We start from the raw sequence: 515,888 nt of genomic DNA on the forward strand, positions 1-515,888 counted from the left end.
TTGTTTCCTCCTGGGAGAGATTTTTGAGCGGTAATACTCTAAGAATGTATGGCTGAATTATCTACTGCTGCTCTGATTTCAGTGGAGTTGGGCCAGCAGAGACTTTGGCCCTCTGCTTGTCTACATTTCTCAGAAATGCTTTTCCGAGCAGATCTCATTGTTTCCCAGAGGAAAGCTAGCTCCAATTAGTGTATTAATCCAGGCAAGTTCGTAAATGCAAAGAGCATATATTGGAGTGAAGGCTACCTTGTGACTAACTCCCTCAGCAGATTTGATAGTGCATGAAACAGCTGATAGTAACTCTTCCATCTTCTTCTAGTTACAAGGGTCTGTCATTTGCCTGTCATCTGAATGTGTCTCTTCTCTCCCTGCAGTTTGAGTACTTAAAACAACAATTTGAATATCACAGGACCAAATCAAATCAAGTTCATAGAATTGTCAGGGTTGGAAGGGACCTCAGGGATCATGTAGTCCCAACCCCCCTGCTATGGGCAGGAACACCTCATACTACATCAAGTTTCTCAGAGCCCCATCCAGCCTGGCCTTAAAAACTTCCAGGGATGGGGCTTCTACCACCTCCCTGGGAAACTTGTTCTGGTGTCTCACCAACCTCATGGTGAAGAATTTCTTGTCAGAGGGTTTCCAACTTAAATGTAGTAAGGTTGAACCTGGCCCACAAAGATGAGCTGAAGAAACCTGAAGGTGCTCATTGTTCAGTGGCTTACCTGAGCTCAGCTGTGATATATTTGTAAATATATTGTAAAGATCATATAATGTAAAGAGTAAGGTGGACTATGAGGCCTGCTGGCTTCTGGTTTTCATGGCTGATATTTGTGACTGGTATGAGTGATTTCAGGACACTGCATCTTCTTGAAAGAGCTTCACTTTTTTATGGATGACTTGGAAGCATCTTTGTCTAAATTTGCCTAAAGATCAGCTGGAAGGGGCTTGCATAACGTATTGCTGTTGTTGGCCACTTCCAAAGCAGAGAAGTTTTGCCATATTGGCAACTTTTACCCACAAGTGCTAGGATAACTGCATGATATAAAACATTTGTGGTCCTTCATTGTAAAGTCCTACCAAGCCTTGAGTGTTCAGCAAAACCATAATACCAAGTCTGCATTATTGTGCTTTTATTCCTCCTTGGTGTGAGATGTCTGTGGCTTATTGTAAGATGTGTGCTCATCACAATAGGGTGACCTGCTGTGACTGAGTTGTAGTGAGGGAGACAACTTCTGTCCTTGGAGCAACAGAGGGAAGAAACATTCATACACGCTCAAATGAAGGGGTCATAAGCCACATATCAGTTCCACTTCATACAAACTTCTACAGGTATCTGACTTCATGGAACCACTCCTTTATAGGAGATTTCGTGGCAGGAGCTTTGTCTCCAATCCTAAATAGCAGCTCAAAATTCAGGTGTTGGGATCCACTGAAAAACCTTCCATTGAAGAGGCAGAAGAATTCCCTCAGCTTCTGTGTCTTTTGACCCCTGTTGCAAATCTTAAGCTGTTTGACTGCTTATCTTCCTGAGAGCAGACTGAGTCACTGGCCAGTTCAAATGTCCCTTTATGCACAACTGACAGCATATCTCTGCTTGCTTACTAGATGTGGAACAGTTGTGGCATCTCTCTCTGCCTTGGACAGAGGCACAAAATGGCCTTGTGTCTCTGTACAAAAGGCCACAGCCTTATTGACAATATGCCATCATATGAGTCACTTAATAATATTTCAAGCTGTCTGAGCAACTGTGAGAAAGATCCTGGTACAAAGTTTTCTGAGCACTAGCCCAACTGGATCCATCCTTTCATGCTGTTTCCCATTGTCTGCTGTTGCAGACAAAGAGCAACTGCCTGTGGAGCTAGAGGGAAATTTCTGAAGTGCTCCTGAAAAGGAGTCCATCCAAAATTCCTGCCCAAAGATAGGATTAGTAATTAGGGAAGAACCCTTCCACAGATGAGAGGAAAGGTTATGGCTTGCTGCTGCTTAGAACAACCTTATTCTCCTCCTTTTTGGGATCCTTTTCTTGGTTAATTCGGTAAGAGATACTTCTGTTGGGGACTAGAAAATATAACCAAATGGTGGAGGCAGATGTGCCTGCAGGATCTTCTGCAGTTAATCTTCCAAAAGAGGAGATGAATACTTGTGTGACTGGGCAGCCCAGTGACAGAAAGCCTGAAGGGTGTGGAGGTGAACCCATCACTTCCCAATCTCTGCCTCTGGCAAGCTTTAGTAACAGATGGAGAAGGAAGAGGCATAATCAGAGAGCCATAGAGTCACTTGGGTTGGAAAAAGCCTTTTAAATCAAGTCCAAGCATTATCTAGCTCTACTAAATCTGGTGCTAAACTATGTCACTTGGCACTACATCTCTATCTTTTTCCCATCCCTGGAGGTGTTTAATTCAGCCACCTGCCTTGGGAGCCTATTCCAGTGTTTGAGAACCCTTTCAGTGAAGAAATTTCTTATAATATCCCATCTAAATCCCCCATGGTACAACTTGAGGCCATCTGATGATGGGGACAATGTTATGCTCAAGTGGATCTATGCATTAAAGGGATATTCTCAAGCTTTTTCAAGGGAAAAATTCCTTCTCTTCCAGCAGAGTGTGAGCAGACAAGGTGCAAGCTCTTTCTTTTGCACCTGTGCTAGTTCAAGAGCAGGAATGTCTGGCCTTTCAGGTCTGTTTGTCCCCAGAACACCATAATCCTTTACCATAAAACACCAGCCAATGGAGCTTCCATGAAGCACATTCGGGATAAATATTTTTCTTCTTCGTCTATTTCTGTAAAAAAGGCCTTTTGATGAAAATATCATTAGTATGTTTGAAAAAACCATCCCCTGAGTAGTTATTTACTGAGTCTTTAAATACACAGGGTGAATAATTGACTCCTGTGAAAGTACTGCCACTGCAGACCAGGCAGAAATGCCCCATGTCTCGGTCTGGAGGCTCCAGTCATTTCCTCCCTGTGCTGCAGACCGTGATGTGGCTGCTTTTGTGTGGATGCCTAAGGGGAGAACCTCTGCCACCACTCCCTGTCTGACTGCCCAGTGTAGGACACAGCCAGCACCTGGACCTTGCCCTTTCTTATGGACTGTGTACGTGGCTGTGCTCAGATGGAGAATGGGGTCTTGAAAGACAAGTTTCACTGTGAAACTTGTAGAAGATATCACGGGGGGGACTGGGATTTTTCAACACTTTGTCTTTCCATTAACGCATAAAGCTGGAGACAGTCTTGTCCATCCATATTGTCTGACAAATAACCCCAATTTCATCAACTTAAATAGATCTCTGTACCCCTCTTGTATCTGGTAATGTTGTGATGCTCCTCTCTCCATCTAGCTGAGCACTCTTACTAAAAGCCTTGAGCAGTGAAGTATAGAGGTCACTATCTACAATTGACACGATTGTCCCCTCATGGAGATCCTCTTTGAATTGAACAGTAGTAGAACTGCATTTTGAGTGGAAATCTGTTTAAAGGCTGACTTGGCAAAAACTATTTCAGAGCCTGCCTTTTACTAAATATGATCTATTTTGCTGCAAGCCAAATATGTATCTGTGTAATATACATCAAAATAGTTGTGAAATTGAGAGGGAGATGAAAGGTCACCATATAAACAGTTGATAAAACCTTGACTTATTTCACACCTCACTGAGCTTTTTATGAACCAAAGAGCTGTAAAAGACCTGTGAATTTGGATGGCCAGCAACACAGGAGATGGATAGCCAGCAGAGTGAAGCAGGAGCCAGTAATTAGAAATGGTTTCTGTTTCTTTTGCTCTAGGTGTTGTAAATGTTACTCATGTTACTCCGTTCATGCACTGTGTCTACTGTAATGCACTTGGGGTGCTGTAAGATATTGATTGTGAGTGGCTGAAAGGTCTCATTAGCCAAGAATTGATAAATTTTTGTTATCTTCTGTTTGTCTTTACTTAGGAAAGGAGGTATCTGGGTGTATGGAAATACACAACTATGTGTGTACTGTTGGTGGGAAAGAGGACAAGCTGCATACACTCTGGCTCCCACTTCTGTAGCACTGTGACCTGTCTCTGCATGTAGCCAGTGCTGTGCATGTAGAGCTTATCTCTCCAGGACTCTTCCTGGAGTCTTTTGTGTTACTGGTATATTAAATTCTGATAGGAATTGAGTTTGTAAGGGGAGTTGTGAAAGTTTTCCAAGATGTGCACCATGCTTGGGTCTAGTTGTAGGTAAAAACTTATTTTAACATTCCTTGAAGTTTAAGCTAGATGAAATGGGGAAATAGAAAATGTCCATGTTCTTTGGAGGAAAGAACAAAATGCTGATGAGCTGAATGAATGAAGTTTGGGGTTTTTTTTCTTTATGCATGTAATACACAAACTAAAATACATTGTATCAACTAAGACTCACTTAATCCTGCAAATCATTGAGATCCTTTTAAAATCACACAAATTGAGAAGTAAAATATGTTTATAAAATATCTTTAAGTTATAGAATCAAAGAATTGTCAGGGTTGGAAGGGACCTCTGGGATCATTTAGTTTCAACCCCCCTGCCATGGGCAGGGACACCTCACACTAGATCAGGTTGCCCAGAGCCTCATCCAGCCTGGCCTTAAACACCTCCAGGGATGGTGCTTCAACCATCTCCCTGGGCAACCGCTTCCAGTCTCTCACCACCCTCATGCTGAAAATCTTCTTCCTAACATCCAATCTAAATCTACCCATTTCTACTTTTTTCCATTCCCCCTAGTCTTATCATTACCTGGCACCCTAAAAAGTCCTTCCCCAGCTTTCTTGTAGGCCCCCTCAAGATACCGCAAGGCCACAAGGTCTCCTCAGAACCGTCTCTTCTCCAGGCTGAATAGCCCCAACTATTTCAGTCTGTTCTTATAGGAGAGGTGTTCCAGCCTTCTAATCATCCTCATTGTCAGTGTCAGCCTACATCTTCAGGTGCCTAGAGTAGCTTTGGTCCAGCACCCCAGAATCTTTCAGATCTTTAGGTGTCTGCCCCTATGTTCAGAAAAATGAGACTTACTCCTAAATCAAATGGTGCTCACTGAAGTATAACCTTTTAGCCAGATGCTGTGGTAGAAACCAGTTGCCCAACTGCTAAGCTCCAAAGTGTATTCTGTTGGGTTTTTTCTGTAGTGGATAAATAACTGTTGATTTATCTGGTACCAGGTCAGGTCTGTAGTTGATTTGATTACCTGCCTAATAACTCATTCTTGATTATTATCCCCACACACACTTCTATTATTTGTGAGTATTTTTACAGTATTTAGCAACATTTGGTGGGTTTTGATGCAGTCTTAACAAAGTGTTTCCTAGTGTATTATGGTTGATTTGTTCTCTTCCCCATTAATGATGCAGTGCTATAATGGTGCTATATTAACAGCTCTACAGTTCCAGAGCAGCACAAAATCACTGGAACCTGCTAGTGAACCTTGCTGTCTGTAATCAGAGAGTGTGGATAGAAATGTTGACTATGACTGTGATGTTAAAAAGGAGATGTGAACACTCTGTAATCAGCAGTCACTTTCATAGTGCGTTCTCAGGGGGAATAGGAATACTTGGTAAAAGTCTAAATTTATTGATATTTGACTATTGCATACAGGCTGAAATCAAGAACCTTTTGAGGTTTAATGATATATTAAATCTGTCTGCATGATTCTGGAGAGAGTTAAGCTTGGGGAGGGAGGGTTTAAATTAAACTTCTTTGTACAGACAGTACCTTGCTTTCTCAATAAACCTCAAAATCCGCTTAGATACCCACAGTTTACAGTGGAACTGAAAACTTCCCAACTTTCCCTGCAGCTCAAACTCATCTAATGCTGGAGTTAGATTGTGAGTAGGATCTGCCTCTCTTAAACACCTATTTTGCAATGTGGTTTAATGGTTGGCAATTGTGCCTCTGCCTTATTCATTTTTCACAGTTCCCAGACTAGTCTCTTCATGGTGTTGACTGTGCTTATGTGAAGAGTTTTAAAGTAGGGATGGCCTTGTGTTCTACACTCTCCAGCTCATCTTCAAGGCCACAATGGTGATCCAGCAGTGGTAGCACAGCAGTATTGCTCTCAAATGTTGTTTGAACGCAATTCCCTTCTTAAAATTATCATTTCACGTTATCCATGCTGCCATGCAGATGGCACTTATTAATTTAATTACTCAGTTAACTACCTCTTGTGTTGCTCTTTCCATGGGAAAAGTGTGTGTCTGTTTCTGCTGCTTAAAGTTTAGTGTCCTCTATAGCCCAGAGGAGACATGTGTCTCATTCTCAACATGGCCCCTTTTTAGCTCTTTTAATTTACCTTGAAAAGTTGTTTTTTATTACTGTAGCTCTTAGACCAAAGTAAGAAAACTTGTGGTCACAGGAGACCATGCATAAGACGTTCAAAGCAGCAAAGGGGCAACCTCTATCTATTTCTTATACTAGGCAGTGTATCAGTCATCCTTCAATGTCACATTCTTTGGATACATTGCACAAGGCAGCCTCTGCTTGAGAAAATACTGGAACTGCCAGAAAAATCAAACCAAAGAATAGTTAGTACAATGTTTATCAAGTAAACCCCTAGCTCTGACTAGACAAGGAACAAGCTGCTTTCCCTATTGCCCACTGTTTTGTTTTTTTTTTTTTTAAGAGAATCTACTGAAAGAAGGCTGGGCAAGAATGTATGTATGGGGGGAAATGAGTAGGAACAGTATTCGACATAGCAATGGTTATTAAGGAAAAGGCTCATTGAACAAAATGAGCACAAAATGTGGGAAAACATCAGAAGAGGAGAGGTCTGTAGGCTGATATCAGAACTTTGTTAGCTTTGGGAGCTGCTGACCGTGATGGGAGGACCAGCTGAATGTTGGTGCTAGCAGTGCTTGTTAGCATGTGTGTAGTATGAGATAGGATCCTTCACCTAACATGGATATCCTTGCCAGCGTTGGTGTAGAAATGTACGTTTTGAGTTGTCCTTTATTGCTGCAGACAAAACTAAGCTGGGCTAGATGCTATATTTAGAGCAGAGATGATAATAGTGCCTGCTAGATTTATAGGCTTCCCATAGTACTAAGGAAACATATGACAAATCCAAACCAACTATTTTTCCAGATTTTGTGCCAGAGTTCAGTTTGCATAGGTGGCAATATTGGAAACTCTCCAGAGAAAGCTTTTTATCTGTCCATTCATTTCTAGTAGCTCTTCTCATCTTGAATCCCATTCAAGCTGAAGTCTAAACCTGCCATAGCTGAAGAAGCCATCCATTCTGCTATCCAAAACAACTCAACCAGTTGCAAACCTACCGCAGACTGAGGCGAGCAAGTCTTGGTTAAAGGCAGAGCTGGGCTTTTCCGTTCCCTCTGCTTATCAGAGCCAAAAGTCCTTTTCTAACATGTTTAAGTCATCTAAAGGAATTAAAAAGAGAATGTGGATTATTGGCTGGTTGCTTCCTGCCCAAACATGTAGATTTTCACCACTGGCATGAGTAAGTAAAATATCAGTGTGCTGAAGCCCACCCAGTTGGCTGATAGGTGGGCAAATGTGGTTTTGCATGTGGGCTGTTCCTACTTCAGACAGTTTGAAGGTGAGAGGGGGAAGGTAGCTGTCATTAGTTATCTCTGCTGCTGGGAGTTGTGCCTACACCTCAGCTGACTGACACCTCTGAGTAAGAGCACTGAGCGATTTTAATAATGAACTTTGTAATGAGTTCTCAGACGAAGGGGCTGTTGTACTGAACTTTGGGGAACTGGGCTGTTATCCAATACTAAAGATTCTGGTTCCACAAATAGTACAAGAAAAATTCTGGAACACTTCTGTAAAACAGGTACTCTTCTAGAATACTCATATACATATATGGGGGAAAGAATTCAGAATAGTTTTAATTTTGAGCAGATCTGCCAAGTGGCCACCCACTCTGAGCTGATCCCTTTCTGGGAACCAAAGCTCTTGAAAGCTGAGTATTGGTGGATCTGGAGAGTTCTTCTAGCAGTCTTCTTTCAGACCAATGTCTTTTGTATCTGAAGGGAGCTGACAAAGGCAGCCACAGATGGGAACACCTCTGAAATTCAGGGTTGTGACTGGGGATGGTAGAGATGGGTGGTTGAAGTAGCTGAAGGTGAAACACAGCCCAGCAGATTGTTGTGCATTTTATGCCTTCAGAGAAGTAGTCCTGAAGCTGGTTATTTAAAGGCTTGAACAGCCTCTGAAAAGTTTTGACTGAGGTTCTATTGGAAAGCAAAGGAAAGATAAAGATCTCACAACTATGAGAGTATCCTGAGTTTAAACATTTTGAAGCCTGACGTTCCCCTCACCTGCAGAGAGTATTATTACTTTTTGCCAAATTTTGAAACATCAGACCACACCATGTCCAAAAACAAGAACAGCTAATGATGCTCTGTGTATTGGCTGATCTCTCATGTGGAGTCCTATGTGCAGAATCTGTTCCTGTGGGATCCCTACTGGACAGGATTCCTGACTGCAGCAGCAATAAACCTATTCTGAGGCATTCTGTAAGGTTTTCAGAACAACAGCCATTACAGCTGTTGTATTTACTTGCCTTCCTACATTTTCTCAGTCTATTTCTCTGTTATATTTTAATTATTGTAGTGGTCACACTGAAAACCCCAAAGAATTTGTGCCAGTGGGGAAGGGACAGCACAGCTGTGTTGCATAATCCTGATATAATCTGGCTGCTTCTGAGGAGTCACTTTTTTTACCTTTATCTATTTAGAGTATGCCTTTTATGTTGTGTCACAGTGAAGATACTAAATAGTGTTCATTCAGTGTCAGTGGATTGTTTTTTAACTAGGAAGACTTTGAACATGAGCTGGTATCATCTGCGACATTTTGTTGTTCAGTCAGCAGGCTGGGACTTTTATCACCTTTATTCAGCCTCCTCAATTTACCAATCTTGTGAATTTACTAGTGACTTCTCCTACCACCACAGCTCCCTGCCACTAATCTTTTAACTTCTAAATGGCAGTTAAAGATCCACAAATTTTTAAGTGTCCTTCATAGTTGTGTCTTAGACTTGCACTTAAAGTATTTCAATACATACTTAGGCTTATGCATGTGACTACCCAATTAACTTCACTGAGATTACTGGTGTGTTAGGCATATGTTTAGGTAACTCACTAGATTAGAATTTAATTGCATACAAAGAAAGTTTTCTCTGTTCTCTAGCCCAGGAGAAATGGGAGCAGTACAAAGGTGGAAGGTGTTGCCAGTTGGAAGCAAAGGGAGCTCTCTCATTAGAGGCCTCATAAGTCTGGGTTTAGAAAATCAAGCCAAAGCATAATAGGAGTATCAGCATAAGGTAGAACTTGCCAGTTGTGAAATGCTGGCTAAAACAAATATCCTTGCAAACCTGTGCAGCTGGATTGATTGGAGAGCTTGATTACTCATCCTTTCCTGTCTAGACAGACCTAGTTTTCAGATTTCATTTGAGAAGTTAATATTTGTTATGTTTGATGTCTGTCTTGGTGCTATGGTGGGGTGTTGTTAATTAGTGCCGATATGATTGGAAATGTAGTTTATGAAAGTGTTAATAAAATGGCCTTGCATTTTGCTGTGCCATTGTAGAGACAACATCCTTTTCTCTGTGTGGTACAACAGAAAATAACTCCCTCTGCCTCCTTTTCAGAGTTTGATTACCATGAATGCGCTCAGTGTGTTCTAGGCTGGCATATTTGAAGAAATCTTTGTCCTTATAAAAAAGAAACATTGTGACATCTTGACATAAATCTGAACTAAAGCAAGGTTGTCAAAGATATCTGATGTATGGAGAAAGGCAAGTGGATTAATTTGTGCCTAGCAGACTTTTATAGCATAGCTTCTTTAAAGCTGTAAAGGTAGAAGGTGACCTACCTGACCTGGGCCTGAGGCTTGACATTGTGCAATCATGTTGAAGTTCTCCACTAATTTGGTGAATGCCCAGAAAAGGCAAAGGATTCATTTTTCCCTATCCATCTGTTGCTCTGGTTGCAAAGTGATTTTTCATTACTGATGTGGAACGGCCGAGCTGGCTGTGTGATGGGCAGTCTTTAAAGGGAACATTTGTTGTGGGCCCAGTCATTTATATGTGAGGCATCAACACTAAAAACTCCAATTTGCACCAGTCCAATGTGTGTTAACAGACTGAAATAGAATAAAGGGGGAAAAGACCATGAGAAATTGGTAGATTTGACATTGTCAAAACTTTGAATGTTGTTGGAGAGCTTCAAACAAAAATTATTAAAAAAATATGGCAGTCAGAAATATCATCTGAAGATGAGCTTCAGAGCTTGCAAAAAAAAGGTGTAAGAGAATAGTCATGGCAATTTACTCAAACTAGCAGAAGTAATCAATATAAAACATACTATTAACTTAGTGTTCCCTATTGCTGTATTAATTAACTTCTGGATGTATTAGGCAGAGAGAGAGCTTTTGCAGCCCACCTGATGTTGAAGTCTGAGTTAGGGACACCTGAGGACACTTCCTACTCCAAATCCTGTTGTTTAAAATGGTGACATTGAGAATAGGAGAAATTAGGTCCTTGTGCAACAGAAGGGAAACCCCAGGAAGATCTAAGATCTGGATTTGTAGCCTCCTACTCTTAAACTGGAAGAGAACAAGGGGTGCAAAATGCCTGCAGAGATCAATGCTACAGTGAAGTTGAGAGCTAAATGAGAATTAGCCCAGTGTTTGACTGGATGCTCTTTCTGTGTAGTCTGTACTTCTTAAGACTGCTATGAGGATTGGTGAAACATCATTATATGAGAAACCCAGCAGAGCACTAGAGATGGTACTGTGACATACAAAAGTTTTAGCTGACCTCATTAATTGTCCAGTTCTGATCCTCTTTACTGGCTACATATATCAAACATTAGTAACTTCCTACTAATGGTTTTGGATACTCTAGCTCCAAGTGTGTCTGATCCCAAATTCAAGTCAGATCCTGAAAGTGAACTTGGAAAGAGGCTTTAACCAGTGTTTGAGCTGTCCTTTCATCTTTTATGAAGAGTGTTACACTATATGCTCTTTGGCTGCTGTTTCAGGGAGTTGGCACAAGTAAAGTGGTAAGGAGCTCGTTTTAATAGAGCTGGACTCATTAGCCTTCCAGATGCTGAAAATGTGCATGGTTGGATCACTGCCAAAGAGCAGGCTTCCTCATCTGTGGCTTTCTGCTGGCCTAAAAATAAAGTTCAAACTGACTTTATTAAAAATCTCTTTCTCTGTGTACCTACATAAACATATGTATTTATATGTACATAAACATACATTATGGCCAAACTGATGTTTGCCCATTGCCTGCTTAAAGGATGAAGTCCTGCTCTGTCCTTTGCTAGTGGGCAGTATCGGACTGCAAGGACTATGTTCGCAACCAGGTCTTGAGATGACAAGTTAAATTGCCTCCCAACAGTCTTGAGATCCTCTGCTAGTTCATGAGCTTGAAGAGGGGCTGTCACTTTAGAGCACTTTGGCTGTTATGGCTGTGTCCTTCTTGGGACCAGCCTGGCATTTCATCATGCATATGCAACTCTAAATTCTTGTGAGTTGGAATGTTTTGAAACCCAGCTTCTTCAGTAAATGCTGTAATAGGTGATGTTATGAAAATAGCAACTCAGCTGAGGTAAGAAAAAGGTCAAATGATGCAAAGAACTATCAGGACAGGAAAAAGAATGAATGTGGCAGAGTAGAGATACTCAGCATATCCTACCCTTAAGAACTGCATATGGTATTTGATACACAAAAATAAGAATCCAGAGAACGACAAAAATAGATGAAGGGTGTGGAATGACTTTTGTATAAGAGGTGAATGAAAGTGTTATTTGTTTCAGTGTGGAAGACATGAACAAGAAAGACCTATCTTTAACCTCATGACCTGATAGGATAAGGTCAGCAGGGAAGGCTTAGTCACTCATGGTTTAAAAGTCAGAGGCATCAAATTAAATTGCTAGATAGGTTCTTCAGAATGAACTAAAAGAGGTTCTTTGTCATATAACACATGAATCAGGTGTGAAAGTCACCAGCAAAAGTTGCCAAGCAACTACTGAAATCCAAACAAGGCTTTAGAGAAATTACTGGAAAGGTTTATTTGGGATTATTAAACACAAAAGTCTGTTTAAGCACGTGGACTCTGGCTCAAGAAGTCAGAGCTGCTTGTTGCCAAAAGCTGAGAGAATAATGGGAGGTGTTGCTAAACTCCTGTCCTCACATGCTTCCTCACGTAGCTGACTGCAGCAGTCAAAGGGAGGTTACTGGTTTTGGATGGTCCCATAGCCTAATCCATAGGATTGAAGTCCTCCAAGATGGGTAGAAACTTTCCAACTCAATGGGCCAAAGTTGAAAGACTGGCTGCAGTGTTGTAGAGCTAACACAAGAGACATTACATCCTCTGAGTCACCATTTAGATTTCTACTCCCTTTCCTTTGAGAAGATAATGTTTTGGGTTTCATTTATTTTTTTTTTCCCAAAAGGCAATGATGGATAGGTCTTTAAAGATGATCAGACATTTTATTTCCATGTGATTTTAAGGAAAAATCTGTGTCCTTATGTATCTTTCAGTGGAGTTCACCTATATTTGTATAGATCTCTATGCCTAGTTATTTTTTGCTCCATTTTATGAGCAGAAAGAAGTACCTTTCTGTATCTACTGGCATTGGTAAAGACCCCCTTCTTCACCAGGCTTTGTGCATTCCTGGATTTGTAGACACAATCACAGAATTGTTTTGGTTGGAAGAGACCTCTAAGATCAAATGGAATGTAAATTTCTACTTGGGAAATTAAAAATGGCTGGCCCATCTATCTGAACTTATGTCCCTTGGTGACACAAAGCAAATGAGGGAAGGGAAAGAGAAGATTCATAAATTGCAAATGTAGACAGGTTTGATATTGGGGAAAGGGATGAGAAAAAGCTTAGCAAATTTAGTGCAGAAAGACTGGGAGAACTGTGTCAGTGAACATAACCCTAGAAAGAGGAGTGATAGCTGCAGAAGAACTATTAAATCACAGCTATACTGAAAGAGGAATTAGGCACCTTTCTGAATGGTAACAGCTTACTGGAGTGTACCACACCATTGCAGAGGTTTCAAGGGTGTGTGAGATGGGAAATGCCTGTCTACCATTTGTTTACCTATACACTGTGGCTCAATGAATTGTTTGCAAATTATTCCAGTTCCCAATAAGGTGATGGTTTTGGATGTAACTTCTATTTTTCTGTGATAGTCTAGTTCAAAGCTGGTCTTGTGGGCTTTTGGCTGTCTAGTTCCCTCTCAGTTCTGGTACATGGTCTCATTTTTAATTAAACACCCATCATTTAAGGAACTAAAAACAGTTCAACAACCTTTTGTTGACCAAAGTCTGAAAATATGAAATGTTCTTTTGGGGGGGTTGGGTGTGGATCCTAAAGCACATTTTCGTAATGTTTAATATGTCATCTTCAAGCAATGTTGTTAAACCTCAAAACTCCAGGGAAGTTCTGTAGGCTTTAGCAAACAGATGTTAGCATGAAAGAATTATTATTCCTGCCTAAATATATTCCCTCCTGCCTATCAGGATATCCTGACATGCAGTGCTTTCACGATACTTCTCTTATGGAAGTGGGGACAGAATGTTTCCACAGGTCTGTGAACTGATAGATTAAAAAGAGGTTTTGAGTCCCTCTTCATCATTAAAGCGACATATCACTGGGATGTTTTGATCAGCAGAGCACGGAAGTGTACACATTGTCCTTACCTAGTAGCTGCCTAAAGCTGTTTGAGTAAACTGCTGCTTGTAAGTTAACACTCCTTTAACTTAAATATGCAAAAGTTCTGCAGTGTGCTTCAGGGATCAATGGGAAATATTAATTACAAATCCAGACCCCTGCTGTTATGAAAACTGCTTAAGGGTTGGCTCCAGAGGCCTTGATGAGGGGAAAATGACAAAATGCTATCTTTTTGACAACACTAGTTTAGCTTCGCATCTGTGGGTCCACCTCAACTTTCTGGCATTTTCTATTTAAAGTTCAATAATAAAGTTGTACTGAGGTTTTCAAGACATGGCATGAAACCATGACTCACTGATCCAAAAAAGATCAGGAGCTTCTGCTGTTCTACAGATACTTTGACAGTGCCTTCATGAAGGTACCAAGCAACAAGGGGATAGCTGTGGAAACACTTGGAAATGAGCAGATATTGTGCTGATGTAGAGTGAGAAACCAGAAGACTGTCTCTACATTCCTGTTGCCGAGGTGTCATGTAATAACACAACTTCATTATCTTTAAGTTGACACAATATCAGTTTTTTGGGAGTTCTGATTTTTTTTTTTTTTTTAACTTGTGGAATTTATGAATAAATCCAAATGGAGAAAAATCACTCTTTGCTTTCAAAGAGCTCCACTTGATCCTAAGCCTTTACACTATGTTCTACCAGTATTTACTTCATGTGAAGAGTGGGTGTGTCTACTGAAGTGTGCCAGGCTTTTACGTTACAGTGAGGTGAAACTGGCTGCCTGTATATAGTAGTATCTCTCTGATTAATGCACAATAATTTTCTGTGCAGTGGATACATGACCCTTGCATTTATCTTCAGAAAAATTTCCTATGCCAGTACTATATTGCTTCATTTTATAAGTGATTCATCCATGGTGGTGGTGGGGAAAGAACATAGGGAATTCCCTAGGAAAATATTGCATTAGCCATACCTTCAGTTTATTCTTGTCTAATGGAAATATATAATGTTGTATGTATCAGCTCTTTGGAGACCAGCCAAACTCACTTGAGTGCTTGAAAAGTTCCACTTGAGTTGGGATCTGGTGGAACTGTTACTTTGAGAGGTGTTAATTAAACTTCAGAAGACTGTGACATCTTAATTATATTTATGCAACTGCCACTAGTTTAGAAGGAATTTGTCAGGAAGGCAGTGATGAACCTCAACTAGAGAACTGCAGATGGCATAGGCCAAATAACTCTTTCTGTGTGAGTGTTATGAAGGAAAAGATGTTCCAAGAGAAATGTTAATGGTAGTCTTTTTTTGCTGAATTCAAAAAATCCATGAAATCTTTGGAAAAACCTCCTTTTTATGCTCCTCCAATTCTCAGGACATACTCACAGGGCCCAAGAAAATACATAACATGGACATGGTACTTTGACTGAACGTGAACCCAGACGTGCTGGCAGATTTTCTGGCTTAGGATGAAATCCCTTGCGAATGGCTCTGTCAGCCTAATAAAAATCAGAACTGCAGTTTCTCAGTTCAGCAAAGTACAGCATAATTGTGATTATAGCCTTCTGCTGTCTGAGCCACTTTAAAGTGAATGACATGCTGCAGAAAGGTAGAATTTGCAGATTTATTTATTTATTGCCTTCACTTCTTTAGTGGCTGGATGTAAAGATATGTTATATGATTGCAAGTCCAAGAAGGGCGCTCCCTGGAATGTTTTTGAAAGCTTCCAGAAATAGAGAGTCTGAGCTTGGATTAAGAAGTGTAAAATTACAAGTACAGAAGCTCATGAATTTTCTTAGAGGCAAAGAAGCTCACAAGGTTTGTTAAAGGCAAAGAAAGCTTATGCTTACAGATGTTTCAGGCCTGGTCCAACTTCTTGCTGATGTCAAAGGAAAGCCCTTTGCTTGAGTTATTCATCAGCAAAGTTCTGAGCTCTGAGAGGAGCACGACTTATGGAGAAAGCTGTAAATGGGCAGTTTACACCTTTCAGCCTGTTTAGCAGAAGTAGATGCAGAAGATTAATCTGCAGCAGTTTTCACTGCTGAAGACATTTGAGCCATGAGAAAAAGCAACAGTGCTAGTAATGAGTCTTTAGAGGCTGTCATTTGCATTTCCAGGATTTTGAATGGGTTAGCAGGGATTGCTCAAGTGGGGAACTTGATAAATAGTGACTGTCTTGGTACATCAGGAAAAAGCATGGCTGGGTTTTTTGGTCCTGTTTTAATTTTTAGGAGACAGAGTAAAGTATAACAGCTGTGTCACTGGGGCACTGGAGACAGGCCAGATATACCTATTTGGTTAGAAAATAAAAACAACCATCTGTCTAGAAAAGGATACAAACATGAAGTTTAATTCTCTGCCTCAGCCTCTTCTACAAGAGAAAGGAAGCCTTGTATGCTGAGCTATTCTGCTACTCTGTTGAAAAGCTACTGCAATTCAGACTGTGTTGAAAAGGAGCAATTTAAGGACAGAGTTTTTTCTTTTACTGTATTTTTAAAAAAAAAAATTACTTCTTCACATAGGTCCCCACTCAAGGGAGAAAGCATTTGGAAGGAAATAAGTCTCTACTGATGGCTACTCAGGAGAGAAAAGCAGCCAATGAGCATGAGTGATCTAACATTAATAAATGCCATGGATGATGCATTGAATAATCTCTAAGTTGTTTTTGTTATGCTCTTAAGAAGTTAAACTTTAGGCTTCCAAGAACCACAGGCACACTTATTTTTGGGATGTGTGTGTTGCAGTGAAACTCTGACTGGAGAATGAGTATGAGAAGTGAAGTGCATTCCAGAAGCATATTGTGATTTTATGGCATGATCAATCTGTAATATATGGACTATAAAGCTGGAAACTTGCTAAATGCAGAGGAGCCCTGCACCCCTTCAGCAGTGCAAGATTCAGCCTCGAAGTGGCTGCTGGCCAGGGGTCTGCTGGCATTGTAAACCAGGACAACTCCTGCCCCAAGAATGACAAACTGCTGTTTACTGCTACACAATAGCATCAGACCAGGAATGGGCTTACATGTGTTAACTGAGGCCCCGACCCATTCAATTCATACCATCTTCGTTGTGCTTTAGCTTCACACTGGAATAGATTCACTGTCCTCAGCTCCCAGTTTGAATTAAGTTGGAGTCAAACAATCTTCAAGCACAGAGGACCCCTTTCTGCTGTGACTGATCCTCTATCTTATGCTTTCTACTTTTTCTCCAATCCATCATTTTTGACTTGGACCCCTTTCTCATGTCTTGTTAAAGCTGTTGAATATCAGGCCATTTATTTTCAATTGCCAGATGCAGTCAGGATGTGGAAGGCAGATCTAGAACTTAAATCACAAATTTCTGAGCAGTTTTGTTCCTAAGACTTTCATTACGGACTTCTGTGACCACCTTTTAATTGTCATGCATGCAAGGTAGGTAAATACAAATTAGCTGAACTCTGTTATAAATTGGAACGAACAATTAGTAAAGGAAGAGTGTTCCCCAATATAATGTTGCAGTTTTGGCTTAAGTAAAAGACAAACTGGCTCGTGCTCACTGTTGGGCTTGAGTCTGAAGGGATTGAAGAACATTGAATGTGACTGTGGGGGTTATTCTGTGCAATGAAAAGTAGAAAATGAATGTGGGAAAAATACAGGAGAGGTTTGACTTCTGATCACCAAACTAAAATCTAAGGAGATGGCAGAGGAAGGTTTGGGGAAGGTGTCCCAGGCTGCTTATGCAGTGTTGCTGGTAGGAAAGAGAAATGTGCACTGTGAAATACATCCAAGGCCACTAAACACAATGCACAGACTCCCACTGATTCTGTCTGTGTCTTTGTGTTGGACCAGACTGTTTCCCCCAAGCTTTGTGCTGAGCCTGGGCCTGGAGTGTGTTTTTAAGGTTGAGTCACCCAGCCTCTCAGAATAGGAGCCTAATGTTAATGCATCTGGACAGCAAGAGTTTGGCCAAGTGCCTATTCAGATTTGGTGAAATATTCTTGGCAACTACCAAGCATTTTAAAACCAGCCCTTCATTAAATACAGTTTTATATGCCAAAGTATGCCAGTTTCACTTTATATGCAAACTAATTTAAGGAGACTTATGTGCAGACTTATATATGTGATAATAGCAGGCACTGCACTGCTACAGTCAGGCCAGGGTAGTGATCCCCAGGGGATGAGAATGGATATTTGCTGTGTCAGGCAATGGTAAACACAAGCACCTCTGTTATTTCTGTCATCTTTCACCCACCCCATCTATATAAGCCCAGATCTGACCATACAATCTGTCCTGTGGACTGCCACTGATTTCTGTAGTGTTGTTCTGGCATGGAAGGGCTTCTCCAAACTTATCTCAAAGCACTGAGACCTTTCAGGGCACTGGCTGCTCTCCATAAGTCCTATCTGTTATTTCATGTGTGGTTGTAGAGCAAATGATGGCAATGCTGTTGATGGCTTCTACTTTTATGCAAGGGGACAAATGCTAACTTCTTGAAAAGTTATTTTTAATAAGCTGAAATCACTTTCCAGATTAACACCAGTTTCATCTTAAAATTAAAGGAATAAGTAACGTACTGTTTCCCAAACATGTTTGGAAATACTGTATGGTTTGGATCAGTAATCCCCTTTGCATAATACTGTCAGGCTTGCTGAATTTGGCCTCCTTGAGTTTCATATTGTGCTGCTTAACATGCACATGGCTTACGTGTGCTTTCCCTCCCCAGAAGGTTCAGGGGCTTGGTATCGTCTCCTTTTCAAATCCTTCCCAGGAAGGAGGAACCACATGGAAACACCAGGCAAGATCCAGCTTCACAGCTGTTGCCTGCAGTATGCATGCAACTAATTCCAGATTGGTCTGCACCCATCATCACAGCTCTTATGTTCCAGGAAAAAAGGGCAGGCAGGAGCCACTGAAATCAGCAGTTCTTGGCCTTCCAAGGGAAAGCAAGCTTACATGCAGCCAAGATCCTCCTTGGCCCTGGACCATCTTCTGCATGTGCTGAATCCTCCCAGTTGGTGAACAAGCTGCAGCTCTCTTGTGTCCTCAGCTGGGATGAGCAAACTGCCATGCATCTGTCTGGTCCAGATCCTTTCCTGTAGTGGAAATGTGGAGGTAGATCTGGCTCTTACAGGTGGTAATGAAGTGGTTTTGAGAGGTTTTCACACCTTCTTGTTAACCCGTAAATGTATTGCCTTTCTGGAAGGAGATCACTAGTTCTGTATTTGTCCCTTTCTCCCAAAGGGGGATATATACTCAAGTTCCAGCAGGAGTGACTCCTTCATGGGCCATGTGTTCTTCATGGTCCTTATCCTATGACCAATTTCTGAATGAAGGTCATGGCTGAGATAGTCTGGAACAGGGCTACCTTGAGGTGCTTGAGTTGTGGAGGTGGCAAGAAATGTGTGAACTCAGATTTGCAGTGAGGTTTGTGAGCCCTTCACTGGAAGCTGTTTCACTCTTGTCACGTGTTTTTGGAAGCGTGCTGAGAGTCACTGACTTTTAAATGCACTCTTATAATAAGCTTTCTTTTCCCTTCTGGGCCAAATGTAACGTTATGTTTGACCACTGACTGGGGGGGGGGGGAGCACAATTTCTGTTCTTTAGGTACACTCAAATTTTTAGAATGATTTTGGATGAGTCTGGAACAAAATACCACATTTTCAAATTCACCCAGGGAACCACGACATAATTTTTGCACAGCTTGTAATTGTTCTTCAGAGGAGACATGATTCCTCCTTGAGACCATGGAGAGGGCACCCCAGCCCCTGCCATGAGCTCTGCATCACTTATCTTTGCATCAGCAGCAATGCAGGACCACTGCCCTACAACTTTGACACCTAGTGTAACAACCTGACTAACAGGTTGCATTTTACAGTAGAAAATTCAAGATATGGTTCTATTATTTCATCAGCTAATGTGACTTCTCCTCAGCTACTGGGCCGTGTTAATGTGATGCTGACTTTGTCTTTACAACTCTGTCAACATAATCCTTTGCCCTGTTAAAAATCTAACCAGTATGAGGATGCAGGCAGACAGAGCCCTGTGCAGATGAAGGCATTTACGTGTGCACACCTGTGTGGACTCTAAGACTTCTGCCTACAAACTCTTGTTTATAAATAGATAGGACCCACTTTCATCCTGTAAACAGCAGTCCAAAAAATTGTGTGAAAATCAATGGACTTTTTGAAACAATTTTCCACAGGAGGTATGCCAATATTTTTTTTTTAAAGCCATAAAGTTTTTTTTAATTGTTGATCAAAATATTTTTGTCTTTTGGTAGTCAGAATGTACCCTTCATATTTGTATTAAAAACTCGGGAACTTTCGTAAACCTTGGGAAATTCTGGGGAAAAAAAGTCTGCCTTAAGTGCTTTCAGAACAATAACAATTCAAATTTCTGTTTATACTAACAAAAAAAGGTTTGTATAGTTTAATCACCTTGTCTCGTTAGCTTTTTCATACCTCCACTTGAGTTAGGTGCCCAAGGGATGTGGGTGCAAAGCTGTCTTGGGAGAGCACTGCTCATGTGACAAGGTGGAATTTTATTCCTAGAATCATAGAATTGTTAGGGTTGGAAGGGACAAGAAATAATATGAATGTGCTGGAATGTGTCCAGAGAAGGGCCATGAGGATACTCAGAAGGCTGGAGCACCTCTCCTATAAGGACACACTGTGAAAGAGTTGGGGCTATTCAGTCTGGAAAAGAGAAGGCTCTGGGGAGACCTTCTTGGGGCCTTCCAGTATCTGAAGGGGGCTTACAGGAAAGCTGGTGAGGGACTTTTTAGGGTGTCAGGTAATGATAGGACTAGGAGGAATGTGGAAAAAAAAACACATCAGTAGACTTAGATTGGATGTTAGGAAGAATTTTTTTTTGCCATGAGGGTGGTGAGACACTGGAACAGGTTGCCTGGGGAAGTGGTAGAAGACTCATCCCTGGAGGTTTTTAAGGCCAGACTGGATGTGGCTCTGGGCAACCTGATCTAGTGTGAGGTGTTCCTGCCCATGGCAGGCAGGGTGGAACTAGATGATTCTGTTTTGTCTGGATCTGATTGTCTTTAATGACAAAGTTCTCAGAGGCAGCCTGTGCTTTAGTGCTCATGCTCAGAGATCTGTTTGATGCGAGTGCAAAAACACACACGTCCTTTAGATGTTTTTCTTTGCAGCTCTGTTGTAGGCAATTCTGCATGAAGTGTTGTTTTATCTGGAGTTTGCACAGGGCTGGTTCATGTTAGGTTCCTCTCAGAGGTAAATGAGAAAAAGGGCTGGGGAGAAGGGGGAAGGCTGGGGAGGGGAGGGAGGAAGGAAAAGGGGCCAGGGGCCAGAAAGTCCAGATAATCTGACAAAAAGCCATGTGATTTAATATCACTGGAGAGTTTGACTTGTCCAGTTTGTCTGCTACTGGGGTTTAGTGGTGACGGGGGAATTTCTGAAAGGATTGTAATGAGTGCAGTGAAGTGAGGCAGCTCTGTGGGGTCTGTCAACACGAGGAGAAACTTTACCAAGTTAAACCTAGTTTGTTTGGTGTGGGTTTTGTTGTATTTTGGATTGGCTTTTTAAATTGTTGTTATTTTATTTAATATTGAATTCTAGAACTGATTTTAATGGTTATTTATTCCCTTCTTGATGGTTATTTACAATAAACAATGATAACTTAAAAAAAATATTTATAAAATACACCAAAAAAACCCCCCAAACCGAAAACAAAACCACTAACAGCCTCTTAAAAATTGAAATTGTTTCCTTTGGCATGGGAACACTTTTACAAACAGGGTATGTAATTACTTTTTTAACTAGCAAGAGACCTGCCATTTCTTTTGGTAATTGACACAGTGTTGCCTCTTAATGGCTGGGTGCAGAGATTTGTGTCCATGTGTGTTTTAAGCATTGGGGAGACTCCAGCTTTAGCCTGAGTTTGTTAAACCAGACTGGAGACTTCTGGGGCACTTACTTTTCCAGCATGGCTGATGGAATATCTCTGTGGTCTGGGCAGATGTCCATTTGGATGTATTGACACTTTGCTGGAATGATCCAGGAAAGTTTTGTTGCTACGTTTCATCTTGACTGGCAAATCCTGCTCAGCAGTGGTTTGAGACTTGCCCACCCTGAGCTTTTAGCATGGCTTGGGACCATCTGTCCAACTTAAATGCTCTTGCATTGCAGCCTAATTGTTATCTCATCTCTCTGTGATCAAAGAGCCTTGAATATCTTGAGCTGGTGTTAAAACCCTTGAGAAATCCAATGTTTCCATATGCCCTGCAAGTCAGAGATAGTTGAACAACCAACTTCCCATGCCCTGGCCACCTGTCTATAGCCTCTTTCTACCAAGATGAAGCCCTCAAAAGGGACTGAGGCTCCAATTTTTTTAGACTTAAGTGTCCATAGGTTTTGCTTCAAGGAAACAAACTCTAACTTAGGGGGAAATGTTTAAAAGCTGCATTTATCCCCAAATTACCTTCTCTGCTAGAATCCATTTGTCTTTGTGTCCATATTTGTCTTGCTGCATGCTTAAGGATGGTAACAAATACCAAAGGCAGGCTTTTGACAGGATGTGGCCTCAAAGAAGACCAAGAAGGAGATCTGTCTGCCAAATAAAATCCCTGCAAAGCTGGCTGGCATTGGTTAGACAAACAGAAAGCTATGCTGTTGAGCACTGCTCCCTTTGCTATCTCATGCTGCCACCCACATTCTCCTCATACATGTCCTGTCCACCTGCCCTGATGTGTGTGTTGTATGTCTAGACAGCAGTCTGTCTATCTGCCTGACAGCTCAATAGGATTCATTCTCTTAGGTTGTCTGGACACCCTGGAAATGCTTGTTCTGGGACACAAATGTTTGTGGCTTACCTAGAGCTGTGCTGTAGCCTTAAACCACTTCTTTTTTTTTTTTTTTTTTTTTTTGGCTTGGAGTGAGCCTTGTTAGAACAGCAGCAGAGATCTCTCTAGGCTGTAGGCATGAAAGAGATCCTCTTTTCTGTCACATCTGCCCAGATGGTGTTTCTACACTGGCTGCATCTGCTATATATATAATTCCCATCACCAATAACTGGTAATTAAATGGTAGGCTCAGTGCCCTGGAGCACTGGTTTCTGAGATAAGGAGGTAACAGACTCTGTTTATGACCCATAGCAACATGTGTTCAGTTTTGAGCAACTCATCAACAGTATGATATTGGCAAATTAGTGAGATTTTAGGGAAAAGTGCATCTAGAAGGCTGGCACAAAGCTGTTGTCACAGGGAAAACATTAATTATGAGTAACATAACTGAGCAACACTAGTCTGCCTGACAGTGATTCCCTAGTTCAAAACAAAAGAATTGGCTCACAGGAGACTGAAAGCATCTGAATCCAGAAAGAGAACCCCACATCCACAGTCAGCTGCTGCCAGATCCCAGCAGCAGATCCACTGGTTCTTTCCTCAGCAGTAGCCTAAAGCATGCTCCATGTCCTCTCCCTTTGCCTTCTTGTTTCTCACTCAGTGCCTCTTTGGTAAACCAGCACAGTAAACTGTCAGGGAACTGCTTTAGGATATAAAATAATCTTAGAAGAAAAGTCTAATGTGGTTTCTTCACTAATGCGTGTCCTGAGCAGCCTGGAGATCAACTGGGCTATCAGATTGGAGAGAGTGATTGATGTGAGGCAGGCAAAGGTAGGAGTTGTTTAACTTGGGATAGCTACTGAGACTAACATGGGCTGTCTACACCAAACACCTAAAATCCTGCTTGTTGTTAGCTATGCCTACAGTCTGGACAAAGTCAGACATTTCAGTTCTTACCTAATCCCCGTCCATAAATTAACTACTCTCTGATTTGCCTTAAGCATACAGTTCAAGAGTGCAGCTTCTCAGACTAGGCAGAGGCAGGCTGGATGCCTACCACAGCATCCAGCTACCTAAGAAATTACAGCTATTGCACACTCAAATGATGAGCTGTGCTGAGCTTCAGGTCTTAGTATGAGTCAAACTCAGAACATCTTCCTCCCTCAGTGGTTATTTCACCTACTAGCTTGTAAAATGTCAGTGGTGTGAAGGAGCAGTCCCACTTAAAAGTGTCAAATTATTTGCAAGTTCAGAGTTCAGCACCCAAACCCTTTCTGTTTCCAGGCTGCTGCCTAAAACACTAAGCAGCAGAGGTGTGCTAATTCTCAGCTCACTTCTGCCCTAATGGCTATGGTATACTGGGAAACAAAGGTAATGAGAGCACCACCTTCACAAAAACCTGAGTGCTAAGGCAGTCTCCTGCAAAGCATGATCTGTGCAGGTTTAAGTCCCTCCAGCAACAAGCTGAACTCCTTTGCAGCTGTCACTAAGCAGTGAACTGTCAGATGAAGCAGGGAACCATACAACTGTTCTTTCATCTTTTGAGGGATAAACTTCCAGGAAAACTTTTTGGGCTGGGAATCACAAGTGGAAGGAATTGCTTGTAATTGAAGTTAGGTGCCAAAGTTGTGAGAAGACAGTGGGATGTAGAAAGTATTCTGATGCGTTTCCCAATGCAGAGCAATTTCTGTTCTGTGGCAGCAAATCTGTCCACACACTGCAGTGCATCTAACTTTAGATGCTTGACTTTCAGCAGGTGAAACTGCACTCCAGCTCTGTGCTCCAGGTCAGTGAGGGGTGATTATACTCTTAAATATAGGCTATTAGTTATAGGAAATGCCAGCCTTCAACTGTTCTCAGAGCCTATGATTGATCCTCTTGTTCCAGAAAGGTGGTTTTGACCCTGAAGCATTTCTACAACTTTGTGAAATTTGATGTTGAAAACTATTTTGAGAATCATATCTGACTTGTAGCAAACAGTAGAGGCCTTTCTGCCTAGGAGGAAAAATGAAAGGGAATCCAAGGTCTTTGGCATGAATGGCATATAAAGGATACTAATGGCTTCATGCATTCAGATTAGTCATGAACTCCAGTGGCAAAAGGAGCAGCCGAGGAGTGGAAAGACTCAAAGCTCATTCCAATTCCCATGTGATATCTTTGCTAATGAGTAAAGAGGGAACCCAGGAAGCCCATGGACATAGCTGCTTGATTCCTTCTCACCACCAAGCATGGCCATGTGTGGGTCTAAGACCATTCTCATGGCTAAATTACTGTAAATTGTATTTCTTGTTGTGTCTTATTTTCTAGTCAAATAGCTGGATTCATCTAACCCAATTATTTTACTTCTAGTAGACAGGAGCCTTTTTAGCAGACAGGAGGCCTTTTTATGGTTGAGCTGTTCATTCTCTGATCCTCCCTTTTTCCTTGGCTCCGGTTTGCTATAGTCACCCATGGTCTCATTGTGTCAGTCTGTGCAGCCAGTATCTCTGCCAGTCAGTTTCAACAGGGACAACTCTGAACTGTCTTTTCATTTTAATCAAGATATGTGTCACTGTTACTGTTGTACATGGTGTTCAAAATACCTGAGCTATCAGCCTGGTCTTTTTCAACCTGGGTTTCATCTTGAATAGGCACACCAAACTGTTGCTTTGCTTTACAGTTTCATAAACAGGCAAGATGGTTGTATAGAGTAGCTTTGGGTCCTGCTGACTGTGAGGCTCTTTAAAAGTGCTTTAAATACGCTCCACTAGCTGGTGGCTCATTATCCAGCCAAACAAGGAGATTTTATGGGTTGAGGTTATAGAAAGGAAGGAACCACCTAGTGTAATAACTGTCAATGAATGAAGGAAGAAATAATGGATTTTATATTCATGATTGTCAGAAAAAGAAGTTGGGACTTGCGGAGTATCTTTGTGACAACCTCATAAAAATCTTTAGCTGAGGTTTAAGTGTAAGCACTTCACAGGGGACTACCTGTTTACTGAAAAATGAAATTCAGTTTAAGTGTTTTGCCGGATTGGGCCCAGCATATGAAGCTCTAATGGCCTTACTTCATAAATATTTCATGAGCATGACTGTCTTAGACTTACTTATACATCCAGAATACTTTGAAACAAGGGCAGGAATAGGGCTTAAAAAAAAAACCAAAACAATAAATGGACAAAGGAGTGCACAAAGCCAAATTCCTGCTTGGCAAAGTTCCTCCAATGTTACAGCATTTGGTGGTCAATATTTAAAAAAGCACTTTCATCCACGCTTAAAACTTTGTACCACTAGCATTCACTGCCTCTCTTCTTCATTTTTATGCAGATGATATTGAAATTAGAGAGAGGTGACTGTTATAACTTTTAAGTTTATTTGTATTATTAGAAAGTAAGAAGCGTTGGTGTTTTGGATGGGCTAGTCCTTTGCTGTGCAAAGATTCCCTGTTAACTAACTTAGTTAACTTTTAACTCACTTTAACTGAGTTAAGATGGAGAATCTTTTCAGCTTTTCTCTTAAGGATTTTTTTAAAAAAAAATATCATTTGGGTGTTTTTTCCCAAAAACTAGGGCATTATGTCTAAACACAATTTAGTCACACATTTATTCTGTGGTGATGCTTTTCATGGGAAAAGAATTTTTTTTTTACTTTTTTTTTCCTTTGGTATGTAACAGTTGAAAAGGGGGGATATTTGTGATTGAGGGAGATCGGTAGTACATTCAGGAGATAACATACAGTGGGCATTTTATTTTTTTTTTTTCTTTTTCTTCTCCATCTTTTGCAGAGCACAGCATAGCCAGAGCTATTCCCTGTGATGCTGCATGGCCAGGAGCTCCCAAGGGAACAGCACTGGGTACCCCACTCCTTACTCATTCAGAACCTGTGTTTGTGTGGGGAAATCCCTTCAGCCAAGAGCAGAACAATAACTCTACATGCTTAGAAGGTTAACTACTATCTCTAGAGTGCTTTGAATGCGCATTAAATTTTGTTTCTATCTCTGCTGAGAGCCTGAACAGATGGAGTGTGGTGGGGAACTGGTTAGGCAGTGTTTGGGAAGGCTCCCCAGCTCTACTCAAACAAGGGCAAAAAGCCACCTACTCTGTCCTGAAAAATGAACCATTTTACAGATGTCCATAAAGGAAGTTGACTTGGGCTGCTTTATCTCATGTAGCTGAAAAGGGTTAGGAAGCTGTGTTTTATGAGATTTTTTTTTTTTTCCAGAGGACAGTTTATTGGCTGAACAATAATTGTAATGTAACATAGGAGGCTGTTTCCAGGTTTAAGGCAAGTTTCTTGCTCCCAAGTTGGGAACACTTCGACAGGTCAGGGAGTGATGAAGCAGAACTTCTGCGTGGGAAAATCAGCCAAGAGCAGGCTGTCAGGCTAATCAGTGATAACTGTGAGGGTCAGGAAGTCCTGTTTTCCTTGGACAGAAAGAAAGTGTCTGTACTGGGCTGACTTAGATATGGGGTGACATGCTGAATGACAGGAGCCTGGATGGCTACACAGCTGAAATACAAAACTGGCATTGACAGCAAAATTTCAAGAGATGTTGTAAAACGCAAATCTAGCAAATGCAGGTTTCCAAGCCTGGCCACCTGGGCTTGAACACTGCTTCTACAATTAGCAGCAGATAGAGATGAATTTCTTCACTGAATTGACATAGTCTTTAGCCATTCACTCCTGTTCATAAGACTTGAAAAAAGGACATGTCAACAATCTATTAAGGGGAGCAGGTATTTTGCTGGATGAATGCTTTCCAGTTACAAGGTGATAGAAAACATATAGTCTTCCATAATATATTGGTGTGTATTCCTTCTCTCTTTGCTTGTTCTAAGCTCTACAAACCTCAGGAGCTATGTCTTGATGCATACCTGTACCATGTCTATCACACTGGATCCTGATCTTGGTAAGGAATGAATCAGAAGCAAAAAAAAAAAAAAAAGTGGGGGAGGAAGCAGTGACAAAGCAGGGCTCATAAAAATCTGGATTTAAAGCATTATTCTTCCTGAGTATCTCACCCTCTTCTCCATTGTTTACTGTCATTCGTTTGCACTTTGTTGCTCTTGTTCCCTCAGCTATGGGTAATAAGGAGCTTCTTTATTGTTCAGGTGGGAGAAGCATAAGGCAATTAGATGTGCTTAGGGTCAGACATGGGGTCCTGCCTGAGCTAGGGCAGAGTCACCCTTTGGTGTGTTATTTATCAAAAGTGGTCCTGCACTTGTGCTTAGATTTTTTTTTTTTTTTAATAGCTGTGTTGTTGTTCTTGTTTTGTTTTAAATCCAGTGGTTGTATCTGGCTACTTTTTAACTCAGAATCATCTGTGCATGAGAAAAATGCCTCCTTGTGTCTCTAGCTTTAAACGAAAGGTAACACGCATTCCTCTTTCTGTATGTAACTTCTTCCTCTCTTTCTCCAGGCAGCAAAGTCACTTGCTCAGGCTGCTCACTTCTGCTGTCCTACTTACCCATCCCAATGTGGCTGGCAAGGCTATTCTGGCTTGGTGTATCACTCCTCACCTGCCTGGGTGTTTTTCCGCTGCCCGGACATGCTGTAGCCTGTATCCTGAGTCCAGCACCTCAGCTGGCCTCTGAAGACAGAGGAACTCTTAGAGTGTCCATCTTCCTTCTGCAGCTGCCTTGGAGGTGAAGGCAGTAAATTCTGCTTCTGACCGCAGCAAGCTGTCCAACAGAAATAACTTTCATGTCAAATACCCAACAGAAATTCAAGCTCATGCCCCAGCTGCAGAGCTGTGTGTGAAAGCCATGCCAATGATTCTCTGAGGGGTTTGCCCAGCTGTAGTGCAGGTGCTTGACTTCTCTTTTTGCCCACCAATCTGCCCTATTTTAAGCAAAACCACCACCCTCCCTCGGGCTGAGGACTCAGTTGCCCTCGAGTGTTGCTTTCTGAGGGGTGTGGCTCTATCGGCAAGCTAGCAAGACAAGCCTTCAGAGATGTTTTTCCTTGGGGCTGGGAGATGTGCCTTACCTGCTCCACCCTGAAAGCATCTCACAGCAGGCTTGCTGCTGTGGGACATTGCTGCCAAGGGAAGATGGTAGCAAAAGGCAGGACACAAGGGGGCCTTGGGGGTGCAACAGTCTCAACATCAAAGGAAATGTTTGAGGTTGTGCCAGCCCCGTTTCTTTAAAACATCTAAGAAGGGTCCAAAAGGTGCAAGGGGAAGCAGCAACAGGAGTTGGTTTTCTGATTCTTAATTTTTGTTTTAATGAGAACTGAGAAGTTTGGCTGCAGAAAGTTTGTCTATATTTCTCTTTTATCTGCTGAGAATGTGGAAGGGGAGGACTGGAGATGAGTTTGTAAGCAGAGGAACCATGTAAGTAAAGCTGAGTCAAGAGAGGAGTAGGTTTTGCCCCTAGGCCATCCATGTTTGTAACAATGTGAGAGCTGAAATCCCACACACACACCCCAGCAATAACCAGGCTAGCTCAGTCTGGAAGCAAATGAGAGCTGTATTTACAAGCAAATCTACAGTCTATGATGAAATGCAATGAATATGTACACTATTCACAACATTTACAAATATGTACAATCAACAGAAAAAGCACAACCAAGCCCCCTTTGCTTCCCCCAAGAGGCCTCACCCCCCAACCAGAAGGAATCCCCCCAGACCCCCCTGGCAGAAGGCAGAGAGTCAAGAAGCAGAGAGGCTGTTAGCTCGTTAAGGTCAGTGTGTTATCTTCAGTCAGAAAAGAAGGAGTAGACAGACAGAAAACCAAGTGAGCAAGCAGAGTCCCTGACTGCCCAAACTCTGTTTTGAGTAGTAGTTCTTAAACATTTTTCTCTCTCCAATGGAAGTGTTTAGAATAATCATTATTTTGCTTTCTTATACCCAGTAGTGATTTATTTACATTCTTTCATTTTTCTCTCTTTGAACTTTGTGAAGAAAAATTAAAAAGACAGTTTTAAAACCATCATAATTTTGTAGGCAGACCCACACTGCCTTAGGAATCCCACCTGGAAGGTCTCCAGCACCAGGAAAGTGAGATGCCTTGAACTGAGGAGACCAGCATTTCTTCTTTGCACTTCTCTCAGGACCTGGCTGCTGAGTCTATCGATGGTTTATTAACAGAGGCTGGGGGAGAGAGGAGAAGGCATTTACATTTGGAGAAGCCCTGCTAAAGGCTTCTAAACAGATATTCAGGTCTTTCTCTGAGCCTTCCAGTATGGCTTGCTGTAGTATACACCACCACTTTGATTGTTACTAGTGCTTGCTGGCACAAAACCTTGCCTTGGAAGAATGCTTCTAGAAGGGGAAGAGCAAAATGTCAAGTTTGCTTGATGGAACAGGAGTAAGAAACCCAACCAGCCAAATCTTTTGTTACCTTGATGTCTGTGCATCATCCCACACTTTTCCGTTGAGGGCTTTTTTCATATTTCTCTGCTCAGGGGCAAATCTCGTTGCTTTACCAGCTACAGGCCTGCTGGAGAGAAGGTCATTCTCCCTTTCTCCCAAACTGTTCCTCTTCACACTTGGTTCCCCCTTCCCTAGGAGGGTAGGGGAAACACAGGGCTCAGTGCTGTGCATCTGTCTGCCAGGCGTTTCGCGTCATTGACAGAGTCCTCCACCGCTTTTCATTAAAGAGGGGAAGTATTTTGCAGGCTAGAGGTGACTCTAGGTCTGCTTGTCTCAAACTTCCTAGTGACTCATCTGTCTGCAACTGATATGATGCTGTCTGATACGTTTTCTTTAAACTGCAGACAGCATTATGTGCTGAAGCATTGAAAGGCTGATCTCTGTTTTGACTGTTGTCATGTTGGCTTGCAAAGCACAAGGTGTGTGTCACTTTCTGGGGCTAACCATTCTCAGAAATTTTATTAATAGCTCCTACACTCATGAATTAAAAAAAGGCAACTTGTTGAAGTTGGAAGGAGTAGGAGGGAACTTGTATTTTTGGTCTGTTGTGGATTACAAAGGCTTTCCCCAGAAAGAGACACCCATAAGGCGGCTGAGTTTTGTTCTACCTGAACGGAGCCTCAAGCAATTATAACAGAGCTCATTAATGTTTATAAATATGTAAAGGGTAAGTGCAAGTAGGATGGAGCCAGGCTTTTCCCAGTGATGCCTAATGACAGGACAAGGGACAATGGGGTGGATGTTGAGGCATAGGAAGGTCCATGGAAACATGAGGAAATCTTTTTTTCCCTGTGAGGGTGATTGAGCCCTGGAACAGGCTGCCCCGAGGGGTTGTGGAGTCTCCCCCTGTAGAGAGATTCAAAACCTGCCTGGATGCATTCCTGTGTGATCTGCTCTAGGTGATCCTGCCCTGGCAGGGGGGTTGGACTGGATGATCTTTCAAGGTCCCTCCCAGCCCCTAGCATTCTGTGTTTCTGTGATCTCACTCTGGCTGTGCTATGCAGAATATATTGAGACTAATGAATGAAACCTGTTACACATTAACATGTTAAATACACACTCATGATGTCTGGAGCTGTGTAGCAGTAGCTTAAAGGCTTAAAATTTAGAATTAAAGAAAGTCAATGGATTGTACTAAGTTAATTAAAGAGATAGAGGCAACATACAAATTAAATCCCAGAAGAAATCAATTTACAAGGATTGTCTGGGACAATTTGAAAACATTTCTCTGGCCACTGAGTACTCACTACCTCTAGCCTAAGAAGTAATTTGTCACAAATATGCCATTTAAAGGTCTCTGTTTCTTTTGGATTGAACTGTATTCATTTACATGCCCTGAGCTTTCTGTGATTTCTCTGCTTTCTGAATAAAACTCACCTGTTAAGTAATTGGGATGGCATTTACAAAAAGGCTGACATGTCCAGGAACTACGCAGCTTTCAGATGAATATTTTAGCATGATTTTTAAGCATGGCCACATTTCATATCCTTCATTGCTGATTCAGGGTGCTCTCCACCAAGCTGAATATTTCTCTTTGGAAAGTATGAGGTTGGAAGAGAGAGAACCTGGACAGCATGATATTTTTATCACCTAAGTAACCCAAAGCTACAGCTAGAGGGTAGATGCACTCAGGGTGATGAGGCTGGATGGCGGAATGAAATGTCTCTGCTGCTGTACAAGTCCTGGTCCTAATCCCGCACAATGAGAGCTTGCCTCTGATCCAATGGGCTGCAAATGATGACTGTAATCTTTGGTCCCTAAGCACCTCACCAGGATGTTAATAATTCTGTATGTCAGAGGAACAGAGGAAATAAATGAATTAATTGAGGAGCTCAAATTGTCCACTAAGCAAGCTGCAGGAACAGATGAACAGGGCTGCTTCAGCCACTTGTGTAACAACAAACACCAGAGGATAAACAAAGCATGGGAAAGTGGGGAGACAGCTGAAATGTCAGAGAAAAAGCAGACACCCTCCACCCCCCAAGACCCTTGTAGTTTTAGCATGATGGTGTGAGGGAGGCATTCCTCCCTCAAAACAGAACTCCGAGAGGTTGAAGTAACAGGAGAAAACAGAGTCCCACTCTGGAAGTCTTAGGCAAGGAGGTAGAGGGGCCAGGTTATCCCTTTGGAATTTTTATCAGCTCCAGCTGCTTTTCTCCAGGCTGATTCACCCTGTCTCTAAGGAAACACGGGGAAGAGATGACGTTTCTAACAATCTGGAGGGACTCACAATATGCCTTTGGGGCACTGGGTATATAAACAGAAAAATTTGAGATCAATTACCTGTGCTGTTTAGGTTGGCTTTTCCCTTCCCCTTCCTTTGCTGACCTGTAACAGAACTTGCATTGAGATGATTCATCCCCTGAAATGCTCTTGGTTACTATGGAGTACTTTGCAAACAGCATGCATCCATGACATAACCAGTCATGTGTACGTGTGCTGAAGCAGTTATCAAGGAGTTGGCAGTGGGCTAGGGTAAAGTTTTCTTAATTGTGTTTTCATATTACTGAATTTACAGTTAGTAGACGGATAAATTACAAGCTAGGGGGAGGGGGGAAAGCCAATGTCTGCAATTCATGATTGTTGAAAAGAAGTGAGCATGCTGATGAGTGTATAGAAAAGAGATTATTCCTCCATGGGACTTTAAAAATTCATTTCATTTAAGTGCAGTTAACAGGTACAATGGAAGCACCTGGTTTCTTTGCAAGTACAGCTGCCATCAATAAATATTTTAAGAACATCAAAGACCAGGAATTCTCTTAAATTAGTGTAGCTCTGCTCATGTGGACAGTGATTCTGTTTTAAAGAAGCCACAGCCTTAGCTGCATCTTTCTTTACCAAAATAAGAGTGGCTGAAAACTGTCAAGTTTCACCCAAACATCCTTATGCATCCTTGCAGATCAGTAAGTGTATCTTGGATGTTACATGTGCTGTGTGTTGACAGAAGGCTTCAGACCCACAAATCACTAAACACCTTTAGAGGTTATTATTTGGCAACACACACAAAATCAGAGAAAAAGAGAAAACAAAAGAGAAATTACTAGAATCCGGATTAGAACTCTCAAATTCCTGACTCAGCATATTCATGTTGGTCCCAAATACATCTTAAGTCTATGTGGCCTACATAGTCATGAGGTCAAATACTTCTGCTCTCCCAGGACAAAGGGTGATCTACTTAGGAATTATGGCAAAGCAAGACCACAGGGTTGCACTTTCCTAACAGAAAAAAGGTGATGGTAGAGGGTATTAAGCAATGCTACTGACCAAGGATGTACCCTGGACAAACTGAAGGTCAAAGGGAAGACTGTAAAAGGCTCCCTGGGCGCACAGTGCATTGTAACTATACTTGCTGGTGGAGTTTGTCCTTGGGTGGGGGGGGGCTGTTTAGAAGAGGGAGTGGAGAAAGGAATTGTTTGTCTGTACATTGAGCTCCCGTTAATGGTTACCTGAAAGCAAACTTACACCTGCTCAGTGGGGCATTGTCCTGTCATCCACTTGTAGTGGGGAGTCCCATGCTTGTGGAGATCTCTGTACTTGGGAAGTATGTGGATACACTTGTTTTAATTCACAGAATCACAGAATGTGTTTGCTTGGAAGAGACCTTTAAGATCGTCCAGTCCAACCTTTGACCCAGCGCTGCAAGGTCAACACTAAACTGTGTCCCTAAAGGCCAGGTCCACACACCATTTAAATACTTCCAGGGATGGTGATTCCACCACTGCCCTGGGTAGATCATTTCACTGTTTGCCAACCCTTTCAGTGAAGAAATATTTCTTAACATCCACCCTGAACCTCCCTGATGTAGCCTGTAACCATTTCCTCAAGTCCTGTTGCTTTCCACCAGGGAGAAGAGGGTGGCCCCCTCCTTGCTCCAACCTCCTTTCAGGGAATTGTAGCAAGCAAGATCTCCTCTCAGCATCTTCTTATTCAAGCAACCCCAGCTCACAGAGTCACAGAATTGTCAGGGTTGGAAGGCACCTCAAAGATCATCTAGTTCCAACCCCCCTGCCCTGGGCAGGGGCACCTCACACTAGATGGTCTCCCTTAGATGCTCCTTGTAGGCCATATGCTCAAGCCCCTCTCAAGCCTTGTTGCCCTTCTCTGGACATGCTCCAGCACCTCAATGTCCTTCCTACAGTGAGAGGCACAATACTCAAGATGTGGCCTCACCAGTGGCCAATGATTCCCCTCCCTGTTCCTGCTGGCCACGTTTCTAATCCAAGCCAGGATGCCATTGGCTTTCTTGGCCACCTGGGCACACTGCTGACTCATGTTCAGTCAGCTATCAACCAAGATCTCCTGGTCCCTCTCCAAGTTGCAGCTTTCCCACCACACATCCCCAAGGCTGTAGCTTACCATGAGGTTGTTGTGACCCAGGTGCAGGACCTGGCACTTGGCCTTGTTGAACCTCATACAATTAGCCAAGGCCCATCAGCCTAACTTGTCCAGATCCTGCTGTAAATCTTCCCTACCCTCTAGCAGATCAGCACAGCCACCCAGCTTCGTGTTATCTGCAGACTGAGTGTGCACTCAATCCCCTCATCCACCTGGCTTGCTCCTACTCTGGCAATCTTGGTGTTTGCAATGACCATGAGCCCATCTTGAGCCTGGAGAGTGACTTCAGGGCAGGAGTATTAGCAGGTTGAACTTACAAGAGTGCCTCACACCAGAGAGGGAAGGAATTGGCTAGTGCCAAGGCAAGTCATAGAGTTATGCCAACTGATGTTGCAGCATTTCAAATGTTGTCCTTAAGCAGGTTTATCTTGACTTCATGATAAGCCTCATCCCCAATCACAGATGACCCCCAGGTAAATTCAAAGCATGAAAGCCACCTCCACTGACACCAGTGATAAGAGGACCTCTTTTCAGCTACTGTAGCAATGACTTTCACTCTTCCACTATAAAGACCAACAAGCACCTTTGATGGAATATAATTTGAGCATCTGTTTAACGTAAGGCTGTAGACACACAGAAAGGAGAAGAATAAAGACCCTGTTGATGCTCACCTGTGCTCAGACCACAGGCTACTGCTTTTCAAACCGTGGGTCAAGCCATGGGCCACAATCTAGAAATCTTTGGTTAACAGCACTAAGTAGCTAAACTTGATTTCTGCCTGTCCTAGCACTTCAGCCAGAGCAGAGCTGCAGAACTCTGTGCTGTGGCACGCTCACTTTGCCTGAACTATATTTTCTTACACTAGACAAATTATATATAAAAGCAGAAGAAAACCCCATCCAGTGAACAGTCTCAGTTAAACAAACATGTAAATTTATGGTAAGCCCTAAGAACTACTGAGAAATCTCTACTAGGGCCCATAAAAGTGCCAATTTCAGTCTTAGTCTTAAATTACCCTGTGTGCTGTTTTACTAGGTACTTCCAACCCAGGCAAAGGAAATACATCAGGGCTAGGTAGAGCAGCTCCTCATATGCTGCAAAGCTTCATCCTTTTGGAAAAAAAAAAACCTGTTCTGAACAGTCAGATTTGTGTTGATAGATGCCTTTCATTTATTCAGTAGAAACTTATAGTTTCTTCAGATCCAATCTGAGACCAACTGAAGTGTGAGTGCTTCTGTAGATGTGAATTTGTGAAGAAAATTGTAGTGCTACTAATTTCTGATCAATCTTCACTCCTGCTTGAATGTGAGCTCTTTTTATAGCAGGATAGGAAGGAAAGCTGGTTCACCATAAACCCCAAAAGTCTTAAAACTTAATTTATCTTTTATTTTTTAAGGGAAGTGTATTTTTAAAGTCTGGTTTAATTTCCTTTTTTTTTCTTTTTTTTTTTTCTTCCTGTTTGGTTTCTATCTTCGAGAAATATCTACTTTCCTGGTTTTATTGCACTTTCTTACACCTTCCTCTCTAGAGATTTAAAAATCAGAGATGTTTATAAGCTCAAACACTCTGATTTTATTGGTCCTCCAAGACCTCCACGTATGGCTTAGCCTTACAGTCGGCTGATGTTCTTCTCCATGGTTTAAACAAGGCTGTTAAAGAAATGAAACCTCTGGGGACAACTCCCCCCCACCAGGTCATTTATCATAGATTTGGCAGACTAAGTAGCAGCTCTGATATTGCTTCTGATGGGCTGAATGAAAGATCTATAATCCTTTTTTCCATAGTAAATGTGGGTAAATCTGGATCTATTCCTCCTAGCAACCAATAATTTGACATAAATTACACAGCAACTGCTTAGCAAGGTTTGGAGGGTGGTGGTTTTTTTTTTTTTTTCTTTGCCCTGAAGATGAACTTCATGTGCTGCAGGGCTGCCAAATCCATTTCATTGTAAAGAAATTTGCTTTCTAAACTAGATACCCTTAGGGACTGAAACTGTGTGGAAACAAAGCTAAATCCAATTGCTTGGCTATCTGTATTGGTTGGATGTACATTAACAAACAGCATTGTTCTTTGCATCTCATATTTACTCAGCTATTTATTTATTGGCTTTAGGCCACATTCCTGGAAGCCTGTCAAGCTGCTAAAACATGTGGAGCCTGTTGGAGAGCTCTGGGGGAGGCTCCCACCTTTAAATGGATGGCTGTGTTACTGGCTGAGGGGCAGACATGGATTTTTGCAAGGACCTGTCTTGAGAGTTTCTCAGCCACAAACTGGAACACAGGAAGTTCCACCTCACCATGAGGAAAAAACTTCATTATTGTAATGGTGAACTGGAACATGCTGCCTGGAGAAGTTTTGGAGTCTCCTCCTCTGGAGATTTTCAAAACCCATCTGGATGTGTTCCTGTGTGGCTTGCCCTAGGTGATCCTGCTCTGGTAGAGGGGGGGTTGGACTTGATGATTTCCAGAGGTCCTTTCCAACCCCTATCATTCTGTGATTTGTTTGCAGGCTGGCACAGGGGAGAATCTCATCTGCTGTTCTTCCTCCCAGCCATTCTGAGTGAGCAGTTGAACCCACATGTGCCACTTGTCTTGTCCTAAGGTTTCCCTGGCTGATAATGCAATTTGCAGTTGGTTTTCACTCTTCTTTACATCCCAACGTGGATAACTGAAAGAAATCACTGTCCACACAGAAATCTCAGAGCAGCAGCAACATGTGTCAAAGCTGTCATGCTAGATGATTTTAGTCTATCCTCTAGGAACATGGTTGCAGGCTGAACTTTCATTTTTTCCACCACAGCAATTAAGAATGCAGTTTCACTTTTAGGGTAGGAGGATGGGTTTGCTGCTGGCTTTGAACCAATAGGATCCAAACTCAAAGGTGTCTGTAGGTGCCAGTCTAATATAAATAAACTCTTCACTCTAGCAAATGCTACTTTTGAAAATCCTCCTCCAGCATATCCATTATGGCTATCAACTTGCAAACTAAGTATACTAGGTAGGGTAAGTGTAGTACTCAAACTCACCAAAAAATACAGTCCAAAAGAGGAAAAAAAAATTCTCTCAGCCAATCAGAGCAGGGACTAAAGAATAAGTCATGTCTGATGTATTTAAAAATATACGTTCTGTTCCAGTAATGTAAAACATTGCTTCAGCTCACTGTTCTAATACAGTGGGAATTCCATATTTATTTCTCATGAAGCCTGTCTGTTATGTTATCCAACTGAGTTACTTAGAAACAGCAGTCACTCTAGTGTTTTAGCATGGGACTGTAACCAAACTTTCCTTTGTGATTTCAGTGTAGCCTTGTCTTGACAATCCATGAAGATGATGTAACCAGAAAACAGCCCATTAATCTCATCCAAAGCTCTAAATTCCAAGGTGCAATAAATCAAGTTTAAATGAGTTTCCACTGAACAAAAGTAAAGGGACTTTATGAAAAACTTTCATTTTCAGTGAGGGTTTCTTTTACTGTATAAAAGTTTTTATTTCTGCAACTTTATGTTTTACCAGATGCAGAAGCTGCAGAAAGACAAAAAGGAACAATTTCAGTGCCACATGTTTGGGGGGGGCGGGGAGGGAGGGAAGGGCAGAATTTATTTCTTTATGGCCTATGGACAAGGCTGATAATATGTTGGAACAGCACAGAATTACCAGAATCAGCTGGAGATGTATGAATACTCAGTTGGGTGTGAGCCTATAAACTAATTCTTTTGTTCTGACACCTCTAGAGCACTAGAAATTCAGAATCAGCTGCCTTTGTAGGCTATGTTTTCTAAAGTGGTCTCCGGCACTGAGCCTTGCCCTGTTCTTTAGCTCATAAAATTTGGCAATGCTGTGAGTACATGAAAGGGTATTCAAGAGACGTGTGAAAATGCAGCTTTAGATGCCTTCATTTGCTATAGGTGCTGGAGAATGCAATATATACAAATGCATGTGCATAGGTTTGACTGCATACATGCAGCTACACTGGATAAGTACTTTCAGCTGAGTCTGAGTCTCATTTGGTGACTTTGCAGCTGTTGGCTGTCTCACTGACAAAACGTGTCTGTGCTCCCCCAAACCCTCCTCCTTGTTCACTCAGCTACCCCAAACAGGACATGAATCACTCTGCAGAGATAGGTGTCAGCCAAGAGAAGATCAGGGGAGGCCTGAAAAGCTACAGCTCTGCAAAAACAACAAAAAAACCCAAGCAATGTTTCTTTACATCTTTTCAGTACCTGCCAGCTCCTGCTTGCTGTAGGATGCAGAGGCTCTAGGATTACTAATGCCTGCACCAAACCTGTCAGGCTCTGCAAAGCCTCCAGCCAAAGTCCCATCAGCCATTCAAGGATTTGCAGAGGAGACAGGAGGCCCTTCCAGGGGAGTTGGAGAATGGAGGAAAAGTACATTTATGTCCTTGATGTGATGTCTTTGTGATTTTTGATGCAACATTTGTAAGCACAAATGTTGTGGAAGCAGGACTTGCCTTCTTGACCCAGTGCCTCCTGAGGATGACTGGAATTAGATCTCTTGGCCTTAGTGGGCCCTAAATTCTTTAGGCATTGTTTAACTATCCCCCAAACTGTACTCAGAAGGGCCACGTTTGTGTATTTCAGTTCCTCTTTCTCATGTATTTTCTAGTCAGAATGATGACCTGGGGCTGGGTGGGGAAGAGAAGAATTCAGTGAAGCTACGAAGGATCATTTTGCCTGAAGCTATTAGGAAACAGCACTATTACCAGCAGAACTAAAGAGCCAGTAAGGTCTAATGCTGGGATGCCCTCAGACAGGGTGGGGAAAGGGCTGGAGCAGTAACCTTTTGCCCCAGGGCAGCATGCCCTTCATGAAAGAGGAAGGAAGCTCTTTCAGTGGGTCGTCTGGAATGTATAAAGCTACTTTCAGTGACCTTTCAGTGCCTGAATTTTCTGGTGCAGAGAGCACAGAATTCAATGTCTTCTCACCTCACAAAGCTGCAAGGATAATAAATCAACACAGTCCGAGAAATGCCCAGGCAAATGTTTTTTGTTGGAACTGCTGCCTATTCCAGGAGTCCTGTCATGGGACATGGCTCTGCCATGCTTGGCACAGGGATGACACTAGCCCCAGGGCTGCTTTGTCTTAGACAGAAATACTCAGGGATTATGATAATAGAATTGTTTTAGCTGGAAAAGACCACTAAGATCATCAAGTCCAACTATTATCTAACTCTTCCAGGTCCCTTAGTACCCTATCTCTGTCTCTCTTGAACACCTCCATGGATGGTGATTCACCTCCCTGGGGAGCATATTCCAGTGTTTGAGCACCCTCTGAGTGAAGAAGTCTCCTCTAAAATCCAACTTCAAACTCCTTTGGTGCAACCTGAGGCCATTTCCTCTTTTCCTATCACTTATTACTAGGGAGAAGAGACTGACACCCAATTCACTGCAATCTCCTTTCAGGTGGTTGTAGAGAGCAAGAAGGTCTACCCTCAGCCTCCTTTTCTCCAAGCTTAACACTCCCATTTCCCTCAGCCACTCCTCATAAGACTTGTTCTCTAGACCCCTTTCATTGCCCTTCTCTGGACCCACTGTGGCACCTCAATGTCTGTCTTGTAGCAAGGGCCCCAAAATTGAGCACAATACTCCAGGTGTGCCTCGCCAGCACTGGACAGTGGGACAATCACTTCCCTGGTCTTGCTTGTCACAGTACTCTTGATACAGGCCAGGATGCTGTTGGCGAAGCAGGGCAGCTGCCTGCATTACTTGGGTACCTATTTCTCTTGCACAACATAGGGCAGGTCTGTGGGAATAGCTGTGGGTGTGTAAGGGTCACCCCTCCCATCCCCCCAGTACCTGTGTGACTGTTTTCCAGCAGTGATTTTTGGTTTTTCCATTGAGTAACTTTTTACCTGCTTGGCTTCCACATACGTCTTTTACATAAATAAGTAAGTAGACAAATCAATTTTCCTTTTGAATATAGCAATGTCTGGAATCATAGCAGGCATGAGAGGACAGGGAGAAAGTTTAATTATGAGTGGCATGATTAAACTAGGGTCAAGGATTGGGGGGCATCTTTGCATGAAGACCAATCTTCCCAGCAGCCACTGAATGCCTCCTACCCCACCAGCTCTCTGAGAGGCTTAGTTTTGACAGGGCTGGGGGAGCCACAGAAGCACCATACTCTGCTGCTGCCAGAAGCACAAGCTGCAGGGGCTCCCTCTTCGAGTGCTGAGCTCGGCTTCCCATCTCGACATGGGCATGCTTGTGTCTGAGTGTTTGCCCCGATGCTCACCAAGGGCTGTGGGAACTGGATTCTTCTCCTCTTCTTCCTCTCCAGGATATTGGAGCAAATGTGGAGATCTGTGTGGAGGTTGATGAAGTAATAGGAAACATTTCTGACTGTTCTCAGTTTATGACCAAGGGAAAGCAAACAAGCACCAGAGTCCAATAAATGTCTTGAATCACTTCTCACTGGATGGAGTAAACGGAGGATATTTTTCTTTTTGTCAGAAGTGCTTCAGGTTGATGCTAGCTGAACAGGCATGGGTGTAAGGAAAAAATAATAAACCAGCTAACCTGTTACTTGTATGGCGAAATCTCCTCTAGTTTAGAAATTCCAGGTCAAGTAGAACAAACCATTTGACCAGGAATCTGAGCCTGTCTCTTTATCTGAACGATCTGGGAAGAAGGCAGGAAAGAAGAATTACATTGTTATGGTCTTTCTGCACTCGTGACATCAATACCATGTTGTTGGAAATCATGGTAACGTCACGTTGCCCTGCTGTTAAAATAAAGAGACGGAGCAGAAAGGCTACAGCAGAAATGTGCATGCTCAGGTACCACTGTTTCCATCGGGTTCATGTCGCTCCCTCAGTTCGAGAATGCGTTCTTGATAAATATGTCCTAAGTCAGTCACAAGCTATTGGGCTTGTTAGTGGTGGCTTCAGTAGAGAAGAAAGGTATTTCCCACCCACAGAGGAGTTAGAACAGAGGCTTGATGGCCTGTGTGATGGAAGAGGTAAAGACGTATGAGCAAAGGGGACCCTTCTGGCCTTAGCAAAATATACAAATCCGTTCATTTCCTCAGACTTCAGCGAAGCTCTCACTGAACTGAGAACTGAAGCATGCAAAAGTTGGCTGCAGTACCTTTTGTAGTAAGTAGATGCAGTAAGAAATAACATGAAAGGAAAATTTCCTGATTAAATACGACCCAGGATACAGAGCTTTCCAGCATGTGAACAGTTCAGCTGGCCAGCAGACCAGATTTTCTGTCTACCTTACCAGGTGATCTCCTTCATTAAAGCCATGTCATTATGTTTCTACTCCTTTCCAAGAAATATTTTTAACTTGAGAAACACAATAGGCTTCCTAGTGTGTGTTCCCTTAAGCTAACTGAAGGCATATGCGAAGTCACTCCTTCTTTACAAAATATTTGGTGAAAGCATCTGCTTCTAAAATCAGCAGAGGCATACTCTCAGGAAGTCTCAATTCTGATGATAAGAAAATCTCCTTTTCTAGCTTCAAGGACCATTGCCATTCATCATTGCCTCTGCTTGCACTGTCACTTTTATTTGCTACAGTGTTTTCAAATAGTAAGCACTTAGGGTGGACAAAGAGGTTCAAACACATTGCATCTGCTTGTCTTCTGAGTCCTTATTAAGACTGGGAACTTCTCTATTAAGGTGCCTTCCCATCTGATTTCTACTTCTCTTGACTTTTAAACTCCTTCCTGCTTTCTTAGCTGCGCTGTGAGTATTTCACCCTGCCCATTTCATATGCCTGGCTAGGTAGCTTGTGTTCTCAGGCACCATGAAGATAACATAGTTTCTGATTTTGATCCCTTTATGCTTCATCCCTGAAGTTAGGAAACTGGAAATTGCTTCCTTCCTGACTCTATAAAGGTCAATCCTGATGCTCTAGCTATATACAGGCAAAGCATCTCCCTTCAACCCCATTCTTGCAGCAAGAAGATAACAAACAGGGCAACATGGTCAGGCCACACGTAAATGGTCTTGCATCATCAGCAAAGGTGAGAGGCTTGACGAGTCAGCTTTCAGTCATAAGCATCCAGCACTGGGGTCTGGTTCAAGAGGCCTCTGGTGCTGGCCTATGAGTAGGAAGAATTTGCACAGCCTTGAGTAAATATCTGGAGTCCTAGAAGCCCACCAAATGTGAGCCAAAAAACCATGTCCTGGAATAGAGGTTGGACCTTGTATTCCAACTGTACACTCATGGGAAGCATTAGTTTCAGGTGAAGGAGATTAATACAGGAGATTAGTTAATTCCCTTGGACATAATTGTCAAGTGCAGAACATGTGTATAAAGCTATGTGGTCTTTTCTGATCTCATCTTCAGGCTTCTGGAGAGATTTTGTGCCTCTTTGTCTCTCCAAGACCTACTGAATGCTGTAAGGCTTCTGAGACTTCGGGGCTGTTGCAGCCTTTTATTGAATGGAAAAGAACAATGACTGAATGAAGCTTCTCTCATACTCTATGAGCCAATGTATTTTGCCTTAATTATGAGCATCTTCCCATCTCCTGAGTCCCCTGACAACAACTCACCAAAAAGCCTACAACTACTTTCCCAGGACAAGGCAAAAGCAATGTTTATCCGTGTATGTTGATTTCCAGGATGAAATAGAATGAGAGGAAGATCTCATACTTCTCTCTCATCAAGTGCCAGTTTGGTTTTGTGCTTAAACTCATAATCATGGTGTTGGAAATATCTTCCAGAGTTCAAGCATGGTTGCCTAAAGCTGGTTGACCATGACCGTGGACAGTCAGTTTTTGAGTGTCTTCATTGCTTTTTGATGTGGAAAGCTATTTTATTAAACTGTAGTGGAAAGAAGCTGCAAAACAAGACCTTTGTGAAGAATCAAAGAGTATGGCTGCTTGCTATTAGGCCTGTGTGTGGCCTCATAAGGTACGTTTCATACCCTCAGTTTCAGCAATCTGTCAGAAAGTTGGTGTTATGTGACTTCACTTGAGAAGTGAACGAACTGTTGTCAATTGATGCAGTTTCATACTGCCCACAAGCACAGAGCTGCAAAGCCAACCACTGAAACACAATGTGGTCCTATAGAAAGCATAGATCTTAATCTGAGGTCCATATGAGGTTCTGGGTGGTAGAGGAAACCTTGCTTTTGGTCTTGTATAGCATTTCTGACAAGCTGGCAGTCTGGGTGCAGAGCTTTTGCTGCACAAGAACCTGCTAGACCATGCACAGCCTCTGAAGGATTGGTGGGTTTGTTCTTTTTTTCTCTTCATTTTCCGTTGTTCCTTTGTTTTTCTTCCGGTAACCCTGGAAAATCTCTACAGGAGCTCAGCTGTGGGAACTAAGCACCCATGTGAGACTGTAGATGAGAGTGTGTCCACCTTGGCATGGCTGAGCAGAGCTACTGCAAAGTCCTAACTCCTCACACAAGTAGGTGATGGTGGAATGCTAGGTCTTTGGCATATTAAAACAAGCAAACTGATTGGGTCACTGTCTGCCTTGCTCCAATGAGAAAAATCCATGGAAGTCTGGTATAGTGGAAAATTACTGAGGGCAAACAAAAATGTCAAAAGGAACAGAAACCTCTTCTGATGTGCGGCCAGGAAACCTTAAGGTTTGCAGGAAGCTGTGCTGGTGATTCAGAGGGTGGTATTCTTCCCTTTGAGTCAGTCCTGAATCCATGCCTGGGTGTGACCACATCTGAAATACAGCTCTTCTGACAGCACAGTGCCCATGAGCACTGTGCTAGAGGGCTGGCTTGCTGCTGGATTTTTCTTGGAAAACTCCCATTCAGGAAGAGCTCAGGCTTCACCAGCTTAGCCTATGAAAGCTGTCTTTGTAGCTTTGCCTTGAGCAAGTGGAGGTATGCAGACGTATTAGATCAGATCCTTGGTTACCAAAATTCAGTACAAATCTGGCTGAATTGCAACTGCAAATAATTGGTCTGACACCATTAATGGTGGCACAACTTGGCCAATTAAATGGGAGGAGGGAAAAGCTGAGGACCTGCTTACTCTCTAAAATTAGAAAGATCAATATTAGTTCTAGAAATCAGGTAAAATGCATTGTGAACAGTGAGGCAAAGGCAAACAGAACACAGATAACAGTTACTGCTTGAATGAGTTTCAACTCTGTGTCCTACCAAGGCTGAAAGACCTTGCTTCTCACAAAGGGAAGTTAATTGGCAGTGGATCTCCATCTTCACTGAAGCCAGTGGTCCTAAACAGCCTGTTCAGTACTAAAGTTGCTTGGCTGCAATGTCATGGAAAAAACATAGAATGGCAAAATCACTTTATGTGGCACAACTCATGGAGTCATGGAATGCATTGGGTTGGAAGGGACCCTTGAAGGTCATCTTGTCCAACTCCCCTGCAGTGGGAAGGGACATCTTTAATTAGATAAGGTTGCTTAGGGCACTGTCAAGTTTGACCTTGACTGTCTCCCCAGGGATGGAGGTTCCACCAACTCTCTGGGCAATGTGTTACTGTATTTCACTACCCTCATTGTAATGAACTTAATCCTAATGTCTAACTGTAATCTACCCTGTTCTAGTTGAAAGCCATTTTCCCTTGCTCTGTCACAATGTGGCCTTCTGAACAGTCCCTCCCCAGCTTTCTTGTAGGTCCCCTTCAGATATTGAAACACTTCTCTAAGGTCTTCCTGGAACTTTATCTTCTCTTGGCTGAACAACCCCCACACTCTCATCTTGTCTCTTCTTGGGTTGGAAGGATCACATAGGAAAGATCGGCTTGGAGGCTTGAATACCTTCTCATACCCAGGCATGAGCCCCACAAACCTAAATTGAGTTCTAAATATGAAATCTGTGCAGAGGCTTGTGCTGCTGCTACTCTGCAGCAGTAGGTGTTCCAATGGAGTATTTCTGTCTATAGATCAGTCTGTGTGGTATGTTGTAGGGAGTTACAGATCCTTTAACTGGCGAACTTTAATGCTTGGGAAGAAAAATAAATGAGACCTTTTGTGCAGTAAGGCTCTAATGTTTCCTTACAAGTAAAGAATCTTTTTTAAAAAGGCAGCTGGTGGCATGTGAGAGTGATAAGGCCCGAGGAAACACATTTAATAATAACATTCCATCACTTGATACTGGAATAGTAAAATGGCAAAGAGCTAAGAAGCTGTTTTCCATAGAAGTTCATATACTAAATGTAATGGGGATTTCTACTAATAAATGCTTTACAAAGCAGTGTGTTGATGTTGGTATACTCCAATGGCTGACAGTGGTGTGGAAGATGAATTTTGGTTAAGTGTTTTCCTGGGTTAGGTTAAGACTGTAGGATCCATAAGAAATTCTGGAGATGTAACAGCACTTAAACCCGTCTTATTCCACATTAAATAGAGACTTATTAGTCTCTAAAATGAAAGGGCTTATGCAATTTTTAGGTCAGGAGGTGCAACTTAGACAGTATCATTCAACTTGGTACCTTTAGGTAATGCTTGGCCAGACTTTGGTCAGATACTTGTGTACACATGGACCTGCACAGACTTTAGTATCGCTCCTATATTATGTGTTGGTTGTTTGGTTGTTTTGTTTGTTTTTTTTTTTTGTCCTGTCTCCCTTATAGAAAATTAGATGTTTCTAGCAGTGACCCTCTCTAGAGATGTTATAGTATCTAAAAGCCACATGCTCTGGGACCTATCTGAATGACAAGGAGACTCATTCCTGCATGATCAAAGCCCTTTTCACACCTGAGCAAACTCTACAGTCTACAATATTAGTTTTTGCTGGGCCACTCCACGAACACTTGAGAGAGCTGATGATCCTTGGCTGAGGAATGGATGCATCTTCTGTGGAGTCCCAGCCTGATCATGGAGGGTTTCTTCATCACTGAAGTGCAGTGAAGCAGCTTCACAGATTCATTCATATATTTAATTTCCAAACCTGTAGTGACAGATGTGGTGATGGTCAGAGCCTGTTTGGCTATACAAATGAGGGAGAGTGCTGAAATGGGTAACAGTTTGCTCTTTTACTGCCAACAGCTTTTGACATAAACCATTCCTCTGACCCCCAGATCCACCCATGTATATTATGAGCTCAGAAACAAGGCCTACAGCCAAACCATTCTTGGTATTGGTTTTGCAAAAGCAAACAAAAAACAAGGGATGAGGTCTGTCCATCTGTTTTTACCCATTTCTAATTATAGCATATTTTCTTAATACAATCAATTCCGCCTGTTGCCCTGGTGGGATCACTTAGATGGTCTTCAGAAGCTGATGGTTCTGGCTGAGCCAAATTGTAAGGAACCTGTATTTTGCAATATGTTACAAAGCAATGAATGGTATCTAGCTACGTGCTGTATCATGGCAGTGGGCTCAGGAGCTGAAGCTCATTCCTTAGGTGCCTATCACTATGTTAGCAGGCTTTGCTAAGCTGGTAAGAAGTGACTGAATGGAAGAGAGGGAAAAGGAGCCTTTGCTGGAGGCAAAGAAATAAGTGCACTATCAAACATGAGGTGGACAATGTGACACAGCAGCCACATGCTGATTTTTGAGCATCTCACCCCACAGGCATAACATCTAAGTGCTGCACCACTGTTGTGTCATCTTTGGTGGCAGGGACTCTAGGGACAGATGGAAAGCATTGTCTGCAAGTTGCTGTCCACAGCTTCCCCATGAGTCACTGCAGAGGCAGCTGGATAATCCAAGTTACAGTATTTTGGGAAGCTGGTCTAATTACAGTGGCAATACCAAAATTGTAGGAGGGGGAAATTCTGTTCAGTGCACAGAATGAAAGATTTGGAGCTTGCTGATGGTGACTTTTGCTAATAATTATCTACTGTTATGATATATTTTCATTAGGTCTACTAAAAATACTAGAAAGAAAAAAAAAATCAAATACTTGTATGGATTGCATGAATGCTTTTTGACTAAAAGCTTCTGGTTTCCTAGTGTTGACTTAAAGTAAAAATTAAGCTTGAGCTCAAACTTCCTTTTCACTTTATCCTTTTATGCCACAGAAAAGAAAGAGATATTCCAAGAAGAATTACTGACTGGGTCTTTTTTATGCTAATGACCTCTGCAGCAGACCAGACAGTATCTCTTTCTAGTGATCACTGTTAAATCAAAATCAAGCTTCTGGGCAGGATCTTGCTTTTGTGGACACAGGTGACCTGGTCCTTGTAACTAGTTTGAGGAGAACAGCCAATTCCACCATAAATAATTTGCAGAGATGTGTGTAGTATGTTTGTGTTTGGTAGAGTATTTCTGTGTTTGAGTTGTGTTTTTTTCTCTGAAAACATCATTTTCCCCTTAATTATCCTATAAGCATTTAACTGGGTAAGCAGTGCCAATGAAAACCCTTCTAAAATACCATTTTTCATGGCCATCCTGCCAGCAGGACTTAAACTTAATGACTCATGTGAATCTAAGTTCCTCTCTCCTAGTGAAAGCTAATAAATCCTGACAGAGTAACTGCCATTTTATAGTTCCAAGAGATAGAGGAAAAGAGCTCCATTAGGACTCATGGTGGATGGAGGACACAGAAGTCCGAAGACTGAAGGAAGAGCTGAGAAACATGTGAGGGTCCTTCAGCTGTTATACACATCCATAGCTGGAGGCACCACAGCAATCTGTTTGCTTTACCATTTTGGTGCTACCTGACACTGAAATGCCTTTGCATTTACATTGGCAGAAATGAGCTGCAGTCTGTTTCTTAAGGACAAGCCAGTTCTCTACCACTGCAAGATCTCAAGACGCTAAAAACCCTGTGGTCTGTCAGTCCTTCTAGTTTTTTGAGGGGTTTGGTCTTTTCTGCTAACAGATTTGTTTTGTTACATTTGGGTTTTAGTTGCAGTGAGTGTGGAATGGATGTGCTGTGTATTTTAGCTGGACTAAACACCTCTGTTGTGCTCCTCTGGTGTTTGTGGGTAGCTAGCTTAGTGCCCAAGCTGATCTCCAGTCCAGTAGAGATAAGTGATGTTTCTATTCTCAAATCACTGTCAAGGGAATGATTTACTGAGTGCAGCTTCTTCCATGAATGATGCCATTTGCACAAAATATCAGTGAGAAGCTCAAATGGGGGATTGGGGTCCCAGTTTGCTAAGCACAGGGAATCACTGTGGTAGGAGGTAGTTTATGTTGTCAGTGTGTTATAAGTGGTAGCAGATGAACCCAGTGAGACACAGAAGCCCAAATATCAGTGGGAGGACGATTAATGTGTCTGTGATCAGCAGGTACTGCAGCACACTGCCATTGTTCATTGCTGTCAGAGCTGAGGCAGCTGCACAGATGCAGAAGTTATGTCATCCCCTGTAGTCTTGCCCTGCTTGGTGCAAAGCTGGGCAGGAGTGGGGTCTGGCCAAATGCAGGAGGTGGGAAGAATCCCCTGTAAGACAGAGGTCCTCACAATGACCAAGTACTCAGGTCGCTTTTAGGGAGTGGAAGGCCAAGGGAGCTTCACAGGGCTTGGACAGGCTGGGTGTGGTGTTCACCACCCAAAAGTGGGTAAAGCAGAAGTACCCAGGGAAGGTAGCAGCCACATGGGCCATGAGGCAAGGGGTGATTTTTCCTGTTCCCATCTCCATGGTGGCTAGCTGTACTAGGGGAAGGGTCAAGGTAGCACAGTCCTCCTGGTTCTCCATCTCTCCTCGCCAGCTGACTACAGCACATGGGATCTCTTTTCATTCAAACCCCTCAAGGGATGCTTAAAAGATACAATAAAACTCTATAGGCAAGCTAAGAGCATATTTTAGAGTGTGTGTCAACTGGGAGCTCTTTGAGGGCAATTTCTAAGTGTAGATACTTTGTTCTAGACATTAGTGAGAAGCTTGTCCTGATGAAAGTTACTTTCAGAACATACTTTCAGTTCCTCTGGTGATCAGCCTCCCTGTTCAGGGCTATCCTCTTTTCTATCAACAAAAGGTCTGGCTTCTGCCTGCCATTTATCTACTGTGTGTCAATTTAGCTCTCATTTCAAAATGAACAGACTCTTTCTCCCTTCCTTCCACAAATATGTCCCCAAGGAGAAGTTAAGTGAATTATTTTTCTTTAATATGAGACATCTGGTCTCTGAGATCTACAGCAAAAGCATGAAAAAATTTGGGTGGAAAAACATCCCAGCTTTTATTATCATGTCCTACAAAAATGCCTCCCACAGAGCTGCATGAGAAAAGTGAGATTAGAGCTGGTAAACAGCCACAGACCAGGGATTCATTCCCTTCACTTTCTCTTTGCTTCAGGTTGTGCCTTACACTGCTCTAAACCATGATTTGCTTAGCTGAGGTGGAACATGAGTCTTTGTCTGCTGGTAAGGACCCTTCAGTAATAACTCAGATAACTCTTGTAGCATATCTGTAGTTGATAAATGTTCTGGCCAATTAGGGGTTTCTGTTAAGGAATCTGGCTTCTTCGAAAGTAGATGTCACTTTGTAAAAAAAAGATTGCAAAGTATGGAAAAATATCCACGGAAAATTATTCCTTTAAGAATTCCAGAAGCTTTTCTGGATTGTACCCAAAAGTGTGCATTTATTTATTTATTTTTTTTTAATCTAGAAATGATGCTGTGCTAATTCCTGGGAGCTCTTGCACAAATGCTTTATAGCCCCAAGTTTCCTCAGCTGTGCAGCACTTCCCAGGATGCTTTCCCATCAGGTCTTTTCTTGTGGCAGGGCACTGATGTACTATGGGAGGCACTCTGCCTCCAGTAGATGACAGGAAATTATGGTCATCAGCCACACCAGTGGCTCTGCACTGCAGGAGTTTTCCTGAGTGCAGTTATTTTGGTTTTAGCTGAAGTAGTCAGCTTTACAGATTCCTGCCCCAAAGTTTAAATTGTCTCCTGGACATGTTGTTGAAACCACAGGTAAATAATTAAGGCATGTCACAAGGTGATTTCTCTTTCTGGTGGCTTCCTGCAACATTTATTCCATAGGTCAGATCTGAAGCAATTGATTCATTGTTACAAGAATGAAAGGAAGAATATGAATCTTGGTTTCTTTATGAACCTCTGCATCATGAATTGGTTTGGCATTTGTCCTGACTCTCAGTATAAATTAGAGCAGTTTGAGGTTTCGTTTAAATTTGTACCAAAGGTGGCCAGGAATGACTCCAGGACTTAAACCAGACTCGCACTCAAGCCAGGTGTGAGGCACTTAGTATTACAAAAGCTTTCTTTCTGGTCTAACAAGGGGAACACACCCAATCCTCCTTGTCCCTTAAACCAAGTCTAGCTTCAGCTGGGTGTCAAAGTATAGGCTGTTGAGTTCATGTTGGGAATGTTGTTGCCTGTTTTGGTGATCAAAGGGGTGTGAGTTGGTCCACTGACCTCAGTTGTGAATGCTGCATAGTTGAAAAAACATCTTCTGGAAAATCGGGAGGTTAAATCAGATGTGAAGTTAAATATAGCAGAGTCAAGCCTGAATATTGGTCTGAACTTCATGTCCTGGTCCAGAAAAATTTAAAGGAGGATGAGAACAGATTTGCCTGGTTTTGATTAATTGCTTATAGGAAAGGAATAAGGCTGGAATTCCTTCTTTAATTTCAGGAGGTAGAAGGATGGATATTCAGCATGAGATGAGCAAAACCAGGAAAATTTCTGGTGCAGAGATCCTCTGCTGGACTCCATGGACCAAGATATACCTCTGAGGGCCATAAAGCTTTAGAATCCTTACCACAGCAGCTAGGCAAGCTGAGCAGCCAGAGCATTGGCAGCACAACAAGCGTGACAGGATTGCATGTCAGGGTGAGAGACAAGTTATTACAGGAAGTGGAAGCTATGGAGCAGGTTCTCTTTGTACCATATTACTATGATGGGCCCTGCAAAAACCTGCCGTCGTGATCCAGACCCCCAGCTCTTTCCAGTAGTTACCATAGCTCAGAGGATGAGGTAGGCTGCTGGAGAACGGAAGGATAACCCCACTGAGTTTTTGGGTGGAGTCATTGTGGATTTGCAACATGTGCTTAGTAATACTTTCCACTTCCACAGTGGTTCCAGATATTCTTTTGAAGATTGCTGGCTGTCAGCTAAACCTTGTAAAGTGACCTTCAAGACACCATCCTACACTTCAGCATCTGTTAATAAATGAGCAATGCTGAGAAAGGGAGGGGCTCCCTGGTTGAAATGTTTGAGATCTTCTTAGCTATAACACTGGCAAAGAGTAGACACCAAGAAGGCTGTGCTTGCCCTCTACTGAGAAGGGTAATGAGGAACATTGTAGAAACAGGGGATGGCTGCTGAGGATTCACCCATTTCTGAGCTAGACAATCACTCTGAATTTCAGAACCTCTCAGATAGTCAGAATACCTTGACAAAATGTTTATATTGGTGGATCAGAAGTAACTTGGGGCTGTTCTCACTGTGGCTATTTGTTGGATGTCCACTGACTATTGGTTCTTGGTATTGAATAGCAGACATGAGGAAACCTTGCTTACAACTAAATCTGAAACTGAAAGACTTGGCTATCTGGAGGGATATCCCACTTTTCATCATGCATCCAGGAGAGGGCAGAGATAAGCATGAAAGCTTTGCTAGCTCTTCAGGCCATGGCTGTCACCAGCTACAAGCTGATGCCTCTTCTTTAATAGTGCAGGTCCATGGCTTTCATCAGATGGATCCAGGGGTCTCTGAACTTCATGTACAGAGAGCAACTGTGATAACTCCTTCATACTCAGGTAGTTTTCATCATGAGTCAACGTTTACAGGAGGCTGTGATTCACTGTAGTCCTGAGGGCCTTTCCACTGATGTCTGCACCTTGAAGCAAGAGGCAGAGCATAGCTTAATCAAGGCAATCCTGCAGTGCAGAGACAGGGTAGTATGGCCATTCACTTCCCTCTCCTCAGTGCCTCACTGGAAGTGCAATCTTTGCCCTCTTAGAAACCTCTGGAGCAACTGCTTGTACTCAGTGAGAGTTCCTCTCAGGAGCAAAATGCACTGTCTTGTAGGATAATAAAGAAGATTGGAGCAAAAAATGGGTGCTTTCCCATGGACTGTTTGTGGAAAGTTCTACATTTCTTCTCCCACACCTCCAGTACAGACACGAAGTTAGCCCAGAGCCAGATTTTCTTTTCTCCCCCTTCCCATGAATTGTGAGCTGCTTTAGCCATAGACCTCTCAGACATCAATGGCTCTTCTTAATGGATCCTACTCTGATTACCGATGTTATTTGCAGTTGTTCCTGGATTGCTGTAATGGAAAGATTTGGACCTGACCAATGCAGTGCTCTTCATACAAGCACATGTAATATTTCCACATAGTAATTGATGTCTTTCCATTTCAATGGGAAAGACAGAGTGAAGGGAAACCAGGATCATGGCAACAATGAAATACCCAAAGCAACATGCTTCTGGTAAGTATGACTCACAAGAGTCAAAATACTTCTCCTTAACCACTGGCCAGATGAGCAAGAAGAGGAAAAGAAGATAAACAGGACAGGACAACAGAACAGCATCTCTGCAAAGTTTCCAGTCCTCCTGCCCAGTCTCTGAACACTAGTTTCCAAATTTCTTTCCCACTTTTACAGTGTATTGGCAAGGACAGCAGGTGCTCCAACAGGATCCTTTCATATTATATTTTCCAGGAAGGTATCTTTTATGGGATTTTTTTAGGATGAAAGTAAAATCCAAATAAAACTGAGAATGGTAACAGCTTAACTTCAGTGCAACTCTGGTAATGATATTCTTGATTACCTGTAAGTCTTCAGAGGCATCTGTCCTTCATTTTCTCTGCTAAACTACACACATATATATGCATATCTTTATATACACCTGAAATCACCAAGAACAAGGAGTTGCAAGCCCAGATTAGTCCAACAGTTCATGTAGCTGGTTTCTTGTTTACAAGAGTGGCCATTGCTCAGTGCTTCAGAGAAATGCATAGAAATCCCTTTAAGAATAATTTCTCAAAAAACTCTGCTTCAGAAGAATATTTCTGCCTGCAGTAGTTAAAGGTCAGCCTCAACTTGAAATATACATTATAAATTTTCCTAGTTGCCGTCCACAATGTCTTTCTGCCCCTGCTAAACTCTCAGGCTCATGTTCTTTAGTGGTAGTGAACTAGCTGTGCACTGTGTGGGGAAAAAAAAGAGGCAAAGGCTGGTTCCTCAAATCAGTGGTGATTAGCTGAAATGAAAGCCTTGAGTATCTTTTGTGTTTGCAGGCAAGCTGTGAGTAGTTCACTAATCCTCTGTGGGGTATTCTTAGGTCAGAGATGCTTACATATTGAAGATGAGGATCATCCTTCTACCTGTAGCTCTATCAGGAGACTTTGAGGAAAGCTTTCTTTGAGGCCAGAGGAAACAAGGTAGTGATACAGTGGACCAAAACCTTATCTCTTTCCCTCATGACAGAGAATGGTATTTTTTTTTAAAAAACAATGCAGCCAGGAGTTTTTCTTCTACCAGAAAAAAAAAGATGTTTTCTGCTTGCTTTCTAGTGCCAGCAACATCAGAAACATCAGAAACACTCTTCTTTTTTCCCCCTTTTTTTTTGAATTGCAGACACCAAAAAAATAAATAAAATTTTTGAACTGTTCCTTGACACAGGGTAAGTTTCCAATGCACTTTTAGCCTGAGTTTGAACCCTGACTTCAACCTCTCCACACAGAGAAGCCTCCATGGGGGTGATTTAAGCCAAAGTGAATTCAGCAGGGGGTATAGATAAGCAAAGGACACTGTATTTCACTCGAGTTCAAATCACCCACTCACAAGTACTGGTTGTTCTCAGTTTCCTTCCCAAGCTGCTACTTACACGACCAACACGTTCTCCATAGCTGCATTACGCATTCGAGCATGTACCAGTACAAAAGGGGTAGGAATATTTATTTTTATTTTCCTTTGTAGGGAAGAAAATCAGACTACAACGATACAGGCTGTAGGACAGAAAGACTCTTTACTCAAAGTTCAAATCAAATGGTAAATTGTACTGATGATTGTACTGAGAGATGTCATCATACCAATGTCATTTACCAGTGTCTGAGGCTCGATGCATAAGGTCAAAATAAAACCGGATAGAAGTTAGGGAAAAAAAAATGTAATTTTGCTTGTGGATTTCCTTGGTGCATTTTGTTAGGAGCCTTGGAACTTAGTTTTTCAGAAGAAACCGTTATCTGCTGGGATCTGCTTTGCAGAGGTCCAGATTGCAAGTGAATTTAGAAACTTCGTGGTCATAGATTAATTCCTGCGCTGTGCTCACAAGGAAAAACGATGTTGAATGAATGCAATGCCAGCACAGATTTCATTCTCTTGTTACATCTTAGTACAGAGACAGGTGCAGCCCAAGACAAAACTAGAAACCATAAGCTACTCTTCTTCTGTAGTGTTACTGACAGGCACTGCAAACATGTAAGCAAAGCACAGAAATGTAAAATGTGTTCGTTTTAATGGCTTTTTGTTAGAAAACAACAGCTTCTCAGTATGTCCTCCATTGACTGTAACACCACAGAAAAAATATATTCATTAGCATAGCCTGAGATTTTCTAAACTCTGATATTAAGCTCCAAGACCTCTGTCAGCCTCCTGCTGACGTTGCCCCAGGAAGTAATTTATTCTGTACCTTTTCCTACTATGTAAAATAAAGTGAATTCTGCTTCCATAGCAAACAAGATCTCCCTGAACACAAACAGAAAATAGACGAAATTAGAAGGATTTTTGAAGCACTGCTAAAAACAATCAGTACAGACAGCTCTGACACCTGAGAGCATATTTTCCTTACTTTAAGTGAGTCAGATTTAGGGTGTGATTTAATTGTTGTCAGCTCGCCATAGACATGGCCCTGCAATACCCAGCTGTACAGTGGTGTAAATGAATCCCAGCAGGGATTTGGCCTCACAAAATAATGATACAGTTCTAAGCACAGATAACAATTTTCTTTGTGAAGTTTCTATGGTTTTCACCCTGAACAGGAGTCAAAGTAAGAACAAGGAAATATAGGATCATCTAAGTCTGTGAGAGAGTTGGGGTTCAGTCTGGAGAAGAGAAGGCTCCGAGGAGACCTTATTGTGACCTACCAACATCTGAAGGGGGCCTACAAGAAAGCTGTTGAGGGACTTTTTAGGGTGCCAGGTAGTGATAGGACTAGGGGGAATGGATCTAAGCTAGAGGAGGGTAGCTTTAGATTAGATGTCAGGGAGAAGTTCTTCACCATAGAGTGGTGAGACGCTGGAACAGGTTGCCCCGGGAGGTGGTGGAAACCCCATCCCTGGATGCTTTTAAGGCTAGGCTGGATGTGGCTCTGGGCAACCTGATCTAGTGGAGGGTGTCTCTGCCCGTGGCAGCAGGGTTGGAACTAGATGATCCTTGAGGTTCCTTCCAACCCTGACAATTCTGTGATTGTGTGACTTTCTTGGGTGACCTTGGGCAGGTCTCTGCATTCCTCTGTACTTCAGCTCATTATATATAGTTTTCTTACCTTGCCCAATCATATTTTATTCTCCTCAAAGGCAGCATGGCTTTACCCCTTCATACTATTTCCCCCCACCCTTTGGATGTGAATATAATAGTCAAGCTCAATGTTTGCACTAACCTAGTCATTAACATCTAGTAGAGTGCTAATAAAACTTGTGATTTTTGCTAGAAATATTTACAGTGCTCAGTACATTCAAACAATCATGGGAGAAAACATCAGAATCAACATTTTCTTAGTTAGTGGAATTTACAAAAGTGATATTTCAACTATAATTTCCTATTGAAATATTTTCAAGCATCCCATGGAGTACGTGTCCCAAATATTTCAATATGTCTGAGGAACTACAAAGATTAGAACACACAGTGCTTGTTGCTCATTGCCTTCTGGTGATATGAAAGATTGAAAATCATAGCAAAAGCAAAATATGCTAAATTAATCTTGAACACCACAGCCCTGAAAATGTAAAAATTGTCCTATGCTGTTGCCTGTAATGTTGTGTCTTTGATCCACCAGGAACCTCAGCAATTTTATATTTCTCTTTTGCAAGAGCAAGGCATCATATTGTCTCATTCCTGCCTCACTTATCTCAGAAGTTGCTCTGAACTTATATTGCTCAAGTTTCAGTCCCGTTAGCTTCAGCAATGAAAGTTGCATAGATGAAGCAATACCAGGAACAATACAATCAAGTTACAACCCATTTCAGGGAGGGGGGGAAGTAATTAAAAAGAGAGATTAAAAAAAAAAAAAAAGGACAAAAAATGAAAGGCAAAATGAAGGGAAAGAGACTTAGGACATGGCTTAGAGCAACTCTGTGACACTAAAAAGTTAAGAAAGCATGGATTATAATGTTCTCCGTAGAGAAAATGAAAGTTACAAAGAAAGAATTCTTTCTGCATTTGAAGAAGGTTGTGGGAGATTAGAGCAGCATTTGTAGGAGATAGCTGGTATCATCAGGAGATTTACAGGAATTAATTGCATCGAAGCAAGTTATTTCTAAGGGGAATTGCAGGGATCAGCACTCATTCTTGGGAGATTTTCCCACCATGAGTCTTGAGCATGCTTGGTTTGCGTTTCTCTGATAACAGTTCAGGTATTAGTAGGTTGGACTCAGCCTAGATTAAGTCTCTAGTCCTTAAATATTCACTTTAAAAGGAGCTGGCTTTAAACTTCTGGCTGAAGTATTGATGCAACCTCACCTCTGCAATGCTGAGCTCAGAGTACATGTCCTGGAGAAAAACAGACTGAAGGGTAAACGTACTTTAAAAGTGAATCCGGTGTAGCTCAGAAATTGGGTGGTGAGCTGATGTCATATGACAAAACGGTATTTCTCCAAGTGGGTTAGAAGTAGAATCAAGCATGCCATAGTCCCTCTGAGGTTGGTTCTCTTTTTTCCTTAGAAGAATGGAATTCAGGCTGACATACATCTGGTCTTCGAGGTGAGAGAATGAATGAATATGTAGCACTTGCCGGCAAAGAGAGATGTTGCAGTCAAAGATCCAGCCTGGGAAGACAGCTGAAATTTTCTGAAATAGTATTTGGAAAGATGAGTTAGGTATAGGTGCCATTTAAAATGTCTTTGGTGTCCACACTGGTCGTCATATAGAAAGTCAGTAGCACTTGTCCACTGAAATACATCAAGTAGCTAGGCTGCTAGAAGCCCATGAAATCAAGGAAAACACTGATCAATAATGGCTGCAAATGGAACCCTGACCACAGAACATGACTGTGTAGAGCCACAGTGCTCTGCTTGACGTGAGCCATAGCTGTCTAGCTGGAGACTAGTCACACAAAAACCTTTCTATATATCTTTCTGGTAGTTTGAGCTTCAAGTTAGGATGTGCTGAGTAGCATAAAAGGATGATAACAGGGGTTACTTTTTCTAAGCTTTACCCTTGTCACATGCAATAGAGCAGGAAGCAGAGCCTGACTGCCCAGGAATTTGATAAGCTATAGAGCAGGTCGCTAAACTGCCTCTTCCCAAGCTGCTTACGTGGCTCTGATAGTCACATCATTTTTTCCATATTCAAAAGCCAGTACTCTTGCTGTTAGCACAGAGATGCATCCAGAGCTTTTTCCGTACTGTGCATTTTCCTTTTAGACATAGAAAGGAACAATAAGGGCTAGTATCAGGCTTTCTCTCCGTGCAGAGAAGGAGGAAAGAGCATACGTCTCACTGTACGTTTGCAGATGACTGTTGCAGTGAGCAACAAAACTAGGGTTTGGGCTCTTCTTCCCTTCCAGGGTTGGCTTATGCAGTGAAGAGGACAGTACATTTGATAATGTGGAACTGCATGCACCCCATCTCTAACTTTGGCCAAAAGAAATAAAAATAAAATATTCAGTGAACTGTGGCACCCTGACTTCATCCTAACTCTTGCTGTTGGTACAAAACCACAATTTTCTGCCCTAAAAAAAAAATCTCTCTTGAAAAAGGAGCCACCAAGAGTTTCAGTTGTGTCTGAATTATGAAGTGTTAGAACTCTTTCCCAACCCAAGTCTTCAAAGTCTTTAGCTGATCAGATAAACATTTCACAAACATTTCTGCTGGGACTGCAAAATCTTCACTCTCCAGCATGCCTCAGCCTAGGAGAACGAATAAGGACAGCGGATGATGCTGAAGAGATGTCTGCTGCATTTCCTGATTGTTGTAGACAAAACACACAAAAGAATTACCCCCTTTCTTATCTTGAAATTAATGCTGATCTGACACAATGTTTTCTCTTTCCTCCCCTCTAAATCTTGTATAGCCTCTTGAAACACAGTTTAAAATCTGAGTAGCCTATCACATAGGATAGTTTTCTAGTTTCCATCACCTACCAGTGACTGTGGCTATGTACACAGGAGAATCAAAGCTTCCTTCAAGAGGGAATTTAGAGAAAGAAAAAGAAAGAAAGAGAGAGAGAGAAAGGAAAGAGAGAAAGGAAAGAAAGAAAGAAGGATTCATTCACTCACTCATTCATTCTGGTACGTTTAGGGAAAAAAAATCATTGTCACCACGTCAAGTGATGGCCCAAGGAAAAGAACCCCATTGCCTGTTGTGAGATCACATTCACAGCTACATATCTAGCAGTGATTTCATCCAAAAGTTTCATCAGGAGCTGGCACATCACCATAAGAGGGGATCCCACTGCCAGTACAGTGTACCTTCCCACTGCAGAAACGTGATATATGATAAGTGATGCTCAGTGTTTTAAGAGTATTATTTGATTTACTCTCTACAGAAAACCTTTTAGGTGAGCTGGGTTCAGATCTTAAAGGAAAAGAGACACTGTAAGTACAAAAGCAAGTTGAGTGTTGAGGGGCCTATCCTTATCCTTGCCACATCTACGCAGCTGCCTGGGAAACATCAGCAAAATGTGTGTGTAGCAGATCTTGTAAATAGGTGAAGCCAGCTTTGTAGCTCCCAAACACTGGTTTCTGCTCCAGGGAGACATGGATGATCACCTGCAGTGTAGGAATCTCTCCACTCTTCTCTTGACGTGTTTGTCACCATTGCAGCACTGTGACTTTGGGTCTGGAAAGTGCCTGTTAAAATCAAATTGCCTCCAAAAAAGAGTAAACTGGCACGAAGCTGTGCATGCTGGCCATCAAAGTGGTCCACATGCTGAGGCTTAAGCCAGATTGAAAGCCCAGGCTGCTATTTTCATAGCTAAAGGCTATAGTGCCATAGCTTTTATTTCACACAAAGAATAACTGCTGCATGGACTTGCTGGAAAGGGGAAAAACAGCCTTTCTATACAGTGCACACCTCAGATTCAGAGGTTTGGTTCCTATTCCACATTTGGGCAGCAGCACCTGTTTTGAAAGACCTCACTGCATCTCAGGAGATAGAAAACTGGAGAGACAAGAGCTGGTAGCAGAGAGATGATACCCTGCAGATCAGCAAAACATGGAGCCTGCGAGCGATCAAGGTGTTTGCATTTGGAGCACTAGCAAGGAGAAAGAAAGTAACAAGTGACAAGTAACCATCACAAAGTTAAGAAGATGGATGGTTGTTTTACTTTCTCACATAGTAGGAGACCTGCACAGCCATTCTTTTGTTTTCTTTCTCCACTTTCCATGTGCAGTCAGTCCACACAAGCTTTTATTGTGGGTTGACATAGAGCTGGCCAAAACATTTGTAAGTTCATGTCCTGTGAAGTACCAATACTTGCATGTCTGTATGTTTTCAATTTCCAGTTCTGCAAAAAATATCCATCCTATACCTACCTGTGATGTCAGTTGTGTAGCAGATACTGGTTGTTCTGGCAAGTAAAGGCTTCTTGCTTGAGACAAGCTGTGAGATAAGACCTTGGTACCATAAGCATCTTGAAACACAGACTTTTCCCTTGGGCTTTCAGTAATTCCCCAGGACTGACACTCATAAACAAAATGATATCTAGGTCAGCATTGTTCTGTAGATGAGGCTCCTACATCTGCAAATATTTGCAAAAATGTTTATCCCTAAGCACATGGCTGGATCCATTGCTTTCAAGCTGCTTCACTTGAAACAGCAAGGAGCTGTGGTTAGTTTGAAGGAAGCCTTCCTATAAACAGCACCACAGCACAGAAAAGGCAGAGGGAGTGAAGTGGTCAAATAGATGCATTTCTCTCAGCCTCATTGGCTACTATCACAGCAGGAGAGCGAGCTTCCAGTCTGCATCCAAAGCAGAAGTAAAAAGTGATAGAAAGCCAAAACTGTGGGGTGGCCACGCTTTGTCCCAGAGCATCTTGGATGGACCTAAACAGCTGTGTTGCTCAAAACCTTTCTGTTTCTAACCCTGCTGAAAGCAGCCCCTGCCTCAACATGTGGTGTGTTACAAAGCGTGCCCTTTCATGAAGGTGTTGCCTGGATCCCACTTTGTTGGCTGATTTTCCAGTCAAGGGTAACCTCATCAAGCCTATGGCAGCTTACCAGCCCAGATAATACAACAGATTTTCAGCAGTTTAAGATGTCACAACCAAGGTGCAGATACTGGCAGGGCATGCTCACAGCCTCCCCACTTGGGAGGAAAAGGAACAGAGCCAAAAACTGCAGGAATGGGATCATGCTAATTCCCCACTGGACAGTAAATTTCTGTGGGTCAGCAGGCAACAGTGGTGATCTTTTACACCGGCATATAGAGCCCCGAGTCTCATCCCAAAGTCTGTAAAGACACTGTGCACAATGGCATGCATAAAGGGTGTTTGGTTTTTAAGCTTCCTTTCTCTTCCAGACAGGTGAAAGATGATGCTCCCAAGAGATTTCTGCAGAAATGTGTGATGTAGCCAAGTCACCAGGGCCTTCTTACCACTAATTTCTTTTGGCAGAACTTTACCCACTGGCCTCACTTCAGTGAAGTAGTGAAGCCAGCACATACTCTAACTTGGTCCAGAGATTCCCGTGAAAAAGCAGAACGATGTTAATAATAACTTATCAAGGTATATTTATGACAAGCTGAAATAATTGCTGTTTGTGTATCTGTGAAATATATCAGAATATCTCAGATACCTACTTACTTTTAACAGCAATACAAGAAGAAGAGGATGCTGCAAACTCCTCCAAATAACAGAAAAGTCATTTCTACTATATTTGGTTATAGTTCACTTTCAGCAGGCAATGCAATGCAAAGGAGCCAGATGCATGCTGCTTGTAAACAGAATTGCTGCCTCTAAATCTCGGATGAGAGTGTCTCTTGGAAATGTGCAATTGTAATTTATGAAACAGGAAACAGATGTACTCTGTATTGTAAGCCTCTGCGGTTTGGAGTGGAGAGGTAGGAAGGGTATGATAGCTAAGGTCAAAGATATACTGCAAAGTAAAGGACTATTAACTCAGACAATAAGTAACACTTGTCACTTACTGCCATGATTTTCTCTGTGGGCCTCAGGGCTTTGCAGACAGCAACTAATTAGCCATTGACCTCTCTGCCTACAATTCGTTATAAGGGATATGAAGACCATGATTTGGTGGTACAGTAAATTTAGCTATCAGATTCCTAACACTAGATCAAAACATGATGGCAGAGTGAGGCAAACCAAGACAATCTAGTGTAAAGTCACCTTTTTCTTCTTCAAAAATGTTATTAAAAATACAGCTGGGGGAACTCTGTTGGCAAGTATTACACTGCATCAGAATCTGTCTGAGTTCGGACAGCCAGGCCAAAGCTAGCATGAAAGCATCTAATCAGGCTAAATTCCAGCTCCTGCCCTCTGGATAATTTGCAAAAATGTGATTGTGTGAGCTGGCGTGATGAGGGTTACATCCACGATGCAAGTACATGGAGCTGGTTCCAGTTACCATGGAACTGAGTTCTGCTGGACAGAGATGACAATGTGCAGCCCTGAATCCCTGTAACTGCGCTCATCGAAATAGGTTTTGGCCACCCAAGGGCAATTTCTGAGCCTCTTGCTTCAAAATTGTTTCTGGGTGGTCCTGGGCTTGGCTATGTGTTTAAAGGTTAACTGGTCTAATTAGACTGGCTGGCCCTCCTGCCGTGGACAAAGCTCACACTGCCAAAAGATCTCTCTCAGGTGCATTACCTGAAAGAGCAGAGCAGCTGAGGCTCAGCAGGTACCTGTCAGCAGCCCTGCACTTACTGCCCATGTGTATGATTGAAGCCTGCCCAAATTGCAGTGACACAGTGTTGATTCCTGTTGAAAAGTGATGACATTAATGCATTTTGTTTTAGCATTGGGTCTGGTTAGAGCTATATCTGCCCGGATGTTTGCCTCATCCCTCTGCCAGAAATTGCCTATCTAGAGCAACTTTAGCAAGACACAATATGGGCTTATTCTAATTTATGGGGTGGTGAGGTTATGTCAAGGATGAGGATGTCCTGAGCCAGGACAGTTCATCTCCTCATGTCACCCAGATCTGATTCAGGAGGCTGCTTATGTATGTAAGTTAATGCAACAAGCTTGTGCTCACGTCTGCCTTTCTGACCTTTTGCTCCAGACATGCCAGCTGTTGCCTGGGCACACACCTCTTCTTTGCAAAGATGATCCAGAAAATACACATCCAGTGTTTCATTTGTGGTGGCATCTTTATCTGGCATGATTTAATGTGCCTGTCACCAGGATGGCAGCGTTTGAACTGCTGGCTTGACAATACCTTATAGTGTTGTGCTACTGTCCCTGTCAACAAACAAAGCCCTGAGGCACCAAGGCAAGAAGCACTGGTCCTTAAAAGCTCAATTGTCCCTGCCCTTGCTTGCTGCCTGCCATAAGACCTGCTGTTCTACTGGCAAAGGAAAGAAGAAAGTAGATGGAAGAGGTGTGTTTGGATATAGGTTGCTGGATTGCAATTTCCTTGGAATTCAGAGCTCTAACCATTCACACCAAATATTTCCTGGGCAGTGGTCAGGGTTCCACAGAGCTTAGAAGGTGACCCAGGAGCCTGAGGTTTTCTTCAGTTGCAAATATCATTGCTGAGCTGTCTCTTGCAGCTGCAAAAAGCAGGGGGAGCCAAATCCACCCCCTTTTTGAAAATAATGGCATACCTATCTCAACAGCACCCCAAGAAGGGGGGGAGTGGTGTGCCACCCCATACCACTCCACCACGCACACAGCTGTTTGCTTCTCACATAGTGCTCACTGCTTATGCTGCCAACTCTGCCTGCTCTTACATCCAAGCTCCATGAGAAAGCAGGGACACACATGGATCTGAAACTTATTTCAGGCTCAATGTCTGAGAGACTGATGCCTTTCTTTTCCCAGCAGCTCCACTGGACTTTGTTTAAATTCCCTAATACTTTTCTGTTGTTCAATCCAAATTTTGAACTCTGCTCTGAAAAGCAAAGCCATGTCCCCATAGCCTGGGGACTGGCATGGGTGAGACAATGGCAAAAATAAACAGAGCTGCAAGGGGAAGAGTTTTTACCTGGGCTTTGATTTGTTTTTCTGTGTCCAACAGGAAAGGGCCCAAGAACTTGACCTAACTCTGACATGGACAAGCTCAGACGGCGTGTTGGGAAAGTGAGGTCAAGCAGAGCTGAGTGTGCAGAGGTGGGCAGCACCAGTGTGAGACTAAAAGCAGAGAGAAGGAAATTGGCACATCGAGTTGTTTTCTTCCTTTGTGCCAAGTGAGAGCAGTCGGGGGGAATGGTTGTTGCAACGTAGGAAAGCGGAACCAGATGCACTCTCTGCTCTGCCAGTGCTGCAATCAGCTGTGGATTGGGAAGGGTGTGCAGTAGGAGCCATGAGATGCCTGAGCATCAGAACAGGGCAGCTGAGGTCACCAGGGTGAATTTCAGAGTGAGAGCTGGCTTGTGTTGAAACGCTATGTGGTATTGCTCTGAGAGTAAGAAATACAGCCATAGTTGGAGCATTTGTTGGTCTGTTGCTAGGCAAACATTTCAAAACCAATCATATTTTGCAAATTGATTCCTTCTTGTCTTGTTTATTGTCTTTCTTTTTTTTTTCTTTTCCCCCTTTTTTTTTTATAGTAATCCTGAAGCCCTTGATAAATTGTTCTCCAGGGCAGACTGTGATTTTTGTGACAATGCTGTTGCTGTGACTGAGCACTTATCAACTTCTTGAATCAACCAAGAGTTAATTTTCAAAATATTTATCCAGGTATTTAGGGCATTGAAATTCAATACATGGTCGCATCGGTTCCTGAGGCACAAGAATTGTTTCTTCTGCATGTGAGCAGGCTCAGGGAAATCAGTTTTCACAGTTGTGTTGCTCGCATGAATTTTCCTATTTGAGAGGTTTTGGAAGCCTTTATTTCTTAGACTTTACAAAAGAAAGTGCAATCTGTTCCTCACAGTAAAAGAATGAATAAAACATCAAGTGCCTTAAATTAAACACACCGGATCAAAGCTATTTACTTTATGAGATTACTTTGTAAGTGAATTTAAGCTACTTCTGAAATATCAGGATCACAGCCATGAAATAGTCCTTTTCTTCTTTCACAAGTGAGGGAAATAAACCTGGATTCAGTCTTTCCCATGTGTTTCTCTTGTGCTGTGACATCCCACTGCCCACACTGATTTGTTATTTGCCAAATGTGCTTCTGTGGATGATCTCTCTAGTGTCCTCCCAGGCTGGCGCCAGACCATCCTGCTTTCCTCCCTGTGATCATGGGGCCATGGTGATGAGACATGTTTGCGTAAGTGTATCAGGAGAATTCTGTGTGGACGTTTGTTAAGACCCACAGGCCAGTTTTGTGAGGGCAGTCCAAGCATCAGCCACACTTTGCCTGCAGATGAAAGGGTTTTGCATTGCTCAGAGACCCAGCTGTTTGCTTTTTTCTTTGGTGGGCTGTCACCAAGGCCCACATTCACCACATTTAATTTTAGGCACCAGCCTGGTGCATCTCTCAGTTGTCTTAAACTCCTTCTCCAGGATTGTGACCATGAAACAGTCTCTGGAGCTGTAAACCTGCATGCTGACGCATGGATGATGATGCATTGTGCTGCATCCAGAAACCTCCTGGCATGCTACCAGCCCTATGTCTCCCTGTCCAGTTTGTTTGTCTCAGGAAGGCTCTGATGCACCTAAGCCTGTTTTCCTACAAGCTAGAGGTGAGATTGTCCCTGTCACAAACACCAGAGCAGAGATCTGCCTTCCTTAAAGCCACAGGCTCCTAGCTCTGCTCCAGACTAGTTGGCCCAGGAAAGCTGCTGACTCGATCTCCACTCTTCTGAATGTGTCCCATACTGAACAGTAGGCTGTACCTTCTGCTCCATGTTCCCTCCAGCTGGAAGCAGAGGTCCACTTCACCCCAACAACAACGGGGTCAACAATGGCAAAGGGACACAGACGGCCAGTTTTCAAGACAATGGATGCACACCGCTTCCTGGGCTTACCAACATCATTTCCTTGAAGATAGTCATGCTGGTTAGCCACAAAAATTAACAGCTGGTTTCTTGGCACTGCTGTGGGTTTAATTTGATTAGCATCAGCAGAAGATTTCAGCTCATGTTTATATCTGTCATTCATTAGTTCTACTCAGTCTCTAGTATCTTGCATCCTCTCCCACCATCCTAATATGACAATCAGCTCATCCCTGAAGAGTAAGTGCAATACACTTGAAAGCACATGGCTCTGCTTGCAAAGCACAAACTGCTTCCTCTGTCCAAATGCTCGCTCTTAGCATGCTGGTTTTCCCAGAGCGTTTTGGGTGCATTCAGTCTCCTCAAGAGCCACAGAGAAATCCACACTGTCACACATGAAAAATGATCTTGAATGAATTAGTCTTTGTATCTCATCTGGAAAATTATAATTTGAACCATTCCACTGAAGCGGTGAAATAATATGTGCAAAGTGCCTGAGAGGAGCTCTACTTGGAGGCTGCTAGTGGAAAAGAAAGTTCAGACAGACCAAAAAAACCCAACAAAACCCAACAACAACAAAAAAAAAACCCACCCCTGTATGAAGGAGAATGTCATGAGAGCAGCCCATAGAATATGCTGAGGAAGACAGAAAACGACTGAACAAATCTAAGTAATTTGGGTAGCCGTTTGCATCTATTAAGTTCTGGCTTATCAGATGTTATCAAATTAGGCAAGTGCACAAGTGCCATGTTTATCATACCAGGCTCCTAACGAGCATCCTCTGTCTCAAGGAGCTACATTTAAACAAACAGAACGATCAGGGAACGGCTGGGAGGTAATGAGGTGGTGAGAGGAATGTATGTCAAATGCAGCACTTCTGGTTAACTATCAAGCCATTAGTCCCACAAGAAATTCCCAAACACCATGCATTAAAGATAGGCTCCCTTACACCATGTTGTCTAAGTGGCCTCAACCACGTGGTGTCTGCTGCTGAGAAAGCCCAGACCCAAGCCCAACTCTTGCTTCCATGGAGAGGCCTGGAGAAATCCAGGATTCCTGGGGGTGCAGGGTTTACCTGTGATGTAAACCAGGCCTGTCTTTTTCTTCTTCCACACAGACTTACTTCCTGCATTAAAGTTTTGTTCTTCAAGTGCTTCGTCTAGTCTAATCAAGCTGTTAGACTGAAGGGGAGGGCTCAGATATTTAGCATAAATATCCCAAATGACATTTTAATCAGTTCCTCCTCGTTGCACGCTCCGACTATAACTGACAGCCATGAGCAAAGCTCGTTTGAAATCATCCCAGGAAAGGAAAATATAAACAAGTCAGGAATAGATCTTATACACAGAGATATATCTCCTTGACTTCAGCTTCTCCCAGTATCTCCCAAACAGTAAATCACAGATGTGATCTTAAAATGTAGTTAATAAGCAAACAGGCGTATATCCTGGCTGGAGATTAGCTTTACATACCAGAGAGCTGATACATGTCTTCAGTACCTAGATGACTGTATCTCTGCACTGTGGTTGTTGCCATCACAGAGAAAGATCACTTGACTCATCCCACATCCTTGGTCTCTTCCTAGGTTTATGCAAGCCTGATATTTTGAACGTTTTTCTGAATAAATACCTGGTACCTAGTCAGGGCTTGCAAATGTCTTTGGAGTAGTGGTATCACAGCTCTCAGGGGGTGACTTTATTTTCTCTTAAGGGTTTTCTCTCAGGGGGTGACTTTATTTTCTCTTAAGGGTTTTCTAAATTCAGCTGTTTCACTGTGTCTTAAAATTATATGCATTTGCCCTCTAATCTTTCCTGCCATTCTTGCCTGAGTTTTCTCCATTTCTCCATTTAGGATTAGAATTACCAGTGATTTCAGTAGTGATCCCTTTGCCAGAGATGGGCCTTCCCTGATGCACAGAGCAGTTCCAGACAGGTTGATTGCAGCCACCTCACCTTACTGTTTTGTAGATCTGTGCTCTAGATGATAACCTCCACCCTGACCCCCACTTTACTGAATATCTGCATTTTGAATCGCATTCCCTCCCTGGCTGACTGAGTCCCTGTTTCCTCTTCATACTTCTCAGTGCTCAGTGCAACACGGATGTTGGCTGCATGTTTCAAAGTAATTTCAGATGTGAATGTACTCACTCCTTTTATTCTCAAGGACTTAATGAGGTTGTTAAATAAAACCAGACACCAACTTTAATCTTTTTACCGCTCCCCTCAGTATCTCTGCTTTTCAGAATGGAACAGCTACTATTTCTTCTAGTTCTATGGTTCTTCCATCAGTTTGCTATCTGGATATGAAGGGTTTTACATCTTCTCCACTCTAAATGTCTCTTGAGACATCATACTAAAAGTTTTCTTCCTTTCACTGCAGCGTCACCTTCCATTTCATTCAGGACTGTTTGTCCATGTCTAAACCAGGGTTGTGGTTTATTTGGTGTTATGAGTTCCCTTCCTGCTTACATGTGAAAATGTAAAAGAGACTAAAATGAGCTTAAAGGCTTAGCACTCCTGCTGCTTCTTGCTCATAGCACTGTTTGTCTCCTCAACTATAATTTGCCCTTAAGGATACAGCTAATACAGATTCCTCCTTCCCACATAATCTCCTCTCTGTTTATGGAGACAGCAGGAAACATGGGCTGATCTGTTGGGTTGTGTCACTTATCCATGGAGAGTGGAGCAGGTTGATCTTGGCAATGTTTTCCAGGACTTTGCTTAGACCACCTTGCAATGACTCAAGCTCAGGCTGTTCTCTTTGAGAATTGATGCTACCATCTAGCAGATTTCACAACCAGGATTAATTTTCAATCCCTGGCTGCTTCTCTGCTCATTTAATCCCCTTCATCCAAATGACACATCCCATTTCCTCAACTTTCAATTTGACTGATGCCTCCAGAACCTCTTGGACTCTCTGGTTACAAGCTTCACATCTCCTCAGAAAATGTCCATATTCAAAAAAACATTGTTCACCCAACATCTTCCTTAAGGAAAAATGAAACCTCAGTGAAAGACATTGATGTGCTGGAGTGTGTCCAAAGAAGGGCAATGAAGCTGATGAGGAGTCTAGAGCAAAAGTCTTATAAGGAGTGACTGAGTTGTATAGCCTGCAGAAAAGGAGGCTCAGAGGAGACCTTCTCCCTCTCAACAACTACCTGAAAAGAAATTGTAGCAGTTGGAGTCGGTCTCTTCTCCCGGGTAACAAGTGACAGGAAAAGAGGAAATGGCCTCAGGTTGCACCAGGGGAGGTTTAGATCGGATATTAGGGCAAATTTCTTTGCTGAAAGGGCTGTCAAGCCCTGGAACAGGCTGCCCAGAGAAATGGTGGAGTCAGTATCCCTGGAAATTTTGCCATCCTTCCTTTATCTCCATGCTCTCTGACAGGTTTGGATACACAACAATTTCCACCCTATGTCAACTTTATGTCTTCTGGAGGCCTAAAAGTCAAAAAGACTTTTTAGAAGACGCTTATTCTGCACTGGTTTACAGCCCAGTTCCTTTTGTATGTGGAGCAATACTGGACTGAAACTGTGGAGGTAGCATCTCTGCTCCTGACTCAGCTGCTGAAATGGTGGACAACCCCACCTAGGTTGTTTTGTTGCTCCTATTACACATTTCTGAGATTGGCTAATGAGAAGGGCTCTGGTATTTGCAGTCTGTGGACATGCAAATATATGTCTGCATCATGCCATACAGTGAGTTGTTTTTAATGCAAGTGGTAACCACCTAATTCTCACAGCATTTAAAAATGCAGCATGATTCTGTTTGAATGGAAGTACTTTGGGGTCAAAATCCTATTCCCATGAAAATGAATGGGAATTTTTCCTCTGGCTTTCATGGAATCCAGATCTGGCAAGCTATGAATGCAGATCTGTCACATTTCTTTCCCTTTCTTCATTAAGTTACTGTGATTTTTTTTTCCCTGGGAATCAGATTAGTGAATTCTCATTTGACTGAATACCTCCCAGAGGTACCTCAGTGAGACTGGAACATTTCCTGTGGCTATCGTATCCGCTTCAATATCCTTCAAAGTGAACATTGCAGCCCTTAACCATTGAAACAGGCTTTTCTTTCACTGCAGCAGAACAGCAAACCCGCCTGGATAAGATGAGAGGGACACCATAAATATTACATAGGGTCTGAGGCATTCACTGTAAATTCAACAGGAACTTTTCCAGCTTCCCACTGGGAGAGATTTCTTGGGAATAGAAGACTCTCTGGAGTTTGTAATAACTTCTTAAGTGATGTTGGGATATTTAACATTCCTTATTACACAACAGGAAGCAGAATCTTAATAGAAATGCTGCACAGTTGACTTTAATAGGAAACAGTCTACGCAGCAGTGGAGGAATATTTAAAATATTCTTTCTTCTCTGTTAAAAAAAAGAAGAAGAAGAAAAAGAAACAAACACCTGAATTTAGATAATTTTAAATGTTCTGATTTTTTTTATACTGCTGGATTCAAGAAAAAAACCAATACAGACAAGGCATGACAGTCACAAGAACAACCTGCTACGCTCTACAGGATAACTCATTCTCAGTCCAGTTCTCTCAAAGCTGTGGGGCTGGGCTGGGAAGCTCAGGAGAGCAGCCTGTCTGATCAGCGCCATTAGTCTTCAGTTTTGTGTTTGCAGATGTCCAGTTCTTGTATAGAAATGACTTCAAGCTGAATCTAAATCTGGACTTTTTTCAATGTCAACAGGACCTCCTAAACTGTAGATCGGAGCAGGCTGAGTTTCCTGTTCAGCCCCTCTCAGAATGGGGGCGAACTTCAAGCTTCAAGGCAGCAGCGTCTGGTTTTGTTCATCCAGAATATGAGCGTAGGATGCAAAAGGGAATTGCAACCTCACATAAAGGGGATGGGACACCAGATAGATCTGCAAGCCAGACTTTTGACTCCTCACTTGAATTTTATAAAAGGCAGGCAGATAGGTAGGGCTGTTCCTGAAAAGGTGTTTCTATACTCTCGTTGAAAATGCCGAACGCCTCCTTTTCCTGCTCACACGGGTGAAAACCCACACTCAGTACAGCATACAGAGCAAGCTGTAGTTAGCGATGCACTTGTAACTCCTGCACAAAGAACTTGCTTGCTAGGATCCGAAGTCTAAGGCATCACTTATCCTTGTGCTGCTGCATTTGGCGGTCCAAAGGGTCACACAGTTGCCTGAGGCTGAGCCTGTGGTCCAGGCGGTATGCTGAACAGGGTTTACTGGCCATACAGACAACAACTGACAGTGAGGAAGGAGTCCCCCTGCTCCTCACCATAGAGAACTATCTTTGTGCTTTGGCATCCAAGAAACACCCAGACCAGTTAGCAGTCATAAATGTTTTTCCTGACTTTCAGCTGAGAGAAATTCCTTCCAACTGATGTTGCTTTTTTATACAAACCACAGGGTACATGATCTTGAATCAAACCCAGTCCTTTCACTTTAAGGTAATTTGTGGCTGTTTCTTGGGTCTGAGTGAAGAATAGGTCTTGAACTTCTCCTTCTCCACAAGCAAGTGGTTGGTGAGTAACACTTGTGAGTAAGCCTCATCAGATGTCTGTGCAAATGAACCTTTCCCCCACCCAGTCTGAAACACACACAAAGTGATCCAAAGAAAGTAAAGGTTTTCTGTGAGAGCGGGCAGCAGAAGGACTCGAGCAAGCCTTGGCAGCAGAGCTCACCTCCGGCTGCAGGGAAGCTCTGATTGGAATCCGGACTCCTTGCCTCACCCTTGTTTCATTTCTAAATTTAAATGTGGGATAATGTTTACAGTAAATACAGGTCACCTCCATGTCTGGGAAAGAATTTCATCTCCATGCACGTCTGTGTTTTCGAAAGAGTTGCATTTTATAGCAAGTCTTTTATTTACAAAGAGCTGGAAAGGGGCTTGTGTTTTAATAAGTGAGTAATCAATGGGTAGCACCCAGCAGCTTGCCATCAGTAGCGTATAATTTTCCTGTTTATAACGTGCTCAAGGAGCTCTATTGACCATTTATGAACTCTGTGCATCACTGAGGAATCTGACTGTGCTGTGAAGTGTGCTCGATGGCTGCAGAGACTGATGAAAAGGCAAGTACAAGAGGCCGTGTTTGAAAGGAAATCTCATGCCTGAGAGTTTCTCTAGGTCTTGGGTGCTTTAGGACCACACTACCAGTCTACAGTGAGAAAAGGGCTCCTGTGTTATTTCAGTCCCTCCCCAAAAGAGCAGGGCAGGCAGAAGTTTCACGCTGTAAGTTTACTTGCATGGTTGTTCTCAAGTTTGTTACTTTTTTATTTAATTTGTAGTACTTTCCAGGCAGAGCTGTTGTAAATAATGAGTGAACTGAGACTGAGATCTCGCTGTGAGCTACTGAAGAAAGCTTTTCTCCCTCAGTGCCAGACTCCTCCAGAAGAAACTTGGTGGGACAGAGCTGTAGAGGAGGGAAAGTCTGTTTCCAGCTAAAATCGTGATTATAAACATGATGCTATGATGGGAAGCAGCTCTGGCTAATGCAGTGCCTGCTAGGGATGGGACCATATAGCTCCTTCCCTGCTATTTTCCCTTTCAAATGGAAGCTGCCTCCTTGCCCAGAGCTGCAGGAATTCTGTATTCACCTGCTCCACCCTGCACCTGAGCTTCAGAGTGGTGGCCAGTACAGCTGGGCAATGGGCTTTGCAGGCTGATGAGAAGGGACATCAGCCTCAGCTGCAGCTGGGAGGGGTGGGAAGGTTTGGGTGACTCTCCTATCATCTGCTTTTTGCTGCTCTGCAATGGGGCATGGGAGGGAAACTGATGACAGGTCAGGCCTTTTACCTCACTGCAGCTCACACTCTTTCCTGCAGGCCATGTGTAATCTCAGTTTCAGCATTTACGTGCCCTTGAGACCCAGGAGACACAGATTTCCTTTTCAGTCCTGCTTCTGGCCCGAGGCATGATTTTAAGAAGTCGTTTCACAGCTGCCTGTCCCTTGAAGTGAATTTTTCAGGATTAGTTAGCTTGTGACTATCTCTTAACCCTCTCTAGTGGATACTGAGCATGAGGTCTATCCAGGAACTAAGTTACCTGTAAAGAGATCAAAGGAAGATCTTTGTTACAAAATTAGATTCCTGGTTAGTGGCTTCAGACCATTCCCACTTCTGGGCTGCAGTCTATTTCAGTTTGTGATTTTGAGCAAGTTTGGACAATTTTGGCATGGTTGGTGTCAGGAGTTGCCTGTAAGAAAAGAGCATCTGTATATATTTTGGCTTTTCCATGTCTGAAAAGTGCTGCAAGTCCCAGAAAGGCTTTTCCAACATTAATAACATTTTGTGGCTTCTATCCTGAGGCATTTTGAAAGGCTTGGTTTGCATAAGGTGGATAATAAGGTGAAAATTGTTTTCTATTACAATTTCTCAAGTCTGTCTCGACTCAGTACCAAAACTGTCCCCTCCCCTGCTCCTTAGCATTAAATTCAACTGCTTAGACTTGTTAAAAGCTCTACATTTAGCTTCCTGCTTACAGCTGTAACCTTAGATGCTTGGTGGGTATAAACAGACACAAACACACAATGCAGTTATGATGACTGACATGAACTGGGAATAAGGCCCAAACATTTCTTCCTTCTTTTCACCTCTGCTGTCTGTCTCTTGAACACAGACATACACACATATGCATACTTGTACAGACCAAGACACTGGGACGGGTTTTGGAAGTTAATCTCCTGCAAAATCTGTAACTTTCTTTCTACTGTGCAAACTGATGTGTAGGTTTCTTGGTTAAATCTGTATATGAAATAAAATGGCCAAAACAGGAACTGTGTGCAGACCTTGGTTGGCATTTTTACATGACAGTTTGCAGGACTACAAAAGTCTGCAAGTTAATGTGGTGACCCACCAGAAACACTAGAAGCTTATAATTCCTTCTCCATGAATTCATGTATAAAATGTTCAGAGGAGGAAGCTTTTTCTGTTGGGTTTTTTCTTTTTTTCCCCCTGTTTATTTTTAAAGAGGAATAATTATAACCCAGCAAATACTTTTGGAGTTAAAGGGGAAATCATCTCCCATAAGTCTGTCTGGAATGACTCAGCTCTGTGTTGGGGATCTGCAGTGCAGAAATGAGGATATAAATGTGTTTCTCAGCCATTTCTCAAAGGATAGCTGCTTCCCATAAAGCCCCATGGGTCTTTGCTCACAGCTGGCATCCCTCCACCCTGGATGAAGGTCATGCTCAGCCCATGGGGATGGGTAGAAGAAGCAGGAGTCTGTAGGAGCTGTGTATGTGCTCACGTGTTAGTACATGTGAACTTTTTCTCACATAGCAAACAAAGGACATATGATCTGAGGTCAGCCATCAGGATCAGCCCAGAATGGTGAACCCATGGTCTTGGGGCACCATCCCAAAGGCTCATTCCAGCAGCTTGGCTCCTGCAACTGGAGTTGTCAGCCACAAGGTTGTCTGTAGGCAGTGGACATTGCCTATCACACATTTTATCCTTCTCCCCCTTGACCTCTGTTTTTGGCAGCTCTTCACAGTAGCTGGTTGCTGTAGCCTGTACATGAGCAAGCAGTGGGTCAGAAATGTTTGATCAAGGTTTTTCTTTTCTCTTGCCCCGTGAAAAAGATTACTTTTAGACGAAATGCTTCCCATGGAGAAATTTCCTTTTGCATGGACATTCTTGGAGGAAAAGGGGATGCCCAAAATGCTGAATTGCCTATGGAGGGTGCAAACATCTGATGATGCTTAAAGGAAGGGAAAAAAGCCCAACCGCATCCATTTTCACTGGGCTTGATTGCTTGAGTGTGTTTTCTCACAGCAATAATGTATGATTAGCCCTAAGTGGTTTCCATAATTGATAAGTCCTTTTCAAAGGGCCTGCTCTGCACTGGCTGCTCAGGGCATGAATTCCCAGGGCTGTCGTCCCTACCCCTTCCCAAGCCTCAAATTCCTCTTGGAGAAGAGCATGCAAGGGGATTGTCCGCGTCAGGCTGGATTTATAGGAAGCAGGCGAGAGAGGAGGGGGAGCATTTTCACATTCTTTTGCACATACGTTGGAAAATTTCCCTAGGAAAGAAAAGTGCTTACACAGCTTTAGGTACTGTACATGTGCTTTGCATTGTGTGAAACCCTATCTGTTTTTTCTCAGCAGAGGCTGATCCCCACATGAGAGGAGCAGACAGCCAGCCAGACCAGCAGACTCAGAGATGGTGACGTGCTGCAGAGCCCCTTCAAGATCCCTCAGGCAAGCACGAGAAGTGCCCCCACCTCCTACATTTGTCAGTCTAGGCTGGTGGGAGGAAAAGGAGAAGATATTCCTCCTCGGGCTCAGGCTCAAAGAACTTGTGAAAGGGAAATATTTGGTGTAAAATCTTTGCTAGAAAATATGGCTGTGGCTTCAGAATGTCTCCGAGTTTTTATCCAGAGATGAGTATTAAGGGTTAGAGGGTCTGTTCCCCTACTCCACATCGTGATGCTGCTCATGCTGCTGGATGCTCGCTGCCCACGGCAGAGTGTGCTTGGGATGGCAAACCCAGGACAAAGCCTCTAAGAGCATGCATGTACAGGAGGGCAGGGAAGGACTGTTCAAACATTCAGACCTTGGTCTGCTAGTGTCAAGTTTCCAGCACTACTCTCTCCTATGTGTTGAAGGCCTCACTTCCTGTCCAGAAGTTTTGGGGGCTAAATATGTAGACAACTTTTCTTGCCTTTCCTGGAAATGAGGAGATTCCCTCCTCTTCTGTGTATACATGTCTGGGGAAAGAAAGTATTGTGATTGTGGGCATGTGTATGTGTATGGGCACCCATGCCACCACTGTAGGTGACAGCAAAAATAACACCTTTTTGTTGTTCCAGTCAAGATCCAGGGGCAAGGACACCTGTGAGAGGGCAGAAAACCCCCTCATGCTATAACGGAAGTGTGGTGCTGGAGGGAGCAAGGGGCAGCATCCAGGAGACAGCTGGGCTAGCACTATGGTTTCTGCACTGCTGCTGCTGCTGCCCAAGGAAATATGTATCCCCACAGGGGCTCAGCATGTATGTGAGGAGACAACTCCCTGAGAGGGGGTAAGGCAGGAGAAGCATTGGGAATGTGAATACCACAAAAACAAATCTGTTAATAATTACAGCCCAGCAGTGCTACTACCAGACACTGTTTTTCAGGCTGGACTCTCACATTAAATAATTATCTCAAGCATTCCTGGACTCATCTTGACTGAAAGCTAAGCGGGATCTGGTAGGACAGCAACTTGGGGGCAGCTTCCAGTCTCCTGAGTCAGCATTTTGAAGGCTAGACATGCTGAGTGACCCTCCTTCCTTCCCCCAAGGCATTTGTGCATATATACAAACATAAAACACACATACAGCTTATGTGTTAGTATGCACACTCCTGGCCTGTGAAATGTCAGCCAAAAAATAATTCAAAGATTGCTCAGCTTCAGAAATTACACATCACCCCCTCCCCTCCCCCTTCCAGGAATGGGTAAGAGCTGACACAAAGCAGCAATAACCAAAAATTGCCCAGCTGTTGTGTCTGGACTTTTGAAAACAAGAATTCCTTGCTACAGAGCCTGAAACTTTTGCCATTCGGCACCGCCTGAGGGCGCTAGCATTAGAAGGATGTATGGGAAAGGATTTGTAGTCAGCAAGGTGCTCGTAGCAACAGCATTCGTTTTTTTAAAGACCAGAGTATAGACGAGCATTAGGATGATGTGTAGCAACCATTGCTGTTTTCATTCCCTAGGCTGTCTGCATGGAGAGCCATTTGCAAGAAACTCATTCTGTTCCAATGGTCCTGCACTATTCATAGCTCTACATGGTTTAGTCAAGTTGGCTGCGGTCAGAACAAAAGGAACATGAAGCAGAACAGGATTGTCTCAGGAGACCACCATGGTATGACAAGGTATGATGTTCTACTTGGCCTGTTTTGCCTGAGTTTTCTCTGGGGACATCAGTTCTCAGAGGCTAGTGGAACTAAGACAGAAGATGAATGCAGAAACAGTCTGTGATTCCCTTATCTGCTCTCAGAGTATGAACAGATTATTCGTGGCATGGGAAGCAGGTTTCACCAAAACCTGGAACAAGAGAGGAAGCTGTTCTCTTTTAACTTCCTGGTGCGCAGAACTTGAGGAAGGTAGATTGCCCTTGAGAGCATCTTAGGCCAGGGCCACAGGAGCTGTTTGGCAGCATGAAGGAGCTTTAACATTCTCCACCAAGCCCCAGTCTGACTTTCACAGGTCTTTGGTGTATGACTTGATGAACTGAAGCTTGAAGTAAAGCACTCGAGATGCTATTGTAGAGGCTGATTACATGGTATAGCTTGCCTTAAGAACATAGAAGCCCACAGCTTTTGAAACAGCACACATTTCCTCCAGCTTTATAACACTGCTGCAGCTATTCCCAGAGCCATCAAAACCTACAGTTTTTTTGATCTAGAGATGTTTCCTTCATGACTTGTGACATTGTCTCTAGCTCAAAAGGTTGTTGGCAATGCGCCTTCAGTTTCATGAAGGATGCTGCACAGATTTATGCTGAACTTGGTGCTTCCTCTGACAAAAGCAAATCGGTGGGAGCTCAGAGCTTTCCCCCTCTCAGCCTCTTCCCAAGCCATCCACATCTTCCTTCCATCTGACATGATACAAGCACACAGCTATTTCAGTGCAGGCTCCTATTGTTTACAGAGTGCTTTGATGGTAGAAACCAAACTTTGTACTCAGAGTGCTTAATTGGGTAGCAGCTCAAGCTCTGATTTATGGCAGCATATATAGCCATGTTCTACATTTTATTAATGGTGTGTGCGTAATCATGCCACTAAAGTCAGGTCCTTCCAATCAGAACCCCATGCATGAGGCTAATTATTGGGATCTGGGCATCATGATAAAATTTTGAATAATCAGAATCTCAAACAGTTGGAAATCACACTGACATTTCCTCTACAAAGTGTTGCATTTAAAGATTTCTTTCAATATATATATGCATGAAGAGCATTTTAGTGTAAGTGTGAAAGATGATCTAGATGGAAATGTGAAAAAGACAAGACATCAATTGCCTCATGGCTTTAACACTGATTAGTTTGATTTCTTTGGTAATAAACACTGCAAATACAAATCCTGGAAGAGAAAGTTGAAAAGCTCTTGGTGCTTATTTTGGCTCTAAGAAACCTGGTTTGTTGAGGTAAAGAGCATCTGCAGCTCATGTTGATTTCAGGAGAAGAGCACTACCTCCAGAATTTGAACAACATGCAATGGAAACAGTTAAATGTGAATCATTCATCAAGTAAGTCAGCACTAACAAAGTGATCTCATATTTATTTATGTTCCAAGCCAAATTTGTACTCATTTCCTCTGTGAAAGGTAATAAATTGCCTCAGCTAAAGTCTTCAGCGTTAAGGTTTTAAGCAAGGTGATGCCCACAATCTCTGTGACATTGCTAGTAGTCCGGAGAGGAGAGGTGGTGACTTCTGTAGCTGAGTGGACACAAAGGGCTGCCGTGATGGCTCCTACACAAGACGTTTTCAACACCACCTTTTCCCAAGGGCCAGTGGAGGCTCAGGATCACTATTTTGTGCCTTCTGTCATGTTTCAGGACACCATGTTTGCCTGTACCACGTTTCTCAGATCATCAGACCTTGCAAATAACTGGCCAGCCCTTCAGCTTTGCTCTTACAGCAGGGAAGCTGAAGATCCAGGGTTATTGTTACATCAGTGAAGCTAATCTGTAAGTGAAATATAAAGAGCTAATCCATGAATAACAGTAATAAAGTGATCCTTTAGCACAAGCTATCATCAAGTCCATTTAATGAATCTCTGTTAATTATGCCTTTAGCCAAGGCTTAAAATCATCTTCATTGCATGTCATCATTTGGTTACTGACTGTTAGTAATTGATACCGATAGCATGCATACAATGTCCAATACTCATTTGGACATCCAGGAATTCATCATAGAATCATTAAGGTTGGAAAAGACCTCCAAGATCACCAAGCCTAGTTGTTAGCCCAGCACTGCCAAGTCCACCACTAAACCACATCACCATATCTACATGTTTTTTTGAATCCTTCTAGGGATGATGATACCACCACTTCTCTGGGCAGCCTGTTCCAGTGTTTAACCACTCTTTCAGTGAAGAAATTTTTCTTAATATCCACTCTAAGCCTCCCTAGGTGCAACCTGAGACAATTTCCTCTCATCCTGTCACCAGTTACTTGGGAGAAGAGACCAACCCTCACTTTACTACACCTTCCTTTAGGGTAGTTGTAGAGAGATAATGTCTTCCCCTGAGCCTTGTCTTCTCCAGACTGAACAACCCCAGTACTCTCAGCCAATCCTCATAAGACTCATGCTCTAGATCTTTCACCAGCTTTGTTGCCCTTCTTTGGAAACAGAGATGGAAAGAAAGACCATGGAGCTGGGAAAACATTTTCTCTGGTTCCTGCAATTTTAAGAGCAGTTAATTTGTATTTTTAAGTTGATCAGTATTTCCAATAACTGGCAGGGCTGGGTAAGTGGAGACACAGTTGGTAATACTGTAATTCTAGTTATATTCCATGATGTTTTATTTAAATTCACTTTTTTCTCTTCCAGTCTAAGTGATGCTACTTTTTTATTTTTATGATGTAGTCTTGTGGTTTCTAAACTAAGGCCCAGAGCTGGTCCGTGATTTGCACCATTCTGCAGATTCAGAGGGCTCCCATGCTAGCTGATAAGAAGCTTTATCTCCTGCTGCAACAGGGTTTGACATGTTAGATGTGTATCCTGGTATGTGATGGGCCCTGTTGCTGCTTAGTAGCTACACACACACACACATTAAAACAGATTTGGGAACCACTTACCTACTACTTTCTTGTTCTCAAAGGGAATGGCTTTGTGAGTATTTTATAAAGAATTAACCCTAAGGCATGGCAGTGGAGAAAGAAGTCCTTAATTGGTTCAGAAAGAGCTAAAACCTGCTCCCATAGCAATCAAAGGAGATTTTGCCATTGTTTTATGAAATTGGAAGAGATTCAGAGCATCCTGTGATGGCTGCTTAGGTTGATGAGAATTAGGATTATGGTTTCTACTGCTGCTCCTCGAGTCCCAGCTTCCTCCAGGTGCATAAAATTCAAAAAGTCATGGGTTTGGTGTGTGAAATAGAGAGAGGCTGGGGAAATGGAGAAGGATGAGATGGGATGGGGTGGGATAGGATGTGATCTCCAGGTCCAATCTCAGCCCATGGGCTGGAAAGGATGTATGGTGTCATTCATTCCCCTCACTGTAGAGCTAATCCGAAATTCTGAAAAGATCTTCTTCTGTAAAATACTTTGTAATTACTACAGAAGGACTTCTTCATGGTGGTGCCAATGATGGTTATGTTGATGTCAACACAACTGAGAGCCCTGAGACAGACACTCTTACCTCCACAGTTGCAGGTGTGGCAGAAGAGAATTGTTAGGGGAGGATAAGGTAACCGAAGACATTTCTTACAAGCAAAGAATTGTCACAGAGTGCTTTTAGGAGCAGAGTCTCTTTATGCATGTCTGCAGAAAGCTATGGTATTTCTATGTACCACCTACTTTTGTATACCTTTCAGAGTGGTATTCCCATGTGTTTCACTAGGAATGTTCCAGCGATACACACCACAGTGTGAAAATCCAAAGGTAGTTTTTATAAACCACCTTGGCTGGAAAGAGCTGATTTGGAAAGCCGATACTATGGAATTTCTAAGATTACTCCCAGTCCTTATATGAGTTAGAGTTGTTTGTACGTAAAGCGAATATTTATGTGCAAAAAGAGAAGGTACTTGCAGTGTAAGGAGTTCCAGGGAGAATTCATTTCCACTGAATAATTAATGAAACAAATGGCAGCAATGAAAAACAGGAAGTCTCCCTAGGTCACCAGCTCTGTTAAAGCCTTTTTCTGGTGCATCAGGGCAAGGGAGGTGCCAGCTCCAACCAAACAAAAAAGAATCCACAGTTCATTTTAATGTCTAGCCTGAAGCTGGTTCTCCCTGCTAGCCCATACAGTGCTAGAGCTGATGTTGGGGTGGAGGTGCTGGGTCATGAGATGGGGGAAGGGAGTTCAATGACATTGTAAAGTGGTTTGGATATGCTGGCATCATAGCTTTTGTCATCTCTGTCTTAATAGGTGAGCACCTCACTGTCTTAAATATAATCACCTTCCTCAAACTCCTACATTTCAGTCTGGAAAGAGCAGTAGAAGCTGTCTGATCTCCAAAAATATGGAGAACATGCTGGGTCTCCCAGGCTCCAGACTTCAACTCAAATGACCAGACAATTCCTGCCCTCTTCCTCTGAAGCCACTGATGTGGAAAAAGCTGTGGTCATAATCTGATGTTAATCCTTTCAGATCAAATGGTTTAGCTCTTAACAAAATAATCCTATAGAATGACTTGGCTCCCAACTGAGAACAAGAGGAAGATCTGGGCAGGGTATTACAGTCAGGGCACAGCACCAGGAAATTAAGCTTTATTATGTGTGCTCTGGCAATGGAACTCTCACGGAAGTGATGGTTATGGCACACACACCACCGTTCTGTCTCTTAATTCTTAATCCTTTATCCATTGTGGTATGGTTAGGGAGTTCCTTCAGTGGAAAGCAAGGCTAATTTCTAGGCTTACTGTTGAGAAAAAAACAATCTGGCTGTGGAACTCCCCTCCCTTCTTTTTTTAAACTGCCAGATGAGCTGACTGCTCTGCCCTGCCTCTCTCTTCACCTCTGGAGTGAGCATGTCAGGTGGGGCATAAGCCAAATATATCAAGGGTAGGTTCATCACCAAAATAGCTTGACCCCCTAACTCTCACTTTCATTATCTGCTGACAGTGCTGCACAGTCATGTGGCCAAGACCACCAACATACCTCCTGTTTGGAGCTTAGGGCAGAATGTCTTTCTGTACATCACCACTGCTGCCCAGACCAACAGAGTAAGGGACAAAGAGTCACTTTGAAGCCAGTTTGGCTGCCGCATGGCAGTGTGGTAATGAGACTGTGGACTGGCAATCTAGCATTTAAAAGCATTATCATATTTTTTCCCTCAGTTCTAGGACCATGGTAGTGGTAATGAAAATCTAAAGCCATGGCTTTGGTTCCTTTCTAATTGAAAGATTAGACATCAATCTATAAGTCATTTCCTATGTTCAAATCTGGGGAGCTGGGGTTAAGGCAAAAATCCCCAGCTGCTGTCAAGTTGCTGGCATAGTTCTTTGCCTCACAAAAATTCTGTTACTCTGGTGAATTCCCAGCTCATAATTAGAGGACCCATCTCTAAGGATCCATTCCACAGAAATGCTTGTGATTTTCATGAAAATACCTTCTCTGTTAACAGTAGAGCTTACTGAATCTTCAGTTAGCTTGCATCCATGTTTGTGAAGTATTTTGCTGCCCGTGACCACAAGGAGCAGCATAAATGGCAGATTGGTAGTTTACAGCAATTTTTTTTTCCTGAGGGGCTTTTCAAATGAGGAGTTACTTCTAATATGTGAAGGTCTCAGACAGCTAGAAATATCCATATTTTATAAATAGTGCAGATATTGGAGAACAGATCTTCTGAGGAGCAGATGAGGAAACTGGGGTTGTTTAGCCTGGAGAAAAGGACTCTGAAGGAAGACCTTCTTGCTCTCTACAACTACCTGAAAGGAGAATGAAGCCAGGTCAGAGTCAGTCTCTACTCCCAAGTAACAAGTGACAGGACAAGAGGAAAGGGCCTCAAGTTGTACCAAGGTAGGTTTAGATTGCATAGTACAGGAAAATTCTTTACTTAACAGGTTATCAGACACTGGAGTAGTTTCCCTAGGGTGGTGATTGAATCATCAGTCCTGGAGGTGTTTAGAAGATACAGAGATATGGTGCTGAGGCACATGGTTTAGCACCAGACTTGGTAGAGTTAGCCAGAGTTAACCAAGAGAGAGCCAAAACAATTCTATGATGTTATGATCTATATCCAGTAAAGCAAAATACAATTCTCCTTAGCTCTAGAGCTGCAGATGACACATTTAAAACTGGAGCTCCAGGAACAAGGGGTTTGTGATTCGGTCCTACTCATGCAACACTTCTCAGCCTCTATGAGAGCTTGAGTTTTCAATTCAATCAACACATTCATGTTAAACATTGCTGAAGCTACCCAAGGATTTTCTACCAAAACTTTTTATTTTACAGGATCTCTGTGTTCCCAAATACACAGTTGTTTAAAATGGCTTGAAAGCATCTGGCTAAGCCTGCTCAGAATTGTACCTTTGCTCACTCACAAGGTTCATGAACCTTCACAACTCTCTATGTGAACTTAACCTGACTTTTCCTTGTACAACCAGGTCCCAGTCCAGGTCAGTCTCATTTGGTTTCATGTTTCACTACAGGCAATTTTTTTTACAGCTCAGGTTTTAAAGACGTGAGCATGGGACAGACACAGGGCTCCCATAAACACAGGCAATAGCCATGATAATAGTTGTGCATCTCATTGGTGTTATCTAATGTTGAAATGTATTTCCCTGTAGCAAAATCCTAGAGTAACTGTAATGTGAATTAGCAGCAAAGCAGAAACAGGAGAGGAGTGTTTCTTGTTCATATACTAAAATAATTCCACCAAAGTTTGATTTATTCCAAACCTCTCTTTGGTCTAAGGCATTGCAAGTTTGCAAAAGTATCTCAACAACTGCAAAAATTGTTGAGGAAGGCAGCTTGGTTTGTTCTGAAATGACCACAAAAAGGCTAGAAATGTACACTATAATGCATAGTATACAAAGTCTGCCAAAAAGTCTGACTTAGACAATTCTCTCATGCTATTCCCTTATAAGAGCCCAAAGAGGCGGTGCTTTATGTCAAGAAGCATGAGTCAATCCTCAGAGGAGGATGCTCACATGGAAAACAGATCGAAGAAGGGCTCTGCAGGCTGTGCTGCTGCAGGTCCTGTCCCTTGAAGTGAAAAGCAGAGGAAGGGAGAAAAAAATGGAATTGGTAACAAATGACGTGATGGCAGAGTGTCAATCACAGTGGAATTTCATCCTGGCCTCATATTACAGCGTGATGGGAGTGTGGCTCCAGCAAAGGCTGCCTCAGCACTTTGTTCAGCTTACACACCGATTTATTATCTGCCCTTTGGGCTGAGGCTGATTTTTCTAGCAGCTAACCTGGCGACAGATCTCTTCATGTATTTTCAGCTAGTCTGTAGCTCAAGAGTTGTTTAACCTCTCACCCCTGCAGCCTCACTCCCAGCTTATCCTACCATGCCACGATTTCTTGGAGTGACTGGGGTTGTAAGCCTGACATCCAGGCTCTACAGAAAGACAAGGATTTGTGCAGAGCTCCAACACACTCAGAAAACACCTGCACCCTGTGCCCATCTCGTCCTTAGGTTGAAAGTTCTTTGGTGGCTGACAAGAACAGGTGGGTATTTTGAGTCAGTTCCCAGCTAGTTTGAATATGAACATGGTGTGTGCCAAAGACAGTGATTTACAATTGCAAGCAGTCCAATTGTCCTACCTAATTAGTTACTGCTTGTCAGGAAAGCTGGAACAAATGTGTCTTCTTCGTCCAATTCTGTTGTGAGGTAAACTGCAATCACTTAAAATCCACCATCTTTGTAATGGGACATGAATGCAGTCAAGCTTGCCTGGTGGGTGATGGCTCATTAACACAGGAAAACTTGATCAGAGCAAGATGAGGCAACAAACAGCACTAAATTGCTAGAATGAGATGCTGGTCTTCCAGAAGCTCTGGTGTTGCTTACATAGGAAACTACAGCACCACCTGCTTAAATCAGTCTCTGTGTCTAAAGTTTGGAGTGTGGTAAATATGTCACCAGTTCTTAAAACATCTCCTGAGACCCACATGCCAGGAAGCCTGACTTCTGTGTCAGATGAGCTGGCAGAAATTTTAAAGTTAGTAGACACTTGAATGAAACTGATAAATTGGGGAGGAGTTAATGTGGCATTTGTAGGGAGAAATCACACCTCACAAATCTGTTACAACTATTTGAAGTGTCAAACAACCCTTAGCTGAGGCTGAGCTTGCTGACACAGTCAGAAAGCTTTTAACAAGACCCCTCAGCAGGAGGGAAAGACTTTTCATCAGTCAGCAACTTGTAATAATAGCAAACAAAGAACGAGACAAAATCTGAAGATTTTACAGTGAAGTGTTTTACAAACGCTCAGGAGTGTGGCAGGGAAATTGATCATGTTTGCTAACAACATATATATGTATGTAAGCATATGACATACGATATGTAATTATTTAGAACTAAAGCTGGCTGCAAAGAGACACAACAGGATCTCCTGGTGCTGAGGAAGATATTCAGCAAAATGGCAGATGAGATCTCATTTTGCCAAATACAAGGTAAAACTCACAGGAGAAAGGGACCCCAGCCAGGAGCACACCCAGTTATCACTGCTCCAGAAACTTTACTGTGGATTGGCCTGTACAAACATCAGCTTAGTGTTCACCAGAGACTAAAAGGTAGAACTTACTGCAGATAAATAACAAACAGCACAGAAAATACTCTGTGATTATATAAATCCCTGGTGTGGGGATTCTGTGTGCAGTCCTATTTATCTTGTCTCATGAAGGATATAATGGAAAGACACAGAGGAGAAAAACAAGAAATGTGTGCCTCGAAGGGATAAGTGAGAGGGCTTTCAATCACAGATGGCATGAAGAATAGAAAGTCATAGAAATTCCTCACCAGGGACTGAAAATTTAAGAGCGTTCAGCACAGTGCATGTCAGGCTCAGGTTCAGGGAGGAGTCCATTCATGCTACTGGCAGTCCCCGACCCACTGGTGGCTGCAAGGAGAAGGACATGGAAAGGGAACAATCCCTGCAGGGTTCCCTCTTCTTGCCCTCCCTCCCTAGCTGTGGTCAACATACTAGGCTTGATGGGCATTTCAGCTGACCTCAGAAAGACCTGTTCTGTTCCTTTGATGCTTTCTACCCTATGCCATACCTTTATCTGCCATTAGGGTCCATCCGTATGCTTTTCCCTAGGTGTGGAGCTTACAGTGCTGGCCTGCTCCAGCAGATTGCCATGAGCATCTCCTCCCCTTTTCCAGCACAGATTGCCCTTAGTCCTTCTCAGTCAAAGCCATGGATGTTAATGAAGTCTCTATTTAAAATGCTCAAGCTAAAGGGCCATGCTTGCACTGAAACGCTTCTGGGAATCAGCAGGCAACCTCTGCTCAAAGGAAGGTGGTGGGGAACTAAGGGCACTGATGCCCTTTGATGCATAGCCACAGGATGGAAGACTTCCCAGGAGCAGGTATATGAACCTGCACTGGCTTATAAATCAATTCACCTTTTGTCTGGAAGTTCTTATTCTGGCAAAGCAGTGCTGGCTTTATCTAAAGCTGTGCCTCTTTGGTTTTGATTTACGAAACTAAAATTCATTCAAGCTAGGTAAGGTTAGCTACCCTTGTTCTTCACTGCAACAGTGTAAACTCTGCTCCAAGATCCTGGCGGGAAGCTTTCCCTGGAAAGTTCTAAAATCTGGTGGCAGATGAACCTGTGCCTTGAACTGAGAGTGGTTGTTTTTAGAGCAGTAAATGAAACACCTCTTATAACCAATCTCACTGTGAAAGTTCAACAAAGCAAGCAGGAGATCTTGAAAGGAGGTCTAGCCAGATAAAAGTATTTTGGGGAAGTATTTTGGTCTGTAATAGGGGTGGAAAGTACCAGAGGAAAGGGATATTCTTCAGCTAGGATTTGAGCTACTTTTGTACTGTGTCATTCACCAATGTTCACAGCAGCTCACCTGCCTGCTTAAGTACCTCCAAATTCTTATCACATAGATACTATTTTACAGATATTTTCTAGTTCCTTTAACAGAGGAATTCAGCTTTTCTGAAGAAAAATAGACAAAATTTTGCCATAAATGACTGAAGTCCTGGAACATGAGATTAAATAGCAAGAAGTAGGGGCCTTACTTTCCAGAAAGCAGGTGCTTCAGGGCTGCAAAGGAAAGACACCCAAATTATGAGCTCAGCTGGAGCACTGAAGCGTCATGCAGGAAGATATTCAGTGATTGCTGGAGAATAGTTTGTCTTGGTCAGTGACCAGGATGATTGCATGCTGAAGTTATTGCTCTTCCCAGATATCCACCACGCACTACGAGTCAGTGGCCAAAATCAATTAGGAGTGATCACATCACACCACAGAAGGCAAATATGCTGTCAGTCTTTCATTGAGCAACAGCCCTGCTTATTAGCTTGTTGAGGATGTAATAGGGATAGCAATGGGTGAATAGTTCACGACAGATTATTTATGCATCAGATTTCCTCCCATTTGGTCTGTTTGCAAATTGACCTTGACTTTCCCCAATACACTCATACTTCACAGCTACTTGGTAACTAATTTCAGTGGCACAGCTCATTTGAGAAGGCTCCATTTCAGCCTTTTGACATCTGAAAAGAGGACTGGTGTTTTACTGACTCTTAACTCTCTCCACACAAAGGTTTCAAGGGGGCCTGTGTCATGCCAGAGATGTTTTACACAGAGGTCTGTACCCTGATGGAGATGTTCTGTGGAAGCAGTCTGGTGAAATACAAAGGGCAAAACAGCTAAGTGCCAGGAGTAGAACCTCACAGAATCACAGAACCATTAAGGTTGGAAAAGATCTTCAAGATCATGGTGTCCAACCACTTTAGTCCCTGAACCTGGCAGCCACAGCCATACGCAAAGTATCCCTGAGTGCCTTCCCACTGACCTCTATAGGTTTTGGGTCAACGTCAGATCTCCTCACTCATCTCCCTGTGATATCAGCCTGCTTTCATACAAATGAGTAGTGAAGTCACACATTCAGGCTTCCAGGTCTGAAAGCACTGAGCTCAAAATTCATTTCACTCAGGGGAAATAGAGCAGAAAAGTATTTGGCCCTACTCAGAGACAAGGGAGAGGAGAGGATGAGCTGGGCAAGAGCCCACATGTGCTTGAACAGCAAGTGTCTGATGTTTTGCAGCCGTGAGGAGGAATGCTTCTTGAGACAAAAGGCACAGCTCAGGCTGCATGAGCCATGACAGCTCTCACTTCAGAATAAAAGCCCAGCTCTCCCAAGAAAGCCGTGTGCTCACACGGAGGGGACAGGGAAACGAGTCACTTCTTCTGAAGCCTGCCTGCATTTTGAAGTCTCAAGTATGATAATGCTCTTCCTTAGCCCGTGCAGCTGGGACCTGCAATGCTGAGACGTGACCATCTTGTCCCGGACACCTACGAATAAACAGGTCAGAGGCTCTCACAGCATGCAGAGTGCTGGCAGCTTCTGTCAGTGGTCTAGGCAAATGGTCCCTTTTCCATTTCCTAAAGTGTCACCATTTGGGGTCATTTTTGATGCAAGCCTGCTTGCATTTGAAGAGCTCTAATTAGCCCATCTAGTGACTGAAAGGACCAACAGACTATCTGCAGCATGAGAAAGTTCAGGGTCATCCTGACCCAAGTTTTGAGTCAGTCTGAAGTCCTACAAAGCTGTAAGCTCAGCAAAAGAGAAAAGCAAACTCATGTGTATTATGGTGACAAATCAGTTACAAGGAGAGGGAAGAAGTTGTTCATAGTGGCAAGCCCTTCAAGGGCATGTAGGTTGCCCAAACCCTCTTTAAAAACTAAACAAGTTTGTTTTTAAAAAAGAAGGCATCACAGCTGCTTTTGCAGGGAGTTTCTTTGTCTGGAAGTAATGAGATCTTGCTGCCTGAGTGATAAACACACACAGGCTTGATGTAAAGAGGTTTCATCTGTTATGGTCTTCAGGGCATCACTGTGCTCTGTAATATTAAAAGTAAAAATAAAAAATAAACCCCCCTACTCTCTGCTGACTCATGCTTTGCTCTCTGGAAACTGTAACCCTCTTGACAATCTCCTTCCTTCCACCCTCCACCCCTGGCATTTTTTTTACTTGACAGCAGTTTTCCAATTTTACTTTTCAGTTTTCTTTTTTTTTTTTCTAAACATAAACAACATCCAAAAGAGTATAGCTCGTTGAAGGCAGTGTTTTATCTCCTCTAATCCTATTGGGAACAGATGGAAGATTACAGAAAAACATGTCAGTGTGGCTGGAAAAAAATAATACAATATCACTAGCTGCCTGTGTGCTGTTGTCTTGCACACATCTAGCCATATGCAAGGCAGGTCTGAATGGGTTTTGCCAAATTGCTCCCACAAAGTGACTTGAAAAGAGTTAGGGTGAGAACTGTGAATTTTTCAAAGCTACTTTAATGTCAAAGCTTTCTGGAAAATGATGCAATCTAAATCATTCAGTTGCTATTTTTCTTAAACGATACTCTTCTGGTGTGATTTTTTTTTTTTCCTATTGGACTGACCTTTACATTGGTATGTGTTTGTAGCATGAAGGCTAATCTGTTCTAACAGTTGCCAAATTAAGGCAGCTGATATTTTTCCCCTTTGGAAGTTTTTTGTTTGTTTGTTTTCTTTTATTTCTGTGTTCTCAGTGCAAGCTAATATCGAAAGCTTCTAATACCAAAAGCTTTTTGAGTAACCTTGGAACGTGGTTCGATCAGGGTAGAAAAGACTTTTAGAACCAAGCTGTGTTTTCAGAGTCCTCATATCCATCATCTCTTCTCAGCCTGGTCTTCAACATCTATTCTACTCAGTGTCTGCTCTTTCCAAAATAGCAAACCCCTCAGGATTCAGGAATTCTCATTCTGAGAATGAGAGAAAGTTCTTCACAGAGAGAGTGGTTGGCCATTGGAATGTGCTGCCCAGGGAGGTGGTGGAGTCACCATCCCTGGAGGTGTTCAAGAGGGGATTGGACGTGGCACTTGGTGCCATGGTTTAGATAGGCATGAGGTGTAGGGTGACAGGTTGGACTCGATGATCCTTGAGGTCTCTTCCAACCTTCTTGATTCTTGATTCTTGATTCTTGATTCTTGATTCTTGATGTGGTGGCCTCAAGCACCTCTGCTGAGGAGCAGTACAGGATGGAAAAAATGGGGGGGAGGGGATGTTTGTGTTATGACCCTTAAACCTGTAACATTATTAATGTTTGGGAGACTATTTTTTTTTAAGTTCTACCAAAAAAAAAAAAAAATGGGAAAGCCACGATAATACTTATCATTATAATTTTACTATGATTACTTTGCCCTTTTTGAGATTCTTCTTGCTCATCACCTTCTTGCTGCTTAGCACTTACGACAGTTTCAATTGATCCCCTCTGCCCTTTAAAGCTCTTTTTTCTTCTCTTTTCATTGTTTTTGTCACTGTGATTGTTGTAATAATAGCAGCAATTATTATTTTCATAATCAGAATGACAGACCTTGTGGGTAACTTTGGCTTTTGCAATTGTAATAAGTAGAGACCTGAGCTGAAAGCATAATGTGAATTTGGCCTTGGAGGAGGATATAATCCGGTGTTTTTCTTGGGAATAGCAGGTGGAAAAGCGTTGGCCACTCTCGGTATATACTAAATTTTTCTGTATCTCTTGTGTACCTAGTCATACTTTATAAGCTTCCCCTTCTCTTTGTTAGCTCAGAGATGTATAACTGCTTGAGATTCTGAGAGATTTTTCTTTTCTTTCAGCGAAAGAAAAGCTTTGTCCTCAGTGTTGTAGAGAAAGTCATGACAAATGCAAAAGCAAATGAGATACTCTCAGCTGTGTGATTAGACTGAATAATCGAAGTCTTTAAAGCCTGATGTTGCAAATTAAAATTCCTCACATATTCTGCTAATAATGGCTGGAGACTGTGCCAATCCAATATAGTCTGTTCAACTCAAATTCTGTGTGCTTGCTTGATTGCTGTGGGTTTCTTCTGTTAGAAGTGTGGTGAGGCCATGAATTCCTCTGAAAAGAGGGAAGTGATGCTCTCCATAGCATTTTGAGGAGTCAAGTACTAATGTAGCTACCCACAAGCCCCTTGCAAATGTTCACATGTGCTCTTTGGTGATATAATTTGCCCCTAATCATTTCTTGAAGTGGTCATTTTATTAGGACCTGGCAATTAGAGGATATCTAGGCAGCTGTATTTCCTGTAAGACGCTCAGTATGGACCTTTCTGTCACTTAGTGCAAATGAACTAAGTTCTTTGAATGTTTTTGTTATTGTTTCTGTGGTAGTTGAGATTTGTGATGCCTACTTGGCTTTTTTTACCATCTGCTTCTGCTTAGCCTGATGACCAAATTCACAACCTAATAGAAAGAAGGAGAATCAGCAAAAAAAGCAGTTGACTGAAGCTGTCTTCTGTCTTGTCTCAGAAAGGCTTCATGTTTGGAAGAAAAGCAACATGGGCCAGAACAGTAATTTACAACCTAATCATCCATAAACTATACAGCAGAGTTATTCCATTTGATAGAGGTCTGGATAATTAAGATTCTGGCCCCAGATCTCTCATTTCTACAGCTGCACCAACCAACCTCTTTCAACACTCATCTTGCATGGGGAATGCCACATTTGTTTAGTTTAAGATGTTACTCCTTTTTCATCCAAGGAGCCACCATGTGAGCTCTCTCTACAAAGCAGATGGATTGTTATAATTATTTTAAGGTAGCCACCTTTGAGACACTGATATGGACTGAGAGAGTAGAAACATCTCTCAATTTCTGTCTTCCCCTCAAAGTCTGGGTCTTTCTCAGCTTATAGAATCACAGAATGGTAGGGGTTGGAAGGGACCTCTGGGGATCATTGAGTCTGGAGCCAGAAGAGCAATAGGACTGTAAGATCACTGTTCATGTCTGCCAAAGCTGGGGTATCGAAGCCCGTGTGGGGGACAGCGTGATCCACTCCTGTCACAGCCTCGCAGGAAAGTCACTATTTTTGCACAACCTGAAGCGTTTGCCATCTGCCTATGTTTGTCCCCTCACGCTGGGATGTGAGTGTTTGAGGGCAGGCACCATATTGTTTTGTTCTGTTTCATACAATACTTGGCAAAGAGGGAAGAGAAGGGCGTCTTGGCTCTCTACCAGGTCTCCAAAGTGCTAAAATAATACTAACCCTGTAATAAATCTAAAGTTTTTATTATTGTCTGACACTCTGCAGCTTATTTTGGCTTTGGGAATCTGTGAATTTTGACCAAAAAAATGTAAAAACTTGTCAATGTGGAGCAAATGAGAGCACCCAGCTTCAGTCTGTTTAGCAAGACACAGCTATGAATCACCACTCCTTGGTGAGAAGAGCACAGGATTTCCTGGAAACAAATTCGGGCCTTGACAGAGCTGTTTGATCTTCAATTGATGTTTTGTTTTTGTTTTCTGAGCAACTTTTTTCTTTTTTTTTTTTTTTTTTAAGCTATAAACAGACTGTTTTCCCTTGTCCTTGAAATGAGTCATTAATTAGTTAACAGCATGAATTAGTTACTGCCTGTGCATAATTACAGGGATGCTATTTCTTTTATCTACTGTGTTCTTTCAATGTGCTTTCATTTTATTAGTCTCTCAAAATCCAGTTCTTGTCCCCCTCAGGACCAGCTCTCCCTGAAGCCTAATACAACACCTGAGCCTGGGGATGTAATGAAATGCAGCCACTAAGCTTATCCAAGGATGAGGTATCCAAAATAATTACTCTTATATGACAAAGAGAAGCTCTGAGGGCTGGGTTCACAAAAGGGTGCCTTGTTCTTTTTCCTGAAGGTTGGATCCTTGCCTGCCCTGCTCAGTAAGGGTTGCGCTGTGACCTTGGAATGGGAATTTTGGTGTTGAGTTTATGGCCTGAAATTTTTGGTAATTGCTTCATCATAGTTAGTGGCTAAATCAATGGTTTGTCCAATTAATTACTAAGAAGATCTTGCTGAAGGGGTTGTGTACAGTCTATTGTGAAAAGTTTGTGCATATTTGAGGTTGCTAAAAGAGGACGTGACACTTCATAAGTCCTCAAATAAAACAGACTTTATTCTTTGATGGAGATGCTCCTGGTAAGCAAGCAGGGAAAAAAACAAAGGCCAAGCTTGCCTGGGAGGGCCTGTTCTCTTTATGGGAAAACAATTTAGTACTTAACTTGCGTTCCCTCTGCTTAGCTACTGCCTCTTCCCTCGATGACCCATGCCCTGTTGATACATGCCCTGAACCAGGTGCCATGGTTTGTCCTTTGCACTGAGCTTCAGCAAGCTGGTAGTAGCAACGAATGAGATGTGCTGCACAGGCAGTGAGTGTAGTAACTTCCAGGAACCTATCCCTCTGCCAGATCCCTTCACCAAACTTGTCATGCTGAAGGCCTATGCTAAAGTAGAGTGACTCCAAAAAAATCTATTCCATGCTTCACAGTATCTTAGTAGCTCACTTATTACATCTTTAACACAACACATTGAAAACACTGCCCTCCCCTTCAAACAATGAAAATATTACAAAATGAAAAAAATTATCTGTTGGTTTCCTTTATTGAAGTGGTAAAACTGCTTCTGTGTTTCCAAATTGTTCTGTGTGTTCTGGGGACAAATTCTCACCATTCTTGTGAAACTCTTGGCCAGTCTGGGCCATTAAATGACCTGGATAACATGTTCAGTCTAATCAGAGTAGCTGGGACAGAGCAGTAAAGTTCAGACACCTATTTTAAAGGATTTGACTTTAAGAGATTTTCATCAGATCCCTGATGTTTCTTTCTTTGTGTCCTTCTCTCCATGTGGACCTGGTGCAATTCCAACCAAAATCTTCCAAAGTTATGTTGGGTAGGTGGACAGCTGAATCCAGACCAAGTGTGTGCAGAAACATTAACCACTGCTTTGTCATGTGGCCAAAAAATGAAAGGCTACTGCCTTGTTCTACCTCCTGGGGAAATGTGCATCACTCATACCCCAAGATGTGCTGGAGATTGAGCACCAAGTCATCTGGCAATCCCTGAAAGGGATACCAGTGAGAATAGGCAGTAGCAACCTCTTATAGAGATTGTACATCCAATATGTTACCTGTGACTGCTCTGTGGGAATGGTAGAGTCTCTTCTGGGTGATATTAAACCCCACAGTGCTACTAATCTTAGATGGACAGGGTTGAGAGATGTTAGCAGGTTTCTCTGGCTGCCTTCAGGTAGAGTGTTAAACTCTTGTAGAGTGTTAAACTCTAGGTAGAATGTTAAACTGCTTGTAGATTAGGCTGATTCCCAACCCCTCAGGCTGGTTCCTCTTCTGAAACAGATCCATAACCTCTTAAAATGTTGTGTAACAGTGCTGGGCGCCCTCACTTTTCATAGCACTGTGTTTGAGATCTCTCCAGTGCTTGGCTGTAGGTCATGTTCCACTGTGAGGAAAGCACTGGCAGTATGTGAGGGCAATGTGTTTGGTCTATGTTTGTGAGGGTTTTTTTGTTTCAGCCCTGGTCATCTTGTTCCTAGGAAAAAAATATCCCTTAAATAGTCCATGCTGGGAAATACATATCTAAACACTTTTCCTTTCTTTGAATTAGCAACTCCTCTTTCTTTCTCCCACTGTCCCTGAAGTGAAATTAATTTGAGTTCTTTTCTGCCTTTAGCCTCTCTTTTTCAGACCTACTTAATGCTATATTATAAGCTGTGGTACTTTAAGATTCAGCAAGACATAGAAACTTGTCAAAATTCCACTTGACACCAGAATTGCTCAGGGCTTGCATATTTTAGTGACATGTTTGTGCTTTGCTCTTCATGTAGCATCATGCAACGTTCCTGCGGCTGTGATGTGCTTTGGGTCCAGGCACACATCTGGTCCACATGCAGCCAAACCAGTGTGGTTAGCTGAATGGGGATCGAGGGTAGGGAGGGCTGCAGCCGGTATTATGGAGGGGTGGTATATTAAAAGGGTGAAAGTTTGATGGTGAAGAAAAGTGGGATCCTAACTCCCAGCTATAACTTCTTCCACAGTCCTGCTCCAAATGTCCCTGCTTAACTCCTCTTGTCTGTCCTGGACCTTCATGACTCCTTATTTGTGTTTTTGTTGTACTGAAAAATGTGGTTGGTGGTTTTGTTTCGTGATGTGTGCTTGGGGAGTGCGTTTCTGTTTGTTGTGTTTTTCCCTCTCCACAAGAATCAGATTGCTTTTGGTCATGTACTGTTGGTGATGGGCTAAACCAGAACTCCTCTACCCCTTCCTGCCAGTCTCCACAGGATTTGTTATGCCCAGGTATACTGCATGTTGGACAAGCCCAAGCAGAGCAAACAGGGAAAAACCCTTCTTCCTTCCTGTTTCCATCATGTCTTCCCTGGCTCTTTATAACCACAGATCTTTTGATGCATTGCTAAATGTGGTGCACACCTTACCCTGACAGTGAGCTGAGACCTATGTCTTAAGCGAGCTCTTTGCTTGCACAGATGGGCACTGGGTCTTTTTTTGTTGTAGGGTTTTCAGGGTAGTTTTTGTATACACTCCAAGAATTAATAAACTGAAAGAAGTAAGGCACGGCTGGCTGTCACCATTTGTATGTTCCGTGGTAGGACTGCAGGGAGATCAAGATGTGAAGTCCTCCTTCTGTCATACCTCCTTCTGAAAGATCCAGCCATTACACTGGGGTGTGCAACCATCTGGAGATGTTCAGATGGGATGAGGGAAGGGGCTACACCTGGGATAATGCCCGGTAGGGCTGTGGTGGGGGAGTGCTTAGAGGTGGCTGGCTCTAGAGGAAGTTTGGGTTAGTGAGGAGGGAGCAGGGCAGCAGTCCAACCAGACTTGAGACTCAGCCAACTGCTAGCTATGGAAATCTTGCTGATAGGTGGCTATCAGCCCATCCTTCCCGAGGTCAGCTTCCCTGCAGGCATGAGTCCTCTTTCCTGCTCGTGGCCCCAGGCACGCTCCCCTCCCAAGAGAGCTGATTGCATCTTGGCCCTTTAAGCAAGAAGAGTTCACCAGCATCAGCAGATGTCACGATCTCATTCCCAAATGATTTTCCACACGCTTGAGATGTGTTTAGCAGGTAAGTGAAAGCTGGCAACTCTCACAATTTGCAAAACAAAAGGGCTCCTCTGCTCTCTTTAGCTCCTTCTAGTGCCTTTACTCAGAGCTCCCCTTGGGCTTAGCAAGCCATGTCAGCATCTCTTCATCTCCATACTAGCTTTAAAGCCATCCTATGAACTGTTAATGCTGGCTTCACTACCTGAGTGTGGGATCATGCTAGCCAAAAGTGTCAAGGCATTGAAAGCATTATGGAGAGCTTCTACAGAGGTCCAAAGGTCATTGACTCTCCTCTGTGTGTGAGATGAAGAGTTTTTGAGGAAAGTGAAGAGCTGTGTATTTGAGGTGGGTTTTTCTGCTGTTGTCTTGAAAGTCTCTTGGAGGATGTACTGAACCATTAGAGCAGAGGCTGTGACTGTCCTCTGTAAAACAGATGTGTGTCTCCAGGAGTCAAGATGGACTTGACCTCTGATTGTGAGCTCTCGAATTCAGGGAAAGTCCTGGGAGCTGCACAGCAGATGCCTATAATCTTTCTTAGCTGCAGCTCCCTCCCCCTCACATCTTCTCTTTGCTCTGGTGAAGCCAACCAGAGGCCATGGGCTACTGGCAATATTACTGAAACCCAGCCCAGTAGCATGATGTGTGTTCCCTACTGTGCCCAAGACACTGATCATTGGAGTCTTTTGGTCCCAGACACAGGCACTGCAATGCTCTCTGTATGATGCCTTGGATTGACTGAAGCAGTGGCCATTGGGACTGATGCTTGCTACTGAGTAGTCTGGTGTGGTGAGAGCAGATCCACTGTTTGATGATCAAGAACTTGATAAGCACATCCTCACCTGCCCCCTTGAGTCTAATGTACTCTTCTCAGTAGCTTATGAGGAGTATAAGGATTTTTATAGAGTCTCAAGTGATATTCAATGCTTCATGCTGCCCCACTGCTGGTGTCCTTTGTGGGCAGCACTAATCCAGCTAGCTGCAATCTGCTGTGATCCTCAAGCTGCATATGGGGCATGTGGATGGTATGGGGACATGGGGGGGTCATTCTCGTGGCTGGCTGGGAAGAACCTCTCCCACTCATCACTGGCAAAAATGTGTTTTGCTTCCCAAAAGCAGCATTTCACTGCTCTCTGGGGAAAGTGGAGTGTGAAGAGCTGTCGACAAGTGTGAGTGCCAATGTTACCACCCTCTTCCTCCTGTGAAGGAACAGGGCCCTGGGCAGGGCTCAAGTTTGCACAAAGTAAGGATAGGTCTTACTCTTATGTTCTGCTGAACTGGCCCAGTGTGTGGCTGGGGAGGGGACACCACTGCTCCCCCTTTATCCAATCCAGTTGTCAAGTGTTGTTGCCTTGGCCCATTCTCAGGAGCAACACCTTGCTTCCTTGGAGCTCCACGGAGCTCAATGGTCATAGCTGAGCACAGCTGAAAGCACTTGAGCAACTGCTGGGCTGATGCTGCATTTATTTCTAATAAGGTCATCTTAGAGAGCCCCCTTCTAAGTGACTGAAGTCCAATTGTGTATGCCAAGCTAAAGGTACAGCTGCTCAGGAGACACTGACCATGCTTGCTACTGCCTTCCCTGTAGGCACTTGTAATCAAAGAGGTACTGGAGATGAGATTTGTTTCAGTCCACAGCCTCTAATAGGTGAGACACATTTCCTTGTGTGCTACTTCAGTCTGTAAGAGCAAATGAAGGAACAGCTTATGAAATCTTTCTTAAAAGCTTCTTTTGATGTGAAACCCGTTCTAGAAACCTGGTCTCATGTAGTGTTTCTTTGACTCTTGGTTTAGGAACAGCAGGAAGTAAGAAGATTGTGATGATTTATTTGCTTATTTATTTTCCTTCATCCTAGATGTCCTGTGTAAACCTGCTCAATTTTGCTTCTTCTATAAAATATGAGGAATGATAAAAGTTTTGCACTCCTAAAGAGTAAAGATCTATGCCAGTAGATGTGGGTCTGTGACAATCAGCTGCTGCATGTGGTGACAAGCCCCTAATCAAAGAAGCTTATCCCAGCCTCACCCAAGTGGAACCAGAAGGGGCACTGTCCCCCTGAGACAGGGCAGGACTGGGGACTGCTCTCGTGGGACCTTTGGATTCAGTGTGAGGTGCATCTGGCAAGATTCACACAACAAATGGGCTTGGCAACTCCTAGTAAGCTCTTTGAATAAGGAGGTGAAGCAGGGATAAGGAACTATTCCAGATGAGGGAGATGAGATTAAAACCAACTACTTAGTTGTGCCACTGGTTCGCTGTGGATCTGACACAGGGCTTTTTATGCATCCTCTAAAGCACAGGAACCTTTGTTCTTCCCCATCTTTGATTCTCCATCCTGATGAGGTAGTCACCAGGAACTCTAAAGTGAAACAATAGGCTGCTGATATCCATTTCATATTGACTTTTCAAGCTTCAATGAGACTGGACATGCCCTGAGAATCACAAGACCAGAGGCTGAAAATACTGTACCACAGAACAGTGTCCTATTGTGAGCACAACCACAAAACAACAAACTCATCTCATGACAATTAACTGTGTGGGTGTTCTTGTTTTTAAGCACAGATTTCCATATGCAAGAGATGTGGGCAGTTCCCACTTCATTTATCTTTGTTATTGAGTTCATGTACAAACAACCCAAATTCCAGATATGTTATTTCATGGTGTTAAAAGTGGATGGGATCCCATAATCCACAGCTCCTTACAGCTAGGTCAAGCATCCCTAAAACTTTGAGGGGCATGTTCTGAATTGATGTAAACTGAAATTAACAGGATTGCTTCTGACACTGACTTTCTCCATGTAGATTTAACCATGGTAATTTCAACACAGCAGTGCCTGTTTCCAGTGTGTCTTGTTGCCCCCTCTCTTTCACAGAATCACAGGATCAACCAAGTTGGAAGAGATCTCCAAGATCATCAAGTCCAATCGATCACCCAACCCTAACTAATCAACTAGACCATGGCACTAAGTGCCTTATCCAATCTTTTCTTAAACACCTCCAGGGATGTTGACTTTCAGATTCCTTAAAGAAAGTAAATCTCCTGAATATCTGGAGGATAAAAATGAATAACATCTCTAGTTTGTGGAGTATAACACATTATAGCATCCTGTAACATATCAATTAGGGGATAGAATATAAAATAAAGAAAAAAAAGTGCTGGAGGAGAAGCTCTGAATTGTGTTTTCATTGTCTAATGATCTCATTCAATCTTCTGAGATGTTCTTCTGGGAGAAGTGATATAGCAACTCATGCCTTGCCAGCACACCTAGGTACCCCATGGGACAGCAGTGGCTGGCAGTGTTTGCTCTATTTCTGTCTTTTGGAAGACAGAAAGCTAAGTTGCACACAGTAGGTTCCCCTATTGAGGATACTGGAAGCGTTCTACAGGGCACATCTACCTGCAGGCAGCATTCTCAAGTGCTCTTTACAAAATTTAAAGATTAAGAGCTTTTGTAGGGGGGGAAACAATATACAATCTCCTTTTCCAGTCTCCTTTTCCACCATGTTTTTCAAACAATTGGATAAGATGTCTGAAGTGAGAAGTCTTATCATAAATGATTGTTCTTGGCTGATTCTCATGTTCAGTTTCCCGCATGCAGCTCTTGCTTTGTGTTTTTTGGTTTGGTTTTGTTTTTTTTTTTTCCTCCGGTGTCTGTGCTGTGCAGATGATGCTATTTGTGATTAGATGAGAGAATACAAGAAAAAACTTAGTCAGCTCAGTAGGAGACCATGTGTCTCCCTCTCGATGCCAGGCAGGCTTTAGTGAGCTTCTGGACCGAGTTATTTAATGGTTCTCAAGGCTGAAGCTGGCTTCCAGCATACCCCCTCTTACCATTATTCCAATGATGACTAATTCTAAGAAAGGATGTAGTGGGGAAAATTGGCTGAAGAGCTGCTCAAGGCCTCAGACATTCATGCTGTGGCTATAGGACTCATGAGAATGGCTCAAAAGCAAAAAGCATCTCCCCAGCTGTATGTTATCTTCTCCAATAGCTTTCTTTGAAACCAGAGAAACCTGAATTAGACCACTGGTTTAAATGAGTCTTTTTCAAAGCATGATGGAAAAGCAGAAGTGTATGTAGGGGAGGGAAAAAAAAAGGTCCTGTATATGCTGAATCTGGAGGGGGAACCCAAACTTTCAAAATGCCAAATTTAATATCACAGAAGGCTGCTGGCAAGAGATCTGCTTTTTACAGAGGGATTTCCCTGCCTGTCTAGCACTGGGCATCTCTACCCCCTGACTTTTTCTACTAGCTTCTCCAGCCCACCTGATTTTATACACCAGCTCTCTGCGTGTTCCCTAGTTTGTGCAGCCCTGGATCTAACTCCTTCTGTGCATGGCACTCCTGCAAAGGATTAATTCTTATTGTCTCCTTTCCATTTACAGTATCTGTACCCAAGAAAGGGCAATTTCAATTAGGTTCAAGGGGAGAAGAGCTTGCCGTAAGGCCTTGTTTAAGAGGAACAGCTGAGGTGTTCAACTGTCCAGCTAGGCAGTTCAGCCAAAGAGTGAAAAGGGTTGTTACACGGGCAGAAACCTGTGGGCTAGTTCCTTGTCTCTTGAAAGCCAAACATAATACAGAGTTAGAGGACTGGCTCTCAGGCCCTTTGCACACTCCCACTAATGGAGGACACATCTCTCCATGCATTCAGGCAACGGCCACAAATCACAGGCAGAGTTCATCTTCCCTCTGTAATGAAAGCTTAAGAAAAACAAAATGCAGGAGTGAGAAACTTCAGGCTTTTTCCCTGCTTTCAAAACTAAACCTAAGCCAAGTGATGCATTTTTTCCACTGTATTTTTTCTTTAATGGATCTTTTTCTCATAGTTCTATTTCCTGAAGTGATTTACTTTCTCAAGGTCATCCTAAAGCTGCAGATTTTCATAGTATCACTCTTCCAGCAGCTTCTTTGGCCCACTGGGCCTGCATCTGAAAATTGTTAGAGAAACTAAGAAGCAGTGATAGCTTGTACTTCTGCCAAGCTGTGCTTTTCTTATTATTGCCAGTATCTCCCAGCTATCTTCTCCTGTGCTTTGGGACTCGCAGACAAGCATGTTGCTTCTGATTCTCAATTGAAGATGGAGTTTTGACCTCATGTTTCAAGGCTCAGAAGCCAATCCTGAGACACTAACCATATTTAATATTTTGGGGTGCGTAGAGTGCCTGGCAGAACAGCATCACTGAAGGCTCTTCATGGGTAGCTATAGCCACTGCAAGCTGGATGCATAGTTTCTCCAACTCAGGAGGGTGATTCTGCCTTTTGCAAATGCCAGCCTCCATTCAAAGTGCCAGAAATTGGTGGGACTGCCTTAAAAGACTATAGGCTAAATTAGTTCCTCACCATGGAGAGGAGCTGAATGATTTTGTTGTACTCAGATGACTGGTTAACTCCATTTGAGGTTCACTTTTGCTCCTTACTGACCCCGTTCTCCCTATTATTCTCCCTTGTTCTCTAAATCAAATGAGTCCAAACAAAGACTAAAACCAGGAGCTGCAGCAGAGGTGAAAGCTGAGAGCCTGAGTCTGGCTGTCATGGAAGAAATCAATTGGCCTTTGTACTCTTGAGATAAATAGCACAGGGAGGATAAGAGTTTGTGGCTGAAGTTTTTAAGTTCACGAATGTTATCTGCTTTCAGAAAAGCAAATATTTGATCAATCACACTGGATGGAAACTTCAGCAGAGGGGATGGAAGGGAAGTATGTACACAATCTTGAGTTTGTTCTGCCATTGTTCAGATGTGGTCAGGGATGTCTCTTTGGCTTGAATTGCTGTATGAAGGGTCTAGTCAGCAGGATGTGAAACGCCTCTGATAGAGAAGGGGTAAGAAGTTCACCATTAAATAAGGAAAACAACCCCTGCTTTCCCCAGAGGTGAAGCCTCCAGATTCTTCTTGCACAGAGATCTTCAGGATGTAGGTAAGCATCAATATGTAGGTATAGTGGGGAGAGGAGGTATGAAAAAAGGGGAAGTTCATATGGTAAATAGTGCTTGCTGCAACTACTCCATGGCTGGGAGGCACTCATTGTCAATCTCAAGGGCTGCTTGCAGTGGGAGAAGCATTTTAAAAGAGAATACAGAACTGCAAAGCAAAAGAATTTTCTTGCACATTTTCCATGTTTTGCTGCCAGAAAACAAGACAGGGTTGCTCCTTGCACTTTATTTCCTAAAGTCATTTCTATAATGGTTACTTTATTAGAAAGGAAAGATGAAAATTCACTGGAGGGGAGTAAAAGTTTGGCTTAATCATCATTTACCTAATGCAGGGACATCTCCAGTGGCTCCAGCAAAGGTTCACTTTTCCCAGCATCCTTCCTCCACAAGAGACTGGTGTTGGCTGCAGAGGGGAAGAACATAAGAACAGCACAGTAGAGTGAAGTCCACAATGGAGTGGACTTACCCACTCAGCACCCACCAGTGCAGCCTGGGAACCTTTGAAGCCCAAAGGCTGAGTCTAAAGCTTTGATCTTGTGTATTCTGAGATGACTGCCAAATACCAAATTTTAGCATATCTCTTTTCTACTTAACCACATTTTACATACCAGAAATTCTCTCAATAGCTTCCTTTTGTAAGGTTAAGTAATATTTAGGCATTAGTGACACTAAAATGAGTTCATTGTCAGTTTTTCTCCACAACTTAACTAGCAAGAAAGGTATGCTTTAATTGTTGCAGTAGATGTTAGAGGCCAAATCACTCCTTGTTTTAAGCTGGGGTGATTCCATTCAGAATTATGAATTGTTCCTTGCTTTTATCAACAAACCAGCTGAGCATCAGTTCATGCAACATATGTGGGTGTAAGCCCAGGCAGGATATAAGTAGCCTTTTGCACTTCTTCGTGTGTGATTCCCTGCTTTCCTTCAGTCCCTGGTGAGAAACATAATTTGACCGAATCTGTATTGCCTGCCACAGAGACTGGAAACAGAGCACTAATGTCAATAGACACTCCTTGAGCCTCAACAATTCTGAAGCCTGTAAATATGTTTGAGATACAGTGAAAAAGGAAAAGTTAGAATAAGGTTAGTTATCAGCTGGGCTTGAGAAGGCATCACCATGATCTTCACTGTCCACTAAGGGTATTGCATTCAAAGTACATTCTGCAGAGAAGTGGAATAAGTGATAGGGAATTGCAGTCATCTCCCACTTGTGTAGCTGCAGTGGGAGTCTAGGAAGTCTCCCTGAAGTGCAGAGATAAACCACCTCCAGGGAATATTGCAGCAAGTGAATATTTCAAAATATATCAGGGGAATATGACTGCAGTACCTGTGATGGATGAGAGAAATTCATCCTTACTAGCTGTCTCCAATTCTTACAAATTAGTGAAAATGGCTCCTAAGCTGATTCCAGCCAGGCCAGTGGATGTGCTTTGGATTTCATTGCTGCTTCAGGACTTAACCTGTGCAGCCCACAAGACATCTATATGTATCTGAGGTGGATCTCCACCAAGCTTTTCCTTGACATGTTTTCCATGCCAAGTCTCTTCAGTGCCAATCTTTCATGTGTGTCTCTCCCCAAGCTGGGACGTCTCTTGCACGTCTCCTATTGCCTGTGCAAAGCTGTGGGCTCTGAGCCCGCTCTGGCTAAGTGACCTGGGTCATCCCAAAGCCAGTGAGGAGCAGGGCCATGTGCTGCAGCTGACTTGGCTCCCTGCCATCACTCCCTGCTGAGACACACCTCTTCTAAGCAGCAGCTGGACCTTTCATCCCCAGCTCCACCAGCATGTGACTGCTGTCCCCAGGTGAGCTTATGGATAGACTTTTGTTCCCATGAGCTTGATGTATCAGATATCCACTCATGGAAAACTGCAGGCAAAGTTCCTTCTCCAGCATTTGGAATAAGCCTGCTTTCAAGGGTGCCTTTCTGCTGAACTCTTCGATTGAACGGTACCAGATTTAACATCTCCAGTCTGAGGTCTCAGCAAAAAAAAAGGTTCTTTTAGTTCACCCATCAAACTAATGTGTAATATCCCACAATGTCTGCTATAGGACACAAAGAGTTAAGCTTTTGCTTTGGCTAAAATGTATCCAGGAGAAATGCAAGATAATTAATTCTGCCATATCTGGACTCTATGATAGGTCTAATGGCACAAGGTATTGTGCTGTGCAGCCATTCAGTGTTCATCCAGACTGAGGTCTGCCTTTCAGTCTGAATTATTTGCAGTATGTACAAAAAACGTGCAGTACATTATCTTACATCTTAATCTATGTATGGTTTGGGTTTTTTTTTTCCGATTTTAATTGACTTCTTCCTTCTGCCATCCTGGGAATCTGGTGCTCCTCTATTTCTGGCACAGCTGTGCTTTCAGGGACTGTAAGGCCCTTTATGTGCTTTATCAAGGTCCACTGCAGCCCACCAGGCCTGTTCTTGCAGAGCACCTCCATCTCTGCTGCAGGCAGAGGCAAGAGTTTTCTTGCAAAAGGAGTGGGGATTGAGACTGAAAGATGCTCATTTTCTTTGAACACCCCCTCCCTTTGCAATTCTCAGAGGGGAGGTCAGTAGGAAGGAAAATTTGCTCCCTGGGCAGTGTCACCAGCTCTAGCAACTCCTGTGTTATTTTGTGCTTGAGTACCTTGAGATAAACCAAAGAGGTAAACAAAAAGTAACAAACCCCCAATTATGATGATTGTAGATTCCAAGCCTGAAAATATAACCCTGCTGGCTGACACACTGAAGTCAAAAGAACCCAAGGATTACTACTTGGCAAGCCACCAACCTCATTTCTCAGGGTTTCCCTCAGGATTACCTGTAGTGCATTGCAGTTGGCAAAAAAAGGGTGGGTTGCAAAATTGCAAATCCTGGTGTGTGCTTCAGGTGTGGAATCATGCCCTGAGTCAGCCTTGTGGCCAAAGTGAGATGTCCAGAAAATTGAAGGAATTTGTATAAGTGACAAAAGTGATTGAGTAGCTGAGGAGAAATTCTGAATTGTATATTTATGTGACCTGAACCACTGGGGTTGTCAGTTAAGATACTTAATCATCTGCTTCTCTGCTCTTTCATACATCCTCTCTCCCAAACCTGTGGTGGGCAATATAAAATGAAGGACCAGGACCAGTGTTGTGCTGGATGGAGATGCCTATTCAGAGCGTAAAAACTCTGCTTCAGCAAACCTGCTCTGGGACCACAGGAGGCTTACACAGGACCGTGGTGGCAATGAGATGGCTGAAAGAAAAAGAAAGTGGAATTGTTCAGCCCGGAGAAGAGAAAGTTCCAGGGAGACCTTCTTGTGGCTTTTCAGTACTTTAAAGGGAGCCTATAAGAAAGGTGGGGACAATCTTTTTCACAGGGCCTGTTGCAACAGGACAAGGGGTGATGGCTTTAAACTACAATAAGAGAGATTTAGACTAGATCTAAGAGAGAATATTTGTACATAGAGGGTGATGAAACACTGGCACATGTTGCCCAGAGAGGTGGTAGAAGCCCTGTCCCTTTAAAGGTCTCTTTCAACCCAGACGGGTCTATGACTCTACGATAATGTGGGCAGGCATATACCAGTGTCCGTGTGTGCCTGTGCCTGTGTGTGGGTGTGGACAAGGGCTGTTCTGAGGCTGTTGCTTGCCATTGTTTTTCTTTTTATTTTATTCAAATAAACATTGTGGTCCTATTCTTTGATGGCTGAAGGACATGGGAGCCGTTTCGTTTCCCAGACACTTCTGGGAATCTGTGCACTCTCCCCAGAGTGCACAATAAACAAACTGGAAATTTTGGGTTCTAAAATTAAAACAAATAACTATTGTTCTGCCTCCCCCTCCCACCTCCTTCCCTTCCCACCATCTCCCCAGCTGCCTTCCCTTGGCCAGTGCCTCCCTTGGGAACTCCTCTGTCCCAGATGTGCCAGCAGTCCTGAGATAACACATCCCACCATCTCCTCCTGCTGAGGTGCAAGGGTGGAACTTGCTATGTCCTTGGCTCCATGTCCAGGGCTCTAGAAACCAGCCCCAAATTAGCAGCTGACCAACTTGGAGGTCTGAGCTGTGACTGGAGCCCAGGTTGGACCCGCAGGCTTCTGGCCTCCACTCCAAGCAGGCAACAACAGTTCAGCTAGAAAAGATGAGACCGGTGCAAGTGGGTGATTTTCCTCTCAGTTCTCAAGAGAGTTTATGGACTTTAAAAGAAAAAACCCTGGTGTTAGAAGGACTGAAGTTACCAGTACTGCTGTTGGGGTTGAAGCAATTTTCAGAGGTTGCAAGGTAACTTGTAAGAGTTGAAGCTTTGAGTTGGTCCATTTCTGAGGGTTGCTGTTGTCTGAGAGCAATCTGGGGATCAGCTGCTGTCAGGATAATTGGTTTTAGCAGTTGGTGTGCTGCATGAGGAGAGGATGGTTCCTCACTTCCAGGTGCAAAGCAACAACAATAAAAATTAAAATTAAAAAATCTAAATGAAACATCAAGCAAACAAAACCCACAACATTTAAAAATTAATTTTATTCTTAATATTCCAAGGAGAAAGACTCCACAGTCAAGCTTGGAGAGCAAGCATAGGAAGGTATTTCGAGGAGTAATTTCAACCCACCACATATTGCTAAATACCAAAATCATCCTTGATGCAGTTTAAGTTTGTTGCTACTTCTAGTGTCCACCACAACTGCTGAGAAAGGATTAATCCATCCCTCTTTCTTCTGCATGTATCTGAAGGTCAGAATAAACAATCTTCTAGACTAAATAACCAGGGTCTTCTGACCCTTCTTGCTGTTCCCTTTTGGACTTTCTCAGGGACTTCACATCTCTGAGAACTCGGTGCCTGGAATAGGTCACTGTTCCTGGCTTCCTCTTTGATGTGACATCACTGCCTGAGTTTGTGAATCTGCTGGGTGAAAGCGAAGGTCTGAGGTTACCCAAGGCAAGCGTGGGGACAGTGGTATGTAAATTCACCTCTTGGAAAATGAAAGTATCAAGAAAGGGCACCTGAGCAACTGCTCACACGTTATCTGTATTGCGTTGACCAGTGTTGGGTCTGGGGACGTTAGCTAAGGAGAGCAGAAGTCCCAGGTGGGAAGTGCTTTCTGAATGCTGGCCCAGAAAAAGCATGGCCCATAGCAATACAAACTGGTCCTTTGATCAGACTGTGTGTGTGCTGACATCCTTGTCTTACTAACATACAATTTCTGCTTCATAACAGCTTGCACCAGACATGTGTATTCCTTTAAGGTCAGATCTCTTTCACTCCTGATCCCAGGGGCAAGAGTACTAAAATCGTAGCACCATTTTGTCCAGCTCCCAGTCTTTAATGGCATTTTCCTTCTCCCTCTCACCCCCTACCAACCTTACCTGCCCATTATTGATTTGTCCATTAAAGAAAGATTGATGTCTCATACCGAGGTTAATGGATCTAAAGTCTGGATCACACAGACACTTCCAACATAAGCTTAAATGTGAGACTTGCATAGAGAAGACAGGCTTGCTTGTGGATGAGAAAGCAGCATGATACAGATATTATGGGGTACCAGCCACCAAGACACGTTCTTGCTGCTGATCTGCTTCTGTAGTTAGTTTGCAAGGAGCTGAGCAGTGGTGGAAAACCACCATGGTGCAGCAGAGGCATGGCAAATTGTCCCAGCGCCATTAGGTGCAATTTTAAATGTCTTCTGACATCTGCTAAAAGCATCATACTTACTGAAAGACAAATGTGAAAAAACACAAACTACAAAGGGAGTGTGTGTCTGGTTTGGGTGGCTTTTGTTGGTTTCAGGTTTGTCTGGGGTTTTTCCCTTTTGTTCCTAGCGGAGATGGAAAAATCACCATTTTGTGTCCTGGCCATAGGATATCTCATCGCATTCAGGAGGTGCCTATAACAGTTCTACTCAGTACTGTCAGCTCCATTTAGAGATTAAGACATGTTGTGTTGCCCAAATGCAGACAGCTATGTTCAAGCAGCTGCTTCTTATTCAAGGTGTGATTCATTTGTCCACCCACTGTCTAGGCAGGCAGTGACCAAGCAGCTGCATCTCAGCGTACCCCTGCCCACATGGGATGCCCACTCAGAGTGGGTGTCATAGTCCTATCCCTCAACTCCAGCAGCCCCAGAGAGTCTTGGTTTGGCAGAGCACCAGGGAACAGCATTCTTGGTCCATGAGATGCACAGGATTTTGTCCCAGTTAGACCAGTGCTGGGCTTTTCTTGCTGCAGCATCCTCCAGGTGCCGACAGAGCCTGGCTTTTGTGCCTAGGGTGCCAGGCCCTGTTTATAATTGACTTTTGTTGTCAATAATCAAGGAAAAGTGCAGATAGGATTTGTTTACTTTATGTTGGTATTCCTACCTGGCTGTTATGCAAGGTCCCCAAAGAGCAAACAGAGTAGAGGGCTGTACTGGGAACCACCGCAGTAGAAGCAGGACAGCCACAAAGTGAGCCAAATGCTTTGCATAGTTGCACTGTCAGCAAACACAGAGAGCCAGAGGGCAGGGAACCAGCCCTAGCATGGCTTCTGTTTGCCTTTGCATTTGTTATCTTGGACATAAAGAGGTCTGTAAGCCAGGGATTTGGGCAGTTAACCTCAAATAAACCCTAAAAGACCTACTTCAGTGAAGTGTAACAGTGTCTGCTGAATTTAATGGAGCTGGGCTTGCTCTCACCAAGGGTGATTTGGGCTCTGAAAACTTGCTGTTTCCTGGAAGTTTAATGTCATTTTAGGGGCCTTTCTTTTGCTTTGTGTGCAACTTTGTCTATTGCTCTTTTACCTTGGCTTTATGTCTACCTCTTGAGTGTGTGTACACACGTGTGAGAGAATAGCCAGCAGCTGAAGGATGCACCTCTGTAAAGACAGACATCTGGGTTTGCTGTGAAATATCCTTTATACTCAGACAGACAGCAAATATTTGACACTGAGCAAGAAAATCAGTATGCTGTCTGACAAAGTGGATCACCATGGAAGGTGGTGTCATGACTCACCAGAAGATCATTTCTTAGCCTCTTCCCAGCCCCATTACTTAAAAATACTGTTTAAAACCAAAGTATCCCACAGGCAGTCGGTTTTGTTTCTTTAAACAAGGCCAAATCATGCTTTATAAGGTCAGCAAAATCCTAAAGAGTGACTTGGTGGAATACAACTGCAGATAGATAGCTTGGAGTGAAACTGTTTGGAGAGGCCATCAGCAGCTGACAGGGTTCACACAGAGAGCTGGGTGCAGCAGCTCTGCTTTCATTTTTGCAGGCTGGTGATACAGCCTGGGAGCAAAGCAAACTCACAGCAATTAGAGGCTCCGGTCTTGGCTTATAGCAGGTAGGGTGGCATGGATTGTTTCCAGCTCCACTTGAGGTCTTTTGAGTGTTCAGGTGCAGGCTGTAAAATAAGCCCTATCACACACTGTTGGAAAGGGAGATGAGAATTAAGTATACAAGCAAAGGATATACAAGCAAACGGTATACAAGCAAAAAGTGACCAAGCAAAAAGTTATCCAAACAGGTCTGTTCTCTTGTTCTATGTAATGACTAGCAATTGAGAGATCATTGACATAAAATACAGACCTACCAATGTGGAGGCCCTGGAAGATAAAAGACTGGGTCCATCTGCTACAGCTCCTAAAACCACCAAGTTATTTGATATGGCTGCCATGACTTGGGACTTGCTTGAGACCCAAGCAAATCATTCTGTGATTTCCAAAGAAAGATACAGAAGATTTTAAGTGGCTACTTCTTTTGAAGAAAAGCTTTTGCTCATGGATTTGAGTGGATGAGGATGAGGCTTCTGATGTTGCTGAAGAGGGTCTTTGCATGCAGGGCCTGATGGAGGATTTGGCAAAGCCCTCTTCAGCACATACCGTTTATTCTGAGCCTCTGCCAGCTTTCTGTTACTGCAGTTTGATTTTGCTGGCTGAGGAAGGAAGAGGTGCTGAGGGCTGTGCTTGTTGGGGAAGTCTGAGAGCTCTGATATAATTCAGAGAGAGCACACAAGGCAGAGAGGTTTCTTCTTCCCTCCTGCCAAGGAGAGGGCAGGATGTTTATGTGCTACTCAGCTAAAGACACACAGCCTGAAATCCTCTTACTCAATTTTGCCTGGTAATTGGGATTTCTTATTGGCATGTCCAGTATCAGCAGATCCAGTTGAAACCTGATGTCCCTAAACAAACCTTGCCTTCAAAGCCTGGCTTGCAACATCCTCAGAGAGGTTTCTGGCTTGATGTCATCCTGCTCAGAGTTTCTTTCAAACAGTCCCTTGTTAGCCCAGGAACAGGGTGCATTGCTTGGATGCACGTTCACAGCCCCCATTGCTGCCTGGGGCCCAAATGGCAAGAGGATTTATGAGACATCTCAGGAAAATATTGGGTAATCGGAGAAGTGGCCCCAAGGAGCCAACTGGGCTGTTTATCTCACCTTCAGCCTCCCCCAGGGAGGCAGCTGCACCGTGTCACCTCTGTCGCACAAATCCCTGCTCAGCCTCATTCATGAAATCCCACAAAAGCTCTGTATTTGTGACAGGAGCCGTGCCCAGGCCAGCCTGGGATACGGGGCAGGAGAGCCAGAGCCCTCTTATCAGTGTGATACTGTGCTCAGTGTGAAAGAAATCACAGAGAGCTCCTTTGTTCACCTTGCTGGGATTCAGGATGGCTCAGTGGGGGGTGGGTGCCTTCATCTCCCCTTGCAATGTGTGTGTGTTTGAGTGTGCGTGTGCAAGGTTTGGGAGCAGCAGGATCAGGTCTGCCATAAAGGTTGCTTGCAGGAGGCAAGCACCAAACTCCAGTGGGTAGGAGAGAAATTCCCTGCTACCAACATCTCAAGGAAGGAAGGAGTACAAAAATGGTGTTGGGAAAGTGGGAAGCTGCCTGGCCTGAATGAGCTCTAAGATGGAGGAGGGAGGGTTGAGCAGTTCCTTGTTGCTGGTTTGGGGTTTTTTTTGGTGGGGGAGGGAAGGTGGGGAGCGCTGTGGGCAGTATGTTGGTGTTTTAATACTATTATACATGGGTCCAGGAATCATTCCTGTCCTGCAGGAGCGGCACAGCTGCAGGTCAGACCCTCAGCCAGTGTAAGTCAGCATGGCCTGCTGTGCTGGCACTCAACTGGGATGGAAGCATGGTTGCCACCTGCTTGCTTTGTTAACTGGATTAGCCATTTACAGGCAGTCTCTCTTTTATGGCTTCGGTGTCTGGTTTTCCAACATAATTCTTCCTCTCCCTGTCTCAGACTCTGTTGAGTCTGGCCCCTTGCTCTCTGTAATTGAAATATAAGCATTTCTGTGCATCAGACAGACTCAGGCTTTCTTTCTGGGTTTTTTCCTGGTTTTTTTTTTTTTTTCCCGCTTCTCCCTAATTTCTTTCATGGTGACCTGTGGGAGTATGGCTGTAACTTTAAATACCTTCCAGCGCCACCAGCTGAAATGAGGTTGGGGAACGGGGAGAATTAAAACATGCTTCAGAGGAATATGTAGAAGGAATACAAATAGGAACAGATAGCTTGAATTTAATTTTTTTATAGAGTCTTTTATAGAAAATATCAGCTCAGGAGGGGCTAGTGCCTGTTGGAGTAGGAGACAGCCTCCTGCTGCTGCCCTTTCCCAAAGTCTTTTGGGGAGAGAATGCTGTGCTCCAGGGTGGACAGATGTAGGGTCCTGGATTTTTTTCAGCTCTCCCATCAAACTACATTGTCTAAATGCTCACCTCTGCCCTGCAAGGGATCCTTCTCCCCTCTTGGAGCAGGCATGTGGTCCTAAAAAAAGGCTAAATAAAAACTTCCACTGAAATGGCAGAAACTGGCTGTACCCACTGATGTTCTTCAGCCTCACATATTCTGGCTAAGGAAGGTGCTGACCTGTGCAGTGTAAAGCAAGCAAAACGTACCTGCAGCTTGTGAAAACATCACATCTGCTTCTTCCTAGGGTGGAAGATCGTTAAAAGAGGCTGCAATGAGTGCAGCAAATTCAAACTGAAAAATTAATAGTTAGGGGGGAAAGCTTGTTTGCTTCTGTCCCCTTGTTTGCTGGAAACTTAAGAGTCAGAGCAAATGCCCTTTGCTCCTTGCTGTCATATATCACATATTAACCCAGGCAACAGGTCACCAGGTCTCAGAGGGAGCCACTGTCCTGTCTCAGGATGAAATCAGTTCTGCATCTTCAAAAGACACAAATCAATCATAGGTAGTCAGGAACGGAAGGAATTGTCCAAATACAGTCTGTGAGGCCAAGTCCTGAGACACCTGGAATCAGCAGAGCTGTGGTGATTTATGTCAGTGTACTCCAGGGCACAGACCCCTCCACTTGTGCATCAGTTGGAGAGTTGATAGCATCCAAGAGAGCTCATTAAAGCCATGAAAAGGGAGCTGTGTCCCGAGCAACATCCATCTTCACTGTAGCATAGGAAGGAGTATGGTGAGGAGGCATCCTGGCTTGGGTTTCTTCACACCCTGTTGCTCCTCACCCATCTTTGAAGCTACAGAAACATCTCAAGGGTGCTGCCTGCTGTGAATGATGATGCTCCACTGGCCTGGGGAGTGCAGGCTGACATCCAGCTGAACCAAGAAGGGGTATGAGATAGGAATCCAAGAGAAAAAATAGCTTGCTCTTACAGCAAGAAGAAAAACTGCTTCCGTCAGGTTTGTTTACAGCTTAGTCACGACATCCATGCTGACCTCTTCTTTACCCACAATTCACTGTTCCCTGTGTGAAAAATCCCCTTTTCATGTAGAATTAAATGGATGTATTTTGTTCTTTTGTGTGTTTGGAGGAGATTGCCCTGCTGGACTATTCTCATAGTTGTAGCTTAGCAAGGGAAAACCCAGCATTAAACTGTTCACAACATCAGGACCATTGCTATCCCTCTCCAGCTTGACTCTTGAAGGCTACCTTTTTATCCAATGGTAGTTCACCAAATGCTAGTCTTTAACACAAAAGAAGGTGGGGGTGAAAAGGAGAATAGGATCTCCAAAAAAAGCTGCAAACACAGGAACAAAAAGCTGGGCGAAATGGATGAGGCTTCTGGATGATTCTTCTTCAGTGCTCAGACATACTGATTTTAACCTAGAAACTGCATAGTGGCTACCAGCCCTCCCAGATTTAAGCCTCAAGCTCCCTCCACCAAAGCCAATGGCTGCATTTGCATGACTCATTGAAAAAGGAAAATTTTGTTATCTCTAGCAAGCCTTACTTCTTAATGCAGTGGGTGGGAGACTCAGTCCAAGGCCAGCGTTTGCGTCTGTACCGCATATTTCACAATGTAGCTGTAGGTTTGCCCCCTGTCATTTTGCACAGTTTCATGCTTACACCTTGCTGTAAATATAGGAAAAGCCTGGTAATCACTGATGTTGGGCAGTTCTGTTCCCAGCCAGCCCTCTACCACCTCATTAACTTTTAAAACGTGCAGGTTTACAATAATAAAAATGAGGAAAAGGAGAGGTGTGAAAGAGAAGGCTCAAAGGTAGCAAACGTAATGGCAAAGCTAACACGAAATAAGAATAATCAAACATAAGGAAAGAAGATGAAAAAAGGTGATGGGCTGAAAAATGAGACCAGGTATTTATAACTACTATGTAAATTGTCACTGTTAAGAAAAATAAAGGTTTGGGAGGGAAGAAAGATGCTCCTCAGCAGTGTGAAATGTTCGTTGCTGTTCAAGTTCTTGAAACATTCAACAACATGTATACATAATTTAAAGAGAAATTAACTTTAGCAAGTGGTATTTATATTATCTTAGGAGCAAAATCAGCTTACCATTAAACATGCTGCTTGTCTGTCATCTGTCTAGCTGAGCTTGTGTTGGCTTGCAACTGGAGGCAGCAGATCTGTGCAGCTGATCTGATCACCTCTACAGCCTTTCAAAACTGAGCTTTCACAGGATCACAGGATGTTAGGGATTGGAAGGGACCTCTGAAGATCATTGAGCCCAACCCCCCTGCCAGAGCAGGAGCATAGAATCTAGCACAGGTTGCACAGGACTGCATCCAGATGGGTCTTGAAGGTCTCCAGAGAAGGAGACTCCACAACCTCTCTGGGCAGCCTGTTCCAGTGCTCTGTGACCCTCACAATGAAGAAGTTCCTCCTCATGTTGAGGTGGAAGCTCCTGTGCTGTAGTTTATATCCATTGCCCTTGTCATATCACAGGGTGCAACTGACAAGACCCTCCCTCTTGACACCCAGCCCTCAGATATTCATAAACATTTATTAAATCCCCTCTCAGTCTTTTCTGCATACTGAAAAGCCCCAAGGCTCTCAGCCTCTCCTCATAAGACACATGCTTCAGTCCCTTAATCATCTTCTTAGCTCTCCATTGGACTTTCTGGAGTAGATCCCTGTCTCTCTTGAACTGGGGAGCCCAAAACTGGATGCAGTATTCCAGGTGAGGTCTCACCAGGGCAGAGTAGAAGGGGAGGAGAACCTCCACTTTCTGTGCTCTCCGTGCACTGCCGCTGCATGAGGAGCCAGTAATACTGAAAGGGTGCAGTGTTTGTGACCAAGTTTTACCTCTGCAGAGTGTCCAGGCTGAATTGAGCTTATGGGAAGCATCAGAGTTGTAGAGGGGGTTGACTCTGGTGTTGCTTTTCCCTTGGATGCAATGAGCCAGGTGCATAGGTCCAATCACTTCATGAGAGCTGTCCTATAGTGGAGACCTGCCTGCAACTTCATCAGGCATCTGATGTGCTCATCACAGAATCACAGAAGCATTCAGGTTGGAAAAGACCCTCAGGATCACCAAGTCTGACCAAGAACCCTCCTGTACAAGGTTCACCCCTAAACTATAACCCCAAGCACCACATCCAAAAGACCTTTAAACACATCCAGGGGTGGTGACTCAACCACCTCCCTGGGCAGCCCATTCCAATGCATGAAAATTTTTTTCCTAATGTCCAGTCTAAACCTACCCAGTCGTAGCTTGAGGCCACTCCCTCTTGTTCTATCACTTACTACCTGTATCAGTAGGATATCAGCAAGCATCTCAGCATGGGAATGGTGCCAGTCAGATCCAGTGTGACTCCCTGGATACTTAAGTACCTATTTGGCTTTCCAAACCATTTTCCATTCCCAGTATGTGGGCATGTACTTTAGGGAAGCTCCTCTTCTGCAAAGCAGAATTGCAGCACAAGCTGCTTTGACACATTGTGCATACTGTTAATTCCCCTCTTTTGTCATAGGCTTCAGAGAAGTGACACAAACTGCTAACTACATGATAACCCTAACCTGGGTAGTTTCTGTGCTGCATCTTGTCTAAGGAAATAGGAAGGAAAATCGAAAATCTTCTTCATGCATTTGGGCAAGCTAAAGCCATAGAACACTGCAAATGTGTGTGTCTGATTAATTCAGGACCCGTTGCTGTACATTAACTGTCTCCCTGCTCAGCAAATCTCCCAGTTCATAAACATCCTTGGAAACAAAAGGCTGCATCTGCCTTTAATTGGGACAGATAAACTGCAGGCAAGCCAAATTCCTAGGCATGCCTGCACGTGTCCTTTGCAGACCTATAGTCTGTCTTGGTGATCTCACTTAAACATAGTCAAAATGATTCAAAGATGCCTTTTCCTTATGTTTTGAAACATAATTTTGACTTGAAAATTAATCACAATACTACTGACTGCCATGCAGTGCACTTTGTTAGTAAATCTCGAAGCATTTCACAACAAAGAGCATTAGGCAGGTTTATGATTTAAAACAAAACTAAACTAACTGATTTTCTGTCTGGAAATGCTGATTTATCAAAGCTGAAACTATTTCTGGGAATAGGTATTCCCCTGAATTGAAAAACAAACAAACAAACAAAACAAAACCACAACCAACCAACCCTGGTTTAGCACTGCTTTAAAAGACACTGCTGTGATCTAAATTTGAAGTTTTATTTTTCTGGATAGAAACAATTCTTTATTTGGATTATACTAAAAAGCTGGAGAGCATTAAAAATAAGAGTCAGAACTGAAGCAAAACATCTTGAAATTATTATAGCAGAGTCTTTTGGATAACAGCCTTGTGAAAGTTTTAGAGAGACAAAGCTTTGCTTGAAGGCAGATGCAGAAATATCAAGACCTTGACTATACCTCCAGCACAGGAAGCCTGTTTTGCCATCAGCCCTAGTAGGTATGATCTCCCCCTCCTGCACTTGGATGACCTGAAGGGCAGGCAGAGTTGGGGCAGGTCTGGGAATGGAAACTGCATTTCCAAATATTAGGCAAACTCCCTATCACCAAGATAACACCATTCCCTTTCCTCCCTCCCCTCCCCTTTATTCCCAAATGGCTCACTGCTGTCTCCCTGCTAACTGTATCAGCCCACTGGGCATGTACCACGTGGGGTGAATCATTCTGCAAGGCTCTGGGCTCCCATCACTCCTCTATTTGGCTCCTTCACCTAAGGAAGAATGGAAATGTATGTTTAAAGCTAGCCCTGGTCACTTAAGTTAGAGGTATCAAATGAATATTTCATAGAGGGATTAATTGATTTCAAACCTGCCCTCCAGATGAGTTTCACAAGTCTTCTGTTTCACTTTTATAATGTAAAAAACCCCACACCAGTGTTTTATCTATTTCCTTGCACCAACCACTATGTTTTTGGTGGGTGAAATGTGGTGTGTGCCAGTAATGTCTTCCATACAAATTGCTCATGCCATTTTCAAAAGAGGAGAGATTATTTCAAGCAAGAAGCAGATTGGCTGAGATAACCTTTTGAGGTCTCCTCTGACCTGAATTTTCCCTGTGACCCTTTGGCCATGGCCTTTACTTTCTTCCTTGAAGCATGTACAGGTAGATCCTGTCACCATTTGTGGAAATCTTTTTAAGAAACTACACTTTTTTTTTTTTTTTTTCTAGACTTTAATGCAGAAGAGGACTAGATGGGCAGCTGGCAGATACTTTGTTTTTGACTTCAGTGGTGTCTGGACTTGCCCTGATGTTTGTGTCTCCAAAGTCTGACTCAAACCCATTCCAAGCCAATGGAAAGAAACCCAGCAGCTTAACAGATATAAAATTGCCACTCTTGAAAGGATAAACTTTCTGGTAACACATGGTTTCATAAATATCTCTTCTTTTTGATCTGCTGGTGAGCTATCATCAAGTGATGATGGTTTTTAAAGATGGTTATTCAGGCATACTCAAACACATTTCATCCTGCTGGTGCTACCCAGATGATGCACTCTACTGCACCACCGCAATGTGCTTTGGCACTGGCAGTGTGCCAGTTGCACACAGTCTTCACCACCCACCAGATACTCTGCCCTTTTCTTGGGCACTGCTTGGGCTGTGCCTATTTGCTGCCCTCTTGCCTTCGCTTTGATATGGTTCTGCCTCTGGCTCTTTGCTTGCTTGACTGCCTAAATCTGTTTAGTGTTGCTGGGATCCTATCACGTCAAGGGTGCCTACAGGGCATCTTCCTTTCCTAATCCAAGTAAGACAAAATAGTCCCCTGAATTTGCTACCATTTTGAAAAATGACTGTTCTCAGAGGGATAAGGCTTGTGGGGAGAGGAGGTACATTTGGTTAGACCAACTGACAGGAAAAACAGACGAGCCTTTGACTATGCAAGTCTTTTCTTAGGGCATTTAAGAGCAGTCACTGAGCAGATTTCTCCATGGCCTCCCCTTGTGCAAGGGCAGCTCCTCCCTGGATGTGCCCACAAGGTAAATGTTTCTGATAATCCATAACTTGCCTAACGAGGACTCCTCATGCAAAAATCATTGTTTGTCTTCAAAAGAAATGCTTTTGGAGAGCTATTTTGTGGTTAGTCACAGTAACAAACGTTACTGATCATCAGTCATCAGTACCAAACATTCCTGAGCCTCATTAGATTAGAAAAGTACATGCTTTCCCTCCAGGAAGAATGTGTAAGTGTTGGAATTTCTAACATTAGAAATGATTGAAACTGAGTGGTTTGAAATGGTAATTTTTCCTATAGCTGAAATTTCAAAGATGACAGTTTTCTTTCCCATGTCCATTCTCATTATTTATCAGAACTTACACTTTGATTTACAGCCATAGCAAGTAAAATGGAAAGTCTGACTCCTTTCAGGCCACTGCCTCCCATCTCTTTTTGCCTACTGCTTCTCTAACTTTTAACAAACACCTCCACTGCCACCTTCTGCCTGTCTTACAGCTCACAGCTGAATTTTCAGCAAGGTTTTTTTTCTCTCTCTTGCCCAATTCATGATGTCCATCCCAGGAAAACAAAGAAGAAACCATATGTGTAAATGCACAGCAAAGATAGTCTATAAAGTGTTCTGTTGTTTTTAGCTGATCTCTACTACATACATACCTAACTTTAACTTAGGGAATTCTACAGCATTGCTCCCCATGGACCAAAAAAATGAAAATATTTTGCTCAGCCACTGTTAAACCAGCATATTGGCCAAAGATTAGGCACAAGTGGTTTTCCACATTTGCTCTGCAGCCTGGTTGATATAGGCAATGTCTGAAATAACCAAATAGGTGCTGGTGGAAGACAAAGCTTAGACCATCAGTTAGTATAAATCGGGATTTCTCACTTTGGAGGAGCTACCCTGATCCATGCCCAATGCTTATCTGTTTCAAGTTATCACATGAACTTAGTTGTGTCTGCTTCTGCTGTGGTGTAGGGAAAGGAAACTCAAGTGGTACACGTCTGTGGCTCATGGACAGAAATAAAATGTGTCTTTTTTTTTTTCTTTCCTTCCTTTTTGTTTCCTTCCTTTCTGTTGAAACAGACATTAGCAGGAAACTCTTCACAGTGAGGGTACTGAAACACTGGAACAGGCTGCCCAAAGATGCCCAGGCCCCAGCTCTGGAGACATTCAATGCCAAACTCAGTGGGACCCTGAACAACCTGATCTAGTTAAATGTCCCTGCTCACTGCAGGGAGGTTGGACAGATGTTCTTTGAGGGTCCCTTCCAACGTGATGCATGAAATAGTAGTTAAATACATTTTTTTCCCTCAACTTGATTTTGTATCCAAAACCCAGATGAACCCAGATGTATTTTAAACCCACTCATTGTAAAGAATGTTTGACATTTTTCCTTTCCTGGTGAAGGAAGGGGGGGTGCCAAAGTTACCCTCTGCTTAGAAAAATAAACATTCTTAGTGAACATTCTAATTCCTGCAGCAGCCAGGACCATGCCAAGTGGCATGTCCAAGCAGGAGCAGAGGCCCTGGCCCCAGCTCTGCAAACCTCTGAAAGAGAGATGGGCTCACCACTGTCTCCTAGAAAGAATCAGAGCAATTATTTAATTAACACAGAACGACAGGAGTTGGAACTGACCTTTGGAGATCATCTAGTCCAACCCCCCCTGCCAGAGCAGTTTCACCTAGAGCATATTGCACAGGGTGGTGTACAGGTGGGGTTTGAATGACTCCAGAGAAGGAGACATCTAAATCCCAACCTTTCACAGAAAGCAAATTCTTGAAAGGTTGAGAGACTCGATGCATGCAGGGCAAAGTTGGAAGGATTTCCCCGGCGCTGCATGTTGCAGCATGGCTAAGGGAACAGTGGCACCTGGTGTTCGCTGGGCTGTTGAACAGCTTCCCAGGCAGCTGCAGGGCAGGACTTGGCTCCCCACGTGCAGCTATCTGGAATCAGAGTCATTGAACCATTTTTGTTTGAAGAGATCTTTAAGATCATGAGGTCTAACAGCCCAGCACTGCTAAATCACCACCAAACTGTGTCCGTCAGCACCACATATACATGTCTTGTAAATCCCTCCAGGGATGGTGACTCCACCACTTCCCTGGGCAGCCTGTTCCAGAGCTTGACAACCCTCTCAGTGAAGAAATTTTTCCTAGTGTCCATTTTAAACCTCTCCTGGTGCAACTTGAGGCCATTTCCTCTTCTCCTATTGTTTGTTAGCTGAGAGGACAGACCAACCCCTACCTTGCTACAACCTCCTTATCGCTTGTAGAGAGCAATAAGGTCTCCTTTTGAGTCTCCTGTTCTCCAGGCTAAACAACCTCAATTCACTCAGCCACCCCACATAAGATTTGTGCTCTAGTGGTACCTGAGAGCTGTAAGGTGTCGAGGACATCTGTACAAGTGTGGAGGTGATACCAGCCCTAGGGGAGTCTCAAGCACATCTGAATGGCAGCTGGAGGTCTGGATGGTGCATCAAACAGCAGAATCACCAGGTACCCTCTGGCTTGAATGCTGTTCAAGATTTACACATTTAATGAAATCTTTATTGCATCTGTCTCAATGGAGAGGAATTTGCTGCCTAATGAGGTGCCCTGATCTATTTGGGGGGGCAGCCTGTCCACCAAGAGGCCTATGAGACCCAGTTGGTGCTGCAACATCTCCAGGGGGTGACACTCAACTGTGTGAGTCTGACTTGGTTTTGCCATCTGAACACCTTCTTGGTTTAATTTGATCTTCTCAATTTGATACCCAAAATGCAAGTGCTGCTCAGAGCCTTTCCCTTCTCAGTGCCAGTGATTTTAACTTGCCCAAAATCTGGAATGAGCTTCTTTGGGAGATGTTTGTTTGCACTTCTTTTCTTATCTTTGTTCTTGCCATTAAATAGGAGAGTCCCACCATATCTGCTGGATAGATATGAGTAAGTTTCCTGCTGTTTGAGCCTAAATAACTCTTTTAAACACCTCTGCAGGCCACTATCAATAGTAGTAGCTGAACTACTATGGTGTGTGCTTTCTCTGGGTTCCAGGTGGGTTCCTCTCCTTTTGGTTCCCAAAACACAGTCATAGGCTTGCTTGGAGACAAGCATAGTTGAGTTTTCTTCTCCTGGCAGAAGAGAAAGCCCAAATCTGATCAAAATTAAAGTTCAAGAGGTGCATCACCCTGGTAAACTCTATGCACGTTAGAAAAGGCCAGTTACTCTTTGCATTTTGCTGACTGAAATATGGGGGTTCAGTCTGCTACTTCAAGTGCATGAAAGACAGGGCCTTTCATGCTGAGATGAACAGACTGACAACCTTGAGCTTAGACTTCTATGAAAACAATGGTTTCTGTCATTTTTGAAGTTGCAGATTTTCAGAAGTTCTGTATCCTTGTATTTCTCCCAAGGCTGGTTTGTAATATTTGCAGGTGACCTCATCACCACTTTTACCTGAGTGCTGGGACTGACAGACCTCTTTCAATGCCAAGGCCCTGCCGTGCAGGAGTGAGCAGCTCTGCTGTGATCTGATGCTGCATTAATTCCTGCTCCTCCTTGTGGTTCCACCCAGAAACTCAGCTCTTCCCCTGTGCAGAGCCCTGCTTCAGTAGCTTAACTCATTCAGAGATCCTAATGAGAATCACAGAATCATAGTCCAACCCTCCTGCCAAAGCAGGATTACCTAGGCAGGTCACATAGGTGTGCATCCGGACAGATCTTGAAATTCTCCAGAGAAGGAGACTCCACAACCTCCCTGGGCAGCCTGTTCCTGTGCTCCATCACCCTCATGGTAAAGTTTTTCCTCATGTTGAGGTGGAACTTCCTCCGTTCCGGTTTGTGTCCATTGCCCCTCATCTTTTCACAGGGTACTGCTGATAAAAGACTGGCCCCTTCTTCTTGGCATCTACTCTTCAGATATTTGCAAGCAGTAAGATCTCCTCTCAGTCCTCTTTTTCAGACTAAACAGCCCCCTTTCCTCATAAGAACCTGGCCTGTGGGGTAAGGGTCATGGTCCCTTTTAGGTAGTTCCTGTTGTTGAGCCACAACAAAATGTTTTTTTGTTGAGATCAGTTTCACAACTGCAAGTGACAGCAAGAGTGGTTCTGCAAACATGCTTTTTAACATTGAACTCTGTCACCAGAACAAGCAGCACCACAGCTCACAAGATACCTCCTCTTCTCGCCCATGAGATTTCAGGACTCATCAGGTGACTTTATGTAACATGTAGTACTCTGAAGTGGTAATATCCTTCCTACAGGCTGACTTTTGGCATGGTGTTCTTCAGACCACCAGATCTTTCTGTTTCTGCAACAGTTTTTTCAACTCGGACCCTGGAGTTGTGATACACTGAAGTTTATTTCCTATAAAAAACATGAGAGGTTTTCCAAAGTGCAGCTGAACTGCTGCTGCCAAAAAAAATTAATTAAAATCAATGGGAACTGGGCACTTAACTCCAAATCCCACTGAAATTAAATTAAATCCCCATCATCTCCTACAAGGACTTTGGTCTTAGGCTGGCAAACAACCCTATTCTTTCAGGTCAACAAGCAACTGTGTGTGGAGATCAGGTCATGGAGGCCTATGCTCTACCAACACCTCAACCCTTTTGCTATCAGCAGTCAAAATAAATGCTGCTGCTTGACCAGGGTTACAGAGAGAGTAAGAACTGTTGGGTTTGTAACGTGGTTTGTTTATTAAACTCAGTTTTCACTGAGGTCCTGAGCTGACAGAAATGTTTCCCAGGAAGACTGATAAACAGAAACAATTCATAAATATATATATATATCTTTCAAACACTGTAGGTATAAACAAATAAAAGCTCTGGTTTGCTGTTTTGGGAGGTCCTGTGTAACCAGCATTTTCAACTGGCCAGTTAGCAGCATGTGGGTTAACCAGTGAAGAATTTCCACTTGTTTTTAAATTATTAAATCCAGTGTTTTAAAATTATTGCTCATTATCAGACACAACCCCAAGATATAAAGGATGTTCATTAAAAATCCTCATTAACAGCAGGGACAGCACTTATTGACAGTACATGCAGCTTTATAGTGGAGTTTCTTTATGCAGCTGAGACCAAAACTTCCAGAAATTAATTAACATGTTGGGCAACCAATCTGAGGGTATCACAGGAGCCAAATTCTCAGCAGTTCTGACCTTGGCACCTTCCTAAAACCTACCTCCATTTAAGATGTCAGGCTGAGCACTCCTTGACACAAACCCCTCCAGACCACTACTAGCAGAGAACACAGCACCTAAATGTGCAAAGGCTTTGCTCCCCTCCCAGCTACGCAGTGTTCTGGCCTCTATGCAGGATTCCCCAGGAGCTGCCCAGCAGGGCTGCCGGGGGCAAGCGATGAGGAAGAGGACCAGTGCACAGAGAAACATCAGGGAGTTGTAGACAACTGAGGTATTTTTCCTCCCTTGCTGGTCCTTCTAGCTAGTTGGGTGGAGGGAGGGGGCAGCGGCAGATACCAGCAGAAGGTGGAAACGCAGATCTCTTCACAGTGCTTGCAGCTAGGGACATCTCAACTTTTGCAGCTACTGGTAGGAACGCCTTGATGTTGGGTTCGCCACATGCCTATTGCACACACTACTCAGCTAGAGGTCTACCACCTGGGCTATGCTACAGCAGTTCTTGCTCCCTTCTGCTTGGGAGCGCCTCCGGGCCAGCATCCACCTTCCAGTGCCCTCCTTGTGGGGCATGGTTCGCTGACCTCCTCGCGCTGCTTCAGCTGGCCCACTCACTTCTCTGCAAGAAAACAAGGAGCAGCACTACTTGTGCAAACCCCTTAGCAGAGGAGCCTTGTCCTGGAAGAAGGGAAACCTGAAGTCCATCTTGCACCAGCAAGGCACTTTCTTCAGGGCACCACAACAGAGATATGCTGTGGGGCCTTCTGGCTATCGTCCGCTCTTTCCCCGCTGGGTCTCTTCGGATACACTGTGCTGGCCATCTTGAAGAACTCATCTGCAGCATCCAGAGCTATGAGCCGGTCCTGCCAAAGCAACAGTGGTTTACAGTCACTACAGGCTGCTTTGGGCAGCTTCCCAGAAAGGGTGTTCCCTCCATGGCAGCTCTCAGGTTAAGTCAAGCATTAGGTCTAACCTTTTCCCATTTCATTAACAGACTGCAAGAGTACTTAGTTACACAGGCTTAAAGGAACTTGGTGGAGAGGTGGCAAGTTTGTGGTGCTACAGCACTGACCTTTCCAAGGAAGCTGAAGAGCCAGGTTACAAGTGTAACATCTCACAGGGATGCCCAGGAAACCACCATGTGAGTGTCCTCTGGTGCAGTTCACCTCTGCTCCCTGTCATGTGAGCTCACTTGCAGCAACAGGGCAGTGGGGAGGAAGGCATGCTCAAAACTACTCACCAGCACAAAGAGGTAGCGCTCAGAAAGCTCCCAGCTGGTTGGGAAGATGTTTGTCTCCTCAGACAACCTTAACAGGATGTCCCGGGCTTTGCTCATGTTCTGAGAGTCACTAATGATGCTGAGTTTGGTCACTGACAAGAGAGAGTCTGCTTCCTTCTGGAAACCTGGGAGGGACATGTGTTACAGAAATGAGTCAGACAGGTGGGCAGGATCGTCTCTGAAACCTCCAGCTCTTGCAAGGTTCCTTATTCCCTCTCCATTTTGGGCTGCTGTGCTCCCTACTTGCTCAGACAAACTAGTGTTTCTCTGAGACATGCCCCATGTCTGCACTTGGGGCAGGTATGAGCTTGCTGGTGGAGATAAAAAAAACATAAATCCATTCTTAGCAAGTTTCTAGTACAGCACTAGTTTTACAGAGAAGGTGTATGAGTCACCACTCAGGGTGGTGACTCAACTCCTGCATGCTCCTGATGCTGCCAGAGCTTTCAGGGCTAGTGGGGCTCCCTGAGCAGCCCAGTGACTACACCTATATGTTGTTAGGAGGTGACAGTGATAAAAAAACAGTGGTAATAATGGCTGCATGGGTTCCTGCAGCAGTCAGCATCTCTTATGGGAAGGGTGTCCAGGGAAGGAAAGAGGGAGGAGAGTGAATGCAGGGATCTTCATGTGTAATGGCTACATTAACTCTGTTCAGGTCCAGGGAGCTGGAGGTGACACATCTCACCTGAAAACACATACGGAGAAAGTGGTGGTCTTATGATTAAAGCACAGGTCTAGATAAGAAAAGATAGCAAGCTTCATATCTGGTTGCCCATCAAGCTTTGCTCAGGCCAAATGATCCCCAGCCTTGAGCTCCCCCACCCTTTGCAAAATAGCTCCAGAGCCACTGCAGACATGAGGGAGATGTGGGAGAGCATTTGTCAACGTGCAGTAGCAGATGTAAAGATGCCAAGTGCTCTCTCCTGCGTTTGGTTTGCACAGGCTGCTGGAGCACCCGGGTGAAGATGAATGCTGATACTGAGTTATGAATTTATAATGTTCCTCCCGTCCAGATGCCAGAAGGGCAGGTAGGGCAGGAGCAGTTGAGATACTCATCTCTTTTGCTCCCAGTGAGAATATCCTTGAATGGCCCAACAAGTGCACTCAACTCGCACATCCTCCTCCTGTTAGCTGCCAACCACCTCCAGAGCACCGTGCAAGTCACCAAGCTGACGTGCTGGTACCACACATCTCCTTGGCCCTGGTGTCACATGCTGTGTGCAGTGCCATGGGGAAAAGCAGGGCACACCCACCACTGCCTTCTCTAGAGGAGCAGCAGCTGAGCACACAGGCCCAGAGGGTGCAGTTCACTGTTTACAGGCTAGGAAACAGCAGGAGTAGGAGGGCCACTGTTGAGCAATTTCATTTGGTGAAAGAATATTTCAGGTTCACTTAGAAGCAAACAGAGTGGGTGATTTAGCTCTGATCAGCTGGCATGGGCTAAGGAAAGAAAACAAATGTATCTGCATTCAAATCTGAAAGGAATATTCATTTCTCCCTGCTTATCTCATTTAGAAAAACCCAGGCTGAACTCCCAGGTATTCCTGCCAAGTTTGCACAAGGAAGCTTGAAATGGATGTGTGTGCATGAATGGGCTTGAGAGGCTTTCCTGCTGGTCACGGTCTGTGGGCTTTGCGATGTGCCTACAGACACGGTGGCCCCATCTCCTCCCAGCCATGTGTGAGCCCTGGGAAGCCTCCCAGAAGCTCTCAGCTGCCATGGGGGCTTCCTGAGGGCACTGCTCAGCAACCTTGTTGTATTTTCCTCTCTCTATCAGTGTGATTTTGTGAAGCTGTTCCCATCCTCAGCCACTGAGGGACCTCTCATTCAGCACAACACAAATGATATCTTTCTGTTCTCTGGCTTACCTAAATCTTCCAAAATGTGTTTCCACCTGCTTCTCACTTCTTTTCGGGTCTGCCGTAAGGTATAAATATCATAGTTGAGCTTCTGCCATTCCTGCAAAGCACAGGGAGAAGAGACACTCAGTCATTTGCACATAGGGAGGTTTCTGCTGCTTTTCTAGGAATTTCAGTTTTTAGAAACAGAGCCAGAGTTGGACTGTTGATGTTGGGACTGAGGTGTAAAGGTCAATGGCCAAACTGCTGTTGCCCTTTGAAGAAATTACACTAACCACCATAGAACATTTTAGCTTGACATTTGGTACAGTACCTCTGTATCTTCTCTGCATATACAAAACTGGCTTTCAGTTACCTTGAAATGAGATTACAGAATTTAGTTTAGGCATTGCTGATGACCAAAGTAGTTTCCTCAGTCATAAGCAGAGAATGTAATTCCAGTGCTGTGCTGGAAATTACAGAATCACCGAATCATTACAGTTGGAAAAGACCTTTAATATCCTCAAGTCCAACCACCATCTAACTCTACCAAGTCTGGTGCTAAACCATGTCCCTTAGCATCTATGTGTCTATTAAACACCTCCAGGGATGGTGGTTCAGTCACCTCCCTGGGGAGCCTTTTCTAGTGTCTGATATCCCTTTCAGTGAAGAAGGTTCTTGTATTATCCAACCTACACCTCCCCTAGTGCAACTTGAGGTTATTTCCTCTCATCCTATCACTTGCTATTAGGAAGAAGAGACTGAAAACCACCTCACTACAACCTCCTTCAAGGTAGTAGTGCTGTCCTAGATGACAGAACAATATGAACTTCTACAAGTGGCTCATCTGAGAGACTTCAGCGTCTTTGATCCAATACCCCTTGGTCCATCAAACCTTGACACCCCAGCTAGTATCAAAACCTGAGGTTGTGACAATGCTTTATCTAGCCTTTACAGTTTGAGAAACCACAACCACATATTAATGATTACTTTCTACAAACTATTGCAACACCTTCTTTTCATTTCCTTACAGTTAACCTGGCATGACACATTTTCTTACAGCTGATGACAGCCCACTGGAAACCAAAGGCCAGAAAAATAGTCACTGCTCTCAATAGGGTCACACACACAATGGCTTCTCCAAATTACTCAGCCCTCTGTTTGGAATTTAACTGGAGTAGGCAGACTTTCAAAAGCACTAGAAAACAAGAAGAATCAACTTTTCTGAAGAGTAGCATGCCCTACTTTACAGAGCAGAGAAGTGGGATGCACATGGAAGGTTGAGAGCTGAGCTGGAGTCATTTGACATAGTAACTATTAGTGGCTGCCAGTTGCTGCCATTAATGCCTCACTTAACTACATAGCTTAAACGCCTGCACTTGACCTCAAGCTTTATAATGGGACACTGTCTGCAAGGGAAGGTTTTCAGGTTATTCATTAAAGTCACAGCAGCACAATTAAGCACATCTGTACAGGTGAGAATTCCTGGGGAAATGTGTGCATTCTGCAAGAAAACAGGAGCAACTTTCCCCAGCTGAGTTTAATCACTGCACAAACTGCAAAGGATGCATTTACAGAAGCATTCACAGAGCTTCCACATACCATCACTCAGATAATTTTGCTGCACTAATGACCTTAATGAATCTAATTTCTCAGCACCAGATTACTCTTGTAGAATAAATGAGTTTTAATCTATTCTGTCTCCCTGGGATTTTCCTATGTGACGAAGTGAGTTCAAAGAGGTTAAACAATACCCACAAAGGCAGGTTCTGTGTTAGAAATGCCAGTTTGTCTGATACCTGGTCCCTTCAGACTTGACTTGATTCAATAAAGAGCTGGAGATTTCTCAGTGTTTTTTCCCTGAACCTGGCTGACACACCACAACTGCAGAGAATTAAATAATGAGCCTGTTTTCTAGTCCAGTGACAGCTGCAGGAAGCCCTTGGAGATTATGCTTAGGAAGAAGCAGCTAGTGGGTTAAGACACTGGTGAACTCAGGTCAGGAGAGCAGGGGAAGAAACACCACTCTGTCTGCACTCTGGTCTGCACCACTTGTCCTCTCAGAGACCAAAATCAATCACCTTTGTTTTTAGCTTTGTGTTGGTGCTCACAACAAGCTAGTTTTGCTGATCAGAGGCACGTCTCTCTTGACCACAGTGGTACTTGAGAACAGCTTTACTGCTTGCACAGGAGAGCAGCCTCCTATCAAAACGCCTCTACAGCCCTCTCTCATGACACCAGCTCATAGATAGGAACTGACATCCTCTCAGTGAAAAAGAAAGGAGGGGGTTTATTGTATTAAAACTTACTGCAAGTTCATTGCAAACTTGAAAGTTTTTAAAAAGAGACTAAAAGCCTGCACAACACCTCAGTCACTGCAAGCAGGGGTGCTCAGAAATATCTCAGCCCACTCATGACCTCATGGTGTAAGCAGAAATGAGCAAATTAGCATAGACATGTGGTGGGGAAATAAGCTGTGTCTCTGCCCTCCTGCAGAGATAAACAAGTGCTTTACAGCAGACCATCGATCGATGGACACAGCCACTGTGATTCCAGACCTGCTTCACACTGCTGACTTAGCTGGGGGAGGAGGTGGAAAAGATGCTCCTCTTCCCAAAATGTGGTCTGTTGGCACCAGGCAGCAGCTTTCAGGGCTGCAGGGATTTACTCCTGTGGTAGTGAGCCAGACTCCTCACTAAGCTAAACATGCAGGGAAGCTGTTCTCTGATTTTCTCTGGATTAAGAGCAGCATGGTTTTCCCTTGTCTATTTTTGTTTGAAGGGAATCTAGGTTACAGCTTTCTTGTACATCACAGTTACTGAGCTGCATTATGGAAGCGAATACGGTCCCAGGGGACCTCTAACAGTATTCTGTTGGTGAAGAATTTGGGGAGTATGCAAGGAAGCAGCTTTGGTACAGAAAAATATGCTTAACAGTTGTACCTAGGGGTGCACCTCTTGTTTTGGTGGGATTTCTTTTGCCTGAGCACAGAGCTGGATCTGTATATGTTTCTGTAAAGAAAGCTGGGAGTAGTACGCTGTACATGGTGCAAGTCATTGAAAAGCAACTGGAGACAGCAGAGATTATCAGAATGAAGTTGGCCTCAGCAGCAGGCTGAGCTCTTGGAGGAACTCATGCCCTGCTCTCCATCAGCCCAACTGAGTTGTCCCAGGTGATTCCTTATAGCAGAGACATCCTAAATGCTGTGAGCAGATGGCTGTCCTCTGTGCTGCTTTAATAAGGAAATGAAGTTAAGAGCATCTTTCCACCCCTAAAATTAATGTATAAACCATCTCCCTTTAACTACACAGCAAAGGAACAGCAAAGCTTGTCCTGCTGGCACATAGGAATGGACATCAGAGACTTTGGGGAGGGTGTTCCCCATGCACATCCCATGAGTCACCAAGACATGACCATGTGGAGGGAGTGTTTGGTCAGGGCTGAGCAGCATCACGAGGCTGAGGCTACTCAGCACCCACTGCTAGGCAGCCCCAGGGCAAGCAGCCAGGGCTCCATGCCAAATCCCCTCTCCCTCAGCTGGGACAGGGATGGCTGCAGCATTCCAGGGCACTGGCAAGATGCAGGACAGAGCACACGGGTTCTGGGGCAGCCCTGGAGCAGGCTGCCCTCAGTGCCTCATGCTAGGCTGCCCTCAGTGCCTCATCCTAGGCTGGCTCCCTACCAGACCTGCTTGCAGTGAGGTGCCTGAGCCTGTAAACAGCCACTGGACATGCAGCTCTCTCCCCAAACTTGGCTTCACATTGCATTTCTCGTGTACCTCTGTTCCCTGTCCTGTTTCCTGCACCTGGAGTGGTGAGGAGGCTTCTTGCACACAGTACTGGGCAATTACCCCCTTGGTGTTCCTATGGGTATGGGACACCCCAGCAATGCATTCAAAGTCAATGCTTTAAGAAAAATACCCTTTTGCCAGAATCTGAACTAACCACAGGAAACCAAAGCAGGTTGCAGTTCCTGGCCCTGTGTTTTTGCAACCAGTTTTGCACTTTTAAACCTACATAGCAGGGGAAAACACACACCAGTGGGAAAACCGTTTGTGCACAAGTCAAGACTATCCTGGGAGCAGTTGGGAAACCCCAATGCCTCCCTCCTCTGAGCACTCAGCCCTTCAAACATTTACCCAGAAAACCTCTCCAGACTCTGCAGTGTGATGTACTAAATCTGTAAATGCTGGATGGAAGTGAGGAAACACTGGGCATGAAATGTAAGCCAGGTTGGTATATAACTGAGAGCTGCAGGATAAAAAGTGCCAAGAGAACAGGCAAGCACTGCCCAACTTTTCACCCCTGCTCATATGGAAATGCCCTGTTTAGTAAGTAGGTTTCCTTATGCTGCCAAAGCAATCCTTTTCCAAAGCCTTCTCCTTTATTCTTTTGAAAGCAATTGGTGTCACCCTTCTGGTCGAGAATGATTTTGGAAATTCAGTCAAAACAGAGTTGTCAGGCACGTACTGCAAAATACCAGTCCAGGTGAGTACCGTGCCACATCCAGGGATGTTCCCACTCTGCCTCTGCAACTAGCTCCACTGGAAGTAATTGAGTAAATACAAACTCTAGATCCTTGCTCATCTATTGAACCACCAACCCACATCTCAGCTTAGAACAAGTTTAAATTGGATTTGGTTTTAAGAGAGGCATGCAACCATTAAGAGGGTCAGTTCTGGGTTCCCTGACCAGCATTCCCAACCCTGGGCAAATCCTGTCACCTCTCTATGCCCCAGCAACAGCATGTCACAACACTGACCTTCTCTGGAACCTGTTAAAAAAAGAATAATCCTGTAGGAGCGAAGGGAGGAAGCAGAAAAATAGGTCTTGTCAGCTCCTTAATGGGTTTGCTGAGAGGATCATGCCTATGTAGCTCTGCTAGCCAGGCCTCCAGCAGAGATGCAGGTTGAGGAATTGTCTTTGCTAGTGGGGTTTATGATCCAACCTCCCCCAAGGGAATAAGCCAAAAAGAGAAGGAAACACTGCATTTACAATAAGCCATAAGAACAGTGTTCATTAAAAAAAAAAACTTTGTCATAAAAAAACTTCCTGTTAGTTCCTGTTCAGAGCCCCACAGCATAGCTGCCCTAAACCTGGCTCCTTCTCTAAAGCCAGTATTAGTGCAACAGCTCAGGCTTTCTGCCACTGCTGGGTAACTCCATGCACCCCATCAGAGGACACAGAGGCCCCAGGGCCACCACAAACTGGTTCTCATGGAGATGGGCATCTGCCACACCATGCACATAAGCCAAAGAAGCCCAGCTCTTGCTGTTGGCAGTGGAGGCACAGTCATCCCCCTTCCCCATAAAACACATTTCTCTGCACTAGCAGGGTACATGCTGGAACAGTGGTTTGGACTGTACCTAGGCAGCATCAAATAACATCCTGTTTTCCTAGAGGTCCCCATTTCACCTACAGATTTTTACTTTATGCTACAAGTTCAATGACACCGCAGAGCAGCAGCTGCAAACAAATGCTTTCTCAGTATTTGAAATGTTGACCACCAACCTTCAAAAGCTTTGCTGACAGCTTTGATCTCCACAGGCTGCATCACTTTTACTAGCCCCTTAAGCCAGCCCTTCAGCAACAGCTTTTCTGGTTTTCTCAGTACACACCCTCAGCCACACTTTTCTTCTGAATGTGCATCCAGGCAAATTGCACTCATTGGTCTCAAGCAGAGAGAAATGCCAAGTGGCAGCTTCCTCAGTCCATGTGATTTTAGGAGGCTTCAGCAAACCCTCCCTCATCTGCCTGCTGCACAGTGGGTTTGGCAACAGTTAGGTCCCCCAGCAGGCTCCACCTCAGTCCATGTGATTTTAGGAGGTCCCAGCAAACCCTCCCTCATCTACCTATTGCACAGTGGGTTAGGCAACAGTTAGGTGCTCCAGCAGGCTCCACCTCAGTTTGTGTGATTTTAGGAGGCCCCAGCAAACCCTGCCCCATCTGCCTATTGCACAGTGGATCTGGCAACAGTTAGGTGCTCCAGCAGGCTCCACCTCAGTCCATGGCCCCATGAGCTGTCACTCCCAGTGCATAGCATCGAACAAGTGGGTGTTGAAACCCTACCCAGGATATCATGGTGCTTGCTTTGAAGAGCATGCTGCCCTAGTTCAGTAAGAAGCAGGGTGGAGCAGCCATGCAATCCTTACTAAGGATCCTTACCAAGCTAAGGTCACATTGAGTTTGGCCTGGAGCTGCCACATTTCCTGGAGCAGGGCCATTGGGAAGAGGCAGGGAGAAGAAACAGCTCTGCATAGATTGGGTATTGGTCCAGCCCCATGGCAGGAGTGAGGAACTGGCCCTGAAGGAGGACACCAAAGTTGTGAGTTGCTGGCAGCCCCATGACAAAAGATCTAACACAGAGAAACTTGACTGAGCTTCAGGGTGCACTTGGTGTTGGAGTGCCTGGCCCTTCACACACACAGTTTAGTTTATTCATTTACAGCAATCCACAATGCAGAGGTGTCCTGGCCTGGAAAGAGCCATCCTGGATTACACCCACTGACCTCCAGCTCTGTGCTGATGTCACCACTGCATCCTGGCCCACCGCTTCTCCCATCCTAGCTCACAGCACTTTGTCACTATGTGAACAACCATTTTAAAAGAAGAGAAAATTCCCAGGAAAGCAGAAGTGGCTTGGGCAGATTAAGAAGAACACAATATTGGTTTGAAGCTGAGGTGGTGCCATACAGATAAAGCACACATGATATAGCACAACCTGCTCTTTGGCATCCTTCTAAAGTCTCCTGTAGCAGGAGACTGCTAAGATAAAGGTGGGAAATGGCAAAGCATAGAGTAAGTACACAGAACACTGAAATGCCTTTGTTAAGGAGCAGAAATACAGGGAGTAGTTGTCCTTTCAGTCTGATTTTAACTAAGAGAAAAAAAAAGAACTTGTGGTTTTGTAATGCTTGTGTACTGCACAAACATGAAACTGCTCGTCAGTTCCCTGTCCTGCAACATCCCCATGCTCTCCCCAGGGACTTTGGGAGCAGAGCAGCTCCCAAAGCAGATTATGGCTTTTGCAGCTCAGTGCTGTTTCGCCATTAAACTTTATTTTTTCTCTCTCTCAGTCTCATAAGGAAGGGAGGGCAGCACAATATGGCCTGGTTTTGAAATGCTCACTGGAGTAAGGAGAGATCTCAGCACCCAGGGCTGAATGCAGGAATATTGGCTTTGCCAGCCAAGTCCCTCCATGCCCTGCTATCCAGAAAAAGGTGCAGCTGGAAACTGCAGCAGCTTACCAGGCTTATACATCATGCCTCAGTTTCCCTAAAAAAAGAGAGCCCACAGACAGGTTGGCCATCACTAGCTGCAAAGGGCACTGTGCCATAATTCAAATCAAGTGTAGCATGTGTTGGCTTTCTTCAAAGTCAGCCTGATGGTGTACTCCTTGTGCTTTTTATTAATTGCATTGCACAAAAAAACAGGGTATGTGTACTTGTACTTGTTGTGGAGAGGAAGTCTCATGCTCTTTGTACTTTCCTTTCTCACTTGCAGGCACAGCGGCTGCTCAGACCATCTAAAACCCCTCCAGATATGCTGCAAACAGGGCAAAAGCATGGGATTTAGGAGAAATAGGTATGCTGAGTTTGGCTTTCCTGCTCACCCATAACTGATCCTCTCCTCTGCAAGCCGAGCAAGGCTGACACAACTTTCCTTTGCCCAGGGAAATGTCTTTTTAGCAGCCTATCCACTTATGATACTGTTTTATAACTAATAACAGCCTTTATGAGGCCTGCCTCATAATGAGCCCTACACTGAGCTAAAAGGCCGCTCACATGGTTGCAGGCTGAAATCAGTGCTGCCCTGAAATACACCCAGCTCTACAACAACCCAGGACTGCTGAAGCCTCCTAAACAGGCTTGTCCTTTATTCCTTCAGCCAGTTTTGAGCTGGTTGAAGCTCCCTAAGACAAGCAATGACAAAGTAGAGAAAGCAGCGGTGGGGAGGGAAAAGGATACCTGCACTTATACATGCATTGTTACATACCCATCTATGTTAAACACCACAATTAATCCAATCCTCACCAAAAATGTCCCAAAATATTACATGGGGACTCTGGCCAACAGTATACAAGAATTGCATTACCTCATTTGAGGTTTTAAAGATTGTAATCTTGCTCTCAGCCATACCTCTGGACTTCTTGGGAAAGATAAGCTAGCTGTTGGGTAAAGGGGAATATCACTGCAGGAAGAGTTACAGCCCTGCAGCAGGATCAGGGTGAAACTAAATGTGAAGCCTGAAGGCTTTCCTGCAAACATTTTGAAGTCTTAAAAGCAATCAGAGAGGCAAAAACAGTGTGTCACTGTTTGCTACAGCCTGCTCCTAATCAGGCTGCTGAAATCTCCTCTGCGCTGAAGGAAACCGGGGCTGCAGAACAGCCTTTATGTAACAGTGATGACTTTCCCCTCATGCCCTGAGAGCTGTGCCAGCTCTCTGCTCCTCAGTAATTGCCACATAACCCATCAGAGGAGTATCTAACTTGACACGCCACTGGAGCGGCAGCTCAGCTGCAGGCACAGCTGCCATTGCTGGGCAAACACCACTACAGGCAGGGCAAATGCCAGTCCCATCACAGAAACACCAATCCAGACCAAAAAAAAGCAGCCAGTGAAGCTAGGAAATCGAGCTGAGGGTCCTAGTGCTACCACTACATGTTTGTGGGTGGTGGTGGTAGAAGTGCTTGCAAGGCACGGTGCACTCCAGCTCAGGGTGGCTCTCCTGGCTCAGCTGCCGGAGTCATCCCCAAGGGATGAGATGAAACAGATGCATCCACACCAGATACAGGATGAAAGGTGACAGAGTAGATATGGAGGACAAGAGAGCAGATGGGAAGACCTGATGTCTACAGGAGCCACACTGGGGGACTTTGAGGCCCTTGCAGCAGCTTAACGAGTGCTTAAATAAAGGCACCACTGAGCACTAAGCCTGGGTCGGTGGTGAAACCAAGCGGAAGGAACAGCTCCGCCTCACCTCCGAGTCCTTGTCCAGCTGGTTCCTGACCACGATCATGTTGTACAGCACCCGATCATCGTCCGCCTCCGTGTGGGTCATGTCATGTGGGGTGCTCCACAGGTTCTGTTCCTCGTCCCGCGCCAGCGTGGCTCCAAAGGAGGCGTAGGGGTTGTTGTTACTGCGGAGAGGAGGAGAGACAAGACAGCGTTAGCTACTGCAGTATCATGCTGCCTCCTTTTACCTTCCCAAGGGACATTGTGACATTCCCTCTTGCAGCCCAATGGCCTGACTGGAAGAGGGGAGGAAGAGGAAGAGTGGGGAATAGGAAGACTGTCAAAAATGTTTTACCTTGGCAAACATCCTGATCGATGGCTGAAACCAGGCAGTGCTGCTACAAAAGACTGTCAGGCACCCAAATTCACTAAAGACACTGTCTAATGAGCAGCTAGGATGGAGGAACTGTGAGCATCCATCTGCCAGGGTGAAAGGTGGCATCTCCTCATTGCTCCTGCAGCCCCCCGCCCTGCTTCCCATCACACCTTCTCAACCTAAACCCTGGACAAGCCCTCCCAGCCTCTCTGACCTTTACATGGGAACAGTTCTAATTAACTAAGACTCAAAAATCCCAGCAGCTCTGGAGGGTATTTTATCGCTGCCCAGCTAACCCTGCAGCTGTGCCAAGATCCCAGCAGCATGGTCTGTCCCCACAGAGACTTTGTGAGCAGCGCAGCAGGCAAAGAGAGGCCTGTGAACACCTCTCTATTGCCTCCTGACCAAAGGAGCGGTTTCTACCCATCTTCTCACCAAAGGCACTGCCACTGGGCAGTTTTATTTCAGACAAAACATGTGCCACCTCTGCTGAAGGAGCTAGGACTGGCTAGCCTGGGGAAGAGATGGTTCCCTGATGTGAGGGAGCAGAGAAGATGGAGTCATACCCTCCTCAGTGATGCTCTATGAGAGAACACCCACTGAAATACAGGAAATTCTGTTTAATCATCAGAAGGGTGGGTGAACACCAGTAGAGGCTGCTAAGAGAGGTTGTGGAATTTCCATCCTTGAAGACACTCCAAACCTGACTGGACAGGGTCCAGCCCACTCCAGCTGATCCTGCTCAAGCAGGGGATGAACTGGATGCTTTCCAGGGGTCCCACATCCATGACCATGTTTCTGTGACCCTGCAGCTCTCTTCCCTCCCCAGCAGCCCAAACCCTACCATATCTAGCAGGCAATCTTCCCAGGTGCCCCTGACTGCAGCACCTCCTACTTGAGAGGGACAATAATGCACTGAGCTGCATAAGGACCTGTGCCAAAGCACAGAAAGAACATTTAGCCCCATCATTATTTGGGAATGGAAACATCCTCAGCCTGCTTGTGAATTCCAGGCTTGATTTCTTTAGCGGTCAGCAAAGCAGAGCATCATCTTCTGGAAAGGTTGTCCCTGCTGAGGCAAGTAGCTTTGCTCTACACTCTTTCATGGTTTGTGGCTTTATGTTGCTACTGGGATGTGTATTTTTTGTATAGGGTTATTCAATTCTGCCAGGAGAACTCTTAGCAGAGGATTTTCATAATGTTTGTAAACAAGATGGCCAGACACTTGAGCAGAACCACACGAACAGAGAAGTATTTTCAGCCTTACCCAACAGTCTCATCAGCCATCCTATTGCAATTGCTGGTCACTCCTTGTTAGAGCAACCCATTGTTTATTCTATTTGCTACCCAAACCCCATTCCTTTAGCATCCAGGGAAACCTCAGATAACCCTGTGGGCACTTTAGCTATGATGTCAAGCCATTAAAAAAATGCTAAGAGGAGCGCAAGTAAAATAAGAAAAAACCAAAACATTCACATCAGCATTCCTGCAGGAAGGTTAATTAGACTTTCAACAAACCAAAACCTGACCAACAGGTAATAAGGGAAAAGATAATCTCTTACAATCTCTCATTAAAGACAAACAAACAAACATAACTTGGAGGGTGTGGATGGCATAACTCAGCAGATCCTACACTGGAGCCAGCATGGATTCACTCAAACCATCTTTCAAAGGTGGAGCAGCCAGGATCCCAGCCTAGAAGGGATCATTCAGGAGCCAGCTGTTTCATTAGTGAGAGTTTGGTCCCAACTTGTCTTCCAGAGGCTTCTTCCCACTCTGTGACTTACTGGTTCCCTTAACATCTGACTTATTTGGAAAAAAAACAGTATTTGCAATAAGATTAACATGCCTTAACTTTTACAAGCCACTCCCTCACAGCTTGCAAAACACTTCTCAATGCATCTCTTTCCAGATCATGGCATGGAGCAGCCAGCAGTCTGTAAGCGATGCAGGCAATGCCCAGAAGCTTGCAAACCCATGCAAACATGGAGAGATATGCCAACACTGAGCACCTCCAGAGCATGGTGGACTTCCAAGGAATATTTAAAATTAAAAACTGGGAGGGAAAAATGGAACACCTGAATGGCAGCCTGCTTTTCATTTTACAGGAGCCTCCAGGGGACCAGAAGGGACTCAGACCATTTCACATTCTGGGCTTTGTGCAGGAAATGGTGAGCTAATTCTTCATTGATAAGTTTCTGCATTCAGCCCAGATTAAACTAGCTCTAGGATTCACCATCCAAGCCAGATCCCACCTTCGTGGATGGAGAGACAGACAGGCAACCTGGATGCTGTGCTGCTGCAGAAGCATCTGTGCTTTGACCAGGGTTTCTTTTCCCAGCCCCACACTAGTGCTGTGCCTACACCCAAGCTCATCCCCACCTCCATGTGCAATGCTGGCTGCTCTCGCTGCCCTTGTCAAGGGTTACAGCCATCCTTGTACAGGCTCAGGTAATACATGGACCTATTTATACACACATCACCTCCTCCACACTGCTTTCCTCTTTGACACATTGGATTTACGAGGCTGCAACCATTCCTTTTGGGGAAAATAAGGTAAAAAGTCATATAAAGTCAACATTTTGGTAGCAACACTAGCTTCCAAAAGCTGAAGCTCAGCTAAAAGATATGAAATCTCAAGCAAGTCAATTCATTTGAAGCAGCACTGCAATAAAAATGGAAGTATGGTAAGTGTGCTTCTGCAAGATCCCCCCTTTGAAATGAAACCCTAATGCCTCCTGAAGAGGGACAAGCCAGCGATTAGGCTGGTAGCTCAACTACACTGGCACAGTTGTGCAAGCAGGTGCCTTCTGAATGCCCAGCATTTATGCAGGCTTTCCTGCTTACAGCCAGCATTAATTGGATCACCAGCAGAAGGCATGTTACTAAAGAAAGGTGCCCGGTGAGGGACAGCTGCCCTGGCCAGCAAGGAGCCTCTCCACACATGAGCTTGGCTCACATTAGGCTAATGCCAATTTCCTGAGCAGAAGGCCCCATACTCAGGATTATCTGGTTAATATTTAGGTAACTCCTTTAACAGCATGAAATCAGGACATTTCAAACCCTGTGGCTGGCTCTGCTACAATCTGATACCTATGTAGGCCACACTGGGAGCATCCCACCCTTCTTCTTGAAATGCCCCACCGATGTCCCAGAGAAGGCACGGTCCCTGCACTATCGCAGGGCTGGGGTACCCACTGAAGACATCCGAGGCAGCCAGGACCCCGGCTGGCAGCCGAGGAAGGAAGAAGAGGTGCCACAAACCCCATACACGGATGTTTTGCAACACTCCAAACCTCCTTACATGCTTGCACAGCTCCCAGCTCTTATCCACGACTCCGAGCTTCATATTTTCATACACAAACACACACCCTCCACCCCCAACCCCACGGCTCCGTTCACAAGACGGATACGACCGACAGCGGGAGAGAAAGATCTGCTCTGCAAGCATCGGTAGACACGCTGCTTTCACATAAAGCTGGTTCCAGCAGTGCCTTGTTCTCTCCTTGCCAACATCCTCGACCCAGGAGCTGAGCTCTGTGCAGATCGTGGGATCTGACTCCCTGACTAGTGATGCAGAGACCCCCTTTTTGTTCATCGCCTCGGCCTCTATTGAAATCCCACCCTGGAAAGACAAAAGCTAGGCGGTTCCTATGGCAAGGGGGGCATGGGAACACGGCAGGGATGCCGCTCTGTGTTTGCTTGCCGCAGCTCGGCCACAACCCCCGCCATGGCCGGCAGCAACCCGCCCTGCATCCCCGGTGTCAGAAATCCCCGAGCCGACCCGGTAGCTTGTTACCGCCGGCAGAACACGGTTCGAGCCTCTCCGGCTCTTGCAGCGCAGAGATGGCCCCGCGGAGGTTCCAGTTAAAGCACTGGAGACTGGGTTTGGGGGGAAACGGGGCTGGGCTTGCGCCAGCCAACCTGCGGGAAAGCGCCCGGCCGCTGCCGGAGTGAAGGCGATGAGGGGCACACAGGTGGCTGTGGACCAGGAGCATCCCTTCACCCGCGCAAGGTGAGCAGGGGCTCAGCCCCATCCCTCCAAGGCGACCGGGGGTTAAGGAAGGGGCCGGGGGAGTCTCACCTGATCAAAGGCTCCTTCTCGGGCGGCGCCGCCTCCCCTCGGCAGCATCCGAAGCAATCGCCCAGCGATCGCAGCCAGGACCCCAGCCCCATCAGCGCCGCTGGAGAGCTGCGCTGGGCGGCCCGGGATGGGCTCGGCCCGCCCCAAGATCAGCCCGCCCCAGCCCCAGGCCCGGCCCCGGTCCCGGCCCCGCAGCGCCGCCGCCGCCGGAGCGTGGCATTGCCGGCTGCGGCGCCTCCCCCACCGCCCCGCCGTCCTGGCCCGCCAGCCGCTGCCACGGCGACCCTGCGCGGGTTCACTCGGTGACAGAGCCTCTGCTCCCGCCTGCACCTTCCTGCGTCTTCCTGAGACCACCTGCACTTTCCTGCACCCTCCTGAGCCCTCCGGCTCTCTGCCACATCCTCCTGCTCGCTGCTGCATCTTCCTCAGCCCTCCTGCACCATCCCGCTCTCTGCTGCATCCCCCTGAGCCCTCCTGCTCCCGCCTATTGTGTGCTGTATCCTCCTGAGCCCTCCTGCACCCTCTTGCATTCTCTCATACCCTCCTACACTCTCCCACATCCTCTTGTGCTTTCACACATCTTCCCACATCCTCATGCACCCCGCTGCACACCCCTGCATACTCCTGCACCTTCTTGCATACCCCTGCCCACTCCCACACCCTTCTGCATCCTCCTATAGTTTCCTGCACCCTCCTCAATGCCTGTTTCAGATGCGGCAGGGGGGCCAGAGGCTGGGAATGCACATCTGAAACAGGCCTCCACTGGCCAACACAGCATGGCCAGACAACAGAAATTCCCCCTTCCCAGTCTTCCCCACCATTACACTTCTAAGCTTGTTCCTGCTGGGCTGTGATCCTGGGCACTGCAATGGGAAATGGGCAGGAGGTGAGGGATTCAACCATGTCCTGGTGCAGGGATTATTGGAGTAAGGAGAGAAGAGCCTAAAAGGACATTCCCTTTCCTTTTATTTTCTCCTTTTCTTATATGGAATATTCCCATTGCATGCCTAGCTTAGACCCCAAGGAAGAAGAAAAGAAATCTTAAATACTGAATTAAAATGGGCCTGGATCCCATTTAATCACCATAAGTTTGATGGCATTTCAGAACAGACCATCAAGTATCAACCAAGCTGCAAAGCAATTGGTCTAAGTGTGGTCGACCATGCATGTCCCAAATAGTCATTTAATTTTAGCACAGCAGCTTCCTGACACTAATGAAATTTTTGCTTATCCTAGCAGATATAGTAATATAATCTACTCTATCATTGTGCCCAGCACACACTTTTTCACAAGGAAAATTGAAATAAAATAAATTTGTACTCACATTTATCTCCCTCTTTTTAGTTTCAGGGCTTGTTCAGTCACCATCAGTGAATTTATGGTCCCCTGGAGACCCTAGAGCCCCAGCAAGTGAGGTTTTGTCCCAGACAGGACACAAGCCAGTTTGTCACAGTCTTGAAAACACCCTAAAGGAATTTACTTAACTTGAGGACTTTGTAACACCCAAATCCAACCCTGGTGAGGTTTCTCTGCTGGTTACTTCGCATGGTGGATGAAGCACGGAGGCTCTCAGACTCCTGCCAGGGTGCAGAAGCAACTGGAGTCAGAAAGGGGAATTCAGCTGGAGAACATTTAGGAGGAGTCAACTAAAGCACACAGCACCGCAACCATCACATACAAACCCAGGCACCATCAGTACTAGCTTTTCCTAGGGACTCACCTCCCTGCTCCAATTCTGTGTCCACCTGAGGAGACTGGAAGTGGAAAACCTCTGGACACCTGAAACACAGGGGCTGAAGCTGCAGGTAGAGGTGCATGGTGCTTCCCAGCTATTGCAGGACTGTCTAAAGTGCCTAATCCTGGTCTTCCAGGATTTGACACTCTCCAGAAAAAAAGCCTGGAGCCCAAAAGTCCTCTGTGTCTCTTTTGTTTGCTCCCAAGTGTCTAAAAATAATCATTTCTGGTAAGCAGAAGAGAAACTCCACTGTCAAAACATTGGTGGGCTTCTTCTCCTGCCCAGCTCCAGCCCCATCTCAAAGCTGCTGCATTGGAAGCTGTGGATGGTGGTGAATTTTGAAAGCAAAAGCCAACAGCACCACAAAGCTGATGGAACTGTCAAGATCCTGTTGGGAAACAGCTCCACCTGCAAGCACCAAAATCACCATCTGGTACCTTTGCATGGGCTACCTTGGGAACCCACTTGGCATAGAGGGCTGCAGGGGTGGGCTGCAGTGCCAACAAGGTGAGTTGGGACATTGGGGTCTGTTTAAGGTTATCAGGTAATGAGAGATGAATGTCTCTACAGTTACAAAGGTATTGGAGACAAGGACAAGCTGTTGGTGCTGCTTTCCTCAGCAAATAAAGATGTAAGAGGAGCCAGGAAGCGCAGAGGAACCTCCAGTCTCTGTGTGGGAAATGGGAGATCTCGGCATGCTCTGCCATGGATTCTCAGGTGTACTGGTTTGAGGCCAGCCAGAACATCTCTTGCCCCGAAAGGGACAAAAGAATGACACTCACAAACGGATTGGAGAGTGGTGGAAAAAAGTTAAAATGGAAAAACGAATTGGTGAAGCTACAGAAAACTACAAACTACAAAGCATAGTGGAAAAGAACATCCTAAAGCATACAGAATCCCCTCACAGGATTCCCAAAAGCTTCCCAGTCCTCCCTTCCTCCCACCTGAGGGTCTACCCAACCCCTCAGGGCTCTTCCTTCCCCCCCCCTCCTACTGCTAGGCAAGTCTCAGGCTGGCCAGGTCTGAGACTGCCCCCCCTCCATTCTCCTCCTGGCATTAGGCCTAGTCAGGCCTAAGAGGCCTTGAGGATACTCCCCCGGCATTACCCGATAAGAGAGGACATCTCCCATGGGAGCAGAGGGAAGAAAGAGGAAGAGAATGACTCTGCAGATGGCCTTATAGGGCGCAGGATTTATGGGTAGAAATACGTCGTTTCCTGTGTCCACCCCTCTGGGTGGGCACCCAGGACACCAGAGGTGTATCTCATGTAGCAGTGGCAGGGGGCACCCAGCCTAAACTGCCACATCAGGTGATTTCTAAATTTCACTTCATTCATCTGCCCCACAATCAGTCTTCCCATCTTCCTTAATTAAAAGGTGAAATGATGAGAGGAGGACTTGTTGCTTAGTGTTTCCAGAAGCTCCCAGTGCTGGAGCTTTGCTCTCAGCCACGGCTTCCAGCTCCCCCATGCTCTGTGTTTCAGTCATTCACAAGGATTTATGGCAGGATGAGCTAAGGGCGGAGGCAGGATTTCAAAGTCAAGGGCTCTCTCCTCTGCAGATTTCCTCTTCTGCCCTTGAGCTTGCCCCTGCCTGCCTTTATTTTTCTCCAGCCTTTTGTGTGCTTGATCATGAGAACAGCCAGGCGACGTGCTGGCTGCTGTTAAAAGGATCCGGTAATTGGCCGTGACACTTAACGGGCACGGATGCATGCTCCCCAAAATAAACACTGCTGCAGAGATTCCCCTCTCCTTCCCCTCTCCCTCAGTGGTTGATCCACTGGGTCCCTCTCTCATCTGTGCTCTCTTTCTACATGAGTGTTGATTTTTTCTGGATTGCAGATGCCAGGGGCAAGGACGGCCCCAACCCCAGCTGAGACCTCAAGGAAGAGTTAGAGCACACAGAGCCTCTCAATCAGCTGAGACATCCTTGGTTTCTGGCTAACTCCCTTCCCTACAAGGAGATTTTATCCCATGCTCCACTGCTTGTAAGCCAAGAGAATTATGCTCTTCATTAATTTAAAGTCTGAGCCCTCTAGATTTAAGAAGAGCCTTGCAGAAATACCAAGTGTTTTCCAGTTCCTTTATTCCTTGTTGTGATAATAAATCTTGTTCCTTTTCCATTAGAGAACAAATAAACAGAGGGAAGTCTCTTGAGAGCTGAAGCCTTACTGGGGTCTTAAAACTAAGTAATTTCCTTCACAAGGTAAGAGAAATATCACCAGCTTCTTGCAGTGTAAATAACTCAGGTGACAGAGACAGAAGAGATGCTCCAGGGCACAGTGTGCCTTGACTATTTTGCTCATTCTCCCTTGGGCATTGAGGTCTCGTTACATACTTGGTGGAGTGGGACTCCAAGGTGGAGAGATTTACTACCTATTTCTTTATTGCTAGTGAGCAAGAGCCTGTTGGACTCTTTTGACTCCGGGCAATACTTACCATAGAATGGTTTGGGTTGGCTGCCCTACCAAGGGCAGGGACACCTCCTACTAGACTAGGTTGCTTGTGGCCAGGCCCAACCCGGTTTTGAACACTTTCAAGGTTGAAGCCTCATGTCTTCCACACTCAAAGGATCTTGGGTAGGTAGGAGGATGGTACCAGCCCCATTCTGGATCAGTATCCTGAGGATGGGCAGATTGGCCCTCCCTGCAGCAACTCCTCACCCTTTCTGCCCACCCTCTGGGCATCCTCCCTCCAGCATGGCAAAGAGCTGTCCAGTCAACCAAACCTGAAATTAAAACAATTAAATTTGGAAATTAAATGTAGCACCAAAACAGGGTGATTTACCTCCTCTTCCTTTAGCCCCATGCCTCAGGCAACCCACTTGCAGGGTTCAGTGCCACCAAGCCAGTGCTGTGTAGGATGGACCTGAGCATTTTCAACAGGTCGTGTTGAGGAGTCAGAGCAATGGCAGGTGAAATAGAGCTCCAGACATCACCAGGACTGGCAACAGTGTGAGCACAGCACATTCCTTGATAAATATACTGGGTCTGGATTTATTCTCCCAGGATAATGCCTTGGACCTCATTACAAGCATTAAGGATGGTGCCAATGTGTGCGCTGGGATCCTACAGGTCCCAGTTCCTCTTGGGAATTGCCCAGTATTCAAAATCCCTACAAACAGGGCTGCATGCCACATCGCTGCTTTGTCCAGATGTGAAGGTCCTTTGTCTTCCTCACAGGGGCAGGATGCAGTGGTGCTGCTGAAGGACAAGCAGCAAGCCAGTGGTTGCAGGCTACAGAACTGCTGCAATTTTAAGGTCTCTGTTCAAAGACAGGGCCAAACAAGGCTGGTCCCTTTCCCAGGGAAAGGAGATTCAGGAGTCACTTCATCTATGAGAGTCCTGCAGCATTACCCTTATGCAACTGCTTGTAAGAGCTGTTCAGTCCAAGGAAAGGAAGGGAATGAGAAAAGTATGAGTATCCCAAGTACCCCAAACTTGCTCAGGTACCACACATCTTCTTGGCACCTTGAGCTTAGCAAGATGTGGTTCAGGGGTGTCCCTTTCCATTCATACCTAGTAGCAACCAAAATAAAATTCCCTAGTGAGGATGCAGTGGGCCAGACATGGAGGTTTTCCTCAAATTCCTCTAGGTAGGTGTGGAAAGTGACCTGGAGTGTTTTCCACATGTGGGATTATCCACAGAAAAGGTGGAGAATTGAACACTCTGAGCAAGACATTTTGGAATTGCTTCAGTACTTCGAGCCTCAGAAATTGGGAGATGCTCTGAAAGGTGCAGCTCAGTTTGTCTGACAGTATCTGAGCCCTGTGGGCAGGATCCTATGGGCAAAGGCTGGCACAGGAGTGGTGTAAGATGAAGGTGAGGGGGACACTGACTTCATTGCAGAGAAGGAGGGTGGAAGGAGGGTGAATGGCACTTAGGGAAAAGAAAAAAAAAACTCAAAATGAGCTATAAATCTGCCTAGGTAAAAACAAACAAAAAAAAAAAAAAAAAAAAAAAACAAAAACAAAAAAACCCCACCAACCTGCAGGGCTCAGAGTGGCTGCGCTTAAAATACAGGTATGGAGAAAATAAACGAGGAATTGTTTTCCATTTGATAAACAGATCCCATTAGTTAGAAGGTCTTTATGAGTTTTGTAACACATTGTATAGCTGCAGAGGAAGCACTTCTACAAAGTGAAATTAGGAAAGATTTTTCTGCCAGAAGTTATTGCTGGGGATGATGTGAACACAACTACAGAGAGAGGCTTGCTCTGAGAGTGACATTGGTACTCTGGAGAAACCAGAGCAGGTCTTCCCCGTGGGCACCAGAACAGGGTGGAAGGGGGAAAGAAATCTTCAGAAATATCAAAGCACCTGGCTAAGGTGATGTCAGAGGTTTTGTTCTCATGTGGCAGTGCTGCTTCCCTTGCATGTCAGGTCATTACACTGAGAAAAAGAATGGGCACCTCAGGACATCATCCCTTCCTGCCATGCTCACCAAAGCACAGACAAAATTAGGGTACCTAACCCCCCAGAAGGCGGGGCTCCTGCCAGATGCTGCATAACACTGTGAGTTGTGAAGTTATGGGGGCCTTTGGTGCTTGTGCTGTTTTTTCTCTTGGTGCAGGTGTGCACCTGGTACAGCTCAGCAGCAGGTGACCCAAATGAGATATTTAGGACACAAGCCTGGCAATTTCAAGCCAGGCTCTGATTCAGCAAACAGCTTCAAGTCTCCATGTCTAGCCCCTGGAGAAGTTCCACTGATTTCTCTTCAAGTTAGAAGGGGCCTAAAGGCTGTGCTAAGGTTCACAACTACAGTGTAAAATCCAGACTGAAGTAAATGTGCTTCACAGGAAACGTGGCTCCGCTGGCTTCAGCTCGATGTAGCTGGCATCACTCCTAACGTGCCAAGGGGATAAAATCCTGCCCTAAATCAGGACAGGGACTTTGTATAGTCCTGAAATACCAATGCTCTGTGCTCTTAAAGTTAGTTCTGGGGTTACACAGACTCTATTTATGCACTTTCTTACTGTGACAGACAACGGGGGGGGCTCCTAGGTCAGCCAGACTTCTTTTAAGTTTAGCTTTCGGTACCTTCAGCAGGTAAACCGCGTTCTGCTACTTTGCAGCGTCTGTTGGCCGTCAGTCCCCGTTCCCGAGGCGTGCAGAGCTGCCGAGCACACAACCCTCCCTCGTTTCGTGGGCATTTTGAAACCTCCCCGTAATTAACAACCACAGAAACTGTGCAAAGGCTCGGGCTCGGCTCTCGGGCTCCAGGACCTCGGTGGGCTGGAGCCTCTGAACGCCGCCAGGCAGTTTCCACCCCTCTCAGACAGCCCAACGATATGCGACTAGCCCCCGCCAGCCCCTCCGCCCAGGCCAACCCCGCGCTCCTCCCACTGCCGGGGGAGGTTCCGGGAGGCGGTGGTGTTTAGAGCCTCTCGGAGCGGGCACTGCAGGCGGTAAGAGGCGAAGGTGAAGCTACCCGCGAGTGGAGGAGTGGGGTTCGCTGGTGGGAGAAGCTTCTCTAAGCACAGGGTAAGCACCTGGAGCACCCGGAGCACCCGGCAGCGGCCTCAGACAGCGCCTGCTCGGGCACCCCATACACAGTGTGCGGCCGCAGCCTTCCGGTGCGGCGGGAGGGGTCGGGTGTCGGCTTGTGCAGGACCCAGGGGCTGATGGGGAGTGCGGGCGGCGATGGCGCTGGACTACCGGAGGGACCCCGCGGTGAGGCCGCGCTCGCCACAGTCCGGGGTGGCGGGTTCAGGTGGGCTCTGAGCCTGAGAGACTCGGAGCGTTCCTGGGCAGGAAGGGACAATAAAGACATGGAATGGTTCGGAGAGCACAAGATGGAGTTAGTGTGATTGTGCTGCTCATGCTGAAGCACGGATTTCCTTTAAAAAACCCAAAACAGAACGTTTTTGCAGTTAGTTTTCCTGATGCGCTGCTGGGGCCCCCGAGAGCCACAGATGTTGCAGCTGCAACAGTGATCTGTGCCACCCAGGTGAGTGGGGAAAGCAAAGCAGTGGTGAGAAGAAGAGCTTAAAAACCTAGAAAGCTTTTCTGTGACAGACGTTGCCGGTTTGCCTCTGCAATGAGCTGATAGCCGTGCGAGGGATGCTTGGAGAACAGGTTCACGCTCCCTTGCTGGAGCCTCATGGGCAAAGTCCTCCCTGGGCCTCTTCCAGGAACTGGAGAATTTAGTGCCTGCGGTCACACGCAAAGGAGGAGTTTGATGCCTTTGAGACAAACCTGGCTTCCTGTGTCCTCCTCCCAGGTTCCAGGTCACACAAGCATGTCGACTCAGATGTTTGAGGGGAGAGGGCATGCAGCTGTGTACCAGAAGTACCGTTTTGCACCGGGCAAAGACCTGCAGGAAACCATCCTCACCTACGTGCAGAAGAAGGTGAGGGGGTATGGCCAGGATGTAGGAACAGAGGAAGCAGTAGTAATTGGGAGCATCTGTCTTGCTGGGAGTGTTACCTTGGCTGGTGCCATGGGGTAGAAGTTGGTAACACTTAAGATACAGGCACAGAAGAGCCTTTTGGCAGGTTGTGTCCTGCCAACGCTGTTCCTCTGAGGGCACTGGGGGGAAACTGTGAATGGTGAAGGAAGGAATGGGGTAAAAGCACAGAAACTGGGTGGCTTCCCACTGAGATGCATCCACTCCTCCCTGCAGAGAGCAAGCCCTGCTGAGCTGGTGGTGGATGTTGGCTGTGGGTCTGGACAAGGCACCCACTTCCTTGCAAAGCACTTCAAGAAGGTGGTGGGAACGGACATCAGTGAAGCACAGATCCAGGAGGCCAAGGATGCCCCCTCCATGCCAAACATCTCCTACTTGTGAGTGTCAGCATAAGCAAGTTTTTGGTTCCTGATGCAGAGGTGGTGTTTTGTGAGTATAAATGTTGTCAAAGCGGGCACCAAAGTAAAACTCATTTAATAGAGTTCCTGGTATAAATGGGCTTTATCCTGGACTTACAGTAGCCATGATCTTGCATCCCAAATGGTCATCACTGACTCCAAAGAAATGCCTGCTGATTTCATGTCCTATACCCAAACGCCAGCACAGGAGGTTCCACCTCAACATGAGGAGGAACTTCCTTACTGCGAGGATCACAGAGCACTGGAACAGGCTCCCCAGAGAGGTTGTGGAGTCTCCTTCTCTGGAGATTTTCAAGACCCATCTGGATGCATTCCTGTGCGAGCTGCGCTAGATTCCATGGTCCTGCTCTGGCAGGGGGGTTGGACTCGATCTTTGGAGGTCCCTTCCAACCCCTAACATCCTGTGATCTGATCCAGGGTGTGCCCTGCAGAGGAGCTGCCATTTGAGGATGCTTCGGTGGACATCTTGACTTCATTTACAGCTGCACACTGGTTTGATATCGAGAAGTTCATGAAAGAAGCAAACCGAGTGCTTAAGCCAGGTGGTTGTGTGGCCATCAGCACCTATACTGTGGACATGAGTGTTTGTTATGGGGACTACTCTGAAAAGCTGACCAAGATCTTCAGGGAGGTGAGGTGATGATGAAACCTAAACCTCAGAGTTTCTCTTACTTGTCTGGGCAGGGAAAAATGTACTTGCATGTAGGAAAAAGAATGCACTTCAGGGTCACAATTAGAGGAACTCTGTTGCCGGATGGGACATGGCTGAGATAGGGTTTAGTGGCTCCCATGTAGTGCTGGGGATGGACAGATGAGGAGGAGAGGGGTATTAGGATAATAGGGCAGGCTCTGATGTGTTGAGAAAGGCTGCAGAGCACATTTGATTGGCTGGTATCATCAGAGAAACTTCTCCTGATTACAATGAAATGAAGGGGAAGTAGAAACTGTTTGGAAAGAGGGATTTTAATGTTGGAGTGCAGAGGAGGGCCACAAGGATGATCAAAGGCTGGAGAACCTCTGCTGTGAGGATAGGCTATGGGAGCTGGGGTTTTTCCGCCTGGAGAAGAGAAGACTCCTGTGGCACCCTATAGCTGCCTTCCAATACTTGAAGGGAGCCTACAGAAAAGCTGGAGAGGGACTTCTTATAAAGGTATCTAACGACAGGACTAGAGGGAACAGATTTAAGCTTAGGGAGAGTAGATTTAGGCTAGATTTTAGGAAGAAGCTCTTCAGAATGAGGGTGATGGAGACTCTGGAATAGGTTGCCCCGAGTGCTTGTGCATGTCCTCTCCCTGGACAGAATAGATGAGGCCTTGAGCAACCAAGTCTAGCTGGGAGGCATCCCTGCCCATGGCAGGGGGGTTGGAATAGATGATCTCTGATGTCCTTTCTACCCTAAACCAGTCTATGATTTTTATCAAGTGCTTTAACAACTCAATTGAAGGAGACTTTCCACTATGAGTAAGAGCAAGATAGGGAGGAGGACAGAACCCTTCTCTTTATAAGAAAATAAGGACCTTAAGCTCCCGATGCTAAGAATATTTTGGTGTTTTAATACAAGAAATATTTTGAAAAGTATATTTTGAATGCATGAGATCAAGGGTCAAGTAAACATGAGGGAAGTGGAAACTGAGAGCTTCACCTGGTTTTGTGCTGGTTTTCTAACCTGTTGTCTTTTACAGTGCTGGGACACAATTTTAAAATACTCACATAGTAGGATAAAATACGTCTTGGAAGACTACAAAACGATCTTTGAGGCCTTGCCATTTCCAGACAAGAAGAGGTAAGCAGAAACCCTTTGGTACAGCACTGGGAGACGATAGAAGTGGTTCCTTGGCTCCTCCATGGAGTGTCTCTGCCACTGGCATAGTGAGGACTCAAGGGGAAGCTGGGGTTGGGAGAGCTGGTAGCTGCTGGGTTTCAGCAGGTTCCTTTGCATTGTGGCAGAGCCATGGACTTGCTGCTGCTCCATGCTGGGCCAGCAAGTGTGGTCAAAAGGGCTGCATGGAGCCTTCCTGCTCAAGGCAGGATTAGGTTAGATTTTTTCAGCTGGTGGTTTATGATCTGTTGAAGCTTCTGGGCAGGTCACTTAATGGATGAAGGGACAACATGGAATAAGAGAAGAGACCTGCCTCAGAACTCCAGGGAGTGAGTGCCTGGCTCCCCAGCGAGACACAGACCAAAGATGTGCTGATGGTGTTGCAAAGTTGTTAGGGTCGCAGGTGCAGAAGGGAATGGACTCAGCAGACAGGCCTGTGTCAAAAAGGCTGTTCAAGTCACAGATGGTCACAGGGACCACCTAGTAGTCTGTGCTTCTCCAGTGGCTCCTGACCCACAAAATGCCACAATAAGATGCTGCTTCCTTCTGTTGGTCCTTTGATGGTGTTAGGTATTTTATTGGTCACTCCCTCAAACTGTTACCCTTGTTACATTGCCTTGAAAATTTAATTTGCTCCTTTCTTCTCTAGAATCACTGATATCTTTGACAACATCCCCATGACAGTTGCTGGTGTGATTGGTTACATGGAATCTGCCTCTCCGTATCAAGTTTTTCTGAAGAACAACCCTGAAGCTGCAAAATCCCTCCTCCAAGAGACTGAAAAGAGGTGAGAAAACTGCTTGGAAAAACAAGTAGGGTAAGTAGGACCTGTCTTATACCACACACCAAGTGTGAGGTTGTGGAGACCCTGTGAGCTGTGCAGTGATGTGCTCCCTCTGTCCATCCGGGGTGGACAGATACTTAGAAGCTAAACACCATATCTTCAACTGCACCAAAGCAGGGTTGAATTCAGTTTGAGTCAGTTGACTTTAATTCCCTGTGGCTGTATGGTGTTCTTGCAGTGATGTGTCCACATAAGGCTGATGTCAGAGATATCTTGAGTTTCTTTGCCTTGCTCTTGATTAGCAGAGGGCAAGAGAAATATTGACAGTTGCATCCTAACCAGTCTGGATTAGCCCCCAAGAATGGCCTGCTGCAAAGCTGGGAGGGGGACATGTCTCTGTGCCTGGTAATTTCTTCATTGACCAGAACAACCCCTGTGCATGGGTTGGGAGCCTCTGCCATCAAGACGTCTGTTCTTGGGTGGAAGAGACCCATCTCTGGTTGTGGGTAGTTCTGGCTGGACAGAGCAAAACTCTTCCTCTGTTTCTTGTTTCAGGATGCTGGAAACAATGGGAGTTTCTTCTCCTGAAACCCCAGTGGATTTTCGTGTGAGGCACGTCTGTGTGCTGGGGTGCAAATGAAAATGAGAAGAAATGCTGGTCTGGTGCTGGATGGAAGGAGAAAATGGGTTGTCCCACTTTTAACCACTCTTATTCCTTGGGAAGATTGATGGTGATTTTGATGATCAGAAGCTTGATTTTTTTTTTTTTTTTTTTTTTTTTTTTTTTTTTCCCCCCTGTGGAAAGCAGAAACTTATGCTTGCTCTTGGTTCCTGTCCACCTTGGTGCTCCAGTCTGCCCAGTGGTGCACCCTTAGCACAGAAGGGTCCCATTTCAGACTGGTGGTTGGACTGGCTATGGCTATGGCGAGAACAATCACAGTAACAGCTACAAAACTTGCTGCATTTCTTACACAATTAATAATAATAACATAAAAGCTGCAAAAAAAGTTGTTTGTGGTCCCTCTTTGTAAGAGAGTCTGTAGAGCACCTGTTGCAGTGGGAATGACTGTGCTTCACGTCCAGGGCTTAAGTGGGCCCTGAGTGGCCTTCTGTTTCATGTGGTAGGTGGTTTGGGGTAGAAAGGTCCATTTGCCCCTTTTATTGCCCAGGTTAAACTGGGAGCTGTTTTGGCTGGGTCGGGTGGATGTGCAGCATCTGTGCCTCAGGATTGCTCAGTGCTGTGCTAGCACTGCAGCTCTGGCCTTCACAAGGTGAATTGCCTTCAGCACAGCTTGGGAGCCTCTCTGCACTTGCTGCTACAGGTTTGTGCTCCTTTGGCTCCCAGCTTGCTATTGCTCCCTGGCACTGCCAAGGGGAGATCAGAGGCTTCACCTTCTGGGAGGGGCAGATGGAGGCAATGGGGTTCAAGGCTGAGCACAGCCCAGTACAGGTTCCCTTCTGTTTGCTTTCTGGATACTTTAAAGCCCAGGTGCAGCCTCCTTTCCTGTAGTTCCTGGCCTGGGCAAGTCAACCCTGATACCATGGGCGAGCTGCAGCCTCACTCTGTCTTACTTCAGTGCATTATTAAGGAAGGCAAAAATGATAACCTCTGCTCCCAGCCCTTGAGAGCACCTCGAGGGAGCTTGTAGGGGCTGGAGGTGCTTCAGCTGTGGTCCTGGGTCTCTAGGGTATGGTCCTGCCATACAGGCAGAGACTGAGCCTCCTTAACCCTGGGCATATCTCTGCTGGAGTTATTGAGTGCTGTTTGAGTTTATCCAGGCTGGGATCATAGAATGGTCTGGGTTGGAAGGGACCTCTGAAGGTCATCTAGTCCAACCTTCTCTGTAGTAAGTAGGGGCATCCTCAACTAGATCAGGTTGCCCAGAGCCCTGTCGAACCTCATTTTGACTGGGACCTTGGGCAAGCTGTTCCAGTGTTCTGCTACCCTCATGGTAAAGAACCTGTTCCTAACACCCAACCTAAATCTGCTCTTCTCTAGTGAAGCCATTGCCCCTTGTGCTATCACTACAGGCCTTTGTAAACAGGATGCTGGGGGACAGGAAGGCAAGTTGATTTAGGTCACTTTGGCACCAAGCAAATGTTTTATGTGAACTGATGAGGCAAGGCTAAAATAAACACCCAACTTCAAACCAAATTTACTGCTTGTCCACCACCCAAGACAGGGATACCTGCCCTGGTAACAATTATGTCTGAACTTGTGCTACATTTCTGTTATTGAAGCTACTGCAAATGTTTGCATCTCAGATTTTGTCAGATGTTCCCCAGGTTTTATTAACCTGAGATCATTTTGCAGTCAGTGCCTTTATCACAGGCAACCACAAATGTGTTCTATCTGTCGCTTTGAACAATTAAACCCTTTGATTATTTTAACTTTCTGAACCTGTGTCAGAGCAAGTCCTTGTTGGGGCACTGAAAAAAGGGAAGCAAATATAAATGTTGCCAGATAGTTCCAGAAAAAGCCCCGACTCTGCGACAGGCAGAGAACAGGATCTTACCTGTAATGAAACAGGGAGCAAAGGCTTTGACTTGGCTTGCTGCCTGTTGGGAAGGTGGTGTGGTCCCATGAGAACAGCTACCAAGAGGAAAGTCCATTGCTGATGCGAGGCTGGGCCTTGTGACAGTGCCAATATTTTGGAGAAGACTTCATTGAGCAGTGATGCTGGATCAAGCTCCGCTGTCAGTGAAAACGCTGCAGCAGGCACAGGTTGTATTTGGGCAAGCAGTGGCCAAAAGACCTGCCTTGCTGGGTGAGCATGGAGCTGCTGGCTTGCCATCTCCTGAAGGAGCACTAGAGGTCTCTCCCCGCCCGGGGCCGCACCCGATGATAGGCTCCTGGAAAGTCCATACGGCTTCCCTGGCCGGGGAAGCCCCTCCTCGGCTGGCAGAGTTTGTCCTGGTGAGCCTCCTTCCCACAGCCACGCCTGGGCAGGGAGGTGATGCCCTTATCGCGCTGGCACAAACGCTATGGGGAAGAAGTGCTTGTTTTCCTTGCTTTTAAATTTAAAGTAGTTTAAATCAACTCACTAACTAACGTTGTAATTAGCAGTCCTTCCCTCCCCGGCATCAGCAGGACACTCAGGGCATCCCGGGAGGGTGCAGTGGGTGATGTACCACCAGGGGTTGCATCAGCGCTGCGCTCATGCATGATGTCAGCAGCGTGAGGCACAAACCAGCCTGATGTGGTGGCTGCTGCAGCGTGCTGAGAGGTGATGAAGAGCTCTGGGGTGCACAGTGGGACCAGCAGCACTTTGGTGGCACTGACACCATGGGCTGGTGGGGACAGGCCCGGTGATGTCTGCCGAGCAGAGGCCACCTGATGTCCTGTGCCCCAGCACTGTCAGGCTATGGGCAGGGCTCCCACACGTCACCCAGGGATTTTTTCTTTTTAAAGCTGACTGGTTTGGTTCTTTCTATCTTCTCTTCCAAGACTAGTGACTTTAGCAGGAACCAGTTCCTCTCAGATGAGCTCACCAGCTCCAGAGGGGATCGGGAAGGAGTGATCTGGGCTCGTTTTTCCCTACACCAATGGCATGGCTTGTGGCCAAGGCATTTCCATGCTCGTGTCACCCAGCACCGATGACTCACAGAGCGATTACCTCACCTGCACTGGCACCAAACTTGCCCACGGCCCTGCCTGTTTTCACTTTCCTTCTCACACCTGGGATCTCCCACATACCTGGAATTTCTTGCTCTGAGCAGGTTTGAGTGGACCTAGCCTGCTGGGCCATGTGAATCTCAAGAGGGAGCTCCACTGTGCCATCTGCACAGGTTTATCAGCATGATCATTGTTTGCAGTCAGAACTGGGATTTGCTGGCGCTGGAGTGTTGACTGCAGTGGGTTCCCAGCACCCTGCAGACCCCACTGGGCATGACATGGCATCTCCAGCACATGCCAGCTTTGGGAGACCCTCTGCTGTCATGGCAGGAGCCAGCACTAGTGCAGTTTGGTGGAGCTGTGCCAAATGCAGCCAGGATTTGCCAGCCAGGCTGGGGACTAGGGTATGGTGAAGAGTGGTGTCACCATGTGAGAAGGTTGCTGGTGTGCTGATGCCTGGGATGGAAAGACCATGACCCTTCAGGGAAGAGCCCTTGCTGCTGCTTGGCCAGGCACCAGTGGACTTGGCTATGGGTGGTGGTGAGTAAGGCACAAATATCTGAGCAAGGCCTCCTGGATGCCTTCAGCCCTTCATCACAGCTGCTGTGCGTGAGCTGTGCCCACAGCCCTGACTTCCCCACTCGGCTTTTGCTTTTCCTTTGGTGACTCCAGATCCCTTCTGCCTGAATGAAGAGAGGAGGTTTCAGTTTACTTCTCCAACTAGAAATGATACCCATGAGACAAAAGCCACAGTGATGGGGGAAAGGAGCCAAAGGGAAGCTGGGTACCGCAAGAGTGTGACGCTGCACGGGGACCCGACGTGACCTGAGAGTGACCTCAGTGCTGTCCCCGGTGAGAGTCCATGGCATGAGGCAGCCATTCATGGTGGGTCTGTCACCATGTCAAGGCAATCTTCCAACCCTTCTCTGAGTCTGTAGACAGGGCCATCGCAGTGCAGCAGGTGCTGGACATCACTGTCTGGGTGCTGGGGACCTTGCTCCAACCCCACTGATGGCTGCTGGAGATCCCATTCCAGGTGGTGAAAAACCCCAACCTTCCTTGTACCTTGGTCCAGAGGAGGAAATCCCCTGCAGTGGCTCCACCACCTGGGATCTTGAGCTACCACCAGCCCCTTCACTGTAACCTGAAGACCCCTACTATCTCCTCTCCCTCTTGAGGACCATGTCCATTTTCACACCCGTCAGGCTTTTTTGCTAAGGTGACATCTTTTCCAGCTGAGCTTGGGTATCGTAGGTGAAGTTATACTCCTTTGGACTTTATTTTTATAGCTGTTGTTGATGATGAATGAGTTGCACTGAATAAAAAAATGATGTTTCTAAATCTGTATGTTTCTTTAATAGGAGAGGAAGGAATGACAGTGCCCTGGTCCTGTTCATTCAGAGTGCAGAGAAGGGACTCGAGCCCTGGCTGGGGCTCATGCACAGCAGCCTGAGTGGGAGCTTGGGCCAGCAACATCCTCCATGACTTGCCGTGAAGGAAAACTCTACTCCCACTGTGCTACTGGGCTTTACTGCCACATTTTGCTGCCCTGGTTCTTCTCCAAGTCCTGTGTCCATCTGACTTGGTCAAAGCCAAGATAGCCACTGCCCAAGCCACACTGCTCCCTTCCCTCCTGTGGCCTGAAAATGTGCCAGGAAAGGTTTAGAATGGATATTGTGGAAAGAGTGATCAGGCATTGGAACAGGTTGCCCAGGGAGGTGGTGGAGTCACCGTCCCTGTCAGTGGTTGAGATGTGTGGACATAGCACTTTGGGACATAGTGGTCTTAGGTTGATGGTTGGACTTGAGATCTTAGAAGTCATTTTGAGCTGAAACAACTCTGTTACTCTGTGATTCCCTTCCTGCACTGGGAGGAGTGTTTCCAGCAGTTCAAGGGAGGTGATCCTTCTCTCTGCTCGGCACTGATGATGCCACTCTTGGAGTGCTGCATACAGTTCCAGGCTGCCCAGTATGAGATAGATAGATACACTGGAGAGTTCAACAAAGGACCACGAAGATGAAAGGATTGGACCATCAATTATATGAAGAAAGGTTGAGAGATCTGGGACTGTTCAGGCTGGAGAAGAGAAGGCTCAGAGGCTCTCAGTGGTGCCTATTGATCAGACAGGAGACAACGGGCACAACCCTAAATACATGATCTACATGAACAGAAGAAGATACTTTTTTACTACGAGAGTGGCCAAACACTGGCACAGAATGTCCATGTTGGTCTGCCTGCCTCTAGGTCTATCTTTCCTCAACCTTGCGGAACTTTTCTTGTTTGCACTGACTCCTTGAAGCCAGCAGTCTATTTCCAAATGTCAACATTAATAACTGGGTCCTTCTGGAGCAGCATTCCTCCACATGAGGCACCACACAGTGCATTTATGCCTGTTGCTGTGTATTTGCTTTTTAGATACAGATTATTGCTCTAATTTCCTATTAATACTTGACGAATGCGTGAAGCTACGAGCAGAGTGGTGATGGCTTCAGGTTGCAGGAGGATACCTCAAGGGAAGGATGGACTTTGCTGAATGGAGACGCAGTTTCAGCAAAGAGATGTTAGTACACAGGAAAGAAACCTCAGATAGCTCCAGCAGCTTGTGGGGGTGGCAGCCCCACTTGTCTCCAGCCACCTTGCTGCACAACACTATTGTCCCAGTGGAAGTGCTTCTGCTTTCAGCCTTTCTCCTGCTTTTGTAGTGAGCTTGGTCCCTCCTGGTCACACACCTGTAAAACTCATGCCCACAGCTTACATTGAGCAGTACCCACTCCTGGATGCTGCTTTTGCCCCTTCCCTGCCATGGCTGTTGTGCTGCACTTTCTGCAGGGAAGTTGAGGCACAAACTCCTGCTGCCACCTGGGATGCTCCAAAACTCTCCTGGCCGCCCCGAGCCTGGTGCCCCGTGGGACTGAGTGCCTAGGGGACTCTCACAGCTTTCACATGGTGCTAGGCTGGGCCATGCCCAGGCTTCTCTGTACTTCCCACCACCTCTGTGACATTCAGTGTGGCAGCAGCGTCCCCCGTTCAGCTCCTCTGGAGGAGTGTGTGCAGCCTGAGCACCCCCTGCATTCCCGCGGTGCTGGGTGCATTCGTGCAGTCGAGGCAGCAGCAGGGCAGGCAGCAGGAGGCGTCTCTCTCACTCACATGCTTTCGCTTTCCTCTTTCCAGAGTTGCCAGAGCTGCCAGGCCGTGGATTTTCCTGCCAACCTGAAAGTGCAATCAGTGCAGGCAGAATAAAAAGCTAGAGAGATGGGGCAGCAAGGCAGTCACAGCAAGGGAAGTGAGGCAGAACCCCGAGACCAGCTCCGCAGCCGAGTGAGCCACCTGAGTCAACACCATCCGGCATCTCCAGATCAGGGATTTAGAAGATTTGGCTCTGGTTCATCCTCTGGCTTCTTGCCATATCATAACCTGCTCACCGTTGAGCTCTCATCAGCAAAATGCTGCGCCTCAACTTCATCCTGCTAATTGTTCTGTTACTTGGGGCCAGTCTCGGGGATGCCTTCCCCTCAGACGCCCTGAAGAAGACCTGCAGTCTGTCCAAGTACCAGTTCATCGTGCCCCACGAGCTGAAGGCTATGCAGAAGATGAAAAAAGAGTTTGTGAGTACCACTAGCAATGAGGATCTGTGGGCTGGTGGGAGGCAAGGCAGATGGGATGCCACACTCAAGAGCCCAAGTGACAAAGTGGATGTTTTGTGCAGCAGTTTGGGAATGAGGAGAATTTTTTCCATGGGAGTCTGGGGACAAGGATGCTGGGCCAAATTTCATCCTGATTTCAAACCCCTCAGGGTTGCTGTAGAACATCCCCAAAAGTCAAGACGACAGCATTTTGATCCTTTTTGTTTTCTGCCTGCAGGAGAAAGACCTCATGCTGCTGTCAGACCGCAGATGCCACACCAACCTCTTCCATCGGAGAAAGAGTCTAGCACCAGCAGAGCTGTCGGTAAGAGTGAGGTGATGCTGGAACACAGTGGTACAGCTCCCTTTCTATCTGGCACCTCCCATCGGCTAGTCCTAGCTCCATCTGCACCCCTGGGCAGGGCTTCAAAGCCCCATCCTCCAGCCCACAGCCAGCCCTAGCACTTTGGGTCCCTAACCAGGATGGTCCTGCCTGCAGGTACCTGACCGACTGATGCTGGTAGAAGCTGAGCTGGACTTTGCCATCACCATGCTGGAGCTCCCTGCCCCCACCAGATTCGCTGAGATGCGCCAGCGCCCCTTGGCCTTCCTCACCCAGGCCCAGGAGGACCTGCGAGACTGCGTGAGTGCCCCTGCAAAATCTTCAGGCCCCACGCCAGCTCAGCAGCCCCGGTGCTGGCAGAGCGTTGCCAGTACTTACGTGGCTGCTTTCCTTGCAGATGGCCGTAGAGGCTCCTTCACATCAGCCCTCCAGAAAACTGAGGCAACAGCTGCAAAAGCTGGAGACAGCCAGGAAAACAGTAAGTCAGGCCAGCGGGGCGAGGGGTTTGGGGGTGTCAGCAGCTGCACCCCATTCCAGCTGCTAACCTGTCCTATCTCCCCACCACAGGAGACCACGGGCTGCCTGGAGGCCTCTGCCATCCTCCACCTCTTCCAAATCCTGAACAACCTACAGTGTGCAGCTCTCCGGGATGAGTGCAGTTAGTCCACAGGATGGCCAGCACTTCATGGGACACTCACCAACCCAAAGGGTGTCCTGAGGACCTGGAAGAATTACTTTTATTGCACCCCTAGGCTGGGCTGTATTTCCTATTTAAGCCTTTTCTTTTTTTTTCCTTTTTTTTTTTTTTTTTTTTAGCTCAGGGAACAGTTTCTTCTTCACAGTCTTAAATTATAGGGCTTTATGGTGTATGGCTTAGGAGGAGGTGCAGAAAAGCCCACCCTGGAAGGTGCTGTGCAATGATGAGTATATTTATTGAAAACCTCTGTATTGCTGTTTTTTAAGACACTTTTAAAAATTAAATCTATTTTTTTATCCTGCTATTTATTACAGATTGCATTATGCATATTTGCCTGTATACTTTATTTTTTTACATGCTGTGTAATACGAAAAATAAACTGGATGCCATAAACTGACCAGCTGCTGTCGTATGCCTTTACTACTCTTTGCTATAACATCATCCCTTAGGCACTCATGCTCATCTACAGCTGTTTAGGGGTGCACCATGACCACCCTTCCATGGACAGAGGGATGCTGTCAGGGCTGGGGCTGTCCCTGCCTGCTCAGGGACAGGAGGCTGCTGGCCGCCCATCTTAGGTGGTGCAAACCAGGGGATGAAGCCTGGAGGAGCCCACAGCCTAAGACGATGCTGTTGTGTGAAATGGGGGGTAAATTTAATAGGAGATGAACCCCTTGTGTTCTAGCCAAGTCCTCAGTCATCAGAGGGGCTAGGGGGGGGCTGGACTTATCTCTTCATAGGGATCCCAATTAGGATGGGTTGCTGTAGGTCTGGTACTAGACACACTGTAGGTCTGCTTGCCTTCAAAGGGAGCAGTGGGATGCACGAATAACGACACAGTTTCCCATGGTTGTCGGTCACCAGATGCACGAACAGCCCAATTTGCTGTAGGTCTGGTTGCATTTCAGCAGCCAAATGCACCAATAACACTTTTTCACACCTCTATGGGATTGCCAGTGTTTGCAGGAATTGCTCTACAGCCTGAAGAAAACACAATTGTAATTACCCACGTAATTACCCGGGACAAAGTACACTCAGGTAGCACAGCCGAGGTCGCAGCTCATCAAAAGGCATCCCTTCTGGGGAGGGCAAGGAAGACAAAAACCATCAACCTGCCCCCAGGGCTTTGGTGTCCAATTCTTCTCCACACATAGGTTTCCAAGAGGGATGATATTTACACCTCGGTTTGCTATTGTGTGAAGTGTGGGGGGTGGGACTGCAGCCGTATCACTAAGTGTGCTTTGCAGTTGCACAAACATTTCTTGATGGGCCTTGCAGACTTGGTGTCTTCTACCAGGAAAAGTCATCTACTGCTGAGAAAAATCAGATTCTGCCGGGAGAAGTTGACTGTAGCCAGGAACAGTTAACTGCTACAAAAGGAACTCCCGAGCCCACACCTGGCCTCAGCCATTCCCTTTGGCTTCCATCACAAACATGGATATCTGGGCCTTCAGCCAGTTGCAGTGTCCAGTTTAGACATGGATTCTTATCAGCAACTTATGCTTTCTTATTTCCAATATTTGTGCTGTCAACAGATGCTCACATCCTGGTGTAGGAGGTTTGCCCATCCCAGGAGCCCTCAGAAGGTCTCTGAATGATTTAACCATCAAAGTGGAGGTCAGGATAAGTGACAAGCTGGGAAAGGTAGGCACCCAGCAAGGAGAGGAGGAGAAGGACCTGTGAGCAGATCCAAACTTCATTCAATCTCCATTTCCTCAGGTCAGGGAGATAGTTCTTTGGTCATCAGGTGGGGCAGCCAGCAACAGTGGCCCCATGTACATGTGATGGCCACACCTGGGGTGAGTGATCACCTGAACCTAGGGATCACCCAAGGCCTGGGGTCCCAAAAGGTGCAGATTTCAGAGTCAGAAAGGAGAGGAGCTATTGGGTGCTTGAGGCTGGGGTAGTTTTGTGGTTGCTGCCTTCAGGCTGCAGGGTTGGCGACTGAGTTGCCTGCAGCTGAGCCACAGCATGACCATGGCTTTCTGCAAAGAGACAGAGACATTTGTTACACAGTGTGTCCCAGGTACCACTCACTTGTCCTGCTCAGGCTTTGAAAGGATGCTGTCCAAATGAAACCTGAATGCTGACAGGGAGAGGAAAAGGGTTTTTTCTCTTTTGTTCCTAAATTATGCTTTATACTAAGGTAGGCAGGCAATAAAGCAGGTAAATCACAGTCTCACAGTATATCAGAGGTTGTAAGGGACCTCAAGAGATCATCAGGTCCAACATCCTCTGCCAGAGCAGGATCACTTAGAGTAGTCTGCACAGGAATGCATCCAGGTGGGTTTTGAAAGTCTCCAGAGAAGGACACTCCACAACCCCCCTGGGCAGCCTGTTCCAGTGCTCTGTCACCCTCACTGTAAAGAAGTTTCTCCTCGTGTTGAGGTGAAATCTTCTATGTTCAAGTTTGAACCCATTGTTCCTTGTCTTATCACTGTGAACCACTGAAAAGAGCCTGGCCACATTCACTTGACACTCACCCCTCAGATATTTATACACATTGGTCAGATTCCCTCTCAGTCTTCTCAAGACTAAACAGCCCCAGGGCTCTCAGTCTCTCTTCATAGGGGAGATGCTCAAGTCCCCTAATCATCCTCAAGGCTCTAATGCTCTAAATGCTGCTGTCCTTATCTTTTGCAGCTGACCTGAGCCTCTTTCTGTTGGACTGATGGCCCTGGCTCCTCAAGACACCTCCAAGCACACAACTTCAAGAAGCTGCCTGCATACTTGAGCTGTGTCTACCTCAAGGTGGGAGGAAAGCATATCCTGAGGGAAGAGGGTGTGCAGCTTGTCTTCAGGCTGTTTTAAAACTATTGCTTGGCCAAAAGTGCTAGGCTGTAACATCCAAACAATACACGGATATGGAGAGGAAAGCCTGTTGAAGGCAGAAGGTGTTTATCCATTCCCTAAAATAGATGTATTTAGATTGTCCTGCTCTCATTAAGGTGTCTACCAACTCATTGTGAAATGCAGCTGCTGCCAAAGGGCTGCACCTGGGAGGAAGGCTCAGGGCTGCCTGCACCTCCCTCTCCAGGGCAGGAATTTAGCTCTGTTCCTGGAGCAGCAGCAGGGTCGCAGCACAGCTCTCTGAGAAGGTGAAGGCAGAAATTACTCTTGAGGAACAGCAGTCCTTCTTTATCTTCCCACCAGGTTCCTGGAGTATCATTTCCATCATGGTGCTCCTCACTTTGCATGTCCTGCAAGGGCAGGAAATAAAAGATGTGCTGATACCTTCCCTATTCCCCTGCACAGCTGCCTTTGGCAGGGTAACCTTCCAGTATCTCCCATGCAAAGCAAGTTTGTTGCAAATTTTGTTTGGGGTGACGATTTTTGTCCATTTGCCAGATGGGCCAGGCCTCAGCAACAGGGCAGTCAGGCCCCTCAGAGTGCAGGACTGGGGGTTGATTGGGGTGGAGCTGCAAGAGTTGCAGCTGGCCAGCATTAGCCCAACGACCCTGACAGCTTTTTGTAGCTCAGTATGAGCCCTTCTGCTTCTTCTGGAGGCTGCTGGCAGGTGGACAAGAAGTGCTTTAGCCTTTTCTGCAGGCTCAGGGAGGGAGGGCAGGCTATGAGGATGGTTAAGGGATTGGAGCACTGCTCTATGAGGAAAAGCTGAGAGCCCTGGGGCTTTTTAGTCTGGAGAAGAGAAGACTGAAAGGGGATTTAATAAATGTTTATAAATATCTGAAGGCTGGGTGTCAAGAGGAAGGGGATATGCTTTTAGTTGCACCCTGTGATATGACAAGGGGAAATGGATATAAACTGCAGCACGGGAGGTTCCACCTCAACATGAGAAGGAAATTCTTCATTGTGAGGGTTGCAGAGCACTGTCACAGGCTGCCCAGAGAGGTTGTGGGGGTTTCTTTCTCTGGAGACTTTCAAGACCCATCTGGATGCAGTCCTGCGTGACCTGTGCTAGATTCTATGCCCCTGCTCTGGCAGGGGGCTTGGACTTGATGATCTCCAGAGGTCACTTCCAACCCCTAACATCCTGTGATTCTGTAAGGTGGTGGGCAGCCAGAGATTTTCTGAGCATCACTGAGCTCTTGGCTGGTTAATGCAGAGGGATGACATAGGCTATTCTCCAGCCTCTGCAGGGAAAAGGAGAAGGATGTGCCCTTCCTTGTTTTAGACATCTCAGCTTTGCTGTGTCTCTCTGCAGCCTGGTGTTTGGGAGGTGCCTTCTCTAGTTCCTATGCAAACTCTGATCTCCAGCCCCAAAGGCAAAATTTGCAGGAAAGAAACCTAAAGGGGTAAGTAGATGGATGCATGTTTAACCCGTGGTGGAGGGGAGCTTGCTTTGGAAAGTTCTGCTGGAAAATGATGGGGTAAAAGTCAGGGTAGACCAAGTGGTTGGAAATGGAGGATGAGGGCAAGGCTGTGACTCCTGTAAAGATTGCCCTGAGCCAGCTGTTCATTTGTGATTTGTAACATCATGGAGAAAAGACTGTGTCATGGAAATAATTGGACTGTTGGAGGGTGAAAGGTAAAGACAATAGTGACAAGACAGTTCTGTGGCTGAAGAGAGCAAAATGTTTCGTGGCAGTGGTGATTGTGGCTCCTCTTTTGTGACCAACAGGCAGAAAGTGGCAAGATCTTGCTTGCATTAAACCTCAGTAGTCCTTGCTTGTGCCAGCTTGGGAGACCTCCTGGCCAACTTCCCTCTGAGTGGGTGAGGGGAATTCTGTGTCAGGCTTGGCACCCTGAGGAAGAGGAAAAATAAGCTGCTGCTGGTGCTACGGCAATGTACTGGCTTTTAATATGCTTGATACTGGTGCTCTTGATGTTGTAATTTCTCCTTCTGTTTGGTGCTGTTTAAAAATAATAATTTTTGTCTATCAGCAATACTGGGAATCATTTTGTCATGTTCTCACGTTGCCATCTGGGGAGGCTATTCAGTGAGATCTGGCTGCTCTTAATTTGCCTTGACAAAAAAGGTTATTTTTCACATAATCTTTGAAGTGAACTTCCAAGTGAAGTTTCACTTTGAACTGGAGGTGACTTCAGCTGCACGTGTGTAAGTAGCTGTGATGGGTTACTCTTTTCTTGCAAAACCCAGCACTTTGGACTAGAGGAATAGGCAGCTGCTGAAGGCTCCTGGGACTCCAAACTGCTGCCTGAATTAGCAATGATGAGCTTCCTCTGAACCTCAGAAGTCTCATTTTTTGGCTGCCACCTCTCTAGCCACCACTGAACCACTTCCTCTGTCTCTGAACTTCCCCCAGCGACTCGCGGCCCTGGATTCTCCCCCTGCACTCAGGTTCCCACAGAAGTGCTTGCAAATGGGGCTGGGAAAGCTTTCTGGCTCCAGGGAAGATGCTCCATTCCCAGGGTGTTCTTAATTTTCTGTTTCATTTGTCTTGGTTTGAGTCAGAACAGGACCAATTGCGTTCAGCGATTTTAGGTTTCAGCTCAGTCTCTTCTCAGTCCCTGCACTTTCTGCAGCTAAGGGCATGTTTTCACAAAGAGTGGCTGCTGCTTCTGGTTGTGACAACACTCAGTGCACTCAGTTAGCACCAAGGACTGGTGTGCAGACCAAGGTCACTGCTAAACCCTGTGTACCGTGTTACGGATGCAGAGTAGAAGGCTGCACCTGCAGGGAGAGCAGACAGGCAGGACAGGGGACTCTTAACTGACCAAGGAGGAATCCCAGTCCACATATATCATCATATTTGGTATAAAACTGATGGACCTCAAGGGGTATGGTCTCTTCTTCAAGGGCTGGTGTCCAGGGGAGGGCACTGTTCTGCCTTCAATCCTGATCCATGAGTTCCTGAATCCAGTTTGCCTTCTGCCACGGAGTCCAACCTGGGACTTCCCCAGGGTCTGGCCACGGTATCAGTGGTGACAGTGATGTAATTGCCTTCAGGGAGGCTGGGTTCAATATTGGTCTTATCTTTGTATATATTTCATTCTATTCCTAGTATTATTTTAATTAAAGTAGTTTTAGTCTTCCAACCCCTAAGTCTTTGGGAACGGAGAGGGATTAATAGAGAGCATCTGTCACTTGTTTAATGGCTGGCACAGCCCTAACTCTTCACATCACAAAAGAAATCTTATTTCTATGTTCTCAGAAAGGAGAACTTAATGTCCTGAGATTGCAATTCTCTGTGCCTGATCATTCCTTTCACTGCACAAACCCCTCCATCTCCAATTGCTTCTCATACAAGCCTGAAATCTTTTGGACCAGCACTGGTAAGACTTGACAGGAAGAATCTTTGAGAAGGAAAAAACAAAAAAAAAAGTAGCTTTACAAAATGGAAGGCTGTGATTTATGCCAAACCCGCCAGAAGTGGGAGAAGGCATATCAGGAAAATGCAGTAACTGAAATAACTTTGGTGAAGGCATTTAAAAGTTTAAAGAGTGTAAATATTTAAAGGAATCACCTCTTGCATCTGCTAGAGTATCACTGTGAGTTGTCACAGTAATAAGGGAATTCCAGATGGTTTATGGCAAAGCTCTGAGAAAAGGCTTCACAGGCCCAAGAGAATGGTTCCATCCCCAAATGCTGGAATGAAGAAGAAAAAAAGAAGGGAGAAAAATTCAGATATGCTTCATAAATATTTCTCTGAGTCAGTCTGCCTCATGGTCCAGGAGGATGCATATAGGTGGGGGTAGAGGACCATGACTGTGCTTTCTTGATGCAACATCAAGCACTAATTCCACAGGGAATCATCTTTTGTAGCAAAAAAAAAGAGCTACACAATGAACTGGAGCAAAGGAGCTCTCAGTTCCTGTGCTGTCTATTGCTCCTTCCAATTCCAAAGTTGGTTTCCCTTCCTAAAAGCCAACGAGCTGGGGACTTCCCTGACCGTTGTGTTGTAGTGTCCCCTCTAGGTGCAAGAAAGAGTTGAGGTTAATCCCAAGCACCCAGTTTGCACAAGAGAGCTGCTGGGTTTGCCTGACAGTCTCAAACTGCTTGGCTTTTCACCTCTGCAAAATGCTTGCCTTGGCTGCTTGCCTAGAACTTGCCTTGGCTACTGTTATCTCCATAGACCTTGTTGTTTAGTCACTTCTTTTGACCATCCCAACTGAATTGCAGCTGTAGGCAATGTGTTGCACTACGTCAGAACCTAGATAGGAGACATTAGGATGTTTGTGGATAACAGAATAGAGGCAGAGCTAAAAATCTTAAGGTCTGCTCCTCTCCTGCTGGAAGGAGCTCTGTGAAAATGACCTGAGAGTCCTGGGGGACAACAAATTAACCAAGAGCCAGCAATGTGCCCTTGTGGCCAAGAAGGCCAATGGTATCCTGGGATGCATCAAGAAGAGTGTGGCAAGCAGGTTGATGGAGGTTTGCCTTCCACTCTACTCTGCCCTGGTGAGGCCTCATCTGGAATACAGTGTCCAGTTCTGGGCTCCCCACTTCAAGAAGGACAGGGAACTGCTTGAGAGGGTACAGCAAAGGGCTGCAAAGAAGATTAGAGAACAAGAATATCTCTCATATGAAGAAAGGTTGAGGGACTTGGGGCTTTTTAGCCTAAGGAAGAGGGGACTGAGGGAGGAATCTTATCAGTGCTTATAAATATTTACAGGGTGGGTGTCAGGAGGATGGGGCCAGTCTTTTTTCAGTGGTGCCCAGCAACAGGACAGAATCACAGAATTACAGAGGCTGGAAAAGACCTCTGAGATCATCAAGTCCACCCTATGACCTAACACCACAACATCAGCTAAACTGTGTCACCAAGTGCCACATCCAATCTTTTCTTAAAGACCTCCAGTGATGGTGACTCCACCACCTCCCCAAGAGGTGATAGTCACAAACTTGAACATAGGAGGTTCCATCTAAACATGAAGAGTGACTTCTTTTTGTCGAGGGTGGTGGAGAACTGGAATTTAAGATTAATCCCATCTCCAAAGCCCAGGCTGTCACTGGGGGCTGTCATCACCATGGATGTGTAATCCCATGGGCATGGGACTATGCTTTAGGAGATGGAAAGAGAGGAATACTCAAACACCAAGATTAGAACTGTCTAGGCAAGAAACCCACACCTTCAAAAACCAAATAAAATCAGTGTGGGGCTTTTTATTTGTTTGTCTGTTTTTCCCTAGACTTGCAGGTGGAACCTTGTTTTCTAATCCAATTTTAAACCTTTTTCTGGTGTTCTTTGCTCTGCTTTTATCAGAGCTCAAGGGAAGCAGCAGCTAAATTCCAGGTCAATGCAGTTCTCTGATAGATATCAGCACCCAGACATGTACATTGATTTTAATCAGAGGGTTGTGTGATTGTTATAAAGTATACATCAAATCTCAGCCACTTGGTAATCATCACAAGACACAGCCCATGGGGTTGGTTTTGCTCTTCTCCTGGCATGTTTCTCCTTCAGTGCTCTGCTGTCCACAGTGATGCCCAATTTTATTGACTAACAAGAAGGCAGTGGTTGCTGCAAGACCTCTTGAGATCTCCTTTTCATATGACTTTAATAAAGCAGTATGGAAAAAAGCTCTGATATTGCTACCATGACCACAATGAAACTACAGCAGTCTGTTCCTCTTCCAGATGGCTTGCAGCAGACACAAGTTGAAGTGTGCAGAGGGCAAAGCATTATACATGGCAACGATCTCGTCTGGTTCACATCAGTCATATTTACTTTGCCTTGGCATATCACAGAATGACAGAATTGTTTTGATTGGAAGAGGCCTTGAAGATCATTGACTTCAACCTTTAACCAGGTCACCACTAAACCATGTCCCCCAGCACCACATCTACGTGACTTCTTAAACCCCTTCAGGGATGGGGACTCCACCACTGCCCTGGACAGTCTGTTCCAGGGCTTGACAACCCTTTTGGGGAAAAAAAGTTTTCCTACTGTCCAACCTAAACCTCCCCTGGCATAACCAGAGACCACCTCCTCTAGTCCCATTGCGTGTTCCTTGGGAGAAGAGACTATAAACTAGTAGCTATGATGCTCCAGCATTGCTGCAGTTACTGCTGCATAGCAGCCTCTTCCTTCTCCAAAGACAGCTTCATGTCTGCTGTGACAGGTCAGTTTACAATGATTTCAATCTAAAAGCAGATGTCCATGTTTAAGAGAGGGAGTGGAAAATCCAACAGAGGTTAAACTCAGAGAAGGAACAAAGGTGGTAGAAAGCAAAGAGTATTAGTGAGGACATTTTCTGCAAGTCCTTCACTGTTTAACAACTGCAAATAGTGTGTCATCCTATTGTTTTTATCTTTGTACTTAAAATCAGATCCCTTATCAAAAAAGCCTTAAACCCAAGCTTAACCATTCCCTGTATTAAGGTATAAGATCATTTGGCCTTCTCCATTAAGGCCTCTTCCTCTTCTGTAGGCAAAATGTGTGATCCTGGCTGTCCTGGCTTGCTGAGCATGTGAGTATAAAAACAGAATGAGCATCCCTTTGGAGACTGCAAATGCTGGGACCAAAACATGAGCAACCAAGACTTCTACTTTATCTTTCAGCAGATGGGATGTGTCTGGATACAGAAATAGTGTTCTTAAAGTGAGAGCATAGAAAAGCTGTGTTTGGAGAACCCAGGAGGGAGCCGGGATAACAGCTAGCTCTCTTTGCTCACAGTATGAGAAATTCCATAAGGCAGGAGCCGATACTTTAACAAAAAGCAGGCTTCCTCTGCTTCATCTCCAGCAAACAGACATTTTGTGTTAAATAAAAATATGAGAAAAAGACCAAAAGGGACACAAGAAGCCATAAATAGTCTTTAAATGATGGCATAGTTTAAACGCAAGATGCTTGTTTCATCTTCTCTAGTTTTAAAAACAGTCACAGCTGGGTAATGGAAAGTGGATGGGTAATTGCCTGGAATCCAACAGAGGAGAAACCTTGGGTTTGTTTGCCACACCAGGTGATGTCTGCAACTGCTTGAATTCTTGCTGTGTGAAACCTGCAATACTTGCCAAGTCACAGGCACAGTGATGGGAAAAGAAAATACTCCATCACATCTGCACCAGCAGAGACTGGGTTTCAACTGTTAGCAATTTTCACCCAGCTGTTAGTGCTTTTAAGTACTAAGTGATGCACAGGTGGAGATGTAACATTATGAAATTGTTTTATAAACTCCTCTGGCCAGTGTTTATTTCCTTAGGTGCAGAACCTTTGAGCCTTGTGCTTCTTCAGCACCGCCTTTTGAAATACCTTGTCTTGATGACTCAGACACACAGTGCAGTGCCTGTTTTAGGGTAGCCACCAGGGAAGTTTTCACTGAAGGAATCTGAATGTGCCCTAGATCAGTTGGTAGTTGTGAAAATCCAGATTCTCTTCAAGCAAACAGAAATTCTCAAGATCCTTGTGGCCTCACTTCTGGGAGGCTGAGAGATGAGCTTCAGGTGTGGATTACACTATGTTCCTCGAGTCTGTGAGATAAAAGGAGGTGCGACTAGGGAAAAAAACCATCTTGCCAAACACAAAACAAACAAACGGATAAATATGAGCTGAGAAAATGTGGCAGTGGGAAGCGTGTGCATGCACCATGTATCCCTCATGATACACATTTTGTGTAACTATGCCACCTGCACTTAGCTTTTCCCAGCCCAGATGTTGTGTGGGTAGAGAGGAAGCACAGTAAGAGGAGTCTCTTGCTTCCACTAAACGGCACTGCTGTCTCCCTGTCTAGACTTACAACAGCACTGCCTGAAGAAAAAGAACAGCCAGGCCATGGTTTAGATTGACCTGATTTTCAAGGACTTCATGCTGCTGGAAAACTGAGATTTCTGAGTAACTCAGAAGGTCACTGAACATCAGATGCTGAATTTTGCTCATCACTAGTAAGAGGAATTGGCAGAGGGTGCAAGGAGACTTGACACCATTGCAGCCTGTTCTGGACACAGCTTTAATTAGTCTTCAGAGGAGGCAGTGGTTTCTTGACAGCACCTTTATGAATTGGCCTGTAAATAAATTTTATTAATCCCTGCACAGGTCACAGTGACCAGATATTCACTCAACTGCTATACCACAGACAAAGGAAGAACAGCTGGAGACAACTTAAGATAAAACAGAAGCACATTCCTTGACTTCTCTGAAGAGCATCCTAGCTGTTGTTAAGGCAGGGCAAATTTGGACTTTGGCAGTGTACTTCAGAAGAGGAAAACAATAACAGCAAAAAAACACATCAGTACCTTGAAGAGTCAAGCTTGTATTTCTAGGATGTCACTATTAAGAGGCAAATGAGCCAAGAAATATTGGGGCCGTGGTTGGCTTTGTAACCTTTTTTTTTGCCCCCGTATGCCCCATGGATGGGGTCACAAAGTTGTGTTGTAGGATCCACAGCAGCTTTTGTTGTTGAAAGTATAACTATCCTCAGGCCATCTCCTTGGTTCCTAGCTGCACTGGTATGGGAATCTGGATGCAGAGTCACACAGAGGCTTTTCTAAGACATCTAGTGTCTGAGTTGCTCACAAATGCAGTACCCATCCACTTGGCAAAGGAGAAGGGAGATGGTCAAGGCAAAGAAAAGAGACTGATTGCTATGGCAATGCCAGGAAGGAGGCAAGTGGTAAGATCTGAACGGACAACCTCTGGTGCAAGGTGCACCACCAGGGTCCTAGCTGTCTCCTGCACCTCTACAGCTAGCTGATAGGCTCATTCTGGATCAATCTGCACTTGGAGTAATCAGAAAACACCCCAAGGATTTAGAGTTTCAGATAATCGTGGAGATTTTTTTTCTTCTTAAAGTTGGCGCTATTTAGATGTCCTGGCTGCTGTGTCTGTGGCATAGCCATGAAGCTAAGGCAGGAAAAGGACTGCCATGTTCACTGTTTATAGCCATCATCAGCCCACATACACACATTGGGTGTATTTTTCCCCTTAATTCCCTTCTTACCTTCTATGCTGTTGAAGCCAGAGTAAAGAGCAGGTTTTTCTAAACACATGCTTTTCCTCCCATCTTTTGCTTACAGTTTTTTCCAGCTGAAGACCAAGGCATCAGCAAATGGAAGTGGTGAAGGACATTTAAAGCCTTCAAGTTGCAGTTCTGCACTCTTTTGACTGGATTTGACTAAGCTAAATTCCTTTTTTTTGTTTGTTTGTTTGTTTTTTCTAAGTGAAGCTGTATTGTTGCAATGGATGCTTAGGTTGCAGTGAGTGTTTTAATTGGTGTCTGCTAAACTTTCCCAAGTCTGTTCTCTAGCTTTTTAACCTAGTTGCTTCTCTGATAGCTTAATTGCAGTTCGCTCCTGCACTTGAAGCTAACAAATAGTAGAACTCTTTTTAGAAAGTTAAGTTTTACCTGTTGATATGATCTGATCATGAGCTTCTAAGAGACTAATGGTCAAGTTAGTCTAGAGTGAGTCATGATATCCAAACCATTTACTCGCCAACACTTACAAATGCACTTACAATCAGTTCTTCACACGCATTTAATCTGCTTGACCACTGCTTCCACTACAATGGCGCCGGTACGTACAAAGTAAATTAATTGAATTAAGCAGTCACTAATGCATAGACTAAAGAAAGCGAGGTGTTAAACCACTGCAGCTTGGCCCTTCCCGCTGGCAGGGGGATGATTTTCTTCGGCACAGCAAGACCCCTTAGCCATGAGCCACCAGACTAGGACCCACCAGGCTCCCCCGAGGCCAGAACCCCGCCGCTGCACCCCAAAACAGCCCCATTCGCCGCTGGCCCATAACGTGACAGGTTGTCACTCCCAACTCTCGCGAGAACTGAGTAAATGCTCTTCCCCACCCCCTAATATCGCGAGATCAAGTGCGGCACCGCCCCCTGCCCCGCCCACTTCCGGCGCCGCTGCTGAGGAGAAGGAGGGAGGGCGGGCAGAGGGAGGAGCTGCGCCGCCGTTCCCTGCCCCGGGCCAGCCCCGGGGATGGTGTTGGCCTCGGGAGCCGGGCCCTGACACCGCGCTAAGGTAGGTGAGGTCGCCCCCAGTTTTTGTGGGCCATGGCTAACTCTCTCAGCTCAGATCTGGGCCTTTCTCAGTTCCTGGGCCTTCGCTCCCCAACCTGCTGCCCCCCCAGCATCTCCTGGGGCGGCCCTGGCCCGCCAGGCCTCAGGTCCCCGACGACGCCGGAGGGGACCAACTCCGCTGGGCCTTCGGGACCACTCCCTGCCTCCACCAGGTCCTGCTCCACCGCAGGAGCCCGGCGAGTCCCCCTGCAGAAGGGCTTCCCGCTAGCGGCGGCGGAGTGGGGCAGGGCGGCCCTTTGCTCCCTCCTTTCCTCCTCCCCCCTCCTTCCTCCGGTCGCAAGGGAGCTGGAGAAATTCCGGGGTTCTCTTGCCCTTCCGTATAGATAAGCACAGTACCCCTCTATCTCCTGTTTCCCCGGTGCCGTGCAGGGGCAAAGCCTTACTTTCCCCGGTTAGCAAGTTTTGGGTGCTTCCTCGCTCTCTTCCATTGAGGCATCGCTGCAATTTCGGCGATATCTGGAGCGAATCATCGCATTTCCATACTGGTCGCACTCCTCTTTGGTTTTCCAGGATAAAGACTGAAGAAGCAGATCTATAAATATATTTAGCTATTTAATTCCCATTGAAATTGATTTCATTTGACACCTGAAAGAGTTTCTCTAGTGGGAGAGAGTGTTGTCTGCAATTTATAGTTTTTATTTGGGGGGGGGCGGGAGAGGGGATGTTGGTGTTTTTGTTTTTGTTTTTTTTTTTTTTTTCTTGTTTTCTTTTAGGAGTATGTGTCACTACTTCCCAGACTTTCCTAGTACTCATCCTCTTTAAAAAGCTGTTGCTTTTCTCTTCTAGGAGAAAAAAAAGGAGTGTTTTGTCATCATATTTCTTTTTCTGGGATAGTGATAGGAAAAAAACCTTCAGTCGAGCAAACTGGATTTTTACTAAATTTTAGTTTGTGACTTGTGTGTGTAGTGGGGCTTTTTTGTTGTTGGTTTTTGCTGGTGTTGTTTTGTGGTTTGTTGTTTGTTTATTTATTTTTTTAAATATATGTCTTGAAGCTAACATACATCCATGTCAGTTTCAGAGAATTTGACTTTTTTTGTAGATCTTACCATAGTTTCATGCTATTAGGTACTGTTGTGAAATATGTTTTTTTGCTACTCACTTATCTGTTATGCTCTTCTCCACATCCGAGTGTCATGTAAATTGTCTAATTTCTCTTTCTTGCTCCTTCACTGGTGTTTTGGTGTTAGCTAGATGTTTGGTATAAATCCATCAGTTCTCTCAAACCTGGGAAAGCCATAGAGCTGTCTCTTACAAATGTAGTGAGTAGATTGGCAGGCCAGAAGCTTATCTCCTGGTTTATGAAATGAACAAGCAAAGCAACTGCTGTTGCAATGGACTTGGTAAATTTCATTTCAGGGCTTGTTTGTGTGAAGGAAAGAAACATCCAGACACAGAGAGCTGAAGCTGCCCAAGTTACATTTTGTATCATATCTTGTCATTTTTTAGTGTGATTGTTTTCATCTTGGTGCTTTACTGGACTTTGTTTTCTGCATTATGAATATCTCAGCTGATTCTCTGTTTGATACTCTGAGGGCTGATGTTACCTGAGCATGTGTTTCATGTCTTCCTATCTGCTGCATCATGCCTATCTGGTCATCTCTCCACACTGGTTCCTGTGGAGGCTTTATGCTGACTTTCCACAAATTGGATTTCCCCCTATTTTTTTTTTTAAACTCAGCATGACTAAAGGATAAACGTTTCTCCTACCATTTTAGTTGTGATGGGGCCTAAAGGGTGTGGATCTTGTTAGCATTATGTAGGTTTTGGCCAGACTGGTAAGAAGAAGGAGGTGCCTTCAACTAGGAGCTGTATTGAAATGTATTAAGTCATGACATTGCCTTTGGCATTCTGTCTACCTTTTATTGTAATTCATCAGTGCAGTTATCTATCAGGTTGGACTGGCACAGCAAAACTGTTCAGTTATCAAATATCTGTGTGCAACTTTGTTCACTGTTGCTTTAACTGTGAAATGCTACTGCTGGGCAGCTGTGTAGATAATGGCCCTATTTGCTGTTTAAATTAATTTCCTTTCCTCTGTCCTGGTAGCTTACTCAAAGACCATTTCCTAATGCTAGAGAATTGTTCCAGGAACCCCTCCCCTTTCTCTCTCTATTTTTTTTTTTTTTTGTCTCCTCAAAAGGGTTTTCTTTTACTAGTCGGAAGTATCTCTGAATATTGTGAAGTATAGATGAGAATGGTTGTAGCAGGTTGTGTGGCCAGAGATCTGGCGGGAGTATTTTCACAGAAACACTATTGAAGGAGTGATGTAAAGCAGTGTTACACTGCAGGAGATGATGCACTGAAATTGGTTTGTAAACAGTAATGAAAGCTGAACCTTTCTCCAGCAAAACTGAACTTGCTCTTGGCCTAAGATACTGTAATTCCCTCAGAATTCACATCTGAAACAAACTCTTATTCTTCAAGAACTCTAGGCCACCCTTGTCTTTATTTCCATCATATTAACTGCATTGCTAAGAATATGATGGTAATTGTTGAATAAGGAACTAACTGTAACCTGCTTTTGTACTTCCCTTCCCTTTAGTGCTTTAGTTTTGACAGTTGACTTTGTTCTAAATATTTGTGTTCTAGATTGAAAACAGCAGTAATGCTAACTCTGGCAAGCAAGTTGAAGCGGGATGATGGTGTCAGAAGACCCCGTGCATCCAATCCAGCTTCTGACTCGACTCGGAGGGTGTCTGTTCGAGACAAGTTACTTGTTAAAGGTGAAAGGGACTTACATTTAAATATCTTGGGGTTGACGTTTATGGGTGTGCTGCCAGTAAACAATACTAAATTGCACATAAAATGATTTCTAGAAGTATTGCTTGTGACTTAACTCAGAATTTCTATTGTAGGGTATATATGGGCATATATCATATCTCCGACAGCTCATTGCCTGAGGGACGCTTACTGAATAATGCAAAACGTAAAAAAGTCTCCTACTTACTCTACTGAAAAATTAGTCCCTCACTAGAATGTGTTCTCAATTAAAAAGTGATTTAAAAAAAAAAATCACTAAATATATAGGAAGTTTGGGGTTTTTTTTGATCAAAACTGTAGCTCCCTCTGACAGGAAAGAAAGTCCCAAAAGTAACATCAATGATCTGCCATCTTCAATGGTATAAATCAGAGGCAATGGACTTTAAAAAGCTTTTAAAAGCAACGCAAAGAGGTATTTTTTTGTACTTCTGGAATCTTTAGAAGTTGAATATGAAGCTGTGGATAAAAAGCCAACTCAATTTTGTAGTATGATATGGTCCTTTCTAGGAAGGTTACTGTAGGTTGTTACCAGCTGGCTTGTCATTCGTGAGGAAAAAAAAAAAAAAACAAAACACACCAAACTTTTTACATTCTGGGGAAATGAGGTGGTTTGTGAGACAATAATTAAACTATTTTATAGTAAAATCAGGGACAGCTCTTTCTTGCTGACTTTTTTTCCTGTAGCATAGATAATCTTATATTAAAAAAATCTGTTAAGTGCTGACACTTTGCAGTTACTATGGTCTTAAACTCAGGTTTACACCCTCTGGTTGATAGTTTTAGTGCTCAAGCTGTGCAGCTCGATCTAATAGCAAGGAATGTATTGTTTAGGTTGATGTTTCTGATCAATAGTGAACGTAAAGCTGCAAATGTGTGAGCTGTCACTATTAGGATTCATGCCAATCCAAGGAAACTCACGTTTCCTGCTCTTGGGTCAGAGCAACTTGAGATGGACACTGGTATGTTTGCCTGAACTCTGAGTTAGGGTAGATTCTGTCATGTAACTGTATCCTGGGGCGAGGTTTCACTGCAAATGCTGCTGCCTCAGTGCTGTGAGAAGTGCATCAACTAGACTGTAGGAATGTTATTCACGATTTTCTGTCTTTGCAGTGTTGTAAGGACAGGGAGTTTTAATCAGTTTAAACCCTGATGTGGTAACTCTTGCAAAGGGCTTGTTTTAGACTTCCAGTTTGGAAATCCTAATTTAACTCCACTTCTGAGGGGAAAAGATTGCAGGCAGGAGTAATAAGCTCTTTAACCAGGCTAAGCTACAAAGCCAAATGACTAAAAAAATATATATATATATATATATGTAATCTGAGATTTAAACTAACCTACAGATATAGATTTAAGGGCAGAATAGCAGTGTAACATAAATACACTTCAATTACAATACCTGGTACAGTGCATAGTGACATAATAAATTTTACACTAGTGTTAGAGGAATCGTGGGTTTTGCTTTTATGACTAAAACCTTACTGGGATTTAGTTTGCAGGGGCAGGAAAGAATGTAAGCTATAGGAAATTAGTATTGGCATTATGATTGCTATGGCTACCATTAGCAAAGCAGTGCAGACCAAGTATTGAACAGGTTGAGTCCCAAACTGATACATGGTAAAAGCAGGTCACTGCTGGCATTCTTCTGACAGCTATGTGTGCCAGATCGTGATCTGATTGTGTGTGAAAGCTGCGTCATGTGGCTGTCCCAAAAGACTTGTAGGAGGAGCTGTCAGTCTGGTTAGAATGGATTCTGAACCAAAATGGGACCTGACAGTGCAAGCAGAGCAGTTTGGCATAACTACTCTGAAAGTGAGAGTGTGAAAAAGACTTATTCGGGATATTCTCTTTTGAGTTACTCCTTAAGCTAAATGTAGACCATCCAGTTAACGAAAGTTTATAGAATTTGGTCCAGCAGCATCTACAGTGTTAAGAGCTTGAGTGAAGATGGACTTCTGATGTTGATAGCATTTGTAGGTTATGTATAGATCTGCAGGAATGAGTTTGATAGCTGCTTGCTAAAGAGGTGCATACAAAGAGGGTACCTTTTACTGCTGGATTGTATGAAAGTCTAATAGACTGTTGTCTTCGATGTGGGAGGGAGGTATAAGAGTGGTTGTACTGATGGAGTTAACAGGTGACAGTTGCACAGTTAGTGAAAGGCTCAGGTCAATCTCGTGTCAATTGTGAATGACAAGATTATCTGTTCTACAAAATAAAGAAGTGCCGGCCATCAGGAAGGAAGGAAGAAAGAGGAGGAGATGAGACAGGCTTAGCACGTTCTGTGTTTGTCCCAGCAGCTGTGCTGAGGTTATGCTGCTTGAGCTCTACCTCTTAACAGTGTTAGTAAAGATGGTTTTATTTTACTATGTAAAGCCTCTGAGGTGAAGGAACAAGGCACCACAGTCATATACATTAGAAGAGCTCAGCGATAGCCATGTGCTTTTTGTAGCACACACGTGGATCCTTCTTGGCTGCAGGTAAGTCGTCTTCTGAGTCAGTAGGAGAACAGCAGGCAGCAGATCTGTGCATTGTCCTCCACACATGGTGTGCTATCCTGGAAGCTTAGCTCAGAGTGATTACTGGCACAGTACCCTGAATCCCTCCAGCCTTGTGAGCTGGTAGTAGTCTATGAACCAAGGTCAGAATAGCTGATGGCCAGGTCAAGTGCTGCTGCTGATGTGCTTGGGAGATACTTGCCTATTCCTGATCCACAGTAAATTGGTGATAGTCTAATAAAGTCTGCAGATAGATGTCTGCCAGTTTTACTGGAAATAATGCCCAGATGAAGAGAGTGTGTGGTTAATATCTGGAGGTAAAGACAGCCTTGTTTGTGTTGAGAGTCCTGTCCAGGGAGGCATTACAAGATCTCTTTGAAGGGTGTGTTGCCACACTGATAACCCTGAAGTCCTCAGATATACCATGTACACTGGTAAATACATCCATGACATTTTGATTGTGGGATAGATGGTTTTGACCTCAGCCACTGATAAGCATAGATGGTGTGTACAGACTTCTAGAGATTTGGCATAAACCTACTATATGTCTGCAAACTGGTACTGCCTTGAAGTAGGAAAAAATAATTTAGATATGACGTTAGCTGTATGAATGAGAAGAAAATTCAAAGTCAGTATCTGAAGTACTTTTATTAAAACTGGAAGTATGTGGGCTATCAGCTGTCATCAGGCACTGTCCTTGTCTTTAGTGATGGTCACAAGTTAAATAGTCCTTTTTCCCCACTGTGCCCTTTGTTAGTTTTTCTGAGCAGTTATTTTGATTGCTTACATGTCTAATGTGGTTATACAGTACAAAGAAGGGCTTTGAAGCTTGTGAAGGGTCTAGAGCACAAGTCTCAAGAGGAATGGCTGAGGGAACTGAGATTGTTTAGTCTGGTGAACAGGAGGCATAAGGAGATTTTTCGTACTCTACAACTCCCTGAGAAGAGGTTGTAGTGAGGTGGGGGGTGTTGATCTCTTTCTCAAGTAACAAGTGATGGGATGAGAAGAAACGGCCTCAAGTTGTGCCAGGGGAGGTTTAGATTGGGTATTAGGAAAAATTTCTTCACTGAAAGGATTGTTGTGCAAGGGAGCAAGCTGCCTAGGGAAGTGGTTGAGTCAACACTCCTGGAGGGCTTAAAAATATATGTAGATGCAGTGCTCAGGGACATGGTTTAGTGGTGACCTAGCAATGTTGGGTTAATGGTTGGGCTTGATCTTAAGTCTCTTGCAGGCAAAACTTGTCCCAGAGCAGCTGTTGTTTCATGGCTTAGATTGGTGTATTCTTTGCTGTGTGAAAAACTGGCTGGAGCCCAGAAAGTTGTGCTGAATGGAGTTAAATATAGTGATGTTTCCCAAGACTCAGTTTTGGGGCTGGCCTTTGTTTAATATCTTTTTCAGTGATCTGGATGAGGGGATTGTGTGCTTCCTCAATAAGTTTGCAGGTGTCAACAGATTGGATGGGAGTGTTGAACTGCTTGAAAGTAGGAAGGCCCTGCAGAGGGATCTGGACAGGTTGGATCAATGGGCTGTGGTCAATGATATGAGGTTTAACAGACCAAATGCTGGGTCCTGCAGTTGGGTCACATCAACCCTGTGCAAAGCTACAGACTTAGGGCAGTGTGTCTGAAAAGTTGCATGGCAGAAAAGGACCTGGGGGTGCTGAACATGAGCCAGCAATGTGCCCAGGTGGCCAAGAAGGCGAACAGCATCTTGGCCTGGATCAGGAATAGTGTGGTCATCAGGAGAAGGGAAGTGATCATACACCTCTGATTATTTTTTTTGTTTTCAGTGTACCTGAAGCATGAAGTGATACATTGCAGAGTTAGAGATTTCCAACCACAGTGGAGCTTTCTAGTGTTTGATGTCAGCATACTAAGTTTTGTAACAGTGTATAGAAGCTGAAGCATCTGAATTGGTGCTTGTTTAAAAACAATAGAAAAACAACCTCAAAAAAATCAAAATACAAACGTTAGAAATAAGAAAGAAAATAGGCATCTCTTACTTTATTGAAAAACTGGAAGTGCTGGGGGTTGGTTTGATATCTAATACAGATCAGTATGGTTGTACAGCTCAGAGCAAAGCAGGAAAAGCTGTAAAGATAGATGGATAAGGATTAGGAGGCAAACAGAATTATACAGCTAGAATTACTACGTAGAAAATGGAGATTTTTTTTTTGTCAGTGTCAAGGTATTTAATCTCTAGTAGTCTTAAAGATGTACATTAAAGAAAAGCCTAAACAGGAAAGAAATTTTTGGATAAAACCACAGAGAAATAAGTATTGCTGTGAATGAGAACATTAATTTCAGTTGAGGAAATCATACTTCCATTTCGTGTACTTCAAAACAAACTTCAGTGGGAAGCGTAGGGCTTGACTTGATGTGGCATGGTTAATAAACAAAGCACTTCTGTGTTCTGACTTGTTGATGTGGGGTAGAGGAAGGAGCAGAACAATGTGATTGTAATCTGTACATTTCTGAATATAACATTTATATGGGTGTCTCATAAACCTGCACACATCAGGAGTGTGTGTTCCACATCTGTCCTGAGAGTTATCATGGGTAGGCAGAGTTGTTGTTTGTGAAATCATTTATAAATAGCTCTGGTTGCTTGTGTTAGGTTTAGCTTTCTCCTCTTTTAAAAAAGGTCCTAAGCTGCTTCTGATATGCAATCAGTTTGCATTCAGCTCTTCATTCACAAGTCTGTAGTAGGTTTAAATTCAACCCTTGCCTTTTTACTGGTTTTGTGGTTTAAAAGAGCCTTTGTAACTGTTCAGCCACTCCTGTATCAAAAGCAGGACTCTGCAAACATACCTGCAGAGGTATACCAGGGTGTGCTCCTGCAACAGATCACGTAAGGTTTCAGGAACATCAGCCTGGCTGTTGGGGAACTGGTCTGGGCTGACTGCACCTGAGGGTTTGTTGTCTTTCTTTAACCCTGCAGAAGCTCTGGCCTGTGTCTGCACTTAAGAGCATTCAGGCCTACCCAGGATGGCTTATCAGAGTGGGTGCAGGGCCTTGCAGTGCTCTGGGGTTTGCCACTTCTTGGCAATAAGCCTTCTTGACTACAAGAGAGGTTCAGATGCTTCAGGGTGTTTCTAAGCCTGTGCTGAGTGGGCACTGATGAGCACCGTTTTCCTGTGGCAGTTCTGAAGTGCTTTCACACAATATTTCAGAGACTTGAGTTATAGGTTTGTTTTGTCTCTGCATCAAAAGAAACAGTGAGGATCCTGACTGGATTGCAACACACATACCGATTGTCTACAAAATCCAATGAAAAGCAGTGGAATTGAATTTTCTTTACTGCCTATCTGTAGTTAGTGGTTTTTTTTTTTTTGATAGAGAAGGCCAGGAAGATTGTGAGATTAAGTTTGCATTTTAATTTAGTGAGGATTTTGGAGGTCTTGAAAGTTCAGTGCAGTAGAGCTCTAATTGTTTCTTCTATATTTTGCTTATTTATGAACCTATTAAACCTCTTAAGTTGGCAGGCTGTACAAGGAGCATTTTCTTATGGAGAATAGTTCTGTCAGTGGTATTATTTTAGTAGAAGCTACATAGCTTAAAACATCAGAATCTTAACGGAGCTCGGATGAAGTGGTTAAAATGTTTGCTTTCTGACAAATAGAAAATACAAAGATGATTTCAGTTTTAAGATTGCTGCTGCCAAAGAGTCTTGGAATTTGTAAAACTCACGAACACTGCAGCTTTGGCCCATTAAATATGCTAGTTCTTCTTAATTGCCAGTATTTATATGGCACAGTTAATAGTAACATCTGTTTCCTTACTTGATGTTACTTTAAAAATGTAGGTTGAAGCATGTCTCTACCTTTTTTTCCCTTTATAAAGTTCCTTCGTTCCTAGTTTCAGTGGTTTCTTGGCAGGGTTGACAAAAACCTTAATTTTAGGGACCTTGTTTTAGTCCACTTTCATGTGGATTGGTTACGGTAGCCTTGCCTCGTTTTGCACACCTTCAAAGAAAGACTATGTGCTGTTCCCTACTTGTGGGTGTGAGCACTTTCATTTTCATGTTTTCACAAGAAAACCCACTCATTCTTGTGCCAAGACAAAAGGAAACAGAAGTGTGAATGTGTCAGAGGACATTCTTCATACTTCAAAGCAATTACGGTGATCAGTAAATTCTCTACTGAACCTTGCAGGATGCAGAAGTGAGGCCCCGGCTCAGCAGAGCTGCTGCAGCAGTGCCATTGCTGGGTTTGAATATGTTGTGTCCTTTGGTGCTTCTCTTCTCCACTGCCCTTTTTTTAGAACTGAAGCAAGAGGCAGGCAGGGTTCATTAAGCTGAGCAATGCACAAGCAATAAGGAAAGCAGTCAACACCTTAAAATAAGAGTCAGGTCCTAAACTGTACCTTGTAGAGATGATTAATGATGCCTTCCAGTATTAAAGGCTGGTGAGCTTAAAGAGAAAGGGGTGAGAGAATACTCTTATGATGGGTTTGTATAGCTGCAGCCTTCAGAAGTTGGTTATATCTTCTCTTGCTATAAATGAAATCCCATTTTTTGGTATATGATAAAGACAACGCTCTTGGAAAACTTAGCAAAAGTAGGGCCCTAGTATGGTGTGGTGTTCACTGTTTTGGTTAAATCAGCTGTGCCTCTTGTAGTGGTGCAGAGTGAGGGATGGTAAAGAGTGCAGCTGTGAACTTTTTAGATAAATGTGAGCCAAATAAACTCACTGCAAAAACTAGCCAGGTCTGGTAAGCAAGGACACAAGAAAAGTTCTAGGGAATTAGCTCTTAACTGTGATCAGATCAGTTTGAATTCTGTGCCGAGAAATCGCCCCCTGTATCCTAAATTGGATTACAGGTTTTTTCAGATGTATGTTTTTGAGAGTTAGTGTTGAAATCTGTTTACATGTTGTTAGCCCCTTCAAAAAAAAATGAGCTAGGTCTGTGCAGAAATCAAGTGGCGGGGGGGGGGGGAGGAAGGCTACTGGAAATGCAATGATATCAAGTTTCCTAGAACTTCAGAAGAAGGAAATATCTTGGTGTTTCTCATTCACACTTCTGTGAAATACAGGTAGTTGAAAGTAAGGCTTCAACAAAGTACACAAAAGAGGGAGAAAGCAGGGAGTCTTCAAGAGAAAGTAGCATGGCAGAGAAAGAGCTTATGAATAAACTTCTCTTCCTAGGAGCTATGCAACTGTATCAGGGTATTTCCTTTCTTTTCTGAATAGCTTTTAAGTTTTATGCATGGGAAATACAATAAATAGAAATTACAATTGAACAAAAGTGCCTGTCTATAGCAAGCTGTGCTCCCCAGAGAACTATCCAGGAGACACAGGAGCAAATACTCTTAGTGCTGCTGTGGTTTTGTTCAGCAGTGCAGTGGTTTGGGGGAAGTTGCTCAGTGGATGTGGTTTTTGTCACTGACCAATGCACGTTGCAGTGCCAGGTGCTTGAAATGGAAGTTTGTCTTTCACTGTGAATTTGGTGCTCCTAATGCTGGTCTCTGCAGGCAGGACCACAGCTGGTATGATGGTGCCCTTGAATTAGGATTTCAGTAGCTGGCTTCAAGTGTGCAGGACACTTTATCATGTCTGGAGGCTTCCCTACAAAGGCGGTGCATAACCTTGGCCCTGTGTAGTTTATGGCAGAAGAGCATTGGAGTAGATGCTGGAGAGTAGGGATGCTTATGCAGGCTGTGAACCTCCTGTCCTTGTTTTCAGCACTGGACTCTCACCTGGATCCTTGAGGATTTTCCACCCTTGTATTTTGCAGGCTCTAGAATTCTGGCTCTATGTATTTTAGTGCCTTATATAGGCAAGTTTGGATATGCCTTTTGAAATGCCAATGCTCTGTGTATTAGAAGCCTTAATGCTTCAGTCTTGGCAGAGCTGGACCTCCTAATCACAGTAGGATACATTTGCCTTCTCTACAGGGCAAATGAGCATTTTTGTAATGAATTGCATGTCGTAAAGAGAAATTTCAAGGTAATACTCCCTTGCAGTTTAGTTACATTTTTAAGTAAAATGTGATTTACAGGGTGGCTTAAATTAGATCTGCCAATTTGGTCTTCAAGAATGGCTTTATGCTTGCATAAATAACAGTATTTATCTCTCTTTTTTTCCTTCTTTCAACAGAGGTTGCAGAACTTGAAGCTAATTTACCTTGTAAGTATAGCATTTAATAGCATGCATTTTAAAGGGTAAAGGATCATTGAACTAGATGTTTTGACTGAAATGCGAATGCTAATGATATTTATTAACTTCAGGGGAAGCTGAGCAAAACCCTGCCACTCAGGCTTGAACTGGTTTTCTTTGTCGCTCCCTGTTAAAAGATTGTAGAGAGGTGGACCCTTATTAGTGTCCTTTGGGAAGCATTATAGATCATTTGGGTCCAGAATTTGAGTGCTGGTGGAATGGTAGCTTGCCTCTCATGAAACATCCACAAGATACCTGAAACTGACAAGTGCATTTATTTTTATTGCCTCACTCCTGGTTTGTTTGGTTTTTTTTTTTTTTGTGTGGTGTTTCTGTTTGTTTGTTTTCCTTTCTTCATTCTCTCTGTTTCAAAACAGATTCTGATTTAGAGGCAGAGAAAATAGCTCCATTCTCAGGAAACGTATTTAAGCCAACCTAATGCTTTCTCACTTCATATGCAAACGGTAGCCTGATACTTGTGTGTTACTTGTGAAATTGCTCATTGCTGCTAAACTAAAGGTAGATAGCTAGATCTGTTTGCTGTTCCTTAGCCTAGGAAAGCCTAGTTCTGTCATGGACAGGAGAACATAGAGCTGTTTTACAAAGGGGAGTGAAGTTCTTAATGGTTTGTATACGTCGCTAAGGGTCATTGTTGACAGTGAAGCTGAGCTGTTGCCGAGTTTTCTTTCCCTTCAAGCACTGACCAGCGCAGCATCCTTCTGCCATGAATTCTTGGAATACAGGCAAGCACAAGTGATTGCCTGGTAAGCTCAGAAGTATGTTCAGAGACCATTGCTTGCTCTACATAACTTCCTGTGGTGCGCATCCCTGTTTCAGAGCAATCTAAGATGTTTTCCCTGCAGGGAGAGAGGCAGAGCTGCTTGCAGCAGGCAGAGTGTACGTGCAGGCTGTTCGCATGCTGCGCAGTCACGCTGTCTTGTCCGTCTGCTTATCCTGTAAGGGAAAGCAGTGGATATTCTCTCTGATTATGCCGGCAGGTAGCTTGGGATGTTTCTAGTCTTTCCCCATTTAAGGAAAGCTTTTACCATATTTTTTTAATCTTTTCAGGTTATATTTCTCTGTACCACTTCTGATAAGCGTCTTCTATTTGCTAATGATTCTAAATCCAGATCAATGTGCAGATCCTAAAAGTCAGGTTTTCAGTGTCCAGACAGCCTGATGGGAGGAATTCCGAAGGGAAAAATACAGAGCAGAAGCTGCAAAAAGGGAGGGCAAGAAGCCATTATTTAACGCTTCCTTTCTGTATCCACATCTTTTTTTTTTTTCTTTTATGGCAGTTAAAGAGACTTTACTTGTAGTGATTTTTAACTTCTGTTAAACTTTTTTGTTTAGACTCTGATAGTGAGACACATCAGGATTTGTAGTTACTGCAATGTGAATGCATTACTAGGGTTTGTGTACAGCTCTGGTTATTTTTACGGGCAAATAGGCTCTAGATCTCAGAAACGTAGCTCCTTGACTACAGAAAAGAACAGACAGCTCAATGGGTTAAGAAGCTAAAGGCTGCATGACAGATTCTAATGTATCCATGGATATACACATCTTCTAGTGCCAGCTTGACAGCTTGTTTCTGTCATAGTCAAGAAAGGCCAGTTCTGTGCAACTTGGTTTGTGGCATCAAATGCAAACAAAAGGCTGTTATGCTGTGAACTTGCAGCTGTTGAACTGAAACCACTGACTAGTTTCATCAGATTGATGTTTAATCTTTCCCCCCCACTCGTTTTCTCCTTTCTATTCTTACATTCTTGTAGTCTGAGAATAAAAACATAGTGTTTGCTTTGTAATGCTGTTCCGTAACTTTTGTTGTTAATGTGTGTAGTTGGGTACGCAGAAGCAACTTCAGCATGACAGCTGAATAGAGATTTCACTGGCTTTTGGATGAGGCTTTCAGTAAAGCTTGTTTCTGGTTTATACCTTGCAGCTATCAGTAATTCTTTGTTAGCACAAGGCCATGGTGGCATGACTTCTTGCAGACTGCAGTCTATGATCAAACGTTAAGATACATGCATTTCTTCACGTGTGCAAATGTGTAAGGAAGAGATGCTCATTTTACATGCTATCATCTTAACATGTAGTTACAACCTATGTGGAAGAACAAGTCCTTTGGCATTGCAAGGTCTTTGAGACAGTTACTCAGTGGAAATAAGCTGCTTCAAAGCTCAAAGTGAAGTGCCATTACTGCAGGTGACCTCCAACTGTGTCGGGAAATGCTTAGAGACAAAGTGTAGGAGGAAATCACCTGACTTGGAAGGTAGGGGAGTGAATTTGGACAGTGTGAAAGGTAATATAACAGTGAAAACCCAACTGTTTGATGCAAATTGTTCTTTTGCTTCACAGGTACATGTAAAGTGAATTTTCCTGATCCAAACAAGCTTCATTACTTTCAGCTAACTGTAATCCCAGGTAATTTTTTTAAAATATGTTGCTTTTTGTTTCTGTGTGTGTTGGTGCTTAGGAAGTGTAATTTGAAGAGGTTGCTCAAGAATTGAATAAGCTTTCTAATCAAAGAAAAACTGGCTGTAATCCAGTGATCGTTTAACAGAGGCAATGGAGAAACTGGGCTGGATTTGAGAACTAGATGCCAATAAAAAGGCCACCAAAATTGAGTGGGTTTAGGAAATACTCAGCTCGCTTGCTCACTTAGAAATTTTCTCTCAGCCAATTGCAAATCACCTTGTTTTATTTGCTGAGAAAAATCTTGGAGTACTTCCAGAGAAATTACTGTACTGCAGTCATGTGTGGTACAGATTTGTTCTTTCCTACCTATTGCTTGATTATGCTGAGGTGAAGAGATAGATGATATATAACACTGCTGGAAAACTTCAAAGGTAGGCATGTCTGAAGTCTTTGAATATTTAATTATGTGGAAATTGCATCTTTTATTATTAATACAACTTAAGTACACTGTGAAGCTTCTGCTGGCATGCTGAGCAATAAAAACTTTTTTGGAATTTACCATTTCCACCTAAGTTTCTTAATAGTTGTCTGAAATCAGAGTTTGCTTACATAGCTGTCCATTTTAGAGTAGACAGATGTATTTGTGTTTTATAGAGACGTTTGCATGGAAGATTATTTAAAGTTCATATGCACTTCCTTTTGCTGTGTGTTACCTTTTCAGACTTTGCAGATACTCAGAGGATTGACATGTGAAGTACAGTGAATTGAGTTAGACGTGCTGGGATCTGTCTTTCCCTGCTAAATAATTCTTCTAGATGCACGGTTTTTGTAGATGCTTATTGATGACAGAATTCAGATGCAATATGGCAGACATCCTGATTTCTTACCTATAGAAATAATGATTTAAACTGAGCAGGGCGATAGAATTCAGGATCTTGAAGTCAAACGGGCACTAGATGTCACTGTTGCTGCTTATTACCCAAAATCAATTAGTACTTCCTCAGCAGTAGGAATCTTGGGTGGTCTTTGTTAACATGGCCATTCATGGGACTCCTTTTTGTGATGGAAAACTGAGTAAGGCTGCCCTAGTCAGTGTAATCAAAAATAAATGCAAGTGCTGTTACAGAACTTTTAACCTCTCATTCTGTGTGTGAGAGATACATTTACTTGACCAGTGTTAGTCTGCTTGCACCAAATGTCCTTCGGTTTATATGATGCTGCCTTATATTTTGGGAGAGAATTGACTTTACAGGATTGTCACTGTGTGGGTTAGGGATATCTTGAAGCAGTGATAGCTTCCTCATACTAATTCTAAGGTCCAAATACAGTCATTTTTTTGGTTTGTGTTGCAGTCAGAGGACAGTCATTGAGTGCAGAGCATGGGTTTAGCTTCATTGCTGAAATGGTCTTGGGAATGAGATGATCTTAATTAACATTTTGTTAAGCTAAATATAGCAGCACAGCTGAAGTCTCTGCACTTGCAGTTTGATCGAAGTAAACATCTATTTTCAGCTGTGTGTAATTCAGGTACAGAATCCTGTGATCAGCTGCATCTTAGCACAGCTCTCTAAAGGCAGAATGCAACACATACCAAGAAAATCTTTCTAACTCTGATTCCTTTTGTTATTGAGGATTTTTTTTCAGAGTATGCTAAATCTTAGTTTTCTGTAAGATAGCAGAGAGGCAGTTAAGCGATTGTCAAAGAATTTTTCTTGCTCAAATAGGCCAAAGTCTTTGCTTGAGGCAACTATTTTTGTAGTGTATTTTTTCATCAGTCCAGAGGAAGCACCAGTTTTCTTCCTCCTGCCTGGAACCCTCTCTTGTATTGAGGAGCTGAGTTACTTCTAGAAATCCTGGTCATAAATCTGGTTCTTAAGGGAGTGCTTTGCAAATACCTCTGCTGCTTTCCAATTGTGTAACAAGAGCTGGGCTCAGCGCAGCTGTGGCTGCCAAGGCATGTCTAGTGCTGCCATGCAGTTCTTATTGCTAGGGCTTGTGTACTACGTGTGGGTAAGCCAAGGTTGGTAGCCTGCGCAGCAGAGAGGCTCTTGGTGGCTCACTTCTTAAGGTGATCAGTTTCTGTAACTGCAGGTAAACAGACTGCACCTTCCTGTGACAGATTGGGTAGAGGAGTGCTAATTATTTTATGTTCTTTTTATGTTCTGATTTAACATTAGAGCAGGAATTCTGTATCCACATTTTATAAGGAACCTTACACCAAGGCAGTTTCTGAAAGTAGTCAGCTGTCAGGGTACCATGAGGTGGTGACTGAAGATACTTAACTGTAGAAATGCCTTTTGCAGTCAGTGTTCTAGCCTTGTTACTGAGAAACCCTGTTCTTGGGTGCATTGTTTTATTCAATCACTTTGAATGTGTCTGCTCTTGAAAGGACAGTGAAGGAAGTTTCTTTAGTGTTCTCAAAAAAAGGATTAATTTGAATAAGAAAATAAGCTTCGCCATCAAATACTCTCAGCTCTCTTATTCTCCACTTCTCACAGTAACCTTTCTTAGTGTTTAATGTTACAGAATTCTTCTGGTGACAGTTTTAAATTTCATTTTAAATTGTAGAAAGTCTTAGAGTGACTGCTTATTTCACATAAAATGCTACTTGTTCTGAGTGCACCATGCGTGGATATCTAGTAGCACAATCTAGAAAATTAGGGAAATGGTCTAATATCTTAGAGTTCAAACAGATCAGTCATCACCAGGTTACCTTACAGGATACAGCTAACTGCACTTTATCCTCTACTATGTAACCCCCTATAATGGCTTTTTAACCAACTGTCAGAACTCCTTACTGTTTCCAAGTGTCGCTTCCCAACATAAGCAATCACAAGAAACACCATTGTGTGCTTGCACAGGCAGAAGCCTGCTGCTGATTCATCCTGGTAAAGAGGAAAGACCAACTCTGTTAAGGTTGCTCAGGGAGTCCATCAGCAGAAGAATATTTTCCTTAGCATAATTTCAGTAATTCCTTGATTTTTCTGGACTTGGAGCAAAGTGTGCAGCAGCTTTTTGTATTCCACCCAGCTAATGTGAAATAGATGCCTGTTGATGGATGTCTCCAAAAAAAATCCTCGGATTTAAAGAATGCTCAGTGTAATACAGTTGTCCAAAAGAAACGTCCAAGAACAGCACCAAGGGAGGAGAGCTTGCCAGAAGACTGTCAGATTCCTGCCAGTCGTGCAGCAAGAGAAAAACCACTTTCCACATCTCTTTGCATACTGAAAACACCAGGTCCACAGACTCTGTGGTGTGCAGGAGCATTAAGGTAGGCCCTTAACTCCAAGCACAGACAGCAAAACCACTTTGACGTTGCTTAAGAGAGGCACAAGGTGGCAGGGGGAAAGCTGAGCAGTTGGTCTTAGCTTTCTCTGCTCTTCCTCATCCTTTAGACCTAGCTCAGGATAGATCCACTTCCTCCCAGCCACAGCAGAAACTCCCAGTGTCCACATGCAGGAAGGAATTGGATAAGGTGAGCTCAGCTGAAGGGGGCAAGCCCTTTCTCACACAATGAGTGCAGAGTTTCCGGCAGGATTACTGAGATGAAATGGTGTTCAGAGGAGTTAAATTACTACCAGTGTCAGCAGAAAGCAGTAGGATCAGATGGTCTAGGGATAATTCTTTTTCTCTGCAAAAAAGTTTTAGATTAGCTCAAGCACTTTCTAACTGTGTATTAACACCTCCAGAGGCCATAAGAGATTCATTATGTATTAATTATAGAATTACTTATTCTGTATAAGACTGAAAGACTTGGAGCACTTCAGACATTGCACTTCACACTGCAGGTCACTTCCACATGCTTACATGTTTGAATTTCACTCAGGCAACTCATTGTTGTCTTGCACTACTACTCCTTTTGTTTCAGGTTTATCTTGGCATCATTCCATGGTACCACTAACAAAAAAAAAAAAGTACACTGGGTACCCTACTGATTCTGTTATAAAGTAAGCAAGAACATATTTACCAAATCAGATGAGTAAAATGTCTCTCTTCCCATTTTTTTTCCCCACAATTCTCCCTGTATGTTTGTAAATCTTTTCACTGAACAGCAATAAAGCATGCTGCTCATCGGCAATCACTCAAATGTATATTAAAAATTCCTATCTCTGGAGAGCCTCGGCTCCCAGCCAGAAATCTTGCAACACATTAACAGGATGAGCCTTCACAATGAAGTCGTCTTACAGCATCTTGAGCCAATAAAGAGCTTCTCCTATATACTAGTTTCTTTCCCTGTGTCCCACAACATGAATACAGATGGGGACAAAGACCCTCAATTTTTTTAGGCATGTAACAGTGGTGGGAAAAACTAAAGTTCTGGCAAAGTTCATAGTGAGGAAAGTACTATAAATAAGAGAGTCAAAGAAAATAGCTTTAGCACATAACTTAGGAAGTTGGCCACTGATGAGACTTTTGCAAAAAGGGACCATGTCTGAGATCTAGTTTTCCTCCTCCTGCTGAAATTTATGTCTTCAAGCCCTATTAATAGAGCAACCATCTTTTCCCACTCTGGTTTCGAGTTTCATTCTCAACAGCCTGACTCTGAATTGCAGTTTGTGTTTTTAAGGTGCTTTGGCTAAGAATGCTGTGAAAATACTAATTTTATTTTTTTTTAATTTAAAAGAAAATACAAGATAATTAACACAGGCCACAAAGGATGTACTTTTACTAGCAACTCCTCAAGTCAGCAGTGTTTAAATGCTCAGCTGTGCTCACCAACATTTGCCATTTTTATGGCATGTAAACCAGAAAGCAGGCTCTTCATTAATTCCCTCCAGAACAGGACTCTAAAACAATCATGCTAACCCAAAACTACCCCAGCTATCTGGGAATTGCAGGAAATTTGCATTGGCTTTGCATATTTTTCTAGTTTTCTTTGTATGCCAGCTTTTTAAACTCATGTTTTTATTTATTTATTTGATTTCCCCCCCCAGATCATTACCATATTTTAGCCAGTTTCCAATTTTTTCCTCCAAATATTAGTGCATCAGGCAGGACTCTGACCATATTCTAATCATTTCTCTCCTTATTTTTCCTAGCTTTTGATCCAGTAAGGTACTGGCAGAGATAATAACAGAGGCAAATAGTGGCATAAGGATATTTTTCAATGACAGGATGATTGTTTCAGGTGACAAAAGAAAGAAGCTTCTCACAGCAGAGAATGTGAGCAGCGTTGTTCACTGAGGCAGTAAAATCTTATCTGTTTCCTTAATCATTCCTTCCTGAAACAGTGTCTTGCTTTGAGCGTTCCACACACTAGGCAGGGAACAGTTTCATCAAAAGGATATTGGTATAACTCACCTTTTACATCTCATTCTTTAGAAATGCATTACACTGAGATAAAAATCAGTAAAGTATTTGAAAACAAAAGACAAATGCTTTTATCTTGCTTTTCTTCCCATGAAAATCGGTGTGCTTGGATTTACCTCTACCTGGTGAAGCTTTGTGTGTCTGAGAAGACTGCTTGATAAATCAAACATAGTTCAGAACTGAACTGGAGTGGAAATGGGGAATGTATTTGAAAAGCTTATGTTCTGGACAGGTTATTAAAGTGAGATTGGCAGTAGCAAGGCTTGCAGCTTTGCACTGCGCAGTTTAGCGTGGAGGCAGCTGCAGATGTTGCTGGCTCTCTTTCCCCTACAGCTGAGGGTCTGTTATTTAACAAGGTGGTATCCTCTCCTTCTCAGTAAGTCAGCTGATGAGACACAACAAAGAGGAGGAGGGTGTCTTGTGCCAGTGGCCATTACAATGTGGAAGCTACAGGCTTGTGGTGACGATGGTGAAATTGTAGCGTGGAGTGAAACCTGAGCAAGTGGATGTGGTGTGTTAGTTGGTGGGAGAAAATGAAGGTTGTGCTAAATCTGTGTAAGGGACTGGGGAAGGCAACAGGTCCAAAAGACACCATCCTGAATGAGGATTTTGATGACCTATATTAGGTCATAATAAGAAAACTGGTTTTAATCTTTATGTAAACTGTGGATCGCTTCACAGAACTTTCCTTTGCAATGTTGGTTTAAATATTTAAAAAATGATGTCATATAATGATGGCCAGCCTTCCTGACCTTCAGGCCTTCACTGTGGCTGGACTGTGTGATACAGAGAATATGCAAGGTGGTTTGAACCAGAGCATTCCTGAGGTGTCCTGGGTACCTGTCTGTTTCTCTTTCTTAATGAAAAAAAACCCTATCCAATAATGGCAATGCTAGACAGACACACTCTAGATCATTTACAAGCATTTCAGCTTCCAAGCACAACCATCTCAAGAGCTGCAGACTGGCTATTATCCTGTTATATTATCTCTGGTTAAATGCAACAAGATATTTTCAGATTTCATATTTTAAAATTTAGCTATTTTAATAATTCAGTATTGAGTCTGAGGTTGACAGAGAGGCAGGCAGATTTTCCTAACTGATATATCATCCTAAGATAATTACAATAAAAGAGCAAGTTGGCTCTTTTATTGTAGTACACTCTGAAGCATGCTCTTGCATACCATTATTCATACTGCTTATGATTATGTGATTGCTAGCTTGAGTCTAGGAAGATGTGCTAAATCCTGGAGCAGGATTTGGCATGCATTTGCAAAGTGTTACGAGATGTATCCATCTCATTCCAAGGGTTGGTTTTGTGGCATGTCATACAGTTGATGTGTGGCAGGATTTTGTTCCTCTAGTTTGGTATCACCTTGTGCTCTGATCAGGAAGGTGGTTTTTCCTGGGTCGCTCTGGGACTGTTTTGTTTCTGACTTTCACCTTCCACTGTAAAGGTTTTGGAGGTGGAGGAAGACACTATATTCACACTGTCTTTGGACTAGTGGCAGCTAATGTTATGGTATAACTAGGTTAAATATTTGATCATAGTCCTGTGTCATTATTTTAATCTTTGCAGTTACAGATATTTCATATTGAGTCTCCTGTTTAATTTTGTTGTTTTTCTTTTCTAGATGAGGGCTATTACCAAGGTGGAAAGTTTCAGTTTGAAATTGAAGTTCCTGATGCCTACAATATGGTGGTGAGTATCTCTCATTAACATAATAGTTATTATTTTGCACCTCTAGGCAATAGAACTTCGGAGGGACTGTGGCATGGGCACTAAGAAAGGACCTTCTGTCTGTTACTAAAATATCATGAGTTTGTAGAAAAATCTTGATTGTCTGGAGTTTTTAGAGGCCATCTGAACCCCTGCTGGAAGTTGGGGTAGTCTTTGATTGCTTAAGGCATTGGGCCAGTTGGCATTTAAAAATCTCTTAGGAAGGAGATTCCACTACCTCTCTGGACCTCTGTTCTAATGTTTAGTTACCCTTCTGAGTTTTTTCTTGTAATGGGTCAAAATTGCCCTTTTGCAGCTTGTTTGTGGCCTCTTGCTTTATCACTGTGCACTTCTAAGAAAAGCCTGACTGTCTCCTCTGTACCCTTTCACTAGGTAGTTGTAGACAGCAACAGAGTCCCATCTTTAGCCTTCTTCCAGACCAAATAAATCCCGGACTCTCAGCTCTATTTCTACTGTGTGTGCTCTGGTCTGATCATCACCATCTTGGTGGCTGTCTGCTGGGCTCACTCCAGTTTGTCAGTATGTCTGGTACTGTGGAATTCAAAACAGGACATAATTCTGGATGCAGTGTCGCATGAGTCCCAGGGAGTGGGAATAATGATTTCCATGGCTCTTCTTTTGCAATCCAGTGTTTACAACCCAGCAGCATTGAGGCTCTTACTGCCTTAGTGATACTGCACCTTTTTGCAACCATCTGGCAGAAGCTGCTTAAAAGTGTAGGTGAATCAGACCCGAGTCTCCCTTTGGTTGAAGTTCTGCTCTCCTGTGGGTTAATTATTCTTGAGACCTGAATTTAATCATTATTCTCAGAAAAAAAAATTTTGAAAGGATATATCTAACGGAAAGAATTAAATCCATGAATTAAAAGGAAAGAGTGGGGTTTTTTTTGGTTGGTTATTTTTGTTTTGTTTCTCTGGGGCCTTCAAACTGGTGTGTATCATTCTAATATTGGATGTAGGTGCTTAATGTCTTCAGAGAACACACAGTGGATGATATGGAAAGCATGGATGTAGTGGCAAGTGGCCTCCTTCAGCCCATGCCACTGATTCTGCTGATTGTCTCCCAGGCTGTTTAGCTAAGTATTTTTTAAAAATACCAATTTCAGTGGTTAGGTAAATGGCTTTTCAGAGGGCCTACAAATGATTGTGCTATCTTACTGTAGATAAATGGAAAGCTCCAGGCAGTTTGGCCTGCTCAAGCACAAGCTGGTATTTCGTTATTGTATTTTAATAAAATTGCAGAACCTTGCAAGTGCAGTAAAAATAACTGAGATATTGTTTTCAGAATTTAGCTGTCAAAACAACAAAGATAGACTCCAGAAATAGGAAACAATTGGGGCATATGTCTGGTTCTTGGGAATTATACCTGCTACTCTGTTTCACAGTAGTTTGCTATGTAAGGAAATGAGATTCATTTGAGCCACAATATTTGCGTTTAGTTATATAAATTGTGTTTTCTTTTCTTTTGAATAGTTTGGATAATTTTGCTTCCTTTTGTAACTTTTTTCCAGTCCTTCTATTTGTTCGTTCTTTTTTCTTACTTTTGGTGGTGATAGTTCAGAGCTGTTCTTTCAGAGAGGCTGAAGAATGTGTTGTGGAGGATACCAGAGAAGCATTTCCAGCCAGACCTTTGGCTTGTGCAAATGTACCAAGCCTAAATTCAGCATTATATACATGTAGTAGTTGTGGTCATAGCATTGTTTGTATGCATGTAAAAAGGAGGTGCTTTGTTCTGGAATGTAATAGCTTGAATTCCCAGACAGAGCTTGGAGAACAGTGCATTTAACACTGCGAGTAGAAAGGTTGTTTCTGAAAGCAGAGTTGGCTTCATATTGCACAAGATGCCTTCATAAGCTTCCTAATATTCGATTATTTATAGTCTATGAATACATGGAGCTTGCATCTTGCAAAAGTTCAGGCTAGCTGAAGACTGTAGCATTTCTGAATCAGCCTTCGATTTCCCCCTCCTTTGTTTTGATAGTTGCTCTCTCCTTGTAGAGTAAGGTCAAGGACTATCTGCTCAATCTGGTGGTGTTTTTTGGACGTGTTTAAGATCCTGCCTGTCTTTGTTGATATACTTCAGTCTAAAACACCTACATGTACTAATCATGTTTGCAGTTGGATGGTTTTGGTTATGGTTATGTGGTTTTATTAAGTTCCTCTTCACCAAAGAATTTCATACTGCGATACAGACCACTTTGGCTAGCTTGTGTATGTTTTAGTGTTGACTACATCCTTGTTCCAACATGAATAAACTGTGCCATCACATACCTGAGAAACATGGCTTTCAGTATAAAGGGGGCAACCCTGTCGTGTTCTCTGCTGGTCTAATTTTAAGTCCTCTTCAGTAACAGCAATTTTAATCACTGTGGCAATGCTGCACAGGGGAACGTACACAATGTGTACTCAATTTTTCAAACTCTTGTGTTTAGATAGTCACCTAAACACTGCTGCAGGAAAAGTATTTACTGTGTGTTAATAGGAGAGTTGAATGTTAATTTTGATCTTGGCGTTTTTTTGAATCTCAATTGCTATAATTAAAAAATCTGGTTTGTTATGCTTCCCTGCTCAGCACTGGCAGAAAATCTACAGCAAATGTTAATTGGATATTTTTTAATTATGTTTTAATTCTGAACACCTCTCATGCAATACAAAAGTAAAAAGTTTGCCTTTGTGCAAGTTGAAAAAAAAATTGCAGTAGGTTGAGTATTGGATTATAGTCAGGTTATTAATGAAAATGTTTATGTTCATATTTATGGAGATAATTACTCTGAGGCCGTGGTTTGTTTTCTGCCAGGCAGAATAATACTGAAATGCCTGATGATTGTTTTTAATAGAGCTCTCCAGACCTGCCAGTGCTCTTTTCAGTTCACAAGCAAGGTTAGGATATTGCACGTGTCAAGCTCCTTGAAGGACTGCTGAATGTGTGTCAGGAGTAAAAACACTGGACAAAAAAGACTGGCAAGTCATTACAGCCTTGCTTCAGAGCCTGCATCCATTTTCTAGTTAATCTTTTTAGACTGCAGAAGAAAAGAGCACCTGTTGCTGAAGCTACAAAATGTAAGTTATAATTTCTGTAATGGCATCCTTTAATTCCTGTAGTATTCTGTTGCTGAAGTCCTGCATGTTTGCTTCTCCCCTGGGGAATTCTTAGTGTTTGTGTTTTGGGGGGTTTTTTTGTTTGTTTTTCCTTCAGTCTTCATAAGCAGCTTCTGCACTGGGAAAAAAGTAGGGGTTTGGTCTGGTGGTGTAGCGGAAGAGCGTGACAATATATAGTTACAGAGGAAAAGCTTGGAAGATTTTGTTGTGTGCTGCAGCCATAGCATACTACTCTGCCCAGAGAGTAAAGGTTGTTGGAGATTGTTCAGAAAGTAGTGGGTCTGTGAATACAGAGTAGTAACTTATCTTTGTGCTTAGATGTAACTGACTAGGATGTACAGTCATATTTGGTACCTGGGCTATGAATTTCCTTGGTGCAAGGATTCAAGAGCTTAAGATGTGGTAGGGATGCGTTGGAGCAAGCACTACTGTGAACTGCTGCCTCTTGCTTGTGGGACAGAGCACACAGCAGGGTAGGGCTGAAAGACTTCTCTAGCAGTGAACTGCTGGCATGAGTATTAGAAATATTTATTATGGTCTGTAATTGCAGTACAATATTATGAAGAGTTCTTCTGTATCCGTAATTAAGCTATGTAAACTGTTGGAGTGGTGGACAATTTTAGAAGCATCTGAATTTAGGAACTGGAAAGGGTTCCTGTTTTAAATTAGGTATTGTAAGCATGCAGATGGTTCAGACAGATTTGTGCTACAGTGCTAGCAGTAGATTGTCACCATATTCCTTCATTTCACTGCATGCTTTCCAGCAAGGCTGATGGGAGCTAAGAGGCATCACCACAGGCTTTCCCTGGAGTGGTGTGTTGCCCAAATAGGGGAACTCTTCCAAGTGCTGCACTTGTGCGTTGTCATGTTACCTAGTCCATAGATTTTCATCGTGGCTGATTTAGTGTTGAAACTGAGCAAATATTGGTGTTGGTTATGCTGAAGCAAGCAGTAATCAAATGCTGTGGACCTGATGACACCTGTGGTCTGTAAGTGGTCTCTCTACATTGCTGCTCTGTGAAGGCAGCACCCAAGAAGTCACATGCCTCAGTAGCATTTTTGAGTTGGTTCAATTAATACGCTTATGAGCACTTGCTGCTCTTGGGTTGGTGTTTTAATGTGTACTCTTTGAGTGTTCTTGGTTAAATTTCTTTCTGCCTTAATAAGACAGACTCTGGGATTGTTGGGTTGGTTGGTTTGTTTTGCTTTGTTTTTTGGTTTTTGCTTTTTTTTTTTTTTTGAGTGCTAGCTGAAAATACTACGAAGAACCCTCAATATTGCAAGTTACTGCTCACCTTTTAAACTGACTGATTGGAAATGGGGCCAGAATGAGGAATTCTCTTCCTCTTTTCTGTGGCATTGGAGTGAGCATTCAGGTGATGCTCCCTGCAGCCCTAATGAAGGAAGTAGCTGGTGAGGTTTCCAAGGACACAAGCATATAAACATGGTCCTGAATGGAAATGCTTCTACTCTCCAGGGCAGTCAAAGTGAAGAACATCCTGAACAGGAATATTTAATCTCAGACATGCCCCCAAAGTATTTTCCAAAAGAAATTTGAGCATCTTGGATCTGTTCTTTATGTAGACAACTGGTTCAGGCTGGCTGCTTTTTGGAGCCTTGGGAAAACCTGGTGTTGCATTTGCAGAATCCTCTGCTCGGATCTGATCTCTTTCACACCTAAGACTACCTTGACTTGATTGATAATTTTTTTTTTTTTTTATAACACTGTTTTAGGGGCATGCCATAAATGGAATCAGTGAGCTTGAGCTTTTGATGTTTTCTGGATTCAGTGTTTTCCTTTCTATAAGAGCTGTCCATGTTCTAAGAAAAACTAATCATCCTGAGCTCCTAAAGCTGGAGTAAATCTATGTGAAAAGTACTACAGCGAGAAGAGTTAAGACTATTAATATTTCACTTTCAAATTATTTTAGCATGTTAAAAGCCTTTGGAAAATCAACAATTTTATCTGTTTTGAATGGCTTTTAAAAGTTTCATTCTTTTTTCCTCAATTCTTCCAGAAGAAAAGCCTGCTTCCACTAGTATATGAGAAGAGAAGGCTGAGATGGCATTCTTATTCATGTCTACAAATATCTGGGGGGTGGGTGTCAAGATGAAGGTGACAGTCTCTTTTTTGGTAGTTCCCAGTATTAGAACAAGGAACAATGGATATAAGCTGGAGCAAAGGAAGTTCCACCTTAACATGTGAAGAAACTTCTTTATGGTGAAGGTGATGGGGCACTGGAACAGGCTGCTCAGAGAGGTGGGAAGTTGTGGAGTTTCCTTCTCTGGAGACTTTGGAAACCTGCCTGGATGCATTCCTGTGTGGACTAACCCAGGTGATTCTGCTTTGGCAGGGAGATGATAGGATCAGTCAGGGCTGGAAGGGACCACAAGGATCATCTAGTTCTAACCCCCCCTGCCATGGGCAGGGACACCTCACGCTAGGTCAGGCTGGCCAGAGCCTCATCCAGCCTGGCCTTAAACACCTCCAGGGATAGGGCCTTAACCACCTCCCTGGACAACCCATTCCAGGCTCTCACCACTCTCATGGTGAAGAACTTCCATTCCCCCTAGTCCTGTCACTACCTGATATCCTAAAAAGTCCCTCCCCAGCTTTCTTGTAGGCCCCCTTCAGATACTGGAAGGCTGCAATAAGGTCACCTTGGAGCCTTCTCTTCTCCAGACTGAAGAGGTGGGACTGGATGGTCTCTAGCAGTCCCTGTATACCCTTAACATTCTGTGATTGAGTAGTCCCTCCTGTCCCAGGCAGGGTTTCTTGGATGTACCTGCTCCACAGTTCAAAATACTTCATATTTCATCATATTTGGGAGGGAAAATGGCTGATTCCTGCTTGCCTATCCTTTTGTGCATGAATCTGCCCTTAATATGTTGCATATGTTGGAAATGTACTGTTGTTTATAATCTTAGGTGTGCAGAGTGAAAGAGACTTCTTTAACAATGTAGTATATTATTTACCAGATGGGCTGTGGACTCTTTGGTGGTGGTAGGATAGTGAGTCACAACAAAGCATTTGGTACTGAGACAGATATTGCAGAGAGATGGTGAGAAGAAAGCTGAAGCAGAGTTAGATAGTTGTCATGTCTCCTCAAACTACTGTGCCATTAGAAATAATAAAATCTTTTGGTAAACCTCTCACTTGCCATTTTAGAGAATTACACTTGTTAGGAAACAGGCTGCACATTCCTGAACTTTTCTGTGTAAGGCAAAGAGAAGTTTGTTAGTGTTTGTGCTTACAAAACCTGCTGGGAATGTTGCTGTCCATGTAGACATTAGAAGAAGCTGCAAAACGGCAAGCGAAGCACTTAATGGTGTGTACAGCAAATGTCTTTAGCACCAAGTACTGCTGCCTGACTAATGTGTTCTCAGCTTCTCTTCCTCAAGCACAGCTTTTTTTTTCAGTTGACCAGCTGCCCAGAAATAGAGGGCAGTGGAGGATGGAAGCAAATGTTAAAAAATAAAATTAAAACCATCCCAGTGACCAAGGGATTGATTTATTTGAAAAAACAAATAAACATACTCCCTTCTTTTCTGCCTTGAGGTACAGCTGATGAAATAATAGGTGCTACAAGACTAGGGAGCTGGTCCTTTAAGGAGTGGGATCCAATTGATAGTACTGATCTGGTTTAACATTCACAAACTAAACTGGATGCCAGTTCTGGTTTGCAGCTCCTGTGGTTCTAACATGTTATCAAGTAGATAATCTTAGTGACTCTCTAGTATACTGGTATTTCTGTGACATGAGATGCCCTAGGCAGTGGTCAAAAACTGGAAATTTAACAGCATGGCTGTTAATCTTGGCCCTTTTCCTGGCCAATAAATTTGTTATGGAAACAGGAAACAATTGAAGGGGATTTGCCCCCTGAAGGATCAGATGTCACATTCAAGGGGCTTCCATCCACTTCTTTGACCCTATTTATACACTTCTTGGCTTGGAATTGATGGAATGGGAATTGAGTTCAAGTTCTATAATGCATCTTTCTGGAAACTTGGAGGCAGCACAAGGAAGCTCAGGGATTCAAAGTGCATGACTTCTTGTGTTGCAACCACTCTCCTGTAAGTTATCTCCTCTTCCACTGGGTAATCCAGTCCATCAAAAGCACAGGGCAGTGTGGCTTAGTTTTCAACTCCTTTCTCTGTACTTTGTGCTTACCTATGTTTGGTGGTCAGTTTCAGCCAAACTCAGATCCTCAGGACCTGGTTTAGGAGAGTGTCAAGAAATACCTAGGGGTAGCTTGGTCTCTGGAAGCTATATTCCCGTTAATTCCTCTTTTGGGGAGGAAAAAAAAATGGGAGTCGTAGTTGCAGGGCAGTTTATATGAATGCTTTGTGACTACCTAGTGCCTGGAGAAAACATTTTAAAGAATTCCAAATTTTTGCTAGGAACTCCCATAATCTCTCTAAGGAAAATGATCTGAAACTGTTAAGTTCATGTATTGATTAGCACTTTATATTCTCTCATTTGGTGAGAATAATGGAGGGGGAAGATTATTTATTAGCTGCGTTTCTAAAGTGAGAGAAACTTGATGAGAAAAAACTTCCACCAGAACTAAAGTCAGTATATGTGGGGGTCTCACATGCTTGCAACACTTTGTACTGTCTGTGCATTTACTGATATGTTTAAGTGGACTGAGAATGATAGAGAAGTTACTTTCTAACAGGGAGAGATCCCACAAGGTAAGTGACTACTTAGAAATGAATGAGGAAATGGAGGGATTCACTGTTGTGACCCCCTCCTTAGAGGTGGGATCTGCCTGTGTAACTTTCAGTATCTGAAGTGAGGGGAAGAGTTTAAGTGATAAAATGAGCCAAATATATCTTGGAACAAGCTCAAAGAAGTTTTGTCTGAAGAAAAATTCTATTGATTCTGCTGCAGTTGTCCTGCCTAACCGAGAAAGAAGAGAGAAAACTGTTGTCTTAATGTCAGGAGTGGGATTTTCTAATTTTATGAAGAACCCTTTGATGAAAGGATAAAGGAATTCTTTTGTTTCCATGATGCAAATAAATGAGACACCAGTTAATTCACTCTGACTGTGAGGATTTGGGAATTATATTAAAAAAAAAACCCAAACAACCAAACAAAAAAACCCCACAAGCTTAGTTTTCATGGAGTTTTTACCTTTTTCCTACTCATCAATGTATTCTGCATTTGAAGGTAGATATGGTAGAAATGTACTCTTCAATCTTGATCTAGCAGCACAGAATAAACACTGCGAACACTGCTACTGTCCCTTTCTTGAGAACTAATCTTTGAAAACAATGTGAAGGTGTAACTAGTGAAAAGATGTGCTGTTTGTAAACTTCTAAGAACAGCATTTCCTTTGAAGGAAAAAAAAGTTGACTGTTTTCTGTATACCACTTATATTTCAGTAACGCTGTGATCCAGCACTGAGGCAGTCATTACCCCTTGAGTTACTGAACAAAGTAAGAGTGGAGGAAAATCAACATCTGTAGTATGAATTGCAGATTTGTTGAGAGGCATTATCATAGAATCATAGAACACTAGGGGTTGGAAGGGACCCTGAAAGGTCATCCAGTCCAACCCCCCTGCCAGAACAGGATCACCCAGAGGGGTTGTCTTTTACTGCTGCACATGTTATTGGTAGCTCAGTACTTTGTATATCTCTTGCCTCTTTTCTATGATGTCTTATTTAAAAGAATATTTTACTAAAAAGTCAGTTGGGCAGTTGAGAACAAAACCATTGCATAAAACACAAAATGCCACCACACAAGCACAGTTATTTGAGGTATTTTGTCTCTTGACTGAAGTCTTCATGGTGAAGCAGTGGAGGCAAATAGCTCTATATCTATAATATGTGATTTAATTGAAGTTATGAAAGGTACTGGTCTGTGCTGATGTATTCCAGTACACTTACAATAAGAAGTCATCTGCTTGATTGAAAGCTGCAAATTGTAATTCGGAGAGCTTGGATGGATCAACAATGTGCTGTTGCTAAGCTACCACAATTTTTATGACCCACTCTTCTTTTTTTTTATTTACTTCACAAAACTAGAGCAAACGAGACTGTGTTTTAAGAACCTGTATTTCAAAACCCACTATGGAATTCATAAATCTGGGCATCTTGCCAGAAAAGAAGTTTGGTGGATTTTTACATAAATATCTTCAGTTTGGGTGCCTTCTTGATGCTTCTTGTAATACTGCTTATTCAATTGTGAACAGGAAGGTCTGCGTTGAAAAGATGCTGTTCTTTTGACGTCGTTATTACTGTTTGCATCCTCTGCTGTTTTTCAAACTCTTGACTTGGATAAGCCTTGGGGAAAAAACACTAAGTAGTTTTCTGGTTTAAATTACTGTCTTACTGGTTAAGTGGTAAGAAAGCAACTGACATGGAATATTTTCTCTCCCTTGAAGGAGACAGGATAAGAGTAAATTTTTTTCAGCTGTCTTTACAGTTGTTTTTCTAGGAAAAAGCAAAACACCAGCTCAGCTTTTGTAAAGGGCTGAGAGAAATTAAGAGGGCAGAGAAAGCTGGTACAGCTCCTGTGGGTTATATTGTTAGTGCCTTGAATACACAAATCTAGGCTGTAAACATCAAATCTATTTGCCTTTTCCAGTTTTGTGGCTTGCAGCAGCAATGTGATTTTTTTATTTTAAGGGGTAACGTCACAATTTGTTTTCTTGTCTCCTGGCAGCCTCCAAAAGTAAAATGCTCGACAAGAATCTGGCACCCGAACATTACAGAGACAGGAGAAATCTGCCTAAGGTAGTAATAATATTCTCTTAAATTAACCTGGGTGGTTTTTCTGTGTGATGAAACATTGTATATGATTTTTATGCTAGTGTTTTTTTTCAACAGATTCTACAGACCAGTGATATGTGACCCTTAGGAGCTTAGAAATCTACTGAAAGTATTGTTCTTGCCACGTGTAAGATGTAGAGATTCATACTTAATGCTTTGTTCTGCTTGGGATAAAAATATAAATTCCAGACAGAACCAAACTCGTTGGACCTTTGTCTTCTTCCCTCCATGAATGCAATGCTCTTGGGCTTCCAGCTTTACTTTTTTTAATTCCTTAATGTGTTAAGTGCTTGAAAACCATTTATATTTCAGAAAGAAAGGAAAACATGTCCCTTTGATGCTAGCTATTCTATACTTGCCATTTGCTTATTTTAACGTTTAATATTGACTCCAAGACGTGTGCCAGTTAAAACAGAATTGGAAGAGTATAAGTCAACATATGAAGCCCAGAAGGTTTACTTTACCAAAGTAAGTGGCTTAGGTTACTGGTGGTTTTGCTTGGTAGTAAATGTTTCCTTTTGAAAATCATTCTGAAACGTTAATTTCAGTGTGTCATAATGAGTACCTGATGGTGAAATTGGCCAGAAACCAAATGTAAACAGAAGTGAGAAGCATAACTATTGTTTTTCAAGTTAATGAGGCGTAAAAGAAAAAGTAGATGAAGCAGAAGTAATGACTCTAAGTAAGATTGAAAGCTGTTCAATCTTACTTAAATTCTAGATCATTGCCACCATGTGTAGCAAAATAAAAAAAAATAAAAAAAGTTGGTTGTTTTTTTTTTTTTTCCTCTAGATTTAAAAAATCATTTAAATGCTGTATGCAAAGTCCTGGTGCAAATGAAGTTTTCACTAATTGTCACACTTCATAGGCAGGTTTAAGCTCATTGCTGATAACTAAAGAGCTTGTATCAGTGCTTTTAGCCACAATGACAATGAGCTCAGAAGCATGGAGCAGACCAAAGGGTGATTAAAAACCATCCTGAGGAGGCTGTAATATGTTCCTGGTGCTTGATAGTGCCAAATTGCAGCAGGATAACAGGCCGCAGGGGTTGGCCTCTGTAAACATTTACCTCACTTGGGGTTTGGAAGATTTAAAAGCACTGGAAAAACTTACACTAAAACCACTGGGACTACCTAGAAGTCTGGTTGTCCACAATTATTTGGAGCTGTATGCTGGTGATGCAGGAAGGTTGTTTTGCCCAAGTGGATTGCTGCTTTTGGCAAATTTGCCACACCTGTTGTTTCTCAGTGTTCCCCTAGACCTGTTCTATTTTACATAGCTGAAGTTGTCATTGGTCAGTGGGGAGACTGATTTGAGGATCAGGTTTTTACAGTTCAAATTTCAACAGTGTCCCTGTGGCCTAGTTAGTGGACAAAAGCTCATACACTTTGAGTCAAACAGTGCAAGGAAAGGAATTTATAAGTCAGCTGTTTGGAATCAGGGAACAAGAAGTGCAAAACATCAATCAAGTTTGAGCTCATGACTACAGTGCAACATTTTCAAAGGCTAAATAAACCTTCACATTCTTGAGGATATTTCACTGTTTTTTGTCTTTAAATAGTTTTATGAAAGATGAATGTGGTGTTGGAACATCATAATTCTAATTCAGTACATCAGCTATATTTGATTGTCAGGTACTTCAACATATCAAACCTTTGAAATGTCTTACCATTTAGATGAAAAAGCTAAAATAACTTGGATTGCTTTATTATAATGGAGAATACACTCTATATATAGTACTTGCAATCAACTTATAAAAGATTCTTTACATTAAAATAGCCTCATCTATTTTTAAAAACAGTAAAAAAATTCCTTGTAAATATTTTTCCCCCACTATATTTTAGTAAACATACCTCATGCTACGGTATATATTGGTTCATTAATCACCTCTGAATTAAAACACACCAAATGATTAAACTTTCATAGTTTGCATTGGGCTGGTAGGAACCCTTAAAGGCCATCTTCTTGTCCAGCCCCTCTGCAGTAAGCAGAGACACCTCTAACTAGGTTAGGCTTCACAGGGCTACATGGAGTCTGATCTCGAATGTCTCCAGGGATGGGGCCTCAAACACATCCTTGGGCAACCTGTTCTAGTATTTCACCATTCTCATTGTAAGGAACTTCCTCCTTATGTCCAACCTAAACCTACCCTGCTCCAGTTTAAAACCATTGCCACTTGTCGTGTTGCTATAAGCTCTGCTAAACAGTCCTGCCTCAGCCTTCTTGTGAGTCCCCTTCCGATATTGAAATGTAGCTATAAGGTCTCCCTGGAGCCTTCTCTTCTCCAGGCAAAATAGTCCCAATTCTTTCAGCCTGCCTTCATAGGGAAGTTGCACTGGCCCTCTGATTGTCTTTATGGTCCTCCTCTGGACCTGCACCATCAGATCTCACGCTTTGGGAGCCCCAGAGCGGGATACAGTATTCTGGGTGAGGTCTCACCAGAGCAGAGTCACTTCTCTCAAGTTGCTGGCCACACTGCTTTTGATGCAGCCCAGGATGCAATTTGCCTTCTGGGCTGCAAGCGCACATTGCGGTCAAGTGTAAGTTTTGGGCAGGAAAATGGTGCTTGTGCTTTATGGATTGCAGTTACTCAGGATTGAATGAATAATGGGATGTATTAATTAGGCCTGGACTGTACTTGTGGATCTCGCCTCCACTGCACATGTGGATGGAAAACATCAAGATACCTAGGAAAGGATGTTTGTTCTCTTCCTACACCAGGAGACTACCTTGTTTGAAAATGTAATTCATGTTACTGACTATTTATCATTTTCCTCCCTGTTGATGTGATCTGTGCCTGTGGTTTTTTTTTTTTTTTTTTGCCTTCTTGAGTGCATAAGCATTTAGAATGTTTTAATCATTCTGAAATTTCACTGCTTTTCTGGTCAGGTGGTCAGCGCTGTTGGATGTGTTGTTAGTTAAGGTTTGGTCACTTCATGGTAGTATATTATATAATATTATTAAAGGTTGCTGAATGGAGGAGTGTTTGAACACTGGTTATGTTATCTAGTATAGCTCAATGTTGCAAATTCTCCAGTTACAAAATCTGACTATGCTGATTGCTTGTCTTTTCCCTAATGGTTTTCCCAGTCTTCCCAAATGTGTCCGTGTGGAAGCAAAAAGCTTTTTAAAAAGACTTTCTATATAGATTGTTCCACTTCTCCAGTCTATAGTGTGGCCTTCAGAACGCTGCTGGGTTGAGCAGGGAGGTGGAGCAAGAGGATAACTCCTATAAGGTGTCCCTGCCACTGGAGGGTTTCTGAAGTACCTTTACAGCTTGTTTTTAATTCAAATGTACTTCGAATGGTACTTTCTGTTGGCAAAAGGAAGGCAAGAGGATTGTTGCAGCTGGCATTTTATGTTGATAAATGTATTTACCTGAGAGCTTTACACAGGGGGTTTTCTCCAGGACTGTAATTTGTAGTCACTTAAGCTGTGAATCCTGTCAGCTGGAGTTTCAGGAAGTTTTAAACTTGCTAGAGACACAAGTTCCCAGTTCAGTATATGCTTTTGTAAGGACTCTTTCGCATGTTGAGCATTTAAAAAGCAAAAACTCCTCCAAGTTTTACTCTGTGCAGGAATTATGGAATGAAAAAATATCTGTGAAAACGAAAGCTGAGTGGCTGGCTGGTCACATCAGTGGCTGTTTGGGTTACTATAGCCTGAAAAATTGTGATTTTTGCAGTCTTCCCATGGGAATTCAGAGGAAAGGATTTGAAATTATATTCTGGGAGGTCTCCATAGATAAATACAGATGGTAAGGTGCAATTTTCAGTTCAGGTCTCTCCATGACTAAGGACATGCTCAGCTTCTCTCAGATCCTACTACAGCTGAAGACAAAGCAAATGGAAATAGTGTTCCTTCCCTGTTCCTGGTGAAGTTCCCCACCTGACAAACTCCTGCTGGTGTTACAGTGCTCACCTTCCTGTCAGCCCTGCCACTTCTTCCCCAAGGCATGCACTCACTCACTAGCTTTAGTGATGCAAAATGCTGCAGAATTTGCACAGCTGGTCTGTACATCTCTTTTGCAAATTCATTCTCGAGCATCACAAGGGAGGCTTCTGAATGTTTTATTCAACTAGATTGGCTTTCTGGCAATCCAGCATGAGACAGCCCAGTCCTGGTGATTTCAGAATAGTCACTTCAACTAAAGAGGTTTTCTTGCCCATCAGGTATCTTGAAGCTGATAGAACAGGTGGCTTTTGTGGTCTACTTGGTAGCTTGTCAAAGGCAGCCTCTAGAAGCATGAAGTAGGTGATGAAAACTCTTCAACTTCTGGCATTTGAGAGCTATGTAATAGTCTAACTCCCTTATGGCAGCAGGACTTGTGGATGACAGATCTTTGAAAAGAAGCTCCATGCAGATGCTTGTTCACTGAAATAGTTCATGATGTGTTTAGTGTATTTGTATGCATTTAGGTATTCATTCTGTTCCGAGTATGATAGTCTGAGAGCAGATCACCATTCAGGCCTCCGAACTGGCAATTATATCTAGGTCATCCCCATGGAGACCATGAGATATGATTTCTGTAGACCCTGTGCTGGGATAAGGTTTTGATTAATGGCCTAATGATCATTCCCAATTTGTTGAAAGAAAGTGGGTGCTGCTCTAAAAATGAATTATGTCAGCAAATGAGGAATATTAGGCAAAGGTACACTTATCTATCTTTATTGCTTTTCTGCTAGAGCTCTGTGAGAGGGCCATGAGGCCTCTCAAGTCCTGGCTGCTGATATCCCCAGCTGGAGATACACCGAGAGCGCTCTGCTTTGGGAAGCTGGAAGGATATTAATGAGGCTTAGCTTACATGCTCAGGCACTTTGAGCTCTATCAGTAGATATATTTGTGCTTTTTGCGTGTTTGTTAACTTATTCCTCTCATGTTCACTGTGAGCTCTGTGAAGAGTTAAAAGGAGAGTACTGTAGCAAAAGTGTATGAAGAAACCCTGAAAATCCTGGCTCTTCCCTGTTCAGCAGCGTTTTTACCTTTTACTTTTGTAAGATGAAAAAAGTTGCAGCCATGAGAAATTATTTTTAATGTTCTTGAAATTTTGAGCTGGAGTAGTGATACTGTCGTATCTCTTCTCTTTTTAAGGCACAGAAATGAGATTAGCAGCACAGTTAAGATGGAAAGGTTTTGTACAATATGATGATCTTGTCCAGTGTAGAGAGGCTAAGAACAAGGCCTAATGCTAGTCATGGTTTATCTCCTTAGATTAGAAACTCAATTCATTCAATAAATAACTATGAATAGCTTGGATTGCTCCAGCCATCTACTGTTAATTTAAAAATTACTCAATACACATTATCCTGAAGGTTGGTAAAACCTAATAGTTTGAGACTATGTCACTTCAATACTGTCATTTCAGTAGTGAAAGCTGCTTGGTGATGATGAATTTTTCTCTTTTGCTACTGTGCTGTATGAGTTTCCAGTTTTAGAAGACTTCTTAAAAGAGAAGACATGATTGTGAAATGGTGCCTTGAGGAATTTTCTAGACTTTCTCATTCCGATGATTACTTTGAATGTGTGCAAGGTGTCAGCTCAGTTATGCTCTTTAATCTCCAGTATTTTCACTTCTCATGACTGGTGCTGTTTTGCCCTCAAAGGTCCAGGAACACCGAACCAGCTGAACATGCCCCAGTAATTCCAACTTGTAAATTGCCCAACAGCTTTGCTGCACTTAACATGCAACATAGTACACGGATCATGTTAAATTCCTGTGTACACACATACTGTGTAGAAAAGTTTGTATCTTTATTTATGTTAATATCCAGATGTATTTATATTTAAAATCAACAGCATGTGTTACAGCTTATAAGGAACTTTCTTCTCCTGTAAGCAGCGTGTCTTGCCCAGAGTAGTCTTCATTGTGATTTTCAGCTGGATGTGTGGTGTTGGGTTTGTTTGTACAGCCTTAAAATGTTCTGGGTGAACTATAGCTCACCTGCTGCAAGAGGACTGTTAAAGACTCTGCCACTAGACTGTCTTGCACAGTGTCTCTGGAGGCTCCAAATGCATCTGTTCGTGTTCTGGCTGTTGCAGAACCTTCTGAAGCAGGCAGCCCAAAACTATTTCACTTTCCTATCCCTGCTTTTAAGAAGCCCCTCCTTTTTTTTTTTTTTTTTTTTGATAGAAACGTGCAAAGTTGATGAGATGTCATTCTGTAAGCCTGTCTTCACTAAAGATGAATATATTCTAAACCAGAGCACACATCCATCTCAATGTTGAGACTGACACAAGGGTATCCTGTTTTGCTTGATAGTTCAGTTTGTTTTTTTGACAAAGGTTAAGCTCCAATTAGGAGCTTTGAGGTACCACTGTGTGAATTGTTACTTGAGGAAGGCATATCAATTTTTGCACTTTAAAATGGCTGCACCAGGTAAAGTACAAGAGGTCTGTAATTCTTATATTGCAGTTCCTTCCTGAGTTCTTAATGTATTCTGAGCAGATTCCTGACAAAGATTGTTTAACCAGAAGTTGCACTGTATAATGCATGTGTCCTTTTTTTGCAGTTTATTGAGAGAACATTCAATTGATGGCACTGGCTGGGCTCCAACTAGAACGTTAAAGGTACTGTTTCCTTTCAGATACACATCTCAAACTGCATCTTGTAAAATATTTCTATGGACTTGGAAAGAGACAGATAATGTGGTTTGCTCTAGAAACCACTGAAGTTTTTGTCTTTCAACAAGTGTTGATGGCAATACTGAAACAAGTACAGTGCTAACTGACTAGAAAATGTTTGCTGGTTTTATCATAGCTGCTTTGACTGATGGAAGGTTTTGTAGAATGGTGTGACTGCAGGCGACCATGAGAACTGATGCATTGTAAAGGTGGTCAGGTGGTTGTTTGTTTGGGGTTTGGGGTTTTTTGTTTGTTTGTCTGCTTTGGGGTTTTTGTTTGTATGGATTTTTTGTTTGGGTTTGGGGGTTTGGATATTGTTGTATTTTGGTGTTTTGGGGGTTTTTGTTTGGGTTTTTTTACCTTTTTTTCTTTTTTTACTGAACCCAGAAATACAGAAGCATTACATGAGCAGGACTGACAGTAATCTATAGCCCTTGTAATTTCTGTTGTACTGATATTCCTGACAAATCAATTGTCTGTCTTCCATCCTCCAAAGTTCTTCTGAGCAGAAGAATTTGGAAAAGTGAAAGGCAAGTTGGATTTGGGATAAATGTCATGTGGCATGGAATCAGGGTGTAGTTACTGCTCCATCTTGAATTCTGTTACGTCCTTAGTGTTCAAAGTGGGGAGCAGTGCATCTACACTTGGGTATTGCATAAAGCAGAGAATATTATGAAGCATTTCAGGGTATTTTTAACTTCAATAAGTTGAAGAGGGGGTGGAAAAAATGCCACAACCCCAAACAAAACAGGAACTCTCTGGGTGCTGAAATGAAAGATTCACCAAGGAAAAAAGAGGTGTAGTACTTTAACTTGTGGGGGGGGGGGGGGGGGAGATCATGCATCTTACTTGGATTTTCCCCCCACCCTCCCACCATGAGCACCACAATTGCAAGCTCGTGCTTTATAGTCTTATAAATAAAACAAAAAAAAAACCAAAACAAACCCCAAATTGAGAAGTTTTCATCTTTATCTTCAGTCTCTATTTGAAGTAAATGTGCAGTTTCAGTAAGTTGTTTTCTCACTTGTCATCACTTCATGTGATTTAAATATCATCACAAAAAATAAGGTTAGTGTCAGAGTACTTAAATTCCACACCAGACACACTTTTGAGATAGAGAATATTGCTGGTTTATTGGTGGTATGGCTATACCACCAAGTTATTTGTCAGTGTGCATTAGTAATTGTGGCTGGTACATGCTGAGTAGAGACCACAGAATTACATTGAACAGTGAGTGACCGGTAGCAAACCAGAGGCAGGAGGTGTCACTCAGGTTAATTTTAGCTCTCAGCCTGCTGCAATGCAGCCTTTTTGAATAATTTGTTTCCAATGTTTGGACACCATGGTTTGGAGAACCTGCCCATCTCCACAAATGAATACAGTGTGACTTAACACAGTAGTGCTATGGATTGTATCCAGTCTTGGCTAATGGTAGACTTGAAAGTCAGTATTTCATATTCCATTAATCAATAATATGAAAGCAGGCTGGTTTTCTGGTGGAGAAATAGCCAAATTTGTTCAATAGAACATTCTCAAATCCTTGTAAAATATTTACTTTTGAGAATGGGGATGGATGGCCAAGTGTTGGTTCCAGTACTTGGGTCACAACAGCCCCATGTAATGTTTGGTGGTGAATTGTTGGAAATCTGCCCAGCAGAAAGGGTCCTGGGGGTGCTGGTTGACAGCTGGCTGAACATGAGCCAAAAGTGTGCTCAGGTGGTCAAGAAGGCCAACAGCATCTTGGCCTGGATTGGGAATAGCACATCTAGGAGGACCAGAGAGGTGTTTGTTCCCCTGTATTTGGCACTGGTGAGGCTGCACCTTGAATACTGTGTTGAGTTTTGGGCACCTCACCATGAGAAGGACGTAGAGTTGCTGGAGCATGTCCAGAGAAGGGCAGCAAAGATGGTGAAAGGGTCTAGAGAACAAGTTTTAAGAGGAGCAGCTGAAGGAACTGCAGTTGTTCAGTCTGGAGAAAAGGAGGCTGAGGGGAGACCTCATTGCTCTCTACAAATCCCTGAAAGGAGGTTGTAGTGAGGCAGGTGTCAGTCTCTTCTTCCTAATATCAAGTGATAAAGCAAGAGGAAATGGCCTGAAATTGTGCCAGGAGAGGTTTAGTTAGATATTAGGGGGAAAAAAAAACAAAACATTTTACTGAAAGAGTGGTCAGGCATTGGAAGCGGTTGCCTGGAGAGGTAGTGGAGTCCTGGAGGTGTTAACAAAAAAAAATGTAGGCATGGCACTTGGGGACATGGTGGTGTTGGATTGATGGTTGGAGCTGATGATCTTCGATGTCTTTTCCAACCAAAGCAATTCTGCTTGCGTTGGTAAAAGCATTCAAACAGATAACACAGAACCTCAAAAAGCCATGTGAAGAAACCAGCTCTGCTGTGTGCAGCTCCATGCATTCATGTTACGTGCTTAACCTTTTAGAAGTTATAGATTCTGTCTCATCTTTTGAATCCTTGTGGTGGCAGCAGAGCTCTTAAGTGAAAAAACCCTTCAAAATAATCTGCTGTAATCTTTTTACCCATTCAGTACTAAAGGAAATGTTAGAAACTTGGAGGCATTTAGATTATGCCTTTTAACTGCCTCTAATAAAAATTAAAATCTTCTTAATACTCTGTAAGAATTATCTGATATATTGTGGTTTTAAGTGTAGAGAATTCTTAAGGGGGGGGGGGAAAGGCTAAGTCAATTTTATTTTCTAGTGTTTTGTTGCACTTAGTGACTGAATACTCTTTAAGTTGCTAAGTGTTGAGCATTGTCCTTTTTCCACTTTTTCCTGCTACTGAACATGTTTCCTTGGACCACTGTTAAAGCAGCCAGTGTACTAGTGAAGGCACTAAAGAATGTGCTGTTTCTGAATTCCTGTACTGGACATTTTTTAAATCTATGAAGAAAGGTGGATTTGAACCCTAAAACAGATCATTGGAAGGTTAATGTTTTAAAACAATCTACATATACTTTCTTAATCACCAGTGATGTAACTGTAAACATTTTCTGTATCTATAGGAACACTCCTGAATCCTAAATGCTTACATAATTTCTAGTAGCGGTTTGGGCCACAGAATATGGGTTGTCAAAAAACTAATGCAAATGCTTTCTGACTGGTTTTTGTGTAATCTTTTACTTCTTTATAGCTAGCTACGAGTTAGCAAGAGGAGCTTCCACTCCCCATTCTGTTATGTTCTGCATCATTTTATTGCATGTGTCTTCTCCTCTCTAAAACATTTCTAAAGCTGAGTACAGTGGAAGTTAATTTTGGGCCTCTGTTCAACCCATGTGAACTTGCTTTTTCTCCTGATTTTAAGTCTGGTGGTCAAAACTGAAGTTTTCCTGTCAGAAAGCAAACAGATGGTTTTAATTTCATTCTATTCTCCCATTTTTATGTCACTGGGATACCAGCTTTTAAATGCCTAGTATGTAATCATGCTATTGCTATTGCTCTGACACCCTGCTGCTTGCTGTTTGTCCTGAACATGAACTGTCATGAGCATCATCTACCTGGTTAAGATAGGCCTCCCTACTACTATTCATCAGCTTTCTTTCAAAAGCTGTTTTTCACCTTGCTATAAAATTACCTTGGGTGATTGATTTTTAAAAAATAAAGGAAGGAGTCAGTCTGTGTATTGTGATTGCCTAATTGATTCTAAAAGTCAAGCTGTTCCTTCTGCAATTATCTCTCACAAACTGCAACTGGAAATTGGTCAGTGACTGATTTATGAACCATAAAAATAATCAAAGCACATTCATGCAACTCTGGAGGGCTGAGCATAGTAATGTTAAAACCAGTGTTTCAAAATGTGTGATGGATGCTCACAAGGAATGTTTGGTCCTATGTTTTGTAACCCTGTTCTGATAGAGCCACAGTTGGTCTCAGAATTGGAGAACTGTTTTCTGTAGGATTTTCATGCTCACTGGCAAGTTTTATATGCATTTCAATTCCTCGTGGAGATATTTTTAAGTGCTTTTTTTGGCCATTTTTCTTGCTACTGGCAGGAGAGACAGGCACAGGAATGGGAAACATGAAACCAACATCACGTCAGCTATAGATACGCAGACAGCTTTTTATATGCACCTATAGGAAAACAGTGGGGTAGTGGTGGTTTTTGGGTTTGGGTGTGGGTTTGTGGTTTTTTTTTTTTTTTTGTGGTTGGTTGTGGGTTGTTTGTTTTTTTTTTTTTTTTTTTTTTCAGGAATCCCATTCCCATAACTTCAGATGCTAGGTTAAGAAATATGTCTGTGCTGTTAGATTATGTAATCTAAAAGGAATTATGACTGATTTACAATAAACTATTACGATTTGGAGTTTATCCTTAGGAGCCTTGCTTATTTAATTAGTGTTTAAATACTAAATGGGAAAATATGTCCTCTTTATTGGGTTGGTTCAGCTGTTGTCTTCAGGCAGTGAAATTATTTATTTGAGATTGTGCAAATGTCAAATGGATCTCTTGGAGGAATGAATCAGAAGTTCTTGACTTAATTTTTCAGTTACCTTTACCTCAATGTTTAAGCATAAGCCTGTGTAGTTCTGAAAGCTTCAGTGTAAGCACAGAGCTTTCATCATGTTAACAAAAACAGGTGGTCTGCTGTCAAAAATACGTGTAGTTAGTAAAGAGGAGTATTTCAAACAGACAATAACTGTCACTGTCTTCAAGAAGGGAAAAAAAAGTTCTGTTGTTCTCAGTAATTTTTGCTGCTGCTAATATTTTTCTCAGCCAGCATTATGGTAACATTGTTCTGCTATTAAGTTATTCAAATTCTGGTTTGAATAAGTCTTTATGCCGTATGTAGAAATGTCAAAGCTGCCTTCCTGAATGGAGTATCTGGAGTATCTTTGCCCCCATAATGATAAAGCACGGAGAAGAAAGTCATCAAAAGAAGAAAGCTAAAGTCTTCATGGCAATAGCAAGGAGCTCAAATGCCAGCTCCTCCAGTGCAGGAGGAAGTCAACCATAGCTTAGCAAGGAGATTCTCGGTCTTGCATGATTCTACATCCATCTCCTGGGGATCTTCTTGGTTATGATCACCAGGGTTACAAAACTGATCAGCTGGGAAATTGTATGCATCAGCTGAAGGGGGGATCTCAAAGGCGCTTTCCTCCATGTGTCATTTCCAAGACACGTGGTGGTGCCTGGAGCAGTATTTGGCACACTAGGAGGGAAGAGGGGTGAATTTAATTCTGTGCTTGCAGCATCTATGCCAGAAGGACTCCTGGAATCAGTGACACTCAGGCATGTGAGCTCTCTTTTTTTTCTGAGGAGCAAGAATATGCGGAGTAACTTTCTCGGAGTCATCACCTCCTCAGCTGTGCTGTGCTTGACTGGCTGTTTTATATGTGACCTTCTGGTTGACACACTGTTCAGAGGAGGACTATGCCTGCTCCCTCTACTGTCTCATCCAGCTCATTCACCTCATTTGCAGAGCTGCCTCCCACCCTCACATGCATAGTGCGTTGGGAGGTTGAGCTCTTCTGCATTGATCTCATGGAGGTTCCTAGGACCACTTAGCACAATGTGTCCTCCTGCCAACATCTTTACTCTTTTCCCCACTCAACAAAGTGAGTAATAAAATAAAATATGTTTGCAAGGGGGTAGCTTTAGGTAAAGGCCACCACAGAAGCAGGGAGCTCTGTCTGCAGCTTAAAAGAAACAGGTTAGTGCAAGTGTTCAGTCTTATCCTTTATTCCCTGAAGAGCTATTCTTTACTTAGCAAAAGGGTGTGAGGTGAGCACTTGGGTCTTGATCAAAGGAATTTGGAGGAGAGAGAAGCAAGCGTGTCAGCCATTTCATGTCCCCCAAGGTACTGGCACTGATCTGTTGCAGACTGCTTTATGTTGCAAATAACATGGACTCCTTCAAAGCTATCCTCTGTTCTCATCAGTGTAGCAGGAGCAGAACCTGCAGTGCTGCTGTACAAAGTGCTGCTGTGGAAAAACAGCAACACTATTCTCCATCTCAAATATTTATCTACACACACAGATTATATACAAATGTATAACTTCTACTGAAAGCCTTACTCCCTGGCCACCCTAAGATGCATACAGAAAAGCAGAGTGCTTATGCAGTTAGAAGTGGGAGAAGTGCAAGGAAGTTGCTGCTGGTGCTAGCTGGGATGAGGAGCAGGCTGATGGAGCGTCCCTGGATGTGTGCTTGGAAGGATTTTCTGCAGGATAGGGAGGAGTATGCTTCAAGTATCATCTTCTCTAGATTCTCCTGTGTAATGATCCTAGGGTGTGGATAACTCGTAAGCAAGAAGCTCCATTATGAGCTCCAAACAAAAGATCTGTTTCAGATCCTCTGTAATGAGATTTCAGACCTGCCCCAGCCCACAGTTGTCCTGAGACTTGAGAGCAGGGGCTTCCTCTGTCATCTGCTGTGATGATGTCCTCTGATTTTCCTGATCCTTCTTGGCAGTTGCCTGTTACTACTACTTGGTCCAGACACTTGAGACGTTTTGGACCATCTTGCAACCCACTCATCAATGCCCTGCTTGCTGTGCAACCACCTGAACTCAGGACAGTTCTCAACACAGGCTGGGGCATCCTTTGCTCCTCTGATCAGCACAGGGGACTGGGGAGGGCCTGTATGTGTTCAGTGAAACCCAAACTGAGGGAGGTTTTAGTTCTCATTTCTGAATGTCCTCCTTGATCACAGTTTGGATAGATATTTGTAGCTGTTGCAAAAGGCACAGCTTCATCACAAGGTACCTTTCAATAGTTCAGGTCTCCCCTGGAAAGGAAGTCCTTGGCAGAAAAGAACACTGCAAAAGATTGATATTTCCTCACCACCTTTGCTTTCTAAAGTGCTTAAATGTCCATTGTTAAAGCTTTCATTTCTGTGCCTTTCTTCTCTGCCTCTAAAAACTGAATAAGCAGTGGACAAAAAAGCTTCAGACCCAGTATTTGGTAAAGAGAAGCTATGAGCCACTGAGTACAATCTTCCATCTTGATCTGACATTCTGTATTTAATATCATCTTCAGGACTTTTCCTGCAGGGGTACATTGTGTTGTATTCTGCTTTTATAAATCAGATTTATGAGTCTTGTAAGGAGTTATTGTATTTTTTTTTTCCTCTTTCTACATGCCCAGACCAGGGAAAATACTTAGACAAATGAATGTCTGGTAGGAACCTTTGCTTCAAGATTTGCAACACTCTTCTTTCCTCTCTTTAATGGCTCTGACAAAGATGCATCTTTGTTTTAAATACAGTAGCTGTTATTACTAGCAGATTTTTAAAAAGGGATTCAGTAAAACAGTGCAGTACATAAGTAAGTTTAATTAAACCATGCTTGTTTTCCCCAAATTGTTGGTTTCTGAATATGCAATTTCTGTCAACTTTAATCAGTTGAGTAGACTGGTCTCCAGAGGGCAATCCCTACAGTGTTCATAATCACTATAGTGTAGTTCATTAAGAAACTATCACAGAATTCCCTAGGGGGAACAATTTATAAAAGATTAATTTCTTGCTGTGAAGTAACCTTGGGGACAAATGTCAAGGAGTCAGTAACAAAAGTAAAGGATTTTAGATGATTGCTCCTGCATACTTGGCAATTCACAGCTGTCTTGGTCTGGGAGAGAAACAGACTATAATTGTTTCTGTTTTCTTCCCTCTAGTATGTTTGAGTACAGAAGAAATCGTTTTCCAGCCTTCCTCCTTTTTTTTTTTTGTGTTTGCTAACTGGAGCAGTTCATGCCTTTTAAATTACCCAAAGCCCACTAAGTAAGCTACTGTTGTTGTGTTTGGGTGGGAAGCATGAGCTGGGATTGCAGGCACATGAGAATTGAGATGGCCTTTGTGGGTGACTAAAGAAAGCTGATGTTCTCTTCATCACTTTATGCCAGGTGGAAGAAGTGTTTTACTTGCTGCAGTAACTTTGCAAGATACTGTAGCGGCATTAAATGCAAGACAGGGAGGAGCAGGAGAAGATGATGAAATGTAAAAGAGAACATTTTAGAGAACTGTTTAGGAGAGAAGCAGCTTTTTCATTAGCTGAAAAGTGCCTACCATCTCTGGCATGAAAGCATTCCTTGTTTTAGCCCCTTGGACCTATGATAAGCTTTGTGCAGTCAGTTATGTTGTAGTGGTTGCAGGCAGGTGATTAGTCCATAGGGGCAATCTGAGCTGTTTGTGGAAGAAGCAGGAAGAAAAGTCCAGCAGAGCCTGGGGAAAGTGAGGCTGGGTGGGGTGAAGGGTGCTTGGTTTCCTAACCTGCAATGAAGAGAGAAGGAAGGTGGGCTTGTTAGTAAGAGGCAGTGGAAGAAGGTGAATGATAGTGGAAAGCTGTCTTGACATGTAACATAGCAGAGAGCTGTGCCAGGAGACAGCCATGCAGTGGCCTGGCTTTTACCATGCTGAGTTTTCAGGTGTAATTTCAATTTTCTAAACCATGTTGTATAGAGCTTGGCGCTCGTTTTATTTAGCCACTGCTTCAGTTTGTCTAGAAAAAAAATAACAAAAATTTGCTCCATACATGTGCTTGTATAAATGACTGCTGCTCCTTTCATTGATCTGAATGGGTTAAATTGTTTTTGTATAAAAAATGGTTTAGCAGTGAGCTGTAATTTAATCAGTCTATTAGATCAGAAATGCTTCTTGGATCTCTAAAGAAATTTCTTTGATTGGAAGTTCATTAGCTGCTTTTGTCTGGCTTGTCTTGTACTTAATGTATTAAATAGACTTTGCCTGTAAAAAGAAAACCTTAGTTTACAATTTCCATGTTTATATCTCTTCACTAGAAGCACTGTGGGGCTGTATTTCCAAACATCAGCAAGCGCAGTTAAACACTTGTCTGGGACATGGTTTCAGTGACATCGCCTTTGTGGAGTGGTTGTGAGAGCTGCCACTTGGGAAGATTTGGTGACTAAACTGAATTAGGACCTCCTACAAACGCAATGCTTTGAGACTCTCTAGTCTCAGGAGAGGCTATTTCAAAAGCTGTATTTAGAGTTTTGATTAATTGCTCTTGAACTTTAAACATTGCTGTGGTGGCAGATTGGTTGTTTGTTTTTTTTTTTTTTCCCCCTCATTTGGCATGCCATAAATAAATCTGTGGGTAGGGGTTTAATACAACTTTTCACTCAAATTATAGAGGTTATTTATAAAAATCTGTTTATATTCTGACTTGCTTGTGTTGGCTTCCCCACACTCGAGCCCAGAATGGTGACAGTGCTGTGGAGTGTGTTTCCTTCACTATACTCCTTTCCCCTTACCTGCTGTGGCTTTAGCATGGTACAGCTCTACTTGGGATCCCTGGCTCTTCAGATCAGCTGTCATACTTGAATCCTCTGACCCAATGTGGAAGAGATGCAAATGAAAACACACACCCGAGGCCTGCAGTTGGCTCACAAAGGCATTTAACCTTGTGCTGATGAAAATCCTCTGAGAGACCAGGGGGATGCAGAGGGAGCCTGCATGGGCATGGCTAGAGCAGAAACCAGCTAAGACCTTTTTAAGGACTTCTGCAGCCTCTTCTGCAGGGTCTATGCTGAGCAGACTGTGCAACTTAGGCAGGAAAAGCACAAGAGGTCCTCAGTTTTGTTCTGAGGTTGCCCCTCAGTTGCGACTGCAGTTGTACTCTGTAATTCTGATGACAAGCATGTAGAAGAAAGTGGACAAAAAATGCATGGTAAAGGAAACAGCCTTGTCAGGTATTCACCATGTGAACAGGCACATCCCTGTGTCTGACTCCCCTTTTGCAAGTAAATTGTCTCATTGCAGTGGGGCAGCATAAAGCATTATGAACATTTTAAGGTGACATCTGCCCTGCACCTGCATGTGAAGATAACCTTTAAAAATTCATGTGCATAGGGTTAACTTTCTGCTTTCAGAGTACTTGAGCCAGAAGTTCAGCAAGTGTTTGAAGCCAAGGATGTTGCTTTGTTACATTAAAAGAAAATGGAAGTTTTTGAACTGTTAAATGTGACAGGATCTTTGGTGGCTTGCAAATCTTTTTAGCATGTGAGGAAAATGTGAAGCAAGTGTTTAGCCAAGGGCTGATCTGCATGCAGCAAGCAGCTCTGCCGAAGTCAATAATGCGAAGTGATTATTTTTGCAATGCAACAGTGTCATATTTTTCAAATATGAAATGCTTGCATCACTCTTGCTCATCTGTTCCATCCCACTTCTCTTCCTCAATATCCTAGTTTTAAATTGAGGCTAGCCTCAATTTCATTACAAAAAGTGTTTCCCTCTGGCAGTAATTTAGCATTATTTTTTAGGGTGCCGTGCAATGGCATGAAATGAATCCAGCAAATCATAAAACTTGAATAGGTGGAAACATCAGAAACTATATTAAGAATTTCACACGTAAGTTATTTGGTGATAATAATCATCCTTTCATGCTTTTTGGTTTCTAGAATGGCTTTGAAAATCACACAGCACTCTGAAAACTCACAGCCTTACAGAGGTTTTAGCTGGGGTTTTTGGGGTTGGGGTGGGGGGGGTTTGGGGGTTGGTTAGTTGGTTTGTTTGTTTGATAGAACTCTATGCAAAGCCGGCCTGAATGAGTCAAGTCACTCTTAAAACCAGGATTCAGCAAATGAGAATTAGGGAGCAATTTAGGTAAACTACCAAAGCAGATGTTTATAGAATGGGGGAATAATTTGATACAGTTTACATCTCTGTTTTGAGTTGCAGTGTTTACTTTTGGTAAGATCTGGCTCACTGCTGCTTGTGTTGGAGCAGAAACTATTTTGTTTTGGAGATGCTCAAGTGCCCTGGTGGGGAGACTCTGGAAGATTGGGGGCTTCAGCACAGTTAGATGTAGAGATGGTGAGCTCTTCAGGATTTCAGAATCAATGTGACTGGTCGCTCTTTTGTTTGTTTCTTTTTAGCTGTGCTGGTAAATGGCTGAACAGTTGTGCATAGTTTGAAACCCCATGAATGCTGTTTTGGCATTCACTCCCCAGTGTGCTACTGTGAGCTCCTCATTCCTCTTCAGGATGTTTTTAATGCTCAGTATTGTAATTCTGCATTGCATTGTCCAGCTGCAGTCTGCTATCATGGTGTAGATGAAAGACAACCTTTTAAAAAGTTAATTTACTCCTGCTTCTTCAGGTGAAAGAAAGCTAATTACTGTGCTTTAGTGAGGTCCTGTTACCAAAGGTTGGGGGTAACACACAGCAGGGTAAAACTGGATGCAAGACGTTCACTTTGCCCCCCTGAAGGACAATACAGCTTTTGAGGGCAGCAGTGGAATGGGCTTCTGACCTTCAGGGCTCAGAGCATCTGCTGGGGCAGAGTGGCTGGCTGTAGGCAGAGGCACTCCCAGCCATCCTTGATTACCTGTTCTGCATCAGTCAGTCCTCAGGCTGCATCCGTGCCAGGGCTACTGAAGTGAAGCAGACCCTGAGAGCAGTGGCACTGTGGCAGCCTGTGCTGTGCTGCGCACCCTCTTATGCCCGACTGTAAGAGGGTGAAGTGGAAGCTGAGACTTTCATGCCTGTTCCTACTCTCCAGGCTCTCCACACTGCTGAAATCCTTCTTTTAACCAGTGACTTTGGTTTATTTTTACTCTGGCACCACTGCATTGCACAGATAGTTTATCCCCAGGATTGCTTAATACAGGTTCCTTTAATACCATGTTTTGCTAAGCTCTGCTGGGCCCAGTTTCTGTGGCAGTGATTGCAGCAAAATAAGCACAACACTTAAAGGGTAAAACAGTGACTCCCATCCATTATTTGAAACAGTCCCTTTTCTAATACTTGCCAATGAACTGACAGTATGGCTGCTTGGGAACAGAGATGACTGCTTAGCACTGTCATCCTAAAATGTTCACATCACTGTAGGTCTTGGCTGTCCTGGATATGTCCTTTCTTGGAGTTTGTCAGTGCAGCTGTCACAGGTAATATGGGTGCAGTTGAAAGAGTTGCTGCCTTTGCCACACCTGATGATTTCAGCAGCTCTGCTAGGAGAAGATGCTGAAGCTGAAAAGGCTGTCTGACAGCATCAGCTTTGCCAGGCAGAGTCACGTTATTAAAAGCAGATAAACTGAGTAGGTTTGTTGTGCAAGATCAAAGGAAAATTGGATCCTGAGAGGCTGTTGTCCAGATAATGCTGACATAGTGCCTTCTTCATTAGGGCATAATTGGATAGCATTCTGAAGGGATATGGATTTCTGTAACCCACCACTCAGCAGAGGGCCTGGAGCAGGAAACAGGCTCAGATTTGCTCCTCTATTGGAGATCTTTGCCGTGGATACGAAGTTTTTACTTGAAGGCTTTATCTTTATTGTGAAAGGTACATTTTAGCTGTGAAACAATGTGCAGTGTTTATCCTGCTACTGGAAATCAGAATATTTTCATGTGTGATGTCCTAGCAGACTGTAAGGGCAGGAGGTACAATGCTGGTCTTAATTATGTGCTAGGTGGACAGTGGTAGGAGCTGGACTGAGCTGAGCTCAGGTAGGAGCTCCAGTACCCATCTTTCAGTGGGATTTTGAAGTAGGGTAGCTTAGTTATGCTGCAACTGAGCAAAAAAATCTTTTCTATAGGTGGAATTTAGATTCAGAATTAGCAGTAGGTGATCATTTTAGGTTTCTTTCTGTAATAACTGGGTCTTGTCTGTTTTCTTAGTCTTTGAAGTTTGTAAATGGAGGATGTGAACTCAGAGGTCAGTGCTAGTAGAACCCTTTTTGGAGATGCCCACCTTAGAGTACTCTGTGTTTGATGATGCCATTTGGAGGCAAAGCTTCCTGTTTGAGGGAATTGCAAACCCTCTCTATTTGGCTGTGTTCAAATAAATACTTAAAAGGCTATAACATTATTTGAGATATATGTTTGTATAAGAACAGTATTTCTCCATACTCGTACTACACCTAAATCTCTCTGGTGTTTTGATGCAGCTTCAAATGTTTGTCTGACACAGTTTCATTGTTTAAGAATGGATTGCTCGAGTTTTATTACCTACCCTTTGAAATAAGCAGTGAAATTTTCAGTTGGTGCTATATATGCTGAGATACTAATTCATCTTCTTGAGGAGAGAAACAACAGGAATAAGGCTCCTATATACAAAGAAATATCTGAACTTGTGCTTGAATATGCAGTATTTGGGTTTTGATGACTTATAAATATCAAGCATTCGTGGAATGGGAAATGTTTTTCAGTGTTTTGATTTCAATTAGTAAAATATCATCCTTAGTCTGGATGGAATTTCTAGTAATTTCATGGATTAGTAGAAAAATAAGATATGTGAATGTGTTCAAAAAAACTGACATGCATACCTCACTGACTGTGCTTTTCTGTTGCAGGATGTTGTCTGGGGGTTAAACTCTTTATTTACTGTAAGTAAATGAATATTTTGTATATCCACTTTCCTTTATTGTGTCTGTTTTGGTTTCAGCATCACCTAATATGAGCCCTGCCTATGGCCTCTTAAACTTAAGGTTATTCCCTTTGGCCTCAGAGGGTGTGTACAAGTATGAAATCAGTTTGTGCTTTTGTTGGTAGAACTGCAAGACTCACATGGGTGATCTGAAATGCCAACTTTTATGTACATTATTTCTACTTTGGATTCCAAATCCATTATGGGATATTTTGGTAACAAGTGACCTGGGATCTTCCACATAGTATGAAATTCTGCTGGTTTGCAGGAAACAGAAATTCCTATTGCTCTGAGAAGGAATTGTGTTGCTTTTAAAAAGTTATATTTAGGAATTTAAATTATGGTTAGGATTTCTAGATTGTTTAGACTGTGGCTTTGCTAGCCCCAGCTTGTTTTTGAAGAGAGAAATTCCTTTCACTGCTATCTGCAGGAGGAGGGGCAGGGCAGTGATTTCATTCCTAGCACCATCACCAGGATCATGATGTGATTCTAAAACTTCTAGCAAAAACCAAGCCAGTGACTAGCTGCAGTCTCTTAAGCTTCCCTGGTGTCCAAAGACTTGATTTATCTTTATAACTTCTTTGGTAAATTGATTTAGAAGATTGGAGAGCATTTGTCTTTGCAACAAGGAGTAATTGCATTTCACAGTTAGCCTCCCACTGCCTGCTAAGTAAGTGAAAGAAAGCTAAATCCACTGGAGGTACAAAAAAGTGCTTTCAGAGGCAGAGCTGCAGGTAAAAATAATCTTTTGGGCAAGCAGCTGCCTAAGAGCGATGGTCAGGCATTGGAGACCATGGGGACTTGTTATGGCCAGTCAGAGCTGTGCTTCCCAGCTTGCTTCTTGGATTTCTTTCCCATCCAGCTTCTTATAAATAATAAGGCTTTGAATAGGTGGCACCGAATTGTACTGGCCTGGCAGATTCTTTTGGGATTTTCTTGAAGAAAGTGCATGGGAGGAAGATTGTGACATCTAGTCATGAAATTGCCTCTTGGTAGTCTCCCTCTGAACAAGCTGAGTGGAGAGATCTTTCAGTGTCCTGACAAACTGAAGGACCTTTTTGACTGAGATGTGCATAGCTCTGGGACTTGCCCTTTCAGTGCCCTGGTGCTGGTGTCTCTTTCACATCTGAGTCACTAAATAGAGGGAACGCACCTTGTCATGATTTGAGATGCTTTGGTTCCCCCTATTAGAAATCAGTGTCGGACTAAAGGTCATTGAGAGAATCAGCCTTAGCACAGGTGTCTAAAAGTTTGGTTTTTTTTTAATAAAGACTAAATTTGAAACTCAAAAACTGGAAACACAAAACAAATCAAGGGTAGAACAAACAGGTTCTCTGGAGACATCTTCTTCACCTGGGAGACCTCTCTTCACCATTGGTGCCAGAGGGTTCATCAGGGGCTACTCTTGCTGTCCAGTGTTTCTTCCAGCCCCAAAGGTGAGAGAAAAGTCCCCTATACCAGGTCTTCTGGAGGGGTGGCTGGTTACCCTGGCTAATATTGTGCTCCTCTGAGACACTGGGCAAAACAGGGAACAGCTCTGCTAGGGCTGAAAGGTCTGCAGCAGCAGCTGCCTCCCATCTCTCCCTCTCACACTCCTCACAGTGTTACATTGCTGTCACAGGCTAACCTTGGAAAGGGATCTGGGCTGCAGGAAGAGCAGGGAGGGATGTGATTCGATGTTATTCCCCTTCTATCAGCATCTTGGTCTCCATTGTTTCTTCTTTTTTAACCTTAAACTCTTTCTCCTTCTGAAGTTAGTATTTATTGAGATTGAGCTGGCAGACCTGAGATTATATTTGCTCTCTGGCCACTTAGGTCATGGGGTCTTTGCACTCCTGTTCCTCTCAGTCCTGTTTTTCCCATTGCACTAAAACTTTCCTATTTGTCCAGGTTGTGCAGTTTCTCCACAAAGGAAACGAAATTGCTTTGCTATGTAGATGGTGTTAAGGAAACTCTTCCTCCTTTATCATTAGGCAGTTTGTAGGTTTTTTTAATAAAAGCTGAGTTTACCTTTGAACAAATACTCATGGGAACTATGCCTTCTAAAACTTTGAGTGTTCCTTCAAAATTAGATTTATAACTCTATTAGTTTTCAAATATTAAATGCATCCCTGCTAGGGAGAGGTGCGTCAGAGCTGTGCCTGGCATGCCAGTAGATAAGGTCAAATGCCTTATAATTGACTTGTCATTTGGTTTGCAATCATGAAACTTATTTGTCTCTACCTTTGGCAGGGATGCCTATAAAAGTCATGAGGAAATAGCACTACACTTGCTGGTCTTGCTTGCTTTGTTTCCTTATTTTGGATTCCTTGTGTGGTGCGATGAGTGGGAACCTTACAACGTCATCTGTTTCTTTTCCAGGATCTTTTGAATTTTGATGATCCTTTGAATATTGAGGCTGCAGAGCATCATTTGCGTGACAAGGTGAGTCAGCAGTTTATTTAAAGCACGCTGTTCCCAAACAGATGCATGCAGGGTCCTCAGCAATTCCCAGGCAGTCCTTTTAAAGCATGCAAGCTGCTACTTCAGGCAGTCGAGTGACTCACTGTATCAGCGACCAGTTATTCAAACAAAATGTACTTTGTCTGGGAAAGTAAACTTGCCACAGCAGTGTTATTCACTATATGCCAGAGTTGTTGACCATAATGTAGTCACATCCCCAAAATAGATTATATTTTCTTTCTTGTTTCTGAGCTTTTCCCTGAAGTTGTACATGTTCTCTGTGTGACAGTGCAGTTCTGTGAGTAGCCTTTATATTAGAAGGCCTATAAAAAGATCTTATCCTTCTTTGTCTCTTTCAAAATGCAACTTTTTCTTCCCAACTCTTACATGTTGTGTGGTTATTTTTAAGCCACAGATTGCATCAGGTTGGAAAGGACCATCAAAAGTCATCCTGTCCAACCCCCCTGCAGTCAGCAGGGACACCTCAAGTTAGATCGGGCTGCCCAGGGCCATGTCAAATCTCACCTTGAACGTCTCCAGGGATGGGGCCTCACCCACATCCCTGGACTGCCTGTTCCAGTATTTCACCACTCTTATTATGAACAACTTTCTCCTTATGTCCAACCCTAAACCCTAATCTATCCTGCTCCAGTTTAAAACCACTACCCCTTCTGCTATTGCTGTAAGCCCTTCTAAACAATCCTTTCTCAGCCTTCTTACAGGTCCCTGTCACATATTGAAATATAGCAATAAGGTCTCTCCAGAGCCTGCTCTGTTTGAAAGATAGAAGTGGAAACTTAATCTTTGTTTTGCTGATCTTATTTAAACTCAGTGTTATGGACTGGGCAAAGCAAAACAGTGTATTGATTAGTGGCCTTAGGAACATCTATGCACCTCTCAACTGAGATTGAGTGTGGAGGTAGAAGTGAATAAAAGTTCTAACTTCCCCATAACTGGTCAGTGTTAGACGTTGTGTCACATTGTTTTGTAGATGCATATCTCAAACATGCCAAGTGTAACTTTTATAACTTTTATATGCCTAAGACCTCTTGTTTTAATTAAACTTTTGATACTTTTGTTGAAGTTAACCATAAAGATTGAAGAAAGTTTCCAAGTAAGTGCTGATTTGAAGAGTTCATTGAAAATGCAAACTCAAGCAGTGTACCTCATTTATCTCGTTTTTTCAAGAGGAAGCATCAGGATTGCAAGTTCATCTTTTCAGCTGTTTTCTTGCTTAATGAGATCTTGTCAAATTCTGGTATTTTGTCAGTGAGACTTCAAGCCTGAGGTGAGAAAAATGTAATAGACACCTACTTTGGAGGAAGATTATTTTTTTTTTTTTTGGGCAAAGAGTGCTGGGAAGCCTTCCAAGCCATAAAACACCGAAAGTTGTCACAGGGGGAACCCAGCCCAAGAAACAAAACCAGTGTCATGAAGGTAGCAGACTGAATTCTTTTCTTTGTTTGCATTGTTAGACTGAATTATTCTCTAACACCTTGCCAGGGAAATTTGTAGCTCTGTGGGAATGGTGGGACTACACAACTGTGGCTGAGTGCCAAATTTGGCACTTGATTTCTTCTAACTGCCAGAGGAAAAGTAGTGTATCTGGGTAGGTTTTTGTAAAGAGAGGTGCTCCCAAAGTACTTACTGGTACAGTTTTGTGTTGGATGTGCTGAGGCTGTGATAGGCAAACCTCACCAGTGCTTCAAGTAAATTGTTAGACCTCAGACCAGCCAGAGAGTTACGTCCTCTTCCCAAAAAGTGATAAAATGCTAAGGAATTGCTGTCTTGCATCTCCACCTCATTCAGAAATTGGAAATCCTGTGAATCCACAGGAAGAAAGGATGTTACCTGCTTTTAAAAACACACCTCGCTCAATGATGAAGAGGTGAGCATTCAAAATACAACCTGCTGCACTGATGGCATGGAAGGGTTGGGATGTGTTTAGATTTACAGCAGCTGTGGAAGAGTGAAAGGGAAATTGAGCGAGTTTTTTGACAGTCTTCTAAAATTAAAAATACTTCTGGAACAAACTTTTTATTTAGTAAGCTAAGTAGTCTGTTCACAGGCATCTGCCATGTTAGCTGTGGCTTTTTTTTTTAATTCATCTGAATTTAGCTTGGACATGTAGTTGATAGTGACAGTACCAGGTAGTGCTGGACTTGCTGTGGCATCAGCATCAAGGCAAAACTCAAGATGTCTGTCTGGAGAGAATAAATTGTGCAAGGGAGAGAAATTGCTGCTCTTACAATTAGCCTCAAAAGATGCAATTGCAGAGTGAGTTTGGTTTTGTTTCTTTCAGGCACAGATGTCATGTAGCTTATAAGTACTTTGTTGTGAAGTCAAACTGCTGTGGTCCTGCCCTGTCTCTTAAGAAAATACTTGCAGTACATGATCTGGTTAGTATGGAAATGCCATTGATTTTTTCCCTGAGACATTTTTGTAATACAATTATATATATAATTTATATGTAATATTTATGCCCATATGCACAATCTGCATACAAACAGATGTGCAAATGTATCCATATATACAGTGTTGTATACAAACATCTGTGTCTAATGGATATTGTAAGAGAATGCCTTTGGTCATTTGACAGTGTGGGAGTATGCAGCTTGTAACAGCCAAAACAAATGTCCCTCCAGCTGTCTTCTGTGATTCTCCAGAAAATGACTCAGTCTTTCACTGATGTCATATCAGATTTGAAATCCTAGGATCCCTTTTGCTGACATTCCAGGCTAAGTGTGGCTGCCCAAGAGGTTAACAGCTCATCTGAAGCCTGCCTCTGGTTATTGAAAATGAGAGATTGGAGTTTGTTCAGTTAGACAGGCTGGTAATAAGTCATCTAAAAATGACTGCTGCCTTGCAGATGCTGGAAGAAGTCACATTATAGTTATCAAATCCTGATTACTGATTCTTGGAAAACACTTGTGCTGTGAATGTGTGTGTTACAGGTCAGGCTAAAAGGGGCAGTTAAATCTCTTCCTGCATAAGGAACCTCTTTATTTTTGCATTGTGACTTATACCTGAGCACGTAGGTGTGGCCATTGGCAGAGCAGCCTTGTTTTGAGATGTAAAAATGATGCAAAATTCAGAGCTCACATTGTTCAATTGACTCCTGTAAAAAAAAAAAAACCAAAACAAAACAAAAAAAAAAAAAACAGGTTTATCTCAGATCTGAGTTCATGCAGCTTCATCTTTCAAGCCTCAATGGCCTCCTTCAGCTCCAGGAAGGATCTGTTGGTTACTGATTTTCTTCCCTTCCACTTTCCTTCAGCCAGTGATCTCCAAGTCACGATTTTTACATGGTTCATTTTACAGGAATGATTTTTTTTTTTTTTAAATTCCATATGATTGCTTATGCAGCTTTAGTAATTCTACAGTTCTTCCTCATACACTTTGCACCATAACAGTAACTTTTTGGAAGGCTGTGCAATAAATTTGGGCAGAGGTGTCAATACATGTTTTCACAAATGCTAGAAAAAGAGATTATCTCAATATTCAGACTTGTTAGCCCTCACCTAATGTATCCAAAATCTGACATCTTAGCAGCTATACAAGTGTTCTAGAGACCTGTGTAGTAGTTGGTTATTTTCATTAAAAGCCCTTTTCAGTGACAGAGGATGCTGTCTGCCAGTTTGTGTGACTTCTCCTTTTGCAGACAGGATTCCTGTGTTTGTCTGCATGAAACAATACTGTTCAAGTGATTTCCTCATCAATGCAGTCAGCTTTGTAAAACTTCAGTTTTCCCAATTGTGAGTTTATCTTAGGACTGTTAAGTGACGTTGGATGCTCCACAGCGTAGTTATCCACATGGTAATTGTATGCATGGTCAGATGTATACAGCTTACCAGCTCAACCTTATGTTCTCCTGTTGTGCACCATCAAAAAGACTCAGTACTCAGTAACCTCCTCGTCAGTATTTGGGGGCAGCTTTTAGGTCCTTCCAAAGTCACCTCATCTCCTCCAACAAGCTCTGTTCACAGAATCACAGAATGTTAGAGATTGGAAGGGACCCCTAGATTTCATCCAGTCCCACCCCCCTGCCAGAGGATCACACAGGGCAGGTCGCACAGGAATGCATCCAGGCAGGTTTAGAATGACTCCAGAGAAGGAGACTTCACAACCTCTCTGGTGCTCTGTCACCTTCACCATAAAGAAGCTTCTGCTTGAAGTGGAACTTCTGCGTTCCAGCTTATATCTGTTATTCCTTGTCCTGTCACTATGCACCACTGAAAAGAGACTGTCACCTTTGTCTTGACACCCACCCTTCAGATGTTTGTAGATGTTAATAAGATCCCCTCTCAGCCTATTCAAGACTGAACAACTCCAGTCCTCTCAGTCTGTCTTTCTAGGAGAGATATTTAAGTCCCCCAGTTATCCTTGTAGCTTTCTGTTGGACTCTCTCCAATATATCCCTGTCTCTTGAATTGGGGAGCCCAAAACTTGACACAGTATTCCAGGTGTGGGTGTTCTACTAGGGCAGAGTAGAACCTGTCTAGTCCTAATGGATACGCTTTCCTTGATGTACCCTGGGATGCCATTGGCCCTGTTGGCCACAAGGGTACATTGCTGACCCACGTATAACTTGCTGTCCACTAGGACTCCAAGGTCTTTCTCCATGGAAAGAGTCCCTCAGTCTTTCCTCACCCTGAAGGTTTCCCATCAGTGCTGTCCCCAGTCCAGCATCTGGGACTGTCCATGTGCAGGGGCTGAATGTGTCCCAGCAGCTGGGCTTCATATTGCCCTTGCTGGGCCTCTCAGCAGGAGGTCCCTCTGGAGGGTGGGTTGCCTGCTTGTTGACTGCATTTCTGCAAATCTGGTGCTAATTTCCACATTTAGCCAGTTTCTACACTGAAACAAACCTTCTTGCACATGTGTTGACTGTGGCTTTCACTATCTAATAAAGCATTCAGATACAATTCTGGTTTCCCATCACTCTCTATTCCCCCCCACACCCCTTGCCTTCATTTAGCTCATAATTGTTTCCAGCTTAGGGAAAGTTTCCTTTGTTTTAGTAGTGTTACTTTGTGGATTGCAGTTAGATCTCAATTACTAGAAGATAAGTAACCATCCTCTCTTGGTTTAGAACTCCATAAATCAGAATGTCTATATGTAAACAAAAGGTGTTTCCAACCATTCAGTCTTCTCACACTGATACAATCTCATCAGTTTGGTAGCATGAGTTTTCTTGTTGAATTTAAAGAACCATGTCCTAGCTGATTAGCTGGGACTGCTTTGGGTTTAGTGGAGAAGTCAACCTGTCAGTAATTAACATGGATGACCAGAGCCATTAATTGTCAGTCAAATCGATTCCACACGTTCCTAAGCATAACTTTTAATGACTACTCACTTAAAAATTATGTGCTAAAAATTGAAGGATTTGCTGGTTTGCACAAACAGAGCTCTATTGATTTGCTCTCTGTGGCAGCCAAGTAGGCTGAATGCTGCAGTAACAGGGACATAACTTGGTAATGAAACACTGAATCAGCTTAGTAGTTCAGGACTTGTGTGTTCCTTAGCCAGAGGTGCTCTTGGTGCTGTCTGCTATTTGTTAGCTGACATCTAGAAAGTACTTTCCATATGTCCCATCTGTCATGGTGATTTTGAGATACTAGTTCAGGACATCACAATTTGGTGGGTCCCTTAAAAGCTCTTAGACTTTCTTTGCCAAAAAGCATTCCAAAGCTCTATGTGCAGTACACAACAGAGAAGTTCCTTACACTGTTCATGTGGCTCAAGGTAAAAATGCTTTTCCAAATATTTCCTAGATTTCTTCCTTACTTAGGCCTGCCATATCGAGAAAGCTAATGTTGCATCCTATTCCAGTTGCATTTGCCTGTTGTATTTGGTGCAGTTTAAAAGCAAGTTTTGTCATCCTGCAGGTTAGCAAACACTCATTTACTCACACATCCAGGCAGTCATGAGCTGTTCTAATAGGAGAAGCTGAGTAACATCACCCTGTGTTATTTTCCTGCACGATCTTTCCATCTCCTCAGTGAAACTCATCTGTCAGTATTCAGCGTATGAAAAAGCTTCCTGCTGTGTCATTGTGCAAGAGTGAGACAGACAGCGCTCTGGGAGGGAGCCTTTACCCTCTTATTAAAATCTAGCATGTCTTCTTTCATGGGACTTTTGTCAGTGGCTCTGAATACCAAAGCTGAGAAATGTTGTCAGAATAAGTGTTTGCCAAGGATCCATCTTAAATGCCAACCATGAGGACTAGAGAGGGTCTCCTCCCCCTCTACTCTGCCCTAGTAAGACCACACCTGGAATACTGTATCTACTTTGGGGCTCCCTAGCTCAAGAGAGACGGGGTTCTGCTGGAGAGAGTCCAACAGAGAGCTACAAGGATGACTGTGGGACTTGAACATCTCTCCTATGAAGAAAGACTGCAAGAACTGGGGCTACTTAGTCTGGAGAAGAGAAGTTTGAGAGGGGATCTTACTCACATCTATAAATATCTCAGGGGTGGGCATCAAGATGAAGATGACAGTCTCTTTTCAGTGGTGCCCAGTAATAGGACAAGGAACAACAGCTATAAACTGGAACACACGAGGTTCTGCCTCAACATAAGAAGAAACTTCTTTATGTTGAAGGTGACAGAGCACTGGAGCAGGCTGCCCAGAGAGCAGTCTGTGGAGTCTTCTTCTCTGGAGACTTTCTAAACCTGCCTGAATGCAATCCTGTGTGGCCTGACCTAGGTGATCCTGCTTTGGCAATGGAGTTGGACTAGATGATCTCTAGGGGGTCCCTTCCAACCTTTTAACATTCTATGATTCTATGGTTCTGATTTGCATCTTCTTTGGAAAGCAGCAATGTATATTTCTGATACACTGAACAGGAGGGCTGTCGCCTCTCTGATACGTCAAAAGAAGATTAATACCACACTTTTGTGGTCTCTCTGCTTGCCCCAGCCAGAGGAATGAGGGCTGTTGTCAGACTCTAATTACTGCTGGAAACACTCAGTTGCTTTTGGATGCAGAGGGATCAGAATGCTGCTTCCACTGCAGGAACTGATCATTCTGTCCTGTGCCTGCATAGTTTCCAGTTTTCTGCCAGCTTTTAAAGAACATGCAGCATAACAGCCCTATGTAAAAGGGGTCTTGGCTTTGTCTTTTTTTGACTCTGGCTATCCCCTACCACTGTCAGCAAAGGGAGTTTTGTTTCCATGCTTTTTCCATGGCTACATCAGTATCAAAGCTTGTAGCTATTGTGTTGATACTTCAGTGATTAATTATTTTGCATAGGTTTGTGTGGAGGAGTTTGGTTCTGGCCCAGGTTTTAGTAAGTGTGGAATTTCAGTACAGCTGGTGAACTTCAGCAGCTCTGGTTGTCACCAACTATTATTTCTAGTCCATCTGTCTTCAGGCAGCTTTGTATACTGTTATGACGTGTGTAGATGTGTTTTTATTCTGAGGGAGGGGAGGTTGAACATTTCTGAGATTGTTGAGAAGGAAATTCAGTAATTATATACAAATCCCAACTTTCTTGATGTGATTATGACTGTAGCCTTTGCAGTTCTTATGGCCTTTAGTTTTTAATAGATCACCTTTACAGTTGAAATTTCTAGTCCTGCTCAAATCATGTCACTCTGGTTCCTCACCACAGCAATGCTAGCACACTAGCAAAAATCCTCCAGAAGATACCAACAGCAGTTTGGCCAGCCTCATTTCACCTGGGATAATGCTCTATTTTCATTATCTGTGCCCTCAGATGAATCACAGAGTCAATGTTGGCACCAGTGATACGTGAAGCCAGAAGCTGTTAGGGAGGAGGGGTGTTGGGGCAGACTTCTCACTTGCATGGTGCTGTGAGAGCTACTGAATCTTTTTTCTTGAATCAAAAAAAAAAAAATCACTGCTTGGCTTTTTGCTATTTTATTTTTATTCTTAAAGGCTTTTCTTGGTAATAAAATAAGGTTTTTATTTCAGGGCTGTTTCTGTGGAGATGGATTTATAATGTTCATGTTGTTACAGAGTCTGAAGCTGCCTCTTAAAGTTTTCTCTTAGGATTTTAATTGCCCTATATAGCTTCAGTTCCTGAGGAAGCTAGGCTTCAAAAAAAAAAAAAATCTCTCAATTGCTTGCAGTCTTTGGAGGTTGTTCTAATGAGTCTTCTGGGATGAACATTTTCCTTGAATTATTTGAGGACTGTCATTTTGTCTTTACAAGTGAGAGCATTAATCTAATTCCATTAGAAATTCCATTGATAATTAAGAACAGTTGCTGACTACGTATTTCACTGAAGAGCTTTTATAACCTTCCACAATTGTATGTAGTTTTTCACATCTTTAAACAGCAAAAAAGTTTTTTGAATTTTTATAGGATAATCATAGTTTCTCAAACCCTTCCTTGGGCAACTGGGCAAGAACCAGCAGCACCTGACAAAATTCCTGGGGCAGATTCTGGAGAGGATATTAAGGTATCTTCTGAAAACAGGGAAGTCATTGAAAGATAAAGTTGTCTGCAGTATGTCTGCCTGTAAGTCAACAATCATAAATAACAAATACAGACATGTCTGTAAGAAGATACCTAGGCATCCCTTTTGAAATATAGTAGGTTGAATTTGCCCCTAAATTGTCCCTCTGCATCAAAATTGTTTGCCCAGCATATTTTCTTTAGTTCTGGAACCACCAAGAACCAGCAACAATTTGAAACTGTAAAATGTCCTTTTCACCTAGAGCAGGGGTTTTTTGTTTGGTTTGTTGGTTGGTTTTTTGGTGGGATTTTTGTTTGTTTTGGCTCGTGGTTTGTTTTCTTCTTTCACATCAGAAATTGATGAAGCACATTCTCCAAGTGGAAAGGAATTACAGTTCTGTCTCAGCTCAGGTTTTATTAAACACTGCAAACCAGTCTGCCACACAGACCCAGAGCCTTGTGCTTTCCTTGCCAAGCTAAGTACAGATGTTGGCAGATTTGGAATCTTTCATCTCTGCTGAATTTTAGAGTAACTTTGTCCTCAGACTGATAATGCTTTGAGGTACTTACAGTCCCAGAGTTCACTGCCTGTGTATCACTTTCAGATTTGATCCTTTTAAAGATTCTTCCAAAATAATACCATGGCCAGCTGTACTTTTATCCTCCTGGTGTTTTGTTTCTGTGCTTATGCATAATAAGGGCATAATTACATTTAGAATGAAGCCTGCCTTGAAAAATCCATATTACTGAGTAACTGACAAAATGCATTTGAAACTGAATAGTGTCTTCAAATTGGGATTCTTCTTGATGTCATTGAGCACTTTGAAGTTAGTTTTCTTCTATTAATGTAATTTCATGTATCAGAAAGTTAGCCTGTTTGAAATGTTACATGATGCATGTGAATGAAAAGCAGGGTATAAATGCTGGCGTGTCACAAGTGTGTTGGATGCTCTATAAACAAATAGTAACACAAAATAAAATTAAAACTTGAACCTTTGAGGAGAAAAAATATTCGTTATCTGTATGTTTTAAACCACAAGACCTGAAGAAGTAATTCATTTAACTGGTCTTACTTCTGACTTCTCTGTTTCTCTGCCATACCTGCCTCTTTTTTTTTTATCATTTCAATATCAGAGTCATTTAAGTACTTTTAGCTCACTTAGCTCCTGCACTGATTCTTCTTGGTCAGAACAGTCCAGATCTTTTCACTTGCGACTTCTCCAGAGCTATGCCAAACTTCACAGAAACAGAAGGAGCAGAAAGCTCCTTTACAAATTGGTGACTTCAGTGCTGATCAACACCTTTGCGCATTGAAACAACTGAGAACTGGTGCCCTTCACTTGAGACACTTGCTGACATCTGTGTTGGAAATTAATGCAGCATCTGTGGGAGGAGTCTTCTATTTTTGTGGGGTTTTTTTTCCCCTTACCTGAAAATTGTTTAGACTCTGCTTTTTTGGGGTTTACCTTTGGCTTTTTATGTAAAACTCAAGGACAGAGTTGCTTAGTGCTTTGAAACAAACTGCAGAGCTCAAGAGCAGAGGTACCATGACTTGTTGTAGAGAATGGATTGTTTAGTGCATTAACATTTCTTACTTGAAGAATTTGGGCTGGTTCTCCTCTGTAAATGACCTGTGAGAGCATTTCTTCCAGCTTTGGTTTGTGTGGCTGGAAGAAAAAAGCTTTTCTGTGGATGTTTTTCACTGGGTTTTCTGCTTTAGTTGTTGACACTTAGATAAATTTACTTCAAGATATTTGAGAACTAGAAATATTATCCACTGGTCTGTCCTGACTGTTGCTGACTTAAGATGCAAAATAGTTTGCTTGGGTACTACTCACCAGAATTGTCCAAGATTCTGTGAAAGACATTCCATTATAAAACGTTTATGATACATAAAATACAATAAATAAAATTTCATGGTCCACAGATGCTGCCTCTGGTCACTGTACATTTCAGAGGAGATATTGTTTGTGGTCAAAACCACTAGAAATAACTCTAAACAAGCATTTTGTTTTCTAGATGATGATGAATTATGTGCAATAGCTGTGTGGCTGTGATGGGTTAGTATTCCTTAAAGAAACTGAAAGAAGTCAAAATGGTTTTATTCTGCAAAGTAGGCAAAAGCATCAGAAGTCAAAAACCAGCTCTGTATTACCTGAGTTTGCATACTCCTTCTACCTGAGTGCATGTTTCTCTATTGGTTTGGATCCAGACACTGTACTCCAAAGCTTTTTAATGGCAAACTGTATTTCCTAATGCCTTCTCCAAAGAATTTTTTTAAAATCAATGCTCATGGAATTCCTTACTGCGTTATTTTTTAACCCAGTTATCTTTGTCAAACTCCTTACTATTGCCAACAGTTTTCCTTTGCAGCCATACTGTTACGTCTTTTTTTTTCCAGTTTCCTAGGTTCAACCCTACGAAATTCTGTATGCAAACAGTGCTAATGATGTTTGAAGAATTCTGATTGTTACTGTTTTCCCTTTTTTTTAAGCTCAGATGCCTGAAGTTCAGTGATGGCTCGAGAGAGCTGGAAAATTAGCCTCAGAACAGAGACATCATTTTGAGAACATTAACTTGCAAGTTCATTTCAAGTGGTGGTCTTAAAAAAAAAGTGTCATTAATAATGTTTTTGAGCTGGAGCAACCATGTGTGAGGTCTGTTGTGCTTAGATGCTCATAAGTGATGCAGAACAGTTTCTCCTCTGCACCCTGCTTGTTTAGCTGCAGGGGGACATGGTGGGAGGAAGTGAGGGAGCATGTCAAAGTGACTTGCATTGTCTTTACAGAGGGAAAACCTTTGCTTTGCCTCTTTCTAAGGTTGCATACTGAAATCTGGCTGGTTTTATTTTTTGTACCACTTCTCTGAAGCATTAAATGACGCAAAAAAGAATTGCTCCTCAGAGTCCAAGCTTCCTCAGTGTCAGAAGTACTATTCTCCCACTGCAGCAAATGGAAGAGTTGCCACAGAGAAGCCATAGATCTAACTAGGTATCACAGCTCTTCTTTCTGTTTGATGTGGGAGGCTCTTCTGCCAGATTTACTGAAGAGCCTTCACACAAAATTCTTTCACACTTCCATGTAATAACCTTGACAGCTTTGTTGGATGAAAATGCTTTTGATTAAAGTGGAAAGTCTTGAGTTTGCAATTTATCTAAAGAGACAATCACATTTCTTGGTAGCTCTTCTATTTTGTGGTGTTCTCACTGTTTATTCACTAAAATTTCCTGCATATGTGGCCCAACCAAAACCCACTGCATGCTGTGGAACCATCTGGTTAGGTACTCTGAGGAAATAATTTGCAAAGATCCTATGTCCAGCATAGAAATCATCACTACAGTGGAAGGCCCTGTGAGTTCAGAATTCACAGCTGTTGCCTCTTTTAGTACAGTGCAGGTATTTTCCTGTTTGTGGGACATAAGTGGGGATTTAAAAGGTCAACATGGTTTTGTGGTTCTCCCTTCCCCCAGCTTTACAACCTTACCTGTGCAGGTCAAAATGCATTAGAGTCCATCTTCCAAGACAGTTCCTTCTTGTCTTTCACTTTGAATGCCAGGCTCTGCCCTGTACTTCTTCACTGAAAACAACCTGTTAACTGCTTTGAAGTTTTGCTAGATTATTTTAAAGAAATTTTAAATTGGACACATTCCTGTATAATATTCAAAGTTTGTTCCCTAAACCTTGCCCAGTAACATAATGGTATAACAAACTTGAAGTTAAAAATGTTTTCACAATAAACCCCCTGCTTTCATCTGTCAAGTCAACTTGAATAGAGAATGTGGATGATCAAAGCATTATTTGGCAGTCTCTTCAGTATACTTGGAAGGCATCTTTATCAGTTGTCAGCAGGGCAGAAGGATCAGACTGGAGTGTGACACTTAGTGGTAGTTTGGAAAACAGAAGTAAGTCATACTGTGCATCTAAACCTCTGCAAAGTGCTGGGTGCCCTCAGTTTCTCCTTCAGTTAAAAAAGAATTGAGATAGCTCAGAGTTTTTAAGGATGAGTCTTTAGGTTTGCATTGATCTTGTAGCAGCTGCTCCCCAACCCATTTTGGGTTTTGGTTTCCTCCATTTCAGCACGGCACATGAAAATGTATTAACTACTCCTGCAAGACCCAGGGGTGTAATGAAGTGTGAATACAGATTGTCTGCCACTCCTTCCAGTCTCCTGTATGCAAGAACAAAGGCTGATGGCAGCATGGAGAGGGGTCACAAGCTGTTAGTGACGTGCTGGGTTAACATACCCTGGTGCAATCTTGCATAAACGAATGGAGATAAAAACAAAATGTAACTTTGCTTGTAATATAATATCCAGCTCCAAGGTGATGGAGGTAGACTGACACTTTGCTAATTGTGCAGAGTTACGAAATCTGGCATGTCACATTACCAACCTGTTTTCTGCTGCATGCTTGTCAGTAATCTCAAAGTCATGACTGACAACTCTGTGCTGCTCACTTGAATTTTTGCCTTCATCCAATTTATTTTGTAATTCTTTGAGACAGAGGAGCTTCCAGCTCTAAAATGATTCAAGGAGAAAGAGGTGCAGACACACCTGTCATGCAGAAGCAACTCAGGAGAATTTTGGTTTGAATTTGTCCAAAAATGGAAGCAAGGAACATCTATCTTGTGTAGAGTATCTGGTGGTGCTGGCTGTTTTGTGATTCAAGGCAGTGATTCCTTAGTCACACTCTTCTGCATCCAGAGTAGGAGCCTTTGCCAGCATTCTTGGGTGTGGTGGCTGGTGGCATACTTGTCACAGTACAAAGGGGTAATGTCTGACAGCATCTTGCTTGTTTGTATTCTTACCTATGAAACCAGGTCTGCATCCATGTCAGTCAAAATAGCCTGAAATTTCATTTGATGAACATGGCATAAGAAAGTGATAGATCTGCAATAAACAGATTTTTCTGGAATCTCTTTCCAGCACCATGCCAGCGCTAACTTCAGATATTACTTTGTTTACCCTGTAGTTCCTTTTGGCAAAGTGAATGGAGGGAAGTGGATTGGTTGCAGCTGCCAGATGAAGTGTTGTCAGGGAATTGGGTCTTTTCTATGGAATCCAGCCCTGTGTTGGCAGACTTTGGAGGAAGCCATCTGAAAACTTGAGCTTGTCATCACATACTGACTACCTTGTTAGTATTGTGAATATTCAGTAACAAAATCTCTGAAGCCAGATTTTATTTTTTGGTCTGATGTCTTGAAAGAGCTTTATTTGAGGACTAAAACATACACCAGGTAACTTGCAAATTCCTTTCCATGCAATATATTTAATTACTCAGCAGAAGCTACAAATAGCTTACTACTTTTGAGCCCATGGCTTTCTGTTGAATGTATGGGTTGACCATAGCTACCATGTTTATACATTCCTGGTCACACTCCTGTCTGTTGGAGTCAGCAGTTGTTAGTGTTGGCGTTGATTTCAGCAGATTTTCCACTTGATTTTAGCACTGGGAAAAAAAGCAGGCTTTTTATGAGTTTCATAGGAACAATTTAACAGCCATGTCTATCCCACTGGATTTCCTCATCCGACGATACCGTAAGGATGGTGGTTATTACACGACTTCTTCTCCGATTAGGTCATACTTTCTACGGTCTCAGCTTACGGTCAGACACTCTAATTTTGTGCTTAGATTATGAATATTTATCTCAGAGGACTGGGATATTGCTTTTACTGCATTTTATTTGGCTGCAACAACAGAAGCAACTTCTAATGGTGCTGCTGACCAAAGAAACTGCTGGAGTAGGTACGCAGCAGCAGTGAAATCCATACCTAATGACTGCTGTAGCTGTGGGTAGCTGAGCTGCTTGCATTATTGCAGTGAAGCACTGCTGGGGTATTAGCATATCACTCAACTAAAAATAAGTCCTTTTATAACTTCCAAAGTACTTAAAATGCTTGTTGTAGAAAACAACAGCTGCTTTTGATTCCTCAGTGTCATTAAGCATATGAACCTGTGAGCTGAAATCCCTCCTTAAAAATTAATAGAAATTTCATTTAATAGCAGGAAGAGGCAGTAAATCAGGTTTGGACGTATTTTGAATATTCTGTTTATTTCATGTTTTCTGAAAATTCACAGAGGTCTGTCTGCAAAGCTCAAATAGGTAGATAACCCTGAAAGATTTAACCGGCAGCAACAAAGATGGTCCTTTGACTTAAGACTCTTATTTCCTTCATCAGGAGTGCAAACTGTTTCACTACTGCAGATGCATTTCTTGGGTTGGTTCTTTTTCTCCACTAGCTGCAGTCAAACCAAGCTTTTCACCTTGTGGGTTTTTTTTTTCTTTTTTTCTTTCTTATAATGATTAGTTGTGATTGTATGTGATTTCATTTTTGTACCTCTAATTATAAACTGAAGAAATGGGTTTAAAGAAAAATAGGGTTGGTTTTTTTTTATATTCAGTATCATGAAACTGGTTAATGTCAGTTTATAGCAGAATTTATAGATATGCTTAGCTTATTCTGGTGTGAATAGAGTAGTATCAGATGTCTGAGTCTGATCATATAGCATTGCAATTTTGAGCATCGTTTCTTATAGATGGGACTTAGTTATGCAAATTGCCAGAGTCCTGAATCAGGAAATGTTAATCATAGTAAGAGGATGGAGTTACCTCCTCTCACTGTTGAAACAGCAAGGGCTGTTGATACTCAGGTATTCTCAGTTGGAGTCAGTTAACTCTTCAGTTAAATTTGAGATCTACTACCTAGCTCTTTATTAGGGCATTTCATCAGTGGAAGCAGAACACAGTGATGGAGACCTCACCATGGTTTTTTGCTGCTTTGCTGGTGGGAACATCATAATGAAGAGACAGAAGTGATTCACCCTGTGTAGGTTGATAAAGCAGTGGGAGTCTGGACATTAATTTGGATCCTCTTAGTTCTGGATTAATAGCCTGGCATTTAAATTGCATTCTGTTTCTTATCCTTTCCTTAATTTTGACTTGAATGTGTCTCAGTCTTGCCGTAATGTTCCTACACAGACAACCTTCCCACCTATTTCATCTCTGCTCTGGCAAGTTCAGTTTTGAAGGAATAAAGACAGGCCACTTTTCTCTGCTGTGCTGCCCTTCTTACTTGTAGGCACCAAAGGTTCCCATTACACAGAAAAGCTAAAATGCACAAAGGGAGAGGCAACCAGTTTTGTAATCTAAGATTGACATTCTACTTTTTTTGAATCTGTTGGCACAATAAATCCTTTTTCTGGTTTTCAGAACTGAAATTGGACTGTGGTTTAAATCAGCACTGTACTTCACTGACTGCACTCAAAGCTGAGACTCTTGTCCTAGGGGTGTTCTTTCTTATGCCTTAGAAACTTCAACCCTACGATCAGCCCATGTTTGTGATAAACAGAGTGAAGAACATTTGGCAGAGAAACCAGAGCGAGTCTTAAGACTGAGTCCCTAACTGTAATTAACTCTCATGTCTGAATCAGTTCAGATAGCCATTCTCCCTTGGCACCCTCTTTGGCACTGCTTAACACTGACCAGAAGAGGTTTCACCTGGGCTTTTTGAACCATTTTGCTTTTGCTGCCAAGAGGGGATTTGCTCCTAATAGCTTGGCAGTGGCTCCACAGCATTTACTCATCCTTATGATGAGTGTTTACTCATCCATGATAGAATTACTATATTCTACAGGCAGTCCTAGCTATAATTTGTGATTCAAGTCTGTGGCCATCTTTTTAAAAATAAAGGCTGCCATCAGGATGATTATTTCCTGGACAAGGCTATAGTGCAGATAGCTACTAAAACAGGTGGAAAGGAAAAGATTTTTTTTTTTTTTTGTCTTGATCATTAAGTGCAATCAGTGTAATATGATTAAATGATTGTAAGTGGGGAGAGATACAGAACTGCAGGGTGCTTCAGGTTGAAAGTAATTTTTTTATTAAACTTTTCCTTAACTGTAAGTGGGTAGTGGGAGGAGAGGAATCTATCCATATATTATAAGCTAAACAATCTGATCTTGAATGTATTGAAATATGAGGTAACAGTAATTAGGTGTAGAACAAAAGAGCTTCTGCGGAGCTGAGAGTAAAGGAATTTCTGAGCTGATAAGCCAAACATTTCCTCCTCTCATCTCAAGACTAAAATTTACCCTTTTAACAAAGTGGTGCATCACTGATATGGATAGATGTGTCAACCTCAGTGTCACTGTTATTTTTGAAGGATTTATGTTTTCTATCCTTTCACTCCTCTGATAAAAGTTGGGTATTGTTTTGCAGTCTGACAGTCTAAGATCCTTGTAACAGCAGCAGACTAATTTGAAGAAATATAAAATAATGGATAATGATGAAGTTGAGTAAGGAAACAATGGAAAATGTTTCTAGGCAGCTGGCAGGTTACACTAAAAGAAGCTTGCGTTTGTAATGTTGTTGCAGGTCAAAATTCTTGATAGAAATATTTATTTGTTCTTTCTTGCTTATGCCCAGTGTAACCAAGTAAAGTGATTCTGAATTGCATTAGGAGGGCTGTTTGTTCTGTACATCTAGGATTTCCAGCACTTCATCCTTGAGACTTTTTCAGAAGGTATTTCACAAAATCACAGTCTCTCTTCAAGTTCAGCCCCTGTGCTTAGGGTAGAGTCAGCTGAAGCAGCTTGCCCAGGACTGTGTACAGTAAGCTTTTGTGTATCTCCAAGGACACAGACTCCACAAGCTCTCTGGGCAAACTGTTCCCTTGTTCCATCAGTAAAAACCCGCGATTTCTAATGGTTAGAAGAAATTTACTGTATCTCAGTCTGTTCCCATAGCCTCTCACCCTGTCGCTGTCATCATCCCCAGAGGGATTTAAAAAGTTGTGTAGATGTGGTACTGAGGGACATGGTTTGGTGATGCCTTTGCAGTGCTGATTTAACAGTTGGGCTTGATGATCTGAAAGATCTCTCCCAACCAAAATGATTCTATGATTTAGCCATTGCTTTGCTCTTTCCTTGTGAATTCCTTCATACCCGTCTCCCCCTCAACCCCCGCAGCTTTTAAACACAGACATCAATTTCCATGACATTTAATAGAGCAGCAGAATCCTTACATCCAGTTGCCATAATGGTCACAAAAGCTGGCAGCAGCAGCAAAGAGGGGATGCTCTATGGGTGAGCCACCAGGAAAGTCATATAGAACGGTTTGAGTTAGAAAGGACCTTAAAGATCCAACTGCCCTGCTGTGAGCAGGGACATCTACTATTATCACGTGGCTCGAAGCCCCATCCAGCATGGCTGTGATCCAAGCCTGCCATGCAAACTCAGCCAGGACCTGCTTCAGCAGGGTTGCTGTTGAGCCTGGCTCAGATCACACCAACTGCTTTGCTTTCCCTCAGCTGATGGTGAGGAGACATTGGTACAACCCAGAAGGGCTGCAGGAGGGCGAGGGAAGTGCTGTTCTTGCTGAGAGAGAGGAGGTGGTAAAGGGTATCAAGAAAGAGGTATATTGTAGAGAGGGAGGAGAGTTGTAATGATAGTCTGCAAATCTGTAAGCAGTCAGATTTTGCAGTCTTTGCTTGCTGAAAGTCTCTCTTAAAGCCCTTTCTTGATTGTGCTAGATACTCCCTAGCTGTGGGGGTGAAAATGTGTAGGTTGCAAATAGACCGTTACAGGCTAAGTGAGGCTTTATTCTGGTAGAGAGCTACCCGTGTGCTATTCAGACACTGCAGGAGTTTCTTTACTTAACACTGATCAGGAGGTCTGCATATTTTCACTTGTATTTGTCTTTTTTCTTCTCCTGTGCTTAGCCATATATGGAGCCATTAGTAATCAGACTACCATAAACATTCCTTTTCAGGGGATTTTTGCACAACTCGTTTTTTCATTTTCATACCGATACCTCTTACTCCAACAATGGGAAGATACATTCTACTAGGATTGTTTTAAGAAGAAATTGAGGTCAAGACTTTGAAGCTACTGCTTCTTCATCTTGCATTATTAATTCTCAAGGTTTACAGAAAGAGTAGCACTGTAAGACCCCTTGTATAATTGTGTACCATGTCATACTACCTGCAGTGCTTGCATGCATTCTGCCATCCTTTTCATAACGTCCGAGCATCTCATTGGATTACCACTGATTGTTTTTAGTTGTTTTTAATTTGTCTGTATACTGGATTTCTACTTCTTTACTTTCACTCTTCCATGTGCTCTTGGAATCACTCTGAAGTGAAGTTTGTGTGTCACAGTCTTTCTGGGCAAGAAATTACAGTGAAAAAGAAAGTTCCCAAGTTCTTGCTGTAGGATCCAGGGCTATGGCAAAGGGAGTTTGAGGTGATACAGCTACTTCTGTGCCCATAGAAAGAGTAAGGAAGTATTACTTTTAAAACACTTTAGCGTAAGAAATGTTTTGCCAAATGTGGTGATTGCTACTGTACTTTGGGAATCCCTTGGTCTTTGCTGGATTTCCTGATGCTTCATTTCCAGTTGAGGTATGTCTGGAGGTTTCAGGACAACTCTCCAGACAGTTCTTTCTATGGGATGATCTAATTAATCTTTGTAAAAGAAAGGGCATGGGTAAGCTATAATTTGACCTCTTCTTTTCTCTCTTCCTAGCTGTTTTGTTTCTTCTGTTTATTTTACCAGGGATCTCAGCTGTTTGCCCCAGAGCTTCTAACACTGATACATCATTCCTAAGAGTAATTGCTTTGCAGGGTCCTCATTACAAATGGTCTCTGTAGGGCTTTAGAGTGTTCCAGACTGGAGTGCTGACCTCACCTTTCTTTTCAGTGCTACCTCTTGTACTGCAAACAAGCAGCAGGTTTTTCCACCCAGGACAGCCACCTCCATTCCTTTGACCCACTCTACATTTTCTCCCACTGCTCTTCCAGAGAGACTCAGCACTACCAGGATGGTTCTAGGCCTCCAGGAACTCCCCCAAGCTTTTGATTTGTGTTCTGGGTACAAGAATTTGGGATGCAAATTACAATGGTTTCATCTTCAACTTGTTCAGTGCTGGACTTGGTCAACAACTCAGTTGATGCAGATGGCTCAACAGAAAAGCTGTTTAGCAGTACTTGTCAAGGCAGGGATATTGTTAGAGCTGACAAGGGGAGGCATTTCCAGATCTTGCTGTCATTGTTGGCTTTAAGCTTAGCTGTCATGCCCTCCATTTTTTAAATAGTTTGCATTGAAGAATATTTGAACCTCTGTGTTGCTGAATTAGTGTAGTCTCATCTTGCTGTGCTGTTTTACTTGTATTTCAGCGTCTCTGGACTGAGGTCTGTCTTTATTGTCTATTTTTCTGCTTAACCTCATTCCCTTATTTAAATTGATAGCCCTGCACCAGCTCTTGACATTCTGAAATCTCTCTTCCTAACAGGAAGGAGCTGTTCTGAACACTTTCAAGAATACTGATTTTTATTTCTAACAGTACAGAACTGTGACGTGATGGAAGTGTGAGGGGGTTTTTAACCTTCTTCAAGTAAAATAAGAAGCTTGCATTTATTCTTGGATACTGAATCGAGTGTCTAGTTCCTGATTTCTTCAAAAAGGTGCTACAAAACACTGAAGAATTGTTCTAATTAAATGCATCCGTGGGGTGTATCTGAGGAATTGAAGTATATATTCGTCTTGGGCCAGACGAACTTTTCATCTCTTGTGTAAGCAAACTCTTTTTTTCCCCATGTTTGTAATGAATCCCAGAGTGCTCATAACTGATCCAGACCTTTGCACCCTCGCTTCCCTGACGTATGCTGCTGCTGCTGCTGACTTCACACTGATGGTGGGGACGTGCATGTGTCACTGTGACACCTGAAGATGTTGGCAGGTCAATTGCTTACAGTCAGTGTGTGCATCTTCACTGTCCTGAAATGCTCTTCAAGCTGTTTGTTTCAAATCACAGGTCTCCAGCCAATACAGGTGCCTGTGGAGGCTGCATTTCCAGTCAGTAAGCAGCAGAAGTAGCTCGATGTGGTTTTTTAGGAAGCCATTTATTGTTTGTTGTGGGGCTTTTGTTACTCCTTAATTACATCTTAACTGTCTTATTAAGAACAACAGTACGGTGGGAGTCCAAAAACATCTTTGCATAAGAATTCTCCCTGTGAGTCATTACATTTATTTATCTCTGTATTTATTGCAGTAAATCCTTTGCTTCCTTTGCACACCCAACCACCCTCTTTGGTCTTTGTTGTTCTCACTGAAATTGTGGCAGCCACAAGAGTTGTTTTTCTGCAATATTCTCCTGCATTTAGAGAACTGCACTGGGGTTTTTCTTGGATTGCCTCCCCATTTTATGTTCTGTGTCACAGCCTTTGAAGCCTTTCACCAGCGAGCATAAAGTATATTAAGAGGCATGTGCAAATGAGCAGCAGAACAGCTGCTAATTGTGCTAACAGCTGTAAATAAGTAAAACATTACTTTTCTAATCCTACAAGTATTTATAGAAACCATTAGCCATCTTTCATAACGCTGATTATGGATAGAGGCTCTTTCAGGTTCAGCAAAGTTGATTAAGCTTTTGCAGATGGTTTGACTTGCTGAGGTAATGGTAGAAATGTGGAAGAAATGCAGATGTTTGAAAGCCTTTGTTTTACTTGCTCTAGGCAAGTCAGTGGTTTTAAAAGGAAAGCGGAAAGCTTTTGCTGTGCATTCTGTAGAAAAACGCACAGCTTGAAAATGGAAACATACAGGAGGGTTGTGGAATGCAAACAAGGAATCTGACCTCTTCAAGCTGAGTTCCCTGTGTGCCTCACCTGCCCGGCCAGGTTTGTTTGGATTTGAGTGTGACTGGCAGAGAGCCTCTTGCCAGACCCCGGCAGCTCCCATTTCCTCTGCGCTTGTAATTTATCCATTAAGATCTCTGATTTCAAGGCTGTATCCTCTCTTGGGAACCAGTGTTGTCCTCATGGGTGGAAGTGTGTTTGCAGCACAGAGGCAGTTCGCATCGCTGTAATTGGAATGATTCAGGTAATTTTTTTGAATGGCTGTCTCTATGAGCCTTGCCAACAGATGTATCAACAAGAGGGCCATTGTGCCTGGCGTCAGCTTCAGGCTGACCCCAGCAGTGTTGGAGGAGCAGGGAGAAAGTGCCTAATGCCAGGCTCCTAAGTGACTGAGCAGTCTCTGTGCTCCCTGGTTTAAATCCCAGGAGATTTTCTGTGTTTTCAGCAACCTGGGTGAAATCCTGAATGGTGATGAGCAGATCAGTCACAGTCAGGACAGATCCCAAGTTGTTTGGCACTGTGGCCATGTGACCAGAGGACTTGCAAAAGTCTCCATCATCTGCCTCCATCCAGGCTGCTCCTTAAGGCAAAGGGCAGGTGTGGCAAGAGTGTCAGGACCACGCTGCATTTGATCCAGGGAATTATTTTCTTTGGGAAGCTGCTCTGCCCTCTTCAGCTGGCTTGGTGTTCTGGATTTAGATGTAGTTATCCCTGGCTACCTCAACAGCTTTCACACCCTGTCACCTGATTCGTAGCCCTTTCCTTTTCTGATAACTTTAGAGAGTGGTTTTGGTTTTCCTTTATCTTTCTTTCACTGGCAAGCAACAGAAAGTTCTTGGAAGCATGAAGGAGATGGTTCCTACTTAAGATCTGAGAACCTCAAGCTAATGGATGAGCTGATTCATGTTCAATGTGCTAATGCTTCACTCAGTCTTTCCAACAGATCTTCAGCTTCTCCCTAGAGCAGTGTCACTGCTTTTCACATCAGTTCTGTAACCCTGCCTATAGGTACAGATATTTTTCAAAGAAAGGTGTGAAATGTGTTTCTCTTCTTCCCCACAATGCTGCTTTTTTTCCCAAGCAGTTACAGTAAAAACAGCAGTGGTGTTTTTTGGTTGGTTGGTTGGTTTTCTGTTATTTTTTGGTTTTATTTTTTTTCCCCTGCGGTAAAATTTCTATCATGTTTTCCCCTTAGGACTTAGCAACCAAAGACATCTTCTCATCATTCTGCAAAATCAGAATTGCTTGATGTCTAGAAACGGTGTTTAAAATCTGGTGGAGAGAACATAGGTCACAAAAATCGATGCAGTTTCAACTGCACTGCCTAGACTCGGGAGCCTGTGAGAGACATCTCCCCCACTCTCCATAGAACTAAAATTTAATTACAGAGTTTAGAAAGTTCTTCAGGTGATGTAAAGGCCAAGCTAAATAAAACAGTGCCTGGGAAATGATAGCAAGACAGGAACATGAATTGGAAAAACACCTCATCCCTCAGATTTTTGTATTACCCGAAGGTTTCATTCAGCTCCTTTTAAAGTGGGAGTGGGTGTGTGGGGGTTGATGGGTGTGAATGCTCTTTATTTCCTGTAAGATAGAAGAGAAAGAAAAGGTTGCTTTACATACTTTCCCTGGGGGTAATGGGTAAATCTATCTGGTTATTATAACCTTCTCCTGAAGCTTTGGCTGGAACTGAGTGATGTCATGTTCCTGGAGCTATGAAGATGCCTTTACTAAACATGCTTTAACTAAAACTGCATGTAAGGTCCTGACAGAAATTGTTTGGAATTTGATCTTGGTGATAAACTTCAGATTCAAATAGTGTTCTGATAAAATAGTGTTTTTAAAATTATTATTATCATTTCACCGTTTCTTTAACACAAAGAAGGGAAGGGCAGAGGAGCAAGTGAGTATTTTTGTGATCTTTTTTTGGTCTCCGTTTGAATTCTACAGAATTATAGATCTGAACAATGTGCAGTTGGGATCAGAGATTGTCACAGTATCAGGTGGTTGTAGTCATGATCAAGGGACAGGTACACTGTGCATTTTGCTGCAGGGACTGGTCAGTGTGGCCTTGGACCTTGTGAGCACAGCCCCCTAAAATGTGGGGAATAGTATCTGGTCTCTACTGTGTTTGAGGACAGAAACCTAAGTCAATATTTTGAGTAGGAAGAAGGAAAATCTTGCCACATGTGTGAAGTGCTACCAGTAGTGAATGTATTAAACACAATGAGCCAAATCTGTGCTGTTTTGTTTTTTAATTATGTAATTCTTAGGTATACTTTGGTTTTAAATGAATGAGAAAAGATTATTGGGGTAAAGTTTCCATTACAACTTTTCCAAAGTTTTCTGGTAGCTGTCACAGAGAAGTATGGTGTTTGCTTTGGATAACTGAGCAGATCTTTCTTTTTCAAGTTAAAAGCTTAATATAATAAACAAGCAGTTCATCAGTACAGCTCAGTGCAGTATAAATGGTTGGGAAAAGAGTCTTCTCTTTAAGAAGTCAAATGAGGTTAAACAGTTTTCAAGAAGGTGCCCAGTTCTTTGAGTGCATGCCTCAATAGGTTTTAACAAATTGCAGACCATGATTCTCTTCTGCAGTTTTGGGGCAGCAATTTTCCTTTGGTTTCCATAATTGTCTATAGATCCTCTTCCAAGTGCTCTTCAAAGAGAGAGAATTTGTGATAAATTCCTGCTTTAGCCAGATGCTGAGGTTGGTTGTTCCTTCCACATGAAATGTCATGTAGTAACAGCTTCCTCTGATCTGCTATACTTTTTTCACCCCATTTCAGAGTGGCATGTTTTTAAGATAAGCAGCTCACAAGTTGAGACTGAAGTGAATTGTTTTACACCAGTCAGGTTTGGTTTTATGTTAATCTAAAGCTACTTCGTGCAAATCGTTGCACACATCACGCTGTTTGGTAGGAACATGCAGTACAAATGAAAAGCATGAAATCAGTTGTTTGGAGTCTTTGGTCAGAGTTTTTACTAAGGCATATATAGATATATATGCACACACACACTTTAAGGTTGTTAAACTTCTTTGTTTAAGTACAGAAACACACCCAGGAGAAGTTCAGTGGGATGTAGGTTTAACTTTATGGTGTGTGGTCTGACTCAGTTTTCAGGTGGTGATGTGAAATATGCCATGGCTTGTACTCCATACTCTTCATCCCCTGATGGATTTTGAATTTCCTTTCAATTGATTGACCCCATATGATTTTCATCAAATGAAGCAGTGATTTGACCAGCATTTCTCATGCAGAAAATGCTTCCCACAGGGGTACTCATGTATTGCTCTTCTCTCCTTCTCACCTCCTGGCAGATCCAGGCAAAGCTGTTTTGGGTCTGCTCCAGAACTGTATAAACTCTCCCTTTTTAGATGGCTTTTTGTCACACGTGGATTTGGGAACCGAGCACCTTCAAAGCTGCAGTTCCACAAGAGTCTTGCTTATCAAGGGTGAGGACTGGGATAGCACAGGTGCAGCTATAGGAGTGATGTGTGGGCTGAGTGGTTAGGCCCTCAGTCCCTGTGGAGCTCTATCTGTGCTTGTCTGTGCCTCTTAACCTCTAGCTGGAGCTGTGAGAGGACCTGCTGTGCTCTTCCTGGAGTATGCTTAGAGGTATGATGGTTTTGTCTTGTTTACATTTGTATTAGTTTCCTATTCCCAGTTTTTATTCTTCAAAACGTGTGGGGAAGGCATCCGTTCGACGGTATGATCTGAGACTGGCACTGTCAGTCCTGTTACTGTGCCCTGTGGCACGGTGGCCTTTGTGCTAAGGGAACACTGGCACTGTCTGAACTGCAGTCTCCCACACTGCATGTGAGGCCAGTGCCTAACTGAGGTCCCTAAATCTTGTCACCGTTGTGCATGGAGGAGGCATCTCTCCTGGCTTAGCACCAGGAACAGACCTCTCCCTTAACTCAGTGAGGCTGCAGGTGCCACTCCCAGATAGAAAACCAACCCAAGCCTCCCCATCACCCAGCACGTCTCCAGAGAAGTCAAGGTCAGCTTTACCAGTCTCTTACTCCATCTGTCTTTTGTCTTGGAATCCGTGGAAGAAATGCTGCACCGTGAGGTTGCTGACAGGCAAATGATGGTAATTTAAGATGGGATTTTCCCTCTGAAAAGCTCTTCCAGGTGGTATTTCCAGGACTCACTGATGGCCTGTCAGGGCTTAAAGGCTGACTGAGCTGTTCATGGTGAAGTTTTTCAGGTGTTACAGTATCAATAGTAAAATGTCATGGTAACAGTCAACCTTCATCAGTCTTGGGCTTGGCATAGGAAATTACTTCATCACAGAGGCGGCTGTGCGTCTGGCCAAGCCAGCAGTGGAGCGTGATCCAGGTCCAGAGGGACATGACAGGAGCCCCACAGGGCAACACAGCCACCACCATCAGCTAGATGAGTGTTCTGGTATGAGCATAAATGGTCATTGACACGAACTGCTTTGGTGGGGGGTTTCTAGCAGCAAACCCTGCCCTACCCTTCTCTCTTCTTAGCATCAGCACCATGGGACTTGATGTGCTTTTCTTCCTCATTGATGTCTGTCTTGGCGATGGTTGGGGCTCAGGTCACTCATACAGTCTCAGGGCTGGGTACAGTTCCTCAGAGTCACCCACAGAAAGGATCAGAGAAAGAAGCTCCATTTGAGTGGGTAGCTTTGGGTCTTATGAAAAACAATAGGTGTTTGTCACAAGCTGCCTTCTTGCCCATCTCTCTGGTAGTCTTGACTCATAGCATCTGCCCTTGATGGGAAGTTATAGAGGGTAAAGTGCACCACTTTGGATCACAGAGAGTGGCAGGGCAGGCATCTACTGCTTGGTAACAGCTGCTTCCACACAGCATCCATGTCTCAGCTCCATTCCCCACGGAATGAGTCCCTTCTTTTTCCCTTAGCATTCCTAGCAGGGAATGTGTCTCTTTTATAATGCAGAATACATGTTGCTCTGATTAATTGTTTTCACTTCTGATTATCCAGTACTGCACATACACAGATGTGCACATAGAAATGTGCCCCCTGTTAATCAGGAGCTATTAAGCCATATGGCCTGTGAAGATGGAGCATTACAGCTATGGGATGAGAACCTCCTGTTCAGCAACCAGGTTCACAGGCAGCAAGTACCACGTTAATAAATTCTTGCCAACGCTGTCAGTTCCTTCATCTGGCACGTCACTCTAAGTGACAGCCTGGGTTTCTGGAGCTTTCCTTCTTCACAGAGGTCCTGCTTCTGTTAAGTCACTGCTAGGAGCTCATCTTCCCATTTGAAAACCTTGTAAAGGTGTGGGTGAAAAAGTGGAGGATGCTGTTAGCTGTCCATCCTGTGCTGCTCTCAGTGAAGATGCATTAAGCCCTACTGCATGTGCAGTGGTATTTCTGAGCCCAGTTTCCTATAGTGACATCTTTCAAAGAAATAAGAGTAGGAAATAACACACAGTCAAGCCCTTGGTTAATTTGTTTGGTGACCTTGAGTGGTTGCAAAGCCAGCAAGAAACTACTGGGAAGTGTCACCAGTTTGGTTATTCTAAAAGATGGACAGTGTTGCTGAGGTGGGTCTTTCTGCCTTTGTGGAGCTACCTGCCTTCTGTTTACCTCTATACCCAGTAACATGAGGAGTCTAAAAGGCTTCATTTATCAGGTGCAAGGCTGTGACCCACGTACTCTGATGTTGTAGTGTCCCAAAACAGGCTGACAGTGAGTGTTGCTGCTGCGAGCCATCAGTCCCTAACTCAGAACATCCACCTCAACCAGTAAGTGAGAGGTTTCCAGTGTGGGGCTGCCATCATGAGTAATTGTTCTAATTTATATCAACATAGGCCACAATGTGTGAGAGCTGAAAACAAATTCAAAGGGTCGCTTTTCCTTTGTCTGGCTGGTATTTTAACAGACTTGAGGTACTTAGAGGTTACCTGAGGCAGCCTGAGATCCAGGAACTACTCTAACAGGTGTTCCCAGTGACACTTTAATGTGACACTTGGCAATCATAACTTTCATCTGTGGATTGAAGTTGCCTGGTATCTGAAATCTTATTTAAAATGAAGATGGCAATAGCTCTGTAGTGTTAGCTTCTTAGCAGATTTCATGTGTGGCTGCATGAGTGTGGGGATGGGTGTGCTTGCAGCAGAGTTAAAAAGTCGCTTCACAGAATATTGCTTTTAGCAGATGCCATAGTGTACCAAAATAGCTGCTCCTTTCTCCTCAGAATCACAAGCAGCCTGTCTCTAAGGAGAAAAGGGATTTCTGCAGCCCTGAAGAAGTGGTTTCTGTTCATCTTTGCCGGGCTGCTCTCTGCACCTGGGCTCCTACTGCCTGATGCCGAAATGTCTGGCATCTTGCAGTGATTTCCTGTAATGGGTGCTTGTAATTTTTGCTCTCTGCTTTTATTTCTTCCAAAACACAGATCTGTACCTCTCTGAAGAAGAGCCTTTAGTGGTGGGTGTTTTTTCCCTGAAGTGCAGTTATATTTTTATTTCCACAGCTATGATATTTTTGGCCTTAAATTGTGTTTTAAACTTCTTTGAGATTCAGAGCAGTGTACATAGAGTTCAGGGACATCTCTGTGATGCACCTGATCAGCTGGAAAACAAAATCAAAGACAGTGTTTCTGATGGTTCATAGTTCTTCTTTGATGCTTCTTTTTTCTTCCTTTGATTTGAGACTTTAACCATGAGATAACCTTTGTATTTTCTCTGTTGGAAAAAGTCAATGGCAGAAAACCAAACCACTGTGTGAAGGTAGCTTGTCAGGAAGTGTTTGAGTGAAGCACGCTGTTGAGGCCAAGGACATACTGCTGTATTGCAAGGCTAGCTATAGCAAAAAGGATCTACTGCTGCTTTTCCTGTGATGTCTAGCAGAAGTTTTAGTAGCAGTATACAGATAAAGATTGATCAGGACATGGGGGAAATCCAAATGTTTTTTAGTAAAGGAAGCACAGAACTGGTGTAGACAAGATAGAAATGGGTACATTTAACTGAGGGAACAGACAGCTTTGATGATTTCTGTTTCCATTTTAGGTGTCTTGCCATGTATTTCAGATTCCAGGGTGGGTTAACTACATGCCTCTGCAAGGGAAGACAGTTCCCCCTGACCCTTCCCCAGTTTTAAAACAAGCTTCACAGTTCAAAGCTAGTCCTCCCTTCTCTTCAGAACTTCTTAGCAGTGTTAGCACACGGGCATGGTGGATATTGCAGTGCTCACCTCTTACCTACTGTTGTCAAAAAACAGTTAAGAAGACCCAGGACTGAAGTCCTTGGACAATAAGCAGACATTGTTTAGGGGGGGGGCAGGAACTGCTGCTCATTTAACTTCATTTAACATAGCTCTTTGCTGAGTGGACTGACCAGGACACTCAGTATGCATTTAAAGGGCATTGCTTTATGTATCAGCAAACCTGAAACCTGGAACAGAGGAGTTAAGTTGATTAGAGCAGGAGTGTGCCCTGCTGACAGCCCCCAGGCTACAGCAGACTTTGTGCCCTTTCTAATCAAAGCAGACACTTGGCTTGGTAAGCAGAGGGTTTCAGTGCTTCCATGGCCCCTGCTCTCCAAGCAGCTCTGCTGTTTTCAAAACCTCTTCATCTGGTGTGTCTATCTGTTGGTATTTCTATATTCAAGCCAGCACAGAAAACTGGGAGCTGGAAACCAAGAAGCACTTTACTGTAACCCCCCTACTTGAATCTGGAGCATGGACCACTTAATCTGTTAGTGTTGAACAGAGTACCACAGGGCCAGAAAAAGCCAATAAAGCTGGTGAAGGGTCTAGAGAAAAAGTCCTATGAGGAGCAGCTGAGAGAGCTGGGGTCATTTAGGCTGGAGAAAAGGAGGCTGAGGGGAGACCTTTCTCCCTACAACTACCTGAAAAGAGATTGTAGTGAAGTGGAGTTTGGTTGGTTCACCCCAGTAACAAGTGACAGAACAAGAGGAAACAGCCTTGAGTTGTGCCAGGGGAGGTTTAGATTGGACATTAGAAAAAATTTCTTCGCCGAAAGAGTTGTCAAGTACTGGAACAGGCTGCCTGGCTGAATCATCATCCCTGAAGGTATTTAAAAGATGTGTAGATGTGGTGCTTAGGGACATGGTTTAGCAGTGGACTTGGCAGTGTTAGGTTAATGGTTGGACTCAGTCTTAAAGGTCTTTTCCAGCCTGAGTGATTCTATGATTCTATATTTAATAACAGGCTGTAAGCACACAAGGCAAAGTTCAGAGTCAGAATAACATTAGAGGAAAGTAGCATCTGTCTGACATCCTGCCTTGGACAAGGATCAAATGAGGAAAGTATGTCAGAATGTCTTTCTTTCAGCATCTCTGTGGTTTCTAAAGATAAGCTGCCAGAAATGTGTGCTTTTTCCATAGCTACAGAGATTATGCAGCAATCCTGTAGGTTTTCTATGGAATGCTACAGGTGTAGAAGCCTGTTCCCTCTGAACCACTTTAACAAATGAGTGACTTGGATAATGAACTTCTGATTCTCTAGACTGTAACAAATGACAAACCCTGCCTGGACATTGCCACGCCGTGCAACCTGCTCTAGGTGACCCTGCTTTAGCAAGGACGTTGGGCTTAGATGATCCCCAGGGTCCCCTCCAGAGGTGACCATTCTGTGATTCTGTGGCTGATGATGTCTTAGCTTTGTGCTAGCTGCGATAGCGTGCAGCTACAGGGGCAGGCCAGGATGGGCGTTCGGGACAGAGCTGCCTCAGAGCTTGCAGCTTTTGTAGCAGCTCCTGCCACAGCCTTTCTTTGTTTACCCAGTAAAGCCAGCTTCCCTTCCTTCTCCAAAGGCCACATCTTTGCCATGCTGAGATCTGGACACCTGGTACCACAGACCCAGCATACAGAGTCTTGTTGGTACCTGCAGTGATAGCTGGTGATGGCACACAAAGATGTTCGGTTCAGTGCCCAGAGGAGATCCCCAGCAGAGCATGGACATCTCCTTGCACAGGCTCGAGCTGTTGCCTCGGTTCTCAGACACCACCTTGGGAACCTCAGGAGAGCAGCAGGCCTTTTGTTTGACGGGAATTTGACCCTACCACTGCTAATGTGGGGTTCCACCACTGCTGTAGTGCTACCTGAGTCCCTCTCTGACCTGCTTAGGGTAATTCTGCCTCTGCTTTCCTCCAGGAGGACTTTCGGAATAAAGTTGAAGATTACATTAAGCGCTATGCAAGATGATGAAGGGAGATGGATGGCAGGACCATGGCTTCCACACTAGAGTTGTCCTTGACTTCTACAACAGCAACAGCAACAAAACCAGCCCGGATTGTACTAGTCCTGTGTCCATGTTGTACTGAAGAAGAAAACTAACTTCATAACTTGTCCATGTTAAAAGGAGAGTTCAGCATAAATACAGCAAGAAATTGTGTATGTTGGTTGAAAAAGTTGTTTGCTTACATTTAAAAATGTTTACTCTTCTGAACTGTACTGTATATCCTGTTGATGAGAGATGCTTGAGAAGGTAAAAGAAATCCCTATTGAAATTGTAATTACACTTTTTTTTTTTTCTTTTTAAAAAAACTCTTGCCTAGTTTGGAGGGGGGGAGGAAGGAAAAACAAAACAACAAAACCAACCCAAACAACAAAACCCCCAAAGAGGAAAAGGTGGCTGTGGTTTTTGGAACACTTCCAGTTGGCAATAAAATGGTCTCCTGTGACCCAAATGACAAAACTGTTGCCTTTGATGAGCAGAGACAATAGAAGCTTTGTCCCAGAGTCATCAGCTAAGGTGCAGAGCTTGCCAGAAAGCACCTTGCTTAATCAAGTTCTACTTCTGCTATTGAAATTCTGGCCAATATTTGATGTAAGTACTACTTCTTTGGGTTTGTGGTTTGTTTGTTGTTTTTTTTTTTTATTTTACCTTGTTATTTTCAGCTCCTGTTTGAGCTGCAGTACTTTTTTTTTGTTGTTGTTCCTATTCGCTGTGTGAAGTAGTTAAAAGAGATGCAGGCTAATCTGTAACTTAAGTAAATGTGTAGTATTAGTAAAATTATATATATATATATTATATATTTCTGTGAAGATTTAATGAAAGGGAGTTTTTTCTTTTTACGGTAAGAAATCTGCCTTTAGCTTTCTGCTCTGGATGTGGTGAGGGAGCATCAGATGCTGTTTGATCTGATGGAAGTAAATTCAAGCACCATTAGCTGGAGAACACCTAATTGTGTTCTTCAAACTCCTGCACTGAAAGCGAATGACTAATAGCGCAGCTGAGAACAGCCAGGCTGTTCTGCACCCTCTGCTTGCCACTCGTCTCACCTGGCTTTTTTGGCAGTTTGAAAGGGTATGATGCTGTAATTGCCTTTTCTGTGAGTAGCTGTGTATCAAACACGTAGTCTGTGCAAGCAGAGATCCCTCAGAAGAGAGTAGCATGTACCTCAGGAATCACTCCAGCCTCAATGCCGTCAGAAGTCGTCTGCTGCCTGTCGTGTTCCAGAGCTCCCCCCGCTGCTTGCCTGCTGACCCCGGCAATGCCTGGGGCTGCCCAGCCAGGGTATCAGCATAGCTTTGGAGTCTGAAACACATTTTGCTCGTGGGATCACACAGAGGTGGTGTCATGGAACTGATTCAAGCTTTTATAAATAGATGAACCATAGAAATAAACGTTCGTGTGGTTTCATACGCAGCAAGTGTATGTGTAACGCTTGGTAGGGGCTCTGGGGTTTTTTATCCCCCTCCACCTGGTTAAGCTTCATTCTTTCCTGCTGTTCCTCTGCAGGCACTGGAGGAAATCAAAATTATCTCATTAGTGGGGCAGAGATGGGTTGTAAATTTTAACAAGCAAGGCTGCACTGAGCTTAAGTCTTCCCTGACAGCTTCAGAGAGTCCCATTGACATTTCTGGAGGTCTAGGAAAGCAGGGAAACTAAATGCATGTGGGAGAGCCTTGTCATGAGCTTCAGCTTCAGGCAGCATTGTCACTGTGCCTATATAAAGTGACCATGCAGCACCAGATTGTTTTAAGCAGGCGCCTCTGGGGCCAGATATTTGCTGCCAAAACAGTAGCATCAGGGAAGGTGAGGAACAAAACAAAAATGGTAAAGTTGGAAGATAGGTCCCTTTTGTGCCTACTGAATGAAAGGATTCTCTTTTGTCTGAAAATGCTGCACCAGTTTGCTGTAACAATGGTGAGCCCTCCTTACTGTAGTGGCACCCTGGTACCAGGTCACCTTCCATCCTTCAGCAGAAGGGGCCAAAGTCCTTGTTTCCTGGCTCCCTGCTGTTGCCTGGAAGCCACTGCACATGTGCCCAGGGCTGAGAAAATGCAGGGTACTGCTGCAAAGAGCCAGCAGCAGCTGTGGGGGGAGAGCAGCAGGTTTGGGGCACCATCAGCTCCTGTGAGCACAGAAGTAGGGATGCAATTATCCAAGCCAAGTCTACCTCCCACTGCAGTCCTGCTGTATAATTCCTTCACTTTATTTTTGCTTACCGAAAGGAAATGAGTGGAGTATTAAAAGTTTGGTACTACTAAATACTGTAGAAGAAGGTCTGAGCATCAGATTCTTTCCATCCAGAATACACAGGGGAAGGACAATGTTCCACCTGATCCTCATTCTTGAAGACCCCATGGTCCAGGAAAATAAACCAAATTATTTTTTCCTTGACAAGGAGCTTTATATATATATATGTATGTATATATTTATATGTAATTTTATGTCTTTATGTGTATTTGTGCAGATGCAACTAGCCCATACTCCTTCCAGCCACCTTCAATTTCTGCCTCTCACTGAATCACTAAGCTGGGGTGTCCCAGCACGCTTCACTGCACAAAACATGGCCAAAATACTCCTACAGCAGTCTGACAGGGAGCTTATCTCCATCCTTCACCCCTGTGGACCCCCTGCAATCAAAGAACCTTCCACCCAGCACTGAAGGGTCAACACTAAACCACATCCCCAAGCACGAAGTCCACCGCCCCTTGAACACCCCCAGGGATGATGACTCCACTACTGCTCTGGGCAGACCACTCCAACATTTGATAACTCTTTCAGTGAAGAATTATTTCCTAATATCTGGCCCAGTATCCAGGTGGCACAAGGCAAACCATCCTAAGTGCCCACAAAGTGTCACCTTTCCCTAGTGCTGGTCAGTAGATGGAGGCTCATCAGCAAATACCACTTGTGTGTGAATCAGCTCTTGTAAATTTTGGGCAGCTTTTGCAACAATTACTGATTTTTTTTCTTGTGAGTTTGTTGGTTTTGTCTGTTTTTTTTTTATATATTTATTTTTATCCTAGATGGGTAACCAACTTCCAGAAAAGTCTCTTCAGCTCTTCCTTCCTGCCAAGACTGTAGATTCCACAGCCCAGGATGCTCTCCATCAAATAATGCTGATTATTTATTTTCTTAATTGTTCAACTGCCCTTGAAAAAAAGCCCCCAAGTATTAAATGGCAGAAAATAAAAAGTTCTGCAGCATCCCAGAAGGGCAACAGGAGTTGGGACAGGGTAGCCCAGCCTGGCTTGGTCCCAGCGTGTGCAATTTTGGGGGTTCTGAGGAAATACAAGGGCCAAAGGGAACAGTGGCCAGGTCTCCCCAGGGGACCCCTTCCTGATCCAGCAAAGCAGTGAAGAGGGTCTGGAATGCTCTGAAGCAACCAGGGATGATGGAGACAAGTGGCAGGGCCAGGGGGTCATTTCCTCACATTCCAGGTGTTGCAGTCTCCCCCTGGGGAACTGACCCTGCTCCTTCCCCCTGCCTGGACCTCTGACCGGCCCACCCACATGAGGACCACCCTCCAGTGACCCTGCTGCTTCAGAGGGGCAGATCCCACTCAGCCCTCCCAAACCCACCCCTGGGACTTCCAATAGCACCCCAAAGGTTGCCCATGGCATGGGGGTCAGCACTGCTGGGGAGCCCTCTGGGATCATGGGGGACCATTTGGTGAAGCCCCCTCAATCCAGTTGAACCCCAGAGCACTGATGCTTTGCACCAGAGACAGGCACCTGGTATATTTCTGTATTTATTTAGGCAGGAAAAGCAACTTATTCCCCTTGCTTCATAGTCCCAGGGCACTGCCAAGGCCACCACTGGTGCCACTGCTGACTTTCATCCATTGCTTCCCATCACCTGGGCAAAACCCACCCCCTGCAGGCCTCCTCCTTGTGCAGGGGGCCACGGGGAGAAGATGCCTTTCCTGGTATGGAAAAAAAAAATAAGAACACAGGAAGGGGAAGCTGTGGCGGTTTCGTGTCCCAGACCCACCAACTTTGTGGGTACACCCACTGGCACTTCCCAGTGCCAGGCCAGCATTGCAGGGCCAGCAGGATTTCACCCTCCCCACCCTCTTTTCTTCTGTTTCTTCTTTTTTCTTTAGAATTTTTCCTCTTTTGGCACGCAATGCGGGGGGTGGGTGCTGGCAGGGAACCAGCTGGCAAAGGCTGAGCAAGAGATGTGGCAGTGCCGCTGCCTGGGGTGATCTGTGCTCCCCAGTAACCTGAGAGGGCTTCCTGCCACCAAGGCAGCCCATGAGGGCCTCGCCAAGCAGCCCTGTTTTCAATGGATTCGTTTGGAAACTGCTGGGCAAGAGGCACGTGTGCGGTGTGCCACAGCACCAGGTGAAGGAGGAGTGGTGGCAGTGTTTCTGCTTCCAGCACAGGATGCCCCTCTGCCAGGGTTTCCCAATAAAAACAGGCATGTTCTGAGGGGGTGGTCCCCCCATCCCACCCCTGCATTGGTGGCAGGATGTCCCTACACGATGCCCTCACTGCGTTTGCTCCTCCACACCACCAGCGCGGTCATCAGCAGGGTGACAAGGACAGGCAGCAGGATGAAGGGGCAGAGGATGCTGTTGGGAGGGTCGTGCAGCGCCCGGCCGGAGGGGGAGCAGTTCCTGAAGTACTGCTTGTGGACAGCCACGAAGAACTCATCCACCAAGCGGTTGGGCCAGTAGCAGTCGAGCCTCTCAGCGATCAGTGCCGTGCAGTTCGTCAGCTCCCCGTAGGTGCTGCAACACAGACAAAGGCACCGTGGTGACATCAGGGACCAGCAACCAGCCACGAGCATGCCACCCTGTATAAGATTAAAATTGTGTCACAGTACATTAAAGTTTGGAAGGGACCTCAAGAGATCATGGAATCCAACCCCCACGCCAGAGCAGGATCACTTAGAGTAGTCCGCACAGGAATGCATCCAGGTGGGTTCTGAAAGGCTCCAGAGAAGGAGACTCCACAACCTCTCTGGGCAGCCTGTTCCAGTGCTCTGTCACCCTCACTGTAAAGAAGTTCCTCCTCATGTGGACATGAAATCTTCTATGTTCAAGCTTGCACCTGTTGTTTCTTGTCGTACTACTGAGTACCACCGAAAAGAGCTTGGCCCTCTCCACTTGACACCCACCCCTCAGATATTTATACACAGTGATCAGATCCCCTCTCAGTCTTCTCAAGACTAAACTGCCCCATTATATACTATCTATCATCTATTATATATTATAATATATAATAAGATATATTTTATAGATATATAAATGTTTCTGTATAATACATATTTATATATTTAAAATAGAATATAAAAATTAGACAGTTTCTATCTTAAAGGTCTTTTTCCAACCTAAACAATTCTATGGTTCTATTATAGGTGTGCATATTGGAGGCTCTGTTTGAGATTGTCATTGTAGTCACTTGAATTTTTTCAGGTACTTTTTTTTTTTTTCTGAGATTGTAGGTAGACAGGTATAAAAATAATATATTGTTTTTAATACCCATGAGGTTTTGCTTCTTTAATCACACTTTTAAGTGCTCACCCACAGCCAAAAGCACAAGAAGGTTTCATTTACAGAAGTACAATAGCAATAATATTTACAGGAAAAACAAACCAAACCAAAACCAAACAGATCTAAGTTTTGTTTGGTTTTGGTTGTGGGCTTTTTGCAGGATTTCATGGCTGGGTTGCTGCTATTAGAAAAATACCAGTTGGACCCATGTAACCCTCTGACACCTTTAGGCAAAGATCTTCAGGAAACCCATTCTGGGCTATGGAGCACCTCCCCTGGCTGTTGGCCTTTGAGGCCCTCTCCTTTAGCTTGTGTGGGTTCATCCAAAAGAGAAGAGAAATAACTATGTTGAATCTATTCAAAATTACTTTAATTGTCTAAAAATGGGGTGAGTGTGGGGATATTTCTTGTGGGGCTCATCAATCCGCAGTACCCTGCTTTAAAATCATAAAATCGTCAGGGTTGGAAGGGACCTCAAGGATCATCTAGTTCCAACCTTCCCCCCCCACCCCCCCACCATAGGCACACTAGATCAGGTTGCTCAGAGCCCCATCCAGCCTGGCCTTAAAAACTTCTAGGGATGGGACTTCCACCATCTTCCTGGGCAACCTGTTCTAGTGTCTCACCACCCTCATGGTGAACAACTTCTTTTCTAACCTCCAATCTGCTTTGTAGGTCTGCAGGACCACCACGCAATGACCAGCAAGTCCATTTCTTTTGTTTTGTTTTATCAAACATTTGGAAAACAAGGAGCAGCCCTGAGCAAGAGACACCACAGAGAGAGCACAGCCCCTCTGCTGGTCCAACCAGCCACCCTTTAGAAGAAGAGTTGCTACCACGAGCTTCAAGTCCTGGTTTAAATTTGGCTATGCATACGGAAAAAAAATTCATTTCCCCCCCCATCCCAATTACAATTAATCCTAGAAAAGCAAAGCAAATCAAAACCTGACCGTTCAATTAAAAACCCGCCTGGGGGGAAGAAATATTTTCTAAGCAGCTTCCCAGGTCCTCGCCGCAGCCTCTCTGCATCTCATTAGCCAGTCTTGCGGGCGGGCGGCTGCCGTGCCGTGCCGTGCCGTGCCGTGCACGTCGACACACGGCAGCGCCGGAGAGAGCCCCTGCGGAGTCCGCTGATTTAATTACCGGGGCGCCTGGAGCTACGGAAAGCAGCTTCTGCTCAGCATCCCGATGTGCAAAATTACCATTTCCCCTTCATCAGCAGCCTTGGGAGCGCTCGGGTGCTGAAGGATCTTCCGGAGACAGAGCGAAAGAGTTAATGGAGGAGCGAATCAAAGCTATTTTTAAAGTTGAAGGGCCGTACAGCCCTGCCCTGGCTGCGAGTGTGCTTTCGTGCTGATAAATAGCTGCTCATGTCAGGATACGTGAAGATGTGCAAGTGGCCAAAGCAAAGTGGTGTCAGCAAATGAGGATAAATTGTAATTACACTTTGCACTGAGGCAGCAGCCGTAATTCAGCGCTCCGAAGGCTCTGTGTGCACCAGCTGGGGAGAGGATGGAGTTGAGGAGAGTGCCTACAGCTCCCCCAAGCAAGGAGGTGGCCATGGGGCTACCATTGTCTGTCCAGACATGGATGGAAGCCCTGATGGGGCTGAGGGGGGTCTGTAGCTGTGACTGAAGATACCCCAAATCTGTCCGGTTTTGTTTTCATATTCCCTGTCTTCGTTAAAGCCACCCTGCTCTGAGTGGGATTGTGCCCTCAGCAGGAGCAGGGTGGCATTGTGGGCACAGTTGCTCATTAACCCCACGTGCTCTGAGTGGGATTGTGCCCTCAGCAGAAGCAGGGTGGCATTGTGGGCACAGTTGTTCATTAACCCCACGTGCTCTGAGTGGGATTGTGCCCTCAGCAGAAGCAGGGTGGCATTGTGGGCACAGTTGCTCATTAACCTCACATACCCCCCAAAAGCCCAGCAGGGAGCAAGCAGGAAGGGACTGAAGGGAAACAGGAAACATCTTCAGCAACAGCTAGGAGTGTAGAGATGCCAAGCAGGGCTGCTGAGCTCTTAGCCAAGGGTGAACCACCAGCTGCCACAGAGGGTACCAAAGGGATCCATTTGCCTGGATACAGATAATCCAGACCACTCAGACCCAGGCTGCTGCCTGCCATGCTTTGTCAGAAGGGATCAAGATCCCACTGGAGAGCAGCAGTGTTGATGCCTGGGGCTGAGCACGCTCTTCCCAGCCAAGCCATGAGCTCATGGAGAGTGCTTATCCTGTTGCATCTCCAAAGCAGCATCTGGTTCCCTCTCTCCCCACAAACAGAGTCACTTTATTACATTAGCACTGTGCCAGTGTGGTGCCACTGGGGAATTCAGCCTGTGCCGATGGTAAAACATCTCAAGAGGTTGTTTTCTTGGCCAGCACAGCTGCTCTGGCCTCCCCTTGTCACCCCACAGCAAGCTCAGGAGAGTGTGGTACCCCTGCCACACTCAGCCAGGCAAAGCTGAGCTGAGCTCTGGGAGCTGCTGCTATTTGTGGTGTCCAGAAAGAAGCAGACAGTTCAGAAGAAGCAGACCCTGAAGTGACCAAGGAGGTATTCTAGTCCATATACATCATACTTGGTATAAAACTGAGGGATCATGAGGGCCAAGCTCTTTTCTTCAATGGCTGCTGTCCATTCTGCCTTTGATGGAGATCTGAGTTCCTAAACCCAGTTCCAGAATTCAGCTCCTGAATCCAGTTCCCTCTGCCACTGAGTCCAGTCTGGGACTTCCCAAGTGCCTGCCTACAGCAGGTGGTGTAATTGCCACCTGGGGGTGTGTGTGCGTGTGTGTGCGTGCATTTGACTCTGGTTTTGCTCATATTTGTATATATTTAATTCTATTGTCATTATTGTCATTAAAGCTGTTGTAGATTTCCACCCCCTAAGTCTCTCTCCCTACTCTTCCCCTTTGGGATGGGAGAGAGGTTAATAGCATCTGTCACTCTTTCAGTGGCCAGCCCAGCCCTAACCTTTGACAAGGTGACAGGAGGAAGAGGAAGGTTGGCTATTTAGGGAGTCTCTTGAGTGCAGCCAAGACCACCCTGGAGATGACGGTGAGGACAAAAGCATCAGGGGTGCCTGGGGACTGCAATGCCTGGCAAAATGCTCAGATGAGTTTTGCAGGGAAGACCTGAGAGACCTGAATGTGACCTGAGGTAGGGATTGGCAGAGAAATACCTGTGCCCTGCATCCCCTCCCCCTCACCACACAGACAAGGGACTGGCCCTCTACAAACAGCTGAGCAGGAGCTAATTGCCACTACTGAAAGCAGGGTGGAGTTAATCACAGGGCAGATTCCTTGCTGGGCTTCCAAGAAGCTCCATGACTCAGTTCAGGCAGGGTAAATAAGGAGGTACAGAAACGACAGGACCACAAACCTGTACCATGGTATGGCCCTGAGGCTTTGCAGAAAATCTAAGGATCTGTCTTGACGGTTTTCAACTTCCCAACCCACCTGGGAGCAAGAGGGAACCGAAGGAGCAGGTGCTTCTAACACGGTTTGCCAGGGGCTGTGAACAGTGGCTGCAGCCTGAATCTGCCTGCTGTGTGCTTTTCCCAACCACCAGGCTGCAAAACCGGGCTGGAAATGCAGGAGTTAGCTAAGGTGATGTTTGGAATTAGAGCATGCAACCAAAGCCTTACCATCAGGCACCTCTCCACCCATGGGAGGGTGTTTGAAATCTCTCCTTGCCTCACACAAGGACTGTTCAGTTGTATCTGCAAGAAAGTCCTTGTCAGAGCACTTAGGCTGGTCCTGCTTCCCCTGGCCCCAAGAAGAGCTTGGCAGCTTCAAGGGGAAGCATCCCCAAAGCCGTGCTCCCTTTTCCCAACTGGACTTGAGCATCTTCTGTATCTTTCCCAGTGTCAAAAATAAGGGCTCTTCTGGGAATGGCAGCTCTTGAAGGCTCACCTTCACATTGGGATAAAGGGATGTCCAGGCTGGAGGAGTGCTGAGTATGAAGGACGTCCTTAACTCCTAGTGACAGTCAGCGTGTCCCCAGAGACCACTTGACATGGGAAGGAGAGGAAAGAAAGCAAGTGGTCTGTGCCCACACCAACTCCTTCTCCTGCCCTTCTTCCTGTCTCTCAGTTTTGCCTTAAATACTAGCACCTTGATTTAAAATCCTTAAAAATGTCTTAAAAGATTAGCTTGAATTGCTGAACTGTTGAAAGTAGTATTAAAAATTGGTGAGTATTGAGGGCAGCACTGGGGATAGGGCAGGTTTTCCCAAGCCACCCCACCACCAAAGGCTGAAGCAGGGAGATGGGCAGCCCTACCATCAAAAGTACAGCTGTGCATAGTTCCAAGTATCTTTTTTCCCTACCCAATGTGAACTGTAATTAAAACTGTTTTCTTTGTTGCCATGGAAATAGTTTGGGTTTAAAGGATGCTGCAGTAGAGACAGGCCAAGCAGCACGGGGACCATGTGGGAACAAATGCCTGTGGGCTGGACAGGGACAAGCCACTAGTGGGAAGCAATCAAGGATTGATTTATGTTTCAATGGGATCTGAATGCTCATAGTGCTGTAAATCCTAAGCAATGCCTCTGTTTTTTTACCACTGCAACTGAGACTGGAATCTGATCTGCCATTTATTCCTTGCCAGCACTTGGGTGCTGATGGTGTTACAGTATGGATGCTGGTTGGGGATCACAGGATGGCCAGCTCTCCCTTGGGCTATGCATATCAGGACTTCTCCTCCCATGGATGCTGGTTGGGGATTACAGGGTGGCCAGCTCTCCCTTTGGCCATGACTATCAGGACTTCTCCTCCCTAAACCCCTTGCTTCAGAAGGGAAAAAAATCCAACCACTAACAAAATTAAAAGCGAACACTGACTTCATCCTCTGCAAGGTTGCAGGGTGAGCTTGGAGACATGCTGCAGAGGTATCTAGAAGTAGATAATGAAATAATATGATAATAGATCCATCTGTTTTCTATAAGATAATGGATAAATAACCTGGAGACAGGCTGCAAGTAGACTGACAGCTGTGAGAGCAGCCCTGTGGAGGGGTAGGAGCAGGGCAGGCCACCAGGCGTGCTGGGAGCTGGCAGCACCATCCCTCATCTCTGCATCTGGCTGCAGATGTCAGACCAGCACTGGTGAGCTCCTCTCCTGCAGGATGTCCACAGCGAGGGGCAAGCATTCCCTGGAGATTTTTAAGCATGCCATGGGGTGGATATATTTGGGATGAAGGTGCCTGGCTCGGCTGGAGTGACAGCTGCAGCTGTGCAGGGCTCCGTGCAGCAGGCATCATCCCATCCCACTTGCTGCTACTCGGTGCACCAACGCTGTGCAAATCCACCCTCCAAAGCTGTGCCCTGGCCACAGCCCACCATGAGCCAAAACTGTGCTGGAAACATATCTGCAAGTCATCAGACCTGCTGATGCATTCATGGGTGAGTGGGCTAGCAGCCTAACCCCTCCACCAGCCTCAGCTCTACCAGCAGAGCTCCACATCCCCAAAATAGCTGCCCTGAGGGAGACCACAGCTAATCCTTTGGCTCAACAGCCACAGTGCTTGATCTGGGCCTGGAATCAAGCCAGCCCCGTTGAGCTTCAGGAGAATTGGTCACGCACAGCTGAGCTCCCGGTCAAAGCAGCTCGGCCACCACCATACAACCATACATCAGTGCAGCTCCAGCTTTAAATATCGAGGTGGCTGCAAGCCCTGGAAAAAAAAATCTGCCAGAGTGCTTGGTCTAAATTGCTCTCAGGCCTGGGATCCATGAGGAAATGCCATGGAGGGGCTGGAGAGACCTGGCAGGCAATGGCATGCACGGCTCCAGCGGGAGCATCCGAAGCCATGGCGAATGGCTCTTCCTTTGGGGAGGAAGAGAGGGAAGGAGACCAGATGGCCCAAGGAAAAAACACCTCTCAGAAACAGTCCTTCTCCCTTCCCAGGAAACAGTGTTCACAACCAACTTCTGGAACAAATTATTTAATGAACAACCACCTGGCATCCCCTGCCTGAAACATCTAACGGCTCAGAGGAGTTCCTCATGTGCATGATAAATGCTTGCAGGTAACCCCACCCAAGCTCTTCTCAAGTAAGTGCACCTAAGCAAGCCAGCCAAGCTTAACAGTGTCAGATAAAACTTTTCAGAGAGTGGGTGCTTGTCCATGTGGTCCAAGCCCAACTTCACCTGGCCCAGAGAGACCTGAACACAGCAGTACCAGCAATGCCAGAGCTTGGTTAATGCCTCTGGTGGGAGGATAGTCTGCAGCCTATAAATAAGACCAATAAAGCACAATTACAAACTCTGCTGAGACAACTCATTTATCCAGATGTTCCCATGGTGTCATTCTCAGTTGAGCAGTACATGATGGGCCTGAGGGGCATTTCCCCACTGAAAGCCACCCATGAGAAATCACAGCTCCAAACTCGATGCTGCTGCTGGTACAGGGCCTGGCAAAGGCAAAAACTTCAAACATCTCATTTCAGACAGAGCTTCTCGTTTCAAGCAGCAGGGCTCCTTCTTTTGGGGAAAGATAAGGGGAGGAAACAGGCTCTGGGCAGGTGTTCTCTTTCAATTTCTTCATCTCACACCTGGTGGAAGTCAAACCCTTCCCCATAAAGTCAGAGGCTTGAACAGCCAGACCTATGCTACCCCCTTGCCCACTCCTGTTGGGACATTTCCTAACAGATCTTTTACTCCTAAAAAGGGATGGTGAATCACAGAATCACACAGAATCAATAAGGTTGGAAAAGACCTCAAGGCTCATCAAAGTCCAACCTGTCACCCAAGTCCTCATGACTACTAAACCATGTCACCAAGTGCCACATCCAATCCCCTCTTGAACACCTCCAGGGATGGTGACTCCACCACCTCCCTGAGCAGCACATTCCAAGGGCTAACAAGTCTCTCCATGAAGAACTTTCTCCTCAAGTGAGTCTCATGCATGCCCAGGGTGCTGAGTGAGGTAGCCACCCAAACCCCATATCCTTGCAGAGAAGCTTATTTACAGAGTAGCTGAGCTATTTCTACCCAATTTTCCCAGTGTCCTGTGGGCACAGGAGGATCAGAGGAATGTCATCTCTTAAATGACCCTGAGCTGTGTGCTCCCACGGAGTAAATGGCCTCACACAATGACATTAACCATCACAAGTTTATCAACATTTCCTCCAAGTGCCTCAAGGATAACAAGTTTAGTGGAAGCTATTTAGAAGTAAAACAGGATGTCAGAGATCAAGAACAAGCTCTTTAATACACCTTTGCTTCCTGTGCAAGGGCTGTGCTGAAGATCTGGAGGAGGAGATAGATTGCATTTCATCAAGCTTGCAGACAGTACCAAACCTGGCCCAAAAGCAAGATCCTGCTGCTGGGACAGCTGTGGTTGGTGACATCTCTGCTGGGATGGCCTCAGGGGCAGGAGCTCACCCCAAGCGAAGCCAGGAGACCTGCCACTCACCACATCTGGAAGCTGCCTCCAAAGGTGCAGACAGAGGACAGGTCCTGCAGAGACCCCCCAGTGCAGCTGGGGGCTGGGGCAGTGGCAGCATCCCTGGATATTTTCAATGATCAGATGAGGTTTTCCAGAACCAGAAACATTCTTCCCCTCCATTTTGCCACCCATAAAGAAGAAGGAAAACCCCAGCTGTCCTTTTCCAAAGCTAACTAACCATACATATAGATGTCTGTTTACATACACACACAGAAATCTATTAATTTGGCACAGAAGAAGAAAGGGGCATGAAGCAAGAAATCAAGAAATCAACCAAAATCTTACAAAATCTTCTATTTTTTTCTGTGCAAAACACTCAAGGCATACAGCAACATCTGCTCATCCTTTCCAACTGACCTCCATCCCCCCTTGTGTCACAAGAGCTCATTTTTGCCCACTGCTTCATTTGCCTGGAGAAAAGTGACAGCAAAACACTCTGTGGTGCACAAATCCAGCTCAGAGTGGACCATGGGGGATTTTTTTTTAAACTCTTTTGAGGCCATCATGCCAGACACAGACATCCCTGGACTGGTCTTTGCAGCTTTAATCAAAACCATCTCATCAGGAGAATGATTTCCATCAGGGTGGTACTGAAAGATTCAGCTCTGCTGACAATAAACAGGAAAGAGCTGATCCAAGGTGAGCATCATTCAGGTGGTTTGTAACAAAAATAAACCCAAAGAAAAGCCAAATGTGACCCCCACAGAGCAGCACCTTCCCCCAAGGCAACATCACTGCTCTTCCTGATGTTGTGGCATTAAGTAGGGTTCCCTTATCACCCTCTGTCTAGCAGGTCAAGGGAGATTCTCCTTCCCCTCTGCTCTGCACTAGCGAGACCACATCTGGAGTACTGTGCCCAGTTCCAGGCTCCACAGTTCATGAGGGACAGGGATATACTAGAGAGTGTCCAATGGAGGGCTATGAGGGTGATTAAGGGACTGGAACTTGTGGGGAAAGCCTGAGAGACCTGTGGCTGTTTAGTCTGGAGAAGGCTGAGAGGGAATCTGGTCAGTGTTTACAAATATCTGAAGGGTGGGTGGCAAGAAGAAGAGTCAGTCTCTTCTCACTGGTGCCCTGTGATAGGAGGAGCAGCAACAGAATCCAACTGGAATACAGGATGTTCCACCTCAACATGAGGAAAAACTTCTTTACAGGGAATGTGACACGGCTCTGGAACAGGCTGCCCAGAGAGATTGTGGAGTCTTCTTCTCAGGAGACTTGCAAAACCCACCTGGATGCATGCCTGTGCACCTGCCCTAGGTGACCCTGCTTTGGCAGGGATGTTGGACTAGATGATCTCCAGAGGTCCCTTCCAAACCTCACCATTCTGTGATTCTGTGATTCATTATTCCCACAAGGATGCTGCTGAGTGCTCCAGCAGGAAAGCAGACCACATCTCTGCTTCTCCTGAGCCACAAATCAGCACTAATTCCCTGACACTGATTGCAAACAGGAGGCTTGGCAAAAGATTGCCATGTTGTACCGTGCCAGCCTCTCCCTCAACACACAGCTTTTGGAAGCAGTGGGCGAGGCAGCAGGTCCAGTGGGACAGCCTGAGATTTTCCAATAGAGAGGATCTGAGAGCATCTCTGTGGGTTGTGGGTTTTTAAGCTGAGTTAGGGCATTTTTGGACTCTCTGGAGAGCTTGAGTGAGGAGAAAAAAATAAAGAAAATATCTCATGGAAAATATCTCCATCAAATCACCAGATGAGGTAATGGAGCTGTGACAGGGATTCCAGTCTGCTGCCTTATTAATACCCAGCACAAGTGGTCTTCTCCTGTCGAAGCTCCTCCACTGGGGCATGTGGTTTTCTCATACATGCAGAACTGTATTGAGCAAGGCTGATACCCTGATTTCCAAGCACTGCTTATGTTTGGCTCATTCAACTACTTATGCTGAAGACTGTTAAATTCTGAAGGTCCACCCCATCTCATCCAAACACTTCTGCTCAAGCAGGGCCACCTACAGCTGGTTGCTTATGGCCATATCCAGATAACTTTCGAATATCTCCAAGGAAGAAGACTCCATAACCTCCCTGGACAACCTGTGCCAGTGCTTGGACACCCTCACAATTGAAAAAACATCCCTCCTGATGTTCAGAGGAAAACTCCTTTGCTTCATTTGTGCCCACTGCCTCTGGTCCTCTCACTGGGCACTGCTGAGAAGTGCCTGGTTCCATCCTCTTTGAGCTCTCCCTTCAGATATTTATAGAATTTAATAAGATTCCCCTTCTGCAGGCTTAAGAGCCCCAGCTCTTTCAGCCTTCCCCCATAGCAGACATAGAATCATAGAATCATAGAATCAGTCAGGGTTGGAAGGGACCACAAGGATCATCTAGTTCCAACCCCCCTGCCATGGGCAGGGACACCTCACACTAGATCAAGCTGGCCAGAGCCATAGAATGATAGAATCACAGAATCAACCAGGTTGGAAGAGACCTCCAGCGATGGCGACTCCACCACCTCCCTGGGCAGCCCATTCCAATGGGCAGTCACCCTCTCTGTGAAGAACTTCCTCCTAACATCCAGCCTATACCTCCCCTGGCACAACTTGAGACTGTGTCCTCTTGTTCTGGTGCTGGTTGCCTGGGAGAAGAGACCAATCCCCTCCTGCCTACAACCTCCCCTCAGATAGTTGTAGACAGCAATGAGGTCACCCCTGAGCCTCCCCTTCTCCAGGCTAAACAGTCCCAGCTCCCTCAGCCTCTCCTCATAGGGTTTGTGTTCCAGGCCCCTCACCAGCTTTGTTGCCCTTCTCTGAACACATTCTAGAACCTCAACACCTCTCTTGAATTGAGGAGCCCAGAACTGGACACATGTTCCAATACCTTCATCATTTTTGTGGTCCTTCATTGGACTCTGTTCAGCATGTTCAGGTTTTTCTCACACTGGGGAGCAGAGGCAGACCCAGGGCGGCACCAGCAGCAAAGCAAAGTGAAATGGCTCCTTTGTTCTTCCCCACCATGAAATAAACCCACCACTGACCTCCTTACACATTCTGGTAGTTTTAGGCTGATGCCTAGGAAAATTTTCCACAGATTGAGTAGAAAAGTGGTAGAATATAAATTACCATCGGATGGTCAGTGTGAGCTGAAATTCCCCCCGCACCGACAATAACCAGGCTAGCTCAGTCTGGAAGTGAATGAAAGACAGCTTCAAACCATCACAAGAAGGAAAATAATGATAATGATAACCAGCAGCAGAACAAGGGGACAGAGTCTCAAATTGTGCCAGGGGAGGTATAGGCTGGATGTTAGGAGGAAGTTCTTCACAGAGAGCACTAGTGATTGCCCATTGGAATGGGCTGCCCAGGGAGGTGGTGGAGTCACCATCGCTGGAGACGTTCAAGAGGAGCCTGGATGAGGCACTTAGTGCCATGGTCTAGTTGATTAGATAGGGCTGGGTGATAGGTTGGACTGGATGATCTTGGAGGTCTCTTCCAACCTGGTCGATTCTCTGATTCTATGATAAGGTCTGACTAATCCCATTGACGGGATGCTGGAAAGAGAGCGGCGAGCAGAGGGACCTCACTTACCCCACAGTCTCGTCCCAGTCACACCAGAGCCGCTGGCCGATGCCCTCCATGCTGAGCTGGAACTGCTTCAGGCAGTAGTGCCGAATCATCCAGCCGTAGTCGGCCTCCTGGCATGCTGTCGCCGCGATGAAGTGATGGGCTGGAAGGTGAAGAGCCAGTGGGGTTAGGTTCTGCCCTGCTGGGTCACAACCCAGCCACAGGCCCTTGCCCCACACTGTACGGTCACCCCACAGCTTTTCACAGAATCACAGAAATTTAGGGGCTGGAAGGGACCTTGAGAAGTCAACCAGTCCAACCCCCCCCTGCCAGAGCGGGATCACCTATACTAGGTCACACAGGAATCATCCAGGTGGGTTTTGATTATCTCCAGAGAGGGAGACTCCACACCCTCCCTGGGCAGCCTGTTCCAGTGTTCTGTCACCCTCACAGTGAAATAATTCTTCCTCCTGTTTCCATGGAACTTCCTATGCCTCAACTTCCACCCATTGCCCCTTGTCCTGTCATTGGGCATCGCGCAGCACAGCCTGGCTCCATCCTCTTGGCACTCACCCTTTATGTATTTATAAACATGAATGAGGTCACCTCTTCTCCAAGCTGAAGAGCCCCAGCTCCCTCAGTCTCTCCTTGCAAGGAAGATGTTCCACTCTCTTCATCATTTTTGTGGATGTGCACTGGGCTCTCTCAAGCACTTTCTTGAGGTCCTTCTTGACCTGATGTGCCCAGAACTGGACACAATATTCCAGATGTGGCCTCACCAGGGCAGAGTAGAGAGGGAGGAGAACCTCTCTCGACCTACCGACCACAGCCCTTCTAATACACCTCAGGATACCATTGGCCTTCTTGGCCACAAGAGCACATTGATGGCTCAGGGTCAACTTTCCATCCATTAGGACCCCCAGGTTTTCCTGCAGAAGCCACCTGTCAAAGCAAAGCTGGACATCAAAGCAACCCCAGTCTCAACCAGCTTCTTCTAAACCTCCTTCTGAGGGTTTTACTTCCCTCTTCACAGCTCTCTGAGCCTGTAGCATCACCCTCTGTTGTCCTCCCAAGTGCCTGCCACTAGATAAATCAACACGCAGCACAGGTCAGGTAAGTCACACATAGGGACACAGATTTATTCTCTGCTGATCACTTGACACAAATCTTTGGGCTGTAAATTCCCAGCTATTTGAATTTACTAAATGGAGAAGGGGGGCAAGGGGGGGAGTTGTGGAATAACTCCATGTGTCCCAGCAAGTACCATGCTGCTGCTGCTGCTGCTGCTGAGTAAAGGACCCCTTAGCAATTATCTGCACAGAGCCACACCTGGAAACAAATATGCATCTCATCCTCACATCATCTTCAGTACCTGAAGGGGGCCTACAGGAAAGCTGGAGAGGGGCTAAGGACATGTGGTGGTAGGATAAGGGGCAATGGTTTTAAACTAGAGCAGGGGAGATTTAGATTGGACATTAGGCACTACCACATACTATGAGACACTGGACCAAGTTGCCCAGAGAAACTGTGGACACCTCATGCCTGGAATTGTTAAATACCATGCTGGATGAGGCTTTGAACAACCTGGTCTAGTGGTAGATGTCCCTGTCTATAGGGAGGTTAGAACTAGATGACCTTTAAGGTCCCTCCCAACTCAAGCCATTCTATGATTCTATGATCTCCAGTGGAGCACAGGGACAAGAACAGTGAAATTCACCTGCACAGTCCTGATTTGATTCACCTCTGGATATGCATCCCTACCACATGGTGCCTTTTCCTTTGGGACCAGAGAAGAAAGAGGTGGTGCTTCCTTCCCTATGAGTCTGTGCACAATTAGTGCAATGTTACTAGCAAGTGGAAAGGGATAAGGACAGTAATGCTACAAAGAGGGAGCAGAAAAAGCCTTCAGAGGAATGATTTAGTGAGCCTGGCTATAAATAACACCTTGCCCTTGGTCCCAATGCACCAGCCAGTGCCTTTGCAGCTCCTGGAGTACATTGCAGGCAGGCATCACATACCAGCTCTATTTTTTGCTATGTGTGAATAACTGCACAGAAGAGTGAGGCTTTATTTTTGCCTTATTTTTTAACAAAACAGAATGTAGCCACCTATTTAGCAACCTGCACATGAAAGCCATGGGACACCTCCAGCAGCTCCTACCTTGGGGATGCCTTGCTTGAGCAGTGCCTCTGCAGCCCCCAGATCCTTAGAGTGCTTAGGCACCAGCATCCTATGGCAATGGGTGGAAACTCAGGACCCAATGGAGTGGTGAAGGGAACCCAGACCCTTGGGCAAGGCTCCTGGATGGCTGCAGGACTCTGCCCCATGCTGTGGCAGCTGCTTTAGTCTAGCTTAAGATAAAACAGCTTGGGTTATCAAGCCAAAGGCAGGGGGCTAGGGAGCAGCAAACCCTCCCTGCTCCAAAAATAAAGCCAAGCTTCTTGTAACCTAAAGCTCTCCCCAGGTGATACTACCCAGGGTTCACCCCACAGCACCTGCACAACATGACTTCAGCCAGGCACACTCTGAAGTGGGTAGGTAGGTTTGTGATGATGAAGGGAAGCACTGAACAAGGAAGAAGAAGAGGAGAGGTAGGAGGAGGAGGAGGAGAGGAAAGAGGAGGTAAGGTGCAACAATTTTATATGAGAGCTGGACTGCTAATCTCATTCTTGGCAGGCTCAGGGATGATTGATGGCTGGGAGGCTTTCCTCCCCCTCTCATCCCGTCAAATTTGGATGAACCAAGTGAACAAGTGACAAGGCTGAGTGCACACCAGCAACCAAAGGAGGCTCAGGTGCCACCTCAAGAGGTCACTAGACTGTCAAGGACAAGCACCCTTCAAACATCACGGTTCTGAATAAAGAGCCTGCAGAGAAAATGCTGTCAGTGAACACGTTGAGCACGGAGCAGGAGTGATCTGCACAGGGGGAGGAGAGTGGGGGAGGTGAGGAGGTTAAAATACAGCCAGACGAGTGGCCAAGGGGATCGAGGAGCAAAGGAGGAAATGGAGCCAGGCAGAAATGAGCAAGACACTCAAAGTAAGGAGAGAGAATGTGGAAGACAAAGACACTTTCTTAAGAAATTCAGCAGCACAAAAAGCAAGAGATGCAGAAGTTAACTGAGCATAGCCAGGCTGCCCTTTGCCTGGCTTTGCTGTTCCCTGCTCCCAATTAGCAAGAATGAGCTTAGAGCCAGCGAGGCTACCACAAAAACAACCACCCTTAGAGATGCCCAAATATTTCTTGATGACCACACAACTGCTCCTGCAAAACAGACCTTGAGGAAAACACCTTAATAGGCCACTCCACCTTGGGTGGAGAGAAGAGAAACACCAAACAAACCATGGGGATGAAGCAACTGAAAACTGCAAAGTGGCAGCAAAACCAGCCTGAGCAGCTGCAAGCCATGTCTATCTGGTAGGCAGCATGAAAATGAGTCCCACTATAAAAAGAAATAAAAACAAAAGCCAACAACCCAAACCAAGTGAAAATATAAACCCAGGGAGCTCTACACAGTTGCCAATCAAAGCAGCTCAAAAGACCCTGCAGGTTTGGACATGGTAGTGGGCAGAACACACGTGTGGGCAGGCAGGAGGAAGACAGAGCACAAGCTTTGCTATTGCCAAGTATGTGACTTGTACACTCATGTGTTGTTCCTGCCTCTTGTTGCAGTTCTGAAGGTCCTTTGCAGACCTTCCTTCCACTCTGGCAGCTCTTTGCAACGTTCTGCAGGAACTCTGTCTTCCTCATGAGGACTTCTGCAGCAGTGACCATTGCAGATGCCAACACCCAAGGCTTGGCTTGGCAATGCCAAGAAGCAGTGTAGACACCATACTCCTAAGCTGATGTTTCTCCCCACATATCTCCCATATCTACACATGGGGTCTGTCTGCAAATCCTTTTCCACAGAGAAGTGGGGAAAGCAGATCCATCAGCCAGTGTCCAAGACATTTCACAAGGACATTTGACTTTTAACATTACAAAGGGCTCTTCTGTTTTATATATAAGAGGCAAAGAGCATCCAAGAGGAGCGAGGCTCAACAGAGCCCTTTGTGGAAATGCTGCAAGGATGGAGCAGGGCACAGCGAGGTCAAAAAGCTCTTCTGTTTTCAGCTGGCCAGGGAGAACTTGCCTTAGCTTTACATGCACATATTGAGGTCAAAGAGAGGAGAACCTTCTGCCATGTTTCCACATGGTTCCCATCTAAACTCACAGATATTTCCCTGCTGCTTCTTGCATTTTCCCCAAAGCCACGTTTATCAACACTTCAGGCTGGGGTGGGTGCAGGGCTTGCAATGCCCAGGGGCAGAAAAAAGCAGTGAGGGAATCTTGTATCTCCTGGATCTTATTCCAGAAGGTTTTCCTTCCCTGCTCAGCCCTGCTGACAGAAGCAGCACAAGTCAGCTGCAGTGAGCTGTGAATAACTGAGCTGTGGAGCAGTCACGTCTCTGTGCTTGGCAGCACCCAGTCGGGAAGGCTGCAAGGAGCTGCTGAATAAATGCACCCCAAAACCTGACAGTACAGAGGCAGAGCTGCCTCCAAGAGCTCCCTGCTCATGTATCCCCTGTTCCTTTGGGAACAATAACATCAGTAGCTGCACAGTGATCTCCTGAGAACATCCTAACAGAGCCATGTGGTACCTCCAAAGCCCCACTCAGTCTTTCAGTGCCACCCAGACATGGGCCAGGGGGTTATCTCCATCTTCCCAGGTCTATCCAACTCATTCATCTGTACAGCTGATGCCACTGTGAGCCATCCAAAGTTCATCCTTGCAGCATGTGTGTGTGCTGCCTCCTGCATGCAAAGGCTCCTTTTGAAGGAGGCACCATCCAATGTGGTGTTTATCTCAGCATGAGGACCTGCACAACTGTTGATGAATGCCCTTCCCTGCCTATTAAAAGATGGAACTTTAGGGATCCTTAATTTGGCTCCTCACAGGGAACATCTGGAGAGAGGTGGTGAGGAGATGATTGGAAGGAAGGCTTTCTCAGGCATCCCAGATCCTTATTTGCCCTGGGATTGATGTCCTGGAGCACCCCATGAAATGTCTAACAGTGTTCAGGCTACTGAGCCCTAAGCCATCAGTCAGGTGCCTCCTGCAGATAAGGGCTCCTTACCCATCACCTGGACTGCACCCCACCATTTGGAGTTTCATCCAAAAAGGAAGCCCTTAAAAAGAGCCCTTTGAGTGGCACTCATTGGGTGTTGTTGGATCAAGGTTCAGAAAGGCCTTAGCTCACTGCTACTCAGTGAGAGGGGGGGACCTTGACTCCTGCAAGTCTACAACACCCCTTGATGGTACTGGATGAACTATTTGACTACATGTGCTGAGTGGTCACCAGACCATCCTGGCTACACCTGGACTGGCAAGGGTTTTTTTTTGTTAAAACATTGAGAGTTTCATATGATTTTGTTGAAACCATTCAGAGCTTCATAGCAAAGAGCAGAAAATACCCAGTTATTCATCTAAAAGTTCAGAGGTCTCATTAAACCACAAAGGATGACAGCTGACTGCAAAGTGACAGTCACGAAAGGGCTGGCAATGAACAAACCACATTTAGCTGAACCTGAGAACCAGCAAAGCTCCAAGAACAAACTTCCCAGCATCCTCTCCTGAGCTTCTTCCCAATGCTGTGACCCCCTCCACGAGATGATTAGGTCTCTCAGTAAGCCCATGATGAAAACAGTCTGGTTTCCCCTCCTTTTTTGGTGGGGTTGTTTACTCTGTTTTATTGAGAACAAGCTCTGTGGCTTGGACCCGCTTGCAAAACAAAACCCAACAAGAGCTGGAAATCTGGAGCTCATTTGCTGTGTGTACTTCCAGCCCTGCCTCTGCCACGTCCCCATCCAGTGGGACAGATCTGGCCCCAGCAGGTATGAACTTGAGAGAGGAAACCAGGTAAAGCCCAGCTGGACACACGTGCTGTGTTCTGCCAAACCAGGTACATGCCTGCTGGGAATGATGCTGAGGAGGAGATCATAGAATCATAGAATAGAATCATAGAATCAAGAAGGTTGGAAGAGACCTCAAAGATCATTGAGTCCAACCTGTCACCCTAAACCTCATGACTATCTAAACCATGGCACCAAGTGCCACGTCCAATCCCCTCTTGAACACCTCCAGGGACGGTGACTCCACCACCTCCCTGGGCAGCCCATTCCAATGGCCACTTATGGTTAACCCAATGGTCACTTGTGGTTAACCCAAACCTCATTGGTCCCACTCTCTTGCAGCCAACATGCCCTCGCCACCTTGGACTCACAGCTGTCCCTGCTGGGCCACTTGTCCTGAAGACAAAAGCCTCAAGTCTTCACTGGAGGTATCATATGGCTTGGGGAGAGCAGGTTTTGAGCAGGGAGATTCTGCAGGCACAGACTTGGGAAGCCTTGGAAGCCATTCTGTAGTTGGGGAGCACACACTCATCAGCCTCAGGTTGCCTTATTTTGCTTTTCAGCACTTCATTTTGGGACCCACATCTACAAGCAGACCAGCTGAGCCAGTCTTCACCAAATGCATCTCTCAGCAATTTTGCCCTCACTCACTATAGCCACCACATCCACTGCTAATAAGCAATTAAGCTTCAGTTTTCATCTTGAGCATTCCCAGCCAAAGGGCTGATGAACCCGTGGGAGCATCTGTGGGTTGTGTTAGAGCAAGTCCTCTCCCAGCACCCCGCTGCCCTTCCCAGATTGAAGCATAAATCCAAGGGAAGGGTCAGACCCAGCCCAGAACTTTTCATCCAAAGCACGCATGGGAGAGCAGGGACAGGACACAGGGCCATGTGACAAACATCCTGGTTTGTGGTCAAAACATGGAAAACTCTGACAGGGGGTTGCTTTGTTGACTCAAAGCCATCAAACCAGCCCCGCTGGAGGCAGCAGATGGTTTTGCAGGGAATGGAGCAAGTGCTCACAGGGCTAAAAATAACCCCACGGCTGCCAGCAGTGCTCGCACGTAAAGGGCTGGGCTGAGCTCCGCCTGCTGCCTGCAAACTGTCAACGTGGGACTGCCACTGTCATTGCAAACCTGCCCTGAGGACCTCCCTGCCTGCCTGTCTGTGTGTAGCCACACCTAAGCCAAATTCTGTGCTCCACAGACACTGTTAGATTTGGCACGGCAGTATTTCCAGCCTGCTGCTTTGTATGGAGCCTCTGGCCCCCCACGGGGGTAGCAGAAAGTCAGATGTTTGCTCCAAAATGTAGGCTGTACCAACAGAGCTACAAGCCTGGCATTGAGGATCGACTTCTCTGCATCAAACCCATCTGAGGAGCATCTTTTGTGCCTGGTTCTGAAGAGCTTCATGGGGTACAGCTCCAGCTAGGGCTTAAAAATTAAACCACTGCATAACCTAGCAGGAAGCTCAGGTCTTGTGCAAGAAATCTCATACCAAGAAACAAGAGAGAGAGGGGAAGTCACCCGTACCAGTTAGGGAGAAGCAGGAAGAAAGGCTCAACTGCTCTTCCCAGTATCCACAGACTCCTAACCCCTCAGAAGCAGCCTGGCACCCTCTGCTTAAAAATATAGCTACCAGCTCAGCAAAGACTTCAGAGCTTGCAAACACTTCCTTGGTTCACCAGGAAAGAACGAAGCTGGTGCTTAGCAAACACATGAGCCCCTTCAGCTGGAGGTGCAGATGTTGGTGTTGGGTGGCTGGCTCAGTGCTATTTCTCTGTCAGAAATAAGAGAGCCATTTGCTAACACCTCTGCTTGCTGACAGCCTGGGATGTGCCCCCACAGTCAGACGACCCCTCTGGGCTATTCCTGTCTTGGTTTTGCATGGGGGATGTATTTTTAAAGTCTCTCATCCCTGGCTGGGTCAGGCTGGGGGCACTGGCACCTGCCCCACACTGCTGGGATCTGCCAGCGGCTCCTGGGGCTGCCAGGGCTGTGCAGCAGCTTGGGAACTGAAATGGACTGGCACAAAAACTCCACAAGTGACCACCCAGCCCCTTCTCAAGTAGCCTACCCAAGCCCCACCAGCAGCACATTCCCATCCTCTATCTCATTCCTATCCATTTCCATTCCCATCCTCATCCTCATGCCCAACCCTATCCTTATCCCTTCCTGTGAAGGCTGTGCCCAACCTCTCCCCAGGCCAGTCCTCTGGTCTCCTCTTTCCTTCCAGGCTTGGCAATATTTCATCTCCAGCATCTTTCCCTCTCACTACTAGCCCACTGCAGGAGAGCATCCATGGAGGCTTTTAGCATCTCCTTGTGGTGGTTTTGTAACCCAGGTTAGAGGAGCATTGCATTACAGCTCCAGATAGCTTTTCCTCCCAAGCCCAGCAAACGTGGTTGGAGGACAGTGTGGGCACAAGGCTCTCCACGCTGCTCTTCCCAGGCACAGCTTCCCTGCTCAAAGTGCTCTCCTGGCCTGAGAAAACAGCTTTTAACTCAAGGCATCTCACTTTCTTCAACTGCAGGTGAGGACCATCATCTTGGCCTGTTCTGCAAAGCACTTGTAAATGCAGAAAAGCTGTAGCTGTTATTTAACAGGCAGAAAAAGAGCCCACAACCACCTACATACCATGCCTGAAGCTGCCAGAACTAACCTGCTGCCACCTCTGGCAAAACAAGTTGGGTCAAGGAAAATGGATGATATGCAGCATCTCAAAGGTTTCATTTATTAATCCATTTCTTGGATGAGCTGCTGCTGCCTTCACCACAGCAAAGCACCATGCTCCCTGCACCCATCCAGTTTAGAGACCTCAAAAACTCATGAATGTGTTTGAGGTCCTCACAGAGATGCTCGCTGCAGGGATGCAGGTGGTTGGCTGGTGGCAGGTGAGCCTGCGGGAAGAGCCTGTCCCAGCACTAGCAACCCCCAGGCACCCCACCTGGGGATCTCAGGACTCATTGGCCACCCAACACAGTCACTCACCATCCTGTTTAATGCAAGGGCATTTCTCATCCTGGCAGCATCGGTTCAGAGAGCTGCTCTGTCCCAGGCTTGCTCCCTGATGCTTCTGGAGTATCCTCAGGTCCCCAAACCAGGCAGCCTCTGCCTTCCCTGTCTCCTGCATGCTTCTCCACTTGGCATGTTGTGACACTGTTCCTTAATCCTTCCCAAGGTAGCCACTAAGGATATAAACTAAGAGGGAGTTCAAAGGATTCGGGGGGAATCCTGAAAGGGAGCAGGGAATCCTGAAAGGGAGCAGGCAATTCTCAACATGCTGTTGAGTTACTGGGCAGCAAGGATTTCAGAAGCAGAGCAGATGCGGGGATGTGAGAACATCTGCCTGTCTCCTGGCACCTGGGAGGGTTGATCCCATGATGTCTAGGACATGCTACCACCACTTGCTTCAGGAAGCTCTTTGCCTCCCCTCTGCCCTGGAGGGCTACAGATGGAGCAGCAGAAGGAAACTATCTGGCTCCTACTTGAATGGAGCCACCTGTACACATGGCTTGGATGTGGCTGTGAAGCATAGCTGGAGCTCCCCAGCAAGGTCTGCAAACGGAGGGCTTACCTCATATTTTACCTGACAAGTAAAGCTTCCAAAGGACCCAAAAGCTCAGGAAATTTCAAAGGCAGAGAAGTCACTCAGGCAGGGGAAAAAATGTTAAATGCAAAGAGACAAGGCTTGGGAAGGTCCATTTTAGGAAATCAGCTATTCCTCTGAAAACCACCCATGCTGTTGTGGCTTTGCTCATGCAGCTCTGGGGAGAGACCTGCAGGAGCTGCAGTTCCAGGGCAGAGCATCGCCATGGGTCCTCAAGTCTGTGCACCACCCAGGCTTGCCTTGACCTCTGGCAAGATAAATGCTTGCCAGCCAATTCCATTAAGTCCTACAGCTAAGTGCCATGCCAGGGGCATGAGCAGTGGAGAGGGTCACTAAAACTTTGGTGGCTTCAGAGACAGAGGGTACCTGAATGGAGAACTCGTAGAGAAAGTCAGTCCCTGCTTGGCCAGGCTGGGGACATTGCCCTGTTAAGAGCCTGGCCATGTGGAAAGCTCAGGTGGCAGATGCCCTCTAACGAGGCCAAAGGCTTCCACACTTTCAGGAACAGTGGTGGGTCTGAAGGGCACACTGTGGTCCTGCCAGCACCATCCACCACTGCTTCCAGAGGAGTGTCACCAGGAGTCCCCCAGAAGCAGAGCCAGCACAAGGGCTGTGCCAGGCTGGAGGTAACACAGCAATGCTCCAGGAACACTTCCTGGGGATAAACATCACCAAGCATGAAGACTTATTTACAGTAAAAGGCAGTAACAGGAGAAGGTCAAACGGAAACAAGCAGATGGGGAATAAGCATTGGCTCCGGCTCAGCTGCACACCGGCACCTGGGCACAGCTCTCAGCACAAATGCCAGCCCAGTGCTTGTGGCAGCTCCATACCTGCATTCCTTGGTCCCCTCCTTGTGCAAAGAGGGCACACAGCACCAGGGCACTACCATCCACTACACCCCTGCTACTTTTTCTGGCAGCCCAAGGGTCATTGCATGAACACATCACCTCGGGCTTGCTCTGCAGCAGTACCAGGCACCACGTGTTACCAAAGCAGCTGCACCCAAGCACGGAGAATTCTTTTCCCCAGAGAGGCAAGAGGAACAGCTCGGGTCCCCACTCTGCCACCCTGCCTCCGTGGCTGCACAAGAAGCAGGGCAGCAGCACATTCTCTCAAGCCCAGCCATCAGCTCCATAGCTAGGTCCCTAATTAGGGCCACCAAAGAAGCCAGCCCCTACGGAAGTGAGGGAGTCTTTGCCTTCATCTCTCTTCATGGTGTGACACCTCCTTGCCCTGCCCTGGCTCTTGCTCTCTGCCAAAGGGATCACATAATAGAGCTTTCCCTGCTCATACCCCTGAGGACCTGCGCTTGCCCTGCCTTCTGTGAAACATCTTTCCCATGGGACAAGGGATCTGGCCTGAAGCATTTTTGGAGGAGATTGCTCTTCTCCTTGGCCATTGGGGCAGGGTCTTCCTTCTACACAGGGTGGCAGCTCTACAGGAAGGAAAATAATTTGGGAGACTGAAATGAAAACCACTACAGCCTTCAGCCTACCCTAGCTTGAGAAGTGGTCCTGTGTGAAGCTCATAAGGTTCAACAAGTCCAGGTGCAAGGACCTGCACATGGGTTGAGGCAATCTCCAGTATCAATACAGGCTGTGGGATGAAATGACTGAGAGCAGACTAGTGGAGAAGGACTTTGGGTGGGTGAAAAGCTAGACATTAGCTGGCAATGTGTGCTCACAGCCCAGAAGCCTACTGTAGCCCAGGCTGCATCAACAGCAGCTGCTCTGCTCTGGTGAGATCCCACCTGCAGTGCTGTGTCCAGCTCTGGAGTCCTCAGTGCAGAAGCTCGTGGAACAGGTCTAGAGGAGGTCACAAAGATGATCAGAGGCCTGGAACCCTTCTGCTGTGAGGACAGGCTGAGAGAGTTGGAGTTGTTCAGGCTGGAGAAGAGGGCTCTGAGGAGATCTTATTACAGCCTTTCAGTACTAATCTTTTTTACAGTGAGGGTGGTGAAACACTGACCCAGGTTGCCCCAAGAGCTGGTAGAAGCCCCATCCCTGGAAATATTCAAGGTCTGGTTGCAAAAGGCTCTGAGCAACCTGATCTAGTTAAACATGACCCCACTGTCTGCAGGAGGGTTGGACTATATGACCTTTTAAAGGTCCCTTCCAACCCAACCCATTCTACAATTTTAGTATTTCACCTGCCCACCTCTGCCAATAACAGTGTCCCCTTCCTGCTTGGCACAGCTCCTGCCTTGCCACCCTCCCCACCCCTAGGTGAGCAGTGCCACTCTGCTCCCCTCACCCACAGCTTGGCTTAAGTGGGAACTCCAACCACCAATTAATAAAAATACCATCAAATCCACTGACTGGAAGTGTCTCACCTTATCAACTTGATTAGGCACCTGTTGAAAAAAATAACAACAAGAAGAAAAGTGCCCAGACAGGCAGCTGGCTCCCCTCTCAACTTCAATAAATAATTCACTGGCAGTTATTTTTAGGCAGGTTATTGTGTGCCCTCTTTCAATGCTTGGGATGACTATAAAATGATAGCAAAAACTCAAACACTCCCATTCCAGCATAAAACTAAATGACTGCAAATCAGCAGCATATCAGCTGGGTGGATGAACCTCTAAGTTCCTTCACAGGCACAACAGGGTGCCAAAATTAAAACCTCAGATATCCTTTGGAGTTTCACAATTATGTTCAGTTGGATTCAAAGTATCCATCTCATCAGTGATGGTGGGGGAAAAAAAGCTGGTGGGGAATAATCATTCCAGGAGCAGGGTCCCACTGGATGAAGCCTCTCTTTCCTCCACTAAATTAATAAATCAGATTACAGGCATTGAGGTTCTGCATGGAGAGGATGACTCCAGTTCAAAATATGAAAGTGATTAGTTTTCTGAGGGTCTGAGGGATGTAAGAAACATGGAAGTTCTTTGGGATGGTGTAAGGCTTCCAAAGCACTAAACTACTGCAAGATGCAGTGACTCATAAAAGCATCAAGGGATTGCCTCAACAAGCCCTCAGAAAACAGTTCCTCCAACCTCTTCAGCTGGATCCCTTCCATGCTCAGGAGATGTTTTTTGTAGTACAGGTACTGCTGCCCGATGTAATTCATCTTCCAAGTTCAATTATTCTATGGAACACTGCAGAAAGCAACTTTTCCTTGCACCTACAACCTAACAGCCCTGCCCTCCCCAATGTCATTCTGATACAGGTTTAATGTCATTCTGATACAGGTTTAATGTCATTCTGATACAGGTTTAACTTCATTCTGATACAGGTTTAATGTAATTCTGCTACAGGTTTAACATCATTCTGATACAGGTTTAACTTCATTCTGCTACAGGTTTAATGTCATTCTGATACAGGTTTAACATCATTCTGATACAGGTTTAACATCATTCTGATACAGGTTTAACTTCATTCTGATATAGGCTTAACTTCATTCTGATAGAGGTTTATCATCATTCTGATAGAGGTTTATCATCATTCTGATACAGGTTTATCATCATTCTGATACAGGTTTATCATCATTCTGATACAGGTTTAACATCATTCTGATACAGGTTTAATGTCATTCTGATACAGGTTTCCCCAGAAGGGCTCCTTTAAAATGCAGAATATATGATGAAAATTCAAATTCAAAATCAATGCACCACATGGCCCAGTGCAGGACAGTTGATGGTTAGCTGGGGTTCTGTTTTTGCCATCTAGTATTGCTGTTAAATAATACTAACTGCTAAATACATTGAAACAGGCTGTTCAAAGAGCCAAGAGCCTTGTCCAGTTTCTCTCCTTGCCTCAGTTTCCATCTGTAGCAGCATGAGTTATGGTATGTCCTTGCTAGCCATCAGTGGGTGCTAAGCACATTTCCAGGAACAGGACTTATCTTGCATGTCCCTAGCCTTGATTCTGCATAGGCAGAATGACAAATACTTTCCACTAAAAAAAAAAAAATCATTTAGTAAGTAATGTAAAATCAAAACCAGCTGAGAAGGGGCAAAGGAGAAAGGGGAATGAAAACCCAGGCATGGTGAAAATCAACTACTGGCTGACTGCAAATCAAGAGAAGGAAAATTCTGCCACGAGTAGTTAGTTTTAATTATGCCTTTAATGAAGAGCAGGGTCTTTTTAAAAATAGCCTGCCTTGATTAAATTAATGGAGGAAAACCCAAAGGTTTTAGACATGCACTGGAGATTTGGGATGGCACAGCTCCGACTACACTGACTTCACCAACTCCCAGCTGAAACTGCGCCTGACCACTAGCACCACCAAATACCCCCTTGCTGACCTAGATGAGCCAAACCAGGGATCTCCATTTAATTCTGCTCAATTTCAAACAGCTTGGGGGGGGTCAGCAGCAGCTTCCAGGGACTGAAAGGATGCCAGCCCCAGGAACCAGCTGCATCTCTCCTGCTTATCAGGGGAGGACACGAATTTTCCAGCGTCGCCATCCCTACACCTCAACCTGGCATTAGACCTATGCTTTAGAATTATTTTTAGAACAGCAACAAAACATGGGATGTCAAAAGAGGCCAGATGCTGGCTCGGTCTCAAAGCTGTAGTAGCCTTGTTGAAGAAACCCAGGGAGAAACAAGTGGCTACCACACTCAAGATCTCAAGAACGTGCTAAAGGCAAATGCACTCTTCTCCCTCTGCCCCCAGGCTATTTTTTCCTTCAACTATTTTGGTTGATGGAGGCTATAATAAGAACAGGGAAACTAACACCAAGGCTAAAAGTGCCTGGCATGGGTTTAGAGGCAGCATGCTTCAGTCCTTGGCTCAGGTTTCAGCAGCTCTGCGTGCATTAAACACAGCCTATTCTGGTACATGGGACTATGGACCATTTTATTGAACTGCCTTTGAGATAAAGAAATTGGGTCCAGGCAAATGTTATTCACTCAAACAGATTGCCTATAAAGAAGCACATAATAAAGAAATGTAAACATTTGTTAGGGAGAAAATCAAAACAAAGAGATCTTCTGTCCTGTTGGTGCGTTCATCACAGGCTGTGAAGAACAGCAGCGCAAATAAATACTTTCAATACACGACTTCCAGACTAAAATCTGTTGCTGGGCCACATGAGCAGCCCAGGAATACTTTATTTTCCTCTTCAGCAGAGGTTCCTCAGTTCAGTTGTCTTTGTTTTCGGCTGAGAACACACCGAGATGGCACTTCCCTGCAACTCACCCCCACAGAGTGCCGAGATCGTCCCAGCAAATGCTGCCCAAAGGACACAGGGAACCCCAGGCAGATCCCATCCTGCCCTTGGCTGAAACCCAGCACTGCCAGAGGTTTTCACTCAGGCTGCTGCCTGCTTCCCAGTGCAGCACCCTGCTGGAATGCCTTCCTGAGGTGTCAGCCTGGGGGTTTAAATCTTCAAAAGCTCATGTTGTAGAAGTGCAGAGGCAAGGGACTGAAACCATTAAGCAGCTTCATTACTGGACTTAATGATTAAAAGCAGAGAGCTCATAGGCAGCTATGCAGCAGCAGAAGGGCAGAGCAACAGCACCCCAGGCTCCAGCTTCCCAGATTCCCTGGTTGCCACCTATCCATAGTGGGAATTTGCCTGGCAAACCCCAGCCATAATTATTTTTCGTAAGAGAAAAAATTGTATTTAGCTATTTCAGCAAGTCAAAACATGCTGCATATCCCCCTCTAATGCTTCTCTCCCTCAAACCCAGTGCCTCCCCATGCTTTCAGCCCTTGCTCAGTGTAGGGTTTGTGTTGGCAAGAGCTGTGACCACAACCACTGCTGTGGGGCCAGAACCTCCTCCAAACCTGCCTGCTAATACCAACAGAGCTAGACTTTATAGTCTGTTGGGGAGGCAGAAGGAACTTGGCTAGAGCAGAGCAGTAACTCCCTATTTCCACCCGCAGGTTTCCAAGACCTCCCTCAACTCTGTAACACTACCCAACATTGATTTCCAGCCCTTTGAAACCATGAAGGATGCCAGCCCCATTTTTAGCAATTATGAGGGCTTTAATTTCATTCCAGGTGATGGCATTTATATTTTCATTACCCACAACCTCCAGGGTCATTACAAATACGAAATTACAGTGTCAGTGCTTAGAGGCTGTTTAATTCAATAGCATTTCAGAGTTAATAAATGCAATTCAATTTCTCAAAGCCAAGTGGCTTCCTGACCAGATAACATAGGCTGCAGCCAGCTGACCAAACCCACATGCCACCAGTTTCTGTAGGAGTAGAGCTGACACTTATGGGAGCAGAATGTGCAATTAGACGGTGGCAGCAATTTATTTTTCACTATTCATAAGCTTTTCTTCTAATGCATAGGAAGCCTTGAGTCCTCTCCATCTCAGAGATGCTCTGAAAGGGAGGAGGAATGTTTTATTTTATTGTCAGGGATCTATAGCATCACACATGCTAAATATTTCAGAGGATTTACCCAGAGATGTGGTAGTCTTCAATTAGTCTCTAAAGAAAGACTCAGTATGTTTCTGAAAGAGGCATTCGAGCTCAGACCACACCTGAACATTACTGAGTGTGTTTTGGGGTGAAGGAAGACAGAAATAACCTTGAAGTGCTACAAAATTTTGTGGTAGTGGTGCAGCCACAAAGCTGCTCCTGCTCACAGGCAGAAGTTTCCTTTCCTTTTTACTTTTAGTATTAAGCTTTTCTTATTACTATTATTTTTGAGCTGGGGAAATTCAAGAGATCATCTGACTACAGCTTGCAAAGCCCTGATTGATGGTGCTAAGGTGTAAGGTATAATGGTTTAAAGATGGCTACAAGGTAAAGACAACATGCTGGCATGCAGGCACATACAGAAAACCCACAGCATCTCCTCTCACTGCCACCTCCTTTTCCAGAGGCAGCTTGGTCCAAAGCCCAGGGAGCATAGTTGTGACATTTATATGTAAAGTTAAGACTACTTAAACCACTCTGAAGAACGTCAAAGGTTTAAGTTGCCACCTTTCCTCCTGACTCCAGGGCTCTGAGCAGCTGAACAGAGGATACCAAAGCACTTGTAATTTCCAGGGGAGCTCATACATAGTGTCAATGACTGGTTTTGTTTTTAAGAAAGCATAATTTCCTGTAGAACATGCAAACAGTGCTGGACAGAACAGACAGAAGATTCAGGGAATCAAATATGATTTTACTGGTCTTATTTGCAGTTGCTTCTTCTCTCTTTCAATAATACAGCTATCTAAAGCCAAAAGAAATCAAAGCAGCACAGCACTGTGTGCAACCAGAAACAGTACAGGAAATGCTTGGGTAGGGAACATCCATCTTCATAACTTCTCCAGCCACCCACTGGCATGTTTGTGAGAGGCATCACCTGGCCCTTCTCACCCCAGCCAGCATCCCCAGGCACACCTGGGGGCTCCTGGCACATCCCTGCATCATGCTCCAGTATGCAGAAGGGCCACTGGTGTTGATCTGTCTCTCAGCAGACCTGCATGGGGTTTAGCAGCAGGCATAACAGGGGTTAACAGTAAACTCTCAGCTGTGCAACCTTGACCTGGCTCCCAAGTCATAATCTTGCTTTATCCACCATCACCAGCAATAACAAGTCTCCTTGTGAGATCCAGCCCTCAGGTAACCCCTTAAACACTGAAATCAGGCTGCAGAGTGTGGTGCTAATCATCACTGCTCCAGTTAAAAATGAGAGCATGGCTCATTTCCTCCTCTCTGAGCAGCCTCTACAGGCAACTGCAGCCAAAAATGAGAAAAAAACAAAACTAATTTTACCTCTGATGGAACTGGAGACCTTGGCATACAGCTGCATCTTAGGCTTGCTGAATGAAACCAGGTTATTCTGAGGCAGTTGATACCTCAACCACCACTGCTTTTCAAGGACTCTGCAGCCAGTGGCAAAGTTAAAGCTTGAGCTCTAAGAGAAAGGCTTTTCTTGCACAGGAGGAAACCTCAGCTGATCTTGTCAGGACCTGGACCCCCTGGTACAGCTTGGGGGTTATGGTGGCAAAAAAAGGTCTGTGTCATCCTGTTGTGACCCAGACCATGTGCAAATCTGGGAGTCAACATCTTTGAACTACCCTGAAAAAGGCTCCAGTCAGGCAGCGCAGCTCACACACAGCTTTAGGCCAGGAGTGCAGTCCCCACCACCAGCAAGCCTTGCAGAAGCTGTGGTCACAGGGCAAGAGGATGCTCCCAACTGGTGGCAGAAGTTGCTGTGCTCTCACTCGAAGCAGAAATGACCAACTCATTGAAGACACCACAAAACACTACCAGCCTTAACTTTGCTCCCTCTGTTTTACTTTGGATGCCATCTGGGCATCTCAAACAGTATCAATTTCTTCTGAAATGGAAAGATGGCCTCCCCATGCCACTTCTGCATCCTGCCTTGGGATGCACAGCAGTGGAGCACAGCAAGGGGCACAACCATGCTCAGCAAAGGGCACTGAGCTCAGGGTGAGCAGCCTCTAGGGCCAGACACAGCTCCAGAAATACGGATCTGGGGAGAAGAGCATCATAAGCTTCCACTCAGCATTTATAAAATTCTCAACAATTTGCAAGGGAAGGAGCTTTAATGACAAAAGCAGCTGTTCATGAGCATGTCCCAACATGAAATGTTGGTGCTGGCTAAAAACGCCAACACATGGCTGCAAAACTCATCCTCCCTGCCTGCTGCCTGTCCAAAAAGACTGCTATGGTGGGTGTGTGGCACGAGTTACAGGAACAAAGCTGATGCTCCTCACATAAGTATTAAGACCTGGTGCTGAGCAGAGGCACTCCAGGCTTGTCTGCCCCCTCTGTGCTCATTAGCAAGGTCCTGGTACACCTATTAGAAGAGGTTTTCCACACCCTCCTCTCCCACCCTTTAATCTTTCCCTTTGAAAAACCCCACAACTTACTTTCATTTTAAAACACCTACTTCTTCAAAAGCATCAGCAACCCCAAAATTCATGACTCCACCATGACTTCTGGACTTTCTCAGCTGCCAGTGCAACTTCAGAACAGCACTGTGTGCAGGGCCAGATAGCAGAAAGACGCAGACAGGTTGTTCTATTGTTTCGTGTGTTGGTTTTTGGTTTAGGTTGTTGTGTTTGGGTGGTTTTTTTGGTTTTTTTTTTTTTAACAGTACAGAACATGCTAAAAAGCCCCAAATCTCAGGAGGATGCAGCAAAAGACAACTGCATGCACTACTCAATACCATGATTAGCTGTCATCAGTTAAGTGGCTTGCACAGAGGCAGGCGTCCTGCTGTGACCAAGCTTATGCGAGATGGAAAAGGGCAGCCTGGAGGCTAACTCCCACTCTTTCTTTCAAAAGTTACAGTGCCCAAAGCAAGAGAAAGAAGGGACAGGAAAAGGGCAAAAGGACTGAGGAAACAGAGCAGAGATAAATCCTAGCTAAGAAGGAAATAGTGCTCACTGGCAGCAAAATCAGTCACACGTTTCTGCACGGGACTGCTCCCTCCTCAGCCAGGGACCTAGAGCCTTTCCACACAGCCAAGCCCAGAGAATTTAGTTTGTCTAAGCCACAGCTTTCTCTTTCCTGCAAACAGCCACCAGCAAAGAGGAGTAAATAGTTAATTACATGGTACCGCTAAGGACATTGCATGCAGCACAGCTCAATGCATTATTCACCAGGGTTTAGAGGAGGAAACCGGCAAGAGAAGGCAAGGGAGGCAAGAGAGAGAAAGAGAAGGGGAGGCAAGAGAAATCCATGCATCCTCAAAGTGCACATATGGAAGATCAGTATTAGGACGAGGGCATGCAGTTTCCCTTTCAGGTAATCTTAAACAAAGGCACTTCTTGTAGAGAGGACCAATACAGGATCCTTCAGATCCTTTTGTTGCACATATCCAGGATACAAGCACCGCACCAGTCTCCACTCGTTCATTACGGTACCAGTGCACTTCCCACGTCCTCACCAGCACCGGCATTCAGCCGAAGGCTGCTGCTGCAGCAGCGGGTGCCGGTGCCAGGCAGGACACTGGAAGTTTGCTCCCGGAGGATCCACAGACTTACCCAGCACGAAGCAGAGGAATCGCCGCGGGAGCAGAGCCATCTCCACTGCTGTGTAGCCAGCTCGCCTGCGGGGTGGGATCCTCCCCCAAGCCCGTCGCAGCTCTGCTTCGCTTTCCAGGACGTAAGAATATCAACATAGAGGATGTAATGCAATCTTCGGAGGAAAATAAATGTTTCGTGGGGTTTTACCGAGCGGAAAATCCTTACTGAGCTAGTAGAGCTCCACCTACAGCTGAGAGCTGCGGTTTTCCCTTGCCTGCACATGGGTCCTTCAGGAGCGCATTCAGGATTATGGTATGTCATTATCATCCCACTGGGTGAAGGCCCCAGCTACGAGGAGGTCACTGTCCCACAAATTGGTTCTCTCACTTAAATCGTGTACTCTTCTCTTTCAAAGGGAGAAGAACAAAGAAAACTGGAACGAACAGCTCAATGTGCTAACTTTAGTGTTTCACATCATACCCATTCCTGCTGTCCCAACAAAACTACTTGCATGCCAGAAAGCCAGTTCTGAACTATTAGCAACACCTAATTACAGAATCAGGGCTGGAGAACACAAAGGGCAGCTTTTGCTATTAAAAATGTGGTGGAGCAAAGCCTACAGTTGCTTTCACCTTGATAATGCAGAGGGGTAAAAACAAAGCTGAGACCTCACCTGCAGCTTCAGGCCGTATTTACAACCCTGGCTTTCAAAGGTAAGACCAGGGCTCTGACAGCGTTACCTACAAAGGTTCTGCTAAGGAGGGAGGGCATGGGTGAGATCTGAAAACAGCAAAACACCCACACAACTTTCTGAAGAAATGACAATTTTATTCACAGGTAAGTAAGGCTGCTATTTGCAGTAGCAAACGAAACAAAGTACAACAGAGATGGACAACAATGATGTACTGTCTGTGGTTGTGGAATATCACAGTGTGAGCCTGTCCACGTCAATCAAGGATAACCCCCCTCACCCCCTGACCAGACACGTACACCTAAGCTGCCTTTCCTTCATTTACCAGAGGAGTATTTAAAACATGGAGCTCTTCTGTACAGTAACAACACAACCATGAAAGGCTGCATGCTCCCCAGGTTTCTTCCTCCCCGTGTAGCAACCCAAACCAAAAGCCTCAGGGACTGTGTGCTTCGTACTGTAACAGGCCAGGGGACACAAGAAAATGGATTTAGAAGCTCAGTTTCTACTTGCAGCAACAGAACTGGAATATGAGACAACAAACCACCATGAACAAAAATAATAAATTAAAATCTGGGCTTCATGCTGAAGGAAACATTTGGCTGTATCAGAACGCTGCAGTCTGCAACATGCTTCTGAATCAAAACGGACACGAGAGGACTCTGCTGCAGCCTGGGATTATGTAACTGTGTCCACCAGCACTGCCAGCTCTCAAGCCTGGTTTTCTGTAACGAAGCCCTCCCCTGTGCCTCCCTGGTATTCAGAAGATACATGGCATTTCTACAGACTATTCAGAATCAGATTATCTGGAAAGCACAAGCGTGTTGGTTAGTTATTAACATCGCAGCAGCTACCATCCTGCCTAAAATAAAGTGGCACGCAAGATCTGGGCGTTGTGTACTTCAGCCTAGAAATGCCCTGACAGTAGCAGAGAAATCTTGCTCACTGAAGCATTATCTTCCTACCTTAGAGAAACCTGCTGAAACACTTGAACCAACTATGGGGAACAACAAAACTAGGAAGAATCATTTAACATTTGGATAAACAGAAAAGCACCTCCAACTGATCTTCAGGTTATATTCTCCTGAATAAGACTGCATATCATAGGGATGCTATGAATTTTCATTAAGATCTGTTGAAATAAATAAAACAGTAAGTATAGTATGATCCCAGAACAAGCTGGAGTAATGAACTTGCAAAAATCTTCCCAAGGCAGATGATCAGAGTCTTCATAATCAGAAAGCCATCTATTTGAAAACAAAGCAGAAGAAAAAAAGTGCAGGTAAATTTTGGATGCACACACTCAAACTGAAACAGAAGGAGTATCAGCAGTGTTAATACCCCCAGAAAACCACTAGCATCTATAATAATCTCATTAGGTACTACAGAAGAGTGAGGTTTCCTGGCTTCAAAAACTACATGAAAGAAATTACTACAATAAAATAGATAATCTTTGTTCAATAATTCATATCTGGCAGACATTTTAAAGTTAATTAATTCAGAATCAAGTTATCAAATCCACACTTAGGAGTACGTAGACGCTAGGCAATTCTTTTATGTTTCTGAAAGCGCTGTTGTAGTTATGCTTTGGTAAGCCCCCTCTCCACTGGGCTGTTTTTAAAACTTCTACTATGCAGATCATTAATTTCACAGAAAGCTTCCATGCATGCATAGACACTTGGTATTGATTAAATTTAAAGACACAGCCGTTTCTAATGCTGCACTGAGTAACTTGTACAGCATCACAAGTCCTGCCTACTGCTACCTACAGTTAGGTTTAGAAAACTGAAAAAGGTCATGCACGCTATTCAGATAAATATGCCTGCCACTCACTAATAAGAATAAAAGGACTTAGTCCAAAAATCTAACTTCCCATTTCTACTGAAGTTAGTCCCTCAAAATTAACAAATATACAAGACATGCAAACATTTAGATGCCCAATTCTGGACTACATCAAAGAAAAAAGCAAGTTTATGTTGTTTGTACTTCAAAGCTGAATTTAAATTCTTACACATTAAATACTACATAATCCATCTTGGCATAAAAGTATTATCTGTACAATTGTGGACATTTCGTCAGCTTGCAAGAAAGTTAAGGCCCTGAGGTGGTATTTCTTAGTGGACACTTACCCTTCAGGAAAGTCTGAAGAAGCTACACACATACCAGAAATAGTGCATAAGCTTTGAGCAGAATCATCTTTCCTTAAACATATAACATACTTCTTGCTTATTATGGAAAGATGAACATTCTTTTTCCTCATTACTTACTAATGGACTTGGCTATTTCACAGATACCTCATAATGAAAGTAAAAGTTGTTACAGGTCATCATCTCTTTAGCAAAGCAACGGGAAAAACGTACTGTAATAAGAACAGTTATGATTTTAAAGCCAACACACCATTTAGAAAACCCCAATAATTACTTGACAACAGAAACACAACACATTTGAGGCTGTTACAATCTTACTAATATGTGCACTTGCAGCCCAGAAAGCCAACCAGATCCTGGGCTGCAGCAAGAGAAGTGTGGCCAGCAGATCAAGGGAGGTGATTCTCCCCCTCTACTCAGCTCTGGTGAGACCCCACCTGGAGTACTGTGTCCAGTTCTGGAGCCCCTATTACAAGAGGGATATGGACATGCTGGAACATGTCCAGAGAAGGGCCGCCAGGATGATCAAAGGGCTGGAGCACCTTTCCTATGAGGAGAGACTGAAAGAATTGGGGCTGTTCAGTCTGGAAAAGAGAAGGCTCCGAGGTGACCTTATTGTGGCCTTTCAATATCTGAAGGGGGCCTACAAGAAAGCTGGGGAGGGACTTTTTAGGATATCAGGTAGTGATAGGACTGGGGGGAATGGAATAAAGCTGGAAGTGGGGAGATTCAGGCTGGACGTGAGGAAGAAGTTCTTCACCTTGAGAGTGGTGAGAGCCTGGAATGGGTTGTCCAGGGAGGTGGTTGGGGTCCCATCCCTGGAGGTGTTTAAGGCCAGGCTGGATGAGGCTCTGGCCAGCCTGATCTAGTGTGAGGTGTCCCTGCCCATGGCAGGGGGGTTGGAACTAGATGATCCTTGTGGTCCCTTCCAGCCCTGACTGATTCTATGATTCTAATTGAAAGTTTTCAAGTGGGAGATGTTTTGGGTTGCTTTTTTTTGTTATGTCCATATCTGCAGTCCTGTGGAAGTCAGTCAGCAGATTAAAACGAAGAGTCTTCTTTGCTCAGTTTTATTTGGATTCACAGAGACACCTGTAAAAGCTCACAGGGCAAATGCCAAACTAACCAACAGGTCACACTGATCCTTTGAAAAGAACTCTGTCAAATGAGCGTATTGGTTGAGATCCTTTCACGCTCTTCATTGCTACAGGCAGCACAACCTCATGCTGCATGTAAAATCCTACCCTCTGGCTCTGTGTATTTAACATGACCTACAGTCAGTCTCTCTGAAGAAGTTTTCTGGTCACTGATAATACTTCCCAGAACAACGTTCCGTTCAAGTTATGAACGCGTTACACTTTACTCCTGCACTACAGTAACACACACAGAGGCATCTGAGCAGCAGAATGCAGTCTGAAAAGCAGCATTCAATGGGTGGGAAAGATACTTAGATATGTAAAACTATCAGCATAAATACCACTCATCTTGCATGAGGTGGTAGCAGTTAAAACCAAACCGACTCCTTGACGTCCTTGAAACAGGAGCCTGGAGACCATGCTCAGAGCATTAAGAATTTGGTGCAGTTTCAGGAAGAAACACTACGGGAAAAGAAGTCTCTTATAGATTGTGTTTGTAGGTAAAAGCAGAGCATTGCTAAGAACACATGGGACAGTGCTGAAACAAGTGCCAAGTTAAGGATGTCTCCCACAGCAAAAAATATACATACATATCCCTGGAATTCTGGGCTGTGCTTTTTAGCATGTTCAGCTTGCTGCAGCGTCCAGTGCTGTGTCATCAGTCAAAATGTCCTTCAGCATGAAAACACTAGCAGACAGAAAATCTTACCCTTTTAGAGTTCTGCTTCAGAACTGAATCTCACACGTCAAGCAGAAATCATCAGTTTTTAAATCAAAGTTGAGCCTATGCCGGGATTTCTCTCTGAAATGCTACACATAGACTGGTCACTAGGTGTCACCTTAATCCACACTATGTATGACAACGTTCCTCACTGAGTTTCTCAATAAAACAGTTTGCCTAACAAAACCCCCAGAATAGCAACTTTTATAGAGTGCATAGAGCTAGTGAGTTGATCTGTTTATAGATGTTGTGCAGACAGCCAACAATCCTTAGAAAATATTGTTTCAGTGGAGTTGTGCAGGTATTTCTTGCAGAGCTTTATACTGAGTTAAATTATTAATCTGGTCAGGCTATAGAGCTAAACAAATTCAAGCAGGTTTATTTCACTGTATTTCTGTAGGCTAGAATACTCACTTATTTATGTTGTTTTTATCACCCACAACTGGGGGTTGATTTTTTCAGAACTACAGAGGTTCTTTCCACAATAGAACTGATGGACAATCCACTCAGGACACCCTTGTTCTTTTCCCTCACCTCTAGCAGAGCATCCACAATTTTGTCTCTATATGAAGAGAAGACAGAACTGTTTATGTCACGTTTTGTGCAACACATTTAGTGCTTAGTTACCATGGATGTTGGACCCATTACACATCAGGACTGAAATGAAATCTAAATAGTCTCACCTGCTAGCCTCTGGATGCATTTCTTTAAGTTTCTTCATTAACTTGGCAAAGCTGCTCAAGTTCAGTTTATTGGGTGAAACAAAGGCATCATGTGAATTAGAGGAGAAAGGAGATGTTTTCTGCAGGAGGTTTTCTCCAGTATCCTAGAATTACATCAAAATAAGCAAAATAATGAATGAGTTAAGTACCATACAGGTAACAGAAGGTATCTTCACTACTAATAAATATTCCAGTCATGAAGAAATAAAAAAAACTACAGATACAGGTTCAGATCAATAATTTAGTTAAAAATAAAACTACTACACATGTTTATGTGTAGCTCATATTCCTGCTACTTTAAATTAGATCCAATTTTTCTTACCCAGAAGACTAGCATGTGTAAAGTTACATCCACAGAGGACACATACCTGTCTAGTTCACGAGAACAACACCAGCAATTACAAAGTTTGCCTTATCCTTCAAGGACTAGCCTGGATGAATACAAAACACTATATATTTACACACAGATGTTTCTTAGAGTTACAATAAAAATGCAAGAATTTCCCCTCCGTTATCCCAAACCCTTCCTGGCTAAAATCACGAGGTATTTGTGGAAAAGAAGTGTTACAAGTGGAAACTCGGAAGAGGAGAAAAGCAAGATAAAAAAATCAGCGCAAATGGTTAGGTTCCCAAATGGTTAGGATTAAGAACAAAAAGATGGAGTACCACAATTTGATGCAGGGGCAAATAAATGGTGCTCTCACTCTTCTGCAGCATGCTGGCAATTTATGACCAACAGACCATGTCTTCCCTACCCTAACATCACTCTCTATATATTAAACATAATGTGTTAAGGTACAATAAGTTTTAAGGCTCTTCGTCTGCCATATAAAGGAGGCTTAGTAATAATTATTTACCTTTTGATTATCTCCAAGCAAATAATGTACTGAATCTTCAGCAGATGATTTCAGACCAGGGCACTTTATTTCTGAAGGTACTTGTGTAGAACAAGAAGTGTCTGAAGTTGTCACAGGAAGGAGATGCATTTTCTCAGAAGCAGAGGTGGCATTCAGTGCTTTCGCAGAACTGGAGGCTGAAGTGAGTGTTTTATCTTGACCATTTCTTTGACTTCTATAAACAGGTAGGATTTCATGCAGGAGCTTATTTGTAGGTACTTGAGAAACCAAATGCTTATTCTCTAATGAAGTATTTTCAAGTTCAAGATTTACTAGTTTTCCTTTTATTTTTTTTGGTTCATTTCCTCTACAGCTAACTTTGCTTTATTAGTGTCAGGAAAGAATTGCATATCTAAGGCATAAAATTACCAAATCCACCTGGAAAGTGGGTGACATACATTAAATTACTATCAGTAAGAACACATGGTGGGTCTCATCTTTGGAATATTAACTAGTAGTAAACTCAACAGAAAATTTCAGAATCCTTAACTTCTCATTAGATGAGAAGCTGTCTGGAATAACACTTTTTTAATCAATCTATCTGAACCTACACTAATTCCTAAAATAACTCAATGAACAACTCCTTTCCTCTCTCGTTATTTGCTTACTTTGATAGAAAAAAAATCTGAAAGAATTACAACTTCTATTAATGTACCTGTAGTTACTAGAAGTCACAGAAGTAAGAGTGTCTGAAATTTGATACTTCTGGAAATTTGGTCTTACATCACCCTACGAAACAGAAACATATTTGGTTGCAAACGTGTAGTATGAAAGAGACAAGAGGTTATTACTGCTTTATAAATAAGAGCAGGCATACCTCTGACACCAAGGAACTTGGACCACCAACTGGAATGAAGTCTTCATTTCCACTCTCCTTTGTCTTCATATCTAATAATAAATGTAAGAAAACAAAAAGTGTTACTAACTTTCAGTTCAAGCTAACATCTCTGTATATTTCAGAAGCTGTAGATAGAAAACTTTGAAAAACCTGAAAAAATGAAAAGTATCTTCTAAGATAAAATGATGGTCCTGAGAAGCAGAACAGTTGTTTGTGAAATCTCTTTTTTTCTGAGTATTTCCTGAAGTTTGAAGAGGCAGAAGGGGTACAACCAGAGAGAAGACAAGTCCAAAGCAACAGTGCTGTGAATACCCCCACCACACAAGCTCTCTGCCTTCAGTCTCCCAGCACAGACTCTTAAGATAACTCTTAAGCAGCCAATATGGGGAAGGAAGCAGAAGGAGGAGGAAGAGGGGGGAAAAAAAAAAAAAGAAAGAAAGATTATTTCTAGCTATATGATTAGCTGGACATTTACTATACTGAATTTATCCACTGTAGGTATAGTTTTCAAGGAGAAACATGAATGAAAAGAGCTGAATAAGGATTCACTGTAAGTCACTGAAAAAAAAGAAGTCTAAGAATCCAGCAGGCATTTTTTCCAAGTTTCCTTATGCTTGTAGAAGGAACAAAATACTCAAATAATAAACAAGCATCATTATTAGGTACCGCAGCTTAAAGCATACAACCTCACCTCTTACATCAGCTGTGTCTTGGTTTTCTTCTTGCTTTTTTGTTTTTTCAGATATCACTGAACTATCTGCTGCTGTCAAATCCTCCTTAGCTTCAAACCAATAATCATCCCTTTCGATGCCTTGGCAATTGAAATAAATTTCACTGTGTTAGAATTCAGACTGTGGTGTCTCATATGAATGAATAAATATTAAATTTCTGTGCTTAACAGGATTCCAGCTACCTGCATGACTTGGCACTATGTTACTGAACAGGCGATAAATACTAGGTTTCACCTCTGATTCAGGCAGTAAATTTTTTTTTTTATTAAGATGCCAAGTGTACTACAGAGCTGATATAACATTAAGCAATCCATCACAGGAAGGAAGGTTGAGTATCCATACATATGTTTTGCACAAGGTTTTTTTGTTTCCAGCAACTTAATTAACAAATAATGTAGTATGTGCACTAGAGGCAGATCACTTACCACATTTCACATCCTGATCCTTATGCTGTTCTTCAAATGTCTTAGAGGAAGCAGAGTCATGTGGCTGATGGTCATCAGTGAAACGTACTGTCTGTGGATTGTCCTACAAACGTACCTCAGTTATGACATAGCACTTGCACCTGATTATACATTATTTTTCTGAGCCTCAAAACACTAAATGATTAAAGAGGTCCATTTAAAGAAGTTAACCTACTGATCATCTTCAAAGACCCCCAAGCAAAATTTCAGTCACATCAGCTGCATTTACCATTACTGGCAGAGAATCCCAGTTTGAGCCCTGAAGACTGTGTACTTGCATATGCCTACAAAAGCTTCACAACACAAAGTCTAGAAAACTCAGTAAGGAAGACATCCCTACCTTGTTGAGATTAATATTTCTTTCTTGTGGTTTTGATGCCTTCAAGCCAGCTTCATTTATGCCCGAAACAAAACTAAAACAGATCCAAGTATTGCACACAAAATAAGGCACAACAATTTTAAATTCTACAATGATCCTGTGTACTCTGAAATTAATATTAAAGTATTTCCAAAAGCTCATGGTAAAACAAAATGTGTTTCATAAACCTTTGCTTAAGGTAGAACCGCAGTTTTCCCACATCTTTATTTTATAAAAGCATTGGTTGCAACCTAAAACATAAAGCTGTGCTCTAGGTTTACGTCAAGCTGGTTTTCCTTTACACCTAGATGCCTGAGTGAGATTTCAACATATGGCCTTATGATTTGAAACTTCTGTACATACAAACACTTAAAGATTATCTTGAAAAAAGACCTCAAGTTGTTTACCCGATGCATTAAACACCAAACGTGTTTGAATCTCCACTTACACAAAGTAACTTGTACGTTGTTCTTGAACATGCAGTCTCGTATGCTTGCCTGAAATATGAAGCTGTTTTTCTATCATTCCTCATAACTGAATGATCACCACAGCAGAAAGGCTGCTTGTATGCTTCTATTATTTTTGATGGCAGCAGTCTTTTTGGTTTGGGGGGGTTTTTGGGGCTTTTTTTTTTAAAAGACACATAGCATTAAGATTAGAGGCAAAGATTTTAGCAGTGAAAGGAGGGCACCAGAAAAATTGCCTGTAAATTAAAAACTCCACAGTTGGCATATTAGAAAATTACAAAGTGAACATTTCTGTAAAATAAAATCATGGTACCCGAATTTCTATGCTAGTCTTTCAAGTGAGCAGTTTCAAACAACAAGATGCATCCTGAGATTAAGAAATTCTAAATTTAACACCTTTTAAACTCACATCTCAATTATTATTGAATTTTAAATGAACTTTGTACTTTAATAAATACCACAAATGAGGGCTACTTACTTATAGCAAAGATTATGTCTGAGCAACTGCCAAAAAAGAGAAAAAAAAAAGTCTAAATTTTCTGAAGAAAACAATTGTTATTAAAAACAAAGAGCAATTAAGAAATTACTTACCTTGCAGGGGACATAAGAAGAAGAGATTTGGGATAACTTAATCTCAACTGATAGTGGTGGAAGAGCATTTAATGGCACACCTCTGTTTATATGCATTCTCATACTGTTGTATTTCTTTTTCAGTTCTTCCAAAACCAATGCGACAGATGAATATAATTCAGTATTTTGAATACATCTGTTAAAACACGTGTAAGAAAATAACTCAACTTCAACAGACATTTAATTTATTTGACTGCTTCCAGACTTGCCCATACAACATTTAAAGCTTCCTCCACATGGCACAAAAAGAGGAGTTCACTGCTCACCCCCACAGTAGCCCTCTGAAGCCATACCCTGTTTCACAGCACTGCAGCCTGCTCTTGAACTCTCTCCTAAGCTACAGGACAGCGAGGGAACAAGGTTTTATAGATAACCCCTTCTATGCATCTTGCCCACTCTGTACTATTCCTTCTGTACTTTTCTTCCTGTACAGAAAGATATTCCTAGAAACAAACTGTGTTTTGCTGGGTCTGCAAATGGTACAGAAATTTTTAGCCTGAAAATAAAACCTGGCAGTTAGGAAAACGTAAACTCTTTTGAACTGTAAACACCATTACCAGCTATAGACAGAATACATCAGCCACATTTAATGCCTTTTAGCCAAGTTATCCATTTCATTTAAAAGGACATTAAGAGCACACACCTGCCAAAACAGATTTTTTCCTCCAAAGCCAGTTTGTAAATCCTCCAGCAGTGCTGACAGCACATGTAATAATGAGTCTTTAGAATCTGCAATTCTGCTTCAATTGCTCTCTGTAGTAACTTTTGACAGTGGCTTGATACAGAATTCTTCGCAGCCTGTTTGTCAAGATCTATCAGCCTTTAAAATAACAATAATAAACAAAATCTTGAAGTCTTTCAACCAATATTTTATGTTCATTATGTTTTACTTTGAAACAAGCAGTTTTTCAGAAGTTTTTGATAGGATTTTAGGAATAAAAGAAAAATTAAATCAGTTCCTCCAAGAAGGAGGAAAAAAATTAGTCCTACAGAGTTCTTACATTAACAGCTTTAACCAAGAGGTGGGAACTGTACATGCACCATAATGATTTCTATCCAAAAAGCATGGGCATCAGAACAAACAGAAACTTATCAACTCTGCTAAGAGGCACTTATTCCCTGTCCACAATCACAGAATAATTTAAGTTGAAAAGACTCTCTGGAGGTTGCAGAGCGAACCTCTCTTCAAAGCAGGGCTGGGGACTTAGCCTGCCCAGCTTTGCTGTTGGGTTTGGGTTTTTTTTTTTTTTTTTTTTTTTTTTTTTTTTTTTTTTTTTTTTTTTGCATGCTTTAAATATCCAAGAAAGAAGACAGTACTGATACCACTCCCACTGTAAGAAAACACCCACGTAAAATTCTCCCCCGCTGTAACCGCTGGCTCTTGCCCTTTCGAAATGCACCTCTGCTAAAAAATCTGACTCAATCTTCTTGGCAACCCACCACCAGATTGCCAAGAACTGCAGGGAGGGTACCCATCTCCTCAGCCTTCCCTTCTCTGGGCTACCAAACCTAGACCTTTCAGCTCTTCCCACAGATGGGTGCTCCTGCAGCTCCTCTCACCATCGCTGTGGCCCTTTGGTGGGCTTACCCCAGTCTGCCCATCTTGCACTTCAAGGCCCACAGCTGCAGATGCCTTTTCAGATATGACTTTACCAGCATCAAAGTGAGAAGAATCAACGCTTCTCACCATCTGCTGGCTATGCTCTCATTACTGCAGCCGCAGGATGTGGTTTTCCCATCATTGCCATATGGGAGCACTGCTGATTTACACTCTTGATCTTGGCCAGTCTGCAACTGCAAACCAAGGCTACTTCGGTATTTGTTTGACTTTGAGAATCTTCAGCTCATTTCTCTCACCTGTCCAGGTCGCTTCCAACCTTCCAGCATAGGAATTGCCACTCAGCAATCTTTTCACACTATCAGTTTTGCTAATTGAGGGACAATCGTTCAATCATGGAAAAATATATCACGTGGCATCTGGAATTTCAAACAACTCACAACCCACCTGTCAGTATTTCTCTTTACACTGCTGCTACAAAACTCATGTTCCTAAACAGACAAACAAAAATGTTAAAAGTTACAGATTAACATTTATAGAGACAAGTTCTGAGCAATTTTGTATTTAAAAAGTTCTATATATCAAAATTGTTTGTTTGTGGGTTGTTAGTTTTTTAATTACCTGAATTTGTGACCTTCTTTCAGCTGGTGCAGCATTGCCTTCTGGGTGTTCTTCCAGCACATCAGTAAGCTGTGACCACGTTTTCTCTGTACCACTGGCTCCACATGACCACTCTGTATTACAAGCAATGTCTGTATGGGTGTCATAGTGACAACCCATGGGCCGAGATTTGTTCATCATTGTTATCTCTGTATTAACAGCCCTGGATGAGAGACAAACCTGAGCACTGGTACTTCTGCTTGTTGTAAAGCAAGCTCTAAAATCAGAGCTGGCATCAACAGCCTGGTTAACTGCAAAGTCACTGTAAACGTGTTTCAAGGTTTCACGACACTCCAACCCTGAGCTCAGACAGCTGGTATTTCCGTGGCAGGATTTATCTGCAACTTCCACCCCAAAAAAGGGATTCTTGCTGGTGAGAATTTCAGCAACTGGAAATTGGGTTTCAACAGCCTTTGAAATGCAGCCAACACAGCCGTCCCCATGCGCACACACCCCCAGGTCTTCACAGCTGTAGAAGTCAGAGTGCCCTGCACATTCATACAGCTGCATGGCTACTGCAGGGGCTCTCTTCACTGGGGACAGTAAAGGACCACCTTGCTTCACTGAGATGCTACAACTGTGTCTGCCATTCTCTTCACCACTCAGTGGGATGTCTTTGACTTCTCCATTTTCTACACTGTCACATACAAGCAGACTTGGACAGACACTTACTTTTCTCCTACAAGAACGACTTTCCAGCAGACTTTCAGAAACAACACTATGATACTCTGTCTGCTCTTCCTGATGCTCGCAAATCACGTCATTGCAATCTGGCAGAGACAGAGAGTCCTGAAGCTGCTCAGCAAGCTCTGGCATTGCTGCTTCGGGGCAGGTCTGGTCACCTGCACCATACTCAGAAGCAGAGCAATCTTCTGACACTTCAATGAGATTGTGTTCCTGTGTGACTCCACCCTTTGGAACTTCCTGAAAGGGATCTATCAGCTTTAAGGTTTCAATTCCTGTAGTTTCCCTTTGCTCAGAAAACTCACTTGAGCTATTCTTATCATAAAAATCTTGCTCATGAGCACTGAGATACTCCAGCTGTGAATCTTCACCTAAACAGCTTTGCCTGCAAGCGTCACACACTCTGCAATCACAGTGCATATCATCACCTGTCCTTTCCAACATACCAGATTCTTTGCTTTCACCTGCCTGTGCATAGCAAATTCTCATTCTCTTTTTATTATACATTTCAATATCTGCATCTAATGATGAACTTAAATAAGGTAAGTTTTCTTCTGACGAGTTTAATTCTGAAACATTGGCAGAACTTGCCTGGCCAAAGCCAAAGTGGTTAGCTTCTGCTGCAATATCTCTGACAAGCATGTGTTCGGCTTCCTTGGAGGAAGAAAACAGCTGGGAGGTCTGATTGAAGCATCTTGGTTTGCTTTTAACATTGCTCTTCTTTTCCAACTCCATGGTACATGCACTTGAGCCTTCCTCCCAAGAAGTAATCCACACAACTCACTTCTACTGCAAGCTCTCAGTCACCTCCTTGTCTCTTCCTATCAGTTTCTCACTTTAATAAAAATGAAGAGAAGTTTAAGATACCCAATGGCATACAGGAGGACATTACTGTTTAAAAGTATATGTCAAGTCAACCATATTATTTTCACCTACTGCATACTACTATAGAAACTGAAATTATATGTTCTCAGAGAAATCCTAAGAGCTCATGGAAGGATGCTGAAAGAATTTTCCATTCTTGCTTGTGTGTTTTCAATTGAGTAAATGCATTCTCAGAGATCAGTCAATCTTATTTCCCTACGCTCTTGGGCAAAGTTTCCATCCTCTTACCACTGAAGCATTTCATGGCTGAATCGTAAGAATTCCCTTTAACACACATGATCTATTTACACAGCAAGCTAGCTTCACGACAGCACACAAGGTGTTCAGATGCACGTACTGACTCTGAAAGTCAGCGTCTCGATGGGCATGGCTTCAGTGACCACAAACTGACCTCACACCATTTCTGATTGTACACTGGCCTGGAAGCACTTCTTGCCACGGAAAGCTTAGAGCTTCTTAATCCATGACCAGTGTACTTACTGCAGGGAACACCCTTCAGTCCAGGAGCTATAAAATTTTAATAACGACTTCCATGAGCTCCAGAAGCTTGTAATGAAGAGGGGGGACACATACAAACATTATTTCTCAGTTAGCTATGCTTTCTAAACTACTGAAACTAACAATTTGCTGTTATAGTCACAGGTTGCTAACCAAACTATTATTTCATATACAGCACTGCAAATTACACAGCACTGGTTAGGCCACACCTTGAGTACTGTGTCCAGTTCTGGGCCCCTCAGTTTAGGAAAGATGTTGAATTGCTGGAGCATGTCCAGAGAAGGGCAACGAGGCTGGGGAGAGGCCTTGAGCACAAGCCCTATGAGGAGAGGCTGAGGGAGCTGGGACTGTTTAGCCTGGAGAAGAGGAGGCTCAGGGGTGACCTCATTGCTGTCTACAACTACCTGAAGGGAGGTTGTAGCCAGGAGGGGGTTGGTCTCTTCTCCCAGGCAACCAGCACCAGAACAAGAGGACACAGTCTCAAGCTGCGCCAGGGGAGGTTTAGGCTGGAGGTGAGGAGAAAGTTCTTCACAGAGAGAGTGGTTGGCCATTGGAATGGGCTGCCCAGGGAGGTGGTGGAGTCACCATCCCTGGAGGTGTTCAAGAGGGAATTGGACGTGGCACTTGGTGCCATGGTTTAGATAGTCATGAGGTTTAGGGTGACAGGTTGGACTCGATGATCCTTGAGGTCTCTTCCAGCCTTCTTGATTCTATGATTCTATGATTACAGTCCTGTCTGTAACTCTTCCTGCTGCCCAGCACACAGACCAATCAAAGGGCCCATAAACTGGATTCAACACACTTCAGAAGACACAAAGTCACTGGTTCATCATCTCCCAGAGGAGGTTTCCAGTGTGATGAAACACAGTCTATCAGGATTAGTGAAGGACTGAAGAGAGACACATGCTGCTAAGGGAGTGTGACAGAGACTGGAAGCTCAGGCCTGTTTCTCGGACACTGCTGTGGGATTAACATGTATATCATGCAAGCTCTGTCCTCTCCAGATATGAAGTATGACCCATCAGTCCCATCTGCACAGGAAGGCTTGCAGAATGGACCCACAAGAGGTAACTTCATGACAGCCCTTCCTCACAGGGAAACATGGCTTGTCTCTCAAACCTGTACCCGTTCTCTTCTGCTAAGGATCATCATTAAAATGACACCATTTAAAAATCACTCAACAGAAATAATCTAAATTATTTAACAGAAGCAATCAATAGAAGTCAGTCACCCTCCAGGGAAACCAAACCAAACAAAAGCAAGAAACGACCAACCAAACACCTTACGATGATCTCATTATGCAATGCTAGTCATTTTTGTTTCAAAAATGTAAGGGTTCTCATTACATTAACTTCACCTTCATCTCCTAAATTAAGTTTTGAGTAACTGTATCTGTGAAATTAAAACCCTTGCCCTAACGCTACACCACAGCAAACCTCGGATGCCTATGCGTAAATTACAACATAGTATTACAGGTAAGTGCCTCCACCCCCATTTTACTTAAGAACAACTTAAGAAACAAAAATCAAAATAGTTCTACCTATGTCCTAGATAAATAGCAATAACCTTGTTGTTGCTGCTGTTGGAGCAGCTAGACACTTAAAAGCCAAGGCAGTTAGAAACCACATCACTGCCCAGCTTCGCGGGAGCCACCGCTGAGCGCCGGGGTAGGACGAGTCGGTGGGGGAAGCTCTTAGCTTTCTCGGGTTTTAACGTGTTCTTACGCCCCCGGTCGCCCCATGGGAATCCACAGGAGGGAACCGCGGCTCCCAGCTCTCGGGAAGCCTGAGCAACCTTCCTGCTGCCCAGACGAAGCCGCTCCTCGCCTCCCTCCCACAACGGTCTCGGCCCCAACCGTTAACCGCTCAGCCCGGCCCCGCGCGGACGTGCCCAACGGCCTCCAGGTTCCGCACCCTGACCACACTTGCAGCCCATTGGCTGCCGCAGGAAGTGCTCCAGCGTCTGATTGGTTTGCGCGGCACCCCACCCCCGCCCGCTAATCTCCTCCCCCCCATCACCACCAGGGGCCGCCGTGCTGCCTAGAGGGGTGTTCGGTCTTTTACCCGCTGCTATGCAACGGATGTTCCTCCTTCCTACTCCTCAGTGAAGGGTGAAAGACATCCCTTAGCGGCATAAAATAAACCCCTAAACCCATATAATAAATTGTTGGAACACTTAAAGTAGACATAAGCGCAACCCCCCTCAGTACGTTTCATGTAAGCGATCTCTCTATGGCAACATCCATTACCAGTGCAAGATTAACGTTAACACTGCCAGGTTGATGAACCAAGTTGCCTCCTGTTGTGAGCGATTCTTCCAAGGAAGGTTACTACATGAATCACCACATGTTCAGTATAAATACTCTTAAATGGAGGATTGATCTGATTAGCAATACCATTAAAATTCCTCCTGATGAGACAGTCGTTGTTTCACCCCTCTCAAACTGTAACCTATTAAAAATGTTAATAAGTGGAGATATGTTTCACACCAGCACTCTTCTTCCAACCAGCCCGTCTCTATTTTCCAGTGTTGCTTGCATTTGTGTCTTTGCAGCAATATATTAAAAAGCAAAATGATCTGTTACAGCAGTTATCATCCAAAAAAAAAAAAGTCTGTATTTTCCAAGAGAACATTTACCAGTAACATCATCATGACAGACCACTCCATAAAAAACTACCCAAACAAGTGACACCTTTATTGGCGAGTTCTGCTAATGAATTTCCTTTTCCACGCTTGTATCTTCTAACAGTTGGATTGGGGGGAAAAAAAAAACAACAAAAAACAAGTCAAACAAAAAAAACATTTTGGGTAACATTCCATTTGCAAACAATAAAATTATTTAACATTTTAAAATAAAACAAAGGATAACAGTTTTAAATACAAGTTCTAAGAAAACCCATCCTGGTTCCCCCAGAGACTGTTCCTCACCAGGCTGCCACCACCTCGGCTCCACTCTGAGTCAGTGGGCTGTGTACCGAAGCTCTCCTGTTTGGAGCTCAATTAAAAAGGACTGGGGGATGTGCTATTGTTACCATTCAAAGCCCTGTTGTTGTGCATTCTTCACAGGAAAACATAAAACCTTTTTCAGCAAACCAACCAGTACTTTTTTTCCCCCTCTCACTCTAAAGCTAAGTCATACTGAAAGTTAAAGGGGGGGAGGGAGGGGAGGGGAGGCAGGGGGAGAGGGAAGAAAGTGGCTTCAACATTCAACTACTTTATCATACACAAAGATTTCTACTAAGAGCATACCCAGGTCGAAACACACATCTGACTTCCATCATGAGGTTAATGCTTATGAGGTGTGAGATGCAATCTACCTTGAAATGATAAACACGTCACTTCTTAATGATCAAAGTATAACTTTTAGCCTTTTTGGACCAACATTTATTTGCTAGGTTGTTTCTCCTGAATCTTGCCAGGAGAGACAATTTTCAGCACTAGCACAAATAAAGAGATGACTGGTGGCGATCACACACCTTATCATCGGTTAATAACGTGTTGTATTTAGCATGTTTGTTTGCATTTTGAAAACCCATATTTTTAGGCCCTAGAGGCTTTGTACACCAGAAATTACACAAGTCAACCACAGAAAATCGCAAATTGGTATCCACAGCAATTTTGAGGTATTCCACAAGAAACCTGGCTCTGCACCTGAATGTTCCTCTCAAAAAGTAAAAATAGGAAACAAAAACCCAAAGCCCTAGCTGGAGTGGAAATTGCATGTAAAAGATTCCTTTCATACCCATGTTCCACCACATCTGATCACCAACTTGTTTCCCAAGGGACACAAAAAAAAGCCTTTTTCATCCTTTTCCTGGGAATTTAATTTAAGTACTTAATTCCTAAATTTCCAGGTCCACTGAGAAGAGATGAAGAGAAAGATGTTCTACCCAAACCAGAGAAACACATTCAGTCACTGGTTTTTGGTTTACTTGATTTGTGAAGGTGCTCTAAGAAGATATCAGTGATCCTCTTATGTTGAAAATAGCAGCAGTTTATACTCTAACCTCCAGTCTGCAAGGAAGAGGCTAGGGAAAGATCTGGACCAGAGAGTCTGAAGACCATGGTAAGAAGAAATGGTCTCCCAGGTCTGGATTTGGCTTGATAGAACTGTATCTATAGAGGCAGTTGGCAATGACAGAAGTTTGCTTCTGTTGAACAGGAGATGCTGCTTCACAGCATGGCCATGTTCCTGTGGGACTGGTCACCTGTCTTACAAGCCTTTCTGTTAGGGCTGAAGGGGGAAGGGTAGCTTTATTCTTCAGGTAACTGCTGTTCTCCTTTGAGTAGTACATTCAGAGTAATTTCCAACAAACCAGAGCTGTAGTGTTAGTTGTGTGTAATAAATTGCCCGCAACATTATTTATTTTTCATGAAAAGTGGAAAACCTTTATAATGACCTTAGAAGGAAATTTGCTACTTCTGTATTTGTAGAAAAAACATATGCAGTAATATTTTCTAAAGTGCTTCTTTATGTACTTTAAAATTAGACTTGTATTTTCAGTGGCACAGTTTTCTAGTAGTTCGTGGACCAGTAGATAGTTTCTGATGTAAAAACCCCATTTTGTTTAAGCAAATGACACTTGCTTTGACAAATGCACCAAAGTGAGAGATTTAAGTGCAAAACCCACCATTCCTTAAAACATGGCCTTATGCTGGTTTATTAATGCAACTTTACATCCTTTAAAAGTAGTTTACTTCAACTCCAAGAGCAAGGATTAAATAACACAAATAAAAGTTGAAAATTCAATGAAGCTATTGCCTATTTACCCTGAAATAAAACAGTCTTATGATTCCACTGGTGCAAAAATCCCTCCAAACACCTTTGTTTTATTGGCAAAGTCATTTAAGGTCACTTTTGCTTCCAAGACCATCTTCTTTCATGGTTTCCACTGAAGGAGTTTTGCTTTGTAATGGCTTGTGGTTCCACAGTGATTTGTAAATGAAAAACCTACTATGAATAACTCTACCGTAGTCACTAAATTACAGATACTCTCATGAGAAAGTCCAAAACTTACAGTTTGGTTTTTTTTTTTTTTTTCCAAATTTTCAGCAAGACACAAAATTCCAGTCCAGTTAAAGTGTTTTCTTTGAATGCCATTTTAAATGGCAATAAATGGCTGCTGTGCCTTCTGGATGGAGATCTTAATGGGATGCCCGATGTGCTTCTTACATAGTAGGCAGATACCGTACTTCAGATGTACCCAGAGAATGGTGTAGAAGGGCTCCCGCAGGCAGGCACAGCCTTTTGGATCAGCTACTCCTATGTATATAGTGCAGGAGGTTTGAATCTGCTTAGAAAACCACAGCTGGGTGGCACGCAGCAAACGTTGGGGTTGTCTGTTCTCAGAAGGCATGACACAAAGCATCCTGGACAGCATGAGACAGAAGCATCTGCGATGTTGTTTTGATTCTGTCAAGTAGTTCTAGTAGTTTCCAGCGAAAGGTGGTGGTTATTGCTGAGATAGTAAAGCACTCCGGTTGGCTTTCATCTTTTCCAGGCGTTTCACTAAATGACCATTGCTGACTTCAAGCTCTTCAGTTTTATCCAATGCTGAACGAAGCTGAAGGAAGCAAGGAGAAAAAGAAAACCAACCCTGTAACTTCCACAATGTTTTCCATTTCCAAAGATAAAGCAAGGCTTGGAGTTACCAGCACTAACTGACCGTATTGCTGGAATTTCCTTACAAGATAAGGCAATGAAAAATGCCTACTAGCAGAGTTAAAAGTATATGTTGTGAAATTGCTTTGAAGGCCAGAGAGATATTTCTAAGCATGCTGCCAAGAATCCAAGCTATTTCCAGAATGTTGAATAAAGGGCTCAGAGTTTGCCTCAACCTCAGAGGCACAGATGCTCAGACCTCTCTCTGGGTGACATACGCCTGTCTTGCTGCCTGGCTTTTATGTTTCTGGTTCCCAGAAATACAGCCCCAGGTACGAATTTGGTGCCTTAGTTTTCTACAAAACCCACCATGGGATAAGGGTAGGTAGAGAGAGGTGAACTGTACAGGGTAGTATTTATGGGCTGCAGAGCAGAAGGAGTACCCGACTTCCAAAACACCTCACGAGACAGAATACTGACAAAGGTGTTTAAACTCTTTGTAGCTGCTACTTGGGCAGAACATGAGGTTTGGTACAAGTAAGGTAAAAATCACAGACTGCTTGAAAGTGCAGTGTTTTAAGAAAGAAGCACGGATAGAGTCTGTGGACAGATACCTGACAGCAAACAGGCATGAACAGGTTGACAGAGCAAGAAAAACAGGCTCAATAAGAACAATTCATATTGATTTAGCACTCAGATTTAGACTCTGAAGCTTGGAAGTTCTGACTGACATTCCTGGTAAGGTGTGGCACAGTGCTTAAATGCTGAAGCACCAAGTTAACTTTACAGCAGAATTTCCAGCTTTCTACTGCTGTCATTTCTGAATCACATGTTCTAAAAAGAGCAGTGATTTGTATTTGCAAACCCACAACTTGTAACACCCAAAGTAATGAGCCTTCAGGTACAATGAAGGACAAGGGCATCAAAGCTGGAGTTCTTCAGACTGATGAATGTCAAACCACAGAAGCACTCCCAGCTGGATAGAAGCACATAAACCTAAGCATTTGAAGGTGGCTTCTAGATTCAAGTTGTATAACTGTAGAACTTGAGTTTGCTACAAAGGACCACCTCTGGTACAAAGCAAGGCAGCAAGACAGGAAGGAATGGTGAAATGTCAGTGGGAGCTCTCAGTTGTGACTATTACTCCAGTTTAAAGTGCTGAAAGCTTGGTTACATGCATAGAATAAATAACTAAAGCAATTAAACCACTCAATGTTTATTCTTTGCTCTGCCAGGCAGTTCCTCCTCTAAAATACACCAGACAGGTAGGTGCCCCCCACCATGGGGCAGGCTGACAGCTTGCCTGTGATAGCTTGCATTTGGAGTTACCTCTCTCTGTAGTTTGCGTTTCTCTGCTTTCAGTTCATCTTCTACTCTTTCAGCATTTTCAGCAGCAGTTTTGTATCGGGCTACTTGACCCTCCAATCGTATTACCTAAGGTGAAGGCAAATTTTTCTTATTAAAAGCTGTGCCAAGAAGTTGTTCTGAGGCTTTATTCTTCCACTAGCAGTTAAGCAATAACCAGACAGATGCTCACTTTTCCTTAATAAAGGCATATTTTGAGGTGGGGGGGGAATATATATATATATATATATATACACACACACACATACACACATCAAGGAAGCCTGGCCATGAAACTTACTGCAGACCTTTTACACATATCCATATTTAATAGGTTTCCAGCAATAAAAAAATACCATCCATTGACTAAACTGATCTTAGCAAAGGAATTGCTTACCTACTCTGGACAAGAACACAAAGTCAAAATTGAACGGTCTTGTATTTAAAAAAAAAAAAATATATATATATATATCCAGGAGTCATTTACAAGTGATAGCTAGGCACAGGAAAATACTCTGAAGGTTTCTGCGAGTGGTCTCAATATACCTTTGTCTTTGAATGTTTTTCTTTTGGTAAAAAGGAATAATACATTCAACACTTCTCTACACATAAATGAAAGCATTTTAGTCTTTATGACTTAAGTGCAGTAGCCCCAATGATGCCCCACTCGTGTTTCTTAAGGGAAAAATCACAGTAATCATAATTTTTTTAAAAATTGTATCATAAAATGCACTTTCCCTTTGCATTCTCTCACCACTCCTAAACAAACAGAACAATTCAGAAACTTACATTCTGCTCCAGTGCTGTTATCTCTTGCTCAGACTTTGCTAGTTTAAATTTGAGATCACTGATCTGTCTGTTGGCATCTCCTGAAAGAATCACAGAGTTTAACAGAGATGACAGAACAAGTGTTAACGGTGTCTTAACAAGTCTGTCATAAAATTTCCATGCTACAGGAAGTTACTTGGGGCAGTGGTAGAGTAGCAAGTGCTCTCTACCCATGAATTACCCAGCAGAGAAGTGCTATTCTAAGTCCTGCCTGATTCCCTTCTGATCACTCTAAAAGCAGAATTATCTGGGAACTTGGTCCAGCTCTCCTGGGGAACAGAAGGGAGATTTCTAGTTGCAGTCTTGCTCAAGTGAGAATTGTTCCCTCCGCTCTACACACCCAGAGGTGTGTGGCTGGCTCCCAGTTTGAAGCTCCCTTAGAACTGAAGACTTATTTTTACTTGGAGCCATGTTGTTATTGTACAAACACATTTTCTCACTCACATCCAGGACACAAAAGTTCTCTTAAAAATCAAAATGCAGCTCACTTTGGAGGTCAATCATGTGCATATCTGTCCCATTTTCCAGAACTTCATCTTCTGACTGTGTATTTTCCATCTTGCCATTCTTTTGCTTTTCTTCCAGTTGTCCTTTTAATTTTTTAATCTGAAGGACACAAAATAATCACTTATTAGAATCAGTAAGAGAAATGGTGGTTCAGCACACAAACACACTCAAATATAAAACAAATATAAAATTTACATGAAAAATAATAATAATTTTTTGTTACCAATTCATTTGCTAGAAATTCCTTAGGCAAGGGACTCATTTTAAGTATCAGGACTTACAGGTAAATTCAAGACCAGACAAAACAAGTGGAAGAAGACTGTTTTATTAGAAAAGCCATAAAACATCCTTTAAAACCCCAAACTGTGTTTGATTTTGTCTTAAGTCTCAAGGCCAAGGACATGGTCCATAAATGAAAGCACAGAGCATCCTACAGAGAAACAGATCAGCATGTTTTTAGAATAAGCTTTATATCCTCTATAGAGGATCACTGTACCAGCAATAGTGCTTTTAAATTGTTGTTTATCCAGCTACTGTCATTCCTCCAGCATCTGTTTCCAAATGCCCCATTATCTACAGATCCAGTAATCAGGAAGGCTTATTCATGGAGATAAAATTTGCTTCTACAATTTTTTCCCTTGGGCTTTGCCATTCTGGAATATTATTTTCAGAAACAGTTCTGGGAAGGAGTGACTTTTAGATGACCAAGGACACCAAAAGTGACTGGTTAGCAACACGGCTGAGTCACCATCCCTGGAGGTCTTTAAAAGATGCGTAGACGTGGTGCTCAGGGACATGGTTTAGCAGTGTACTTGGCAGTGCTGGGTTAACAGCTGGACTTGCTCTTAAAGGTCTGTTCCAACCTGAACAATTCTGTGATTCTGCAGACCAGGCACACTTTTCTCCCCTGATATCCCAGGTTAACATGCAGGAGCAGTTTCAGCAGAAGAAGGAAGTGGCAAGCAACACAGCAAGTGCAACCCAGGCAACGGCACTGCTCTCCTATACTTTATGTTAGGAATATTTTGATTTTCTTCATCTGTGCTATTATTATCACAGATCTAATAAACTCACAGCATTTCAGGATGTCTGTGATTACCTGGTCTAGTAAGGATTCTCGTTCATCTAGGAGTCTTTTCAGCCTGTCTGAAAGAGAAAATGGGAAATTCAGTGCTGACTCGATCAGGTCGCACCTTTCGGAGCGCATCTGATATAAGAGCAAACCATCAAGGTTAGTGAAACTAATGATGAGGGTAGTTATGCACGTACCACAAGAAATGAGGCCACAGACAGGGCTGGGAAGGGGCTGCAGCCAGGGGAGGTTATGTCATTCTCACAGAACATGCTTGTCACGGCAGTAGCAGCACCCAGCTGCATGCAAAGAGGCTAATCTTCTACGTTAGGTTAGCATGCAAGAACTCTAGGGTCAAACACAACTGCAACACAAAATCTCACAAATCTTTACAGTTTAACATCATGAAAATACTGTAAGCACCTAGAATCACAGCTAAGCACATCCTCAGCACTTCAAGTCTTCACTTCAAAACAGCATGGCAATGACATTTTGTGTTATCTCCAGTATTGTGAGCAGAAAAACATTTGCCCATTGAAACTTTTTGTTTCAAACATAGTAGTCTGTAAAACATTTTCTCTTTAGTCTTTCATAGTCAGTTCTCCTGGTCAAAGAGCGAGCAGGTGATGGGCAATTTGGACCAAGCTGTTGAGCTACAGATCAGTACATGGAGATATGGGACATTTCACTAATAAAATGCATAGTACAGAATAAGACAACAGGGAAAAGAACTAGAAAAGTAACCAAAACATTTGTTTGTGGGTTTTTTTTTCCCATTCCTATTAAGTAGTACAAAATGTGAAAGCATTTTAGCAGGTACTCACAAATTTTCTTAGCATTAAAACTACTTCACCTTCTTTAACAACCTTAGTTTGTTCAGGTACACCTCAACAGAAGTATACTGGAACATAGCATTCAAATTACAAGAGGGTACATTGACCTCAGACTGGTCTTACTCCACAACTTCCATGTGTTATCTTTACTGCAGGTTTATTTAGATTGCCTCCCTTGCCAGCAAGCAGTCACCTGTGCAGAACCCAGAGTGTTGAGAGCTCAACTCCACAGCTGAGGTCTGGCCTGTTGACTAAATGGTTAAAATCCAAAGGTCACTCAAGAAAAAGGCACCTTTCTTCCCCCAGAAATATCCATCCTGATTTGTTGTTAAATCCTGAACACACCAAAGTCTTGTGGTTCCCTCTTTTTTTTCTTGTTAACACATGGAGTCAAGGGAATAAAGAGTCTGTATGGAATCAAATCATGAGGAAAATCATGAAGTTTTCAAATGAAAATACCTCTATATGGCAGATATATCCAGTCCATTAGCTAGCAATAATGCAATATGCCCTCAGGGGCATACAATTTCCTATACACAAGCAGTCATTCTGGAGCACAGAATAAAACCTTTACCTTGGCTTCTGATGCAATACTCAAACCCACATCTTAAAGTGATATCCCAGTTCAGCAACTCTATAAATTAATTTTGAATCTCCCCAGTTCCATCATTTTTTTTTAAGCCATTTGTCACACATCCAACACTGTTACACCTGAGCACTGATATGGAAAATACAAGATCAACAAACCCAAACAATTTCACTTTTGTAAACTATCAAGAGTAGCAAAGTTTTACACCCCTTCAAATACACCCCTTCAAAATACACTCCTTCAAAATAATAAAACAATTTTATGTATCTGTATGGCAAGGAAAGGAAGGCTAACAGAAATTCTGTAAAAGATGAAAGCTAGGGAAGAAAAATGGAGGTTGATGAAGAAGACAAGTATAGCAAAGGGCAAAAGAATATCCAGACTTGGAGACAGGGTTGGGAGTCACAGGTTGGCAGAGATCAGTGAATGAAATTTGAAGGATTAGAGAACAAGGACTGATGCATAAGGATATCTCTAGGCCACTACAAAATCAGCCCAAACTTACTGCCTCCAGTAGGGCCAAATAGTCCACCTTGATTCTGAAGATAGCTTAAGCCATGCACAAAACTAAGTAATGTTCCTTAGCACAGCCATTGCTGTGGGGTGAAATATGCCTGTCTGAAGAAGGGACACCTCCTCTAGCTTCCAGTAAGGAAGCACATCAGCTTCCCCCAACACCTTGAACCTGCAAAATAGGTTCATCTCGGGATGGACTTTCGAATCTGAGCTCCCCATCAGTTCTCCCTTCCATTATCACGGACATCTCTGCACCCCACTGGGACAGACGGCACACTAGCAGCAGGATTTACAACACCATTCATGTAGTGACATTTTCTGTGTGTACAGAGGGTTTCTTGGGTTTCAAGACAAAGAGAAGGGAACGCTTAAAACCACACACTAAGCCCTAAAACTTACTTTAGCTTTAATAGGTATCTCTGCAGAGTCACCTTAATTTTGCATATGGGAGACATTTTTTCAACAAATGAGGATGTGAGGACCTTAAGAACAGGTGAGCAGAAGACAGCAATCTACCAAATTAGAACATGAAGCAGCTGATTAAAATTCTCATCTGTAACAGTCCTTACCCTTCCTTCACATACAAAGATACTGCAATGACAATTCATCTCACCTCAACTTAACTGTTCCCAGGCTATCCACTGCACTAACTTGTGGCTGTTATACACAGATGAGGTTAGCAGAGGGCTGATGTGAGAAGCTGGGCCCTGGGAAAGCCTGGGAGAGAGCAGGACACAGAGAGGGGGTGGCAGTTACCAGTGTCTGCTGCTATTGTACAGGCCTGTTATCAAGTGACCATTCTCACTACCTTGGCACTACAGTTGACTCAAGGTATTGCTAACTAGGGTGTTGCTTCAGTTGACCTAACATTCCATAATCAGTCACAGATCCTTGTCTCTTCCTCCTTGGAAGGGAGCATAGGGTGGGAAGCAGCTGGTTTTAACCCAAATGAGTTGCATGATGTGTGGCCCAGCAAGTAATTAAACCTGATGCAAATGAAAGCAGTAAACTGTACTTGGCGGGTGGGAAGACATCCCATGAAATCCCATCAGCAGCCTCAAGCAGCTATTCAGAACATCCTGCAAGAATCAGCTGTCAGATCAATAGCAGGCTGGGTAGCACTCCTCCAGATCTGTCAAGTTGTGGATTGTGAGAGGACAACAACAAACACTGAGAAATGCCTTCTGCTTTTACTTAGAAGAGGGATACTGCTGGGGGCAGGCTGTGGGGACAGTGAAAGAGCAGAAGATTTAGAAGACACCAGCTTGCAATACTGATTTTGAGGGGGACAGAAGGACTTTTCCCTAATAAAGGAAATATTGCCCAAGGCCTTTCACTGTTACTTGCTGAATAAGTTATAAGTTACTGCTTTTGAAAGCATTTCAGGCTAGCTCTGGATTCACTGTGATTCACAAACCTGGGCTACATGCTACATGTGCTCCTAGGTATGAAACAGAACATCCAGGGACCATTTGGAGCGATGAAGCCATTCTGAAAGACAAAAGCCTTCCACACCAAGAGTGGCACTCCCTGCAGCGCACATCAACGGGTTGTCCCTGCTCAAAACAAAATGGGTAACATAAGAGTAGCCAAGTGTGAATCTTGATTTTAGTTCATCTCATGATTTCTTGTTGATAATTTGCTCTGTTTGGAAGCAAGAAAGAAAGGGACAAGCTAGATCTTTCTGTACATCTGTTTGATACTGCAGGGAGAATGCCAAAAACTGTTTCCAATCGCATAACTTTGCAAAAGATGCATTTTCTAGGTAGTTCCTCCAAAGACATTGTCTCCTCTCCCTCTCTAATGGAATACATTTCACTCAATACTTGCTGACATATAAAATCGAAATCATTACATTTTGAAGACGAGATCTAGCAGTTCCATTTATCTTCAAGCTGATTTGTGTGGGAGGTCTCTCCCTTGATGTGCATATATTCAAGCAAAAACCAAAGAGCCAAGGAATACCATGACCACCTCCTCCAAGGTACTTGCCCAGTTCCAGAAGTCAGGGACCAGTTACCCGCAGAGGTACCACTGAGCAGCTCATGTTCAAGGCTGGATCTTTAGTGCACTGGCTATGCTGCATTGCCTGTCCATGTTCTTGCTCTTACTCTAGCTTCACTGGGAGCTGGCCAGTTACTGTGAGATAAAAACTGATGCAGGGACAGTTAAGAGTAGAGTTGTTTCTCCTTCTGTGCCTTGGCTTTATAAACAACCTCTCTTACAGAAGCTTGGTTTTCTGAAGTGGAAAAACAAGTTTAAAAAAAAAAAAAAAAAATCAGCTCACCATTAATTCCCTCACCCATCCAGAAAAACTTGTATGAAAAATACAGGAAATGCTGGCATTTGTGCCTAATTTAACTCACAGTTGCTTATAGATCCATCCACGAGTATAGATGAAGCCTGGCAAGCACGTTTAATTATACATTTAAGTATATTTAACATTTAAATACAAACACATTTAAAATGCCTTCAACATTAAACTATGTATTACAGTTGTACATACAGCAGAGACAATCTTTAAATAAACAAATCTTTAAATAAACACTGCTACATAATAATGAGATGCCTTTAAATTGGTAGGTTTTAGATTAGCATTTAGTATAAATCTTTGAGAAGAACAACTGCTGATACTTACAGAGACCTTACTGGAACTGTTGTAAGTTGGAGAGAAGCCATAATAAAGGAGTTACAGGTTTGCAGTCCTGTAATAGGTTTACACTTAAGGGTGCCTCAAACACCAAGGCTGCCCATTCCTAGTAAGAAGCTCCTCTAATTATGTAGCACAACACTGTAAATTTAACAAAGCTGCAGATTTTTTTTAAATTATATAGACTTAATTAAGTATTTATGGGGGGTATACGAAAACAGTGCTCTGGACAGGCAATTTAAAGTATAAAATATGTTTATTTCAATTATATACAGCTCAATACATTTCGATATACATCTTCAACTTCTTGCAGTCTGTAGTCCATCAACTTTGTAACATCAACACAAAATAACAGCCTTCCATAGCCTCCCCACCCCAACTCTGCAAATTGCATTCCCTTGGGATGTTCATTGCTTAAAAACAACTTCAAATTAATTTTTAAGTATGCAAAACATGCTCTTCCTCCCAAGCACTAGCAAAGATGCAAGAAATATACCAATGGAGTAAAAGTGTCTCATTTATGCCAGCAATTCAAAGCAATCCAGCTTTTCTAAAAGGCACAAGGGGCTACAGCACAATCATCATCTTTGGTCTGATATCCAACAAGAATGAAGACATGTAGAGTTATAAAGTTATCTTCTTTCCAGAAAGGAAGAGGTAAGAATTGTTTTCAGACATAACATTCTTTCAGATTCATAGTTTGAGGTGGGGGGGGAAAAGAAAAAAAGAAAAAAAAAAAAAAAGGGCAGCAGCAATAAGGAAATGCAATTTTAGACAAAAATCTTCATGGAAAAAACCAGATACTTTCCACATTCATAGCTAGACAGTACATGACAGCAAACCTGAAGCACACATTACAGTGTGTATTGTCACTTTCTTTGGAAAAAATAGAACTCCCATGTGAGACATGGTGTAAAAGGCCTACTGTGGTGCAAAGTGCCTAAATGAAGTAAACATGGATATAGTTATTCCTTTCAGTAAACTAAGACCTGTCTGTTGCACTTTGGTTAAGTTGTATATTGTTCTTTCAAAGTGCTCAGGCTAAGGAGATTCACAGTGATCTAACTATATCTTGGAATATGACCATATTAGAAATACAAAGCGGAATGAAAGTGTATTTTTTTTTCCACATTAAGGAAAAAAAAAGAAACCCACAAGAGAAAAGGTTCCTAGGCTTTAATCATCCAGAAATAAGTTTCAACATCAGATTGGTGTTGCTGACTTCCTTCATGAAGTGTTAATGTGCTCATGTGCAGAAGTACAAGTAAGTTCACATACATTCATTGCACATAAGTACATTCAAGACATCTATCACCTAGGTTAGGGGAAAAGAAGAAAAAAAGACTTTCCTATAGGAATTCCTCAGTAGCAGTTATCCACACTAAAAGTACTTTAATTGCAAGATAGTCTGAATAGTCGATTTGTGAAGCTTGCTCTTTTGGTGATAAATTTTAAACCTGAGACACAGCAAAAGCAAACCCAGGCACAAAGCAAACCCAGGCACAATTTCTTGTGGCTAGGTACGTCAGTGAATAACTTAATAGTTGCATCATTACCACATACATAACACTGTGACGACAGTTACCTACAAAGAGAAAACTTCAGGAGTATTCCTAAGGCCTGATATGCTGTGTAAAGTGCATGCTTCTGTACTAGGACTGATCCAACAGCATGTAACTCGTGTAGCCTTCAGATTCTGAAGTTATGATACTGTACAGTCATCTCTGGATCTACCCTTACCCCTTCTACCACCCTGCATATCCTCCTTGCTTTCATCCCTGGTATTGCCAGCACTTTCCAAATCCTGTTCCAAAACACATTCATCTGGTATTTTTTCCACTTTATTAGAATCTGATGCTTTGATTTCATCTTCCATTACATCAGTCTTCTCATCAGTCTTCCCTGAGATTTTCCCTTGCAAGCACCCAGTTTCTTCGGGCTCATCTTTTCTCTGCTGCAAACTGTCATCTTCAGTCAAGGCACCTTTGGTTTCTATTTCGTTTGTTCCTTCTCCAGCTTCATCTGTTTGAGCAATGTTTCCAACAGCACCATTTGCTCCATCACCCTCTCTCTTCTGCATCTCATCTTTCTCTCCATCACCTTTTTCATTCTCTTTTAGTATCCGTTCGGTCTCTTCATCAAAATCAAATGCATCACCATCGTCTTCCAGTCTTTCCCCTGCTTGGCCCACTTGTTCACTATCATTTTCACCCTGCTCAGCTTTCTTCACCAGGCAATTATTTGCACCTTCCTCAAAAGCAAGTCTACCATCATGGTGGTCTTCAAACTCTAACTGTTGTTCATTTTCTTTCAGTGTTTCTTTATCAACCTTGCTTTCAGTAGTTACACAAACATTTATGGCTGAGTCCTCTTTAAATCCACCTTCCTCTTGTTTAACTACATTCTGTACTTCACCTTCTAAAGGACTATTTTTCTCTCCCACTGTATCACTTGTTCTTTCTTCACTACACTGAACTGTTTGAACTTCTACCTCTAGCCCTATTTTTTCTACCTCTTCTGTCCTACATTCCTGTCCTTTCTCAGACTCATCCCCTGTTTCCAATTTCAACTCCTTAATTTTGTCATCTAAGAGACTTGGTTCTAAACTAGTTTCCTGAGTCATCGCCTCTTTCAGAACAGCTGTGTCTGGCTCTGCCTGCTGCAGCACACTTTCTTTTACCTCAGTCATATAGCCTGCAGCCTCCATATCAGCCTTATCTTGCTCGCCTGTTTCTGCAGAATCTGAACACATTTCCAACTCATCTATTAACACTTCCTTCTGTCCATCCTTCTCAGCTGTATCATTTTCAGGTTCTGTTTTATCTTGCTTATTTTGTTCCTCTGACGATGCTGAGGCACTGTCCTCTGCAGAAACTGGTTGGGTATGTGCCTGATCCCCTCTGCCTTCTTTCTCACTTGTATTTGCTGAGACATCACTTTCATATGACTTTGTCCCCTCCGAACCCACAGACTCTGTTTCGCCCAGGTGACCCTGAACTGCATTCACCACCTCATTTTCTTCTTCAGTTCTGTTGCCTCCCATTTTATCAGGTCTTCCATCAGCACAGTCTTTGCTTTCAACAAGCTTTTCCTGCAAGTCATTTGTAACCTTGTTTTCAGCACTTTCTTCTGAGTGATGGAGTCCCTCAATATGACTCTTCAAATTTACCTCTTCACTAAGCAAGCCTGCAAACCTAGCCTCTAGTAGCTCTGCCTGGTTGGAAACCAACTCACAGCTCTCAATTGTAATGTTGGCTGCCTGATCCATTTCATTTTCACTCAGGGCATGGCTAGTTTTAAGATCTGCTTGTTCTTCAGGTGTAGTTTTTCCCAGTTCATGCTCTGTACCTAAGTTACTAGGCGTTTCTGGAGGAGTCTCAACAACCTGATGACCTTGTGGAAAACCCACCTCCAAGGTCTGGTTTGTCCTTGCATTTATATCATGGTGTTCAGTCTCCACACTAACAGTGCCTGCAGACTCAGTCTCCTTTCTCAAATCATCCATGTCACTGTCGTCATTTGAAGAAGCACTTCCTGAGACATTTTCTGTAATGCTTTGAATTTGTTCTGTAAACCTATTATCTGATAACATCACTGTTGACAGAGCATCATGTTCTTCAACCAGTTTTTCTGCCTTTACATTTTCATCAGCATGCAATGTCTGTACTTCCTGCTCCTCAGACTCCTCTTTGTGTTCCTCATGCTCAGTATTCTGCAAGATTTCTTTTTTCCCCATATCCTCCAAAATCTCATTTTTCATGTCCACTTCATTGGCTTTTCCTAAAAGACCATTGAGAAAGTTGAAGGGAGCACACCACAGCACTTACCTCCCCACTTAAAACCCAAAAGAGAATGAATCAGAGAAAGGTTAATAGAAGATCAGCTTTTGCCAATTACGTGAGGCAAAGCAGCGATTGAATTAGTAAGGGTTTGGGGGGGTTGATTGGTGAAATTCACTACCACCCTCTCCAAGCAAGAAGTCCTTGGTTCTGGCTTGTGTTTTTTGTAAAGTAAACAGTTTATGCTCTTGGCTGTGTGAATGACAGATTCTGTAGATGAGAACAACTGTTTCAAGCAGTGCATTTAACAGTAATACTTGCAGATGTAACACTAACAGTAAAGATTTTTTTTCCTCAGCAATATTCTCCACAACTTTAACCATAACACCACTCTATGCATGCAGGAGTGTGTGTCTGATGCCAATATAATGAAGTAAACAGGATTATTTAGTGATGTTTTAAGTAATGTAAAAGGGCACCATCAGTGTCTGTGACAAACACTGACTGTAAAATCTGATTGGCAAGCAAATGGTTGAGCTGTTTAACATTACCAATATAGATCAAAGCTCAGGTACTTAGTGTCCTTTATAGCCACTTCCTCCACCCAAAGGGATGGGCACTTCTGTGGCATTGTTGTGCCTTTTTTTTTTTTCCTGTAGCAGCTTTCCATCAACTTCTAATACCTGTTGCTTCTGAATTTCTTTGTGGCTTCAGCAGTTAGCTTTTGGGTCTACCTGGTACCTAATTCCAAAAAACCCAAACAGAGTAAGGACAGACAGAAAACACTCCATTTAAAAATGCACCCTTACCTTGGTTTTGGTGTTCCAGATTGTTTCCACACAAAAACTCAATGAGAAAAAAACAGCCAACTGCAAAAAGCAAGATAACTTGCAACAGCTGCCTGCCTGCTGCTATTTATTAGTATGTTCATTTAGAACAAAAACAGGTGGGGAAAAAACCACCAACTATTATTGTAGTTTCCTTCCACTAGTATAAAAGCTCTCTGAGTGGCCACTCATAACAAGTGTGTAAGAAGAATGTTTTTGCCAACCAGATGTCTCATTGCTAACAGTATCCATCTCAGAGTCTTTGAATTTAACAGCATTAATTCTGTTATAGCAAGTAAAAATGTTGAAATATTAATGCCAGCTACTCAGAAGTACTAGATACCAAGAACAACAAACTCATATATAGTGTGTTTTAACAGTGCCCAGCACTGTTGTTCAGCAGACAACCTACCAGTCCTTTATAGGAAACTAAAATGTCTTTTTTTGTCTTCTGATTCTTTAAGGTATGTGCTGAAAAATATTGAACAACAGTAGGATTATTCTGGGACAATTTTCACAATCAGGCTTTAAACAGTAATCTGAACAATGGCTACTTATCTGTAACATTATATTTGTATTCTCATCCTTTGTCACCTTAAATGGGAAATGAAGTCTGTCTTTGCAGGGAGCTGCACAACATACTGGGAGTGATAATAAATATCAAGCAGAAAAATGCATAGGAAGTGATTTGACAAGTAGCATGCTGCGTGATGTGTTAATTGTCCCACCTACAAATGCCCAAACTCCAAGCAAAGATGAATGAATGGACAGATAGACAGAAAGATATGAAAGGATAAACAGCACTTACCTAGCATCCCATCCCCTCCTGCCTTTAATGCCTGACTTGTGCCTGGAACAGTTTTGGAAGAATCCAAGTGTCCTTCATGATCAAGAATGTCTGATGTCTCCCCATTAGTGGCTATGTCAGAGTCTGGGATGAGTCCATGTTTCTGTGGAGAAGCAAAAGCAATGCGTTAGAGCCTGCTGCTGGGAAAGGGAAGGATTGTTAGGTGTTCTTGTCCTTGATATTCTGAATAAGCAATAGCTTCAATCATTCCATTAAACATGGCTGAAGTTAGAAGAGAGCACAGAATATTGCAGTTCTTAATTCAGCCATTGAAAGCATGTGATCTCAGCTCCTTTTTTAAATTTTTAAATATTTTATTAAAAATGTAAATCTGCAGCATAAAATGTTCCTCAGAGAAGCACCTCTTACAAAAGCAGCTACTTAATACTACAGTTCATACTTAGAGCTCACAGCCAGTATTAGGGGGAAGGACTTCATACAGAAAATTCCTGGAATGGCAACTTACAGGCAACATGAAGTAGGGTTTAATAGATTAAGATTTTCTGCACCAATGTACAGGAGAGAAAGGTCAGTAGGTAAATAAAAGTTTCTTTCATTCCTCTTCCATACCTTCAGTTGCTCCTTCAGCACAATTACTTCATCTCTAAGGTCATCCCGCTCACTCCTTATGGAATCAAAGAAATCTTTCTGCCTCTCTAATGCCTGAGTTCCCAACACAGACAGAGGGCGAGGAGATGTGAAGAAAGGAAAGGAAACAAGTGAAGACCAAGAAAAGAAAGTATAAACAAGAACAAGCAGATTTCAGATATTCAGAGATGCATGGAAGTGGTGAAGTTTACAGATTAAAGGACCACATTTACATACAGAGAGATAAACTTCAAATCCAAGAAATACACAGCTCATTCAATAACCAGGAATTCCTATTAAAGACATTCAGAGCCCAATCCTGCATTAAGGATCCTTTGAACAAGGATCCACTTTTCATTGTTATCTGCTAGACAGATTAATTCATATCCATATCACTCCAACATGCACATTAAAGATGTAGTGCCACTCCTGTATGTTAACAGAAGGGCATGAAAACAGCCCCAGCAGATTTTAATATTCTATGGGTTACCACCACAGATTTCAATTAATTTCAAAGCTGCCAGTAAGTCATATTTAGTCATCTTTCTATGGGTTACCATCACAGATCTCAATTAATTTCAAAGCTGCCAATAAGTCATCTTTAGACTGGGATGCACCATGTGCAAATGTGTATTTTGCTACTTGCTCTCTACCCCCTACTATTTCCATATAAATACACAAATAGAACAGTAAAAAAAAAAAATCAGAAAGTTTTGACTTTCAAATTTCTACAAGTTATTGGACATCACAAGCATGGGCAAGTTGCCAGATTTCTTTCTCCTTCTATATGCAGAAAGTCTTCCACGGTCATTGTTAAAAAAGAAAGCCATGCTTTTATTTAAGACTGGGTTTCCACTTGACTTTGATAGAGCATGGTGAGAAGGGATGAGAAACAAAGGAGAGTTAGAGACTCTCATCCCAACAGCCCATAAATAGCTTTACTGGTGCTGTATCACACACTCCAGTTTCTGCTCAGTCCACAGATTAAATCTGAATAAGCAAAAATTCAGTGCTGATGGAACTGCAATATAAATAGCACTTCCTTTCTCAGTATGGCAAATACAGATGGTGCATCACAGCAAATAAATTACCCTAGGGTTTGAAACCAGACCAGCTGCCAAGTTTTTCTTGGATTTTATGATACTGGCTGAAGACAGAATCTGCTATTTGCAAGTTCACTGGTAACATAGTAATACAGCCACAGCAAGCAAAGTCACTAAGGAGAATTTTATTCATGAGGTTTTGCAAAAGCAGGATCAGCTGGAGAATGACAGTGCCACTCTGAACACATTTCAGGAGCTGACAGTCCTACCCCTATTTTTTTGTCTTTCCACTCTATTGTCTCCTGAAGATCAGAAATTTCCCTGACATAGTTCTGCTGTTTCTGTTGCAGCTGTTGGATTTCCTGAGAGACAGGAGGAAAACAAGAAGACAGAAAGCAGGTAACACGTTAACAAAGAAGGTCAAGATCGCAGTGATGCCAAAGAATGAAAAAAGTCAGGTGCTAGAGAGTATCCACATGCTCAGTTTCACAGTTCCTGATATCTCAGCTAAACTTATGCTCCTGAAGACAATCCTACAGCTTAGAACAAGTTAAGACAGTCCCATTAGTTTCCTCTGCATCTCCACAAACTGCTGTCCGAAACACAGATTATTTCATGCTATGGAGAAGGCAAAAATGAAGTCCAATTTCAGGTAACATTTACCAAAGTACTACTTCTGTCAGTTCTGAACCTGCTTAGCCTGAAACACTAGTATTTCTTCAGGTGAGAAACCTGAGTAGGGAATAAAATTTTCCATGCATCACCTTCTACACTGCTACTACTAACTGGGAATGTACCAATCAAAGAAACCATTAAAAAAAAAAATACTTACTGCAAGCATTTCATCTCTCTGCTTCAAAGCCTCTTTGATTTCCATAAACTGGAACTGCAATATGCTATGAGCATGCTTCTCCCTCTCAAATTCCTATGAATAATGAAATACTCATGAGATTTTTATTGATCAAAAATAACATCCCATTAAAAAAAAAAAAGAGATAAAATAAGCCCAAGCAGAAAGAAAATGCTTACTGCAATGCAATTCATGAATATTCCTCTAATCACAATCCCACAAGTATATGATTTTTATCTTATTTGTCCTTCCAAGAAACTATTATTCCATCAAATATAGAAGTGACAGCCATCATTTAGACAGTGTCCTAAGCTGAGCAGCAGGGTGGCAGTGAATAGCTATGACACTCGAGTCCTACAGACTTCACAGATGAATGGATGGGAATTTAACCCATTTTCCACATAGCTGTGTACAAAAAGTTCACAAGTCCTTGCAGACTTAAAAACACCCACAACACACCACATATTCCAGGAACTATGCATTTTGAAGTGCACTGGAGTCAAACACCCCAAGCTTAAAAGCCAGTTCTGAAAAGCTAACACTATCTGGAGTTTTATTATCTAATACCAACTCCCTAGCAGCCAGATGCTGAATTAATGTAAAGCTTGAATCAAGTCTCAACCAAGTAGCTGCCTAAACTATATAAATTACACAATAGTCCCGTGGGCCTTCTGAAGAGATCTTTGCCTGTAAAAATGCTCCAGAAGTCACTATAAACACTATGCATTTATATTAAGATGGAATATAAAAGGACATGGGATAGAATCAGGATAGCCTTACCATATAAAACATTTCTTCACTTGTTCAGAAATCGCTTTATAAGACAGAAACTTAAGGAAGATTCCCATTTATATGATCACAAGTGCACAAATGCTGCTATTCCACTTGCTTTAACAGTAACTAACCCAATAACTTATCTAAAACCTTGACTAGTAATTTGGTTGCCTCCTCCAAAAGGTCTCTGCCCCCCTCCAATCTTTCCCTGTTAAACAACACGCCACAGCTATATACATACTTTACTTTTTTCTTCATATTGCCGCCTGGTTTCCGCCAGCTGCTCTTCTAACTCTAAGAGTGCATCCTTCAGGGTATCTACTTGGTACATGAAATTTGTTTTTTCATTGTCTAGTTGAGCATTTGACACCATAGCCTTTTTATATTTCTCTTCGACTTCAGCTAGAGAGTCCTGCAAAGAATAAGCAGCCGCAGTCAGAGCCAGTTATGAAAGACACTTTGCCAACCAAGCCCTTCAACAAGAAAATTAAGTACTAAACCACAAGCATGCCAAGTACTCCTATGCAAACCAGAGCTACTCATGTGCTTACCAACCGTCCCAAGGTGAGGATAACCTCCCTGGAGTTCCCACCAGACATCTGTTTACAAGCAAGGAACCTTACCTCAGGACGGATAAAATGTTTCCTGTTCTCTGCTGTTTCAGCTTCTGCCTCTTCAGAGTTTTCTTCCTTGTCCCTCCTCCCCCTGCCCCTGCACATTGGCAGCTCAAAGCAGCTGCTGAAGATGACAAGTTGGAATTTTTTTTTTTAAAGGTAAACTGGCCTTGATGAGCTCGTGCCTTAAATTAAGGCAGTCTGACAGCCACTTCACAGAAACTTCAGGGATCCTTGCAGTGGGGGAACCACTAAATATACTGACTCAGGAAGTACAATTTGACATGAAAAAAGAAATGCACCTTTTATGGCCCGACGTATCATTTTTCATTAGGTTTCCTGTATCACCTCCCTTCTTTACAAATTTATTCTGTAAGATACAATTCCCAGGGTCTCAAAAACCCCTCATATCAGCTTGACCTGAATATGAGATACTGAGATATTTATAACAGCAGATGATGGTAAGATAAAGATCAGGGTCATTTTCCATGTTATGCAAACTTGGCAGTATTTGATTTTGATAGAGAAAAGACTCACAGACTCATAAACAGAACAGTGCAAATGCAATAACAAGGACACCCATGACAACATTCTGGTGTACAGATCAAGCAATTTCCCTCAGAACTTAAGTAATTCTAATAATTCCATCTAAAGCACAGCTGAGCTTCACACACTTCCCTTTTCGTTCAAGTCAAAGGAACTGGGGATAGCAGTGGTGAGAAGATGACAAATTAACTTTGAATCCATTTAGTTTCTGTTGACAAATAAGATACTTTTGGTGCACTTTCCAGCCCAAGGATGAGAAATACCAAGCATAGGAAAGTCACCAAGATTTGGAAACAGTAGTAGGATCAGACCACAGAAATTGGCAGGAAAGGAAGGATATGCAATAAGAAGATAAGGTAGGTGCTGCAGTACTCCTTCAGCACACTACCTTTTGTTTGCTTAGCATCAAGCACCGCAGCTTGGGTACAAATCACCACAAAAGGCAATCTAAATTGAAAAATTGTCTACATTTTTTATGCAGTGTGATTGTTTTGCTACACAGTCATCAGGAAAAACCCAGATTTTACAGACATTTCTCCACTGACAACCCAAGATGGCAGCATCTTCACTTGTCACAGCTCTGAGCTGATGACACAGTCAGCAATGCTGATTAATCTTGTATTTTATGCCTGGGTGTGTACATACATATTTACAAGACTGCCTTTACCAAAAAAAAAATGCAGCTTGTGTTGGTGCTCACTTATGAGGTGGTGGTATGCAGATGCACAAGTTAGCTGTTGTGCCAAAATCAGTTTATGGCTTCATGGAGGTGGTAAATGCTTCTTTAGTGTCAACTGTGTGAGCACTCACTCCTCACATAACAAGCTTTGTTACAAGTACTGTTTAAAAGTGTCTTCTGTCACCTAAATATGAAACCAAAATGACAGTCTCCACCTCACATGCACAGCTTTCCCAAGGCATGCTGGGCTTCACTGAAACAAAACCACACAAGCTTTCAAACTCTCATTTGTCATAGCACTGTAGGTAATGAGTGCTAGCTCATCTTCCAAAACTGGGAGGTTGAGAAAACTATAAAAAAATCTTAATAATTTTCCATTTGCTAGCCAAATGATTACCATCTCAAAACAACAAAGACAACATGCAACAGTCATCAACATCCTTTCAGTTAACATTTGGAAGCATTTCTCACCACAATCAATGGAGGTCAGAACAGTTAATGAAATGCTGTTCACATAGTTTACAATCCCTCCCAGAAGAGAAGCATGCAAGGTCAGTTCTAGGTCTCACACTGACTCTGAATGTTTAGCTGGTGTTAATAACCACACTCCCGGTGTGCAGTAAACCAGTACCTTCATTTCTTTCAGTCCCTGCATGTATCTGCCTTCTACATCCTGAATCTGGTCCTTTAACTCATAGATATCCTGAAGGAAATGGTGAGAAAGGTGAATGATGCCACTGAAACTAACTGACAGATGCATAGCTGATAGGGAAAAACAAATACTTAAATAAAAGTTTTTAAGTATTAGTACCACACAGGTTAAGGTGTCTGATCCTAACCTGAAATCTTGCTAGATGACAAAATTTCTTGGTTAGACATTTATACTAACTCTGCTCTCCTCGACTGGAAAAAATAGTATCTTCAATGGCAAGGACAAGATGCAGATCCAGCAATAAAGCCTTCAACAGTTATATACTCCAGCCACATATCCCTTATCTACCTCTTTACCTGACTATCACCTTCTTTGGGGAATTCTGGACTTAAGGGCTGCCAAAGCAAGCCTGAAATCCAGGCTGTACTAGAGGTGTAGGAAAGAATGTATGAAGAACATCCGTCCCATTAAATTTAATTGCCAGTCCTGTTTCAGTCTCTCTCCTCGGTCACCAGAAAAGGGCTATCTTTCAGCTGGTTTACAGTGCTGAAACATGGACAGACCTGCCCATATCTGAGGTCCTAATGAAAATTCCAGATGTTTTAACTGGCTGTAATTTCAGAAGAGTTGCAATTTGTTTGCATGGAATTTTAAAGCATTCAGATTCCCCAGTTTAAAACAGTCTTTACAATGGAGCATTAAAAGACCACAAGGAACAATTTAGCTGTAGACTCCCCCAGCCAGCATGCAGTGATAGAAGCACTGAATTGCAGAGCTATTTGCTAACCAAGCATGTCTAACTTGATAGAATCATGCATTACAAAATACAGCCTCCTCTCCAAATGAGCATCCAGCAAGTCCCATCACTGTGCTATACTGAGACCACATCTACTTCATCAGGTTAGGATGAGATATGTCTCTCTGTTATGATCAGTCTAATAGGACTTTACACAAATATTGCTGCAATAGAGAGATGCTGCTGGGGAGCTAGTGTCTAATAAGTTCATAGATTCACAGAATGGTTTGGGTTAGAAGGGACCTTGCTGATCATCTAGTTCCAATCCCCCCTGGCATTGTCAGGGACACCCTCCACTGGACTGGATTGTTCAAGGCCTCATCCAACCTGTCCTTGAACACCTCAGGGAGGGGGCATCCACAACCTCCCTGGGCAACCTGTTTCACTGTCTCACCACTCTTATTGTAAAGAATTTAATCCTAGTATCTAGTCTAAATCTACCCTCCTCACTTTTCATTTGCAGCACACAATTCATTGTGGCAGAACTGCCAAAAGAGAGAGACAAGACAGTCTCATTTTTTGAAAGAAGCCTAAAGCATATTTACTAATATCCTTTGGATAGTATGAATCTATTTAATAACAACATGAAGAAAATTCCTAGTTAGTATTAGTCTGTAGGTCCCAGACAATTCTTAATGCCAATTTATATATGGGAGAAGGCGGTATCCTCTCCCAGGTAACAAGCAATAGGATGAGAAGAAACAGTCTCAAGTTGTACCAGAGAAGGTTTAGACGGGGTATTAGGAAAAAATTCTTCATTGAAAGAGTGGTTAAGCACTGGAACAGGCTGCCCAAGGAAGTGGTGGAATCATCATCCCTGGAAGCATTCAAAAAGCTTGTAAATGGGGCATGGCTTAGTGGTAGACTCAGCAGTGTTAGATTAACAGTCGGACTTAATCATCTCGGAGGATTTTCCAACCTTAATTGTCCTATAATCAGTAACAGGGATATCATCACCACTTTCAAGTAATCTTACAGGTTACAAATTTGTCAAATGCAGTGTAAAAAAATATTCTGATCAAAGGAGGCATAGTTAAGAAACAGATTCCTGACACTTGATGCTAGTTTTAAGTATTTCTTACCTTAATTTCTCTAATAGATGCCTCTGTGTCAGCTGAGATGGAGGTATCCCCACTGCCTCTTCGTGAAGAAGTGCCCCCCAGAGAAGCTAAGGTAGCTGCTGACAAACTTGAGACAGTGCGTATTCCCTACAACGACACAGCGTTAAAAATGGTTACCGACTTTTTTCTAGGTCCAATGTGGGTTTCTAGTTTGGTTTTTGAAGGATGTGTTTTTTGGTTTCTTTGGTTTTGTGGTTCTTTTCTTTTCCAATACACACGTTACAGCAATCATGACACTTCTAAATTATGCAAAGAGGAAAAAAAATGAAAGCATCAAGATTTAACAAAGGAAAATAATGAGGAAAAAGCTGGTTGGATGTTATTTAAACTCCACTGAAACTGGAGTTTGAATGACTTAGCCTCTAACTGTAATTCTAAATCAGACTTGTAGTTCATACATATTGTGAATGCTTCTGACTACCCTTCAAGTTCCTCTCCTTTCATGGATGTTCTTCTGTTCTGCAGCAGTAGCTGCATGAAGTGTTTTACTGCAGTAGAGGCTCTGCATTAAGCCAATTTCTCACTACTGTGGTATCTACCTCTTTTATTCTCTTTATTTACTTTTATGTAATACTGTAATTAAAATCTTATAAACAAAGCCAGTGATCACGTGGTTTAGCCTAAAGCAATTTCAGCAAGCTGTTATTGAAGGTCAACTACTTAACCTCTGAATAACCATAGTGGTTTAAAAGTTTGTCTTTAAAAAAAATGTAGTAGCAGAGTAATCCAAAGTTTTGCCCCATAGTGGATTTTCTAGAAGGGTTCTGTGCGCTCTCAGCAAGTTCTACCTACCGACAAGAACATAAAGAAAGCTCCTTCTTACCTTCTCAAAGTCTTTCTCTGGCCTTTCCTCAATCTGTAAAACAAAGATTTAGAAGGAATTATTAAATAATAAAAGGGCAAGTGAATGCAGTAGGATATCAGAAAGGGAATTCTTGTAAAAGACTTTCCATTAGCAATTTCTATCCACTCAAAAAGCAGCATCCTGGCTGGCATCTCAGGGGACATGGCTGGACAATACACTTACCAATTTTTCAGCAGTACATTATTAACTGGAGTATACTTACTAAGAAAAAAAACCTATTTAGTCTATCAAATAAGACAGAGAAATACTTTTTCCTCCCCTGCATATTCTGCATCACAATGTCTCAGACATGAAGACTCAGTCTAGAGTTAACAATTCAAGGAATACAAAGACCTACATGTGCATGAACTTAAAAGCCCCAGGGATCTTCCCCTGGACATATAAACAGTTGTCAGCACAGCAGCTGTATACATATGCAGCTACTCCTATTTACTTTAGAACAAGCTACAGATATGCCTCAAATGAACCCTAAATACCAATTTGCTTAAGTAGAGAGGTTAGCTTTTTTTAATGGAAAGATCAATAGGATTCCAGATCGTGATAACTTCTTGACATTACATTTTTGTTACGGACCTTAACTCAAAAAAGGCTACCTGTGAAGCCTGCCAACACATCCTCCCCCATTCCAAAACATAAGATACCAAGTTTGACTTGTATTGTGTCTGCACTGCTCCCTAAGGAACAAGAGATGGAGGGGAGGAAAAAAAATAAAAATCCAAAGCTCTGGACCTCTGCTAAGTAAGCCTGCTCAAGACAAAAGATGACTGACTTCAAGCAAAGGTCCAAGTAAGGCTGAGACTACAAAAATTGACCCTCAAGTCAAATACCAGGATACAGGTTCAAAGTCTAAATAAACAGCTCTTTCATGGTTTCAGTACTTCACTGGAAGGTATTCATTCAGAAGACAGATCCTGTGCTAAATCTAGTCTAGAAGAAACAAAACAGAGCCAAAGAAGCATTGAGGAGTACAAAAATTTACCACGGATAGGAGCAGCTTAAATGCTTAAAAGAAAGTTAGACCAAACCCCACATAAAACCTGAATAGAATCTTTTTTCACCTTGATGGCAACCATCCTATCAATTTTTTCCTGCTCTGAAACCAAATATACAAGTTCACAAGAGCAGAAATTTAAAACTCAAGTGTTTGATCATTATTTACTATTGGCAGGGTGTGTGTGTATGTGTGAGGTGGGCATTCCACAGCTTTTTACACCGACAGTGCATCTGATGTCAGAAATTCTCTGTTGTTAGCCTTAAGAAAAATGAAGACATGGGCTTCAAAGTAAAATAAGCCAGACTTGAAATACTAGAAATAAACCTTGCAAAGACACTGAATACACGAAGTACTTAGGGGGAAACAGGTACAAAAATCTGTGAGTTTGGATGCAGTAAGAGAAGGTTACTAATGAAGGCAGATACTTCAGACTGACAAGATGGACTGACTTTTGCAAACAGCCTCTTATTTTCATGCCAGACAGCTCCAAGTGGTGGATTTGGAAGCTTTTTAGTTGGCCTGAACACTACTTTGTTGTTTATCATGACAATTGTGACAGTGTAAATACTGGGATTTTACCAAAGTTTAGTGCACACACACACACACACACACACACACACATCTACCTCCAGAAATTCACACACAGCCTTTTATGAAGTCTGCCTTCAGGGTTCAGGGCGCATCTCAAACTGTTATTTTCTTTAAGCCATTTGCAGAATGTTCTTCATTTTCTGAAGCCATGTGCAATCTCAGTTTTTAATAAGAATGGAGCAAGTATTAATAATCTGTTTTCATGATGCATCACATGAGTCAAAGAAAGGCTTCCATTTACAAAGGGGAAAATGTTGAAGACAATGTGGTGAGAGATATGCACATGGTATACATTTCTCATGCCAGCAGTCATAACCACACCTGTGAAGCTTGCTACACACTTATTGCAAAACAGTCTTTAACAATTCTCTAAGGTGGCATCATCTTTAACAATTAAAGCTATTAAGTGACTTCTGAAATTGAGGTGGTTTATAAACAAATGCAGGCGATTTAATTTTCCCTAGTGATGCTCATGCACATCTATTTGGTGCCATGAATGGAATACTTCGAGCATTTTCTCCTCAGAATCAGTAATTACCACTGCCAATTTAATTGAAATATTACCATTTACAAATTTAATCTCTTTGGAAAAAAGTCAGTTCCTCACTCTTCACGTAGTGTCCCTTTTATTACAAAGATGCCTCCTGCCACATAACGCTTTGCTAAGCTAAAAATCAGTCTGAAACAAGCAGCATCTCACTTTATGGTTGTGTGTCAGTGATACACCCAAAGCTGTGAAGAGCTCCTTGTAGAAAGACAGAAGGCTATTTTGGATTAATATTTGATACAGTTTTTCATTCTGCTCATCTCTAGATGAATATATTCACAGTATCACTCCCTCATCAAGACAAATCGTGCCTTCCAGCAGCAGTCAGCCACCAGAGGGAACTGCAGGTTGTTTTCAGCCTTCACCCGGTCTTTAGCAAGCTTTTTGGCATTTGATCCAGTAAGAAATCAAACAGAGAAAGGTCAGGGGAGAATGTTTATTTTTATTTGAAGCTGCACAAAAATTCTTGCCCAAAATAGTTACCTTTCATACTGCCATTCAAGTAAAGAATACTGTAATGATGAAACAGAATGAAAACTGCCTCTCCACCTTCCCTCTGCTACACTCAGGCTCACTTTGGCTCTGGGATTTTTCCACATACAAATAAAAAGGATTAACAGAACACATGCTGAAGAACAGACCTAAAGTAGGAATGCACCTCATGACACCAGACCTTTAATTTCTGGCACATTGCACTGTTTTTCGTATCTGCAATGGAATGACTCTGTCTCTAATCAGGGATTACCTTCCTCTTCGCCACCAGATCGGGTAATTTGTACTTTAGTGAGTAAAAAAGCAGGAAAAGGAAGTAACTTTCGGAGGAGTTCCAGCGCACAGATCTTTGTTTTGGCAAAGGGAATAGGTTGCTCTCTGCACAATAAAGCACAGTGAGATCAGAGTTCAGCCTCCTCTGACAGATTTCAGAATAAATCCAGAGCCATGTTACAAAAAAGTCAGCAGTATCAGAGGCTTACTGCAGCTGGAAACTTAACAAGAGCAAAATCATCCCACAAGTCTGTGTATGGATATATTGCCTATTTTTCATTGACAATAAAAACATTATACTAAAATGTATGAAAAAGCACTTCTCTCTATTCTGCAGTCAGCTAGCAGGTTAACTCTTGAAGCTCTTTATCAGCACCTAGTGCCGAGGGCAAAATTAGAGCCCCTGCAGCATTATCACAGTGCATCCAAGAAGATGACTTTTCAACACCTACTGAAAAGAGCAGAGCCCCTGAGACAGTAAAAGCATTAGACCCCAGCTACAAGTAAAGAGAACTTTAAACCAATGGAAGAAACAAAGTCAAAATTTCCAGCTTCCAGCCTCCAGCCTCCTAACCAAAGGGGAGTGAAGAAGGGAAATCTGAAATGTTTGCTGCAGACCATGCTCAGGTATGAGAAAAATTTCAGCCTGTCACTGCTCAGTTTCATCTAAGATCTTGCACTTAGATCAGCTTCCTCAAAGTTTTGTTGTTTTTTTTCTTTTTCTTCCCCTGTGTGACAAATCAAATTAAGATCATTTCCTGCTCTTAAAGTAGTTCAGCACAGTTTGAAATGAAAATATGGCCAACAGTGAAGAAAACAGTGCTGAACATAGCATGGTATCTACAACAACTGGAATTAAAACCCAGAAGTACTGCAGTCATTATAACCCCTCCTACAAACCCCATCTTACCAGTCTGGTCAGCTGGGCTTGGGCTGGCAGCAGCTCAGAGAGCTCCTGTGTGGTTTTCCAATGAGAGCCACCTTAACACTAGCAATTAGCAATAAGCCTTTAAAAGTCAGCAGGGGAAAACCACTGCTGAACTTTGTCAGGTCTAAAGTGGATTTGTCAGAAGTATCCTCACTCAGGAATGACTGTTATGCTAAACGTCATTGCTTAAACAAACTTATCAGTCTCTGAAATGCAAGTTAGCACTGCAGCAAATCCTCACCCCAGAGGGGCTGCAAGCACACCCAGACTGTCAGTGGCCAGGTTAGGAGACAAGCCTACCCTAAATCTTCAAGTGTAGAGAAAAGAAGGCAAAGCTTGAGCACACTGATAACTGTTCTGTGAAAATTAAGACTGACTTTCTTAATTACTTTTTTTTTTTTCCTGGTAAGGACACGATAAGCTTCTTCAAATGGAAACAAACAAACAAACAAACTATTCACAAGTGTGCATTAATGTATTGCCTGAGGGCTTCATACTCCCTACATGCCACTTGAAAAGCCTGCTAAAAAAAAATAACCAAACAGCAAAGTTCATACAGATATGGTGAATTCTTAAAAATAACTACAAAGACAAATAAACATTCACGTTGTGTTTAAGTAAGCTCCTGGCTTGTATTGTGTTACAAACACCATGACACAAATGAGAACAGAAGCTGGCAAAGCCATGTGCAGCAGCAAAACTACTGTTGCTTTTTGATCACTGTTTAACGAACAGCAATAGAAGGGGGAAACCAAAGTTCTGAGAAACAGATTTAAGGGCTAAAGTGACAAGATATCGGATGCTTTAATTTCGAAAGTTACATTGAATCATTCTCCATTCTTAATACTATATGTAACTTCTCACGACAGTTAGTGAGGCTTGCGAGCAGTTTAGTTTTGGTTTTCTGCCTAGTAACACCCATAATCATAAGAAAATCATATTTAACTTCAGTGTTTAGCACTCATGATTATAGTACATGGATTTTGTAAACTATCACACTCTTGAGTGAAATAAGCATGCTTGAAATGCAGCTTTTCGACCAGAGATATTCCCCTTTCCTTCCTCCTCCTCCAGCCAATTAAAAAACAAACTTGGAATCAGATCTTCGTGCCTGTAAATGCCAGAAGATACTTTAAGACAGGGAACAACTCCATTTTGGGGGGTAGCAATATTAAAAAACAATTCCAATGTAGACTACCCATACAGATAAAAACAACCACTTTTTTTCCTCTCACAAGTTATCACCATCTTCCATGGAAATCTTTATTCTTCCTTCAGGGAGTCCAAGCAGATGACATTTTAGGACTGTATAAGTAAGTAAAAGCAATATACTGCTAAGCCTGCTGAGCAGACAAGCCTTTATTTCAGCATCTTTACTGCCAGGATCAAATATAGAGCTGGAAATGTTATCAGAATGCCTTAAAACCTGTTAGTAAAAGGTAAGGCCAGTGATTCCTTATTGTGATTTAAAGGAAAAGGGATTGTCTGTTTAATACAGATTACAAAAAAAAAAAAAAAAACAAACCAAAAAAAAAAAAAAGAAAAAGAGAAAAAGGTACTGCCTCATTGACCCTGTGTAGTAACTGGAACTTTAAGAGCAAAGTCACCCATTAACAAGGCTTGAACTACCTTGCAGTAGCAGAAGCAAAGCCCCTGCAGCAGTTCCTTTTAGACCTACAGCAGTTAACTCCCAGCTCTTCTTCAAGGCCCACTATCTCCTTGCAGGGCAGATTCAGCTTGGCACCTCTCCATGTCGGTGCTGACACAGCTAACTATCCCCAGCCACTTGCAGACAAACAGTCCAAAGTGTCAGCTGAGAAGGAAAAGACAAAAAATCCTCTGTAGCTCCCAGGAGGGGCAAGCTGCACTCTGTGATTACTGTAAACAGCTTGCACAAATGACTCAGGCAGCATACAAGAAAGGCATAAGGGAAACCAAGATGAATGTATGGCAACCAACTTCTTAACACTTTAAGAACTTCATAGTGGAATCCTGAGGTTTGTTTTCTTCTTGCTTTGGGGATAATTAAAATTCAGTTTGCAAAGCCATTTAAGAAGTATTACTAATGTAAGATATACACTGCAAGAACTCATAGCTCAGGGACTCAGAGTCAAGGACTAATCCAAGAAATAAGCTGCCCAGGCAAACGGAGGAGTTAGTATCCCTGGAGGTGTTCAAAAACCATATAGACTTGACACTTGGGGACATGGTTTAGTGGTCATGATAGTGTTGGGTTGACAGTTGGACTTGATGATCTTAGAGGTCTTTTGCAAACTTAATGATTCTATGACAGATAATCAAAATAATGAAATACATTCCTGACAAAAATCCTTTTCTTTAACAACAACAACAAAATTGTAGAAAGTGGATGTTCCCTTGTTTTTAAGAAACACCAATACTTCTGAGCACATAGCTCTCTCTTCTGTCAGTTCTGTTTTCTTTTGCTCCAGCCAGTTCAGCTCTTTCTCACTCTGAAGGAGAGAGCTCACTTGATGGTCAAATGACCTGCATGTTCCCTGCCTGATGACAAGAAGTAACCCTATATGGACAGTTGAGGCACTTTTCCCCCCTGGGATGCAGATGTAGTGCACAGTTCTAACTGAGAAAAAAACCCTGCAGTGCAGAAACTTTCACACGGCAGGCTGCCTGTGAAGGGGGAACCAGCATGAGAGGGGCCATCAGACACAAAGCAATTCCTTCCTGCAGACTATGGGTGTTTACTAAAAAGGAACACTGCAAACAGTCCCATCATAGTTTACCACATTGCAAGCTCTGGTAGCTCCTTTGACTGCCCTTTTTAATTAGTCCTTAAGGCAACATTTAAAGCAGTTAAGTTTAAGACCTCAGCAAAGCACCAAAGGCAATAGGATGTTATGACTAAAGAAGCATATCATCTGTGTCAATTTATAGTATCACCCTTCACATCTCTTAGTATCTTGAGGATGTGGTAGGTAATATGTGACAGGTCCCAGGAGGATGAGCACATTAAAACCTCCCTAGCAGGATCGGTTCCATGAAGCAAAGTCAGCTTACTGAAACTTCATACAATACTTCAGAACTCATTCTCTGTGGAAGATTAATTTTGTTACAGACTAATGTAAGCTGCACATTTCCTCTAAGTGACATACTACTCTGCTAGCCTCACCATGCTACTTGCTCTGAAATTAAGCAGGAGAGAAAGTCAGAGTTGTAAACACCTAAACAGAACAATCAGAAAGAGAAAGCAGCAATATGCATTGAAAAAACAGAAGACAATTACTTTATATGTGTAAAAAGCAGGGGAAGAAGTCTTGTATTGGCCAACTACAGTTGCCTTTGGCATTTAAGACTTTCACCCCGTGACTACTCAGGGATTTCATGGTACTAGACATGCTGGGTACACACATAATCCTCTAGCACCTCACTGTGCTAAAGACTGCAGTGACCAGTCACCTACAGTCCCACAGATATGTTCAGATCCAACGTCTAGATAGTCCTGCAGCTTTGCAGCAGCACACCACCAACATGCACTCAATGCAACAAAACTAAACTGCTTGTATGCTGCAGTGAGATTTAGGGTTTCCTGCTTTTACTAATCAAAGGAGATGTGACATTAGCATCAACAACCCAGCCTTCTTCACAATGCCCCTGCCAATGTGCTCTATGCACAACTCTGGGGAAAAAAAAAAAAAATCACAGAATCACAGAGTTGTTAGGCTTGGAAGGGACCTCAAGGACCATCTAGTTCCAACCCTCATGCCATGGGCAGGGACACCCCTCCACTAGATAAGGATGCCCAGACCAACATCCAGCCTGGCCTTAAAAACATCCAGGGACGGGGCTTCCACCACCTCCCTTGGCAACCCGTTCCACCATCTCACCACCCTCATGTTGAGGAGCTTCTTCCTCACGTCTAATCTCAATCTACCCTCCTCTAGCTTGAGTCTGTTCCCTCTAGTACTATCACTACCCAACACCCTAAAAAGTCCTTCACCAGCTTTCTTGTAGGTCTTCTTCAGATATTGGAAGGCCACAATATGGTCTCTTCTGAGCCTTCTCCTCTCCAAACTGAACAATCCCAACTCTCTCAGCATGTCCTCACAGGAGACATGCTCCAGCCCTCTGATCATCCTCGTGGCCCTGTCCTATGACTCCAGCTTGTACTTTCTATTGTAAAAACGTACATCTGCATAGAAATTACTTCAGTTCTGTAATTTCTCATGTGGCTCACCTGTTCCCACTAATAGCATAAGGAACAGTCTCATGCATGACAGTGACCTCTTCGTATGAAGAAAAAAAAAAAAAAAAGACCCTGAAGACCAGAGGAATTAAACAGTTTAGGGAGAAAGAAAAATAGAGGAGCTCACCACTGGACTGGCCCGAGCAGAGCTGGCTCTTGAGGATGCCCGAGATCCTGAACCAAGGTAACAGCTGTACTCAGAAGGCTGCCACAGGAAACCAAGAACAGCAAGCAGAGAAAACAGAAATGCATTAGAACTGGGAAGGGAAGCGAGAGAGGATTCAGAGCATTGCATCGGCAGTTAGTTACAAAAATGGTGACATGCAGCTGGACAAAGGAACAGCAGTGAAAGTCAGAGAACAGACACCTCAGCTGGTACAGGAAAAATTAAGGCAAGCAGTAATTCCAGTTGATGGACCAAGCAAAGTTTTGATTCAGTTCTTAGAACGACAGGATGCTAATGATTTCTTTGTACATCTCAAAATACCAAGCACAAGTAAACAACTCTCATCTCTATACAAAAGGTTCAATCCTACTACTTCTCAAGAGCTCTGAGGTTCTCTGGTGAGCCCTTTTCCCATGCTTCTAACATTGTATGCAGATAAAAGGAATCCATGCTCCATGGGCCAAAGCAAGAAACATTCATTTATGTGGTGACTGAAGTAAAAACTGAGACTATCTCAGAGATCTCTCCTGCTTTTCCAGCACCTGCAGTTCTCATCTCCTGCCAAAGAAAGTACTTTTGTCCTTCTTAAAAGCAAACATCTAAGCAGTGATGCAGAACGACAGGGCTGACTTGTTGCTGATGAGGACGAAGAAGGTGTCTATGCCGCTGTATTTCCAGAGGTTACAATGCAGTGGAAGTAGGGAAGGGAAATGAAAGTTTAAAGTGTTGGGGAAACAGAACTAAAACTTACACTGGAAATGCATTCTAGACTTATTCCCCTCTGTTTTCACAGATGGCAGTGTAGCAGCTTCACAGTCAACCTTGTATTTAGATGTATTTTATAGAAAGACACGTAGGTGTATATCTATACAAGGGAGTTTTGATACGTTCAGAACAGAGAGGAATTAAAGAGGCTGGAGGTTTACTGGATATGGTATTTTTCCTATTGCTGCTATCTTGAGACAATTGCAAATGTGGCCTTTGTAAAAGGGCATTTGAGTCTGTCAACTTTCACGTGCAGAAAGCTTCTACAAATGCAAGGCCAGAGGCAGTTGAGGGACAGGAACAAACATGAGGAACTGCTCTTCTCAGAAGCTCAGACAATGCTGCCGATGACCTTTGTGAGTTTATTTTATAGGCACTTCAGACTCTTTCTTAGATACAAAAGCCACTAAAAAATTACCCTACTTTTGAGATACCTGCACTCTGTCATTTTCTAAGATTCCTTCTGTTAAGTAACCTAGCCACTGCAGGAATGCCCTGGACTCCTCAGCTACACAGACAGCCTGGTCTTCACCAAGCTACTGGAGGACTGTTTCAGCATTAGTCATGCTAACAAAGTGACACAGTATTAAATAAAAATTAAGCTTATAATACTAATAAATGCTAAGAAGGTAATGCTGGAAATAACCCCAGCTACAGTAAGCTTAGTTGCTAACCACAAAGTATTACCTCCTAAGGCACACAGCCCTCAGCAAGCCCCAGAAGCAGGGCAGAATGTGACCCAAGCCGTGTCCTCAGATGTCTTATATAAACTGACACTGGCTTCATGCACCTGAACCATTGAGTGTCATTTCAGAGATGAGAATACGCAAAACTGAGCTGCACACAGTTTACAACTATTCTGAAGCACAGCCCCTTCAATTCCTAAATTAAAAAAAAAAAAAAACCACCAAAGTAAACATCTAGATTTTGTTTTCTTATTACGTAGTTCTAGTGTAGAAGCCTTGTGCCATCACTGGTGTTTTATGCCTAACATAACAAGGATGTCAAATAAACCTAAAACACATGACAAGGAAGACATATAAATTACTGAGGGGTCCCATATTAGTGGAACCTCTCTATTCTGCAGGGCAGAACACGGAAGCAAGTGTCACTTGGTTAGCTGGCTAAGACCAAGCAAGGCCAATTTCAGCCTTGCCCCCTGCATTCCCCTGTCATCTGAGCATCCAAAAACATTCTTTGGGAACAGCTACCCAAATGGTACACCCTCTACATGTGAAAAGTGCTACGAGATTTGGAGACCTTAAGACAACCACAGCTAACTCTGCAACTGTGACAAAGCCATTCCCTTTGCAGCAGAAACCTCATACTTCAGCTCTCATTAATATAGGCAACTGTGCAACATAAACTGGAAAGGCTGGGTTATACCCAGGCTTCCAAATACCTGTGGCATGGGGATGGAGGAAGAGGAACAATCACTGGCCTTATATTCAGTGTTCCCTGCTCAAGCTGTTTACAGTGACTCAAAGACTTGTAAACAGCATTTGGGCTCGGAGCCCACTGTAAATGATTTCTCCCAAGAGTAGAAGTTTTATCATCTGGACCTCTGAAAGACTTATCTCAAAACAAAGGAAAATATCTCGTAAGAAGGGCTGTCAGCCCATACAATCAGCCCACTGCAGCCTCAGTGGCAAACTCACTAAATTGCTGCCACAACAATCTAAATAGATAAATATTGATGAATTTCCAAGGGCAGCCAAACGGAGACAAGGCACAACTGTGAGACAAAAAGTAATTTGCATCTTAACATCAGTAGCAACCAGATACACAGCCAACCTAGTGAATCAGTGTGAGTGCAAGGGCATGGAATAGCTTATTAAAAATAAGCAATTGCTTAGTAAACATCCTTGAAAGGTTTTCTTCTCCAAGCTCGTAGTAACTTTTAAGGTTAAATTAACATTAATGCTTTGTCTTGAGGCTTTTGTTATGGTGTTAAGTGGTTTATTTTTCATTTGTGGGGGCTTCTTTGTTAATTTGGGGTTTTTGGTGACCAGCAAAGGAGTTCAGTGAGAGAACAAGCAGTGGGTCCACAGAACAGAATTTAAAAAAAAGACTGGTCTTCCCCCTGCCCCAGGCAGATACAAGAGCAGCAGAGGCCCCATCTGAGAAGAGGTAAACCTAGTCCTGCAACCTCTCTTTCAAAAGGAAACAATTTATATCATCATTCCTCATATTGTCTCTCCACATAAATGACAGAGCACATACTTTGAAAAACCTTGTCACAAGTTGCCTGACACATCACTATGGCTGTAAATCCTAAAAACAAAGCCAAGCACGTCATGCATTCACAAAAATCCTTTACTCTGTGCTAGCAGGTGAGAGCTAATGATGTAACACTGGGAAAGTGTTTGTTGTTGTGCGGTTTGGTTTTGTTCGGGGTTTTTTTAACTATATTGTTCCCAGTTTTCAAAAGAAGACTTCTCAGTGAGGAAAGGGACTTTATGTACCACCTACCATCTTTCTAAGTGCAAGGCAGAGCTGAATCCCCCTCACTGCAGGAGGGGCCAAGAGGCTAGCACCAGGCTCTGTCACTGCTAGCCAGCACGTTACGACAGCAGATAAATCACCACTTACTATGTCATGGAACCTCACAGAAACGATGCTCCTAATTTTGCCTCCAGGGGAAGGCTATGAACATCACACAATCCATTTGAAATGTTCCTCAGCCCAGAGAACACACACAATATTGGAGGACAGAGACAAGCCAACAGGGAAACGCAGAAAACATCTTACAGCACGAGAACTAGAGGCACTATACCGACGACTCCCACTGTAAACGCTCTCGTCATACACAGACGCCTACAATTAAAAGACAGAGTCAGAACAGGACTGGCAGACCTAGTTTCTGGTTTCAATCTGGAGCATTACAGATTCACAAGGTGCAGAGTGAAGGTCACAGGGGAATGAGCAGTATGTGCAAGGAGAGGGACATCTCCCGTATGCAACCGCAAGCAACATGCAAGTGAAGACCTTATGCAACCTGACGTCGGTGAGCTGGGAAACGCCATAAGGCACATGCAAAACGTGACACACTCTCCCTCAAGTGCCCCACACGCTCATGCATTCCTAACCATCCTCCCAACCATCAGTTCAACAGTTCATGTTGCCTACCAACAGAACAGCTACATCAATTCTTCAGGTGTTCAAGTCTGTTTAACCTTCATTTCTGGTGCTGGCAATATGGGGGAAAACTCACACCTGATGAGCATCACTTACTAGCCAGTTTACTACTTTAATAACAGAGGAGAAAGATGTCTGTTTTCATGTTGCTTACAGTTTAGCATATAAATGTATGGCTCAGGAAACACAGGGGGAGTAGGAAATGCTATCTTTAGAGAAAAAAGTTGAGAAGATCATTTTAAAGTATAAACAAGAACAGTGGAATCTGGCTTAAAGAAAAAAAAAATCAATAGTTTTTTTATTCATTATTACTCAACCAGAAAGAATTGATGTTGCTTCTCTTAGGCCTGGTCCTGCATATTGTAGAGATTACATCAAAATGAAGACAAATATCTCTGTTCCAGAAATAAGTCTATGGCACCACCACAACCCTCTGAGCATTGGTTGCACAATTCCAGTGGGAATAAAAGGAAGGATCAGCAAATCCAGGTCTGTACAAACAGCATTGCACACGTGCATTCAGATGGATCAGACACCAGAGTGTGAAACGGATGGACCCAACAGGAACTACAGAGGTAAGAGACAGCATATGCATGGCTGAAGGTGAGTGGCTTTGGTATTTGTGTTTAGAGCATTAGTACAACAAACCCTGTAACTTCTGGCTGGCAGGGCATCACTGTACAGCAAGGAGGGCTGAGGAAGACAAGCACAAAACCTTTTTACATAGAAAATGAAATTAAAAACAAAAAGACACCTACAGCAGAATTAACCATCTTGCTAAGAGATTACGAAGGAAAACTCAGGATAGAGAATATTAGTCATCTGCACCATAAAAGCATTAAATCTCAACTCCCAAAGACTAAGAATATCGAGCAGACATGTGCATTTCCTACAGGAAGGGAGGACACGACAGTATGCAAAAGCAAAGCATCATAAATCTTATTTTAGGTGGTTAAGCTGTTATTGTGTCACACGCATTTGTATATAGCAGCCAGAAAGGGTGTTTCTCCTCACTTCAACCAAAGCCAAAGCAAAAGAGCTACATACAAAGACAGAAGTGTTTTAAGATACACGTTAAAAGTGTTTCACACAGCTGTAAGATCATCTCTTAAAAACAAAAATACAGAGAAAACCTAAATAATTCAGGACAAAACTGTGAGTACTTAAGTCAGAGCACCACAAAACTAACGTATTCACTGTTAGTAACCATCACTCACAAGATGCAGCAATTAAGTTCAGAGAGCACACACAGTATCTGGCATTATTAGGTGCAAGAGATACTTAGCAGTGGCCCACAGCCCACAGCTCGCAGGCAATGTCCTGCTCCAACTCTCCCCCCTCACCTGCAGTGTCCCCATCACTGGACAACACAGGGCACAAGGCATAGCCTTCATGCTGCTACTGCCCATCAGGTAGGACAGGCTGTGGGCCACTGCTTGAGCACTGCTTTGCTAGTGCTGGACTGGCTGAGTTCTCTCCTCTCCATCTGGACAATCCAACCTCTTGAGTAATTTTGAGGCTTCAGTGTTTTTCTCCTAGCAGTCTGCGAATTGCTTGTAATTTTATTTTATGCAGACTGGATTGTCTTAAGCTTGCTAGACTGACAGAAGTAAGCAGAGAAATTGCCTTAAACAGAATAGAGAACTTCAGTTAAGATTTCCCTTTTCCAGGCCAATTGAGGCCAAAAGCAAACAAAATAACTGTAGGAAAGGGAGGAGCAGCAAAGGAAAATTAATTGTGCTCATTTAAGAACAGCTTTCCATTACTCACTCCAATCTTAAAAGGTCTGGTTTATTTTTGGCTTAAGTTTTAATAAAGAACAGAGACCCTTGACAATTGATCCAAATTCATTCCTAAGAGGTTGTATTATCCAAATGAAGTCAGAACAAGAAGTCCAGGCCAGGTAATGCCAGAGGGCAACAGACCCAGTTTCCATTTTGGGAAGAAGGTTGAGATGTGGAAGCATAGCCACTGTTGGGAAGATCCAGATCAGAGTAGTATAAAGCCTGCATTAACAACAAACAAAACAAAACAAAAAAAACCCTTGAGAGCTCTGCTTCATCACATGAAGGACTTTGAAAATTCTTCTAAACAGGAAGCAAAACTTAAGTTAGGTGCTTGCAGATTGCAAGGAGTCAGTGGTCACAGATGCAAAAGGAGGAGATGAACTGCATTAAAGATATGAAGATGCTTAAAAATTGTGTGTGATTTCCATTTCTAAGGTCAAAGGCCTTTCCTCTGCCCCTACAGTGTCTTATGCAGAAAATACTCATTAGGTTAACTTTCTACTGAAAAGGCTTTAACCCCTCTTTCAGAAGCATATATGCAGTACATAGACCTAAATTTCATCCTAACTCCACTTCAGTGAAGCTGTATTTATCAACATACTTCCAGCTTCTGTAAAACAGAAGAGACAACATCTGTTTTACAAGATGATGGAAATGTTAGCTTCCAGGCTCAAACCCAGAAAAAATGGCTGCATCGCAACTTCACATCTAAAACCTCAGGCTCTGGCCCTAGAGGATTTATTTCTTTGCAGGTGCAGCAGATGAACTGAATTGCTACTGTCCATCAAGCACTGGAGAAATGTACTGGTCAGAGAGTTGGTCAGCTTCCTTCTGAATTCTTGAGTTGATAGACTATCAGCTAAACCCACAAGAGATGAGAGAGTGTCAGAAGACAGAGAGCAAAGCCAGGGACCAAAACTGTTGGGTGTGCCCATCAGGAAAAGTGAGGAGCCCACTGTCAGATATAGCAAGGTTGAAGGCAAAGAAAGTTTTTTTGTAAGAAGAGAGAGACACTCTTTGATGCAGCTTCCTACCTAGCACCTAGCCAACCTTGCACTTCTGGTCTACCTATTTCATAGAATCATAGAGTGTCTTAGGTTGCAAGGGACCTTAGAGATCATCCACTCCAACCTGCCTACCATGGGCAGGGATGCCTCTCAACTAGGCTTGGTCTCAAGGCCCTGTCCAACCTTGCCTTAAACACCTCCCCCTCAGGGAGGAGGCATCCACAACCTTCCTGGGCAGCCTATTCCACGCTCATACTTAATGGTATTTCATCTCTCCAAGAACGAGGAAATCTTAATTCAACTCCAAGTTAAATACCAGAAGTACCAAGAGTGACTGACTGACAACTCCAGTGGATTTATAAGTCACCCTTTCCCTCCAAAATGCTACATTATTTATCTAATGTGATAGAATTTGCAAAATCAAGGTGTGTTTTCGATGAAGACTGGAAATCCGTCAATAAAACACTATGTATCTCACAGAGCCACAGGAATCAGGAAAAATACAGGCATACTAGGAAGGCTTCATAATCTTCCTTATTTTCAGAAAAAGGGCAGCCTGAAAGCACATGTAAAAAAAGTGTGAGAAAATAGTGACTCTGCTGTGCCAGGGATGGATGCAGTGCTGAGCCAAGGGTGCAAGCCCCAGCGGCAAGGCAAGCTGAGGAGGGAGCACAGGCTGCTGTACCGGCGTGCAGGGCGAGGGAGGAAATGTCACCTCCCTGCATCCCCACCCTCGCAGAATGACTTCTGTGCTCACCCAGCCCCTCCTGTAAGTAGCCTTGCCATAATACACAAATTGCAAAGGTATTTTCAAAGCCTCCCAAGCACTGTTTAGGTTCTTTATTTTCCCATGAGTATGGGCATATTGATAGGAATGAGCTGCAAGGGCTCCTCATCTCTACCTTCTTTGCCATGGTCCAGAGCTCTCCTTTTACAGCCATTCTCTAAATCACACTTCTCCAGTTAATTCTTAGGGTGGTCTAAGCAACTATGATACTCTGGTTTTACTAGTCAGCAATTACTCAACTTTCATGTAAGCCCTAACTAAACCTTGCATCATCACTATAAACTATGTCGGTGTCAACTCCTTTTACAAACGAGGGAGATCTGTGGCAAATTAAAGAAACTTGTTTGCTCTTGACACTGGACTTGTGTCGCTCCAGGCAAATAGATCTGTGGTCAAGACATATCTGAATAAACTGATGGACTGAGCTTAAAGAAATTACTTTCACTTCCACCTAGGCAGTTTGCAAGCTACACGTGGACTACCTGGCACATGGCATTATTGATTTGTAAAGAATCAGCCTGTGATATTGCAAGTACAGAAGCTGATCTCCATGTAGAGATCACTCCATTCTGTGACTTAAAATTGTACACATTCTGGACTTAAAATTTTGGAAACAGCTGTTTTATCAGTAGACTCATCACTTCCTTCCTGACTTGAAGAACTCTTGTCTCTTCTTTGTTTCTTATTGTCTCTGAAGCAATCTTTACAGTAAGGTCTGGAGTTTTTGCAGAGTATTCCTAAAGATGAATGCCAGTCAGACTGGCATCAACTGGCTTTGGAGTTTCAGCTATTCCAAGTCACCCCCAAATTCTCATCCTCCTTCTAAATAATGATTAATCTGAATTACACATAGTAATGAAAACTGCAAGGAACTAAAGATGTGACTGTAACTATGCTCTATAGACACTAAACCGCTGTGCTGCAAGCCCTAATACCAAGAAGATTTTAAACTATTTAAATGGAAACCAAACATTCCCCTGGATGATTCTTACAGACATTTTGCCCTTCCTGCAGTACTTGGAGCTCTGGGGTATGTCATTAAAAAATAAGAACATCCTTTGTCAGAAGCACTATATAAAGTTCCTTGAACTTGGCACTCTTGCTGAGTTGTTTGACAACAGAAGGACATACTGTTTTCTTAACAGTTTCAGCAACAGTATTTCATTTTCTCTTATACACATATGCAAGTCAAAAGCATAAAACCACATGGAAGCAACAATTTAAAATGGACATAAAATGTAAGATCCCATTTCACTATTTATATAAGTGCCTGCTTAACTTCATGCTTACAAAGGAGCTCACTGAAGCCTCTCTGATGTTTAGCATGTACAGCTCAAATACTTAGCTAAATGAAGTCTTAAAAGTAGTTTATTTTTCCCCTAAACATAGAGCTTTAGTCTGCATACCACTACATTTCTTTATGAGTCTTGATAGCATGGAGATCAACAGGCTCAGAGCTTCTGTCTTTGTTAAAATCAAGGCAAAGAAAAAAACCCAAACAATTCCCCTGCCTGCCCCCCAAAAGGCTCTGCTTGAGGCAATACCTTTAAATAATTTGCACAAACCCCAATATTTAACAAAGCAGGAAAATGGGCTCCTATAATTAAGACAAAACACTTGTCCTGGAACAGAAAGGAACATTGTGACCCACATACACACAATGGAATTAATAATTAAGCTTTTTTTTTTGACAGGAATATTTCTAGAAGTACATGAATGGTAAGTAGACAAGTAGTAACATTTGCACTGGCTCTTCACCTCTGTGGAAGTTTCCAGAAAATCTAGGATACAGTTTATAAAGGAAGAAAAAAAGTATTTAGTGAAGCACACTTCAAACAAACAATATACATTCAAAGTCCATTTTACATATGCAAATCTCAAGACATGAACTAAAGTCTAGGTGAAGCTTGGGAGTTCCACTGTTAGAGCACGACTTAAACACACTGCACAGGTTGAAAAACAAATCATTGTTGTCCAGCACATGGAAATCCTCCATGCCAGGTGACTCTGAAGTATTTCTTGTCACAATTTAACTTTTATCCAATTCCATTTAAAAGTTAAGCAGTTCTGGCTTCCAAGTTCTATATTTACCAATTTCAGAGACTTCCCCTTCCCACTCATGGCCTAATTTATTTCTTTTAAAACCAGCTTATTGCTGCACCTCCATGTCTGACGAGCTGTAAAACCCACAACGTGCAAGACAGGAAAAACCTGCTTTACCACAGAAATGAATTCGCTAATTAGCCTTAATCCCATGAAACAGAGCAATAAATTTTATAGCAATATAAATCATCTACTAACCCTGCTAGATTTTCTACTCTGGGATGATCCATACATGTCTTCCTCATAACCATTGGTCTGTTATGGAAGGAAAAAAAAAAAAAAAAACAGAGAAAGGAAAAATTGGCACAGACTGAAAAAGGAATGTTTTAGCACAAGTCACCACTTACATAAAGCAAAGGCAGAGACAGAACTTTTCAAAGATATAGCAGGAAGAGGAGAAGTGCAGGACTGGGTCATGATTTCAAACATGAGGACAAGAACACTTCTGTGTCTGTCAGCACCTGCATACCAGCCAATAATGTCAAGGATACTCCTGCTTGCCTTTTTTGACCTCCTTTTCTTCCAGTTAAGAAACACTTTTGCCTGCTCTATTATTACTGCACTACAGCTCTTCTCTCTTCAAACACTCTGTGAAGGGAGCACAGGATAAAAAGGGGACACAAGAGATAGGAGACTACAGTAACTGAAATTTATCACTGCACTCACTTATGCCTTTAGCAGCTAAGCAATTAAAAAGCTTCGTAACTTGTAGCAGAATAATTGATTCTATGTTTATATTTGCAAAATTCAGTTTGCTAAACACGCAATGCTGTATGTTTTTATCTTTCCCCAAGTACATCAAAAATTAAACCAAGCCAGTGACCATCTGCCACATCCCACTATTCTGTGTGGCAGCCCAGAGACTAGTGAGAGATTTCAGCCGGTTCAGCTGTCCTCCACCAGGCTCCACAGCCTGCCTTGTCCTTAAGATGCATTCTCTCAAAGAGCAGCAAACAAACAGGCTCACAACCAGCGTTTCACAAGCAGGGTGACATGCTTCAAGTCCCTAAGGCAGCAGGGTCAGCAGCGCTCAGTACAATGCAGTTCTTAGTCTGGAAACACAACGTTTGAGGAAAAGAGGACAGATCCCAAAGTCACTTCAGTCAATACCATTAAAAGCTCAGATTTCTCGAACAATTCACTATTCTGGCATTGCTTCACCATGAGACCTGGTTTAGCATTGAAAACAAGGAAGCACTCTGTGATTTCCGGGTCGGGGGGGAGTTTTTAGTGGAAATGCAATTAGCATTTCTATCCAAATTGAGTTTTGAAGTCCAAGTTTTAATGCATTCCCAAAGTGAAAATCCAGTAAACCCAATCTGAATCAATTTGTAAGCAAAATAGTTATAATTTCCTATATAGTGGCTTCCATGAAAAATTAAACAAATTAACATAAAAACCAGTGGAGACTCAAGATGGTAAAGCAGCTTCTGGGAAAAGCTTAAATTCTCTTCTGAAATGCAATATTATCACCACAAACAGAGGGCCAGCATCCAGTTTCTTTTTTCAAGATCTGAAATATTGCTGTAAGCCTTTTCTTGTGGCTTGGTATTTTTCCTTCAGGCTCCTTGAATTTCTTCAACACCTTCCTAAAGAATGGTTAAAATGAGTCGCCAGCAACTGAAGCCAGCACTCTAGCAGTAGCATGCAGACCCACTGCCCCTTTGGTTACTACATAGAGGAACTGAGTTTGATTTTTTTTTTTCCCAGCAATGTCATATTGACTAGCTGTGACCTCAGGTCACTACCTGAACCAGTCCTGTGCAGAATTCCTTTCTTCAGAACCATACCTTTCATTTTCCCGAAATGTGGTATTCCTTATTTATTTTTACTATTATCCAGTTTTGACAAGTTTTCTCATATTTACCATATTTTATTCTAATCTCACATGAAGCTGCCTTCCCTCCCTGTCCTCAGACACCCTGGCTATGTAAACTCTCATAGAACTGCTTTCTCCTTTAAAGACAGATGATGCTGTCTTAGATGGGAACAGAGCAGATGAGATCCTTCCCAGCTGTCTTGTTTTCTAACAGAATTATTTTTCATCTAACTGTGCATTTCTTTTACAAGAACTAGATCTTGCCCAAGGTTTTACTCAATGACATGTAGAGACATGCCCAGAGCTTTATAGTCAAGTAACATTTATATCTAATGCTTTTACTTTATGCCCTTAAATAATTACCCTGCTTTAAGCCGAACTGACATGATTAGTTTTCCACAAATCCAGGTTAACAGTCCATCACTTCATATTTCAGGCTCTTCTAAACCTATTTGTTTAATTTGCCCTGTATCTTTATTGTATTTGCACTGATTTCAAACTGAAGCCCCACAGCTCAGGTCATTTCCTTTGTCTCTATGACCCAATCTCTCCAGAGACTTCTCCAGCACATGTTTTTGAAGGCAAACTCTCCAGACATCTGTTGAAGAGCAGGGTCAATTCTATCAGACCTCACTGACCTTTGTGCTACATTAACATGCTAGCTGCCTGATCAGAACCTTCATGAAAACTAGAACTATTGCATACTGGGAAGGTTAAAACATTCAGATTTTACTTGTACTGCCTTCATATGCAATTGACCTCACTTTTTTACAGAATCACACGGAATGGTTTTGGTTGCAAAAGACCTTTAAGATCATGAAGTTCAACCATTAACCCAGCACTGCCAGATCACCACTAAACCATGTCCCTCAGCACCACATCTCCACATGTTTCTCTATTTTCCTCTTGTTTTTAACAGATGCAGAAAACTTTCATTGCCATTACATCCATTTATAATTACAGTATTTTTTACCTTAGACTGTGGCTAATGGTGCTCCTTCAGGCTTTCTCAATCCCACATCCAATTTCACCTTCTCAGGAAAGTCTCTGCTGATTTTCAACCAACCCAGCTTGGCAACTTCTGCGTTTGATGAGAAGCCTTCTCTCCACAGTCCCACTACACCACTTTGCCCTCTCAAATGTACTCTTTCCCTCTGTGGAATTGCTCCCTATGAGACTGCCCTAAAAATCCTGAGTGTCTGAAAGCACATTATCCTTTACTTTCCACTCAGGCCTGGCTCTGCAGAGCTCAAAGTCATGTCCTGTTTGTACAGGTGCTAGTAAGTCATTGATACTACACAGAACTAACTTTATGAAAGATGCAGACTTGTTCACATGCATATTCTATCAGTATTATCTTCTGTGTAATGTTAAAGCTCAGCTTACGTTCTGAGTTTTTTCAAGATGCTCTTTATGTACAACACAGATGCGTCAGGGATTACACCAAGATGAAATGATGCTCACTATTATGGAAGACCCAACAAGTCCTGACAGTTACACAGTATCCTTGACATTAGGCTGGAAAGCAGTTACAGCCAACACACTTGCACATATTCTTTGTCCTGTCATAGTGGGTTTGTATGCAAAAACCTCTCTGAGACAGTCAAGATACATACTGCTTTGGAGTAGTTCTTCTTTTTGGTCCTCTCATTCTCTAATCCAGCCTGCAGTGAGATTAAGAATGCAGGATGAAAAGATCAATGAGTTTATGTGCACCCATCCACAGCCAGGCATGCATTTTCAACGTGCAAAAACACCAGTCTGATATTCCTCCAGCTCTGTACAACACAGCTCAGTAGGCACACATGGGAAAAAAAAAATAAAATCAAATCTCAACAGTCAAATAACCAGTTATTGAAGAATATTGTTAAAAGTGATGAGAGTGCTGTTAAATTTAGTAGTGACAGTTAAAATCATTCACGCTTGCTGGGTGAAGTCAATTAAAAGAGCTACCAGCTGTCTATACTTACTACATCAATATAGCCATGAAAAATCCACATGTGCTTGAACTATTTCTGTATATAGGTCACTCTCAAACAGATACATTGCATTCCTAAATTGAAATACTGAAGGGATGGAAGGAGAGTGAAAAAGCTAAAGTCCATAAGACTACTCTCTGCAGAAATTGAGATACCTCTGTTTCAACACAAGGCTGCCCCAGGACAGCATTAACAGTATGAGGTGGTTTTTTAAACAACTTAAAGTCCCAATCCTCATTCTCCCTTCCATGCCCCTTCTGTTCTTTCAGGAGTCAGAGTTATCTCAGTGTGTTCAATGCAAATACTTGCTCTTGTCTTATTATTACCTCCAGGGTTTGATTTTATCCTCCAGAGGAAAGGTAACAGCTTAGTACCCAAGCTGCAGCTTTGGTAGGCAGTGTTTGTCCAGTCCCCTTTCTACAGAATGAGTTTGTGAGAATTTTATTCCTTTCCAGATTTATACTGAAGTAAAATCAGACATACCTGGTCAAACAAGGGACTGACTGCAACAGACAAAGTCTGTTATGGAAACTAAAAGTTACTCTGCTCTGGCCTACAGTAACTACTGAACTGGACCCAGCTTAGCTCTATCATTCAGAAGTTTTCACTTTAACTGCATCAGAATAGCAGGTGAAGTAGCATCTTCATGTCACTGACCACAAACTGCCTCAGGATCCTTCTAGATCATCCCTTATCTCAGATCTGCTGTCACAGTTGATGTTAGTTTCTTATTTGTGATTAGTTTTTAACACACACTGCAACTTGCAGACTACTCTCACCGTTGGGTAGGTGCTGGCATATTCCAAATGAGACTGTCAAGGCATGAGAGGAAAGAAAAATCAACATACAAAAGGAAAACACTGAAGCAAGCTATGGCAATCAAAAGAATGTCCCCAGACAAAACAAACAAAAATAAACAAAAGCAAACAAAAAACACAACAACAACAAGAAGAACCACCACCAAACACCCCACAAACCAGGCACAGAGATGTAAATCCCAACTAAAGAAGGACTTCTTGCATAAAGCCAGAAGTCAGGAACTTTGGATCTAATAGAACAAGAAAAATGCACAAATTCCATCTCGAATGGCTAACAGCAATATTTCATGTTGGATGGTCTCAGATTAGAGACAGCTAGTTCAGAAATGAGAGGACAAGGTGACTTGGAGTAGAAAAGAGACTGAAGAGAGGCTCAAGTGTCTGAACAAACACAGGATGACATCACAAATCTTCCCTCAGAAAAACTGAGTAATAAAACTGAGCTTGCAGAACTTCTGAAATTAGGCAGGGCACTTGATGGGTTCAGCATGAGCCACAGTAAGGGTATTAAAGATGCTCCATCATGGAAGAAGATCTGATGACGGGAGGTTGAGACATACTCAAGCTTTCATGGTAGGAACACACTAGGACACTGTTTACAGGGTAGTCACAGCTACGGAGCTCAAACCCATTTGCTAGCTTTGTCTAGCCAACATCTCAGGTAGTTTTGTAGTCCATATTGATGGTTGCTCTGCCAGAAGCATCCAGGCAACCTCCTCAAAACCTAGATCAACAGATTTCTGGTGCCTGCAGTCCAGACATCCACTTAAAAAATATTCCATGAGAAAATCCACAGTAAACCCCATGCAGACTAGCGGGGTGGTAAGTTTTAGGGTGAGGTACATTTCTGATAGTGGCTTGTTTCATTGAAAACTTCTGTATAGAAAAGGAGCACAGCTTCAAAAAGCAATCCTCACAGAATGTTAGACATTGGAAGGGACCTCCAGAGACTGAGTCCAACCTCCCTCACAAAAGCAGGGCCACCTAGAGCAAGCTGCACAGGAACGCATCCAGGCAGGTTTTGAAAGTCTCCTGAGAAGGAGACTCCACAACCTCTCTAAGCAGCCTGTTTCAGTGCTCCATCACCCTCACTGTAAAGAAGTTCCTCCTCACGTTAAGGTGAAACCTTCTATGTTCAAGTTTGCATCCATTAGTCCTTGTCTTATTACTGTGCACCACCAAAAAGAGACTGGCCCCCTCCACTTGACACCTACCCCTCAGATATTTATAGATATTGATCAGATCCCCTCTCAGTCTTCTCAAGACTAAACAGCCCCAGGTCTCCCAGTCTCTCTTCATAGGGGAGATGTTCAAGTCCCCTAATCATCCCTGTGGCTCTCCGTTGGACTCTCTCCAGCAGATCCCTGTCTCTCTTGAACTGGGGAGTCCAAAACTGGACGTGGTATTCCAGGTGTGGTCTCAATATGGCAGCCCCTTACAGTGCAAAGTGCCAAAGATGATGCAAGTTCAACTCTCAGAACATGGAGGTCTTGTAGACCAATTACAACCCTTTGTGGACACAAGGCACTAGTAATTGGTGCTTTCTTCATGCTGAAATAGCTCTGAAGAGAAACTGAACTCTGGTCCTCAGTGGTAATTTTTTTAGATTGGATGGGGGTTTTGTTTTGGTTTAGTTTTTTTGGTTATTTGGTTGGTTGGTTTTTTGGTGTGTGTGTATATGTGTTGTGGGTTTTTTGGTTGGGTTTTGTGTGTTTTTGTGTGTTTTTTGGGGAAGGTCTTTGGGGTTTTTTTGTTTGTTTGTTTTGTTTTTACTTGTTTTTGAAGACAGACACAGAAAGAGCCAGACCTTCACAAACAGTCAGAGAGAGACGTGGTCAAACTGTTTGTGATCTACTACAAACCATCAGTAGGAAAATGATTGGTGTATGCTCTATCAACTCACTGTGAATAGACCAACCAAAAGATTTATTATAAGGGTAAGTTTCAGTTCAGATTAGCAAACATTTACTCTCTTCTGCAGCCCCAGTAACACTTGGAGCAGGGACGGAAGCTCTGGAAAAACTCTTATCCTGTGCATGCCCAAGTGTCAGCTAGATTAAGACTATTCACCAAATGCTGCTTTAAGAGGACAGGAGGGAGTCTGTGCAACATCACTAGAAATGCCAGGGTGATAAGTTTCAAACCACATCTTCTGTCAGAAAAGGACATTCTTTGCAGAAGTATTGGGTATTTATGGGCCACCCCACGAAGCAGCTGGAGAATGTTGTTCACCAGACCAGCAGTGGTTATCACAGTCTAGAGACTGGCCTTTAGAAAAAAAAAAAAAGGCCAGGAACACTTCTGCTCAGAGGACAGTGAGAAAACAGAACACAAGGCTACCGCTGTTTCAATATCTAGCAACAAGCTGCAGGATTGTACTACAAAAACAGGTCAAAGGGAATCAGTAGTGAATTTCCATGAAAAAGGCATTTTCGGATCAAGAGGCCTCCTGCCACACAAAGCCTGAAAGCTTGCATCTTGCCACATTAAGGAACACACTGTTATAGCCATGGTTAAACAACCAATTTCCATCATAATCACCTTCCCAATAGAAAGGATTGAAATTTCAACTGATCTAAAGATCTTTTCTGTGCAAAACGCAGTTTCATAAACATGTCCAAATTTCACTCTAAGTAAAATAAACAAAGAGTTTCACATTCGGCTCCGGAGATCAGATTTTCTTCAGCAAGTCTTTGGAGCTTTAAGGCATCTTCTTGCTTTGGAAAGCACTCAAATAAAAGTTTGCAACCTTAAAGTACAAAGATTTTAACAGCATTTAACAATTATCAATAAGGATTCCACCAAAAAGCTTACAAGGCGACACTTAAATTTTTTAGTACATCTTCTACTGTCTTACAGTGAACTCTGTTAGGATCACTGAGCAGGCTCTGCAGCATATGTTTTTGTGGGGATTTTTTTATCTTCCATATTTTTGGGCATATGAGGTGTTCCACTCAATCCTCTTTTGGGGATACTTTGTCAGAAACTAAGACGATAAATAAAGATCTTATGATGAATCACACAGGTCCTGCTCACTCTGTAAGAGCAGAAGCGATCATCCAGCTTAACCTACATAACTACTGCTACTGAAAAATTAGGAATATCATCAGGAGAACAACAAATTCTTCTCAATCAACGGACTGAGGCACAGTGATTCCATAACAAAAAGTAGTCACAGCTGATTCACTGTTCAGGACTGCCAAGAGCTTCCTCTGTAGTGCTGTTATGGGTTATTGCAGTTCTGTGGTGAGCTGAAAGCGTCTCCATAGGTCTTAGAAGCAGTAAGCTCTGACTGGCTTCTGAGGAGCACCAACACATGCTGAGACAAATAGCATTAGCCCTTCACAACTACTGAATTGTTTAAACTGTCTCCACAATTACAAGAGCAGATTATGCTTGTGCTACAATGGAGTTCAGATTTCTACACTCGTATTATCCAGAAAAATACTGTGTGGATATTTTGAGGACAAAGTCTGACTGAACTTTTCCTACAGATGAGTACTGGTGCATACAGCACTCTGATTTACTAATCCCTCCTTCCACAAAACTCAGGTCTGCAGATGAATTTCAAGTATCTCTAAAGCAGTTTTGAGGAGAATGTTCACCTGCAGTTCCAAAGTGTTTTAAGACCTATTTCCATTGATATTTGCTTCTGGTTTCCTGAGCTAATAAACATTGATCATGAGGTAAGCTAGCACTTCCTCTTTCCAAGTTCTTTCATTGGTGCAGACAAGAAACAGATGTATATACCAGTGTTTTGGCTAAGTACTTCCTGCAGCAGTTAACAGTGAACAGCATTTACCAGAAAGGCTTTTGGAGCCACGTGCTCAGATGGTGTCCTTGCACAGTGCATTGACATCTGATAATTCCCCTGGCTGAAAGAATTACTGAGCTACAGGTATTTGGAAAACAAAAACATAAAACCAACTACTCAACCATATGCCTTGAACATGGAACACGTTAAGACCTTGGAAGGATGAGATCATCAGAGTACTATAACCAGTCTGGTTGTACAGGGGGACACCAACATTGGTACACACACATGCACACTGAAATTATTCAGTTTACCAACCCTCAGGCTTCCACGGCTACCCACTGACATGCGCTCATCTTCATCCGAAGCCTATCAAAAGAAAGTATAAAAGACAAGAAAACAATGAAAAGAACACAAGTAACAGGCAGTGAAGTAAATGCTGATGGCTTTGATGGAACAGAAGGAAAGGAAAGATACACAAAATAAATGTCTTCAAAAAAGAATCTAATTAAAATAAGCAAAAAGTAAATTAAATTATACCCTAGCCTAGCCAAGCAATTTACTAGAGGAGGAATGATAAGCTTGCTTGGGGGTGTTCCCTGCTCTATGCTCTTGCCCCACACTCTAAATAAATGGACATTAACTGCTCCAAGCAGGTTGTTTCCCCACCTTCCATCCCCTGCCCCCTGTACTGTAACTCATTTGGAATAGCTCTTCAGAATGACTGGGGAGATGGCAGAGAAGTCAGGAAGTGGCTTTGAGGTTTGCATTTGCCAGGGGTGAGGGGAGCTTGTTTGTTTTCTTTCCTTTCAAAAAGGAACTGCCTTGCACATGTTCTGTTTTCTTAATTCACAATGTCTAGCTAAAACGAAAAAGCAAAAGTGGATACTAACCGAGGCATTTCTTCGGGCTCTACGGGAATAACGCTCACTGTCTTCCTACCAAGGCAGCAGAGAAAGAAAGAAAAAAAAAAAAAAAAAAAAAGAGTGAAGTGTTGAAAGGACAGAAACACCAACAGAATGCTCTCAGAGACACAGTGATTTGGGAAGATTAAACCAAATAACAGAAAGCAACACCTTGTCAAGTCAGAAAAGCCTTTCTTTCCCTTATTTGTGACCCCAACCTCTTTCCCCTCTGTTTTACTCACACTTCTGTTACTTTTGCAGAAAACTGTATATGGTGATGCCTTTATCTCAAAAAATGTTTCAAGCACACCTCTCTGCATCTGGGAATCAGTATACTTACAGTGCTTTTGTAATTAGCCTTTCCAGTCTGCAGTCTTCAAAATAAATCTCAAAAATCTTCTATTTGAAATAATGTGACAGGTAAATGGTCCCTTTCCAGTGGGTATCCCAGAGGGGTGCAGCCAGGCCTCTTCTTCCAGACCCAAAGTATCTGTACTCAGCTTAAAGCACACACACAGCACCACTGCCTTTTGCAGGCAGGCTGTGGTGTTAATGCTGGAAATGCTGTAGGGTGTGTTTGAACTGATTTTAACTAACCGATTTTACATTGAATTCAGAAATGACAGAAAATGGCAGAAAATGTAGTCAATGGTTCTGACAGGTGAAATGATTCCTAAGCAAAGGAATTGCTAGTAATGTGGAGCTAAGCTCTCACCAAGCAAGGATTTGAAGAGACTTAATGGCTTATCCATGAGATTGGAGGATCTTGGATGGACAGTTGGTCCATATGGCAGCAAGCTTTCAAGAAGGCACAGAGCAAACCAGCATTTATGCCAATTAATTATCAAGAGTCAAGGAATCCGAGAAGTTGTCCTTTAGACTGGAAGCCAGCTGTTAGATTTTGCCTTTTTCAGTGCCCAAGTCAATTTGTAGGGCAAGGCCATGAACAACAGTTTTCACCCAGCATCACTAGTGATTTCATAAACTCATGTCTGAAAGACATTTGAAGCCAAGGTCTTCCAGCCCTTCTTTATCTTATGTGTGTTAAGTCCACATTTGGTACCAAGTTTACTGGCTTAGCAAATAGTAAAATGCAGGACATTGCAGTATTGGAAAAAGCAAGCTTTGCCACAGTAGCATCTGAAGAGAGTACCCACAGACCAGGGAGTACAAAGGTAACTTAAGAAGCGTGGATAAAACTTGCCCAAAATTTACCTGAAGGTAGATGTGAGAAGACTCAAATTGTAGCAAAATCCACAAGAATGAAAACGAGTACATACATATTCCTTGTGTCTCAACTGGCTTTAACAGCTCTATATGCTGACCTAGCCTGCAAGTGATAGAGTGGTGACTCTAATGTCTGTAAAAAGAGATGGCTCTAACCAAACCCTTGCCAGTTTTAAGTTAATGAAAAGCCACCTTTCAGGTATTGACTGGTACTGCAAGAATGATTATGATAAGAGTGGAATTCACTTTTCCAACACATGAAAATACCTGCTCTGTGTGACTTTCAAAATCTATGAACTATACAGAACTTCAACATGTAGAAGTTGTTTAGCTATGTTGATCAAAGCCTACCATCCATTGCTCGATGTCTCCCCATTTAGTATCCAGACCATAATATTTCTACAGACAGAAAAGGGAAAAAACATAATTTAGATGAGAAAGGCAAACACAGAACATTTAGGCATGCATTGCCAGGTTTTGGCCAAGGCACACAGCTCCACACATACAAACATGCCAATGAAAAAAGCCATGCCAAGCGCCACCACAGCCCTCTGCAGCACCTCGCCCAGGAAAAGCTGCCTGCTAAGGAGAAAGGGGTATTTGTGGTACAGCCAGGTTACACAGCAGCTTCTTCTTTCCAGCAATGAAGTAAAAAAAAAAAAAAAAAAAAAAAAAAAAATCAATGCTGTGGGGACAAGAGCAAGGAGTGTAATGAGTCTTGAATTCCTGACCCATTTAAGTCAAGACTCATTACAAGGGATCCGAACACGGAACACTTTCAGGATGAAAAATGCTGTCAAATCATGTTTACCATATAGATTTGTCAATCTGGGAAGACAAGTTGAATATAATACAACTAATCTTTGTGCATTCAGAACTCCCTAGAGCTCCTTTCCACAGCATACAGCTTTTTGCCGATACTTCACCCATTTTGACAGTGGTGATGTCACCAACAAGGAGAGAAGAGGGCATGCGTCTAACCCCAATGCAGGTCGGTCTGGGAAGCCCTCTCCATTTCAGTACCAAATGCCATGCCTTTGCTTCGTAGAATGGCTCTTCTGAATCATTTCTCAGTTCCCAGGTTTTATTCACAACATTGGGAATTTCCCTATAAACTTGCATTTCTATCAGGCAGCAAATCCACAGATCTAGCAACACTTTTCTTCCTCCCCAATCATGCACTTAACTCTAGTTTCAGGAGGTTTGCATTTTTAATGGTGACCATAACATTCCTGCATGAAGAAAAATCACCAGCAAAAAGCACAGTAATCAGCAAATGCAAATCCTGCTTAATGAGGCATAATATGTATTTTAGAAAAAATTAGATTATTTGCTTTGAGGTTCATGTATTTATGGATAAACACGAGCTTGCACTTGCCAGCTTTCCTCAAGGTTAGAGAGGGGAGGAATATTAACAGTCAAAACCTTAGGTAATGATCAAAAAAAAAAAAAATCAGAAGTCTGGTCTGTACTATACACTGCATTTAGCACTTGCTCAATGGTATTAATGGAATTTCACTTTCACCCTTTAAAACCTCATTCACTATTTATTAATAAACTAGAACGAACACCTGCATGTCATTTAATACTTTATCGGCTAATTCTCACTTCCAGAGTTCTTCCTCCTTAAACAACAATATTAAGCTCATCTGCATTTTCATCTTAACAGAGAGGAGAAAGTCTGCTATGAAGTAGAACAGGCAGCTGGGTGCTCAAATTACACATCCTGGGTAGCCCAAACTGTACAAGGACTTTTCAATGCTGTCAGTTTTGGGGTCAAAATGGGAAGAGACAGGAACTCACTGTAATCCTACTTATTAGGAAAAATATCATACAGTAAGTTTTTAGGCCAGTAACTGGAAAACAGTATTGTAGATCTAAATTGTAGATCTAAATATTGCAGATCTTAGAGTTGGACTAGATGACCTGTGGAGGTCCATTCCAACCCAAAGCATTCTATGCAAACAACCTTCTAGAATAAGAGAGAGAATGGTTAACAAGCTCTATAACCACAACCCTATGAGAATAGGGAAGCATTCCCCTCTGCTTTACCTGCAAAGCATCTCAGAGTGTGCTCAAATACATCTAATACCTCTGTACAATGCCTGACCAAATCGCACAGAAGAAAAATTTCTCCCTTAAACTACATGAAATTAAGAGTGCGTGACATGAAACATCTTGTTACACCACTTCCTCCCAAGTGCTCAGACTAGCTACTTCCAGGCAGAAGCATAACACATACCCTAGCCTGTTGCAAAATTCAGTTTTATGTACATCACATCCTGAAAATCACCACTGACAATTATATCAACTCCAGCTGGTCAGGAGTGTGTACACAATCAGAACCAAGCGATTATATTCTTTGTAGTAAATCAGGTCAGGTGAAGTGTTATTGGAGGCTTCCCTCATCCCCCTCTTCCCCTCCCCCCAAGAGATGCATAACACTTTCTAACACTGGAAATCAATTTTTAAAAGCCACTAAGAAGATGGAGAATCCTTTCTCATGCACAGGAAGGACCCATAAATGCTACAAATTTTTGCAAGGTCTCACGTTTCCTTTTCCTGCTGTTCTCCTTACTTTGCCATAGGCTTCCGAGTTCAGTTTTGCAAAAGGGAGATACAAGAATACCCCTTTACTTGTTCTGTCACAAGTTACCTTCCCCTTACACTCTTTGCCTTCACCATTTCAAATTACATTGCTATAGGCTTTGTATTCCCCAAAGATGTTAATGAACACAACTGGGACCATCAGGACAATTTTTAAGTTATAATATTTTAAATGGCACATTTTACAGTGGATTGAACTGGCAGGTACTCTTCTTTCTCTACAAGGACCCTTCCGTTGTGCCCCAAGGGGCCTAGTTTGAATGGGTTAAAGGAATAAATGGTGCTTATTCATTCACTTGGGTTTTAGTTAGAGGCCTTTGGCAGACTCAAGTTCCCTTCTATCCTGAAAAGTGATATTACAATTAAATAATTAATGACATTAATACCATTGAGAGAGAATTCCAGATCAGATTTGCTCACTAAGAGACATTGAAACTGCTAGACTTGCAACCTCACTACAGGATGTTGTGAGGCTAACCCATTTATCTTCTCATCCATGTCAGGACACTAACAGTAAACAACCCCCTTGTATCCCATGGGGCTGCATTTTTACCATAAGATTAAATTAGTTCCTATGAGGGAGATTTGATAACAAGCCTGTTGATCTGCAGGCAGATGTTAATTTGAGTCACTCAGTACATACTCATCTCTACAAATAAAAACAAGAGTAAGACATATTTGCCACCAAACTGATGGGGTCAGGATTAAATACCAGAGGCACATGATTTGAGTAGCTATCTTCATACATATGAACTTAAGGAGGAGAACAGCATTTCCAAGAAGCACACACACTGCTAGGTCAAGTGAGAGGAACATGCAGTTCAGGCAGCTGGAGTGCCAGAACAAAAACAAACAGGCTGTGGTTTTAGGAGACATTTATCACTCAGCATGCAGTAAAAACATCTCAGGAAAAAGAAAAGCAAATGTTAAATAAGGTAAAAAATGGCAAGATTGAAGAAATAGATGCTTCCTGCCTCCCGGCAATAGCTCTTTGGAGCCGTTTCTCTTTCTGCGTACCCATGTTGGAAGTACAGACTAGCCAAACATCACAATAAAAACTCTAAAACTCTGTTGTTACATAGCAAGTGACCGCAATTAGAACTATTATTATTAGCAAAATCATCTTTGCCATTGTTTGGAAGTATAAAAAGGAAACTGGGAGGAGGGAAGAAACTGTGACTTTAAACCGACGTGAGAGATGATTAAACTAAAAGCATTTATAACGCTTCAGTCACATCGGGAGAAGGGCCACACAGTTTATTCACCAACAGATTATAAACTCAAACACTGCATCATCAATTTACTTCAGTGACTTTCTGCAAACAAAGTCATCTGAAAGTCATTCTTCCTGTTGGCACCTGTTAAAAGCTTCCTGGCCTTAGATTTCTTCAGCCTTCAACAAACAAACGTCTGTGTGGTTCTTGGTGACCCATGGAGCCACCAAACCCTCCTATGATGGCTGGTTTGTCAAATTATTCTTCTGCTTATCACTCATTCTTTGCCAAACAGGCTGTAGAAAAGGATTATATTAAGTGCCTGACCAGACATTTTACTTGGGTCACCTTCCTTCACTCCTACCACTCAAGACTACGGGAGGGAAGGGGGGGGGATTGCCTGGAAATACAAAGCCTGCTGTGCATCTTCCATTCTTTAGATGTTTCTCTGAAATGCTGGCAAGACTCATAATGTGGGAACACATGCAAACAAGAATGAAAGTGAGCGAGCCCTACCTTTTGAACTTGATAGATCTAAGGAAAAAGGGAAAGGAAAGAAACAAGGAAACAAAAACTAGCATGAATGAACAAATAGCAGCAATGCAATGTTCCATAGCTCATTCTAAAGGAGAAAAAAAAAATCATCATTTATACAGAATATACAACAGAACACAAATACAGAATAGCACACATCGACGCCCTGTAGAGTTAAGCAGAATGAAAGCAGCATTTACATTCTAGGCCTCCTCCACACGAACAGCTGGAACACAGCATTCCTGGTGTCATACCCACTAGGCTCTTGGACATACATGTAACATTTGCTCCACAGACTTTGCACTGGATTAGAGTTTATAGAGATTAGATGCGATTCAGGACCTCTCCAATCTTTTCCAACCTCCCTCCTTCCATGTAATGGATGCCCAAATATTCACCTGGGGTGACAGTTGTGCATCTACCATCAAAATAAAAGCAAACAGCATTACCTACAGAAATCTGTTCTTCTTCAAGGATAAATTTTGTCTTTAAGCAATGAAGTACAGTTACCAAAGCATCAAAAGCTATAGACCTTTCACCTGTGTACAACACAATCTCAGCTTGTTAAAGCTCTCTGAAAATTTCTTGTACATATATTGCCAGCACTAGATGGTCTTTCCAGGTTGCTTTTTCAATTTTTAATGTCTCCATGGAGCCTCACACCATTTGCAGGCCCTAATAAATGCACTGCTGACTCCTACAAAGTTGTTCCATAGTTTTGAACCAATTTAGTAATACCCAAAAGCACTACAGCCACCCTAATACATCTGAATTTTGTTGAAGTAGGGAACTTCCCTTGGCTGATCAGCTTTGTAAATCCATGTGAAAACAAGAAGCATTTTTTCTTGCATCCCTCCTAGCACTCCTAAAGCAAGAACCCTTCTTGTTAAAAAATATATAACTGGTTACACAAATCCAGAAGGAAATTGCAGCTTCCTTCTCCCCAGTTCTCTGCTGAGCACCCAGCTTTCTGTGTGTAGGAAAGGCATCATAGCTCTAGCCTGCAGCTCTCACCTGCCTTACTGCTTGTCTCCCCAGACAAGCACTGATGCTGAACAAAGACCAGCAGCAGCCCTCTGCATTCCATGTACAACTCAGGGAGCACAGTACATTGCTCTGAGTGCAGCCCTTTGGCTGGTCAAAAGACACCAGGGGAGTCAACCTCCTGTATTTTGGAATATTCACTGGAACCCTGCCATCCACTGCTCTTCTAGGCACCCTCAGGTGAACCTAGATCCCAGTGATGGGAAGAAGAGAATACTTCTTTCAATCCCCTGCCCTCCTGATCAGGTTGCCCTTTGTGATCCTGACAGACAACTGAAGAACCCAGCTTAATACCTCACAGAAGCATTAATTCCTATTCCTACAAGCACAGGAGGGATAACTAGGACCCACATTTAAAACCAGCATTCCCACACAACTAATCACTGTGCTTACCTTCTACTAAGAAAACCCTGAAGAGGAAAATGAACTAAACCTCCCACAGCTCCCAAGACTGCACACTGATGCCGATCCTTTGCCTTCTCTGTTGCACATGCGGAGTGCCTTTCATCCATACACAGAAGCCAAACACCACTGGTTTAGATGTGACAACTACCAGGGAACTGTTTAACCTTTAAGCTCTATCTTTCCCATGCCGTTGTTTCACCCACGCTTCGAGGCAACACCATGGAAGTCTTATTTTCCAAACCCCAATGCTTCAGGCTTGGCACAGCAGGTAACCCTGTTGAGCACAAAGCAAGACACACAAGAGGTCTTGTGTCCAGGACCCAGACTGACAATGGATGAGATAATAATGAGGTCCTTGTTCAGGGCCAGACATAATGAAGGGCAGTGGAGAGGGACACAGGGACAAAGCCAAGTGCGTCATCGTAACTGTTCCAACTTCTTACAAAACCTGGAATTTTTGGTCATCTGTTAACTACCATGCATTAGAACAGCTCTGGCTTCGAAGTGACTGATGTCCCATCAGTGTACCATCCTCCTCAGTTGGTATGTTACAGGAGAGCAGAAACACTTTTAAACAATAATCTCTATTGCAGGTATGCCACCCCTTCGGAGACCTCAGAGTCTAAGACCTTTGACTGCTTTTGGTGTTTGTATTGTCCACAATAGTAGTGGCAGACTACTTTCCTGGTTTCCTCATCACATGAGTTTTGCCACAAAACCAGTTTTACACAGAAATAACTTTAAATCAGGACAGAACAAGCCATGGCTGGATGGCAACAGAAGGCAGAAATCCAGAGTCTACTAAAAACACCTTCAGCATCTCCAAATGTTCCTATGCATCTTCCTGCTGGTTGCTTAAGAGAGATACAGATTATCCAGCACAAAATTCCTTAATTTCTTTACTGTATACATAAGAAACCAACTTTCACAGTCAGTCTCTCTTCTCCCATTGAATCTATGAGAATTTTGCTTTTCTCTAGTTCTTCCTGCAATGCTTGGCATGTTAAATGTCTTCAGACAATCCCAAATGCAAGGGAAGATGGGGCCCAAGTCATGGTCAACAGGATGGGCAAGATGATCAGGAGTGTTTGCAAGCCTTTTGCCCACTTTAACTCAGCTTTAGTACATTTACTAAATTTACTACATGCTCAAGGAACTGACATGGGAAAGAAAAAGAAAGAAGAAACCCACAGTTTAAAGTTCTGGTAATGTATTTTATTCCAAAGAACTATAAATTCAAAGGAGGAAAATTACATGCAAATGACTATGCTGGTAAAGAATGAATTTACAAAATAGCAAAGGCAAGTGCTGTGCTGTGCTCTTGAAGTGAGAGCTGAAAATGAAGCTTGGAGACAAGCACCATGCACTTGCCATGAACTAGAAGTACAGGCTCATCTGCTGTGTGAACTGGCAAGGAAGAATCTTATCCTGCAGATTAAGGAGTGGGAGGAGATCATTCTCTTTTCACTTCAGGCGCTAATATCAGCTTAAATTGTGGTCTCCAAGTGTCAGTCCTTGAAGAGACATTTAAAGTCTTGCCAGCAGAACACACAGAAGGTACTCCTACATGAAACATTCTCCACAATTAGCCCTAATGCTGCAGCTTTTACATGTCTTGAAACATTACTGTTAAATATTTCTTGGGAAAAAAAGGCTTTAATATATCTTATGCCAAGCTTCTCAGAGGAAAAAAAAAAGGCACAGGAAAAAATTTCTCTCCATTTTACCTGGTACCCCAGGAGAATAAACATTTTTACTCACAAAAACAAAGCCAACAACTCTTGATTTTGCTCTTCTGTGAATTAAAAATAAATCTCTGAATGCACACAAGCATTTGTTTCAGTACGAAACACAACTCTACAGTATGAGCCAAACAGACTGTCCTTAGAATCTGCAACTGTAAACCAAATGTTTAAAGACCATTGGAGCATGGTATGGTAAAAAAAAACACAAGACCCCACCACTGCTGTTTCCCACCAGCTAGGTGGGTACCAGTGGTATGGAAACAGGCAAGGGAGTGAGTCCCATCTATTATAATTGTCCTTTCAGCTTAGAGCATGCATTGGCACAGCCTCACACGATAGCTCTCTTGTACCAGAAAGCCTGCCATGACCTCCAGACTAATTATTGGTGGGTAGCAACAACAAAGCAGCAGAGAGTAACAACTCAGAAACATTCAAACACTTATGTTTACTAGACCTGCACTTTTCTTAGAGCCTCATTACCAGGAACCCATTCTCTACTAAATATATAAATACATATACCAGTAAGTGATTCAAGAGTGATCGCTACCCTTAGATTCCTTTATCAGTACACAACAGATCATGATTCCTGTGCTTGTTTTCTTTCTTCAGCTTCAGAAAACACTTTTCATTTACCTGGTTTATACTTTCCTGTTCAGCTTGTACTCACACTCCTCCTTACATTCTTCTTCCCAGGAATTAAAAATACAAACCAACCAAACAAAACCCAGCCTCAAAACACTGGCACAGTTTATCCTCCTGCTGCTGCCTGGCATGTAGTGGTGCCAGGTGATGAGATGATACCACCACTGGAACACACCTGCAGTCCTGCCCCACCACAGCGAACAGCACAGCCTTCCACAGTGACTTTCCCACATCTCACACTGCAATTCAGAGCACTTTCTCCCCAAAGCCTATCTATTTCTATTACACAATTTCTCCAGCTGCTCTTCTACAGCAGTACGTGCTTCACATTAAGTTTCCAGAAGAATTCTTAGAGTAACCTTATATTTCAAGCTTCTGAGCACACAACCCACAAGACAAAGCAGCAGCCATGGCAGCCTGAGCAAGGGCTGAGCCCACACAAGTGTGCTCACCACCATTTAAAGCCAAACTGTCTGTCACAAGCTTCTCATTGTATGCTCCTTTAAAAACCAAAGAGTTTAGCAGAAGAGAGACTGGCAATGAATGCAATTTTAAATTTCCAGAAGAACAGACTATGCAGCAGTTTCTGCTGTCATGTATGTGTTCTACACCAAACAATTTCTGTCAAAAGAAGAGCTTGGTATGAAATCCTGTGGTCTTTGCCATTTACCTGTGAGCTTTACTACACAGCTGTGACTAACCTCTAGCACACTCTTCATGTATGGCTAGCCAACAGAACCAGCACAGGGCATTTTAATAGCTTTCTAATGAAGTTGCTGCTCATTCTAACTACAGAAACATTCACAAGAGAACAAAACCCTCTTCTATCTGGTGCTTTTGCACCGATATTTCTTTTGTAACGGCAAGCAGAACATGATCACTTATGTAGATTCACAATGCAAAAATCACTCAATTATTTTTAAATTAAGAAAACAAAGCCAAAGACTTTTAAAATGTTATTAATACTAGATGGTGGCCAGGAAAGGAGCCAATTTCCACTCCAAATCCAAATTGTTAAAACACTCCACTGCTAGTGAGTGCTGTACTGCCATGGGTATAGTTTCTAATATTAGCATCTGGAAAATTTTAACCCATGTTAACAACATAAATATATTCTCAAGTAAGCCATACTCCACAAGAAGCCTGTCAGGGCATGTACAAGTACACACACGTGCAATAAATGTATTTATTGTTTTTTAACTCCTTTAACTAGTTCCAAAACCTCTTCTGAAGTAGCAAAGCAAGTGCTTTAAGCTCTGGTTATTCACCACAGCAGTAGTGGGAATGTGCTATCTGTTCCTCTGAAAAGCCTGCAAAGGAAATGAGGATGGCAGATAAGAAGCTGTACAGATACCAGTACCACAGTACATTGCCCTCCAAGGAAGGAGTAGACACCAAACCTGGTGTTGATTGAGATTTTCTAAATCCATCTTTTATTTCATTATATCTGCAAGATACTTACGGCAAAGCAAAACTTCCCACAGCCATCCTTACTAGCTCTACCTTGCACACGAGGGCTGAGATTAAGCTATCTGAAAAAGCTACAGAATATGCACACTGACAAAACATTAAATCAATGTGCAGTTGCACTATGTCCTTTATGCCAGTGAATTACAAAACAGATTGTGGTGGATATCTGGCTTAGCTTTCACTGAATGTGGTATTTCAGAGCAACATCCTGTACTATTCAATTTCCATCTATACAAAGACATTTTCACAGATTTTCAGATCGCTGGCTCTTTAGTTGTTAATTGCAGGAGCATGCACACAAGGTTTAGTTTTCATACCTAAATTTTCATTTACTAGGACACCCTTTGCAGCACGAGCTTTTAATCTTCAAAGGGGTCATCACCTCCATTAAAGCTATCTGCAAATTAGATGGTAACACCAATGTCAACTGCCCTGACACCCATATTTACTTTGCCACCCAAACAGAACACCTAGTAGCTGTTTACCATGGATCTTCCAAAGGCTGCTCGGCAAGTCCCATCATTCAAGCTGAAGGCACAGCAGGCAACCTGATAGCACCAACACTCATCTGCAGTTCAGGCTTTCTGAGTGTGGCCCAGGTGGCAAGAACCATCCTTCCAAAAGCAGCAACTGTAGCACAAAAAGGCTCCTCTCTTCCACAGGCAATGTTTCCCCACAGCTCTTGCTACTGGTGCATTTCCAGGTACACCTAACCCTGCTGTGGCTACAGGCTTCTAAGACATATCCAGACGTGCCTCAACTAGAGGAGATGCTCCAGCATGAAGCTGAGGCTGGGCAAACTGCCCAACTGCGTCTTTTGCAGGCTTATTACTGCAGCCTGCACCAACACTGTAGTCTGCTGTCACATCCCAATTCACTGTCCAAAGGCTAAACTGAACCACTCTCTGAACCCTAAAGCACAGACGTACATTTGCTCTTACCAAGTATTCCCACATCCTGCCCCTAAACTCCTTACTTCTTTCCTTCAAACTCTATTTGGAAAAAAAAAAAAATCATAATTACTGTTGGTCTACTCTAAACGCACATCAACAAACACAAGTTTTAAGCCCTTCTGCTTCAGTGCACCTATGCCAACCCATGCTTGCAGCCTCATTCTAACAGCACTACTTTAGCTTTTAGAGCTTCAGAACAAATCCTGCTCAGAGTTTCGTAGACTGGAGTGGCATTTAGTACTGCTCCTACTTGTCCAACACAGCAGGAGCAGAACAAGCCTTTTTGGTCTTAAAGATCATTCCTACACTGGGAGTCCATGATCTCCCACACACTGACATGCAGAGGCACAGTAACTATGCTGATGATATGAAACAACTACTTTTCCCAGGATGTTGAAGAAACTACACCAAGCTGGTGTAGTTTGAAGAAGGTGATGTTTTGCCAAGTTCAGTTTCTGTCATTACTTCTGCCAACAGCAGACCATCATTTTTACAAAACCATGGAGACTACAATGCCAGCTTTACAGCAACAAGGCAAAACAACTCATAACTAGAGTTACACAAGGGCCAAGAGACTTCAATATTCATCAGGCTTCTAACCAAGTGATAAGAATCCACCACCCCACTGCACCTACAAACAAGCCACATACTTCGAAGTTTAATATTAAAACAGTGATTACTAACTAACCACCAGTATTTTCTGTGAATAATTACACTGGATTGACCAAGATAAAATTCACGCCACAATCTGTACTTTCTTCAGGCCGTTTTATTCACTGTTCTACAGTCAGCATTAGCTCCACACAGACTACTAATGTTTTAACACAACATAGATTAACCCTTTGTTCCAGGATCTTGGATTATATCCAGGAATGAAGGGGATCCAAACAGCTCCCAAAGCCTTGACCTTACCTCCTTCTGCTGCCTTTCCAGTTCCTTCATTCGTATCTCCCGTGCCTCCGCCCGCGCCGCTCGCTTCGCCGCAAGTCTGGCTTCAGCCTGCAACGGGGAACAGAGCAGTGAAATAAAGCTGGGACGGTTCAGCGCGAAGCGCACTTGCTAAGCAGGGCATGAAACAGGGAGGCTTGACTCGGCAGGACTGTAAACACATCTGTAGGAGTTAATTCCCTATTGCAAGTAATGGCCCTGCCTTCCATAACTTGTTATGCTCCACGGGCGGGTAATACACCCTTGTGTAGGTGCTGCCCTCGGTTAGCAGTTGTGTTTACAAGTGCTCCATGTTTTTTCTTTAATTACTGTTTGTGTGGATAGAGAGGAAACAACAGAATTTACCTAAGAAAGAGAGATTTCACTTTGTTTTGTTCCCCCTGCGGTGCAGATTATTTTCCATTGATGAATTAATTTGACCAACAGCAGACACATCATGTGGCATTGTTTCTAACTGCTGACATTGCACACACACACACGGGCACTGCAGTCAGGTAAACGCTGCTATTCAGCACGGCTATGCACAAGCTAAGGCTGGAATGATGGAGGTGAGGGAGTAGGGAACCTGAGAAAATGTACTAAATTAAAGTCTCCAGGCGTCTGTAGTCAAGTCCAAACCTCTCTGGAGTGGAAAACTGCCAAGAGCAGACCTCTCAGGAGATCTACAGTGCTTCCTCATTTCAGCCCTGTTGGAGGTGCTGGAACATGCTACACAGTAACATTTTTAATAGCCTGCTTTTAATCCTAGGCAAAGCCCTTTAGTCTTATAGAAAGAAATGTAAAATTAGCTCACACTTGGTACAGCACAACTATGAGCAGTTTGCCCAGCATAATTCAGAAGAGCTCAGCAGGGAGCACAAAGTATTGCTCAGCTGGCCATCCCAGCGTTACACCCAACTCCTCTGCTTCTGAAACTCTAAGGACAGCATCCAATTTAACAGGAAAACCTGCAATAATATCAAGGTCAAGCACACAGAATATCAAAACACCAGTGCTTTCACTAGAACTTCTAAACACAAAGAAAACCAGAAAAAAGAAAGGTGTAATTTCTTTTCCATTCTGTAAATTTCTTTGCCACTCAAACCTCTAGAAAAGGAACACAACCTTCAAGAGCACAAAACAAACCACAGGAAAACAAAACAAAACAAAAAAACAACAGGGTAGTTTGGCTGAAACTCTGAGCTAACAGAAAAAGACTAATGAAAACCAAACACAGGCAGGTGTATACGAGGGCTAGGAGTCCTGTAGTGTTGTAGATCTTAAATCCTCAGTAATGATAACAAAATTCAACATACACAGTAACTAGGCCAAGTTTAAGTTCACATCACCCACCTTCTACAGATGCCCATAATGAACAGCCCCAATCCCCTAAATACCACCACTATTCTTCAGTTATTGATGTTTTCTCCCTTTTTATTGTGCTGCCTCTAGGTCTGAGCTGGTAGACAGGCAGATTCCTTCTGATGAATATTGCAAATCCCTGTTGTGCAATTACCATCTTTTTTAAATGAACCGAGTTTTTAATTCTTGTAACACAGACAACTTCAGCCTGAAAAATTACTTGTAACAACAGGAAAATCATCTCACAGGGTAAAAATGCCCAGGGCAGAAAGAGCAAAGGGTTGGTTTTGCAAAGAGTGCTGCTCTCTTTTCAGTGCATTGCTTGAATTTCAAGCTAACTGGATCTGCCATGGATGCAAACTGTAAAATGCAAAATGCATTCATAGTCTCATACTAAGATCAGAGTTCCAGGCTGGCACTGTCCCCTCTCATCATTGCAGGATGCCATTATGTACAGAGCCAAAGGACAGCAGGCTCCAAGGTGTAAGCATGTGTTACCATAAACATTTTCAAGGGGCTGTAGCTTCAACAGCACTTACCAATCTGAAGCAGTTTGCCTCCCTAACCACCCCACAGCCTGCAGCTGGGCAAAATACTATGTGGAATAGCTGCTAGGCAGCGTTAGGATTTACCTGCAGCGTTGGAAATTGTGACACCCACTACACAAATATGCACCAAGATGTATGCTAAAGGTTATGAAATCACAGTCCTTCAATAAGAAGGATATTGACTTGACATTTCTGCTTATCTGAAAATAAATTCCAGTACCTCAGGAAGCACTATGGTAAGTGTATCCCACAGTCAGGACCATTGTAAATACAGGACAGTGCCAGAGACAAGGACTGCTCCAGGCTGTTCATCACCAGAGGCTGCCAGGCCATGCACGTAATACCAGGTAAGAGCCACCACCTTCTGCCAGGAGCTGTTCACATGCAGCATGAGTGGACCCCAAGGAAGAGGAACCTTGCTCCAAGGACTGCATCTCATCAATGACTTTTTGGGGAGACAGAGAACAGGAGACACACCTTTCACTCTTTACAGTTTATAGAGATATTCCCTCATCCTGAGATGCAAATTATCAGCAGTTGTAAGAAACAGCACAAAAATGAAAGAAACTTAACTCTGTAAGTGTGTTTCAAATTGCACCAGACCTGGGTGAAGAATAACATAATAATTAGATATATTTTTCCCTTATTGAAAACAAAGGCCTCTATAATCCCCATAAGTAGAATACACTAACAGTACAGAACTGTGTATCTATAACTTTCCATCTGCCAGAATGAAGACAGAAACAAAATTATTTGGATGTTAACATTATTGTAGATGTCATCCTTAGGAATTTCAATGACCAGATGAGATTTCCTATTAGGAAAACTAGACACATGTACATCTGAATTCTATATACATCACATATATTTTGCCTTCTGTTTTCCTTGTATAATAAGGGCCCTGGGATTTACATCTTTTCTAGCTATGTTGTAGGGCTCTGTATTCTCCGTAAGAGAGCACAATACACAATGAAAGGAAGCAACTTGGAAAATAAAATAAAATCTAAATAAAAAGAAAAGTTTAGCAAGTTATTCTCAGATCTCCCTGAGAACAAGGCTGGTCAGCTTCCCCAGATCCAATACCAACTGCAGCAAGTTTAATTAATTTTACTTTGTGCAACATCATACATGTAACCTGATGGTTATTAAGATACATTTCAGTTTTAAGTGCCAATTCATGAAGCATCGTTAACTTACTCCATTTCAGCTTTGAGTTCTCTACCTGCTCATGCAAGCATTTAAGACATGCAAGAATAAAAAACATATTTTCACTTAGTATCTTTGCCTAACAATGGCTTACATCTTGGAACATATCTTTTATTTATGAACTTTTTCTTTCCATGACCACGCAGCTCTTTAGCATTAAGTATCTTTCAATACAAACAAGAGAAATAATATATTCTGGATCCTTTTGAATATCTTTTGAACATTTTTAAGTTAAAAAATCTGCCACATAATGCTATTTTTGTAAGAAGTCAAAAACTTGTTCTTATACCTCTTACAGAAGTATTTTAAAGCAACTAATTTTTAATCACATCAAAACAAAGAATTACAGAATTCCTTGGGCTGGAAGAGAACTCAGGAGGTCTCCAGTCCACCCTCCTGCTCAAAGCAGAGTCAGTATCAAATTCAGACCATGCTGTTCATGGCACTGTTCAACTGGCCACTGAGAACCTCCAAGACTAGAGGCTCCACAGCCTTTTAGAGCTCTTCCTTCAATGCCTGACCAGATAATATTTCCCCACACTTCTTGCATCATATCCAAACCTGCTCTCTTTCAGTTTGAAACTGCCTCATCCTCCCACTACACATACCTGGCTCTTGGTGTCTTAGTAACCTCAGCTTGTACCATCAAGTGCTACTCTTAATTCCTACCTTAAGGTCTGGTATTCAGCATCAAATACTGTAAGTAAATTGGCTGTTAGTTTTTCTAACGTGTCCTCAGTGGTGTCTGGGTACTATTTAGACAATTACAGATATTTCCATCACGGTTCCCAATACAATCACCGGCTCATTTGTGCTGGACAAAGGCAGTTTGTAAGAGACAGGCCATGCTTCTCTAGAGGGTTTTTGAACCCACAGCAAAAGAAGACTACAGGTGACAAGAAACACACAAGGGGAAAAAAATTCTTTGTGCAATGATCTGATCAGTACAATAAGCAATGGTCTCTGATAGTATCAGAAATATAAATAGCATTGAGATAACGATTAAGCATGAACCAAACCCTTCCATCAAATAAAAAGTTACTTCACTTCCTTGAATGTGGTTGGATAAGAAAGACTTGTTGTCCTTTGACACTTTAATAAACCAGGACCACTAGAGCCCATGGGAGGGTAAGTCAGAGATCCCAAATAGAGGTGTCCAGGAAAAGTCCTCACCTGACAAAGCAAAACCAGCTCTGCTGCACAAGTCCAATATCCTACCTCAGTGTTTCCTAACCCTGCTCCTCTGAAGCGAGTCATAAGCCTTTGGAGGGTGTTCTCAAACATGGCAGCACTGCATTATTCTATAAACATTAAATGCTCAGCCTGTGCCCTCCATAACATTATTTCTACCATGCTTTAATTGATACAGTTAATTAGACCAAATGAACATTTTTTTTATATTCTGCAGGTGACAGTGAAAAAAAAAAAAACCAGCATTGTTCACTAGCTCAGAGGAAGTCAATCAATCAATCAGGGCAGAGATGAGTCCACATCTAACATTTACTGTGTATGACTCTATCAAAGTCAAATCAAAAGTCTGGTAGCAACCTTAACATCCAACAAATTCTGCACAGAGTATGGGAGACAAACAGGAACTATTACATACAGATTTTCCTGTGCAGAAGCACAGCTCAGCTACTGACAGGAGCAGCTACCCCAACAGGAAGCCACAAAGCATAGATGTTCATAACAAAACCTCCTCTGTCACCTGTGGACTTTTAGACTGATACATAAGAGTATCCAGACTTATTGTGGACCTCTTCCTCAAAAGCAGAGGCATGATTAAATATTTCTGAGTTTGTCAAATCACATCTTTGAAAGTCTTGGACTCTGTTTTCACATTAATAGTTCTGTGCTATAAATACCTTGATTTCTTGCACACCCTGCAAAAAGCAACTCTAACTTCACCTTTCTCTCTCTGTGCTGACTAAACCAAACAGGCTTTTGCCTGGATGACTTTGGCCTTCAGCCAGCAAAAGCACTTGACAGCACCCAGACCAAAGCCACCTTTAAGGGCAGGAGCAGACACACACCACAGCCTGCAAGAATCGCTGCTGAACATCATGAAACCAGGAAATTCATACAGACCTCTGAAATTCAGACTACAAAAGCTAAAACAAAAGGTCTCAAGGCTGCCAGCATAAGTAACTACTCAAAAGATTCAGCATAAAAAAAAAAAAAAATCCAAGAGATTGAAAGAATTCCTCTTAAAACCATCTAAAATTCACTAGTGACTCAGTGAACAATACAGGGCTCAATCAAAAGTGACACATCACTCACAAAAACAGAAGAATAAAAATATGAAGCCTAATGCACCCATTACAAAGCTTTTGTAACTTCCCTTTTATGAAGTATTGCTCATCTGACAAGGAGAGATGGCAGCTTCAGCCACACTCTGCATGTCATACCCCCAAAAAACCCCAAACAACCTCCTAAGGGGCTTCTGTAAAGCCCAGTGGGCAAAACCAGAGGAAATGGCAAGAGCCCTGCTGCAATGAACACAGAAATGAACACCAGATGAAAAATAATCACCTTAACTTACTCAACTCACTGAAATACTACATCTACACACCCTGCATTTTCATCTTTTTATTGAGGTTGTCCAGAATGATTTATAAGCCACATAGCTCCAATACAAGCATCCTGCAGCAGCGCAAAATGCTTGTTGCTTTTGTTGGTCCACTTGCTCAACGCTCAACCCCCCTGTTTAAGGATCACTTGAGTTTTAAAATAAAAATCCAGTCCTGTGCAGCAGAATCTTCACTCTGAGTTCAGTATGTTTCACTCTGAGCAGGGAAAAAACAGGCAGGCTCTAACCTTGGTCAGTATTGAAGTACAACTGCCTCAAACACAAAAGCCAAACCAAGTATTTGATAGCAGCTGGGAAGGGTGAGAAGCATCTTCTGCTGTCTGCAGCATGAGATGGGGTAGGGAAAAGTAGTGGTACAAGATCTGCAACGGCTGAGGAGTTACCCTCCACCCCCCATCCACTTTTTAAATACCATTTAGTAAGCTGAGGCACCCATGGCCAGCAGGCAGTGGTTACGGAAGCGATGACTTCCGTGTCTTGAGCACAGCACTGGGTAAGCTGCACGTTCATTATCATTTTGATGACAGAATTATTTAGGTGACTTGCTTAGGTAGAGGTTAGTGACACACATCCTGAAGGTGAGCATTCTCTGGGCTTTTCCTTTATGAAATGTCCAAGAGTTCATTGTTCCACTGGCAACCCCAAGAAAACAGCCAACAAAGACAGGAAATTATGCTGCTTTTTTGAGCAGTGAAAAATGACTATGTTGACTTGCCACATAGCTACAGACGTAAGAATTTTCAACCTACACAAAGCACCCCTTAATTCCGATGAACTCAAAATTATCTGCTTCTAAGACCAGTAATCAAAAGTTAGTACCGTATTTTTTTTTGGTGGAGGACTGAAGTGTTACTTTGCCAGCACCAAACCATACTCAGAAAGCTCTCTGATCCCACTGTCAGAGAAACTTTAAAACACAGGCCTGCCTGCCTAAATTACACCTGCTCGCTGCATGCAGCTACTATTATGTATGGCTGTAAGAACTATTCTCAGGCTGATTTTAAACTTCTTGCCACAACAGGCAAGACACAACCAGCAAGTCACTTCCAGGGCAAGTATAATTCTTCATGACTGATGCCACCCCATTCCAATATTCTGTATGTAAAGGCTTTTTCTCAAGTGTTACACAACTGTTCACTCTATTTTTATAGAAGTCATACACTTCATCAGACTGTAAAGAAATCTCATAAGGTTTATGGTACTTCTAAAGAATTTGAAGTCTGTTTAGACAAGCAGCACCTGATCTGTAGTATTCTTGTAGTATTTGCTGACCAACATGGTTATCAGGCAAAACTAATGCTAATCCATGGAAACATTTTTCCCCATCTCCACTTGAGTAACAAGTGACCTAAACCAGCAGGTTCCAGGAGCTCACCGTGAGTTATCACGTGCCCCTTAGCACTGAAACAAGAGCCTCTATAAATGACTTCTACATTTAGAGGTCAAACCAGTATACTTACCTGACATTTTTTGCATCTGAGTTATAAGCACACTTTGTACCACTTATTCATGTGAGCCTATGAATCATGCAGGACTCGGTCAGCCCACATCCTGCCTTACTGCTCACCTTTCTCCTAAAGGCAAATTAGCGTTGAAAGGTGGCATGCCCATGAACCTCAGCCTACACACAAACACGAGGATTCCCTTCTAATCCCCACGTCCAGCCAGCGTCCCTGGTTGGACAGAGAGGCCCATCTGGGCTTGTCTAACAGCTCCTCTCCCGTTAATAGGGTGACAGCAGTGAACTGACAGGCAGATGACTAATCCACCCATTATGGTGACAGTGGGGAGGGGGGGGCCCTTTTGGAACTTTACTTAGAAAACATTTAACAGGTTCAGTTGGCACACCTGCTCCAGTGTCCAAGTCAGCTGCAGGTGGCATACAGCTTAGTCTCCGATTTTTAAACGAAAACCTTTGAAAAATTCCATGTGCTTTGGCTACCTGAGGCCGCTGTCAGCAATTACCTCGCTAGCACCCACCTCCACAGAGCTCGCTCCTACCAGTGCCCAGCAGGAGACTCTGCTCCAAGCACTGCCGAAGCCCACAGAGCCTGCACACCCTTCAGAGTCCCGGGATCACTAAGTTCCAGCACGGGCAGCGCGGGCACACACCGAGGAGAACCTGTGGCAAGCAGCGCGGGCACATGGCCGAGAGCGGCGGTTTTGACAGCCGTGCAAGGGCACGCACAGGGCGCCGGGCCGAGAGCCCTGCTGCCGTTCCCCCGGCACCCCCCGAGGCGGCTGGGGCTGCCTTACCTGCTGCTGGGCGGCCGGGCTCAGGCAGTCGTCGATCGCCGCCTCCTCCATGACTGCCGCCCCTCCTTCCCGCCGCCGGTCGTCTGCCCCCGCTGCCCCGCGCTGCAGGCAGCCGCCGGGCCCGCCGCGGCTCCGGGGCGGAGCCAGCCCAGGGCGGCCCCGTTGCTCCCTCCGCCGAGAGGCTGGGCCCGGCCTCAGCGGGGTTCGCTAAGCGATCCCCTTCCGTTACCGGCACGCTGCTCCCACCGTTTGGCGTTGTAGCCCCCAGGGCCCGTGCAACGCCCTTGCCTTCAGCTGCTGGTGTCAGAGAGGGACAGAACCAGAGATGGACACCACCAGAGACCTCACGGATCACGGGCACTGGAACATCTACCTTAGGAGGACAGGCTGAGAGACCTGGGGCTGTTCAGCCCGGAGCAGACTCAGGGGGGATGTCACTAATGCTGATCAGTATCTAAAGGGCAAGTGTCAGGAGGATGGAGCCAGACTCTTCTCAGTGGTGTCCTGTGACAGGACAAGGGGCAATGGATGCAGACTGGAACACAAGAGGTTCCACGTAAACATAAGGAAAAAAATCTTTCACTTTGAGGGTAGCAGAGCACTGGCACAGGCTTCCCAGAGGGGTTGGGGAGTCTCCAGAGGCATTTAAAGCCCATCAGGATGTGTTCCTGTGTGTTTTACTCCAGGTGACCCTGCTCTAGCAGGGGAGTTGGACTAGATGATCTTCAGAGGTCCCTTCCAACCCCTACCATTCTGTGATCACCTGGTCCAACCTTTCTTAGGAAAAGTGTGGTCTAGACATGGCTCAGCCCATGAACCCCAGCCATGTCCCACTGTCTTTGGAAAGTCCAGACACAATTCCTTCAAATAAAAAGCATTGGCAATGTCTAACTTGTACCCTGGCCCTGGAAGATAAAATTATTCCACCTGAATCTTAAAATGTGTCCAGTCTCGGGCACTCCACCTTCCTGGCCTTATTCCAGTGTCTGATTGTTGTGCAAAATTTTCCTCGTGTCTACTCAGAATCTACCCAGTAGCAGTTTGCCCCCATCCTTTCCATGTGACTCCTTGTAAAAAGGAAGTTGCCATCTTTGCAGCCACCCTTTAAAACACTGCAACATGGTGATAAGGTCTCCCTTAAGCCTTCTCAAAGCTTGTAACCTCCTTTTTATGCTCAAGGAAGACCGAGGAAGAGAGACCAAGGAAGGCCCTGCTCCGCATACACCTGCTTTCCCTCTGGGAGGCTGCACATCTGAGCTGCTTCTCCCAGCATACTAACGTACAACATTCAGAAGCATTGGAACAGATGCTTATAAATATATATTCACAGCAACCACCATTTACATTGCAGAAATAAACCACCTAACTGTTGTTAATTTGCTGCAATTATACCAATGCAGTGGATTGTATTGTGTAGAGCTAAGCATAAAATGGATCATCAGCACTGGGTATGCTGATGTTGGTTTTATTCTTTAAAAAAATGGCACTACATTTTAAGCAATAAAATAAAAAATTGGAGCAAGAGAAAAGGCTGGGGGGCAAGAGGGAACATCTAACTGAGGTTTGAGAGTACTGTAAAACAGGAATCAGGAACAGTGGCTGGACAAGGAAAGGGCATTCTGCATTTCAAACAGTCTCTTGTGATGAGCTGGATGAGTCTAAAACACACCTAGGGAAAAATCAGAAGGATTAGAGGGCACAAGTGTTTTTCAATGGCACGAAATGGGACAACACACTAATAGCAACTCAAGGGACAGAGCAGAAATGCTGTCTCCTGGGAAATTAATGCTATCTCACGATTCCCCCTGATTTCATCCAAACCACCTCTTGGCTCCCTCTGATTTCACCTGACAAGCTCACACCTACCCCTCACAGAGACAAGAGGGCAGGAAACACACTAGGACAGGGAGAATTCCCAAGGCTTAAGCAGCTCATTTTGTCCATTGCAATTGTACAGCAGCAACAATAGAACACAGGGAAGAGTCATCTCTTCCTGGCACTGGATTGTCTCTGATTGCAGAGAGAAGCAACACAGGTTGCTTCTTAGCAACTAAACCCTGTGCTCACTCTCCTTCCTAGTCAGCAGGCACAGGTTGAGGAGCCCTGGGAAGCCTCCACCCAACTGAGCTCAGTTTTTGCATGAGCTGACAAGCCCAAAATGGAGAATCTGTTTTTTCACACTAGCAGAGCTCACACTGCCATGCTGCTAACAATATTTTAGATAATTTGGAACCACTGGTACTTCAGCTGGATTCACTGACAGTCCCCAGAAAGGCCAGACACTTCCTTTAAATACAAGGCATTAGGGATGTCTAACTCACACCCTGGCCCTGGGAGGACTTCTGCTTAAGTGAGGGGAAACTCTGCATTTGTAAAACAGATTGTGGGTTTACATAAGTGAGAGAACCACAGAATGGTTTGGGCTGGAAAGGATCTTAAAGATCATCCATTCCAATCCCTCTGCCATGGGCAGGAACAGCAGCCACTAGATCAGGTTGCTCCAAGCCCTGTCCAACCTGGCCTTGATCTGGGCAACCTGTTCCAGTGTCTCACCACTCTTACTAGAGGGGAAAAAAAAAATCTTCATTATAGCTAATCTTAATCCTCCCTCTTTCAGTTTAAAACCCCTTGTCCTATCACCCCAAGCTCCTTTTCAGTAGTGAAGGCTGCAATAAGGTCTCAAAATTACCATCTTTCATTAAACTCCAAAGCTACATGGTGACCCTACAAGTTTTTTTCTTGGATTATAAAGCACCCAACTTCACTTTAAAACATTCTGAACTGCCTTAAATCCATTTCAATGTGTGTATGAAAACAAACTATGTTCCTGCTTCATGGGAATCTGTTAATCACACATCGCAAAGGAACTGGCTTTTTAATTAGAAAAAATAAAATAAAATAAAAATCAGGCTTAAGCTACTCTGAAAGCTGATAATTGGAGAGTGTTCAGTTTCTTTTTTGTACACCTGCAAGCTGAAGGACAGGGCAGGTGCACCTGCATAGCAAAATACGTGATGGGAAAGGGGAATGGGAAGCCAGTCAACATAGCTTGCCCAGCAACTTCAGTAGTAGCCAACATTCAGTACAGAAAAAAGACCTGTAATTTGAATCTGTGTTTAACAGACATGCATTTCATGCCCTGGTGTGTCTTATTCTGAAACCAGGAACCAGGCCAGTGAAACATGACCAGGAAACGCTTTCCTATTCAGGTGTATAACAGACAGCCCTAAGCCTGTTATTTAAGGCTGACCGAGTTGCTAGTCTGCTACATTTCCCTTGTCCTCCATAAGCAAGAGCAAAGAACAACAGAAATCTACAGTAACTGAAGGAGGACCCTGGCATGCTCTGCCATGGTGTGTTCTGTGCCAACTGTCTGCCTTCCCTGGAGACACACCTTAAGCCTACAAGCTGGCAACCTCTCCTCTCTGCCTGCAATGCTGAGCAAGTCTGGCTTCGGTGAATGGCCCAGAGTCCAAGAGAAGTTATGCCCTAATTCCCAGAGACTGCTCAGCATTTAATATTGGTGCAGTAAACAGTATCAAGCTTCACAGAGATTCAAAAATCATAACCAGCTATGAAGGCAGCACTTCTGGCCTATGGCAGCTCACTCCAAGGTAGCCAGGAGCTGAAGTTAATTCCTAATGAAAAATGTCTTACCTTGTATGTAAGAAGTTTCAATGGAGAAAGGAGGGATCTTTCAAGGGAAAGGAGGGATCTTAACAGTTGACATCTGAAGCATCATAAAAACTCAGCATGAAGAAGTGTGCATATTTTAATCTCAGCTTAAAATAGACAATTTATTCTGGTTTTCCTAGTAATGAGAATTTACCTGCCCTTGCACTTACTGCCAGAACTGTACAGTTTTTGTACAATGTGTTACTTGGAAGATACACTGGAGATGAGTACTTCTTATACAATGTATAAAATTACTGGGGACCCTGTCACACAGACCACACCCCTCACTCCTTTTTGCTAATTACTTTTTCAGTCAATGTAGAAGCCAACATTTTATTTGGTTTCCTTAAGGAAGCACTTCATACATAGCTCAGCACAACTGTGCTGTGGACCTGAGTAGGAACTGAAGGATCAGGAGGTCTTTTTAATAGTAGAGCACTTCCTTTTTTTCAGTAATACAGAGATGGCAGCATTCAAAACACACTTCAACATGCCTGAATTGATCTTAAATGAAGCAAGGCATATACTGTACGGACTTCCAAGCGGGTCCTGACAGATTTCCCCAAGAACAGGAACCCTCTGTACACCCACATGTGCATGTTCTTCCTCATTCCCCCTGGTGCTAGACACTCCACTGGATCCTTCAGACACCACTAAATAAAGAGCAAGTGCATAGAGTTCTGTAACTGCAGAAGCCACAAACTAGGAAGCCAGTGATGCATTGGACTTGATTGCTTGCCAAAGCTCTTTAGCATCATTAAGCAGATAGCAGTTATCTCTCTCAGAGTCCTTGCCCTTTGAACTGCTGCTATGTCACTTGGGGTAGCAAGGGGGGTACTCAAAACACCTAGAGAACACTGTGTGAAAGCAGGTATTAGTCTACTATTTCTTTTTTTTTTTACCACCTTGAAAAATGCAGGGTCTGTCTAGTCATAAATTCTTCATGCTCAGAAAGACAGCCAAAGAATCTGAACCTCTGCTAAATATCATGAATTCAGCACGTGGTTCTTATGTCTGTGCATTTTGTGTTTGAAATAGGACATTGCAAGAATGACATGAATTCAAGGAGACATCCAGACAGGAAGAATGATCATGATGGAAAAATGCATTACAGGTAGTACAATGCTAAACTGAGCATGAGAAAAACAGGTAACAAGAGAGAACTGAAAAGGGGGTCAGGGGAAAGTGGGTTAGCTGGGAGTTCATCTTAGGTACTTGAAGCAGAAAAAAATTATGGTGCTTAGAAGAGCAGATCAGTTTCCACTGACAGACTCCTCATCTTTCCTTGAGGAACGCACCTTACCTTTGCCAACATGCTGACACAGAACACAGGCTTGCACACAACACACAGAATTCCTCCACAAATACAAGCCTAATCCTAAAAATGCACTTCACAGAACCCTTTACTCATAACTACCAAGAAGCTGTGTCAAAAGAAAGAGGAAAAGATCCTATAGTCATCTTTGAGGAATGTTACAATCTCTGATAATGCAAACAAATTCCAAGGAAGCCTAGCCTCCAACAGAAGTCACACCCAAGTGATTATTTTTGTCTTCAGGGCGTGTTGTGCCAGAGGTACTTTAAGAGGCTTCCTGGAAGCTGGGATTCAACTAGAAATAAAGCAGTCAAAACCTTTACTGGCAGTTCTAAACACCAAAAAAACCTGCAACAGAGGCTCCAGCTTGGCCCACCCCATTGTAAGTAATACCAGCAGCCACTATCCATCACCTACATATGTAACTCAGCTTATTTAATTTATAAATGTAAAAAAAAAGAAAGAAAAAAAGAAAAGAAAGAAATTTTATTGTCCATTTCCTTTAGTCTCTTCAAATAGCATCTCTTTGGTGGACTTGGCAGTATCATGTTACTGGTTGGACTCAATCTTAAAGGTCTTTTGGACTCAATCTTAAAGGTCTTTTGCAACCTAAACGATTCTGTGATTCTTAGAATTTCAGTAGTGTCCCTCCACATCACATTTACCACTGGCTGTTCTTCTAACCTCCAGGAAAGCCTATAAAAATCTATGGAGTTACACCCATCTGAAGTCACAAAGACAGAAAAAACTACGCATGCATCTCACTTCATCATCCCTGTCTGCTGTGGGCATCCTGGCACCCTTGCAGCTCAGCTGGCGAAGTTAACAAAACCTCCTTGTAAACTGTAACCAAGGCAATGAGCTGAAGTATACACAACTAAGTGCTTCTTAGGAAAACAATGTCCGGTTCTCATCACTAGAATGTACTGCCAGTATCAACAGAGCTTTCTCTGTGCAGACCAGGACGTGGCATGGCAAGGAGGAAGGAAACTGCTGAACCAGATGCAAGTGACTCTTGCTGCACTGAAGTCAGGCAAACTGAACCAAGCCGGTCGGGAAGCTGGAAGACTCTTGGGTAGTCTGTACATGGTGTGGTTATCATTCCGCTCAGGGAATCAATTCAGCTTCAAAACTCAAATCATAAACATTTGGGTGTCAAATATATTCATGTCTTACTACTATCAGAAGGCTCTGGAAGCCTGAAATACAGATGTATGAAATGTTATGAGACTTTCTTGTTTTAGAGGAGACAGATCTAAGAATAGTTCCCATAAACCAATGCATTCCTAACATAGCCTTAGACTTCTATTTTCCTTTGTTTAATAATGAAAATTACAAAAAATAATCTGTATAATACCAGGTTGGAAGGGACCTCAAAGATCATCTAGTCCAATCTTTCAGAGGAAGAATATAGTTTAAATGAGATGGCCTGGCACCCTGTCAAGCTGGGCTTTGAAACTGCCTAATGTAGGGGAATCCACCAACTCTCTTGGCAGTTTATTTCAATGTCTAATAGTTTGAATGGTGAAATTTTTTTCTGGCATCCAGTCTGAATATTCCCCAACTTGTACCCATTACTCCTTATCTTTACCATGTGACTTGTTGTACAAAGGAAGTCTTCCTCCTCGTGATAGCTGCCCGTTATGTACTTATACATGGTTATGAGGGCTCCCCTAAGCCTGCTCTTCTCAAGGCTGAACAAATGCAGTTCTCTCAGCTTCCTTCATAAAACAAGTCTTCCAAGTCCTCTGAATATACACAAATTAATCCAGTAGGATACTTCTAGAAAAGTGTTTCTCTGCTGGTGTATCCATATTCAGCTTTACCATCTCCTAGATTCTACCTGAATCATACCTGAAAAGTTTTAGAAAGTGTTAAAAGCTGCATTAACCATTTCTACCACAACTGCAAATTTTATAAATTGGAAAACCAACAACAAATTTCAAAGAACACCATGCAAAAGGGCAGAAGTTCTACACTTCAGTCCTACCCCCAATTAGGGACATTAGGTGGGGAAACAGAAGTAGCAACTGAAAACACTGGAAGCACCATGGTTATTTCATCAAGCTCTCCTACTCAACATGCGAAAAGAGGCAACCAACATCCCATTCACTGTGAAAGTCAAGTTAAAAATTCAGACTTACAGCTAAACAATTATGGTTTCAACCAAAATATCTGACTACGTTCACTACAGAGTATACACTAGTAGTATGGCATCTTAAATGCACAATGATCACATCTTTAACTTATGATCCTTTGCAAACACTGGAGAATCTCATTATCAAACATCTTAGGAAAAAAAATGACGGTTCACTTTGAGAAGTGTCCAATTTTCCCATAAAAAGGGTATAATAAGGAAAACCACAGAGGAAACTTGACCAAAAGATTGTTAGTCTTGCCCATGATGACCTCAACTGCAACCTAAACCTATTTTTTCCTAAAGTGGACTTCTTTGCACAATGCAGTCCTACAAGATTGAATTCTAGGGGGAGAATAAAACAGTAATACTTTCATGGAAAGCTTTTCTTGCAATGGCACTCAAAGACCAATTTCTTATTTTGTTTTTATAGTTTCTCAGGATGCCAATGCTTTGTTTTTCCCTTTTTAATAATTCCCAAGTGGGAGGAACATGGAGCACAAACAGGCTCCTTTCTGACGTGCTGATGGTGCTGTTGCTAGTTATCTCTGTTCAAAGGGTCAGCATTCTTGGTCTTCTTGCTTAACATTTTGAGCCAAAGACAGGGAGGAGGAGGAGGAAGGGAAGAGACCCACAACTAATGAGGAATTTGCAAATGAACATTGTCCACTGCAGAGAAACATTTGCTTATGTGTTTGCCAGGAAACCCATCTTGGAGATATAATTTAAGCATGTGACCAGAGGCTGGAAAGTCTTGTTGACACAAAACTTTTCCCCCCCTTCATAAAGAAAGTGACTGTTTATTCTGTAGGATGCTGCAGTGAACAGTGTGTACAGCTCTACAACATAAAAGACAGTTAAGGGAGTTGCATCCTACTTCATAAATTATATTGCCATGCAGTCAGAAGGGGCTGTTGCTAAAACTAGTCTAAACTGTAAATGAACTCCCTAAGGAAGCTTGCATGGATCACCAAAGTAACTCCTGCCACAGGGAGGTGATCTGAAAACTCCTGTTAAAAGTGAGGTAGATGGTGTCATCATTTCCACAGATCCCAGCCAGTGATCTATGCCCTGAGTTTTAGGGGCATTTGTTGTCTCATTAAAGGTTTTTGTTTGGTTGGTTCATGGTTTATTGGCAGGGGGAGCAGTGGTGGTGTTTGCTTTGGCTTGTTGTTTGGGTTTTTTTGTTTGTTTTGGTTTTTATTGGTTGGTTGGTTTGTTAATTTGCTTGCTTTTCCCTCCCTCCCTTAAAGGCTTAAAATTGATATTGTTGTACATTTTACTAGTTACTCAGGAAGGTGGTATAGTCTCTTTCCCTCTGATACCTGATAGCAGTAAAGAAGCCATCAACAAGTTCATCAGTGATTTGTGCCTGGTGTGGTCCCTGTTGCAGCCATACTAAACCACTGGCTGTAGGTTGGTTAGCTGCAAACTGGATTCTACTTTTAAGATGCACTAAGAATTGTGGAAAGAGGGAAAGGAAAAGGCTCAAAGCAGGACCATCAATTCAAACAAGCCTTAAAAACTAAGTTCTAAGAGGCTTCAGAGGGAAGATTCAGCAGAAAACTACAGAATTCTACAAAACATCAGTTCTGTAGCATCCTGCAAAGCTAGAAGTTTTCATAAGCACTGTGCCTAGAAAACAGGAAGATCAGTGCATCTATGCCACATACCACTTTCACTGCTGTTTAGCAATTAATATCTCGTCCTGTTTTCATGCCCTGAAAAAGCAAAACAGGGATGAAAGAACAAGCCCATTATAGGATCTTGGCTTGCAGCTCTGCAGAAGTGTGTTACAGCTTTAAGCCTCACCCAATTTTCTATAGGTAGTGTTTTCGGCAGAGGACCAACGCGGTATCAACTGACCGCATTGACGTCACTTCTTCAATTGGTGTTTTCTCTCAAAATAGCTCCAGCCAGTAAGTGGTTGCTCCCAGCAGAGAAGAATTTGGATACCACTCTACACTGCTACCTCAAAGAACAAATCCACATGCTTTATATGCCCTGTGTTAACGCTGAACTCATGTACTTTAGGTCAAGACTATTACTCGTGTAAAGTAGCTTTGAGGGAGTCCACACTGACCTCAAGAACAGCTGGATCACTCATTCAGGTCAATGAATCAGAATTGTTAAGGCTACAACGATGTCTAAAAGGAAAAAAACCAGCAAAACATGCTGCCAGTATTAGCAAATGAGCAGCACACAAAGCTTCCCACTGTTGTCTCCTGAAACACTTATTTGCATGAAGCCATATCCAGTGGTTTCTTCCACTTGCTTACCCAAGTAAAGGAGACCACACCGAGTCTCTTAGCTCTCCCTCTATTAGGCCAGCAGTGCTTTGCAGCAACTGTTCTCATTTAAAATTTAGATAAAACTGAGCCTCAAAACACACAAGTGGAATGGTTGTATTCCAGAGTACGTTATCAGTGCTGTGTTTCTGCTTGATTGTAGAACAGCCCTTGCAATTAAAGTCACTGTGGACTTCAGAAGGCTCAAAGCAATCTGGCTGAAAAAGGGTGAACAGGGGCTACCTAAGGGAGGGAAGAGCTTGTAAAACCTGTCCCTCAATAAGTCTGTAGTATGCACATCTCAAAAGGTTTTCATAGAATCTTTTCCAACCTAAATGATCATGGAGTCTAACCATTAAGCCTAATCTTCCAAGTCCACCACTAAGCCATATCCCCAAGCACCACATTTACATGGCTTTTAAACACATCCAGGGATGGGGACTCAACCACCTTCCTGGGCAGCCTGTTCCAATGCCCAACAAACCCTTTGGTTAAAACTTTTTTCCTAATGTCCAGCCTAAACCTACCCCAGTGCAGCCTGAGGCCATTCCGTCTCGTTCTGTCGCTGTTTACTTGGGAGGAGAGACCAACACCTACCTCACAACAATCTCCCTTCAGGTAGTTGAGAGTGGTAAGTAAGGTCTCCCATCAGCCTCTTTTTCTTCAGACTAAACAGCTTTAAATGTCTTTATTACAAATGCATATGTTTGGAATTCTGACTTTTTTCTTTGGGGAAAGAAAAAGGGGAAAAAAAAAGAATCACAGCATGCTTAGGCACTAAGGTTATCAAAGTACTGCAAATGACTAACATACAGAACTGGATCATTTTTTGCTTAAACCAAATATTAAGTGAAAGGTGTAAGATTAAGTCACCTCCTTAATGACCCTGCAGTCTTGCTAGTTTGATAACTTTGTGTGATACCACAAATAAATGATTTTTTTTTAAAGAAGTTAAATTATAGATCATATATGCTTGACTGTCATTTCAACAAGGGAGCAAAGCTACAACTAGTGTTTCCCACCAGGACCAGTCCACAGACATCCAGCACACAGGGAGGTCAGCAGAAAGGTTCTCAGTAAGGAACTACGCATGCAAAATTAATTCAGGCATTGCTACATATTACTGAAGAGCAAACCACGTTTGTCCTGATCATGCTCACAGAGAGAAATAAGCACAATAACCAAATTTGGAGCTGGAAATAAACAGCAATATTTTATCTGACTTCTTTATAGCTTAAACACAAGTTTGGGAGGGCTCTGGGGCTGGGCAAATGCCAACATCTTTTTCGAACATGGACATAAACAGAGGTTTTGTTCTTCACTGGTAAAAATATTTGAAGTATAAATAAGAACTGAAATTCAGGGACTGCTACAAGCAATGCAATCTATGGGGACTGTATTCTGGGCTCCATTGAACTGAAAATTTCATCTGAAGGCAGGCAGGCAAATCTTGAACACAGCTCTGCACTTACAGCGCATTAAAATGTAGGTATAAACCTCAGCAACTGCTTAGAACATGCACAACAGCTGAGAGAAAAGAAGTCACAAACTCTGAAGAAAAGGTTGCTGATAGGGCTGCAAGTATCACCTAGTCTGTGACAAGAAGTGACATAAGGCTTTAAAGAAAGGACATTAAGCTTTTAAAAGGGATATGAACATAAGATTAAGTTCTGTTTTGTTTCTCAAATTAAGAACATCTGCTCTCTGGTGTCACCCAACCAAAAGCCTGCTTTTACTTGTATCACAGTAAGAACAAATACACTTAGGAGGAAGTTTATGTTCACCAGTACTGCTGGGTCTCCACAGAAGCAGAGTCCTTGCATCCAGACAAGTTTCAAACTGATTTACTCTTTTAAGGCTGAAGATCATAAATTTCAGGTAATCCACTGAACACTACCCCATATTAGATGTCATTGAAGAGGTACAGAGGCAGCAATAGATTTCAAACATTACCAGATACCCAATAGCTGGACCTGCTTGGTCAGACACTAATGAAACATCCAGTTCTTGGCCATCCAAGTTATATGGTACTGAGAAATTGTGCTAACAGGTAGTGTGAAGCGAAGAAAAGAGATAAAGGGGAAAGGTGCTGAAAACACTGCATCACAAACAAAACACAGTGGGATAGGCAGAAAACATTATATTGAGTAAATAGACAATGAGTACAGAACAAAGGAATGCAGGAGGGAAAGGAAGTAAGATACCAGTGAAAATTAAAAATCAGGAAGGAGGAAAAAGAAAAAGGCCTTGTAAAAGCATAGGAGAGAAGTACCAAAGCTTAGGGGACCCAAGATTTAATAGCCATATGCCAGTCCCTGTCCACAAGGAGTTCCACATCAGTTAAGTGACTGAATGGAAGAGCTTCCAATGCTAAGACAAATTGCGAAATGATTATTCATTATTGTGAATCATTATTGTGAAATGGTGTAAGATTGGAACACATCGTGTGAACTGCTGTTGTTTCAGAGTCATGCTAATGTGAGACCTTCCCCTCTTGCAGTAAGTCAGAACAATTTGTCTCTTCTGAGTTTCAGTGGGAAATTTTTCAAGAGCTTCACGCCAAGAACTAGTCAGTGAAGCTGCACAGGTCTTTGCCATCAGTTAGGAGCAATTCCAGTGTGCTTCAGTTTCTTGTCCAGAGAACTGAGATTATATGTCCCTCTGGAGGGCAACAAATACAAGTAGTATTTTGAAATCTTCAGACAACACATTACATATAGAGATTTTAAGCCAGCAGAACGATTGAGAAACAGTAGGGGGGAAAAAGTAATGTTTCCCACAGCTACAGCATTTATAGTTATTTGGTATACAGGAGAGCACACAGGGAGTGAACAAAGCTCTTTATCGAGTTTAGTTTTCAGAAGCAACTTGGGTAACATAGTAGCTCTCTGAAGACAAGAGAAATAGCCTGGGAAGTGCAACTCGAAAGTGCTGACTACAGGAGAGGAGATTCAAGAGAGATCTTAATAGCAGGCACTTGCCAAGTCTGGTACAGTAATGATACTGGCTTCTCTCTGCTTTTACAAAAAAATCATACTAAATGCTAACAGCACAGCAGTGTAAGTTCTTAGGAGGAAAAGATGCAAATTCAATGTGAAATGTAAATTAAATGCTTTGACAGGGTTTGTCCTCTTGATATAAAAGAGTGTTCTAATTTGTAGAGGTGTGAATCGAGTCTTAAGGTCAGTATCTCACCCAGTGTATATCAGAGGAGCACTGCTGATAAATTATTCTACCTAAAGAGTCTAAGATGAACTTCAAGCTTGCTTAAACTGGCCTGAACCCACAAGAGGGAGCAGCAATCAAGCAGAGTAAACATTCCTTTTGTGTTTCTAAAGAGATACCACTTCCAGCACACAAAGCTGGGAGCTTGTAGTTTTCAGCGTAGAGTGTTTACTTACCTGACTCTTCAGTCACTGAGGATGTGGATGAAAATTATCAGCACCTTTTAATCTGACCTTGGGATAACAAAAGAGGGTAAGAGACCACAGCAGAAGGTATACTCCTCTGCATTCCTCCTGAGGTAATTCAGCCTTAAATTATTACCCTTACCAAATGTATTTCAATCACCTATGCAAGGAAGAGGTGGCAGGGGGTGGGGACTGTGTTAAATTCCCAGATCCCTTAGACCCCTCCCCAACTCCACAAATCCTGCCTACCTTGATTTTGCCAGTGATTCATATTTTGTATCCCCACTCTACCCTTCATCAATGCTTTTGAAGAACTCCAGGAAACTCACATACGTTTCTTTAACAAGCAGCCTTTCAAAAGATAACAGCTTCTGTATTCAGCACACTTCAAGACAGCAGGAAAAAACCCAAACACACAAAACAAACAAAGAAACCCAAACAAACAAAAAAACCCCACACCCGGAAAAAAACAAACACATACTCAGAGGTCTGAAACATTGTTTCTTGCAAGCTTCCTCCAACATACCACAGTGAAAATAATAGAAACAAGCAAGACAGCATTGCACTTTGCTGACAGTTAGATGGCTTTTAAGTAGGAGCACCTCAGAGCTCAAAGCAGAAGCTGAAGAGTCAACTAAATGCTTATTTAGAAGCAGAACCTCCAGCATTACTGTCTCCTACCTCCCAGCACAGTATTTCAGGACCTATTAATAATTTATTGCTTTTTCTTAGTTAACAGCAGGAGTTGAAAAGAGAGCACATTCCAAAAGAGAGGGGAGAGTGATGGAAAAATTTTGACAGAAGAGTACTTTGAGACAGCCTTTCTTCTTTTCACACTTCAAGGTGGGGGCAGGAGGGTCAATGAAGCCCAGCAGAACAGGTCAGTGATGCAAGAGACCCTCCATCAGCTAGATACAAACCACCTCATGCTAGGGAGCTGGACCCATGCAGCCTCTGCTCTGGGAATGGCTCCCCTGGGCTTTGTGCCTGCTGGAGTAGTGTCTGGCCAGCCCTGTGCAGTAAGTCCCACCATTAGTTCCAGCAGATCCTGGAAGGCGTTTTTGAACTTCCTCTCTACCCCACCTTGTAGTTTTTGCTATTGTTCTCCCTTCCCAGATTTCTCCCTCTGGGATTATCCACAGCAACCTCAACAAGTATTTAATTGTATACACACACTCAAAAAGGAGAAGAAAAAGGAAGAATCTGAAACTATGCCCTGGAACATAAAAAAGAGGATTTTGCATTCAGCTGTAAAATCCAGCACTGTGGCAAGCAAGCCTTGCACATTTGCAGTTGCTCCAACACAGACTTTAATAAAAGCTCTGACAGCCCCCCATGCTTCCCTGACTTTTTAAAGACATCTGTTATGGATGCATACAAGACATAACTGATTTTAGAGACATGTCTGCCAGAGAATACAAAGTTTGCTTGGAAGCATTCAGGAATGTTCTTGTCAAATATTATTAATAATCACAATGTAGTTTACTACTACAGCTAGAGTGGGCTTTTAGGTTATATGGAAAAAAAACAACAACAACCCAATACATAAGAAGAATAACTTCCTTTTTTTTTGTTCTTAGTTCTGACAACTATTTCATGGTGAGTAACATTTCAGGAAAAGATTCACATCAACTTCCTCAAAGCTTTAATAGTGCTTAGAACCATTTCTCCTTGCACAGTCAAATAGTGCAAGAGTTTAAGCCAACTTAAGTTGGGAGAGAAGATTTCAAACCCTTCCATGTCATCAGAGGCAATGATTCTTTAATAGGTAAGAGATCTCCATGGCTCAACGGTACCAATTAACCAGGAAAGTAACAGAGCTCCTTGAAACCTGAGGTGTTACCTGACAGAAAAAACATCTCCTTGAGGTCACCAAGAATTCCTGGCAACCTTTTCCAAATGCAGATAAATGTGTTAGTTTGTCCAAATCTTCACCTGTCTTCCCTGGCTCTTCCATGAGGACACTGTGCCAGCGCACATCATGCAGTTGTGAAGCACTCCTGTCTCGTGCACTACAAGCAGCCTGCTGATAAAAGTGTAACACTGGCCAAGCTAATTCCAAACAGTTAATCTGATGAGGCTCAAGGGCATGAATGGCAAATTTATTCAGCTGCTCTCAGCAGACACCAGTGAAGCAAACAGCACTACCTGACCAACGATCTAAGAATTGCTTCTGATCAAAATTATTAACCACCCCCTCTCCACTTCCCCCTAAAAAAATTTAAGATAGGGCTGCTGACAGTATCTAGATACAAACTGAATTATGGTAAGCCTTCTCTGTCTATAAGCCCTGCACAAATCTGTGTTAGGAGTGCATTTTAAATACACCATTCTGAGCCTGCAGATCTTGGATGCATTTAATGGAGTAAAACATGTTAGGGAATGAAAGTCTATAAATATAGCATACAGCTTGGATATGCTCCATCTTCAAGTAAAGTTAGAAAGCCTGCCTTCACCTTGCAAAAGCATTTAACACTACGTTAGGTCTAGCCAATGCTGAAGAACAGACTTGTGAGCTATTTATATGCAGAGATAAAGGTGCCAAAAGAGATTTAAAAAATACCAAAAGAAAAAAAAAAAAAATAACAAAACAAAAAAAAAGCAAAAAAAAAAAAAAACCAAAAAAAAAAAACAAACCAAAAAAAACCCCAAACCCACTACACAAAAGAACCTTAATGTCATCAAGCCTCAGTCTGTCTAGGAGATGTAGTTTGTTCCTGCCACTAGCTACTTTTTCATAGAGGTGCTAGCAGAGAACAAGTGGAATGAAGTATGAGAGGGGAGCAATAAACTGTTTCTCTTAAAAACAGATTTAAATAAGCAAAGATAGAAGCAAGGAGGGCTGACTGGTCAGCATATGAATGCATTCCACTTAGTGTACTGTGTATTAGTTAACAGAAGGTTTAAGCTTTCCTCTAAATAAAACGTGGAGCTGCAGGATTTGACACCATTACACAGTTAATGAAACTGTCACGTTACAGTGAGTAGAGGTATCACAAAATCTCGTTACTGCTCTGTCCAAACAGGGGGAATAAAGGCTGTAAAATTATATCATGATTAACTTGACCGCGAACTTGAAATTCTGGCAATCTCAAGGTTGTCTGGAAACAAGCCTGAATGTTCAGAGGACACTCTCTAGTTATGTTAATGGCTTAACAAGAGCCACAGTCAGCAAAGTCTGCTTCCCTGAAAGCCTGGACTGGAAAAGTCACTGGAGTATAGAACTCCAGTTTATTCAAGTCCAGTATAGCATCCATAGCAAGTCTGGGAAAAGCAAGGCTGAATCTCTTCAAACTGGAGAAAACTCCACCATAGATCTAGCTATGTACTAGGAATAAGCATGATAAACTGCAGGTTTTGACAAAAATGCCACTCTAATTCTTCTGCTGCAACCAACTGCTTGAAGATGCTCAAGTGCTGAGAGACTATCAATCACATCATGCTAATGTGACACACTCCACCTGCAGAGCCACTAGAGATAATACCCTGGCAATTACCTGGACACAGGAAAACATGACACACAAGAGTGGGTCATAGAGCAATCACGACCAAAGGCACACTGAGCAGGTAGAAATTAGTATATCAGACAGTATTTCTAAGTAGTATTTTTGCACCTGAACAGCAGGAGAAAAAAATCCACCCACGGATTATTTACGAGACAAGTAAGCGCACAGTAGCATCCCAAGGAAACTCCACAAAGAATTGGCCATGGAAGCAGCTCTTCAGCTATGCAAAAAACAGTTGATTGCCTGTTTTCTGAAGAATTCAGGCAATGTTTTTAAGTAATTTAGGAGGAGTAATGGGGCACTTAAGATCACACAGACACATCAGAATTTTCTTTACAGCAGGCTAGATGCTGAGCACTGATACTGAATGGTGGGTAAGCAGCAGCCATGACAGGCAGAGGCCAGAGGTCCCCTCCCAACCTCTATTCCTCACTGGTCAGTTCTTCCACTCTAGCCTAGGAGTCAGGCTCCACCACCTCAGATACTGCTTTGAGGGAGGGAAGGGAGCCTCTGTTCTCCAACATTTCCAAACAGTAGTGGGCATGAGCAGTGGTTCCAGTGGGGAAATTCCACAAAACACGGATCTTTAAGAAGTGCCCTGGGGCTGCACGCCTTCCCGTTGAGGACATGCAGCTTCTCTCCAGGGCCCCTGGCAGCCAGCCCAGCAGCAATCAGCTACTGTCCCACTTCCCTGCAGATACTGAAGCTGGAGCCACACACAGAGTATCAGGCAGGGACTACCCTTGGACACAAGCACTGAATCCAACAAGCTGATGGCATTTCATTTTCCACATCAGACACAGGACACTATTGAGCTTATCATGGGCCATAAAACAAACACTTGCTTTGCAGAATTGTGTCCAAGCCTGATGTGGGAGGTGCCACTTTCAAATACTATTTAAGAGAAAAGCCCAGCCACCTGAATGCCCACTGCAAAGGATGTAACACTACAAGTTTACCACACTGATGCTTACAAGCCCTCTTCAAGGGCCACTTCTGAACCAGAAATTATTTCTCATGAGGGACTTTTTAGGATATAAGGTAGTGATAGGACTAGGGGGAATGGAATAAAGCTGGAAGTGGGGAGATTCAGGGTGAACGTAAGGAAGAAGTTCTTCACCATCAGAGTGGTGAGACCCTGCAATGGGTTGTCCAGGGAGGTGGTTGAGGCCATGTCTCTGGAGGTGTTTAAGGCCAGGCTGGATGAGGCTCTGGCCAGCCTGATCTAGTGTGAGGTGTCCCTGCTCATGGCAGGGGGGTTGGGACTAGATGATCCTTGTGGTCCTTTCCAACCCTGACTGACTCTATGATTCTATGATCTGACCTCCTCTGACAGAAGATTTTAACGGAATTACAGAATGGTAGCAGTTGGAAGGGATCTCCAAAGATTGAATCCAACCTCCCTGCCAAAGCAGGATCATCTATAGCACTTCACAGAGGAAGAAATCCAGACGGGTCCTGATAGTCTCTAGAGGAAGAGATGCCACAACCTTGGTGGGCAGTCTATTCCAGTGCTCCATCACCCTTACAATAAAGAAGTCTTTCCCCATTTTCCACACTAAAAAAAAAAAAAAAAAGAGAGGAAAAAAAAAAGAAAAGCAGCCTGACTGATTTTAAGACATTGATACAAAATCACCCTTAGTTTGTTCACCAGGTTCAGGTTTAACACCTCTGGAGATAAATCATCCAGATGAAGTGTAATGGCATATGACAGCTCTGTTGTAATAAGTACTCTTCACAAATAAGCATTCCTGATCCCTTATTTATAAAATGTCCATTAAACTATTGGTGTTTTGGTGGCATCCAGAAACCAAGTAAGATCACAACTGACCTAAATATTTACACCATATAAGGTCCTGCAGTTGTGATGGACAATGCAGATCAAGTACATCAATATCATTACTGGGTCAATAGCATCCAAGTGATCTGGCTGATACCATCATCCACATCAAAATAAATGACTTAGCTGATAAGGATTAAACATGATCTTTGCTCTGTGTTAGATGGTTCATGCTGTTTAGGTTTTGTTCTCCAACTGGCACTTAGTAAAGTAGGTGACAGTGTTAGCATGGTACTACTAGAACCCATTCCTCACTTTCATGCAGACTCATGTGGGTCAAGTATTCTGGAAAAAGAAAGTCTTCTGCCACAGTCACTGTAAAGTCATCATACTCCCACCTTCTTACAAAAAGGAAGCACAGAGCCATCCCTTCTGTGAAGAAATTGAAGTATATACAAACACTTTATCAGCTTTCCCTCCTTGTGTAGTTTGTTGGTCCTGTAAATTTCACGTAAGTATACTGTGGGGAGTATTGATCATTTGCTCTGTATTATAAACCATATCTACCTGACCTTTTAAATTTTGCTGTGATATTGCATCACAATATGAAATAACAGCCATCCCTCACCACCACCAAGCCAGATGAAGGGTTTATTTATCCTTAATGATGTGTAGGATTAAAGCTTCTGCCATATCCTGATATCAGTTTCACCACAGCAGAAAGAACGTGAAATAAGCCAATTAGCACCCATCCCCTAAACACCTCTTTCCAGAGGACCAGTGAGGTACACATGAGCCAGCACGCAGAGGCAGCTGCAGAACCTGAATATTCATGCGGTGAAAGCTTTGGCATTTACATGACGAGTTCACACATCTCTCCTGTGCCTGCTCCTCCTGCACTACACCCCTTCTGCAGCTCCTGGGCAGGCACTGCTTGATCCAATGCCTTTAGGGCATTAATAGGCACTGCTAGCACAGCAGCTGCCACCCGTCCGGCTCTGTCCTCTGGAGCTTAACTAGACGGATACGAGCGACAAGGGACAGATGGCAAGAGCGTACTCACCATGTGCTCCCTTCTGGGGAAGGTACAGTGCTTCACAGATCTGTTGCACTATAAAAAAAAAGCCTGACTAGGGCTGCTGATGGATGCCAAGGGATACTTCTATCTGACAACAGATTACAGTTCCCTTCTCCTTTGTGCAGCTTTCAAATCTAGTAAGAGTGGCACAGCTGAACCAAGGCTGCCCATCACTCATTGTCCATCCACAGACAGCTCCATAGGGTGGTAAGGAAACAATTTATCTGCTCTGTAGAACGTCAGTAAGGAAAAACAAACAAGCAAACAAACAAACAAAACAACCCAGCAAATTAAATTGATCATTTTTCATCACTTCCATGCTGTGAAGTTTCCCCATGACAACACAGCTGATTTGCACAACAGTGTTTCTGTTCCTAACAAAAGAAACAAAAGATTGGGAACAAAAGGAAAATTTAATAAGAAAGGTAGGTGTGTGGGGGGAATTCCTTAGTTCTGGAAATATGATTCAAGTGTTAAAAAACGGAGTCTGACTTTCAAAGAGTACAACCAGTAACAACCACATTCTCTCACAGTATCTGGCAGAGGGGGAAGAAGTGAGGCTTCGAAGTCCTCTTAATTATAAAACATTAGACCTGATCTAGTTGTGAGACTAACAAGGAGGAAACAATTTTAAGTGCTGACCTATAGTTCTAAAATTAGTTTTGTTAAATGCATGTGCCATTCTGATGGCTCTAGAAAGCTGAGTGTTCCTTGCAGCATACGTCACCCTCCAAAACTAGAATTCTTCATACCTGGTAGTTATCAATGCTCTGGATCCAGCATAACCAGGGATTTTTATGGGTCTTCTATCCTACCATAGCATCAACAGCACCCAAGTCACAAACTTTGTAGTCCCTCACCTCACTGACATAAAGCACTAGCACTGTTCTGAATACAACAGAATTTTCCATAGCTTTGACAATATAAAAACATGTTCCAAGTGTCCATGCAGAGGCAAGAGTTCTGCTAAAAGTAAGCAGACTATTCTATTCCTGATCTTAAAGGAGTACCTGAATTGACACCATGCATTTGCCTTTTTTCTGTATATAAATAGTCTTTTCTCCTTAAATCAGCATTTCATTTTTCACCATGACATATAAACCTTTTGTGCCACAGGGGTGTTTCATCCTGAATTCAGCACAGTTCTTGTGCTTTTCATCCTTCAAATGTGTTCGCTGGAACACTCAAAGATCATGCCACTAGATTCACACAAGGCTGCTCCCCAGCATCCTCCGTACCAGCTCGCCAGACAATGGTCCATATGCACATTAGCAGGCTTTCTAGGACCTCTTTCAAAGAGAAATTGAAGTACAAAATACTAAATTGTTAAGAAGTTTTTATTTTTGTATTTTAAATTATAAGCACTGATTAACTTCTTGTCACCACTAACACCAACCACTGCTCTGACTGGAAGCGATGTGAATCAACCTTTTAAATATGAACCTTTCCCTTGGAGTTAGACACTTCCAAACAGGTTTTCAGTTTCATGGGCAGCAACCTGCAAACAACATGCAGAGAACAAGATCAGGATCTGTGCAACATTCTTACCATTAAACTTTTGATTTCTGGAAGGAAGAAAAGAATGAGCTGAGCTTAGGCAAGCCCCAGTGTGATGAGGCTGCACTGGAGAGAGAATCAGCCTACACACCCTGCTCCAAGGTGTCCAAGCTGAGCCTTAACTGCAAAATCATGAGGGAAAAAAACAAATAAACAAAATCCCAAACAAATAAAAAAAACCAAACAAAAAACAAAACCCAAAGAAAACCAATAACGTAATAAATGAAGACAACTAGAGAGCTGGAGGCATGTATGACATGGTTTTGAAGTCACTGAGACCTAGATATTCAAGAAAATACTTTCCTGAATCTGAGCCTTAAGATTTTAATTTCCAATTCACTGGTAATTGTTAGGCTTCAAAGTGTTCATGCTTGTCCAAGAAGATATCATGGACACAGCAGAAGTAAAAAGTTACTAAGCTATATTAACTCAGATATATTTTCAGGATATTTTAAATTGGGCAGTGTCTTGATTTTTCCAAATCTAAACTTAAAGCAACATCAACAACCACCTGCATTAAAATTTGCAATACTCATCAGCTACATCATCCTTAGTAAAGAAGGGTCCAATAACATTGTAGTTTTGCAACAACTTATAAAAAGGGATCACTTCAGCAAATTCAACAAGACAGGAACTTTGGCAAATGATCTGGTGAATTTCTAACCCAGTTCCCCTCAAAATCCTGGTTAATCCAGACATAATCCCTTTATTCTCATCCCGTGTTTAGCATTAGATATTTGTCAACTTGCACTATATGCTCATTCACCTATCTGAGTGGAATATTTGTTTATTACAAACAGAAAAAGGACAGGCTCATGAAAACAACCAATGTGATAAAGTCAATCTCTCATCCAGACTGTGCTATAAGATGTGTGGCTCTGGGAGCAGTGGAAGATGTTTAGACCTACAAAGTAAAATCTATACAGGCTAAATTCTTCATGAACAGTTGATTTCACTTGAAAGAGTGTTTTTATTCTCAATTCCAGGAAAGAAAGCATGTACAGTAGAAAAGGCTTCCCAGGGACACAGCAATATATTCTTGAAGAATACATTGAAGAAGAATAGAAGAATAACAGCATCTGCCTTGACTTCCCTCGACTAGAAATAAATTCAGTGACCGTAGGCACAAACAGCTCAACTGAACACAAGGGTCTGAATGTATTTTTCCACTCATCTCTCTGATCCCTTCTGCAGATGTATTATAAGCTCGCCAACACCACAGGCCTTAACATATTCTGCATAATTCCCAGCAGTTTCAGTGGGAATAGATTCCGGACTTGTGCAGACCCACAAGAAGATTCAGTCAACTCCAAGAATTAACCAGCAGTTATTCCAAGCCCTTCCCCCTCAATGCCACATAGGAATCTATGCATCTTTTGGGGGATGACTGAACCACACTCCCAGGGAGAGGTGGAATGGAAGCTGAGAACTAAGATGACAGTTTATCTTGATGACTTACTAACTTTGCAAATGACACAGAAATTCCATCTTGAAACCCAAGAGTTACCAATATTAACATACCAAAAGCGAGAAGTGTAAGTAAAAAGTTGAAGCTACAGTTTTATTGATGACAAAAGGTGTTGTGAAAACACTGGAATCAGTCAAAAAAACTGAATGACCAACTGCTTCCTGGTCCCTCATGCAACCAAGATAGAAATACAACCACAGTGACTTCAGGAGCTATGACACTTAAGCATTTCCATAGTGCAGACAAACTTAGCCTAGCACATCAACCTTGGATGTTTTTCTTTGTTCTTTTTTTTTTTCACCCTGTGGTTAAAATCCGGGAATGAATATCCTGTATTTTGGCAAATAAGACATTATACTCGTGTTTGACCTTTAACTAAACTGAAGATATATCTAAGGAACAGGATCAAGACAGCTTTACTATCTAGTATTTTAGCACCTTCTAAATTACATCAATCAGGAGAAGTGGTAAAATACTTTCCCTTCCTTCCTTTCACAGGCTTTGAAGTGAGGAGGTGGTGATTAACTTGTCATTAACAGGAAAAGCACTAGCAAACAGCCTACTCACAAATATGCCTGTGAGACTGAGACTAATGTAAGCAACAGTACTGCAACAGGCCAGAATCCTTATACGCAATGCAAGGAAAGATATTTTAAAATCTAGAATCACAGAACGTTAGGGGTTGGAAGGGACCTTGAAAGATGTAGTCCAACCCCCTGCCAGAGCAGGGTCACCTAGAGTAGGTCACACAGGAACGCATCCAGGTGGGTTTTGAATGTCTCCAGTGATGAAAGAGACTCCACAACCTCTCTAGGCAGCCTCTCACAGTGCTCCATCACTCTCACAGTGAAAAGGTTTTTCCTTGTGTCCATGTGGAACAGTCTACGCTCCAGTTCTCACTCATTGCCTCTTGTCCTGTCGTTGGATATCACTGAGATGAGCCTGGCTCTATCCTCCTGACACTCGCCCTTCACATATTTATAAATATGAATGAGGTCACCTCTCAGTCTCCTCCAAGCTGAAAAGACCCAGCTCCCTCAGCCTTTCCTCAAAAGGCAGATGTTCCCCTCCCTTAATCATCTTTGTGGCTCTGTGCTGGACTCTTTTAAGCAGTTCCCTGAGGTTTTTCTTGAACTGAGGGGCCCAGAACTGGACACAATATCCCAGGTGGGGCCTCACCGGGGCAGAGTAGAGGGGGAAGAGAATCTCTCTCAACCTACCAACCAGACCCCTTCTAATATGCCCCAGATGCCATTGGCCTTCTCAGCCACAAGGGCACATCGGTCATCATTCTGTCCACCAGGACGCCCGGGGTCCCTTTCCCTTACACCACTCTCCAACAGGTCAGTGAACTATGCCAGGGTGAAAAGGTGAATTTCTTTTCTGCATCTCTTCCATTCTAACTGCAACAGCATCTTCCTTAGTATCAATACAGACCAGACAGCTAGAGGTTACAGGACCCACTAAGGATGCTCAAGGCATTAATTCCCTTCTACAGTATCATTTTAATTTTATTACAAGTGCTCAGGTGACTCATTTATGCATTCAGACAGTTGCAGATTAAGTTAAGCATCCTCTCTGTAAACACTGCACTCTTAAGGAGAGCCAAGTGGAATAAAAAGAACAAAATAGCAACACAAAAAAATACCTAATTTGGCATACACTTTTGGTTGAAAAATGTCAGCTGTTGGAAGCACAAGTTGTCAGGCATACACAGTTCCTCTAAAACACTACTTAGTAACGGTCATCTCAGTGCATGTGCCAGCAGTGCCTTGCTCACTTCCAGAAATCTGCCTAAAACACGGATGTCTGGGTTCACAGAATTGTTACTAATTTAAGAGATCCCCACTGAGTGCCTAAAATTGAATAATTCTTTTAATTTCAAATGTGGCAGTAATAGGAGAGTTATTTTTCCATGTGCTCAGATGTTTATACAGCCTTATTTTCAGTAGGGTAAGCTGTTTGAGGATTTTTATTCAACCTACAGCAGAGGAAAAGGAAAATGTGCTACACCGTACGTTCCCAGTAAGCCAACTATGGCTTTGGATGCTGTACTTCATGTACTTACACTCAGGCAGAAGCAACTTTACCTGAATAAGCTGCAGCTAAACAATAGCATTGCTTAAGTCTTATTAAAGTCTAATTAAAAGCTGGGGGGGGGGGGGGGATTGTTTCTGTTTTGATTAAGTGCTTTGACTTTGGTTGAAATTTACCTTAAGATGAACCCATCTTCATCATATTTGTCTTCTTCATCACATTTGCTTTAGTGAAAGCTTAAAGGACAGGACATTGAGCTTCTGCACCAGTATGCTATCTGAATAAAACCAGAGACCCCAGAAAGAAAATCACTTTCAATAGCAAGGAAATCCCAGATGGTAAGCCACTATCATCATGACTTTTGGATAGGAGGGAAAAAAAATCCACACCACCACACCCCAGGGATTTAACTGCCTCTTTCAGAGAAATGTCAGTTCCTTTGCATGCCATAGCTGCCTCCCCCTTGTCCCCTCACCCTACAATCTTTCCAGGAAAAATTTCAACATTTTGGAAAATGCTTCTGCACTAACAAGAAGGTATCCACCTCATTTTCATAACTTTCCTCTACAACCCAGTAGACTGGGCAATTCCTAGCATCTATACTGCACCGTAGACACCACCAGCCCAGCAATCTGCTTTCTATTATGGACTACAGCATGTACAGATGGAGTTCATTAATATAAGCAGTGTGGCAAACAGCAAACCATTCACACGATAGCAGAAGGCTGCAGCTGCTGACCAACTCGGCCATCTCCAAATAACTCTCATAACTACAGCATGTAACACAACCCTTCCTGACTTGCTTGCCTCCCTGTGAGGGAATGACTGAAGGAAACACTCTCTCCCTTCCCATCCAACATGGGAAAGGGTAAAGAAAGTAGATCAGGTTCAAGATGACATAAGTAGGTTATCCTTCCAAGAATTCAAAAATCTAAGCAGAGATTGGAGGTAATAGCATCCCAGTACAAAAATTCTTTAAGGGGGGGCTCTTTGCCTGTCAGTGTCTATAGAAGACAAGAAGAAAGCTGGGGAGGGACTTTTTAGGACATCAGGTAGCGACAAGACTAGGTGGAATGGAACAAAGCTGGAAGTGGGGAGATTCAGGCTGGACGTGAGGAAGAAGTTCTTCACCACGGAAGTGGTGAGAGCCAGGAATGGGTTGCCCAGGGAGGTGGTTGAGGCCCCATCCCTGGAGGTGTTTAAGGCCAGGCTGGATGAGGCTCTGGCCAGCCTGATCTAGTGTGAGGTGTCCCTGCCCATGGCAGGGGGTTTGGAACTAGATGATCCTTGTGGTCCCTTCCAGCCCTGACTGATTCTATGATTCTAAGATTCTATTCTATGATTCTAAGACTATGAAACACATTCATACTGGAAGAAAGAGTGGAAAAAGGTTATGTGAAAGTTTGGGCTAATTTTAGAAACTGACTTCCACTTCCCACCCCATGAATCACAAGAAGCCTTGCCAAAGACGTGGGATCATAAAGCTCTCTCCTTTTGTCAAGCACACAAAGTCTTCATTTTCATGAAAGGTAAAGCCACTCTCAACTCTATGTCATTAAAAGTTCAGTGTTAATGAAGTCAGACAGCATCACAAAAAGCAGCTTTAAGGATCTGGACACACTACAACACTATAAAACTGTAGTTTTGCAAAGCTTCAGTTTATCTGAATATTATTTTTTCACACTCCAGAAATTCAACACTAATTTACCTGAGTACCTACACCTACCACATTTACTGCTGGGAAATTATTCAAGACAATGATTCATTTTGATGCACAAGGTATGTAAACAATATTATTTCCTCAAACTAGAAATATAAATAAAATCTTTGCCAGAAAGCTGTCTCATTCTCTGCAAGGTCTTGTTTTTAAATCACAGTTCTGCTAGGGCCTGTTAGTCCTCACCAACACAGCAACTTAATCTTTACTTCTCCAACATGTAATTTCCTATAATTAGATTGGGAGAATATTTATAAGGCTATTAGCATTAATGATAAGAGTCAGGGAGGTCTTCAGCAGTAATTACCAGTCCAAATCAAACTTCTAAATAATTTTTTTTTTTTTTTAGAGATTCAGTTCAATAATTTATCATAGGGAATTGCTCAGTACAACTGAGCTACTTCAGTCAATGCAGCGAGCAGCTGAAACGGGCACACACGAACATCTCAGACAAGGTAGACAAGGTTTAGCAACAAAATAGAAGTCTTCATTTCCTCTCGTGTTCCAACACATCTCCATATTCACTTGGAGGTATGAAATAAGACCTTTGAGAAAGTGGCAGAAAGAACTCTTAGCTTTTATAGAAATCATCTCACTCACACATGCATTTGGACCTCCCATTAGGAAATCAAATTTTTAAGCTAAGGAGCTAGCCTCAAATGATATCTGAACAACTACAAGCATCAGGAGTGTGCAAGGGGACTATCATAATGAGAAAAGGAGGTGCTGCCACCTTTGAAAATGAAGAGCAATAGGGGACTTGGAGCTGCAAAGGAGGAAGGCCACAGGAGATCTCAAAGTGGTAGTGCAGTGGCTGGTACAATTGTAGTTGCTATGCAGATTTACTGCCATGCAGACTTCACTCTCTGACCACATCTACAAAATTACTACCTGGTTTCAGCACATGATAAAGTTACTGTTGGATCAGTAAAATGTGGAGGTGTCTTCAGAGAATCCTGCATAAGCCCTTAGAAGGATCTAAACAGCAACACATGTGATGAGTCCAGTCCCTCCTCTTTTAGGTATGAGGTTTTTCAGCTCTCAGCTGTTGTTTTCAGTGTCTTTTTTGTCAAAGCTCTAGCTTCATATGGGAAGCGATTGCAACATCACCCTGTAAAAGAAATCAGCTGAAGGGTTCAGACTTCCTACAAGGGAGGAAAAACCCAACTGCATTCCCAGTGCAAAGCTTGCCCCCTTTGCTTGCACACACTTTCTATATCTAACTTTGTTGCTCTGAGAGCAGCAGGAACAGATGAAGCTAATAGTTCTGCTCCTGAACCAGGATGCTTTCCTAGCTCATTTTTTCCCCTCGACTACTGCTAAACAGTCGTGGTCTACAGCCTCTACGACTAGATGAAGAGAAGAGCCAGGATGCCAAAAATCTTGGATGTGAGGAAATGACTCTGGTCCAAATGCAGTGATAAAAGGTACACTACATGCAAAAGCAGCCAGAACTATCAAGAGTCTCTTGGCTTGTCCTGTCTATTCTTTCACCTCATTCATTAACTCATAAGTCCTACTGATTCTCTTCTCTGAGATAATTATTTAAAGTCACACGGTTCGAATTTGCCAAACTCAGGGACACACACATATGTGTACTGGAAATACTGGAAAAGAGATGCATTAAAAGGAGGAGAATAAAACTGCCAAGCACAAGAGCTCATTTTCTCTAGATCTTATTAACAAATCAGTATTGCTTCTAAATAGATCCACATCTTCTAGAAGTATCATAGAATCAGTCAGGGTTGGAAGGGACCACACGGATCATCTAGAATATCATAATCATAATGTATCATAATACAACATCCTTCAGAGTGGGGAACTTATACTCACAATAAGTCAGTCCAGCACAAAATTGATGCTGAACTCAGCCTGTGGTTTATGAAGTAAAATCCCTTATAATGTAATCACTCAGATGCTGGAGTCCAACACTGGATTAAAATCATCCTGACAAGGAGGTAGGTGAAGAACTGGCTGCATCAAGGCTAAACTTCCACTCAATTCATCTCCATAATAAGCCTTCAGTTTTGGCTTCCTATCTTTCCAAATCCAGGCAGGAACTGACAGGACTTCTACAAAGAAAAAGGCCTTTCTTGTAACACTCTCACTCATGTCCAAGATGCTGAACCAAAAAAAGCTGCCACAGATCTCTGATCTGTTCCACAACGGAACTGCAAATTAGCCAACAACATCCAGATGTAAAAACCCTGACACCTGCCCATGCCACCTGAACTGGAGAGACTGAACCTGTTCACAGTTTGACCTACTTCATCCTGAATAACTGCTCAGTACATTTCCAGTACTCAGGCAACCAAAGTTTGAAAAAAAAAAAAAAAAAAAAAAGAAGAAAAGACAGACCAATTTTCCTGCATTCTGCCTTCACAGAAAAGTTTGGGGTTCTTTTTCCTCTTTCAAGGCGTTAACTTTGCCATTTGACTGCAAGCATGAGTCAGTGGCAGGGAGGGGACAAAGGAACCGTTAAGGCAGGAAGCTCATTCCTATGACATCCTACTCAGCTAAACCACAGGCATCACCCACCCAGGCACAGCTGAAAGCCATGCCAGAGCCAGCATTGCTTCACCTCTCAAACAATGGGAAACAGCAAGGTGAGGGAGGCAACGTGGGGGTTAGGAAGCAGGGGATAAAGATGCACCATAACTGGGTTCAACTCTCATGTCTACACTAGCTAGGCAAGACTAAAGTATTGTTTTATCTCACATCTCCTTACAGAAAGGCAGCTGCTTTACTGCTACACTGCATGGACCTACAGTATCATATCCCCTCCTTTAATGATGGCACAACTTCCAAGTCACTGTTAAAAATCAACACCAGCACTTTCCTTTCAAAGATATTTTAAGGCTCCTTTTTCTCCTTGACTTTTTGCATGATGAACTTATTTTTCCTTTTCCCTTTCTGAGTAAGTATTGCAGTAATAAAGCACAGCATTTGACTGCCCCACAAGCAAAGATTTTTTTCCCATGGTACTCTGCCAGAATCACTTTGTTCTTGGTTTGAGTCAATGTCCAAGTGAGGAAAGCTCACTCTCCATTTGCATTCTAGCTGTAACCCTTTCCCCTGGAATTTCCAACAATGCTGTGGCAGAAAAAGCCACCAGACAATAGAATACGACAGGCTCTTGTAGTCCTCTGCACTTCACTTAAGTGTAACCAAAAAAGGAGACAATTTTTTCATTTGATGAGCTTAGAATATTCCATAATGAAGACAGCTGATGTGAGCAGGAGATGCATGAAAATGAGAAAGCAGTTGCACAGAACATTGTTGTGCTCAAACGTTTTTTAATGTTACTGCTTTGAGAAGATAATCAAATGCTACGTACTTTGACGTCTGATTGCTGAAGCATTTGATGCCATTACCATGATTTTCCCTCGTGCCCCTGAACTAGCCCATTTCTAAAATAAGCACTGCTTGACAAATTAAAAAGGCTTCTAGGAAGCTCTAAGATATTTTCTTTGTCTTGGGGATTCATTGTTATGCAGTATAATCTCACAGCATAAGCAGCCAAGCCGGATGAGGAGACAAACCATCAGAGTGCAACTTCTTTGCTGTACTCAGACTCAGCCCTTAGTTTAGAGGATCCTGTATTTAAGACAAATCAAGCTTTCATCATAAAGGTCTAATTTATTTTTCTTTGACAGGGAAAAAAAAAAAAAAAAAGTGTTGTACTGAGCATTAGCAGTCATAAAATCTTTCAAGGGTCTCTGTCTCTAGTAAAACTCAAGAAAGAAGCAAGGATGCTTTGAAGCTAATATCTGTATTGATTGATTTGCACAGTGTCAAACACAGCAGCAGCAGAGCCAGGCTCCTGAATGAACTGAGGAATCTTAGCATCTCATTAATGAAGCAATACTCAGGAGTAAGAATGATGCATAAGTAATTATTCCTGATTATCAGAGATTAAAAAAATAAGTTTGAATTCAGCAGAATTAAAAGTACAGAAGTTGGCCAAGACCCATAGCTTTAGGGAATAAAAAAAATTTATTGCAGACTCCCACCCAGCCAAAGTATTTTCATGCATTTATAAAAATAGACATGGTTTGAAAAGTATTGTGCAAGAAAAGTTGTCTTAATTATTAATCTGAAATAACAGGGGGCTGTCAATGAGACCCATTATCTTGTATGAACCCAAATCTCACTTTTGTTATTTCCCAAGGTCACACTTCAGGAAGAAGTCACTTCAGTGCCACAGAACTGCCAATTAAATCCATCCATACAATTACCCTGGTTTGGCAGCATCAGGGTGAATACCACATCTCTTTGCACCCATCCTGCCAATACTCCTGCAATCAAACTGAAGATAGTCTCACAATAAACAAATAAATCACGTAAGTACTGTATTAGCCATTTCTACAGCAAGCATAGTATTTTGAAGGAAACAATTCCACATATGAAGTTAAACACCCAGATTGCTCCTATTTGCCACACCACACCATCCCTCTTTTCCCCAGTAATCATCAACTATCAAATCCAGCCAGAGCAACCACTTTCTCAGATGGAATTCTGTCAAGCTTAGCACGTTAAAGAGCACTGGAAACGTGTTGTTCTATATATAAACTGCTATCTGGTGTACAGTATGTCTGAATAATATGGCTTGCCTGATACTGAATGCAAGTTCTCCTGGGTGAGGAACAAGGAAGTCTCCCTATGGAGCTACTTTCAAACAACCAAAGCACCCCATAACGTTCTCAAGGAACAAGAGTGTATATAAAACAGAAATAAAAGTGTTACACTGTCTTTGGAAAGGACTCACCACACCTACCACTTATGCTTATTTAATTTCTTTAGGTTAGTAAAAGCCTTTCATAAAAGTATGTCACTCAAAGCAGCAGAAATAAAGATTTGAGCACAGCAGTAGACAAAACACTTCAAGAGTTACACAGTTACACAACACAGAGGGCTACCTGCCTGTTATCTTAGGCTGCAGCATCACAACTTGTCAGCTGCTGCTTAGCTCCACACTGGCACCTGGCAACAGACCTTTCCCTCCAGTGGTTTTGCTTTCTTGCCCTTCATCCCCCCCATATCTTGTCTTTTTAAAAAAACAACATCCTGAAAATACATCCGAGAAACCTTTGTGCATTTACTAAAAGATGAGTGCAGAGCTTATCCTGCAGAGAAACAAATACACCTAAGGTTCCCACCCACCACCTAGGCACACAGTTACCAGTGATAGAGTTAAAAGCCTCCAGGCCTTCCCAAGACAACACTTGGATTTGCAAGGCTGCTAGGCAGGATTTCCTGCCATGCCCACGCTCTTAAGTTTTTGGAACTTCCTGAAGTTCAGTGTCAAAAGCTCGAGTGAAAGGGATTTTTTGCAGTGACTGTTGACAAAGGCTGCAGGAAGGGTTTTAAACACATGTAGTTTGCAGAATCCTTGTTCTCTGCTTTAGTGAGTGTATCTCCAGCTTTAGGTAGTAGTGACAGCTCAGAGCAGTGTTGCTTCTCATCTTGGGTGCTATGTAGCATGTACTTTTGAAGAAAACACCAGACATCTTTCATGTTAGCCCTTACTTGATCAGATTGCAAGCTCAAAACTCAGTTTTTATATGGACACTACACTAACTGTTGATATCAGTACTACTTCTGGGTTAGGGAGTCAAAATAATTATTGTATTATCTATGCTTAGCACTCACAACAACTTTGAGCCTAAGTCCCACAGCTCATTGACAGCAGGAGGAAAAAGAAAAAAAAAAAAAAAAAATCAGTGTGCTGTGACACCTGATATGACTTCTCATGCTAAGACAGATGTGCAGAGCCTACTGCCAAAGTGTAATACAAAAATTTATTAAAGCAAGAGATAATAAGAAAAGCCACGCAAAAATATGGACACTCAACACTGTTTCAGCACCCTTCCAAAAAATAAGTCCAAGACAACTTCTTAGTAGTGAAAAAAGTTGACATGCACTCAGTAATGCTCTTCCTTCCCAAGTTGGTATCTGAAAACAGGCACTCTATTTTCTTCTTATTTAAGAACCTTTTCCCTAGAAAGGGCTGACCTAAAAATTGAGGTATTTAAATAATAAGTTACTGTTAAGTACTTTAAGTGGGAGTTTGAAATACAAACATTCAAGTATCAAGTCAGAATAAAGGGTCTCATCTTTGCTTACACAGCACTTCCAGCAAGAAATAAGTAAGGCTACATACACATACATTTGATGCACAAAATTATTGCCTTACACCTTACAAAAAAAAAAAAAAAAATCAGGGAGATCAGACCTTTTCAAGCAGTAGTAAGAATAACAACAACACAATAACAACTTAAAGCTACATTCTTACTGGGCAAATGAAAGATAACACATATTTTCACACACAACATTAAGATTCAAAACTGGAGATTGACCTTTAGTGAACTCGAGTGGAAGGTTCTCAACCACAAGCAGATTTAATTACGTTCAGCTCTTTGCTTTATTAACTCTAATCAGTCTAATCTGGTAATAGACCATTTTATGGTGTTTACAACACGACGTTTTGCACTCCAGTGCAGCAGTTGCAAGGCACTGGTTTCCATTACCTCTTCAACTATGCTGACTTTGTAAGAAATGTCACTCTAAGTACTAGAGAAGATCAAAATTCTAGCATATAAATTTTATGAAGGACCCTATCAAAAGACATCCCCAGTGGGGAGAGGTTTTATTTCCTATATAAAACACGCACACACATTTACCATGTGCAAGAGAAATATTGCTAACGTTGTTTTCCTGCCCCCACACTACTTTGTTAAGCACTGCACCACTCCTGTGTGTAAACGCTGTTTGGGGAGAGGTAGGTGGGAAATAGTTGCATGCAGCTCTTGAAATTGCACCAGTTTCCTGGAGGACTGTGCTTCTGATTAAGACATTCTGCTGTAACAACCAACCTGCAGCTCAACCCCGGGCTACTTATGTTCCAACAGAAGTCCAGACACTTCAAATACAGGATGACATTCTCAGTTTGTGACATCCACCAAGGAAATACCAAAATCTGCTTCAGCAAATCTGGGTTAAGGACAAGTGCCTATATCCAGAGAAACCACCTTAAAAAAAGCCCAGTGAAATTGCCTTTTCTTGTTAGTACAGCTGTATGCTGCAGAGTATGGATAACAGCTTCTACTGCATCATGCTTTACCAGATTTTCTGTACTTTAAGCACAAATATCAAACTTCAGACACTTAGTAGCAGCACTCTAGCCACAGCTCTTCAGGAGAGGAGCCAAGTTCTACATTCAGTTTGCAGAAAAAAAATCATGCAGAGGAAATGTCATAACGAAAATGTTTTGAAAACGTACACTTCTCAAGCAATTTTAGGAGAACTGTCGATAAATACATGGAAATAAAAATCAGACTATCTTCCATTTCTCACCATTACAATCAATTAAAAAATTTCTATCTACAAGACACTCTTACCCAGACAGGGAACAGGGGTTACCCTTTCATGCTTGCTATCGTTCCATAATCCATTCCACCATGGGAAGAGGAATTCTCAGAGAGACAGTTAAGACATGTCAAGCCAACTTGCCCAGAATGTGATGGTGCTGAACAACCTCTCAGCTCAGATTAAAGCTAAAAAGCCAGCACTGTTTAAGAAATGATTGGACAGCTTTTGCGTGGGGGTGGGATAGGATTACTGTATCCAAACTGGGTCTGAGCTATAATGGATTACCTGGAGAATATCTTTCCTAACCCCTACCAACAAATGAGTTGAGTTTGAAATACACTGTAAGGCTACAAACACCTTGTTTAGTTGGACTAGATGATCTTTAGAGTTTCCTTTGAACCCCTAACATTCTGTGATTCTGTAAAAAGACCTTCATGGCTATTTTTTGGAGTTCATGAAGGAACGCTGCTGGGCAGCATAAGACATCGTTGTAGCTCTTCCCTGGTTAGGTCTGTCCGTTGCTTGCTCCTTTCCCCTCACACCCCCCTCCCCCCCCCAGCAGATACCATTATAACATTTTATCCTCAGTCTCACAGTCTATTTAACACTCAAACTGTGTCAATCAATTACTTGAATGTCAGGAATAGCTGTGTTCAAAAAACAGCAAGTAACAAGTGGTGAAAGAACAGGATAAACCAGCAGGAAAAGCTTATCCCTTTGAGAATTTCATTCTGTTAGAGGAAATTACAAGGAAAATCCAATTCCCTGAAGATTTCTTTCCAGCTCCTGAGACACACCAAGCAATCTTAGCAGGGCTGTACATTAGGTTTTTATACCTGATTGCCATATTCACAGAGCTCATTGCCAAGATATTAATCTTTTTTTTCCCCACACTCAGAATCACAGAATTTTAGAGGTTGAAAGGAACCTCTAAAGATTGCCTAGTCCAATACCCCTGCCAAAGCAGGATCACCTAGGACAGGTTGCGCAGGAATGCATCCAGAGGGGGTTTGAAAGTCTCCAGAGAAGACTACTCCACAATTTCCCTAGGCAGCCTGTTCCAGTGCTCCATCATCCTCACCATAAAGAAGTTTCTCATCATGTTGAGGTGGAAGTTCCTGTGTTCCAGCTTGTACCTGTTGTTCCTTGTCCTATCACTGGGTGCCAGCAAAAAAGAGACTATCACTTTCATCTTGACACTCATACCTGTCATGAGGTATTTATATATAATTTATATATATAATATATATAATTTATATCTTTAATTTAATTTTTATATATATATTTAATTTAATATATATAATTTATATATTTATATATATAATGAGCTCCCCCCTCAGCCTTCTACTCTCAAGACAGCCCCATTTCTCTCAGTCTTTCCTCATAGGAGAGATGTTCAACTCTGCTGATTTTATAGCAGGAAGACTGAAAGAACAGAGAAGGGAAGACTGAGAAGCAGCTGAATTACAGAGCTCAGAGGCTTTGACTGGTGGCGCAGTCTAGCTGGAGGCCTGCAGGTAGTGGTGTTCCCCAGGGGCCAGTACTCCCCATGTATTCATCAATGACTTTGGAAGAAGGGGTATAGTGTACCCTCAGCAAGTTAGCTGATGATACCAAACCGGGAGGAATGGCTGACACCAGAAGGCTGTGCTGCCATCCTGGACAGGCTGGAGAGTTGGGCAGAGAAGAACTTCATGAAGTTCAACAAGGGTAAGCATAGGGTCCTAGGGAAGAATCACCACATACACTACTACAGATTAGGGGTTGAGCTGCTGGAAAACAGCTTAGTGGAGAAGGACCTGGGAGTCCTGATTGACAACAAATTAACCACAGGTCAGCAATGTATCCTTGTGGCAAAGAAGGCCAATGGTGTCCTGGGGTATATTAAGAGAAGTGTGGCCAGCAGGTTGATGGAGTTTCTCCTCCTCTACTCCTTGGTGAGGCCATATCTGGAGCACTGTGTCCAATTCTGGGCTCCCCAGCTCAAGAGAGACTGGGAACTACTGGAGAGAATCCACCATGGGGCTATGAAAACAATGAGGGGACTGGAGCATCTCTCCTACTAGAAAAGGTTGAAAGACCTGTGGCTGTTTAGCCTGGAGAAGACTGAAAGGGGATCTTATCAATGCTTATTAATATCTAAGGGGCAGGTGTCAAGAAAATAGGACCAGACTCTTTCCAGCAGACAAGGAACAACAGGCACAAACAGCAACATGGGAGTTTCAACTCAGTGTGAGATAAAACTTTACTGTGAGGGTTGCAGAGCACTGGAACAGGCTGCCCGGAGAGGTTGTGGAGTCTCCTCTGGAAAACTCAAAACCTGCTTGGATGCCATCCTGTGCTGCCTGCTCTGAGTGAACCTGCTTCAGCAGGACAATTGGACTAGATGATCTCCAGAGGTCCCTTCCAACTGCTACTGTTCTGGGATTGTGTGAACAGCACAGGTAGTGGACCTCAGAGATGCAACTCTAAGTAACACAGACCTCTCTAAGAATCTTCCTTCTGTGTTAACAGATTGAGCCTACCAAAACTAAACCAACAAACAACTTGGGATAGAGTCCTGTAAAAGCATAGCTCACTACAAACCCATTGATCTTTAATTTTCTAATGCTAAATTTGCAGATTGCTTGGTTAGACAATAGGGTTTGGGTAACCACACATCCTTCTGCTAGCCTGAAAAATTGTTGTTAAGTCTGACTGTATGTATTTATTCCATCAGTGATATAAGAGCATTTCACCAGCACATACAGAGAACCTTCCTTCACTTGCTATTGTTTACCAAATAATGATTTTTTTTTTTCTCCAGGATAATTAGAAAAGAATGTACAAATATTAAGAACACTGCGTAAACCTCTATAAATAAAACACTGATATTATCCCTTGTATCCACACACAAGCATGCTGTTTCCCAGAGCTCCTAGATTCCTCCACAGTTCATGTAAAGGTTAGGTCACATCACTGTTTCAATGCACTCATTTCACATCAGGGCAGATTTAAAAATGCCTATTTAAGAGACAATGGAATAGAGTGACCTTAGAAAATGTCCCAAAAGCCCACTTCCATTTTCAACAGATGTTGATTCAACATATTTGTCAATGCAAATCCTCTTAGTGCTCAGCAACAGATTCAGCAAAGGAAGAAAATCAGGACCAACACACACACACTTCATATGGGAAAACAGACATTTTAAAGAAAATATAGCTTATGGGGAATGCACAGTTGCACAGCAAAGCAACAAGGCTGTAGACCATTAAAATTTAAACTGGCTTTGTAAAACCATATAAAGTTATATCTAATACTTTCCTAGTAACTCAATTCAAAGAACTTCAAGTCTGCAACCAGAGAGAAGCAAGAAGCAATTACACAGATGAAAAAAACCCAAACCAAAACAAAAAAACCCCACACTAGTGGGCTGTTATCTTCTCCTGTTCAGAGACAGCAAAAGCAAACACAATTTCATGTGTCCTTGTGAAGGCTGTAGTACACTGGCACCATTTTAAACAGCCATCTCAGAAACATCTGAACCTAAAGCAATGTGTTTTTTAAAAGGGAAAAAACTATGAAGCTACAATAGTCTGATAGGAGACTGGAGCCCAGGGATTTTTCTGCATGTGAAGCACTTTCCTTGCTCTCCTGTCATCCTAGTATGTTAGCTGATAAACACTCCAGAATTAGAAGACCCAAGTGGGAATGCCTGAAATCCATCTGACCTGAGGTAACAAGTTTAAAGCCTGAGCCAGCTTTTAGCATGCCAGATACTCCTCCTGTATTCTGTTTCTGCCTACTGGAAGAGGCTGGCAAAAGCAGACAGAAGAGACAGACTCAACTAAATTTGGTATTCAAATGCGGGATTAGAGAAAGGATATTTTGGGACATAGGAAGTACTCTAAAAGAGGAAGGCAAAGAAAATTAAAATATATTCAGTCTAAATCAGATACTGGCAAAAGGGAAGGGTCACAAGGTACACAACAGCAAAGACCAAGAGCTAAGAACTATTATTCCTTTACATTCTGACTGTGCACAGCTCTGCACTCAGGTCACCTGTAAGGTCTGCAAAGAGTCACCAGTGGGACTGTTCAGGACAGAGGCATCATTGCTTCATTACAGACAATATTAAAACACAAGTCACTGACCAGCCAGCTAAACCAGTCAACGTGCAAATAAACTGCTTTTGTGGAACTTGCTTCCAGTAAGGTTTTCCATTCTGGGAAGCATTAATCAATCTGACACTAATTACACCTAAAAATTGCAAGTAATGGTGCTATAGTAGGAAAAAAACAACTCTGAGAATCTATTTTTGAGGAAGCCAGCAGCTGTTGAAGATAACATCTCTCATTTCTTTGATAGAACTCTGAACACAAATTGAAGAATCCACTCACATTGACATAAACCTTCTGACAGCTGAGAGGAAGGAAAATTGTTGTTCTGAAACTTAGCTATTGTATTTGCATTTCTTCACATGCCAATGATAACAAGCACTGCCCTACCTAATTGCTAGGTATTAAAAATAGGAACACAGCAGTGGTGATGCACCTGGCAATTTTGGTTTACCAAAGTCTCCAATTTCTTGTACAGCAACATGTCATAGAAAAACAAAATCTAAATATTTTCCTCAAAGAGCAAAGGAGCTCACAAAGTATCCAAGAACTAGAAGGCATCCAGTGCTTTCTGCAAGTGTAGTGTCCAGCACACAGGATTAAGTTGAATTACAAAAGAAACTCTCATCTTGCACACAAAAGCAGCACGCAGGAAAGAGAAAAGAGCTCTAAAAACGAGCACTGACGAAGATGCAAGGAGCTAGAAGCAATAGGAAATGAAGAGGTTTCCTCTCTGCATCCGAGACTGGAACACAGCTTGGATTTGTCACTATCAGATCACTTTCCCTGTTCACTGTCTCCAGCTCAACTCTTAAATACTGTGGTAGTATTTAGGTGGATAAAACCACAGCCCATGCCAAGCTGCTGGCTCGCAGGCAGCAAGCACACAGAAAGGCAAAGCAGATGCAGCTGAACAAATCCGTCTCTCTTCAGATCACACCCAGAATATTTTGCTGAAAGTACATCATGAAGTGATCAATTCTTCAGGTCTAAGTCAAACATCTGAAATGAGCCATTAGTTCAGACACTCATTTTTGTTGGCATTGAACATACAGTTTCAGTTTTTTCAAGTCTCTACATTAACAAAAATTATTTACACCCATTTAGCAGAGCTTCCAACTCAGGATTAGTCACTCGAAGTTTGAGACCAGAGTTGTGCTCTTCATGTGCAATTATAGTCAACACCCCAAACGTCCATCATTCATTGCCCTAGAAATAGCTAATTTTGTTAACACTTCCAAATTTTTATGTCTGATAATAAAGCAAAACATTTTTCCAAGAGTTTGAAGATGACCACCCCCGCCCCCCTTCAGAATTCCACATCCTAAAGCAGCACATACTGTAATCAGAAATTCCCTTATAGGAAAACACGACACACTGAGAGGATGAAGGAACAGAGAACAAGACTGCAGGCTAGATGCTGAAGTGTAAGTCAAATCTGCCTTGGGGAGACACTGCTTCATTCAACCAGGGCCATACACCCCTTTCTGCCCAGTTTTTGTGTTAGCATACATCCACATCCTAACCCAAGCAACCCTCAGCTCTGGAAACAGCATTAGTCAGAATTGGCTTGTACCTTCTCCTCCCTTGGCTCTCAGCTGGTTAGGCCGTAGCACCACTCCTAGCTCTGCTCATCTGGAAATACTCCCCAAGCCTTGCCTTCCACACTTCATGCTGCTTAGTTAAGTTTGTTTAAAGGCAGAATTTGAACTTAACCAAATACACATAGGAAATGTCTTTGGCGCTGAAGTCTAACGAGAAAGCACTCTAGGTAAGGGCAGCTGGCACATTAGTGCAGCAAAGAGCTACAGCACATTCCTGCCAGCATGAAAGTGCTACTTCCATGCTTTTTCCCACCCTCTGAATACATGACCCCTGTACCCTCTCTGTAGCCTCCAAAAAAATCAGTAGTTTTTAACAGACTGATCAGAACTTCCACATTTTCATATCAGAATTCATGTCACATGGTCATTCACCTACTTGAAGTCATTTATACACTGCAAGCACTGCAGGACAACTAGATCAGCCCCTAGGTAATTAAAACCTCTGAATTCCTACCAGTGAAGTATTTTCTCATCTAGTATTTATTATGCCACACCAAGCTTTAATTTCAACAGTTAAAGGTTCCATAACCAGACCTTGGAGAGTTGCCTTACATTTTTTGCTACCTACCAGCAACACTGGTGGTTCTATATCCTCAAAGCATCTAAGAATACCTGCTTCAGCACATAGACCACTTGATTTAAGAGAATACCATCTCATTCTCCTGTAAAAGGTTACATTACTCACAGGGCAGAGGATGAAGAAGCATGTAACAGGTCTTCACCAGCACCAATTTACCTTATAGCATCTTATTTTTAAGGGTTTAAAACAAAATGACAGTCAAAGATGCTAGGCTGGATCTAGCCAAGACAGAATGAACTGCTGTGATCTGCATCACAGATCAACTATCTGAAGGAAAATTTGGCTTACTGCTCTTCCCTTCCTCCATCCTGATGGGCAACTTCTCCCCCAAAAAGTATTTCAACACAAGCAAGACAACAGCTGATATGTCAGAGCTGCTATTTTAAGGTTTGCCCATGAGTGCTTATGTCTAGCTAGGCAGATTCATTGCTCCTGGCAACCTGCTGATTTGACAGGAGGGACAAATACCTTGTTTCACAAGCCCTAAATGCAATGTGGATATGCTCCTTTCTACCAAAGGATAGGGGAAAAAAAAAAACTCCTGATCAACACTGAAAGCATTGCAAGTACACTTGAGCTCCAACTTTATTCAGCAACAGGCCTGGAGAAACATCCTTTCAGATGAGGTAATGATGAGTACTACATCCTGCCGACAGGCTCAGCATCTGGGCTTGCGAAGAAAAAGGCTGGGCTTGCCATGTCGTTAATCCTAACAGTAGTCTCTTGCCTGACTGAAATAGGAATCGCAGTTCCTAAACAGCTGTTTCCTTGGACAGCAAGAGAACAGCTGAAAAGGACTCAGGCCAGACACGGACACAAAAACAGGCAACTAATTATTCCAAGTTGCAATCGGCATGTTGTGAGGCAGATTGTGCACTAGGAAAAAGTCTGCAATCACTCATTTAACTAAAACAAGGTGGGTCTTGAGATTTTTATCTCGCTTCTTAAATCATCCAAAGCTGCTCCTTCACGCATTTGCTTTGGGAAAGATTATAAATTATGCCAATTCCATTTATTGGATTAGGGGAAAAAAAAAAAAAAAAAAAAAAACGAAAAAGGAGTGTTCAATGAGTAAGAACACATTTGCTACATTAAATCATCTCAGTTTTGGAACAGTTCTCCATGCCCTACTGGCAAGCATTGCCTACAGAGCTTTTCTTCCTATATTTAGGCCAGCTGGGCTCAGTCAAGCCCTCCATGAGCATCCCTTCCTTTCATAACTTTCTATTCTAGAAGACAGACGTACAGACAGGCATGCTTTTGCAGATCACTTGTTCTCTTGGGCTGCTAAGTTAATACTCATAAAGGCTGGAAGTAATGAAATGAAAAAATAAGTCAGGTACAAGCAACTGGTCCTACACAAACCAGACTGTTACTAAGGACTTCTCTTGGAGTATTTATCTGGCTTACAAAAGTCTCTGATGCCAAATACTGTTCAAAAAAGTTCCACTGCTATACTAACATGGCACACAAATCTGTCATAGGCATTACCTAGCATATCCTTAGGGAATACGCTGCTCTAAATGCTCTGGTTTGCATGATAGTTCAATAAAATCTGTATTGCTTGTGTTCTCACATGTAAATATCCATTCTGCTTATTTTACCTCTGACTTATACAGAGTTGTTTCCATCCTTATTTAAGCAAGCTACCCAAATTGTTATATAAACCAGAGAATTCTCCCTAATTTATACCCTCAATTGAAAAGCCAGGCCTTTAAATTCCACATACAATGATCATAGCAACTCTTCCCTAGTCCTGAAATTCCAATTTAGATTTTTGAAGTTACTTAGTGCCTTCTTACCATGACCAGTAAAGCTGACTACCTGGTTTCACCTGCATTTTGAGTTATTTCTGATCAGCTACACTTTCTGCTCCTTCATAGGAGCATAACATCCCATATTCCGAATCACTAAGAATACAAGTCAATACTCAAATGAAAAACTTCAGTGAAACATTCCAATTTTTGGTCCACAAGCTGATTGTGCCAGTTGGGTGGAGGGTTTGTGTGTGTTTTTTTGTTTGGCTGGTTTGGGTTTTAATAATTACGTATGTATAAGTGTGTAGGTGACGGGTTTTAAAACTCTGAAGGTACAAAGAGTGAAGAAGCAACTCTCATAAGATTTCTTTATTAGTAAAAATAAGCTGGTTGAATTACCACAAATTAATTCCTAGCTAAAGAGTTCTACTTTGTAAACTTTGGGTGAAAAGCATGTCTAGCAGTGATGATACAAGGCATTCAGAACTGTTTTTCTGAGCAGTATAACACTCATCTTTTGTTTGCAAAACAAGGAGTAAATTCCTAAAGAAGACAAGAAATTTACCTTGACTTGTTCTTCCTCATTCAAGAAAATAACAATCAGTAACTAATATAATCAGACTATAAGAGAAATATCTCATTTACACAGATAGCAGTGTCTCATTGGATTTTAGAAACTTTCTCTGCATGTAGCACTTGACTATTACTGTAACTAGCAAAAAGCATAATGGAAATTAGAGAAAAAAATAATCCCCTAGAAAGAGTGTCTCAAGTTATCACATCAAAACCATCTAACACCAGCAGGAAAGAAGCAGGAAGCTGATTCCTGTAAGGTTCAGCAGTCCAGAACTCTGCCTTCCTGAACCACATGTACTCCAGCCCAAGAGAACAGGCAGATGACTGCACAGTACACGATTACTGCTAGATGTCCTGGCACAGACTTCCAGGAGTATCAGACTGCTGGATTTTGCAAACACTGCTGGCATGTATTCACAGAGAGGAAGAAAATAGCCCAAAAGTTTCCATTGGCCTAAACACAAAATAATCTACTGGCATCAACATGAGTCTGAAAGCAGAGAAGTCCATCATTGATCAGCTTCATTTATCTGCAAGAGCTGACACCCAGAGAAAAATAACGTCAGCGATACAGGCTAGGTGTGCATACAGCATACCCTGAGCAGCAGTCATCTGTGTCCATTAGAAACTCAGAACACCGTGTTCTTATGTTAACTCTATTGACACATTTGCCATTCATCGAACTGCCATGTAAGTCAGAAACTCGACAGCCAGATTTAGTGGTACAGCACTAATCTTTGCCGACAGGCAAGGCGATTTACAGTAACTGTACCTTCTGCCTCTGCCCTAAACACGTCTGGACAAGGAGATCAAGTACTTGCAGCTGATCTAGTCCAGAAACTGCCTCAAACATTAACGCTTAAAACCACCGCTTAACACGACTAATACCACTACTAAACTCCTGTCACTACAATAAGCTTCACTTTTACAATTTCCTTCCGCTTGCTTAGTTACTTCCTCTGAAGACCATTCTCACATCCCAGACGGACAAGGACTGCCTTCTTCACTGCACATGACTCTCTTTTGGTCTACGCAAGACTGCACATACACAGCAAGACATCCTGGTTGCAACATAAGAAAAAAGTATGCTTTGATTGGCAGGAGTTTATGAAGAGTTTGGACAAGTCTTAATGTGTCCTTATAGAAGCATCTAGTATAGCAAGAACTGTTGACTTCTCAAGGTATTCTGACAATTACAAAATAAAGCTGGAAAGTGCCAGAGCAACACAATCCTTTTGGAAGGGAACCCAAAGGTGAGAAGATGCACACAAGTCATCTTGCTCCCAGAGATCCCAAGGTAAAAGTTCCTTTATGAATAGAACTAGTTTGGATACTCTTTTAGGCTGTCATCTGAACATGGGAAAATGAGACTCTACAATCTGATAACTAGCAGGCACCTATGGCCTCAGGATTACAAAGAATGAAAGCGTGAAAATGTATGGAGAAACGTATGCAAACATGTCTTTGTCTCAGCTTTGCTAAAACACCTGTGATGAATGCTGGAAGAGCCAAAAAGTGTCAGTAAGTCTTGTACCCTTCTTAACACAAAGACTCTTAGCATCTTTATCAGGAGGAGACAAAAGGCTTACTTTATGTTTTTAAAAGTTCTTAAGATCATATGGAAGTATTCACCTGGGATCTGATGTGGAGAATGGGCAGTTAAACAACTAAACTATTATAACTGCATAAAATCCAAGAGTGAGTAAAGCAAAGAGTTAAAGTAATATGGGAAAATGCTGAACCTTGAACTTGGCAGTTCACAGTTTTAGCACTCAAGGGAAAAGATAAAAGACATGCTTGTATTGGGCTTTTTGACTAAACGGAGTTGTCTTTTAAACAATCCCCAGAAGAACAACAAAACAAAAAGAACACAATATTTGAGGCATTAAACCACTACACAATACAGTGAAAAGTACATAAAGAAATGGGAAAGTGGGAAAGAAACATGAACAAACACGGGCAACCTAGGCTTCCTATTGCAGGTTGATGTTTTCTTTGATGAAATGACAGCATGGCCAGGACACAGTTGTGGAATTTAAACCCTTATCCTGAAGCAATTCCTTGGATGTTATCATGACTCAAGCTCTAAGTGAGAGCACAATCGCTCTTACTTGCTATCTTATATCCAGGACAGGATACATTCTTGTCCTCCTACCTCAAACTCTATCCCTAGGAACTTTCTCATTTTCTCATCACACTGCCACAAAAGCCTGATTTCTGGAAACATGCAACCTGAATCCCTCGCACAGAAATCAGCCTACTGCCTGTATTCCAAAGGTGCTACAAACCACTTCAAAACAGTACATGAGAACAGTAAAGGCTTCTTCTCTCAGGGCTTCCATTAGTGGTAACGTTCGAGGTGCACACTTAGAGCCACCTCAATCGAAGTTGCCACCAAAATTATGACACACATTAGCACTCATCTGATCCTGCTGCAACTGTGATTCAGGAAAGGAAACTAAGAGAGACTTCAATCTGTTTGGAAGAGCAAGTTACCTTGTAACCCATCTTGAGGTCAGATCAACATGAGGGGGTACCAGACACACATAACTCATGCTAGGGAAAAAGGACTGCCACCCTCAGCCGCAGCCAGCATCAGACAAGCTTATGTATGGTGAACAACCCCAGAACTGCTTATCCCGATGTCAGGTTGGAGTTGCCCACCTCCCCCCATCAGAAGATTGGAAGAGAAAGGACGCAGAACAACCTGTGTCAGGTTGAGTAAACGCAAAAAACAAATCCGTGCCCTACTGTTTGCCATTGAACCAATGCAAGTGTACATAAAACCAATGCCACTATGCACAGCAGGTAAGAATAAGGAGGCAGAAAGAGAACAGACATCAGCTGGTTTTACTGCTTACAGTCAGATCAAGCACAATGCATCATCTAGGGAGCTTAACTCATTAAATACAAATAAAAGCCAGTTTCCAAGTTAGGGATCAGTTATGCCTACATCTAGCATCACCTTGCAGTCTGGTGGTTCACATTTTTTCATTTATACATATCCATAAAAATCCCGAGTGGCCTATTTTCTGGCTCGCAGTCATTAACCCCAACCTCAGCAGACAATTAATGTCCTCTCGCCGAGGGGCTGCAGCAGGGAGGGGAGGGGTCTCTGCCCGGGCTGGCTCTGTAACGCCGTTTTCCTTACAGACAAGCACTTTATATACTCTTCACACTTGAGCGCTGCCCTAGGATGATCAAACAGGCCGACACCCTTCAGATAAAGGCGAATTTTATTCCCCGTTTCATCAACCTGCCCTTGAGCCGCCGCCGTCCCCGTTGCCCGGGGGCGCCTGCGCGGCGGTTGGGGAGCCCGGGGCGGGAATGGGAGGGGGGAGAAAGACAAGAGAAGGGGGTCGCCTTTCGCCGCTCACCTCACGGGCGATCTGATTGAGCGCATCGTCCTCCGCCGTCAGGCGCTCCCGGTTCGGCAGCCGCTTTCGCCCGGTGCCCTGCGTCCCCATGGCGGACTCGTTCACTCCACCACAGCTCCCCACCCGCCCCGACCCCGGCTCTCCCGCTTCAGCCGCTCGCCGGCGCCGGCGTGAAGAGCCCGGCCGTCACCGCCCCCCACCGTGCGCATGCGCCGCCGCCCCCCGCCCTGGGGGAAGGGGACCGGCACCGCCTTACGCCCCTCACCGAGCCCCGCGGTGGCTGTTTGCTGGCTGCTTTCGCACCCTTCACTCCTCCATAGCTCCCTAAGCCGTGGGCAGCCTCTCTGAGGACCCGCATCTGTAGCCGGGCACAGCCCGATGCTCTCCAGTTTCGCCGGCTTCCCCAGCTTTCCAACCGGCGACCTGCCGTCTTGAGGGGCGTCTTGTCTGCAAAGCTGAGGAAAATTTCCTTGGAGAAATGGGCGTTAAAACTTCCCCGGCTGAAACCCGAGGGCGTTCTCTGACACACGTATGGGGAGAGCAAGTCAGAAAGCTGTCACCTCGTGTCACGAACCCTCACCCAGTCCTGTAACCCTGTGGAATCCCTTCAACCATGAATTTTCCTATTAGGTATAAGTGGATGTGATTAATTCTAGTGTCAAATTCACCAGTGCTTAATTAATTCACATTGACAAGAAGCATGTCTTCTCTGGGATTCCTGTCACAGCCCTTGTACCTCAGTTTTCATAATACCTTAAATACAAATCGCAAGTTTCTCAGGACACCACAAACGTGTTTCAGAGATGTGACAGAAAAAAAGGGCTGTGAAACCCATCCACATTCTTACTGACACAGACCAGCAAAATACATTTAATCTTTACAACTTGATTTTACAGTCAATTCAAACTTGATCAGGCCAAAAGGCAACCCTTGCCTGCACCAGTCAGCCCAATGTTTATCTGGTAGATTTCATGCACAACAACTAAGATTTGGGTCATCCTCAAATGCAGAACTGTGTCAAGCAGTTTAATTATATATCATTGCTTCCCATGAGGGCATGTACCAGAGCCATAAAGCAACTGGTGGCTGTATTAGGAAAAGAAAAAACCCAAACCACTCATTTTGCCAGAATCCTTTTCCCCAAGACAGGATAGCTGCCCTCCATCAGTCTGAGGCTGGTACTTGTTCTTCAGAAACTATTTGATTCTCACTTGTTGCTTTTTATACAAATGACATCGAGGTGCCTATTTATAGCTGGTGGCTGTGCTGAAGTGATTGTCTCTGTATGATTATCCTCCAGTCTTCTGCAGCTTGGTGCTCACCAACACCCAGCACCGCGAGTGGAAACGCTGTGCTCTGAACTCAGCAAGAGATTGCACAGACCTTTGAGGTGCAGTCGTTTTCTTCAGATTAGTTAATTGAGAGCTCCTGAAGAAGTCCTCCTGATCAGCCATTCTACCATCAGTCCCTTCCTCTCAGCTCTGGAATCTGCAGCCTAAACAGGAATCTCTCAATTTTTGACCTGTTTAGCATCATTTTCAAGAGGGAATCAACACCCACCCTCTCCTTCACCCTATCAGCTCTTGTTCAGTATCTATGACCTTCTCAGAGCAGCCAAATGCTATCGTTTTTGTTTGGTGGTTTCATTTTTTTTCCCAGGCAGCATTTAGGCTGTGCATGCACTCACCACTTACATTACAGTTGTTTTAGGAACCATGGCTCTTCTGATGACTAGGTGGTGTGGTAGTAATGCAGGGGTACATGCCCAGGATGGTTTATCTTCACAAGAAGGAAATTACTATTTTGTCAACAGAAGCAGACAGGTGAATTTCCCACCTTACTTGGGCATTAAAAACAAGTGTGTGTCACATCCTAGGATTTGGCATCCAGTTTACTCTGATCCCACTCAAAAGGAAAAAAACCCACCTGCTCAGCAGGGGCCTTAAAAGTGAGCTGTAACCCTGATATGGAGGCACAGCCTTGCTGTGCATGGCTTTCCTAGCCAGGGCTGGGAAGCCTGAGGCTTCCCTTCCTCAGCCACCACAGCTCCAGCCTTGATTCCCCAACACCTGGCTTAGCACTATCATACTTTCAGGCTCTGCATAACTTGCTCCCTGAACCCTTATCCTTGCCCTTTGAGGAATTCTGGCTAAAGAGGCGGGGCAGTGCCTTATTTTTAGGTCTGTGTTACCCAGAGAATTCAGCCACCTGTGCAGCTGCATCACTGTATCCATGCAAGGAATTTCCAGTGTAGCGGTGCAGTAAGATCTACATCAGTGCTGTTTGCCTCACTGGCTGGAAGTCTTACAAAAGCTTGGCCTTACAGCCAAAATGAGGCTTGTGCTAGACAGGTTTGTGTCTGAAAAAGAGAGGGGAGGCGAGGGGAGAGAGGAGGCGAGGGGAGAGAGGAAAAGAAAATTGAAAAAGTAAACCAGACTGGTGACTGCATTCAGATTTCAAATCACACACTGAACATGCACCACGGAGTAAGAAATTATTTTTTTCTTGCATTCCAGACATGCATAGTAATTTATTTTTTTTTAAGATAGTCAAAACAAGCCATCTTGTTAAAAAATACTATGTATATACAATTCATCCAAATAAATATGAAAAAATATTCAAACGCTTTAGTTTTGGCTACACTGTGAAGTGTGCAGTGAGTGCAGCTGAGAATGAAACACTAAAATGTACATTTCTTATTTTAACAAGTAACATGAAGTTGAGACTCTTTGTCTGAGAGTCATAACTGTGATTAATGATACTCAGACAAGACTGAGTATCCCATGCCAGTTTCAAAGGGCTCTATTTTAAGTGCATGTTATGTACCTCATTCTCCAATATCCTATGTGCAAGAAGGCTGTTTGATACGGTGCACACCCCAAGGACAGAATTTTCCCCCTGCGCTGCTCTTAAACCAGGCCATCTTGTAAAATCTCTCTCTTGGGGATCAGAACAAACAACCAGCTGTTGAAATTGCTGCTGGTGGTGTACTCAACAGACTGCTTTCACATAATAAAATGGATGTTTTTATATTCCATGCAGCAAAATACAATTACATCTCTTTTAGTGGTAAGCCCTGAGATAGGGGAGTTCAGTGGCCACTGGATGGTATTAAAAGAAATCACAGGGGCACCTCTCTGTAAGATCTGCCACAACAGAAACGAAGTCTGACAGCTTCCATTAGTCCAAGGAGAGTGAAACACCAAAATACCTTGGAAAGTCTACACTTAGGATGCCAGTATTTCATATTGTCAAGATAGGTGAAATGAGCAGAGCTCCATTAGCACTGTAACATTTTGCAAACATAACAGCAGCGGTATCCAGCAGGGTCTGTGGATTTATTACTGGAAAAAAATTACATCACAGACAAGTATGTTCTGGCACTGAAATACTGCAGAAAAATGCACTGGTGCAACTAAAGAGCTTGCACTTTATAAGACCTCCTAAGGAGACCAAGATGATCCTCTTCAGTGTGGCAGTTTAGGCTGGGTGTCCCCTGCCACTGCTACATGAGATACACCTCTGGTGTCCTGGGTGCCCGCCCAATAGGGGTGGACACAGGAAACGACGTATTTCTACCCATAAATCCTGCGCCCTATAAGGCCATCTGCAGAGTCATGCTCTTCCTCTTTCTTCCCTCTCTGCTCCCATAGGAGATGCTCTCTTATTGGGTAATGCCAGGGGAGTATCCTCAAGGCCCCTTAGGCCTGTCTAGGCCTAATGTCAGGAGGAGAATGGAGGGGGGGCAGTCTCAGACCTGGCCAGCCTGAGACTTGCCTAGCAGTGGGAGGGGGAAGAAAGAGCCCTGGGGGTTTGGGGTTACCCTCAGGTGGGGAGAAGGGAAGGATTGGGAAGCTTTGGGAATTCTGTGAGGGGTTCTGTATGCTTTTGGGATATTCTTGGCACTATCCTTTGTAGTCTTTTGTAGCTTCACCAATTGCTTTTCCATTTAAACTTTCCATCACTCTCCAATCCATTTGTGTGAGTGTCATTCTTTTGTCCCTTTCGGGGCAAGAGATGTTCTGGCTGGCCTCAAACCAGCACATTCAGCAAATCAGACCTCCTGGGAAAAGTTTTCAGATGCTGTCACCACATTTGAGCAGTATCAAGACAGGGCTCATGAGACTGGTAACATCCATGCAGATTTCATGTGGATGAGTTTCCTTACTGTTGCTTCATCTCTTTAAGTCATCAGAGTTGCTGTTTGCATCAGCAAAGCTCTAGCACACTGGGAACCTTGCTTAGCTTCATAGTGTCTAGCCTGGGCCTTGTAGTTGCATAGAGAATTCATCACAGCAAAGCTTGATAGATGCCTTCCTATGTGGTCCAACTGTAACTTGATTGCTATACCAAAAGTGTGTTTTTGTCTGAAGAGGGTTTATTTGATACCTTCATTTGTCAGAACCCCTCAATGGCTTCTTTGCCTCTGCCTAGTCAACTTGGCATATAAGAAGAGACAGTTTTTCATCTGTAAATTATTCACAGGTCACTGAAGATGTTATTTTGGGGATCTTGAGATCTCAGAATTGGATCCATTTCAAGGCTGAGGAAAAATCTTCCTTTGCAGGGAATTTTTTCAAAGGTTAACCTTGGGGTTGTTTTCATTTCGTATTTTCATTAGCTCTCTGACACAAGTAGGACAGTCCTAATGAAACAAGCTGATGTCAAGATGTTATGAAGCAACACCAGTAAAGGTGATAAAGTCATAAAAGAATGGGAAGAAGCTGAGGACTTGAGAAACCTGTGGAATGAAACCAAGTAGACAGCAAATATGATGTCAAGGATTAAATTAATTTACAGTAGTAAATGAGGGAAGAGAATGAAGTTCTGGGGTCATAAACTGATCATAGACTGGTTGTGCATCATCATCAAAACACAAACACCAAAGAATTACATTTCATGTTAGAACAGGGTAAGGCTCTGCTAATGCAGACAGGCATACCATTGCACAACCAGCCACAACACCTTATCTAAAACAGTGCCTGCAAGCCTGCTTTTCCTTATTAAGAAGAACTTGTATAGCTGTAGAGAGAAAGGATCCAGGGATAAGCCACAGGGGGACATTTTCTGAGGTAAGAAGCGGTTGGCTTGTCTAGCCAAAGGCATCTCTGTTCTATAAACTGCTTTGGAGACAAGGGGTGGGGATGATCCTATATAAAGCTTAGAGCAAAGTTAGCAGAAAAACACACAGATAAACAGGCCATATATAATTGTAGCCTGGAAATCAGAGGTTTCTTGCCAAGATTCTGGATGTGCATCCAAAGGTGAAGTAGGTTAAACCTGTGCTAAGCATTGTGTTGAGAGTTTGTCTGCCTTAAACGATCACTAAACCTAAACGCTACATCTGGGACGTGATTATCCATCACAGCTGACACTGCAACAGCCCCACTGACATTGTCCTCCTGATGCTCCAGTCTGGAGGATGTAAGCCAGAACAACATGTGCAAGCTCTCCATCACAGTACCAGGCAGGGAACTTACCTGCAATTTGCAAACTGTCACTGAGCTCACTGAAAACTGCCCATCTCGGACTAAAACCGGGACCTTGCTCAATGCAGCCTCTGTGGACCTAATCTAATTAGCAGCAGACACAGCACGGCTCAGAGTGTTTCAGTGCAGAGCAAAGTGAAGCCAGCTCCACAGCAGCTGTAGTTGCAGTGAGCCAAACATGTCCTAGGCTGCTGAAGAGTAACTGATTGCTGTGCTTGGCTCACAAAGATGGCCTGTTATGGTCTGCCATTTGATATCTGCTCTCCTATCTGCTATTCACCGCCTGCCATGTGAGCTGCAAAATCTGGCTGTTTCTCCTCCTTTGGCTTCTCTTCTTGCTCTGTGAAAAAAAAAAAAAAAAATCTCATTTTTAAGAGAGCCCTACATTATTTTCAGAAGAAAATATATCATATATCTCTTCCACTAGCCTAAAACCACTCCTTCTTTCCTACCTCAAGTGATACAGGGATACAGCTTGTTCCAGACTCTGAGATGCTTGCATGTTACAGTAACTAGACCTGCATATCCTCTCTGCCTTTTCTTTCAGAGCCTAGGTGGAATCATAGATTGGTTAGCATTGGAAGGTTATCTAGTCCAAACCTCCTGCAGTAAGCAGGGATGTCTTCAAGTGGAGCAGGTTGCTCAGACACTTGTGCAACCTAACCTTGAGTTTTTCCAGGCACAGAGCTGTTTGGGCAACCTGGGCCAGAGTCTCACCACCCTCAGCATAAAAAATTTCTTCCTTCTATCTAGTCTAAATCTCCCCTCTTTCAGTTTAAAACCATCACCCCTTGCCCTGTTCCAACAGGCACTCCTAGAAAAACTGTCTCCATCTTTTTTACAGACCCCTTTAAGTACTGAAACGCTTCACTAGGGTCTCCCTGGTGCCTTCTTTTCTTCAGGCTGAGCAATCACAACTATCTTGGGAAGGCAGGCAATAGATCATGATATGTATTTAATTTGGGACTACAGACTCTGCATCTATCTAAAAAAGTAGCCTGAGATAGTCCTTCAGCCAGGCAAAATGAGGATGGCTTCAATGAAAACAATGCATTACATCATCTGAAGCAGCTGAGGAGCTGGCTGTGCATCACTTTGGGAGTAATATATCAAAGTATTCCTCTCACTATTGTGCCAGTGTCCTCGTCCCGCTGGCAATGTGCAGACACGAGAGTGAGGAATCACGTGGCCTCACTACAAGGACTCGATGCTGTCTGCTTATTTGATTTTTTTTTTGGTGTGGTTTTTCTTCTTCATGCTGTGTGGCCTTATCCACTCCCATCCCAAATGTTGCAGAACTAAGCTGAGCCACATTTTCCAATCAGGCCTTCCAGGTTTTCTTAAACTCCAGTTGTTTTGAACTGCAGCAAAAGATAGCCAAAACACATGGTCTAAAAACAATCAATTGTTTGTAGCAGATCAAATGCTTGCATTAATTAGTCAAGCTCTTCTATAAAATAGCATATGAACAACATTTTGGGAAAGCTTATGTGAAACCACATCACAGCTTAACTCCCTCAGATGGAATGGAAGAGAGGGAAGGAGATGCTGTTTGTTGTCCCTGTGGAAATCCATCCAGATTCCTCCAAAGCAGAAATCAGAGGCAAAACATCACTTTTCTCAAATGCAGCAGAGCGTAACCACGCTCTGCTTCTGACCGTCTTTCACACTTGTCAGGGAAGAGGAATGTTCCTTTCACCTATTTTATTGCAAAATGAAAAACTGCCTTGTCTTTTCTCAGGGAACTTACCATTGCATAGAAGAGCACCTGTGTCTGCTGTCTGGTTCTTCATTTTGAACTGAAGCTGTGCATCACTACCCCATCTCCTGTCGCTTCTTCCGTCACCCACCTACACGGAACAGCAGCAAGCCAGCAGTGTCAGCTGCTAATTCCTGGTTTACCTAAAACGAGCCATGCTGGTGCTAAAGGATTTCAGATTCCAGCTGTGATAATCACTAGAGGGCAGGAAGATAGGTCATTATTATCTTCCTGGAATAAAGAAGTTTGCCTAAACTGGGAAGTGATAAAAGATACTGATAACAGAACATCAGAGGAAACGGAGACAAAACACTTCAGATGTTACAGTATGTTAGAGTTGGTGCATCTGACTGTAAGCCATAACACATTTTCCTGGCATTCCTAAGCACTCCTGTTTTTCCATGCACAGTAACTGATGAATGGCATGTGGGACTGACTCATCTGCCCAGCATGCTTTCCCTGCCCTCTGCCTCTCCCTGTGCCTCCAAGCCAATTCATCCATAGGTGACTGCACCCCATCCCAGCCCTGCACCAGTTTCCATGCTCTGCAATTGCCCTGTAGGGTTTTCTGCAACGTTAACTGCTGCCGTGCTAAACCCTTCTGATCCTTCCATGTAGGAATGTGAAGGAATTAGCTCCTCTCTTCTCCATCTTAAAGAGCCAGAACAGTCAAGCAAGTGTTGTCAATTTCTCCGGTATTTAGTTTTCCCTCTGACTATAGAAACATTTGAAAGAAGTAAGTTGTTTGTTTCTTCCCCAAACACAATGAGTTGCCACAGAACCCTTTTGTTTCAGCTGCAAATAGAGTTGAATACCCCAAGTTGGAGAGAAAGCAAAACGTGTGTTTGCATCTAGAAACCAACTTCCATAGCCAGCTGAGTGACTTGTCAAGGACCAGGATAGAAAAAGATGCCAGAGGCAGGAACAGAATAGCCTTGATCACAGCTTTTCCTTCCTTTTGCCTTCTACCTTTCCTAACTATGCATTTTATAGATTCATAGAATGGTTTGGGTTGGAAGGGACCTTAAAGATCATCTAGTTCCATCCCCCCTGCCATGGGTGGGGACACCTTCCACTAGACCAGGCTGCTCAAGGCCTCATACACCCTGGCCTTGAACACCTGCAGGGAGGGGGGATCCCCAGCCTCCCTGGGCAAGCCTGTTCCAGTTTCTCATCAACCTCACTGCAAAGAATTTCTCTAAGGGTGGCTACTCAATATCTAGCTGATTATTGCAAAGTCCTCAGCTGCAAGCCATTGAGTGGGGCTGGGCACTGTTAGAAAGAGTCCATCTCCCCAGAGATTGACAGGCACTGCCTTGTTGTCCAACCTCAATTTCTCCAGAAGTTTTCCATCATCGCTGACCTTGTAGCTGTGGTGGCAGAGAGGAAAGGCAGGAAAAAAAGATTTCTCAGTTGTGGCCTCTTTTGGGGCAGTTATTAGTTCAAGTTTCTGATACGTCCTGAGCATATTAGTGGCTCAACTAATTAGAAATTCCCAAAATAATTTTTAATACATTTTTCAATTATGAAAGGAGTTGCTTTAGGTAGCAGCAGATAATGGCTGCCCCGTGATGCATGTTCACTCCTTCCTCGTTTTTTGGTAACAGATGAAACATTTCACCTCTGCGTAACAGAACAACTCCTTTTCTACTCTTCCAGCAGTGGCTGATGTTAAATAAGGTTACTCAGGCTCATACAGATTAAATAATTTCTATTCTCCTGTTTTTACAGACCATGCCTGTAACACCCAGTCCATGAGACTTAAAACCAGCTGAAAGACAGCCAGATGTGTAGATGTGCCCTGAAAAACCAAGACTACAATGTACCCACTGCCCTGCTGCAAAGCGTGAAAAGGCAGAACCCATCATAAAATGTCCTATGAAAGTGTCTGTACTAAACATCCAAAAGCTGGATGGGGGCTCCAGGGGGAAAAAAACCTTACATTCACACCCACATGAGCTTTTCAAGCATGTGCTAGACAGCATTACTTAAATATTTCTCTTTCCAAGCACCAGCAAACCATTTTCAGTTGCCTTCATTGCAATCGTCTCACAAACACAGACAGATGAAATGCTTCTGGGGAAGATTACTGAGCTGGGAACAACTTTTGGCTGTCAGTGAGCTCCTCTATGGCCCTTCACAGAGAAAGGTACCACCTCCAGCCATTTTTAGCTTAGTTTCCTAAAGGAACATGTGCGATCACTCTGTAAGCGTGTGCCGGTCCCAGACTAATGGCTTAAGCCAGCTGGCCAGCTGCCACCAAGTTTATCAGAGAGGTCAAAGTTCACCCCAAACATGATATCCCCACCGGTAGAAAGTCAGCAGATGGATCTCATGGTAGGCACTAGACCATGCATTTGGAAGAGAGTGCTGAAGTGCTTTAATCATCTGAAATGCTGCAAAACCTGCACCTTGGTAGATAACAGCGTCTCTTATTTCACAGAACAGTTTCCTTTGTTTACATACCCTTCAGGAGCCAGCTCTCCCTCTGAAGTCAGGTAACTGAGTTAGCGCTGAAGGTCTCTGCATTGCGGCTCTCTTGGCAAGGTGGGCTGAATTTGCAGAGGTGGGGCCAAGATCTGCTGAGTAAAAGAGAATGAGCAGTTTAGGATGAGCAAAATGTTCGGTGCATATATTTGTGCTAGAGAGAGCCATGTGTATGTTTCAGAAAAGTTGCAATTTACTTCATGCACTTCGTGCACTGATTTGGAACACTGACTACTCTTCTTATCTCCTTCCACCTCACCTCCAGCACCCTCAAGCAGGGGCTGTCATAGCAATGAGTTTTAAGATACCTCTATAAATTACAAGGGTTTGTGCCTAGCAGGTAAGTAGCATGGGCAGACAGCTGCCTGCAACAATTTTTAGCTGGAACGTGGCTCTTCTCAAGAGTAAGAAGGTGTATGGCAGGTGTTTCCCACCTCAGCACATCTCTATGCTTCAAGGCTGTTTATTGTGACCAGTCAAGTGTAATTTCAAAGGTGTAAACAACATTAGCTGTCTTTTCAAATGAGCAGGAGGCAGTGCTATAGGAAATCCTTTCTTGTGGTTCACACTTTTGTTCTTTGTGTAATTTAATCGCAGTATTCTTCACATGTTTATTGTAGTCACTAGTTATTTTCCCTTCTTGGTCTTTAGCACATGCTAATGTTCACCATCACTTATCATCTGGGAACCATTAATATTAAGCTTGTTTAATGTTTCCAGTCCAATCTCTGGAGTGTTTTAGTGATGTTAATAATTAATACAGGAAGACTAGTGTTTTAGAAGCCTGAAGCAGTTCACAGCAGGCTCAGTTTCAAGCCTCAGTGTTACTGATCTGTTCATCATTACAGCTCCACCAATCCTCAAAGTATTTCTTAACTCTCTACTAGTGCAAGGGTGAGTACCCCAGCCTTTACATACATACATCCCTTCCTTTTCTCAAAACTGACTAAATGTTCTTTTAATGCTCCATTTCAGCAATGACAATCTTTGCCAGTATGGTAACTAGTGGATTACCCTGGGTCTTCAGGTTGCTGTGAGTCTTTGATCTTTAGGAGCTGAACTCTAGTTCATCTTATTGCATCAATCCATGACATTACTGTAGGTACAGAAAAGGAGAAAGAGCAAAGACCAGGATGGTTAGAAAAAACATCTCTATTCCAAGCCAGGCTCCTGTGATTGACATCTTACCCATGTTCTCTGTGAGAACCATCATGCAAACAAGGGATTACACACTTAACAGAACAAGCATGGTAAACAGTTTTGGAAACATTATTTGTTATGATTTCTGGGTGGACCAATTATTTTAAATTCATTTTGCTTACCATGGTTTCAGATGTTTCTTCTTGAAACAAGTAGTCTTTGAAAAAAATAGAATAGCCCCAGTTTATTTCTGAGGCTCTGTATCTGCTGGCCACTGTCTTGCTCAGTGGGAGGCAGCATGCTCCCCTCCCTCAACTCTAGCTGGGAGATCCCCAGACCAACACTCAGTGTTTTGGAGCCCTGCTCAAAGGTGCACAGTGAGGAGAGCTACTCTGCAAAAGCAGGGTCAGAACCACAGGTGGACCTCTGAACAGTAAGTTCATTTTTAGCAATACCAGCTAGACCAAAATAGTTATGTCCCAAAAGCAAGGCAGGCTATATATACTTGCACACAAGTGACTGATTCCTTTGAAGCTGGCAGTGCAGAGAGACAAGTTGTCTGTCCTGCAGCTAGTCCAGGAGCCAAGATCACTTGGGCAATGTCATAAGGAAAGCCACATTTCTGTGTCCATTAATTCTGGGCTCTGCATGCCCATCACCAGCTGTCTAAATCTGACCATAACCTCACTCATTTCCAGCCAGCCATAGCTCACAACAGACACAGTGCTGGCTTTGCAACAGCCTCAAGATGATGGCTGACACTCCTGGAAAGCCTAGCAATACAGAGGCAGCCCACCAGAGCCTATACATAGAGCAGTTTACAGTAGCAGAGGCTTTACATCAGGTCAGCAGTGGCCTGTGGCCAGTGTGGACTTTCAGAAGAGCCCAGAGCCACCAGACCACAAACCAAGACAGTATCAGGATTCAGAAGCTGTCAAATACATACCCAACCCTTTCCAAATGCCTCTATGTGTATGCACATGTACTAGAGAGACACAGCTCTCTGAAAAAGCAAGCGAGGGTTTCCAGGCTACCACATCTAGTGAGGTCACGCTGCTCTACCCCTGTTGCTTTAACCTGTGCAGGTATAACTCTAAAGCAGCTCCAGCAAACCCCAGAAAAGTTTCACAAAGCCTTTCCAGTGTAAGTAACATATATTCTCTGCTACTGCACAACCCTCAGCATCAGCAAAAAAAAAAAAAAAAAACAACTGACCAAACCAAACAGCCACTTGTGATTTCAGACGTGTTCTCAGGTGCACAGCAGTGTTCATGGTATAATCCCAGCACCTGAAATACACTCGGATGTCTGTGGCTGTTTCTTTTCAGACCAGCCAAATTCAAGAGCAAGGTTACAGCATCTTGTCTCTGTGTGAAAGAGTGCAGCAATGTTGCAATGTGAGCAGAAAATAAGAAATTGGAGGTGCCCAAGCGAGTGGTACAAACAGTGCCCAGCTGACCGAGGTTGCTGAGACTACAACTATACTCTTGAAACTCACTGAACAAAAGAAATGGGGACATTCCCATCAGGAACAACTTACAATGGTAGTCAGGCATCTCAGAGGTCCAAAAGTGCTACAGCTGAGGCTAAGCATTTAACAGCCTTGATGTCTTAGTCTTGGTTCAGCAGTGTGGGAACCTCGATGGGGATAAGACCTCCTACTGCCTGCACAGAGCACACCAGAGAGCACATAAACTAAGTGGACAAGTCAAGGTAAGCAGGAGAAACAAGTCAGTGGAGGCCAAATAATTTTTCCCACGGGCTGAAAATAGGGAAGTGTCAAAGCTGAAGTTTTAGTCTTTGTTTTCAGCTCAGGGTAGTGCCCTTATTACTGCACCCTGCTGCTTTTTCCACCCATCTGCAAGGGATGGTTTACTATGCTCGTATTGATGAGCTAATGCTTCCTCACAGTAGTCAGTCAGGAGGAACCAAGCACTACAAACCGCTGAAAAATAGCCCTCTAGGGGCTCCCAAACTGCTTCAGATGATCGATGTCCTTGTGCCTCCTTTTACTCAGAGTAAGAAGGAAGGAGGAATCAATCTGCCCAAAGTTACACAGCAGGCAGAGCCAGAATTATGAGAGTATTGGACTTATTCTTGCATGTTTACTCTAGGGGTTTTGTTTTGACCTGTTATGGCAGTAGATCGCAGTCCATCACTCTCATCACTCTGACGAACTGGCTTCTATTTGGTTGCCCAGTTCTGAAGTGAGATTCGGGAACAGACGCGCCTGTGTCTTAAACTGTAGATGAGCTGTGCCCTCTAGTGGGGTCTGGCTCAGCAGGAGCCAGGGCTTGTCTAGGAGGCACAGGTGCCCCAGCCGCTGCAAAGCACGGACTTCCCCGGGTTCCAGAAGACTCTGGGGCTTTTACACCAATTACACCAACCAGATCACAGCGCTTTATTGGGGCATCTCATTTATACCGCCTCCTTTGATATAAAAGCCCTTAATAAAGGCATCTGAGAGGTAGCATCTGCTCAGGCAGATGAGACTGGTATGAAAATAACAGAGCAGGAGACAGTGCTTATTGCAGCGGCGCAAATTGGAAATGAAGTTTGGTTTAGCAGCTACAAAGCAATCCTTTCATAAGGCTTCAAAGACTTCCAGCCAAGACTGAGAGCTTTGTTTTTTACTAAGCATCTAATTAGACGCTTAGTTTAGGTGCATGATGTTACCATAGCTTGTAGGTCCAAACCAGCAGAGTGCCTTTCAGCATCCTTCATTGCTGTTGGCAAGGGTCCTTGCTGCAGCAATCCCAGCATAAGGTATCCGTGTCCTTAGTCCTCTCTAAATCCTGAAACACCTTTTCACCCCTCTGCTGTGCCAGTGCAACTATTCACAGAGTTACACTGAGACTCCCACTGAAAAACTGATCTAGCCAAAAAAAGATAAGGCTTTGAGTCACCTCATTTCACAGCATAGTGCCCCTTGAAGCAAATTATGAGGGATAGAAGCACAGAGACTGCTTCGATGTTGAAGCCTCGGAGAATTTGGGATTTTATAAGGTTGTTAGGAATCATATTCAAGGGTTGCCCATATCCTGTTCTAGCCTCTGCAGAACTGATGGGAATGCCCCTGGGAAAGTAGTACTTTCCTTTCTCATGGAAAAAAACCAACCAAACAAACTTGCATGGAAGATCAGATCTGCTTTCAGGCTGGAAATGTACATGGGTATGCTCCAGACAGTTTTGCTGTTATAGTACAAATCTGTGCATGGACACACTCCCAAACAAAAGGAATCACTCTTACTTGGCTCACAGACTGAAACCTCTCACAGGGGTTCCACTTGGTGGGGACACTGCTCTGGTATGCCATCTGTGCAACTCTTGGGTGTCTGTACATGGCATCGCATCTTAGAAATGGGAAGTAATGGAGCTGCAGCAGCCAGGCCTTGGAAGTCACAAGACATGCTTTTCAAACCTGGGATGACATTCTTTAAGATTGCTTGTAGGACTCCTGCTTTTCACTCTGCTCCCTGTAACTATTAGGATTAGATTTTGTAAAGCTTGTTTCACTTCCAGAAAACTTTAGGGGCTGTTATTTGAAGGAAAGACACTGGCTATGACAAGATGAGTGACAGAAATAAAAATCTAAATGAAGATAGTTTTTGTAATTGCCAGATCTTCCTATTCTCACTTCCACACCTCTTAGCCCAATGCATTAACCTGTTGTGCTTTCTCTTTCAAGATAGTAGAGTTTTGTCAAAGCAGCCTTCACCAAAGCACCAAGCCCCAACTGCCTGTGGTAGCTAGCTATTACTTCAGTTAAGAGGCAGTAAAAGCCTGAGTGCTCAGTTTCTGCTGGCTTTGCACCTTCCCAGCTGTTTGCTGAACTGCTCTGTAGGAGAGGCAGGTGTGCCGTCTGCTGCCAGCTGGTAAACCAGCCTCACTCCTGAAAACAAATCACTTCAGCCTAAGTTATCTGAGCCTGTACCCTGGCACAAGACCAAAGCCAGGTCTAATGTACGTCAGCAAATTTTGCCATATTATAAAAACCCAGAGAAGGCCAGATTCCTGGCACATTGTGGCTCAAGCTGGCCCTGTCCTCAGCTTTCCCCCTGCCCTCAAACCCCTGCAGTGGCATGCAGGCTGCTTTTGCTTCTCATGTCTCTCAGACCCCAAGGCATGGAGAGAAACTCACCCACCCATTCACCCATTCATTCATCTGTCCATTCACCTACTGCCAAATCCCAGGATGATAAGTGGGGTAGGAGAGATGGATGGATAAATAGTTGGGGGGTGTGGGAGGCACAGCCATCAGCCCTGCTCGCTGTGACAGCAGCCCTGTGGTCCCGCCTCGCCTGGCTTGCTGGCAAGTCTAAGGTTCACTGATCTCTGATTGCCTCTTACCTTTGACACTGCTCTCTGGGAGCTGCCTGTTGGTTTCACTTTATCTGACCACTGCACAGGGAGGCTCAGGCAGCTGAACGGAGCTGTCGACCTGACACTACAAACTGAAGCACCTGAAGGAGAGCAAGGCTTCAGGAAGGTAAAGACATCATCTGCTGGGGGGACTTTCCTTAGGGCAGACCTCATCCGGGACCCACTCTCTCCAAGGTGTCTTTCCCAGACGAGCTCCCTGGCACTCTGTATCTCCCACCAGGAAGCAGCCCAGCATCACAGCCACGCAGTGGCATCCACCAGGGAGGACAGCACCATCTCCAGTGTCTCCCTGTCCAAGAGAAGAAATTTGGGGAAGACTTAGGCAGCCCTCTGCCCTACCCTCATCCTCTCAAACAGCTACAGAGCTGCCCTTGAAGGCCTCACTCACAGTGAGCTCGGTCTCACCTGCAGAGCGTTTGGTCTTACACACAGCCCAGGGAAGACTCCATTTATTGCTGCCTTATTTCCTCAACCCAGAAGGGCTGCACAGTTAATGACCCTTATTCTGTTCCCCTTAGCTTAGAGGAGGGCTGACTGCATCAAGAAATCAGCACTATGTAAAACTAATGATGCCTATGCAGGAAGTCTTTCAGTTAAGATTTTCATATCCCCTGGTAACTTTGGCGTAAGTGAACTTTCCAAGTGGCTGTGCTCCTACACTGGCACTATGAGAGCTTTAGCAGGTAGGAGGAGGCATCCAAAAGCTGAGGAATGCTTTGAGATGAATGCTTGAAGTTATCTGGGGAAGTAGATGATTAACTGGGGAGGAGGTGTGACCACCCTAAAAACATTGTGTCCAGGAATCACAGCACTAAATACTGCAGACTTACACGCATAGCATCAGAGTCCTGGTTTTTTTCCATGGAGCTGATTGATTGTGGTTCTTGTTCACTGCTGCACCCTTGCAGAAACTCAGCAAATTAATGGTTTTTAGGATCTTCTGAGAACTTGGGATTTAGAAGAGCTTAGATATTAGTTAGACATCATTAGACTGAAACATTGTTAATTTCCCAATCAGTTAAATAGAGTCTTAAAGCCACTTCTCAGTAGCTCCATCTCCAAAGGTATGTGTTGCTTGCTTTTTTTTTTTTTTTAACATTTCCCTTTGCAAATAAAAGTCTTAGCCCCTTGCAATAAATATACCAAGACACTCCCTCCCCGGGTTAAAAATACTGCAGAGATATTAATTTACTAAGTAGTGAAAGTCTAGCTCTTGCTATTGCAGACCAGCCCAAGTATCTGCTCCACCACTTTGTGTTTCTGTATTTTATTACTAGGGTTTATGCCCATAAAAAATGGGTTTGAAAGGATGCTCCTTAGATAAACTCCACTGTCAGGCTAATTATAAACAACTGAGTCACCCTCATAAACAGATTTGTCAGTTTCCTTCTTGGAAACAGTGAGGGCAGGCAGTTCAAGTGCAACATCACTGATCGGGTGCTGCTGCCGTACCCACCAAACAAATTACCTTTAAGTTGATTTACATTAAACCAGTGGGCTCTGAAGGGGAAGCTTGTTAATGTTGACTGGAACTGCATCTGCATACTCACCCATTACCCATGGGAAGGAGAGAGAAGACATCGAGATGAGGGTGTTTGGCTGAGAACACAATTTCTGGGGTGCAGCAATGCCTAATCCTCCATTAGGAAGTGAGAAACGATCAGCGTTGTGAACATTTCTGTACTCACCTTCTAGGTAAGTGCAAGATCAGGCAAGCCTGCCCCAAATATCTGCTGCTAGACACAGCTGTGACAAAATATGAAGCTGTATCTGGAGACTAAATCCACCATCAGGATTTTTACATTTTTACCTTTTACAAGCAAGAGAAATGCTTGTCTGGACTAATCTCCAGCTCTTTATATTGAATCTGAGCACATTCAGCTTTCCTTACCCTTCAGTGTGGCCTCTGGGTACAAGGACAGGACTTGTAGCACCTCAGCTGTTGCCCAGGCTGCTCCCTAAATTGTTGAGTTATTCTTTACCAGGATCAAACTATAAAGGTCCGAAATGCAGCACGTGGGCAGTCCCAGTTCAGGTTACATCTCAGCCTTTGAAAGCCTGCATGGGAGAATCCATTAAAGCCTTTTTGCACAGAAGCGTTGGTGACTTCTTTAGAGTTTCAAGTTTGCAGTGAGATAAATCAAAACTTAATCCAGTTACACTGACAAAAGCTTTCTGGCATGCAGGTGCACTCTGCTGGGGCTTCACTCACAGAAACCAGCAGGAAAGCTGCTTTAAATGTTTCTCCTGGATATATTCAGTCAGCTCAGGGAGGTTTGCAGATGGAAAATGAATTTGTTTCATTGGCAGCCCAGGCTGAAAGAACAGGGATGCTGCTTGCTGAGAGGCAGCAGCACCATTATCCACACCTGGAGTCAGAGCAGTATCCTGGATTTGTGCAACTGACTGTGACCCTAAGCTGAGTCTCACCACCAAAAGTCTCTTCCCTGGGGCAGGAGGCAGCTGCAGAAGGGTGACTGTCAGACATGTGAGATGTCTGGATGAATTTTCCTATAGCTCACTAGCCAGTGAGCACAGGGTTTTGCTCTGTACATTCCTTTTTCAGAAAGAAATAGGGCAAAGAAAGCAGTTTCTCCTAAATCCTATTTTCCATTGAACCAGAATAAGGGCACTTGTTTTGCTTCCTTGTCATTCTCCTCAGGTCAAAAGAGAGACTCACCTTCTGCCTTTTAACATGGAAAAGAAATTGTTTTAAATGAGCATTGGCAAAACTCCCTGTCTCTAGTAGGTGCTTGCCAGCATGAAAAGTTTGCAAGGAAATTTCTGTCATTATAGTAATTCTCAGGTGAGCTTTGTTCCAGGGTCAATACTGCCTTCTAGGGTTAAACAGAGAGCAGCAGGGTGACATAATGGGAAACTGAGTTTAGGAGATGAAACTTGGGGTTCTTTTCATGCAGCTTCTTGCTTCTCTGAAGAGTTTTATGTCTTATCATCTATGGTAGCTAACTTAACTGCCCAGAAAGGATAGTAATCTTATTTCCAGGTCCACAAAGAGGCAAATGTATATAAACAATATCAGATGGAGCACAGCCTTATGCTGCATTGTTTACATTCTTTTTTCCTGCTTAAAAGATAATATAATCCACCCCTAACTAGCTGTTCTGCACAAACTGTGATCCTGCTTTTCAGCTTGAGGCTGTGTGAGCTGGTAGAGAAGATTTTACCCCTGTGTTTCAAGGGCATGAAAGCCCATCTCAGGGAACAGAAAAAAACACAGATACAGACCCAGGTTCAGCCAGCAGCAAGGATCACTCTTAATGGCAGCCTATTTTAATAACAAGCTCAGGGAAGAGAGAAGAATTAAAGGTTTGGAGCCTGCCAGATTGCAGAGGGAAGACAGACAAAATAGAGGAGATGTGGGATGAGCAGAAACAAAAGGCTTTTGTTAGATGAGGGAGCTGCAGCTTCCTGGGCTGGGAGCCACATTTATGTCTTTGTAAATGTGTTTCTTGCTCACCTGCAATGTCTGCACTGCAAAATCCTGCAAGCTCCAGGTAGAAATTTGAGTAATTGCATCACATCTTCATTATAAGACTTGCAGGTCCCTGTGCTCTGGCTGACCAGGGCTGTCTTCAAAAGCACCCCACATCAGCAATGTTCACCCTGGTGTGGGAGGCTCTTCATCTGGCAAGCAATTGCAGCAAGAGGGTCAGGACACAAAGACAGGGAGCAGCAGCAATACACAAACATTTCAGAATCCTTCACAAGGCTTATCTGCTTCCCTTTGGGCATTAGAAGATTAGATCTATATATAAAGCCATATCCCATCACTGCACACAGCAGTTACGGGATTGATTGTAGCATATTGCCCCTTTGCTCCTGCATGTGAGGTAGAATGAGTGCATGCAAAATCATCTCATGCATTTCTCCTGCTCATTTCAACATCCTATTACACTTCATCTTCAGGCTTTTTGTGAACCTCCCTCTCTCCTGCATAGCTCTCCACATAAACTGAGAAATTTTAGAGGGGTAGCTCTGAAAGGAGGAGCCAGGACAAAGCTTTGGCTAGCTGCAAGACAGTGTTATTCACCAATCTTTGCTGACAGCTCCTGCTAGCAGCAAGGCACTATCACTCCCTTGAGCTCAAGGCCTGGAGAAGGGGAAATGTGCCATTCAGGAAGGCTCACACCAACCATCCTCTTCCCAGGTTGTGGCCAATGCTGTGCAGTGGCTCTCTTTGAATCAGGTGTGAGGTGACTCCTGTTATTTCAGGCCATGCTCCCCCACAGTCCCCAGTCACCATGCAGCACAGCTCCATCCCAAGTGATGCAGAGTCACACTCTGTGGTGCAGTGGTCACAAGGACTTGAGACTTCATTGACTTGGTCTGCCCACAGTTTCTTAATCCAGAGTGGAGGAGCATGTGCTGTCTGCATGGTGTGCTGCTGTCCTCTCACTCCTGCTTTTTCACCCTGCCAAACAAAATGTTGAATTTGATATGTTGCTGCCAGAAAAGCCATTAGCTTTTGAGGTGCCTAGCCTTCACCTGGGCACTGTCCTTATCAAGCTAGTAGCAGCATCACCTCAATGCCTGACTTTGTGTCCAGCCTGAGTTAAGCTCTCCTGGTACAACTTCTAACCAAGACCCACAATAGATGTAAAACACCAGCCTAAGCTCTTCACCAGGACTTCAGAAAAGGAGGCATGCTCAAGAGCAAGGCACACCCATAACTGACGTTCCTCTGCCATTAACTTTTTTCCAGTATGCCCTCTCTCTAAACGAGATACACCCAATCCAATCTGCCTGTTTCCATTCAAAAAGGTCTCTTGCATCAAATTTGTTCCTGAAGATCTCCACCCTCTCTTATAACTGACAGGGGCAGATGGCTTGAAGTATTAAATTTGATTCAGGACATTGATGGTCTTGTTCAAGCCTATTTTGAGCTTAAATCACACCTGCCCCTCTGCCACTGATCAGGAGTTGAAGCAGGAGGCCCAGCTGATGGAGCTGGGGTCACTGCAGACTTGTTTTGAAGACACTTGCTTCCTTGCAGGACGTGGCACAGAAAGCAATGCCAGGCACCTCCCTGGAGGAGATTCATCCCACCTACATCTACAAGGTGGTTCTACTGGGGAGCACATCAGTGGGAAAGTCAAGCCTGGCCTATCGATATGTGAAGAATGACTTCAAGGAGTCACTGCCAACTGTGGGATGTAAGTGAGTGGCTTCAATAGCTTGATGGCTCTGGATAAGAGAGCAGACCCTACCTTGCAGTGGGGTGGGATGCAGGAGAACAGGTTGGTATATCCTGCAGTAGTACAGGCCCATGTTTAAACATGTTCTAGACTTGTCCCCTTGCTGTTTGGCTTTGCTGTGCTTTTTGGAGGCAGATGAACAGTAAAACGAGTGAAACCTGTGGTCCAAACTGTGTGGTCCCACCTGCTCTGTGCATGCTTGGTACTGTGCAGACTTTACAGCTGTTCAGACACTCTAGGAGACTGCCCTGTACATGTGCTGCCCAGGTCTCACTGTCCCACAGGAGCAAGGAGGTTCCGGCTGGGGTGCAGGAGATAGCAGGATAGCCCAGGAGATGACGACTAGTTACAACACCACCACCCACCCTCAGCACTATTTGATGATCACCTTGCAGCAGTGCCTTGTTCCTCCAGCTTGCCTGTAGAGACAAAATCACCTTCCCACACTCTGGCCAGGCTGCAAACCCAGGGCTCTGCCCCAAGGCCCCTGCATGTTGTGTCCTGACAAGCTATACCGAATAACCCGTGTCTGAAGGCAGGCCATGTGCATGTTCACACTTTGATGAAAACCACCTGGACATCTGTGAGAGCCCTGCTCCTTCTATAAACTTCCTTGGGCCAACACGTCCACTGGGATCAAGCTGCCTCCCCTGTATGTTTGCATCGTCACAGCTTCCTATGACTCCTAGACATTATAGATGTTCATTTTACCTGATGTGTCTGGGTTTTGTCCTCAGCAGGCACAGAGGTTGTGTTCACACCTGAAGAGAGAGCTGGTGGGAGAGAATGAGGTGCTGTGGAGATGCTCCCCTTGTCCTTCTGCCTTGTTTCCGGCTGGTCCACAGGCAGCCATCTGCTCCCTTGGAGCAGGGATGGTGGCTTGCCTCTGGTGGAAGGCGTGTTCAGTGGATATTCCTATTCTTAGCTCTCTTAAGTCTGACCCACCAGTAAAGTGGAGGTGGCTTTCTATACAGAGGCTATTCTGCAAAGCTCAGAGCTATCTGACATCAAAACCAGTGTGCATCCATCCAAATATGTTGCTAGAAAGTGCTCCAAACCTGCCAGAGGCTGCCCTGCCTTGCAGCATGCCATCCCATCACTGGTATAGGAGCTTATGTACAAGAAACCTATCCCAATTCTGTGCATTAGAGCATTGCTACCAGTCCTCAGGGTGAGTTTGACCTCATGGCAGCAGATCCGAGCTCTTGCCCAAGCAAATGTGCCCCCTACATCTTGCTTGCAGGCTCCTTCTTCACACAGAAGCTTGACCTGGAGACAGCCACTGTCAAGTTTGAGATCTGGGACACAGCAGGCCAGGAGAAGTACCAGAGTGTCTGCCACCTCTACTACCGGGGTGCCCACGCTGCTCTCCTCATCTATGACATCGCTAACAAGGTAAGGCTGGGGATGCTGATCCCATTTGTGCCAAAACTATACCATGCTGCAGAAGCTGGGCAGAGGTGTCCAGATGATGGCTCTTGTCCTCGGTAGAGCAGAAAGCAATACATGAGCACCACCTGGGAGGTGGCAGGAGCTGTCCCTGCCCATACAGGGCCATGCCACCCCCTGCCAGGGACAATTTATTACTGCTATGCAGAAAGGGTGCATCCCTTCTAAGGCTGATTTATCCCTAAAGGTGTTTGGGGGGCCAGTGACTTGTTCCCCCAAGAGGGCAATCAAAGCCTCACCACCACATCTCTTCTACTCACTTCAGTTTGGTGTCACTTGTCCAGCTTTGCTATGCCTGAGACAAAGGGATTAAATGAAAACCAGACCACTGGGTGGTTTTGTCTCATCTCTCCAGGAAACACTCAACAGAGCAAAGCTGTGGCTGAGGGAGCTGGAGAAGGAATTCCTTCCTGACGAAATTGTCATTGCTTTGGTGGGCAACAAGACTGACCTTGCTGCTGAGCGAGAAGTCACCACTGAGGTGAGATGCCTGTGCTGAGCTCCCAGGCTCCCTCATCACCCTCACCAGCAATCACTGAGTGATTCACTGTGAAGTTGGAAGTTTAAAAGATTTTCAGACGTTTCTAAAGACCTTGTATCGCTATTGACCTGTTGCGAAATGCCATAACTGAACAAGCAGCCTCAGAGGAGGTTGGAGGAATAACTCTGTTTGTCTCCACCTAGGAGGGGGAAGAGTTTGCAAGGACCAAAGGCCTGTTGTTCATGGAGACATCTGCAAAATCCAACCACCAAGTGAATGAGATCTTCATGGCTGTAGGTGAGTTGTGTGATAGCTCTATGTGAAAGCACAGGCAGGTGTGCCATAGGCCCCAAATCTCTGCATCAAGGCTTTAAGTGCCTTCTCCTCTGCTGAAGTGACCTTCTTTGCTCATGCTTGCCACTAAGATCTTCTTCCCAGCTGGTCCAGCTTGTGTCACTCTCGGCAGCTGCAAGGATCACAGCCACAACAGTGCATGGTTTCTGTGAAACATACCACATCTCTTGGGGCAGAAGGATGGACAAATCCATTCCAGAATGCTCCAGCATCAGAGATGAATTTCAGGCCTTCTCTCAAAGCCAAAAATTTCATTTGCTTTAGTATCCAATCTAGGTTTAATGGTGTCTCCAGTATAGGTGCTCAGTTGAGATCTACTATGATTACTGTAGAACAGTACCAGTGGCCATCACTGGTTCCTCTGGGGTGGAACAGGGTAGCCATCACATCTCACCCCATCAGCAAGAGAAATGAGCCCTTTCTCACTTTGTATTTCTTCCTAGCCTTAGAGCTCTTGAAACTGGAACAGAAGAAGGCATCCACTCTATCCAGGAAGTCAACAGTTGACCTGGGAGAGAGTGGGATAAGGACAAGGTGCTGCCAGCTTTGAGGATGGGCAGATCTAGACCTCAGCAATGGCTGAATGAGGTCTCCAAGAGGAGTAACAACAAAGCAGGGGGGACACAGAAGCATAAGGGCAGTTCAGCCTGAACACTGTCCTCACTGGATCGAGGTCAGAGCTTGTCCTGGGGGCACAGGGTCTCTTCAATCCTCCAGCATTGGCTTCATCCAAAAGGTAAAGCACGGGAGTTTCTTCCAGCAGCTTTCCACTTCCAGAGAGGAGCATGACCAGCCAGCACCCACTGCCACCAGACATGACTGTTGAACAGCCCCCTGCCCCAGCTGCATGTCACCTCCTCTGGGTCCTTTCCCATCTGAAAAGAGGGGTTTGACTTTCTAGAATGAAAGAGGCTTTATGCCCAGGCTGTGAATAAAGAAAATCTTGTCCTAAAGGTGATGGTGGTTTTCTTCCTGACTTGGATATCAATCAGCAGATGAAGACCACATGAAGCTTGGAGGTGGCAGAGGCTAGAGCTGGCTTTGCCTAACCCCCCACCCAACACATTACAGGGGTCATAGCCCATCCACAGGGGAAATGAATGATTTCTTGCTGAAACAACAGCTAGGTTTGTGGACAGAAGAGGGTCAAAGTAAATGCTGAGCACTGCAGTAGCCCAGGCCCTACAGGTCCTCCCCTTTGCCCATTGTGAGTTATGCTGTAGGAAGAGGAGAGAAAACTGAAGCACCTGGGCTCTCTCCAAAAGCTCAGGGAACACATCGCCCTTTCTGGAAGAGTTGGCAGCACTGGCACACCTACAGGCAAAGAGCAGCACCCCTCATCCTGTCTGCAGGACAACAAAAGTGCTGAGGTTTTGGGGCATGCCCTGATGGTGATGCCGGCTCATGCATTAAGACTTGGCCAGGCTGAGCTTGGCCACAAGGCAGCAGACCTTTGAAGATGTTCCCCATGGGCAGAAGGGGACCACAGCCCTTTTGCCCAGGTCAGCTTCCTGCTGGGGACCCCCAGCACCCCACACCAGCTGGGAACACGCACCTGTGATGTTTCCCTAGAGCTGAGCCATCCTGGAGCTGAACGGGGCGGGGGGGGGGGGGTGGGGGGGGGGGGGGTCCTTCTCAGCAAGAAAGCAGACCCACTGCTTTCTCTTGCCTAAATCCCCTGCCGCTGCAGTAGAGACCTCTGGGTGCTAACTGCCACTTATCCCTCAATTTGACCACTCCCCTCTCAGAATTAACTCTTCCTTCTCCAAACAGCCCCAGATCCTCAACGCTGGGCCAGAAGCTGAAGACAGGGGTGCTGAGGGTCACCCTTCTCTGAGGCCACCTTTCACCCCCAAGCCAGAGCGAGGGTAAACTGATCTGACTTGTGGGGACAGCTCATGAGGGGACATTTGGGGACGTACAGCATGATGGACAGGGCCCTGCATACTCCTTGAGTGTTTCTGAGCCAGGCCATGGAAATGGGGTTGCTGTTTCTGACCACCATGGCTGTCTCTGAAACCACAGAAATGAAGGTGTCAGGGGCACCCATGGGTGCTGGCATACTGTGGGATGTCCAGGTGATAGACCTGGGAAAGAGCACCCTCTGGGACTTATTTTTAGGGTGTTATTTGGGGTGTGGGGGAGATAAACGTGCTATGTCTTGCACTGCACACGTTGCCAGAGAAGGCATTGGTCAGGTATTGGAACAGACTGCTCAGGGAAGTGGTGGAGTCACTGTCCCTGGAAGAAATGTGTGGCCGTGGCACTTTGAGACATGGTTTAGTGGCCGTGGTGGTTGGGTTGGTGATTGGAGTCAATGATCTTAGAGGTCTTTTCCAACTAAAAGAATTCTATGATTCTATGACAAAACCATGGCAAGACCAGAAACTTTCAGGGTGCCACCCCCTACCCTGCACCCCTCACACCCTCCTTTACGCCCTCACTCTCTCACACTGTGTTTTGGAGCATAGAGGCTTGGACACAGGGCTAAGAGGAGAGAAGAGCTTTTATTGTTGGCTTCAGCTCAGGGGCTCCACTGCTCCCAGGGGGGCTGGGGGTGTGGGTGGTGGGGAGCACAGCCTTGCCGCCAGCCGGCCCCCCCAGGATGGGGGCCCTCAGCCAGGGCTTGCCGCCGCCCAAACCGCCCCACAGGCCTAATCCCACGTCCTGTGTACCAGGAAGGGTCGATCTCCGGATCTGCAATGCAAACGACAAAGAACTGTCAGGGGGTGATGGGAGGGGAGGGAGAGGGCATGGAGGAGGGACAGGACACTGTGCCCATGGGTGCGGTGTCCCCCGTGAATGCTGGGGGAGCAGGAAAGGAGGTTGGGGGGGATAAAAGATGTTGCAAAGGCTGTTTCAAAACAAACTTCTGAATAGAGACCCCCCCACCCTTGCCCCACAAATGCAGTAGAATCTGAGGAGGTAGAGGGGGCTGGAGGCAGGGGGTTGGCTGCAGGGGGAGTCCCTTACTCCTGCTGTCCTTACTCCTGATTTCCATGGAGCGTTCACGGATGCGGCAGTGGGTGATGGGCAAGGTCAGGCAGGCAAGCAGCAGGCACAGGAGGCAGGCAGCCCCCAGCTTCATCCCCGGTGCTCTCTGGCCACGATGGCTTGTCCCCAAAGCTTCTTGGCCCCCGACACTTCCTGCTGGTGCCTCAAAGACGTTGTCCTCTGACCCTGCTGTGGGAGTGAAGGGGGTTTGCTGTCACGGAGACGTCCTGCTTGGTTGCATGCTTATAGGGTGAGCCCCCATGAGGAGCTGAAGGCTGCGATGGAGGGGATGAGGCAACCATGTCGCTGGTGCTATGGGGTTGCTGTTCCTATCACAGCATCCCTGGGCCAGCTGTGATGCAAAGGGCTCAGGGCAGCTTATTCAAAACCTGGGGGGTTTGCTGGGGCTGATGTCTTTGGGGAAAAAACACCCACTGCAAACATGAACTGAACAAACCTCACCTTCATTAAAACGATTTTTGTTCTATTCTAGTGCCTTAGGCCAGGACTGGAATCACTCTTTTTTCTCTGTGACTCCTGCTGTGCCCGTGAGACCCCACAGCCCAGGAGGTGGGGAGGGGGGCCAGCACCACAATGCAGGGCCGGCAGCACCAAGCAAAGGCTGGTGGTACAAATGAGTTTTGCTGCCGGGTGATGGATGGACTGCACCCACTTCTGTGTGCCCTCTTAGCTCCCACCCCTGGACCTGGCTGCCGAAATGATAACCCAGAAGTACCCTGTTACGTGCTTTAAGGCACCAAGACGCTGAGTGAGACCATGCAGGGCAGGCTGAGCACTGCAGCCACCTGCAATGAGGGTGCAGGGCAAGGGACAGAGGTGGGAAAGCAGGGTTAAGCAGGACATGGCAGGGACGCAGCAGCAGCAGCTTTATTTCCAAGGACTTTTGCAAAGGAGGAGTTTGCAGCGTGGGGGACAGGAAGCAGCCCGGGCTCCTGAAAGCTCAGGTTTGCTGCGGGCACCGACTTTTTGCAACCCCCTTTTGAAAACTCCAAGGACACACAGAGAGGCAAAGCAGCGCTTGGGAAACCATCCAGCAACAGAAGCATCATGAGGGAGAGGAAAGCGTAGCTGCCCTGCACTCGAGCGGCACTTACCGTGGCGTGGCGAGGCGAGATGCCCGGCTGCGTCCTGCTGAGCAGAGCAGACGTCGTCTGAGCAGGACTCCCCTCCGGTCGCTGTTTTTATGGTCAGTTTCGTGCTGATGTCAGAGACGAGCCCCATCAGGGATCGAGCTGGGGCATCTCCCCTCCCCGCCGTCCCCTTTCATCAAATCAGCACAGGGATTTTCATGACTCAGAAGGGACCAGCGTTTTATCTCCCTCTGGCCGAGACAAGTATCTTGGGAACATGTTAAGCCCCGTCCTCGACCCAGTATCACTTTGGACAAGGGGAAGTTTTCTGTTCCATCATCCCACCCATGGGGAGCACCTCTCCCAGTGCCCCCTGTGGGGAGTTGGTGGGTGATGCTCTCAGGTTCCTGATAACATGAACTCATTCCACTGCAGGGGTTACACTGGATGCCACCCATTCCACTCTCCCCCAAATAAACTGCTTTTAAGGAAATCAGAAAATTAAATACAGAGATGAGGGAAAGGTGCCTTGCTGGGGCATGAGGGCTGGCAGAAGGCTTTTCACTGCATAATGAGGGCTTCAAACCTCCCATTTTAAACAGATTAAACTACCTCCAGGTAAAGATGTAATGATGTTTGCTCTGCTGAGGGAGCCAGCTCTGGACCCCAGCCTGGAGGACTGGTCAGTGTCCAAATACAGGTCCACCAGACAAAATCGGAATTACTGCGTCAAGAGATGCTCTGAAACAGGGACCTCCCTCTATTGGCAATATAGTGAAGACACCATCACTGGTGGGAGTACAGGAAGGGGTAAATCCTCTGTCTGCCATCCCCAGATAGGGCTGGCATTGCCCTGGGACAGATCTTCGTGTCATGCCATGGTTGGCTTTGATGCCCAAGAATGGCCAGTGCTAGGGAATGGTCACGGGAGCAGCATGGGACACAGTACAAGTGCTGCAGAGGGGTGTCAAAGGAAGAGAAAGGGATGAAGAAAGGAGAAAAACCTTGCCGCCCAAGGCAACCCAGACCCTGGGCTCAGCAGCAGTCTCCCTTCACCAGGGTTGTTGCTATTGTTTAATATAGATTTTGAGCAACCTTTCAATGATGTGAGCTTGTGCTTTGGATGGCTTCTGCTAGCAGTTTGGAACCTGGGTTTCCATGCAAGTTGGAGCAGCTTGTTTCAGAGTCAGCTCCTTCTTATTCCTACAACATGCAACCCCTTTGCCCATCTGGCCCCATTGCTGGGTACTACACACCTGTGACATCTGACAAGTTGTATTGCTGTCCTGGTCACTACCATCTACCCCTTTCTGCTTCAGTGCTGCTTGTTCAGCTCTTGTTTGCCTTCACCTGCCCATTTTTAAAGTGAGGGGTGCACCAGCTGGTAGAAGGAGAGGATGGGAAGACGTCCTGGTTTTGCTGGGACAGTATCCTAGACCAAGCATGTGCTGCAGGCCATCAGCAGTTTGGAGTCAGCCAGGACAGCTGACTTGAGCTCACTACAGATGTATCCCAGACTATGAGCACCACACTCAGTATAAAGGGGGAAGTTTGCTGAGGAAACAGCAGTCTCCTGCTTAGGTTCTTCCTGACCCTGCCCGTCTTCTTTCTTCTGCCCTTGAGGGCTGCCTTTCCCTTTGGTGCACTTTTGCTGGTCTGAGTATTAACTTTATATACTTTGTATTGACATTGAAATCTGTTTGGCTAATTCATTAAATCCATTTTCATTTCAATCTGTGGCTCTTCTTTTCCTGATCCTCTTTCTTTGCAGGAGAGGGGTCACCAGGTGATAGAGCAACTGCTATAGTTTAGCCCCAGACTGAACTTAAGACAGAAGAGAAAGGAGCCTTTAGTTGAATGAGCTGAAAGAACAGACACTGCAAAATGGGTTCTGGACACAAAATTGGCTTTATTGCATGATTTAGTGTACATATATATAATCTCTACCCAGGCAGATGGAGCAGGAAACCAGCAGACAGCAATGTGGGTGACTACAGCCTGAATGACACCTTAGTTTGCACTGCTGAGGCTCACAGTGAGGATTTTTTTGCAGGGGCAAGTGTCCAAGTGGCTGTATGGAAGGACTTGAGTTATGGCTGAAGCCAGATACAGCAGTTGGGGTGAAGGCTGAACCCTGACACCAGAAGGATGGGTGCACTGTCCAGATCTTGGCAGACCTTCCTTCTGCCAGCCAAGGGGCTGCCCTCCTTGCACCTTGGCCAGCTGAGCAGCAAGAGATGCAATTGACAATGCTGCAGTGTCTGGGAGACTTCTGCAACTGCAGTGGTTTGCACTTACCATTTTCCGCTTCAGGCCAGAGGGTTTTCATTCTAAAATAAGAAGCTGGTTTTGTTTCCATCTGTCAAGCCCAGACTATGGGCTGACAAGACCACTCTGGGATGACTGCAGAACCAATTTGTTTCTGCAGAACCAGCAGTTTGCAGTCTCTACAACTACAAAAACCAAACACGTGTGTTACTTGCATGAAAATTTACACTAACTGCTCATAATTAAAGTAGTTTTAATTCAGATGCACAGGAATGGCCTAAAATGGCCTAGCCTGAGTGGCCATTGCTTGGAAACTGCCACTAGTGGTCATCCACTGGGATTAGTGAATGTGAAGAATTAAGTGTTGGAGGAAAAGAAACAATTTGGGGTGAAGGAGAGGGTGTTACCAATGCTGCTGTCACTTGGCAGGAGCACAGGGCTGCCACAGCCCCTGAAGGATTGGATGATTCTAACAGGTTCTCCAGTCTCATCATCAGGGACAGGAAAAGTGCTTATCCACAAAGTGCCTGCAGTGCAGGGAAAGCCTCCAGAGAAGTACCTACACTCTACTTGCTGGAATCCTTCTAAACTTGCTGATACAGCCTCATACGGAAGCTGAAAAAACAAACTGATCCCCAGCAAGCCCTCCAGCCTTTCTTGACACCACTTCCTTGAGCCTTGCCTCACTTACATCCCCAGATGTTCACAGCTGCTTCAGGCACAGTGGTGAAAAGCCTCAGCAGGTGTTTGCAAGGCTTTGTGCAAAAATCTGTTGGCTAAGTGCTTGCTGTGAGGGAATCAGCACTGCTCTCACCGTGCTTTGCTGCTCAGGGAAAGGAAGCGATGCGCCAAGGGACCATGGAGCCAGGACCAGGACAGAAATGCCTGGGACCCTGCTCTGGCTGGAGTACCCCAAGGGCATCTCATAAGTGCTGCCAGCTCCTGTCCCTGCTCAGCATCAACCTAGGAGAGAACAGGGACAGGCACTGACAGTTTTTGCCAGCTGAAGACCTTGCCACTTCTCCCAGTCCCCATACCAGAAAGCAACACTGACATGCAGCTCTCTCCAAGGAGGTCGCTCCTGTTCTGCATGCACCTGGTCCCTTTTGTTGACCTGGTACCAAAGAGCTGTCCAAAGACAAGGTCTCATGCCTGCATCCTCTCATGAGAGCCTCTGGCCATGTGTCTGCACCCCAGTGCCTCACTCCTCTCCCTGGCAGCTCACGGCAAGACCTCCTGCCCATGGCCTCCAGCTTCCCTCCTATACAGGGTTTCAGGGAGAGATGGGCATGTAAGAAGGAAGAGCAAGCATTGGGAAGAAAGCGGTGAGGCTTTGTGCTGAGGTCTTGTGTGCTCAGTGAAATGCAGTAGCAGGAGGATCCCCCTCTCCTCAGGACAGGTGTGTCATCACAGGCTTCTGCAAGACACCAGAGAGAAACCTCTTCTCATCACCATGCCAAAGCCACCACGAACCCCACCAGATGATGAAGCCAGCACGTTCCTTGTCCCCTCCAGGTACCACCTCATGGAGCAACGACCTGCCCCATCCTACAGGTCACACAGGCAGTGGGAATTCAAAGATGTTTTGTCCCCTCACCCTAGGGCTTATGACACCCCACACCTAAGGGGGTGATGCCCAGGTGTGCCTGCCCTCACCAGACCAATGCCCAGAGATGGGCGCTCCACCAGGTCTGTGATTCTGTGCTAATATGCAGAGGGATAGATCCCTCTGTGCAAGGCAAGGGAGGCAGGTCCCATGTGGACCCCAGGCCAGCAGCCCTGCTTGGTGGCTGCACTCATACCGCAAAGAGCCTCTCCACTCTCCTGTTCTTCCCGTTGGGGTTTCTCTGCGTCAGGGAGCCGCGGTAAATAGAGTTGCGGTCAAAGGAGTCATCAAAACCTGTAGTGAAAGAAGAGACTTGGACAGCAGATCCTCACTCACCTTACTAGAGATATCACTTACCCACCAAGCAAACTGGGGTTTTACTATACCCCACTGGCTGTGGTTTTGGATGCTTCACTGCATTTTCCTCTCCAGGAGGATGGTGGGAAGCCCCTTGACAACAAGGAAGCAAAAGCTGCTGCAACTTAGGTTTCCAGAGCACTGTGCAAGCTGGGTCTGCCTGCCAGTGGTCAAACTGCCAAGTCCTTTGCTCTGCAAACCTCTGTGGTGTGGCGAAAGCCCAGTGTGTGATGATCTCTCACTTCCCAAGACTACTGCACTCTCTTGACCTACTAAGTAATCTCCTTTTCTCTGCTACCAACTTCCACTAGCATACCTTTGCAGCTTTGTAAGTCATTGACCTGCAAGGAGAACGGTCAGGAGCTGTCCTATCACCTAGCCCAGGCAGAGGGGATTAAGATCACCTGGTGACATCCTTCTATCTCCTTGCAAGGCTGATGTGACCCCTGGGCTGCCTTTATCTGCCTGCCTTTTGCAGGAAGGAGAGCAGATGATGACTCCTCAGCACAAGGAGAAGGAACCTTTCCACCTACCAGCCCCATCTTGGGAAACGGCACTGCTAATTGTCTGCATGCATGAGGGAAATGAGATTTCTTTTCTGCATTAAATGATCATGCCCCCCTCTTCCCTCCCTTCATCTTCTTCATTATCTGGAAGAAGAGCCATTCTTTCTGCCTTTAAGCTTATGAGGTGAGATAAGAGAGAAATAGAAAAGTCATTTCCTAATGGGTCAGGATGAAATATTTCCAGTGACCGCCCCCTACCACACAAACTGCTGTGCCAAGTTTAAGGTTATAATCTACTTCAAAGCGTCTCCAAGCTGCCATTTGCCATAGCTGAGCTATAGAGGATCTCTGAACCAGAGACCAGTAGCTGAGACAGGTGGGCAACAGGATCAGTGATGCCTAAGTGAAGGCTAAGTGAAAAAGAAAAGACAATGGTCTTAAGTGAAGCTTTGATGTCTTACAGCCAACAGGATGCTACAAATAAAGTAATAGAGATGTATCCCTGGATTCTGGGGTGGTAGAAGTTCAGGCTGCAGAGAAAGTCCAGTTTCTTGGAGCACTGCAAACTCAGCCTGACTTCCACTGTCCCATCACTGTCCCAAATCCTGCTAGTTACCTCCTTCTTTCTAAGTTATCCACCACAAGTTTGCTGTGTGGCTGCCCTAACAGGTGGCCAGGAGCACAGGGAAGGGGACCTCCAATATAGATGTACAACTGAATGCAGAGGGAGAGAACTGAGTATTCCCCAAAGCCCAGGCCATCCACCCCCAGGTCCACATCTCCCATGGGCAGAGCCATGATCCTTACTGGTGATTTGGAGGGGACTGTTGAACTTCCTCCTGAATCCCTGCAGCCTGGGCATTGCCTGCAAGAGAAGGAGAGCAGCCTGCTGTGGGAAGGGGATGGGCGGACAGAGATTCCCTCTGAGACCACCACTTTGAAAGCAGTTTCTGGAAGCTCTGGTTTTCCCAGGAATTAATGCCGTGCCACACACATTAGCTGATGCAGGTTCAACACATACTCACTTTAACATCATCTGAAGACTCCCCTGCACTGCTGCTGGTGGGAGCGGGAGAATGGAGGAAGGCAGCCTGTGGGCAGAGGAAGAGCAGAGGTTTCTTTGAGGGTGCAGAGGAAGCAGACAACTCAGTCTGCTTTTCTTTGCAATTTGATCTATTGGATCAATAGCCCCATTGGAGAAGGGCTATTTATAAGGGTATGTAGTGACAGAACAAGGGGCAATGGTTTTAAACTAGAGCACAGTAGATTTAGATTAGAAATGAGTAAGTTCTTTACTATGGGGATGGTGAGACACTGAGATGGGTTGCCAGGAGAAGTTGTGGATGCCTCATCCCTGAACAGTCTAGTGGGAGGTGTCCCTGTCCACGGCAGGGAGGTTGGAACTTGATGATCTTCAAGTCCCTTCGGACACAAGATGATTCTATGATCTTATGGTGAACTAAATCTATCTAGGTGATGGATTTTGATTATAAAAATTGGTATGGAAATGCAGGATTCAAGTCTTGGCTGTGGTGCTGCAGCAACCCTGCACACCTTCCCCACAGCCCTGGGAAGAGCAGATACAAAATCCTCCCTTGGTGCAGGTAAGGAATCAGCATTTTCCCCTATTCTCAGAGAGACATCTGCTCTGGGAGCCTTGGGGCAGAGTAGCAGGCAGCAGGAAGGGAGCTGGGCACAGCTCAGCAGGCCAGGCAGCCCTTCACAGCAGCCAGAGACAGCAGAAATAAACTGAGTGGAGCACGGGCATCTCAAGGCAGAGACCTCTCATACTCACCTCCAAGCTCACCTGCCCACTCGACTTCTTCCTCGCCTTTTCCACCGACTTCACTGTCAGCCCTGCAGCGGACAGAGCCGCAATTCGAGATTCGATGTCTGACACCTTTAGAGAGAGGAAAGAGCTGTACAGATGACGGCTGGAGGATCCATCACCAGCTTCGCTTGCTCTCACTGGCTGGGAAAAGCAGCTCTCAGATCCCAGCCCTCACCTCGCTCTCTGCCTGCTGCACCTGAATGGCTGCTGAGGCCACTTTGTCCTCCAGCTCTGACAGCTCTGAGTCGGTAGTGCCACTGTGCTGAGTCCCTTCCTCAAGCTCCTTCAGGGTCTTCTCAAGCTGGTAAGTCTTCCCAGCTGCCAAGTACACCTGAAACAGCCCCCCACCCCCAAAAAAAAAAAAAAAAAAAAAAAAGTCAGAATCATTTAGATTAGAAAAGACCTTCAAGATCACTGAGTCCAACCCCACACACTGCAGACTTAACCTCCCTGGAGTCCTCATCTTCTGGTGTGACCACAGACCCAGGTGTAACAGCTCCTGCCACTTTTTTTATGGCTGCCTTCTTGCCTTGAAGCACATACAGTACCAGTCAGTTCTGGCAGGGCTTTTCATCTCATTTCCTCCCCTTCCCCAGGGCTTTTAAGAGCTATTACCAACAGGGTGAAGTGGTAAAAGGCTCATCAGGAACACAGGAAGGACTAAAACTCAGTGACCTACTCAAGAAGCATCAGCATCTTTATACCATGTGCTCAGAGGGAAGGCAGGGACCTGCAAATATGTGTAAGCTGCCATGTCCCATGGTGGCAGCAAGCTGGGAATGAGAAAGAATGACTTTCCAAATCTGCCCAGTCTTTTTTAAGGGTGTTTGTGCTGCTGGGTTGCCCTGGAGTCGAGTCAGGGTTTAGGAGTTTGGCCCTGGATGATTAACCAGCCCAACCCCTGCAAAAGGCAGCTTTGTCCATGAACTGCTCTGGACATACAGGAGTGATCTCAGCTGGAAAGCCCTGGCAAACATGTGTGAGCAGAGCCCAGTGCAGCAGATGAACACAGGAGTGCTGACTGGGGATATGTGGTGGCTATGGGAAGCAGTGTTCTACCTTTGCTGTATGGATAGGAAGATCAAAAGGACCTATCCCAATAGAACCACTGAGGAGTCTCTTGATTCCTCCTGGGCTACCACAAGGATGCAAATCTAAGCAAGGCAATTTAGGAAACATTAATCACAAAATATTGAATTATAGAATTGTTTAGGTCAGAAAATACCTTTAAGATCACCGAGTCCAACTGAACTATGTTGATACACACTCACATAAGATGATCAAATGGGTTGTGGCCACTGTTTTGCTGACTGACCCCCAAATCCTGGTACTGCTAATGCAATTCCTGCTCCTCCATCCCTCTCTGCTTTTTCTGGGCTGGGTACTGCACAAAGCTGCCTGGCATGAGCCCTCTGCATGCACTGAAGTATGGAACATCCACCCAAATGCCAGCAACATGTCCTATAGGTCCCACCTATCCCAGTGCAAACCCTGAGATCATAACAAATTGCCAATGTTTGTGGGTGCTCTCCATAAAGCCACTCAACCTGTGAGTCACAAGGGCACAATTTGGTTTTGGGACATCAAACTCTCCCAGCATCCTCTAAGGTGGGTGGCATGTCTTGGAGAAAAGAACCAACCATGACTCAGCCAGGGTCCTGACTGAACAGCAGGATGAGCACACACCTCCTGGGGCCACCATTTACCCACCACTTCACCCTTGCTCCGCTGCTGACACCGCTGAGGACAGCAACACTAAGCCCAAAGCTCACATCCTTCCCATCCTTATCCCCACTCTTAGGAAAGGGGGAAACCTCAAAACCTTCATGCAGCCACCCTTCTTCCCCTGAGATACTTGCATCTGGCCAGAAACCAGTCTGTGCAGACTGCATTTGGCCAGAAACAATTCCTGTGCACATTTTGCTCCCAGTGGGTCCCTGCTTTTGTGTACAAGCTTTCCTTGATGAGAGACAAGCCGTGGATTGAGTTACAAGACCATGCTCCCCATCACAGGATGTTTCTGACAGTGAAACCCAACCACCTAGCTGAAGCTGTGACCCCTCGGCCCATCTCTGAACTGCTTCTTTGGAGCTCGGTAAATGGCACTGCGGATGTGATCCATTTCCCACGGGGAATCGATTCATACGGGTTTACAGCAGCTAAAAAAAAAGAACCTGTCGGTGCTTCACAGTGTCACACCAACCCAGCAGGGGATTAGGCTCTAGATGTAAACTTATTTCTTGCACGAGCCCATCAGCCTCAGGCACAAGTCAGCCTTAGCAAACAGATGGGTCATGCTATCCTTGCTTGTAAAAGCCTTGATGAAACAGTGCTGGGGTGGAACCGAAGAGAAGCAGGACAAAAACTTTTGCTGCAGCTGGAGCACAGGACTGCTGAAGCCCAGGCAAGCCATGCTACAGCAAGCTGGGGACTGGGGTTGTCCTCTCTAACTGGCACTCACCTAGGAGGACCCAGGAACCAAGGCAAAGGAAGCCACACAACAGAGCTTCTTCACTTGTTGTGCCACCTCCTTTATACAACAGCCCTGGCCATCATCAGACAAGACTGGACTCTTTAATCCCTCTGTAGTGTCCATCCTCCTAAGGCTAACCTGCCCACTAAGGATACATTCTGGGGGGCTTTCCTCTGTGTTCCCATCCCCAGTGCCCTCTCTGCTTGCAGAAAACTCTCATGAACCTTACATTTTCTTCAAGCTCACGGTACACTTCGGCCACCTCTCTCCCGTCTCCCAGGCTGGGAAGCTGCCCTGCGGGGAGGCCACAGCCACCCTTGCACTGGCTCTCTCCATGCAACGACTCACACACCGCTGTCTCCGTGGCGTTTATGGCTCTCAGGACTTTGGCTGTGATTTCACTCAAAGCCTGAGCTGATGACTTCTGCACATGCCCGGCACAGCCAAAGGGAAGGGTGGAAGGAGGGGGAAAAAAATAAGGACGTTATTTTAACGCGGTGTACAAAACAACACAAGTTGGGGGTGAAAGGGGGCATCAGACCTTCAGGAGCTGAAGAAATACGGAGAAGCAAGAATTAAAGGGCTTGCACTGCTCCTGAAGAGCTCTCCACTGGAGATGGCTGCATGGCTAAAGCACAGCTTTGATCTCAGCCCATGCTTTCTGGGGGGTGGCTGTGACAAAAGAAGTTATCTCAAGAGGCTTGTAAAAGAGGTTATCGAGGGCCGTGTTGTTCATTGGCAGCAGTGTCACTGGTGTTGTCTGACAGCAGCAACACCTGGCCACCTGAAGGCCACTCAGTTACTCAGCAGTTAAGATCTAATTGCAGCATATTGCTTTACACTTCAACAGGCCTGAGCGTGGATGCAAATAACTCTGTAAGTTGGTGGCAAAAGAAGAAAAAAACAACAAAAACCAAACCTAAAACAACAAATCCATAAAATTATTGTATTGCCACCCTGCCAGAACTTGGGACTAATATCCTCTCTTCCCACCCCAAGGAACACTGATGGCAACACCGCTCGTAAATGCTGCCTTTCGTTTGATAAGGTACTAAGCACACGTGAAAACAGACTGAAGAAACTCATAATCTCTCTTTCAACTGATAATTCCCTAGAAACCAAGGAGATGGGGGCGATAGGTGGACTGGTGACAAACAGTGGCGTTTGCAGCTGCACATATTTCCGGGCAAACCATCCTGCAGAGAACCAGCTAACTCAGTCCAGCTGATGTTTTTATCATTTTATGGTGCCTTTGGAGAATGGCAGGGCTTTTTTTCATATTTTCCATTAGGAGTGTCTGCTTTCATTGCTGTGTTCCCCAGTTAAAAGGCTTCTTCCTGACTGGAGAGGAGGCTTGCAGGAAAACAAACCCAGAATCATGCAAAATTCAAGCCTGGATCTAATACAAGTATAAGGAAAGGTGCTGTTAAAAAGTCCATGCTGAGGTAGCCAAGGCTGGTCCATCTATGGCACTGCAGGCATTTCTCAATCAATACTTCACAAAGATATTTGAGTGATAGCATGAAGCTAAAAGCTGAATTTTGTTTCATTCTTGGATTTGGTTCTGCTCGAGCTGTTGCAACCCAGCTGGGTCTCTCTTGGCTTAGGAGCTGTCACACAGCTTCTATGTTAACTGCCAGCACCACCCCACTGAGAGACAGCAACTGTGTCTGTATCCTCCCTGTGTTGTAGCTTAGTTTGAGTCAAAGAAAGTAGCAAATCTGGAGAATCTGGGCTTCATTTTACAAGAATGAAGACCCTTGCATTGACATCCCATTAACAATCCCTTATTCCTGAGCACAGATCAGCAGCTCACACAGGTGTTCAGTCACCTTGACTTGGTGAGTTACCACTTATTCCCTCTGCTACAGTTAACTCAAAATGATTCAGAAGAAGATGCATATCACTCAGCTGATGAGTGGGAGTGAGGTCTAGCTGCAGCAAGTATCTAAAAGCAGCTCTTAAGAAAAAAAGGGCAGTAAAGAAGACACAGTAAGGATGCTGTGCACCACTGATCCAGCGTTGGCAAGAGCACAGCAAATCGTACCCAAACCTATGAAGAAAGCCAACCTGGGAGCAGTTGTTTGCTCTCATCTTGAGATTTTATGTAGACCTGTTCAGAGACTCAGATATGAGACAGACTCACTAAATGCACCATATACACAAGTAGCCACACCTCCAAGCACAGCAACAGCCAAGCTTTGCCTTGCGAGGCTGGGGAACAAAAGTACGCCAAGGAGAGGCATCATGGCATCGTGAAAGTCTCCACAACCCCAGATGAAAGGAGCTGTGCAGGAGCCAAGAGGGGCAGTGGGCCCCCTGCTTGCCTCCTTTGCTGTGCTTGCCAGCAACAGATGTGTCAGAGCAAACGCACACACACTCCACCCATTGCCAGGGCAGAGGAGAGAGAGTGAACAAATAAGCCGTTAGAGACCCAACAAGGAATGCTGACCTCTCTATTTGGTGCTAATGGACCACCTCTGAAGGCTCTGCACAACTGCAGACACACAAGACCTCCGTTTCTAAGTCAATTTGGGCTGTCATCAGTTGCTCATCCACAGTGCTGTCACCTAGCCCTGCCATCTGCCAGACAAGGTGAGGGGAAGGCCCAGGGAGGTGGTAGATGTCCCATCACTGGAAACATTCCAGATGAGGTTGGATGGGGCTCTGAGGAACTTGACCTAGTTAAAGATGTTCCTGCTCAGTTCAGAGGGGTTGGACTAGATGACCTTTAAAGGTTCCTTCCAACACAAACCATTTTACAATTCTGTGGTTCTATGACATGGTCTAGCACCTCCATTTGCTCTCACTCTCCTGCCATGGAAGTAGTTCTCCCCTGGCAAGGCTGTACACAGAAGAAAGCCTCTCCAGCCCTGCCATGAGGATACATGGAGGAAAAGCAGATCTTCAAAATGCACCCAACAGGCAGGGTCATAAACCAGAACTTTGTTGGGCCATGAGGGTGGAACCTCTGGTGTGAGGGGAACGGGGCTGCACAGATGACTGCCTCCCTGACACATGTCCTCACACATCACCCAGCAGTGAGTAGGGAGTAGGAGCCAGCATAGTGCTCTAAGTATAGCAGCTGCTGACTTAGCAGAGTGGAAGCAGGACCAAGGGCTTTGGGACCAAGGAGCACTGACAGGACTGGAAGACATGTAGCAGGATTTCAGACTGTAGCAGATATGTGACAAAGGCTGCCAGCACTAAATCATCACTGAGGTCTTCTTCCACCCCAGGACTCTCATTTATAAGGAAATCCAGCTCCTGAGACAACTCTTCCAAACAGATGTAGAGATTGTGTACCTTTCCATGACAGGCAGAAGCATGCAAGACCTCTAAGAAACTTTACTTCTCACTCCTGAATGAAACTGGGGAATCCTACAAGGACAAAGGTCCAGATACAACACCCTGGGACTTCGCTATCCCTTAACACCCTTGAAGCAGGCAGCTAAGTCAGACACACAACAGCCCTTGGAGGCATCAAGGTGGAGATGTAGGACAGAAGAAGAGTTCCATTATCATGACGTATCACTGAGAGCAGAAGAAACTGCAGATAGAACCTAGAACAATACGGGTGGGAGGACACAGATTACCCTTCGAACATCTCTGGCCATGTCATCACTGGAGGAACTCATCTCTGGTTTCTTCACTCTCTTATTTTCTTCGTGCTCCTCTTCTTCAGAAGAAACTTCTTTGTCACTGATGTTGCTGGCTAACTCCTCCAGCTTCCTCTTCAAATCTTCCTCCTCGGCGTCAGGATCAAGTTGGGATTCTGGGGCTGGAGACTGAAGCAGCAGAAGAAGAGAGCTATGTAAGAGTCTCCTGTGGTGGACGATGGGGCACACCCAGGTCCAGATACATTCACCAAGACCAATCAACAGAGGAGCTCAAGGAGTGCAACCACAGGTGGAATTTGCAAAGGGGACTTTGAGCCTCCTCTCTGCATCCATTTTCACAAGGGGCGGTGAGGCTGCCCAGAGGGCCAGCAGAGCCCAGTGAGCTGTGCTTCAGCTCCACGCTGAGGAATACAAACTCGTGATCTGAAGAATGCCCATTCCCATGAAGAATGTCCCACCCCCTGAACTTGCTTGCATTTCCCTGTGGAAAATTGCCTTTTTCTCCCCTTAAAAAGGTGTGCATGGAGGATTTGGGACCCTAAATCACCACATTTTTCATTAGGAACCGTGATGTGGCTGGTGGCAATGACATATTACAGTGACCCAAAAATATGGTCCACCAGGCTGAGGGAATCAGCTACATGAATTAGCACTCCCTGAGGCAGCTTTCAGAGCATCTAGGTAATCTTATTTGTGATGAGAAAACATGCAGCAAATTTTCCTGTAGGATAGATGGCATATTTCCACCTAGCTCTGTTATTAGGCGCAGTTCATGGTGCCTGGAGAACAATCCTATTAAACTCTCAGGTGCTGAGACAGATCTCCAGAAGTTACTGAACTCACTGCCCCTTGCATTAAGATGGGAATGCAATTATCTGTGTCACATCTGGTGGGGTTTTGTCTAAGCTCTTCCTAATTATCTTGATCAATGGCATCCATAGCAGGCAATTTTCCTCCCAGGTAACATGTTCTGGAGCTCTGCTCTCCCTTCTGCTAGAAAGCTTTGCTTAATAGTTGACCTCAAAGCAGTTTAGACCTACTGCCTCTGCTCTGATCTGCCCTACTCTTGGGAATTAAGCATGGGAACCTGCAAATGTCCACATCTCCTACCTCTTTTGTTAGATACACTGACAAAACCACTGATTGATTACAAACATGGCCAGCCCCACTATGAATTTTAGAAAAAAAAAAGAAGGAATTGCAGTTTCCTCTATGCCTACAGGGCTTCTCTCATTATCACCATCCATTCCACTGAGCCATCAGTACCAGAGCAGCTCCTAATGATGGGTTCACATGAAGGAGGAGAAGAGTATGTAGTCTAAACTTAGAAACTCAAGATCATCGTTAAGTGGCCTAAGTATTCACAGATTCTACATCACTGCCCAGCTTTAACTTAATTTAGCTGTTTTCTTCCCAGCTTGATGGCATGGTAAGACAAGGGCATCTGAGAAGAGATACGAAAATCCTCCTTGACTCAGATCTCACATTCTCAGTAACCAGGTGACTTCCTCATTTGTACTAATTGAGTCTCCCAAGATTTCAAACGAGCTGTCACAGCTCAGCAGATGTACCAACACCCACTTACCAGCACTGCTAAAACTAACATTTCATAGCCTATCAACTGGAAACCCAGCCTACCTTGTGCAGAAGGGGCAAAGAAGGCACCTGGCAGGGGGCTAAATGCCAGAGGTTAAACTCTCTTCTGCTTCTCTCCTGCCATGCAGTGTTTTCTAAGGCACTCTATCACCTGGATTTAAATGGGATTTAAAAACCAAAACCAAAACATCCAAGTAATTTTTGGACTTAATGATCTTAGAGATCTTTTCCAGCCTCAATGGTTCTATGATTCTGGGTTGCCTATCCAGCTTTAGAGATCTTTTCCAGCCTCAATGGTTCTATGATTCTGGGTTGCCTATCCAGCTTTAGAGATCTTTTCCAGCCTCAATGGTTCTATGATTCTGGGTTGCCTACCCAGCTTTAGAAATCTTTTCCAGCCTCAATGGTTCTATGATTCTGGGTTGCCTACCCAGCTTTAGAAATCTTTTCCAGCCTCAATGGTTCTATGATTCTGGGTTGCCTACCCAGCTTTAGAGATCTTTTCCAGCCTCAATGGTTCTATGATTCTGGGTTGCCTACCCAGCTTTAGAAATCTTTTCCAGCCTCAATGATTCTATGATTCTGGGTTGCCTATCCAGCTTTAGAGATCTTTTCCAGCCTCAGTGATTCTGGGTTGTCTCCCCATCTTTCTCCCTGCAGTGCTGGCTGTTTCAGAGAAGCCCCTCCAGTGGCAAAGGGAAGGACCAGCAGAGCCTGTGCTCTCTCCCTGCAGGCAGTGCCCCGGCTGTGCCCGGTTACCTCGTCAGAGCGCACCAGGATTTTTTCCTCCAAGCGATTCAGCACGCGTTCGATTGCAGACATGCGTTTGTTGAGCTCATGAATCTGGAGGAATTGAGAGAGAGAGACAGAGAGAGAAAAGGAGTAGAGAACAGACCAGCCACCGCTGCCAGGACAGTGGGAAAACAGTGCGTTCAGCAGAAGAAAGCAATCAGCGAGGCATCACCACCATGGGCTGAGTGAAAAGACATTAAAAGGTAATGTCTTTAAAAAATTGCTCTGGATACAGAAACAATCTCCAGGAGGTGCACAGCTTCACCTCCAGTGTGGAAACTTCCAAGTGGTGCTGACTGTTCAGCACATCATTATTCCCAACAAAGCATCAGTAGTTCTGGGGCAGTGAACATCAACCCACATCACTGGCCTTGCTGTGTCCCTTGCCCAGACAAAAGCATTGGCCTATAACAAAGCCTCTCTCTTGCCATGAGTCATGTGTTGTCCCAAATCAAAGTCAACATCAGTTTTCACTTCCTACTAACATGTTTTTCAAGCAGATACTACCCCATCACCCCCCAGCCAATGCAGTGCTGGAAAGGAAGAGGAGAGTTGGTAAGAGGAGAGATTTAGACTAGATAGAAGGAAGAAATTGTTTACAAGGAGAGTGGTGAAGCACTTTAACAGGTTGCCCAGGGAGGTGGTAGAATCCCCATTCCTGGAAAAATTCCAGGTCAAGTTGGATGGGATCCTGATCTAGTTGAAAATGTCCCTGCTCAGTGCAGAGGGTTTGGACTAGATGACCTTTAAAGGTCCCTTCCAACCCAAACCATTCTATGATTCTAAGAATTTCCCATGAAAAATTTCTGATAGAAAAACTAAACCTGAATAATTTTCCCAATACACTTTGAAATGTTCTGACTTCTCCATGCACTGATGTCCCAAGATGCTTGCCCCTCCTTTTCTCCCTCACTCTTCCAACTGAAAAAAAAAGGGGGGCTTGGGGAGAAGAGTAGAGAAGACAGACAGACAAAATCCTGAAAATTCAAGAGAAGTTACCTTCTGTGTTCAAGAGTCAGGACAAACCTTTGTGTTAAATCATGGAAAACATTAAAGGAAGCTTTTTCCCCTCCCTGTTTTAGAAAAGGAAGTTTTGCTTTCTTTAAAAAAACATCTTCCTTCTTTGATCCAAACAAATAAAACACAAATGATGAGAAATATTGCCTGTTTTATAACACTACCTCCCACATCACTGCTGCCCTGAGTGGCTGACTCCCATTCAAAGGGGAACAAGCAGCAAATGCAGTAAGCAAATGCAGTAACAAAGAGATGCAAGGGTTTGGTTTTGTTTTTATAGAATTTCCATCCTCTCACTTAGTTTTTGTGCTTGCTAGTGTTCAATTAATTAGATCCTCACAAGCAGCTTGGAGAGTTTGCCTTTGCTTAAGGGGAGATGAATATAAACCCCTGACACTGGAGAGCAGAGTGCTATAATTACCAAGCCCAACTGAATGCATCTTTCAGCATTAAACCCACAGGCAGGAAGCAATCCAATCCATCTCTAAGTGGTTTCTCAGCACTGTTTAACGCCAGACTCTTGCATGCTCCAGGTGACAATGTGTGTGATGGGCCATCAGCTTCAGAGGAAGAGATGGTGACAAAATGAGCACCGTCACCACCTACCCGTCTCCATAACACAGAGGTAGGGAAAGGTCAGAGCATAATGCAGACTCTGCTGTTGATGGGCTACAAGGGCAGGAGCTGAAGAGCTTGCTTTCATTCTCCTCCCCAAGCAAGGCTGGTTTTAATGCACAGTGGTCACCCCATTAGGGTGCATCCCTACCAGAGGCTGGACTGCCCTGCATTGCTCTCTGTGTGACAAAGGCTGGCAAACAGTGTTGTGTATTAAAACACTTAAAGTGAAGAAACTTAAAACACAACCCATAAGGATGGCACATAACCCAGCTGTTAGGGCAAAGTATGACTTGCTGCTGGCAAAAGAGATTACTCTAGCAGAAGTGATGCCTCCAGACTCTCAAATACTCAAGACCTCCAACAGAATCTTTAGGTAAACAAGAGAAGCCAGACAGCATCAAAGCTTTGGGAATCCAGAACCACTTGCGTTACAGCAATATAGCTTCTGGGGAGAAATCTGGCAAATCTGCACTATTCTTTGTAACTTGATCCTGTTCTTACCTGGCTTCTAAAGATCTAAAGGCAAAGACATGCCCAGTTACCAGTTTAGGGCTTATTTTCATGTCTTATCAGGTCCAAGTGCTTTTTTTAAATAGTGCTTTGGGGTATTTTTAATCTTGTTCTAGCACCTTCAGCTCCTGGAGTCACAGGGCTAGGGATCAGCCTCTGCTGTTGTTACTGGAAAAGTTAAGTTTCTTGTGTTTGGGACTGAATGGTATATCCTTTCCAGAATTAAAGCAAAAGTGGTTTTCAGATCAAAGGTATTCTGGCAAACTGGCACCTAAGGCACTTTTAGGATAGTTTTCATCTATAAGGCCAAAGCGATGCAAGGCAAAACACTGAGCTCTGAGCTCTTCATCTCTTGAAACCTTCAGATGCCAACAAAACGTCTTTCAGGAAAACATTGCTTTTGAAACCGGGCTGTGGGATTCAATACAGGGTTAACAAACAGGGTTTTGGACTGGACACCCCACAGGCCAACATCTGAAATTGCCAAAAAGCACAGCCCCTGAGAAGTGCAGCGGCAGGGTGTCCAGTCACGGTCACCCATCCTTGCTGTGCCCTGCAATATCCCATCAGGGGCTTGGATACCCCAGAAACACTGATGATGGCTTTGTGACATTCCCTGGAAATGCCTGTAAACAACTTCAGAACAACTGCTTCACTGCTCAGCAGAATGCAGTCTACTGCTCACTTTCCCAGATTCCTCCTGGCCTGTCTTTGCCCTCCTGACAGCCTCGGATCCTTCATCTCCTCCAGTCTTAGGATAAGGGGGTGGACATCAGTACCTGCTTAACCTCTGCCAGCTCTAGCAATACAGCAGAGCTGGCTAGCATTGCAGTGTGTATGCTCTTGCCTTCTCCCTTCTTTAAACTTGTACTTGGCCTCTCCTTGACCAACAGTGACAGCAATGCATATGTGTGCCATTCTGAAGTTAATGGTCCAGCACAGAGCTGGGTCTGTTCCTGCTGGGTGAGGAGAATGGTTGCTAGCTGTAAAAACATCAGCAACATAAAGAGCAGGAAGGATGAAGAGCTACTTAAGCTGATGAACAATATTGGCATAAGAACAAATGGGGTTAAATTGGGAGTGAGAAGATGTCTTGTAACCACAAGAGTGACAAGGCTCCACAGCAGCCTTTGTAGTGGTGTGTTAGAGGAAACAGGTATCACATTGGACCACCCTGAAGCAAGAGCTTGTCCAGCTGATGGAGGAAGTCATCTGAAGCATTGGTAGGAATTTGGCCCCATTTCCCCACTGCAAATCATGGTGCACATTTCACGCCTAATGTACCGTGGCCTCATTAAAGACACCCAGTCCAGGGTTCTGCCATTTGCTGCTGACTTAAAAAAGGAATGGCATTTACTAATTACAGCATGTGCTGAGAGAAGGAAAAGGAAAAGGAAAGGTTTCCCTGCAGAGGCACATTAAGAGTGCTGCTGAGGGACAGTTGTGGTTGCAGAACCTCCCAGTGACTACCCAAAGAGGGGCCCAGGATGTGCAAACTAACTAGCTGTGAGCAGAGACAGGCAGCTGGCTCTCCCCATCTGTCTGTAGCCAAATATCACCCTGTATTTTGTGGCTCAAGAGGTCTGAGGGATGCTTTACCATTCTCAGCACCCACCATTTGCAAAGGTGGCATCAGGAACTACAGGCCCTTGTTTGACAATTAAAACACAAACTTGCAGCATTTTTGACACTCTTCTCTAGACTGTTCCCTCTGTTACCATCATCTGAGAGAGATACATGACAGGTTGTCCTGACCTAGTCTTACCAGGGCAGGAACACTACACTCTGCAAAGGAAGAAAAGGATCTTGATGCTTATTAAATATCCCTCTCCAAACCACTGCCTAATCATAAAGCACCAGCACAATCAATTGAAGAAAACCTTTCTGGGAACACAGAAAACCCTAGGTGACTGCAGATTAATAAGCACAAGCTGGAAAATTAACAGCAATGAAAGAAGATTTGATACTGTGACAGCAGCATGGGCAGAGTGAAGCATCAACCACTGCCATGACTGCAAAAATGGAAGATCTGAAAAGAGGACCTGGGAGAAGAAGCACGGAGCTCCAGCTTATTTCTGCACCATTCTAAAAGGGCAGAGAAATGTCTATTCTCCTCCATCCTAATGAATGAGGGAGTCTCAAACACACCTTCCAAGGTCTCAATCCTGCTCTCCTTTCACAACAACCTTGCACGGCCCTCACAACACAGAAAGCAGAACAGGGCCTGGACATTCATCTCACTGGTGCCATGCAATTGTGATATGACAGCTAGATGAGCCAGCTCCTAGGTCATCCCACAGGCCTGTATTGCTGTAGCAATGCAAAGTGGCTACACCCTCAGCTTCTTCAGTTCCTGAGCTGAAAAGGAGTGATCTGGAGCCTACAGAGATCTGGGACTCACTCTGCTTCCTCTTGGAAATTCACACAGAAGCCTGGGCACTAAATTACCCCAGTGCAGAAGGGGCAGTGCTTGTGTGGCACATCATCTTTTCTGCTCATGCTCCACATCTGTCCTGGGTGCGAGGCTACTGTGGTTGCACCCAAGTTTGCCATGAGTGCTTCTCTTCTGAACCATCCTGCACCTTACAGATAACAAGCACTGTTTATGGCAAGAGAGGCTTGGCCACAGACTTGGTTTCACTAGAGGTTCAACAGCTGTTTGGTACCTGATTCCCAGAGTGGCTGACATTCTCCTGGGAGGAAGCTCTGTTCCGGCGTTTGATGTGCTGGGGTGGGTAGGCAGGGACCTGGGCTCCCTTCATGTCTTCATCAGAGGTGTCCATATCTGCAGAGTACCGGGACCGGGGCTGCTCATTCCAGGAGCTGCCTTTGGAGAGAAAAGGCTTCAGCACAAAGGTACAAGAGATTCATGCCCTTAAGTTCCTTTCTGAACATCAGCCCCAACCTTAAGACAAGCAATAATGAGGCACTTCTCACTTTGCAGGAGGTGTTTCTGCAAGAGACCAAGGTTAAGGATGGCTACACTGGTGCAGGCAGCAGCTTCCTCCGCTGTGGCCACGCAGCACCTATTTCAGCAGGGTCCCACACAGTGCTCCTAAGATAGCAACAGGCACAAGGAGCACCATCCTTCCTCCCTCATGTCCTGAACAGCCGGACTCCTCGCCAAAAACTGCTATTGCCTTCCCAATTTCATGGGAGCTCAGGTTTGGATGCTGCCCTTCATGCATTGTCCAGGTAGTGAAAAACGTTTAGCTCAGGCTAGAGAGATACCAGTCTAGGAAGGACCATTTAAAAGAGTGAGTAATCTCCTTTTTTAGAGGACAATTTCAAGTGAGACAAAAGCAATGAGAAGAAGTGGAATTAACAAGCCAGAGAGCCCTGCCACTGTGTCATTCCAGCTACACTCAGAGTAGGACTTTAAACAGCTCACAGTAAGGTTTACCCAGCGTTTCCTGGTGCCCTGAAGATAAAACTAAGTGGTTGGAGACCCAGAAGGATGTATTCTACAGCTCTATGTGCACAAGCCAGTATCAACCCTACTGTCTCTGCTGTCACATAAGGAAAAACATCTTGTCTAGACCATGCTTTTCCCAAGAAAAACTGGACCAGATGATCCTTGAGGTCTCCTTCCTACCTGGGATTGTATGATTCTATGAAGTTCTGCCCCACCATTTTCTGGGGTATTTATAGACTCATGGAACCGCAGATTCTGTAGCCTACCAGCACACCCTACCCAGCTACAAGGATGGTATTTAGCAGCCTGCAGTGCTTGTGTCCAGTTCCTGTCCAGTCCTACTTTGGTCCCCTTAAAAATCAAAACTTTACATACCCACAGCACCCTTTGGCAAGGAGTTGAACTTACATACTGCTGACTGCAGGTGGAAACACATCCTGGCGTTTATAGTACTGTCCATTTGATTGTGTCTAGTTTCTACCTTGGTCAAGACTGGTAGGTGTGAAAGGGATGGACAACTTAAGAGCAAACCCTCTGGCTTTGAGAAATTAGTTGGTTTGGAACAAGCCCAAATAAATAACTGCAGCTGATTCTTTCATGAGGAAAACCAACTTTGCAGATGGATATTTTGTTTTGACCCTTAAGCCTTTTAGTTGCTCTGATGTTGTTTAAAAAAAAAAAAAATCAATGACATTTTCCTTTTGATTCAACTCTTGCAGCCAGTTTTCCTCCAAAGGATACAAGAAGAGCCTGGCCAGAGACACCTACCAGGTTTTGCATTTTTTTCCAGGCTTCTTCTCCGTGAATTCACAGTGAGTCGAACCTCTGTGCTGAAATGCTGCTCTGGAGGGCTCATGCCTGGGCCTTGTTCCTGCAAGACGTGGTGGAAGACCAGATCTGCATCTGTGATCCTAGAATCCTGGGAGGCATCTTCAGCTGAGTTGGGAAAATCTGTGAAGGACTGAGAGACAAGGGTTGCTGCTGAGCAGCTGCCAGATAGGGCTCCATGCCTCTCCTAACCTTTGCCAACAGCTGCTAGCTTTATCCTCCAACACATACATGGATTAACCTTTATTGATGCCAGCTCCTAATAGTTCAGGAGACTTTCCCTTGCTGATGCTTTATCCTCCAACACATACATGGATTAACCTTTATTGATGCCTGATCCTAATAATTCAGGAGACTTTCCCTTGCTGATGAGCCTTGAGCAATACTTCTCATCACTACCAGGGGGCACTGTTAATTTTCACAAGAACGAGGCACAGAGGGTCCCATAAGCAAGGCTGCAAAATGCTCTCCTCTTCTAAAAGAAGGTGCCCACTCACTTTTTCCAAATATTAGCCACTTTCTGCCATGCAAGTAATCTACAACCCATAAATCTGATCCAGAGGACCTCGACAGAAGCCAGCCTTCCCTAGACTCGTGTTGAATTCTGCTGCATAAAGATGAGCTTAAGATGAGGGAAAGAAAGAATGAATCTATTTGTTCGCTCCAAGCTCTGTTCAATTTGCGTGGAACTGTGTGGACTGTGGTTTGCTTTTTGTTTTTGTTTTGTTTTGTTTTTGTTGTTTGGGTTTTTTTAAGCCTTTGCTACACATCTCAGCACACCCTACTTCTGCCCTGCAGTAGAGTTTAATGTATCGCAGTATCATTAAATGGAAGAAGTTGCTGTTTAATGTTTTAAAAGTGAAATTTCATCAAGAAAGGCAAAGAGAAGCAGCCCAAAAAGCTTGATCTGAAGCCTCTGAGGCTGGAAGTCCCTTTACCACATCCAGGGCAGCCCTGTCTGTGTTGCTGTCCAGAGCCTGAAGGTGGGGATGGCTGACCCCCCCAAGCCCTCGGTGGGATCATGGGATGCAGCTCACTGCAGCTGCTCCTGCTGGAGCTGTCTATGGGTCCTGCTTCTGCCCAGGAGCTCCTGACCCTAAGACACATACAGTCTCCTACAGAGAATTAACCAGTGTTCATGCAGGCTTTTTTTCTCCCTGTGTTCTCCACTCTAACTGATGGTGGCAATCACACTGGCTCAGTGAGTTTCATCTTTTCAAACTCACAAAGCCTGTGTGCCCCATGAAGCCAGTGCCCAGCTACATCCCCAGTGCTGCCACATGATAAAATCAGCCTGAACTGGATGGAATGATGGGAGAAGGGTGTGGTTTAATCTCGTCCCTTGAGTATTGAACCTCCCAAATGTGCTGGTAATTAGAGCGTCCCATAGTCCTGGGACAACACAAGAAAACCTTTGTCAGCAGAGACCAAAGAAATCATCAGGGAGAAGGCCAGAAATGCTTTTGCTATCCCATTTTACCACTCATCCATGCTTTGGTCAGATGTCCTACTCCTGACTCAGCCTGAGGCAAAGGACTTCACATGGAGGAATTTAGCAAGTGGGGCTATGGTACCACTGCATCTCAGCATCTGCTGAAGCAGATTTTGACAGCTGAAGGAGGAGGTAACAGAGACAGTAAGGAGAAAGCAGAAGAAAGGAACCCCCACAGCACTTTCCCAGTACCTGGAAAGCATCCGGACTGCTGGCTGCTGGAGAGAGCTGCACAGACTGGCGACGAGACTGAGCAGAATACTCTGAGTCCAGTTCAAAATCAAAGGGGTGGACAGACAGCAGGCGCTTTGTCTTGCGCATCTTAGTGTAGGAAGTGCAAGAAAGGAAAATTCAGCATAAACCACAGCCAACCTTGAAGAAAGGGGGAGGGAAGGCCCTTGTCTCCTTGGTTTGCCTGAGTTTGCATAGCCCAAAGCAAGGCTCCTAATTTTTGCAGAGGAAATTTGGTCTGATGTTGTCCTGCTTGCAGGGAGCCAGGTATATGGAGCGGTATGTGCTAATGCTGGAGTCAAGGAAAAGTGGGTTCCTGATTTCCACAGTCTGGCTCAGGAGCAGAGAGTGAGAAGCGGTCTCCTGGTTTATAAAGGCACTGTGGGAAAGCTGAGCCAGGTTACAGCTCAGAGAGAGATCCAGGAGAAGCTTTTCAGTCATGAGGCATCCCCTCACGTTCAGAGAAATGATGCTCTGGGCAGATCTCCCTGAATACCTGGAAGGTCATCAGCTGCTCTGGGGCAGGAGCAGCTTTGACAAGCCTCTAAGACTTCAGAAACAGATCAAAATGAAGTATCAAATGTGTGAAATGCAGCACATACCTGCAGCTGCAGGCCAAGGTGGTCTATATGTAACAGCCTGTATGAAACCACACTGGCATTTCAAACACACTGGCAGCTTTCACACACGCTGCAGGGACAAACACACTTCCCATCAGGCTCCTTAATCTGTGTGCACATAGTCTCTGACAATTCCAGGAGATAACTCAATATAATCATGAACCCAGCTGTGCTTTGCTACTCTACCAGGTATCTCTTCTGGTGGTAAGAAAAACAGGTGGGTTCTCACTATATGAGTAGGAGATGGAAGTTTTCTATCAACTGGGGGCATCCTTTGCATGAGCAGAGAGCAATTTTTCCAAAGGACACTTGTTTGTGATTTTACAGACTTCATCTTTTCTACACAAACTGGGAGAGGAGCTTATCTAAGAGAAGAAATAGACAGAAAGGCCCAGTTTTGAATGAGACATAGGAAACCACCACCATCACCACCGCCACCACCACCCAAGGCAGGCCAGCAGCAGTTGAGGACAAAGAGTGAGGCAGAAGGGGCCCCAGAAGGAAATGCTTACTCTGCTGTAGCACTCTGCTTCAGCTCCACGAAGTACACTGTCTTCATCATCGCTGTCATCCTCAATGTCACCGCTGGTGAGGAGCTGGCATTCACCTGGAAGGGAGACAAGAGCGTGCTGTGTATGGGGAGCTCCTGAACCCTGTTCCTAAGGAAGGGAACTCACCACCATAGTAGTCACACCAATGCACCTGTAGGTGCAACCATACTTGTATGAGGTGAAAAGGTCCAGATTAGAAATACTTCCCTGACTTTTTTTTTTTCTTTTTAAATTCTTTACATACTACACCATGACCAGTGGAGTGCACCAGTGAAAGGAAGGGAATAAAGCATGGGAATGGGACAGGAACATCTTAAGGCAGCCCCAGCGCTGTATTTGGCATACAGTGACCACAGTCCAAGGTCTGTAGGGTAGAAACGTTTTCAGGAACAGTTCCCAGACAGCACTGCACGTATCCATTCTTAGCACTTGATCTTGCCAAAGCTTGGCTGGATTGTCATTGCTTCCCCTTCCAGCTGTGCACCATCACAGATGTGGAATTGACCACTGCAAGAAGCTGAAGGACACCTGTATCACAGAGAGCAGCCCAAGGTCCACCCAGGTGACTCATGTTTGAAGGCACTACAGATCATACTAACACTACTGTTCCTGGTTCCCATCAGCCAGCTCCACTATTTATCAGTGTCCCATTCCTTTCTGGGTCCCCATCCATGCCCCCAAATCACTGCCAAGCCCAGCAGTGCATTTGGAACAACACAAATGCCGGACAAAGTCCAAAGCCGAGGCAGACCAAACTCTCTCTCTTATATCGAATGACAAAGTGCAGTGAAGTTTTCCTGCAAGGGCTTCTAAGGAATGTAATCTGAAGCCCCAAATTAATATAATCATAGGATCATTTTGATTAGAAGAGACCTTTAAGACCACAGAGTCCAATCATTAACTTAGCCCTGACAAGACATTACTAAAACACATCCCTCAGCACCCCATCTATATGCCTTTTAAATATCTCTAGGGATGGCAGCTCCACCACTTCAGTGGGTCCTCAAGAATATGGACAGCTTGAAGTGTATGATGCGGGTGCATTCAGATGAAGAGTGCTTGCAAGCTTGAAATTTGGAAACTTGAAAACTAAAAGCCCTGCTGCATCCAAGACTACCCTTTGAGACCCCCAGGTGCATTGCAGTGCAAGAGATGAGCATTACAGTCCACCTCCAATGCAGTGGAAAAATGATCTTCCTGGTCCAGCCACACCAAACCCTGCTGGAGTGTCCATAGCCAGTGTGAAGAGAAAAAGACATTGTAAACCTCTCTTGAACTGTAAGCCACATGCTGCAACTTGTTTTTACTTACTGTTAATGTCTGGCAGGCTGTAAACTCTGTCATGAAGACCTAAATGGAAAGAAAAATGGTGGGAAAAATAAATAAGCACATTTTTCTCCAGGTACCTCATAGAGAACAAGCCTCAGAGCTATGGTTCACTGGAGTTCTCATTTTCTAGCCATCACAATGCACAATCATCAAAAATGTTCTTTAGAGAGAAAAAAAAAGGGGCACTTGGAAACAGGACTTGACTTTTAAGAGCCAAAGAACTCACTGCCATCACTTCCACAGTCCTGAGGCAACATGCCTGGGAGCGCACAGCAGCAGGGGAAGCCACAACCACCAGCAGATGGCCATGCAAAGTTTAATGGTTTCATGTTGTTCCACTGCACCACCTGCAGCCAGAGGCATGTCCCAGGAGGATATTCTTGCTTGCTCAAGGGTCAAGCCAATCCGCTGGTGTTAACGAAGTAAAACCAACAAAAACATCTCTTTTTGAGAAAAGATATCAGAATCCAAATGTAAAGAAAGCTAAAGCACCATTATCCTCATGCTTGGTTTGGATTTCTTTTAGATTGTCCTTTCTGTGTAGTTTGATGCATTTTCAGACCGGATGCTACATAAATTGTGTCTCAGCTCACTAATTTGATATTCAATGCCATTACTACCCATGCTCTTCCTGCTATGTCTGCCACTGGGTAGAAGAGTGAGTGAACCAATTGAATCATATTATGTCTCTGGCATTTGTGCAAACTTTTCTGTGGCTCCTCAAGATGGGAATACAATCCACGTTGGTTTGCAAAGGCAAAGGGCAAAGCAGTGCAGGAGCTGTATGAATGGCAACCAATAGCTACCCAATAAATAATACTGTAGTAAGAGCAACTTTCAGCATGTGTTTATACACTGTTGGGCCATTATCAGAATGTAGGACATGAGAGTTTTAAAACCAAGCATGAGAGATTCTAAAGTCTGTAGTAAAAACTTTAACCTTAACAAAGGGAAAAAATAGTCCACCAAGACCATCTGCTCTGCTGCTCTCAATATGAAGGCACAGCTCCGAACCTCTGCATACTTCCCAGGATGTTTTGAACAGTCTTGAAAACACACAACCCTCGGAGCATCACCAATGCTGATGTTCCTCCCTTGGTGCATCCCAACATGGTGCTGCACAGAGGCCTCACATGCAGCAGAGCAGGAGAAACTCCAGTTGCTCCTCCTCACCTAGAAATGCAGAGTTCAGCCCATGCCCTGGCTGCAGCCTGCCATAGAGGGACTGCAGCACTTTGGCGCTTCCGAATCTTTTGAAACGGGATCGCACGTGCTCGTAGTACCACTCCAGGGAACCGATCTTCACGATCCTGCCCAAAGAGAAGATGCCCATACAGGTGAGCCAGTCCAGCCATAGAATCATAGAACAATTCAGGTCAGAAGGGACCTTTGAGATCAAAGAGTGCAAGCATTAACCTAGCAATGTGGAGTCCAACACTAAACCATGTCCCTCAGAGCCACATCTACACATCTTTTAAATACCTCCAGGGATGGTGACTCCACCACCTGTTCCAGGGCTTAACAATCCTTTTAGTGAAGAATGTTTTCCTAGTGTCCAATCTAAATATCTCCTAGTGCAACTTGAGGTAATTTGCTCTTGTCCTATTATTTGTCAGTTGTGAGAACAAACCAACCCCTGCCTTATTTCAGCCTTTCAGGTAGTTGTAGAGAGTGATAATTCTCCTCTCAGCTTCCCTTTCTCCAGCCTAAACAACCCCAGTTCCCTCAGGCATTTGTCACAAGACTTGTGCTCTAGACCCTTCACCAGCTTTGTGGCCTTTCTTTGGACAAGCTCAAGCACCTTAATGTCCTTCTTGCAGTGAGAGGTCCTTCTTGTACCGAGAGATACTGAACACAGTATCTGAGGTGCAGCCTCAGCAGTGCCAAGTACAGGGGCACATTTGCTTCCCTACTCCTGCTGGCCACACTATTTCTGATACAAGCCTGCATGCTGTTGGGCTTCTTGGCTACCTGGGCACATTGCTGGCTCATATTCAGTTGGCTGATGACAAACATCCCAGCAGTTTTCCAGCCACTCTTCCCCAAGCTTGTTTCATTGCATGGGGTTGTTGTGACCCAGGTGCAGGACTAGACACTTGGCTTTGTTGAACCTCATACCACTGGTGTTTGCAAACTTACTGAGGGTGCACTCTATCCCCTAGTTCAGATATTTGATACAGATATGAGAGATAATTTGGCCCAAAACTGAGCCCTGGGGAACACCACTTTTGGCTGGCTACCAATTGGATTTAATTCCATTCACCTCCACTCTTGAGCATGATCATGCAGCCATGCTCATGGTGACCAGACCCACACCTAGAAACCATCTCTAAACAAAACCACAGCATGATTGCTTTCTAACCAGCAGAAAGGGATTCAGAAATTGGGTGACTATTCTTGAGCCTCATCCCTGAGGCTCTCTTTGGCTGTCACCTTGCATCACAGGAGCGGTACCTGGAGAGGCGGCAGGGATCGCAGACCCAGCCTTGCTCCTTCTTGTTGTAGCGGCTGCAGTTCTTGCAGGTGTAGAAGTGGCAGTCCAGGCACTGTCTCTTGCTGTTCAGCAGAAACTTGAAGGGCTGGAGGCAGTGGACACAGTGGGTTTCATTGAGGTGGGACTGGTTTGTCAGGAACTCTCTCTTGCTGCTCTCCTGGTCGATCTTGCATTTCAGCTCCCTGCAGAAAAGAGCCAAACCCACAGAAACTTTTTTTTGGTCATGTTTCACTGCAGACTCTCACATGGCAAATGCTGTCATGCCTCAGTCATTTCAGGAACGATTTTCCAGGGAACATCCTGAGTCCGGCAGCTTGTGGAAACAGCCGTAGGGCAAATCTAATAAATAACGTATCATGAGATAAACAGGCAGAACAAAGAAGTGGGCTCCAGATTCAGGGTAGGTTACTTTACATTAGGATCTGACACTGTTACATTTAAGATTTGATTGTGCCAAAACTTGTCCCGTTTTCTTCACAGGCCACTGAGCATAAATCCCAGGAATCTCTTCTCAAAGTGTCTGGCTGCCTCTCACCCCAGTGTTTGAACCTGAAGTTCATCTGGAACTTGAAGCTTTCTGGAATTCTTGGTTTTGTTGTGGTTTTTTTTTGTTTTGTTTTGTTTTTTTAAAGAGGCAATCTGAGATTAAAAAGGATTGAAGGGGGGTTTGTGACTTAGTCCTTCAGTGCTAAATTCAGCAGAGACTTTTATGAAGGGCAGAAGTGATGTACAATGAGGTCCGGGCTTTTCAGAGGACAGCAGCAGGAAGAGATTCTCAGGACGGCCCTGTGAAAGCCCAGCTAGCACAAATGCTTTCCAAGAGCACCTTCTCCTTGCAGTCTATCACTACTAGCTTCCTTTTCTACCCAGGCCCAGCAGATCCCCATGGAAGAAGATTCCTATGTGTGGCTGAACCCCAAGCTAAAATGCCTGTGGAGTTGGTGGGGGCCCACTGTGCTACCCAAAGACGTTCTGTTTGTTCCCCATGCCTCAGGTGTGTTTGCCTTTAGGGCTACGGCTGAGAGGCGATGTTTGACTTGTAGGGAAGGTCTAGAAGGTTGTTTCCTGTCTAGGCAGGGTTAGAAAGCTGCATTTTATAGAACTGAAGTAAGCCTGGGCGAAAAAACTCCAGGAATCAAATCTGGAAGCTGCTTTATGAGCACACCATGGGCCACAAGGCTTCTGGTGATGTTTCTAGTGCTCATCAGCTGCTGGAGAGATGGCCTGATGCTGGTGTGACCACAAGCAGGAGCCTGGCAGCACAATGCTGGGACATCCACAGGAGCAGTGATTTGGCTGGTGGTGGGAACCAGCAGTCAAATGAACGTCAATCAAACTAATCTGTTTAACCAGATCAGTTTGCACATTGGGATTGGCTCTTGGTTTTTTTTTTTATTTTACAGAAGAGGCTTTTCTCATCATCTCACTGCCCACATACCAAGCTATGTTTGCTGTTACAGGGAGCGATATCAACCAGCATTAACTGGGAATCTGAGACATGAAAATCAGTGTAAAGACTGGACTGGGCACCTAGCTTTTATATTCAGCTACTCATTGCTCTAGTGGCATTCTGAAAGACCTAGGGAGATATTAGATTATGGTTGGACTTGATGATCTTAAGGTCTTTTCCAACCAGGCAATCCTATGATTCTAAATATTTAGCAGGAAATTGATATGTAGCTACTAAAAGCAAACCCCCAAACAAAACCCTTGGGCAGGGCTCAGTGATTCTTTTTCACTCCTGTTCTAAGGCTGTTTCCAGCAGGATTTGATCTTTCACTGGTCTGCTTTTTCTGGTTCCCAGGGACTGGTTTGATCGCTTCATTTCCCCTCCCTTGCCTGCAAGACCTGCTGAAGGAAGGACAAGCCTCAGCCAAACCAGTTTAAAACCTGCAGGAACCACATGCCTCCTGCCTCCTCTTGCTGGCAGGAGCACAAACCAACTCTTTCCCTTCTCTGCTCATGGTAGAATAAATCTGTGACAGTGGGATGCCAAACTGCAGCGGAGTCAGTTCTGCTGTTCCCCAAAAATGGGGTTGCTGGCAGGGATTTTTATGGAAGAAAGCAGGGACAGTCCCCACAAAGTGTCCATTATTTAGTTTCTTGGGCAAAGCATTACCCTTGCATGGTTGTGCAAGGCCAGCTGAAGCCTTTGTCGTTTGTTGGTGAATAGCTGCTACCAAAAAGAAAATGCTGAGAAGTAGCAGAAAGGGAAGAAAAAGACCACACTGGGAAGGAAACATTTCTTAAATGCTTACAGGTTGAGACAAGCCTCGAGGTGAATAGGAAAGCAAATGAATAGAAAAGCAAATGGGGATGGTCAGAGAACAGGGAGCAGGGTGAATGGCTGCAGAGTCTCCCATAATCACAGCATGTTCCAACTTGTTACAGGCAGAAAATGCTCAGGCACCTCTGTATCCAGCATATGGGAGTGTGGCAGACTGGTGGTCTGGTCTATGCCAGGTATCACAGAAATATCTAATATATGGTCAGCTGAGCCTGTGGAGAGAGGCAACCAACTCTTGGATTGGGTAACACACTCTACCTTATAGTCCTGGGCAGTACCAGGCACTGTTGGGTTAATACAAGTCCTCTGAAGGGCAGGATTAGGCAACAAAAGGAAAAAAAAAAAGGGGGGGGGGGGGGGGGGGGGGGGCGGAGGAGGAGTTAAAAACCCAAAACCAACAACAACAACAACAACAAAATCACCTTAACCCAAGCTGTGACTATTGAGACAGAGCTGCTTAGGAGAAGGGATATCAGCTCAGTAGAAGCATCCTGAGACCTTCTCCCTGTCTCACACCTCCCATACCATGACACTCAATTCGGGAGCCTCCTGGGCATCAGAGTGGACCGAGATAAACCAGTCTGGCGCCAAGGTCAAGCAGGTAAAGAATTTACCTCACCCACTTCTTTTCTGCAGGGCACAGCAATGTTGGTCTCCACCTCCTTCCTCTGGGCAGAGCTCAGATCCCTCTCAAGGGAGACATTCACCCTTTCTAGGGTGATAATTTTTTTTAAACACTCTTGTTTGATCTCTGTCCTGCACTGCAGAGCTACCAGCAGAGGAAGGCAATAGATGATGATATTGAATTATGTCTGTCTCCTTCCCAGGCTGGGCTTTCTTAGGCAAAAAAAACAATTAGGAGGTTCAAAAATACATGATTGAGAGCTTCTGGAGGCTAATGGTGTAAACGGAGAGGTTCCCACACAGTCTTATGAGGAAAGCTTTTGGGGGGTGCTTCAACAGTTCGGATGCAAGTATTCCAAACAAAGAAGGATGACTCTCACTTCTCACCTTTCCCTTTGCATCTGACAGAGGAACCAATATGCTCTTGGTCTCCAGGCATTGCTGTGCCATCTGCACAAGGCCTGCCTCACAAAATTCAGAGCTGGGAGGGTGTGAGGACTCAGCAGGAGTGCAGCAATGCCCAAACCCAGTCTGCGAGCTTAATGAGAATTTGGCCAGACCCTGTACAGGAATGCTACACCTTCTCGAAACAAAGTTAAGCGATTAAGTTCAGTGCCTGACATAGTTAATGAACAAGGCCTAAAATCCCATAATTTCTCCTGTTCAAGAGTTAATCTAATCTGACTGAACACTTTTAAAGCAGCATTTTTGTTAAATGCCCTGTTTATAAGAACTTAGAAGATACATTCATTTAAATGCTACCCCAGGGATTTCCAATCTTTTCCCAATCTGTGTCCCCATAAAATTTTCTCAAGATGGCACAGACCCCTGTAGAGAATATATTAAAGGCTACTGTAGTGGATTTGGTATTTTTCTCAGTTTCTTTGCAAAGATTCTGCAGGAGTCAGTGGACTCCCAGCACTGAACGCCCCTTCTGCCCTCAATTCACAACCATCGTGTGAAAGGGAGACAAAATCCATCCTTTGCTCCAAGGTGAGCTCTCCTTGTGAGAATCACACCAGTGCCAAATCCCACAAAGGTGTTTCCCGAGTGCGGGGCCAGACCTTTAGAGGTCCCTTCCAACACAAAGCATTCTAGGCTTCTATATTCGCCCCTGTAAACCACCGCAGTGAGCACTGATTTGCATCACTGCCCATGGCAGGGTGCCAGTTTGCACTCTTACACCCCAGTGCGTCACCTTGCCGCTGATAATGTAATCTATTAACCACCGGGTTTAATTTTAACAGCCAGGTCCCGGCTGTTCCTCCCTGCCCACAGTCTCAACACATTGCTTTATTCCTACGACAGATATGCAAGAGGATGTACAGGCATCTGTGGCTACGCCTTGCTTGCACCCAACCGAGCAGACCACCGAGCAGATACTCACTCCAGCCGTTCCTCCTCTTTCTTCCGCAGATCAAAGTCTCGTTGAACAACTTCCCAGACGTGCTTGGCCTCTTCATCGGTTAGCTTGGAGAGGTCCAGCTTCCTCCCCATCTTGTCGCAGCGAGGGTTGATGCTGGTCCCGTTACTAGCTATCCCGAGTGTTTGCTGTCCTCTGCCCTGGGATGCTGAGGGAGAGGGAAGAGCTCAGCTCCACCTCCGTGGTTGCCTATATAAATGGGGCAGAGACAGAGCTGCGGGCAGGCCAGCCGGCTCCTTTCAGCACCGCAGCCGGTCTGCCGGGCTAGCCTGCCTGCAAAGACGGGTGCTGAGCGGCACTGGCACGGTGCCTATCGACTGCGGGGACTCCTCGTCACCCGGGCGAGCAGCCCTGCCTTTCCCCGGGGTCCTGCCCAGAGCTGCAGGCAGCTCCAGACCTCGTCCGCCTGGCTGAGCTTAAAGGAGATGTTTGCTCTCAGGTTAGCTGCCTGATTTATGCAGGGTGCACGAATCGAGCCAAACCTTCAAACGCTTGCCCGGGGCAGGCAGGCCACGGGGTTTGGGAGGGGGCCGAGCATGCCCAGGAGGAGCTGTGCCTGCACGCCCAGAGTGACCAGCTCCATCGCAGTGGGTCCTGCCTCACCACAACCCTCTGCTTCTCTGCTGCTCACTCCTCAGCTCTATTTTGTGTTTGATATCATTAAACCAATTTCCACCCACCCCCTTCGGAAGGGGAAATGAAGAGCATCTATCTGGTTTACCCCCACCAGTACACCCAGACCAGAGACTGGCTTCCTAAGTTTGCTAACCGCTCTTGCAGCTACTGAGGCAGCTGAGCTTTGCTTGTAGCTTGATTAGGACACATTACTCTCCTTTTTTTACAGTTAGAAAGTAAAAAATATGTGACAGGATTTTCAGAAAACCACACAACATGTCACATTTCCAAAGGGATATATATTACAATAACCCAACCAAAGCTGGTCTGATCAGTAAAACAGTCTTTCTAAGCAGGAATTCCCCAGACCTTGAATGTTATAAAGAAACCCATTTCTTATCTTCATCAAAGCAAATATCAACACCAACCACACTTTTCACCACCCAACAGGTATCTAAACAGAGAGCAAGATGACAAAACCGAGGAGGAAAACTCTTCTGCCTGCTGGGACCAACCTACCTGCTGCTCAGACACTGACCGCTCTCGCCCATGGGCACAGGGAATTATCCACTCCGCTGACTCACTTGAAACAAAGACTTGATTAAAATCGGAGCCAGAAAAGGATTTTGAATCTAAGCTCGGATGGATTTTATGCAGAGAAGGTGATAATTACAGATCCAATGTTGAGCTTGGATATCGGGAATGCATGATCTTCGCTGGAAGCCAGAAATTGATTTGTAGCTCCTCTTCCAGCAGACATGTGGTCCCAGCAAAAGCAATTAGTTTTTTTTGGCAGGAGCCAGACATCAGTTGGGCTGAAACTTACATAAGTGTATTTGAGAGCCTGTGTGCACCCCACTGTGCCTAAACAGAGGAGAGGGTCAATAGATACTAATTAACATCACAACGATCCTCTGTTTCAGGGCCTGTCTGTACAGTCATGCCCAAAGCTCCAAAGCTGGGGTTTGTGCTGCCCAGATCCAAATGCTTTCTTCTCTGAAAGGATAAAGAGGTTGCATAAAGTCTGGAAGATGTCACCTGCTATGCAATGAAATGTGAAAAATGCAAGTGTTCAGCAGTGCCAAAACCTCCCAAAAGGGCTGATTTAGTCAGGAAACCACTGCCTGGGAAATGTCCCAGGTGCAGGTCCACAGAATTAATTTCAAGTATTATGTTGGCCTGGGAACTGTGTCTCTGAGGAAACTCTCCTCCCTCAGCTCACCAGCAAAAAAAAAAAAAAAAAAAAAAAAGTCTTTTCTTTTCCTTCTTTCAAAGCAGTTAGTCGAATTTTGTAGCAGTCAGTTGAATTCAGATCCAGCAACCACCAGCTTCCAGAGATCCTCTGCTTTTAGAAGGACAATTAACCTTGATTTTCCACAGCTCTTTCTCCAACCATGAATAAAGGCTCCCAGTCTTATCAACTTGTGCAAAAGAAGGAAAAAAATAAAGTTAGAGCCACTTGCACAGATACTGTCACATGTCATAGGGCCGGACCATATTAGATGAAGCTCACCGGTGCCTGCAGAGAACATGTGTGTGGGGGGTGGAAGTTCAGAACAAGGATACAAAGGACAAGGTGAGTTATATGCTCCCCCTACTAGCTGGAGGCTCAACTACACTTCAAGTTCAGTTGAGCTAGTGGCAAAATGGAAGAGAGAAGTGTTGCAAGCTAAGCCTCTCCTGGGAAACCAGGTATGGATGGAGCTCAGGCATGATTTCTGGTTTTCAGTGTTCAAATTTTCATAAAGGAATGGGAATTCTAAGGTATCTTCTTTAAGAGAACATAGCCTTCTAGATGCAGGACTGCTCTTTTAAAGATAATATTCACATGAGCTGTTATTTTTGCAGTTCTTGGTAATCTTTTGTAAAGAAAATTGTAATCTGATCGATAGAGTAAGTGACCTGGACCTTCTCCAGCTGCCCATTTTACATTTTTTTTTTCTTTTCCTAATAACTGGAAGTAAATCCCTAAGCATAGCTCAACAAAAACTGATGAATGAAGATACTGTTCAGTCGCTTCTAAAGATAGCAAATACCACCCCAGTGAAACCAGTCAGCATTCTCACTCCTCCCATCCTCATTTTCAGTCTGGCATCTCCAGGTGCAGAGGGCCCTGCCTGGCCAAGGCAAGGGGACACCTCCCCACATTCTCTCTGTACAATGATACCTAATTTTCCAAACAGCTGCCCTTTGTGTCATAGAAGGAAGATGTGCCTATAGAAGGTTCTCACCCCCCTGCATATAAAACCAGTGCTGGTGCACACAGGAAGCTGCAAATGAAACAGATGGTCAGATTGCACTTGAGGATGCAGGAGAAGGACACACCATGCTGCTTCCACCTCACACAAACAGTACTTTGCAGTGGATTGCCATGCTGGGGTGACTGGAGCACAGCATGGTGCACCCACAGCATCACAGGTGAGAAAACAGCATCTGGCAGGCAAAACCCAGCAGGCTGAATGGGATAAGCTGCTGAAATGATGCTTGGGAGGTGGGTTGATTTACAATGCTGCTAACTCCCACTTTGCTTCTCTCCATGGAGGACTGATGAATGTTTTTGCTCCCATCAGTGTAGGGTTGTCCCAAACACCTGGTCAAGCTAGAGAACTTCTCAAAATCCAGGTGGAGTCAGGCCAGGAGCTCCAGCCCATGTCCAAGCCACAAGCAGAATAGACAGAAGGTCCTTATTCACAGGAGGGCAGGGGCTCCGATAAACAAGGCAGCAGTGAACGCAGTGCTGCTGACCTTAGGGAAATCTCTGCTGCTGGCAGAAGTCAACTTCCTGGGTGCCTCTGCCTCTCCCACCCTGCCCCTGCAATTGTCTCCAAGTCATGAGATCTCTTAGGGCTGGGTGGCATTCCTTTTTCCTTCATCTTATGGGTAGTTTTACAAAGACCTCTTTTCATCCCCATCAAGCTGGTGCAGACCAAGCAGGACAGGGAAGGGGCGTACGATGCTGCTGCTATTTCTGTACATGGCCTGCAAGGGATTGTTTTGGGTTTTATCTATTAATATGACTATTTTAATTATGTTGTGGTGTGACCACATCTCATTTGGACTGACCCCAACAGCCTTACTTGAAGAAAATGTCCATTCCCCATTAATTATCATGGACAACAATGCTCTGACCTCTGTTGTAATTAGAGAAGTATCATCACAGAAAACTTGAAAACAAAGTTTGTGGAGTACTGTTTATAGTTTGGAAGCATAAGGACATTTTTCCTAATGGTTCCTTTATGGACCTTTAGTCTGGCTGATGGAGCAGGAGGATATGCAGAATCATAGAACTAATGAGGTCAGAAGAGACCTTTGAGATCATCATGTCCAGCTGCTTGCCTAGAGCTTGCAATCCTACCTCTACTGCTAAACTGCTTGCACTAAACCCTGTCCCTGAGCACCACATCCATGCATCTGTTGAATACCTCCAGGGATGGGGACCCCACTCCCTTTTCTTATCTACCTCAGTTTCTCTGATACGGATCTAATAATATTTTTGATGGATTGTGCCAGAAGCCTACTGTCAATGTGACATGAGAAATGCTACATCTTTGCAGTATTTCCAGAAGGACTATGCACCAAGTCTTGATCCAAGTTCACCATGCTGCCCCCAGACCACTCACAGCCCTAACATTCTTTTGTATCAGGAATTATTTCCACTTTCCTCACCTGTTTTACCAACACAAATGAGACTGAACCATCCCTGTCCTGTTTCCAGCTTGCCTCTGGAAAGGAGCAAATGTCACAACCTCCATTCACTGACGAGTGTCTTAATATGAAGAGAAACTCAGACCAAAAGCTAGCTGGGAGAGTTCTCACCACAAATTAGGGTTTTTCACAGCAACAATTTTTCTTTTTCCCCAGCAAGCTAGGTGAGCTTAGTCCTGTGAGAAAGTATTATTTTCAGCACTCAGATTTTTAATTCAAGCATCTGCCTTTTGGTAGGTGGTAAAATTCTTGGCAAAGGCCATCACCCTCTATAGCTTGTAGGAATCACCAGGGTAAAGAGCAACTGTAATTCCCTACAAAACCAACAGGAATTCAAGGTCACTTTCAAAACAAGCATCTTGATAGATCATATCCTATTGCAGATGTGGTGGGTTGAAAATTCTACCCCCCCCCCCAACATGAACTTTGCCAGACCAGCTAGGGTTGGAAGCAGATGGAAGCTGTATTTACAAGCAAAACTACAATCTACAACGAAATGCAATGAATATGTACAAATATACAATATTTACAAGTATTTCCAATTAACAAACAGGACCCCCCCCTGGCCAAAAAACCAGGGAAGCTGTAACAGCTTCTCCCTCCTTGTCTCTCCCTTACCTCCCTGTACAAAAGGGACGAGAGAGAGAAGCAGAGATATTAGACTTAGCCCAAATAAAAGCGATGCAGCCAAGGTCAATAAAGCCAGTTAGTATCTCCCCAGCAAAGAAGCAAGAAGAGAGTGAAATTTTTTTTGGGAACCAAATCTTGTGGAAGATATGTCTCCATATTGTTTAGAATTGTTTAGAATAACCATCATTTTCCTTTTTATACCCAATAATGATTTAATTACATTTTTACTACTTTCTGCTCAAGATCTGTGAAAAATTTTAAAGGCATAGTCTAAAACACAGCAAAGCAGCAGCAAGAGATGAAAAGAAATACTTTTTTGGGGCTCTGTGGAGACCATGCAAATCCTACTCGCATTCTGGGAGATGTGATTTGAGAAACACCTTCAAGGTCAGCATTTGGGTCCTGCTGAAGCTCGTCACTGACTTGAACATGGATGTAGGAGTTACATGTAGGAGATCAATGGTTCAATGCATCTTAAATGCAAAATGCTGATGGATTGGGCTGAGGGTACTTCGATACCTCAAAGATCACAAGATCTACGATGGAGGAGACTGCTTGTTAGACAGGGCACTCCATTCTCACTCCTCTGCAGCTAATGATGAGAGCTCTGATCTCCTATCCTTCTCAGTACTCCACAAGGACATTAGGCTGTAGAATAGTTTGGATCAGAAGGGACCTTTGAAAGTCATCTGGTCCAACCCCTCTGCAGTGAATAGGGACATCTTCAAATAGCCTAAGTCATTCAGAGTGCTGTGCAACCTGAGCTTAATATTTCCAGGGATGGAAATATCCCTCTCTGGGCAAGCTGTGCCAGTGCTTCACCACCCTCATTATTAACAATTTCTTCCTTCTGTGTAGTCTAAATTCCCCCTATTTTTAGTTTTAAACCAGATCATGACAGCCAAGTTTCTACCTCTTCTCCTTGGAGACTATGTCCTACCCTATCTCAAAGGACTGAGCTCTAACCCATGTGTCCAAATACCCCCCTTACAACAGCCTAGAATATCCTGAGGGCTCCTCAGTCATCACTGTTAGAGGTAGAGGTCTTTGCAAACAGCTTAAACACAACCTAGACCATAGTCAGTCTTGATTAAAGACAGGCAATGTACCAACTGCACTATTCTAGGACAGTCTCATCTAATTGGCAGTAAAACCTACAGCTTTTCACACCACTTTGACAATGGTAAAGTGTAAATCTTGCTGCAGACATCATACTCAAGTGATCCCAGCAAATGCTCAAGATGGTCATAGAATCATAGAATTGTTAGGGTTGGAAGGGACCTCAAGGATCATCTAGTCCCAACTCCCCTGCCATGGGCAGGTACACTTCACACTAGATCATGTTGCCCAGAGCCTTCATCCAGCCTGGCCTTAAAAACCTCCAGGGATGGGGCTTCTACTACCTCCCTGGGCAACCTGTTCCAGTGTCTCACCACCCTCATGGTGAAGAATTTCTTCCTAATATCATCCTGACAATTGTTTTTTTCCCCCACCTTTTAAATCTTTGATGTACTTATGCTGTGCCTAGGATCTCAGCCTGCAGTGAGGGCTTGTATTAACACTATCCATATGAAAAGCAACACTCAAAGGGGCTGGAGACTTCACCAGTTACACTGGAAACAGCCTGAGGATCTGCAAAGACATGAAGAAGATCAGAGTTATTGGGTAAGGGCACTAACTGGATGGTCCTGTTCAGACAGCTGGTCAAAAATGAAATAAGCACCACTTTAGAGATCTAGCTGCCTGAGAAATGAAGCAGCTTGTGCATGTCTCCAGGCTGTCATCACTGCACTCAGTCCTGCTTTGCTAAAGCCCAGAAGGGTCTCTGCCATGATAAGAGGCTGATATCACTGCAAAGAAGATATAGACCCCCAAACATCTGTTCTTTTCTACTGCTGAGAGAAGATGTTGGGGAGACAGCATAGCGAAACAGACGCTAACAAAGGACTCAGCTTGTCTAGAGGACATCTCATCAGTGGAGATACACAAGTGTCAAAAAGAGGGGAAAAAAGAATCCAGCCTGGAAACAGCTTGGAAAAGCGTATCAGTGTGAGACAGTTTTAAACCATCACAAAAAGACTTCATAGCTTTCCTACCAGAGGGAAACCTCAAACCAGAAACCCTCCTGGTGGTCTTGTTGATTGCCCACAACAAGCAGTCACAGCTGGATTTTGCTTTATAACTCACCCAACTTGCCAATCAGTACCAAAGACCAGGAAGGAGCTCAGCATCTTCCACTATGAAAGCCCCAAGGCCTGAAAAGGCAGAGGACCCCAATGCAGACCCTGAGAACTAAACCACAGCCTCTCCAAGGCCAAGCAGGAGATCCTCCAAGGCAGGATTGTTTCTGTGTACTCTAAGAGCTCTTATGTGACCAAATGGGGGTTTAGGGTGCATGGGTCCAGGATGGGATCTGGCTTGGGTTCTTCTTCCCAGGGGATTGCTGCTGCGCACCAGGTTGCAAACAAAGTCAATCTCCTTTTGTCTTCAATACTTAAAACACTAGAAACAGCAACCAAGTGGTTGTGACTCCACAGAAAGAGCTATCTAACAATGAAAACTCTAAAATCCAAATAGTTTTTAACCTAAGACCTTGCACATGACACATTTCTCATCCATCTGAGGAGCATCATGTCAGCACATGAGGGGTAGATATAAGCTATGTTTGCCACCTGACCAGGAGGAAGACATGAACTTCTGAGCTATTTAGCAGAAAATAAATGTATTTGACCCCCAGAGCCAGTGCTGGGGAATGAGGCCAGAGCTTGGCTACCCATGACCACACCAAGAAGCATTGAGCAAACACTGAGGCCAGTCACTGCTGCTGAAGAGCAGCTTGGCACACCTCTGCTGACCTCACCAAGATGCCCTAATGGCAAAACTCTCCTTTCCTCACCCTGTCTACCAGATTTATTTATTTTTCGTTTCCTTTGTGGAGGCTGAAAGTTGTTTTGAGCTAATTTGTTAGGTCTGTATGGGCTCATCGTGCTAAGTCAGTGCCTGTGGGTGTGTGCCCATGCTGTGGGATGTTTTTAGACTACTGCTCTATTTATCTTCAATAAATGTTGAAACAAATAATTATCTTTTCTTCTGTTGCCTCCCACTGTGATGTGAGGCACTCCCAAACCTGCCCAGATGCATCCTGCTTAGAGATGTCTCTGCCTTTGCTCCAAGCAAGGGTGTGAAACAGGAAGACACATCTTGGCTAGAGAAAGTCGGGGCAGGTGCATGATGGGGCAGATGTGAGCAGGGAAATGAAGGTGCAGAACAGAGGAGAAGGGCCCTAAGGCTAGGGATAAGTGGATGGGCAGTGTTTTTGGCTTACCCCTGTGGATGTCCAGCTGGAACCCATCCCTTCCATAACCACATGCCTTTTTTTAGCACTGTCCATGCTACCTGCTGTGTCTTGGGTTTGAACTGACCATCAGAGAGTCTGAATAAACTCCCTGTGAGGGTTTGTCCTCAAAGGAGACCTGCTTCATTCTTGCCACCCAGCCCTGTGCACCTCCTGGCCATGCCTAACTGGCAGCTATCCCCATGACAGTCTTCCTGTGCTGTTTGGCAGCATCCTTCTTTACTCTCAAGCTGGGTGGCTTGGGCATTAGCCACTAGATTTGCTCTGAGCTGCAGCTTGTTTCCAGCCTGGTGACCTGCCCTAGGCTCTGTTTTGAAGCTCCAGCTTTCAGGAGTCTCCCTGATCCTTTCTGAAGCTGTCCCAGTCCTTCATTGTCCTCCCTGTTCAAGACATGAGATGCCTTCCAGCTAGAAAAGACAGAGCAGGATACTTTTCTTCTTGCCAGACATGACCCTGGAGGGAAGGGACGGACTGGTGGGAAGCAGCTGGCAACCTCAGTGCCGTGCAAGCGCTCCCAGCAAGGTCATCTAAGGAGAGCCTCACGGGTCGATCCTCTCTCTAATGAGTTTCCATGTGTCTGTCTCTGCCCTGGACTGCCAGTGAGCACCATTATTCCTGCCCTCTTTTGAACATGCTGATGGCTCCCACTGCCTTACTGGGATGAGCTGGCCACCCGCCAGGGCTTGGAGCAAGCAAGAGGAGGGAAGACGGAGTTGTTCTTCCAAACAGAAAGAGTCTGCAGAGGGGGAAGGGTGAGGAAAGGATCCTTCTTGCAGTATCTGGAAAGTTCCTCACATTCCCTTGGCTTGGAACCTCTCCTGGGGCAATGCAAGAAAGGCAGGGCACATCCCAGAGCTCAGGCACCTGCCAGCCCCGAGGATGCGACAGCCTAGAGGGCTCCTTCTTGCTGATCTAACAAGTGTCTGATGAGCAGGTTCAAGCCAGGATCTGGCTCTTATGCTTCTTGTCACTGTTCCTGCTAGGCTGCTGCTCCAGGCCCTTGTCCTTTTCCCATTGCTCACAGCCTACCCCTGTGGGTGACCATGCTGGGCTGCTCCTCACCTGCATGGAGCCACAGCCACTCTCCTTGCTGCAGGATGTGCACATTATATACTATTGCATGTATATTTCATGGAGTCATAGACTGGTTTGGGTTGGAAGGGACCTTTAAAGGTCATCTAGTCCAACCCCCCAGCAGTGAGAAAGAACATCTTCAACTAGATCAGGGTGGTCAGAGCCCCATCCAACCTGACTTTGAATGTTTCCAGGGATGAGGCATCTGTCACCAATCTGGGCAACTTGTTGCAGTGCTTCATCCCCCTCATTTTAAACAATTTCTTACATCCATCTAGTCTAAATCTCCCCTCTTTCAGTTTCAAATCATTACCCCTTGTCCTGTCACAACAGGCCCTGCTAAAAAGACTGTCCCCATCTCTTTTCAGTTCTGAATGGCTGCAATAAGGTGTCCCCAGAACCTTCTCTAGGAGGAACAACCCCAACTCTCTCAGCCTTTCTTCCTGGGAAAGGAGAGGTGTTCCAGCTCTCAAAAATACACATTTTATACAAATCATGCAGTGGCAGTGTGACCTAGCATCCTTGGAGACTTACCTGGACCTGAGGCTTTGTGGGTGGGTCAGGAGTTTCCATATGGGGTAGGGATGGCAGTGCCTCAGCTGACCTGGCTGGGGCACAGGGGGACTGTTGGAGGTGCTGTGTAGCATAGCTATGCTCCCTGTGCCCCTCCTGTTGCTGTGAGCTTGTGCTGGAGATCACCAGACTGCTGCAGCACAGGCTTGGTGGTGGAAATGTTTGAGGTATTAGGTCCCTCACCTGAGCTCATGAAGCTGCCAGCTAACACCTCAGCCTTAGCTTTGTACCGATGCTCACCAGCTCACATCCTACCCTACAGCCTCTGTAGCACCTCTGTCATCCCAGCCCTCTCTGTCTTTGCCAGGTTCCTCTGAGCCTGTGAAATGTCAGCCACCTCTTCAAAACCTCTACAAGCCTTGTCTCCTACCTTGTACCTTGCCCCCAGCAACATCAGGCCTGGTCTCTGTAGAGGTAAACATGGACCTGGTGGCTTGCACAGCATTGAGCAGGCAATGGAAGTGAGCTGGCATGAAACACCCTCCCAGAGCAGCTCTTGAAACCACTCAAAGTACCCGTGACAGGCTGGCTCTACGTGATACAGCTCATCTTACTTGGCTGCTGGAGATGCTCAGATAAGTCATCTGCTTATCAACACCCTCTTGTTACAGCCAGGAAGAAATGAACATAAGCTGCTTTTCTTTTCCTCCAGCCACTGAGGCAAGCTGAGCCACAAAGCTGGAGGGGAAATCTGAAGCCTGGCAGCGTTTGTGTGGTTTTGGTCGAGTCATATGAGCCTTGTCCACCCTGAGCTGAGCTGCCAAGCTTTCTTTGCCCCAGGAACAACAGCAAAGATGAGGGTGGGCTGGCTCAGGAAAGGTACCTCAGGCCCCCAACATGAGGAGGACATTGAACTTGTTTGAGTGAGTCCAGAGGAGGGCCAAGAATGATCAGAGGGCTGGAGCACCTCTTCTGTGGGGACAGGCTGCAAGAGTTGGGACTTTTCAGCTTGGAGAAGAGAAGGCTGCGAGAAGATCTTACAGCAGCTTATACTTTATGCCTGAGGAAGGTCTAAAGAAAGCTGGAGAAGGACTTTTTGCTAGGGCTTGTAATGACAGGACAAGGGGGAATGGCTTTAAGCTACAAGAAGGTAGATTTAGACTGGATATAATGAAGAAATTCTTTACACTGAGGATGGTGAGACACTGGAACTGGTTGCCAAGGGAAATTGTGGATTCCCCCTTCCTGGAAGTGTTCAGGGCCAGGGTGGACAGGGTCTTGAGCAACCTGGTTTAGTGAAAGGTGTCCCTGACCATGGCATGGGGATTGGAACTTGAAGGTCCTTTCCAACCCAAACCATTCTATGATCTGTGGTGTGGTTTGAAATAGCAGCCTGTTTTTTTTTTTTTTTTTTTTTTTTTTTTCTAAGTGTCTAACTTCTAATGGCTCGAAGCAGTCAAAACCTGGTCCAGGGAGAGAAGAATACTCTGTCTGGAGAGGTAAAGGATGGTCTGTAGAACATGATAGAGCTGGCATGGATTACTCCAGACATGACAAAAAGCACCAAAGCAGTGAAGAGCAGCAGTGGCAGAGCTGTCTTGCCAGGGTCCTTGAATTGATAGGAAAAGGGAAACTTTTAATCCATCACAGACAGAAAGCACATTCCAGTTCATGAAAGAAAACCAGCCTCCCCTGTGCCTACAGCTGTGCTTTCCTGCTTTGCAGCACTTCTAATCAAGCTCCATACAAGCCAGGCTTGCTTTCTTGCAAATTGTACCAGTGCAACTCAGATTTCACCCTGGGGTGCACCCAGGGCTGGCAACATCATTGATAACAGAGGTCAGATTGGTCCCTCCGACCAGCTAGGGGGCAAGGGAGGTATCCCCACATGGGTGCAGTGGTCCAAATACATCCAGCTCCCCCTCCTTGCTTTTTTTGCAAGTTCCCAGCAACAAAACCATTGCACTGCAAAACATCCTGTTCAGCATATACCTTCTGGGCACCCAGCAAAACATTCTTTGAACTAAGAAAGAATAATCCCCATGTGGGATTTTTCCAGTTCTGCTGGAGGCTAGAACTGAAGCTTCCCAACCGGGTGCTGGTGCAGCCCCAGTACCGAGAGGTGCAGTTTGGGGAGCAGCCGGAGCAGCCAGGGGATGCTCTTCTGGAGAGAGCAGTTTCCTTCTGCCACCTTGTGGAGGCCAGCGAAAAATACAGGCAGCAAGCAGCGTGGGAAGCTAGCGCATGGAAAGGGACTTTTCATCTTAAGAAGGGTGGTTGCTCCGCAAAAGCAGCTCTCTTCTTGCTGCTCTCAAGCTGATTGCTGATTTATGATCTGTACATTAACCCTGAGAGAAATCTCCATCCCTAATGTGCATCTTGATACCTTCCTATTCACTCCCTCCTGGTTGCCAGCCCAGCAGCAAGAATAACTATCTGTTGAGTGTATCACACACCCCCTTCCGCCCTCCCCCACCCCCCACCATTTTCCTCAAATGATACCTCAAGGCTGGAGGCCCTTGCCTTAGCTCTGGATGCTGAAGCCACTCCCCTTACTCTATTCAGAGAAAGCAAATCTGGGCCATGGCCCAAAGGTGGAAGCATCCAAAGCACCACTCAGGCAAGCTCTGGACCATGAGTACAGTGTTCATGTCCCAAATCTGATGCCACCAAATAGCTCAGCCCACCTTCTTCCTATCAAGCAGACCCAGGATCTCCTTTCTACAGGACCTCACTAGCAAACCCCCTTTGCAAGCTCAGGTAATGCTGATCTCCAGTGATATGACACCCTGGAGCAGTCTCCTGAGCTCAGGCACGTTCTCTCTGCTCCACTGCCCCAGTTAGGGGCTGGTCACAGAGACAAAACAGTAGGATTTTTGTCTCTAACTGGAGGCACTGCATATTTATCTTTCATAAACAAGTTTTTTCACAGCTCTCTTGCCAGTACTGAAGTATCCTCTCCATCCTCCCAAAAGCTTAAACTATGGAAAAGAAACAAACACCATCTCTAAGAGTCCCTCATTTTTTAATTTTTTTTTTTTTTTTTACCTTTGGAAAACTCTCCCAGCCTCTGAGGAGGGCTTACAATTGCCTTTTTCTCCTCGCTGTTCCTTCTCTGGGTAAAGAAGGAAAATCCCAACTGCTATCCCATGACTGGTGAAATCCAGCCAGGGTTGGCCTCTTACAGGGGAAAAAAAAACAAATCTCCTCCTCTTTCTCTGGTATTCCTCATCCTAGTGTAGCACAGGCCAAATTGGCATGTCTGTGAAGAGTTTCAGGTCATTTATGTAAAAAAAATCACTCCTGCTTTTAAATACCAAAGAGGATTCGACCCTTGCCTAATCTAGACTCTCCCACAGCATCCTCCTTTAAACACCCCATAGCCTACCCCAGCTAAAAACCATACCCCCAGCCTTGCTGTGATGCCTGTTGGCCACTAGTTTGTGATATGGACATACTCTAAGGGGGAAAAGAGTGTTTCCCCCTTCTCTTTCTGCCATTAAGCTCTTTGGCCTTGTCCTTCAGACCAGGAGCCCCTAGGTCCCAAGGTAATTTCTCACCTTAAGTTTGTACAGCACCTTGCTGGTCCTTGACACAAAACAATTCCCAAGCTTCAAAGTACATCTGGAGGAAACTGCCTCCAAGGTACTCCTCAATACAGGACCTTATATCTCTACACCATATAGATCAGCTTAAAGCCACATAATGCACCCCAAGCCCCTAAATGTCAGCTGCTGTTGGGAGATGCTGGACACAGAGGTGGTCCCCGAACACCCTCAGAGCTTGTTCACTTTCCTGAGGGATTTATCCAGCTACCAGAATGATGCCATGGGTGTAGGTCTGTGACAGGACAAGGGGCAATGGATGTAAACTACAACACAGGAGGTTCCACCTCAACATGAGGAGGAACTTCTTCACTGTGAGGGTCACGGAGCACTGGAACAAGCTGCCCAAGGGGTTTGCAGGGTCTCCTTCTCCAGAGACTTTCAGGACCCATCTGGATGTATTCCTGTGCGACCTGTGCTAGGTTCTATGCTCCTGCTCTGGCAGGGGGTTTGGACTCAATGACCTCCGGAGGTTCCTTCCAACCCCTAACATCCTGTGATCTGTGATCTCCCTGGCAGATATCCAGTTACTGCATCATCTTGCCCAAAAGGGTCCTCCCACTGTTAAGCCATCAGGCAGATCAACCCTTTCAGGGAAAGGAAACGCCAGCATCCTGCAGGCATCCCTGCTGCCTGCTCCGAGACCCTGTCTCAGCGGGGGATTAGTTTGTGTACAATGGCTTTTCATTCGGCCCACGAGTGTCTAATTTGATCCAGGAGCTTGCAGAGCAGAGAGCTGGCCAAACTGGATGACCAGATGTTTTCTGAGGAGCCTTGTGTTCCTCTGTGGCACAGTGAGAAGGATCTCAGTGGCAGCCTCGCTCGAGGATATAGACCAACAGAGAAATTAGTGCGAACGTGCTGCTGTCAGCACGAGCGATGTACATGCTGTACTCTGTACATCACTGCATGTTCCTGCCCCACCAAAGCCTCTCTGCTGCAGAGCAGAGGAGGAGGTCAAATTACTGAGCCAGTGCTTTAGATCCACAGAACTCCTTTGATTAGCTCCGCAGTGGGCTGCTCTCTGCCCCAGCACTTTCCCTTGAATTACAGGCACCAGATGGTATTTTTATGTCCATTAGGTGCCAGACTCGGGAGAAGAAGAAGAAGCAGGACGTTCTGCAAGGCTGTTGTGGCACCCTGATTCACCAAGGCCCAAAGATTGGACCTTGTGGTGCCGTGTAGCAGGGTGTCCTTCGTGGCATGGGCATCTTGTAAGAGCCCTGCCAGAGCTCACTTTCATGTGGCACAGATATTTTCTGGCTGGTGATAGTTTCAGCTTGAATCAGCACAACAAGAAAGGTTTGAGATAGGAACCCAAAAGAAGCACCATGAGTGAGTAACAATGGTGGCCTTGCCATGAGGTTTCCTCAAAACTGGGCATAAGGACACAGAGAGAAGCTGGGATGAGGTTGCTCAGAGGACCAGATCACAGCCAGTGATGCCCTAGGTGTGCTGGTGGGTTTTAGCTAAGCAGATGATAGGCAGTGCTTCTTGGAGCTAGTGGCAAGCATGTGCTGCTGCAAGAGGCAATTTCCTCTTGAATTTCTAGGTTTCCATCCTAGGTGGGATATTGCATCCCTGGAGCCTTGCATCTGAAGGCAATGGACTCATTTAGCTTTTATGTTCATATTTAGCTCATGTTAGGTGTGATTTTGAGACAGCTGACAACCTACTGGCATTTCATTTTCCTTGGAGGACTAACCAAAACAGCAACTCACACAACACCTCTACCTCTACCTTTCTCTTGCAAATGAAGCAAAAGCTGCGGAGGTTCATCTCCCTGTGGTGCCTGCCACCACCTCCCTGCCAAAACTGCTTCTGTGCTGGCAGCAGGCAGCAAGAAAAAAACTGTCCTCCATGTGAGATGCTGCTGGCACAACACCCCACCAAGCAAACCCACATGTCAATGGCAGCCAGGCTGGAAGTGAGTCTTTCTAATTCAAGAACAATAAGTTCAATGGATTAAGGAATCAAGCTGTCAGAGGACAAAACTAAAAACACATAAATAAATAAATTAAAAAGTCTTCAAAAGCATTAGATTTCTCCAAAGACAGGGAGGAAGCCTAACACAGATTAGCAGTGATTTGGGATAGAAAAGAAAAGAAATGCAGGTGTTTGTGGACAGTGCTTGTTGGCCACTTGGCATCTGTCTCCTCTCTGTTTGCAAGACCAGAGACCTCTGGTGTTAGATAAAGCAGGAAAATAACCCACACGCAGAGTAAGTCATGAAGATCCCAGTATTGGGACACATCCCCAAAGAGGAAGAGGAACTCATTGGTATGCAGCCTTCAGCCTCACAAGAGCACACTGGTGCAACCCATGGAATTAAAGCTGGCTTTTGAGCTGAAGCAGCAGTCCTCTCAGATGCAAGACCTAGCACATGGCTGCCTGGCTGGGCAGCAGCTGTCTGTCAAAGCTGCTGCCCTGTAGTTTTTTGCACCTTTATAAAGTTCAGAGATGTCCTGAAATAGTAGCTTTTTTTGTACCCAGCAAGCCTTTGCTGATGCAATATTTACCAGAAGCTTTGATGGAGAACAGGTATTTAGGACAGAGAACATTTGCTAGCCCACCTCATTTATCAGACTGGAAAAGCAGAATTTTGACTGCTCCATTTTTTTACTGAAACAACTCATTATGTAGTGGAAGGCAGGCAGCCCACACCATATTCACCTTCCATCCAACTCCAAATCATCCTTGCTTTGAGAATTCATGCTAAATCCATATAGCCTGAGAATGGGACAGTGTGACAGAGGCTACATATATTTGGGGTGGTTGAGTTAGACTATTTACTTGCAAGAGGTTAAAACATCCCTTAAGAAAGCTGGTGAAGTTTGATATGCTTGAAAGCTCCAGTGTCTGGGTTTTGGAGAGCAGGTTCAGATGAAATGAGCAGGTTGGGCTCTGCCATCACCAGGGGAATGCTCGCCTTCACAGGCAGATCCTTGGGGTGATGGCACAGAATGCCTGTTTGCAGGTGGTTTGGGAGCAACAAATTAGGACAGAGCATCATCTGCCATGGACTTGCCCTCTCCACCTGCCTCTTCCTAGGATTGGTGACGTGCCATCCCAGAGGGAAGGGTCTCAAGAGCATGCCTGGCCACATTATTTATGGTCCAGAGGGAGCCAGAGCAATTCCATCAGGCTTTGATGGTATTCAGGCCAAATCCTATATTTTGGGATCGTAGAATGGTAGGGGTTGGAAGGGACCTCTGCAGATTGCCTAGTCCAAACCCCAGGCCAAAGCAAAATCACCTAGAACAGGTCATACAGGAACATGTCCAGATGGGTCTTGGAAGTCTCTAGAAAAGCAGGCTACACAACCTCTCTGGGCAGCCTGTTCCAGTGCTCCGTCACCCTCACAGTAAAGAAGCTTATCCTCACGCTGAGGTGGAACTTTCTATGTTCCAGTTTGTGTCTGTTGCCTATCACAAGGCACCCCTTCTTCTTGACACTCACCCTTAAGCTCTTTGTAAACATTGGTGAGATCCCCTCTCAGTCTTCTCTTTTCCAGACTAAACAGCCTGAGGTCTCTCAGCCTTTCCTCACAAGACAGATGTTCCAGTCCCATAATCATCCTTGTAGCCCTCCATTGGACTCTCTCTAATATATTCCTGTCCTTCTTGAACTGGGAAGCCCAGACACAGTATCCAAATGTCATCTCACTAGGACAGAACAGAGGGGCAGGAGAACCTCCCTTGACCTGCTGGACACACTCTTTTTAATGCACTCCAGGATACCATTGGCCTTCCTGAGCTTTGTTCACATAGCTTGCCAGACCCAGCAAGATCACCCCCATTACAGCTTGCTTGCTGGTGACAGGTGACTTGCTGCTCCCAGGTAGCCCTGGGATTTTCTCAGGACAAGTGTGCTGCTGTTCTGCCTTGGGGAAATGATGTGATTTTCACTTGTCCCTGCTGCAGGATGAATGAAAGAGCTGTTTGACAGAGGACACGTTTGGAAGGCTGGCAAGCCTGATGGCTCTGGGTTTTATAAGGAGCACTGAAGGCTTTTTTCCACTCGCTTCTGCCACGATCCCTCGGAAAGGGTGGTAAACAGCAACAGTAACCATGCAAAGCTGTCCCCACCTCTTCCTGCCCTAGGACAGGTTGATCTTTCACATCCAGGGACAACCCCAGCTCCCAGGCTGCAGGACAGCTCTAGCACCTCAGGAGCTGCAGGTGCCCAAAGGGATGCCTACACTTCCAGAAGAGAAAGCTGAGAGGTTGCCCAGTAATTGTGAGAGGTTTCTATAAGCTCCTGAGCCTCTACAGCCAAGGTTTGTTCTCCACAACTGAGCTACAGGATGAAAACACTCAACTTCTCCTTTGGCTCTGTAAGACCAGCCTGGCTTCCTCAGAAAAAAAACCCCAACCAACAAGCCTGCTTGCCAAACTTACAAACTTCAGCAAAACTGCATTTTTCTCCCCAGGCAAATAATTTGTTAAAGCTTTTTTTAGGTATCACACCCAGATTTTACGTGGGAGTTCATATTTGGTCATTTGTGTGGCTTCATCAGATGCATTTTGTTGTTTGTTTTTGGTGTTCCCTTTTTTTCCCACCCCTGTTGGACCTTAATTTGGTATTGAAGTTCATTCCACCTACCTAATGATTTGCATCTGATTTTGTATGAATATCCTGGCAGTGCTGAGGGACTGATACTTGCTTAAAGAAAAACCTACCTGACTAAAATATCTGCATTTCTGACATGGCTGATACAGAAAAATACATTGCTCTGAAAATTGCCCTACCCAGACAGAATTGCACCCATGCTTCGGGTGAGTTTCTGGATGGCTTTGGGTGGAAAAACTTAGCTTTTTAGCTTCCAAAGGAGCTCCAGCCACTTACAGAGGAAAATTCAACATCTCCCAAATGGTGCTGTATCAGCTCTACCTAGAGCAATGGATAGTACAGTAGAAACAACACAGTTTTACCTCTCCATTAGAAACTCAACATCTCCAGGTGCCTCAGACACAAATATCTCCAGCACAAGTCACAGAATCACCGAATCATTGAGACTGGAAAAGACCTCTGAGCTCACCAAGTCCAGTCTATGACCTAACACCATGACATCATGCCACCAAGTGCCACATCCAATCTTTTCTTAAAGACCTCCAGTGATGGCCACTCCACCACCTCCCTGGGCAGCCCATTCCAGTGCCTAATTCCCCTTTCTGTGAGGAAGTGCTTCCTAATACCCAACCCAAACCTCCCCTGGTGCAGCTTCATACCACGCCCTCCTGTCCTGCCACTAGTTGCCCAGGAGAAGAGCCTGACCCCCACATGACTACAACTTCCTTTTCAGTGATGAGGTCCCCTCTAAGTCTCCTCTTCTCCAGGCTGAGTTATTTCATATGCTCCATGCATATCACAGAGAAGCCCCTGAGGAGTAAATATGTCCTGACCACATACATGCTATTTCCTGGGTGGTTATTTTTTTCTTTTAATGTTGACTCCAAACAGAACAGCTACCATGTGGAGAGGCTGTTTACACCAGGTCCCCATCAAGTGACAGGATGTTTATAAGGAAGAGTGCAAGATTACGTAGCCTGGCCCCTTCTGCCTATCTAGTGGGACTCCCTGGCATGAGGAGCCCTGTGCCACCTGGTTGGGGTTAGTAAGGATCTCCCAATAGAGAAGAAGGGAAGAAACCAGAGCATACCACCCAGGGGTACCTTTAGCAACAGCAACCCAGGATGCAATAAAAGAATCCACAGTAACTAACGCTACCTTTTGTTATCACTGGGAGATATGATGCCACCCTATGTGATACCCTGAGGAGCAGTAGCTATCTCTGCCCACCACAGCCTCCCCAAACTTTGCTGCCAGCACCCTGTCAGGTCCTGCAGTCACTTACACCCTCAGGAAAGAAAATACATGTCCTATATTGCAGACCAGAGAGGGACTGTCAGTTATGGGATAAAGATGAAGGTATTAAGCCTGGGGGGAAACCAAGCAGATGCCTGATTTGACAGATGGAGAGGGGAGTAGGTATTCAGTGCTGCTCAAATCCATGTGATCACCTTGAGCAAAATATTTTCCTTTCTTCCCCCTTAATTCACAGCTTTTTTCAAAACTCAGGGGTGTGGTCCAATTTTCACAGCTGAATTATGCCTGTTCAACCTGGCACTAGCTCCAAACATGAAAAAGAAGCAGTGTATTGTGCAGATCATCTGGCAGGAAAGCATAGTGAGGGCTGATTCAGGACCTGGTGCCCCAGGTGAGTAGGAGCAGCCCTGGCAATTTTGGGGTGTGGGTCAGGATCCCCATGGGGTGTTTCAGACTCTAGCATTGCTGTGTTTTCACCCTACCCACAAGCAAAAGCTGCTTATGGAAAACCCCATTTTTCATAGAAAAACCCACATGGACAAGATAAAAATAGCTATTCTTATTCCTTTAACAAATGGACCTCTGACAAAAACATACCCCCTGGGGACTGGTACATTAATACAAAGCTTTACATTTCCAGTCCTGTCCTCACCCTCTTCCCATAACACACAGTTTTTTTCTCTTTACCACTGGTGGACAATGACCACAGGTTTCCAATGAACTGACTACAGCAAACTCTCAGTTCTTTTCCCTCCCATATCTTCCCAACTAACATGACTCTCACTCATGGGTATGAATAATTCCTTACAATTCCTCTTTGGCTTGCCTGCCGTTACCTCATCCCATCCGTGTGGGCAGAGAGTATTTCTGGCTTCTCCACAGCTTCACCTATTTCAAGCCACCTCACTTCTCTCCCCAGTAATTAGCAACAGTCATTTCCATCACAAAATGGGAAGATTCATTGAAACACTCTGTTTCAAATGGCTTTTTCATGCAGCACAGATCCTTGAGGTTGCCATGGGACATGCTAGCCAAGAGTTATTTTTTTTTATTCCCTTGGGCAAAGCATCACCTGGAAGTATCTAATGCAAGAAGCCAGCCTCATGAGGTTCAACAAGACAAAGTGCAAGGTCCTGCATCTGGGTCGAGGCAATCCCAAGCAGAAATCCAGGCTGGGCAGTGACTGGCTGGAAAGCAGCCCTGAGGAGAGGGACTTGGGGATGCTGGTGGACGAGAAGCTCAACCTGAGCTGTCAATGTGCACTTGCAGCCCAGAGAGCCAACCAGATCCTGGGCTGCATCAAGAGAAGTGTGGCCAGCAGGTCAAGGGAGGTGATTCTCCCCCTCTACTCAGCTCTGGTGAGACCCCACCTGGAGTACTGTGTCCAGTTCTGGAGCCCCTACTACAAGAGGGCTGGAGCACCTCTCCTATGAGGAGAAACTGAAAGAGTTGGGGCTGTTCAGTCTGGAGAAGAGAAGGCTCCAAGGTGACCTTATTGTGGCCTTTCAATATCTGAAGGGGGCCTACAAGAAAGCTGGGGAGGGACTTTTTAGGATGTCAGGTAGTGATAGGACTAGGGGGAATAGAATAAAGCTGGAAGTGGGGAGATTCAGGCTGGACGTGAGGAAGAAGTTCTTCCCCATGAGAGTGGTAAGAGCCTGGAATGGGTTGTCCAGGGAGGTGGTTGGGGCCCCATCCCTGGAGGTGTTTAAGGCCAGGCTGGATGAGGCTCTGGCCAGCCTGATGTAGTGTGAGGTGTCCCTGCCCATGGCAGGTGGTTGGAACTAGATGATCCTTGTGGTCCCTTCCAGCCCTGACTGATTCTATGATTCTAAGAAATCAGGAGCAACCCACACCAGTAGCTGGCAAGGTCTGTGGTGGCCAAAATGCATATCACATGTGCTCCCCAAGTTACCTTTGTTTCTGAGCTAGAGCTCAGCTAGCATATTTTCTAGAAGCTGAGCATCCCAGTACACATTAAGGTTTGCTGACCTACAAGCTGCATGCTGTGATAGAGAGGGAAACATCCACATTATTCACATACTTGAGAGCAGTTTGTTCTTCATCACCACAGAAGCTAAAAAAGCCCCTTCCAGCAGAAGGGCTTTCTGCAGGATGTGGATGGTCAGGCCTCTAAGCTGCCTCTTTGGAATTACCATGTCTCCTACAGGCCAGGGATTAAGGAGCACATATGAACTCAGATAATACAAGCATCCCTTGTGTAGGTTTGCTTTTATCACTGCTTCTGGGGCTGGCCTGTTCCTGCGATTTATTAGCAGCATTAATCTCAGAAATGTTCCAACAAAACAGGAACCCTTTTAAGAAATCACTGATTTACCAAAAGCGAAATGTCTTCTAGCATACACAGAGAGTCTTAAGAGCTTTGATTTGGGGTGGAGGGGGGTAGAATTATAAATTGTAGAAATCAAGATCATAAGACTCCAACCTGTGCTCAGCTCCACAAGACAGCAGTTGCACTGATCTCCATTTCTTGCCCTTCACATAAATTAAGGAGGCAACCCCCACAGTTTTACAGATAAGGAGGTGAGACCAAATAAATTACCTGTAGCCACACAGCCAGTTATCAAGAGATCCCAGGAGCACAGTGTCCCCAGTGCTATCCCAAGGCACCCTGGGAACACATTAATATTAACCCCACCAGCCTGTGCTGGGACACAAACCTCCCTCCCCTGGTGCCAATTAGGAGATGTCCTCTTGATTGCAATTAAGCCTAGGTTGCACTCAGGTTGCTGGGGTGCTTGTAGCATCCCCAAGGCTTTCCCAAATCCCCTCATAATGCAGACTGCCTTGAACTCACCATCACAACTTCACCCTCAAGGACAGGATGGAGGTTTTGCAGCAACATTTTATTTTATTTTATTTTATTTTATTTTATTTTATTTTATTTTATTTTATTTTATTTTTTATTTTAGTTATTTTATTTTATTATTTTATTTTATTTTTTAAAAAAATATTTAATTATTTAATGTTATTATTTTATTTTATTTTAAAAATTTATTTAATTATTATTTTATTTTATTTTATTTTATGTTATTATTTATTACTAGGACTGTAGGACGGGAGGAGCCAGTTGTCCTTAATTCCCACCCTAACCTGCCCAGCTCACTTTCTTCCCATGTTCTCTGCATGTTCTAGAGATGCTCCTGCCCTTTCTCCTGCCTGTTTCAAAACTGAGGGGTGGTGTTGACTGTAGCTAGTGGTGTTCCCAGGCTTCAGTACTTGGTCCAGTCCTGTTCAACATCTTCAATAACCTGGATGAGGGGACAGTGTGCCCTCAGCAAGTTTGCTGAGGATAGCAAGCTGGGAGGAGTGGTTGACACACCAGAAAGGCTGTGCTGCCATTCAGTGAGACCTGGACAGGCTGGAGAGTTGGGTGGGGAGGAACCTAATGAAATTCAACGAGGACAAGTGTAGAGTCCTACTCCTAGGCAAGAATAACCCCATGCACCAGTACAGGTTAGGAGCTGACCTGCTGAAAAGTAGCTCTGTACAGAAGGACCTTGGAGTCCTGGTGGATAATAAGTTGACCATGAGAGAGCAACGTGCCCTTGTGACCAAGAAAGCCAATGGTATCCTGGAGTGCATTAGGAAGAGTGTGTCCAGCAGGTCAAGAGAGGTTCTCCTTCCCCCTAAATTCTGCCCTAGTGAGGCCACATCTGGAATATTGTGTCCAGTTCTGGGCTTCCCAGTTCAAGAGGAACAGGGGTATACTTGAGAGAGTTCAACATAGGGCTGTGAAGATGATTAATGGAATAGAACATTTCTCTTGTGAGGAAAGGCTGAGAAACCTGGGGCTGTTTAGTGTGGGAAGAGAAGGCTGAGAGGGGATGTGAACAATGTTTATAAGTACTTTATGGGTGCATGTCAAGAAGATGGGGCCAGTCTCTTCACTGGTACCCTGTGGTAGGACAAAGCATGAAGGATACAAAATGGAACAGAGGAAGTTCTGTCTCAGCATGAGGAAAACCTTCTTTACTGTGGAGATGACAGAGCACTGGAACAGGCTGCCTAGAGGGGTTGTGGAGTCTTCTTCTCTGGAGATACTTAAAACATGCCCAGGTGCAGTTTGGGGCAACCTGCTCTAGATGAATCTTCTTTGGCAGGGAAGTTGGACTAGATGATCTGTAGAGGTTCTAACCCCTACCATTCTGTGATTGACTGTGGCACAAATACATCGAGACCTATTTGCACAGAGGCAGGCAGACAGACAATCAGAAAGTGTAGGAGAAAGAGCCATGAGGATGATTAGGAGACTTGAGCATCTCCCCTGTGAAGAGAGACTGAGATCCCTGGGGCTGTTTAGTCTGGAGAAGACTGAGAGGGGATCTGATCAATGTCTATCAGTATGTGAGGGGTGGGTGTCAAGTGGAGGGGGCCAGGCTCTTTTTGGTGGTTCACAGTGATAAGACAAGGAGCAATGGGTTCAAACTAGAACCTCAACATAAGGAGAAACTTCTTTACAGTGAGGTGACACAGAACTGGAACAGGCTGCCCAGGGGGGTTGTGGAGTCTCCTTCTCTAGAGACTTTCAAAACCCACCTGGATGCATTCCTGTGCAGACTACTCTAAGTGATCCTGCTCTGGCAGGGGGGGGTGGACTTGATGGTCTCTCAAGGTCACTTCCAACCTCTGATATACTGTGATACTGTGAAAGCAGAACCAAGAAAAGCTTCAGAAAATATTTTCTGGACTACATCCTCACCAGAGTGCTGGTGGTGGGGGAAGTATTTGGACAAATGCAACAGCAAACCCTTTGGAAGTAATGAAAATCATCCGTTGCAGCAAAATTAAAGTGCAGTCTGCAACTCTGCCCTTGTTCTAGCAGAGCAGCTCTGCTGTGCTTTTAGCTTGTGTCAGAAATGGAGTGGTCAGCAGGAGTAGGGAAGGGATTGTCCTCTTGTACTAGGCACTGGTGAGGCCACCCCTCAAATACTGTGTTCAGTTTGGGGGCCCTCACTACAAGAGGGACATTGAGGTGCTGAAGGGTCTAGAGAGCAAGTCTTATGAGGAGTGGCTGAGGGAACCAGGGTTGTTTAACCTGGAGAAAAAGAAGCTGAGAGGAAACCTCACTTCTACAGCTACCTGGAAGGAGGTTGTAGCAAAGTGGGAGTTGAGCTTTTCTCCCAAGTAAAAGTTATAGGACAAGAAGGAACAGCCACAAGTCACATCAGTGGAGGTTTAGATCAGACATTAGGGAAAATTTATTCATGAAATGGGCTGTCAAGCTCTCGAACAGGCTGCCCAGGGAAGTGGTGGGTTTATCATCCCTGGAGGTACCTAAATGAAGGACATGTAGGTGTGGTGCTGAGAGACATGGTGTAGTGGTGGACTTGGGTTAATGGTTGGACTCCATGATCTTGAAAGTCCTTCCCAACCTAAACACTTCCATGATTCTACAAAGGAGCTTGTTCTTTGAAATTGGGATGTGAGGGCCACAGCCAAACCCTGCTCTAAGACCTCACTGTGCAGATGTTTAGGCTGATGGAAAAACAATGAAGCAAACATTGGTTTTGGTGGTACCCACTAATTTCACAGTAAGCAGCAGCCCCATATTGCAAGAGAAGGTTTTATTCCAGGGAAAGTAGGAGACTATGGGTTTGGGGAATGCCCAAAGAATCAAATCCCTGGAAAAAAAGCCAGCAGATGGTGCTCAAGGATGGAGCCAAGGCAGGATGCTCCTGAGTGTCCCCATGCATACATGACCTGGAGGTGGATGCCCTGTGCTTGTGTGAATCACATGGGGAAACATACAGTGTTTCTTGAACTGGATGTAGGAATGGCCCAGCTGAAGCACATCTACATAAAGAAGAGGACTGCAACATTTCACCATTCTGCCTGTTTCACTCAATTTTTAAGGGTCCCAAGCTGAGACCCTTATTCTAGGGATAGGAGAACATGAAAGTCCCTTTACATCTGGGCAAGGAAGGAGAGGACGGGTGGGTGGAAAGAGAATTCCTCAAAACCTTCTTTGTGACTCATAGCATTAATCACGTCTAGTTATGAATACACCAGGGAGGAAATCGTGCTAAACTTAGTCCCAGCTGCCTCTAGAAATTACCAATGCAATGTCATTCAGGCTTTTACTAATTATCAGAGAGGGTTTTTTTGGTATCTTAGGATGGAAAGAACTTGTCCCTGCAGATGTCACCCCTTCCCCAGGGTTTTTGCTGTTCCCTGGGAGATCACAGCAGCTGCAGTGAGGACCTGCCTGAGTTCCTCCTTACTGATGGCAGTGGATGGGGGTCACTAGTCCAAATCAAGAGAACAGCTAAGGGAATGATTGGAAAAGATTGTGAGTGGGAGGGGAAAAAGAAATAATCCCACTCCAAAGAGCCCTCAGCATCCTGGCTGGCTGCTCTCCTGCTGTACACCAGCTACAAAGCCCCTTTTTGGAAAGGGAAACCTTTCAGCGTTGTTATTACAGTCATAAAGGCAATCCAATGGGAATTTAAGACCTCATGTAGTCCCATTTAATTATTGGAGCACTTGGTAAAAGTCACTTCAATATTAAAACCATATTAAGACAAATTCTGCGTCGTGAAAGGAATAAATGCTTACTTGCAAGTTAAATATGTTCTCAATTGAGCTTCAATAGCATACAAAGCAGGTCATGCATGTTTTGGCCATATTGCTACATTACTTATCTCTGTCTTGGCTTTTTCATCACGCTTCTGGTGTGGATGGAGCTTTCCCATGTTTCTTCATTTTGGTTTTGCCAGTCAGTTAAAATTATTTTCCTGTGTTCCTTCATTACCATGCAGAAAACTCTGGTTGTTGATGGTCATCTGAACTAATGGCAATACTGATTCCAGTTGCCATTGAGCTCATATGACTTAACCATACTGGTTTCCACTGGTGGTGGCAAACTGGAACTGCTGGACCCAGAAGATAATATTATTGCTGGATGCATTGTAAAGATGATAGTGAAGTGGAGATGTGTAGCAGAGGCGATAGCCTGAAAGCCCAAATGCAGGAGAAGATGCAGGGCTGCACATCATCTGCCTGAGGCTGGCAGTAGAGCAAGGGCACCCACAGCATCCCAATTGGGCTCTCCTCCTGGCAACCAAATTGAGAAGGAAAATACTTTGTTTTGGATGCTTCTGATAATGGAACACACCTCCATTGTATATGCTCTATGCTTTAGCAGCTGACCCTCACTGATCTTGGCCACTGTTTGGAGTTTGTCACTGCTTTAAAGTAGATCCTTTTTCCTCCTCTCCCTATTCAGCTGCCCATCAAGGAGATGCAGTTCCCTTTTGCCAGGCAATTTATTATTTGGGATTTATTTATTATTTATTATTATTGGGATTTATTTATTATTTTGCCTTTGAGCTCCAGCTTGCCAGATTTGGAGCACACATGACACCCTGCTTGCTTTCAGGCATGCATCTGGGGACGCTTGTGCTGGATCCCCCTGCAAGGCAGGCACTCAGTTCCTGCAAGCACCAAGCCAAGCACCATTTTGAAAATGAGCTATTGCATCAGTTAGAGGGCTCAGCACTTTCCTGAAGTATTCCAGCTATTTCTTTATGTGGCTAGTCTTTCAAACAGCACAAAACCTAGAGCAAACATTATAAATCCCCATTTGAAGTCAAGAGAATTTGACTGTTTGATTCCAGGGACACCATCTGAGTTCCAGCCTTATATGGAACCAAAAAAGGGCAAGAGATAAGAATTAGTATTTCCATAAGATAATTTCTCACAAAATAGAACCCAGTTCAGACTGAAATGCTTAATGTCAACCAGTGACATACTGTGACTTGAGGGAGAGGGCTGAAATTAGTCCCCCAAACCTTCATGGACCATCAAAGGTTAATGGTATTCTTTCACAGCACATAAACTGAAAAATAAAATTAAAAAGTCACTGGTTAGGAATTTGCTGACTTGATTTGTTGCCTTTCAAACTTTAAAATACATATAGCCTACTGAGAGGTTTAAAATATTCATCCTTATGCTAAGATGCATACCCCTCCACTCCTTCGTCCCCATCTGGGCAGGTAAAAACCCCACCGTTACATGTAAATAGGAAACTGCAACAAGAGGAGACTGGCTGGCTGCGCTGCCGCTCGTAGCTCTTCAGGGGGAGAGCCTGAGCTTTCCACAGCTTTGAGTACCTCCAAACGGTGCCTCACTGGAGTCCTGCAGAACTTGGTATAGTCTTTGGCACGTCCTGGCTCCTGCAAATATCCAAATCCAGCCCTTCCTGACCAAAAGGCATAATTAAATCATCTCCTATGACTCTGCAGGACTCTCCCATTTATTTATTTATTTTAAAAATATATTTATTAAGCTGTATTTTTTTTTCTCACTGATAACAAGGAGAAGCATTTTGGAGACGGCAGGGCCAGCGCGGGAAGGGGATGCCACACAGTGCGGAGGCGTCCCCAAGGCGGAGGGGGAACCGCGTGTGATGAGCAGCTCTGACCTCAGCCCCAGGAAAGCCAGCACCAACCATCTGGATTCCATTTGCGGCGTCGGATCGCCCGGCCCCCCGGCACTCTCCCGCCAGCTGCCTCCTCCAGCCTCACTCAGATCCACAGCAGCTGTCTCGTGGGGACCAGTGCACCCCCATTCCCCTCGCCCTGCTGGTGCTCACACCCCACCAAGCAAGGCAAGCCGGGTCTGGGAAGGCTGGGCAGCACCGGCACACCATGAGGCAAGGGTGAAAGGCGCTTCAGAGTGGAAAATCCTGGAATAAGCAACTTTTTGGGGAGCTCGCTCAGGGGTAAGTGTTGCTTTCCGTGCGGGAGCCCTTAGCCCAGGCTTGACAGCTGCTGGGCTGCGTTTCCCCTCCTCAGCAGGGTCTTAGCCTTTGCGTGATTTTCAAGGTATTTTGGACAAAATCCATCCTATGCACGGAGCGGTGCCTTTAGAGGAAAGCTACCCGCAGGCTTGCATTGAGCTTGGAGAAGCAGAGCGATGTCACCGGCTCACTCACACTAGAAGCCTCCTCCATGAGCCCAAGCACCACAGGTGCATGGTGACACTCCTGGCCCCACCACTGCAGAGCAATTAAATGCATTCAAAAGCAGAGTATTCCCCCTGCTCCAGAACGATGGTGTTTGATGCCTGGACATCACTCCAGCAGCAGCAGCTTGGTGGGATAGGAGTGGGATGCCTGGGAAGCAGTGGGGTGGATGCCTTGAGGAGGGTATGTAGTGGTTTGGGGAGCTCCTTGGGCACAAGCAGGTGGGTGCATGAATGGGACCCTGAAAGGAGTCCAGCTAAGCAGGTTTCTCACTACCCCTTTCTTACTCCTGAGGCATGCCCCCGGCAGTGGGGATTGTTTGAGTGGAACCTCTGCTTTTCCTGCCTCAAGGCAAAGTAGGATGAGCTGACCAGAGATGCTTGTCAGCTGTCCACTCCATGCAGGTCACATTACCAGGAATATCCTTGCCACTCCATGGTCGTCGATGGAGAGGGAAATAGGCCAGAGGTCAGATATTCTCCCCCAAGGGCTCTCCAGCCTTGCATGGAGGCACATCCCCTCTCTACAGCCATCATCCCTATTTCCTCCTGCCTAACCCCTAACACTAGACCTTTCCCCCCCATAGTCCCAGTTGTCCTCAACTGCCCAGGGCTTTGCACACAGCAGTGCTCTTGCTGAGGGGGTGGCTATGACTAATTGTGGAGACACTCCACCACCTCTTGGCTCAGCAAAGCCCTCCTTTCCCAAATGGAGCCCAGGGTGAGCAAGGGTTGCAGCCAAATTGGTTTCCTGACCAGGCACAGGGGCCAAAACTGGCTGGAGCGGAGGTAGCCAAACCATTCTGGTTCCAACGGGTGCAATGGGAAACTCTCAGCTCACTGCTGGTTGCTGTGATGACTCATGTATACTCTCATGGGAGGAACACTGCATTTTTCAAACTTCTGGCTTTACCACATTACTTACTGGCTTAAAAAAAAATTAACAATCAGTATTTATGATAGGGTAATTACTGTGCTTGTATAGTGCTGTTTCTGGGGCATAACTATCCAGTTTAGGAGTATTTGTGGAGGCCAGAGAGATGTCTCTAGTGGAGGCTGCTGCAAGGAGATGGGAGATTTCTCCAAGGTCACATAGGAATGTGGTTACAGGGTAGACAATTATGGTATGGTGCTATCCCTTGACTTAGCAGAAACAGAGAGACCGACAGCTCCCAGAGCTCAGGAAGCTGAGGCTCTCTGTCCCCAGCCTAAATACCCTTATGCCACTCTGGTCTTTGCCTCTGCAAAGTGGCCAATACCAGGGGTGTGATGGCATTTCTAAGACAGAAGCACTGGGTGGCACACTTGCTGCTGCCACCCCTCCTCATTCATTCATCCCCTTTCCATTTGCCAGCAGTCTCTCTGGTTTCTTCTCTGTTTTTTCAAACATCTTTGCAATTTTCCATTCACATAAGTTAACTTTCCCCAATTTCAGGGTGAGGTAAGACAGCCCCTGCCATATCCCCACATATCAAGGAGTTAAAAAAAAAAAAGAAAAAAGAAAAAAAGAAAAAAAGAAAAAAGCTGTTCCTCTTCTAACTTTTGCTACGTGCCTGTCTGGGAACAGGATGGAAAGGAACATCTTATTCTCTCCAGCAGTGCAAACCTGGGTAACTGCATAGCCTTGCCAGCCTTGGACTGTATTCTCCCAGTCTGGATGCAGTTGATAGGCAGCAAAGGGATGAACTTGCCCCCACGCTGGGCGTGCACAGCAGCAGGGCTGTCTGCTGGTGGCATTGCAAGCCTGCTCTCCACTGTGAATCACAGCCAGCCTTACTGCTCTGTGTGCCCATCACTTTTTCCACCTTTTTAAGTGCTCTGTGTTCCACATTAAGGAGCCAGTTTGTTTGGGTGGAGAGGCTCTGGGAGGCTTGGGTTACTATACATAAAGAGTCATTGATCTTTGAGGGAGTTCCCTCTTTTTTTTTTAGCAAATACTCCCTTTCCTCTTATTAACTACTCTATTTTAGCCTCAGTCTTCAGATGAAGAAAACAACCAGATTAAGCCAACATCATGCTTATAAGAACAGAGATGAATACGTGATTCATATTAAAGGCTAGCACCCAGGGAACCTGCTTGGGTAGTGTAACTGTCACTTTGCTGAATGCTCTTTTTCAAAAATCAGAGCTCAAGTGGTTTGCAAAAGCAGGAAGATTTTACACCCTTCTAGGCTTGTTTGCTTTTAATGCTCAGGTCTACCTTTGTAGGAAGAAATGTTTTCAGAAGCAGCCCTCAACCCAACAAACCTCTCGTCTTCCTAGTGTCTTGAATGCTGGATGGCAGCAAGGGAAACCCTTCAAAAGAGCTGATGCAAATGGAAATGGCTCCACTGAGGCCATGAAAAAATTAAGGATCTGTCCTATACAGCTCACCCTCAGTCTCTAGAAATTATTGAATCACAGAATGGTTTTGGGTTGGAAAGGACCTTAAAGACCACCTAGATGCAAACACCCTGCCATAGGCAGGAGCCCCTGGCACTAGATCAGGTTGCTCAAAGTGCCATCCAACCTGGCTTTGAATGCTTCCAGGGAAAGGGCATTCACAACCTCCTTGGGCAACCACTTCTGGTACCTCACCACCCTCACAGTAAAAAATGATCTTGCTTTTTCTGAAGGTTCTGGGGCCAGGGTAGATATAGTACTCCGTGATGAAGAAGTAGCCAGGTTCAAGGCTTGGGACAGTTATATCCCTTTTCAAAGGTGACAGAGATATTTCACATGGAAAAATCATGGTATTTAGCCTCCTAAGTGCCCAGATCACTGCTGGGATTAGCTTCTGGCTAACATTTTCCCCAGTTCAGAATTCTTAACAGTACAGAGAAATTTCAGGAGGGTGTTCATCCATCTGAGAGGAGCGTGCACTACCTCCAGAGGGCAATCCATACCACCATGACTCCACAGCAGGATTTCAGGAGATTTTTCTCCCTCTTGCTTGCTCCACAGCCATGACTGGATGTATATCCCACTGCTGGGGCTGCATATAGTGGTTCTGGGTGGCTGGTGCTCACTTTCAAGCTACTGGCAAGGCTTACTGCATCTTCATGGCTTCATGTGCATGTAGCAGAGAACAACAAAATCAAGCAGATTTCAGGCTGAGCACTTTGGTTAGGAAAGAGAGTGATGATGAGCTGTGGGGGGTTCCCCACAAAGCAAATGCAGATGAAGGTAGTGACCCCTTGTTTTTGACCCTGACATCACTATGAGGAAGACTTTGAGGGGTTTGGAGGATGCTCACAGCATTTTATCTCATGACCTACTGCACATGCACAAGGGAATCTAAGGGCTGCAATTGCTTCTTCAGTTTTTTATGGGAGTGCCCCATGACTGGGCAGAAAAACTGGACCACATATACTATGATCTATGGCAGTGAGGCATCCTGAAGGTCCCTGGTGCGGCCAGCTAGCATACCTGCACAGGTTGCCCAAGGCCAAACCCAAGCCATTTTTTCCCAGGAGAACATGTAAGTCATGGCTGTGCTTACTGCACTGAAGAGTCCCCTGTCCTTTGCCA

General features: G+C 44.0%; 9 protein-coding genes across 9 annotated transcripts; 4 read left to right on the forward strand and 5 right to left on the reverse strand.

Annotated features, from left to right (window-relative positions):
• Positions 1 to 122,197: 122,197 nt before the first annotated feature.
• On the reverse strand, positions 122,198 to 138,091 carry MREG (melanoregulin). The gene is made up of 5 exons (XM_054380916.1): positions 138,000 to 138,091; positions 133,565 to 133,724; positions 124,617 to 124,707; positions 122,710 to 122,873; positions 122,198 to 122,332 (listed from the first exon to the last, which is right to left on the reverse strand). Exons 1-5 carry the CDS (start codon positions 138,089 to 138,091, stop codon positions 122,198 to 122,200), a joined length of 642 nt encoding a protein of 213 aa, XP_054236891.1.
• Positions 138,092 to 145,191: 7,100 nt separating this feature from the next.
• LOC128967296 (putative methyltransferase DDB_G0268948) lies at positions 145,192 to 149,803 on the forward strand. The gene is made up of 7 exons (XM_054381359.1): positions 145,192 to 145,216; positions 145,956 to 146,084; positions 146,358 to 146,518; positions 146,978 to 147,191; positions 148,243 to 148,343; positions 149,029 to 149,166; positions 149,719 to 149,803. Exons 2-7 carry the CDS (start codon positions 145,974 to 145,976, stop codon positions 149,801 to 149,803), a joined length of 810 nt encoding a protein of 269 aa, XP_054237334.1. The 5' UTR covers positions 145,192 to 145,216; positions 145,956 to 145,973.
• Positions 149,804 to 156,222: 6,419 nt separating this feature from the next.
• Positions 156,223 to 157,408, forward strand: LOC128966952 (interferon lambda-3-like). The gene is made up of 5 exons (XM_054380917.1): positions 156,223 to 156,384; positions 156,644 to 156,727; positions 156,902 to 157,045; positions 157,143 to 157,223; positions 157,313 to 157,408. Exons 1-5 carry the CDS (start codon positions 156,223 to 156,225, stop codon positions 157,406 to 157,408), a joined length of 567 nt encoding a protein of 188 aa, XP_054236892.1.
• Positions 157,409 to 170,219: 12,811 nt separating this feature from the next.
• UBE2F (ubiquitin conjugating enzyme E2 F (putative)) lies at positions 170,220 to 254,488 on the forward strand. Its single transcript, XM_054381056.1, has 10 exons — positions 170,220 to 170,282; positions 172,931 to 173,064; positions 181,694 to 181,723; positions 184,112 to 184,177; positions 191,115 to 191,182; positions 200,992 to 201,062; positions 207,608 to 207,665; positions 220,971 to 221,003; positions 223,406 to 223,468; positions 253,656 to 254,488. Exons 2-10 carry the CDS (start codon positions 172,947 to 172,949, stop codon positions 253,704 to 253,706), a joined length of 558 nt encoding a protein of 185 aa, XP_054237031.1. The 5' UTR covers positions 170,220 to 170,282; positions 172,931 to 172,946; the 3' UTR covers positions 253,707 to 254,488.
• A 3,728-nt stretch (positions 254,489 to 258,216) lies between these two features.
• RAMP1 (receptor activity modifying protein 1) lies at positions 258,217 to 289,526 on the reverse strand. Its single transcript, XM_054380918.1, has 3 exons — positions 289,466 to 289,526; positions 270,219 to 270,357; positions 258,217 to 258,472 (listed from the first exon to the last, which is right to left on the reverse strand). The coding sequence occupies exons 1-3, from the start codon at positions 289,524 to 289,526 to the stop codon at positions 258,217 to 258,219; spliced, it is 456 nt and encodes a 151-aa protein (XP_054236893.1).
• Positions 289,527 to 294,720: 5,194 nt separating this feature from the next.
• Positions 294,721 to 303,031, reverse strand: RBM44 (RNA binding motif protein 44). The gene is given in 17 exon segments (XM_054381342.1): positions 294,721 to 294,850; positions 294,972 to 295,114; positions 295,868 to 296,202; positions 296,205 to 296,258; positions 296,548 to 296,635; positions 296,724 to 296,794; positions 297,436 to 297,555; positions 297,883 to 298,003; positions 298,280 to 298,352; positions 298,756 to 298,794; positions 299,243 to 299,268; positions 299,356 to 299,530; positions 300,038 to 300,214; positions 301,400 to 301,443; positions 301,574 to 302,126; positions 302,128 to 302,183; positions 302,186 to 303,031. Coding segments are annotated over 17 exon segments (3,051 nt in total).
• Positions 303,032 to 309,132: 6,101 nt separating this feature from the next.
• LRRFIP1 (LRR binding FLII interacting protein 1) lies at positions 309,133 to 424,823 on the reverse strand. The gene is made up of 26 exons (XM_054381036.1): positions 424,734 to 424,823; positions 371,427 to 371,513; positions 364,238 to 364,255; positions 360,252 to 360,299; positions 358,662 to 358,706; positions 358,087 to 358,137; positions 357,038 to 357,051; positions 355,286 to 355,307; positions 351,052 to 351,054; positions 349,597 to 349,653; positions 344,363 to 344,407; positions 343,328 to 343,393; positions 339,773 to 339,850; positions 331,560 to 331,592; positions 330,698 to 330,823; positions 328,799 to 328,870; positions 326,570 to 326,740; positions 325,537 to 325,629; positions 324,974 to 325,066; positions 323,644 to 323,736; positions 323,035 to 323,176; positions 313,060 to 313,106; positions 311,942 to 312,059; positions 311,415 to 311,494; positions 310,611 to 310,715; positions 309,133 to 309,243 (listed from the first exon to the last, which is right to left on the reverse strand). Exons 1-26 carry the CDS (start codon positions 424,821 to 424,823, stop codon positions 309,133 to 309,135), a joined length of 1,908 nt encoding a protein of 635 aa, XP_054237011.1.
• Positions 424,824 to 425,211: 388 nt separating this feature from the next.
• On the forward strand, positions 425,212 to 448,041 carry RAB17 (RAB17, member RAS oncogene family). The gene is made up of 6 exons (XM_054380920.1): positions 425,212 to 425,262; positions 444,988 to 445,165; positions 446,451 to 446,602; positions 447,012 to 447,137; positions 447,341 to 447,434; positions 447,935 to 448,041. The coding sequence occupies exons 1-6, from the start codon at positions 425,212 to 425,214 to the stop codon at positions 448,039 to 448,041; spliced, it is 708 nt and encodes a 235-aa protein (XP_054236895.1).
• Positions 448,042 to 455,234: 7,193 nt separating this feature from the next.
• On the reverse strand, positions 455,235 to 484,138 carry MLPH (melanophilin). The gene is made up of 17 exons (XM_054380911.1): positions 484,029 to 484,138; positions 479,691 to 479,912; positions 478,410 to 478,546; positions 477,219 to 477,257; positions 475,869 to 475,963; positions 474,698 to 474,826; positions 472,954 to 473,146; positions 471,437 to 471,597; positions 466,593 to 466,676; positions 464,214 to 464,405; positions 460,847 to 461,041; positions 458,320 to 458,475; positions 458,121 to 458,213; positions 457,339 to 457,404; positions 457,121 to 457,178; positions 455,647 to 455,744; positions 455,235 to 455,261 (listed from the first exon to the last, which is right to left on the reverse strand). Exons 1-17 carry the CDS (start codon positions 484,136 to 484,138, stop codon positions 455,235 to 455,237), a joined length of 2,055 nt encoding a protein of 684 aa, XP_054236886.1.
• Between the last annotated feature and the right edge of the window lie 31,750 nt (positions 484,139 to 515,888).

This window comes from Indicator indicator, chromosome 5 (assembly GCF_027791375.1).
Source record: "Indicator indicator isolate 239-I01 chromosome 5, UM_Iind_1.1, whole genome shotgun sequence".
Lineage (NCBI taxonomy): Eukaryota > Metazoa > Chordata > Aves > Piciformes > Indicatoridae > Indicator > Indicator indicator.

Bases quoted from the DNA above. Each gene is read 5' to 3' on its own strand.
- MREG (XM_054380916.1), bottom strand. From the start codon at position 138,091: ATGGGGCTGGGGTCCTGGCTGCGATCGCTGGGCGATTGCTTCGGATGC. The intron at 133,725-137,999 runs GTGAGACTCCCC...TCCTCTCCGCAG, and splicing joins GAGAAGGAGCCTTTGATCAG to TAACAACAACCCCTACGCCT. The intron at 124,708-133,564 runs GTGAGGCGGAGC...TGTGCTTTGCAG, and splicing joins AGCTGGACAAGGACTCGGAG to GAATGGCAGAAGCTCAACTA.
- UBE2F (XM_054381056.1), top strand. From the start codon at position 172,947: ATGCTAACTCTGGCAAGCAAGTTGAAGCGGGATGATGGTGTCAGAAGA. The intron at 181,724-184,111 runs GTAAGTATAGCA...TTTGCTTCACAG, and splicing joins ACTTGAAGCTAATTTACCTT to GTACATGTAAAGTGAATTTT. The intron at 201,063-207,607 runs GTAGTAATAATA...CTTTTTTTGCAG, and splicing joins ACAGGAGAAATCTGCCTAAG to TTTATTGAGAGAACATTCAA.
- RAMP1 (XM_054380918.1), bottom strand. From the start codon at position 289,526: ATGCCGGTGCTGGTGAGGACGTGGGAAGTGCACTGGTACCGTAATGAA. The intron at 270,358-289,465 runs GTGCGGTGCTTG...TTCACCTTCCAG, and splicing joins TAATGAACGAGTGGAGACTG to CCCATCACTTCATCGCGGCG. The intron at 258,473-270,218 runs GTAAGTGAGGTC...TCTGTGTTGCAG, and splicing joins GACTGGGACGAGACTGTGGG to CACCTACGGGGAGCTGACGA.
- LOC128967296 (XM_054381359.1), top strand. From the start codon at position 145,974: ATGTCGACTCAGATGTTTGAGGGGAGAGGGCATGCAGCTGTGTACCAG. The intron at 146,085-146,357 runs GTGAGGGGGTAT...TCCTCCCTGCAG, and splicing joins TCACCTACGTGCAGAAGAAG to AGAGCAAGCCCTGCTGAGCT. The intron at 148,344-149,028 runs GTAAGCAGAAAC...TTTCTTCTCTAG, and splicing joins CCATTTCCAGACAAGAAGAG to AATCACTGATATCTTTGACA.
- LRRFIP1 (XM_054381036.1), bottom strand. From the start codon at position 424,823: ATGGGGACGCAGGGCACCGGGCGAAAGCGGCTGCCGAACCGGGAGCGC. The intron at 344,408-349,596 runs GTTAGTAGATGA...TGTCTTCCTCAG, and splicing joins AGAGTAGAAAATCTAGCAGG to CCCTCCTTGCTGTACAGTGA. The intron at 313,107-323,034 runs GTAAGTGCTGTT...TTTCTCTTTCAG, and splicing joins AGGAGGGGATGGGATGCTAG to ACAGGCTGAAAAGACTCCTA.
- MLPH (XM_054380911.1), bottom strand. From the start codon at position 484,138: ATGGGGAGGAAGCTGGACCTCTCCAAGCTAACCGATGAAGAGGCCAAG. The intron at 479,913-484,028 runs GTGAGTATCTGC...TCTTTTCTGCAG, and splicing joins AAAGAGGAGGAACGGCTGGA to GGAGCTGAAATGCAAGATCG. The intron at 466,677-471,436 runs GTACCAAACAGC...CAATTCCTCCAG, and splicing joins TCAGCCACTCTGGGAATCAG to ATTCATGAGCTCAACAAACG.
- RAB17 (XM_054380920.1), top strand. From the start codon at position 425,212: ATGGGCGTTAAAACTTCCCCGGCTGAAACCCGAGGGCGTTCTCTGACA. The intron at 445,166-446,450 runs GTAAGTGAGTGG...TCTTGCTTGCAG, and splicing joins GTCACTGCCAACTGTGGGAT to GCTCCTTCTTCACACAGAAG. The intron at 446,603-447,011 runs GTAAGGCTGGGG...TCATCTCTCCAG, and splicing joins TCTATGACATCGCTAACAAG to GAAACACTCAACAGAGCAAA.
- LOC128966952 (XM_054380917.1), top strand. From the start codon at position 156,223: ATGCTGCGCCTCAACTTCATCCTGCTAATTGTTCTGTTACTTGGGGCC. The intron at 156,385-156,643 runs GTGAGTACCACT...TGCCTGCAGGAG, and splicing joins AGAAGATGAAAAAAGAGTTT to AAAGACCTCATGCTGCTGTC. The intron at 157,224-157,312 runs GTAAGTCAGGCC...TCCCCACCACAG, and splicing joins TGGAGACAGCCAGGAAAACA to GAGACCACGGGCTGCCTGGA.